At 48.7% G+C, this 557500-nt stretch overlaps 8 protein-coding genes, 2 long non-coding RNA genes and 2 pseudogenes across 17 annotated transcripts; 7 read left to right on the top strand and 5 right to left on the bottom strand.

The window, feature by feature from the left end:
• Positions 1–2399: 2399 nt before the first annotated feature.
• Positions 2400–25456, bottom strand: CSRP1 (cysteine and glycine rich protein 1). Its single transcript, XM_042925057.1, has 6 exons — positions 25352–25456; positions 13887–13999; positions 8671–8839; positions 7368–7497; positions 4015–4108; positions 2400–3680 (listed from the first exon to the last, which is right to left on the bottom strand). Exons 2-6 carry the CDS (start codon positions 13996–13998, stop codon positions 3604–3606), a joined length of 582 nt encoding a protein of 193 aa, XP_042780991.1. The 5' UTR covers position 13999; positions 25352–25456; the 3' UTR covers positions 2400–3603.
• A 24010-nt stretch (positions 25457–49466) lies between these two features.
• Positions 49467–293978, top strand: NAV1 (neuron navigator 1). 5 transcript variants are annotated; one of them, XM_042925776.1, is made up of 33 exons: positions 104832–105585; positions 120401–121135; positions 128001–128104; positions 145736–146530; positions 200673–200775; positions 205917–206282; positions 262281–262419; positions 262863–263160; positions 264266–264959; positions 265345–265788; positions 266388–266429; positions 267114–267262; positions 269109–269279; positions 270416–270468; positions 271251–271274; positions 271386–271463; positions 274389–274472; positions 274716–274827; positions 279026–279147; positions 279915–279923; positions 282857–283053; positions 283311–283503; positions 283596–283764; positions 284550–284647; positions 284815–284910; positions 285150–285309; positions 285991–286226; positions 287044–287198; positions 287341–287412; positions 287905–288101; positions 288842–288960; positions 290949–291146; positions 293080–293978. In XM_042925776.1, exons 2-33 carry the CDS (start codon positions 120432–120434, stop codon positions 293173–293175), a joined length of 6477 nt encoding a protein of 2158 aa, XP_042781710.1. In that variant the 5' UTR covers positions 104832–105585; positions 120401–120431; the 3' UTR covers positions 293176–293978. The 5 variants fall into 5 exon arrangements, with proteins under 5 accessions (XP_042781713.1, XP_042781711.1, XP_042781712.1 ...); XM_042925777.1 differs by lacking the exons at positions 104832–105585; positions 271251–271274 and adding an exon at positions 49468–49760; XM_042925779.1 differs by lacking the exons at positions 104832–105585; positions 269109–269279; positions 271251–271274 and adding an exon at positions 49467–49760.
• Positions 49785–60749, bottom strand: LOC122212100. The gene is made up of 5 exons (XR_006198993.1): positions 60146–60749; positions 56129–56232; positions 52379–52460; positions 50162–50334; positions 49785–50058 (listed from the first exon to the last, which is right to left on the bottom strand). It is a non-coding gene; the product is annotated as an uncharacterized LOC122212100 (long non-coding RNA).
• Positions 101197–104763, bottom strand: LOC122212101. The gene is made up of 3 exons (XR_006198994.1): positions 103625–104763; positions 102104–102187; positions 101197–101686 (listed from the first exon to the last, which is right to left on the bottom strand). It is a non-coding gene; the product is annotated as an uncharacterized LOC122212101 (long non-coding RNA).
• On the bottom strand, positions 256243–256805 carry LOC122212099 (annotated as a pseudogene).
• A 7942-nt stretch (positions 293979–301920) lies between the features above and the next one.
• IPO9 (importin 9) lies at positions 301921–355603 on the top strand. 2 transcript variants are annotated; one of them, XM_042924889.1, is made up of 24 exons: positions 301921–302106; positions 321652–321713; positions 321943–322029; positions 322801–323002; positions 327524–327612; positions 328416–328502; positions 329056–329175; positions 329290–329390; positions 329589–329647; positions 330224–330375; positions 331422–331520; positions 332413–332519; positions 333097–333236; positions 335662–335821; positions 346717–346943; positions 349231–349379; positions 349900–350028; positions 350745–351020; positions 351523–351689; positions 352306–352439; positions 353103–353225; positions 353663–353767; positions 353982–354058; positions 354505–355603. In XM_042924889.1, the coding sequence occupies exons 1-24, from the start codon at positions 301944–301946 to the stop codon at positions 354613–354615; spliced, it is 3126 nt and encodes a 1041-aa protein (XP_042780823.1). In that variant the 5' UTR covers positions 301921–301943; the 3' UTR covers positions 354616–355603. The 2 variants fall into 2 exon arrangements, with proteins under 2 accessions (XP_042780823.1, XP_042780824.1); XM_042924890.1 differs by lacking the exons at positions 301921–302106; positions 321652–321713; positions 321943–322029; positions 322801–323002 and adding an exon at positions 323283–323380.
• On the top strand, positions 311185–313339 carry LOC122211613 (annotated as a pseudogene).
• A 9861-nt stretch (positions 355604–365464) lies between the features above and the next one.
• SHISA4 (shisa family member 4) lies at positions 365465–368740 on the top strand. Its single transcript, XM_042925163.1, has 5 exons — positions 365465–365625; positions 365917–366085; positions 366895–367028; positions 367854–368018; positions 368243–368740. Exons 1-5 carry the CDS (start codon positions 365553–365555, stop codon positions 368287–368289), a joined length of 588 nt encoding a protein of 195 aa, XP_042781097.1. The 5' UTR covers positions 365465–365552; the 3' UTR covers positions 368290–368740.
• A 5073-nt stretch (positions 368741–373813) lies between these two features.
• Positions 373814–423879, bottom strand: LMOD1 (leiomodin 1). 2 transcript variants are annotated; one of them, XM_042924825.1, is made up of 4 exons: positions 423220–423879; positions 422471–422738; positions 375524–376987; positions 373814–374588 (listed from the first exon to the last, which is right to left on the bottom strand). In XM_042924825.1, exons 2-4 carry the CDS (start codon positions 422501–422503, stop codon positions 374562–374564), a joined length of 1524 nt encoding a protein of 507 aa, XP_042780759.1. In that variant the 5' UTR covers positions 422504–422738; positions 423220–423879; the 3' UTR covers positions 373814–374561. The 2 variants fall into 2 exon arrangements, with proteins under 2 accessions (XP_042780759.1, XP_042780758.1); XM_042924824.1 differs by lacking the exons at positions 422471–422738; positions 423220–423879 and adding an exon at positions 415238–415725.
• Positions 423880–423945: 66 nt separating this feature from the next.
• Positions 423946–438230, top strand: TIMM17A (translocase of inner mitochondrial membrane 17A). Its single transcript, XM_042924826.1, has 6 exons — positions 423946–424166; positions 428867–428966; positions 429085–429148; positions 433924–434052; positions 434846–434956; positions 437753–438230. Exons 1-6 carry the CDS (start codon positions 424141–424143, stop codon positions 437836–437838), a joined length of 516 nt encoding a protein of 171 aa, XP_042780760.1. The 5' UTR covers positions 423946–424140; the 3' UTR covers positions 437839–438230.
• Positions 438231–452592: 14362 nt separating this feature from the next.
• LOC122211585 (arginyl aminopeptidase) lies at positions 452593–471601 on the top strand. The gene is made up of 11 exons (XM_042924814.1): positions 452593–453097; positions 457491–457631; positions 457948–458096; positions 462586–462702; positions 463396–463631; positions 466254–466367; positions 467272–467384; positions 467564–467672; positions 468845–469069; positions 469878–470020; positions 471016–471601. Exons 1-11 carry the CDS (start codon positions 452651–452653, stop codon positions 471172–471174), a joined length of 1953 nt encoding a protein of 650 aa, XP_042780748.1. The 5' UTR covers positions 452593–452650; the 3' UTR covers positions 471175–471601.
• A 3434-nt stretch (positions 471602–475035) lies between these two features.
• On the top strand, positions 475036–480147 carry ELF3 (E74 like ETS transcription factor 3). 2 transcript variants are annotated; one of them, XM_042924815.1, is made up of 9 exons: positions 475036–475186; positions 475534–475796; positions 476148–476369; positions 476575–476661; positions 476860–476979; positions 477173–477262; positions 477432–477548; positions 478451–478646; positions 479334–480147. In XM_042924815.1, the coding sequence occupies exons 2-9, from the start codon at positions 475634–475636 to the stop codon at positions 479446–479448; spliced, it is 1110 nt and encodes a 369-aa protein (XP_042780749.1). In that variant the 5' UTR covers positions 475036–475186; positions 475534–475633; the 3' UTR covers positions 479449–480147. The 2 variants fall into 2 exon arrangements, with proteins under 2 accessions (XP_042780749.1, XP_042780750.1); XM_042924816.1 differs by having other exon boundaries at positions 475630–475796.
• Positions 480148–557500: the final 77353 nt, after the last annotated feature.

The following is a 557500-nucleotide window of genomic DNA, read 5'->3' on the forward strand; positions in this document are numbered from 1 at the left end:
AGGAAGTAGGCTTTCACAGACACTGAATCTGCCAGCACCTTGATCTTGGATTTCCCAGCCTCCAGAACCGTGAGAAAGAAATTTCTGTTTTTTAGAAGCCACCCAATTTATGGTATTTTCTGAACTGATTAAAACAGAAATTGGCACCGAGAAGTGGGGTGCTTCTGTAACAAATACCTAAAAGTGAAGAAGTGGTTTTGAAACTGGGTAATGGATAAAGGCCAGAAGAGTTTAGAAATGTCAGCTAGGAAAACACCTACAGTGCTATGAGTGGACCTTGAAAGGAGATTCTCATGAGGGCTCAGAAAGAAATAAGGACAGCCGGACAAAGCCTCAGTCATGCCGGAGAATAATGACTAAGTAATTTTGCACAGAATGTTGGTAAAAATATAAATGATAAAGGCCATTCTGATAACAGAAATGAGGAACGTGTTTTTGGAAACTGTACAAAAGGGGATCCTCATTATAATGTGGCAAAGAACTTGACTCAATGTGTTCAGATACTAATGTCTCGTGGAAGGTAGAACTTGTGAACAATGAAATTGGTTATTTGGCCGAGGCGATCTCTAAGCAAAGCATTGAAGGTGCAGCTTGGTTCCTTCTGACTGCTTATAGTAAAATTTAGGAAGAGAAAAACGACTTAAGGATGGAACTGTTAAGCAAAAAGGAAGCATAATTTAAGATTTGGAAAATTCTCAGCTTACCCATATTGCAAAAAAGTGAAAACATTAAGGGTGTGGCCAGGTGACTTTATGATAAGGAGATTAGTCTAGGTCAGCCATCTTAACAGAAGCTAAGTGCCACTCTTCAAGACAATGGAAGAATGACCCAGAAGGTCATTCAGTGATCATTAAGGCTATCATTTCCAACTGAGGCCCTGAGTACAAGGGCTTGGGGGTCATGGCTTCTTCCAGCTAGGTTTTAAACAATGGGGCCACCCGGAGCCATCACAGGGATAGGGTCCTGGCAAAGAGTCTGGCTGTAGGCATCACCCTGCTGGGCTGTGGGGGTGATGTTGCCACCCCAGTGGGTCCAGAAGAAAGGATTATTCTCAAGCTTTAAAGTCTAATGGAATTTGCCTCATCAGGTTTGGGACTTATTTGGGACCCATCATTCCTTTCTTCTCTCCTGTTTCTCCCTTTCAGAATGAAAAGGTCTATCTGGGGCACCTGACTGGTTCAGTCAGTAAGAGTGTGCGACTCTTGATCTCAGGGTTGTAAGTTCAAGCCCCATATTGGGTGCAGAGATTACTTTAAAAAATAAAGCCTTTAAAAATAAGAAAAAAAAAAAAAAAAAAGGGACATGTCTATCCTGAGCGTGTCCCACCATTATATTTCGGAAGCACATAACCTGTGTTTTTCACCGGTTCACAGCTGGGGAGGGGATTTGCCTACGGATGAATCATACCTGGAGTCTCCCCCATATCTTATGTAGATGACACTGAGTGAGGCTTTGGACTTAGCCTTAGAGTTGATTCTGGAACAAGGTGAGACTTTGGGGACTGTTGGGATGGAAAGCATGTGTTTTGTATGTGAAAAGGATGTGAATTGGGGGACCCAGGGGCAGAATGCTATAGACTGAATGTCTGTGTTACCCCCCCCCCCCCCCCCCCCCCCGCCCGCCACCTCAAATTTTTATGTTGAAACCTAATCCTCAATGTGATGGTATTAGGAGGTGGGGCTTCTGAGAGGTGGTTAGGCCATAAGGGTGGAGACCTCATGAATGGAATTAGTGCCTTTATAAAAGAGGCTCCAGGGAGCTCCCTTGTCCTTTCTGCCAGGTGAAGACATGGCAGAAAGTTGGCTATGAACCAGGAAGCAGGCCCTTACCAGACAGCAAATCTTCCAGTGCCTTGATCTTGGACTTCCCAGCCTCCAGAACTATGAGAAATACAGTTGTGTGTTTATAAGCCACCCAGTCTATGCTATTTTTTTATAGCAGCCAGAATAGACTAAGATAGGGCCCTGACCATGCAGCACACTGAGCTAGGCCCCACCACTCTGTCCTTCCTGGGCAGAAGTAAACTTTCTGGATTTGACAGGAAGGTTCCTCTGGCGAAGTTTCCCTCCCGCTCAGGGGTTTTCCAAGCTGGAAGAAGTTCTGAGCGCAGTTTTGGGTCCTTGCTGAGCCCCTCAAATTCCAAAGCCCACAGAGTTTTCCCACCCAGATATGGGAGTGGCGGCCAGACGGGGCAAGGCAGCAGGATTTGGTTGGTCGGGTCATTCCAGGCAGTGTCGTTTGTTAGAACTGATACTAGAAAGTGAGCAGCCCTTGGAAAAACAGGAACAAACCCTACTTATCGCCACCTAACCTCCTAGGAATTTGATCGTTCTATCAAAGTTCCCTCCCAGCCCTGTGGGTAGTGGTCCTCTCACGGACGAAGGATCTGGACACCAGAATTCTGTTCTAAGAGCTTTATTGACCAGATGAGAAGTCAGCTTGAATACAGCTCATGCCTGCAGCCCCTTCCAGGTGACAGCTCCATATAGTGTTGTCCTTTCAGTCACTGGGAGCAGCGAGACCCAGCCCCTCCCCTTCCTCCTGCTGCTCCTGAGTGGGAGGGCCTGGAAGGGATGGGAGTGATGTGGCCGGGGAAGGGTCCCTGGAGAAGGGTGGGATGGAAGGGGCGAGGCCCCGAGTGGGCAGGTGGGGTCCTGAGGACTGGGCACACAGGGAAGGGGTGTCCAGATCAAGACCGAGGCTGTGTGTGCCTCCCTCCACATCCGAGGGTCAAGCAGGAGTGGTAAGAACAGAGCACTGGCCTGGTCTGTGCTGTGACGAGAGGAGCTGCCATCATAGCCTCGGGACCCAGGGGTAGGGGCAGAGCTATTTACCCTCAGGTTGGGGCCACTGATAAATGAAAGTATGTGTTGGGGGTGTTTCATTAGGGCTTCTGTCAAACAAGGAACTAGACTCCTGGGGAGGTCAGACCACATCTTGACTTTGGGGCTCTCAGACCTAAGTTGTTCTCTCATCAGGAGGGGGAGGACACCAGGTCCCCAGAGCCTCAGAGGCAAGAGGCCCAGAGAAGCAAGTGGCTCCTACAGTCCATGACCCTTTCTCTGTGCCTTTCTGCATCCACCTAATAACTCCCGGAGCTGGGACATCCCAGGCCTATTCTAAGGGACACCAAGAAGCCCACCCTCTTACCCACAGAGGAGAATCTCCAGGATCCAATAAACCACAAGCTTCCTCTGCCCCATCATGGTCCTGCTTCCCTCCCCACTGGGCCTACTGCTCCTCTGGGATCTGAGATGTGGGCTCAGGGATCTTGGCAGGTTGATGACAGACACTCAGCCTAACAGGCCAAGAACAGAGGACTGTGGGGCGGGGTGTAGGAGGAGGGGTCGGGTCCCACCTACACTGAAACACTGAGGTCTCCTTCTGGTGACGGGTCAGATCCCAGGCAGAGGGAGCCCTTTAGAGGGGTGGGACCTCAGGTAGACTCCAAACCAAAGGGGGCCAGACACCCAAGTTCAGGTCATTAGTGATGTGTGGCAGGGCTAAGAGAGGGAGGAAGAATCCTGAAGGTCGCCGAGGCTGCTGGGAAGGATAGGCGATGAAAAGCACGGGAGTGGGCAGCGTGCGTGGGTGGCGGCAGCCTCACTCAGAGTGGACCAAAGCCCCAGCTCCTTGCCCAAAGCCGAAGCCCTTGGGTCCGAAGTTTTTAGCGTAGCATCCTGTGGAGAGTACGTGAGTGTAAGGCCTGGCTCCTCCTCCTTCAGGCCACACCTCCCAGCCCTCCCACTGGAGCACTGTCTGCTATAAGGGCATCGGACTAGGAGTTAGGAGGCCGGGTTCTGGTCCCATCCTGCCCCGATTGGCCATATGACTCTGGTCAAGTCACTTTTGCCCTCTGGCTTGTCTCCTCCTATGTAAAGTGAAGGGTCATATTAGAAGCTCTGCAATCGACCCCGAGGCCAGGAATTGGTTTAACATTTAGCAAGGGCATAACTACTTAGCCCCCGACCCCCTCAGACCTCTGGACCTCGCATTAGAAGTGCAACCACCCACCTTTGCAGTAAATCTCGCCATCCTTGTCAGCCAGGGTGGTGGACTCGAGGCCTTTGCCGCACTTGGCACACCGGAAGCAGGACTTATGCCAGGACTGGGTAGGGAAGGAAAGAGTTAACGCTGCCACCAGGGGCTAGAGTGTCCCTTACCCCTCCACCCCCAGCCCCATCCCCCTTGACATGAGGATGGGGGCGGAAGGGCTCAAGACCCTTCGGAAGTCTGCTCAGCTGGTACCACTGGGAGGATGTGGCCTGGGGGGCCAGGCAGAGGAGGAAGCAGGCCAGGGACCACGAACTACCTCATGCCATCTTCAAGGAAGTGTTGCAATGGCACCAGCTGCACCACAAAGGGTAGGTGAGGGGGTGGGACCACCACCAAGGTAGCAGCTGTTTCTCCACAGGCAGGGCCAGACAAGCCTTCTCCGGACCTGCCTGTGGGTTAGCAGTGTGGGCATGGGCTCCTGACTTGTCCTGGCATTGCCACTTACTGCTGCACAGTCTCTGTCATCTCCTGTTCTGGGACACCCTCCTGCCTACCTTGCAGGATGGATGGGAGATCTGCGTATATTCACATATGGTGCCTGGCCACAGCGCAGGCTATTGGAAGTCCTATCCATCGGAACCAGCCCAGCCTCTGAAGTTCTAGAACTGGGTGCCTTGTGCACCCACAAGCCATCCTCTCGCAGAGAGTGGGCTGGTGGTATCTCCCTTGCTAGGTAGCTCTGGGGACTAGACGGCTTTAGCAGGGTACCGTGACTGCCACAGGCCTGGCCCAGAGGAGGCCCTGAACCAATCATATCTAGTATTACTCTAGAAGAAGGGGGTCTATGAAGTACGCTGATCTGAGCAGAGAAAGGCCTGAAAAGTGCAGTCTCTCCAGGGGCCGCAGAAAGCCCTCTGTGGTTCTAAGAGGAGCCTGGAGGCCACACAGGGCTAACAAACAGCCTGCCGGGGGAGAAGCCGGCTCAGGTTTGTACACAGTGACGGGAGCCAGCACAGACAGGAAGACTTCTCAGCACCCTGTTCCCATTAGCCACAGCTGAGCAGGCTAAGCCACTGCTGTGTGGACAGCTCTGCAAAACCAGGAAAGCTGGGGGCAGGCAGCACGCAGGCAGGACAAAACAAAGCCTTTTAAGGTCAAAGAGCCTCCCTCAGCACAGCCTGGGCTGGAGAATGAGAAAGGAAAATGGATCCCCTCAGATTTCCTGGCTGCCAGACCTTCCATGCTCCAGGGACAGCAGGGTCCAGAGAGCTGAGATGCGGGGGAGGGGGAGGTGGGCCAGATCTTGGTCTCCTTCCCAGCACCCTGTGTACCTCAGCGGTCACCCAGCCTTTGCCTCCTCCTCTGCAAAGCAGGGGCTGCTACCCCAACTCTCCAGGCTGGAGCAGGGCTGAATTGCATATGGACCACCACCCGCCCCTCATTGCCTAGCCCTCCCTCCAAGTAAGCTTGACCCTTTTTTGCTCATTCATTCAGCACTCCAAATCACTCCTGTTCCTCAATAGTTCTTTCCTGGCCAAGGCCAAAGAGAGGTAGGTGGGAGTTTCTCCCAACCTTTTCTGCTTGAACCCCAAATCCTCTTATCCTATCCCTTAGAAGTTACAGCCTTAACTGAGAGACCCTGTCTAGGTAATGCACATACGGATTCTTCGCTAGTTTTCATAATTTTCTAATCTCCTAGTGAGACACTGTGAGCAGGAAAGATGCCAACTTAACAATAAGATTAATATCTCCTGTTTTCATATCATTTAATCAGTAGCGAAGATCTTCATTTTGGCCTCACAACAATCCCCAAAAGTAAACAATAACAGTAATAATAGTAATAACCCTAACAGCAATAGCCGCTGTGTACTGAGCACGTCCCAGGCACTGCACTGGGTCCTGAATGTGCATTCTCATTTAATGTGTAAAACAACTCTATTTGTCAGGGATCATCACTGGCTTCACCTTACAGATGCGGAGCTGAGGCTCAGAAGAGAGAAATGATTTGCCCAAAGTCGCACACCTAGTAAGCAGCTAAACTAGGTTTCAAACCAGGTTGTCTAGGGTCCAAGGTCTTCATCATCATCGTGCTAGGATTCATGATCCCTTCCCATTGTACAGCTGTGGAAGTGGGTTCAAAGAGGTTAGACGGCCCAAAGCAGAGTGGACAGTAGTAAGAGCATGGGCTTTGGAGTTAGATGGACCCAGGCTTGGCTCCTAGCCTAGCCACTGCCTCGCTAGGAGGTCTGAGCAAATTACTTAATGCTTCCGACACTCAGCTTCTTCATCTGTAAAATGGGATAATGATACCTATCTCCGACCAGGACTGTCAGGGTTAAAATGACAGCCTGCTAAGGTCTAGATGGAGCCCAAGTGTTAGTTCCCCATCTGTTGGTCCCGGGCACCTTCCTCATGGCTTGAAAGCCAAGACCCAAAGCCAGAAGAGTTGCAGACAGGCTCTTGCCTTGGCCACATCACCCCTCCATCTGGGCTTCCTGTGGAGATCCCGAAGTCCTCTCTGGCCATATATTGAAGATGCCTCTTCTGTGATTCTCTGACCGCTACTCTGTGACTGCCAATTCTCCCGCCTCTTCTCCACTGCAGCCTCTCTGCGAGATGGGATTGTCTCACTTAGGATGCGGGCTCACTACAGTGATTCTTACCATGGCCTGGACTGGGGGTCCACAGAGGAAGGGCATACGTAGTGGTCAGAAATAGTTTGCAAAAGCTTCCCAGGAGGCTCTGATCAGCCCTGAACCTTGAAAGTTTCTCCCCTGGGAGTACACAGATGGGCTTCCTGGAGTCTACAACTTATGACATGGAAGGTATATAGATTTTTGAGTGGTTCTTAATACTTTGGGGATCACAAATCATTTCGAAAATCTGATGAAAGCTATGGATCTTCTTCCCAGAGACAGACATGTTCCTACAAAATTTTGCATATAATTTTAGGGGGCTTGTAGCTCCTTTGAAACCCATCCCTGCACCCTTAGGGGGCTGTGGTCCCCAACTCTAGAGACGCAAATTGATCTTTACAACTCCCTATAAATTGCCCCTAAGCATTTAATAATCAATTCCATCCATGGCGGGCCTGTTTTCCTCAGGAGTAAGAATGCTGCCCAAGCCACCCCTCCCAGGAGCCCACAGGTGCCTTCCTCAGTCCTTGCACATGGAGAGGCACAGAGACAAGCCACCCATAGGGACAAAGGGTTCCTCCTTCCCTAGAAGGGAGGGAGTTCAAGCACAGTACTCAGGCTCCGTAGAGCAAAGCCAGGGTCAGCGTTCTAGGACAAAGTTCTAGGACTCACATTTCAAGAAGGTGTCTCACCAGCCCGTCTCCCCGCACCCCATCTCCCCAGAAGCCACCTTACCTTCCCGGCACCGATCACCTTCTCGGCAGCATAGACTGCCTGGGTGCATCGGGGGCAGCGCTCAGAGCCACCAATCTTCTGGGCAAACTTGGATGCATTAGGGTTGGTGGTGGGCCTGTGGCCAGGGGCCCTGTGTGGGAAAGGACATGCGGTGAGATGACTTTCACTGAGGAACATGAGTGCGGCTGGCCCTGTGTGGGCATGACTCTGCCTTCCTCTCGCGCCAGGTAGCGGGCAGCTCTCCCGGCCAGGGCCTCCAAGGTCATCTCCCATTTTACAGATGGACAAACCAAAGCTCAGCACCATGCTATTTTCACAGAAGCATTGTACTCCCCTCAGTCACTGAGTTAAAACACTGGCATCATTTAGCACCTCGTTTGCTAAGAATTGCCCTCCTCCAGTCCCCATGCCTGCAGCCTGCCTATTATCAGAGTCTTTCCAGGAGAAATCTGCTGACAATTCACTCCCTCTGGGGCAATGACCTTGGCTAAAATGTGCTAACTCATCTGTCATTTCTGTCCATTCCCCCCAAGGTCAAGATGCTGGCCAGGCTGACTGCCAACAGCCACTGTTTCCGCAGGCCAGAGGTCGGCGGGTGCCAGTGAAACCCTGTAGTCTTTCCAGGGAAGGGAGATAACTTCCCCTGACAGTGGGCGAGAGACGGCGGAGGGAATGAGACTGGCCTGGCAATGGGGCTGCTTCTGAACCCAGGTCTGGCTCAGACACTGGCTGTGCGACCCCCAGACAAGCCACTGAGCCTGGGCTGGGGTTTCTCTTCAGAGAAAAGGGGAAATTAGACAAAGTAATTCTTGGGGCCCCTCTAAGCTCCAACCCTGATAAAAATATAGGTGGCACTCTCCATACAGGGCGGAGCCTGTCCTGTTTTCTTCCCCCGCTGGACCCTCAGCTCCTCTCATTGGCTCATTGGGGTGTTCTAGTCCTACCTTGGAAATCAGGGGGTCTCTGGGGCACCTGGGGGGCTCAGTCGATTAAGCGTCCGACTTTGGCTCAGGTCATGATCTCACGGTTTGTGAGTTTCAGCCCCACGTCAGGCTCTGTGCTGACAGCTCAGAGCCTGGAGCCTGCTTTGGATCCTGTGTCTCCCTCTCTCTGCCCCTCCCCCGCTCATGCTCTGTTTCTCTCTGTCAAAAATAAACATTAAAAAAATTAAAAAAAAAAAAAAAAAAGGAAATCAGGGGCTCTCTGAGCCTTCCGCTGCTTAACCAAAAGTGGTTGACGATGTGTAGGACCCGGGGGCGGGAGGACAGAAGCCAAGGAAAAGTGGTGAGACTCTTGTACTCACTCCTCGTGCTTGATGCCCAGAGACTCCCCCTTGTCGGTGCTCAGCGTGCCTGCGCCCTGCCCGTAGCCATAGCCTTTTGGCCCATACTTCTTGCCATAGCACGACTTGCAGTAGATCTCTTCACCATGCACAGCCACAGTGGTGCTGTCCAGATTCTTCTTGCAGACCACTGAGGAGGGAAGTGACTATGGTGAGCCGGGTCTGGGGTGAGCTGCTTGCTCACTGCAAGCCCCCTGCCATTGAAGCTCTCTGGGCCCTCTGATAACTAATATCCTGATCTTTCAGGAGCAGCCTGGAAATGGAGGTCAGATGGCCAATGAGCTGGGAGGACAGAGGGAGGAGATCTGCGCGGCCTAATTCTAGAAATTTTGGCCCAGCCACCTCTCACAGGAGCCCACGTGTGCCCCTCTCCGTCCTCTCCACCTTCACACCCGCCTGGCGGCAGTGCACCCCAGGTTGCAAGGCAACGGGCTAGGCTGACCCCAAGCCACAGGAAAGGTGTTGAGGGCCTTCACTCTGCTCTTGACAAAGAGACCATGGGTCCCAACAGGAGAGAAGAAAACAGAAAGGAAGGAAGAAGAAGGGCAGGGTTTTCCTGCTCCCAGCAATGGGACCCTGAAAAAAAAAAAAACAATCTGCATGCTTGGGGGTGCGGGGAGCACAGGCGAAGTGATGCACCCAGAAGAGCAGGTTTCTATTTATTAAGTACCCAGCATGGTGGGCTTTAGAGTGAGATGTGGGTCATGCTAATCACAACAACAAGATCTGGAGTTTCTGATCTCAGAAAACAGTTTGCCACAGGAGAACTGAGGTCAGACTCGGGGAAGAATTCCTAACCCCGGGGGTATGGGAGATTGGAAAGGGATGAGCTTCAGAAAGCCTGTGAGTCTCATATATCTTCCTGTGTATCTCAGAAGAGGCCTGTGCCCATGAAGTGGAGCCTGGGGCCCTGTGCAGTCAGACTGCCCAGAATCAAATCTCAACTCTCTCTCTTTGCAGCTGTGTGACCTGTATGTGATGGGCAAGTTATTTTGCCTTGCTAGCCTCCGGGTGTCCATTTGGGTTTTTTTGTTTATTTGTTTCTTTTTTTTTTAAGTAATCACTACACCCAACGTGGGGCTCGAACTCACAACCCTGAGATCAAGAGCGGTACGCTCTCCTGCCTGAGCCAGCCAGGTGGCCCTCGGTGTCTCCATTTGTAAACGCAGACAATAATATCTACCCCAAAAGGTGGTTGGGAGAACTAAATAAGATCTTGCATGTAGCGTGCTTAGCACAATACCCCATACGCAGGAGGTACGTGATAAATGTTGGGTGCTCTTACTAGTATCATATATAAAGTTAGTACTGCGGGGACACAAGGGAGGAGGGAGGACAGGCCCAGGCCTCAAAAGATCATGTGCTCCCAACTTCCACCTACTTCTCTCAAGAGACTCGTCTTCACTTTATTTGCTTAGGTCTTATCCTACAATGCTAATTTGGTTCGATGAGGTTCCTTAAGTATGGCGGTCCAGTGTGCCCAGCTGGACCATATCCTCAAACATGTCCTGAAGAGGGAGACCTCTAGCAACCACTGGAGAAGCTACGCCTCTCACCTCCCTGTGAGAAGGCTCTCAGCTCAGCAATTTGCGACTTGCCATCCTCTGGCTTTTAAAGGGTCGGGCCCTCTGCCAGCTCCTCTCTCACCCTGCCCTCCAGGTTGGAGAATTCAGACTAAATAAGGACCCTCCGGTCTTGCCCTTGACATTCCCACCTCATTCCAGTGTTCTGGGCAGCCCATATATGGAACTTCCCACCACCTCCCCTGGGGCTTGGCTCCCAGGAAGGAGGGAGAGAGAACGGCACGCTCCAACATTCCCTTCTAGGGCAGGAAGTCAGGAGTCGGCCTGGAATTGCTTCCCGTAAGACCCAAGTTGAACTGGGAATTCCAAAACCAGAGGGAAGGCAGAAAGCAGAGACGAGGTCAGTTGGGGGAGCAGAGGTCTATTTTGACTCATCATCAGGAGTCACAGGAGCTCAGCCCAGAGGAGACAGCGGGGCCTACAAAGTCGTTAGCCTCCAGGTGGCTCCCTGCAGGGCCAACTGAGCCCTGACTTCCAGAACCCCAGAACCGGAGTCGAGACCACCCTGTGGGTTTCTGCTCTGCTTTGTTCTCCCCAAGACCTTCTGCCCTTCCACCTCCATGCGGGCAATATAGTCTGGTCACCTGGAGGCTCCACCAAAGACTCAAAAGGAATTTTGAATGAAGGCCTAACTAAATTTCTACCAAGTGTTAAGATAAAAAAAGACTTAGTTGTGGTGAGTGATGCACCTGTCGGGAAAATGTCCTTCCAGATGCCACAGGCTCGGTGAGGCCTTTTTGGTGATGCTGTTTTGAAATATGGGCAAGAGGCAAGCCACAGGTGAGAGGTCGGAGCCCCCTCACCCCACCCCAAAACAGAGAGGGATTCTCTCTGGAAGGAAAACCAAGGCCCACAAAGAAGTTTAAGCTCACAGAATTGGCCAGAAGCAGGGCTGGGTCAGAACCAAGCCTGATTTCCATATCTGGCTATTTTCTGCCTGCCCGAGACCCCCTTCAGGTAGGCCAAGCATGTGGGACCAAGCGGGTGAAAACCGACCCGAAATTTCAGCTGCAGGCGAGGCGATGCTGGTGTCAGAGGGCGTGCAGGGTTCCTCTGAGCTTCCCCTGTGCTCTGCGGTTCTGGGAAACAGCCCAGTTCTATCACTCACCACCATGGGGTTAGGTCAGACCAGGTCCACTGTTCCACAGGGCTGGCTGCTCAACCCTGCCCTGCCCAGGAGGGAGTTGGTTACAGCTCAGAGAAGGCCACACAGCCTCAGGCCGAACCCCAGCTGCAGCGCCCAGCTCTCCCGCCTGCTAACAGGAACTGGCCACCCCTGCTGAGACCACAGGTGTATACTAGACCCTCTCTGTCCCTGCTTTCAGGTCAGAGGCCAAGCCCAGGGTGGAAGCCATTCTCCCCGACTCTTATTACATCATCCTGTCTTCCTCCTGTCTGTCCCAGGCCCTCAGGAAAGGGAACATAGGTGCCACGCTGAGTAGAAGCCACAGCCAAGGACCCAAATGGTCAGAGGCCCAGCCAGCAAAGGGACTGTGGCCCTTAATGCCCCCCAGGCCCATACTCTGCTAACCTTAGGAAGGAAAGAGCCTTCAGAAGAAACTTAGGAAGGAAGGTGCTTTGATTCTCTGAGGGTTATTCTGAGTTCTTGAATTCAACCTGGACACTTTACACCCACTTCTCTGAAAGAGAGAAGGGACGCTCCTTCCAATCATAAACAAATGTGCAAAATGCTGTTCTGGCACCAGGAATAAGCAAGTTGTGGAGACACCTGATTGCCGGAACCTCTTTGGGCTCAGATACTAAGAACCGTGCAGGCCCTGAGACCCCAGGCAGACGTAAGATCCTTCCCTATGGCTGTTACTTTCACAACACCCCCTCCCAGCCCTGCTCCCCGGCCTGACTTTCCACAACTGTTTCTAGTCCTCAACACCCCCTCACACCCTGCCCCAGGCCTGCTCCCATCGTCCTATGCCACCCCCTAAATTCCTGACTTCCCTCAACCACAACTAACAGCCACTCCTCCACAGGCAGGACTGAGGCCTCTCAGCTGGCCGCTTCTAGTGATTAAGCAACATTTGAGAGCAAAGACAGAAGCCCTATGGACCCCAGCAGCCCAGACCCTCTTTCCTAGCCAATGCTGAGCCCGCTTATTCCTTCTGAAAAAATAAACGGCTTGAAAATTCCTAAGTGCAGGGAACTGCTGATAACGAGATGCGGCTGTCTGCGGCCTCCTCTGCGGGCTAGAGGCCAACTAGGCCCCACCAGGGCTCGTTTACTCCCATTCATCAGACACAGCCCTCCGGCTGCCCCTGTGGCTGGCTGCGCAGGGTGTGGGCCCCTGCTGCCCTGTGCTGGGTGGCTTCCGGCTGAGTCTCCCAGCAGCAGGTAGAGATCTGGTGAACATCCGGTGACCAGGCGGCCCTTGGCCCATCTGGCTCCTACTCTGGACCACAAATCACCTGGGAACAGAGGGGCCACAGACACCCACCCCCAACTGTGCTCCATGCGATGTAGGATGGACGGGACCCCTTTTCTGGATCTCTCAGGTGGGGTGGGACTTCAGCGCCCTGTGAGGCCATCACACCACATTGCCTGCAGTCCCATAGGCACCGCGTGCATGTCCGGGGCAGTGCCTATCATGTATCGATTGCGGTAAGGACTTGGTTTTCCAAGCTTCTATCTTTTCATTCTCGCAACAACCCCGTGAGATAAGTATTATTAGCTCCCCTGTCACCATGAGGCAACTCAACCCAAAGAGAAACTGAGTAACTTGCCCATCACCACCACCCAGATAACCAAAACTGAATTCAGATTAGAACTCTGGCCGACTGGCTGAAGAAACCCAGGGCTTAACTAAGACATTCCATTGCCTCCCACTCTTGTCTGCCCTCAAGGAAAACTCGTGTCGCTGAAAATACCTCTTCCTCTGACCCAGACCCTCTGTTCTGATCACAGTGAACTGAGTCATTTAGAAATGGGGGGGGGGGGCGCCTCCCTGAGGCACTGCTTCCTGGGTGCTCTGAAAACACCGTCGGGGTCAGGATCCGGACTCATCCAGGCTTGTGATTCGAGCCACTCTTGCTCTGGGTTACTGGGAGAGGATACCAAAAGATCTGCCTGCCTGCCTGATCTGTCTTCCTCTTATCCCAGACTGTTGGAGCAAAATGGGAGGTGAGGGAAGTGACCAGGCAGGCTCAGAAGGGGGCGGAAGAAGGGAGAACCCAGTTCTTCTCCCAGACTCGGGTGTCCCCATAAAATTGCAGCCTCTTAACAAGTGATAATTTGGGTAAAACTTTTATGTTTTCCTCTTCAATGATGGCATTGTGGCAGGGAGAGAAAGAGGAGAAAGCAGAGTGGAAAGTTTCCCTAACCAAGTCTGAAAGCTTGGCTCCCAGCCCCCCAGCGGCTGCCACCCCCGCCAGCTCTGGCCAGCCCGTCCCCTTAGAAAGCAGCTTCTGAGCGGAACAAAGAGGCCCTTAAGTGTTTCCCTCCCCAGCTGCGCTCCAGCCAAATGTCAAGCTGTTTACATCCCACGGGGCCAGTTCCCTGGGGTGTTGACAGGCCCAGCCTGTGGGGGCGGGCCCAGACCCAGTCCCCACGACAACGACAGCAGGGCCCGGGGCGCGTACTCACTGCACAGGAAGCAAGATTTATGGAAGCTACTGCCTTCACACTGAACCTCTTCCGCAAAGTAAACCGTCTTCTGGCACACCCCACATTTCTTGCCTCCGCCCCAGTTCGGCATTCTGAAACAGGACACAGAAACGGGAATTAAATTTACGGGGAGATGGAAACACAGATTGCCCATGACAGAAGAGCCACAGGCAGACCGAGGACAGAAAGAGGGGGAGCGGAGCACCTGTGGGGGCCCCCAGCCCTGGCACTTCCTCCTGGCTTCTTGCCCCAGAGCCATCAACAGATGTGCACTGAGCAACCATTGACTTTCAGCCTGTGCCAGGCACTAAACAGCATAAATCAGCAGCAGGGGCACCTGGCTGGCTCAGGGGGTTAAGTGCCCGACTCCCAATTTCGGCACAGGTCGTGATCTCACGTTTCATGGGATCAAGCCCCACATCTGGCTCTGAGCTGACAGAGCGGAGCCTGCTTGGGATTCTCTCTCTGCCTCTCTCTCTCAAAATAAGTAAATAAACATTAAAAAAAAAATAAACAGTATAAACAAGCATAAGAATACCAGCTCTAGGAGGCTGTAGTTGCAATAAATTGAACCCTCTGCTACATGCATCAACAGGGATAAATCTCACAGAGATGCACCCGAGCCAAAGAAGTGGATAAAGTGTAGTTCACAAAACACAAATCATTTGTGTAAGGTTCACAAGCAGACACAATTCATATTGTCGAGAGATGAACACATGGGTGGAGAAGTTATAAAGAAAAACAAGGGAATGATTATCACAAACTCTTATCTTAGATTTGGTGCCTCTAAGACAGGGAAAGGACCACAACCATCTTGGGGGTCTCCAGAGGGGCTGCTAAGGCGCCCCTTAACCTGGGTGGTTGCCATATGGGCACTTTATAATTATTCTTTGAACTATACGTGAAGGCTTTATATGCTCCTTTATGTGTATGATATAGCTCACCAAGAAACCCAGAGAAAATTTTAAGTAGGAGGCAGCACACAGAGCATAGTTCTCAAGCTTTAGAGCCCATTAGGGGCGCGGGGGGCAGGGGACTTCTGCGAAATCAGATTGACCAGCACCACACCAGACCCCAAATGAAGTACAGGAATCTGGGTTTTTAATAAGCACCTCTGGTAAGTCCAAAGCAGGCAGCTCAAGACCAGCTCTGAGATGCTCTACGTATTGGTTCTGACTTGAGGTCCTGATGCCAGATGGGGTGGGTCCAATTCTGAACCCACCACTCACTGGCTATGTGTAGTTGGTCTTTCTCCCCCCGCCATCACCCCCCCCACTTTTTTTTTAAAGTAGGTTTCATGCCCAGCACAGAGCCCAGCTGGGGGGCCTGAACTCATGACCCTGAGATCAAGACCTGAGCTGAGATCAAGAGTTGGACGCTTAACCGACTAAGCCATCCAGGGGCCCTGTCTTTGGGTAGTTGGTCTTTCTAAACTTTGATTTCTGTGTGTAAAATGAGGAGAAAAACAAAAGCTATTTCATAGATTATTTCTGGGGATCAAATGAGGTAGGGCATGTCACAGGCATGACACAGGGGCTGGCCTAGAGTTGGCATTCACTAATTATTATTAACTCAGAAGCCCAAGACTGCAGGACAGGCCTGCTGCCAGTGGGTACCTGATGCCCCAGAAAGCAGCACAGAAGGTAAATGCCATAGAAGTTTGGAGAGCCTGGATCCCCTTCGGCTGATGGGATCAGCTTCTCTCCTTCCATTTCACTCCCTCACTCAACAGACATATGACCGAAGGACGCAGATGACCCTTTGGCTTTCCTTTAAAAATTTGTAAATGTTTATTTATTTTTGAGAGAGAGACAGAGTAAGAACGGAGGAAGGGCAGAGAGAGGGAGACAGAATCCAAAGCAGGCTCCAGGCTCTGTCTGAGCTGTCCGCACAGAGCCCTACATGGGGCTTGAACTCATGGACTACGAGATCATGACCTGAGCTGAAGCCAGACGCTTAACCGACTGAGTCACCCAGGCACGCCCCCTTTCCCTTTTTTGACAGAAGTTCATGGAGGGCGGGTTCCCATGCAAGGCACGGGTGACTGTGGGTAGAAGATGGGCAACGAGGTAGCCCAGGATGGGGTGCGTATAGGATGATGCAGGGTGCTAGGAAATGAAGGGGGGACGGGGCCAGAGTGGGCTGTTGACTCAGGACACAAAGGCGCCTAAGGAGAAAACTCACCAGGAGCCTATTAGGAAATGCTGAAAACAGGGATGAGTTATCCAGAGCCCCGGTAGCAGGACTTGTGCCGACAGCAAGAATCAATGTCAAGGACAGAGGAAGACATGGTTTCCACTGCTGGAGAGCTTCCCACCTGACTGTGGACATAGGCCTCAGCTCAACAAGAAGGTCTAGGTCGTGCTCACAACGGAGTCCCACACCCTACACAGCACCTGGCATACAGGTGTTCAATAAGTAGCAGAGGAATGAACGAAGGATGCCCTAGGGCCAAGTTCTCTTGGGGCATTTCTGCAGAGCCTGGGACCCAGTAGAGGTACTCAGTAAAAGTGTGCAGGCTGATAAGCAGGGCTTAAGGTGGGCAAAGGGGTGTTGGTGGTGCTGGCTCATCACTGTCACTGGGGCTCAAATATCACAATGAGCACAGGGATTTTCAGCAAGGTTTTGTCCCAGCGGAGGAGACAGACACATTTTCATTCCCCCCTGCTTTGTCCTCCCACATCCTAAAAGCTGGGGTTTCCTCTGGTCCCAACCTGGCCCCCGTCTCTCCCCAATCTCCTATGGCCCCACCGCACTTGCTGTCCTTTCATGCCAAGGACGTCCATACATCTCTGGCCTCGGCCTCTCCTCTGAGCCCAGTCTCGTCCATCTGACTGAGTTCAGGTGATTATCTCTGCCTGGATGGTCCACAAGTACCCTAGTTTCAACGTGCATGACCTGAACCCATTGCCTTTTCTCACACTTGTTCTTTTTCTCGACTTTTCCATTTTTTGCACGTGCTGCCACAACCATTCTCTCCATCACAGAGGAATTATCCCACACCCGAGAATATCGGTGGGTTCTTCCCCCTCCCTTAGCTGCACCCCACTCTATGCTCCCCTTTGGCCACTCACCCCCAAAACCTGTGCTGACCCTATAGGCTCTCTCCTCTCCAGCCCTCTTCCCAGCACCCTAACCCAGCCTACTCGCCTCTCCCTCACGCAGCCCATCCCCTTTGAAGAAGACACCACGCTATATTCACCTGTTTCTTGGCAACTATCCCAATTTTCAGCCATGGCACATGGCCTGGATCTAACCTAAGCAGCCAAGGCTATTGGCTTAAAGGTGGGCCAGCTATACATTTCAAGCCAATAAGATGGGAGAAGGCAGTTCTGGGGGCTCTGGAGGAAAAAGCATCCCGATCTTCGGAGAAAACTTCCTGGAAGCAAGTCCCTCTTCCCCCCAGTGAGGACAGGGAGCAAGGGGCTCTGAGGTGGTTGTCCCAAGGGGGACAAACAGTCTCAGAATGAAGCTGACAGCAGGGAAGACAGAGCTGAGAGACGAAAGAAAAAGAAACCGAGTCTGTAATGACATCATTAAGCCACCAAATTCAGCCAAACCTAAAGTCCAATCTATCTCTGAATTTTCCAGTTAAACAAACCAACAAATTCCCTCTGTTGTTTAAGTTACTTTACAAGTGAACGCAGCCCCAGGGAGACAGCAATTATGGCCTTGCTGCTTCTGGAATCTCTTTCCTATTCCATTCCCAAGCAGCTGCCAGATCATTTTTGTGGAGGCTCCCCCTGCTCAAAAGCCATCAGTGACTCCCCGCTGCCTGAGAATAATCACTCCCCTCACACTGAGGTTCTCCCCTGCATGGTCTCCACTTCCTTTTCCAGCTGTCTCCTGTTACCATACCTCCCAAATGATCAGGGTTGGTGAAACAATCACTGGGTTCTGCCCCCACAATGCCCAGCGCCAGACCTGGCCTGTGGGAAGTGTTCCGTCAATGCCTGTGCACAGAGTGGCCCAACCACCGCCATCCCGTTCTCCTGCGAGGGCTGCTTCAAGCACCTGTAGTGACATGCGAGGGGAGCTCTGCTTGGGAAGCTTCTGGGGAAAAAACGTGCCTGTTCGTACGACGCCACACAGGTTCTCTTCTGCCTCTGACTAAGGGACTAGATGTCACCCCCAGAGAACTCCTGCAGCCAGGGCACCCCAAATGACAGCCTGCCATTGACGGCATGCTTACTATGCACCAGGTTACATAAATCATCTCATTCTTCCCCACCTGGAGATGGGGTATACGTGCCTACCTTATAGATACGGAAAGCAAGGCTCAGAGAAATTAGGCACTTGCTAGCAGTAACTCATCTGGAAGAGACAGGACAGGGATTCTAATGCGGGTTTAGCTACTTCTGAGTCTTCTGCCTCCCCAGCTGTCACGCTGATGCCCCATCGTATTTCAGTGTGCCTGCTCACAGTAGGCATACAGTACCCCAACGCGTGGCTCTCTCCTCCCTTTCCAACCTCCTGAACCAGCAAGGGATACGCTCCATGCCCCTAGGAATACCCCCGAAGGAGGAAAGTTCCCCTAACCATGTGGTTGAGAGCCGGTTCCAAACAGTGTTTTGTTTCCAGATACAAAGCCCTTCTCCCTCTGGGGGAGACCCACAGCTCCATACAGGCCTCTCCTTGTTCTCCAGCAGGGCCCCAGGGAAACAGGAACATGGGCGGAGAATGGGTGAAACCCAAGGCCCTGCCAATGAGGAAAATCTGCCCGGGATGCCTGCGCCATTCCTTTGAGCCTGGCCATTTGGCTGGGGGCTCTCCTCTCAGGAGCCCAGTGAAGGGACAAGGGCTCTGGAACCTCGGGATGAAAAACAATGATGGTTCACTAACTGGAAGGGTCCCAGACCACCCCTGTGGATGGGCTCCCCATCCCCTCTGTCCACATGAGGACCCCTCCAGGGGACTTGCCGTGGGGAAGTCTCAGCTGGAGGGAGCCCTGGCCACCTCCCTCCCTACAAGAGGCAGGGAGCACTCTTCACTCCACCCCCGCCCTCCTGCTCGGCCCCTTCTTTCCAACAGCCAAATTCCAGCTATCTATCAGGAGGCCGAGTGGCCTTAAAAGGAAACCTGTTTCTCAGAGTTTCTAGGATGCTTAGGAGGACACCTAGCTGCTTCTCAATTGCCTTCCTCGTTCTGGCTGTCAAGAGGCACTATGGGAGACTCTGAGGAGGCAAGTTCACCAGGTCAGAGTTCAGGTGGGAGAGTTCAGTAGTTAGAAAAGTGGGTCTGCACTCCATCCCTTCGTAGCTGAAGGATCTTGAGCAACTTACTTTCCTCTCCGAGCTGCAACTTGCTAGTCTCTAACTTGAACCATACATGGGCTCCCTAAAATCGCTGCTCGGAGGAGTGATGAAAATATATGGAAGTGATGGCAGGGGGCCAGGCATACCATTAAGTCCTCGGTCCTCTGATCACCACTGACAGGACCGGCCCAGGCAAGCTTGACACCAGCCGTGGGGCCAGATGTCTGCCGTCCTTCCAAGCTAGTCCACATCTGGAGGGAGCAAGGCTTGAGCAAGAACGTGCCGAATGGGGACCACGGATTCCTGGCTGATCTGTCAGCCCAGCAAAGGAGACAAGTGACTTGCCCTTCTTTGGGATCTAGTTCCCCCTGGCTGCCTGAGATGCAAGCAGAGACTTGTGTCTTTATATCAAGCTCTTTTGTATATTGTTCTGGGTGTTCAAGAATCATTGCTATCTTCTGTAATCCCATTATCCCCCTGGCGAGTTTGCAGCGGGTGCCCTCCGAGACTTACATTCCCACTGGCAATTGCAGTCTGTGTTCTGGTTTGCCCTTTTTCACTACGTTGATCATCTCAACAGAGAACAGGCCTTGAATTTTCTGCTGAATGGCTAGAAATATCTGGTCAGCTCTTTACCTGAAATGTCAGGATCCTTAGGGCCGGCTGGAAGCTAGAAGCCAAGGGTTGGCCTCTTCTGATAAGCAGCTAACTGTCCACACCTTTCTATCTAGTTGTCCCATTAAGAGCTGTATCCAGATCCTCAATCTTGAGAGGAGGGATTCAAGATGGCGACTCGCATAGCAAGAGAGAAAGAAGCAGACGTAAGGCACAGACGCTCATGTTCACACACGTCATGAAAGTTGGGATGAGGTGATGGGTTCAGCGTGGTCATGTGTGAAGTCCAAGGAACCATCTCAGAGATGGATAATCCTCAGCCACCGGCCACAAGTGTCTGAAGGAAAGCCTCCTCTCGTCAAACCGTGATTTGACAAACCATCCCATGTCTTTATTCGTCCAGTGGGAAAATCCCATCTCTCCCATTCCAAAAATCTCTTTTTCCCTAGGGTCAAAGAGCAACTTTTGGCCACAGAGCTCAGGTCCCCACCCACTCGGTCTGGTAGAGACCCGTCAGGTGTTCGTCTAATTAGAAATGCACTGCTCGTTGGGGCGCCTGGGTAGCTCAGACGGTTAAGCAGCCGACTTCGGCTCAGGTCATGATCTCATGGTCCGTGAGTTCGAGCCCCGCGTCGGGCTCTGTGCTGACAGCTCAGAGCCTGGAGCCTGTTTCAGATTCTGTGTCTCCCTCTCTCTCTGACCCTCCCCCGTTCATGCTCTGTCTCTCTCTGTCTCAAAAATAAATAAACGTTAAAAAAATTAAAAAAAAAAAAAAAAAAAAAAAAAAAGAAATGCACTGCTCGTATTACCTGAGCTTTGTGGTACTTGGCCAGGTACACGGGAGAGCTGTCACCCTTTCCAGTCCTGTAGCTCAGCCTCTTCTTCCATGCCCCGTCAGGAGAGCAGCCAAGGAGAAAGAGGGAAGGAGGCAGGGCCATGTTGATCAGGGTTCAGAACCCACATCTTAAGAGCTGGCACCCGAAAGCCCAGGAAATAGACTTCCCCCGACAATAATGGTCACTGGGAGGGGGAGGAATGGCTGATTAAAAAAAAAAAAAAAAGCCGCAAACTTGGGCGCCTGGGTGGCTCAGTCGGTGAAGCGTCCGGCTCTTGATTTCAGCTCAGGTCAGGATCTCACGGTCAGTGAGTTCAGGCCCCGCATCGGGCTCTGTGCGGAGCTTGCTTGGGATTCTCTCTCTCTCTCTCTCCCTCTCTCTGCCCCTACCCTACTTGCTCCCTCTCTCAAAATAAATAAATAAACTTAAAAATTAAAAACAAATAATTTAAAGAACCCGCAAACTTGCCCCCAGCTTCACACCGCCCGCTACACGATGTCTTCACAGACCTGCACATGGCCCACCGCTCTGCACGTGGCAGGATCTTTGAGCTCTGGTGACTCCTGGCTCCGTGGAACCCTGGGACTTGACCGTCATTCCAGCTCAGCTCTCTCCCTGTGCTAGGAGCGTTCCCTTCCCATGGCCCTTGTGTCCATGGCCCTTGTGTGACTGAGCTGACAAGTACACTGTTATGTCTCTTCCTGCTTGTCTCTTAATGCCTCTTAGAGTAGATCTCTTTCCCCTGCGGAGCTTAGAAACCTGAAGGTCAACAAAAGAAGGAGGGGGAGGTCTATGATTTTTTTTTTTAATATTTCAAAACTACTACAAGAAATCTTATATTATAATAAGGTCTCACAGACTAGTCAACGGATCAAGTTTCTCTGGTTCTTTTCTGGAATGATGTCAATGCAGAGTGGTAACAACTGGTCGTCCCACGCTGAAAGGTCTGACTGATTTTTCTTGGATTGAATTTTAAAAAGCAAAGACAAATTAGCACTTGGACCTTATAAAAACAGGTTGTCTGCAGCTGACTTCGCAGGAGGCTCCATCCCCCCCACACTCCCCTCCGGGCCCTGCATAAAGAGCGCCAGGCACACTGGAGAGGAGGGAGGAGGGTCCTGTTGCCTGGTTGGGGCCGAGCCTGTGCTCCAGCTGCAAACCTTCTATTTCTTCCTCCTTTGTTACTGTTGAGGAGTCAGACGCTGCCTTTCTGGCCCTGGGGAAGCACTGGAAATACCAGCGTCTGGAAATGCTAGCCGCCTCAGTATTTACACACTTTACCATACATGGGAATTACTCAATGCCCACGTCAGACGAATTCCTGGGGAGCTGCGTAGTACAGCCACGTCATTTCCATAGAAATTCCTGACGACTGGAAACCACAGGCAAAGCCTCTGGTACCCAGCAACCCCCCCCCCCCTGCTCTCCCTACCCACAGCTAGTTACTCTGTGTGTGTGTATGTGTGTGTGCCTTTTTCTCAAGCAGCCTCTTTTCCAGGCTTCCTTTCTTTCCTGGAAACCTGGCCTGGAAATTCAAACACACATCAGACCTGGTAAAAGCATACCCACTAGATCTGACACCTAACATCCAAGGGCGCCCTCTCCTCCCTGGCCATGCAACAGAAACCTAGAGGTCATGAGTTCTAACCCTGCCTCCATTCACGTTCATAATGGCAAAGCCATATCTTCCTTAAGTACTTTATAAGCCACAGCAAAGCACTTTGTATAAAGCGCGTGTGTTTCACAAATGGCAGATATCGATTGCCCTAGTAAACTGATTTAGAAATTGGGAATGTAACGGGAGCAAAGAGGAATAATAAAGTGACTGAGCATGGAAAGAGTTGGCCTATCTCTGAATGGTAACTCCATAACTGACCAGCTGTAGTACTGGGCAAGTTACTTATCAATCCTGAGCCTCAGTTTCTTCATCTCTAAAATGGGGAGCATCGGACTGTTCATAGATTGTTCAAGATAATACACAGGAAGGATTTAGGCCAGTCTCTGGTGCACGGTAAGTGCAGATATCTGCTTACTATTACCTTAAAGGAAGGTCAACGCTAATACTTCTTGTTCAATTTTATGACTCAATTTTAGATATTTAGCAAGATGCCCAAGTAATGGCAGATGGTTGACTTGGAGGAAAGGTCCTTTTGTTTTCCCTGGCAATTCTTTGTTTAGAAGTTCTTACTACACCTCAAAATGTAAAATGCAGGGGGCACTTGGGTGGCTCAGTGGGTTAAGGGTCTGACTCTCGATTTCAGCTCAGGTGATGATCTCACAGTTTGTGAGCTCGAGGCTCATGTTGGGCTCTGTGCTGTCAGCGCAGAGCCTGCTTGAGATTCTCTCTCCCTCTTTCTGCCCCTCCCCTGCCTCTCTCGAAAATAAATAAATATGTAAAAATGTATAATGCAGGACTCTTCAGTCCTCAAGCAAACCTACTTTTCACAATAAGCTGGGCTTACAAAACTATTTAAAACCTTGGCAGCCTATCAACCCAGCCTTCCCAGGGGCGCTTGGGAGGCTCTGTCGGTTAAGCATCCGACTTCGGCTCAGGTCACAAATTCATGGTTTGTGAGTTCCAGCCCCGCGTCAAGCTCTGTGCTGACAGCTCAGAGCCTGGAGCCTACTTTGGATTCTGTGTCTCCCTCTCTCTCTGCCCTCTCCTGCTCATGCTCTCTCTCTCTCTCTCTTTCTCTCTCAAAAATAAACATTAAAAAAATTGTTGTTTTTTTTTTTTTTTAAAGCCTTCTCAATTTGTTTTCACCACCAGGAGAGCCACAGGAAAATAAAAACTATCTTTTTTCCCCTCGCCTGGTCCTCAGTAATGCTCACAGGGAAAAACTGGCTGCTAACTGTTTGTCCAGTAGGGCAACTAATAGCCTGTATCTACCCCGTTGGTTCACCAAATGTTTGCTGACCACCAACCGAGTATCCACACCACACTCCCAGGCTACCACTCTACTCCAGTGAGGACGCTAGGGTCCAGATGCAGATGTTTACAACTGAGAAAGGAAACCCCCGGGGCCAGGGCAGACCAGAGGCAAATCTTGTGGCACCCCCATTTCCCACACCTTATTAGCCGGAGGGCCTGCTCTTCAGCTTCTCTCCTGCATCCCGTCCCCCCAGACCCTTTGGCCTGGGCAGTGTCCCCCTCCCCCTTGTGTAGCCCACACCACACCCTCAGCGGGATAAACTTCCTGCCCGGTCTGACTGTCCCCACCCCGGATATCCTCCCCGAGGCAAAGGGTCATTCCCTGGGAAGCTGTGAGCAGTGCAAGGCTGCATTCAGCTGGGATGGGATAGAAGCTGCCTGAAAGCAGCTGAGGACTGAGGACAGTCTCTCTTTGAAGAGGAGACCCTGGGCTCCTGAGTCAGAGCCCGGCTGGAGAGTCAGGAGGCACCTGTTGAGCGAAAGCTAGGGGACCCTTGTCCCCGAACCCCAGGAGAAATCCCCAACCTGCCCTCTGAGATGACAGACACGGCCAGCACTTCCAGCCTCCTTAACTTCTGGGAAGGAAAGGGGAAGACAAGACAGAAGACAGTAATGGAGCCTCACCGTGTTCCAGGTCTGCGCAATACCTCCCAAAGTACCCTTCCCAAAAGAAACTAGGCATTGAGAAGTTAAGTCACTTGTCCAAGGTCACCAGTATATTGAGTGGCAGATCTATCTGTCAAGGCTGAGCCAGTCTGCCTTCCAAGCAATCTCTCACGGAGATTCCAGGCTGCCTCTTATGACTCACTTTCTACCCAGAGCCCAGTGGGTCTCCTTAGTGTCACTGCCACTGGATCCCAATGCTGAGCCCTGTCAGGGAGGGAAGGGCCTGCCCATTCATTCACCCCCCCCCCGCCCCCCACCAACGGGAGCAGCGGGGTGGATGGCTAGACCCCAGGCCTCTAGGGAGGGGCCAAGCCCAAGCTACTCCTCCCAGCCTAGACCCAGGTCCTGGTTAGCTTACCACAGCACAGGGATCAAGAGCATGCAGGATATCTACCCCCACCCCACCCCGCCTGTGAGTGTGGACACAACACCTGCTTCAGAGGTTACTTGTGAGGTAACATCTTGCAACTTGCTTTAAATATGCCCAACACCAGCTCCTTTCTTGCCCCCCAGCCTTCAAGGACTGAGGCCACAAAACACTGACGGTGGGCATAATCGTCCCCACCTGGCACCAAGACTTGGGGTGGGGGCAGGCGAAATGTTGCCGTTTCCATCTGGTTCCTTAAGAAGAGTGAAAACTCGCACCTGCGCTCAGGGCACAGATGCCCCAGGCTGGGCCCTGAAGCCAGATGGTTCCTCCACCCCACCCCCGGCACGTTCTCCTCCCAGAGCGGGAGGGTGAGGGAAGGGGTGGCACGGATGCCCTCATCCCCCTGCCGTACAATGAGCGTCAGTGGCGCGCAGAATCGCTGATTGTTCTGCTGCCAGACCTGCGGGCGGTGGGGGAGCCCGGCCACCCCGGGTCAGGCGCACGCAGGAGCCATTTGTGCCAGGAAGCCCCGAGCCGGGAGGCACCCAGCGCCTCCTGGAAAGGGAAGCGCCGCTCCGGCTAAGTGTGGCCGCTTCTCCCACTCCGCGGCCCGCGACGACCCCCCCCCCCCCCCGGCCGCCCCACTTTGCTTTCCAGCAAAGTGGGGCCGCGGCGGCCGGGAGGTCGGGCCGGCGCCGCGCGGGTGCAGCGCGGGGCCGGGAGCGCGCGGAGGGACCGGGCCGGGCCGCGCGGCCGCGGGGCGCACTCACCTGGCAGCTGGCTGCGCGGCGCGCGGGTGGGAACGTTCTCGGAAGTGGCGGCTGGGTGCGCCCGGCCCGCGCCCCGTTTTGTTCCGCTCGGGGGAAGGCGTGTCCCGGGCCACGCCAACCAGTGGGCTTTGCACACTGCACCACAGCAGGGCTGATGTCATGGCGCGAAGCCCCGCGGAGCTGCCCTCCCGCCGCCCCCACCCCGCCCGAGCCCCAGACCCGGGGCGGCCGGACGCCGCAGGCGGGAGACGCCAGTTCTGCCTCTGCGGACCCACTGTGCGCCTCTCCGCTGCTGCTGCTGCTGCTACTACTGAGAGCACGTGCCCGGACCTGTCGGAGGGGTTTTCCTGTCGGCCAGATGAGAGGTTGCAGATGTGAGCCGAGAGATCAGACTCCCGGTAAACTTGTGCCCCGAGTAAATGGAGGAGAGGCAGGGGGAGTCTTATATTCGCATGTTCCGGTGGCAAGGGGTAAGGGACACATTGGGGCGCCAGAGTAAGACAGGCCTGAGCTCTGATCTTGCCCCTTCCACTTACTAGCTGAGCCCCTGGTCTAGACACCTACCCCTTCTGGGTCTCAGGCTCTGCATCTGTTAAAGGAGTATAATCCACAGGGATGTTGTGGGGGTTAAAATGAGATCCTATAGGACCCGTAAGCCCTCAGCAGTGGCCACCATATGACAGATATTCAACTGTTAACTCCTTCGTCCAAGGGCTCTTGTCCCTTCAGCTTTCTCCCACCTTCCCGGCTCCCCAAAGGAGAACACCCCACCCCACCCCCAAAAGCAGCAGTTCTGAAAAGTGGGTGCCCCCTCTGGGACTTTTCTCTGGAGCTCCAGGCTTCAGGATGACAGGTACAGGCTCAGGCCACTCAGAGCCGCCCCTGGAGCAGTTATTACTGGGTATGGCACCTTCACGCAGTTCCCAGCCCTCCCTGAGTGCCTGCTACAGGCATTGCATAGGGCAGAGAGGCTCACTCCCTGCAGAGCTGCCTCTTCAACCAGAGGAGAGCCTTCACCTCTTTCTTGGACTCAGGGAAACCCAGAAACCCAATGCCCTGAACAGAGAAGGAAGTCCCCAGGGGCCCTAGGCCCTCAAGCCGGTTCCATCCCCCACAGCCCTGCCCTCCCCAGGGGGCACAGAGCACTGCCCTCTGCTTGGGAACCTGTGGACCTGGGTTTGGAGGAACAGGAAGAATCTAAGAGGCTGATGTTCCCAGGAAGGGAAGAGTGACAAAGAAGTGAGAGCCTCCGGGAGACAAAATCTTCTAGTTTGCAGTTTCTTGTAGCTTGTTCACTATATTTCTAAGTCAGAGGGAAACCGAGGGCTGGTGCTGTCTCCCATTCTCCAGGGCTCGGTGACATTATTTGCACTGAGTGCAGACCGAATGAACTACACTCAGGTCTTGGGTATACATTTCACTGTGATTGTGTATGTTCTGTGGGTGTGACCCTGTGTAACTTTCTACAGCTCTCTTGGGCTCTAGAGTGTTCTCTGAGAAGGAAGTACTACAGCCTCCTTCTGCCCATAGCAGTTAATCAGGGCGGGGGCAGGTCCTGGGGGCAGCTGGTCACCCTTCACCCCAAGTCACCTACAGATGCAGCTGCCAGCCTGGACTGGTGGCAGGGGCTCAGACCCTCAAAGGCTTCATTTAAAGTTCCAGGATGGCTGAATCAACTCTCATCTAGGAATAAAATCAAGCATCTTATAATCCAGAAGAAACATTTTTCCCCTGGCCAGCCCCTTCATATAAACAGGGCCCTCCTCGGGACACCTGGGTGGCTCAGTTGGTTAAGCATCTGACTTCGGCTCAGGTCATGATCTCACGGTTCATGGGTTTGAGCCCCGTGTCCGGCTTTGTGCTGACAGCTCAGAGCCTGGAGCCTGTTTCGGATTCTGTGTCTCCCTCTCTCTGCCCCTCCCCCACTCATGCTCTGTCTCTCTCTCTCTCTCAAAAATAAATAAACATTAAAAACGACAACAACAACAACAACAACAACAAACAGGGCCCTCCAGGATTGGGAAGTCTACAAGCACCCAACCAGTGTTTCTTGCAGATTGGGCCATCCCCATCTGACCCAACCAAGATGTAGGAGGAAAAACCAGGAGAATTCCTGGCCATCCCTGCACTGAGCAAGCAATAGATTAGCAGGCACATTAAATAGCAGAACTACAGTGTCAGGGACCATGGGCTTGCTGCCCAAAGGTGGTGGTCTCATGGGATTATCCTCTCTCCCTTTAGCTCCCGAGATCCTGGAGAGAGAAGCTTTGGAGTCTTGCCCAAGATTTTGCAAAAGGGCAAACGCCTGCATGTCCTTCTTTGGCCTGGATTTGTCCTCTCTGGAGTCGTGGGCCTGTTGGTGGATTTCTCCAGTAATGACATGCCAGCCTGTGCTGTGCAGTGTCTGTAGAGAAAGACAGTGGTAACCGCAGGCACACTTGGGATTCTTCCAGAGGATTTTAAAGCACCTTGTAAATAGAGGGGCTATGTCATGTGTCATCCAAAGTGAAATGCTTTTAACAGTGACCAGTATAGTGATGATATTCATAATTACACGAAGGCAACAGGACTGTCCCAGGCAAACCAGGATATATGGTCGCCCTGCATGTTCACCCAAAGGCCGTGTCAGCGCACATGTCTTAGAGCTGTTTAGGCAGAGCTGGACGTAAAGGAAGCCAAGGAGGCCCTGCCTCGTCTACTGTTTCTGCAGAACCTCGCACCTTTTGGTTGTCACCCTCCCTGTTGCCAACCATTTGGGCTTGGGCTTGGGCAGCTCATTTGCAGGTAAAGAAGACTCAGGGAATCAGGCAGGACTTTGGGATCGAGGTGAATCAAAGGTGTGCTGGGGGTCACCAACCATGCAAACAGGCATGAGCCCGACGTTGAAATCACACAAAAGGCCAGTAAACACCATCGACACTTGGGACATCACACGTGCTGAAATTGTTAGGGCAGAGATACTCATTCCGGCTGACCTCAGTTATGTAACTGTGCCCTGATCGGCTCTGCCCAGCCAATGGCACCCAAATCTGCAGAGATAATACAGTCAGAGTTCATCACCAAGAGATTCTCTGCTGGGGGTTCTAGAAGGAGATTGGGCACACACAGCGGGGCTTGGTTTCTTCTCTGAACTCTGAAAAATGTCTCAACTCTTCAGTATCCTCGCTAGGCACTCTACCCCCCCAGTGCCTCTGGATTGGACAGCTGGCTACCGGAGAGAAAGTAGGGCATTATACAGGCAGGCAAGAGGCTTCTCCAACTTCCAAACTCCTCTGCTGCCTTCTCTGACGACTTCTTCTCCTTCCTCTCTCATCTGCATCCTGAGGTCACATCTCACTCCCTTCTTGCTACAAAGTATTCCTTTTTCTCATTGATCCCAGGTGGGGAGGACATGAGTGTAGGCCAGAGACTGACAGTGAAGGAATGTGGTTGGCTGAGCTCTCCCCATCACCCCGGAGAGCTTAGAGATCCAGGCTGGGCCACAGATTTCTCATTTGTCCATCCATCCCTCCATCCAGCCATCTGTTTGCCCTTCCAGCTATCCATCCATCCGGCAGACATTTATTAAAGTCCTACTCTGTGCTGGTCATGTACTGTAGGTGCTGGGAATATGGGTAAGAGTATTACTTGGATCCTGACCTCAAACCGTTCATAATCTCGTGGGTAAACTAATATCAGGGCCCTTGTCTTTCAGAGGCACAAGGGAAGGGGTGTAGAGGACAGTGTGCAGACAAAGGACGAATGCTTAATTCTCTTTTTGTGAAGAAGGGCACTGGGGCAAGAAAGTTTTTTCTTTTCTTTTCTTTCTTTCTTTCTTTCTTTCTTCCTTTTTTTTTTTTTTTTTTTTTTTTTTTTGAGAGAGAGAGGGCACTAGTGGGTCAGGGACAGAGGGAGAGGGAGGGAGAATCCCAAGCAGGCTCCATGCCCAGTGTGCACCCAACGTGGGACTCAATCCTACGACCGTGAGGTCATGACCTGAGCCAAAATCAGGAGCTGGGCACTCAGCCAACTGAGCCACCCACGTGCCCCGAGAAAGTTTTCTTAGAGCAAGTGAGATAGGAATGCAGTTCTGAGGGGCGCCTGGGTGGCTCAGCCGGTTAAGCTTCCGACTTCAGTTCAGGTCATGATCTCAAGGTCCGTGAGTTCGAGCCCCTCGTCGGGCTCTGGGCTGACAGTTCGGAGCCTGGCACCTGCTTCGGATTTTGTGTCTCCCTCGCTCTCTGCCCCTCTCCCTCTCACACTCTGTCTCTGTCTCTCTCTCTCAAAAACAGGTGAACATTAATAATAATCACACCTAATTATTGAGCACGGACTGCACGTCAGACCCTTTACACCATCGTCTCCATTAATCTTCACGGTAACTGAAGACGTAAGGACTATTTTTTAACATTCATTTTTTTAATTGTTACTTTAGAAAGAGAGTGTGCACAAGAGCGGGGGAAAAGGAGCAGAGGGGGAGAGGGAGAATCTTAAGCAGGCTCCACACTCAGTGCGGAGCCTGATGCAGGCTCCAGCCCAAGACCCTGGGGTCACGACCTGAGCTGAATTCAAGCGTCAGATGCTCAACAGTCAGATGCTCAACAGACCGAGCCTCCCAGGTGCCTCCCGTAAGGACTATTTTTACCCCCTCTTTTGCATGTGAGGTAACCACTTAGCAGCAACTAAGTTAAGAGGCTGTCGCTATAATCTAGATCTGTTTTCTTCCTCCGTGACATGAGAGGGCAGACTACCCCCACGCTCTCAGAAGTTCCCCCTGGACTCCCCTGAGAGCAGAGGGGTGGACGTGTCCCTCTGGAAGAACTCAGGATAGTGGCAACATCAGCCCACTCCCAGGTCTCTGAAGTCTTAAGTTTATCATGAAAGTTTATTTAAATTTGCATTCTCCTTCACAAATCTCTGTTTTAATAAAAAGATAATGTTGGGGGCACCTGGGTGGCTCGGTCCGTTAAGCATCCGACTCCGGCTCAGATTATGATCTCACAGCTTGTGGGTTCAAGCCCCACATCAGGCTCTCCATTGTCAGTGTGGAGCCTGCTTCAGATCCTCTGGGCCTCTCTCTCTGCCCCTCCCCTGCTGGATCTCGCTCCCTCGCGCGCTCTCTCTCTCAATATAAATAAATAAACTTAAAAAAAAAATGTTTTCTCAAAGATAGTGTTGAAAATTATTGAACATTAAGAGAAAGGGGAGTTCTTGGGAAGTGTATCATTCTCATTGTGTCACTCCAGGAGCCCCTGGCAGGCCTCTGTGGACCCCTGGGACCAGTAAGGGACACCCAGGCTCTTTGCAGTTCTGGATTTCCCTGGATCTTTCTGGATCTGGCTCTGCACTGCTGAGCCTGTGACAAAGCAAGTCAAAAAGGAGCTGTGGTGGGGCACCTGGCTGACTCGGTCAGTAGAACATGCAGCTCTTTTTTTTTTAAAGCTTTTTAAAAAAATATATTTATTTTTGAGAGAGAGAGAGAGAGAGAGAGAGAGAGAAAGCAGAGGAAGGGCAGGGAAAGAGGAAGAAAGTATCCCAAGCAGGGTCCGCCTGTCAGCATAGAGCCTGACTTGAGGCTCAAACTCATGAACCGTGAGATCATGACCTGAGCTGAAATCAAGAGTAGGGCACTTAACCCACTGAGCCACCCAGGTGCCCCAAGCACACAACTCTTGATCTTGGGATCATGAGTTTGAGCCCCACATTGGATGTAGAGATTACTTTAAAAAGGGGGTGCTGTGGAATGAGGTCTGGCTGTCCTGACCTGGGCTCTCTGCCTCTGTATTCATGTTTCCCAAGGAGGAGCCCTTCGAATCTCTCAGGGTTTGCAAGAGAAATGAGCCTGATGGCCAAAGGCAAAAGACCAAAAAGTCTGCAAGAGAATGTCATGAAGATAAAGTGCTTGGAGGCGAGAAAAAGGGAAATCCATCTGGAAAGGATTAGAGGGGATATTGCAGAGGGCTCCCGCTTAAGAAATTTGTTCTGATTTTCAAGCTGACATTAACACTGTGAAGCACAAAGAATGTTACAGGGGATGGCGTGCCTGGGTGGCTCAGTCGGTTCAACATCTGACTCTTGATTTTGGCTCAGGTCGTGATCTCACGGTTTGTGGGATCGAGTCCCTACTCAGGCTCTGCACTGATAGCACATGGCCTGCTTGGGATTTTCTCTCTGCCCCTCCCAAACTTGCACTCTCTCTCTCTTAAAATAAATAAATAAACATTAAAAAAAAAAAAAAAAAAAGAGGGGCACCTGGGTAGCTCAGTGGGTTAAGCATCCGACTTCAGCTCAGGTCGTGATCTCATGGTTCGTGAATTTAAGCCCCACGTCAGGCTCTGTGCTGGACAGCTCAGCCTGCTTCAGATTCTGTGTCTCCCTCTCTCTCTGTCCTGCCCTGCTCGTTCTCTGTGTCTCAAAAATAAATAAACATTTTTTTAAAAATTAAAAAAAAAAAAAAAAAAAAAGAATGTTCCAGGGAAGCTTGGAAGGTGATTCAGAAACTTTTTCAGGGGAGGCTCAGTGTCAGGTCCTCAAGAGTAAATAAATGTGGAACAGGCTGAAAAACTTATAAAATTAAGTGCGGGCAGGGACAAACAGGAGGGGCTGAGAGGGAAAAGGGAAAGAGGGCTCCCAGTGCCCCTGTGCAGGCTACTGCTATCCTGAGTCTGACAGGCTCTAGGGAGAAGTGCAGCCATGGCCTGGGCTGAAGGCTCCGGAGAAGTTTCTCTGAAAGACTCCGCTCCAATCACCAGCTGTCCTTTGCTCCTGATCAGTTTTGTTTTCCCCTTTCTTTAAAACCTGTTTTCACTGTTATCCTGTCTGGGACCACTTCAGCTGCTCCAGCCCTCTCTATGGTTATCTGGCCAGACAGCAGTGATTTAAAACAGTAAAGTAGATTGGAAATAACCAGACTTTAGGCAATACCTTTGACTGCTCTGTTCCATCAGGATCAATACGAAATTAGACTCTGAAACAGAAGAAAGGATTGGCTAACTTTTGGAGTCATCAGTCGAAAGACAAGTTCAAGGGGCGCCTGCCTGGGTGGATCAGTCAGTTAAGTGTCCGACTCTCGGTTTAGGCTGGGGTCAGGATCTCATGGTTCATAGGTTTGTGGGTCCGAGTCCCGCATCGAGCCCCATGCTCAGAGCATGGAGTCTGCTTGGGATTTTCTCTCTCTCTCTGTCCCTCCCACCACCCCCCTCAAAATAAATAAATAAACTTTAAAAACAAGGACAAGCTCAAGAGACACAGAGTTTACTAGACAAGAAGGTCTCAGAGGAAAGGTATTGTAGCTTATTCTCCTTTTTAGCTCACTCAGTGCCTTACATGGAGCAAATGCTTTTAATATTTTATGAATGCATGCACCGAGTAAATTCACTTCATAGTTTGGAAGGTAAGAACCAGGAGCAAGGCTGCCATCTGCTGGTGAATTTGTGAAAGACACTTATCAGGGGCCTTTGTAACCTAAGTGGCCCTTTATTCTGTAACCTTAAGAAAACCTCCACCCTGGGGGTGCCTGGCTGGCTCAGTCCCTAGAGGCTGTGACCCTTGATCTCAGGGTGAGATCTCAGGTGAGTTCAAGCCCCACATTTGTCATGGAGCCTACTCACAAGAAGTTAAAAGAAAACCCCCAACAATCCTTTTCTCACCAACATCGCCCGATACTTAAATTCTTCTGCCTCTCACTCAAGACATCTTAGCTTCCTAGTAGAGAAACCAAAAATATCCTGAGACGCTAGTCAGAGAAAAAGGCCTTTGCAGGTAGAGGAAGCTATTTTGCAACTCAGGACACTTCTCTCCATTGGCAAACGTTCACTATCCAAGATGCATTTCCCCATCACCCATCCAGATGTGTAAGCACCAGTGCTGGCCAAGGTGCCGGGAGTATATGAATCAGGACTTTACAGGAAGAGGTGAGACGAAGTGTGCACCTGCGTGTGGTATGGGAGACTGCACAGGCCAAGAGCATTGGGAGCTCGGGACAGGAAGACTCCACTGCAGCAGTCAGGAAGGCTTTACAGGAGCTGAACATATGGTAGTGAACTCGGCCATCAAGGGCGGCTAGGCCCTTGACCTGTAAAGATGGAAGGTGTTCCAGTTATCTATTGCTGGGTAACAAATCACCCCAAACTGGGTAGCTCAAAGCAACAACAGTTATTTTTACCTCTCATGGTTCTGGGTTTTACTGAGCTCAGTCACATAGCTTTTGCTCCGGATTTCTCATGTGATTGCAATCCGATGATAGCTGGCCAGAGTCATCATGGAGACTTCCTTCTTCACATGGCTGGCAACAGATGCATCTGTCTTGTTACAGTTAGCCTACAGAAGCCCTGCCTGTAGGCAATCCATGAGGTCAGGACTGTCTCACAGCATGGCAACCGCATAAGGGCAAGCATCCCCAGAGGGAACCGGGAGGAAGTTGCCTTGCCTTCTGTAACCTAGCCTCCGAAGGCACATAGCAGAACTTCCCCCGTACTCTTCCAGTTGAGACAGTCACAAGGCCCCACCCACTTTCAAGGAAAGGGGACGCGGACCCCTCCTCTTGATGTGTGAATGGCAAATTTCTGGAGGAGCAGGTAGGATAGGAAACATTATCGCGGCCCTTTTTGGGAAGCACACTTTGCCACAAGCAGGATGGTCATTCCAGGTGGATACCTGCATTGGCGGCACCTGAGGAGATGCATTTTTCTCAGAGGGAAGGCAATTTCTAGAGCCTGGGCATTGCTAAGAGAAAACATGAGGTTTTGGAAATATTCACTGTACCATCTTTACTAAGAATCATGAAACTCGTTTCTCCGAAAAGGAGACTCAGAGAAAGGGGGAGATGTATACTGAACTCTCAAGGTGGGGGTGGCAGGAGGCTGAGACGGATGGCCAGCTCCAGCTGCCCAAGACAGTGCAGTGGTGGTCATTGAGGGAGCCCACTGTGTGAGGTTCTATCAAGACCGATTCTTAGAAGGGTAAAAACGTTCTGGTGTCACTACAAGAAGCGGCCGGGAATCCCCAGAGGGTATGTCCAAGCGAAGTCTTTGAGAGCAGCGGTGGGCAGGGCCAAAACCAGAAAGTAACAGTTAATAGGAAGCTATAGCGTGGCCAGAGAGATAAGATGTGCACACGTCAGCGTGGTAGCTATCAGTTTTGGTGCGATACAGAAGCAGGGAGCAGTCCTCATGCCAGAACAGGAGCTAGGTCAGAGATAAAATACAGCCCTATGGTTATAAAGCAGGTTGACACTGAGATGAATAGGGAGTGAGATCAAGGACCACAGCAGAGCTTGAGGGCCCAAGGCCTTTGGTGGGACCAGGGCCCGAATGCTCCGAACACTGTGTCAACCACCAGCCTTATAGGGAAAGATGGACGAACGTGGTTTAAAGGCTGGATGAGCCAGGAATGGTGAGATTCAGGCTTGGCTGTCTGGGAATTAGGGGGTTTGTTCACCTAGCAGCTGCTGGATGTCTCATAATGTGCTTCTAGTGACACAGTGTCTGGGCCCTGAGACCTGAAGGGGAGGGAGACTTTGGCTTTTGCATATTCCATGACCTGACCATATCAATAATCACATTCAATCTAAATGGTATAAACACCTCATTTAAAGGCAGGGATTGTCAGATTGGACTTTCTGAAGATTTTATTCATTTATTTTTGAAGGAATCTCTCTATCCAGTGTGGGACTTGAACTGACGACCCCCAAATCAAGAGTCATATGTTCTCTGACTGAGCCAGCCAGGCAGCTCCAAGATTGGATTTTTTTAAAAGTAAGACTCAACTATCTGCTATCTACAAGAAATTAACTTTAAACATAAAAACATAAGGGCTCCTGGGTGACTCAGTTGGTTAAGCATCCAACTTTAGCTCAGGTCATGATCTCATGGTCCGTGAGTTCAAGCCCCACATAGGGCTCTGTGCTGACAGCTCAGAGCCTGAGCTTGCTTCAGATTGTGTCTCCCTCTCTCTGCCCTCTGCTCACACACACTCTCTCTTTCTCTCAAAAGTAAATAAACATTAAAAAAAATTTTAATTCATATAAAAACATTAATAAAAGAATAAGAAAGAAAATACTATGCTAACACTAATCAAATAAAGTTAGAGTTGCTATATTAATACCAGACAAATTGATTTCAGAGAAAAGAATATTATCAGAGATAAAGAGAATCATTTCATAAAGACAGAAGAAACACTTCCTCAAGAGGGTGTAATGCTCCTAAATGTTGGTTCACCTTAACCACCAAACAGAGGAAGGAGCTTGTACTCCCTGGGAAATGAACAAAACCGAACAAAACCAAACAAAAAATATCAAACTTAAGTTTCCACTGCTATTTTATACAAAAGTTACAGAGAACAGTCAAATTTTATGTAACATATAAAGAAGGAGCAGGGGCACCTGGGTGGCTCAATTGGTTAAGCATCTGACTTTTGGTTTCAGCTCAGGTCATGATCTCACGGGTCGTGAGTTCAAGTTCAGAGTCAGACTCCATACTGACACACAGGGCCTGCCTGGGATTCTGTCTCCTCTCTCTGACCCTCCCCCACTTGTTCTCTCTCTCTCTCTCTCTCTCTGTCTCTCTCTCAATGAATAAACAAACTTTTAAAAATAAATGAATAAAATAAAGAAGCAGAAAACTGTGACCCATAACCATAAGAAACCTTCGGTTGACCTAGTTATGGGAATTAGCAGACAATGACTTTAAAATTACTATCATCAATGTGTTGAAGAATTTAAAGGAAAAAAAATAGATAGGATGAGTGAAGAGATAGGTTATTTCAAGAGAAACAGAAATTCCAAGAAAGAGCTAAATGCAAATTGTAGAATTGAAAAATACAGTATCTGAAAATAAAAATGTACTAGATGGGCTTAACAACAAATTGGACACTGCAGAAGAAAAAAATTAGTGATTTGAATAAAGGCCAATTGAAATACCCAAATTAAAGCAAAAAAAGAAAAAAATGTTTGGAAATCATTAAGAGAGCATTCACAAGCTGTAGGACAATAGCAAGTTGTCTAATATATATATGATTGGAGTTCTCTAAGGAGAGGAAAGAAACAGTGGGTAGAACAAAATACTTAAAGAAACAGTGAATGAATTTTTTTTAAGTTTATTTATTTGCAGAGAGAGAGCAAGTGCGTGCATGTGTGCTCGAGCAGGGGAGGGGCAGAGAGAGAGGGAATCCCAAGTGGGCTCCTTCCCATGAACCATGAGGTCAAGAGCCAAAATTAAGATTCAGAGGCTTAACCAACTGAGCCATGCAGGCACCGCAAAATAGCGTATGAGATTTTGATAAAAAAAATACGAATCCACAAGTCCAAGATGTGTAACTAAGCACAAGCAGGATAAATACAAAGAAAACCATACTCGGCACATCAAATTGCCAAAAAACAAAGATAAAGAGAAAAATCTTAAAAACAACCACAGCAGGGCAAAAATAATTCATTGCACCAGTGGGAGTAATGAAAAATATGAAAGCTGTTTTTCATCAGAGAGAATACCATTCACTGGTAAATAAACAAAATGTGCTATATTCATACAATGAAGTACTATTCAACAATAAAAAGAAATGAGCTACTTGTATATACTAAAATATGAATGAACTTGGGGGCACCTGGGTGGCTCAGTCGGTTGAGTGTCTGACTTCGGCTAAAGTCATGATCTCAAGGTTCATGAGTTCGAGCCCCACATCGGGCTCTGTGCTGACAGCATGGGGCCTGCTTCTGCTCCTCTGTCTCCCTCTCTCTGCCCCTCCCCCCTCTCAAAAATACACGTTTAAAAAAATAAAATATGAGTGAACTTTAAAAACATTCTACGTGAAAAGGGACAAGATGCAAAAGACCACATATTATATGATACCATTTAATGTCTAGAAAAGGCAAGTCTGTGGAGACAGAAGGTACATTAGCGGTTGCTTGTGGTTCGAATAAGAACTAGGACTGACTACAAACGGGTTCATAGGAGGATTGCTTTGGGGTGTTGGAAATGTTCTAAAATGAGACTGTGGTGATAGTTACACAATTCTTTAAATTTACTAAAAATCATTGAACTGTACGCTTCCACTGTGTGGATTTTATGATATGTAAATTCTATCTCAATAGAGCTATTGAAAACGTAGTAAAAGAGAGAAGCCACAAATTTGAAAAGGATAAATGAAAAGCATATAACTGAAGTGGGATTGTTAGCCACAATATGTAAAGAGTAATTATAAATCAAGGAAAAAAGATGAACAATATAATTGAAAAAAGATTAGGAGATGGGAATAGAAGGCAATCTTAACGACCAATAAACATATGAAAAAGTACTCAATCGTATGAATGGTTGGTGAAATGCAAATTAAAATCATAATGATCAGGGCATCTGGGTGGCTCAGTCATTAAGTGGTTAAACCTCCATCTCTTCATTTCAGCTCAGGTTATGTTCCCAGGGTTGTGGGCCTGATTCCTGTGTCATTAAGATTCTTTCTCTCCCTCTCCCTCTGCCCCTCCCCTGTTGGCTCTCTCTCTCTCTCTCTCTCTCTCTCAAAATTAAATTAAATTTAATTTAAAAAATCAAATCAAATCAAATCACAATGACCTACAATCTTGCATTTCTCTGGTTATCCAAAACCAAAAACAAAATCTAACAATCCCAGTGTTACCTTAAATGTGGTAAACTTAAAGACATCCAGACGGTCAACCATGTGGGTAGATTCCTGAAGAAACACAAATGTGCACAATAAGACGTGTAGAAGAATTTCTGTAGCAATAAAACTGTGCTATAGTGGCAAAAAGCTGGAAATAAGAGAATTGCTAAGTTGTAGTATAGTGGCACAATGTAAAATTACACAGCAGTGGAAACGAATAAACTAAAGCTATATGAATTAACGTAGATGAACCTTACGATGTAACGTTGTGTCAAAAGGAAAGTTGTAGAAGAATGTGCGCAGTAGGACTCCATTCATATAATCAAAATATGCAATGCACACATAGTGTTTGATGTGTTAAAAGTATAAAGATACGCACAGAAATGATTAACAGCAAGTTCAGAATAGTATTTCCTCTGTGGGGAGAGAGAAATACCATAGAGGAGGAGATGAAATTATATTTGTACTGCTTTCTTTCTTAAACCGTATGGTATTTATGGATGGGATGGTTAAATTTTATATGTCAACTTGACTGGACCGTGGGGTGCCCAGGTATATGGCCAATATTATTCTGGGTGTTTCTGTGAGGGTGTTTTTGGAGGAGATTAACATTTAAATCAGTAGACTTCAGTAAATCAAATTGCCTTTCCTAATGTAGGTGGGCCTCATCCAATCAGTTGACCCTCCCTAGAATAAAAGAACATTCCTCCTTCCCGATTGCCTTGGAACCAGGACATCAGTTTCTTCCTGGGTCTCAAGCCTACTGGCCTTTGGACTAGTATACCATCAGCTCACCTGGTTCTCAGGCCTTCAAACTTAGATTGGAAGTAAACCATTGGCTCTCCTGGGTCTCCAGCTTACCAACCCGCTCTGCAGATCTTAGGACTCGTCAGCCTCCATAAGTGCCTGAGCCAGTTCCTTAGAATGAATGAATGAATGAATGAATGAATGAATGAATGAATATCCTATTGGTACTGTTTCTCTAGGGAAACTCGACTACAACAGGTATGTTTGTTAAACTATTTTCCATACATCTATTATGTCTAAAATATTTCATAATAAAAATTGAAAGAAAGAAAGAAAGAAAGAAAGAAAGAGAATGAGTTGTTAAGATGTCAGGTGCTATAGAGGTCAAGTAACATGAGAACTGGAAAACACCCATTAGACTTAGCTTTTGAAGCCGATGATTGCCTTTGCTGGGGCGGTTTGGGCACTGTGTTCAGAGTGGAGGTCTGACAATGACGGGTGTTGGAGAGACAAGGAGTACACGCACTCTATGAAGTGAAGGACAGCACTGGGCCTGTTGCTGGATGGGGGTGCAGGGTAGAGGAAGGGGTTTGGGAACGAGTGACTTCACTTCTCCTTGGGGCTGCCATACTAATTCTGTTGGAATTCTCAGCGTGCTGGTGCTCCTTTGGTTCCTGTGACTATTCCAGTAAAGATTCTGGAAGACTTGGATTTCGTCTCTAGGGTGTCCAAACTGATTTCTAAAATAACTTAACCACAGATGCAAATATCCTAGATGTCAGCTTTCTTAGCAGTGGTTTTCCAAAGAGCGTAATACTAAGCTCTTTCCATGGAAAGAAAGGCATTAAAGCCATGATTATCACACTGTTAGCCCCAGGTCTAAGTGGGGGAATGTCAGACTCACAATAAATTAAGCTAAAAGTTCAGGAAGGCTCTGCACTGGAATAAGAAAGAGAGAGAGGGAGAGGTTTTTCTTTTCTATTTTCCTTTTTTTTTTTTTTTTTTTTCCCTTGTTGAGTGGTTGAATTTGGCTAATGGAGTGTTGCTAATGGTTTCCGAATTTAGGTTCTCAGGGATCTGCAGCAGGGAGTTGTTCCAAGCCACAGGGGCTGAAGGGACACGCTAGTCTGTCTCACTCCTCCCAGAAACTCAGTCTGGGTTTTACTCTAATTTCTTGGTTTCATCAGAGGAGCTCCAGATGAGGAGAGATTCTGCCCTGGGGTATTTCTCCCTACCCCTCCCAGACAGATTGCAAGCTTTTTCCAATACTCCATTCTCCCCGGGGCTTTCCCTGGTTGCTGCGGAGAGAAACCCGCCAGCAGGGGTCAGAAGTGTCTCACATCTGGCCTGGAGCCGCTGGCCACATGTGCTGTTTGTCCTGGCATCGCCCGGGTTCATGGGGAACTGGAGAACACCTTCTTGCTAATGCCTTGGCATCACCGTGAGCGTCACCGGCTCACGGTTCCTTTCCCTGAATGTGTAGTATGATGGGGAAATGGAAGGTATGTTCATTCAAAGACTGAAGTGGGTGTGGGGGTATAATCCAGACATCAGCAATGCCAATTCGCCATCTGGTTTTCTACCAGGTTTTTATGTGTATTGGCACGTGCCATGCACTCTGTAGGTCTGGATGTCAGAGGACGTGTGGCTCGGGTCTGCCTTGTTGAAATTTTCTCAGATTCCTGGGGTGTCTGGATTTGCTCCGCACCCAGGCGCTCCATGAGCTCTCCCACGGCTTAGAGGAAAGTTTGTGCGCGGCTCCTACGATGCCTGCCCAGGCCACGCCTCCACGCATGCTCAGTTTGAACTGGAAGTCTCCCAGGGCAGCCGTCTCCAGAACGAATGTCTGAGCGGCCCAAGCCACACAAGAGCAAGTTCTGCTCTCGTTTTCAGACTCTTCCTAATCCTTGGCCCCACTGCAAGTCTACTCCCCAGCTCTGGTTCTCTTTGACTCCTCTGGTTCACATTGCTGTTCCGCTGCCAGGATAGCTAAAGGGATCCCACTGGAGGTGTCTGTCTCCCTCCTTGCTCCTTGGTCTCCCCCACCCCTAAGTGGTAGGGGTGGGAGCAGCCAGAGAACCAACGGGGGCCTATGGGACAGGTATACAGAACTCTGGGCTGGAAGGGGTTCCAGTCTGTAGCTGAGATTCTCAGGGACCCAGCACCTTCCAGGCAGCTTCCATGTGCTGTTGTGACAGGCAGAAGCCATCCCTTTCCACCTGCCAAAAGGAGGACGTCTGCAAAGCCTGGGCACCTGGCCTGCTATCCCAGGAGTAGAGTTACAGCAGCTGATCTAGGCGACAGGTGTAGCCTGCATGGTACAGCTGCTGCTGGGCACATCTGTACAGATGGGGGAGGGCTGCACCAGCAGGGCCCATCAGTCATTCCTTCTCACACTCCCCAGAGCTGAGGGGGATGTGCAGAAAGGACCAGGGCTGAGAGAAATGTGGGAAAACTGGGGTGAGCGTTCACAGAGCACTAATTTTCCCGAGATCCCAGAGTAGGACCCCTTGCCAGGTTGCCCCAAAGTCAGCGCAGCTTGTCCCAGCAGCTTGAGAGTCAGAGCCCTGAGCCCTCCTCCTTTGTCTTGCTGCCCAGTGCCTTGGCTTGCAGCTAGCTCCTCTCCCTTCCAGGCTGGCTCAGCTCAGGCATTTGCAGGCTGGAGCTCAGGATCCTGGCCTGCAGTGGCTCTCCCAGAAAACTGGGAGGGACGGACTTGAAAGAGTGGCTCTTTATATATGCAGATGATCTCTTGCCATTTTCGTTCCTCAAACCACAGAATCAATTAAAGGGAAAGGGGCACATTTGGGGGCTCTGGGTCTGTGTCAGGCACTGGGTCCAATGCTTTACCTACATCATCTCATCAAATCCTACCCCAAACCCTGCCAGGCATATATTGTCAGGATCATTTCTGTTTCACAGAAAGAAACCAAGGTTATGGTCACAGTGGATACAGTGAATCTGACACTCGATTGCAGCCCTCACTCCAAAGCTTGTACTCTGTCCATTGTACACACTGCCTGAAACCTCCCAGTTCCTGGGGAATCCCGCATCAGGCCCCCAACCCTCTTCCCTGTGTAGGGAAATCCCTGCCTATCCCCAACTCATCCATTTCTGCTTAGTACAGCCAAAGTCACCTCTACAACCTCAATCACCAGGTTCGTTTGACAACTCACAGCCCTCCAACACCTCCAGTCACCCCACTGCCACCCAAGTGGATGCTCTTGTCAATGGCTTCTCACACCTAATTCCCTTCTCTTAGTCTAGCCCTGCTCCCCCTCAAGCCCTATCATGGGCCTGAAAACCTTTCGCCTCTATCTACCACTTTTCAGTGGTCCAACTCCACGCCATTTTTCCCCTCTCAAGACACTTCTTTTCTTAGTATTTTAAGATTTATTGACACGGGGCGCCTGGGTGGCTCAGTTGGTTGGTTGTCTGACTTCAGCTCAGGTCATGATCTCATGGGTTGTTAAGTTCAAGCCCCGCATCGGACTCTGCGCTGACAACTCAGAGCCTGGAGCCTGTTTCAGATTCTGTGTCTCCCTTTCTCTCTGCCCCTTCCCTGCTCGCATGTGCTCTCTCTCTCTATCTCTCAAAAATAAGTAAACACTAAAAGAAAATTTTTTTAAAGAATATTTATTGATAGAAGAAAATGTTCACAGAATATATTAGGAATACCTTACCATTTCTTTTTTTTAATGTTTATTTATTTTTGAGACAGGGAGAGACAGAGCATGAACGGAGGAGGGTCAGAGAGAGAGGGAGACACAGAATCCGAAACAGGCTCCAGGCTCTGAGTTGTCAGCACAGAGCCCGACGTGGGTCTCGAACTCACAAACCGCGAGATCATGACCTGAGCCGAAGTCGGACGCTTAACCGAGTGAGCCATCCAGGTGCCCCAATACCTTACCATTTTATTTGTCATTGTATAAGTCATACATGGATGCATGTTCCTTGTAAGAATAACCACAGCAATTCAAGCATACAGAAAAAATTAATGACTCCCCTGATGACTCTCCCAGAAGTAACCGCTGACATCAGTTTAGAGTGTCTCTCCAGACTTACCAAAAAAAAAGTGTATTTGCATACAGGTTTATGTACACATAGAAATATATAGTTTTGTGAGGCATCTCTTGACGTAGATCATATTATGCAAATTGTTTTGCAACTTCTATTTCTCTTAATACTCAGTATGAAGATTCTAGGACTATGTCGTATACCTTACATAGTTTGTGTATAAGTTCTGGGTGAAGACATACCTGTCTTTACTGAGGCCTTAAGAATCTAGCTTGGGGTGTGCCTGGCTGGCTCATTTGGTAGAGCATGAGACTCCTGATCTCAGGGTCATGAGTTCAAGCCGCATGTTGGGGGTAGAGTTTACTTAAAAAAATAAAAAATAAAACTTAAAAATAAAAAGAGTCTAGCTTAGGCTCTGTTCCTTGTCCAATGCATAAAACCGGCTACAAAATTTCCGGAGTCCAATGCAAAATAAAAATGTGGGCTCCTGTATTTAAAAAAATTATTGAGGGGCGCCTGGGTGGCTCAGTCGGTTGGGCGGCCGACTTCGGCTCAGGTCATGATCTCGCGGTCCGTGAGTTCGAGCCCCGCGTCGGGCTCTGTGCTGACAGCTCAGAGCCTGGAGCCTGTTTCGGATTCTGTGTCTCCCTCTCTCTGACCCTCCCCCATTCATGCTCTGTCTCTATCTCAAAAATAAATAAACGTTAAAAAAAAAAAAAAAAAAAATTATTGAGAGGGGCGCCTGGGTGGCTCAGTCAGTTGAGCGTCCGACTCTTGATTTTGGTTCAGGTCATGAGGTCATGGTTCGGTTTGTGGGTTTGAGCGCTACTTGGGATTCTCTCTTGCTCCCTCCCTCTCTCTCTGCTTCTCTCCCACTTGTGTGCCCTCTCTCTCTCTCTCAAAATAAATAAACATAAATAAATAAATAAATAAATAAATAAATAAATAAATAATAAAAATGTAAACACTGCAACAGGAAAGCATTAAACCAAACAGAGGGTCCTTCTAAGCCTGGGGTCCTGTGTAACTGCACAAGTCACATACCCATGAGGTTGGCCTACCCATGGGCTCTAGGCATGGGTAGTGCCTTGAGGCACTTACGAGCTGTAAGACCCACGCACTATATTGACCTCACTTGCTTCACCTATAAAATACAAACAAAAATGGGCTCTACAGAGACTGGCTGTCTCCTAGATGCCTTGAGTCATTGCATCCCCTGTTTTGAAAATGGACATTCCTGCCTCAGCCTCCACATTGGCTCTTGTCCCTCGATTCTGCACCCAGCCTTCCCCAGCTGCATTCTCTGTTCCAAGGCCAGCATGCTGGGCATTCCAGCTCTCACACAAGCAAACCCCTAGGGTGTGTGTCTGCCAATTGGCATTGTTCTGGGGGCACCCACAAAACAGCAGGGGGCCAGACAATGACATCCTTATGCCTTGGGTAGAAAGTCTCTCCAGAGATAAGAGAGCACTGAACTATCAACCAAGAGACCGGTTTCAGTGCCAGCCGTGCCACTAAATTGGCTGTGTGTTCTCAATGGGCAAGTTGCTTAACAAGTTGGCACCTTAGCTTCTTTATCTCTTAAAGGAGAGGGTGGGATTAGATAGTCTTTAAGACCACTCCCAGTTCTGAAAGTCTGTATTTAAATGACTCTAAGAGAGAAAAAAAAAAATGACTCTAAGAGACTATATGGTAAACAACATTGCTTGGGCATTTACCATACACCATTTGCAAGCTCATTTAGTGCTGATAACAAGCCTATGAGGCAGGCACTTTTTTTACATTTTACAGATGAGGGAGTTGGGACTCAGATTAAAACATATACTGAAAAAAAAATGAAGAAAAAAAACATATACTGAAAGAGGAAAGTTTGGGGGTGATGGAAACGTTCTAGAACTTGGTTGTAGTGATGGCTGCACAACTCTATTGATTTACTAGAAATCATAGAATTGTACACTTACAATGGGTGAACTTCACAATCATTATACCTCAAAAAAGCTGTTAGAAAGGAAGAAAGGAAGAAAGAAAGAAAGAAAGGAAAGAAAAGAAAGAAAGAAAGAAAGAAAGAAAGAAAGAAAGAAAGAAAGAAAGAGAAAGAAAGAAAGGTAGGAAGGAAGGAAGGAAGGACGAAAGAAAGAAAGAAAGAAAGAAAGAAAGAAAGAAAAAGAAAGAGAGGAGGAAATGTACTGAGGCTAGTAAATGACGGAGCCCACACTGCCCACACTACCACCCAGAGACTCCCTTTCTCTGCAGATACGGAGCACTTGAAAGCATGGACTCAGGAGCCTGGCTGCCAGTTCAGACCATGGCTCTGGCACTTACGAGCTGTAAGACCCACGCGTGATATTGACCTCACTTGCTTCGCCTATAAAATACAAACAAAAATGGTGCCTGTTTCAAGCGGTTGTTGTGAGGCTTAAATGGATTAATGTATATGAAGTGCTTGCAATTGCAGCCAAGTGCTACAGAAGGTATGGACTGTTACCGGCTCCAGGATTGCTACCGCCAGAGCCAGCCTTCTTAAAGGGGACTGCTTCTCCTTGCCAACCCCTTCTCTGTCCTCCTGGCCCCTTAAAGAGACACTTCTTTTGAAAAGCCATCTTTGGAAAAACACTGTGATGAATTTCAGTACGTCTCACTTCCTGGTAACAAAGAAAGGGAGAAGCAGCATCTTCCCGATAAGGCAGTGACTCGCTCCGTCTCGTAAAACATTCATTACTGTGCCAGCTTTTCCCACAGACTGTTTCTCCCAGGTCCTCCTCAGCTCAAACAATCAACACAGAGCGCCCTTCTTAAAGGGGGTCCTGAGGCCAGTCATGAGGCCTGAGTGGCCACAGACGGGGACAACTGCTTTGCCCACACTCCACCCCATCTCACCGTCACGCAGCCCCTCACGGGTTAATGAATCAAGCTAGAAAGGGCAAGGGTTAGTAGTGGACAGTCAGCTCTCTACCACTTAAAAATGAGTTTTCAAGCCCTGAGCCCATAACCAGAGGGCATGTGACTGGGGTGGGGAAGAGGATGGGCTGGGGATGTGGGCTGATGCTTTCCGTCCGATTATCACACTTCTGCTTATATTTGCACAGCATTTTATAGCCACTTTCTCTTCCATTATCTCACTGACTACTCACCTAAGCCTTGGTGGGTGATGATTGTTGTCCCCTGGGTGTCAACACCCCTTTTTAGTGATGAGCACATGGAGGTGACGCCCTTCAGCAAGCCGCTGAACCAAAGCACGGACTCAGGTCTCCTGATACCATGCCCAGTGTTTTTCCACTGTGCTGAGGAGGAGGAAGTCAGAGACTCCCTCGGACTCCACCTCAGAAGCTCTAATGGCATTTACTAAATGGCCAAGAAAATAAAGCAATGTGCTGTCTTCATATCCCCACCAAGGGCCTTACAACTTCTCTGGAAACCCTGAACAAGAGAGCCCAGAGGTGAAGGCAGTTCCTCCGTGGGTCACATGGAACGTGAGAGCTCTGACTCTGTTCAAATCCCCGAGGTCCCCCATCAGATAACCCTAGTGGTGAAACAAATGAGCATTGGTCCATAGACCTCAGTGTGCCAGGAAAACAGGCAGAGCCCCCAAAGAAATCAGGCTGGACCTGGAAATGTCACTTGCTATGTGCTTCCTGAGGCTCCCAAAGCCCTTATCTCAACTCAAGCCAGGTCTGAGACTCCATAAGGGTGACAACAGGCTCCTGGGTTGGTTTTTTAAAACCCATTTGTCACATTGACATTAATCCCCTTGTTAACAATCTTCTGCCCTGAAGCAGGATTGAGTCTAAGCTGTGCAAGGAGTCGGGGGCAAAGGGAGTGGTTGGGTTTTAAGAAGTCTCAATAAGGTCAGCAGGGCCAGGAGGCCACTTTCTTCATGAGCCAGTAGGGGGGAAGGGGAACACTTGCTGAGCAAGGGTCCCCGGCAGTGAGCCTGAATCTTCTTCAATTACCAACCCTTTCCCTCCCCAGCACCTCTGTTGTTGTCTCCACCCTCCACCCCCCACAACCAGGCCCTTGCCTTTACTTCTTATTGATTTTCATATTTAAGGAAAATCCATTTGCTTGATTCAGAGCAACTGAGTCATCACTGTGTTCAGAGGAAAATCGCTCACAGAGTAGACACTTGGCAGAAGCCACTTGCGGGATGGGCGGGGACTCTGCTTACACCCCAACGGCGCTTTGTCCAGAGTTGCTTCTGGCTTCTCTCTTGCTCTGTCCTGGCCACCTTCTCTCCCAGGAGCCTTCACATCCACTGCCCGTCACCCCAACCAGACTGGTCTGTTTGTTCTCTGCTTTCCAACCTGTCCACATGCTATTATGTTTATCTGCTGGAGGTTTATGATTGGGACATTTGGAGCAGGGTCAGAGAGGACTTGTAGGATCAGCCATCCACAAATGGGGGGGGGCTATTAATCATATGCACCAATGGGAGAAATTAAACTCTTACAAATCATGGCTTTGGCCCTCTTTATCTTTCTGGGTAGTGCCCAAGGAACAGCATCATTCCAGCGTTACCCATGTGGGTGAGGGCCCCTGTGTCTCACCTCAGGATGGGTCAGGGGCAATTCAGTCTCTGATACTGGTTTGTATGACTATTGTGTAATCTTGGTCCCTGGGCCTAGGAGGGCCAAGGAGCTCAGCCAATCCACCCTATGAGCCCTCAAGAAGGGACAGTGCTGTTTTTTTTAATGATTTTTTTTAACATTTATTAATTTTTGAGAGATAGAGACATAGAGCAGGAGCAGAGAGAAAGGGCAGAGAGAGAGAGAGGGAGACACAGAATCCTAAGCAGGCTCCAGGCTCTGGGCTGTTAGCACAGAGCCCCACACAGGGCTCGAACCCAGGAGTGAGATCATGACCCAGGCGCCCCAGAGACAGTGCTGCTGCTTCTTTTTTTTTTTTTTTTTTTTAATTTTTTTTTAACATTTATTTATTTTTGAGACAGAGAGAGACAGGGCATGAACGGGGGAGGAGCAGAGAGAGAGAGGGAGACACAGAATCGGAAGCAGGCTCCAGGCTTTGGGCCATCAGCCCAGAGCCTGATGCGGGGCTCGAACTCACGGACCGCAAGATCGTGACCTGCGCACGATCGATCGTGACCTGAGCTGAAGTCAGACGCTCAACCGACTGAGCCACCCAGGCGCCCCAAGACAGTACTGCTTCTTAAAGCACCAGGCTCCCCTTTGCAGGCAGAGGGGACTGCGCAAAGAAAGGAAGAATTCCAGGTAGCACATCGTTGAATGTCAAATGGATGCAAGGTTGTAGGACTCAGACTTAATAATGCATGGTGAGTGGTGTCCCAGACTCTTCTAAGCGGGCCACCCGTGTTTATTGCACTTAATCCTCCCAACAATCTTATGAGACAGTAACAATTATTATCCCATTTACAGACGACGAAATCGCGGCGGTCAGAGGTTCAAGAATTCGTTCAAATTCCCACAGCTAGTAAGCAGTAGATCCAGGATTTGAGCCCAGACAAGTCTGCCTTAGGAGCCCATACTTTTAGCCATGACACCCTCATCTCAGGTGCCCCTCAGAGACAGCCCCCTCCCCACCGCAAAAGACAATTCATTCCTTTCATGTCAAAATCGTTCCCCCTGATCGGATGGGAACTTCAATGTCACTGCTAGTTCATTGTCTAGTGCTCCTTCATCCTCCCTTGTGTCCACATGCACTGCGGCCTGCTTGGCTGGATAGGGCCCCAGGCAAAACTCAAGGGTTCTCATCCTGACTCTGCTCAGCTCCCTACTGGTTGATACTTCAGAGACCTCCCAGGGAGTTGACCTTTCTGCTTTCCATCCTTCAGCCCCTCAAGACCCCGGAAATCAATCAGTCCTCATGATGGCTAGAGCTGGTGAAATCTCTGATCCCAATCAGCTGGGTCCTTGGCCACAGTTACTCCCTTTCACCCACAGAGCTCAAAGCTTGCTCCAGAGGCAGAGGCCACCTGATTTCCTTCTGCCCTCTTCCTGCAGAGTCTGGAAGCCCTCAGGCCCGGAAGCGGGGGTGAGGGTGGGGGTGGGGGTGGGGGTATGAGGGATGGGGGGTGGAATCCTTGCACTGCGGAGAGGTTGCCGAGGTTCTGGCCGAGAACGCTCTTCGGGTCTTGTCATTTTCTCTCTCGTTTCTGCCCCCTCCCCCCACTTCCATGGGCCCTAGAAGGAGGGGCAGCGGCAAAGTAGAGAACGTGGGAAGAAGTCACGTTATTTTACTGAGCACCTACTATTTGCCGGGCACTTCTGGGGCCTCCCCTCTCCTCTGCACCCGAGATCCAACTCAGATAGGGGTAGAGAGGAAGGAAGGGTGGGCGGAGTCAGAAGCGGGTTGAGGAGGCTGGCGGATTCATCTGCCCCCTTTCAGTGAACCGACCGAACTAACTGCAGCCCGAGGACTTGCTGGGGAGGGGTGGCGGGTCCCCGGGCAAAGGAAAGGCTCAATTGTGCGAAGGCTTCCTGCCCTGCCAGCTCGCGGCCCCAGCCTAGCTACCAAGCAGCCGCCTTTCTGCGGCTGGGGAGGCGGGACGGGAAGGCGAAGGCAGGAAAGGGTTACGGGAATAGCTTTCCAATGACAAAGTCTGGAAGGGACCCATGCCTCCGCCCCTCTGCGGGTTAAACTGGCACAGTGCGGGGGGAGGAAGACGAAGGCGACCAGAAACACAGCCTGCCCTGCTGCCCGCCCCCCCTCCCCCGGCCCCCGGTCGCCGGGCACCCCCTCCCCGGGCCCGCGTCGGAGGCAGCCGGCGTGTGCCTGGGGCAGCGGGTCACGAGGCTCCGCCCCCGGCAGCCCGGCCCCGGGGGACGCACTTTGTTCAGGATGCCGCCTCCCCGCTCATTGTGGGGCCGGGGCCGGCGGCGGCCCTAGTGTGAGCGCGCGGCTGGAGCGCGCGGCGGACGCCGACCCCCGAGCGAGGGCCGGACCCGGCCCGGGGACCCCGGAGAAACTTTCTTATCGCGAGGAGAGCGCGCCCGGCCCCGCGCTGCGCTGGGGATGCGCGGCTCTGCGCGGCGGCGGCGCGGACCGGGACCCGGAGCTGGAGCCGGGAAGGGCAGGCGCGCCGGTGAGTGGCCCGCGCGGGGTCGTCGCGGGGGCGGGGACCGGGCTGCGCGCGGCGGCCGCCGCTTCCCACTTTGCCGGGCCGGGACAGATCCCCGGGGGGAGGTGAGCCTGGTGCCCCGGGGAGGCTGCGGGCTGGGCTCGAGAGAGGCGCTGGAATAACAACGGAGGCGCTGGCGGCTTCCCGGGAGGGTGTGTGCCGAGGCGTCCCTGGGGGACCGCGCGTCTGCTCCAGGACTTGACTCACTAGGGGCTACCAGCGTCAGCCTTTCGGAGCCTCAGTTTCCCTTTCTGTGAAATACCTGCAGGGTAAAGTGTGTTGAGATCCTATAACCAAAGACACCAAGTGCTACGTTATTACACACACACACACACACACACACACACACACACACACACACACACCCGTCCCCGTGTTTTCTCCCATCCCAGCGGAGCGAGCAGAGCAGCTGGAGCAGGTGACCTTGCCGGGCTGTTCCAGAAAATGTTCACTGGGTGCCCAGGTTGTGCTGCGAAGCGTCGGCCGGCCACACTCCCGGAGGCTGTCCTCTTTGGCGCCCGCCCAGTGGAAGTGTTCCCTGGGGGAGACGGGAGGGAGGAGAAAGGAAGATTCAGTGAACACCAGGAGCTCACCTGAGGGCTCTCGGGCGCTTGGGCTCTTGTGGTCCCTCTATCCTCACCCAATATAACCTGGTCCTAGGATAAAGCATCAGCCAAGTCTGCAGAGGGCAGAGAGGGGAGACAGGATCAGGGGAGGGCGTGAGTGGTGAGTGGTGGGGGCGGTGTGCAGGGGTGAAGTCCACTCAGCAGAGAGGGTTTCTTGTCCCCCGGAGCCCAACACGGGAAAATCAGCTGGTGAGTCAATGGGACTTTGTTAGGACAGCCAGAGGGCGCAGCTGGCGCCGGCTTAAGGGAAGCGCCCGGATCCCCCCTTGATAACATGCTGTTTATCTGGCTTCCTGTTTCGATGATTGGGATACCATTGGCTTGTTCAAATTCAATGCTGAAAAGCCTGCGGCCACGTTCCTTCTGCAAAAGCAGAGGGCTTGCCTAGGTTTTCATCTTTCATCTGCCTTGTTCCGGATGCATGGTGTCCCCTACAACTCACTTATAATGGGGCAGCTGGACTTCACACAAAGAACCCCTCCCCAAGTAGGCGGAGCTGCCACTTCAGAGACCTTGGCTCCCTTCAGACCCAAAATACATGTGACTCCAGCCTGCTTATGAATTTTTTTATCCTGCTTTGAATTTTGGTTGGTGTTTCTTTGGAATTAAGCTGGGAAAGGAGACTATGGCTATGGGTTGCCTCCCCTAAAAAGAACTTTATGTCATCTTAGTGGTGCATGCTTTCACCGTTAATTTCTGGGGGAAGTTATCAGTTTGTAGTTCTAGATCATCCTGTGTTGCTAACAAGCTGGATGGTCAGAGAACAAATAATTTGCCTTTCTGTTTTGGTTTTCACTTCTTTAAAATGGAACTGGGGATAATTGCTACTCCTGGAAAAATAAAGGATTTTTGGGTCTGTGCTTCAGCCTCTAGGGTATATTTCCTAAACTTCCTAGGTTAAGGGGGAGCAGCGCCTACTCTGAACTCCAGAAATTTATCTGAACTCCGTTGTGGCAGGTTTCACTTTGTGTTTTACTTTTTTTTTTTTTTAATGTTTTTCTTAACATTTATTCATTTTTGAGAGACTGAGAGAGACAGAGAGTGAACAAGGGAGGGGCAGAGAGAGGGAAGCACAGAATCTGAAGCAGGCTTCAGGCTCTGAGCTGTCAGCACAGAGCCGGATTCGGGGCTCGAACTCGCAAACTGCGAGATCATGACCTGAGCCCAAGTCTGACGTGCAACCAACTGAGCCACCCAGGTGCCCCTCCATTTGTGTTTTAGACATTTGGGATTTGTGCACATTTCTTATCTCCCGATGAATGCTATCTACCCAGATATCCTGTCTGAGCACCCAGCACATAGTAGGCACTTTATAAACGTTTGCCAGATAATACGTTTGGAAAAAAATCTAACGAACACCCAGGGGCCTCCCATCCAAATCCAATGCCCTTTTATTCATTTTTTGAGAGTTGTTTGATTTGCCTCCACTCCACTTTTTCCCTCTCAAAACACAGTCCATAATAAGGTCGATTTGCCCACAGGTGGTCAAGCTTTAAGCATTTGGGCCTTTTGTGAGATCTACTTGGGGAGCCCTGGCCCTGGGAAACTGAAAACAGGAGTGCTGTTTTTCCTTCCTTGCCAAATCTGCTCCCCTCCTGAGTCCACGTGAACCTCTGGCTTCGCTCAGCTTTGGTCAAGTAGAAAAGAGCAGCCTGGAGTAGAAAAATCTTTTGTCCATTCTTTACAATTTGTCTCTCTTCCCATCTTTATTTTCTATCAATGTCACTTCCCTTTTCTTTTACAGTTCTTTTGAATTCTTAATGGGTTTGGCCTTTAGAAAAACTAGAATGTCAAAGTCAAAAGGATCTTTTCCCCTCCCAACCCCTGCCCTGCCCTCCTCCCCTTTTATGGACAAGATCCAGAAGGCAATGGACTCAAAGCCACACAGCTAGGGTGCTTTAGAGGCCAGCCTAGACAGCAGGCAGGTCTTCTGGCCACCAGTCTAGGGCTCGTTACCTTTCAGCAAATCACCTTCTTGCACTCAAGATTTTTCTCTGCCTAGTATGTCCATCCACAGATCCCAGCACATGTTAGTTAGCTGTCCATGAGGGAGGAACAGAAACAAGAGGTTAGGAGACCCATCTCAGTGATGGAAACCAACCACCAGCTCTTAGAGTCTCTGGAACATGGAGAACTAAGAATGTGGCAATACTTGGCAAACCCTTCATCTTTCTGGCCCCTAGTCACAAAACAATAATTAAAAACACTTTCTAGTTCCTTCTTCCACTTAAAAAAAAAAACCCAAAAAACCCAAACCCACCAACTTTTCAAGTGAAAAACACCCTCCTCAGTAAACAGTTTGCTGGGCCTAATCTGTTCCCTCAACCTCCCAGGAAGGCTGACTCAGGCCTGATTTCCTCTGAGGAGCCTGGGATTTTACTTCCTTACTTCCTGTGACTCTTGAGACGTGGAGGGAGGCAGGATGGCCAAGACTCGGGCCTTTCTGAAGTGCCTGTGCGTGTAGTTCTGCTTCTTCCACACGTCGTCCTGTGCAGTCCATGCGACCGTCCCCGTCAACCTTTGTGCTCTACTTAATTTTAATATGAGATGCACTAATATGCATGAAAAATTAAAGGTGCTGATGCATGTGCCTCCACCCTGACCATTAATAACAAAATGTTTCCACTTCAAAGGACTGGGAGACTCTTTTAATGTCCAGTCCTTAGATGCTCCGAAAGCTTTCCTGAATGGAATTGTTTTCTTAATTTCCTCTTCAGATTGTTCACTGGTGGTGTATTGAACCACAGCTGATTTTTGTGTGTTGATCTTGTACTCTTGAAACTTTACTGGATTTATTTATTAGCTCCGGTAGCTTTTTGTGGGTGTGGATTCTTTGGGATTTTCTATATGTAGGATCACATCAACTATAAATATAGTTCTTCTCCATTTCCAATTTGGATGCCTTTTTTTTTTTTCTTCCCTAATTGCTCTGGCCAGAACTTCGAATACAATGTTGAGTAGCAATGGTAAAAGCAGACATCCTTGTCTTGTTGCTAATCTTAGAGAAAAAGCTCTCAGTGTTTCACCATTGAGCGTGATGTTTGCTGGGGATTTTTTCACAAATGCCCTTTATCGTGTTGAGGCAATTCCCTTCTATTCCCAGTTTTCTAAGTGTTTTCATCATGAAAGGGTGTTGGGTTTTGTCAGATTCTTTTTCCTGCACCAATTGAGATAATCATGTGTTCTGGTACATTACAGTGATTGTTTTTCTTATGTTGAATTACCCTTACATTCCTGGGATAAATCCCTCTGAAAGCTTTTTTTGTGTTTTAATTTGCAAAGTTTTACTTCTTTTATTTAAAAAAAAAAAAACAACTGAAGAAAACTTGACAAAGTGCTAACAGTTTGCAGTTGGGTGGGTCAATGCATGTTCAGTATATTTTTCTTACAGTCTCTCTACTTGAAACATTAAACAGTTTTTTTATTGTGGTAAATATATGTAACATAAAATTGACCATTTTAACTACTTTTCAGTGTACAGTTCACAATACTTCGAAGTGTACAAAGTTACACTGTTGTGTAACCACTACCACCATCCATTTCCAGAAGTTTCTTATCCCTCCAAGCTAAAAACACCTACCCTGGTAAATAGTAACTCCCCATTCTCTACTCCTCCCAGCTCCTGGCAACCACCATTCTACCTTTTATCTCTATGAATTTGTGAAGACTTTGTGATCACTGGAAAAGTCAGGACTTCAAGACTTTAAATGAAGTGTTAAAGGGCCTCCCCTGACTTCCAATGAGAACATCCTGGGGGACTTTGATTCGGATCTTCTAGACTTACAAACAGTCCCTCAACAACTGCCCCCGCGTCAGAGACATTTGTGTCAAGTGTAGAGATGAACTGATTCCTGGTCATCACGAGGCTCAGAGGACAGCAGGATCATCCTCTGTGTGAGCTTCATTTCTTCCAGTTCAGTGGTTCTCCATCTTGGCTGCACGTTAGAATCACCTGGGGAGCTTTTATTTATTTTTATTTAAGTTTATTTCTTTATTTTGAGAGAGAGAGAGAGAGAGAGAGTCCCAAGCAGCACTGTCAACACAGAGCCTGATGTGGGGCTCGAACTCACAAACCATGAGATCATGACCTGAGACGAAATCAGGAGTCAGACACTGAACTGACTGAGCCATCCAGGCTCCCCTTACCCGGGGAGCTTTTAAAAATCACTGATTCCTGGGCCCACCCCAAGAGATTCAGCTTCATTTGGTTTGGATCGTAGCTCTGGTATCTGTCATGTTGTAAAGCGCCCTCAGCGATTCTGATGCACAGTGAGGGTTATAACTACGCAGCGGTTGAGCTGATTTACTCCCGGAACCCTTGACTGGTCACAGCTTTCAGTGACGCAATTCCCTCCCCATCTGGACAATAATACTGACCCACTTTACATCCCTCCCCTGATTTTAAAATCCATTTGTAAATAGAATAAATGTCAACTTCTGTAGAGTTAAACTTGCAAACTTGGAAAGAACCTTAAACTGTCATGTAGCCCTATTCTTTTCTTTTTCAGATATCTCAGGCCCCCCTAAAACATCCCCACCAGGGGTCATCCAGCTTGGACACCTCTTTGGTGGGCGACTCCCAACAACAGTGGGTGTAAGAACAGTCATCTTATTCTGTATTTGGTCAGCTTGGTCTTTCAGAATTTCTTCTTATATTAATCTGTCATGGCTATGACTTCCATCCACTGGGGAAAGATATCAAAGGTGAATGGGTCTCACCAAAATGCATCCCCAAATAAAGTAGGGGATTGCAAAATACAGCGTGTGAAAGAAGTACAGTGACAGCCTTTCAATATTTGGAAACGGCTACCACGTGTCTGCCCCATCTTTTCTTCTCTGCTCTCAGCTGCCCTGTTTTTTCAGATCTTCTTCGTTGGACGTGTTCTGGGAAGATGTACGAGGTAATCGCAAGAATGGAGATCATGAAATGAGCCAGACTTCCAGTCAGGGTTCAAATCTTGACTCTGCATGTAAAGTCCTTAGCACATGATGAGTACGCAGCAGATGTTAGCAGTTGAAATCATGTTATCCACAGTGACATCATTATCTCTATCTGTATGACCTTAGGCTGGCCAGGGAACCTCTTAGAGACTCAGTTTCCTCCCCAGGAAAAGTTGAATGAAAGTACCTCACTCGTCAGACAGTGTTCCCCAACTTGCCCGATCTCAACCTCCTTCCTCTCCTTCAGTGACGCCTATGATCTGGCAAGTTTGGGAAATACAGGCAGGGAGTGATTGCGTGGATCAAGTGAGACCACGCAAGACCTGACCCAGTCCCTGGGGCTTTCAGTGTGTGAGCTCCCTTAATGCCAGATTCCCCACCCCCCCCTCGTTATACTAATCACCCTTAGAACAAGCTACAGTTTATCTCCATTTGAATGTATTATGTCCAGAATGAAATGTAGCACTGCAGTTAGGAGTTTACTGGTACAGATCATCCATAGGCAGATCACCTATTATCAGTTAGGCAAAGCAGCTTTTTTTTTTTTCCTTCCAATTTGTAGATTACTCCTAAAACCTTGAGAGCTGGGCCGTCAAGGAAGAGATGGGAACCCGATAGCATAAAGGAATGAGAGAGTCTGACCCCATCTTTCACTTTATATTGTTTGTTGCTGAACTGATTGGTTTTCTTTTGGTGTTACCTATTTTTTTTTTTTTTTTTTTTTTTGTAGATGGCAAGTATAACATAGAATTTAAAGTCGATTACCAGTGCCTCTTTTCCCAGTTCATTGGTGCAGATAATTGAGTTGACTGGAAGGAGCGTCTGGGTTCTGGGTAGTGCAAAGATACCAACTGTTCTCTCCTGCTTTCCTTTGAACAAAAGAGAGACAGCTGATGAGACACCCGGTGAAGGAGCCTCGGCCAGGACCCAAAGCGGGCAGCTGTCTGCTTGGCCTCTCCTCTGGGGCAATTCTGGACAGCCCCTTGGCTCTCCCTCCCCAAAGCTTCAGAAGGAGGGCTGGATTACACGGGCCACCCTCTGCACCACGGAAATGCTGTCCGTTGGTCCCCCCAACCTGGGAGCTCTCCATCACCTCCCGGGCTTGGTCAGCTTTACGAGGGCTTTGAGATGTCAGGAAAGCTGCCCCCACCTCACTGGGAGGGGCTGTGGGAGCCACAGTGTCAGGGCCTACACCTAATTCCCAGAATAGGCAAAAGACCTTTAGGGTGCTTTCCAACACTGAAAGGGCTTCTCCCCACCTCACAAGGTTTTATTCTGAAAGATGTCAAATCAGTAGAGAAAGTGAAAGATCAGTACAATTAATGTCTGGGTTCACTGATTGTCAACATTTTGCTATACTGTGCTGTCTCCATCTCTGTCTCTGTCTCTGTCTCTCTCTAATAAAATTTCCTGAGCCATTTGAAAATGGTTTGCTGACATTGTCACACTTAACCCCTAAATACTTCAGCATGTATTTCCTAAGAACAAGGGCACTCTCCTACATAACCACAGTACCATAATCATATCCAATGATACTGGATTTAGCAGAAGTATTTAATCTATGGGCGCTATTCATATTTTCCAATTGTCCCCTAAATGCCCTTTAGAGAGCGCTGTGCATTTTTCCCAACCACAGCCTGCTGTGTGGAGGCGGGAACTGCAGTTTTCTCTCCCTGAAAGACGGAAATGAGGTCACGATCTCTTAAACTTGGGATAGTGACATACTAAATACAAAGCACTTGGATTTCAAGTAATCTTTATAGCCACTGAGTGAGGTGGTAGTAATGTCCTCCCCATTTTACTGGTGAAGAAATCGAGGTTCAGAAAGTTTTCTTAGCCCCAGTGGTATTAGCCCGTATTACCATTCCATGTTGTTTGTCACGGAATAATGATAGAAAAAGAAGGCCTTTTATTTACTAAAAGTCTTCTGTCATTCACATTTCTTATCGTCTTCACCTTGTGTTACGTGGTGTTAGGACATGCTCTGCTGCCCCCATTTTACATTGAGCAAAGTGAGATTGAGCCCTTCCGATGCTGGTAGGAAACAGTATTTATATCATCAAGATAATGTAAATGACATTTATTGGTAATCTTGAAGGAAGCTCGATATGGTTAGTTGTAGTTGCTGGGCAGACTATAAAGCAAGTCAGAATAAAAGCTTGTCTGAGGGGCGGAGGGGCGGAGGGGGCGTCCTCCAATACTCTCATCTGATGGCAAGGGGCTTTGAGAGAGGCTGTCAGAGTGTTAGAAAACAAGAAACCAGGGGCTGGCTGGCTCAGTCGGAAGACGATGCGACTCTTGATCTTGGGGTTGTGAGTTCGAGCCCCATGTGGGGTGCAGAGATTACTAAAAAAATTAAAACTTCTTGGGGCGCCTGGGTGGCTCAGTCGGTTAATCGTCCGACTTCAGCTCAGGTCATGATCTCACGGTCCGTGAGTTTGAGCCCCGCGTCGGGCTTTGTGCTGCCAGCTCAGAGCCTGGAGCCTGCTTTGGATTCTGTGTCTCCCTCTTTCTCTGCCCCTCCCCTGCTCATGCTCTGTCTCTGTCTCAAAGATAAATAAAAACATTAAAAAAATAAAACTTCAAAAAAAGTAATTAAAAAAAACCAAGAGGTGGGGTGGGCAAGTTTGGGGGCGGGGAAAATGGGTGATGGGCATTGAGGAAGGAACTTGTTGGGATGAGCACTGGGTGTTATTTGTAAGTGATGAATCACGGGAATCTACTCCAAAGGCAAGAGTACACTGTATATACTGTATGTTAGCTAACTTGACAATAGATTATGTATGTATTTATTAAAAAAAAAAAAAAGGGCGCCTGGGTGGCTCCGTCAGTTAAGCGTCCAGCTTCGGCTCGGGTCACAACCTCTTGGCTCATGGTCTCGAGCCCCATATCCCCACGTGGGGCTCTCTGCTCTCAGTTTCAGAGCCCGCTGCAGATCCTCTGTCTCCCTCTCCCCCTGCCCCTCCCCCACTTGTGCGTGCATGTTCTCTCTCTCTCTCAAAAATAAACGTTAAAAAATAAATAAGTAAATAAACCAAGAAACCAGATTTTGAGATTAAGTGTGCAAATAATAAAAAAGCAACCAAAATCAAATATTAGAAGGAAGGAAAGAAGAAAGAGAAATGGGTTTAGTGCAAGTTACGCATCATTTTCAACTATTTTGGGGGGTAATGATCGATACAGGCCGACAGTGGCAAAACAGGAAATCAGGTTATTAGTATATTATCTAGAGGGTAACCGCCATAGGAACTAATAACAGAAACCTATTTGGGCAATAGGGTGGGGCTGGGAAGGGGTGGAACAGGAAACTAGCTTGTTATCATAAGGTCTTTTGTGTAGTTTGATGATCGGTGACCACCGTAATAGCCTCGAGAAAGGCAGGCTTTGAATTCAGACTTCTGGCTTCCAAATACAGAGAAGGGACAGGGCAAAACGTCTGGCCCCTCAGAAGCTTCTGAAATGTTAGGCTGAAGCCAAGAGGGCCTTCTTAAGACCTTGGTGCCCACTGGACATGCCTACCTGGAGAGAGCCCCAGGACATGGCACCCCCAAGAGGATGTACCCGCACCCCACATCCCACAGGAAGTGTTAATACTTTTGTTGTAAAAAAAAAAAAAAAACTTAAAGATTTTTATAATTTGGCCTTTCAAAGTATTTAGACATTGGCGGCTCATTTGTTCGTAATTTAAAATTGGCTGTTTCTTGGTAACCCTGAACACATGCAGAAATTATTGTGAAGTGAGAAAAATGTCACCTGTAAGTTATTTTCAAATATAATGAATTTTTATGGAAAGTATATTTAAATATCAGTGCCGTTATGATGTTCCATTTTACAGTTGTTTAAACCATGATTAATTTCAAATTGGCAGTTTCATTTTTATATTTTGGAACCCATGACATTTGCTTCCATGGGCCTCTGGAAAGCAACTTGGTCCCGGGCCTTCTGTCCTAGGAACAGGTGGGGTGGGCAGTGAGCGCGGATGTGGCCCCTGAGGGATCTGTGGGTGACTGTTTGAGACCCACATCACTCGGGGACATTCATGGCCTGACACCGAGAGTGCAGCTGAGCTCTAAGGAAGTCACAAGACCCAAATCCCATCCTCCTGTCATAGCCCCTTCTCGGGCCTTTACCACGGAGCTTCCTCTAGTTTAGGTACAACCTTCGCTGAACGATTTCACAGCCCCAACGTCTCATTTCCTCCTCATGGCAGTGCTATGAGGTGGGAAGACAAACGTTCCTCTTGAACGTGAGGAGTCCCGTGAAAACGGGACTCAGAAAGGCTAGGTAATTTGCCCAGAGGTTTAGGGAATCAGGTGGAAGAACCCTGGCTTCTGACCTTTATCCTTCCCAGTACCCCATGGCCCATATACGGCAGAGGTGGACAAGCGTCTTTAATAGCCCGTGGTCGTCATATCTGTTACACAAATGTGGAAATCACATTGAGGTGGTTTTTTTTTTTAATTCTGCTACTGCATTTATTTTGACAAGTCCTTGAGATTTGTCTTTTCAGTGACAGCTATTTAAAAGTACATCACCAATTTTATCACTCCTGCTAATTTTACCCAGGCAAAGGAACAATGTGAAAGTGTTACATTTTGAGTTCCGTTTCTCATTTTCTCCTCAGCGTTGAAAATGACTGTTGTGCATGAATTGAGGGCTGTGTTAAGCTGACAATCCATTAAGACTTTTGCTCTTCAGCTGTTCTGGACCTTATAAACTGGTCTTTCCTTGTTTACACACCTCCTGTGATCTCCAGAGCTCTCTCTGCCACTCATTACCCACCTCCTTAGGGAATGTCATCACAACGACACATCTGTTAAGGCCACATCACACCTCTGAGTCATCTCCCCACTTCCTTTTGCTGGCCATGTCCAGAAAGAAATCAGAGGCCACTAGGGAGGTTCAGAAAGTGACCACAGGGTTGGGGTGGCTGTGGGAAGTAGGTGGGAAGGGCCATTGTGAGCTGGCCGCAGAGACTGTGACACTCATACCCAATACCCACATCCAGTCCCGGACAAAGACCTCTGTGTTTGGGATGACAGGGCTGGGGCAGATGTCGGGGCTGGGGGTGTGGGGCGTTGCTGTGCGGATACAGTCTGGAAGAGGCTACCCAGGGCAGAGAAAAGGCTGTAAGACCATGCTCTGGACTGAGAGCTGGCAATCGCCTAGCTGGGTCCTGGCATGTGGTAGAGGCACAGGAAGTATTTGCTCTTTGCTTACTCCAGATAAGCGATAGGTTTGCCCTTAAGCTGAGGGACAGGCAGGAATGAACATAAGTGCCCTTAGTCCTAAATTTCCCTGGCTTGCTTAGCGGCCACCTCCTTGCTTCCTTGGCTGCTCCCTGACATGGGGCCTCTGAGTGAACGGGGTGGCAGAAAATGCAAACTTTGGAGTCAGTCTGACATGCAGCCTCCCTGAGCTTCAATTTCTTTATCTGTTCAATGGGGACAATCGTACCTACCTCGCAGAGTCGTGAGGGTCATCTGAGAGGGTGTCACAAACCATCTGGCATGAAGCTAATAGGAGTCATTACCATCGGCCTTGGCCTGGATGGCCCCTTAGCTCTTTGCACTGGGGCCTGGGAGGGCAAATGCGGGCTACACAACGTGACTGGGCAAAGCCAAGGATGCAGCAAACATTCAGCACCCCCAGCTCTGCAGACCACGCTTCTGGGCGGATTTATCCCCAAAGGGGTGTTTATATACTGGACAGGGGGGAATGGTTCTCTGTCTGAGGGTCAGACAGACGGGGTGGGAGCGGTGCCGGCTCCAAGATGTATGGTCCCTCTGGGCCCCACTGGGCTCCAGACTGCAGGCCTCTGGGGGATGTGGGGGAGTGGAGCGGCCTGGGGTTTTGTTTGGCAAAGCCCGCCTATTATCTGGCCCAGGCTGTGTTTCCAGGGCATTATAAATAGCACCGGCTTCGGAAGGAGAGGTCGCAGATGTGGCTGAGGCAAAGTATATGGGAAGGTGGGGAGATTGGAAATGATGAACTCAAGCCTTTGTGGGCCAGACTACAGGATGGGGGCCGTCTCCATGGCAGTAGGACACCAGGGAGGGCTCAGCCTGGGTGCCTTTGAGGCAGAAGGCCTGACTTAGAAGCCAGAAAAGCCTGTGCTCAGTGGCCCGCGGGCCCACTCTATTTGCCTTCATCTGCCTCTTTGTAGAGAGACCGGAGCTGCGGCCTGAACCCGGGCAGGGGACTAAGCAAGAGCCTGAACAAGATTCCAGATCTTAGAGAGATGAGGAAAAGCAAATGCCTCCTCACCTTCAGCAACACCCCTGTTCCCCAGCGAGTGCCCTGGGGTTGCCTTTCCCTCCAGTTGTAAGAGAGGGAACCCCTGTCTCTTCCTTACTGTTGGGTTCTATTCTATTCTAAATTGAGATGCACTCCACAAACCGTGAAGTGCACAAATCGTAAGTGTCCAGTTTGATGCTCTTTTTTTTTTTTAAAGTTTATTTATTTTGAAAGAGAGAGAGAGAGGGAGAGAGAGCAAGCAATCAGGGGAGGGGCAGAGAGAGAGGATCCCAAGCAGGCTCCATGCTGTCAGTACAGAGCCCGACACGGGGCTCGATCTCATGAACTGTGAGATCATGACCTGAGCCAAAATCAAAAGTCAGACACTTAACCTACTAAGCCACCCGGGTGCCCCTGATGCTTTTTTGACGGATGAATACACCTTCATAACCCACGTCCCAGTCCAGAAACAGAGCATTTTTATCAGCTCATTGTTCTTCTGTCTGTTCCTGTTCCATCAGGACACCTACCCTCCCCCCCGCCCCCCAGCCACAGTGTCACTGTGCTGATTTTTATTACCACTGTGCCTGTCCTTGAATTTCATGCAAATGGAATCATAGGGTATGGACATCTTAAGCTCAACATAATATTTTTGAGATTCAGTCGTATTGAATGATGTAGTCCTTTCCTTTTAATTTCTGATGGAGGAACGTACCCCAGTTTATCTTTGGGGGAGCCTTTGGGCTGCTTCCTTTGCTCTAAGATCCACATCTACTAAGCAGCAGTCGGGTATCTGCTAGAGTTTTGAAAATTAAGATGAGCTGGACGTCTTTGAAATCTGCAGTGTCACCTGTTTTCCCAGAGCACTTCCTGCTTTGGTGGCCCCCTGTAAAAGGCCACAGTACCTTTTCTTTCCTTTGTGGACTAGAAAGTCACCCTTACCTCCTAGAGCTAGAAGTTCGGATCCCGGGTGGAGAGCCACAGGTTTTTCCGTAAGACAGAAAGTTGTTCTCTCTGAACTGAGCTGACGCATCTTGACAGGTAGGAGGGTCTGACCCTGCATATGGGGACCGGAGGACGTTAGCCTGAAGGTGCAGGGAAGACAGCCAAGGCCCAGAGCAGGGAAGTGACCAGGAAGCAGTGCTTTCACAGGAGTGTGGTCCACGTCCGCCTTGGTCAATGAGAGCATCTCAGCGCCTCGCACAGAACCTGGCGCATAGCAGGCTTTCGAAAAAGAGGTGTGGAATGAACTAGTGGATTGCAAGGTGGAGAGGGGCCAGCAGACCCACTGCCCGTTCCTGACATGGAATGCCTCAACGAGGGCAGCCCTGCTGGGAAAGGAAAGGAAGAGTGGGTAGATTTTTTTTTTTTTTTTACAAAGGAACACTCAACAGGACTTCAAGAATTGGCCATGGAAAGGACACGAGAGAGAGGAGAATCAAAGAGGCATACAGTCTTTTTTGGAAGAGCACTGCACTGAGAGCCGGGGCCTGACTTTGGATCCCTCTTGCTCATCTGTCCAGTAGGTATAATGTTGTGTGTCAGTTTGCTAGGATTGTCGTAACAAAGTACCACAAACAGGGTGGCTTTAGACCACGGAAATTTATCGTCTTAGTTCCGGGAGCCAGAAGTCTAAAATCAAGGTGTCGGCAGGGCCGTGCTCCCTCTGGAACCTGTTCTGGAGAATCCTTCCTCGCCTCCTCGAGCTTCCGGTGCTTGCCGGCAATCTTTTGGCATTCCGTGGCTGATAGATGCCTCCCTCCGGTCTCTGCCTTCATTGTTACGTGGCCGTCTCCTCCCTGGGGGTCTTCCCATCTTCTTCCCATTGTGTGTGTCTGTGTCCAAATCCCCTCTTATAAGGACGCCCTACTTATAAAGCCAACCGTACTCCAATATGACCTCATTGTAGCTAATTACATCTGTAGCAACCCTGTCTCCAAATAAGGTCACATTCTGAGATACTGAGAGTTAGTACTATCTTTCTTGGTGACACAGTTCAATCCATAACCTGCCTGATGACATTGAATGAGGCAATGCATGTGAAGTCCTTTATAACTTCATGAGTTAGGCAAGTATCGGGTGGTTTTAGCTATGGGACCTGCTTTTGACTTCTTGTGTGCCCTTGTTCAAATCTCCTCCCCTTTCTGAGTCTTGGTTTCTTCATCACATTTGGTCTCTACATTCTTCTCCAGAGCTCTATCCTGCAATTCTTTGCCTCTGAGGCTGGGAGATTTCAGGTCTGGGATCTGGGGGGCTGTGGGCTCACTAACAGTCGTGGGGAAGTCAGGAGGGGGAGGGAACTGCCTGAATACCAGAAGGTCCAGTGCATCATTTGGGTACCCAGCTTCCTTCTCCCGGTGGCTGGGACCCTGGAAAGTCCTGAGTATCTTCTCTCTGTACCCCCTGGGTTAGGATAGCCCTCACCTCAGTGAGGGCTAGGAGGGAGGTCTGCTATAAATAGCATTTTCCAGTCATGTCTTCCCCTGCAGGAAACACAGCAGCCTGATGAGGCAGGAAAAAGGTGTTTCCGAAAGAGAGGCCAGGAAAGGGAGAGGATAAGTGAGGGTTCTGGAGCCAGATGGGTTTCCCGGGTGCTGGAAGAAAGGTACCATGGAGGCAGCTCATAGGGACTCAGTGTCAGCTGGTGTCAGCTTCTGGGGCTGGCAGGCATATGGCCCTGCCTGGGGTCTGCCAGTCACAAACCCCATGACAACAGCCAGTGAGAAGGGCCCAGGTTGGATTTGGGCTGGGAGATTTAGGATTTCAGGTTGAGAGAGAGGATTGCAGGTGTCACATTCATTCACTTACCGATCTGTTCGTTCATTCGCTGAGCATTTTCCACAGCTTGGGGCTGAGCTAGGTGCTAAGACAAGCAGCGTGAGGCTCATTTGTAAAAAAATGGGTCTGGTATGCAAGCCAAGGATTGCACCGGAGGCAGCGCCAGAGGCAGCCTTGGACTGTGGGAGGAGGGAAGAGGGGATGGTAACTGCTGGAGCGCAGGCAAGGCCTCCCAGGAGTGAATGCCATTGGGTGCAAAGAATGAGTGTGAAGAGGAGGGAATGGGGTGGCAGGGCCACTCCTCACCTCTGCTCTCCTGGGCCCATCCTTTGTCCAACGCCAGTGTCCAGGAGGGGTCTGAGGAGCTGCCCTGTCTCCTCCGTGGAGACTCTGGGCCAGTCCCTGGGATCTGCCTCTGGAGAATTGCCCCTCTCCTGGCCAGCAGAGATACACCGTCATCCCTGTGTAGAAAACATGTTCGATTCTCAAGTGCCATCTCCTTGAAGAGCCCTAGAAAGTCATTAATCTTCCCCTATAAAAACAGGCTTGATTCTACTGAGGCCTCTGCAGTGGCAGATGTCACAGGCAAAAGCTCAGGCCAGCAGGCTCATCCTGGGACAGGGGGCGATGGTGAGTCACCCAGGAACCCAGGAGCCCCGACCCTTGGTCCCCCAGCCCTCCATGATCCGGCCAGACCACAGGGCCCCCCTTAATAGCTGGAGGGGACGGAGATAAAAACAGGCTGTCCTTTCTGTTAAAAACCCCAGAGAATTCTGCTTCGGTGTCACGATGAGATTCCTTGGCCTTCCCATGCCACCAACAGTGATGGTGAAATGCTACACTTAAACCCCAGTCATTCTTCCAGGATGGGTTGTGACTCGTACCCAACACAGGATTCCGGCGCCTTCTGAGGAATCTGGACGAATTTCAGCTTGTGTGCTCCCCTTTTTTGTGAAACAGTGCATAGTAGTTTTGGAAGAAAGACAAAAGTTGGGGTATGTGCTTGTGCAGCACCTCGCGGTCCAGCCCATGGCACAGCAGTCAGACGTGTATGGATGCTGAGTGTCCAGCCATGCGCGGGGGCCCCCATTAGGCCATGCTTTCAGGATGTTAACTCTCCATGTGGGGGTTACTTACAAATCTGACTGTGGTCCCAGAGGTCCCCTGGGTCAGCCCGAGGGAGAACTGAGGTCAGAATGACCCAGCCACCTCCAGCACACTCAACTATAACCTCAAATCGGTACCATTCTCTGCTGGTAACCAGATGACGGGATATTTCTTGATCTTCTCAGTTTTCAGGTGGGTAAACTGAGGCCCACCTTGCCCATGCCGCTTAGATTGGAAAGAACAAGTAATGAAAGCCCAGGAGAAGCTGGCCGGAATCCGGTCCCTTCCCTGTAATAATACTGAGAAATGTCAAATAGGATTTTTGTTTCAAAAGAAGGGGAAGGAGTGAGGAGAATCAGGGAGGATGCATCTCTATGTAGTGTCTGGGGTTTGCTGGAGAAGGATGAAAGGGCTCCTCGGGGCCTTGGAAAGGAAGCTGTGTCCTGGGCAGTGTCTGGGGTGAGTGTGGAGCTCTGTGTGAGGGGCTCGGAGGGGCAGGAAGGAAGAGGTCTGGGTGTCCAGAAATCAAGGATAAGAAGAAGGGTTCTTGTCCCCCTGCCACGTCTTAGTTGCGGGACTTTGTGTAAGTTATGTGTTCCTTCAGTGCCTTCCTCTGTGAACCGGGGATCACTTCAACGCAGCTCACCGGGCCAGTGTGAGAACTGAACGAGAGAACCCACGGAACACACCTAGTGTGGTGCCAGGCGTGCAAAGTGGTTGTTGTTAAATGCGTGGTAGCTCTTGGTGAAGCCTTGTGACCTTCCGAGCCTGCGTTTGCTCTCTGTGATTGGGGGTGATTTTTGGTCCTGCCAGCTCAGGTCAGCTGGGAGGCTTCCGTGAGATGGCGATCAGAAAGTGCCAGCATGACCCAGGTTCTCAGTCACCGTCATCTTTTATCCATTGCCTCCTGCCCTTGGGAAGCTCCCAGTGCAGTCGGAGATACCACACCGGAGACTGGACACTGACATAAACCATCAAACGGTGGCTCTTCCAAGAGCCACTGCCTTGGAGCCTCAGCTGCCTTGGATGGGGGAGGCTGAGGGCCTCTGGGCGGAGTTGGCTTCTCTGACAAGAACAAGAACGGGAGCAGAGTTTTGAAGGAGGTGAGAAGGCTGCTGTGGCCTAGATGATGACCGAGGGGCCTCACCGGTGGGCAGAGGGGAGCAGATTTGCCTTTGTAGGATTCATCCTAGAAGGGAAGGCCTGTTAGGCCAGAGCCGTGGAAGGACTGCTTGCGTCTCTCCTGTGTGGGTTTTGTTTAGAAGCCCCTGAGAACAGGGTGGTGTCTGTCCACTTAGCGCAGGGCCCAGTGCCATCCAGCAATAGGTGCTTAATAGAGGCTGCGTAGAGGGATTCTGGGAAAGGGAGAAAGGATCTGGCTCGCCCTTTGTCTGCATGTCCTCGCGTCTTCCTATTGCTACCACCAGAGGGTGCAGTTGCCTAGCAGAAGCCAGCCAGATCCCCACGCCCTCCTTTCCTGTGCTGGCAGAAGTGAATCTTTTGGGCTGGGGAAGCAGGCCCTGCGTGTATCCCCTCTTCTCCGGACTCAAACTAAGTCTGGGGACAGGAGGTTCAGTGGCATGGGGGATCTTGGTTTGCCTCTGGTTTCCTGGGCGGTGCCAAAAAAGTCTTGTATTCTTGATTTTGGTTCCACCTGCCACTGACACTATCTCCCCACCAAAACCCAGCATCCTTACCTTCTCCTTTTTAGGCTTCATTCTTCAGGATATAAGGCCCATTAAGTATCTTGGGTGACAGGACACGGAGCAGGCTAGGATGCTATTGGTTGGCAAGAGCAAAAGGTCAAAGATTTTCCAGCCTGGGCTCTTATTCTGGGATATGCTTCCCTTTCGTTTACGAGTCTCTCAGCCGGGGTCAGCCTTCCCGCTAGGCCAGGACGACTTGCCCCATTGCAGATGGGCAGAAGCCTCCCTAAACCACTCAGGCTGGTGGCTCTCCTGGGCCAGGGGCCCACAGGCAAGAGCCCAGTGACCCTGCATCTGGAATGGTTTGGGGTACCAAAGGGAATGACATACCACAGAATGAGGCAGGGGAGGAGCTGGGTTGGCGATGGGCCCTGGGTTCCTTACCCCCCAGCAGGCCCCAAGAGGCAGGGATTTAATGAAACCCTGTCTCCCATTCCTTTAGGGCCCAAGTCACTGTTCCCATGGAAAGAAACCAAGATCTCGACAATCTGGATCTCTGTTGCTGCGTGGCAACATTTCTGTCTCCCCCTCTCCACAGAGCCCCTTTCCTGAGACAGAGGAGCCACAGAGAGCTTTGGGATCTGTGCCATGAGCCCTGAGGCCTCCCAGGACTCCTGCACAATGACGGGAAGGCCAAGCTGCCATCCCAGGCCAGCCTGGGTGCCACAGTACAGACAGTGGGCTCGGGGGACGTAGTCAGCATTTCTGCTGCATTTTCCACCACCACAGGCCTTCCCGTTGTGCTCCCCAGTCATTATTCTTTCCAGACGTCCTGAGCCCTGCCTGCATCCAGGGACTGGCTGTGGCTAGCATGGGGTGGGGCCTTGGTGCTCTGAACCTTCTCTTACTCAGACCCCAGAGAGTCCTTGACCACAGGAGCCTCCGTGGTGGACGAAGCTCACAGGTGACAGAACTTGCTGGGAGGACAGGAGTTCTGCTGTGAGTCCTTCTCCTTGTTTTAAAGACAGTGTTGGGGGTGCCTGGCTGGCTCAGTTGGTAGAGCCTGATCTTGGGGTCCTAAGTTCGAGCCCCACATTGGGTGGAGAGTTTACTTAAAAACTTAAAAAAATAGAGTCAGAAAGAAAGAAAGAAAGAAAGAAAGAAAGAAAGAAAGGGAAAGAAAAGGAAAGAAAAGAAAAGAGAAGAGGAAGACCGTGTTGGCAGTCCCTCTTGTTGGTGGGACAGTGGGATATTGTTAACCACTGAGCTTGTTCTAAATGTAATCATTTTTAATACAGTGATCATGGTGATTTGTGGACAGGAAGGAACTACCGTTCCTTCTTCCTACTGTTCCTTTATCCTTGGCCCCCAGGATAAAGGATGACAGGAACAAAGGCAAAGGCATCTGCCCCCGTCATAGGTGGGGTTATACAGAAGCAGGGTGTGGACACGCAGACCTGGGTTTGATTCCTGGCTGTGCTACTTTCCAGCTGCGGAACCGACCTCAGTGCTTTAGCTTCCTTGACTGTCAGTGAAGTTACCGTGAAGACTGAAGAGAAGTCAGCCTACCAAGTAGCTGGCACACGGTAGACAATAAAAGTTAGTTTTATTTTCCATCATTTACATTTCTAGGTTTTTCCTTCGGTGTCCTTTTCCCCCACATACTGGAAAACCAGCGACAGAAACTGTTTTTCCCTGTCAGCCTATTGGCTCCCTTAGGGCAGGGCTCTGTCTGCCTCATCAGTTTGGGGTTTACTGGAGAGCAAGGGCTATATTTCCCCCAGTCATCCTTGGGCCGCCATGAAGTTAGCGACTCTGCCTTGCCCATCAGACTGGGAGCTCTCTGAAGGCAGGGATGCGTTTCCTCCATCAGACTGGGAGCTGCTATGCTTGGACGCTTAGGCAGCAGGCACCGTTGTAGAGTTAGATTTCCAAGGTTGGAACAAAGACACCTAAGAATTAGAGGCAATTAGTTTTGAGAATCGTTGATCAACCAAAGAGGGCAGGTAATGAACGCCACCTACTTGGTAGGCTCTGAAGGCGTTTTTCAGGCGACAAGTATGCCTCCCGACCTTGGTGTTGGGTCCCTGTTGGCAGAAGGTGTTTCTGAGATGGAGACATCTGGAGGGCAGATGCCGAGCTGGCTGGGTTGGGTGGAGGCCTGGAAGGCTTCAGATTCCAGGCTCTGTGACTCACCCCTCCAGCACAGCAGCCAGCCAGCAGCTGGGCTGCCGGGGTTGGTGGGGCAGGCCCGGCTGGACAGTGGTGCCCTCCCGTTGGGCACAGCCGCATCTCAGCAGGAAAAGATCGAAGGGACCCTGGCAGGGACTGACTGCTTGGTGTAACTGCCTTCCCACACCAGTCTCAAGCTTCCCTGTGAATGGGGCTGAGAGCGTCGTTCTTAGCAGGTCCTTCCCAGAACATGCATAAACGTAGATTGTGGCCACTTCTTTCTGTGAGCCCAGGGGGGCTCCCAGGCTGTTGGTGCTTATGGATGGCAGTGAGCTGGCCTGGAGGGGGCAGGCAGGGAGTTGTGGGACAAGTCCCGTCTATGGTGTTTGTCGATAAGAGACCAGTGACTCACCAGGAAGGAAGGTGGGTTCTGAAGTCAAACACCTGAGTCCAGATCCCGGACCCTCCTTGCCTGGATGATCTCGGACAATCATTTAAGCATCAGTTTCCTCTGCTGAAAAGCGGGGATGAAAACAGCACAGGGTGGTGGGTGGATCAATGAGGTAATGCACAAGCAAGTGCTTTGTAGACAGTTTTGCCAGAATACATGGTTATGAGTGTTAGGCTGACCCCCTGACTGAGCTGTCCTGATCTTGCGGTGAAGTCCTAAGGGCAGATGTGTGGGGGAAGTGACAGACTAATTGAGAGGTGACGGGAGAGTCAGAGGGTGTAGACGTGCTTACCAAGCCCATAGGGGAGCTGAGGGTTGCTGCCTCTGGTCCCACGCCTCCTGCGCGCCCACAGCAGCAGGAAACATTTGTTCCCCGGAGAAATCTCCTCCAAGAGCCTCCGGGCACGGGACCCAGGCTGGACGACAGAGGGCTGCTCGCTCACTTGCATAGGCTGTCATGATCCCGATGTGATTTTCTCTGGCATCGCCCAGTCCGGGAGAAGCTGTTGGATCTGGGCCAGGGGGAAAGTACTCGAGGTGCTGACTCCCAGGTGCAACTTGTGTCTGCCTCAGGTGCCAGGGGCATGGCCAGGTGAACCCCAGGACCCGCCAAACCTGAAAGAGAGGGGGAGCCAGGGAATCCGATGCCCAGATTGTGTGCGGAGGCCACCTGTGACTCTGGGACTGTCACCCTACTTCTGAGTCCATTTCCTCATCTGCAAAGTGAGGGCATCGATTCCTGTTTCAGTGGGTGTTGTAAGGATAAAAGGAGGGAACGTGGGAAAGAGAAAGCTTCGGAGGGCAGGACGCTGCGGTGGCGACAGAGTCTCTGTAGGCCGACTGAGCAGCTTGGGATTCGAGACCCTTCCGCACCACAGAGCCTTCAGCCTCACCCTGGGGGCTGTCCGGGGAGGAATAGTGAGTCTAAGCTCCCCCGCTTTTTAGCAGTGAGGCTTTACCCTTCTGAGGCTCAGTGTCCTTACCTATAAAGGGAGTGTATGTTTCTTATTGCCGCTGTCACAAATTACCACAAACTTAGTGGCTTAGAACAACACAAATTCGTTACCGCGCAGCTCTGGTGGGAGGGGGGGCGGTCACTAGGCTAAAATCAAGACCCTGGCAGGGCTGCTGCGTTCCTTTCTGATTCGGTTCCCTTGCCTTTCCCAGATTCTAGAAGCCACTCTTACTCTTTGGTTCTTGGCCCCTTCCTTTAGCTTCAAAGCCGGCGACAGCAGGTCAAGTCCTCATGCTGCCACATTTCTGCTACTCTGCAGTGGGATGCGGTCTGTGCTTTTAAAGACTCGTGTGATTAGATTGGGCCCACCTGGATAATCCAGGCTAATCTCCCCATCTCAGCGTCCTTAACCCTGAATACATCTTCAAAGACCCTTTGGCACTTCAGGCAACATATTCATGGGTTCTGAGTACTAGGGCACGGATAGCTTTAGGGTCCATTGTTCTGCCTCCCATAGGGAATAATAAAGGTCCCTACCATACAGGATTCTTGGGACGAAGAAATATACATTTTAAAAGGATAATACGTGTAAAGTGACTGACGTATACTAAGTGCTCCATGAATATTTGGTTATTTATTACCATTACTCTGTAAGTTATTAATGGCACTTTTCTAAGGGAGAAGGTACAGGTTCTGGTTTCCACTAGGCTCTGTCACTCTCCCTCCCTGTGCCTCGATTTCTTCTGCCAGGAGAGGAGAAGCGGATCCTGATCTTGGCAGCTGTGACTCCAGGCCTGGGAGATACACAAAGTTTCCCTTGTGTTGTGTGAGAGCGGCTGCCAGCAGCGGGCACGGGGCCCGGCCCATGGCTATCCCAGGGACACAGCATTCACCGAGATCACAAGGGAACAGAAGGGCCCCTTCTTCAGAGGGCAGAGAGGTTCCAAGCGGATCCCTGCAGGAACTGAACCCCTCTGTGGGAAAGAATCGCTTCTGTTGTGAAGCAGCCTCACTATTTGCAAAGCGTTTTACAATCATTTTTATTAGCAGAGCCCCTGAGACCTGAGCATAATAGAAGGGCTGTCACCCATCCCCTGCCTCTCTGGGGGAAACTGAGGCCTGCACAGTTGGAGGCAGGACCCCAGGCCACGAGATGAGGTGGATTTGACCTTTAAGGACCTTGTAGATTCAGACCAGCATTTTATAGGCGCCAGACACTCCCCCCAACCCCCAGTTCACTGAACTGAACCAGAAATTAACACCCAATGCCTCTCAGCACCTCTCAGACTTTTCTTTAAAAGACCAATTTGAAATGCAGCCACCCTCTTTCATATCCAGGCTCCGGCTGGTCCTTTCTTTCAGATACTGGCTGTGCCCCCTTCCCTCTGAACTTCTTCTCAGAAGCCCTGAACTCTTCTCATCATGCCCAGACTCCTTCCTATGGGCTCCAGGGGACTCACATGCTCTACCCCACTGCCCAGCACTCTTCCCAACACGCGCACTGCGTGATGGTTTCTGCAGAGGGGCCAAGGGGCAAGCTACCTCTCCTGGCACTTCAACTGCTCGTTGTGTCCTCTGAGGACCCCTCCCCATGCCCCCACGGAACAGCCAGTAGTAGCTGCTTCTACGTCCCAGTTCACTGTGAAGGCCTGCAGGTGGCCCAGTGCCTTCAGAAAGGCTTCCCACCAAGCTCACCACCACCCCTCCCCCTCCCCCTCCCCCTCCCCCATCTCCCCCTCCCCACCTCGTCCCCCACCACCCTGAACTCTTGGCTTCCCCTGCCCCTCAGTGCCCAGGGATACTCAGCTGTCACATGGCTGTGTACCCCTCCCTTGTACTTAGGCTGTGCTCCTCCGCAGGGAGATGGAGATACTACCATTTCCATCCGGCAGCCTGCCCCTCCCTGGGTCTGCCGTAGTAGCATTCGCCCACAGCGCTTTCATACACGGACCACCGGCCTCCCTTGGGAAATGGCAGTGTTGCCCCACAGGTCCCCCAACCCACGGTTCTTTTAGTCCCCTAAATTCTTTTTTTTTTTATTATATTTTTTTTTTTAAACGTTTTTATTTTTGAGACAGAGAGAGACAAAGCATGAACGGGGGAGGGTCAGAGAGAGAGGGAGACACAGAATCCGAAACAGGCTCCAGGCTCTGAGCTGTCAGCACAGAGCCCGACGCGGGGCTTGAACTCACGGACCTCGAGATCATGACCTGAGCCGAAGTCGGCCGCTTAACCGACTGAGCCACCCAGGCGCCCCTAGTCCCCTAAATTCTAACTAGGGTTTTCTTTCCTGAATGACAGACTCATTACAGGAAAATAGAAAAGCATTAAGTAGCCATAATCCCCCACTCCAGAAGCAGGTGCTGTTCACATTTCCTTCTAGTCTTTTCTCTTTTTATTTTTTTTAAGTTTATTTGTTGATTTTGAGAGAGAGAGAGCTTGCGGGGGTGGGTGGGGAGAGGTGGAGAGAGAGGGCAAGAGAGAATCCCCAGCGGGCGCTCAACACAGGGCTTGATCCCATGAACTGAGCCAAAATCAAGAGTCAGATGCTTAACTGAGCACACAGGCGCCCCATAATCTTTTCTCTCTCTCTGTTTATTTTATTTTTGAGAGAGAGAAAGAGAGACAGAGCATGAGTGGGGGAGGGGCAGAGAGAGAGAGGGAGAGAGAATCGAAGCAGGGTCCAGGCTCTGAGCTGTCAGCACAGAGCCCAAGGCGGGTCTCAATCAAACTCGTGAACCACGTGATCATGAGCTGAGACGAAGTCAGACGCTTAACCCACTGAGCCACCCAGGCGCCTCTCTTTTCTCTTTTTAAAGACAAGTTTGTCTCCTCACAGTTGGTATCATACCCTGCATACAATTTCCTGGTTTTGCTGTTTTACTTAATATGATCATAATATTTTCCATATCGAAGCTCCGTATGCATCATTTTTAACATTTTTTCATATGGATATACCATAATTTGCTCAACTATTTGGGATTCCTCCTCACTTATAATCCCCAGACCACAGGGGGATGACTTCATCAGTGTTTTGGAATAGTTGCCTCCTCTCCCCTACCACCCCAGCCACCAGAAGATAAAAGACATGACCAGCTGCTCTTTATGGGACTCTGATTAGGATCTTAGCATCACACTCCCCCCCCCCCCCCCCCCCCGCGCCTCCCCCCACCCTTCCTGCCTCACACCATGGGAAAGCCATCAGCTGCAGGGGGGGAGCTGACAAACACCCCACCCTGTTCCCGGGGAACCAGCTTCTGTTGGTGCAAGGGGTTATCTCTGTTGTTTGTTTTCTGATGGTGCTGTTCCCACACTTGGGGGCATGGGCTGGGCCAGAGGGACCTTGACCTGCGGAGATCACTGCCTGCTCTGGAGGAAATGGGCTACCAGGTGCAGGGCTCGACAGGTGTAGCTGGATGGGCTGTGCCGCCCCTGTTGGGACTACTGGCGGTAGAGGTGAAAGAGGCGCCTCCGGGATCCATTTGGTCTAATTTAACCAATAGTAAAGATCTACTGTGTGTATAGATGGCATTCATGTGGCCGAGGCTGCCAGAGGCACGGAGAGGTGGAACTTACAACTCCCTGGGATCTCTTCAAATGCAGCTTGGCCAGTGTCCACCCAGGAGATGCTGTGGCTTCCTCCCAATACATAGATATACCTGCTTTCTTAGGGTCTGTACCAAAAGCTTTGCACCCTTCATATTTGTAAGGCCCTGGATTCACATCTACAGTGTCCGCTCTCTGTATGATACAGAGCAAAGGCTACCGATCCACATGAGGATCAAAACCGGGAGACTGAGCCCCACTGAGTGCTTTGACCAGCCGTGTGGTATGTATCACCACCCCCCCTCCATTGAGACCCCGCGATGAAAAGCTGCATAGCCACCTCTGAGAGCCTGGACGGTGTGCAGTCATGGGCTGCCCCGGCTGTGCGTCAAAGGAGCAATGGAGTGTGGGCATCCCAGGCTGACAGAGAAGGCAGACCTTGGGGGCTGGAGTGAAGAGGTGCTGGGGGGAAGCTCCTGAGGGCCTCCCTCTGCTCTTCTAGCCCAGAGCAAGCCCCCGGTGCAGTTGTGGTCCTGGGGCAGCTCATCTTTTCCCTAGTTAGCCATGTCCTGTGCATAGGTCTGGGCTGCCAACCCCAGAACCCTGGAATGCTGCTTTCCATGATACTCAAAGCCTACTGTTAACATAGCGTCAGCAAACCCCTCCCCACTCCCCAAGGCTGCAGCTTGTTGGGTGCCGTATGTGTTCTTTCTGAGTTGTGGGTGCTGACATGGCTGGTCACATCTGGCTCCAGTACAATCTTGTCAGGGCCTCCATGGCTGCAAGGACACACATGACCACAGTCATGCTACCCACATAATGGGCTCAGGCACACGTGGGTTTGATAACGGCTGTGACTATTAGACATGTAGTTTTAGCTTCTTGGCCTCAGTTACCACATCTGTAAAATAGGAGTATTAATCATACGCACTACATAAAGTTGTAAGGATTCAGTGAGGTGACACAGGCAACACATATTTGCACAGGTCTCGTCCCAAGAGTATGTGCTCAGGAAAGAGGGCTTGGTTGCAGCGGTTTCTGGGTCCTCATGCTGTTCATTGATCCCTCTCTTCCCTAGAGCATCTGTCTGGTCTGAAAGTCCAGATGTGCCTCGTGCACACCCAGAAGTTTCTGGAGGTCCCTCTAGGTCACTGGGCTTGAATGACAGGCCCAAGGGAGGAAAGTCAGACTGAAAGGCACGATAGGTGGGCCTGGAGCCCAGACAGCTGTGCAGGGTGAGGCCTCCTAAGCTCCCCACTCCTCCCAGCTGCTTCCCGTTTGTTGCAGGACACCTGGGGAGAACCACATTTCCTCCCTGCACTGGACAAACCCAGGCTCTTCCTCCACCCCTAAGACTTCTGTTCAGAACCATCTGCAGTCCTCAGGGCTGAGAGCTTGTCTGCAGTGAACAGCCAGCCCTGGCCAGAGATGCTCAGACTCTTCAAGGTCTGTGGCTGATTTTGGGTGGGTTCCTGTGGCAGCTTGGTCCAGTGGGAGTCTGCCTGGTCACCTCCTGCCACCCCGGGGCAACAAGGGGTCACTGCTGTCAGCTATCCGGCAGGCTCCTCTGAGGCCAGGGCCTACCCCAAAGGGGCTTTGGTTTATGAAGGTCTTGGATGTCTGAAACTAACATCACCTTCAGTTCTTGAAGCAGATGACTCCAGCCGTCTGAAAGCACGCATGTTCACATAGCACCAGGGATGCTCAAAGGGGGTCGTGGACCTCTGAGGTGGATAAGTTAGCCTTCTCTTCATTTTTGAGGTTACTGAAGATCTCCTCTTGCCATCTGACAACATATAAAACATTCTGGATCGCCAAGATTATGTCTGTGTTAAAAAAAAAATTACCTAGGGAGAAACAGGGCAAGTAAACGCAGTTGCGTGGGTTTGAATGGGATTTCTTTGCTCAACAGGACACTATAGGCAAGGGGCGACGCTGGAAAAGAATATGAAAATTAAATGATAAAATGCAATGGCATTGATTTTCTGACCCTGAAGTTCATAGGGTAGTTATGCAGAATGTCCTGACTCTTCGGAAATCAACATTAAAGGGATCAGGGACGATGGCAGAATGTCAGCGATTTGCTCTCAGATGTTTTAGGGGAACGCAGTTCTTTGTACTAAACCTTGGAACTTCTCTCTAATTTTAAGATGGCTTCTAAAAAGTGAATCAAAAATAAATAAATAAGTAGAAAAGGTTAAACAGGCACACATACAAAGTAAAACAAAACAACCTCCCCCACCCCAAAACAAAAAATCAGTAGCTTTCCATAGGCCTGGCCTGAGCTTTTTTTCCTATTTGGAACATCTGGGGTCATTTAGGTATATCTCCACTATCTTTTGCTATTTTAGGCATGGTTTGAATTCATATGGTCCAAGTGATTGACCCAAGACAGTGTTGAGGAATACATTTATCACGAATCAGTCACAAACCTAGGGGGGTTCAGGTTCTCGCCACAGATCCAGAGGTCATATATAGGCACTGGGGGGAGAGGGGGCTTAGGGTGAGAGCAGTTCATCACCTCTGCATTTGGAAGTTCCCTCCGTCTCCCTTGTCACTGTTCTCTCTTAGCTCAGCTGGACACCTCCCAAGACCAAGGCAGTATAAAAAGAATGAAGGCTTGGAGGCAGAAACCCAGATCTTTTAACCAGTGGGCAAGTTAGTGTATGTCTGCAGTTTTAAATTTGCAGTTTCTGGGGCGCCTGGGTGGCTCAGTCGGTTGAGCGTCCGACTGCAGCTCAGGTCACGATCTTGCGGTCCGTGAGTTCGAGCCCCGCGTCAGGCTCTGGGATGGCCCGGAGCCTGGAGCCGACTTCCGATTCTGTGTCTCCCTCTCTCTCTGCCCCTCCCCCATTCATGCTCTGTCTCTCTCTGTCTCAAAAATAAATAAATGTTTAAAAAAAAATTAAAAAAATAAATAAATTTGCAGTTTCACCTGTGAAATACAGATTACCACCTGGCCTGCCTAGCTCATAGGATTATCATAAGAGCCAAATGAAATAATACATGTAAAACTGTTTTAACTGTAAAATACCGTATTTGATTTATTATGATTTATAACTTATTGTTTATTTGACTTGTTATTTATTATACTAGAGAAACGATGGCCATCCTGGGTGGGACCTCCTCTAGATGCTTGTGTGTCCTGATTAAGCTGACCTGGAAAACACCAAACAAAAAAATTGGAGCAGGTGGAAGGAAGCATGTTCCCTCCCTACCTGGTAGGAGCCCATGGCCTACATGTAGGCTGTGCCCAGGGCACCTCCAACAACCGCAAAGATCAAGCAAACTGCCAGGGCCAGGCCCCTCTTTCCAGCCATCAGGTGAATGCCTGGCGAAATAGCCCTGAATTCTGTCCCCCTCTGGTTCCAGAGGGCATCTGGTCACAAACCCTGATCCTTGCCTCTGGCCTCTGCAGGTCGGCCCCATGGGAAGTACAGGTCTGCCTATGGGAAGAGGCCCCATGCCAACTAAGAGTGTCTGTCCTCAGAGTGGACAGGGATAAGCCTTCAGGGCTGTGCATAGTGAAACCACAGACTGGGGACGTTTGCCTGGTGCCCTGGGGGTGGGATGAAGCTGTATCATCCTGTTTACAGCTGGGCCTATGCCGGAGGGTCTCTCCAGTTCTGCCTCAGAAGAGGCACCAGGCGTAAAGTCTCCTGCCCTCTCTGGATCTGTTCTCTGAGTGGAGGCTTGCTCCTGGAAGCCCAGGTACAGCAGGAATGTTGCCTCCGCGGGTTCTCCACCCGAGGAACCTCAGGCCTAACGGCCTGGCCTATTTTCTACCATTAGCCCTGCAGCTGCCTGTGCTCTGCTGCTGACCCTGGTTGTTCGTTGCTAAGGCAACAAAGCCCTCCAGCTTCCTGAGCTCCACAGAATCTCAGGCACCCATTTCCGCCAGGGTGGAGGTGCCCTGTGACTGCTTCTGTCCCAGCCAAAGGGCTGTATCAGGCCTGCTGGGTCTGACAGCCATTGATTTTGATAGAACACAGTGGTCAGCGTGTACCGTGAGCTATGGGAGCTCAGAGGCACCCAGTCCTGGGTCTGTACATTTGCCGTTGGGACTAAACATACCTGCAGTGGCAATGTGAGACGGTGGGAGTCAGGCTGACCTCCCTGAGCCTCATTTTCATTAGTAAAGTGGAGATAGTGGCCGGATTGCCATGAGAATCAAATGAGATAATGGACGTGATGATGTAGGCAGGGTTCCCAGCACAGTGCCTGACACATGGTAGGTGCCCAATAAATAAGACAGCTCCCTTTCCTAATGTTGTCATGGCACAGACCAATGTCAAGCATCTATCGAGCAACCTTCCATGTTCCAGGTACTGCCAGGCTCCAAGTATGAGGAATGCAGACCCTGCCAGACAAGTGTTAGCAGCACAGCTGAGGAGTCAGGCCTCTTGCCACGCTGAGATCACAGTCAAAAGGGGACCGCAGATTAAGCGCCCTGGACCCGTCCTTGGGTCTCTGGCTATGGCAGCCCGGCAACATAACCGCAGGGACCCCTCAGTTATCCACAATCAAGATCTAGGGGCCTGGCCTGGCTTTCTGGCCTGCCTAGAATCACTTATTATAGCTTTTATTTTTCTTTTGTAGCAAATTTCCCTTCCTATTTTGGTTTTGTTTATCCACTCTTAAAGTGGGATTACATAGGAATTTATCCTAAGTAAGTGATCAGCAATGTGTACAAAGATCTAGCTGCAAGAATGTTCTCTGCAGGGTTGTTTATCACAGTGGAGACGTTACACACAATCTGAGTGGAAACAATAGCAGACGCGTGAACGGTGCCTTGGACGGGCCATCTAGCGGAAAGGGGAGTCTTCGCGGGTGCTGGTGCCCACATCGGGAATTATCCACAGCTCGTTCATTCCACTCACATTCTGTGAGCACCTTACGGGCAAAAGGCCTGTGCAAGAGAGTGTCTCAGTCCAGTTGTTCATAGACAGCAGTGTGGTCAGAGATTAAAGGGAAAAAGTGTGGGATCTCTGATGGGGAGAATCTTTGGTCACCTCAAGCCTGAGGCAGGCAGCATGCCATGTGGTGGGGTTCCGTGGTGGCCGGACATCTCCAGTGCACAGGACCGTGTGTCCCACGCTGGCTTCCCGAGAGCAGTTATGAGGCAGGGTAAGTTCAAGACTCAGAGTCTAGATACCTGGGTTCTAATTCCCCTTGGCCTCTGCTGCCGTCACCGAGGGGGGAGCAGTAATACCTGTATGAGCTACTGCCAACAAGTCCTTATAAGACCACAAACGAGGCAGTACAGTGGCCCTCTCTAAACTGGGTAGGGAGGGACACAGATTAATTTTTCCAGAACAATGAGATCCTCCTTCCTTGAGTAGATGCCCTGGGACGTGGGGTGGTATCTGGCTTTGTTCTTTTTGGGAATCACTTCTCTTTCCTCCCCAGTAGCCGTGTCCTCTCTGGCAGCCTGGCTCTTGTCCCTCCCTGTCCCGTCCCATCTTTTCCGGTAGTATCCTGGGAGAAGCCTGGGCCAGGCACTGTTAGCCCAGGGCCGGTGTGGTCTGAAACCACTGTCATCACTGGGGAGGTTCCATGGATGAGCCCTCCCCTTGAAAGTCAATAAACAAACTTTGTTTAAAGCCCTGACATAGTGTTTATTTGTGTCGGTCGAGCTCAGATTGAATTACATGGGCACAGGGCCTGTCCCTGAGGAATTTAGCATCTAGGCCAGACACCCTGACTGATTGAGAGAACAAACAGACAGCAGGACATCAGGGCAAGGCAGGCCACAGGGAGCTGACACTTGAATTCCCAGAATATGGCTGCTAACCCCAGAGAATTTTTCATCTCCTGATGAGAGTGTGTGTGTGTGTGCGCACACACACACGCGCGCACACACGTGCATGCCCCTATGCCATATTCACATTCTTTCAAGGGGAAGGAAGGAAGGAGGGAAGGAGAAAAAGAAGGAAGGAAAGGAAACCAAAACAAATCTTTGAAGAGGGGACGTGTGACCCCAGATAAACCCATATGCTGCTCCCGCCCTGCCCTCTAGACCAGCTCTTCCTAGCACAGCCCCTAACCGGGAGCTGTTGTCACCTCCCCCACATCTCTGTCACACATACCTGCCTTGCTGTCTTGCAGTCAGGGCCCTCCATAATGATAGAGGGAGGCCCAATTTGTCTTCTCCCCCAGGCCAGCCTGCTTTTCCCCTGTGGTTGGCTCCAGATGTGGCTCCCCGGGGCATGGCCACAAGAAAGCCCAGACCAGCTCAGCAGTGGGCTTGCCAGCTGCTGGCCCTGGCAGCTTGGGTGGCTTACCATGGTCTCCACTGACTCTGGGGACACACATTTCCCAGGAGGCAGCTGGTGTGTGGCTATATCAGAGTCACTGCCCACCCTGCCCAGTGGGGTGAAGGGGAAATTTGTCAGCAGACCTCTAGCTGCCCTGACCCAGCCCTGGGGCCCACCCAGTCTCTAGACAGCCCGGTCAGCCCAGTCCACCAGGAGTCTCTGTCCAAGAGATCCCAGGACAGGCTGGTATAGGAGAGTGGACACTGGGGCCAGGTTCGCTGAGTGCAAATTCTGATGTCTGCTCTTTTTAGCCGTGTGATGTTGAGCACGTTATTGAACTTCTCTGAGCCTTTGTTTCTTCATCTATAAAATGAAGATAATAATAGTACCTACCTCCTAGGTCCTTGTGATGATTTAATGAGCTAGTATATGAGAAGTATATAAAATAGTGTCAGGTATATGATGAAAGCCATGGGCATTGTGTACAAAACATATGCATGCCATTCAGGGGATGCCTGGATCCCAAGAATCCCTGACTTGGGCAGACTGTGGAGTACTACTTATAGGCATTTATTGATCACTCTTGAGTCTGGGGAGTCTCTCCTGGACAAAGCCCAGGAGGGGAAACAAAATGTAGGGTTAGCTTCAGGGGCTCACCATCGGACAAAGAAGATAAGCCACTCGTATTCCATAACCTAAGGTAGGAAGTGTTAAGTCCCTGAGAATCAGGGGAGTTTCAAGGACAGGGACATTATTTCCCTAGAGAAATCCAAGAAGGCTGCACAGAGGGGGTGGCATAGAAATGGACCCGGTAGGATGACGGGTGTGAGCCAGATGGCTGTTCATGCAGAAGGAGCAGTGTGACCCAGCGCTGAGTCAGAGTGGGCAACCCAGAGAGCTTGTGCTGGTCACCTGTACCAGCAGGTCTGCTGCTACCAAACAGGGAAACCCAACCCGGCTTAAGCTCACAGATCGTTTATTGGATACAGTGGTAACTCACTGAACTCTGGTGGGAAGGCTGGAGAACCAGGTTTGGAAAACCTGCAGGTTCTAAGGGAAGCTGGCGTCCCAAACCCCAGCCTGAGTCATGCCACAAGAAGCCTGCTCGGGCCAACTCTGCTACCACTACCAGAAACTAGATCCAACCACCAGTAAGCCTGCCGCCACCACCACCAGCCATGTGAGTTCGGATCCTCCCAGCCTCTTTTCATTGTCTGCACAGCTCAGAGTCTCAGGCATAAGGGAGCCGAGCTGATGCGCTTGTTGTCAGCCCCACATCACTCTGGCCTCTGCTCTCTGCTCGGGGCACCTCTTAGTTTCATGAGAGTTTCAGAAAGAGGAAAGTGTTCCCTTTTCTATTTTCTGGAAGACATTATGTAAAACTGGTGTTAATTCTCCTTTAAATGTTCGTGTAATTCAGTGCAATCATTTGGGCCGGGAGATTGCATTTGGGGGAGTTTTCAAATTATAAATTCAATTTCCTTCATAATTGTAGGCTATTAAAATTACCTACGTCCTATTAGATGAATTACGGTAGTTTGTATTTTTTGAGTAATTGGTCAGTTTTGTCCAAGTTGTCAAATTTATTTGCGTAAAATTGTTCATAGCATTTCCTTATTATCCTTTTGATGTTTGCAGGGTCGGTAGTGATATTCCGTTTGATTCCATATATTAGTAACTTATGTCTTCTGTCTCTTTCTCTTTGTCAGTTTTGCTAAAAGTTTGTCCATTCTACTGATCTTTTAAAAGAATTAGCTCTTTGTTAAATTGATTGTCCTTATTGTTTTTCTGTTTACAATTTATTGCTTTCTGTCCTTTTTTTAAGATTTTATTTGACTTTTAAATGTTTATTTATTTTTAAGAGAGAGCACAAGCGGGGAAGAGGCAGATAGAGAAGGGGAACAGAGTCTGAAGCAGTCTCTGTGCTGACAGCAAAGAATCCAGTGCGGGGCTTGAACCACAGACTGTGAGATCATGACCTGGGCCGAAGTCAGACACGTAACCAATTGAGCCCCCAGGTGCCTCAAGATTTTATTAAAAAATTTTTTTTTAAATGTTTATTTATTTTTGAAACAATGTGAGAGAGTGCAAGCAGCGGAGGGGCAGACAGAGGGAGACACAGAATCTGAGGCGGGCTCTAGGCTCTGAGCTGTCAGCCCAGAACCTGACGCGGGGCTCGAACTCACAAACAGTGAGATCATGACCTGAGCCCAAGTCGGATCCTTAACCGACTAAGCCACTCAGACGCCCCAAAGATTTTATTTTTATTTTATTTATTTATTTATTTTATTTATTTATTTATTTTTTTTAACGTTTTTTATTTATTTTTGAGACAGAGAGAGACAGAGCATGAACGGGGGAGGGGCAGAGAGAGAGGGAGACACAGAATCGGAAGCAGGCTCCAGGCTCTGAGCCATCAGCCCAGAGCCCAACGCGGGGCTCGAACTCACGGACGGCGAGATCGTGACCTGAGCTGAAGTCGGACGCTCAACCGACTGAGCCACCCAGGCGCCCCAAAGATTTTATTTTTAAATAGTCTCCACGCCCAACGTGGGGCTTGAACCCACAAACCCGAGATCAAGGGTCACACACTTCACCGACTGAGCCAGCCAGGTGCCCCTGATTTCTGTTCTTTATTATTTTCTTCCTCTTGTTTGTTTTGGGTTTATTTTGCTCTTTTTCTGGGTTCTTGAGATGGGGGCTTAGATTATTGATTTGTGATTTTCCTTCTTTTTTAATGCACGCATGTAGTACTATAAATTTTCCTCTTGGCACTGCATTGGCTGCATCTCACAAGTTTTGAGATGTTATATTTTCATTGTTACTCATTCCAATGTATTTTTTCATTCCCTTGAGTTTCTATTTGATGCTTAGATTATTTAAAGTCTACAGCCATACCACCCTGAACGCACCCGATCTCGTCTGATCTTGGAAGCTAAGCAGGATCGGGCCTGATTTGTACTTGGCTGGGAGACTCTTAGATTATTTAGAAGGGTGTTGTTTAGTTTTCAAGTGTTTGGAGAATTTTTTGTTATCTTTTTATTATTAATTTCTAGTTTGGTTTCATTGTAGTTAGATGACACACTCTGTATAATTTTAATTCTTTTACATTTGTTGATTTTTTTTTAATAAGTCAGGATATCTTGATACATGTTTTAAGGACACTTGAAAATAAGGTATATCCTGCTGTTGTTGGATGGAGTGTTTAAGTGTTGATTAGATTCTGTCAGTTAATGATGTTGATTGAGTTCTTCTCCATCCTTGCTGATTTTCTGTCTAGTTGTTCTACCAATTCTAGTTGTTCATCAGCTGTGATTGTGGATTTGTTTATTTCTTTTCTCAGTTCTATCAGGTTTTTCTTCATTTTGAGCTGTTGTTTGGTGCATACACAATTTGGATTGCTGTTTTCTTCATGGGTCCATCCTTTTATCATTATGCAATGTCCCTTCCTGTCTCTGGTAATTTTCTTTGCTCTGAAGTCTACTTTTTCTGAAATTAATATAGTCATTTCTGATTTCCTTGATTAGCTTTGCATGATAACCCTTTTTAACGTTCTTACTTTCAACCTGCCTATATTGTTATATTTGATGAGTTTACTATAGACCACATATTGTCACATTATGTTTTTTACTCCTTTCAGCTAATCTCTGTATTTTAAATAATACACTTAGACCATTTACAAGAATGTGACTATTGATATGTTTGGGATTAAGTTTGCCATTTGAGTTTTTGTTGTCTGCTCTTCAGGTTTTCTGCCTCTCTTTTTTTTTCCTGCCTTCCTGTGAGTTACTGGAACATTTTTTTTAGAATTCTGTTTTATTCATCTGTAGTGGTTTTTTAACACATTTCTTTACTGTTTATTTATTTTTGAGAGAGATAGAGAAAGAGAGAGATAGAGAGAGAGAGAGAATGAACGGTGGAGGGAAGAGAGAGAGGGAGACACAGCATCTGAAGCTGGCTCCAGGCTCTGAGCTGTCAGCACAGAGCCCAGAGCAGGGCTCAGACTCAGGAACCGTGAGATCATGACCTGGGCCGAAGTTGGATGTTTAACCGACTGAGCCACCCAGGTGTCCCTGTAGTGGTTTTTTAAATTGAGATATAATTGACATATAACATATTAGTTTCAAGCATACAACATAATGATTTAATGTTTCTGTATATTATAAAGTGGTCACCACAATAAGTCTTATGAGTAGTGTTTTTGGGTGCATATCTTTGCATAGCTTTTTTAGTGATTGCTATAGATATTAAATTACATATATATATATATATATATATATATATATATATATATATAAAACGTCACAGTCTATATGATGTTGTAATATTACCAGTTTGAGTGAAGTACAGAATATTACCTACCTTTATATCTCTTTATCTTCCCCTGTTTATAATATAATTGTCTAAAATATTTTTATATGCATTTAGAACCACATCAGAAAGTGTTATAATTTTTGCTTCAACCATCAAATGTAATTTAGAAAATTGAAGAGCAAGAAATCCTACTGCATCTACCCATATTTTGGCTTAACAGGTTCTTCCTTCCTTCCTGATATTCCAAAATTTCTTTCTTTTCATTTCCTTCCTGTTTAGAAAAATTCCTTTAGCCATTCTTTTAGGGTAGATCTGTTGGCAGCAAATTCTCTTAGTTTCTCTTCAGCTGAGAGTGTTCTTGACTTTTCTTCATTCCTGAGTGATATTTTTACTGGGTGTAGGACTCTGGGTTGATCATTCTTTCTTTCAGCATTTGAAAAATATTGTGCCACTTCCTTCTGGCCTCCATGGTTTCTGATGAGAAATCCACTGTTGTTTTAATTGTTTTTCCCTTGTAGATAAGGTTTCCTGTTTTTCTGCTGCTTTTAGGATTTTTGTTCTGTCCTTAGTTTACAGTTTAATTGTGATATGGCTTGTGGATTTCCTTGGGTTTATCCTGTTTTGCATTTGTTAAGCTTTTTGGATCAGCAAATTTATCTCTCTTACCAACGTTGGAAAGTTTTCAGCCATCATTTCTTAGGGCACTTTTTCAGCTTATCCCCTTTCTCTTTTCTTACCAGAACTTCAATGACATGTAAATTAGATTTTTTTTATTATAGTCCCACGGGTCCTTAAGGATATAATTTTTTTCAGTCTATTTTCTTTGTATTGTTAATATTGGGTAATTTCTGTTGTTCTGTCTTCCATCCACTGAATTTGTTGTTGTTGTTCTCTCTTCTCCATTCTGCTGTTTATTCCTGAGATTTATATTTCAGTTATTGTGTTTTCGGTTTAAAATTTTCCATTTGGTTCTTCTTCACGTCTTCTGTTCACTGCTCTTCATTACTGCTGGTCGGGGGGTGGGATTCCAGTTCCCCACTTGGTACCTGCTGACCTTAAAGAGGGGAGTTGTGATTTAAAAAAAAAAAAAAGAAAAAAGAACAAGGGGTGCCTGCGTAGCTCAGTCGGTTGGGTGTCTGACTTCAGCTCAGGTCATGATCTCGTGGTCTGTGGGTTCGAGCCCCACGTCAGGCTCTGTGCTGACAGCTCAGATTTTGATTTTGATTCTGTGTGTCTCTGTCTCTCTCTCTCTGCCCCTTCCCTGCTTGCACTCTGTCTCTCTCTCTCTCTTAAAAATAAACAAACATTAAAAAAATTTTTTTAAGAAGAGGGGAGTTGTGGCCTCATTACCAGCAGATGGGCCTGTCCTGCTCGCTCCTTACTACCGGGAGGGGTTATGAGGGCATCTCATTGCAGCCTCGGCCTGGGGACCAGGGACTCTGCTTCCCACTCAGCCTTTCCTGGTATGAGTAGAGGTGGAGCCACAGTTCTTTCTGTGGCATTGCCTGGAGGGGAGCAATTATTGTCTAAAAGTTTTCCGTCTTGTGAGACTGCCTCTTTCCTGGTCCTTTGGCTGGAGAGAGCAGGCTTTTGTTGAGGCTTTTTTTGTTTGTGCCTGTTGGTGTCTGAGTTGCTGGCTTCCTCAGTTCCAAGTCTAGGGTGTGTGAGACAAAAAGAAAACCCAAGGACTTCACCACCATGTCAGCCCCAGAGTCCTGAGGTTCCCTAGTCATCTGCCTTTTTCTTTCCACCGTTCAGAGTCTTTTCATGTTTGTTTTAGGTACAATGCCCAGGGTTTGTAGTTGTACTTCATGGGAGTCATAGGGAAAAGTATTCCAGATCTTCCTGGGATGTGTGTTTTTTCGTTTTGTTTTGTTTTTTTAGCACCTATCTATGCCAGCCCTTAGAGATACAGACTAATGAAATTTATTTTTGCTTTCAAAGAGCTCAAAGCCTAGCAGAAGAGAGAGAGACATGCAAACAAATAGATCAAGTTCTGATTCTAAGTGTTTCAGTAGGAGACCATGGGAGGTATGCTGGAGGCTTGAAGGAGACAGTGGTCACCACCTTACCTGGGATGGGGTTAGGACAAGTCTGGCTTCCTTCTTAGAGGAAGCCATTATACTGAAGCTCCACTTTGAAAGAGAAGCAGATTTCTGGATGGGCACCATGGGAGAGGGCATTCCAGCTGGGAAGACAGCGGGTACAAAGGCTTAGGGGCATCACACAGCTTGAGGACTCAGAGAACTCACTGCAGGCCATTTGCTGTGGCTGGAGCATGGTGTGGGAAGGGAGTGGCATGATGAAACCAGAGAAGTTGGCAGAGGGAGGGAGGGAGAGGGGACCAGATCGCAAAGGGCATTGTGTGCCGTGCTACCCCTTGAAAGGGTTTGAGGCATGAAATTATATGGTCGGGGTTGCATCATCCTGGGAGGGACTACACAGGAGGTGCAGAGACCAGTGAGCAGGTTTTCATCATGGTTCAAGTGAGGTTAAACATAGACGGTGGTGGAGATGGGCTGAAGGGATCCACTTGAGAGATATGTGGGAGACCAGATGCACGGGATGGAACCGCTGAGGGAGGAGGGAGGAGTGTGGCTCCTTGGCTCAGTAGCCCAAACTGGGGAAAAGAAAAAACGAGTATCAGGTTTTGAGGGAGGAAGAAAGAAAGCACGTTCGGCTTTGGATGTGTTGAGTCTGGAGTGTCTGAACGGCCCAGTGTGGATGTCAGGCAGACAAATGTCTCGTCAGGGAAGTTAAAGCCGGAGAGGGATGGAGGTGGGAGGCATCACGTAGAATTGTTAGTTAAAACTGTGGAGCTCACTGAGAGGGACTTTGAGAATGAAAAAAAAAAAAAGACCAAGAACAGTGCTGCCACGTGGAAGGGGTGGGACGTGGCGAGGGCCCTGGGAGGACGCTGTGGGGGAGTGCGAGAAGGGAGGGGCAGAGCCCGTCACAAGCTTATGTCCATCAGTCTTACCAAACCCACGCTCGTATTTACAAGAGAGGAAGTGTAGTGCAGGCAGTCGGCTACATGAGTGACGGAAGAGCCGAGGGGCCCCACAGAGGAGGAGGCAGCTACCGCTTCTAGACAGAGAGACCCCAGAAGCCCGTGGAAGCTGAAACCACAGAGGGCCAGTCTGGCCAGGGCTGGGGCCGCCGAGGAGACTCGGATGCTTCCAGAGATGCTTCCTGAGGTACAGAGGGAAGGAGAGAAGTCCCCTGGCTGCTCCCTTCTGCTCACTCTCCATGTGGAGACAGTGCTTCCTGCCGGCAGAACTTGCCAGAAGGCGTAGATCAGTCCCAGGACAGGCAGCTTCGGCAATCAGCCAGCTGCCCCCCACACCTGGAAGAGCAAGAATGAGGTGAGGGCAGTGCCCAGGACTGGCACGGAAGCCAAGGAGCAGGGACGCTCAGGAAGGGAGTATCCTGCAGCATCCGGTGCCACAGAGGTTAGCTGGCCTGAGAAGTGTCCTGGGGTTGGGAGATTAGGAGAGCATTGGGGACGTTAGGGGAAGGTGCTGAGGTCCAGTCTGAGTCTGGTAGCCCCCGCGGAGCTGCTGACCCAGGGCCAGGTCTACGTTCCCCCCTCAGTAAGCTAGACCCGATCCCAGACACAACCGCTCTGCTACTGACATCTAAATTAGCATCCCACCCTTGACCTTCAGCTCGTGTCCTTGCTGCTCCCTACATCCCCAGCCTTTGGAGACAATGTGTACAACGTCCCACAGTATCCCCTGCCACACCTCTGAGACCCAGGCCCCCTGCCTGGCTCTGTGGGGCTCAGCCTGAGGCCTGATGTCCGGGTGTCTGACGGGGTCGAGCATGGGGGCTCTGCACCCTCTGAGGCTCAGCCCATTTGGTGATTTCTCAGCCTCCTCCCTGCCCGGCTGATTTCTTTGTGCGCCTCTGCCCGGCTCACGCTGCGCCAGGCTCGCCTGCATTGGTGTAATAACCCTGATCCCGTGCTTGGCGGCGAGGAGACAGCAGGGGCAAGCCCCATCCAGGGCTCATCAGCCCCTGTGCCCCAGCTGCGTTAATGGCCCAAGCCCTCCAACAAGCCGATCCTGTTTCTTCGTCTGCAATTAAGACAGAAAGCTCGTTATCTCTCCTGCTCCCATTATCTGCAGACTGTGCTAAGGGGCTTTTTTCTCTAGAGCAGCACCTGCAGAGGCCAACAGAGGTTGACATTAACTCCTTCCCTGCTGCTGTTGGGAGCGTCTGGGTCAAAGAAAGCAGCCTAAGGAGGGAGCTCGGGCTGGTTGGAAACGCTCTGGGAGAGAGGGAGGCACAGGGGCCCGGGCATGACTCTGTTACAGTCTCACTAGGTGACCTTGGGCAAACAGTTGACCTTTTCTGAGCCTTGGAAAGCCTTTCCTCCCTTCTGCCTTGGACAGCCTTTCCCCCCTTCTGCCCAAGGAAGCTATGAAAATGAATAAGAAGCTGTTTGGTTATCAGCTCCCTTGAGTAACTGTACAAATCCCCAGTCTTGTATTATCATGGCAGCAATACTGCCCATAGTCAAAATACTGGGCCTCAAGATAAAGCATGTAAATAGCCTAGCAACCAGTGGTGGTCATGCCTGGGGAAGATTTGCTGGTTGGGACCTGGAACTGCCCAAAGGGCCTTGGATTTGGTGGGGTTTGCAGGCCCCCTTTGCAGTGTGTCCTTCACCAAGTCACTTAATCTCTCTGTGCTCTAGTTTCTTCCTCCGAAAAGTTAGGGAATCCAACTGGATAATCTCCAAGATCCTTTCCAACTGAGAAATCCTATTACCCTCAGTGGTTCTTCTATACGACACAATCTGTGGAGGAAGGAAACCAGCATTTACTGAACCCCTAATATGTGCCAAATCTTTCACATCTATCATTATTTCCATTTTAAGTGTGAGGAAAATAAGGTTCGGAGAGATGAAATAAGTTGTCCAAGGCCAAACATCCAATACACAGAGGACTCTCGATTCAAATCCACATTTATGAGGCTGTAAAACCATCACTCTTTTCATGACACCCTGTTTTAGGAGAGCTGCCCATTTAAATGGCTCCTTACAAGGTAGAGCTGAGTGGAGAGGGGAAAAAAATAACCTAACTAAAGACAGAGTGTGAATTCTGACCCCTTAAGTTCTCTGGAATCGTAGTGTCCTTAGGGAAGAATGATCGAAAAAGAGCTTTATTCCCTTTGGTCTCCCCATGTGACTGAGAGATTGCCTAAGATGTGTGTTCAGACTCTGAAAGTAAAAAAAGTGAGTATAATCTTTTGGCATTGAATTCTTGCTGTCGTCTGGGTAAACTGAGACCCAGAGATGGAACATAGCTGCTAATTCAGCAGCCATTCCAGACGAAGATCTGTATGTGGGTAGCAGACCCTGCTGTAGCCTAATGAGAGACCTCTTGAGCCCGTTTGTAGAATCTCCTTGGAGTCCACCAGAAACTGTCAGGGCTTGCTTATCCGTCCAGCCGACAGGCTGGGACAGCTCCAATGCGCCACCAAGATCTGGATTTGGGACCTTTGGCTTAGGTCTCTAATCTGTTCCTGAGTCATCCAGAGAAAGGGGTCTGGGGAGAGTCTGGAACAAACGGGAATGGAGGGGATCCAGGAATCTCTTGGCCAGCTGGCAGGAAGCCCAGACCCTGGCGCCCCATGAGGGAGGGGTGGGGGAAAGAAGAGCCCCTACATTTTCAAACTGAGTAACTCAAGAGAGTGAGACAGTCCAAAAACCCTTACTTTGGAAGCAACCGACTGAGGCCTCCTACCCAGCCCCCGCCCAACCCTAGCCCCGTGCACAGGTGATAAGACGAATCGTCCTGACCTGTTGGACATTTGTCCCAGTAGGCTGTTTTTCTCCCTAGTCCCTCAGGCTCTGAACAGGTCCCTGGTACCTTGTCCCTGGAGTCAGGCCCTAGGCTGGATCTCCCATCTTCCTGGTTTTGGGATTTGAATTTGTGATATCTCATCTTTTGCCAAGAGCTTTTTTATGGAGTACTAAAGACCCTGGGTGCCTGGCTGGCTCAGTCAGTGGGTGGAGCATGTGACTCTTGATCTTCGGGTCGTGAGTTCGAGCCCCACGTTGGGTATAAAGATTACTTAAATAAACTTAAAAACATAAAAATAAAAACCCTTAGTGCAGCAAATCTCCGAGCATGTTCTGTGGCTTTTAATCCTGCAAGACACTCTGTGGTAGGGCATAAGATGGCGGGGGGAAGCACACGAATAGTTTCCTGCAGAAAAATCTATCTGCCTTTTGGAATCTTGATCTACCCTATGATCCCATTTATAGGAAATTTTCAGAATTGGCAGTTCCGTGCAGTCAGAAAATAAATGCATGGTTGCCAGGCTGAGGACATGGGAATTGACCACTAGTGGGTATGGGTTTCTGTTTGGGATGGTGAAAGTGTTCTGGAATTAGATAGTGGTAATGGTTGTACAATTTTGTGAGTATACTCAAAGCCGATGAATCACGTACTTAAAAAGGATGAATTTTATTATATGTGAATTATGTCAATAAAAAAAAAGAAACCCAGAATTTCTCCAACGTATTTGAATATAGACCCATTCTATCTGAGGGCTTTGATTAACACCCAGTGGAAACGCTTAAAAATGGCGAGTGTTGAAAATTGCCATTTTACAGATGGGAGAAGGAGAAAGAAATAGACATCTGTGCCTCAGTTTTGTCACTTTTAAGATGAGGATAATAATAGTTAGCACCTTGTAGGGTTGCTGTGACACAAAGTGAGTTAATATATGTAAAGCACTTAAAACAATGCCTGCCCAGTAAGTGCGGAATAAGATGTCTGTTGTCATTGTTATCTGAGTGAGCACTATGGGATGGTCACCAAATGTAAGCTATGTAGCTTGGTCCTCAAAACCACCCTCTAAGGAAGCCATCATTATCTCTGGTTCACAGATCTAGAAAGTGAGACTCCAGGAGGGATGCCTGGTAGTCCCTGTGCCACTAGTGATGGACATGGAGGGGGAGATTGTCACCGGTCCCTCTGATTCCACCCTGCCCCTGAGGTCTAATCTAAAATCCCCTAAAGTCCCTGCCTGACTTTCTGTGTGTGCAGGTTTATTGAGGTATAATTTACACGAAAGGAAATTCAGTGAGTTTTTACGAACGAATACAGTTGTTTCACTACCAACCGGATCATGATTTAGAATATTTCCCTCTCTTCAAAGAGTTTGCTCCCTGGCCTTGGCAGCCCCTGCCATGCCTTTTTTGGCACGGGTGTCAATGGCCACATGAGAGGTGCCAGCAGAGGCCGGGGGGCGGGGGGGGCGCTGCAAGGGGAGCTGCTGTTTGCTTGGGTGGGGCATGCGGGGCCAGGGGACAGAGCATCAGAGTCACAAGCCAGTGGGCTGGGCTGGGCCTCGCTCTTATCGGCGGAATCAGCCAGGGTTCTTGCCCGTCTGAGAACTGCCTTTTTGCCCCCTTTCCCAGCATGGCCCCGGCAGAGAGGGAAGGAAGGGGCGGCAGGTGGGATGGGCTACGGCGATGTGGCGTGGAGCTAGGAAGCCCATGTGCACGTCTATTTCTGTAACTGACTCACCAAAGACCCTGGACAGTGACTTGTCTTCCTAACCGTCACTTTGGGCCCACCTGGCACTCCCTACACCCTTCCTTTGCTTTCTTTTTCTGCTTAGCCCCATCTCAACTGCTACCTGGCTTCTCTTCATCACATCTCTTCCCACTAGGATGTAGTTAGCTCTCTGAGGATGAGCATCTAGGGCTGAATTTCTAGCCTTTACAATGAGGGCCCAACCCCCTCCTTCCCCTCTTCTATAAGACAGGGTGTTACTCTGATTTTCTTCTCACTCTGAAGGTACCATGGGATCACCTGGGAGAGAAGAGACAGAGGAGGGAGGCTGCGGTAGCTGTCACCCCTTAGCAGCAGTGACAGTGTGGTCAGAAGAGATCTGTGCCCAGAGAGCCTCTTTGTCAAGAGGTAGGGAGGAATAGGTCAGTTCGCACAACCTCCGAGAGGCAGGTTCCAGTTCCAGCGCCATGAGCCCAGCCCTAGGGCCCTGCTGTGTGGCTCTCGGGAAGTCCCTTCCACACTCTGGGTCTGTTTCATGAACAATCACATGAGGGATAGAGCTGGAAGCTCTCTAGACTCCACTCCAGGCCTGCAGTGATGGAATTTGCTGGTTCTTGAGTCTCTGTCCCCACCTGCACTCTTTCAGGGGACCGTAGGGTTTCTTCAGGGCAAGGCCCATATGTCTTTCCCTCCAACTCTGGGCCAGGATTGTGTTGCGGTTGCTGGTTCCTCATGGATTTGCTGATGGCAGATGCGTGGAGGTACACGGTAGCCGAAAGGACAGGGCTGGCAGGGGTTTAGAATATGAAAGCCCACGGGGCGCCTGGGTGGCTCAGTCAGTTAAGCATCCAACTTCGGCTCAGATCATGATCTCACAGTTCGTGAGTTCAAGCCCCTCGTTGGGCCCTGTACTGACAGCTCAGAGCCTGGAGCCTGCTTCGGATTCTGTGTCTCCCTCTCTCTCTCTCTGCCCCTCCCCCACTCGTGCTCTGTCTCTGTCTCTCAAAAATAAATAAACATTAAAAAAAAAAATTCAAATAGAATATGGAAGCCCAAACCAAGGGAGTCTGCTTCCCACCCAGGTAGGGCCGCTTCCTACACCTCAGGGCCCTTCTCCCTGCCCCTTGATGGTGGGGGGGTGGGGGTGGGGGTCTGCTGCAGGGACAAAGGGGGATGGGGGATTGAGAGGGGAGGTGGAGTGGCTCAGTCACAGACTATTCCCTTTGCTTAGCCTGCACCTGAGACATTGCCAAGCCCTGCCTACGATTGAGCAGTGTTGTCCCATCTCGAAGGTGGCATTTTTGATGTCTGGGGTTGAGTAAGAAAGAACCGCAACCGAGAGTTTGGAGATGGTAGCTTTGTCTGATCACATTCAGGTGCTGTCACATCCTCAGTATGGGACCATGTCTCTTCCCTTCCCCCAACTCAGGACTCAGCTTTCTCACTTTCCCAGACCTCCTGTGGGGGTTGGGGTGGGCGGGAGTGGGGGCGGGGGGCGGTGAGCACTGAGAGGGAAGAGATGCCCTGGGGAGAGAGAAGCTGGAAGAAGGGATTCCTGAGCCAGAGGAGAGAGGTCACACCTGGGGTGGGGCCCAGGGTGGGGCTGTGGATGTCTTACCCTGAGCCAGCACTGCAGTCTACAGGGCTGCAGAGATTTGCATACATCTGCATACATTTGCACATACTTATTTTCCCTGGTGCCAACCTAGCTCACATACCCTCCTTTATGCCAGACCTGCTCGGCCCCAGCCAGGGTAGGCTGAACCCCTGGCTTGGAGCATGGGGGCCACCCCATTGCCACTGAACCCTGGGCCGGGCCCTGACTCAGGGAGGTTGTGCAAACTGACCCTGACCCACTTATTCCATTCAGTGGCAGTGAGGGGGGTAGTCAGTGAGTCTGGCTCATGAATTGAAGAATGGGTGGCCTGACCCAAAAGGCTTCCTGGAGGAGGTGGTGTCAGAATTGTGCTGTAAAAGTTGAGATGCATGAAGAGTGGCAGGAGATAACTAGTTGTACCCAGGGACTGTGAAGGAAAGCTTCATCTTGTGTTCCAGGTGGCAAAGTGAAGTTCACTGTGGGAAGGGGCAGAAGGCCCCATAGCCAAGTGGGATGAGGAGCCAGCCCTTACCTCACAGCTCTGAGCTCTACCTGTCAGACCAGGAGTGAGTCCAGTGGTGACTGGGGATTCCCTTGGTGGCCCTCTTCTGTCATTTCCATCTTGGGGCCATACCCCCTCCCAGTCACATCTTTCTACTCTTCCTGATTTCTAGGGGCCTCTGTAGACATTGGTTAACGTGCACAGGGCCTCCCCATCATCAGACATTGACAAGCCCTGCCTATGTTTGCCCCAGACCCTGAGCAGCGTTGTCCCATCTGGAAGGTAGAAATTTAGCTCTCTGGGGCTGAGTAGGGACTGCAACCAAGAGCTTGGGGCAGGACTGGGGAAAGAGGTGTTTGATCATGCCCTGGCTCTGGCTTTCTGAGGCCTTAGGTGACTGATGCTTTTCCCAGCCCCAGACCATCTCCAGTGGCAGTCGCCGTTCATCCATCAGCCCCACGGAACCTGTCAGCAGGTTGGGGCTACTTTGGTTCTCAGGCTTCAGTGCACTCTTGGCCAGAGACAACTTCCCCTCCCCTGAGGGGTACTAATGCAGGCCCATAAATTAAGACATCTGCTTTCCCTCCAAGCCCCGGGAACCTGGGCCCTACAACATCTACCCCTGTTTTCTTTGGCCCTGTTCAACTTTCCTCCAATTAGTCAGGCCCTGGGGCAGTGGCTAGACACAGATGAGTCAGAAGACTGTAGAACCACATCCAGAACCAGGAGTTTATCCAAATGTCAGTGACCTTTCCCTGCTGATTCGTCATTTTCTCAGCCATTCTTTAAGCTCTTTTGTCCTGGGCCTGCACCACTGTATTTGTAGTTGCTTGTAAATTTCTTTGACATATCTCTACTGGTATTATCACTAGAGGGGAGAGCAGTTTACCACTGACCCAGGATTCTGTCTCCTCTGCCGCTAGCAGACTGGGGCTCCCAGTGGCCTCAGCTCTGGCTCCTCCCCAACTGAGAGCCACAGCCTCTTCCAGGCTCTCCCTCCTACTTCTGTTCCAGTTGCAGGTGCAGGGAGAATCAATGAGCCTGAGGCCATCAGGGGCTCACTGAGATGGTGATGGATTAGGAGCGTGTGTTAAGACTTCAACTTTTGGCCCTCGGGGTCACTGTAATAGGACCACCCTCAGAACAGGTAGAAAGAGGCCAAGTGCACCCAACTGCTCTGAGAACACCACCAGCCAAGAGCTAAGTGCCAAGGAATCTAGCCTGTCTACTGGTAAGTGGGTGGTGCCTCCTAGCCTATTGATGGCTCACAAGGCCATCCTGGGCCCTGGCAATTCTTAGCCCCATGCTGTGGAGTGCATTATGAAGGCAAGGGTTTATCTTCGCCTTACTTGTGCACTTCAGAGCCTCCAAGGTTGGAAGGTTGGGGCTCTCAGTATGACCCAGGAAAAGGGGGGGGGGCGGGGCAGGGGAAGAGGCTGCAGGAATGAGAAGATGTGAAATGCTCCCAAACTGCACAGGGTCTGGCAAGGCTTTGCAGGAGGAAACATTAGGAGCTGGCTTATGAGAGAGGTCAGACTAATTTTGAGGACATCTCAGCCCAGACTGCTAACAGAGCCCTTTGTGGAGCCCTCTTTCAGCAAGGAGAATTGCTGGGGCCGGCCTTGTTGGGCCTTGGGAGAGCTGAGGCTCTGAGTTATTAAAAAGGGGAAGGAGGGTGGAGGAAAGGCAGGTAGAGAGGTGGACGTTATGAGGGAGGATCAAAGATGGATTCCCTCTGTGACACATGGATAGCAAGTGAGGTGAGGTGAGTGAGGGGCAGTAGGGAGAGGGACTGGCCCTTTCATCAGCCAGCCTTGGCAGAAGCTAGGGCTGAGCAGCTAGATGGGAAGGCAGCTCTAGCCTCCACCCGGTGCTGGGGAACTGGGAGCTGTCCAGCACAGGAGCCTGCTGAAACCAGAAGAGGCCTGGCCTGAAGGAGGCCTCAGGGGAAAAGTGTGGTGGCTCTCCCAGGGTGCCCTCTGTGGCTCACTGCCCCTTCTCTGCTCCAAGGATTAAGAGGCCAGTTTAGAGGGCCAACCCTAAGAAAGGGAACACTGAGCAGAGAACCTTTGCATTTTCTCTATGGAAAGGGCATTGGCAGAAGACGAGAAGGAACAGGGTGTTCAAGAAACGCACCAGTGTTCAATTCTAAACATTAGTCAAGTATGAGGTACTTCGCACCACTCTTACATGTCCTGTGCTGAGCACCGCTAGGAAGCCCCCCAAGGGAGCGACATGAAAGCATTTGAAGATTGCTTCATGCTTCTAGTGCTAACTGTATAACCAACAGTTTGGCCGTTGGGCCTGCCACATGGCTGAGGACTAATGTCCAGGCACACCACCAAGTCTCCAGGAGACCGGGAAGGTCCTGAGATACTCATTAGTGGGACCTCCAATCCTACGTGCTGATAACCTAGGCCATCTCTGGTGTCTGCCTCTGCCACAAAGCTCACTCGTGTAAGCTCGATTTTGTCAGGCTCTCCTATGGGCTTCAGTGCTATACTAGGTACAGGACGTGTAAGAGTAGTGTAAGGCACTTCAGTCAGACGGATGCTTAAAACTGAACACTGGGTGCTTCTTTCCCACACCTGCCCTCCCAGTTGAAGCTGTCTGAATAACCCGTATCTTCAGAAGCCCCACCTAGCTCTTTCCTTCCCTCTGCTCTGATCCCATACACCACCTTTTCTTCAAGTGCTTCCTTCAAGCTCCCTCCTTCCCCCAAGTGCCAAGGGATGCTGATGTTTCTCACCTTCATTCACCAGGTCCCTCCTCTCCAGGCAGGGACTGGGAGTGGAGTGGTGGGAGGCTGGAGCAGCTGTGCACGCTGTCACTGCAAGTGGGGATCAGGGTTGGAGGTTGGTCCTCCATTGTGGCTACTGTCTCCCAGCCAAGGGAAAGGGGAAGAAACCCCATCCCAGTGCTTTTTGGCTGACTTGAGAGCACCATTCCCTCTTCCCTCAGTCATTGATGCATCTCCCCTGCCACCTGGATGTCTTTCCCCACTCGGTGTGGTACCTCCCATGCCAAGCCCGATCCTTCCTGACCCAGTACTCTCCTCCTCTATGAAGTTATTAACTAACTGTGGTCAAGTCCCCTTCATGATTGTCTCCTCAGCAGTTCTGTGTGTCACTTGTACCAGACATACTGTGGGGTAGCAGTTAACATCGGCTCACAGGGTGCTGGGTGGCTCAGTCGGTTAAGCGTCCAACTCTTGATCTCAGCTCAGGTCTTGATCTCAGGGTTGTGAGTTCAAGGCCCATGTTGGGCTCCAGGCTGGGCATGGAGCCTACTTCAAAAAAAAAAAAAAAACATTGGCTCAGGGCCAGCAGCCTGGCTGAAGTATTACCCACCCCACTCCTTAGCTGTGTGATTTAGGCAAGTGCCTTACCCTCTCTCTGCCTCGGTTTTCTCAGCTGTAAATAAAATGAGAAGGATAACATTATCTACCTTGTGGGGTTTTGTGAAGATGGAATGAGATGATCCATGTAAAATGTGGGGAGCAATGCCTGGCACGTGGTGAGTATTCCATAAATATTAGCTTTGTTATTGCCTCTTCCTAGCCTTGGACCCCAGCTCTCCCAGCAGGCTGGGAAAGGTGGCCGAGAGTACATTCACTTTATCTCCCATCAGCCCAAGAGTTTCCTGATGACAGGGACTCTTCCCTTCACCCTGAGGTTAGTCCAAGTTAGTCCAAGGCTTTGGACACACTGAAGACAGAGTATGATCAAGCCAGTCCTGTTACTGGCTGGGCTCATGTAGAAGAAACTGAGGCAGCTTGGGGGTGAGACTTGCAAAGAAGTCCTCAGTTTTTCTAGGTTGGGCAAGAGCTGACCTTGTCATTCTTTGACTCTGTCCTTGGCCCGGATTTGGTGCCTGGTTGTGAGATTCCTTTTTCCATCATGCTCCATCATTACTTCGTGTGGTTATCTATTCGACCATGTTTACTGAGCATCTACAATGTAGACAGGACTGTACAAGGTATGGGAGACACAGTGGTGAATAAAGTATAGTCTTCTGCTTCAAGAGAGCTCCCGGCCTATTCATTGGGAAGATACTGAATAAGTGGGATGGGTTTTTACAAGGGAGAGGCAGTGGGAACATCAATATGGTGTGGGGGTCAGGGAAATTGTCGCTGAGAAAGGACCTGTGATGGGGAAGGGGGTCAGTGAAGAGGATGAGGAGAGAGCGTAGTCGAGGCCTCCTGTAGCCTCACCTGGCTTCCCAGCCTCCACCCTCCCAAGGCACCCAATATTTCTCAGGATTCACACAAACCTACCTTGGCCAAACATCTTCCTCTACTTTCCTTCCCGCCCCTCCCACCTCTCTCTGAAGGTGGCTCTGCTGTCTTTCTGGGAGCTGTGTGGCTGTTGTGACTTGGGGCTTCCTGGTCAGGTCTCAGTGTGCAAACCACAGACTATCACATAACTTCCTAACATGCCCCTGGGGCCCTCTGGTTAAAGCCTGTGGAGAGGGTTTGCAAAGACACCTTCCTGTAGGTTGTGGAGCCCCTGCTCCACTGTGCTGAGGGCTGAGCAGCCGATGGCAGCGAATAGGGCCAGATTTCCTCCCTCCCACTCCTCAGGAAGCTCTGCCTCCAGCACTCCACCCTGCTTCCTGTTTAGTAGGGACGATTTCCTGGCCTGTTTCCTTGCCAGCGGTGTCTCATTTCCTCCTCTCCCTCCCCTCTCTTGGAGCCCCTGCTCAGTGTGATGAGGGAGGCAGGCCCCTCCCCTGTGCAGTGTGCCCTCTCCCTCCTGACTGCATTTCCCTGGGTCTCCAGAGAGCAGTGGGAGGGGCAGTCTGCCCACCCTCCTCTGCAAGGAGGCAGGGCACAGCTCTCTGTAAGAGAAGGCAAGCCCAGCTACAGGGCGCCAAGGCGTCCAGTTCCTTCAACATCTATTGAACGTCTGCTATGTGCCAGGCACTGTACTGGGTGCCAGGAGTCCAAACTGAGAAGCCAGTGCTGTGTAGACTGTGGAAGCTTTGGGGGGGGGGGGCAGTTGGGGGAGAGCAGGACTTAGCTCTCCAAGGAAGGTCAGCGAGGCCTTCCTGGAGAGGATGATATTTGAGCTGAACACAGCACAAATAGAAATTAGCTAAAGAAAGGCGTGAAACCACAGGGTGTGTGGATAAATGATCAATGTTGAGACCAGGAGGGCTGGGAGATGAGGCTGCGAGACAGGGAGGAGTCAAGTCAAGGAGGGTCTTAGAGACCCCCCCCCCCCCCCAAGGAGCCTGATTTTATTACATGGGAGAGTTATAATTAGATTTACAATTTGGCCAGGTCATTCTGGCCTCAGTGAACAAATGGTGCAAGTGGACCAGTCAGTGTGGGGCCAGGACACCAAGTTGTGTGTCCCGGTGAGAACTACCAAGGGCCTGAACTAGGGCAGTGGCACTAGGGTGCAGGGGTCAAGAAAAAATGGCTGGACCACAGGACTGACAGGACATCTTGGCCTGACGCTGGGGACCTGGGTTCTGGCCAGTTCTGGTTCTGGCTCTGTGACTTTGGACAACCCCTTACATTCTGCAAACCACAAGTCCACCATCTATCAAGTGCCTTCCCCACCTGGTAGAAGGAACCGAGATGATGGAAGTGAAGAAGCAGGTGAGGGGGGGTCATTGTGTAATTGCCATTTACGATTGGTAAAGGCCGTGGGGCTGCAGCCTGATAGGAGCCCAACCCCTCTGTGATTCCTCAGGTCCATGGCAGGGGTAGATGGGAGGGAGCAGTTGTCTCTTTCTGTGGCTGATCCTGGAGCTGGCCAGCTCTACAGAGGTCGTTGAATCCCTGTCCCTTCCTTTGGACAGGTGATCATCATTAGGGGGACACCAGAACCAGGAAGGATCTGCCCTTAAGAAAACGTTTTTGGAGCCACCCAAAGGGACAGGGACTTCTGTTGGCCCCACCCAGCACATGAGGAGGGATAATGCGGGATCCCTACCTACTGGCAGACACCCACCCTTACAGCCTCCCCGCCTGGGCTTTGCCTGGCCAGGGTGAGACCCCCAAGAAGCAGAATCTGCAGAGGAGGGCCTTCTGGCCAGATGAGGTCACACTCGTCTTGGATCACGTGTTACAGTGTTTCCCAGCTCCTTGTCATTTTCTGGTGTCCAACCCCAATCTTTCTGGCTGGAAGGGGACTTCCTTTTCCAAGGCCCCATTTTCAATGGGAATGGAGAACAAAGGCTTAATATCTGCAAAGCTCATTAGCCAGCTCCCCTTGACCTTCACTTTGGGGATAAGCCACCCCAGTCCATTAACCTCTCACTGGCTGGCCCCCACTCTGCACACCCCTCTCCCCCAGATGCCATTCCAGTTCCCCGTATCCCCTCGCAGAACACCGAGCACAACACTAATTGGCTGCAGGTTTCATAAGGCTGTGACCCATGGCTGGTTCAGGAGGACGGATTTTTCTGGCACCCCTGCATCCGTGGCGCCCAGCCAGCCGAATCCAGGGCTTAGGGTCCACTCTGCTGCTTGTCTTGGGAGCTTCTCTCCATGAATCTTGCAACTAGGAAATCAAAGCCTCTCCCATGAGCCTCTCTTGCTAGGAGGGGGACCCATCATGCAGGCTTGCTAGCATCTGCTGTGATTCTTATTCAGCACCACTCACGTAATTGCTATAAAAGAGACCAGGCTAAGGGACAGAGGGAGGATGGGAAGGTGTCTGTGTCATAAACAAGGAGAGATATTTAGTGGTTTTTAAGCGCCATAGTCATCTCCAGGGAGAGCTTGAGAGGAAAAAAATAACACTTTATTTGGAAACAATTCTGAGATGTTGTAGGCTCATCTCGGCTTCACTTTCCCTGCTGTTTATTATGAAGTGTTCTGTGCTCAGAAATCGGGGCTGCGTTCTGAAGTCACAGGCCAAGTTCTGGGCTCCAGATGACGGGGCAGCTCAGGCTAAGTTCTCTGCCCTAGAGGGGAAGGGTCTGGAGCAGGGCAGCTCATCTGTTCTTCTGGTCACCTTATTCTTATGGCCCTTGGGGACAGAGAGCCCACAGTCATTCCTAAGAGCCTTTTACCATTGAATGAGCCTTTTACCATCCCTCTGTATGGGAGGGAACCAAGGCTGGAGCTAAGAGGAGCCCCAGAAGAAGGAAGGTTCTCAGGGTGCCTGGGTAGCTCAGTAAGTTAAGCGTCTGACTTCGGCTCAGATCATGATCTCGCAGTTCATGGGTCGCATCGGGCTCTGTGCAAGGGGAGGATTTGGGGTTGGATCCTAAAACAAAAAAGACATTAGTGGAAAAAACTGGTGAACTCTGAATCAAGTTTAGTTTACTTTAACAGTAAAGTGCCAATGTTAATTTCTTAGTTTTGACATATGTGGCATGGCTGTGTAAAACATTAACATCGGGGGAAACTGGGCAAAGGGTTTATGGGACCTCTACTATCTCTGCAACTTTTCTGTAAATCTAAAATTCCTTCAAATTGAAAACTTCATTTTTAAAAAAAGTTGGGGGGCACAAAAAATAGACAAAGACGAGTCAGAAACTTCAAGAGGGGTGAAGCTTTACAGCACTTGGGTGTCTGAGCCCTCAATCCCAGTGGAAAAGCAAAGGGATCTCCTGATGCTAAAGCCCTTAGGATCAAGTTTATTCTGAGATAACACACCTCCAGCACTTGACCAACTCCCTACCTGAAGTCTGGTTCTGGACACTTCATTTCGTCCATCTTTGGAGCCAGAGCTGTCTTCTGGGAGATTTGCCCCTTCCTAGGACTTCTGCAAAAGATTAAAGCAGTAGTAGTCACTGTTCCCCTGTCTGGCTCTAGGGACCAACTCGATTAGAGGGGTCTTCAAACTGTTTTTAGCAGTAACATGGAGAGCCAAGATTTAAAACAGATAAATCTGAAGCTAGTTAAAGCAGGGAGAGCCCTTTCCATTCCTTCATGCAGCCACAGTGCTGTCTCCAGCAGCCCTTTGGAAATGACCAAACCCTCTTTAGCTCAGGTTAGCCGCTGCTCCCCATAGCACCTCAAGATGAGCTCATTATGTACGTTTCTCACACTCGCCCCACACCTGACCCACCAGACGGAATGAGTGGTTTTGTAAAAATCCACCTTTTAAGGGTCCAGAATGAAAATCTCCCTGATCTAAACAATTGGCCCATGCCATGAGTGTCAGAGGGCTGTTCTCTCCTACCCAGTCACTGTCAAGGCCAAGTTTTCCCTAAATCTCTCTTGCTGCTGCGGTTGCAGCCTTTTTTTCTTCTTGTTCCTCCCAGTGCAGGAGAAAATGAACTAGACACCATCAGAGCTAAAGCAACTCTGTGTCCTTGAAGCTGCAATTAATCCTTCTCTAAATTATCTTTTCGTATGTGAAATCACTTAAGGTCCTGCAGGCTCAGGCCACAGGGCATACCTTCTGAGCCCCCTAAGAGAAGCGCTCAGAGGAAGATGCTGCTCTAGGCTGGGGTGCTCTGAGAGGAGCAGAGCTAGGAGCCGGCTACCCCTCTGGTTCACACTCCCCCTGGCTCTCCCCAGGCCCACTCAGCCCCCACTCTCTGCCTCCCCCATCCTAGCAGGTCTGGCTCAGGCCAAGAAGAAGTGGTCCCCACATCCCACTGATGCCTATTGGCATTATTGGGAAAGTCAGCCTCGAGACCACAGAGGGATGTGGGGTGCTGGGGGCTAGAGCTCGGGAAGCACTGTAGACAGTGAGACAGCTGAATTAAACAGCATCTGTGTGAGTCACTGCCCTCCCGCCTGCCTCTCCAGTCCTGGAGTGAACCTAGAAGCTGGTGAGACAGTTGCCTCCTCAGCCAGTTAAATTGCTCTCTAAGGACAGAAGCAGAAAGGCTGAACTGAAAATTACAACAGAAAAAGTTTAGGCTAGACATCAAGAATAATCCTGTGAATTTCATGTGCCCCCAAAGGATTTTATGGTGTCTCTTTCCTGGGAGGCATCCAGTGGTTTGCCAAAGCTCTACCTGCCCGGGGTAACATAGGTCAGTCCTGCCCTCTTCTATGACGTGGTGACTTCCATATTCATGAGCAGTCCTTATGTGGCCCCAGCATGGAAATGCTCGTCATTGTGAAATATACAGAAATGATGGTTGTACACTTTTACCTGTAACTATTGTCAGGTCTCCCCCTGCTGCCTTTGCTCCTGGTGACAGAAGTCATTGCTTTGGCAAAATTAATTTACTTGGAAACGAACCTGGAGGATGTGCCTTTGCTTTGTCTTCCATGCCTCTGTGTTCTGTCTTCCACTCTCTTCGCCATAGTTACATGTGATTTGGGTGCTAGGAACGGCACCCAGGCACCATGGAACCCTTCCCTTCCTTGAAGAAGGATTGAGAGTGGCCTCAGCCCAGACCTGTAGGTCTCCACTGCAGAGAGCAGACCCAGGTCTGGTGTTAGGAGTCAGAGCGCCCAGCATGTAAGACACCCACAGGTGCTCAGGATTGGGATAGGTTCTTGACCAACCTAATTGAACATGATCTTCCTGATGACACTCTGAGGGAGAGATTATTATACCCATTTCATAGGTGGGCAACTCAACCAAGAAAGGTTAATAGTTTGCCCGAGTCGCAGACTGTAGGCTGTGTTGGTACAGGTGGAAGCCAGGTCTTTGGACATTGGGAACAGGGCTCTTTCTACCCCACCACACAGCTGTCAATTCTAGTCATAGTCATGGTAATCAAGACAACAGTGGGTAGTTGGTCACAAAAGGCCAACAACTGTAACCATGTGATTGACCCCTTCCTGAGCTCCCACTACGGCCAGCGCTCATCACATTGGCACTGAGTCTTGCAGCAGCCTTGTGAGATTCATGTCGCTGTTCCCATTTTGAAGATGAGAAAACCAGAGCTCAAAGAGGTTATGTCGCTTGAGAAGGCCACACTTCAAGGACTGGGTAGAGTGGAGAGTCAAATCCATGTGTTTTATCTAAAGCCTGTCATCTTTCCACTGTGCAGTAGAGTCTCCCCCGTAGAATTTCCCCACTCTGATATTTAGGAACTTCTTTTTGTCTAAATCTCCACTCTTTGTGCTACAATGTCAATGCAGCTATGAAAATATATTAGTATGTGTTTGTTTCGCCTTGTTGTTTTTGCTGAGGGCATCCAAGCAAATACACAGTTGGTGACCCAGCCCCAGGGAGGTTGTGTGTTCTCTCTTCTCGTTTCTATTTTTCTCTCTTCACCTTGGTCCTGTCTTCTGCTTCTCTCCTGTGCCTTTGTGTCCCCCCCAGGGTATTTCTCTACTTTCCCACCTTCCCTTATCATCCTTTCTGCTCCCTTAGACCTCAGCAGCCAATCCTGTACCTCCAGCCTCTCGTTGCCAAGCAACAGGCTTCCTACCTGCCCCATTGTGTTAGAATCTCCATGACAACAAGTACTGCCAAAAGAGAGGGGAAAAAAAAAAGTTCGGTGATGCTAGGAGGAGGTGGTGAGACCCTGTATTTCAGGACATTCATACAGTTTTACCAGCAACAACTTGCTTGCTCTCAGGGCCTCTGGAGAGCATCACAAATAGCTTAAACCAAAACCTCATGAGATAACAAGTCAGGAGAGTGACAGTCTGCAATCAGAGACATAGATTCTAGCTTAGGGACATTTATACGAGGGCCAAGGATGAGGGCCACAGGCGTTTAGTGTGTAGATAGAGTGGGGTTGGGCCATGTGATCACCTTTCTGTGGGTCAATTCAGGAAGGCAGCCTGGATAAGGGAGGATTTTTCAATAGTTGCTTGAGTGAGGTAATGGAGAGTGTTTTTCACTAGGAGATAAGTAGGAGCAGGGCCATGCCTGAAGCAAGCAGCCTTTAGGGAAGGGCTAAGGCTAAGGATGGGAGGTGGAAGACAGGGCTGTCGTAAACAAGATCTCGAACCACACAGCCTCCCGCCCAAGGACTGTGGGTGTGTGTGAACCCTGGGAGATTTTCCTGGTCGGTCTGACTTCAGGCAGTGGTTGATCTCAGTAGCCTCTGCCTCCCTCTGCCACTACTTCCACTTTGCCTTCCTATCCCAAAGGTCTGGAGGAAGCCTGCAGGGAAAAGGAGGGAAAGAGCAGGTGGGAAAGGAAGTGAGGACAGCACTGGACTTCTAGGTACCCGGACTGATGTTCGCAGAGGGGGATCTTACAGCCACAGTCCTGAGGACCTGACAGACATTCACCAGGTGACTATAGGCCACCTAGGATGGTGGTTGGGTGATGGACTCAGAAAGAGGAAGGACTGGGGCGCCTGGGTGGCTCAAGTCAGCTAAGTGTCTGACTCTTGATTTCGGCTCAGGTCATGATCTCGTGGTTTGTTGGTTCAGTCCCCGCACTGGGCTCCATGCTGATGGCGTGGGGCCTGCTTGAGATTCTCTCTCCCTCTCTCTTTGCCCCTCTCCCACTCGTGCTCATTCTCTCTCTCTCTCTCAAAAATAAATAAAAAACTTAAATAATAAAAATAATAATAAGACTGAAAAGAAAGGGGGAGGAAGCCTAAGCTGGTCAGAACATCTAGGAACTACCTACCTGGACAAGTTGCCAGGGACCAGCCAAGGTCCTTCATGAAGCCAAAGCAGGGCCTTCTTGGACTTACTTATTGTTCAAGGTAGATAGTGCATGGAAGACCCCTCTAACCCGGTGGCTGGCACTGGTAGGGACTCAGTGATCCCACCCAGTCACCTCGTCTTGCTGGCATGTTCCTCACTGGTACTGCCGGGTACTTCAAGCGTATATACTAAGGCCAAGACTCATCCTGTCATCCTGTTCATGCATCTGACCCTGAGCATTCTTTGCCCCTCCAAACCTCCAAAGCAGAAGAACCAGAAAGGTCCCAGTTCCTGTATTTAGTGCTCTTCATGGACAGAAAGTCCCTCCTCGTTTCCAACTGAAATCCCCAAAGTAGAGCAGTTCCTTTGTTCTGCACTTTGTTCGGAGGGCAAGGCGAGCAGGATCTGCTCGCGGTGGGGCCACCCCATGCGGTTTTGCCTCCAGCTCTGCTCCCCTGCCTGGCCTGACTGTTCAGGAACATTGCTAAAGCTCTTGGCATGTGTGGCCACATGGAAGGCCAGGCCCCCAGCAAAGGCTGCAGCCCCACTGCTGAACTTGGCCGTTCTGATGTACGCCCCTAATTGCTGAGAAGGGTGCAGTGAGTCAGACACTCAGACACCACTGGAGGAAGAACATGTTGCCTGAATCTTTCTGAACAGCGGTCTGTAGTTTATGACCAAGAGTCTTTATAAGATTCTCCCCTGTATCCAACAATTCCCCTTCTGACAAAGAAGCCTGAGGAAATAAGCTAAGGCTCAAGCAAAGCTTGTTTGCGTGTTTATCACAGTGTTCTACGTACTGCTGGAAAATTGGAAACAACCTGAGTGGCTAGCAATGACAGAATGGTTAAGTAATTTCTGTATAAAGCTTTTGCGTGATGGTTTGTTATCTTTTTAAATTTTTGTAAATGTTTCTTTATCTTTGAGAGACACAGAGAGAGCATGAGCAGGGGAGGGGCAGAGAGAGAGGGAGACACAGAATCTGAAGCAGGCTCCAGGCTCTAAGCTGTCAGCACAGAGCCCCATGTAGGGCTCGAACCCATGAACCACAAGATCGTGACCTGAGTTGAAGCTGGACGCTTAGTCGACTGAGCCACCCGGGCGCCCCATATTATCTATTAACAAGTACACTTTTGAACACAATTGAATGAAAAGTAAAAATGCTTAATTATAGTAAATGAAGAGACATGACATGTATGTACAGTGTAATCACAGTTTTATGCGTGTGAATATGAATAGTAAAAAGCCTGGAAGAAACCAAAACACCTAACAATGCTAAATGTAGACTAGTAGGTTTGTAGATGATAGGCTTTTTTCTTCTTTGTGTCGTTCTAGATTTTCCAAGTTTTTTCTAATAAGCGTGTTATTATTTTTATAAGAACTACCCTTGATTAAGCACGTTCCACATGCTACTGTGCTAAGCATTTTTCACACTGCTTTAGATTGAGTGTTTGTGTCCCCCCAAATTCCTATGTTGAAATCTTAATCTCCAAGGTAATTGTGTTAGGAAGTGGGGTCTTTGGTAAGTGGTTATGTCAGGAGGGCAGAGCCCCTCATGAATGGAATCAGTGCCCTTTAAAGAAGAGACCTCAGAGAGCTCCCTCACTTTTCCACCATGTGAGGACACAGCCAGAGGCAGCCGGCTGTGATCCAAGAAGCAAGTTCTCACGAGTCGGCAAGTCTGCCGACACCGTGACCATGATCACAGCCTCCAGAACTGTGAATAAGTTCTGTTGCTTATAAGCCACCCGGTCTGTGATATTCTGTTAAAGCAACCCAAATGAACGAAGACACACATTATCTCATTTTATTTTTATAGCAACTCAGTGAGATAGATACCCTTATTTTTTAGATGAAACAACCAAAGCTTGCAGAGCGTAAGTAGCTTTCCCTACACCGCCCCGTTTATAAATAGCAGAACCACATCCTGAACAACACCCCCAAAAAAGTTACAGAAAGTTAATGCAGTCATTCAGGGTGGGCGTGGGGTGGATAAGTGGTGCTGATCTGCCTGGCTTTTGGGTTTCTGGCCTAAATGTGCAAATGTTAATGTGTCCCACCTCAGGGGGCCCTGTTACCTCAGCCTTGTTTGCTGGGCAGTTCTGGTCAAACCTGACCAACCTCTCCAGGCAAAGGTGGCCCCCCTCGGAGACCCTGTACCGGGATGTACAGGACAACGGAGGGAGGCCCCCGGTGTAGACAGGGTGGGACAAGTGCACTCCTAGATGTGTTCGGCATAATAGGAGAGGGCGGGGCAGGGGGGGGGCGATGCTTCCCCATCTTCGGCTCGTGTGAGACCCCCCAGCTCCCCTGTTAGCGTCCTGGTGTCTGGCAGGACTCTGGGCCTTGGGAGGCTACACCCTGGGAGCCTCACAGCCCATCGGACCCTTTCCCATGATTGAGGTCAGCAGGGGGAGGGGAGGATTCTCTCCTGCAGCCTGGCCCCTTGCCTTGGGCTATAGTGAGTGAGGCCTGGCCTCTCTGTGCGTGACTCCTACACGAATGTGCTGCTGAAGAAAGCGGGGAGGTGGGGGACGGGCAGGGACACATGTCCTGGGTTGGCAGCACTGTACTGGCAGGAATGAGGCCCAAGCATGGTTTTAGCTTGGCTCTGAGGGTAGTAGCTGGTGGAGCCGGCAGGACAGGGGTGCTCCGTTTTGCTCAAGACACATAGGCAGCCACACTTTTATCTCTCCACGGCTCAGGAATGAGAGGAGTTAGGGAAGTTGCATTCTTTTTTTTGCTGGAATTGCTTGCCCCACTTCTCAGATGGAAAAGTTAAGGCCCGGAGACTGAATAATTCAGAGAGATACTTAGCACTGGAATCCAGTCCAACGGTCACATTCCTGGGCTGCTCTCAACTGTTGGGCCTGCCCCCAGCTCCGCGCTCTTGCCTCTTAGCCCCACCCCCACCCCTTGCATATTCTGAAGTTTGTGAGGAAAGTAGAGCTGGCTTATTGCTAGTGTAGCCAGCCTAAAGCTGACTTAACTAGGCAGGAGGTCTGGTCTGCAGCTCCCAGCTCAGTCTGACTGATGGGTTTACAGTCAGATTGAGAGTCCAGTCCTCTACAAATGCCAGGATGTGGGACCCCAGCCAGGGTACTAGCCTACACATGGCAGAGTGGCAGGGCCTCTGGACGGGAGGGCTTTAAGAGCAGTCCAGGATCCCTCACACGTCTCCTACCCCAGCACCAAAGAATTTCCCTCCCCTGCCCCAGCCCAGTGGCCCTGGACTTTGGGGGCCTGGAGAGTATGTGGGGCATGTTGAGTGATAGGTCCTCCGTCTGCCTGACTGGAAAAACCATCGATGGAAGCACACTGCAGGCTTTAAGTTGAGGAAGAAAAATAACAATAAAGTGAGTGTGAGAAAGTCGGAGCTGACAGGTCTGGTGGGAGAGGCAGTCATCTGGCTGGCTGCCTGGGGGTCTACGCAGGTTCCAGTTTCTCTGTCTGAGATGAGTTCCCCCACCCCCAAGGCTCCATTTACTCCTGCTCCTCCCCCATTCATTAGCTCTAGGGTCCATCTGGAATCTAAGCTATTGCTTGGGAAGCCAGAGCTCTAGTAACAGTGGCCTAGAGGAAGTAACCAGACACACACACACACACACACACACACACACACACACACACGCACAGACCAGAGAGACAATCAGATGCGGGTGAGACATGGGCTGTCTTTGGAGCAGCTCCCCAGGGGCCTAGGCAACTGTACTCTAGTGATACAGAGCTCCCAAGCTCTCATTTGCCTCACAGGAGAGCATACCACATTCTAGAAACAGCCAGAGGGGGTTTTGGAGCTGGGGGTGTGGAGCAGGAGGTGTTCTGGAGCAGAGCGAAGCTGCGTGTGGCTGCACATGCTCCCCATGCCAGCTCAACTTCCTGGGAGGTATTTATAACCCAAGCCTCCAGCCCCCTGTGATTTGTGGGACAGCTTTAAACCATTGATTTTCATTAGCACTAAATCATTTCTCTTGGCTAATTGAAAAGGAACCAAGGATACTGACAGTGGAACCGTTTATACGGATCAAATCAGTGAAAAATGCCAATATGCTGATACAGTGCAAGTCTTCAGTTGGGCATCTCTGGGGCCCCTCCCTGGAGCTCAAAATTCACTTTTCTCTCAAAGGCCAGAGGCTGTGAGAAACTACTCCCTATCCACTCCCTCCCCCGCGCCCTGTCTTGACCCCAAGACTGGAAAACCAGGAAATGGACCTGATTCTTAGCAGAAGGGATGGAGGTTAGACATTTGGAAGATCTTACAGCATTGAGAGATGGGACAGGAGGTTCTGAGAGTAGTGTTGGAGGAACAGTGAACGTTTCTTCTATATAGGTTGTTTGAATTTTACATATGTCCTGCCTGTCAGCCTGGGCTTAGCACAGAATAGGCATGAGGCTAGGGAACACTAAGGGAGGGTGCTGGAGTTGCTCTGAGAATGCCAAGTCTGGGCAGTACAGTATTTGGAAGCCATCTCGTGGGAAAGGGGGTTGGGCTCAGCTGGACTGGGCCTTAAAGGTAGGTTGTTGGCACCAGCTTGATCATTTACTATAAATGCCAGGAAACCAAACTGTTTGTTATTACCTGAGATTAACTTGGCCAGTCCCATCTTCCTCTGTAAGAACATGTTACCATCTGGCCAGAAGGAAGACCTTTCTACAGTTTTACAGTTAAAGGAGTTCCTGTGGATGTTGGCAGAGCCCTGGGCCCCAGGGGTGGAGAGGGGAGGAGAATAATGAGTTCCACTACTGTGGACAATCCTAATCCCCATTCTGAGCCAGGAGCCAGCCAGGCGGGCGCTGAGAGTACTGAGCCCCCACCTTTTGCCTGCCAAGTCCTAGCCAGCAGACCCGTTTCCTTGCCTCCTGCCAATGCTCTGCCCACTCTGTCCGTGCTTGCCCTGAAGAGACAACGCTGCTGGCTGCCCATCCCGTCCCTTTCTCAGTACTGACTGGGGTGATCACCTTCTCTGCCAAGGAGCAAGCCAAGCTACATGGTCCTTAGCTGGTTTACTGGAGCCTAAAACCTACAGGCTAAGAGCTTGGGGAAGAGGGCTGGCTTCAAACCTCCTCTACTATGGCCCCACTACCATGCACCCACATCTCAGACTTTCCTTGATCTCTGTCCTTAGAGACTGGCAGAGATAAGAGGCTGGAAAAGAAGGAGAAACATTTAGTAAGTAGTCATTGCAGTCCTGTCCTTAGCCCAGGGGACTCCCCCATGATGCCCAGCCTTAGGGTCTTACGTGGAGGGGAGACTGTGTGGGGTGGGGAAGAGCACCGGACCAGGAGTCACCCCAGGCACCACCATTACTTGGTGGTGTGGCTTGGGACAAGTTCCTTCCTTTAGGTATAGGGATGTTATCAACTGCCTTTATCCCCCATCTCTAACTCCGTGTGAGCTGTAGAAAATCTATAATCCACAAATGTTAAATGAAAATTGTGGAGGGGCGCCCGGGTGGCTCCAAAATTGTGTACACATAGTGAAGGTGTTGGGGCCTATTTTTCCAAGGAAAGCCTGTGAGCACGCTGCTGGAGAGCCCAGAGCCCTTGAGATGGACAAAGATAGGAGGACACAAGAGTACCCCCTCATCTCTAGACTGGATGGGAAATGGGCCAAAAGGAAGGGACAGGGAGAGGAAGACAGACTGAAGCTACAGACGTGTGTGCGTGTGTGTGTGTGTATCAGTGTGTGGATATGGGTCGGTGTGAGTGACTATCAGTATGTGGATGTGGGCAGGTGTGGGTGAGTGGGTGTATGTGTGTGTGAGCATGACACTATATATGTGATACTTGGCCGAGAGGTGAGGCAACACAAGTCACCTCTTTGCTGGGGCATCAGAGGACACAGGTCTCTGTTCCCTGAGGTGTTCAGCCTCCATGGACCAGGCTGGGCCTCCAAGCTGAGGTTTGGCCCTGGGAGGAGCCAGTCAGGCTTTCAAGGACAGAAGACAGTACGTGGCAGGTAGAGGAAGAAATCTTGCATAGAGGCCTGCGTGAATCCAGTTTTGTCTGTAGTGTGTGGATCCCTGAGAGTCATCCTGTCCACCTGCTGCCTCTGAAGAGGTTGCCCCTAAGCCACCCTCCTGCTGTCAGGACTGCCCCAACTTCAGAAGGGGCCCCGCGAGAGAGGTTTCCCCATGTCTCTCACTAGTCCCTGCCACAGTTTATTTTGGAAAATTCTCCAACTTTGTTTATCCTCCCTACCCCAATCCCATGTAAACTCTGTCCTACTCATACTCAAATGAGGAAATAGAAATTTAGGTTAGAGGGAAATATATGTGATAACATTTATGTTGTTCTGACTGTCTGTGACAAAAGATGCCAGTGGGACATGTGAGTAGAACAGAGAAGGGAGATACATGCTGTGCTGATGCTCTAGTTGACTTAATAACTAACATTTATTCAGTGATTTGTATGGGTTTGTATGAGCCAGGCACTGTCTTAATGATTTTCCTATAATAACTCACTGAATTTTTATAACGACGTTATATAGATATTGTTATTATTATCATTCCTATTTTACAGACGAGGAAGCAGACCAGGGAGGCTAAATAGCTTGCTCAGGACCACAAGCTAGGAAGCTGCAGTGGAAGCTAGCTTTGCATGGGGGTGGGGTGTTGGGAAGATGCTCCAGGTCCTATGTTCTTAAACACTACCCTCTACTGTGCAGCATCTGTACCTCAGTGCTTGAGTCTAGAGATACTGCAAACTTTAACCATCTTTCCCTCTTCCTGAGAAGCCAAGTTTTTCCTCCTTATGTTTCAGCCTTTCAGTAACAAACCAGGGAAGATAAATCATTTGCCCAAATTCACTCAGCTCATGATGGAGTCATCTGATCAGCACCCAGAGTCCCACTTCCCAGACATTTTTTTTTTTTGCTTTTCCTTCCTCCCTTTCTCCCTCCCTCCCTCCCTCTCTCCCTTCCTTCCTTTCCTTCCTTCCTCCATTTCTTTTTCTTTTCTTTCATTTGTCTTCTCTTTTATTTTTTATTAAAAAATTTTTTTAATGTTTATTTTGTGAGAGAGCGCATATGAGCAGGGAGTGGGCAGAGAAAGAGGGAGAGAGAGAATTCCAAGCAGGCTGTCAGCACAGATCCGGTCGCCGGGTTCGAACTCACAAACGTGAGATCATGACCTGAGTTATAATCAAGAGGGGATACTTGACCGATTGAGTCACCCAAGCACCCCCTTTTTTCTCTTCTCTTCTCTTCTCTTCTCTTCTCTTCTCTTCTCTTCTCTTCTCTTCTCTTCTCTTCTCTTCTCTTCTCTTCTCTTCTCTTCTCTTCTCGTCTTCCATATCCACCCTTTTGATGCTGTGGTTAAAATGTTCTGACTTTTTGAAATGGGCATCCTAACCACATTCACAAAGCGCAGACGCGGCTCCTTTAACGGGGCCACTGCAGGAGGAGCTGTCCTATCAGCACCACGGCCGCCGCCCCGCGCACAGCGCGCGCCCCGCCCACTCCGCCACCTCTGCGGGAGTCTCAAGGGCAGAAAGGGCGGCAGAGAGTCTTGGCTGGGAATCTGCAGCCTGGCTAGTCCTCCAGACCTGGAAGGGACCGCTGAATACAGTGCCCGCCTTCCCTCCCCTCATCCCGCCTCTGACCCTGCAGATCTGAGGGAACTGGCGCTTAAGCTCTCCCCACATTCCGAGCTAGAGTGAAATATTTATAGGCCAAAATTACTTCCTGGCTCTGGGGTTTACAGAGCATTGCGGAGCCAGGGGCCTCTGTTTGTCCTGATGGGGCCTGAGGCCAGAATGATTCAAGGCTGACAAAAGCTGGGAGGTTGGGGGTGCGAGGGAGTCAGCTGTGAGGCCTGGATTGAGGCTGTAGGATGAGCAACAGAACAGGGTAGTTACAGGCACTGGCTGGTTCCACTGTCTGTGCTTAATCTTGGCTCTCCCATCTACCAGCTGTGTGATTACGAGCAAATTCCTCAGCCTCTCTGTGCTTTGCTGCCACTTGCCTGTGAAGTGGGAATGATAATATAATAGCACCAACTCATAGGCCAATTGCAAGTTAATGTAACTTAAAAAACAGAACTGTGCCTGGCATGCAGTCGGTAAATGCAATTAAAAAGTGTTGGATTTAAAAATAAAGCAAGACCCCAGGGTGAGGATGAGAGAACAGACAGTTGGGGTGTGGACTGAAAAAGGCAGAGGGGGACAAAATGGAAGTACATGTCGGGTAGGGCTACACACTGTGTTCAATGGCTGGGACTGTGCCACTTCTCCCTGGATGCCACCAGCCTCTCGACTCACCTGCCATCCATCAGATTGTCCCAGTCTGTGTCTGAATTTGTCTCCTTCCCTTTTGGGAAGAAGGGCAGCTGTTCTCCTTAACATAATTTTTGCCATTTCTTGGGTACCTACTATGCACCAGGCACCGTGCTAAGTACCTTATCTTTATTCTCTCATTTAATCTTTACAAAACTCTATGACCGCTTATTTCAGATGAGGACTTTGGGTTCAAAAAAGTTGAATAATTTATCTAAAGCCACATAGCAAGAAGTAGCAAATCTGGGATTTGAACCCGGGTCTTCCTGACTCAGAAGCCTTTACTCTTTCCATTACACAATTTCCAAACTATCTAGTTTCCTACCCCATCCACTGGTGGGTGTTACTGCATCCATCATGGGCAGTGTTTTTCCTGTTAATGCTACAGGTTTTTGATCCAAGCCTGGCAGGGTCTCTGATCTCCTTTGCTCTGCTGGAGGCTCCAGAAGAACCAGGCAGCTCAGCCTCCATCCCTGGGCATCTAGGATGGAGGGACACTTGGAAAAAAGTCCTTTGTCCCTATGATCATAATAACAATACTTGTTGAGTCCTTATTATGTGCCAGGTTCCATTCTAAGCACTACATGTATTAACTAATTTACTCTTCAAAGCAGTGAAGAGGAGATCCTAGTCTCAGCCTCATTTTACCAATGAGGAAGCTCAGAGTTTATGGAATTTGCCCAAGGCTACATCATCAGCAAATGGCAGAGCCAAGCTTTGGACCTAGACACTGTGACTCCAGAGTTTATTCTGTCACCACTACACTGAAGAGCAGAGTATGTGTTGGAGCACTGATGGATAGACCCCTGGGCATGGAAGGTTCAGTCATCAAATCTGCTGTTTGCCAGATCTCAGACCAACCCCCAACCCTGCTGCTGCCTCTTCCTTGTAGCCTTCTCTGATTCTACCTTATTGTCAGACTGATACACACACAGCCCCATAGCACTTTGTTTTGCCTCTTTTGACACACCGCATGTGTGCTTGTGATGACTGCGCATGTTTCCTGCTTCCCCATACCAGATTGTTGGCTCCCTGAGAGCAGAACCTAGGTCTCAGCCGTGGTGATTGCCACAGCACCTGGCAATGCACCTGGCATGTGGAAGGTATTCAACCAAGGTGTGTGTTGTTGAACAAAGGGATCTTGCTGTGAATCCTTTCGAAAGTGCTACGAGCTTTTGTAATGGGGAGTATTAACTCCCTAATGTAATTTATCGAGGACAGAGATCCCTGGAATGAGTAACTAAGAAACAAGGTCTCAAGTGAGACCCTCTTCTTGAATCTATTCACTGAGGTTAAATGAAATTGCAGATCAGGGCGGAAGGAAGACGGGGAAGGAAGAAGAGAGAGCGTGTTGAGGAGTAGGGGATCTGGTAGGATTCCCCAGCACCACATGTGCATGCACATACACATTCACATAAGAAAGAAATGGTCTCCTTGTTTCCACTCCTAGCTCCTCACCTTCTGCCCTTGAGCCTCCCCAGATATATTGTGAAGGTATCACAAAAGATGATTAGTACTGACAGCCGGTACTTGAACAGGGCCTGTCCAAAAGAGATATAGATTGTCCTGCTTCTCTAGGACATTTTTGTCTGACAGTGAGCACCAGGAAATGGAAGCCATTACAGCTAACCCTGTTCTCCCCAGGAGGCTGAACATTTTCTAGATACTACCTCGTTCAGCCTCCTTAGGACATGAAGCTATGGAGAGCAAGGAGGCAGAATTTCCCCCTCATTTGACAGAAGGAGAAACTGAGCCCCAGAGCAAGTATGGGAGCTTCCCAAATCACTCGGTCCATTAACAATGCAGCTTGGGTGCCATGGCCGGTAGATAACTTTTGGGGCCGCAGCAGAGATCATCTGCACAGAGGCCTCACCCTTGAGATACTATTGGAGATACTATTGTCCATGTGTCTCAGTTAAGACCCTGCTTCCCATGAGCACTCTCTCCCCCCTTTTCCCCAGGTCTCCCATCTACTGTAGTCTTGTAATTCCATAGTCTTCCTCCTCAATTCCCACCTACCCCAAGTATGCCATCTGCTGCCAACTGGGCATATTAAGCATGTGGCCAGGCTGGATTTGGCCCATTATCTCCCTCCCCAGCCGCATTCATTGCCTATAGCCTCTTACAAGGCAGTGCCCTGAGACCACCTTGACCCCTAGTACCACCAAAGGCAAACAGGATATGAACAGTACAAGGGTAGCTGGCTAGATCTGAGGAGTGCTGGAGAAAAAGAGAGGAGGAGGAGGCCTCCTCCAGAGGCCCGTGACTGATTTCCTTTTCTGTTTTCCACCCTGTGAACTGGATTTATGCCCCCTCTACCCTCCCCCACATCTCTGGAAGGCCCAGACCTGTCAATCACAGCAACAACAGTGTGGATATGGAGGCTGAGGAGTACCTCCTGAGGCTGGACTTGCACTGGTAGCTGTGGTCTAGGGAATCCATCCTTGGGCCTCAGGGTCCTGCTCATCTGCTTTTGAATCACAGCTTTACTGCTCTCTAGCTATGTTTGGCAGCTGACTTAACCTTCTCAGCCTTGTTTTCCTGACCTGGCAAATGGGGATAATAAAAGCTACTTTAGAAGGTTGTTGTGAGGGTTAGAAACCATGTCTCAATGAAAGAGAGATCCTGATACCGTCTAGAGAAGAGGGATTTGCTGGGTGTCCCCTTGAGATCTCTGTAAGGATACTGAAGCACCTGGGAGTTCCCACTCTAAAGGCAAACCAGGAAGGCTCCTTTGTGCCCCCTTTCCTGCCAGGCTAAAAGAGCTCAATGTATTTGGGGATCCCTCCTCCACCACCTGATTGTAGACCTAAGGGTGGTCTGATTCTCCTAGGCTCCCACCTGGGAGAGTGGTTGTTACATCCTGTGTGGTGCTGTTCCTGGTCTAGGTGAGGGCTGTCATGGGCACGGGCGGGGGGGCGGGAGAGAGCAGGGCCCCAACTGCAGTGAAGAGGGAGGGGTGTGGCTCCTGTGACCTACCACAGGAATGTTTTTAAATCTTCTTCCATCAGCCTTTGAAAAAATGATGATCCAGTGAAAGCAGCAACTGCATCTGCTCCATCAGTAAGTGAAGTAGAATCAGCTTTCTCCGCCTTGGGGCTCTCTTCGCTGGAACTCTGGTCAGTCCTTGATGTAGGGCTTGGGGGAGTCTGGGGATGCTTCAGGGACAACGTAGGTGAGTTGGGCTCTTGGGGGGTCCCTGGGCACTACAACGTGGGTAGGGGAGCGGTTCCCAGGAGAGGTGCAGGTGGAGCCTAGATACAGCTCTAGGTTTCATCACAGAGGTAGCTCCCAAAGGGGGTGGTCTGGTGTGCTCATGTGGCCATGGTCCCCTGATGGGGACTCAGCCCAAGGGGAGAGGCAGAAGTGGCCTGTGTGGCACCGTGCCAGTGCAGGGATTAAACAGGGGAACGCTGAAATCTCAGGGGTGTGGCTGTCATGGGTCAGTGGTCTTGGGTCCTTGTCGTGGGTGGCCAGCTGATTAGCTCAGTCGGCCAGTGCATGGCTCAGCTCTGTGCTGGATGCCAAGGTCAGCAGCTCAGGGACCACACACACCTTTAATCGGGTCCATTCTTGTCCCTTTGGTCCTGCTTGGCATTGTCACTGAGGCACGTAGCTGATCGTTAGTGGAATGGGGGGATAGGAGAAGGATGACAGAGTAAATCTGCTCTCACCGCTACTGGGGAGGAATTCTCACTACGGTCTTGAGGCCAGGCTAAAGCATAGTGCTCCTTCTTATCTTAAAGACCCTCTATTTCTCCACCTGGCAGCAGTTGCTAGATTTTATCCTGTTCTTATTTTGCAGGCTGAGCATGGAGATTCTCACAGCTGCTGTTAGTACCTACTTGACACATTCTGAGATCTCTTTGTGAAAGTACTTCTCAGGCCCTCCAATGGGACTGTCTTTGGCACGCTGGGGGCTGGGGGCAGGGCAGCACGCCCTGTATGGGAGATGGTGGGCAGGCAAAGGGTGACTTAAGAGCGTCCTTTCAGACTGTGGCCTGGTGGGTGGGAAGGAAGTAGGAGTCAGGGAAGCCTTGGACGGGGTCCTACGGGCCTAGGTGATGGGGCAGCCACTGGAGGAGTGGAGGCAAGCTGGTTGTGCGTGCCTGAACACACACGGCTTTGCCCTGTCTGCTGGAGGACATTCAGCTCATTCAATAGTGGCATCAAGTCATTCAGGTACAAATCAGAGGAAAGGAGGAGGCGGTCATTGCTTTTCTCTTCCTAGTGGAAATTATTTCATCCGTGAGTAGGGCAGTCCTGAAGCCCTGACTCTCGGTCATTTCGCGCTGTAGTTCTATAAATCCATCAGTGTTTAGGGGTCTACCTTGACTTCTCATAGTTTAGCCTGTAACTGGTCCCGGGCCACAGAGTCAAAGGTCAGAGCAAGGCCAACAACAGCCAGAAACAATCCCTTGCAGTTGCCGACAGCTTTTTCCACAGTGTGAAAGGGGCCACCCCAGTGGTCTCGGGTGGACCAGCCGTACCGTGGTGGTCTTTTCTCTGCCCACATGTCCTCTGTCTCCATCTTCACCCAGAGCCCGTTTACCCCTGGAGAGTCAACTTGAGCATTTGCCTCCTCGTACATAAACATTTGCCTACATTTTCAATCCTTTCCCTAGGACACATTTCTAGATCTGGCATTGTTCCCACAGCAGTGTATGAGAGCCCTGTGGCCCTGTACCAATGGTGGATAATATGCATTTTCTAAAAGGTAGTAAATTTGATAGCAGAAATGATAACATTTCACGGGCATCTCTTCGATTTTAAGGAGGCCTTTTCTTTTTGTTGGGCTTTGGCCAATTGTATGTATTATTTTGTGAATTCCTTGTTCAAGTCTTTTGCTTTTTATTCTGTGGGGCATTTGCTTTCTCTTATTGATTTGGTAGAATTCCCTGTGCTTAAAGGTATTAACTCCTTGTCCCCCATATATGTTGCAAGTATCTTTATAGTTTCTTGGTGGCTTGAGCCTTTTGAAAGGGCTCTTGTGTTCATACAGAGATTTTCATTCTTATGCACTCAAGTCTATCAGTGCTTTCTTTTGTAATTTCTGCCTCTGACGTGGGGCATCTAAAGACCTTTCCCACAACAAAAGTATGGAAGCATTTATGTGTGTGCTCTGAAAATTCTTTTATGGTTTCATTTTCTACATTTCCTACACTTAACTCTTTCACCTATCTGAAATTGATTGATTGTGTCTTTGTAAATGGCTTCAAATTCCCTTGGGAATGAAAGTGATTAATAGAGCAATTAATTCATTAATTAACATGGCAGGGAAGAGAAGCTGGTAGAGGAGGAGAGGTTGAGGGTATGGGAGAGAGATGCGATAATTAATGGATCAGGGTCTGGGAGGGAAGGGATTGAGTGCTGGGGGAGGGGGGGTACCTAGAGGGTTCTGCCTGTATCTAAACGTGGGACACTTAATCTGTGAGACCAGAGGCCCAGGGTGGCAGAGGTCACTTTTGCTAGGTTGGGAGGTGGATGCGGAATGGGCTAGAAAGGAAGACTGTGAGTCCAGTGCCCAAATCTCCAGTGACTGAAGGGGTGGGGGCAGTGGATAGGGACCAGGAGAGATGGGCATCAACGAGGACCAGTGAATAGTATGAGCCAGGTGGCAGGAGCCCGAGGTCAGAGAAGGTTCGCAAGTTTATGATTGGTGGGGATTGGGATCGGCTGCTCCGCCTTTGGGCCCCGTGGGATCTGGAGGATTAGACTCCGCTGGAGAGGTATCCTGGGCACTTTCGTCAGATAAAGTGGCAAGTGGAAGGAACACGCAGAGCAAAGGCGGACGGCACAAGGAAGTTGGTTTACCGTGGTCAGTGCCTTGTAGACTCAGGCTACAAGGAAGGGTCTATCCCCTATCAGTGGAGGGCAACAGAGGCAAGGGAAGTCAAATTAACTCCATTTGTAGAGAGCACCATAGTTCCCCAAACGCTTTCACGTATGTGTCTGCATAGGAGACTCACAGCAGCATTTGAGAGAGGGGAGGTAAAGGGGTTTTTGTCCAGAGTCAGGCAGGGAGGCACTGACTGAATCAGGATGTGAAGCCAGGAGTCCCAGTGTCCAGCCTGGATGCTGATGCCTCCTCCCCTGACCTCATCATCATCTTTATACCCTCAGGGATGGAAACTCAGGATGGTGCCTAACGATCTTCTTTTCTCTCCTCTCTCTGCAGGACAGTAGTCCTCATTGCCACCTTGCCAACCATGAATGGGATGGCCAATGTGAACTCGGCCAGCCGGCCCCACTATGCCTCCTCCATACCTGTGCCTCGAGCTGCTTCCCAGACCAGGATTCATACACCGGGAGCCTCTCCCCAGCTGCGGCCACGCCAGGCTGGCCTGGCCCTGAGCCCCCAGCGTTCGGCCTCCCCGAGACTGGGCAAAGCAGGAGGCCCTTCCAGAAACTCCTCTCCTAAGGCCTCTCGGGGGAGAGGCTCCCCCAAGACTTCTGGGGCAGGGAGAGAGTCAGCTGAGGGTGGTGAAGGCCTCTCCAGCTCCCCATGGAGCAGTCCCAGGGCAAGCCCAAAAGCTGCCCTCTCCAGCCGGGCTGGGTCCAGAAGAACTGGGGAGACACAAGGCACCCAGGGAAAGAAGAAGGTGGCTCAGGAAGGGATTCCAGTCCGCCAGACCCGGGGCAGGAGCCCATCCCGAATGAGCTCTCATGGAGAAACTCAAATACCAGGGGCTCCTGAAGGTCGAAAACCTCCTAACCACCCGGGAAACTACAAAAGTCCAGGGATCTCGAAGTCTTTGGAGCCTGATGCCGGGGCAGCATCAGGGGCTTCTTCCCCAGTGTGCAGCCCTGTGCAGAGCAAGCGCCCCTCCCCCACCCCAGGGGCCATCAGCTTCGCCTCGGTCCATCAGCAGAGTCAGCCAGTCACAGCCACAGTAGCCCCCTTCCAGTACAGGTGAGCTGGGGTGGGGGGCAGATGGGGAGGAAGGGAAGGAAGCATGGAGCTGGGATTCAGTGGCAAGTCCAAAGAGGAGGGAGCCTGGGTGATGAGTAGCTGGTGGAGACCAGGGGGCCTGGAGTATAGAAGAAGTGAGGCAAAGAGTTGGGAGAGTGGAGATAGGATTGGGGACATAAAAGGTGGACCAGGATCTAAGCAAGGTTTTTGTCAGAGGCCTCAACTCTGGGGACTCTGTAACAAACAGGATCATAAGGAGAGTATCATCCCAAGATGTCCATCTCCCTGGGCTCTGAGACAGTAGATTAGGGTGTTGTGGATGCTTAAGCAGCTAGAGGTGCAGGTAGGTAGGTCAGTCTCACCCAGCTCATCTGGGATATTTGCCACCACTGTGAGTTAGACTAACTGCATTGTCATGGGCATGGTGCCTTCAGTTCATAGTGAGTGAAGTCCTAACTGTTCCTCTTGGCCCTCCCATAATACTCTGTATCTGTCTGTCTGTCACTCAGTCTCTTTCTGTCTACTTACCATATTTCTTTATACATAACTGTTTACCTCGTGCCTGACCTACCAAGGACAGTCAGTATTGCTTTCTAAATGGTCAGACAGGGGTCGCCACCTTTGGCGCTGGCCCAGCCACCATTCATAACAACATGGTCAACAAATTAGTCTCTGGTTTTCTTCAGACATGGCGACTTGAGTGCATAGGAAAACATGTCCATCAAGTACGTATGCTTCTTTTTCTTTTTTCCTTTTTTTTTTTTAAATGTTTATTTGTTTTGAAAGAGTGAGAGAGAGAGAGAGAGAGAGAGAGCAGGGGAAGGAAAGAGAGAGAATCCCAAGCAGGCTCCACACTGTCAGCACAGAGCCTGACGTGGGGCTCAAACCCACGAATCGTGAGATCGTGACTTGAGTTGAAACCAAGAGTCGGTGGCTTAACCAACTGAGCCACCCAGGTGCCCTTAGTACACACGCTTTTTAAATAAAAATATAACTTTACTGGGGCGCCTGGGTGGCTCAGTCGGTTAAGCGTCTGACTTCAGCTCAGGTCATGATCTCATGGCTTGTGGGTTCATGCCCCGTGTCGGGCTCTGTGCTGACAGCTCGGAGCCTGGAGCCTGCTTCAGATTCTGTGTCTGCCTCCCTCTCTGCCCCTCCCCCGCTCATGCTCTATCTCTCAAAAATAAACAAACATTAAAAATAATAATAATAATTAAAAAATATATATATATAACTTTACTAAAATGGCCACATTAAGGAAACCAAGTTTTTTTTTCAATATATGAAGTTTATTGTCAAATTGGTTTCCATACAACACCCAGTGCTCATCCCAAAAGGTGCCCTCCTCAATACCCATCCCCCACCCTCCCCTCCCTCCCACCCCCCATCAACCCTCAGTTTGTTCTCAGTTTTTAAGAGTCTCTTATGCTTTGGCTCTCTCCCACTCTAACCTCTTTTTTTTTTTTCCTTCCCCTCCCCCATGGGTTTCTGTTAAGTTTCTCAGGATCCACATAAGAGTGAAACCATATGGTATCTGTCTTTCTCTGTATGGCTTATTTCACTTAGCATCACACTCTCCAGTTCCATCCACGTTGCTACAAAGGGCCATATTTCGTTCTTTCTCATTGCCCTATAGTACTCCATTGTGTATATAAACCACAATTTCTTTATCCATTCATCAGTGGATGGACATTTAGGCTCTTTCCATAGTTGGGCTATTGTTGAGAGTGCCGCTATAAACATTGGGGTACAAGTGCCCCTATGCATCAGTACTCCTGTATCCCTTGGGTAAATTCCTAGCAGTGCTATTGCTGGGTCATAGGGTAGGTCTATTTTTAATTTTCTGGGGAACCTCCACACTGTTTTCCAGAGTGGCTGCACCAATTTGCATTCCCACCAACAGTGCAAGAGGGTTCCCGTTTCTCCACATCCTCTCCAGCATCTATAGTCTCCTGATTTGTTCATTTTGGCCACTCTGACTGGCGTGAGGTGATATCTGAGTGTGGTTTTGATTTGTATTTCCCTGATGAGGAGCGACGTTGAGCATCTTTTCATGTGCCTGTTGGCCATCCGGATGTCTTCTTGAGAGAAGTGTCTATTCATGTTTTATGCCCATCTCTTCACTGGGTTATTTGTAAGGAAACCAAGTTTTAATTACTGAGCGTCACATGGTTTAGAGAGGCTCAAATGCAAATTAAGTACCTCCCTGACTAACCTGACTTTCTGGGTTTTCTTTCTGTGCTAGTGTGAGGAGAAACCCACTTCCATTTGGGGTTTAAAAAGTTGGTACGGGGGCGCCTGGGTGGCTCAGTCGGTTGAGCGGCCGACTTCGGCTCAGGTCATGATCTCGCGGTCCGTGAGTTCGAGCCCCGCGTCGGGCTCTGTGCTGACAGCTCGGAGCCCGGAGCCTGTTTCGGATTCTGTGTCTCCCTCTCTCTCTGACGCTCCCCTGTTCACGCTCTGTCTCTCTCTGTCTCAAAAATAAATAAATGTTAAAAAAAAATTTAAAAAAAAAAGTTGGTACACCATTCCTGGGACACAGGGAGTGTCTGTGGTGACAGAGCGTCTGGAGGGGGGCACTGGAAACCGTGAGGAGCTTTGACTTTTATTAGGAGCCAACAGTGGGACTCAGGCTCTGAAAAGTTCTGGGCACTCTTACACGTCAGCAGTAGATGTCCGGCGTCCAGGACAAGGAAGCCAATATTCCCACCCTGTTCACCACGTGGTCAGGCCTCTTTTAGGGTATCACTTCGGGACATCGCGTTTTAAAAGGACACTGATGCGCAAAAACACATTTCGAGAAAGACGGACAGGTTGGTGCGGGATCCAAAAAAGGTGTGAGAAGAACGGTGAAAGGAACCGAGGCAGTTTACTTTGGCAAAGGAAGGCTTCGCGAGAGGCTCTGAGAGCTGTTCTCCAATATTTGAAGAGCTGTCACGTTGTAAGATAACTTAGATTTCCCTGGTGCAGCTCCAGAACACTGAGCATCATGGTGGTTGGAAGTCAGTTTGAGACAGACTGGAAGGTGAGTGGGAAAAACTTGCCAGCAACTGGAGAGGCTTACAAATGACTGATAAGGCAGTGAGCTTCCCGTCATGGCAGGCATTCTAGCTGACTCCACGATCGAAGGACATTCTTACCTGGGCGATCCCTGCCTCTCGGAGCATCTCTTCTGCCTGAAGGGCTGCCCACGCAGCACTCCGTGTGGCTTTTCCTAAGGAGCTCCTCACTTCTGTCCCTCGTGCCCGCCACGTAGATTCTCCCGCTGATGAGAGAACGCAAGGAAGCAAAAATGCAGGGCAGACCTTCCTTCGCGTGGCCTTTTCCCAATCAGTACAGTGTTTCCCTGGTGACTCTTTGACTTTCTTCTCCTACCTGATCTCCTTCGGTTTGAATTCAATCTTTGGGAAAAGTGTCTAGGCATTAAATTGTTTAAGATTTTACATTACCTACCCTACAAGTCCCTTGGCAGATTTAGACTCTGACATTTTTCGAAGAGGTCAGAACTCCTTCCTTGGAACATTCCAATGCAACACTTTACTGCATGTTATGCTCGCTTTGGCGGCACATGTACAAACATTTATTGCATGTTTGCATTTGAAACAGAAGTGGAAATGTGTTGTACCAACCCCGGAGAGGAGGCGGTCCTTTACCATGCTCCCTCCTACACCCTGCTCTAACCCTGGCCCTGGATTAGGGTGGTAGGGAGGGTCATGGTTTGGGCAAGGAAAGATTAGGACGAAGGCACCCCTATGTGCCGCAAGCAGGCTGGTGGGAGCCCGGTACGCCCCGTGGGACCTGGAACTGCTGCCCAGGGCCAGGCTGGGCTACCTTTGCAAGTTTCATAGCCAAGGAGGTGCCATTTGCTCCCTAGAAGTCACAGATCTCCTGTCTTCATGGAAATTTCCTGCCCCCACCCCCCAGCACCTTAGCCTTTACTTTGGCCTTCTGCAAAGCTCCAGCTGATCACAGAAGAGAGGTTATCATGCTCCTCTCCCCGTCTCCAGCCTGTCCTGCCTGACCTGCTTCTCCAGGGAACAAATCCATCAGCCATCTTTTTCCTTGCCCATAACCATCTCTTTCCTAGGATCTGAGCGTGACCCTTCCCAATGAAGTTCATCTCCTGCCTCTTCTCTGACCTGCCGCTGCCTCCCTCTGGTTGCCCCTGCTCGCTGGACCCAGAAAAGGCATAAATGCCTCTCAGTCTGCTCTCCAGATCCTCTGGTCTCATACTTGTGGTTCTCTCAGGTTCCCTCAGGTTTCCTCAGGTCTTCAACCTCCTTCTCCTCTGCTCTCCTGGAAAAAGGCCGCCTGAAGGATCACCACCCTGTTGCTGCCTTTTTCCAACTGCCGGGTGTTTTCCTTTTCTAACAGTTCTCTCCTTCCCTCCTCTGATCAGACTTCAGTTAGGAGGGTACAGGCAATGGTGTCAGGATAGGGTTACTGGTTTTCTTCTCTCAGGTTCAACCTCTAGCCAACTTCTAACATAGATGAAACTGTCCATTTGGGCTGGAAAGTGAAAGTGAGGAGAGACAGAGGAGAGACACTGGGGTTCCTGGCTGAGTTTGGGTGGGGGTGGGGGGAGAATGGAGGCAGGCAGAGATGAAAGTGTGAAATCAACTGAGGTTAGAGCGATAGAGGCTGCCTTCCTCAGTGTTCCTGGGCCAGTGCAAGCTCTAACAAGCATGAGAGCAAACTATTTGTATTTTTTTTTAAATGTTTACTTGAGAGAGAGTGGACAGAGTGTGAGTGGGGGAGGGCAGAGAGGGGGAGGGCAGAGAGAGAGAGGAGGAGACACAGAATCTGAAGTAGGCTCCAGGCTCTGAGCTGTCAGCACAGATGCAGAACTCGAACTTGTGAACTGTGAGATCATGACCTCGGTTGGAGGCTCATCCAACTGAGCCATGCAGGCGCCCCAAACTATTTGTATATTTTTGAGACAGAGAGAGACAGAGCATGACTGGGGGAGGGTGGGGGGAGGGCCAGAGAAGAGAGGGAGACACAGAATCCGAAGCAGGATCCAGGCTCTGAGCTCTCAGCACAGACGCAGAACTCGAACTCACGAACTGTGAGATCATGACCTCGGTTGGATGCTTATCCAACTGAGCCACGCAGGTGCCCCAAACTATTTGTATTTCCTTAAGGCTTATTTATTTTTGAGACAGAGAGAGACAGAGCATGACCAGGGGGAGGGCCAGAGAGAGAGGGAGACACAGAACCCGAAGCAGGCTCCAGGCTGTCAGCACAGAGCCCGACGCGGGGCTCGAACTCACAGAGCACGAGATCATGACCTGAGCCGAAGTCGGACGCTTAACCGACTGAGCCAGGGACGCTTAACCGACTGAGCCACCCAGGCACCTCAAACTATTTGTATTCCTAACGCTAGTTACTGCCTACCTGCTCTGGGTCAGGCGGTGCCTAGCTCTACATATACAATGCTATTCAGTGAAACATGTATACACTGTATAGAATTCCCTCTCCCCAGTTGAATGTCCTATTACTTTCTCAGCAGTGTGTTGCATTCCTTCAAAACCCCAGATCTATACTCATTTCTTCCAGGAAACCAAGCGACTTCAGCTTTTCTTTATCCCCATAATACTCAAACATCAGGCTGACATTGAACTGATGGTAGTACGTGGTGAGTGACCCCATCATACTGAGCAGTCCCCAGGGCAAGATGAGGTCTCCTGCTTTCTCGGAGTACCCCCACCCAGCTCTATTGCAAGCACCCACCTTAGGGGCCTGCACACACACAAGAACTCAATACTGCCTGCATGGCTTAGAAAGAGCCATTCAGGGGCAGCAAACACCTCACACAACCCTGGACTGTCAGACTGATCTGGGCCTTGGAGGTCATCTCTTCTGTCCCATGATGGAAGCGGGACCCAGAGAGAGAAAAGATTTGCTCTGCATTGCACAGCAAGTTAACAACAGAGCTGAGCCCAGAGGCCCAGCCATCTAGGTTGAAAAAAGGAAAAACTGGAGAGAGGAAGATGAAATTTCAGTCGCACTGGAGACTCACAGGGTCCCCTGACCCAGCCCCCGTCCCCAGGACCAGCCGTCAACTTCCCCTCCTGCGTGTACAGCTCACCCCTCCCCCTCCTACCAAGCTGCCAAAGGGTCCATTTAGCTGGAGACAGCGGGCGGACGGGTGGGCGGGCCAGCTCTGAGAGCCCAGGGTAATTGCCTATAATAAAAGCTCCCACAGCCTTTGTTCCTGGGAGCGATTGTACAGTTAGGGTTGTGCTCAGAAGTCTGCATGCACTTGGGAGCTGGTGCCCGGAGACCTCACCCTTCCTTCCTGCTGCCACACTGGCCCAGCATGAACTTATCCTCCTGGAGTCATTGTGACCTCAACTAAGCCTACCCCTCCATCTTCCCCCGGGTTGTGAGCAAGCCCAAGGAGGCCTGTGTGCCCCCTGAGCTCTCATAAGGAGTCAGTGACCTCAGCTTCAGAGGGAGCTCTTCCCTCTGTGTGTGCATGGCTATAATGCAGGCATGGCCCGAAGGCAGGGATCGCAGCAGGAGGAAGGACCCGAGGCCTGGGTTTCCTCTGTCCTGTGGGTGATTTGTGTTCCTGGGAATGGGTGGAATACCAAAGGGTGACTGGCATCGGGCATCCCCGTGCCCTCTGGAGTTCCCCCCACCCCCAGAGCCCCTACCACTGGCCAAAGTTTGCCCAAGGCGTGCTGCGTGCTGGAGTGCACACGTGTGCGTGCCTGTCAGGGAGGGTCCAGCCCAGAGGGGTGCAGGGCACAGCAGAGGAGAAGATCCGAGCTCCAAGGGGATTTCCTTAGCTCCCTGGAGAAGCTTTGAGGCCAGGAGAACCCCTGCTATGAGTGACCACCCATTCTCTGTCCCACAGGCTTCAGACAGACCAGGAACCTGGTCCCGTCCCCCAGGCTAGCTGGGCCCTCGATGGCTATTCTGGCCCCCCTGGTGGGACTGAGGAGAGCTTCTCCTACACAGGTAAGTGTTCTGGGGGAAAGACTTCCTCTTGGGGGTGGAGAGGCCACTGGACTAGATGTCTCCCCACTGCCCATGTGGAAGAAGTGACTTTGCTAAACAGGTCCCTCTCTTAACCATGAGACGTCAACCTGTGAATTGCACTTTGAGTTTCTGCCATGCTTGACTCAACCCAGGGTTGGTCCATCAAATCAAGCAGCACTTCAGAGTCAGGCTAGGAAAGCGGCCAGTGGGTGCCCTGTTTATCCAGGGGTCGGTTTCGGGAGCCACCGAGGGCCTGACAAAAAAGTAACAAGCTGGGAGACTGAGACGCAAGAGCCAGGTTCCAAGCAAAGCCCAGATGAACAGCGAAGGTGTCCTGGGAACCAGCGATGGTGTCCAGAGCCATTTGGCTAACTGCCTGACGACTGCTTCCTCTCCCGGGACCACTTTTCACAGGCCGCTCCCACACATATCATCTTTCCTGTGGCACCCTATAGTCACAACATAGTGACCTATAGTCACCTGATGCTTGTAGTCCTGGTGACTGAGCCTCAGGAGCCAGAATGTGAGACTCACCAAGAAGACCCCTGAAAGTCGGATACAGTGATATTCTGTAAGCGCAGAGACACTGCTTGTTCCCAGGTGCATCCCCAGTCTGGCCTCTGGCCCACGGCAGGTGCTCAGCAGGTGTCTCTGAATGAGTGACTGGTGAATGAATGGATGGGTGAATGCCTGTCAGGCACTACATTGGTCAGAATCTAAACTCTCCGCAACGTTTGGGTGTGTGTGCTGATTTTCTTGCAACATTTAAGAAATACCCAGAGGGTGACTGTGGTGCACACGAGAGATACAGGAGACTCCATCCTGCCGGGCACCGGCTCTACCTATCCTTTGGTTGCCCCAGGAAGAGAATGAGCTTGCTTTTGGCAAAGCTGGGATTGTCCAGAGAGTTTGTCTTAGCTTCGTCTCAGTGTTTTGCTCTGGTGGGCAAAGCTGGGGCATAGAACACAGCCTGACCCTTGTCATTGGACATGCCATTTCTGCCTTCTTGTCCCCTGTATGCTTGTGGTTGGGTGTTCCTCTTGGCTGGGGGCTGGGCCCTTTTGAGGCTTCTGCTGGCCTGGGCCCCAGCAGTGGTCTTGGGACCATTGTGACCCTGAAAACAGAGCAGCAACACGCACTCCATGGCAAGACTTGTAGAGGTTTACGGGGGTAGAGACTGGGCATCTAGAAAGTAAGCCATTGCCTCCCACAACAAGTACACGCGCAGAGGAACCAGGGCATGGCGGGGGACAAAGGAAACCAAATTTCACTGGCACTGAAAAACCATCAGAATTAGAATGTGGTAACCAGGAAACTATGTGGAGCTCTATTTTTACATTTGCAGTTTTGTTAGTGTAATGGCTTCCTTATGTGTATGCCACGTTGTTGGAGGCTAATGATCTCCACCTAACCAGGCACTCGGTCCTAATTATTATCTGATGAGTTGGTGAGAGGACTTTCACGTTTAGCGTCTGCTGCAGACTGGCTTTAGGAGTCCCCCAGGCTTGTCAGCCGGAAGACCATCCTTCCCAGCTAGCTGGTTTGGCTTCCACTGCGGGGTGGGGTGCCAATGAGCCTCTGGAGGCGATAAAGAAAGTGAGAAACCCTTGCTTCCTCCAAGGCTCCTGGGGAAGAGGAACAAGGTTCACTGCACGGCTTCTGCCCTGCACTGGCTGGTCGTCATGGTGACCCATCTCGGCCAACGATATACCAAGCTCTTTGAAGGGTTGGATGGAAGGAAAGATTTGGGGTCTGCCTGTGCTTTGTAGGGGAGCCTGTACTCAAGCCTGAAGAAAACAGATGAGACGAGAGATAATGGAAGGCTTCCGTTTTATGCCCTGCTCCCCTACCTTTGAACTTCACTCCTAGCATGTGGTGACTCATTCATTCATTTCTCCTTTCATTCAACCAACAAACCATCAGTGAGTGTTTGTCTTGTGCCAAACACCGTGCTCAACCCAAAGGTAGAAGATGAATAAGGGGCACCTGGCTGGTTCAGTCGGTAGAGCATGCCATTCTCGGTCTTGGGGTTGTGAGTTCAAGCCCCACATTGGGCATGGAGCCTGTATTTTTTAAAAATTTTTAAGGATTTATTATTTATTTTTGAGAGAGAGAGAGAGGCAGAGCATGAACAGGGAGGGGCAGAGAGAGAGACACACACACAGAATCTGAAGCAGCTCCAGGCTCTGAGCTGTCAGCACAGAGCCTGATGCAGGGCTTGAACCCATGAACTGCGAGATCATGACCTGAGCTGAAGTCAGATGCTTAGCCGACTGAGCCACCCAGGTGCCCCAATTTTTTAAAAAAATAAATAAATAACTTAAAAATTTAAAATGGCATTTATGTATAAAGATGAATACGACTTTGACCTGTTTTCAAGGCGTTCATAGTCTAGGGATTCGCTCCAGTGAGCCTGACCCACAGGATCTGTTGGCATCCCCAGTGACCCGGTGACCTGACCTTGTAGGAGTCAATAGGACAGCCCAGTCAGTCCTTCCCTGACGAGGCCCTGCAGCATGAGGAAAACGCCGGGGTTATGCTGTCCAATTTGTAGAAGGATACTTGGGTGCCTTGGAGAATAGAGTGCCATATCCTATATCGGTGTCATTCACAGAACCCAGCCCAGTCATTTCAGTTATCGATCCTGTGATTCCCATATCGATTTGTAGACGACAAGGGGCCGGTCTGCTTTCTTTTGTGGTTCAGATGTCCTTCTTGTTTGTGAGCCCATCTTGTTCCCCATGACGTAGCACCGTGCCTGCTGGTCAGTGTTTGGTGAAATGGTGAATTGAGTGAGTGAGGAAGGAATCGAAAGTCAGTGGTTATGGAATCATCTACCCTCTGTGGGCCTGTTTCTTGCCGGCTGAGGAGGAGCAAGCAGCCTTTCTCTGCCCTCTTCCCAATATGGTCCTTTCTGGCACCCAGGCATCTGCGGGGGCGGGGGGGGGGGGTGCGGACACACAAGCCTTGAGGGGAGCAGGAAAAGGGTAAGACCTTTCTCAGCCTCGTACTACTTTCTTACCTCTGCTGCCTGGCGATAAAATCCAAACGAGGTGGAATAAGCTCTGTAGAACAGGAAGAGAATTTCCCATGATGACTCGGTACCAAACAGCGGTGTTGGGGTTGGCCTTCCTATGTCCCGAAGGTGTTCTGCCCCCAGCCCATGGGCGTTGGTGTGTGTGCCCTAACCCAGTCCTGGTTCACCTGGCTGTGCTGGTCAGGGCCCTGTGCTGGTCCCATCTGCTAACAGTCAGCACAAAAACATTGCATAGGCCACCATCAGATCTTAATTTGGAAAGCCAAGGGAAGCCAGTGCTGACATTTCTGTGTGCCCACATGTGTGAGGCCGTGTGCAGGAGGACTAGGAGAGGTTGCCCCAAGGTTGACACAGATTCCTTAATTACTTCCACTTTGTGGCATGTTTGAATGAGCGCTAAGTGGACACATAATGAGGGGATCTTCTCTCATCATAGCATGTGTCATTGGGGAACAAGCCAGAGCCTCCTCCCTGCCTTGCTTCTCACACAAGGGTTGATATATATAGAATGGGAGGGGCAGTGTGGAGTTTGGCCTTATGCTGGGGTTGTTTTGCTTTTCTCCTTTCCTCTCCCTTGTTGAGCTGACGCCATCTTTAAGCCATAATTAAGTTTTTCATGTTTTCGTGTGGATTTAGGAATGGGGATATAGAGTCCCCTTCTGAGAAAACTTGCAAACCTGGTGTGCCCTCCGCCAGGGCAGGGGAGAGGTCTGGTCACTGGACTCTGGGAGAGGAATTTGTTCTGGGCTTTTAAAGGTGGCTCCAGCACAGTGGTGCAAGCCCACTGGGCTCTTCTGGGAGCTTCAGGCCAAATCCAAGTACCCCAGGGCTACGAATGACTTGGAATCAAAGAACACAGGAAGTCAGAACTCTAATGAACTTCATGTATCACCCAGATATGGCCTCATTTTCGGTGGGAAGAGATGAGGCTCAGAAGGGAACAGACTTGTTCAAGACTCAAGACTGCCTGGTTAGTTAGCAGGTGAATTGAAGCCGGGACCCCTGCCTTCCAATGTCCCAAACACTCAAATGACCAGATGGTAACAAGGCCTACCATTTATTGAACACCTGCTGTGTGCAGAGCACAGTGCTGGATCCTTCACATAAAGTCCTTCATAAGCACCTTACACAGCCCTTTGTAGGTGGTACTCTTGTTCTGTGTTATAGATGAGGAAACTCCAGCTCAGAGAGTTTGCGTGAAATCGCCCGTCCGAGGACACAGAGCTAGGGGGCTGTGCCAGGTTTTGAATCCAGGCTTGTCAAAAAGTCATGCTCTGCTAGTGTTACTCCCCTGCCTTCCCGTTGCTGCCTTTACTCCCTGTGTCGGCTGCACACTGTTCAAGCTCGACGCGTTCTCCCTTAACCTCCGCCAAATGACGGGGAAGGAAACGGGGTCAGTGAGCCACAGTCCTACTGACATCCCCTCAATGTGAGCAAGCCCCGGGATGTCACTGGCTTCTCTGTCATCCCAAACCTGTGTCATTTCATGCTGAGTTCACACCACCATGTTCCCTGCCCTCTGGGGACTTTCGGGCTAAGCTGAGCCTGATGTCCCAGCCATCCGTGGAGAGAGGACGTGCAGACAATTGACTAGAAAACACAGACCAAGTTCAGGGGCAGATGGCATTAGCTATGTTGGCAGGACTCAGGCGGCTCCATGCTGCTGTAGGCCGGAGGAGGCTCGGGAGTTCAGGGGCCCCTGGAGGCCCTGTTTGGATAAACAGGGTAGCCGTCTGGGACCAAGTAGATTTCTAGGAGCTGGGAAGGGAGGTAATAATAATATTGTGTAGCCGTGGCTAACACTTGCTATGACTTCCTCTGAATCAGGCACTGCCAATAAGCACGTTCAGTCCTTCTTTTTCCTTTTTCAAGCTTATTTATCTTAAGAAAGAGAGAGCAGGTTCGGGGCAGAGAGAGAGGGAGAGAGAGAATGCGAAGCAGGCTCTGCATTGTCAGCACAGAGCCTGATGCGGGGCTCGAACTCACGAACCTGAGCTCATGACCTGAGCCGAAACCAAGAGTTGGACATTTAACCGACTGAGCTGCCCAGGTGCCCCAGAACCTTCCACCCTTCTAAAAACTGTATGAGAGTTGGCACAACTCTAGCTTTGTATCACAGCTTTACCACTGGCACTGTGCAGCCTTGGGTAAGTTATTTAATTTCTCTGTGCTTCCATGATGATGATAGTACCTTCTTCTTAGGGTTTTGTGAGGACTTAACACCAGTGTAAGCACAGTGCTTAGAAGAGCACCCAGTAACAGTAAGTGCTTAACGCATGTTTGGTATTGTTTGTTATTGAGGGGAGTGCTGTTATTAACATGCCCACTTTACAGATGAGGAAAGGCTATGTGATGTGCCTAAGGTGGTCTGACTGGGATTGGAACCCAGAGAGCTCGATTTCAGAGGTCATGCTCGTAGCCATACATGCCACGACCCTGCCAAGTCCCGAGGTGCCCCAGGGAGGCTGGGAGAGGCGGTGGGATAACCACTTACAATGCACCAGGCACTGCTCTAGACAGTTGAGGAACATCCATGGACAAAACAGGCAAAGACCTCTGCCCTTGTGGAGCTTAGTATGTAGCAGTCTGGAACGGTGCAGTGTACAGCCTGTGCAGCTGTATGTGATCTGCATGATGGCCCTGAAGAAGCCCCAAGTCTGGAATATGCCTCCCATCCCAAAGACATCCCAAAGAAGCCAGGCCAGAACTCTGGCTTCATGGCACCCCATGAGAATACAAACAGCAGCAGTCTGTGGGCCACCCACTTCACCCCAAATCTTCAGTGCTGGAGTAGATGAATAGAAGAGGAAGGTGGGAAACTTTCCCTCGTGGTTCTCCTAGAGAATTACCCCTATACCTCCATACCTGTCTGACCTAGACTCAGCTTCCTCCTGCAGGTTTCTGGAGATTCAACTCTCCCAACTGAGCTGAACTGCTTTAGTTCTTCCTGAGAATTCCTGGCCATTTGTTAGCTCTCCGTGTGCTTGCGGGCCACAGGAAGGTCCTGAGGATAAGGATACTAACTCGGGGGAGGTCGGCCTGGTGACTAGGAATCTCTCCAGATCCGACTACCCCACAACCACTCGAAAGTGTTAGCCCAGGAGCTGTGGGGCTGCTAGACATTTCAGCCCTGGGAGGAGGAAGGACCCTGAACCATTTGCTAAACTTCCAGGACTGCCCTTCCTTGAACCAGTGGATAGAAACTTCCATGACCAATCCGGAGAAACCCCACTTCAGTGTTGCCCTAAAGCCTTGGCTTCGCAGGTCTTTGTCCCACCCCTTTAAGCAAAGGCTGGCCAATGTTCTTCATAACTTCCCAGAAACAGGGTCTCCCTGGGAAGGCCCAGGGCTTTAGTCCCTCCCTCTGGCACCACTGAATGGACAGAAACCGGAACACAGGAACACAGCGTCTCCACCCCTCCCCATATGCCTCCCCATCCCCTTGATAAGAGGATTAGGGTCTCCTACTGAGAGACTTCCCCCCCCACAATAAGGTTGCCCAGCAGGCTTACACGGAAGGAGCTCTGGGAGAGGCAGTTGAAGAGAGTGAGGCGACACAGACACAATAACGGGAAGATTAAGTGCTGAGAATTACCCCAGTCATAATATTCCTCGTCCTGAGTCCTTTAAGAGGCGGAAGAAATCAAAAACCCGCCTGCCTGTGTGTGGCTCCCGGGTTGTGGGAGTCCTGTGCTTCAGAGAGAGCTGAAGATAATTAAAAAGTCAGGGCAGAGGGAAGGTCAGTGTGTGTGGGGTCATCCCCAAGCCCTTTGGGGGGAGGGCGACAGGACAGAGAAAGGGTTAGTCTCAGTCGTCCCTTCTCTCCAGAAAATCATTCCACATCCACAGAGGGCTGGAAAAGGAAATAAGTGTGGTGAGAATGATCGAGGTCACATAGATAAGAGAACTTCCCAGCTGGAGGAGGGCTCTGCCCCTTTAGAAGCGGAGGGAGGGCAGCCCTCGTGTTCACATAAAGACTGGCACAGGGGTAGGAGCTTGACCCAAGGAGCCCAGGGCATCCTTCCTGCCTGAGAATCTGGGTTTCCATGGAGGCAGGAAGAAGCACAGTGGTGGTAAGCTCCTTGTGATGAAATCAGGCTGTGTGAAAGGCAAAGTTCTCATCATGCTTTGAAACTCCCACCCATCACGCGAATGAATATTCTTAACATTTGCAGAGCAATTTTTATAAGCTAAGTAATTGCCAGTGATTATTCTATTAAAATTCAATGAAATATGCATCCATAGCATTCCTCTGTTTAATTTCTCGTTTAAAAGCCTAACAAAAATTCTGATAAACCACAGAGGTGCCAACTGAAAGCGCGTACAGCCATGAAACGGGAGTGGCTTTCTCTCCAAGGTGGTGACACAGTTCCCCAGCTGGTTCTGGGTCAGGTGGGCAAAGGTTTCTCCCTACTCCTACAGTTGTTGGGGTTTTTTAAAAACTTTTTGGCATCAAGAACCTCTTTCAGAACCTGGTTAGCATTATGATATGGCTGCCCAGGCAAAGGGACATAGTCACAACACAAAACTCATATTTGATGATTGGTTTTATGCACCTTCTGAATCTGGTTTGTGAACACAGATTAAGACGCTCTCATCTTTAGGGGTGATATCATCATGGCGTTGGCCAGACAACCTCGGTTTGGACCTTACGTGTTTCTCTCATCAGGTTTTTGGGTTTCCTTGGCCTATAGTAAGGTAATAGGATTTATTACAAATGGGTCAGTTCTGCTCTAAAGCAGAACATAGAGTAAATTATCTTTGAGGTTCCACTCAGCGTTGTGATTCAATGACCTTAAAACAATCTGTGCATGGGCGGGTCGGATTTGATTCTAGGTTTGCCCACATAACAGGATATATGCACACAGGCAATTCGGGTGTCTTCAGACAACACATGGGCACAGCTGCACATATACAGTCTACCCTCCTCTTCGCCTGCCTGGTGTTCCCCCTCACAGGCCTGCGGTTGCCATGACAACTGATCTGGGCCGGTCCTGGTCTAAGGGCAATGTACCTGGGTGTTGCAGAGCTCATCTGGAGCCCAGTGTGCAATGAACACCCCAATGGATGTGTCTGGGACAATTGCCATGGCGACATACAAAGCCAAACACATGTGGGAAACATCTAAGACTTCTTATCCCGGTCTCTTTATTAGCCCGAGGAGCACAGGGATCTAATTTTAAATGAATGCAATTTTAGGGGCGCCCCGGTGGCTCAGTCAGTTAAGTCTCCGACTTCGACTCAGGTCATGATCTCACAGTTCATGAGTTCGAGCCCCGCGTCGGGCTCTGTGCTGACACTCGGAGCCTGGAGCCCGCTTCGGATTCTGTGTCTCCCTCTCTCTCTGCCCCTCCCCTGCTCGCACTCTGTCTCTGTCTCTCTCTCAAAAATAAACAGACATTTAAAAAAATTTAAATGAGTGCCATTTCAGAGTACTCTAGCTTAGGTGCTTTCCTTCGGCCTTCCCCTGCTCTAAGGCCATGAGCAGAGGGAGTAGAGCTTTTCCACCTAATTTCTTACGTGACCAATGAGAACACATTTCATTACATGGGGAATGTAAGCTTTCTCTTAAGACCACCCAGCAAGTCAAGAAGAGAATCGGGACCCCCAAGACTTGAGAATAGGGAGGTTCCACAGGGATCCTGGACTTTTTGGTATTGCCAAGTCCACTGGAAGTGACCTCAGGACAAAGGTCATGAGGTGAACTATCAAGGGACAGGTGGCGCTGTAGATCACCACGGGAGTAATCCTTTGACCTTGTCCCCACTCCCAGGATTCTGTGGGCCAGTTTTAATGTGGCTGCACTCCTAGACCCCCATGAAGACCTCAGGTTCAGTGGGCTTCCAGGTTACAGGGAGCAGGGGTGGGACTAGGCCTGGACCAGACGGCAGGCAGAAGAGCATGAAAAGGCAAGGTTACCAGGCAGTGGAGCCAGAGTGGCGAAGGCCTTGAGTGCTGTGTGAGGTCCTCATTGGCCTCTAGACCACCAGGTTTCAGCCTTGGAGAGCCCTGTCCTGCAACCGGGCACACTGGGCTTCACGCTCGGGTCCTGTTTCCTTGTATGATAAGAGGTGACTTCCCAGGGCCTACTGTCTGCCCCTCCCGTTTCACAGAACAGGTAGGCTCCTGCCTGCTGCATCCCCATCCTGTTGCCATAGAGGCTTATGGGAGATGCATCCAGGCTGCTGTGAATGCTGAGGAACTCTACAGTTTAGAATCTCAGCCTTTCTACCCTCCTAGAAGCTCTCTCTCCCTGAGATAGGCCAGAGGGTAGACTAAGGCCTGTGGCTCCACTCCCAGCCTTTGGTTTGTTGCGCCTCACTTTCTCCAACAGGCAGGCAAATAGCAAATCTCTTCCGAGCTTACACTCCTGGCCTTGTGGCCCAGAAGAAAAATTTCCAACCCTTGGGCTCAGAGAGCTTCCTGGGGACCAGAGAGGCCAAGCCAGGGCCTTGCAGGATCTATAGAAATGGCACAACTACCAATGCCTTGGCAAAGCAAAGGTAGCGCCCAGGCTGGGAGGAGGCAAGTGGATCAATCTGGAAAGGCTTCCTGGATTAGGACCTTGGAGGTGTGAGTAAGCTGGCACATCCAGGTTGGACCACTATGCCTACTGGCCCTTTTCTTCTGCAGATGGCAGTGAAGGGTGGATCTCAAATTCCAGTGGGGACTGTCACATGTGTTGGGGAGCCTGGGCTCTGAGGACACCTGGTCTACTCTTGCCTCTGTCTCCCAGAGGTGTAGCAAAATTCTCCCCATGCCTCCGAGTAGAGCAGAGGTAGAGATGTCGGGAAGGAGAGGGCCTCAGTTGTGCTATGTCCCAAGGTCATTCCCCTGAAGAATCGGAGCTTCCCTTGAAGGGGCAAAGAGAGGGTCTGCTGGCCTCCCTGTGGCCCAAGGGCTGCAGAGAAGGAAGAAAAGACGCTGCCGGGCCATCATCCCAGGGCCTGGTTCCCATTCCAGCACACCAGCTGCAGTGTCTCTCGCCACAGGGTATTGAGAGGTCACCGCTGTTTACAATCCCCCACACATCTGTTCTGAGTCACGCATTCATTCACTTAATCAGTCGTCATCTTCGAGCTATTTCTGAGAGCCCACTATGTGCAAAGAGCTGTGATGGGTTTTGAGAAAAAATCCATCATCAGTAGACCCAACCAAAGATGGACCCTTGGGAAACACAAATGAGCGAAGAAAAAACGTTGGCGCTGGAGGTTAGGAAGTTATTAAAGTGGCTGCGGCGAACTGTGTGGAGAGGGTCGGAGAAGGCGTCCTAGAGGTTCCATCTGGCCTCGGGAAGGGCCAGGGAGAACAGAAGACTCCAATCCTTTTTCTAAAACCGGCTGCTTCTAAAGTCTTCCCTTGTGATTGATGGCAAGTCCAGTCTTAGGATTGTCCGGGCCAAAATCCTTGGGATAAGTTCAATTCCTACCAGTCCCACACACCCACTCCCGGTCTATCAGCAAATGCTAATGGCTTCAAAATATAACCAGAGTCACCACCCACTTCCAAGCCACTGTCCTCTCTCACCTCGGTTGTTGTGACTGCTTTTGCCCATGGGCCCAGCACAGCAGCCAAAGTGACCCTTTTGACGGGGGAAGCCAGGTCATGTCACCCCTCTGCTCCAAACCTGCCAGTGACTCTCCATCCTACTCAGAGTAAAATGCCACGTCCTCGTAATGACCTAGAAGGCCCTCCACGCACTGCCCTCCAGTTACATCTCGGACCTCACTGCCCGTCACGGTCCCCTCCTTCCTTTCCAGCCACGCTGGTCTCCTTGCAGTCGTTCTGATGGGCCAGGCGCGTTCTCCCACAGGGCATTTGCTTGGGCTGTTCCCTCTGCCTGGACATTCCTCCCCCAGATAGCCATATAAATTGCTCCTTCTCTTCCTTCAGAGTTTTACTCAAATGTCACCTTCTTACTGAAGTCTTCTTTGGCCATCATATCGAAAATTCAACCCCTGCTCCTGGATATTTCATATTCCCCTTCCTGCTTTGTTTTATTCCTAAGAACTTTGCAGTAGCTAACATTGCTGTCTAATTTATGCCTGTGTCTCCCTTAGAATGGGAGTTCCACGAGGGCAGGCATTTGGGTCTGTCCTCCACCACTCCTCATGGCTGGCATATGGAAGGCACTGAACAGGAGGTGAGCAATGGGGAGCTGGTTCTCTGGACGCAGACAAGACTGTGCTGAGCATCAGCTAGGCCAGCAGCCTCCAGCCTGGCCTTGTGCACATTTTGAGCGTCCCGGAGGTCCCTACTGATGGGTGAAATGACGTAGGGGGGTGACACGGCAGAGAAAAGGGCAGAAGGAGGTGAGGAGCAATGCTGGAGGACTTTCCACAGAGACATCGGTATTGGAATCTGCTAGGGAGGTGATGAAAACAACCTCATCCCAGGGATCTGAGCAGGGAAGACTTAAAGAGGGTGCTTGTCACTCTGTTGGCCTGGCCCCAGGTGGGTGGGCTAGGCTTGCAGAGCCATGTGACTAGGCGCCTAGCCTTTGCTCTCCAGATCATGACTGTGAGCTCATATCAAGAAAACTCTTCCCTCCTCCCTGCTCTGACTGGGCCCTTGGGGGAGCCACGTGTGGACTCACCTGCCCACTATCCCCTCCCTCAGATCCCCTCTTCTCCCAAGGTCACCTTTCAAGGTCAGCACGGCAGAGGCAGCCTAAGCTCTTCTTTCTACCTTCTTCTCTCCTCTCTCCCCAGTCCAATGGGTAGGAGACCCCCCACAGACAACCTGGATTGCATCTGTTTCCCGGCACATGGTGTGAGAATGTAAAATCACACAGCAAGCCTTTCCTTGGCTGTCTGCCTATATCTTCATTCCCCAGATTGCTTTAAGTTCTTGGTCAACACATGTGGTCAAATCACTCATCCCACCCCATCACAGAAACTGCCATTACCTTTGGAGATAGAGGAGTGGGATGGCGAGTGCTTCTGGGGAGCTGGGACCTGGGGACTTTCATGATTCCAAACCAGCCTCTTTTCCCACCTCCTCTTTGGAGACTGGGCAGGATCCAGTTGCCCTCCACAGGGCACTGACATCACCAATACCCACTTCCTGCCCAGCCAGGCCTCTCCCTCATCACATAGGATCTCTCTCATCGGACCATCGCCAGCCTATCTGTTCTGCAGCTGGGGAAAGAGGAAATGGCAGAGTGGGAGGGGCTCGGGGCGGGTTTGGGGATGGTGTGACAGGGCAGGTCCCTCTCTTTTTAGGAATCACTCTAGGAAACATTCTGCACATATTGGCTTTATCGACTGATGCTGGAATGGCTGTTGCCACGGCAGCAGAGGCTCCCACTGCAGTAGAGGATGGTGGGAAACTCAAGGGATGTGAAAGGAATCAAAAAAGAACCAGATAGAGGGAAAGGTCGCATTAGGGAGCGTCTGAAAGTTCCAAGATGCCAAGGTGACATTTTTTTTTTAATTTTTAAGGAATATTTTATTTATTTTTGAGAGTGAGAAAGAGCGTGAGTGGGGGGAGGGGCAGAGAGAGCGAGAGAGAGAGAGACAGAATCTGAAGCAAGATTCAGGCTCTGAGCTGTCAGCACAGAGCCTGATGCGGGGCTCGAATCCATGAACCGTGAGATCATGACCTGAGCCGAAGTTCGTTGCTTAATCCCAAGATGGCTATTTAAAGAGGCTACCACATGGCCATGGCCCTGCCCTTTAGAGAGTGGCGGCGGGAAGATGAGCAGTACCAGGCGGATGAGAGAGGACTAGCACTCAAGGGGATTAGCACTGAATTAACTCATGAGATGAGCATGGAAGGTGTTTTCTATCTCATAAGCTGACAGGTGGCCTCTCATGCAGGAGTGAGTTAGAGGGGAGGGCGGAGGGGGGCAAGCGCCTCACTTCTGGACAATCTTCTTGAAGGAGGCAGAGTTTCAGGAGCTGCTTATTGAAGGAAAAGAAAGGACTTGGGGTTTGGGGCACAGGATATCCCTCGAGAGGAGGCACAGGAACACAGAGGAATAAAGAGGAGGATCAGACCAGGCTGGAATACAGGAACCAGAGAGGGTGGAAGATGACTGGAAGAAAGGAGGATCAGGGGCAGTGGGCCTCTGGGGACAAGGACGTGCAGGTGACAGAGCAACAAGTGGGAAAGCGCTTCATGGCAGTCCTGAAGATTAATTTTCCAGGAGCAAAGCTACAAACCTACCAGAGACAGAGGCCAAATGAACCTCGGGGAGAACGTGTCAAGTTTGCCTGCAGCAGGATGCACTGGGTGGAACGGACCACAGCCAAAATAATGTTTCTTTGGTCCGATGGCAACCAGTCACTCTCTCCTTGTCCGCTAAAGAGATGATTCTATGTGCAGGGAAAGAACCTAGAGACAACAAGCAAGGGCTACTGCAACCTGGTCAATCAGAGAACAAGTGTCCCCAGATTCTTGAATTGCTATTTTTAGGAAAGGTGAGGTTCCCCTGTGAATTAGGTATGTGTCCTGAAAATTAGGGAATTGACCTCGGAGTGAGGATGAGGACTTTATTTATTTATTTATTTATATTTTTTTTAACGTTTATTTATTTTTGAGAGAGAGAGAGACAGACAGAGCATGAACAGGGGAGGGTCAGAGAGAGGGAGACACAGAATCTGAAACAGGCTCCAGGCTCCGAGCTGTCAGCACAGAGCCCGATGCGGGGCTTGAACTCATGGACCGCGAGATCATGACCTGAGCCGAAGTCGGCCGCTTAACCGACTGAGCCACCCAGGCGCCCCAAGGATGAGGACTTTAAAAGCGATGGATTGTTTGCTGTTTCATTCAAGGTGGCCCGCGGGAGGGGGAAGAAAGGGCGTGGTTATCCAGAGATTTGGCACCATCGATCAGGCTCAGTCCCTTCCTTGAGCTGGGATCTTGTGTTTGGGCATGAGCACGAGTACCTCACGTGTGCCCAGAGAGAAAATTTCAAGACTGGCTTCCTCCTTTGGGCACTCTCTGTGCCCGGGGCAAGTTCTGACATGATACCGCCTAAGTCCCTTGAACCAGATCTTTATTGCTTGTCATTTCCTATCTGAAATCACAAGCCTTGGTTCCACCCCCGAGTTTCCTAAGCGCTGGACACAGACTCCGAGGCCGGTCTGCATGTGCCCTCTGGACCTTCTGGTAAATTTTTGCACCCAGCCCCTTTCCTCAGCTCCTTTGAGGCCTCAGGGCGTGAGCCTGGACAACCTCCTGCTTCCTGCTCTCTTGATCTGAACCCTTTCCTTACTTATACTGCTTAGTATTCTAGAAAGCCTTCACCACCTCCTCCACCTGTCCTGCCTGCCAGCAGTCTCTTATTGTTACACTCACAGGTATCCAGCACCTGCTAAGGAAGTACCGGACTTTGGGATTACAGCAGTGAATGAGACAGCCAGGGTTCCTGCTCTCCAGGGTTCAGTCTCCCTCTTGTCATCCCTGTAATTAATGTACAGGGACCTGTGTCTGCCTATCTGTGATGAATGTGTTGGTGTATGTGACATTGCTTTTTCACAGGGTCAGGATGATTGTTTCCCCAAATCTGTATTGTCTCTTTTGTATTCCCTGTTAGATACCGAGTCCTTTCAGGGCAGAATCTCCATCTTTCTCCGTATCAATCGAGGCCCAGCCAAGGGCCCATGTTTCTTACCAAACACCCCTCTGCTTGAGAACTCTGTGTTCTTGGTACTGTGGTAAGCACATCCTCTTAGTTATGATCCCTGTCCTTGCAGAGTTTGTGGCATCTCAGTCCAGCCCTAGGATTATGGAAGGCAGAGTTCTGGGGACACTATCAGGACCCAAGGGTCATACAGGGTACAGGCCCCGTGTATAGCGCTTGGGCCTCCAAATCCATTTTACTGACCCAGATGCTCCATGCAAGGTGGTGAGAGACACGGTGCTGCATGCAGAAAGCTCCAGTGCTGGTGGGGGAGGCAGACATGTACACAAATACCTCTCACACCAGGCAGGCTGTGATGATTAGTGCTAGGAGAGGGGGTGAACCATGAGACTCAGGCACAGGGTTCTTTAGAGTCTAAGGAGACAGGCAGGAAGCTAGAGAGAGGGAGGTTGGGGATGGGGTGGGCAGATAATCTGACAGCTGGCACGTTCTGGCAAAGAGTTCTTGGGGTGCCTGGCCGGGTCAGTTGGAAGAGTATGCAAGTCTTGATCTCAGGGTCGTGAGTTCGAGCCCCATGTTGGGTGTAGAGCTTACTAAAAAAATAAACTTAAAAAAAAAAAAGAGTTCTTAGGGCTTTGCAGTCCCTAGTGTGTGGCTCCATCTGGGGCCTACCCCTCCTGGAACAAGCTTTGTTTCTAGAGACACCCCCTCTGCTCTCTCCTGTCCCTCACTTTCTTTTTTTATTTTACTTTACTTTACTTTACTTTACTTTACTTTACTTTACTTTACTTTATTTTATTTTATTTTATTTTATTTTATTTTATTTTATTTTATTTTCTTATTATTTTAACTTGACATCCAAATTAGTTAGCATATAGTGCAACCCTGATTTCAGGAGTAGATTCCTTAGGGCCCCTCCCCCATTTAGCCCATCCCCCTCCCACACCCCCTCCAGCCACCCTCAGTTTTTTCTCCATATTTATGAGTCTCTTCTGTTTTGTCCCCCTCCCTGTTTTTATATGATTTTTGTTTCCCTTCCCTTACGTTCATCTGTTTTGTCTCTTAAAGTCCTCCTCTGAGTGAAGTCATATGATGTTTGTCTTTCTCTGACTGACTTACTTCACTTAGCATAATAGCCTCCAGTTCCATCCACGTAGTTGCAAAGGGCAAGATTTCATTCTTTTTGATTGCCATGTAATACTCCACTGCATATCTATACCACATCTTCTTTATCCGTTCATCCATCGACGGACATTTGGGCTCTTTCCATACTTTGGCTATTGTGGATAGTGCTGCTATAAACATGGGGGTGCATGTGTCCCTTCGAAACAGCACACCTGTATCCCGTGGATAAATGCCTAGTAGTGCAGTTGCTGGGTCTAGGGTAGTTCTATTTTTAGTGTTTTGAGGAACCTCCCTACTGTTTTCCAGAGTGGCTGCACCAGCTTGCGTTCCCACTGTCCCTCACTTTCTTGCCTCAGAACCATTTGCTCAGGCAGCTTGGTGCTGACTTGGGAAGCCATGGTGGGAAAATGGGTGGTGTCGCCCTCTACTGAGGGACAGCTCTGGGCAAACTGCTGCCTGCTCCAACCCTCTTGGTCTCTGTCTCTTCGACCCAATCTTTCTTCCCAGAGCCCAGGTGGGAGGGGGGGAAAGGGGCTAGGAAAATGTCGTCTTTTTAAATTGCTCTGCAGTCCCACTTTAGATCAGCCTGGCAGGGGGCCCGTCCTAAGCCTCCAACTGATTTGCTAGGTTTGACAAAGCGCTGTACGGTTCCAAAGTCCTTTTGCCCATTAAGCTGGTGTTATAATCACTGTAAGAGAAGAGAGTAAGCCAAAGGGGCACAATGACTTTGACAAGGTCATGCAGTCAATAGAATGGGAACCTAGTCTCCTGATCCCAAGAGTTGGTCGTTTCCTCCATGCCCTCCCCAGTGAGTTCTGAGCCTGTCTTTCCCCGGCCACATCAGTCCCATCCCCTTTGCCCTACCTCAGGAAGTATCCCCTACCTCAGGAGGGCGGCCATGAACCTCCGAGACTGAAGTAAGATGGTACCCGGAGTTTCCAGGAGGGAAACCGCAACGTTTTGGAGTGAGGGTGGGGGGAACCAGCAACCTGGATACTACTGCTCCCCTATCCCTCTCCCAACATCTCTCCCGGACCCCACGAGCCCACCTTTCCTCTTGCATCATGAGCTGCCCGGTCTCAGTCCCTTTTCCCTGCGCCCCACATCTCCTCAAGAGATCCTTTCCACTGCCCCCCACACTCTGGGCGCGGCAGGAGATTACCGTGCCCTCGGAGAACCTGTCCCACCTCCGCGTGGAAAGCCAGGAGAAAAACTGGTGGGATCCTTTATCTACCCCCGACCCCCTACTCATCCGCCCCTGGATCTCCGCAGCAAATACCACCCCCTCCCGAGCCAGAAATAGACACACGCTCGCTCTCCCCCACCTCCCTCCCTTGCGCACACTCCTCCCCTCCTCCTGTTTGCTCCTCCGCCTTCCCCTCCCCTTCTTCCTGCGCTCGGAGCTGCAGCCTGCAGCCTCTACTCAAGCTGGCGGGCGGAGTGCCGCGAGGGCGCTGCCCGGCAGTGCTCTGCCCGCAGGACTGACAGGCGGGCAGGCGGAGGGCCGGGATCCGGGCCTCGAAGCACCTCTGAGCGCCCGTGGAGCTGCCGTGCTTCCTTTCTTCCTTTGATTGATTTGTAAATTTTAATTTGTATTTTCCCCGCCCCGCCCCTTTCCCTCCGACCCCGCCCCATCGCTCCACGGTTTCCTCGCTCTTTCCTTTTCCCCGCTTCCTTCCCTGCGTTTCTTTCCCCTGCTCCCTCGCTCGCCTTTCTCCCTCCTCCCTCGTTTCCTCCCCCTTCCTCTCCCCATCTTCCTCGGTTTCTTCCGTCCTTTCTCTCCCCCTCCCCTCCCCCGCCTCCTTTTCCCTGCGCTCCCGCCCCCCCCCCTCCGCCCCCGCCCCCGCCGTGCCTGCAGACGCGCGGATCGTCCATGCGCTCCTCGCGGGCAGAATGCTGGGCAGCAGCGTCAAGAGCGTGCAGCCCGAGGTGGAGCTGAGCGGCGGCGGCGGCGGGGACGAGGGCGCGGACGAGCCTCGGGGCGCCGGTAGGAAGGCTGCAGCGGCGGACGGCAGAGGCATGCTGCCCAAGCGCGCCAAGGCGCCCGGCGGCGGTGGCGGCATGGCCAAGGCCAGTGCGGCCGAGCTGAAGGTCTTCAAGTCCGGCAGCGTGGACAGCCGAGTCCCCGGCGGGCCGCCCGCCTCCAACCTGCGCAAGCAGAAGTCGCTCACCAACCTCTCGTTCCTCACCGACTCGGAGAAAAAGCTGCAGCTCTATGAGCCCGAGTGGAGCGACGATATGGCCAAGGCGCCCAAGGGCTTGGGCAAGGCGGGGTCCAAAGGCCGCGAGGCTCCGCTTATGTCCAAGACGCTGTCCAAGTCAGAGCACTCGCTCTTCCAGGCAAAGGGCAGCCCGGCGGGCGGCGCCAAGACCCCCCTGGCTCCCCTCGCACCCAGCCTGGGAAAGCCGAGCCGGATCCCGCGCGGCCCCTACGCCGAGGTCAAGCCGCTCAGCAAGGCTCCTGAGGCAGCCGTGAGCGACGACGGCAAGTCGGACGACGAGCTGCTCTCCAGCAAGGCCAAGGCGCAAAAGGGCTCCGGGCCGGTGCCCTCCGCCAAGGGCCAGGAGGAACGCGCCTTCCTCAAGGTGGACCCCGAGCTTGTGGTGACCGTGCTGGGAGACCTGGAGCAGCTGCTCTTCAGCCAGATGCTGGGTAAGTCTTGCCTCCCCGCCCCACCCCTGGCTTTCTCCTGGTCAGCTGCAAGGGAAGGTGGGGGAGAGCGGAGCCCCTTCTCTTTCTCCTCCTCCCGAGAGGGCTCTCCAGATTTTGGCCAGGTTGTTAGGGGGCATTGGGCCCAGATGTGCAGGGCTGGCCTACCTCCAGATGCGCGTGGCTAAAGTGCATCTTCTTAAAGATGTCACCAGGCAGGAGCCCAGGCTCTGCTCTGGCCTGCTTGAGGTGAGACTGGACAATGGTGTGGCGCTCACACGTTCTCAGAAATAGAGCCTATTAGCTTCCTCTATTTTTAAAGCCCAGAATCCTAATATGGCACAATCTGGGGCTGATGGAGACCTCAGTTGTGTTGTGCTCTGTGCTTGGTGAGAGAGCATCCAGCATTGCTAGGGGAGAGTCCAGTGAGAGCCCGGATCTAGAGGACAGATGTGGGGAAAGCAGATGTGAGGGCTGTTTGGCCCCAGAGCCGAACTGAGGCTCCACTTCCTCTGTGGATCCCCGATGGGAGCGCGAGTCGGATTTCCCGGGTGTGGGGGTTCTGGCAAGGAGACACGTCTGGGGCCAGGGGGCGGGCGGGCGGCCAGCTGCGCGCATCTGGATGTGCGTCCTATACCTCGGCCCAGGCTCGGGCCCAAAACCCTACCCCCAGGTTTTTTTGGTTTTGGCTTTTTTTTTTTTTTTTTTTTTTTGGAGAGTGTGGAAAGGTCTGGGCTTTCGCGCGGAGACTCCTGGTTGACTGGGAAGCCTTTGCCCTTTGGCTAATAGAAGCCGAGAGCGGGCGGGAAGGAAGGAACAAAGCTTGCCCGGGCGGAGGAAGCGCAGAGAGCTGCTCCATTGTTCTCCGAGCTTGAAGAGTCTATGCAAAAAACCCGGAGCGGGCCCCGGAACTGCGCTTGCTTTCCCCGGAGAGCCCTCTCCCTGAGAGGGATAGATCCGGGATGTGCAGGACTCAGGGCTGCCGCGCCTCGGGGGCAGGCACGGGTCGTGCCGGGACCATGGGAGGGCGGCGGCAAGGCCTGGAGCCCGAACGGGCCGCCTTGGCTCCGCGGACTTGTTGCGGTGGCTGGGATGTGGGTCCTCCGGCGCCGAGGGACCCGAGCTTCCCGGGTACCAGGCAGGCTGCCCGCCCCGCTGGGGGCTGGAAGGGGCGTGTCCGTGCGCGTGTGAAGGGGCGGGGCCTACTCGGGCTGCGGTCCGGGGACCGGCTGGACGCGGTGGGGCGGGTGGGGGTGGATGGAAGGTGGGGGTGTTCGACTGGCAGCTCTGGAGAAGACTGGTTGGACCTGCTCTTGTCACCCCAGGATCCCCAGACCCCCGAGTGGCCAGCATGAGGAACCGCTGACCTGGGGCAAGAGGCCTTTGGAGCTTTGGATTGGGGGCTTCTCATAGCAGGCCGCGTGTGGGCTTTGCAGGGACAGTCAGGAGACAGGACAAGGGCAAAGAGGGGAAGAGCAGCCTTTTCCCTCGGGGAGCCCCTCCAGAAGGCCTCGGCAGGGACAAGTGGGGATTGGGGGCTGAGGGGGGACAGAAGCTGACAGGGCAGCCTCTCCCTGCAAAGGGAGTGTGCCACCCCTGTGCTGAGTGCCCTCCTCAAGGAGCTTACAGTCTAATGGGGTGAGACAGATAATGAAGAAATAAAATAATTCCAGACACAGAGAGGGCTATGGAGAAAATGAAAGGGGACCCTGTGTTAGAGGAGAACTGGAAAGGAGAGGTCTTTAAGCTTAAGGAGGTGATAATTGAATTGTGACTGAGGCCAGAGGAGGCACCAGGCAGGCAGACTGCCGGGAGGAACATTCCCCGGGCACTAAGAGCACTAAGAAGCGGGTGTGGATGGTTCTCAGGAGAGGAATTGAGTATCTGACTGTCTCCTGGGAAGAGGAAGGGAGTGTCAGGGACTCAGAAAAGTAGAGGGCACAGCTCTCTTTTCAAGGTCAGGGCTTCACCTGTTTGGAATGACTTAGCCAATCTGGGCTGTCCCCAGGCCTGCAAGAGCCAGCACCGTCCCAGGACCTGGCTGCCTGGTTGAAGCTCTCTTAGTTGCTCTTCAAGAGGCAGTAACCTCAGAAACCCTGACAGATAGTTCTAGAGCTGACTGGGGATGGGAATGGAGGGCAGGAGGGGGACGGGAGCTGAGCTGGGGGCCCTTACTCCTGTTCAGCAGTTGTCATTCCCAAAGCGCACTGGCGCTGCAGCCTTTCAGCAACCTTGGAGATAAGGAGAGAACACCTCCCTCCCCACCACTTCCCAGTTGGGGAAACGCAGAGTAAAAAGCCTCTAGGGCCTTAGAGCCACCTCTAAGTTAGTGATGGAAGGCAGGTTCTCCTTGTGTTCCTAAGCACTGGCTTCATTTGGGAGGCCCGATTAAGAAAGGGGAGTCAGCAGGTCAAGAGGGGCCTGACCAAAGCAAGTGTCTCTGGACATAGGCCACCAACCTGCCCTGATGACCCCATAGAGGGGCTGAGAGGCTAAGATCTCTGGTAGGTGGAGAGAGGTGGAAAGTCTGGCAATCATGCTGGACTGTTTAGGGCTTTGAGAACCAAGGTGGGGGTGGGGCATGCAGGTAGGTCCTAGAGGGACAGTGCTTGGCCTCACAGGGTGGTGGGGAGGGGAGGGAGTGGGAGCTGCTGTCTTTAGGTAAAACTTCTCTTCTGTGTGAAGGTGGGAGTTGGGGTGGAGGGTAGACTGACGTGTTTGGGGGCCAGGGGACAATAGAGCTGGATCAGTCTCCCCAAGCCTATGAAGATGTTCTAGGTTGTCAGGACTGACCTTCACTGGAGAGCAGGGTGGCTCCTGAGGAGAAGAACGGCTGTCTTGATGCCTCAGGATGTTGAGTAAAAACAGAATATTTGTTCCCTACCTGAGAGGCTGAGGGTCAAAGGTTACACACTCCTTAGCACCATCCCAGACCCAAAAAGCTGCCAAGACCCACTTTCTTGGGGAGGGTGGGGAGGGAAGGAGGAGTGAGGCAGCCCCAAATAAGAGCCTTTCTGGAATAAAAGAGAAGAGCTGAAATTTGATCATTCTCTTCCCAGAAATCAGCTGGAACCCAGATGGTCTAGGCAGGCTCCCTACCCCTTCCTTTGCTTTAGAAGCTGCCAAATAACTAGGGTCCCACTGGGGAACCCTGGAAACTTGGAAGGCTGAGGGGTGAGTGCCCAGGGAAATATGGGCCAATCCCAGCAATCAGATGCCTTTGGACCCTGGCATGATAATCGACATCAAGCAGTTTGGCTCTGAGAGGAAATGTCACCAGGCCTGGAACTGGGGACAGGGTCAGAGGCTGCAATCTTGAGTTCCCTGTCCAAAAGTTCTAAGCTCTGTGACCTCCCCTGGAACTCAGTTTCCCCATTTGTGAATGAAAGAGACCCCACCCCCATGACTCTTCCCTACTTACAGGGCTGGGGAGGGGGATGCAGATTAAGGTGATCAGACCTTGAAAATGTCCCAGGCCATTTCAATACACAATACCATCCCAGACCCCACTCTTCCTGCCTTATCAGCCCTGGACCTAAGGATCTCAAAACAAAATCAGTCTGTTGAGCCCCCACACAGTCAGTTTTCCTTTCTTCAACCCTCTAGGCAAAGGGACAAAATAAGACAGCTAAGGCAGCCCAAGGTCAGGGTGTAAAGAAGCCGAGGCCTCTGGAGTTCCTAGCCCCACTTCCTCATGGTGTCTGGACCCTTGTGAGGGGTTGCCATGACAACAGTTAGACCCTCAGAGGCTGAGGGCAAACAGAAGAGGGGAAGGAAGTCCAAGAAGCCATCCATCCTAAGCCAGTTGGCTGATGTGGGTTTTGGAGGCGTGGTGAGGGTGGAGTTTAGTTTAGAGAATGTGTTCTGGGACCCTTTGAATAGGGGGAGGGCAGAAATTCCTTTTTCTTCCGTGCACTGGGTGGGGGTCCGGGTGGGAAGAGGAGTTACAGTGAGTTCTCCAGAAAAGAACTGATGCCCAGAGGAGACAGGTGATGTGTGCAGGCTCACCTAGCACCCTCAGGTCAGAGGCTCCACGCCCAGAGCCACTCCTGAAGCCTGCCCCGGAGGCCTAGCCGGAGCACGAGGACACAACTCACTAGCCTTCCTGGGGCACAGCAGTTTGCCAGAGAGTGCTTGTAAAGTCACAGGCCGAAGGAAGGACTGTGGCAAGGTGTGGCGGTCTGCAGGTGAGCATGTATGTGGAGAAGAAATTGGCATAGAACCTTCCAGCTGTGAGGCCTCCTGCCTTCCTCAAGCTTAGCACTAAGGGGAACATTTCTTTACTCACTGCTCGGAACTTTTCCTTCCCAGTCTAGGCTTTAGTGCTTTTGAGGGGCCCCAGTCGGGTCCTGGTCCTAGCCGTTGGGCATTGCCTTGTTCACGCTGCTGTGGCAAAGCCGTCCTCCTCACACGGCAGCCAAGGCTCTGCTTCTGAGAGTAAAGGATGGATGGATGGGTAGGTCTTGGGGGTAGTTCCTCTGCTCTGGGGAGACAGGCAGATGGAGCAGAAGTGCCTGAAGCGTAAACCAACCCAGAGAGATGCCCTTCATCATCACTGGTGGCTCTAGCCCCAGGCCATCGGCCCCTTCTAGACGTGGACTGAATGGGTAACAGGACCAAGTCACCTGGAATCCTGGGGTGTTTCCTGATGCTTCCCGTTTGTTCTGCCCCCCACGCCCCACACACCTCTGGCCCCCCCTCCTGTGTCCTGTCCCCAACCCTAGGCTGCCAGCCCCAGATCCTTTCTCCTGCTAACTTCCAGGCTCCCCTTCTCTGCAACCGTCCCTCCACACACACATACCCACGCCTCACAGCCTCTGACCCCAAGGACTGAAGGGGCACGTTGCCTTCTGGGGTTCAAGGGAGAACCAGTCCTGCATTGGCCAGGCTGAGCAGAGCCCCCAGGGCTCCTAACTGCAGCTCAGACCCCTGCCACCGCTCCACCTCTGCAGACACTGCCGTGTCTCCTCATACAGCCAGGGAGAGAAAAATCCCCTTCTCTGTGCAGAATCCTCCTCCTCCCCCACCCTTCCCTGGGATTTCACAGAACCACAGAATGGAAATTGTCTAGTTGAGCCACCCACCCAAAGCTGAAGCTAATCCCTCTATAGCATCATAGGCAGGTGGGTGTTCTGTTTACACACTCCTAGTGACAGAGGGCTCACTACCTTATTTTCCTGGAAAGTGCTCATTATTGGAGAGTCTGTTGAGCTAAGCGTCTTCTTTCTGAGAATTTCCACCCATGGGTCCAAACCTACTGCCTAGATCCTTCCAGGTTAAGCTAGCCTGCCTTTCACAGCTCTCTTATATTTGAGGTCAGACACATAGCCACACTCCACCGCATCTTTTCTCCCGTTGTCGCCTCCTCTAATTTTCCATCCATTTGTCTTTCCCTTTGGAATAAGACTTGCTAGGAAGAGGAGCCGATCCGTCACCCTGATTCCTGGGCCTAGCAGAGTCCTGCTCCCCACCTGGACCCCACCCCCGCCTGCTCGTAATATCTGCATCTGGGCACCTGGCTGTGTGTTCTCTGGGTCCAACCTGGCCTCCTCCCCACAGCCTTCTCCCGCTGCCTGGAAACCCTGTGCTAGCCAGCCAGCAGTGGGGAAACGGACGCCACATGTTTCTCATTTGTGCTGGCTGACCTCCTCCCACACCCTGTTTGGATTACCCAGATGCGTTTGAAGTCCCTGGAGCCTGCAGCCTTCCCTCTCGTGCACAGGAAGGGCCGGGGGCCAGGCACAGCTCACTGGCCCTCGGTGGGCATGCCCTGTCCATAGAAGCCCCTGGAACACTGGGTCAGCCCTCAAAGTGGACTTCATCTCCGACACCTTCCCTCCCAGTTGCTTTTGGGGACTGACCCTCCTGTAGGGAGGCAAAACCAGAGCCCCCTGGTTCAGTTCTGCGTCGTTCAGGGCACACAGGTCTCTTTTCCTTCTGACCAGCAGGGATCAAGGTGCAGACTGAGAAGGTGCCCCAGGAGCTGCTTCCATCTCCCAACCGGAGGCTGAGGAAGGATTAGTGTTGTGCCAAGGGTGTGTCCAGCATGTTGGCGGCCGTGGGCTAAGTGCGGGCACAACACTCGTGCCTGGAATAAGTGGGATGGATCAGGGCTTTTCGTCTTTCCTCAGTACCTATGCCTCTGGCAGGAGAAGGAGCAAACTGCAAGGGTGGGAAGCTACGCGGAGGAGGAGGATGGGGACCTAGCGGGAGCGGGGCCCCCAGACTCCTCAGGCCTGTTGTAGTGCTGCAGTGGGGGTGGGAGAGCACGGAGCACAGCCCATCCACGGGCTACAGGTTCACCCCTGAGAGCTTTGGCTCCAGCGGGTTCCAGGCTCTTGCTGCCAGTGCTGTCGTACATCATGCATTTGACACACAGTTCTCCAAGTCCGCTCCAGCCGAACCTCAGCAAGGCGGCCAGGGCTCTGCGGGGGCTGGGCCTTGGCCTGGGCCATGGGCAAGTCTATTTTAGACGTCTCAATGACACATTTCAGGGCCACTGGAGCGGGCGGGTTCTCCGCAGCCCTCTAATTCCTGGGCCGCAGCTCTTGCTGTGGACTTGTCAGGGCGCTCACTCTTTTGCGCTGGGGATGTGGAAACGGAGAGCACGCCCGGCCCGGCAGACCCGTGGTGTGCTGTCCCATGCTCCCAGTGTTGGTCCCCAGGGTCGTCTTGCAGGCTATCTGGTCAGGGTGTTGCCATTGGGTGTGATCTGGTCTGGGAGGTGGAATAGTGTCATAAGCCGCAGGTGTAAACATGGAGAGCCAGATTGGAAACGAGGACCTTGGGCTGGGTAGGAGGGTAGCACATGTTGAGGAGCAAGACTTAGGTGTGTGTGCGGAGGTCCTGGGTTCAGAGGGGGTGTGGCATATAGCCGGTAACCCTAAGATGAGCTTGGGAGTCAGGGTGTGAACACGGGGTGTGCAGGGGATTGCATATGTCATGTGGACCACTGACTGTCCTCCAGCAGATATGCACGTGCTCAAGGTACATTTGTGTGCACGCGTTCTGTGCATGCAAGGACTGGGCAGGTTTGAAAGAGTCTGAAATATGACCAGGGTGGAACGATTTCCCTCAAATAGACCCCCAGGCGGAGGCCGCAGGGGTTCGGTCTCCCTGGCTTCTCTCCCAGAAAAGCACTGTGAGTGCCGGTGAGTCCTCGGACTATCAGGACACAGGCTCCCTTTTGCCCTTGGTGACTAGCTAAACAGGCCGTTCCCTTTGGGGGAAGCTGGCAGCCACCCAGGAGGCCTTGGCTTTTCTCTGCAGGCTTCATAAGCTGCCACGGGGCCCAGGACTCCCACCATCCCACTCTGAGGAGCTGCCTCCTGGGAGCTCTGACACCTGACTCTCCTAGGGGGGCGCGGAAAGTAGGCCCGGAGAATACAGTAATCTAATGATAATAACGAACACGTATCAATCACTTGGTGTACAAGGGGCATTGTTCTTGTTCCTTATGTGTAACAAGTCATTTAATGTTCACAGTAATCCTGCGATCTATAGGTAATCTGCCCAAAGCTAGTAGAGCAAGTGAGCAGCAGAGCCAGGATTTGAATTTACCCCCTATGCCATGCTGCTTCCAGGAGCCTCAAGACTCCTCCCACGCCCTGGAAGTTGATTTCTTTGCACCAAGTTCAGAATCAATGTGTCAAGCAGTCACTGCGGGCAAAGCACTGTGCCCCTGACATTGAGGCTTTGGGCCCTGCTTGGTAGCTTCTGACAGGCTAGAGTGGAGGTGAGAAGGATCGCGCTCCTTCCTGTACCAGGCGATGGTAGCAGGTGCTGCGACAAAGTTGGGCAAGGCCAAGGAGAGCAGGAGTCGGTACGTGGGGCAAGTGTGCCCATGGGTGCAGTGGGTGCGGAGGGGAAGCTCTGGAGAAGCGATGTGGTTTTGAAAGAAGGTTGAAATCCCAGCCACAGAAGTGGAAGGGACTGGAAAAGGAAAGGGGGAGGTAAGTGATGGGCTTCATCATGGGGCCCTGTCTGCTGGGAGAGAGGTGGAACAGGAAGCGACAGAGAGAATGAGACTGGACAGACAGGTCCAGAGGGGACATGACGGACCCGAGTGGAGCGCACTGGGGCTTGACCGTAGGCTCTGGGCAACATTTAAACAGAGGAGAGCAATCAAGGTTTGCCCCAAAGGATCCCCAACAGAATCCTGTGCTCACTGGTCCTTTGGAGAGGTTACTGTCTGATGAGATCAGTCAGCCCAGGGCCTCTCAAGCTCTGCATCTGTTTGCTTGAGTGAGGATTGCCCTTGCTGCCCCCGCAGAGTCCAGAGGCACGGAGAGAGAGGATGTCTTGATGACCAGAGATTGTCCCTTTGATTAGCAGCAGCTCTGATTAGGCCTGAGGTACAGCTAGCTCTCTGCCTTGCCCGGGGATCGGCACTGCCCCACCCCAGGCCTGGGGAGTGCCCATGGCCGGTACGAACCAGACGGTGCATGACGGAACCAACACACAAACCGATCAGACAGTAGACAGAGGAGAATTTCGTTCGCATACAATTCAGAGACCAGGCATAAAGAGGGTGTGGGCCACATCTCAGCTCCTAGCTCACTTGTCCCGTCCAGGATGCCTTCTGAGGAAGTTGGAAGTTGGGGAGCTATTTAAAGGAATCAGAAACACTTGGCACAAGGGGAGATGCATTCCCGTCATCCAGCTTTCCTTGGATGGAGTAGGAGGACTGGATTGGGACTAGCTGGCTAGGCGCCCTCAGAACAGATGGTCCTTCGGGGGCTGAAGGGAACAGCCCTCCACCCTGGGGTAGAAGGACCCACAGGGAATGAGGGTGCCCTGGTGAAGGATTAGGGACTTATCCTCCACTCAAATCTTTATCTTCCTCTCTTCTCCGCGATGCCACCGGACTGTCCCAGTGGCCGTACCCCGGATGTTGCCATGGGGTTCTGTTGTTACAGGAGCTAGGGTGTTTTGTCATAGAGGACTTGGTTTTTTTCCTGGCATCGCTGGGTATCCCCAGGAGGTGTGGTCCTGGAATTCAGGGGTTGCCTTAGCAACAGTAGATACTGTCCTACATGGATCCTCCCTGGCCTGGATGGTGATGTGGTGTCCAGGGGTTGCCGCGGTGCTCAGTGCACGGCTTCCCTGTCATGCTGCTCCTTTGCTGAAGCTCCAGAGATGGGGGTCATGGCAGCAGAGAAGGCAGGAGTGCCCACCTGGGGCAGCGAGACCGGCAGGTGCTACAACTGCTGCTCCCTCTGTCGACAAGGACAGCAGCAACCACGAGGGGCGGCCTTCCTCAGTGCAGGGACAAGACTCCCTGTGCTGCCTGACACCCGCCTGACACAGGGACACAGGGTGTCCCTGTGCTGCCTGACACCCGCCCAGCCGGTGGGGTTTGCTCACAGCAGGCAGTGCAGAGCGGCTGCCCCTGTTCTTGCTGCCACTGTGAAGGCACTCCTGGGCTCCCAGGAGCTCAGGGCAAGGCCTCCTTGCTTGGCATCTCCACTCAGCTTGTAGCTTTGGGGCTGCCGAGGGCCTGGCTGCAGGGTTTGGGCTCCCCAGAAGGAAGCACTCAGTGCCCGAGACTTTAATTGAGGCCTCTGACTCTGCAGGTGGGTCAAAAACCTTCATCCTGGGGCGCCTGGGTGGCTCAGTCGGTTGAGCATCGGTCGTGATCTCGCGGTGAGTTCGAGCCCCACGTCGGGTTCTGTGCTGACAGCTCAGAGCCTGGAGCCTGCTTCGGATTCTGTGTCTCCCTCTCTCTCTGACCCTCCCCCGCTCATGCTCTGTCTCTATCACTCTCAAAAATGAATAAATGTTAAAAAAAAATTAAAAAAAAAACAAAAACAAAAAAAAACCCCTTCATCCTTAGGATCCGTGGCGGACCGTTGAATACTCACAGACAGTTGTCACTGGAGATGTAGCAAAATAGTGACTAACATTTATTGAGCACTCACTGTTTGCCAGCTGTGCTGAACGCTTTGCTTGCATAAACCCATTTCATCCTCACAATGAGATATTAATCAAGGGTCACATGCAAAATATTTCACAACTCTCTCAGGCTGAGGAACTGGAGGAATCCTGGGGGCCCTCTGTTACGCCAGATGTTAACTCTGTGGATGCTGAATTGTAGGGGTCCCAGAGGAAGGGCCCACGTGACCAGGGTGGCAGGAGAAGCAGTTGAGGGCCCAAGGAAGCACTTAATTTGCCTACTGGTGTGGGAGTGCTTTGTATTTTTTAGCAGCCAGTATGCCCCTCCTGGTGCATTTCTGTAGACTGGTAACCCTGCTATTGCACAAGACTGAGGTATGTGGAAACATAGAGGAGTCCAAGGGAGGCCACACAGCTTGCTCAAGGTCACATGGCAAGTTCGTGGTAAAGCTAAGATTCAAATGAGGCTTGATTCAAGCTCATCCATTTCACCATAGACTCCACTGCCTCTTGCACAACAAGTAGGATCTTTCTGCTTCCCATGCCTTCCAGACATTCTAGAACCTTTAGGCTGAACCAGCCTTGCAGTGGTCCTGAGACCCCAGGTCTATAAGAACATATTCTCTTCTGCCTGGGCAAACGTTCCTGAGACGTTTGGCCCAACCTCTGCCTCCCAAGGCTCTTACTGTCTAGTCCGGGAAGCAGGCCACAGATGGGCAATTGTGATACAGCGTTATAGCCAGTGCTGTGACAGAGTGGTGCCCAGCTGCAGGAAGGCTCTTGGGGAGAGGGCCTTCCTAGAGGATATGAGGGATCAGCCCATGATGACTAGAATGATCGGGAAGAATCAGGACCCAAAATACCAGCCTAGGACAAGCTCTTCCTCTAGTCCCTACAACCGTAATCCTGGATCTGTCCATCTTTTTTTCTTTAACTTTTCAAATGTTTATTTTTGAGAGAGAGAGAGAGAGAGAGAGAGCAGGGGAGGGGTGGAGACGGAGGGAGACAGAAGATCTGAAGCGGGCTGTGCTGACAGCAGAGAGCCTGATACAGGGCTCAAACTCACGAACTGCGAGATCATGGCCTGAGCTGAAGTCTGACGCTCAACCAGCTGAGCCACTCAGGTGCCCCGTGGGTCTGTCACTCTTAACGGTGGATCTTGAATAAGCCACTTAGTGCCTCAACCTCAGCCTCCTTGGTGGTAACACAGGGGTCAGACTTCCCAGCTCCCATATCTGGGAAGATGCCTTGACATCTGCATGTGTGGGAAAGCGCTGGTGCGTGGCTGGTGTTGCAGATTCAGCCCTATCTGCATTGCAGGGCATGGCTTCTCTTTTCCTTTCTTGTTCCCCCCTGGCCAGTGGCCCCTGATTTCTAGATTTAGCGAGTTAGCTACGTGGAAGATCCAAGGACTCACAATAATGATATCTATCACTTATTATGTGTTATGTATCAGGCACTGTTCTAAGCATTTTACATATATTAATTCATTTAGTCACCTAGAACAACCTAGTGAGTTAGGTGCTATTTTTATTCCCATTTTACCGATGAGGAAACGGAGAGGTTAAGTAACTTCCCCAGGGTCACACAGCCAGGAAATCGAGGAGCCTGGGTATGACCTCCAGCAATGTGGCTCAAGCACCTGCCTCCTAAGCACTGTGCTCTAGGGCTTCTCACTAGTAGAGAGCACTGGCCTTGCAGAGTCCACAGGCATAGCCAACCCTCCTGGGCGGCTGCCAAGATCCTTTATTCCAGAGGGGCCCCGCTCTGATGACCTCTGTAAAAGAATGGTGGCCCAGGGAGCTGGGAGCCGAACACATTCCCTGGACTCTCTTGGGTACTTGCTGCAGGCAGTGGACAGTTTATGGAGCCTGTGGTTGATATGCTGTCTATGGTTTCATCACCGTCTGTGTTCGCTTCTCCAACCCGCATACCTGCCCTGGCAGTCCAGAAGGGCCGGCCAGCATGAAACGTCATAGAGGACAGGGATGCATCGAGATTCTGCTGTCTGCCCTTGGCCTGGGGCCCTGTGTATCTCTGGGACCTTGACTGCATGGGGTAATAGAAAGTTGTCGTGCATGTGAGGATTCAAATAAACTCTGTTGCCTACCAGCTGGCTGTCCTTAGCCCTCTTTGAGCCTGTTCCTCTTTGAGCCTGTAGAATGGGGCTTATACCCACTACATGGGGTAATTGTGAAGATCAAATAGGAGAGAGTATGGAGCACCTGGCATATCACAGATGATCATTAGAGTTAGCTCTGTTGCTTACAGACACCTGTCCCTCCTCGTCCTAATCACCCTGGCCCCGCAGACGCCAGGGTCAACCACGGATTCCAATGGCTTCATTCATAGATTGGCTCGTTACTGACCCTATTTCAGTCCAGCTCCGATATGTTTGTGGAAGACCCCCTGGAGGCAGGTTGAGCCAAAGGAGGAGTTTGTTATAGAACACAGACCCAGAGCTATCTTGCAGGGATCCGCCAAGTTTCCAGGGTGAAGGAAACTCACTTTATTCGAGCACCCTCACCTGCTCAGTGTTCTTGCTCTGTGCTCTGTTCCGCTCCACACATCTGATCCAGCTTTTGTACCCCAGACCAGCATTTCTGCCCCCACCTCGCGTGGCAGAACACGGATGCCCACAACTCCGTGCCTTCCCTGTGCAAGACGTCAGCCAGTCTCCCCGCAGGGGTGTGGGGCAGGCTCTGACTGAGCCATCACAGGGGTAGAGGAGAAGCACGTTCTCTAGAAATTGGCTTTGCCAAACGTTTTTAAAGTAATACATAAGCCTGGTGGCTGTTTAGACTTTGATGAAAACAAAATAGCAAAAACAGTATGAAAAAGTGGTTGAACCAGAAGTGGATGTGAAGAAGGTAGTCAAAGGATGTTCAAGTTCATTACCCACCCCTAGTCCTTAACTCAAGACCTGGATCCTGTCTAGATCGGGGTGAAACTGACCATGTCCTGACCTCTGTGTAGGGATGGGGACTCTGACCTGACCCATAGCTTTACCCGGGGCTTATCTGTCCCTTCTCCACCCCAGGTCCCTGGAAACAGTCATACCCTGTCTCCAGTCCCTGCATTGACCCACAGCCCCCCTGGTGGTCCTTGAAAGGTCCTTCCAGGTTTGAGGCATGAAATCCACCCCAGTGGCCTGTTAACACACAGCTGGAAGGACATCTGGGGAGAAATGAGGCCAAGACATCCTGGCTCCTTCCCTTATCTCAGGGGAGAACAGGTGGATGAGTTTGATGCTAACCCATTATTTCCACAAGCCTGAGGCTGAGGCCAGAGTGCTAGGGTGAGGGGAGGCTCCCTGGCTTTGCTTTAGGGGTGGGATGCCCAGTGGGGGATGGGAAGGAATTTGCCACAGAGAATCTAGCCCTGATTCTGAGCCAGAGGAACTCATGCTAGCCTAAGGGCTGGGCAGGGGCTGGATTTCTGCCATTTTCTCACATGCTGCATAGAGATTGGGTTTCCTGCTGAAATTCTATCTCTGAATCACAATCATAAAGTCCCCAGCCTCTCAACTCAAGCTGTTTGCAGCAGCTCTGTATATCCTAAGCCATCACCCTTACCCGCCTGGGGTCCTGGGAGGAAGGACACAGAATCTAGTGGTCAAACGCACAGAGTATGGAGTCAGTCCTGAGTTCAGATCCTGCCTGTGTATTAACCAACTTAGAGACCCTGAGCCAATTATGCTCTCTGAGCTTCATTTTCCTCCCCTGTTGAATATGCCAAATAATACTATCTCACAAGACTGCTACCAAGATTGAATGAGATAACGTCCATAATGCACTGAGCACAACGCCTGGCACCTGCAGACACCCAATAAGTGAAGGCTTTGTAGTATTATTTCATTTTTGGGTGTCCACCCCCACTGTATGAGGTTGTAGAGGAAGGAGACATGACCCCTGGCCTCTGGGAGCCCCTAGTCTGACAGGGAGACGTAGGCCTTGCCCTCAGGAGCCCCTGTTCTGCTGGGGGAGACTCAGCTCTATGCTTAAGGACCCACCAGTCAGGTGGGGAAACATGGGTATTGCCCTCAGGGAGCTCCCCTTCTGGTGGGGGGAGATTCAGCCCTTGTGCCTGGAGGCCCCAGACTGTTTGTCCTCGGATCCCTGTGTTCTGGGCCCTTCCTCCTGAGCCTTAGCATGCCCCCAACTGCCCCGTTTGCCACTAGCCTCCCACCAGCCCACCCACCTCCTCCCTTCCCCCTGTGGCCAGGCCCATCATCTCCAGGATGCCCCTTTCTCTCCTTTTGGTGTTCTTGGGGCCTGCGTCTGTCGTGCTGCCTCATCACTGCTGAGTTAGTTCACCAGATGACTCGTTTGTAGGTCTTTTCTGTGTGTGCTGAGCAAGTTCTCAGGAAGCATCTCCCCCAGGATGCTCGTTTCTTTCCAAACACCGCCCAAACTGCAGACACAAAAATTAGACATGTCAGTTTGCATGCCGTCTGCCTTAAATTTGCATTTGATTAAAAGACGCCAGCATCCTCCCACCCACATTTCTTCCTTCCCCACCTTCCCCTCTCCAAAGCGCACCCCGCATTCTCCCAGCCCTCTGGCTTGGCTGTGCTCAGGGCATCCTCCAGCCAGGCCCCTCTGCACTGCCTCAGCCACTGCCACGGATCTGTATGAGGGCAAGAGCCATAGGTGGGCAGATAGAGGGAGGGCCTTCCCTCCTGAGGACAGCTGGGTCATCATCACTCCTTCCTTGGCTGATAGACCAGCGTGAAACCAGGGTGTGTGCTCAGAACTCCCGGCTTCTTTTCTGCAGTCACACTGTGTGAGCATCTTCACTAAAAGGCCAGAATTGCCCGTGCCTCCTGCCCACTCCCAGCCTGACAGCAAACCTGCTGAGGTTTGGAGTTTCTACCGCCAACACTGCAAACACGCTCATCTCTCTATTATCTGTGCCAATGTTAGAGGTAAAAAAAAAAAAAAAAAAAAAAAAAATCCATCTGTCTTGAACTACGCTCCTTGAGATTTGGGGGATAACAGTTTTACTTTTCTGGTTTCTTTTGGTCTCTTTTGACTATCACCGGTATCCGTTTCGATTCCTCAAACTAGCGTGTAAAAGCGAAGGAGCGGGGAGCTCTGAGTGGGCAGGTGAAGGCCGCGCATCAAAGGTAAGGCCCGTTTGGATGGGGATCCGGGGCCCGAGGGAACAGGTTGCAGAACTGAGAGAATGGGGCTCCAGATCCCCACCATTTTCCCAGACAGGCCACCTTCCCGACCCCTCCGTGCCCAGCCACCCAGGCTCCTTGGGTCCGCCCGTGGCAGAGGCTGGGGTGGCCGGCACCTCTTTATCTCTTGCCTCCTTCTTGCTTCTCAGCTCCTACGTGTTCGGGGAATGCAGACTGACACTAGCATCAGCCTGAGCCAGACATAATTGGAAGGGAATCTGTCCCCACACCCACTCTTGTCTTGCTTCCCTCCTTACAAAAAAAAAAATTATATATTATCTCAAGCCGCTCTGAGTGTAGGAAACATAAGTCTGGGAGGAAAGACAGATGGGGTGGGGGATGGTGTGTGAGGGCGGCCAAGCAACTGTCCTTTATATCCACGGAGGAGAGATCAAAAGAAAAATGATAGTAGCAAGAAGGACTGAGGTTAGACTTTAAGAGCTTGCTTTTAGGATAGAGACCCAGGAATGACGCACGAAGGAAGCCAGTGACATCTCTGTCCACGCCCGTCCCTGGGGCCCTGGAAATGCTCGGCTTGTGGCTTGCTGGGAGGATATCGCCCACCTTGTAACCTGGAGAAGGACGCAGAAGCAGAGCAGGGGTCCTGGACGCTCTGCGTTTCTCCTGGTCAGGCCGGCGGGGGCTCCCTCTCACTCTCAGCTTCCTCCTGGCCAGAGATGTTGAGGGCCTTCAGATTTGAGGATTGCGGGTCTTCTGACTCCTGGCCTAGCACTTTCCCGCGCTAAAGTTTAGTCACGCCGTCCGTTCCTCAGGCTTTAAAGTTAGGACATCCCGGCGTGGCACTCCCAGCAGATCCTTGAAATGGAGGAGCGGACGAGATGTCTCTGCCGGTAGGTACTCTTCACAGAGAGGAGGGGGTGGGGACCCAGGCGGTTCTTAGAGTGTCAGAACCTGGAGGGACCCCAGGGATCAGTCCTCATCACCCAGTCCCATTTAAAAGTTGAGGGCACTGAGGTGCCGAAAGGCAAAATTCGCCTAAGGTCACCCAACCAACGAGTGGCAGATCCAGGACCCAAATCCAGGTTTCCCAACTTGTATTCCTGTCCCGCGATGCTTCTTATTTTGGGAGGTCAACCCAGGGAGGGAGGAGGAGGAGGACGTTGCCTGTCACAGCGACACTTTAGCCAATGGCTGCTGCTGGCTGACCCATCAGTTTTTTAAACTGTGTCTGCTGAGGTTTTAGGGTCAAGTAACAAACGCACCTCTCTCTCCCTGTGGCTTTGAAACCTCATAAATATGCTTTTAAAAGTCACTCCACAGTTCTTCCCACCCACGGAGACTCATATAATCTCTCCGTGAAACCTGAGGGGCCGTCAGAGCTGGCTCTCCCTGGTTGTGGGGCTGGTTGAGGGAACCTCTTCTGGCAAATGTCCCACATGTAAGGAAATGCCATTCCCTTGAGGAGGGAGGACGGAGGCCCCAGCCAGGCATGTGAAGGGCCAGTCTGACTGACCAGAGGACCCTCACAGGCCAGGAAATTCTGGGCCCGATGGGCTCAGCGTGAGGCATTGAAACCACGGAGCCTATGTCTTCTTCTGGCTGAGTGTTCCTGGGGTCTGGAAGGCCGCCTCAGTTTCCCTCCTCAGAAAAATGAGGCTGGTAACAGCAGGAGGCAGGAGAATGAGGTCATGTCTGCCGAAGTCCAAGCCACACGCTCAAACAGCAGGCCGACCAGGGTTTGGTATTTCAGCCCCAGAGCCGGGAGGCTCGCATTCCCCCAGCCTCACCGCCCCCCCAAATCCCCCAACACCCCTACTCTGATGGCTTTAGCAGGCTTCGTGCTCAGATGGAAATGAGCTGTGCTTCTGCTGCCTCTTCATGGGGTGATTTTTTTTTTAGGATGAAACGTGATGTTTGCTCGTGGGCACTTTAAAAACCTTGGCACGTAGCACGGCTTGCCGTGGGCAGGGGCCGCTCAGCTCCCCCTGCCCATCCCTCTTCACACACTCCCCAGGCCCGGCTTTCCTCCTGGGGTCTCTCTGCCTGCACCCGAGCCCCTCCCCGCTCGCCCGTGTGGGTGCTGTCATGAAAGTCACCCAGGAACTGAGATTCCATGGGGAGGTGAAGTGGGGCTGGGGTGTCCCAGGGGTCATTGTGACCCCTAACCCAGCTCCTCGGAAGGCTGGTGAGAGGAGGGGTGACTGTGGCTTTGGAGCCCCCCCTGTGGTGGGGGATCCCGGTCCCCTTGCCTAGCCGGCCCTGCCAGCCCTTCCATACTCCTGTCCCTACACCTTCTTGCCTCACCTGCGTCCCTCGCAGCCCCATCTTCATCATCGTGCTCTCCCTCGACTGTTGGAGTCTGTTTTCATCACGTCTGCTTCCTAACTCCGCTGAGCAGAGCCACGGGCAAAGCGATATCAGAATCAGGTCCTTGGTTGTGGTTTTCTAGAGAATACACAAGACGGGTGCCTAAGTGTGGCTGGCCCTAGAGGTGTCCCGGGCCGGGGCTGAGGGAGCCCACGCAGTATCATGGTTAAGAGCCCAGGCATGGCTACCATCAGGCCAGTGCCCTCAACATACAGAGACTCCCCCCCCCCCCACCAAATGTGTTGGTCATCTACTGTATACTAGGCAGTGTTTTAAACGAATTTTGTCCTTACGTCCAATGGAAAGACAGGAAAGGTTTTAAGTGGGAGGAGTGACATCAGGCTTGTGGTTTTCAAAAGCGACTCAGGTTGCTGTGGGAGAATATAGGAGGCAAGAGCAACGGGGCCCCAGTTGGAGACATCCAGGGGACGCAGAAGTGGCCTGAGGTAGGGAGCAGGCAGCCCAGATGGTGGGCATTGGAGGGCAGCGAACGGGTCTCCTACAGGCTCCAGAGAGGGAGCTGAAGAGGAGAGGCTGAATAAGTGACCAGAGACATTCTGGGGGAAGGGACAGGAGTACCTCATTTTGGGCAAAGCACAGAAATTTAACAACAAAATCCTCTAGTTACCTTACAAAAGGTAAGTTCATCAGGGGCACTTGGGTGGCTCAGTCGGTTAAGCGTCCGACTTCGGCTCAGGTCATGATCGCACGGTTCGTGAGTTCAATCCCTGCATCGGGCTCTCTGCTGTCAGCACAGAGCCTGCTGCAGATCCTTCCCCACCCCACCCCCCCGCCTGTCTCTCTCTGTCTCTCTCTCTCTCTCTCTCTCTCTCTCGCACGCGTGTGCGCATGCTCGCTCTCTCTCTCTCAAAGAAACATTAAAAAATGTAGAAAAGGAAAGCTCAACTGAACGTAGGACCTGTGAGATTAACACGGGCTGAACTCAAGGAAGGGGGAGGGACAGTCAGTGCCCTGAGAAGGCAGATGTGGTCGTGACCGTGATGGTAGCAGTGGTAGCAGCGACGTGGTGGGAATGGTGATGGTTGTGGTGGTGGCAGCAGCAATGATGGTGACGGTTTTGCCACGCTTTGGTGGCAGCAGTGGAGGTGATCGTGCTGATGCTGTTGGTGATGGCGGCACCAGTGGTGTGGCCGGAACACCCATCCTGCCTACGGCCTCAGAGGCGAGGTTAGCGAACCGGGGCGCTGTTAGGGCAGCTGTGATGCTGATTGTTTCCGTCCCAGTGTGCCCAGTTATAAGAGCTCCAGTGACCTCCAAAGGGCCTGCTTTCTTCACCGCAGTGGGCAACACGTACCCCTGAGCCCAGGACCGCGCTGGATGCTGTGGGATGACAGCAGAAGTGTAGAAAGGCCCCTGCCCTTAGGGATTTTGTCATCTTCCCGGGATATAACCAAGTGCTAAAGGTCAGCATTCCGCCTCGCTGGGCTGGTATTTCCCCTCTCCATACCTTCCTTTTATGGACTGAACTGAGGAGCTCCAGATATGCTGGGAAAGCTGACACCTTCCCCCTTTCCTGCCTCCTACCCCATCCCATCTACATACACCTCTGTGCAGGGTGGGGAAAGGGAACTCTGCTGGACTAACGGGGAGGCCGTACTGTTATTATATGAGGCCAACCGTTATTATATGACCTTGAGCAAATCTTTTGGCCCCTGGGGGCCTCGGGTTTTCTCGTCTCTTCTAAATAGGGGTTCATATTTTCCCCACCCTTTCTAGCTCAGGGAGCCGTTGGGGGGACCAGATGAGGTCATGGGTGTGCAAACTCCTTGTAACGCACGGCGTCCCTGGGAGACACAACACAGAGCTGGGGGCATGCAGGGGTGGGGTGGGAGGATGAGCCGAGGCCTCTGCAGGCAGTGCATGTTTCTCTCCGAGTTTCCCTGCAGTCCAGTCAGCAGACCTGGCCCACAAAGGGGCTCTTGTCTGCTAGTTCCCATGGGGAACGAGGCCACTGGCCATATTGTGGATGCCCGCCTTTATCTCTGGCAAGTAACGTAGAGCTGTCTTGGGGTAAAACTCTTTAAAAGGAGGCTTTTCCAGTCCTCCGTGGGGAATAGGCTCAGCTTAGGTCAAATGACAAGACCGTCATTGCCATCCTGAAGCTTCCGCGTCCTCTTTCCCACCCTCACCCTATGAGTGGTATCCTGTAGTCCGTCAGAGTGTTCCTAGCTCTTCCTTCCCCACTTTCTCTCAGCATCGAACCCTGAACTCACTCACACTGAGGTGGTCATTAACTGGCAACACCCTAAAGCCATGCATTCTAACCTTTTATCTCAACCCCCAATAAGAAATGCATTTTCGAGCAAATCCAGTGTATACGTATTATGTCGAAAGTTCTGTGAAACAACACTGACTATGCCCAACGTACTTGGTGTTGTTTTATCGTAGATGGTCTTCGCTTTTTCGTTGTTGGTTGCAATCCACTAAACTGATTTCATGATCCACAAAACAATTAGAGTCTGTGATTTGAAAAGCATTGGTCTAAAAGAACCTTCGTTCCAAGCACAGAAGGTCCCTGGGAACTAGGTATCAGGACGCTTTACTGTAACTTGGGGTAATAGAGCATTTTCTTTGTGCCAGGCACTGTTCTAGGGGCTTTATGTATAATAGTAAAGCTAATCTTTACAAGCACGCTTTGAGATAGATATTACTGTCCTCATAATTCACGTTTTATGGGCTAGGAAACTGAGGCACAGAGAGGTTAAGTGACAGGACCCCAGACACTACATGCCCAACCACTGAGCTATGCTGACTGCCAAGATGCCACAGAAGCTAGGTGGTCTCTCAGGAGATAGTCATGATGCTTTAAGAAAGCCAGCAGCCCCGGGTGCCTGGGTGGCTCAGTTAAGCATCTGACTTTGGCTCGGGTCATGATCTCACAGTTCGTGGGTTTGAGTCCCGTCTGTGCTGATAGCTCAGAGCCTGGAGTCTGCCTCAGATTCTGTGTCTCCCTCTCTCTCTTCCCCTCCCCTGCTTGTGCTTTCTCTCTTTCTGAAAAATAAATAAACATTTTTTAAAAATGCGTAAAAAATAAAAAAGAAGGCCAGCAGCCCGTATCCCTACAGCCGGAGACTGACTTCAGGTACTTCTGGAAGGCAGGCCTGATGAATCTATAACACAGACTGGGCCCTGGGAATCCACAGCCTGGCAGACAGACAAGTTTGGCTGCCCTGTGGACACACACAGACCAGTGCAGATCAGAGACAAAAGAAAGCCCTTCAGGGGTGCCTGTTAGACCCAGATGCAGAACTCTGCCCACTGGTCACTCAGCAAGTAAGACTTCTCTGAGTGGAAAGAAAACCTTGACTTTAGTCTCTTAAAACACACACACACACACACACACACACACACACACACACACACACACAACCTGCTATTAATTTTAAACATAACACTTCGCAGGCTAAAAAAAAAAAAAGAGCAAGCTTAACCACTGTCACTGTGTTTTAGCAAATTTATTGTTTTAGGCTCCGTGAGAATGCAACAAAAGTCTTAACAGTTTATTTGAGGGCACCGTAAGAATGTGTCCCCGCATCTGATGGATTGCTTCTAGGATTTGAGCCCACCGCTTCCGGCACGTGGGCAGGCAGGGCCCCACAAACGGGCTGTGGCATATAGGATCGAAGCGAGAGTTGGTTTGTAAGAGATGGTCGTGGGAGGCACACACTTATCAGATTTCGTTTCTGCTCTCTTCCCTTGGCATAGTAGCTGGTGAGCGATGAAATGGGAGGCAGGGAGCAAGGGAGACTGAGAAACAGCGAAGCAGCTGTTCGTTTTCCGTAGACTGGATTGTCGGCCCCCCCCAAAAGTGTGAACTGACCTCACGTCCCCCCTCCTTTTTACAACCAGGCGTGTCAAGCCCATCGTCACCGGCCACTCCCAGCCCTCTGCTTCCTCACCTAAGCCCAAGGCAGAAATCCAAAGCAAAGAAAGAGGCCCTGCATCAGAGAGCCACCAGTCTGATGGGAAGGCAAGGCCCGCTAACCAGGGCAGGTGTGGGCATCAGGCAGCTAGAGTGGATGCGGCCACAGTGGGCACACGGAAGGCACACAGCAGGTGAATACCAGCCCTCCCAGAGCCTCGATGTGGGACTGTTGATCATAAGTTCTGTGAACACTGTGTCAGCTGAGTCTATAAATACTGAGAGAATGTGGAGGAGTCGAGCTAAGTGGAGTTCGGGAAGAATTCTTCGAAGGAGGAAGAGCAGGCCTTGGACAAAACGGCTATGGAGAAGGTGTGCCTCATCTGAAAACCCAGGTCAGGCAGTACCTTGGAGGGGAAAACCAGAGGAGAAAGGGCCAGAGCCAACATTTCTGGGTCTTGTGGGGGACAGGGCTCAGCACTGCTCCAAGGCCTCCCTGCCTGGCCTGGTGGTTCAGGCCGCTGGGGCCCGAGGCAAGCTCAGGCCTCGGTCCTCCCTTCCCTTGGTTTTCCGGAGCCCTGCTTGACAGATAAGGTGTAAGGGCCCTCCTTAGCTATGGACCCGCAGCCAAGTTAAGTCTCCATGGTAACCCTCTGGCTGATAGGGACTTGGGTTGCTATGGAAACTTGTCTAAAACCAAAAAGTATTTGGGGGGAGGGGTTTCAGCAGAGGGGCAGAGTGGCGGGGGACCATCTGTGGCAGTGCCACGCTGCCCGTGACTCTGTTCTGTTTCCTTCTCAGGGTCCTCTTTGGGATGGTGGGGGGCTTCTCCAGGACTCGGGTCGGGGCTGGTATCGAGCATGCCCACAGAGGAGCCTCCACAGCAAAACATTTCTTCCGTTTCTCTGGTGAATGTCTAACGGTATCTTTCTGAGCCAAATCTGCTTCTTGAGAACGCTACGACAGCAGCAAAGTTGATGTCCTTCTACTGCCTGTCCCCTCTCCCTGAATCCCCTGCCCCGGCCCCCTCCTACACTTGCTGTCTCCTTTCTGACAGGGCCCTTCCTGTCACAAGGCTGGGACCAGCCAGCCTCAGCTTCCTCAGCACCACAGTGGGGAGATAAAAGTCCTCACTCTGTGGACTGGCTGGAGAAATACATGATGCACTTGAACCCGGGCCCCCCCTCAAAGGAGCTGCTCTGTAAACACTGCTGTCATTTAGCCTTAATTTATAATAAAGCATAAGCGAGGCGGTTGGCAAGGTATTTCTGTTTCATCCATACCAGGGGAATTTGCATGTTTAAATATCATCATCCCTTTCCCTCCGTCTCCTTCCCCCAGTTACCTTTTCTCAAGGTGGGCCAGTGTTTAAAAAAATGTTTTTTTTAATGTGTATTTATTTTTGAGGAAGAGAGACAGAGCATGAGCAGGGGAGGGGCAGAGAGAGAGAGAGAGAGAGGGAGACACAGAATCTGAAGCAGGCTCCAGGCTCCGAGCTGTCAGCACAGAGCCTGATGCGCCCCTTGAACCCACGAACTGTGAGATCGTGACCTGAGCGGAAGTCAGATGCTTAACTGACCGAACCACCCAGGTGCCCCTCAGCCCCTCTTTCTGAGATAGGGCTGCTGAGAGACCTTGCTGGGTGCCTCGAAGACCCCAGTGGCCTCTGGGCCAGAGCAGGCACATGAGGAGAAAGGAGATGCAGGGCGGTTCCCAGAGAGGTCCCCTGGGGGAAGTTGGAAGGGCCACAGTGTGGAGACCTTGGTGTCCTAGTGGCTGTCCCCCTCCGTGTGCCACTTAAGAGGAAACTTTACTCTGAGAGAGTCTGACTCCCTCCTGAGAATCCCACTTACTTCAGCCAGGCTGAGCTTGTTTCCTGGGCTCAGGGACTCTTGTCTCTTTCTCTCCCCTGTCTCCTTCACAAGACTTCAGTGCAGCTGCCCGGGGCTGCTGAGAAGACTTCCAGGCACAGGCACAGTGCTCCCGCTGGCGGGGAGGGAGAAATCAGGGAGCCCCAGGAGCCCCAGGAAGGTCAAGCAGGCCACACATTGCGGAAAGTGGCTAGAGGAAGCTGAATTGCGAGGAATAATTTCACCTGAGTGGGCAAGGCCAGGGTCCCTAGTGGGTCTTCCGCTGTTCTGTCCACCACATCTAGTCAGCCCTGCTGAAAGGTAAGCACAGTCTCTCAGGGACTCCAGCCCACACCCCTGCTGGCCTTGGTGAACCTTTCCTATTCTCCTCCTGCCAAGCATTTTTATACCAAAATAATTAGGTAATTAATAATCACGTCATGTACTGTGTTTCTGGCACTCCACACTTTTTAAACTTTGGAACCTGTGTGTGATAGATATGAATGTCAGTCCACAAACTCAGGCATTCAGGAAACATCCCATTCTTGCTTGTCTTTAAATCAATTTAATTATGATTCTGAGCCCCCCACCCCCGCCACTGGAGCGGCGGGACCTCTTCCCCCAGCCCCCAGGCTTGCACCAGGGTCAGGAAGGCTTCGGTGGGGCTTGGAAAATAGGCTAGGACTGCTCTGATGTGGTCCCTGCAGATGTCCTTGGCACCCAGACCCACAGTGGCCTTCAGAGGCCAGTGGCTCTCCAGTGCTACCATAGTGGGACAGGACCTCTTTGCCAAGGCTGGTGGGGGGGGGGGGAGGGGGTGGTGTGGAGCACATGCCCCCCTTCCTCTGTCCTTCCCCACCACATGGGAGGGCATCTGACTGCCTGTTCCTGGGCCTCACTGGCATCTTTGAGGTGTACTTCTGGAGAGTTCTGCCCCCTTTCTGCTTCTCAGGTGGTCCGTTCCTTTCCTCTAAGATCCCCTCCTTCACAGCCTGGTAATTCTACCACATCCTCTGGCTGGTTCAGCTCCTACCCTAACCCGTCCATGTTCTTGAGTTAGGAGTTTTGTCACCTGTGGGCCTTGCTGGGGAGCGGAGTAGAGAGAGTATCTCAGAACCGTATCCTGCCACATGGCCTCATTATTCTCACACCGCCCTTATAAAGCAGGTGGGACAAGTGTTAGTACCCCATTAGACAGATGGGGGAGCTGCATTATGAACTGAGGTGGTGACCGTCTGTGGCAACGTGGGGAGAGGAAGCCAGGCCTCTTGCCTCACAGCGTAGGCTGCTGCTGTCGAAGCGGGCCTTCCTGAACTCTCCATGGAGGCCTCTGACTAAAGTTGGCAACAGCCAGTGTGTTCGAGGGCTTGCAGTGTTCAGCACCTCACATATCGTAATTTGCTCAGTCTTCACTACACCTCTTGCCCCCATTTTACAGATGAGGAAGGCGAGGCACAGAAAAGGTGAGCACTCTACTGGAGGTGACAGAGTTGGTAACCAGTGCAGCCAGAGTTTGAACCCTGAACTCTTAACTCTTCTCCTATAATGGGTCTCTTAGTGACTTCAGCCCCGTTTAAGGAGGAGGAAACCCAGTGAAAAAGAATAACTTTATCGGCAATATTTTTTTCTGCTCTCTGACTTCATCCAGCCTCCAACAAAAGAGGCTGCTTTCCAAAGTCCCAGGCTCCATTCATCCCTGTTAATTCATTGCTTCTTACCACCCACTCACCACCACTAGCTCAGACTCAAGGACACACCTCCTTCTCCCTCTGTCCTCCCCTCCCAGCCCAGACTCAAGAGCATCAGTGTCGACAAAAAAGCTTGGAGGAAGAAGGACCCTGCCAGAGCGCCTTTGAGAGATCCCTTGGGCAGAGGGAGAGGTCTGGCAGCCCCTCCTCTCCATCTGCTTCCTGCTGAGGCACCGGATGCTGGGGAGGGGGAGGCCCTCGTGGAGACAAAGGTCCAGGGGACCCAGAAGGGAGGAGGTGGTCAGGTTGCTGGGGGGGGGGGGGGTCTTGGGGCGCCCCCCTCATCTGTAGCTGGGAGCCAACCTCCAGAGCCTGAGGGCAGAAAGCGGCCAATTGAGGCAGAGGGAGACCAGCTGGCCCTCTCCGGCACCTTCCTGCTCACAAAGCCAGGCTGTGGTTTCATTCACAACTCATCCCCCTGAGGGCCCGGAGGTGTTAGGAGAGTAAGGAACCCTAGTCCTCTAATTACCGGTGTGCATCTGGGGAAGTGAGGTAGCCGGATGCAAATGAGCGGCTTCTACCCCATAAAGAGAAAGGAAACCCTTGTCCTGATTTCTCTGCCTCAGACTCTGAACCCCAGCCCTGAGCACCTCCACTACTGAGAGCCGTTTGTGATTAACCCCCTCAAGGGGGCCATAGGCTCCTTTCTTCCTTGCAAAGCCCACGTCCTGACCCCCCTCCAAGTCAGGATAGTTACTGATACTTACTGTATACTTACCAGATACTATTCTAAGCACTTTACATGTATTAATTCCTCATAATGACCCTACAAAACTGCAATTATTATTACCCTGCTTCTGCAGATGAGGAAGCTGAGGCCGAGAGGTCGGGCAACTTGCTCGAAGTCACCAGGCTAGTCAGCGGTAGAAAAGGGGTTTGAACAGGTGTCTGGTTCCTGACTGGAAAGACCACGCCTTGACTTTGGGGGAGGCTTTGATTTGAAGTGCTCTAAAGAGTGGGTGGGTCATGGGGTGCAGATTCTGCATTATTATGCAGATCGTAACTTGTAAATTAGTTGGGAGATTGGTCTTTTCTCCCCCATTTATTTATTTATTCAGTCACTGATTTATATCTATATATACTCATTGGTGTTTGTTTTATACTCTGAGTTATAATCCAACGCTAATCTTTTTATTATTTTGTTATGTCCTTTGCCTGTGGGGGTGTGGAGATGTCACTCTAGGCTGGGATGGAGAAAGGAGTAGAAGGATGGAGAAGGCCTGATACAGACCACCAGGCTGTGACGTCCCTGGCACCGTGATTTCTTCCCCGTTCCTCTTCATTCCTCCCTCTCTGGCCCCTGACCCCCTCCCTCAATTCAATCACTCATCAAGTCTGTTTGCCTCTACCTCTGAAATAATCACATCCTTCTCTCCATCCCCCGTCCACAGCCATTGTCTCAATTCAGACCATCATTCCATTGTGAAAGCTTCTTGTCTCTGCTGTCCCCCTCTCTTCTGGTTCATCCACACACACTGCTCAGGGGGTGCCTTCCAGGTGCACAGCCGAGACCCTGTCACTCCCTCCCCAGCACAGTGGCCCTCAGTGGTTCCCCACTGTATAACATTCTCATTTCTTATCCCAACATTCAAGGCCCCCGGCAGTTGTACATTCCTACCTTTCTAGCTGCTGGGTTCTCTTCCTTACCCAGACTGTCTGCTGACATTTCCCTGAGGGAGTTGTGTGAAACTTGTTAATTGACATTACTTGAAAATAAAAGATCTGTGGTCACATAAATCTAGGGAACTCTTGGTTGCCAAGGTTAAACAGGTTTCTTTATTGTAGGACTTCACCACATGCTCATCGGCCTTGTGATTCCCTAGGAATGGGTTAACGGTATGCAGAATTTGCCCTATTGTGGCAGAATATTCCGTAGGGCCAGTGGTCCATGGAACCGTGTGTGGAACACTCCCCAGCCTTTGGACAAAGTGGATACCTCGTGGTTCCCAGAGTCTGCCCCCCCACCCCGCCCCGTTTTCTGGCCTCTGTGTCTTGATCAACCCATATTCTGAGGCTGAAAAGATCTACTTCCCCCATCCTCACCTGTAAAAATCTCACCCATCCTTTAAAAATATTTTTCTTGATTGGGGCGCCTGGGTGGCTCAGTCTGTTGAGTGTGTGACTCTTGGTTTCGGCTCGGGTCATGATCCCAGGGGTCGTGGAATCGAGCTCTGAGTTGGGCTCTGTGCTTCTCTCTCTCTCTCTCTCTCTCTCTCCCCACCCCCGCCCCGCCCCTCTCCCCCCACTGGCTTGCACACACTCTCTCTCTAAAATAAATTATTTAAAAATTAAAAAAATATTTTTCTTGATTGTCCCCCTGCCCTCAGCCATGAACAGTACTTCTGACAGCACACATCCGTGGAAACTGTTTATTTTCGCTCTTTTGTCTGCTCGTCCGGTAGCGATCCCCCATTCTGTCTCTGATCAGACTCTATGCACCTTGATGGCAAGGGCTGTGTCACTCGCTCATGACTGTATTCTCTTCAGTTTCTTCCACATGATAGATCAATCACCCTGGCGGTGCCTCTGAATCATCAGTGTCGTTTTTTATTTTCTAATAAACTTAATTTTCGAATAGTTTTCGATTTCCTGAAAAGTTGCAAGGATATTGCAGAGAGTTGCCATACCCCTCACACCCAGGTTCCCCTATTTCTCACATTTACTGTGGTACGTTTGTTACAATTGATGAGCCAATACTGATTGTTACTAACTAAAGGCCATGCTTTATTTGTATTTCCTTAGTTTTTACCTCATGTTTTTTTTTCTGTTCCTGGATCTCATCCAGGATACCACATTGTGTTTAGTCATCAGACCTTGTTAGGCTCCTCTAGACCATGTCAGCTTCTCAGAATCTCCTTATTTTCTTTTTATTTTTTTTAAAAACTTTTTTTTTAACGTTTATGTATTTTTGAGACAGAGAGAGACAGAGCATGAACGGGGGAGGGTCAGAGAGAGGGAGGCACAGAATCCGAAGCAGGCTCCAGGCTCTGAGCTGTCAGCACAGAGCCCGACGCGGGGCTCGAACTCACGGACCGCGAGATCACGACCTGAGCCGAAGTCGGACGCTTAACCGACTGAGCCATCCAGGCGCCCCAGAATTTCCTTAGTTTTGATAGCCTTGACAGTTTGGAGGAGTGCTGGTCAGGTACTTTGTAGAATGTCCTTCACTGTGCATTGGTCTGATGTTTTTCTCGTGGTTAGATGGGCTTTATGGGTTCTGGGGGTGAAGACCACAGAGGTAGAGTGTCATTCTCGTGACCTCATATGAAGGGTATATACTACACACGTGGCTTGTCATTTTTGGTGTTGACCTTGATCATCTAACTAGAGTAGTGATTGTAAAGTTCCCCACTGCAACGTTACTCTTTTCTTCCTCTTTCCATACTGTACTCTTCAGAAGGAAGTAACTATGGGGAGTCCACATTCCGAAGTAGGGGTGAATATCTACATAAATTCTTCTGAGTAGGAGATTTGTATATGCTTCTCCATTTATTTACTTAGGTCTGTATGTACTCAGGATGTTTTGTACTCTGGGTTATGATCTAATACTGCATTTTCAAATTTGTTGTTTAGAGTATTTCAGTGTTGCCCGTTGGGGGAGCTCTTTCAGTTGGTACTCGCACCCCTTTGACATACCCTGATCTTTTTTTAAATACTTAAAAAACATTTTTTTAATGTTTATTTATTTTTGAGAGAGAGAGAGCAAGCTGGGAAAGGGAAAGAGAGATGGGGACAGAGGATCCGAAACAGTCTCCGTGCTGACAGCAGAGAGCTTGATGTAGGGCTTGAACTCACAAATCATGAGATCATGACCTGAGCTGAAGTCTGATGCTTAACTGACTGAGCCACCCAGGTGCCCACCCTCATCTTTTTTTTTCCCCCCTCTTGCTTTTTGGCCCAATAAGGATGCTCCAGACTCATCTTGTACATTCCTGCCTCAGTCCAAGAAACAGCTATTTCTCCAAGGAGCCCTTGTTCCTTTAATTGAAAGATGGTATTAGAAACCAAGATTTGGGTGCTGTGTGTGCTCGTTGCTACTGGGGTATCATTGCTTCTAAACCCTCTCAGTGGACAGAGCTAAGATATATTAACATGTGTATACACACATAGGTAAAATTATATTTATAATTAACATAAGAAACATTAGTCAATGCTAATGATATTTCTAACTCCAATCTAGTACCACGTGGTTCATTCTATCCTTTCCTTTCTACAGCTTTTTAAGACCCCATTTCTCCTGAATCACAATCTCCACGGTTGAGCCAAAGACTGCACTCCAAAGGCTGAGAAACAGTGTTGCAAGCACACAAATGTTTGCTAAATTTAATTGAGTTTAGAGAAACCCGGGCCTGCCCCATCATAGATGTGCAGCATTTCCAGACTTGTATATCTCTTACCCCTGGGGCTGTGAGGCAAATTAGCTCTCAACTTCCCTGGAGGTGATGCTCTGTAGGAAATGGCCTGTAATCCTCGCCAAGGTGTCCATTACCCCATGTTTGGGTGTTTCTGTTCATTTCCCCCTGTATCTGGTTCCCTGAACACCTGATACTTCCTAGTGTGAGGCCAGACTGTCTGCGATACATTACTGCCTATAGCAGAATCTTCAGTGACAGCCCTGCCTGTCCCCCTTGGCCCAGCAGCCAGTGCTTCCCTTCCCTGCAGTGACAATCAAGGCATGTGTATGACTCTAAACAGAGCCCATCGACTTGAAATGGCTTTCAGATCATTTTATAAACGAGGAACAGGTCCAGGAAATAGCCGATTAGCAGCAGAGTAGAATCCAAGCCTTCCATGTTTTTCAAATCCACTCTGTCCCCAGTCTATCCTTCAGAACGTCCTGAGCTGGAATAGTGATACCTGATGGATACATGGGGAGGCTGTCAGCTGCATGTCTTTAAGGCCACTGTGAACTAAAATACCACCGAACTCTAAGCTTGCTTTCTGCAAAATGTCCCTGTAAAGAGTGCCTGAGACTTTTACGCAGATCAACAGGACATGATGTCCTCAGCTCATGATTTTATTCCACAGTCACCTGGCCAGAGCCAGAGAAGAGGGTTGGGAAATGTACAAACAACCTGTGCTGCCCGCCTAGAGGGGAGGGAGTCATGTTAACCCTAAGTAAAATCATGGTGCTTGTCCTTACCACCTTCATCCCTCACCTACCCCCATGTCTGCCCCTCTTCTTAACCCCCCAAGAATTCACTCTTCTCAGGCCATTGTCTTGCTGCCCTCATCCCTGCCCCTTCAGTATTTCTCCTCCTGATCAGCCCTTCCCCAAACTCCCCATCAAAACACACATTTCTTTAGTCAAGGTGTTGGGAAAGCAGTCTGATTAAACTATAGGACAAAATACTTTCAACCTTTAGAGATTTGTTAATCCATTTTGGATATTTGTAGTATAAGCCCTCTTCTCTTGTTAACTACACGTCTTTGTCTTCAGTGCATATACTTTGTCTTCAGTGCGTCCCAGGCATTTCCTAACCACATTTCTTCATGCTGCACTGAATGTCTTGTGAATGTATTGCAAGGTTGCATTTATCTGCATCTGCCTCATATTTCCCCCCCCCGCACCCCCCACCCCTGTTCATTTGCTTATTTCACTAGCTTCCTTAGGTAGACTCTTCTCTTGCTACTTATCTCGCCACCTTTGCCTCCTAAAGAGCCCTTAAATTGCCTTCTGGGCAGCGGTCTATCCTTTTCTTTCGGGAGAATAGCCCAACCTCTGCAGCCTGCCTCTCCTGCCAGCCCTGGAACGCACTCCCTTCCCCTCCCTGGACACTGCGGGAAGAACTGGGGGTAGGACAAGGCGCACTTTTGCTGCCATTGCAAAAGCTCGCCAGCAACTGCTGCATCACCCAATTCAGAAGCTCCTTCCTGGTGTGAGAGGTATTTTGCGAATATGCATAGTTAGCCATTAACAGAAACCTTTTAGCTCCTTGCCAGCTTCATCCTAAATGCCTTTTCCTTTCTCCCTTTAGAAGTCTTTTTTTTTTTTTAATTTTTTAATTTGAGTGTCGTTGACACGCACCTTCAGAAGTATTTATAAGCTTACTGTATTTAGGAAGGTCTCCTTGGCCAGTACATACAGTATTACATAAATTACACCAGGGAATGACTAACCAATGACCCTCACTCGAAGGATTTTACCACTGAATCTAAATATATTTCACGGACTGAATCCAGGCAGTTACTATAGGAGGGTTTTATAGATGTCTTTTTTTTTTTTTTTTCTTCCCCGAGGGCAAGTTGGGTGGAAAGTGGGAGAGGATATGTCTTCTCTTAAATCATACCGCCACTCAGCCTGGTATACTAATACTGTATATCCTGAGGTGGAGAGAGTGGAAATGAGTGTTATGTCCTCCAGCAAATTTCCCCCATTGAGGTGGAGGATTGGTGTGAGCTTAGAGCTGAGGACCCTCTGGAGACCCCTAGGTTCATAACCAAAGTGGACCAAGACGGATGGGCTTTCCCACTTAGAATGATAATGATCATATTAACTACTACCGTCTGAATACCTACCATGTGCTAGGCACTGTGCTAGCACTTGAACGTGCTCTCTAATTCAGTCATGAATTTACTGAGAAGTAAATATCATTATCTCCATCTTACAGGTGAAATAAAAATGAGATTTTAAACATTAAGACTCTCGGCCGAGTTTACACACTTCATGGTGGAGCCAGGATTGAAACTCAGATCTGTCGGATTGTAAAGCTGCCCACCCGCCTACCCTGAATATTGGTTCAGTGTAGACTGGAACCCTAAAACTGATTGATCTGGTATCCAAGCCTCTCCTGAAACCTACTTCATTTTAGACGAGAGGCTGAATGGCAAGAATGAGAGTAAAAGCCCGTTTGGGGGCTCCTGGGTGACTCATTCCATTAAGCTCAGGTCATGATCTCACGGTTTGTGGTTTTGAGCCGCACGTGGGGCTCTCCGCTGTCAACACGGAGCCTTCTTTGGATCCTCTGTCCCCCTCTCTCTTTGTCCCTCCCCCACGTGCAAGTGCGTGTGTGCTCTCTCTCTCTTTCAAAAAAACACTAAAAAGGAAAGATAATAAAAAATATATGTAAAGAATAGAAGCCAGTTTCTTTACCTTACCTCCTGTGGGGACAGGGGGAGGTGGGAACCAAAGGTTCTCCTTCCGCCCTAACCACCTCCAGCATTGGGGTCCTAAACATTCCTCACTGGGCTGTACATAATTAAAAGGAGGGTCTGCCCAGTCGTTTTATATCTAATTGCCACATAACATGAAAGAGAAGATGCAGATTGTTGCCTGTGTCAGATCAACTTGGTTGTAAGTTTCATTTAAACTCTAAATTCTTGGGGCGCTTGGGTGGCTCAGTCGGTTGGGCGTCCGACTTCAGCTCAGGTCATGATCTCGCGGGTGGTGAGTTCAAGCCCCACATCAGGCTCACTGCTGTCAGCCTGTCAGCGCAGAGCCTGCTTCAGATCCTCTGTCCCCCTCTCTGTGCCCCTCCCCACTTGCATTCTCCCCCAAAGTGAATATTAAATGAATAAACTCTAAATTCCTTTGCTATACTCTCAGTCTTTGTAGCCATTCACACAGCAGGGTTGTTGACTCTTAATTTAAGGAGAGAGAGAGTGCCAGAGGTACCCTCAAATGCTCTGAATAAAGTGGCTTGCTGTGGAGGTGTGCAGGTTGTAGGGGCTCTTGCCTCACTGGTGGGCTGAAGGTGGCCAGGGAGGTGACACAGGAGGAGACTGGGCTTTGGGCGGTTAGGTGTGCGGGGGGGGGGTGGGGGGTGGGGGAGGTACCCCTCTCCCCCAGGAAGGATGAGAATTCACACAGCTTATGGTCTCCTTACTCCCATGGAGTCGTGGACTTCTGGGAAAAGTGAGAGTTGTTTTGAAAAATATGCTGAATGAGGATATGAGGGAGGTTATTAGAAGTGATAATATTAGATATTAGAAGTAGGGTATTAGAAGTGATAATATTTCCTGAATAAGCGATTTCAACGCGAAATATGGGTACCATATGACCAGACCAGAGCTGAAACTTAGCCACCTGTGGTATTTACATCCTGCCCACTGTTCAAAACCAGGAATCCCTTTCTGCAGGCTTTTCGCTCAGGGGAAGAGGCTCAGATATCACACAATTATCACTGACACCCGCCCCGATAGAAAATAATTATTCAGGGGATTCTGAGAGCCAACGTAATTAGCCCAATTAATCACTGGCGATGAATTATTCTGTCCGATAATCGTCTTCGGAAGCAAAGGATTCATTAGCATCTCTGGCTGACAGCGGGGAGTCAAATGCCCTTTGATCTCTGTTGCCTCTCCCTGACATGACTGAATGAAAGTGACTGTCACTTTGATAAATTCTGTGTCCATTAACAAGGAGGCTGGTTAGGGCAGTAGCAGAGGCTGGGACCTGGGGTGCTAGATGTTATCACCTTCTTACCCATGACCTTGAGTTTAAGGCCTCAGTTTGCCCAGTGGAAACATGGGGAGAATGGAGTACAAGTTAATGTGATCCACCGGCAGATTAACTGGGTATCTTCATGGGCTTCCCAGAAGCAGTTAATCCCAGCACGCCCACTGAAAGAACATGCTAAAGCATTCTCAAGGAATTCTGAGGCCAAAGTCCTTCTCCTTTTTGTTGGAACTTACTTTACCTAATTCAGTGTCTTGAACTCTCCAAGTGGAGGGGTGCTAATGGTGAGACTCCACAGAGGAGCCCAGGGAAGGGGGCTGTGCCTGCTGCACTTATCCTTCTGATCAGAATCCCAGCTCCGATTTGAAGAGAGGTATGAATGGTCTGGGAGTGGGCTGGAAGCTCTGCCAGGGCTCTTAGAGCAACTGGGTGGGGGTTCTGCCCTCCAGGCTCGCTCTGTGCACTGTATACATAGCCTGTCCACGTCACAAGACTGGGCTGCAGCTCGACGCTGCTTAGCTTTTCTGGTCTCGGACCGCTCCCCAGAAAAGTGACCATCTCACATGAGTACAAGATCCTGCATATCCTTTCAGGGAGTTTCTGGACCCTCTGTAGCTTTGCACGAACAACTCCAGATACTACAATACATGGATTGTGCCCTCAGGGAGCTTAAAATCTAGGGAGTGGGGAGCAGGCAGAGGGAGTCGTTAACACTGAGAGTACTTAACAATACTATCCATCAGAAAAGAGTTGGCGTATAGTGGGATCATCCGTGGCATTACTGACATTTTGGATCATTCTGTGTGGTTGGGGGCTGACCTGTGCATTGCAGGGTATTGAGCAACATCCCTGGCCTCTATGCACTGGATGCCAGCAGTACCCCATCCCAGGTTGTGACAATTAAAAATGTCTCCAGGCGTTTCCAAATGTGCCCTGGTAGGCACCGTCACCCCTGGTTGAGAACCTCTGAGATACGGGCACAAGCACTTGCTCAGCTGCAGTGGAGAGTGTCATTAAGTCTCAGCGGGAGCATCAAAGAAGGTTCCCTGATAAAAAGGTTTGGGGACCAAACCACGAAAACAACTCCCTCGCCCCCAGCTTTTTATCCCTAGAGCCTAACCCAACGTTTGGCACCAAGAAGATGCTCAGAGTATGCTCACTTAGCGGATAAACAAATAAATGGATGGATGAAGAAGGGGAGAGCACCCAGAGAATGGGGAGGGGAACGAGGCGTTTCAGGTTTCCTTAAACCTGAAACTAGCCCTGAGCAGAGGCGCAGAGGGCGGCGAAAGAATTGCCCGTAGCCCAGTCCCTATTTCCTGGCTAAGGAACAGGACAGTGGCTTGTGCAGCTCGGGTTTAGGAAACTGTGGAATCCCCTTTTCTGGAGATCCTTAAAAGAAGAAGTGGGTAAGCCAGCTGTAAATACAGTTCTGCCTGTAAGTTATAAAACTTCTGCTAATTGATCACAGCACGCCTCCCTGGTAAACTTGGACTTGACTTTGGAATATATCGGAGTACAACCCTCCCAAAGTTACTAGCATCATTTAGAGTTGGAGCACAGATGTCACCTGTTGTTTTTCCCTCCCTGGCCACGGTCCAGGGCCTAATGGCAGAACTGGGGAGTGGTGTTTCGCCCGAAGCCAGCCCAGAAGGGAGCGCCCCAGCCCCTCCTAGCCATGGGCCATACTTGTGTGTTTCTTACTCTCCAGGGCTGCGTCTCCTCTCCCTCTACTCCGCCCTACTTTTTCTCAGCCCTGGAGTCGCTCTGTGGCTGTCTTTTCTTCCTGCCATTTGACCATTTATTCATTCATTCACAAACATGTCGTGAGCCTGGGTTATGTGCGCTTGAGATACAGCAGAAGACGCAGGTGCTCGTCAGGGGAGGATATACACAAGCAGCCAGGCAACCTCATTACAGCGTGGGGAGTGCCGTGTCCTGTGTTGGGGGAAACCGGGTGCCCTGGGAGCCCAGAGGAGCCTTGCCTAAGAGCTGGCTGCGTAGGCTTGTTGGCACTTTTTTTAGGGAAAGAATCTCTGTAAGCTGGGCGCTGGAGTGAGGTGACAGAGAGCTCCAGCTTTACGAGTCTGGGATGGTGAATTTTATTGTGGTTTTTTTCAATGTGTGTTAAAGAGTTCTGTGTCCAGTAAAATATATATGTCTGCCTGCCCAGGGAAAATCACTGTGGCTCCCTGGTAATAGGAGTTTGTAATGGCCTAGAAAATGCAGGAAAACCTTTAGAGTGAGCTTCTGATCTCCATTAAAAGCGTTTATGGTGTCGGGGGAGCCATTTGTCTCTGATTTGTGTCTGACGAGGGAGAACTGAGGCTGAGCCGTCAGGGAGGAAGACAAAGGCCCACGTGTGTGACTGGACAAGTCAGGGTTCGCTGGGCACACCATGAGGAGTAGGCTATCTGGAAGGCCGCCTGCAAGTGGGACCCGACACGGAGCCCCGGATGAGGCACCTGCAGAAACAGATTACAGAACAACTTGGTCCCTGCCTTTGGAGAGTCAAGCCAGATACTCGCAGAATCAGGAGAGACTGGCAGAGAGATAAGAGCTGCTGGTGTTTGAAAGTCAGAAGGCAAGACTTGAGACAGTAGGTTGGAAAGTTGGGGTGGGAAGGATGACATGAGAGGTTCCTGAAGGGAGTGAACTGGAGAGACAGGACGGTAGTGCAGGAGAGGGGAGGTTATGGCGTGGGGGCATGAGGTTGCCTCCCTGCCCATCCCGAGAACCTGAGAGACCCATGAGGCAGGATAGGGGAGGCAGATGGGTGGAATAGAGGACGTACCATCTGACGACTTGCCCAGGGGATGCATTGTGTAGCAGGCTTTTATTTAGGACCTACTATGTCCCAGGCACTGCATTCTCACTGGAAGCAGAACGATGTGTGAAGAAGTATGGGCAATAGTGAGACACAGAGGCTGTGGAAGAAGCCTGTTGCAGGCTCCAGCAGGACCCCTAAGACAGGACTAGTGATTCCTACCTGAGGGCAGGAAGCCAGGCTTATAGGCAAGTCTCCATTTTCCAGGGGACACAGTTACTTACTCCATCAGTTAAACATTTCCTGGGCACCTGCTGTGTGCTGTCTGGTGCTGTTGGGGTGGAGGTGGGGCTACATACGAGGTGTTATGTCTAGTCAGGGAGGTAAGACCAACAGCCACCAGGAGTTGTCACTGCAAAGATAGGATGTGTGCCTTGATAAGAGTGGCTCAGACACCAAATGTTCTAGAGCTTGAAGAGCTTCTGCAGCTTGAAGAAATGATCACTAGGATGGCCTAGGAGGGCTTCTGGGAGGAGGCAGGACTTGAAGTGGACATTGAGGCATGGGTAGAGGTCACCCCAGTGGGAAAGACCCTCTAGATGGGAGCAGTGGGGGGGAACGGTGGAGCCAGCAGAGGTATAATAATGGGAGGCAGCAGAGATCAACCTGAACGGGTGGAGGAAACTGTAGGGAATTAATGAAGATCAGGCCACACAATTATGGTAGAGGGCCTTGAATGCCAGACCAGGGACTCGAATGTCATCTGAGAGATACTGAAGTCTAGAGGCCCACGGTGGCATGGATAGCATGCCTTCCAACTCCTTGGGTTGAGGGATGGGTCTTCACCATCCGAGCCATCTCCCAGCCTCCGGCCAGGGCTTGATACTCCTGTACACAATTCTCTCCCCGGCCTGATTCCCAGTTTGGCTTCCTGGTGGGGGAGGGAACGCGCACAGACATCAATTCAGTCACGTCCGCTTACCTCTGTCTCCAGGAGTGCCCACCCCTGTCCCCAGGAGTGCAGCTTTGGCCAGCTGTTCCCATGGCAACCGCCTGTCAGTACAGAGCACAGAGCTGGAGATGCACGGCAGCCCCCGAATCATCACCGGGGCTCATCCAGTTAGGACCGGGGGTACAGGGGAGCCGCTCACTGTAGTGGGGAGTGGGAGCAGTGGCCAGGAAACCTGGAGGGCCAGAGGACCCCCTTTGTCAACAAACTTCTGACTGGAGCTAGAGCTAGGCACACGCATTGATTCCCCATCTCTTCTCTGACCGTTTTTCTGAGGCTGGGTTGCCCCCTCCAAGTCCTCTGTCTCATTAAAGATAGATGACCCCTGGGAGGGTGGGGGCAGGGGTCACCAGCTGCCAGGGCCCCTTGCCCCGAGACGGGCTGGGGATCATTTGCAGGGAGAACACATCTTGGACCCCCAGCCCTGGCTGCGGTGGCGGCAGGGTGGGCTAGGCTCGGAATCCCAGGATGATAGCCTTGGTCGGCAGTACGTCCCTAAGAATAGGTACATCCTATTGACAAACACTAGAGGCCAATCAGGGAGCCATAAATAGCTAGGCTGTTTATCTCTGGGCTCTGTTCTCTCGGGTTGCTTTCTCATTGAAAATCTGTGATGAATGAGACGCACGGTCACCAAAGTGACTCACTGGGCTGAGCCCCGGAAGTGGAATCAGAGAAGCTGGTTCTAGTCTCAGCCTTGCTGCTTCATAGCTGAGGCCAAAGGCAAATTTCTCTTCGGTCTCTACAGCTGCAAAGTGGGATCGCAAAGTGCCCGCCTCACAGGGATGTTATGGGGCTTAAATGACATAGGAATGTGAAGGGCCTGGCACACAGTAGGCATGTAGTAAATGTTAGTTCACCTCCTTGCTTCTGCAGAGAGGCAAATGAGATCAATTCTGCCAAAGGAGCCTATGGATTTCCAAGAGTCAAAACTGGCCAGGCCCTAGGTGCTCATTTTTCTTGTCCACTTTTCCTAGAGAACCTTCCTCTGAGCCTGGTCTTGTCCCAGCAATAGATCCACCCCCCCACCCCCTCGCCCCAGGCCAGCCTCCTCCATGCTTGGGCCTCCTGCTTCAGCTTCCATGGGTTCAGAGCATTTCCTTGCACCGGGGAGGAAGATAAGTAGCCAAGGACGTCTGGCTGTCCCCTGTGCACCCAGGGCAGTGCCTCCCATGCCTGCACCAAGGGCATTCTTGCAGCATTCTCCTCCCCAGGGCCCCACACACAGGCCCCACTTCTCCTGTACCTGAGTGCAGGCAGCTCACTGCCCATGTCTACCTCCTCTCCAGCCCCTGCCTCCAATCCAGGAACTTCCCGGGGACAAACCGGCCCTCCCCCTCCAGCCCTGTGTATGGCTCCTGGTTCAAGCTGGACCTTACTCAGCATGCAGAATAAGCTCTTTCCCTCTCACCGCTTCTCTGCCCTTCTTTTAGAGGGCTCCTACAAGAAAAAGCCAGGCCGGGTTCTTCCAAGGGCCCTAATACATTGGCCAGCCAGGGGGAAAGTGAGGTCTGGAGAAGGGGTTGGGGCTCCACGCTGGAAGGATTTGTTGTCACTCAACTTAGATGTGGCTTTGTAGCTTGGCAGACCCGGAAGTTTCCAGGAGAGATCTTTTCCTGGGAATTCAGCTCCATTCAAACAGTGACCTAAGTGTCTTGGTGGCTGTGGGACGGGACCTGGGCCACTGTGGGTTGTTTGCAGCCCCTGGGGTGCTCGGCCAAGGGCTAAGCCTGGGTTCTTCTTCCTGCCCCTCCCTGGGCTTCACTTTGATGTGGGCCCAGGCTCTCCAGAGTGACTCCCAACCCTTGTCCCCCACACCACTGGACCTTCTGGAGAAGAATGCCCAGTACATAAGTTCCTGCTTACTTCCTTTCTATTTTCCTATCCTTTCCCCCACTTTCACAAGTGAGGGAACGGGATTAATTTTTTTTTTCTCTCAGAAGGGGAAACTGAGGCCCAGAAGGGCCGAGCAACTTGCTCCCAGGTGCCAGAACATGCTGGGACTAGGACCAAAGGGCCTTGGCTTCCAGTCTGGTGCTCGAGCTCTGAAGACACTTCCCTTCCAGATGCGTGGGGACCCCTTGGCTCTTCTAGTGAGAGGCCAGCTAGTGGGGGCAGGACATGGTCAGGAGGAGGTGGGGTGGGAGCCTTCAGTCCCCCACATATGTTCCCCATGAAAGGAAGGGTGGGAGGGCAGGAGGAGGGGGTGGTGCTGGAGCCCTGCTTTTGGCCACAGCTGGTTCCCAGGCTCCTGCCCTGGAATTGGGCAGGGAAGAGGAGGATTCTGAGTGATCTGATTAAGCCGCCGAGCATAGCCATTGGGGTTGGCAAGCGGGCCATGCAACCTGCCTGCCAGATGCTCTACGAAGGTTCTTCCGAGGCCAGAAGATCTGCAGGTTCCAGAGCTGGGACAAAGCCCAGTGGGGAGAAAGTGCTCCCTCTAGGAAGTGTTGGGCAGGAGCAGTGATTGCCAGCAAGGCCTGGACTGGCTGGCGGCCCCGAGTCTTGGAGGTGGAGAAACGCTGACCTGGCCTGCGGCCCAATCCCCCCACCCCCCGCCGCCACCCGTCTCCTGGCAGTCCCATAGCTCATTCATTCCATGGCGTGGAGGACGGGCCTCTTCCTGTGAATGTGAGGAGTACAGTTCCAGCCTGTCAGTCAGGAAGGGCTTCCTGGTGTCTAGCGATATTGTCTTTGTTGTCATTTATCATTTATTTTGGAAAAAGCACAGACTGTCAGAGTCAGACTTGGGTTCACGTTCTAACTCTGCCACTTAAGCTGTGGACCGAAGGAAGTTAACTGGCCTCTCTGAGCCAAACATTTATAAAACGGGGGTGGTTAGGGGCGCCTGGGTGGCTCAGTCGGTTGAGCGTCCGACTTCAGCTCAGGTCACGATCTCACGGTTCGTGAGTTCGAGCCCCGCGTCGGGCTCTGGGCTGATGGCTCAGAGCCTGGAGCCTGCTTCCGATTCTGTGTCTCCCTCTCTCTCTGCCCCTCCCCCATTCATGCTCTGTCTCTCTCTGTCTCAAAAATAAATAAACATTAAAAAAAATGTATATATTAAAAAAAAACGGGGGTGGTTATACTTACGCCTCATGGCTGTTGCGTGAAAGGACAAAATGTATAGTCACCCCCCTTGGCCACAGGGGACATGATCCAAGACCCCCGGTGGGCCCCTGAAGCCACACCCTATATCCACTATGTTTTCTCCTACACACACCTACCTCTGAAAAAGTTCAATTTCGAAATTAGGGACAGTGAGGGACACTTGGGTGGCTCAGTTGGTTAAGCGTCTGACTTCGGCTTAGGTCATGATCTCATGGTTTGGGAGTTCGAGGCCCTGTATTGGGCTCTGTGCTGACAGTGAATGTCCCTCTCTCTGCCTCTTCCCCACTTGTTCTCTCTCCCTCTCAAAATAAGTGAGCTTTATACTTTTTTTATAATTAAAAAAAATTTTAATGCTTATTTTTGAGAGACAGAGAGACAGACAGAACATGAGTGGGGGAGGGGCAGAGAGAGAGGGAGACACAGAATCTGAAACAGGCTCTAGACTGAGTTGTCAGCACAGAGCCCGATGCGCGGCTCAAACCCACGAACATGAGATCATGACCGGCTGAAGTCGGCTGTTTAACCAACTGAGCCACCCAGGCGTCCCTAAATGGATGAACTTAAAAAAAAAAAAAACTTTAAAGGAGCACCTGGGTGGCTCACTCAGTTGAGCGTTCGACTTCGGCTCAGGTCATGATCTCACCGTTGGTGGGTTCGAGCCCCGCGTCAGGCTCTGCGCTGACAGCTCGGAGCCTGGACCCTGCTTTGGATTCTGTGTCTCCCTCTCTCTCTGCCCCTCCCCTTCTCGCACTCTGTCTCTCTCTGTCTCTTGAAAATAAATAAATGTTAAAAAAAATTTTTTTAAATACTTTAAAAAATAAATTAGGTACAGTGAGAGATTAACAACAATAACTTTCAGTAAAATAGAACAGTTATGACAATATACGGTAATGCAAGTTATGTAGCTGTTGTCTCTTTCTCTCAAAATATCTTACTGTGCTGTGCTCACCCTTCTTCTTGGGATGATGGGAGATGATGAAATGTCTGTGTCGTGAGACGAAGCACAGGGAATGATGCAGGCACTGTGGCCTGCTGTGGACTGTGTGTCAGTGTTTAGCATCATGCCCAGCACGTAGAAAACACTAAGTAAATATTTGTTTCCTTCCCCTTCCCCTCCTGCCTCGGAGAACACTGCCTGCTTTTTAATAACTCTTTAGCCAACCTTATTAAGTTTCACTGTAAGATTTCTCTGCCTTCTTAATTGGAAATCTTAAAGCTAACCTTATTCCTTCTTGCTTTAGTGTGTGCCCAAGCCATGGGGGGAGTGCCTGGGCCTTTGTCCAAGCTTGGTCCTTTCGGTGGGTAGTGGGACCGTCCTGAAGGTGGGGAGACGTGTTGGTGGCAGATGGGCTGAGCCTGAAGGTCCCCAGTGGTAGGCGGCAGAGGGTTGAGGGATCGGTGACATAGAAGGCTTTTCCAGAAATGTGAGTCCTCCAGGGAGGCAGCCAGGCAGGGAGACAACAGCTCTTTGGTGTAGGAGCAGATGCTCTGTAGGCAGAGCCGAGGCTCAGGAAGAAGGAAGTGTGAGCAGCCTTCTTAGGCAGAGAGACCTCCCCCTTGGGGGGCAGCCCTGCGTTGCTCACACCCTGTCCCCAACCTCCTCCCTGGAATCTCCTTAAAGCGTGACTGCTACCTCCTCCGGCCCCCAGCCTGGCTCTGAAATCAGCAAGCTGTGTCATCTTGACCAAGTCATTACCACTCCATCGGGCCTCAGTTTCTTCCGTGAAACAACCTCCGAGGCTTCTGCCAGCTCTGTTGTCTCAGGAGTATTAGTGTCTACCCTTTTCTAGGCTTGCACAAGCAGGGGCTGACTATATTGGCACATATACAGACCGGCCATACCTCGTAGCAGCAGCCCACATCTGCTCTTTCTTTGCCTGCACACTACCCCACCCCAAATCCACACCCCTCTCCCATTGCACTGTTTGAATCAGTGAGGGGAGCATGCCCTGGATTTGAGGTGTTGTGTGCAGATACAGAATGAATATGCCATGTCTCTGCCTTCCCAGAGGTCACGATCGAGTGGCGGGGGGGGTGTGTGGGGGGGAGGATATGAAATCTGAACAATAGCTCTGGGCGGTATGTGTCATTATTTCACTCTATAGGTAAGCGTACTGAGGCTCAGGGATGAAGTACCTTGCCCAAGGTCATAGGCTGATTGGTGGTAAAGCTGATTCTATGCCCCGTGGCCACCTGCCATCCAACACTCAGAGTCAGTCCTTTCTCTCTTGTGGCTCAGCCTTGGCTTAGGCTACACCATTCCCGAATCAGGGGCTGGCTCTGTTGCCTGTGGTCAGACTCACTCCTTCCCTTCCTTTGGTTTCAGATCATTGGCCACCTCTGTCAGGAGCCCCTCCCTGATTTGCTGAGTCCAACCCCACTTCATCATTTTCTAACCAGTCCCCAGCGAACAGCAAGGCCCCTATGCACTGGTGATGCATGCATGGCCACAGCCGTGCCTGCCAGCCTCCTAGCTATGGCCTCCCAGAGGGCAGGCCCTGCGGGGATGGCTCAGGTGGACACCAGCAGCTCCTGGGGTCAGTAGGTGCTTCCAAAGCAGTGGTAGTCTATCCGTTCAACTTGTCCTCTCGCTAAAGAGCAGCCACTCCCGGGGGAGTCAGGTGGGGCACATAGCTGCAGAGGGAACTGCCAGGTCTAGGTGGGGGAACTCGGGAAGGTCCGTAGCCTGAAGTTCTGATACAGGCAGAGGCACGATGGGGGTGGGTCTCCCATCAGAAGAGCAGTAACTTCAGAGACAGTGCCTCTTGTCGCTTGGCCATTGGTAGGTCCTGGGAAAGGAAGTGATGTCAGGGGCACCTGGGTGGCTCAGGTGGTTAGGCGTCCAACTTCAGCTCAGGTCATGATCTCACGGTTCGTGGGTTTGCGCCCCGCATCAGACTGTGCACGGACAGCGTGGAGCCTGCTTGGGATTCTCTCTCTCTCTCTCTGCCCCTCTCCCAATCGTGCTTTCTCTCTCTCTCAAAAATAAATAAATAAACTAAAAAAAAAAGGAAGTGAAGTCAAAGATCTGGGGGAGCTAAGTGACAGGAGCACATAGCCAAAGCACACCTTCGCCTTTGCTGCTGGCTGCCTTCCGCCACTGACTCAGATCAGTGCTCTGGCAAGTCTCTGTCTGACTTTCTCTGGTCTCCAGCGTCAGGGCACATGAACCTCAAGATGGGCCCCATCTGTAGAATGGAGTTGCCAGACTTGAGAGTTCCATCAAGGGCAAACACCTTCTAGAAACAGCTGGTGATGTGAGTCCAGTCCAAGCCCAGGGGGCTCTAGCAGTGCTGTCCAATAGAACTTTCTGAGGCGATGGAAATGATCTCTCTCTGGGCTCTAGGGCTTACGAGCCAGCTGTGATGAGGTGGCTAGTGCAACTGAGGAACTGAATTTTATTTTATTTTTTTAAGGTTATTTATTTGAGAGAGACAGACACAGGACAAGTGGGGGAGGGGCAGAGAGAGAGGGGGAGAGAGAGAGAGAATGAATCCCAATCAGGCTCTGTGCTACCAGCGCAGAGCCCGACACGGGGCTCGAACCCACGAAGTCCGCAAGATCGTGACCTGAGCGGAAACCAAGAGCCTGACGGTTAACCGACTGAGCCACCCGGGCTTCCCCTATATTTTAAATTTTATTTAATTTTAATTAATTTAAACATAAAATATGCTCAACATCATCAGTCATTAGGGAAACGCAAATTAAATGTATGGTGAGATACCACTTCGCACCCATTTGGGTGACCATAATAGTAAGAAAAAAAAAAAAAAAAACGAAATGGACAGTCATATGTGTTGGGGAGTATGTGAAGAGATAAAAACCCTCGCATCTGGGGGGAATGTGCAGTGGGGCAGCCACTTTGGTTTTCTGGTTTTTGTTGTAGTTGTTGCTTTTTATAGTTTATTCATTTTGAGGAAGAGAGAGAGAGCACGCGTGCTAGTTGAGAGGGCGAGAGAGAGAGAGAGGGAGAGAGGGAGAATCCCAAGCAGTCTCCATGCTGTCAGCACAGTGTCCCCATGTGGAGCTCGATCTCATGAATCATGAGATCTTGGCGGGAGCCAGAATCAAGAGTCAGACACTTAACTGACTGAGCCACCTAGGCGCCCTTTAAGATTTTATTTTTAAGTAATCTCTACACCCAGCATGGGGTTCACACAACCCCTAGATCAAGAGTCGCACGCTCCACCAGCTGAACCAGCCAGGTGCCACAAGGACAGCCACTTTGGAAAACAGCCTGGTAGTTCCTCAAGAATGTTAACCATAGAATGACCGTATGACCCAGTGTTGCACTCCTGGGCATATATCCAAGACAAAGGAAGGAAAATGTATGTCCACATAAAGACTTATATATGAATGCTCATAGTAGCTTTATGCATACAATAGGCAAAAAGTGCGAACGGCCCAAATGCCCATCAAATGATGAATGGATAAGTAAAATAAGGTCTATCCAAGCAGTAGAAAACTGTTCAGCCATGAGAAGGTATGAAGCAGTGATACATGATACAGCGTGAATGAACGTTGACAGCATTGCACTAAGTAGCCAGTCATTAGCAATCACTCTCCACTCTCCCCTTGCCCCAGCCCCTGACAGCCACCAATATTCATGATTATATTTATAAGAGATGTCCAGAATTGGCCAGTCTGTACAGACGCAAAATAGAGACAGGTGGTTGCCAGGGACCGGGCAAGGGGAGGGTGGTGAGTGATTGCTAACGGGTATAGAGGTCCTTTGGGGGGGGGTGATAAAAACATTCTGGAATTAGTGGTGATGGTTGTACAACTTTTGCAAATGAATTAAGAACCATTGAATTGTACTTTAAAAGGGTGATTGTTATGTAATGTGAATGATACATCTATGTATCTGCCTAGATGTCCATTTGTGGCTAGTGACTACAATATTGTATAGTACAGCTCTAGAATCAGACTATCTGGGTCCAATCCTGGCTTCGCCATTTAGTGCTGTATCACCTTAAGCAGCTTACTTAACCTCTCTGGGCTTCGGTTTTCTCTACAGTAGAACTGGGGTAATAGCTGGACTGCCTCAGAGGGTCGTCACGAAGACTAAATGGGCTGATGTACCTCCAGCTTCTAGACCAGTGGCTGGCACGCGGTGCTGTAGGAGAGTTCTCCAATACTGATATTACTAGTTCACAATCAGAAATCTCTGGACACCTTTCAACTGTTGTGCACGCCTGGGCCCAGCCCCCAGCCCTTTCCCGTGCCTCCTCTCCCCTCCTCGCTTTGCCTGCAGACCATCTCTCTGCTGTGTAAACTGTGGCTGTAACAACCACTCCCGGCTCCCCGGCAGCAGCAACGTCACTGGAGCTGGGTGTCACATGTAGGGTCTGGGCAGCATCACTAATGGAAAACATTGCCAGTAAATCTCGAGGTCCGCTGGGCAGGAGAGGCAGGGCCTGTCAGGGAAGGGGGGGACCACGTCTCCTGCGGAGGCAGGCAGTTCATTTTCTGCAGGAGGCCTTCCCTCCCAGCTGAGCCTGGAGCCCAGGTCTTTAAATGAGAGAAGATTGAATATGGTCGAGAATCCTCTCTCTTGATCCTATAACCTGACATGCGGAGGGACGTGGGGGCGGGGAAGGGAAGAGGACAGGATTAGGAAACCATCACCCCTTCCCCACAGGGCTCTATCCAGGCAGGCTGTCACTCCTGCTCCCGCAGCCCTCACCGTTGACGGCCCTCCGCAGTGCTTACCTAAGGCAATTATCTGGTGCTAAGCGTTAAGAAGTGTCTGTGGCGGTATTGCTCTCTCCCTTGGAGCTTTAATGCTCACTCTCCAAGTTCACATCCAAAGACTGTACCTGCTCGCCAGCTGAGCAAGGCTGAGCTGGCCTGGCCCCGGGCAGCCTTGTGGAGCTGCCCTCTGGCTCGCTTCCTCCCTCCCGCTCGCTACAGAGAGAGGCTGCCACTCTCCCCCCCAGAAAGGGCCAAGCTGGGCATGGTGGGGGTGTAGGGGGGTGACTCATCTCCTTCCTCATCAGGCAAGCTTCCCGCCTCAGGGGCACTGCAGAGGTGCAGAGCGAGACCTCCAGAGCACAGATCAGAGCCCTTATCCACTTCCCACTGGCAACACTATGTAGGCCAGCTGGAGTCTCTCTGAGACTTTGGCCCTGGATCTGAGCTTGCCAAGTGGAACCCAGAGATCCCTGGAACCCCTCCCCCCCACCACCACCCCCCATGCCCACCAGTTGACTCCCCTCAGAAGCCAAGCACTGCTCACTCTCCCCATGAGCAAGACAGGCCCCCCCAAAGTAGGTGCTGCAAACTCTTGGCTCTTCTTCAAGGATGATAGTCGGGGGAAGGATGCCAGCCCCGGGAGTGCAGAGTCTGGGAGGAAAGGAGGTGTGCTAAGCAGAATGCAGAGGGAAGAGGACCCTTCTAGTAGCTGCTTGCAAGCCAGAGAGCAAGACAGCTGCCCGTGTTGCAGCACTGCGGCAGCAGCAAGGCCAAGGCCGGCTGAGGACCGGCAGCGCCCCCTTGTGGCCCTCCTCAGCAGCAGCGAACCTGGCAGGGGCTGGACTGCGGCTGGCATCCTGGGAGGAGCAGGACATAAATGCCTCCTCTTATCCGAAGCCTGGAGATGGAGCAGTGGGCTTTCCCGGAGAACAGTGGGTGTGTGCCCAGGTGCCCAGGGAGTAGACTTGGTCTGAAGGCCCAGGGCACAGCCCAGTGGCCTGGCATCGGGAAATCAGCCCCCATTTTGTGATAGACATACTGTTCTGGTGGTGTGCACCAAGATGTCAGAATTTCTCAAAATGTGACTTCCTGTATCATATCGTCCACACTGGGGGCTTGCAAAGATGCGGATTCCTGGCCCCCTCTCAGCCTGTTAAATCATAATCTCCAGGGGTGACACTCTTACACTTGATCTTTAACACATTCTGGGAGAAAAGATGCTTGTGTGGGGTTCACAAGATGCTTGTGGGGGGTTCACAAGATGCTGGGAGAAAAGATGCTTGTGTGGGGTTCACTACAGAGCCGGACAGTCAGAGTTGGTTAGAGGCCATGGGTAACCCCTACACCAACTCCCTTATTTTATATGTAGGGAAACTGAGCCCCAAAGAAGGGAAGTCATTTACCCAAGACCTCACAGCTAATTAGCGTGTGCCCTCAGGAAGGGCAAGCCAGAAGTCTGCCTGCTGCCTTCCTCCCCAACACCCCCTGCCTCACCCTTCCTCTTAGCCCAGTGCCCAGTGGAGACACATTGCCAAGACTCTCTGACCCATGCCTTGTGACTCAATCAAAATGGAAACACTAGGTGATCTGGAGACACCTGCCTGGCAGTCCCGGGCCAGGAGTGACCACTCTTGCCCCTGTCTCTGGCCCCAGGTTTTGCTTCCATCTCCTGGTTTTCCCTTCCTCGCCTCACATCCATGTGGCCAATGTGTTATTTCTTTAGTCCTGGCTCTTTCTAGGTATTTTGCCCCGTGCAGCACCTAGTTGTAGGGCCATGTACACTTGGCTCAGTTGAGTTCACACGCTGGTTGGAAGGGTTCAGGATTCTCTGGGGCAAGGATGAAGTGCCCCCAGAGCTCCTCTAGGGAGCAGGAGCACTCAACAACCAGATGTGTGTCATTTGTCATGCTGCAGGATTCTGTGACAACCACCTCTGACAATATTGTGACGTACGTGGGGGGATAAGTGAAATGACAGAATTGGTAACAGAACAAATCGTCCCCCGCCTGCGTGCTCCATGGATGGGGGTGCCTCTTGCATGGAGGCCCACCCAGTGTTCTTTCTAGGGCCTCTGGGGTCATCAGAAGGTGAGGACAGGGGTGGCGGGAGGAGATGGGATTGTAGGGAGAAGTCTCTTGCTCTGCCTGAACTCAGGGGGGAGTTCGGTGCTGGGTCACCTACCGGTTTCAGTGCCTGCTCAAGGCCACCCCGCAGGACTGAACCCTCCAAGACTCCTTCCAAGATAGCAGTCAATCCAGTGCAGGGTTGCCGGCTGCAAGAACCACGTAGTGCAACCTCTGAGCAGTGGGTTGAGACCTGGCAGACGAAGGACGGCCCCGAGGTGGGCCTTCATCACCTGCCATGGATGGACTTTGAAGGTGCGTGTCCTTGAGTAGAGGAGAAAAATAAAAGTGATTCCACCTCCCAAAGCTATTTGACTCTTTGGAAACACAAAATGTCCTCCACAAATACTAGTTGTGATGTGGTAAAACACAAAAATCTCCCAGGTCATTTAGTCTAGCCTGGATATCTAAGTGGATCTATTCCAGAACATCCCAAACCGTAATTTACATTTCGATCACCCCCTCTGGTGACACATGTCCTTGCCTCTCACTCCCAGCCCACAGCCCAGGGAGAAGGCACAGTGCTCAGGTACAAAGAGCCCCGGGCCAAGAATGCACCTGCCCTGATGTTCGCAACCTGGGTGACTCTGGACAAGTCTTACCCCTCTCTGGGCCCGAGTGATGTGTTGTTTTCCCCCCATCTATAAAATGAGAGGGCAGATGATTCTTCCGAGCTCTGAAATGCCATGGCTTGAAAACGTTCTTCCTCTTGAGTCGCCTCCATTTCTCCTGCTGTTTCTCACTGAGCCCAGCCACTCACAGCAAAAGCCAGTGCAGAAGTCAGACACGAACCCAGTCCTCTGCCCTGGGCTAAACTACTAATGTGGTTTCTGAAACACGGTGGAAGTAATTAAGATTTCAACAGTGAGTTTACTTAATCGTCAGCTAATAATTAAAATTGTACCGCACCTGGGTAAATTTGACTGCTGGGTGATGGATCCCCTGGCATCCCTCCTCCTCCTCCCTGCACCTCCCTAAATCTGGTGGGGTTATTACCCAGCATTGGAGGCCCCCATTCATTACTACATCAATGTCAGACTGGTGGCCAGAGAAGGCCGCTGAGACCCAGCATTTCCCATGGCTGAGACGGGCTCCAGGGGAGCGGGAGTTGAAGATGTAACATAGCTACGGTGCAGGGCTGTCATCGGGCCCGATGACTCAGGGACAGCGTTTTGTTTCCACATCATCCGCTGCCTACCTCCAAGTATGAGGGCCTTCCCCAGCCAGAGCAAGGGCCCAGAGGAGGCAGGAGGGTTCACCTGAGCCGCGGGGACAGCACCACCCACCTGCAAATGAAAGGACCAAGAACCCAGCTGCAGCCGCAGCGGGAGTGTGTGCCCTTTGCTCATCTACCCTCTTTATACCTTCTGACAAATACTGTGTGCCAAGCGCCATGCAGAACACTTTACATGAATTAGCACTTTCACTCTCATAGCAACCCTCCCAGGGAGGCACCCCTATTCTCCCAGCTTTACAGAGGGGAGAACTGCAGCAAGCTGGGATGCCCTGTTCAAGGTCAGACCCGCTGGGAAAGCACAGTGCAGGATCTGAACTCCAGTCTTTCTGACTCTAAGGGCTATATTCTTGCTACTACACCACCCTGTCTGTTCTTGCCCCGGTGTCTCCCATTTCTTGGTCAGTTCACAGTCTCATTCAAGTTCATAGTCTTGCCCTCTTGGGGAAGGTTGTTTTCCTGATTTACCATCACACGCACAGTGCCTCCTCCCAGTGTGCCATCCCTTCGCCAGATAAACGACCCCTGTGCAACTGTTTTCATCTCTTGCCTTCCTCACCTACAATGGAAGACAGACAGGTGCACATAAATCTCTCCGTGCGAATGTCTGCAGAATTGCAGACATGTACGTGTGTGATTCGAATGTGAGGGTTCCCACAAACTGCTGGCCGGACCACAAGTAGGTTGTGTGTGTGTGTGTGTATCTCGAGGTCCCGTATTGCAGTGGAAAGAACAGGAGCTTCGGAGTCAGACAAACAGGGAAAGCACTCAGGTTCATGCCCGCTGTGAGGTAAGCATTCGGTAACTGGCATTACGTGCATTTGCGTGTGCGTGCACCTATGTGTCAGGTTTATTTGACTGCCGGTGCTTTGGCCCAAAGACTCATGACAAACTGTGCTCTCTGGTCTTGTATAAGAGGCAGCAGTGTGTAGAAACACCATCCTACCCTGCAATGCCCAGTGCATGCTGGGAGGGTGATGTTGTTTGTGGCAGCTGTGAGTTACCATGGTGATGGCTGGGTTGGGGGAGACTGTTGCTCTCTCCTGAGCCAGGGGAGCGCACACACTCTTTTTGCAGGGAAAGGTTTGGAGCAGCGGCCCAGGACAACCTCATGAGCTCCCCTCGTAGACCTCCTTGTCAACCCAGAGCTGCAGGAGCCCTGCGTGGCCTTTGTCCAACCCTGCTTCACACACACACACACACACACACACACACACACACACACACCATTCTTGCAGCAGGACCCTATTCTGTAGCAGCTAAGAGTGAGCATCCCAGACCGTTAGAGTAGGGCCGCGAGAGGTGCTCTGATCAGAGTGACCAAGGGAAGCGAAAGGGGTGTTCTGCTGGCCACACCATGGCCCTCAGCAAAAGCAGGACCCTAGCGGAGTCGACCTGAGAACGCTTTTTCTCATCTGCACAAAAGTGCCGCATAGGCTGGGAGTGTCCTGAGTGCATCCCACACAGAGGGACACTGAGGGGAGGAGAGGAGCTACTGGGCCCTCCCTCTCTGCCATGTCTGTACTCTATTGTGTCCCCTGTGCCTGCCCCACGCCCAGATCAAACATTTGACAAAGACACATGGAGGCGACCTCTGAGGCACCAAGACTTATCCAATAAAACAAACCATCAAGCTTTGCGGTTATCATCACAAAATATAGTGTGTGCCTCAGATACCTTCCCCCCATCTCTGATCCTCATGGGAGATGGGGAGAAAGGGGTGAAGCCTCTTTATGGGATGGGGGTCAGAGGTGGATGGAGTGAAGGTCAGGAGTGAGCAAGGATGAGGGATGGGGTGGATTCTTCTGCCCACGCAACTTGATTCATATTGTTAGATTGAATATGTCAAGATTTGCTTTGAGGTCATGGATATGAACATCAAGTTGCCCCCCAACCTAGGCAAAGTTTCTGCAGCCTCTTCAGCTCCAGAGGCCTTCCCTTTACGTGCACGTCAGTCCTTTCATCGTGGGGCTGCTGCTGTACCTCTAGGAAGGTATCAGTCACCCACAAGTGCGGAGCACAGCTAGGCTTCTCAGGAGCCATCGTGAGCTGAGCCTTTGAGAAGTAGAGAGGTATGCCCAAGATGGCCACCAGGGGACAGTGCTGGGGCACGGAGGGAGCTTCAGGGTGTAGCCTCTGCAGGACCCATCCAGGCCTGGGAGCACATGGCAGGTCCAGGTCACCCTCCAACAAATCAGGTTCTAACCCGGACTCCTCCTGTGTATGCCCCTAGCCTACAGTGCAGGGAGACCTGATGCCAGATCTTCCATTAATCTCTCTCTCTGACCTCCAGCTAGTTGCCCCTTCACCGGACCCCAGCCTCCCATCTCTCCTATGACCAGGTTGGATTGAGTCACTTCCAAGGACTCTTGTGGCTCTAATTTTTGGCAAGTCTGTGAGACTTTGGGGTATCCCCACCTGGCTCTACTGCTGTGGAAATGAGGTAGGGGGCTAGGGGCGCCTTTGAGGGAAGAGATACAGGGGAAGAAGGCACTGTGATCGGGGCAGTGAGAAGTAGGAAGTAGGAAAGGGTCTCCCTTTCTGTCACTACTAGAGCATTAAGATCCAGATTCACACACCCATGCCCGCCATGCCCCAGGGCCTGGAGCATTAAGGAATACAGACTACGATGTGGATTAAATATGTTTCCTTTAAAAAAAAAAAAAAAAAAAGACAACTTCCTAAAGGGACATGTATCTATCCATTCTTTTTTAAATGTACTTGACAATTTTTTTGGTGGTAGCATCCATCTATTCTTCAAGTGTCCATTGAGCACCTACTATGTGCCATCACTGTGATTGAGAGTCATGGTGCAGAAATGCCCGGTGATACGTAATGAGAAATGGCAGTTTCTTCCTGGGCTCAACTCTGCTCTGTCCTACGTGCTACGGTGTGTGTCCTTGGGCAGTTTCTTTCATCTTTTGGGGTCTCAGTTTTCCCATCTGTAAAATGGGGATGGTAGCACAAATCTCCCGTGAACGTAAGGTTTCAGCTGGATGATATATGCACAGGGTTGGCACACACACAAGTCTCTGAGTAACTCTTGGTCACCTTCCTCTTTGAGACCGCACACCCCTTGGAGTTATGCATGCCTTTCCCTCATCTCTGCCAAACCCATAGAAAGACTTGCCCTGGCCCAGAAACCCACATCTTGGCGCAATGTTCTTGGTCCCCACACAGGCATTTGGGAACCAAGCGTTAAAAATATACGTATACACATTCTGATCCTGTCTGTGTTCCATGCCAAGCCATCAGTTAAAGCCATGGAGCAGCTCACAAGGTGACATTGCCAGGATAAATAGGCATTGGCAACCTCAGAAGTGACGACAGGCTGGGGACAGAGCTCAGAGCCTGGAGGCCTGCCATTTGTCCCTTCTTGCCATCAGCTTGGAGGGTGGATACATGATGTTGACCCTGAGTGATCCTACCAGCAGCTGCAGTGGCCTCCCATAGGCTCCCCTAGGGAGAGGAGAGGAGAGGTACTTGGGCCTGGATGTGGAGCTGGTTCTCAGAAGAGGTGCTGCCTGGTTTCCTACCTGCACTCCCCAGCCTCCCCTCGGCTGACAAGACGGAGTAGCTGTCTACCAGCCAGCCAGCGCCTCCTGAAGGGATTCAGAAACATTCCCCTTGGCAGCAAAAGGAATCTCATACCCATGCTGAGTCTGTGGGTCGGGAAGGGATCGAGAGGGCAGTTTGACCAGGAGAGGACCGCGGAGGGTTTGGAGGGAAAAGGGAAGTAGCCTGAGAATGAGGATTCTTGGGTTTTCTCCATTGCTTTGCCATCATCTCTCTGTAGGTCTTTGACTCTCCATACGTTGTCTTTCAGGGAGTCATTGGGGGATTTGCTTCCATTCAGTGACTTTGGATCCCAAAGTCCAAGACAAACCATGGGACAGGGACAGGACCTCTTCACTTTGGTGTCCTCAGGGCCCGCTGTGGTACCTGGCACAAAGTATGTGTTTGATGAAGATTTACTGGATGGATTGATAGAAGGATGGAGAAAGTTCTTTGAGTTCTTCATGCTCGGCACCCCTTGGTCCTTTGAATGTTATTTTCACCCTGGAAAGGAGATGAGATAAATTTCTGTTTGTTCTTTGTAGATTCTTCTCATCTGTCCGTGTTAATATTCTGCCTGGAAACCAAGGTTAGATAAAATGACCCCTGGTCATTTAGGATCCTGAGGGTGGCGGCCACACCCATACATCCTCCCCGCTCAGGATTCAACCGTTGTCTGGGGTCTGAGTTGCCCAGAGTTCAGTCCACGCTCTTGGGCATGACTGCCCATGCCCTCCAGCCGCCTCACTTGTAGACAAGCGCTCTATCTGCACTGGCTCTCCTGGACCCCATAGAACAACTCCAGACATTCCCCGTCAGTGCTCGGGGCTCCGGGAGTGTGATATGCTGAAGCTGGCTCGTCCCAGCTCCCCAGAGCCAATTAGTAGCATCTCTTCCTAACCCTGCAGCCAGTGACATCACGTTGGTAGCTTAAAAGGGCCACGGGAGGAGTATTTACACCACAGATAGTGGCAAACGCTCCAAGTCAGGGCGTCCCGGCCTCCAAGAGCCAATTGTTAAACATTTACCAACACATCACCGGAGACGGGGTTTCGGGCTGACGTTCCACGTGACCTCAACCATGGGAACCTTGCCCAGGACCTCAGCTGTGAGAAGCAGGGCCTCCCCAAAGTGAAGCCAGCAGAAGCCATTCCCCAGGGGGTCTGGGAGGAGCGCACAACACAGAAGGCCCCATGCCTACAGCCCCCTTCCGGGGTCGAGACGTCAGGTGGTCAAGGGCATGTGCCCAGGGTGGCCAGCACAGCGTGGGGAGTGGTGTCCCGGGGACATGATCAGTCTCCACTCCGTGACACCCTCAGCTCTCAGCAGCAACTTTTCCATTCACCCAACTGCGCTTTTCTCCCACCAGACCCAGAGTCCCAGAGAAAGAGGACAGTGCAGAACGTCCTGGATCTTCGACAGAACCTGGAAGAGACCATGTCCAGCCTGCGAGGGTCCCAGGTGACTCACAGGTAAGTCCAAGCTGCGGAGGGGGCCGTGCCCCCCGCTGCTGTCTCTGTCTCCCGCTCTGGAGGGCAGGGCTTCGGAGCGCCGTGGCACAGAGCCGCAGGAGTGGAGAATCGGCCGTCTTGGCGAGAGAAGCTTGGCTTGGCTGGCATCAGCTTGTGCTTGAGTGTGAGATTCATTGCAGGCAATGAATGTGAAAATCGCCAGAGTGGGGGATGGGAAGCGCAAGCCACCACATGACCCAGGGTGTGACCTGCGATGTCCACTTTCCCTCCTTGGGTGTCAGCCTCCTCATTTGCTGCAAATGCTGTCCCTTGCCTGTTCCGAAGCGTCTGTTGTTAGAGGATTCTGGGATCCTGCCTGTCCCAGCTTCCGGCATCTTGTCAATCTTCTGTCAGGTGCCCTCTTGCCTCTTCAGACAGTGGCTGAGGGAGGCCTGGGTGCCCGGCCTCCATGTCATTCAGATCCATGCCGTGGGGTGTGCCCCTCCACCCCACCCTGTAGAGACCTTGCTGCCTCTAGCGGCGCGGGGCACTTATCCCTCCCGTGGAACCTCTTCCTGGAGTGGCATGCTGGCCACAGCCTCTGCCATGACTCAGAATTTCCCCCCACTGCCTCCTTGGGCTGCCCAGATGAGCTCATGCTGTCAGCTCCAAGGGGGATAGAGGGCCAGGCTACACTCTGGGGGTAGAAAGAAAGGGAGCAGATGGCCAGGATTGGGAAATCACGGGGGTGTGGAGCAGGAAGGCTGAGAGGGATTAGGTGACCTCTCCAGTTGGACTGGAGATTGGTTCCTCCCCATCTCCTGGGGTTGGAAAATGAGAGCAAAGTTGGGACAGAAAGACAATAGGATAGGGGCTTTTCTTAGCCTAAGTGTGTGGCCAAATGGTAGCCAGACTAAATTTACATACTTCCAACGACAGGGAACTCATTACCTGTCAGTCATCTCAGTGTGCTGTGGGATTGCCATGACTAGGAAGTGGAACTGAAATCAGGCCTCAACAGCTCTTACCCATTGGCTCTAGTTCTTCTGCTTAAGAACACCCCTCTCCCTCCCTCCACTCTTCTTCTGCCTAGTCCATCCTAGCCTTCATATTGGACATTCAGCTCTTTGTTCCCAGATAACTGAAATATTTTAAATGCTAAATCAAAGCCTCTACTCTATGGGGTTAGGCAAGCAGAACCCAGACTACTGAAAGGGATGTGGTCAGGACATCTGAGGAAAAGAGTGCAAGGTGGGGCTCCCAGAGGCCCTGGGGCTCAGGCCCCCTTATATTTGTCTCCAGCCTCTATCCCTCAAAGCCCTGAACAGGACCAAGTGGCACAGGGGCCGGGCTCAGCTTGGTTCACCAGTTCAGGGACCCAGTGGATAAAATTTTGAACGTTCCTCCTTCCCCCATCCAGAGAAGTTGTTAGAACGGCTCTCAACACCAAATCACATGCCAGCTCCATGCCAAAGAAGGCAGAAAGTGTTTCATCGCTGAGAGGGTCCCACCCCAAATGACTCAGCCACAGGGGAAGGCTAGAAGCAGCAGCTTCAGTGTCCTGGTGCCACTGACTCTAAGCAGCCAGCCAGTTAAGCAGGACAGCCTGACCTCTCTTTTTGCTTTCTGTTTGGGGTAGAGGAGAGTGAGGCTGAAAACCTTTTGCATAAAGCTGACTGGTTTGAGGGGGAGAGCCTCAGGCCTCTGGCTACTATCTCCCTTTATGGAAAAAAACAAAAAACAAAAAACAAAAAAACCAAGAGCGCTGAAGCTGGTTTTGCTGTTTACTGTGGACCCAGAGCCACTTCCTGTCTTAGCCTTTGGTTTATATTATCCCTGTTCCACACTTTGATAGCCAAAACAATGATTCCTTGAGTTTTTATGGCTCTTTTACTTTTTAAAGTGCTCTCCATCAATCAGCACATCCCTCACCCCTGGGAGTAGACAGGATATTTTCATATCCTCTGGGTTAGAGAAGCAGCAGGCGAGGCTGGGGAGAGGGGGTCCCTTGCCAGAGTCACACAGGCTGATTAGGGTGGGTTCTGTGTCCAGCAAGCTTAGAATCCATGCCAGGCGCAGTGCTGGGCACCAAACCCCAGAACAAACACAGGCTTTATACTTGATGAGGAGCTTACCATCCAGTGAGCGCTTTCAGCAAGGTCATTTTCACTCTGGAACTTACAGGCTAACGCTAGATTCAATTCCTTTTTCAGAAATCTTTATTTCTGTCCTGCTTCCTCTATTTCTACTGGCTCGTTTCCCCAACAGGGAGAGTGTCTGGGTCAGGGGGCTGGGGCTGGAGAGGAAATGAAACTCTCTCTCTGCTCCAGGACTGCCGTTCTCCCAACCCCAGAGAGAGAGAGAGAGAGAGAGAAGCAAGACTGAAGGGCTGGATGTAGGGCTGGAAGTCAAGAACTGAAATTTTAAGCTAGAATCCTCCCCCGCCTGACTTAGAGATGTCTGGAGATGTGTTTGGGGGGTAGAAAAGAGCAGTGAAATAGATGAAGAGGCACTTTGAGTGCACAGAGCTAAACAGGAGTAGGCCAGGAATAGAACTGAGGAGTCTATATGCTGAGCATGACCCACACTCCTCACTAATTGTATTACCATGGTAATACAGTCTACAATGGTAGACTGACTATGAAAACTGGCTGTCCTGGAGCTCTCCAGCGCCCTGTCACCATGGTCATCATCATCATCCCTTTCGTTCCCCTCCTCATCTCATTGTCACGGTCAGTTTGTTTTTATCAAACACCGCGTGAATCCCTGTACTGAGTCTTACGACAAGAGCCTCCCTGCTCTTCAACTCAACACATCTTGGGTTTGTTCCTCATCGATTTGTCCTTGTGCGTGTACCCAGTACATGCCAGGCCCTGTGCAAAGTGCGGCAACACAGCGGTGAGCAAGGCAGACAGAGTCGCACAGGCCCACAGTCTCCTTCAGGGAACTTCCACCCTCTCTGAGGTCCACAGTAATTAGAAACAGAAATAACACAGCGTATGAGAAAGCGCACATAGAACACAAAGGAGGGCCCAGAGGGGAGAAGTTGGGTGTGGACCAGGTCAGGAAGCCCCTGGAAGGGGCAGAAGCAGCAGTCACCGATCGCCCTGCCCAGCCAGGGTTCCCCCAGCCTTGTCCACAGGACTTCTGTAGGGACCACCAGCATGCTCAGGTTCAAGGGTCATTTGGCTCCTCCTGTTCTTTTATTTTTTTAATTTACATCCAAGTTCGTTAGCATATAGTGCAATAATGATTCCGGGAGTAGCATCTAGTGATTGAACCCCTACATATGACACCCGGTGCTCATCCCGACAAGTGTCCTCCTTAATGCCCCTTGCCCACTTAGCCCATCCCGCCACCCACAAGCCCTCCAGCAACCCTCAGTTTGCTCTCCGTATTTAAGAGTCTCTTGTTTTGTCCCCCTCTCTGTTTTTGTATTATTTTTGCTTCCCTTCCCTTATGTTCATCAGTTTCGTATCTTAAAGTCCACATATGAGTGAAGTCGTATGATATTTTTCTTTGACTAATTTCGCTTAGCATGAGACACTCTAGTTCCATCCCCGTAGTTGCAAATGGCAAGATTTCATTCTTTCTGATTGCCAAGTAATACTCCATTGTATATATATACCACATCTTCTTTATCTGTTCATCCATCGATGGACATTTGGGCTCTTTCCATACTTTGGCTATTGTGGATAGTGCTGCTATAAACATTGGGGTGCATGTGTCCCTTCGAAACAGCACACCTGTATCCCTTGGATAAATACCTAGTAGTGCGATTGCTGAGTGTAGGGTAGTTCTATTTTTAATTTTTTGGGCTCCTCCTATTCTGTTGATCAAAAAATAACCCCTTGTTTTCTCAGGGTTGGTAGAGACAGTTTGGGAGGATCTTCTTTTTTTCCAGGAACTTTACAAAAGTTCATTCATACCTCATTCATACCTTAACCCCTGAAGTGGCTAAGAAATAGATGTGCTCACGGAGTGAAGATTCCTGTGCTTTGCGTAACCCATGTCCAGCCACAGACTGCCTTAGCTGCCTGGCTTTCTCGGCCTAAAGATCCTATTTTGGTTAACTCAGCCCTGCATGGTTTTAGTTAGGCCGAGCTGCTGAGACCTTACCTATGGTAAGGTCTGGGCCGGGCTGGGCGGGATTATCAGTTAGTCTCTGTCTGAACCCAAATCTAGGCCACCTCTCCAAGCAGATCCCAACTGGCCTTTCTCTCTGCAGCCACCGTGGTCCCTGAGGGAGAAAGGCAGCTCCTTGTCCAGCTCCCATACCCCCTCAGGTTATCCCGCAAAACCTGGGCATGCTTCCCTGGCCTGGCCTAGCAGGGCTCGCGGCGTGGGACGCTCTTGTCCATTTCCATATGTTCTCTCCTCTTTCCGGTTAAGGCTGCTTCTGTTCTCTGGTGAGGTTCTGCTTCTGTCTCCTCATGGCCCAGACCTTTGGCTGGGCCTAGTCTTACTGGGAACCAGACACATATCTCAGGTTGCCAAAGCTTTTCCACACCCTCTGTACCCTACTCCAGACTTGGCCCTCTCTGGTTTGGAAGTCAACTTGCTCCCAGCTCGTTAATAGAGAGGAGGTGATAGACATGCCCTGAACAAATGAATGATCAAGGCCTTTTAAGCTCAAGGTGACCAGATTATCCCACTTCCCCCAAGAGATCTCAATGGACCCTTCCCATTTATTGAGCAACTTCTATATACCAGGCACTGTGTTAGGCATTTACATATGTGATCCTTACAACTGTATGGAGTAGCTATAGTATCTCCATTTTACAGATGAGGAAATGGTGGCTTAGCAAGGTTGATTACTTCACCTCCAGCTCACTTACAAATAAATGGTAGAAAAGGATTAAAATCCAGCTCATATTACAAAATCTGTGCCCTTAGCAGTGTACGTAATTGGTTCCCTCACACTTAAAATCCCTTTCCTCTGACAACCTCAGGTAACATATAACAGGGGTGCCGTACCCAATGAAAGGCCTCCTGGAGAAGGTGGAGCCCACCTGGACAGGTGCAGAGGAGGCGGGAGGGCACGGGAAGGGAGAAGGGTCGCTGCGGTGCGGTCTGCGCGGGCAGGGCACAGAGCGGCCCTGCCGGAATGAAAACCAGTGCCCTTCTGCCCTCTGCCCTTCTGCCCTCTGCCCTCTGCCCAGCTCCCTGGAGATGACCTGCTACGACAGTGACGACGCCAACCCTCGCAGTGTGTCCAGCCTCTCCAGCCGCTCGTCCCCTCTGTCCTGGCGCTATGGCCAGTCCAGCCCGCGGCTGCAGGCTGGGGACGCGCCCTCGGTGGGCGGGGGCTGCCGCTCCGAGGGGCCGCCCGCCTGGTACATGCACGGGGAGCGGGCCCACTACTCGCACACCATGCCCATGCGCAGCCCGAGCAAGCTCAGCCACATCTCCCGCCTGGAGCTGGTCGAGTCCCTGGACTCGGACGAGGTGGACCTCAAGTCCGGCTACATGAGCGACAGCGACCTCATGGGCAAGACCATGACGGAAGACGACGACATCACTACCGGGTAAGGTCTCTTGCGCAGCTGGGCAAGGGGACTAGAGAGGGCAGGGGGAAGACCGGTGGAACGGGATTCCTTGAGGCGAGCGGGACTCATGACAGGAGTTTGGGTAGCCGAGCGGGACTCATGACAGGAGTTTGGGTAGCCGCGCTGTGACGGGAGACAGCCGGGCAGGGCCTTCGTGCACTGGTTGTGGCCGCCCCTGAAATTTGATGTGGTTTATACCAAGCTTCGGTGCGGTGGGTGGGGCCGCCACCTGAAGAGCTGATTGGTTAATGGAGAGGCCTCCCTCCCATTGGCCCGTGGGGCTGTCGTTCTATGGTATGTCCCGCCCTCCTCCCTCGAACCCGGAAAAGGCAGGTAGGAAGGGCCCTGGGAAAGGGCGTCAGTGCCAATTCCGCCAACTCCGTGTGGACTTCGGACAACGTCATCTGCTATCCCACTTGGAAAAAGAGGATGATAGTACTACATCCGTCTGCCTCGGAGTCTAACAGGAAGAGAACACGAAAGCGCTCAGGGGAAAGCACTGCTGAGACAGAAAAGTGGTAGTGGTGGCTCTCCTTCCTTCGCCGGGGTTCCCGGCCCCTCTGGTCCGTGCCTTCCCCCGTGGCCCTCAGGTTCCACTCCTCTGGTTTCTTCCTCCACAGACCTGCCAATCATGCAACTTCCTAGTTCCTATCCGGGTCTGTTAGTTTACTTACTTCCTGTGCTTTGCCCCACAGGGACCCTCATCTTCTCTTTTCTGCCCCAACTGGCAGGGTTGGGTTTGCGGAGCGACGCGGATGTAGGTGACAGTCTGGGAAGTGAGGGGAGAAGATGGGAAGAAAGAAGTGGGGGGAGAGAGGGTGTAAACGGTCCTGGCCCAACTGTTGCAAGCCCTGAGACTAGAGAGCTGTAGTGGTTCTGGAACCTTCTCCAGAGCATCTTTCAGCTCCCTGCTACTTCCGCTCTTCCTTCTTGGTTTGCTGGGACTTTCCAAGGGACCACACAAGTAGCGACAACACCCCTTCCCCCTATCCCTCTCAGGGACTACCTCTTCCCAATAAAAATCCCAAACTTGAACAGAATGAAAAGTAGCCCCTCCTAGGAAAGGACTGAGAGCTGAGCGCCAGGCCATCCACTGTTCCGCACCCCTGGGGACAAACTTGGAGGGACTAGGCAGGGCCTGTCCAGCTGATGAGGCTGCTCTGCAGCAAAACAACTGACTCACGAATGAGACTGTTTACTGCCTCTTAAATCCCAGGGGCCGGCCGACCTCACACTCAGAACCACCAGCTTGGAGCTGGGATCGGAGAAAAGCCATCCAGCTCCTCCTGTGCTCAGAGGGCTTTGCGGGGCAGGAAGGAGAGCGAAGGTGTCTGTGCTCTGCACAGCCCCTGTGCCAGGAAGCTGCTTCTCTGAGGACAGGTCCAGTTCCTGCCCTCTGAGAGCTCCCAGTTGGATAGGGCAAAGGGAGGCACAACCCCTGCAGGGCAAAGAGCTCTGAAAGTTCCTCTTGTGGTGGAAGGACTAGAGCCCCAGGCGTCAGGGAGCTCCCAGACAGAGGGAGGTGGAGCCGTCCCCCAAGGTGCACACAATGGCCATGGCAGAAAATTCCCCAAACATCAGAAGGCACAAGACTCCTGACTCTGGGGAGATCCCAGTCTGAGGCAGGCGGCAGGATTTCCTAGCTGTGTGAGCTTGGGCAAGTTAACCTCTCCAGGCTTTAGTTTGTCTACCTGCTAAATGCAGATAATAGGACTTATCTCAGGATGGTTATAAGGGTTAAGTAGATAAATATATGTAAAATGTTTGGAATAATTCCTGGCTCATTCTAAATGCTCACTAAATGTTAGCTTTTTTTTTTTTTTTTTTTGCTATTATTACTGTTAATTGTTAAAATGCCATTGTGAAGGAGGAGAGGGGCTTCTGCACTCTAGAGTCCCAGACTTGCCCACAGGGAGTGTGCAGTCTCACCACGGTGCCACTCAGAATCAGCAACAAAGACAGATGTAGTGGCTGCTGGCCAATCCTGGGAACATAGATTTGAGGGGACGCGGAGGTAAAGGTATGGAATACTGGGCAGAGGAGGGCCAGGAAAAATGTCCTTAATCCACCCTCTAGCACCCTTTCTTTATCCCTTTCCTCTGGATGGTGTGCATGCCCCTAAGTCATTGAAAACATAGACTTCACTGAGGCTAGAGCATGAATGAGAACTTGCCCTTCCTGCACATCCACCAACTGACCACGGGCCCAGGGAAGCCTCAAGTTCATAGGGGGAAGAAAGTGTTGGCATGGCAATATCCACAAAGTGGACCTCACTATAAACTGCAATGCTGGTTTCCAAGATAATTTCATGTGTGTTTTTTATGGTCAATCCGCAATGAGCAGGAACTCTTTTAACACTTACAGTTTTAAGGTTTCTCCATTTGTTGACTTCCTTGCCCAGACTGCAAACACACCCACCCTTAAACGTGCTAAGGAAGTCCGAGATGAGGGAAACCCACCTATAATCCCAGTAATTTTAATGTAAACAATCCCTCCTCAATTATGTGTTTTCATGGTTAAGTGTTGTGCTTTTTCACTGGAGACTGGGCATCCTAGATTCCAGCAAATCTTGAAGAGAGTGCCCCTTGCTGAGCCTCTTGTTGGCCCTCCTGTCCCCACTGTGGGTTCCATCCAGGTTTTATAATTTAGAAAGTGTCCTGTTTCTAAGAAAATTGTTTTCCCTGTTCATGAAACGGGTAGGGCTGTTCCCACCCGCACACTGACCCCTCCTCAGCCCCTCCCACTGCCATTCACTTTGCTGCCTCCCAGGAGCTCTCAGCACTGGGGCCAGAGACAGAGGTGAAGCCTCTGCCCTCCCCACTGAGCGACATTATCAGCCACGAGCCATCTGAACGAGCCAGGCAAGAAGGCAGTGATTCTCAGCGCTCTCGCTTATCTGCTGGGGGAGCAGCAGCCCCTTGGGCGCTCTCCCCAAGCCAGTGTTCAGTCCCACGTCAGCCCTCCCTGCTCCCTCCAGACACCAGGCCTTTTTCCTGGGTTGCCAGTCTGGGGGGTGGGGTCAGAGTAGGCAAATTCTTCAAACTGCAGCTCAGCGAACTAGAATGAGGAAGGTGAATCTGCTGCCGAAAGAATCCTATGTTTTTTAATTATGTTTTTTTTTAATTGTAAAATACATGTTTTTTATATATGGTTAATATGTCAGCCACTTTCAAAAGTACAGTTCAGTGGCATGGAGTACATTCATAGTGTTGTATAACCGTCCCCACCATCCGTCTCCAGAACTTTCTTCACCTTCCCAAACTGAAACTTTGTCTCCATTAAACGCTGACTCTTCATCTTCCCCTCCCCCCCCCCCCCCCCCCCCCCAGTTCCTGGCCACCACCACTTACTTTCTGTCTGTCTGAACTTGACTGCTCTAGGTACCTCATGTACATGGAGTCGTACAGTATTTGTCTTTCTGTGACTGGTCTGTTTTACCGAGTATGATTGCCTCAAGGTTCATTCATGTGTAATACGTATCAATTTCCTTTCTAAGGCTCAATGATAGCTTACCGTATGCATGTACCACATTTTGTTTACCCATTCAGCTGTAATCCTGCTATGAACATTGGGGTACAAATATCTGTTCAAGTCCTTGCTTTCAGTTCTTTGGAGTGTATACCTAGACGTCTTGAATCATATAGTAATCCGATTTTTAATTTTGTGAGGAAACTCCATACTGTTTTTTCCACAGTGGCCATACCATTTTACGTTCCCACCAGCAATGCATGAGGGTTCCAATTTCTTCACATCCTTACCAACACCTTTTGTTTGTTTGATTGTCTGTTTGGTTGGTTGGTTGGTTGGTTGGTTGGTTGTTTTTTTAATAATAGCCACCCTGATGAGTGTGAAGTGGTATCTCGTTGTGGTTTTGATTTGTGTTTCCCTGATGAGTGGCAGTGTTGAACATCTTTTCATGTGTTTATTGGCCATTTGTATATCTTCTTTGGAGAAATGTCTATTCAAGTCCTTTGCCCATTTTTTAATTGGGTTGTTGTTGAGTTGTAGGAGTTCTCTATATATTCTGGATATGAATCCCTTATGAGACACATGATTTGAGAATATATTTCCCCGTTCTGTGGGTTACCTTTTCATTCTGTTGATCGTGTCCTTTGCGCACAAACATTCTTCATTTTGATGAAGTCCAATTTATCTATTGTTTCTTTTGTTGCCTGTGCTTTGGGTGTTGTATCCAAGAAATCACTGCCAAATCCAATGTCATGAACCTTTTCTCTGTGTTTCCTTCTAAGAGTTTTATAGCTGATAGGACTTTTTAAAAATATGGATTCCAAATCTCATTCCAGACCTACCAAGGCAGATTCTCTGCTACTCAGGAAGCCGTATTTTTCTAAAGCTTCTCAGTGACTGTGGCCTAGTCCATCTTCCCATAAAGTACAAGAATCTTCTTTATAGCATTCCTGAAATCCAGTCTTTTAGTCTTGTCTTGCCTAGACATAGTGAGCTTATTCTATTTCAAATAGAACAAAATTATAAGACAGTTTCTAAATAATTCATCCGAAATCTGGTTCACTTCTGCCTATTGATTCAAATGCTGCCATCCAAGAAAAATAGAATAAGTATAAATCTTCATTCAGATATTTCAGCATGTTCTTAATGATTGCTCAGATAGTCTCTTCTCTAACCGCCCCCGCCCCAAAGAAGTCCCCAGTTTATTTCATTACTTTCTTAAATGACCCACTTTTCCCGATTATCCTGGTCATTCTCCCCTGGAAGCTCTCAAGCTGTCAATGATCCTCTTAAAATTTGGCACCTGGACTAATCACCACCTGACACTAGTCCTGCCCAGGGTAGTATCCAAAGCATGACACCATAAACAACTTCAAGTTGGCTGCTGACTGTCCTAAATGACAGTTCGAGACATTTTTACCTCTTGCAAAGAGAGCAGCAATTTGTTTTTCTAAAAATAGGAAGGTCTGGAATTTAATCTAAGTAAGAAGATAAGTTCCATAGCCATCTGTCTGTCCTTCCCGTCCCTGGCACCCGGGGTTAGAGCAGAAGGGGAGGAGAGGATGGGCTCCCATGCAGAGGTAAATACAGGCACTGGGTACAGGGACCAAGTGTGCCCAGCAGGGAAGGAGGTCAGACGGCCCTCCATCCCTTCCCTGTTTTAACTCGGATTTACCTCTCAATGCCTCCGTTTCCACCCACGTAAGTGGCGGCTTGGGTGGGCTGCATCTGAGCTGTGCAGCGGTTAAGGAGCGGGAGCCCCGGGCTTGGCTGGCAGCAGCACTCCTCTAGGTGCTGCATCGCACACCTCCAGTGGGCGCCCTTCACACCGTACAGGGTTGTGTCTTCGGCAGCCCTGGCAGGGCTGTTGTCCAGCGACCTGTGCCAGAGGCCGCAGAGCCTTCGACGGAACCAGCAGGCCCCATCTTGAAAGAGCTCTGTGGCTGTGTGTCAGAGGGGCAGCGGGATTTCTCGCGACTGTCTGCCATGCCCTGTGTCTCTCCTCAGGTGGTTTCCTGCTCCATGTGTGTGGCTGGATGTTCCAGTCTTCTTGTTCCCTCCTTGCCTCCCCTCCCTCCTCCAGCCTGTCCTCTTGAACTGTGCTTGGGGGCTCAGGAACAGATGGGATTCGTTTCCTTCTTGGCTCTGAAGTGTCCTGACGTTGAAAAATGTCAACTAAAATAAACTGTAGGCCCCTGCCTTCTCCCAGGCTGGCTCTTTGCTCCCAGAGGCAGTGAGCCCAAGCCTTAAAGAGACACCTCCCAGCCTTGCTAAGCGGGCCTCAGCATCTGTCTGCAGCCACCCTCCTGAGAGGGAGTCTCATATGCCGCTCTCCACTTTGGCTGTCTGACTGGCAAACCCCAAGATGCCCCACCCAACCACCTTCAGTGCGAAGAATTCTCTTGGAATGGGCATCAGGTTTGTAGGATTTGTACAAAGAGAAGAGAACCTTCTTAACTTGAATGGGCAGCGGGGAGAGTCGGCAAGGAAGCATGGATATTTACCTTTCCGCTTTATCTTCTCTGTTTCCCGGTAGTCAGTTCTTTAGGTATCCCACCTAGTGGGCAGCTGGCCCAGGCCTGGCGTTTGCCCACGAAGCACAAGGATTTGGGTAGAGGGTGGTAAGGGATCATTCTGGAGAAGATCCAACGTTCAAGCTGAAGGCGGAAACTCCATGTCTGTCCTTGAAGGGCTTCAAATCTAAAAGGGAGACAAGATGCCTCCTGGGTCAGTGGCCAAAGAAGTAATGTGTAGTTGAAGTAGACAGTGGTTGTTGCCATTTGGGGGATAACAATTACAATGTTGACCCGCAGGCAACTGTTCATACAGGCAGCCTTGTTGATACTTCTCTGTGGTGCAGGGGGAGGGGCATCTGGAGCTCTGGAGTTGTATCCAAAGCACTCCTCTAGCTTGCTGCGTGTCACTGAGCAAGTCCCGTAACCTCTCTGAGTCTTAGTTTGTTCATTTGTAAAAGGGTAATCATTTTTGCATTGTGAGGATCAAGTGAAGGAGAACATGTAGGGGTGCTTTGAAACCTATAAAGAGCTTTGGTTCGAAATACATTATTCTGATCTCAACTTACTGTCCTGTTCATTTAGCTGCTGGCCTCTGGCTGAATTAGGAGCGGTTAAGTGTATCAAAATGAGATTTCTCCAGGTTGGCAGATGGGTTCACTGAACTTGGGCTTCGACTTCCTTTGCATGGGATGATCTTGTTTGGCTTTTCAACACCATCTGGCTATTCTTTTAGTCCTGTAGTGTGCAGTTAGATCAACAGATCTTTGGTACCAGATCTTATCAACATAAGCGTCCCACAGAGTGGGAGGGCAGTAGTGATTTAGCGTGAAGGCTTGTAGCTCCTGGGTCTGAGTCCTGGCTCTTCTTATTAGCTTTGTGAGTTTGAGTGAATGCTTATTCTCCCTCTGCCTCAGTTTCCTTAGCTGAAAGACACGGACGGTAACGGTGCCTACTCTGTAAGACTGATGTGAGGATTAAATTTGTTAACATGTTTATGTATAATAAGTGTTCAACAAATGCTGGCTATTGTTTGTTAGCCATCTGATGGCAGACATTCACAAATTGATGGGCCTAACCTGTCACGTGCACATTCAAAATGATAATATTGGAATAGTGTATTTTAACATTCACGCTTGAAAATGAGAGTTCTTTTTTTTTTTTTAACGTTTATTCGTTGTTGAGAGACAGAGACAGAGTGTGAGTCGGGGAGGGGCAGAGAGAGAGGGAGACACAGAATCGGAAGCAGGCTCCGGGCTCCGAGCTGTCAGCACCAGGCCCGACGCGGGGCTCGAACTCACAAACCGTGAGATCATGACCTGAGCTGAAGTTGAACGCTTAACCGACTGAGCCACCCAGGCACCTCGATATTTCTTTTTTTTCTTTTAATTTTTTTAATGTTTATTTTTGAGAGAAAGAGAGAGAGAGAGAGAGAGAGAGAGAGAGAGAGAGAAAGCATGAGTGTGGAAGAGAGAGAGAGGGAGGGAGACATGGAATCTGAAATCGGCTCCAGGCTCTGAGCGTGTGCCCCCTACCCACCTCCTCTCCAGCAACCCTCAGCTTGTTCTCTATAGTTAAGAGTCTCTTATGGTTTGCCTCCCTCTCTGTTTTTATCTTATTTTATTTTTCCTTCCCCTTAATTCTTAAAAGAGTAGTGGTAGCACTCTACAGGCTGTGTGGGGTTAATCTAGATCACAGTGTCTGTTCAAACCCAGCAGGGCTGATAGAAGGCGGGAGTAAGCCAGGTATTCCAGAGGGGCAGCTGGATGTATGCTAGTTGCCATGGCAACCGATGCAGCCTGAGGCGTGGCCCCTCCTCTGATGTGTCCTAGTAACCTACAATTGAGCTGCTGGGGTTTTCACTGAGTTTTGAAGACATACAATTTGGTCGACAATCAGGATGGATCAGGGATTGAGGAAGCCGTTGAGATGGGTTTGGCTTTTCCCCACCAGCCCTGCCCACCTGCCTGCCTGTCCACTTGTCTCTCCTCTTTAATTGTCAGCTCCCTCCTCCTTTTTCCCACAAACCTGATATTCTGTGATAAACCAGCTGGGCTCAAGTAGTGTCTGGAAATTCCATGCAATCTGATATTACAGAAGGAGCATAAGTTTGGAAGTATGACAGGCCTGGGTTCAGATCCCAGCTCTGAGGCTTTGGGAAAGCTGTGAATCCATTCTAGTAGGAATAGTTCTATGGGAATAGGATTCCTATAAGGATGTTGTAGAATATGTGGCATTGATGTACCAGGTATGCAGCAGGGGCTCAGTAAATGTGACCTCCTTCCCTTCTCTTGGTTGGCTCCTGGAAAATTAAAGTGATAAAAGTCCTAAAGGACATGTGTAGAATGGAACGTTTCCACCTAGATGGTGACACCCAGTTGCCCACTTGTCTGCCGAATCCTCTCCTTTCGGGAAGCCTTCTCTAATTCATCCCAATGCAATCCTGCCTGACTCTGAAAATCATCTTGGAACTTGTGTGTATAGTTTATAATGTAGTAACTTGTGCTTTTATGATTCTCTAACAATTGCATAGCATATATGGTTTACAAAACACTGTGTCTTATTATTTTATTTAATCTTAACACTGAATTAGATATTCTTTCCCCCAGTTTGCAAGTGAGGAAACTGCTTAACAGGGTTGCCGGGATCACATAACTTAAAAGTGGCAGCAACCAGGGGAAAACCCAGGCCCTCTGACTGCCTTGTCCTCTCCTTTTGTTGGTATACCTACTGCCTCACTGGGTATACCATGAATCCCTTTCCCTCCGTGTTCAGCCCATGTGCCCCTTAAGCCCGGGAGGGGGCAGGCATCACGTGCCTCCCACTGGAGTAGGAGCTTCCCAGGGACAGAGACCTTGTCTTCTATTTTTTCTCAACACCCAGCAGAATATGTTCTCAGGTCACGCCATTGACTGGCCAGTGAATCATCGTTAGAGGTCTCTACTTGGAATGCCCTTAGGTGACCTCTCCATCTTCCAGGATAAGGTCTTGCTTTGGAGAGCCACAAAGTAGCCACAGCCAAGAGCTCAGGACCACAGGCACAAGGAGCAACCCAAGCCTCTGTGAATACAAGTTCTTGTTGACTCTGGCTCAAAGGCTAAGCTGTCCCAGGATGTCCATGAGAGGCCAGCTCTGGCCTCTGGGCTATCAGATGTCTCTGACCAGGCAGCAAAAGACCATTCATTGCAGCTAAGAAAGGCCAGCAGGCTAGGCAGGCAGGCTTACCCACTGAGCTGTGCATAGGGATGCCCTAAAGAGTCTGCAGGACTGGATTGTTCTTGCCTATATGTTGGGACAAGCTCAGGCAGATGTACAAAAGTCTAGATTTTGAAAAGCAGGCAGAAGGAAAGAGACAGTCCCAGAGAGACCCAAAGCACGTCGCTACATAACAGATCAACATTCACTGAATATGCAAGACAGGGTTGTGGGGAGACAAGGTGGGAGAGGCTGATGTTGGGGCATGTGCCATAGATAAACAGAGCCAGCGTGTTCGTGATGTGCACGCCAAGGAGGGGAATGAGAGACAGACAGACACTGTGTGAGACCCATCCAAACACGTGTGTGAGAGGCGGCTGGGTACAAAGAGGCTGTGTGCGCACTAATTCCAGTGGCGGGTGGTGGGGGGGGGGGGGTTGCAAGCTTGCCGATGGGCAGGGGGTAGCAACCAGACGGGCAGAGAGCATGTCTGGGAGGTGGAAGGACTCTTCCAGAGAGGAGTGAGTGATGCTGTGTTCAGCCTGGGGGCCTGACCCAGAGCAGGGCAAGCCCTTCTCACCAGCCTACCCTTTCTGCCCTCTTTGGCCAGCTTGTGTTAAAAGAGTTCTGTTCTGTGCCCTGCCCTTCTTTCTTATGGGACATCTGCAGCCTGAAAGAAAGAGTCGCATCTTCAAGCTCCTTCCCACCCTCTTTTCCTGCCCGCTCACTCTCTTCCAGCTCCTTTCCCAGCCCTCTTCTCCTTGGTCACCTTTCTTAGTCTCTCTGCCATCCTTTACTTCAGTGTCTGGCTTCTGTCTCAGCCCCTGTGGGTTTGATGATAAGGCGCAGTTCAGAAATGACACCATCTTCATGGACCCGGCCATGTGGACAGGCTCATGGCCAGGTTTGGGTGGTAGGACTTCTACCAGCAGGGGTTCCCAGGACTGCTGACATTCTGCCGAGTGTTAATAGAAGAGGAGGGGCAGAACTTATCATCTGCCTGTCACCATCCCTTTCTGAGCCACAAATCTGTAGAGGGGCAGGCAGGAAGAAAAGCCAGCTGCCCTGTGCCCTTCTGGAGTGAACTTTCCTCAGAGGATCCCTGTTTACCGGATTTAGCCAGGGCAAAAAGCTCCTTGTGTGAGGCTCCAGCTAAGAGATCCTGCTTTTCCCAGCTCTGAGCAGGTGCCCCTGAAGTCTGGGAGGCAGCAGCTACATGGTCTCTTATGTCTCTACCAGTCCCTGTGGTTAGTTTTCTGTTCTCGGGAGACAGGTTGGCAAAGTCGCTTAAACATTCCAGAGTCCAGGGGCGCCTGGGTGGCTCAGTAGGTTAAGTGTCCGACATCGGCTCAGGTCATGATCTCGCGGTTTGTGAGTTCGAGCCCCGCGTCAGGCTCTGTGCTGACAGCTCAGAGGCTGGAGACTGCTTCAGATTCCGGGTCTCCTCCTCTCTGTGCCCCTCCCATGCTCATGCTCTGTCTCTCTCTCTGTCTCTCAATAATAAATAAACCTTAAAAAGAAAACGAAAAAAAAAAAAAAACATTCCGGAGTCCAACTGACCTGGATTTAATTCTCGTGTTTGCCACTCACCATTTGCATGACCTTGGATAAGTTACTTAGCCTCTTTGTGCTTCATCTCATTGTCTGAAAGGAAGGATGATAATGCCCACTTCATTCTACTTATTAATATATTTAATAAATATTTGTAGAGTACCTACTATATACAAGACATGTGGAGCTAAAGCAAGAGGACAAAAATAGACATTGTTCTTAAACTCATATATGAAAAAGAGCTGGCAAATAAATAAATACCTACTAGATTAGGTGACTCTCTGTGGCATCAGGAAATAAAGCAGGGTACAGCAGGGTACGGGGCAGAGACTGACAGGGTGGGGGCTATTTGAGATCCGGTGGTCAGGGAAGGCTTCACTATGCACAGAAGAGCATGTGCAAAGGCCCTGAGGCAAGAAGGGGCACGTGTTCAAGAAACTGCCACGAGGTCAGTGTGGCTGACACAGAGTAAACAAGGAAGAGAGTAGTCAGAAGTGAGATCAGCATGTAGGCAGGGGCCAGGTAATAAAGGGTCTTCTGTACCAAGGTGAGGACTTTGACTTTTCTTCTAAGTGAGAGGGGAAACTCACAGGAAGGTCTCAGGGAGAGGAGTGATGAGGTCTGACATGTTTGGTAAAGGGCCTGCCTGGCTACTGTGAGGAAAAGAGCCACAGGGAAATCAGGGAGAACCTGGACAGGAAGGTGCTACAATAATCTAGGCAAGAGAAGGTGATGGCTTGGACCAGGGAGGGGGAGGCGGACGTAGACATGGTGAGAGGGGTTTCGAGGATAAAAGGGACGATACATTGACAATGCCTCCTCAACGCGTATGAGATTTCTATTCCTCTCCGGATATTAGAGCCCCAGCTCAGTGAAGGAGAACCTGGGGCGGTGCGTGCTGGGGTTGTTCGGAAGTCATTGCTTCTGGCCTCAGGGGTCTGAGCTGGAGGCCTTACAGACACATGCGCGCATACGCACACATCTGCCCACAGAGGCCAGCTGAGGGTCTGTCGAGGCTTTATTGGGATGATTCCCATGATCCCATCTGTCCCATGTTCTCAGAGCCACACAGAGAGCCTGCGGTTGGGGATGGTGGCAGGAGGATATGAAGCTAAGGACTGCTAAAACAGTAGCTCGCTGTTTAAGATTTGATGGGGCTGCCTCCTCTCTGCTGCCTCTCCCAGCTGCGGGGCGGTGAGAAAGGCAGGTTTCCTCAGAGGTCGTGTAAATATTTGCGGAGCAGTAACACAGCTGGGCGCGGGACCCTCTCTTCTCGCTGGCCCATTTGCTACCCCAAAGACTTCTCAGCCGGGATCGGCACTGGGCTTTGGGACACTCCGCTGTGCGTCTACTGACTCCAGGGCCCCCGATCCAAACTCTCCCCCACCTACCCTCAGAACCTTTCTGTCTGAGCCTCAGCTGGCCCTGGGGAGGGACTTGGTGAGAAGTGGGAGCACAGAACCAGTGAGATCACGGCCCTGGGAATCAGGAAGCCTGGTAAAGAGCCTTGAACGAGTCACTCGCACTTTCAGAGCCCTAATTTCCTCCTCTGTGAAAATGAGGGAATTGAACCAGTGAGCTTTACCTACCTTTTGGGCCCTGACATTCTGCATTATCTGACCCCACGAAGGGGGTCTGTCCCAGGCTACCTGGCATGTCCTCTAGGAAGGGCCTGGAAGTTGGTGAGGGAAGGTACTGCCTTAGGAGGTCAAGAGCAGAGAGAAGCCCACCAGGGTAATGCACAAGGAGCTCTTGAAAACTCAGCCATCCCTGAGAAGAAATTCACTGGATAAAATCCAATTTTTTTTTTTAATTTTTTTTTTAACTTTTATTTTATTTTTGAGACAGAGAGAGACAGCATGAACGGGGGACGGCCAGAGAGAGAGGGAGACACAGAATCTGAAACAGGCTCCAGGCTCTGAGCGGTCAGCACAGAGCCTGACGCGGGGCTCGAACTCACAGACCGCGAGATCATGACCTGAGCCGAAGTCGGATGCTTAACCGACTGAGCCACCCAGGCACCCCTTTTTTTAAATTTTTTTAAAAGTTTATTTATTTTGAGAGAAAGGGAGTGAGTGTATGGGGGAGGGGCAGAGAGAGAGAGAGAGAGAGAGAGAGAGAGGGAATCCCAAGCAGGCCTTGTGTTGTCAGTGCAGAGCCTGACACGGGGCTTGAACTCACAAACTATGAGATTATGACCTGAGTCAGACGCTTAACCAACGGAGCCACTCAGATGCCCATTTCTAATAAAGAATGATCCCTGGCCTAGAACTAATGTCATCATGGCTTCCGTACCTGTGGCCAAAGTACCTGAGGCCACTCTCTTAACCTTTAATGTTCTAAAGCAAGCATAGTAACATCTGCCTCACCTTAGAACATTAGGTTGTTTGCAAATAAAATCATAATTGTGAAAGTGTCACCACAGGGGCTGTGAATGATTTTTATAGGTGTTTCTATCAAGGTCTCACTGATTCCCCCAGGAGTCAGTGGGGTCATTGCGGGATCTGGGAGTAGGTTTTAAAAGCTGGGGTTAGAGGGGCACCCGGGTGGCTCAGTCAGTTAAGTGTCCAACTTCCGCTTAGGTCATGATCTCATGGTTTGGCACAGGTTCAAGCCCCGCGTCGGGCTCTGCGCTGACAGCACAGAGTCTGCTTCAGATTCTGTGTCTTCCTGTCTCTGTCTCTGCCTTTCCCCCACTTGTGTGTGTGCACACGCTCTGTCTCTCTCTCTCTCTCTCTGTCTTTCTCAAAAATAAACATTAAAAAGAATAAATAAAAGCAGGGGTTAGAGATGTGGCCAGGTCATTCTCCATGGAGAGCATCAGGATCCCACCTCAGTGTGTGGCCACAGGGTTAATTCATCAGGGTCCTCCCCCACGTCCTTTCCCCTGTCCCTCCATTCTGGCTTAATCCTTTCCCTTTCTCATCACCCCTTCCTATGTGGTAAGATGCTTTTTTTTCTGCCTCAACCAAGATGCTGCCAGCTCAGCCTGGCCGGGATGTGGAGGGGTCTCGGGGCTCAGCTTGCCCCCACAGACCCCAAGGAAGCTTCTCTGACTGGCCCAGACTTATGGAGGGGCAGGGCCTTTGCCACCTAAGGAAGTAAATAGCTTCATAATTGACGGGAAAGAGGGGAAGTGAGGGTAGGTCAAGGGCAGAGGTTCCGAGTGGTGGATGCTTACCCTGGGACTCTGGTCTTCTCAAGAATCTCCCTTCTGGGTCTCACCAGGAAATCAGGTGTGTAGTCAGGCCTGACAGGGGACACTGGAACCCAGAAGCCCCCAGGCAGGCGACGATGGAACTCAGACCACATGGAACTTTCTGGCAAATCTTTCTCTCTTTTTGTGTGGCTCACTCTGACCAACTCCATTAACCTTTGAGATTATGGTCAGGGACACAACCTGAGCCTCCCACTAACCATCTTTGGATGTCCCTGCTGGCAATGGTGTGGAAGACCTTGGTCCTGAGCCAGAGATCCTTTAGGGGGGTGGGTGTGTTGTGGGGAGGGTATCGCCCCTCACAAGAATCTGGCTGAAAGATCTCATGCTTATTAGTCTGTGCTCTGCCCTCTGCTTTAGACATTTCCTAGCCTTTCCATGCCTCAGTTTCCCCCTTGTAAAGAGCCACTTTGATGATCCTGGCACGGGGGACAAATGAGATCATAGCTCTCAAGGGCTCTTTGCAGAGAAGCCAGAGGAGCACAGGGGAGGCCTATTTAAGATAGATGGGTCTTTTTCCTCTGTCCCTCTTTGGCTGGTGTGGTTTTTTTTTTTTTTTTGGTTTTTTTTTTTTTTTTTTTTTTTTTCCTGGAAAAGTGCCTGACTCGTAGCTCCCTATCAGCAGGTGTCTTTCCTCCACTACCTGCATCAATTATCCTCCACCCCTTCTGCCCCAAGCTATTACTGTGCAGCCTGGGACCCAGAAAGAAGAGTTCAGAGTCACCCCCAACATGCCTCCCCACTGTAGTCAAGGCAACAAGGCCACCGTAACCCCCCAACTCTGCCACACCCCTGTGATGGGCAGGGTCAGGGCCTCGGCAAGCGCAGGAGCTGGGTCTGCTGACAGAGGAGGTTGTGTTTTACTGTCTTCACAGAAACCCCCAGACAGCATTTCTCTTCAGTGCTGTTGTCCAATTACCCAAAGTGCCTTGACCTGTTGGCCGAAAATAGCAAGTGCTAATTTGCATGCTATTTCTTTAAGTGGCAAAGCCTCTGGGACCCTGCTCCTTCCCCTGTAAAAGCCCACTGGAACCTCCACCAAGCAGAAAGGTAAGTAAGGTAGACACAACTGTGCAACCCACCTTCTTCATCGACAAGGAAAGAGGAACATACAGAGGAAAACCTCAGATTCTACTGGGTTCTAGCAGTTCAAGAATCAGACTCAAGGAGGAGGGGGGTTAGAGATCCTCTAGCCTAGAATCCCCTTGGGTGGGGGTAGGAGGACAAGGACAAGACTCAGGAGCTGAGAGTTCATCTCCTGTGCCCAGCTGCTGGCTGAGACTTGTTTTCTTTACAGCCTGCTCCCCAGTCCCTGTTGGGGGTGCAGAGCAGGAGGAGGGGGAGGGCCAAAGGGAGCGTGGACAGGCTGCCTTGTGTGAGGAAGAGGGATAGGGCCACATGGGCTCTGCAGGGCTGGGAAGGAATGTTCTGAGACAGCACGGCCCCTACCCCAAAGACTCCTGTTCCTCTAAGTAAGCCGCTGTGCCTCAGCCTCACCTCTTTCAGTCTCCCCTCCTTCCCTCCAGGCTCTGCCCAGAAAACCACAAAGGAGGAAACCTTATGGAAAATGCACAGCTAGATCTGGGGGAAAACATCCCCTGCTGGTGACATTCCTCTGGCTCAGAGTGATTTTGCTCAGGATTCCGTGCTGGCTGAGGCTAAAGAGAATCCCTTATGGTGCGTGTCACTATAAGCTGTTCCCCAGATGACCCAGGCCAGCCCCAACACAGCTGTGCAGGCAGAATCTCCCTGAGGAACTGATTATACTCACTCTCCATTTAGGGTGGTGGTGAAGAAGGGATGGCTGTGGACATGACCAGGACAGAAGAGCCAGGATAGGGATTTGGTCTAGGGACACCATCCTGGCCTGAGATGGGAGAATATGGTGGAGAAAACCAGCTGCCTTGCTCCAATTCCCCTCAAAGCTGGTCTGCTTGGGACTCGGGGCATGCAAACTACTCAGAATAAAGGGAGTAAAAATCTATTTGCCCCCCCCCCCCGCCATGCTTTGGGTGGGGGTGGGTTGAGGGGTGGGCTCTTTATACCCCTTTGATCTCAAAGCATATTTGGAAAACTTAATCCTAGTATGCACCCTCAGAAACAGACCCCTCCCCGACTCAAACTGTTCTAGGACCCAGAGACAGACTTCCGTCTGTGAGGTTTCCCACCCTCTAAGAATAGTGGTGCCCCCATCTAGAGCTGCAGCCCCAGGTCAGTGGCACTGGGCAGTCAGAGGACTAGAGCCAGATGGGCTTTTAGGGAAAAGGGCTATCCGGAGCACTTAAAGCACCCTCCAGGCTTCCTTAAAGGCTGGGGAGCTAGGAGGGGGTCAGGAGTGTGAATCTCCTCTGCCTTAACATTTGTGAAAACTGAGGCCCAGAAAGTAAAGGTGGTGAGATGACAGGCCTAGGAGAACACACAGGCCTGGGTATCTGTGTGTGCCTGGGTCACCCCAAGCTGCCCAAACACCAGAGACAACTGGTATCGCTGTGGTTCACTGTCATCTTAGTCCAGTACTTTGGGGGCTTTTTTAAAAAGATCATTGCTGTTGCTTTTGTTGCTGAAAGAAGTTGCACATATCACCTGTCCATTTCATAAAACGTAGTCTCCCCAGTTTGCCCAGATCACTTCGGGACCCAACCTTACACAGTCAGCCCCTTCCAGGAGCAAGGACTGTGGACTGGTGGAAGCAGGGCTGAGAGCATCTTTGCAGATCTCCTTCTTTGATGGGGAGAGTTAAGTTCTTAGGAAGACCCTGAAGGGAGCTCGGTGGGGGAACCCTGCTACTGGATCCCATTCTCTTCTTACTCTGCCACTAAAACCCTCCCATCTTAGGGTCCTTTTCTTCTTAACCAGTCAGCAGCAAATGCCTCCTGGATGAAGGCACTGACCCTTGCATGATGTGTACTGTTCTTTCTCCCTGGCAATCACCCCTCAACGTGCACACCTTTCACCTAATCTATTCCCCCCCAAGTTGGAGAAATGTTAACTGCATCCCCCCAACCCCCCACAGGTTGTCTCACTACTGGAGGGCACACCTTCCACCCTTCCCCTTCCACCCCACTTCTCCAAGTAGAACAGCTCCCGAGCCAGCCTTTTTGGCTGTTTGTGCCCGTGGTCTGACCTTCATCCCCCACCACACTTCTTGTGTAGGTGATGTCCTGGTCCCCTGTTCTTACTCTGACTGATTTTTAGAGTCTGGAAAGGGGCCAGGAGGGGGCTGGGAGGAAACCCTGCCTGGGGAATGTTCAGCCCAGGCCTCCCCTACCCGTGCCCACCAGTGCACCCCAGTTCCCTGCCTCACTGCCCACACCCCCTTCTGCCTCTGTAGCGAGAGTAAGAGCGCCCAGGGGACCGCAGCTGGCAGCCCGGGGGTTAACTCTGGAGCAGCCCAGGTGGAGGTCGAGGCCCCCAGCCCTCCTCTGCACCTCCCGGGCTTCCGAGGCCACCGGAAGGCTGAGGCTGCGGTGGCTCTTTGTCTACCTGCTCTGGGCGTTAAAGAGCCCGCTCTCAGCCTGCATCGCCTGGGCTCGGGACAGAAGTCAGCAGCGGCAAAATGGGGCTCTGTCGCTTTAAGTACAGCTGGAGCCGTAAGTGCGAGCCCGGGTGGTGGGGAGGAAAGGGAGCGGAGGGCCGGCGAGCATTCGGTATCTGGTCCTCCGCGTGGCCCGGGCTCAGACCTCTTCGGGTGTCCGCGGTGCCGGGGAGCGCGGTCCGGGGAGGGCACTGGGTGCCCCCCCCGCGAATGGCCGCCTGAGCCGGGGAAGATGCTCCATCTGCCCCTGCCCAGGTCGGGAAGGACGGTGAATTTGCCCCGCAGGTAAGCGCCCGGCTCCTGCCGCAGTGCTGGGGTCGGGTTGGGAGTCCCCCAGCACCCCCGCCGCCGCTCCAGGCTCCACCGCAGCAGTGGGTGTGGGGTCTGCAAGAAGGAGGGTCTTGGCCGCCCTGCTTCTATGACAGAAGGAGGGAGGAGTGCCAGCGCCGCCAGAGCTCTCTGGCTCCCCAAGAACGTTGGGCTGGTTGGCATTGGGAGTTGGAGGTGTGTGTTCAGAGGGGTCTTGGAGGGGAGAGGGAAGGCACAGCAAGGCTCTTGGGCTCCCCAGAGACCTGGACAAAGCTGAGACAATAGCACAACTTGACTGAACTTGGATGGTTGCCTCTGCAGTGCATTGGAGGGGGAGGGGGGTGCGTCCTCCCACCCCACCCCCTTCCTCCGCTCTGGAGGGTCCGGGCTCTCCGGTACTTGGAGAGTGGAAGGGGAGGAGCCTTCAGCGGGAGGGTCTCCCTGACCCACAGCTCTGGGGGTTGCCTGGGGTGGGGGGGAGACGGAGGGGTGAGACCTGAGGTGGGGGGCTGGGGGTGAATTTGGGACCCCACAGCTGGTTTGATTCCTCTGAGAGGGAGTGAAGCCTGGGACTACTCTGGGAAGGGATGAACAGCAGGGGTATTTGGGAGATGCACTGTGGGGGACAGCAGACCAATCCTGGGCAGTGGTGAGGGGGGGCCCAAGCCCAGAAGCTCCCCACTAAGGGGAGGGGAATGTGACCACAACCAGCCAGGGACCCCCCAGAGCTGACTTGGAAACTGCACTTCCAAGAGAGGATTAGGAAATTCCAGCAGCCAGAGGAAGAGAGTTGATGCTCTCTGTTTTTTTCTGGGAGCTTCCCACCCTAATATGCACACTCCCCTTAGCCTCCCTCTGACTTGGCTGCCTGGAGGAAGTTGGAGGTTAGGCCAGATGCCTGATGCGGAGACCACTCCCACCCCCAAGCCTCCTCACAGCTTTCTACCCCTAGAGCCCAGACTTGCACCCCGTAACATGCTCCCCTTCCCCGTGGTTCCTTGGCAGGGAGCCTCAAGTGCTCTCTGGAAGCTCCGCTGCAACTCGGGCACACTCAGGCCTAGGGTCAGAGTAACAGAACAGGGCAAGGCCTGGCAAGGGAGAGGCGACTGCAGCCCTGAGAGCCCTTGGAGGCCAGAGTCCCCCCGGCCCCAAACTTCTGTCCCCTACCGCAGTGGGACAACACGACAGCAACTCTGGAGCGGGACTCGGGACCCTTGGACTAACTTTGCTAGGATAACCTGTGGGAGATATCTTTCAGAGGAACCAGTTCATGAACCAAGACTACCTCTATTTAGGGACCTCTGGGGATTCTTCCTTCTGGGGAGATCCTGGGGTGAGTCCTGAGTCGCTGGGTCCCGAGGAAGGTAGAAGGAAGAGGCTGTTCCTAACCTTGTTCTCCACTTCTACCACTGTCAACCCAGTTCAGAAGCTACTTGAGGTCCACACGGGGTGTGCCTATGCAAGATTATAGCTGCCGCTGGATCAAGATTTGCAGGGGTTCTACACTTGAGTTCTTTGCTTCCCTCACCACTGGAAGATGTGAAAATCCTTTAGCTGGCTCCCATCACTCCTTTCCTACACACAGCCTTTTCTAGGTTACCCTATCATTCATTTCTTTTGAATTGATATTCTCCCTGCCCCCCTGCAGTGCTCCACCCCACCCCAGGAGACCTAGGCTTTGTATAGTGAGCTTAGTGTCTATCCTGGGGCCACAGCTGCTGAGTACTCACCTAGCTCCTTACCAGAAACAGACTTCTGGGCAGGTGTGCCAGGGCGGAGACCTGTCTGCCACAGCCCTGGGAGAGGAGCGGATCACATTACACCCACTCAGCCTGCTGCCTGCTAGGGTGGGGCTAGGTTGGGCTGTAGTTTCCTTTCCACCAAAGCCCAAGACTTTCAGGCCAATTGTTCTCGGTAGGTGAGGAGAGAGGGCATGTTGTAAAGTGGAAGTCAGTCCTCAAATCGCCAGAGTTCAAATATAAAATTTAACTACCCTGGCCGCAATCCATAGAGGGAGAGCTTAGCCCAGGCCTTTGCTCTGGAGACAGCTCTAAACCTTCCCTGTAAATGATGTTTGATTGGGGCCAACAGGGATCAAAGAGATGCTTGCCCTTCAGGCACAGGTTCCCCTAAGCTCCGAAGGAAGCAGCCAGGAGAGGATGTGAGGTATCGGGGTGAATGGCTTAATTGGCCCGCAGTATTTCCATGACCAGCTTTTGATGAGTTGAGCTGTGATCGGCCATTGGCCCCTTCCCTTGCCTCAGAGCAGATGCCTTTCCTTCCCAGATGCCTGGCAGGATTGCTCATCTATCATGGAAGGCTGTCTCCATAAGCACCATTCTTGCCCATCTCGAGTGTTACAGTCTCTCCTGGAGACCCCTCTCTTTCCTGCTCCAGAGATCACCATCCTTCAGATTCTTCCAAGCAGGGAACCTGGGGTGCAGGCATCTATCCCCTTCGGCATTCCAAGATTCCCTCTTAGAAAGGGCCCTTATAGAGCCTGGGGACCAGTGGGAACGAGACCTGCTCACAACACTTGCATTGCTGAGCCTACAGAGACCCCTCCCCCCCCGCCCCCCAGGGCATAGGGCTTCAGCTTGGCACAAACTCAACCTCTGCAAAAGGACAAAATGCCTGGGGACAGCGAAACCAACGAGCTGCTTCTTGTTAGTGGGTTTTATGGGGCTGGGCACAAGAGAGGCAAACCACACTTGTCGGCTTAACCTCTCCCCTCTAAGCCCCTGCCCTCTGCTTGGGAGGCAGGGAAGAGAGAGGTGCCAAGTAGGAAGCATCACAGTATGGAAGACAGTATGGCAGCAGGCTGTATCCAACATCTGAGCCGACCACTTTTCACCCCATAACGTGATGCTCCAAAAACGCCATCTATGCTAAGTGCTTTATAAACCGTTCATTTATTTCACCCGTACAACAACCACACGAGGTAGATTTTATTATCATCCCACTTTGGAAATGTAGAAACTGAGGCACAGGCAGGTTCAGTAATTGTATCACCGTGGTGGCATTTGTTTTCACACCTAGATCTGTCTGACTCTGAAGCCAACCCCTGAACACTGCAATAAGGTTATTCTCACCGACACTGATTAGGCGCAGGGAATGTTGACTTAAGGGTATTTGAGGCCTTAGCAAAGGTCTGGAGTTGGCCTCCAAGTCTAGTGAGAGAGAGGTGGGAAGAGCATGGAGTGTGCTGACCTGCCTGGGGACTAGGGCTCCACTACAGTTAACTTTGTGACCGTACAGAGGTTGCTTAGCCTCTGGCCTCAGTTTCCTTCTCCCTAAAATGGGCCTAACTCCCGACCAGTCTGCCTCACTAGGTCGTAGTCATGACACAAGCTGATGTGAAAAGCAAAGTGCTTTCAGCAAAGGAGCTTTTACAAGTGACATTTCCTAGTTGAGGTCCCTCTCAGGCAGTAGGAGTCCCTCCTGGATTCTTCAGTTTGCTTTTTTCCTTAGCGTTTTTTTCCTTCCATTTTGCTAGGACCCTAATAAGGATGCCTATCCGTATAACAGACTAAATAACTTCCTTGCTTAGAAATATATCTTTCACTTTTTTCTAAAATTCTTAATTACCCATCTTCAGATTTCTATTCAGTCCGAATTCTATGTTAACTAGGATGGCATATTTATACATCCTATTTTTTACTTTTTTCATCCTATTTTTTTTTAATGTTTATTTATTGTTGGGAGAGAGAGCATGAGTGGGGGAGAGGTGGCGGTGGGGGAGGGACAGAGGACCCACTCTGCGGGGGCCCAAAGTCACAAGAACCCTGAGATCATGACCTAAGCTGAAGTCAGATGCTCAACCAAGCAACCAACAGAGCCACCCAGGTGCCCCTATACACCAATTTCTTTGATGGCAGTTTACATAAAAATAGGCCACTTAAGGGCCTCTTTGGCTCAGGTCATGATCTCTCAAGTTTGTGAGCTCAAGCCCCATGTCGGTCTCTGTGCAGACAGCTCAGAACCTGGAGCCTGCTTCGGATTCTGTGTCTCCATCTCTCTCTCTGCCCCTCCCCCCCACTAATGCTCTGTCTCTCTCTAAAATAAATAAACACTTTAAAAAATAGGCCACTTAAAAAAACTTTAATTGTTTAAAAAACACCTTATTTATTCAGCCTCTATTATGTGATAACTTTGTGCCAGTCATTATGCTAGGTGCTGGAGAAACAGAGCTAACACTTATTTGTTCGTTTGTTTATTTTTTAACGCTTATTTATTTATTTTGAGAGAGAGAGACCAGGGAAGGGGCAGAGAGAGAGGGAGACAGAGAATCTCCAGCAGGCTCTGCATTGCCAGTGCAGAATCTGATCGGGGGCTCAAGCTTACAAACCGTGAGATCATGACCTAGGCCAAAATTAAGAGTCAGATGCTTAACTGACTGAGCCATCGAGGCGTCCCCATTTATTTTTTTTAAAGTTTGTTAGTTTATTTGTGACAGAAAGAGAGAGAGAATGAGCAGGGCAGGGGCAGAGAAAGGGGAAGAGAAAATCTCAAGCAGGCTCCGCTCTGTCAGCAGAGAGCCCGACCTGGGGCTGAAACTAACAAACCGTGAGATCGTGACCTGAGCCAGAATCAAGAGTCAGATGCTTAACCATCTGAGCCACCCAGGCGCCCCTGTTTATTTGTTCATTCATTCAACAACCTGTAGCGAGTGCCTCACAGATCCCAGGGAACTGAGAGTTCAATAGTGATCAGTTAGACCGACATAATAGTCCCTGCCCTCAGGAAGCTTATATTTTGCAGGGGGTGAAAACGGATAAATAAAAGTCAACAAGCGCATACCTACATTTTATTTTAAATCATGAGAACCGTGACAAGGAATAATGCCCGAGGATGCAGTCTGGCGGAGGAAACCACAAATAATTGGGACACCAGATCATACGTGCAGTAAGTGGAAGCAAGCAGGGAGGGGCCGTAGTTTGAGCGGTCAGGGAGGCCTTGACTGAAAGATGGCATTTTCACTGGGCCTTGAAGCAAAAATAAGAGTTTTCCAGAGGAACAAGAGCTCATTTGAGGAGAGAGGGAGGCGTTTTCCTCAGTTGAGAGGCTATATGTCATCTTCTAGTTTCTCTGCCCAGACCCACCATCACTGTGGCTTCTTTGATCACAGAGCCTCCTTGTCTAAGGCAGAACTCTGAAACAGACAACTGAGTAAATGTTTCACTGCTCAGCACCACCAGGAATCCTCTCTGGAAGCCTTTGATAATGCAAACGGCTTGTTTGTCCCCGCCCCAGCTGTGGCGGGGGGGGGGGGGGGGGGGGGGGGGGGGGGGGGGGGGTCGGGGTGGGAACGGGGTCAGTTACATCTCAGGTGAAGTTCATGACCAGAATGATGGACTGCCCTTGTCTTTGCCATTAAAGCAGAGTCAAATAACGCTACGCCTATGGAGAATGTGTCCGATATGAGAATTCATCCTCACCCTGACTTTCTTGGGATGCTTTAGGAATTTCCTAGAAATACCAAATTCTTGGACAGTATTGGACATTTAAATCTTAGGAAGCCTCTATCCCGTGAATACTCTGACACATCACTCAGGGAGACATATTGAAAAGGAAAGAACATGAAAACCCCTGTCCGTGTGCATGTGTCCCTGCACAACAGCCTGGCCACTGGCCTGTTTACACAGTCAACACAATCAAGAAATGCTGGATGCCAGGAAGCCTGGGTGGCTCAGTCAGTTAAGTGTCCGACTTCGGCTCAGGTCATGTCATGGTTCATGAGTTTGAGCCCCGCATCTGGCTCTCTGCTGTCAGCAAGGAGCCTGCTTGGGATCCTCTGTGTCCCTCTCTCTCTGTCCCTCTCCTTCTCACACACTCGTATGCATTCTCTCTCTCTCTCAACAATAACTAAACATTAAAAGAAAAGCTTGATGTAACCCACAGACTTACAGAGGATGTAGCAAATCCCTCATAAACTGGTTTTCCTGTTGAATGTATGGCTACAGGTGCCATTTGAGTAGGGGGTAGGGGATTCAAAAGAGGAGAGCAGGGGGAAGTTGTGTACCTACCTACCTGCTGGGACCTGAGCTGGGTGCTTTTTGACCTTGTCTACTCCTCCCAGTAACCAAGAAGGGCTGATGGGGATGTGGCCATTTTTGTGATGTGCGCATGCATTCAGGAAGGGAACATGCCTGTCCCAAGTCACAGCCAGGAAGTGGTGGAGCAGAAATTCAGACAGCTCTGCCTGGCTGCACAGCCCATTCCACCATAGACTGAATGTGAGGCCTAGGAGCCTGGCGCTTTCTGCAAGCTTGAGAATGCCGCGGCTCCCTGCTGGGATGGTCATTTTTTAGAAAGGAGAGCTGTTAATGAGGTTCTCCAACCTCCGGGGAAGCAGCTTTCCAGCTTTTTTTTTTTTCGTGTCCATTTGTCATATGGTGGTGTTTTTGTCTAATCATAAGTTCCTAGGGGCCAGGGACTCTTACTCAAGCGGTGTCTCTGTGGAATTTAATAGTGACAACACATAGCTCACAGGATTCTATTATAAGCGCTTAATGTAACAGTACAAATTTATATATACCGTGCTTAGCCTGTGCCACATCACACTTAGAGCTGTTTAGATTGGGTCAGGTCCTATCTCCCGAAATATAACAGCTACATATCAGTCAGCCACCAGTGAGTATTTGTTAATTTCCTACTGTGTGCCAAGAATTGTGCTAATCACTACAAAGAGAAAAAAAGACCACTGCTTTCAATCCACATGATGGTATGATTAACCTGTTACAGGGTCAGATGTTGACTCCTGGCACTAGGAATAACAGTAGCTGGAAATAGGGAGCAAGCAAGTCGAAAATGTAAAGAAAGACTGAAAACCAGGTCTACGGGCATTGCAGCAAGAGGACAGTGAGTGTGGCAGTCATGAAAAGTTCAAATGTAGACTGCAAGGAAATTTGGAGAGTGTATTCAGGAAGGAGGAAGGTTTTCAGGTATGGAAGAAGAGGGAGGGAGGGCCCTGGACCCAAGACGTGTCTTGAAGAGAATTTATGGAACAGGAAGATCATTGGGTAATAGGTAGGAAAACTGGAACATAAGACACATCCCAGTCTGTCATCTTTAATGTCCTGCTAGGCCCTCCTCATTCTTCTGGGAGTTGTCTGGTGCGTGCACACATGCTCCTGCTAGAGCGAGTGTGTGTGTGTGTGTGTGTGTGTGTGTGTGTGTGCGCACGCACACACGCGCGTGCACACACATGCATGAAAGTGTTATTTTTCAGGCTTGGCACATTTTCCCATGGATTATTTTCAATTCTTCTATAAGACTATACTAGATTACCAGGTTTTGATCCTGGTGATCTGCCAACTGTGTGATTTTAAAAATAGGTTTTTAACAGCTTTAAACAGAAGTAGTATTTCTGCCAGTGAGCGGAATTATGGCCCAAAGGCCCTCAGGGAAAACAAATACTTGGGAATTATTCTTGGGTGTCAGGATTTCTGGAATTTGACCCCCTAGACACAGTGGCTAAGATAACAGCAATGTTCCGTGGCACACATCCTAGACCTTGTTCTTAATTCTCTCTGATACACAGTTGGAAAGCAGCACCTCTTTGGTTAATCAGACCCTGGAGATGGACGCCTCCTGTCTGGAAAGAGTTCCCTAATGAAATCCTTGTTTACATCGTGATGTGTTTCTGTGTTCTGAACATGTGTGCCATTTCTTCCTGTTAAATATGTATTCGGTTCCCATAATTTATACTGTTTCTCCCCATTTAAGCTTGGCTCTCATAAATTCTAGGTGAACATCCTTGTAATTTCCAGGTCCCGGACTTGCAACCCAGATTTCCGTACCTGTTGCTACTAAGTGCTTGTTCTCGGAGGACTCTTCCAGAACTCGGAGCTCCCCACAGCAGTCTCACATGAGTGGCCCTCTAATATATGGGATTCATGTTTGATAACTTTGCAGATACCTTTTAGGCTAGCATTGAGCTGATCTTGGGGGTGGGGGGGTGGGAACGACTTACAAATCACCTTTTCCTGAAAAGGTGGCTCTCTGAATGAGGAAAATCCATAGAGACCACTAATCTCCATGCTTATCATGCATTTTAGAATTACTTTTGAAGTGTAATGAGCAGTATGTTAATTTATTAATTTTCCTCTCTTGTCTTTGTCCCATTAACAGGGTCTTTCTCCCCCAGACTCGTAAATTAAATGTGAAGGGGGAGGTATATGTAATAACACCAGTTTTCTCCTGTGGTTTCTAGAAATTGCTTTCATCTCCCATAGATGAGTCTCATATTTGCCGTTATCTTTTAAGTGTTTGTTTTTCTTCTGGAGTCTCCATATGGAAATCCTGGCAAAGCTGTGGTCCCAGAGGATTAGCATATACGGCGTGTTTAGGAAGGGAGATGGAATCTGGGCTGCTACACTTCAGTTCCTTCAGCAGGGAAATTCCACCAGCCTCTACCCGGGCCTCTGAACCTCAGGGGGTAAAAGACCAGTCAGGTCCTAGGTCTGAAAAACTAACCATGCCTCCTGCAGGAGGGAGGAAGTCATTGCCTACTCCTGCACAGCCTAGTTCAGGAGCCTTCCTGCTATCTGAGAAACTAATTCTGGAAATTTGCACAGAGCTGTTCATTGTGGAAGCAGCTTTGATCCCCAGCAAGTCCAAAGCCCTTGGAAAAAAAAAAAAAATCTTGCCGTGCCAGGGAGGCATTGCCATCTGTAGGAGACCCCCAAAGAAGTCGAAACTCCTGGGTCTGGTTCTGGTTTTCACATAACGGTCTGCTCTGGCAAGCCTCTTAGCCACTCCTTGTCTCTTTTATAAAGTTGAACTGTGACGCTGTCTAAACCAGAATGATTCTACCAGTAAAATAATGCCATCCAAGTAAAATAATGCTGGTTGAGTGATTTGAGCCCAAGGAATCAGAAATAACCTGAAGTTTTATTTCTGTCAGTTTCACTTTGCTTAGCCCCACTGTTGGTCTCACGTTTAGCAAAGAAACCCAGAGGGGAAGCAAGGAGGAATATATTGAGGAGGAGGAAAGGTCAGAGGTGGAGCTACGCTAATGTCTTCAGCCTTATGAATTTCACCCTTGTCTTCCTGCGGTGCTTCCAGGCATCAGATAGAGCAGAGCCCTCCCCCCGGACTTGCTTTTTACGCCCTCCGCACACTGAACACTAATTCTGCCCTTTGCTGTGTCTGTACCTGCGTGCTCCCACCAGTCTAGCTCAACACTTACCAAGGGCTGTTTGTTCCCAAGCGTCTTCATGCCAGTTGAAATTGTATCATTTGATGATTACACAAGGGGATGAAATGTGAGTGTAAAAAGAAAATCATTTCTATGAAAACTGCATTCTTGGAGGCTTTGGGGAGCTTGAAAAGGCAAATTGTCAGGAAAACCGTCATTGAGATAGGTGTAGGACTTAGAAGGTCCTGGGGGGCGTTTATAAAACTCTAGAAGGATTGTGCTCTCAGGTTGCTCTGGGTCATGACGATCTTGCTCCGCTGAAAGAAACTGACAGTGGAGACAACAGTGCATTGTGGTATAGGTGTGCAGAGTGGAGGTGGAAAAGCAGAAGTGTGTCGGGGAAAACCGGGCTGGTTCTCGTACTTTGAACCGCATAGTTCTCGGGCGCCTGTCTGTAATTTTCTGTAACAAGGACTTAGCTGCTGCAAGGATTTGACACGTAATGAGCGCCCTAAGGAAGGTGTGGAAGGGCCTTCTCTGGAAGCCTTTGTATGTAGAAAAACACCCATCTGCCCGGATGATTTGCACATACATAGTAATGGGGGAGGATATGGCGGAGAGGAAACCGGTCACAGTTTTTTTTTTGGGGGGGGGGGGCAGGGCAAGTGGACCCTGAGCTTCTGCCTCCCTTCCAGCCCCATTAGGGCTTCGTTCTTCCAGATGTGAGAAAGGCAGAGGGTCTTCCTGGCACAGACCCCTTTTGGATAGCAGGGGTCTGTGCCAGGGAGCTGCAGGGACCCCTTTTCTAAGCTGAGAAGTGGCTCTGGGTCCACCCAGCATCCGAACAAAATGGAAGAAAGAACAGGATGTTTTTGTTCCTGTCTGTTGCCTGAAGGCACCTCTCCCAGAAACAAAACCAGTTTGATTTTGATTAACTTTCTCTTCTTTTAATTTCAATTTTCCTTCTTTTGACTTCTTTAAGGATTACGCCAAAGCCCCAGACTGATCATAAAGCCTCAGAACAGAGATTTCAATTCGGTTGCCCAAGAAAAGCATGTTAATACCAAAAGCAGTTTCCTAGCCAGTCATTTCCTGTGTTCCCCAAATTGTTATTTTTTCCTAAGATATGTATCTTTAGATAACAAAAACTGTTCTCCCTCTCGACCTGGGGAGGTGATGAGGCAGGAGGCAGTCGGAGGAAAGCATAAGTGAAGGACAAGTCAGAGAGGCTGGGAAAAGGGTTCCCGGGCTAAGTATGTGCTTTATATACAACCAGCATTGGAGTACATTTTTGGTACCGAAGGAAAGAGATGAAGCACCCAGAAATCTAATACTGACTTTGCCACTGATTTGTTCCACCGCCCAGGGCAAAATTCCCAGCCTCAGTTTCCCCTTCTTGGAAGGAGAATGAAGGGCACCGGCAGATGAGCCGCACACAGGCGGTTTGGAGGGAATGGAATGTTGTCTCAATGGAAAGTGCGTCGGTGAGGATTTGCTGCAGAAATGTGGCGATCCGATCTCACGGGGTGTTGAAAGCAATAACCAGTTACGAAAACGGCCAGGTATTTACGTTTGCAAAGCACTCCAGATACTTCAACACCTGATTCTGTGAAAACAGGGTCGGACATCTGCCTTACAGGAACGTTTGGTATATCTGACATTTGCAGGTGAGGGGTTGAGAAGTTTAAATCTTTTCAGTTCCCTGTTATTTTTTCCCCCATTCATCCCTCATCCTTAAGCGGGCAGAATGTCATGCCTGGGGCATATAATGAGTGGCTTTTTACCTTGCCTGAACACCTGCATATCGTTTTGTTTCTCTGGAATAAGATCTTTACTTCATCCACTTACTGGTTAAGAATTAAGATTCCTTTTTCTTTTCATTCCTTTTGTTCAAGGCTTTGTGATAGGTGAGAGATGTGCTTACTTTCACATGCATGGAAGACTCACCCATAAAAATGAAGGTCTTTCACAATGCATTAGCTGGGTTTTCTCTGTGATGCTGACCTTTGACCCCCACGCACAATGTGGCATTCAGCTGTCCTGTTCTCTGAAGTGAAAAACCTTCAGAGCCCTCCACAAAGATATTTCACCAAGAGTAAGCAGGCCATGAACTAAATGACTTAAGATAAGAAAGCGGTTAATTCTGAGATAAAGATGAAGGCAAGAGGGCTGTAAAAATGACAATGCCCAACAGGCCAGATCAGTGATCCCCCCCCCTCGCCCCCCCCCCATGGTGGGAGTGACAACTCAACCTTTCTTAAGACCTAGATTAAAGAGACAAGTAAACTTTCCATTCAATAGACTTTTTTAATGCTAGGATTTCTTTGGACAGACCTGCCCAGTGTTCCTTGGTAGGATTGATCAAAGAAGAGTGGAGAATCTTAGGGGGTTGGGGGGAGGAAGCTATTCAGAATGCATGAACCTAGGGGGCCTCTTGGGAGCACTGCTTTTGGAATCCTTATCAAGTGCTCTCATTCTAAGGGTCTCGGGGATATAGGCATTTATGGGCTAGTTGGTAAGAAAGAACACTTCACAAGTAACACGTGGTCCCCGTCCTTACCTTAGAAAAAGTGCTGAGAAGGTGACAGATTACAGCATTGCCCGCTGCGCCCTGCCCTCTTACTGCTCTCTAGAAACATAAGGAAAGACTGAGACTTAGGAACAAGCCTTGGGTGTTTAATTGTAAGGTTGGTTGAGGAGCAGGAGACAGAGAGGCGAGGTAGGGAAAAGTCATGGTTTGGTTTACACACAAAAAAATCGCTCCCAAGGACTGCCTTCGGAATACTTGTCTGCCAGTTGAGCGAGGACATCCAGATTTCCGTGGTGTGAGGAAACTGTTCTTTCACTGTATCTACCTCACAGTGGTAACTTGCAAATTTTTCCCCCATGAAGCTTTATTTTTGGAGACCGCTGTAATTTACATGTTGGGACCTATTATTAACAGCTAGTTTTATGCTGTTGTTGGAAATCTTTACATTAGGAAAGAATGTATGGGTTGTTCGGGCCGGGGCGGGGAGGAGGCTCAGATGAAAGGTTACCTTGTATAGTATCTCAGATCCGTTTGGGATCGGAGAATGGATTGGAAACCCGCATCCCCCTAAGCCAAAAAAATTCTCTTGGTCGGCCTAGAAGTGTCTTCCCAAGTGAAGAGCTTTCACTTATCTAAGAAGTGGCTATCTTGGGGGAAAAGATACTGTAAATACTTTTTAGGTTGTCTATTTGGGCACCACTGTGGCATAACTATTGCAGTCCATCCGAGGAGAATTGATTAGCCCCTGTAGACGCTACATAGCATATTTTGTAAGTGGAAAAAGCAGAAGCAATTGTGCTATATTTAAATTTCAGCCCATATTTGGGTAATTGGAGAAAACCTCTTTTTTTTATTAAATTCTACCATCCAGTGTATGACCGGAAAACTTGGTGACCTCATATCTGACTACTGTCTGGGATCGGAGAGTGGTTAACATTGGTGTAAGAATGTATCTTTCAAATGCCTTTATTAAAGAGATCGGGGTAATGTTTTACAGTGCTTCTCCGATTATTCCTTCAAAATGATAGTGCTCAACTCAGATGCTGTGTATTTTGCATTGGTCAGGATAAGTGTTTTCCACAGAAATGACAAGGCTTCGGGTTCTCAAGATGGCTTTCATTATGAAAGGTCACGCAATTTTCACACATAAACAACTTCATAGCAGATTCTGCTTCTGTCTTGTGTTTTTAAGCTGTTCTGGGCAAACTCTGAAGAGGAGTTGTTTTCCAGAAACATATTGGGGGCTGTGTAAAGTGTTGGCCTCTAATGAGTAATTATACAGGGTGATTGGTTTTTTGTTTTTTTTTTAACGTTTATTTATTTTTGAGACAGAGAGAGACACAGCATGAACGGGGGAGGGGCAGAGAGAGAGGGAGACACAGAATCGGAAACAGGCTCCAGGCTCTGAGCCATAAGCCCAGAGCCCGAAGCGGGGCTCGAACTCACGGACAGCGAGATCATGACCTGAGCTGAAGTCGGACGCTTAACCGACTGAGCCACCCAGGCGCCCCAGGGTGATTGTTTTTAAACTAAAGATGGAACAAAGAAGATCCTGGTAGAACCTTCCCAACTATAGGAACCCAAGCTGAAGCTATTATACTCTTTGCCAAATCTAGGTACATTGCCAGTTTGCTGGCAAATGAAAGTCCAAGGAGGGGGAATGTGAAGGAAAATTAGGACCTGGGAACCCCCAGTAGAAACAAATTGCTTTGAAGAAGACATTTAGTAACAGTTGTTTTTCCATATGGCCTTCTTTCCCACCACAGACCCTGGTAGGATTCTCCACCATATCCCTAAAGGCATTTTAATATCCCATGCTTCATTCCTTCAGCATGTTTTTATTGAGAATCCACGCTGTGCCACACCCCTCCATCCAACCTCTCTTACCCCGTAGAAGAAGATGCTTTGCTGTCCTGTATGCCAGGGAGAGAACTCCAAGGAAAATGGGTAGAATGAGAATACCAGTTAAGTCAAGGGCCACGTACAATGAAAGACCAAAATTGAAGGAGTCGGCAGAGGAAGAGGGAGTCTGGAAGGGGGGGAGCACAGGAAGAGAATGCTGTCACCGAGGCAAAGGGAAGAATTTCCAGGAGTGACGGACACTGACAGATGCAACTGACAGGCTGGAGAAATACGACTAAAAAAATGCTAAGTGGATTTAGCAATATACAGAGCCTTGGTCATCCTGGCCAGAGGGATTTTAGTGAAGTGGTGAGGATGAAGTCCAAGTTCTGGTGGGTGGAGGAGTACATGTGAGGTAACGTGAAGACGGTGAGTGTAGGCAGTTTGAAAGGACAGATGGTAGCCTACAAATGCGGGTTCTCCCCATGCGGCTCATGAGTGAGGAGGCACCAGGATCAAACCAGAGGTAACCATCTCCTGCCGGCTCTGCGTTTACTTTTTCAACGCTGTCATCAATGCTAGAATTTTTGCGTTACTTGTACCACAGGACACAATTTTATTTTGTCCTGTTATATTGATCTCCGATTCGGATGCACGATTCTCTGACACCAGCTGGGCATCCCACAATTCATCTGAATTCTGACACTGTCTACCCGGAGAGAGCATCAGATCCCCCAGGTGAAGGGCTCACTTCTACGAGATTGTTCCCACCCGCTTCAGATGCCAGTTGCAAGTCCAGACTGTCACCTGGGCTTCTGACCGCCCGGCTGTAGATCAGAGGTTCCCCCATCCCCTCCTTGGGTTGGATTAATGCGCTAAAGTAGGTCACAGAATTCGGGAAGACATTTCCTTACTTGAGGACCAGCTTATTATAAAAGGATACAACTCAGGAACAGCCAGATGGAAGAGACACATAGGGCAAGGTATGTGGGACGAGGTGTGGAGCTTCTGTGTCCCCTGAGTGGCTGTCTCAGCTGCTCCACATGTTCATCAACCCCAGAAGCTCTCCAAACGCTGTCTTTTTTGGTCTTTACGGAGGCTTCATTCTGTAGGCGTGGCTAATTAAATCATTGGCCTTTGCCAATTAATTCAACCTTAGAGGGACTGAAAGTTCCAACCTTCTAATCGTGTGATTCGTTCCCCAGGCAACCACTCCCCATCCTTCGGTGGGGTCCAAAAGTCACCACATTGACCTAACTAAAGACACCTGGTATCACTGTCATCACTTAGGAAGTTCCTAGGATTTCAGGAGCTCTGTGCCAGAAACAGGGACAAGAACCAAATATATATAATTCTTATTATAAAACACAGCATCATGAACTTAACCCGTTTTTTAACTGGGGAAAGAATTCATTTTATTCAACATGTATAATTGGCTCTCAAGATAAAATTAGCAATACAATCCATATGAATAACATTTCACACAGTGTAATTTTACCAAAATGTCAAAGAAAATATAGCTTCAGGTATAACGTAAATACAACGCAGTCAGGAACAGAGGCATAACTTTAGATACTTTAAGAAAAATTTTAGAGAAACTAATGCCTTTAGACAGCAGTGATAAGAATTCAAAGCAAAGACAACTGTAACTTAATACCCTGCCTAAGTATTGTCCAGTTAACATTTTGCACACAACACACTTCAGTTGTCTGCAGCAATTCTAGAAAGAATTGACATACACACAGAGAAAAAAAACCCTCTTGCCCCAGTAAAGTAAAAATTAAACCTTTTAGGGGCACTTGGGTGGCTCAGTCGGTTAAGCGTCTTGACTTCGGCTCAGGTCATGACCTCACGGTTCATGGGTTCGAGCCCCGCATTGGGCTCTGTGCTACAGCTCAGAGCCTGGAGCCTGCTTCAGATTGTCTCCCTCTCTCTCTGCCCCTCCCACACTCGTGCTCTGTCTCCCTCTGTCTCAAAAATAAATAAACATTAAAAAAAAAAAACAACTAAAAAATAATTAAATCTTTTACATAAAGGCATTTGAGTTCCTATATGTGGGAGAAGTACCTGGAAGGTGAATTCCTTAAAGGGAGCTCACTCCTGATGCCTGAAATGGGGAAGAGTCTCCTAGAAGGAAACTTTGGGGTTTTTTGTTTTGTCTTGTTTGTTTGTTTGTTTTTAATTATAGAGGGTAAGCAGAATGGATTCACCGGGAAAGAGTAGCCGTGGTAGGAGCTAAACATTGCCTCTGAGAGTTAAGATGTTCCAAGGAACAGACTGGAAATGAAGGGGAAAGTGCACAAATATGAGTACAATGCAGAGCCTACATGAAAGTATTTAAATCTCCCGTTTTCATGTGTTTTTATCGAGTTTATCTAGATTAAAGCACTACAGTCGTATTTTCAGGCACTTAAAAAGCCTAGTTCTTCAAACACTTCATACGTTCTTGTTTATTCTGAAACAAAACCATTTTATCAGCTCTTCAAATTGTTTCATCTCTCTCTTCAAGATGTCCACGCAGGGCCCAAGAAGGATCTCAAGGACCTCTACCTTTGCTAACTGAACATTTGACCTCCTTGGCTGATGATGTCCTGGGCGGTTGCCAAACAGGCTGACTCTGCAAAACATTCTCATTCATGATGCCTCAGAACCCCCACCTCCTGTTGCTTAGCTTTTCAGCCAGTAGTTTGCATTCACCTGACTGAATATGTAGAAATTCTCTGCATTTTCATCCTGAAGAAAAATTCTTTTTTCAGACTAATAGGTTTGTCTTCCAACGCATCCGGTATTTTTTTTTTTTTTTTTTATACTTAATCCTTCTCTAGGGACTTTTTTTAAAAAAGGCATGGAACTTACGGGACAATTCCTTTCTTTTTTTTTCTACTCAGGCTAGCTTTGTGATTGATCAGTTAATGATTCTTTCTTGGCCCCCAAAGGTTTCCTTCCGTAGTTACAATAATAGTGGTAGGTGTGGTATAAGAGGATGTTAAAGTGAGCTTTCCATAAAAGCTCTACTGTTACACTGACCAATGCAATGCTGCTGGTTCTTTCACCAGGATGTCATCGGCAAAAAAAGCAATTCCCATTATCTCCCCGTTCAACAACCTGCCCTTGGGCCTTGACTTTTGCGCCATACACTCCATTGAATATCTGAAAAAGCAACTCCTCCTCAAGATCTCTAATGGGGGAAGAGTCTTTAGAGGTTTCTTTCAGTTTCTATATTTGATCCTGTGTCTTGGAATAGAGGCTACACAACACTGTGGCTCGCAGCATATACTCCGTCTTCAATGCTGTAATCAAATGACATTCTCTAAAATCAGCTGACCCAGGCCACCTGCCATTAGCCTAGGAAACAATTCTGAATTCATTTTCGTCCAGCGAGGCACGCGTGAGGAACATTTCCTCTTGCATTTGGAAATGTCTAGCGCTTGCAGGACTGTGGTTCCTCCAAGATTGGGTGACCAAGCTCTTCTGCATGAGGAAGCCGTCTCTAAAGTGCCCTCATACTCAAGTCTGGCCTGGGCCCTATTCCGTTGCTGTCAGTTTTTTAGCACACACCAGTCTTCCCACACATGGCCACTCCCTAAATAACGCCTCTGGACTTCAGATCACCATCTAAGATGAGCACCTGAAGGAAAACAGACGCGCAAGCGGCACAGACCGCAGCGCCAAGAAGAGCCATTGGCAGTTGCCAGGTGTTGATAGAGAGGAGAGGAAGCCGGTGGGCGGGACTTCCTCTGGTGAGGCGGAAGCCCGCAGGAGCCGCTAAATTGCTGTAGATTCCCAAGCCAAAGCTGTGAGGGGCCGTCGCACTGACGACTTAGACTCTCAAGACTGCCCCATGCCTAAAATGTAAGACAGCTGTCTGAAAAGGAGGCACCACGAGTACCACTTGGTCAGCCTAGCCGTGATGCGAGCGTGTAGTGAGGAGTTCCAGGGGTGACGCAGCCAATTCCGCGGCCCTTGTGGAAGGCCCAGGGCCGCGCCATGTGTAGGGCGGCCCCTGCGCTCCCCTGTCCCTAGGGCCACAGGCGCTCTGTTGAATCTAAAAGACCGCATGTAGCAGTCCTACTTAGGGGGCTCATCCAGCATTTTCCCCCTCTCCTCACTGTGAGGGAATGGTGTTTAGACTCTTACGTATGGGTTAAAAAGACTTCCTTTGCAAAGCAACATGCAGAAGAATGAACTTGATATTCAAAGGCCAGGTAGAGTCCTGGATGGGTTTTTCTAGAGGGGAAGGAGGGCCAAACAGGGTTGTCCAAGAAGAGCAACCTACCCACCAGATGGTTAAATCAGTTATTAGCTACCCTTCCTCCTATGCTTCTGCCACCTCAACAATTGCTTTTTCCCGATTCTACTGTGTGCTCGTGCCGTCGAGATTTTATTTGGTGGTGCTCATGCTACAGTTTGCCTTTGCGGTCTAAGAATCGGTTGGAGCAAATATGAAAGGTTTCTGTCAAGTTAGACTATCCTACACGCTTCTTTTTGCTAAAGCCCTCCCTTTAGTTGGCCAGGAGTGAGTCATTCCCGGGCAAATTGGGTTTTGGTTTGCAGTCTTTGAAGGTCTAGGAACGAACCCATTTCTTTTTCACCATTGTCAGTCTCAGCCTTCTGTAACTGTTGAGATAGGATGTAACAGTGATGGAGCAGACACAAATTAAATTTGACCTTGAGACCACCTTTTTGTGCAAAGAGCCCCAGGAGATGCATAAGTGATCACTGCCCTCCAGTGGAACGCCATTTGGAAAGCTGCCAAATAATCCACTGCAGAAGTAATACCAAATGGTTCCCTAGTGATCTGAGTAAATGCCTAATTTAGTTTTGCTGTTGACTACCCCTAACTTCCGTTCTGTCTCTCATGGAGGGACTGTTTATAGTATACGTAGTGGTTAAAAAACAGGGTCTTTAGGGTTACATCCTGATACCAAACTGGCTCTGGTTCTTAACTTGCTGTAGGACCTTGCGCGCATAACTTCCCCTGTCTTAAGTTTCAGCTCTCATAGAGGTAAAACGGAAGTGGTATCTAACTCAGGGTTAATATGAAGACTAAATGCCAGCAAAGTGTTCGGTACATACATAGTTCAATACTGGGCACACGGTGACTATTGTCTTAATAATGGTTGGTGATGTTCGCCAAGAAAACTAAGATTAGAGTGTTTGCATGGATCAACACAAAATCTGGCGTCTCCACTAGACAGTAATGTAAAATACATGCCCTTTCGATAAAAGGATCAGTATAAAAGGCAGCGTATTGAAGATGCCTTTTAAAAAACACCTCTTGGGTTGACACTGCATTCAGTACTAGAAAAGTGGAGGCACTGCTGTGATTTGACGCAAGCTTATAGACAGGTAACAAATGAGTTAGAGAGCCGCGTTCACTCTGCAGACTGAAGGAGACCGAGCCCTGGGCTTCAGCATTTCTGAGGTTGGAAGGTATGATGCAAAGACTCTGAGTGTTTGTTAGTATCATTTGGTTGTCCCCACAGGTTCCTAAATTAGGTAAGGTTGTCTTCCAGAAAGCCATGAGTCTTTAGTAAAACAGCAGACTTTCCTTTGTTTAAGTACAGGACATTGCTACACGTTTCTCCAGCAACGTAGAGCTTATGTTGGTTATGTTGGGGGGGGTGGGCATAAGGAGTAGCTGATGTTGAGTCCGATCCCAGCCTACCTGCTGACTAAATGAACAGTTTTTCACAAAGCAGGCTCAGACGTTTATATGGATTGCCTGGCTCCAGGGGAAATCTTTAGTGCTGAGTCCGTACAGATTAGGAAATGGTTGATTATGAAGTGCCCTTAAATTGTCCCACCTTCTCACGACTATTTCTCTTGAAACGATGATATCAAGGTGCCGGTTGGAGGACCGGACAAGCTCCCCCTGTAACAAATTGATAAGCCTCCCTGGCAACACACGAAGTCCTTCAAGATCTCAAGTTCTAAGTCTTTGTGGGAAGGTGAAAGGAGAAAACTGTTACCACCCTTTACTCCTACCCCCATGGCCAGTGCCATCATATATGATTAACACTTTTAGTTTGGACTTTAAATGAGGACAGGACATAAAGAGGAGTTGCAAAAGTTATGGGAATGAAGAAATCTAGTCAAAGTCACTGAGGTTGAAACTTGAAAGTGATCTAACTAGGCTGTACTAAAAGTTTCTATAACTGGGGTGCCTGGGTGGCTCAGTTGAGCATCCAGCTTCGGCTCAGGTCATGATCTCACAGTCCATGAGTTCGAGCCGCAGGTCAGGGTCTGTGCTGACAGCTCAGAGCCTGGAGCCTGCTTCAGATTCTGTGTCTCCCCCTCTCTCTGCCCCTCCCCCATTCATGCTCTCTCTATCTCTCAAAAATAAATAAGCCTTAAACATTTTCCTTAAAAAGCTTCTATAACTTGGAACACAGCTTCATCTTTTACCTTATGTGTCACTCTCCAACCAGCCCTGAGTGTTTATTTTCCTTTATATTTAGTGAAGGGACAACGACTGTTTTGTGTGACCCTGCATTTGACTTGTGGTAGAGTAACCCTCTTCATCCAAGGTTGTTCACTGAATTTCTCCCTGGGGATCTCAAGAGGGTACGGAGGAGAGGAGTGGTTGCATTCTGCTATGGATTGGTTTCTTAGTATTACTTTTGAAATGGAAAACAAGAGTAGTCATGGTGAATCCATGGATTTGGATGACCGTTCCCTTTAAGTGTATTACCAAATGTCATACCGTCACATACTTTGCGTTTATCCTGAGTATATCCTCCTAGGTGCTCACGCCCCTGGATGTAAATAAAGAGACACTTGGGTCTCTCTAACCAGCATGCTCGGTCAACATGATAGTATGCAGGCAAGTAGACACGAGGAATTAGGGTCTAATACTTTCCTCTCTAGATCTAGATTTTAGGATTTGGGATTTGGTGTTTGTTTCCCTTTTGCTAGCTTTCCTTTTTAACGTTCCTTGTTTTGTATTTCTTTTGTAGATTAAATGTGGACAGCATTAGGGTAATTACAGGCAGAAAGTTTGGGGGGCGCATTAGCCCTCTATTTTGAGTCAGGATTTTAAACTGAGACTCGGTGAATTGAAAAAAGATGATCTCCGTTTCTGTGGAACTCTAAAGAAGAGGTTAGAAAGTGGACTTATTATTTAATAGAGTAAAAGAAAAAAAAAAGGTGATAATGGAAGGCCAGGGAATCGAGTGTGAAGATTGAATGTGATACAAAGAAGTAAAAAAGGAGGTGGGGGGGCAGTGATGTGTTCAAAGGGAACGCCTGGCAGTCCATTTGGTTTGTGGTGAAGCCTCGTTCCACGAAGAGAGAGTAGCTTACAGGCTAGAGGTGTTTATTGCCAGCTCAGCATTTCACACCAGCCGTCTGGCCTGAATCTTTTGGAGCTGCCAGAAACTGCTCAGAGTTGCACAGATTCTTTAGCCTAGTAGTATGACTTTAGGGCCTGATTCCTATCTTTTTTCATCTCTTTTGATTCTCACCTTGAGCTAACAGGGTGATTTGAGATCGGAAGGTGAGTGGCAGGACTTGACTCTCTGTTGCCATAATCATAACAGAATCGTACACAGGACATGTGCACTCTATAGGGCTTCCTCCGGGGGCGCCTGTGTGGCTCAGCTGGATAAGCATCCGACTTGGCTCAGGTCATGATCTTGTAGGTTGTGAGTTCGAGCCCCGCGTCGGGCTCTGTGCTGACAGCTCAGAGCCTGGAGCCTGCTTCCGATTCTGCGTCTCCCTCTCTCTCTGCTCCTTCCCTGCTTGCACTCTGTCTCTCTCTTTCTCAAAAATAAACAAACATTAAAAAAAATTAATTATAGGACTTCCTCCAACAGGTCTGTGTAGCAGGTTTTGTGTTTCTAACTACAAAAGTCTTTTGCTTCTGCCAGTGAGTCCTGCATAAATGATTATAAAAGTTGCAAATATGTTTGAATCCCATCTTACTTAGAGGTACTGCCTGATTCTGCTGGAGGATTGGGGGTGAGGAGCAAACCATACGAGTGTGTTTTCTTTTTCTTTTTCTTTTCCCCCGCCTCTCACCAGCGACTCCCCCTCCGCTCCCCCACCCCCAATGTTTTTTCCCTGAGTCAAAACCTAGCCAGTGGTATTGCTGGTTGAAAAATCTGGTTTTGACTGTCAACTGAACAGGTTAGATCAGAAAGGCATTGAAAGGGAATAAAAGTGGGGGTCCTTCTTAGTCCAAAACTGCTTTTTGGTCCAGGACTTGTCAATCGAGGAATATTATTTCTTTTCCTTTTCCTTTTTAGTTTGGTCTAGCCCGGTGGTTGGCAAACTTGGGCCTTCCGGACTGTATCTGCTCCACTGCCTGTTTTTGCCCAGCCCAAAAAGCTAAGAGTGGTTCTCATGTTTTCAGGTGATTGGGGGGGAAAATCAAAAGAAGAGTCATATTTTGTGACACGTGAAAATTACGTGAAATTCAAATTTCATTGTCCATAAATAAAGTTATTTGGAACATAGCTGCATTCATTTGTTTACATACAGTCAATGAGTGCTTCCGTGCCACAATGGCAGAGCTGAGCAGTTGCAACAGAGACCATATGGCCCCCAAAGCCTAAATTATTTACTGTCTGGTCCTTTACAGACAAAAACTTGCCAAGCCCCGCTCTAGGCATTTAACCTGAACCTTTCCTACATTTCAGAATATTGTCAGTTGTCTCTTAACTCCTGACTGCTCTAAGAAAATGGAGAAATGCAGACACTTGTTATCATTTCCTTTCAGTTAGCCAAGGATTTTGGAATTGTGTGACAGCCTCCTAAAAAAGGCCCCGGGACGAATATGGTGAGAAGTGGGAAGGAAACAGGAAGTATCTTATGAAATTTTAAATCAAATATCATTTTCATCCCTTTCCAAAAATCTCTAAGATGGAACATCTGTGACAGTTTGGGGAAGAAAAGGAAATGTTTGTTCGAAATAATACCCTAGTGACTATTCTTAGAGCCTCCTTCCGACTCTTCTTTGATAAAAACACAGAAACTCAAATTAAGATTGCTTTTATCAATTGACATCTTCATTTCATTTCATCTTCATATTTTTAAAAATATTTTTTTAATGTTTATTTTTGAGAGAGAGGAGCAGGGGAGGGGCAGAGAGAGCAGGGGACAGAGATCCAAAGCAGGCTCCACCCTGACAGCAGAGAGCCTGATTGCGGACTCGAAACTCACAAACCTTGAGATCATGACCTGAGCCGAAGTCTGATGCTTAATCGACTGAGTCACCCAGGCTCCTTTTAATTTCGTGACTTTTTAGTTTTTGTCAAGATATATTTTTTGCCCAAGTTCAGAACCAAAATTCTGCTCCCCAACGTTCAACTTTCCAAACATTTTGCTCTGTAGGTGCTGAATTACCTGTTTATACTTGGGAAAACTGAGGCTAAGACAAACTGATTTCACCTTCGGTAATCAAGAGCAGTGGAGACAGAGGCACATATCCAGTATTCCAGAGCCTGCCCTCAAAGGGCTGCCGCTTATTCTTTGAAGGTGAATTTGACGGCACACCTGAGAATTTTCCCGTTTTCTTGAGAGAGAGTCCCCTCTTACTCGGTGGGGGATTTAAATTTCCTCATTTGGACACATCCGAGAAAGAGAGGAAAGTTACCTTGTTTTTTCACTCCTACCCCTGCAAAAACAGTAGAGGGGAAAGGCTGGGGTGGGGGGCGGGCAAAAAGGGAAATCTCTGAAACTAGAGAAAACTCAAACAAATTGTGGCCGGCCGACTCAGCATTCCTCACCCACAGTTGGTCCTAATTAAGGAGACTCCCGTTAAACAGCTCAACTTTCTGCTCTGTTTTTGCTTTGCTCTGGCCCTGCCAGCTGACATGGCAGGGCTTTAAACCACACCTCGGAAACAGTCTCTCATGTCTTCCCCTTCTATTCTCACTTCTGTCTCTCGCCCGCCACCCTGCAATTACCCTTTCCCACATTAAGATCCCAATAAAACATATTGATACCTCTAATCCTGTTGCATCCATTTTGTTCCACAAAGTGCTATACAAGCTGTTTGCGAGGCTGAATAATTGTGTGTCGTGTCATTAGAGGAGCACGCACAGAACCCGATTTCATCATGAAAAGGTGGAGTTTCGCCAGGATTATTTTGCTGCCAAGTCAAAGCAATAATTCCTTCCACTTTGCTTGACTCCTTGATTTTCTCAGTCCATAGATTCCACTGAGCCTAGCTGACGGATTTGGGTATTTTAGTTCAGCTGTAATGGCCTGTGGTATTACGATCAAAAACTTAAATGAGTAAATCTCTGAATTGAAAACTTGTCTGGATCATGGAGGTGGTCAGGGTCCAAGGCAGCCTGCTGGGGGTATTGGTGTAACAATAAAGAATAAGCTAGTTTTCATCACTTAATTGTAATATTAGTCTGCCCAGGCTGCTTCAACAAAATACCAAAGGCTCGGAGACTAAGCAACAGAAACTTATTTTCTCACAGTTCTGAAGGCTAACGTCACGAGGTTGAGATGCCGTCAGGTTGGGTTTCTGGTGAGACCTCTCTCAAGCTTGCAGACCTCTCAGTGTCTCTGCGTAACCTTTCCCTGTGCTCATGCACAGAAAGAGCTCTCCGGTGTCTCTTCCTCTGCTTATAAGAATACCAACCCTATCAGATTAGGTCTCCACTCTAATGACTTCATTTAACCTGAATTACCTCCCTAAAGGCTCTATCTCCAAATGTAACCGTTGGGAATTATGGCTTCAGTGTAAAGATTAGGTAGGGAGGACACAATTTGGTCTGTAACCATGGTCTAGGCTTAAGAAACTCTTTTAACCTCGGAGCGAAGATTCAATGCCAGAATCAAGAAGGCAATGCTTGAAGCATGGTGCTCTGAGGCAAGACAATAATCTAAAGAAACTTTTTTCCTAGGCCATAGACATCTGAGAATCTGAAAGTAGGGTCCAAGGCCAGAAAAGTGCACACATGCACAGAATTTTGTACACCACTGCAAGGGCATCCAATTTTCCAGACCAATGAAGGACTCCATGCTACCAGGCTAGCTCTCTCTAAAAGCATACTTGCTTTTAGGTGACACCTGTACAGATTCAGGCATAGGGTATGAAAGAAAAACATATGTCTTTATTTGGACTGAATGGGGTTCTGCCTAGGACTGGGCCTGTGACCCTGTCCCCACCACTCAAAAACCTCAGGCCTTCTAGAAAAGGAGAGTGAGCTCAAGTGGACCTGCTGATCGTGGCTCCAACTTGAGCAAGAGTTGAGGTGAGCTAAAACTGGGGACAAGCAGAAGTTTTCTCACTTTTCTGTTATATGAGGCATCATCGGAAATAACACAAGTCTTCGCTCAGTGAGTACATTAGGATGATGTTTCATATTGTCGGTGGTATGGCGGCCCAGTGTTTATCTACGCTCTTCCCCCGTTAGATGCCACAGGGAACTTCGGCGGTCACTGTAGAAATTATGAGCCGAGTGACTTAAAAGAAAAAGACCACAGGGGAAATCTGTGATTTCTGAATTTTACAGAATGGTCAAGGTACAGTAGGGCACTGGGGTCTAATTTCCTTGGCTTTTACTTCAGATCTCTAAGAAATGTCTTCAAAATTTGTGGTATTAACCGTTATAAACTTCCCAGTTGCATCTGAGTAAAAATTCATCACCTAGATGTTGCCACAGATGCCCTAAAGTGATAGGCTTCAAAGTTGCCGGGACTACGTTCTCTGATTTTTCAGTGGTGCCAGTAATAGCATGTAAGCAAATCTATAGTAATTCAGTTCGCACTTTGGGTCCCCAGCCCATAGCCATTCACAAAATTAGCCTCAGCATTTGAGAGACGAACAAAATTAACCAGATAGTTCTGTGATTCAAACTGAAATTTAGGAAGTGTCTTCAACAAGTCACTGAAACCATTAGTTTTCTTATGCGCTGGGATCCTGGTGTGAGCTTACTGCCAAAATATCAAGGAGGCCAAAGAAATTTTCCTAATTGTACGTCTCCTCCAATATCGTATCAGACTCTGGTTACCTTGTCCTTTAGGGTCCCTTCTTCTAGGTGATCTTTACTCTTGATTAAGACTTGGCAAAGTCTTAGCTTAAAAAATTTACATTGGCGTCTTCTCCACCCTACCCCCTCTTCCTCTGAATCTCTCACTCTGTGCAGTTCATCCTTTCCTCCCATTGCCTGGCTTTGTTGGCCAGATCAGGCTAGCTTGCTGTGGTTTCTGCCAAACCACAGACATGTAATGAAGCAGACACTGCACTCCCCCTTGCTCTTGGAGTGCTCTGAGGCCACATGGGGGTGGGGAGCAGGAGAGGTTACTTACCGACTTTGAGAACTTTGGCAGTACTTGAGTAGAATGTTGGTTTTTCTACATGGCCTTGATTCATTTGCAAAACTGAACATCACACAGTTGCCCAATTTCATTCTGACTCTTTCATTATCTTTTTTTTTTTTTTTTAATCACTTATCCTCTTTAATCTCTTGAATGCTTTCTGAGGTCTGTGGCCGATAATTCGATGCACGCATCCAACAATTCTACCACATTTGCTGCCATCTTGGGAAGGATAAGCTGAAGTTTAATGGCACACCATAGCTTTCCCAGGTCACGGACCAACTGTAATCGCTGCAGCAACTAATGTCTTCAAAGCTGACATTTCATTGACCAAAAGTTTCCTGTTTAGAACAGCGCTTTCCGATAGAAATATGATGTAAGTCACATATGTAATTTAAAATTTTCTAGTAGGCACAGTTTAAAAAGTAAAACAGGTGTAATTAATTACAATAACATTTTATTTAACCCAATATATCTAAAATATTATTTCAGTATGCCATATAAAGTTATAGTAAGATATGATTTTTTTTTCATACTAAGTACTTGGAATCTGGTATTAGATCTTGGTGGTCTTACCATACATCTCAATTTAGACTAGCCACATTTCAAGTACTTAGTAGCCACATATGGCTAGTGACTACCATATTACACAGATCTAGGGGATTACCACCTTGTTAACAAAGGAGAGCAAGTGAGTCCACTTGCTTCAGGGACCAGAGATGGAACATCACTAATTCTCTCATTAGGAACCCACATCTCCATGGCTGTCTGAGTGACCTTTAGGGCAGCCTGAGCTGGCTGTATAAAGCTGAGTGGCTCACCTCCAGGAATGGTCCTGAAGAAAGTATAAAAGACACATGAAGAATGGGATATCTTTGGAACTTTGACTTGAGTTCAAAACATGATTCCTTGCTCAAATGCACCAGACAAGGTTGGGACAAGTTGTCATTTCTGTCATTTGACTCTGTTTCTTCCTATTGAGTTTTCCTTCTGTTAAGAGTATAGAACCCACTACCACACTTCTCTAGCAAACAAGGGCTAAAGCATAGGCCAGACACGAACATAACCATATTTGACATTGAACCATATAGAAATACCCATGTGTAACCATTTTTTACCTACAAAATCGACAATTTCATATGGTTTAACCTGTTGCATTTCATCCAAGAAGGTAAGAATATTCTTGAGGGTGGAAGTAAGGAAATCTGTATCTAAACTCTAAGCTAGTTGCTGGTTTTGTTCCAAGGAAGTTATGGAAAATTTTAAGACTAGAGCAATATCAGGAATGTATTCTGGTCCATAGAAGTATATACGCTTTGAGGTCAACCTGGTCCCGTGCCAGCCCTAAAGTTAGCCTCCCCAGGAGGACAGATTAATTTTGAGTCTCTTTATGTATTTAATTCTATCTTGGACTGATCCTAGACCAAACTTTATCTACTCTTTTCCGTGTCCCCTTGAAGTACCAAGAGTAATTTGGCTTTCAGGAACAGATGTCATGCAGTACCCTTGGCTGCACAGCCATCCAGTGAGAGCATTGTCTAAAGTACTTATATTCTCAAAATATTCCTTTTGTTTTGATCCATAGTCATTGTAGCTCTTAGGGAACCTGGGGCCAGGGTTATCACATTTACTAGCCCCCCACCCATCTTGGCTGTAAGATTGCCACCAGACCTCAAATCTAATCTACACTTGGTCTTACCATCAGGTACTGTTTCCTATTTAAGTGCCTGACCAAGGCCGGTGTCCATCAACCCCAGGAAGTGAGACAATATCAAGAATTGTGGCTATTTGTGACCTTTCCCCCTCCACCCCATTTGATGTTTGTCTGTTTCATAGAATCCAATCACCCTTGTTGGTACAGCAATAGGGACTGAAAAGCCTCCTAAGTCTATCTCTGGCTTCTTTCTGTGAGTAGTTTGGGGATTTAGCTCACAGAAGCTGGGTACACTGGTCAAACAGCTTCCTGCTGTCTTGGAGCCTATTTCCAGTTTAGATGGTAAGCATAGCTCTTCTTTTCCTAGATGGGAAAGCAGAGAGTCCTTGGTATCTCCTTGGGATATAATATTGGCTTCCAATTCCAAAAACTCTGCTTGGGAGTAAAGATAATCACCCCTAAATTCCATTTCTTATAACCAGCCTATTGCAACTATTTCTCTGCCTTCAGAGGAGAAAGTAAGGTTCTGTGTCCAGAGCTCTTATCCATTAAGTGGTAAATAATCAGAGAAATTTGGTTACTGATTCACCAGACATATATATTCTGGATAAATGGAGAAACGATTCAGTATTCACGTCTGACTTTTAAGGACTAGAAGAGCTGCTCTGGAGAAGCAGTAAGGATGTTTTCCTGTGTAGTCACAAGCTAGTCCACCCTTCCCACTAGCTAGCCCACACCCTTGGCCCTCTGGCTGCCTGCGGGCTCCCTTGGTTATTCAAGTTCTGTGGAATGGCTGGACCTAAAATATGGGGAGCAGACTGTGTGAGAGAAGCCTGGGAGGGGTGGCCAGTCCTAGCCAAGACCTACGTTAGTGTTGGTGCTTTTCCCAGAGGGGAGGAGTGTTCCCTGCCCTGTGCATTGCCATGTGTCTGCACCGACACAAACAGAGCAGTGTTCAGTTGAACTGGCCTCCTCACAGTCCTTCTTTTCATCTCCAGAGGAGATGAGGTGCCCCAGAGTGTCCCTAAGACTGTGGTATCAGTGCTAGGAAGTGGGCAAGGGAACAAAAAGGAATCTGTTGCCATTCTTACAGCTCTAGATGGAGGGTTTAATGGATTAGCACTCAACAGGCTGATTTATTGAAAGGAGTGGTATAGTCTCACGATAACAGTCAGTCCCACCCAAACAACAAGAATAAGCTAGATAAATAACAAATATAGCTTAGTAAACAAAAATTGTAATACCTAAGAATACAAAGTATTCTACATTTAACTAAATTCCAGAAAGGAACGAGCTCTTCCTAAGAAAGAAAGAAATGCACAGCTGCTTTCATTCTAGAGGCACAACAGCAGGAGGAGTAGACCTACTCTAGGTGAAGAGAAGGACAAAGTAGCTCAGCTTCATACAAAACTTTTGAAGGCTACAGGCTGGCTGGCTATAAGGAAACTAAATCACAGAGCAAATATGTACCCACCCACCCCTAATTCTTTCCCATGAGGACATTGCTTAGTACACACAGTGACAGCAAGTTAACAACTGAGGGCAGGGTAGAAAGATGAGAAAGACACCCCGTCCCTACTCAGTTACAGAGAGCAGTCATGGAGTACCCAGCAGTAACATACTACACAAAAATCTGAGAGCAAGGCAGGAGGATAGAAAAAGACCCATTTAAAGCACAATGGCCTTTCACGGAGTGCATAGAAGCGGCCCACCAAGAGTAAAGAGCACTCCGCAGCAGCTCAAAAAGCCGGGCTGGGCGATACAGCATAGACAGAGATATCTGGAGTCTCACTATGGTCAGATCCTAAGCCCTACTGAGATAGTCTTGACCCTATCCTCAAAACATTTGAAACCAGTGGTGAACTGACTTTAACCAAAGAGACAACAAAGCCCAGACCTAGCTCTGCTACAGATTAAACCGACTCAGCTCACAATCCTAGCAGCCTGACAGAGGAAGGGACGTGTCCCTTTCTAGGCATATGTATTGCCATTCTTTGTTCACATACAACATTTGGCATATAATAAAAAGTTACAAGATTCATAAAGAAGCAGGAAAATATAACCGGCAGAAAAAATAGTCAATAGAAGCAGACCTATAGGTGGCCCAGATGTCGGAATTAATAGACAACACTGTAAAATGCTTTCTGTAAATATTTTTAAGGATCTAGTAGAAAAGGTGGATTCTATTCATGAATAGGTGGAGAATTTAAGCAGAGAACTGGAAGTTCTAAAAAAAAAAAAAAGTTCATAAATTCCCCCTGAAATAAGGAGTACTGGGCAACAAGCTACTAACCATTCTTGGAGAATATGTAAGAAGCAGTTCCAAAATCATAACCCCTTCCCTGAGTTTATGCATTCCTACCTTCACAGAAGCCAGGAATTCAAGTCTGCAAGTGTGTACAAGCCCACTCTGTACAGGATATTGTATGAGGCATACAGAGATGAATGACACTCAATCCTATCCCTAGGGGAAATACAGTCTAGCGAACATAAAAGAGAACGAGATTTCTTCTGACAAGGAGCATCCTGGAAAGCCTCATAGAAAACTTGGTGTTTGACCTGGGTATTGAAGGAAGGTGAGATTTCAAAATGCAGAGCTAGGGAGAAACCCATGGGAGGTGGGTAGGGTTTATGTACATTGTTCTCAAGTCCCTGGAATCACGTCAGGACTCCAGAATCTTCAGCAGGGCACAGATCATTGCTCAATGATGGTAAGATTGGCTCTCCATGCAGGCCTGTACTTCGGAAGAGAAATCAGGGGACACAACTGGTCACCTAGTAGGAATCCTAGAAGACATTAGAATTAGGAGCAGGATGAGACTAGGGAAAAGGAGATGAGCATTGTGTTTATCTGTGTCCTAACATGGCAAAGTCATATTTTTGGATTTTGTTGGAAAATTAAATCACTCCTTTCTCTGAATCCTCTTATGTATGTTTGTCTGCACTTCAGATATGGTATTCATTTCATGTATACATCTTCCTCCACCCTTGGGTTGTTGAGCTCATTCTGATAGTCACTCATTTTAAATGCCCATGCAACTGAAGCTATCTTATAAATACCAGGACGTCAATGGATGTTTGCCAAATTGAAATTTAATTTAACCCTAGGCAGAGCTTCTAGGATTTGAATTCAGGTACCCTGGCTACAACATCTGTGCTCTTAAACGCTATACTCTGTTATTGATGTCTCATGGATAATCTTGAACAGTGGGCCGTAGAATTTTGATTTTATTAAATCAGCAACAAGGAGCTAATGAAGGTTTGGTAAGTGCTACGCTTTTGGGTGATTAGGCTTCTGATTCTATTCAGTGTGTCTGGAAGGAGGGAGAATTTAGAGACAATGGGGTCAGTAAGGAGGCTTTCACAGTGGTTTGAGCAAGCGCGACATTAGCTCTAAACCATAGCAAAAGTAGGAGAATGTAAAGGAGAAGAAGATAGGTTTAAGAGGCAAGTGGTCACATGGTCAATGGGACTTCTTGAGGAGGGAAGTGAAGAAAAAGGAGTTGTGGCCATATTGAAGCTTTTGATAAGGTGACAGAAAAAAAAAACCTGATACTTTTCAGGGAAACAGGAAATGAGAAGTTTGAGATTTGGAGGGAAGGGAGGATTAAAGGATATGAGGCGATCAGTAAATGAGAAAATGAATATCCTGCTGAGAAAAATCTTTAATTTACTGCTATAACCTGTTCCAGTACTTTAGAAATATCCCTTGACAAGAGTCATTTTCATCATCTTGTTTATATTTGACTTAATCTCTCATATGTTTATTCTGACTTATTTCCTCTTTTGTTCCGAGGGTAGATGAAAATGGTAAATAAGGTGTTATTATTCCTCTAATAACCTTCCCAGAATGAAAACTTGTATACCATGTAAAGTAAATGGTGTAAATGTAGAAGACAACATTTCTCTTTTATATCAGTTGCCTGTTGGTGATGGTTGTTTGGATTTATACGTAGGTTGGATCATAAACAGATATTAACTTCGCTGCATTGCTGCGTTTCTAGTGTAGTTAGACCTAGACCTCTTTTCCCCACCTGAGATCTATGTGAGAAACATTTAAAGAGAAATAGAAAGGAGATAGCAAAACCCAGCTTCGACAGAGCAAAGAGAAATTATTTGTGCCAGGCAACAGATGCAATAGCCCTCCCGAGCTCTAAGCCCTGCCCTCCTCTTTATTTATTGTTTTGGTGCCATATTGTTTTGGTGTCATATTGTTTTGGTGTCATATTGTTTTGGTGCCATTATTGTTTCTCCATGTAATCACCAGTGACCAGGCAGTTACTCTGTGGTAAATCTGGCTCGTTAGCTGATAGAGTCTGCAAACTCTTCTAAAGACTTTCTGTTCTCAGACCTTAGGCAGTCATGTTTCAGGGTGGACAGCGTCCATCCAGCCTCTTTTCTCCCAGGGTCTTGATTCTTCAAAAAAATCATCTAGATGGTTCCTTCCAGCTTTTCCTGATTTGGTGATGGAACTCTCCTCTCCTCACTGTACTTAAAGTCTACCCATCAGAACATATAATTCAAAAGAGCAAACTCTGTTAAGTGTCATTTAGGGGCGTTTTGCTGCTGGTAGCATATTTCACAACTACCACAAGAGTAAAATGATAATACAGGGTTTGGGGTTTCTTTTTTTTTTTTTTTTTTTTTCCCTTTTCTTACTAATACATCATTTATTTGTTTTCCCTCTGTCAAACCCTGAGCCAACCCCAGGCTGCCTGGGGAGATATCAGAAAAGGAACATACAGGGCAGATAAGATATGGGAGAAAAACCTATGGAAAGTGGAGATGGCTCCTTCACATGGCGAAGAGGATGAGAAAGGCCGCCATCGGGCCAAAGAGCCCCTTGGCCTCCCAGAGGGCAAAGCCCAGAATGGCATAAGAGAAGAGCTTCGGCTTCAGGGAGGGGTTCAATGATGAGGCTCCCAAACACAGTCCCAATTCTAGCCTCAGAGCCAGCTACCCCTACCAAGGCAGCCCCAGCCCCAATGAACTTGGCTGCTGTGTCAATGTCCCTTGAAATGGCGCTGGGTCGGAAGCTGCGGCTGGGAATAAGTGAGGTCAGGGACGTGGGGCTGCCAAGCTGCTGAGGCTCTCTATGTCAGTGTCTCCTGTGGTTTTAGCACCACTGTGGACAGTGATCCACTCAACAGCCAAGAGGTGCTCCTGCCCAAGAAGGGGGTGGAGGCAAACTTTGCACAGGCATAGGCTTTCAGGGGATGAGGGGCTGTGGAAGGAGAGCTGTTCCCAGTTCAGAGAAGACAGAGAGGGGCAGCGAGGGGGGTTCTTTTTTCCTTAAGTCTTAACACCAAAAGCACGATAAACAGGGAAAAGAAGAGACAATAGCCACAAAATTTGGGGAAGCTGGAAATGAGAAAGGCAAGTGTGAATGGATGTATCCGACTTAAAGCTGAGTCCTGAGCCAGTAATTGGAAAAGCTGCACAGAAATTGTGTTTGCACCCCAGAACCCTCAAAAAGCTTGGTAGTTGGTGAACATCAGGTACCTTTAGTGGGGGAAGCGATGAAACTAAAAACAGGAGGATTGGTTTAAAACTCATATAAGAAACACTTAGACTCTGAGATCCTCTCCTCTGCTACTTCCAGAAAGGCAATAGCCCTTCCCCGCCAGGCAGGAGTTTGGAAGATTCATCTCTAGGGAACCTGACCAGCCTGAGAGAAGAAACTTACATGAACAAGTCCAGTCACATCTCCCTGTACAGAAAGCGTAACTGACAAGTCCTATCTATGTACACAAAGCTTCCAAATAATTGTTTTAATTTTTTTTTTAATTTTTAAAGTTTATTTATTTTGAGAATGAGAGAGCACAAGCGGGGAGGAGCAGAGAGAAAGAGAGAATCCCAAGCAGGCTCCACGCCATCAGCACAGAACCTGATGTGAGGCTCAAACTCCAGAACTGTGAAATCATGACCTGAGCAGGGATCGAGAGTCAGAGGCTTAACTGACTGTACCACCCAGTCGCCCCAAATTTTTTAATTTAAAAAAATGTTTATTTATTTTGAAAGAGAGCACATGTACGTGCGTGTGAGCGGAGAAGGGGCAGAGAGAGAATCCCAAGCAGGCTCCCGTGCTGTCAGCGTGAAGGCCATTTGGGGGGGTGGGGGGCGAGGGTTCAATCCTACGAACCATGAGATCATGACCTGAGCCAAAATCAAGAGTCAGACACTTAACTGACTGAGTCACCCAGGTGCCCCCCCCCACCAAATTATTAATGAGTGTTCCATTCTTACCTATGAGCAAACAACCAAGGATCATCAGACAACTAAGAAGGTTCTGTAACCTGAAAGTCTCACCACTACAAACAGAAAGAAGCTACTTGGAACCAGACACTATACAAAGAGATTATAAACCTGCCCCTCTGAATAAATTGGTGAATGAATATCTTTGAGAGTTAAGAGAAGAGACTGCATCCTTGAAAGAAAGAATGATGTACTATTTTTAAAGTACTCTTAAAATTTTAAATATGATAGCAGAAAGGAACATTTTAATGGAGGAAACTGAAGATAAAATTGAGGCCGCTGCCCCAAAAGTAGAGTTAAAAAATAAATATATATAGTGCTGGAAAATAAGAAAGAAAATCAAGAGTATCAGCCTCAAAACGTATCATCTGAATAATAGACATTGTAGAAGAGAGAACTAAAAAAATGGAGAGGAGAAAGTCATCAAAGAAATAATTCATGCAGGGCGCCTGGGTGGCTCAGTCGGTTAAGCGTCCAACTTCGGCTCAGGTCATGATCTCATGGCTTGTGAATTTGAGCCCCGCATAGGGCTCTGTGCTGACAGCTCAGAGCCTGGAGCCTCTTCAGATTCTGCGTCTTTCTCTCTCTCTCTGCCCCTCCCCCGTCTCTCTCTGTCTCTCAAAAATAAATAGAAACATTAAAAAAAATTTAAGAAATAATTCATGAAAATTTCTGGATTATAAGGGCCCAGTAAGGTATCTAACTCAATGGATAAAAATCAGCCCACACCAAGGCATGTCATTAATGATATTTTAGAACACCGGGGAAGATGCTAAGCTTTCTAGAAAGAAATAGGTCACATATTAAGGACAAGGAATCAGAATGGCAACAATAGAGGCCAGACAATGGAGCAGTGCCTTTAAATCCTTAGAGATTACTTTCAGTTTAGAATTCTATGGCTAGCCAAAATTTCACATGTAAAAATAGAATAAAGATACTTTATACTGTGTCAGATCTTACCAAGTTTGCTTCCCAAGCATCTTTTGAAACCTACTAGAAGAGATATTTTGTTAAAACAAGAAAGTAAACCAACTAGAGAAAGACTGACGTTCTAGCTTAAGAGCCTGGTAAAGAGAGCACTTGCGTGGCTCGGTCAGCTAAGCCACCTACTTCGGCTCAGGTCATAATCTCCAGGTTCTTGAGTTCAAGCCCCGTGTCAGGCTCTGTGCTTATAGCTCAGAGCTTGGAGCTTACTTTGGATTCTGTGTCTCCTTCTCTCTCTGCCCTTACCCCATTTGTGCTTGGTCTCTCTCTCTCTCAAAGATAAACATTTTAAAAAAGCAATAAAAAAATTTTTTTAAAAGAGCCTGGTAAAGAGAACCAGGATGATGAATTGTGGTCCCATAATGTCAACTATTCAGCAGATCCAGAAAGCAAGTGGCTAGAAGACAGAAGCATAGGGATATTCTTTTTTTTTTTTTTTAATGTTTATTTATTTTGAGAGGGAGGGAGAGAGAGACCATGAGCAGGAGAGGGGCAGAGAGAGATAGAATCCCAAGCAGGCTCCACACCGTTAGCACAGAGCCCGATGTGGGGCTCGATCCCATGAACTCTGAGATCGTGACCTGAGCCAAAGTTGGACGCTTAACCCACGGAGCCACCCAAGCGCCCCGCATAGAGATATTCTTTAATTTTTTTTTTAACATTTATTTATTATTGAAAGAGACACAGAGCATGAGCAGGGGAGGGGCTGAGAGATGGAGAGACACAGAATCTGAAGTAGGCTTCAGGCTCTGAGCTGTCAGCACAGAGCCCCACGCGGGACTCGAACTCACAAACTGCAAGATCATGACCCGAGCTGAAGTCGGATGCTCAGCCGACTGAGCCACCCAGGTGCCCCCCGCATAGGGATATTCTTGAAGGAAGCACAAGAGACTGTTAACAGTGGTTACTTTAAAAGTAAAAGTGAGGGCGCCTGGGTGGCGCAGTCGGTTAAGCATCCGACTTCAGCCAAGTCATGATCTCGTGGTCCGTGAGTTCGAGCCCCGCGTCGGGCTCTGGGCTGATGGCTCGGAGCCTGGAGCCTGTTTCCGATTCTGTGTCTCCCTCTCTCTCTGCCCCTCCCCCGTTAATGCTATGTCTCTCTCTGTCCCAAAAATAAATAAAAAACGTTGAAAAAAAAATTAAAAAAAAAAAAAAAAAGTAAAAGTGAGGGGTACCCGGATGGCAGTTGGTTAAGCATCCAACTTGATTTGGACTCAGGTCATAATCTCACGGCTTGAGATTTAAGCCCTGCGTCCAGCTCTGTGCTGACATCACGGAGCCTGCTTGGGATTCTCCCTCTCTCTCTGCCCCTCCCCTCAAAATAAATAAATAAACTTAAAGGAAAGGTCTGTGAATTGGGAGGAATGGGCAAGGAGGACTTGAACCCTCTCTGAGAAGATACACTCCCCGTCTTTATTTTTAGTATTAAGGCTTTCCATAAATGTAGGGCAAAGGAAGGGTTTCTTTTAGACTGGTGGACCACAGCAGCCCTAGTCTTTTTGCAAGAGCCCTTCCGTAAGAATTTTCTCCACTCCGAGACCTTCATTACCAATAATTAATTTCAGACGGAAGGTTCAGTACTCCAGGCTTCCTCTGTCTTTGACCCAGGAGAACAGGCAGTGAATAGTTTGTTTGTTTGCTTGCCAGAGATCTTATCTTGACCCAGAAGAGCTGATAGGATCAGAAAGCCAGAACTGATCTTTCCTCCCCAGTATTCTTTCTCTACAAAATGGGGGCTGTGGTATCTTAGCCCAAGACAAACGTGGGATTAATATATGTCACGAGTGGAGAAAAAAAGAGGTTGCTTGTTTTAATAATGGCTATATTTCATAGCAAGAAAACCGAAATCACTCTGTAGTGTGTTCTAATCCCCATTCTTTCTTTGCTCTTTCTCAATGTATTTGGATTAATCAGTACAGAGCAACCAAGCCAAATGTCCAAACCACCCACTTTCCTATTCCCAGCAAATAAATTAGAGGGAGGCCAGCTGAAATCTGGGCCAAGAACTTAGCTGACTTGTACGTCTGACTTTTGTTCCATGATCTGAAACTCAAACTAAAGCAAAAAGGAAAAATTTTCCAGATACCAGCCTCTTAGTCCTTCACACACGCAAAACTGATAAACAAACCTGTGAACACAGATGCAACGATTTGGAGAATGATCCCTACAGGCACAAACAGATGCTTTCCTACTGCAGTCTTCCTGAAGTCCATGTTCAGCTTTGGGCTCTAAAACTTGAGTGAAATCAGAGGGACTTTTTAGGATCCAGAAGGAAGTGGTGAAAGGCTTAGAAAACAGGACCTTTGAAGAAAGGTTGTAGGAGACAGATTTTGAACTCAGAAAATAATGTGTGATCAAGAAGAAGCTTGCGGGGCGTGGAGGGGGCTCCCTGGCTGGGTCAGTCGGCTGAGCTCCCGACTCTTGGTTTCAGCTCAGGTCACGATCTCCCAGTTTTGTGAGTTTGAATCTTGCATGGGGCTCTGTGCTGGCAGCGCGGAGCCTGCCTGGGATTCTCTCTCTCCTTCTCTCTCTGCCCTTCCCCTGCTCACGCTGTCTCTGTCTCTCTCGAAATAAATAAATAAGCTTTAAAAAAAATAAAGCTTGGGAATAGCAAATAAGGAGAGAACAAAAGGAAGTAGGTAACAATGGTAGAGGACCCTATTTCGTTTACAGGGTAAGAATTAACTTTCTAACTGCAAAAGTTGTTAAACGCAGAAATGAACAGCTAAGGGAATGTTGTAGAATCCAAGTTCCAAAGAGATGAAGAAGCCTGTATCAGTGTCACTTAGTGTATGGACTAGGGTTCTTTATGGAAAGGCATGGCAGATATGCAGATGTTCAACCACGGTCTCTCCCAGCTACCACAAATCTGATGTTCTGAGCAATTGCCAGAAAGATGAAACCGTTCGGCACAAATTTGGTGCTTCTGCTTGGCCACAGCACCTTAAGTGCGGCTCATTTATCAGCAGAGAGGTACATGCTGCTTAGAAGCAAAACCTGATCCCAGGATCCGGAAACCGTATAAGCAGAAAAGCAGTGAGAAACGATAGGTCTAAGGGGTCCTGAAAAAGATAAATCTTTTTCTGGCCCTCGTTACCAGGTATGGAAACATTTAGAAAAGAGAGGGAAAATACTTGGAGAACACGTCCAGAAATGAACAAAGATATGGTTGTTATAAGATTGGAAGATGTTGACAGGGAGAGGAAATTGGTTTGTATAATTAGATTGATCTAAGAATTACCTTGTCTTCACAGTATACCTTTCTGTTAAGGAGATGTAACGTCTTCTTTTGCCAGATAAAGACAGAGTGCTTTCCTTTTATAAAAGAACATCGCCAAAGTATACTTCAAGTTACTGGCAAACCCAGGACTAACCTTCAAGCTTTCTCCTCTTGGCCAGTCTATATAGTGGAATAGAGCCATTTCTCCCATCAATATGAAAAGTTTATTTCTTGCCTTGGCTTCTGTTTTAACTGCTAACCTTTATCTCCTGTCCCGCAGCTGGGATGAGAGCAGCTCCATCAGCAGTGGGCTCAGTGATGCCTCGGACAACCTCAGCTCAGAAGAGTTCAATGCCAGCTCCTCCCTCAACTCCCTCCCAACTACTCCCACTGCTTCTCGCAGGAACTCTACAATAGTGGTACGTGAGCTTACAAACACCCGGGCCACTATGTCGAGATGAACCACAGGGCAGGCGGCAATGCCTGGGTACACGTTTGCACATACACTCACCCAGCCCGTGGGATCTCTTCCCGTGTGCCTTTGGCCAAGTCCTTTTAGAGCTGGCCAAAGGAAACCTGAGGCTACCAAGCAGTCTTAGCTGTGGTCCTAGTAACACCTGTATTAGTGGCCACGCCTACTTGGAGTGATACATCTCTGTTCCGACCAGAGAAGAAAAAGAAGCCCTGAAACACACAGGATGTCTTTTCTCTGGCACACGAGAGGTATAGGTCGAAACCCTGGGTTGACAACACTGTGGAACGAGCAGGGCCACCCAGCAACCAAAATAAATCCCCTCAGCCTCCTTGTTTCCATCCCCAAGACCCTCAGGTCTCACTCTGCTTTTTCTGTTCTCCTCTTCAGCTCCGCACAGACTCAGAGAAGCGCTCGCTGGCAGAAAGCGGGCTGAGCTGGTTCAGTGAATCAGAGGAGAAGGCCCCCAAAAAACTGGAGTACGACAGTGGTAGCCTGAAGATGGAACCTGGGACTTCTAAGTGGCGGAGAGAGCGGCCCGAAAGCTGTGATGATTCATCCAAGGTTGGAGAACTGAAAAAGCCTGTCAGCCTGGGACACCCTGGTTCCCTGAAGAAGGGCAAGACCCCACCGGTGGCTGTCACTTCCCCCATCACTCACACAGCTCAGAGTGCCCTCAAAGTCGCAGGTGAGCCTAGAATAAAGGAAGGGACGAGGGCAAAGTCCTCTTTCTTTGGCTGCTCCTCTTCTTAAGGTCATTAACCCACAGGATGGTAGTAAACATCTACAGAGTGCTTTAACAACAGTCCTGAGAGGTAGGGAAGATAGGTATTACTATTTCCATTTTATGAATATAGAAATAAAAACAAAAAGGGGTGGCAGAGCCCAAACCATACAGCTAATAAGAGGGAGAGGCAGGAGTATGTTATGTTCAGAGACTAGTTTGACCTGCCTGTAGATACTTCCCATTGGTTGTCTTTCTTTCCTCTCCCAAGACTTTTGGCTGGCGTACTTCTTCACAAGGTACTTGCTTGGCCTCCCCGTGAGGTCCCAAGAAAACAAAAAATCAGAATTGCATTGCTCCCAAAGTTGGCCCCTTGGGTAACTTTTCGCCTTAATTGACATTTCCTTCCAGTCTCTACTTACCAGGAGGTGTGGCCATAATCTCGGCTGTTTGTAGCCCCTCCTTTTTGTCCTTCCTTGGCCAGTTGTTAGATGCACTTCTTTCTTAACCTTTGTGGTTGCCTCTGCCATTTTCACCAAATTCCCATGTACATTCCTACTGTAATGGGAGTGGGTCGTTTGGTTTTTTTTTTTTTAAGTTTTATTTATTTTGAGAGAGAGAGCACGCACGCACTGGTGTGAGCAAGCTGGGGAGGGGTAGAGAAAAAGGGAGAAAGAGAAAACCAAGCAGTCTCCACGCTGTCAGCACAGAGCCCAACACGGGGCTTGATCCCATGAACTGGGAGATCACGACCTGAGCCCAAATCAAGAGTCACACACTTAATTGATTGAGCCACCCAGGCGCTCCTACTGTATTTTCTAGAAGCAGAAAATAACAAAAAGCAAAACAAACAAATGAAAAACACCCTGAGGCCGCTCCTACCCAGTCTCCTTCCTCTGGCGAGAAATTTCATCAGCCTACATGGTACCTGCTTACCAGTCTCTAAAATTCTATAGTACTTTGGCAATGTGTCCTTTTCCCATGGAGGGAAAGAAAGGGATTTGCCGGGACATTGCCAAGCTATGGGCCAGTTTCAGCCACTCTCACCTCATTTCCCGCCCTCTTACAGGCAAACCGGAAGGCAAAGCTACGGACAAGGGTAAACTTGCAGTGAAGAACACCGGGCTACAGCGCTCCTCCTCTGACGCCGGCCGGGATCGCCTGAGTGATGCTAAGAAGCCTCCCTCGGGCATTGCTCGCCCCTCCACTTCGGGATCTTTTGGCTACAAGAAGCCTCCTCCTGCCACAGGCACAGCCACTGTCATGCAGACCGGGGGTTCGGCCACTCTCAGTAAAATCCAGAAGTCCTCAGGCATCCCTGTCAAGCCCGTGAATGGACGCAAGACCAGCCTAGATGTGTCCAACAGCGCAGAGCCCGGATTCCTGGCTCCTGGCGCCCGTTCCAACATCCAGTACCGAAGCCTGCCCCGGCCAGCCAAGTCCAGTTCTATGAGCGTGACCGGTGGGCGGGGCGGACCTCGCCCTGTTAGCAGCAGCATTGACCCCAGCCTTCTTAGCACCAAGCAGGGGGGCCTTACACCCTCCAGACTGAAGGAGCCTTCCAAGGTGGCCAGTGGGCGGACCACTCCAGCCCCTGTCAATCAGACCGATAGGGAAAAGGAGAAAGCCAAAGCCAAGGCGGTGGCCTTGGACTCAGACAACATCTCCCTGAAGAGCATTGGCTCCCCAGAGAGTACTCCGAAGAACCAAGCCAGCCACCCCCCAGCCACCAAGTTGGCAGAACTGCCACCAACCCCTCTCAGGTACCCGAACTGGGCAGCTTCTTCCCCGTCCCTCTGCTCTTTCTTTGACACATGCCTGTACTCCTTAGACCAAGTGAGACCTGGCCTACCTACCCACTGTCGCCTCTGGACCTTTGCCTGGCTCTTTCCCCTCCACTCCCCTGTATGCCAAGTTCCTTCTCCCTCTTTCAAAACTCACCTCGTTTATCCTATTCCCTGACCAACCCTTAACCTCGGACGAGTGGGTTTTCTGGGTTTACTTACACGTATCTTTGTATGTAAATCCATCTGTGTGTAAATCTACCTGTGTCTCCCACGTGCATGTGCTGTCCCCCTCATGAAGACTGCCTCTTGCTTCTGTCACTCTGTTATTCTGAAAACTTTATTTAATTTTCGCTTCCCTCAGGGCCACAGCTAAGAGCTTTGTCAAGCCACCCTCCCTAGCCAACCTAGACAAGGTCAACTCCAACAGTCTGGATCTGCCATCGACGAGTGAGGCCCACGCTTCAAAGGTCCCAGATCTGCATCCTACAAGCTCAGCAACCGGGAGCCCTCTCCCTTCTTGCTTCACCCCTAGTCCAGCACCCATTCTCAATATTAACTCAGCCAGCTTCTCCCAGGGCCTGGAGCTAATGAGTGGTTTCAGTGTCCCCAAAGAGACCCGCATGTACCCCAAACTCTCAGGCCTGCACAGGAGCATGGAGTCCCTCCAGATGCCAATGAGCCTGCCCAGTGCCTTCCCCAGCAGTACCCCTGTTCCCACCCCCCCGGCCCCCCCTGCTGCACCCCCAGAGGAAGAGACGGAAGAGCTGACCTGGAGTGGAAGCCCCAGAACTGGGCAATTGGACAGGTAGGTGGATAGAGAGATACAACTGAACCTGGGTCTGTCCCTATGGCTCTGGCTCATGTCGCCATTAGTAACACCATCCTGTATTTGATTGCCGGTCTGTGACTTTGAAAATTTTTTTCACGTACAGTAAGTAATTTCATGTGCTTCACAACACCTCCAGGAGATACGTGGGAGTTTCAAATTACTGTGCTGATAAATTATTATTATTATCACTCTGATAATTGTACACTGGGGACACTAGTGCACAGACATTAAGTGGCTTTTCCAAGATTTCACAAGTAGTTTAACCTGTCATCCAAAGCTTTTGCTTTTTAGGCCAGACTGATGTCTATTATATCACACCTTAATGTGATCTTTTAGGTAGCTAACCACATCCTGATTCCTGAGCAGACATAAACACTTCATATTTCAAGTGAATTTCTCAAGTTGTAAGCACAGAGGAAGACTGCAACTGTCTTATTTTGTTTATAGAGATAAAGGGGTTTGCAGTTTGATGTCCTGTGGAAGGTGTTGCATCCTGTAAACCTGTGGTCCCAAATTCTAGTTTCTAAGATGGACCCACATGCCTCTCTCTCTCTCTCTCTCTTTTTTCTGCACAGCAATCAGCGGGATCGGAACACTCTTCCCAAGAAAGGGCTCAGGTAACCCTTAAATGTGTTTTTCCTTCCCTCTATCTGCGGATCCTGGTCTTTGGGAAAAACTGTAACTTGACCCGTCCTAAGTCCCGGTCATGAATTTAGTGTCCCTTTTAGCCGAGTTCTTTGTGTGTGGTGCCTGTGCGAATGCCTCCTCGCGCCCTACCCAAGCTTAGTATTATGTGTGAGTCAACTTTATAGCCAGAGTTCTTTTTTGGTGACAGAGAGGAAGCAGGTTGGCACATGGGAATCCTACCTACCCTTACCTGTCCCGGCCTGTGCTGTCCCCAGTCCTGACTAAACTTCCTCTCTGTAATTTTCCTCCCCCAAAGTAAACCGGTGGGAGGACAGGCCGCCTCTGGGGTCACTGAGATGGGGAAGAGCAGGACACCCCGGTCCTCCACCAATTCTGCAGCCCTGAGTTCTTCAGCTAGGTGACTCCTGCTCTGTGGAAGTCCACGTATGGAGTCGTAAAGCTCTGTCCTGAGCTCCCGGGAAGAGGCTGTCACGCCCCCTCCATCATTTCAGTCCCCACCTCAGGATGTCACCTCGTCTCTTGTTCCCTCACTCCTTAGGCAGTTCTGTCTGCCCCCTCTTTCCCTTGTCCTGCGTCCAGAACCTCCACACCAACCAAACCTCTGACATCACTTTGTGGTTGCCGGGGCTGAGTTCTTCTGCTCTGTCCTGCAGGTACCAGCTTCAGTCCCAGGAGGAGACCAAGGAGAGGCGACACTCCCATACCATTGGTGGGCTGCCCGAAGCCGACGACCAGTCAGAGCTGCCTTCCCCCCCTGCACTCTCCATGTCCTTGAGTGCAAAGGGCCAGCTTACCAACATAGGTCAGTGTTTCCGGTCACTCACTGTGGCATGGGATGAAGCAGGGGTCACCCTGCAGTGTGAGGCAAGGCAGCTGGACTTTAGGGTTCGTCTCGTATTTAACTCCCACCGCACTGGGTGGCTTCGTGGTGCCTCAGTTTATCCGTCCAAAATCAGATTGAAGGCAAAGTGCTCCAAGATCCTTAAACTGAAAAGTTGCCCCTGGGCACAAGCTGTAAGGGTCCTTGTAGCATCAGAGAGTCTGAATGATGGCGTGGAAAAGCCACAGACCGAGGCCCGGAGATCAAACTAGTGCAAGAAGCAGGCAGTCGTTGCCAGAAAGGAGCTGCCACACTCGGGGCTGCGATACTAAAATGCCGGGCTGGTGGAGAAGAAGGAAGGGACAGTTGTTGATTGCAAACGATGGAATCTGCCTCCAAACTCAGAAAAGTGCAGGCTCCCCGGCTGCTGTGGCTGATCCAGGACCATCCTAGCCCTGAAGGCAGAGCTGGTGGAGACACGTCCTGGCTACACCCTTTCTAAAGCCTAAGGAGAAAGGAAAGCTAGGAAAGAAGGAAGAGACGGCTGATTCAGAGGCAGGGAGGCAAAGAAGCTTCAGGTGGAGGCCTGGCCACGGCACAGGAGCTCACCAGCCCTGGCTCTGGGAAGCAGCATGCCGTGATTGGCTCAATGGGAACCCCTTTAGAATGAGCCCAGGACAGGCTTGTCGTTTGCTGTGTCTTTCTAAATCCACCTCCTGTCTCAGCTGAGTGAAGGAAAGCAGTAAGGGAAAATGAGGACCTGGAACATGCCTGTGGGATGGCTGCGGGCAATTTGAGGAAAAACTAGGAATTAAGATCATTTCGCCTACAGGAGGGAATGATTTCTAAGGCAGGGTCATCTGGTTACCGAAGGGCCATTAAATGGAGGACGGGGCCAGCTTGTTCTCCATCTCCACTGAGGACCAAAGAAGAGGAAATGCGTTAGTGCTGCAGGATGAAGGGGCTGGGCTAAACCGTGATCGCCTTAACGTATTCGAGAGGGCCGAGAGAGGTGCGAAATCTTCCGCACAGGTCTTTATGGAGAGACTAGACATCCACCTGCCTGTGTGGAGGCAAAAGAGTAGCCAAGGGGAGGTGCCTGTGGGAGTGAACCCTGGGAGGCTGTAACCCCAACACGGGAGGGACAGAGGGGAGCAGGTCCTGCAATCGGCAGGGATTCAGCGGAGCCCAGCTTCAAAGCAGATTCTAGGAGACTTTACCTGAGCTCCATCCATCTGACCTTCCAGCCGGATGCTGGGCAGAGAGGGCTGTGTTTCTCGCTGCGTCAGAACCGACCAGTGGCCTGGGACGATGCGGCTCGTGGGGAGAGTCTCGCTCCCTCCCATAATGCCGAGCCCATCGGAGCCCATGGCCTGGCCCCCTTCTCTAGCTGCCTCTTTGTCATCATTCAGATCTGAGTCTTGGCCCGAATTCTTAGTCCTCCCAAGCTGCCAGGTGTATTTTACGGAACCACGACATCCCATTTTCATCGGCACTTTCAAGTGATGTGAAGGTTTCAGAAAAGCGACAGTTCCCGGGCAGGGCTGAGGGAAGGTCTTTAAAATAGGAAACGCTGTTCTCCCTTTATTCCCGACAGCAGGGTCCTTCTCCGTTAGGGCTCGATCTCCCCAGGAGAGACCCCACCCCTAACCCCCAGCTGCCTGCACACTCCCACTGCCCCACCTCGCCCTTCCTCTCCTGCCCTCTCACCATTTGCCTCCCATGCTCCTGGTGCTCCATTTCCCAAGGGACCCAGAGAGCTGATGACCCTGCCTCTTCTCCTGCCCTCCCCCTCCCTCCCCTGTCCCCCTCCCCTCTGTCCTTCCAGTGAGTCCCACTGCGGCCACCACGCCAAGAATCACCCGCTCCAACAGCATCCCCACCCACGAGGCGGCCTTCGAGCTGTACAGCGGCTCCCAAATGGGGAGCACCCTGTCCCTGGCCGAGAGACCCAAGGGGATGATTCGGTCAGGATCCTTCCGAGACCCCACGGACGACGGTGAGACTTCATGCCAGCGCGGTTCACGCTCATTCCAGCTCTGCTGGGCCCCCTCACCTGCCACCACCTCCACTACCACCACCACACACACGTACATGATTCACAGAACATCGAGTTCGGGCCATTTCAGTTCTTTCTTCCCATCCCTTTGAAGGGTCTGGGGGCCCAGAAACCTTGGGTGGCACCGTCTGGCGCTGGGGCTTTGGGATGGAGCATTTGCCATTGGGGCTGGGGGCGGGAAATGGAGCGTGGAAGGGTTACATGGTACCCCTCGGAGCGCTCGGAAAACTGCAGCTCCTACCCTCCTCGTTCCCCCAGTGGTCTTTCTCCCCCACAGTCTCTCAGAGTATGTGACAAGATCAAGGGGCATAATGGTAGCTCTTAAATCCTGAGGAAGAACTCGGCATCTCATTCCTCTTTGAAGAATGTTCCATGGGGTGCCTGGGTGGCTCAGTCGGTTGAGCGTCCGACTCTTCATCTCAGCTCAGGTCTTGATCTCAGGGTCGTGAGTTCAAGCCCCGCGTTGGGCTCTGCGCTGGGCGGGCGTGAAGTCTACTTAAAAAAAAAAAAAAAACAGTTCCAAAGTTTAGCTTCAAGGAGGGCCCTGTGGTTGTTTGTGATGATCTGGGTGTGCATGGTCAGAGCCTGGAAGATGGGGCTTTACCAGAGAGCAGACTTCCGGTTGTTATTTGCAGGACGCTCAGCCTGGAGGCATCCTTGCAGAAGCTGCTGTAGTTGTGTCAGTAGGGCTATTGAATCATCAGAACGAGTATTTTATACTTCAGTACGGTTTTCATCTGAACGGTCCGGTCTCCAGAGCTGAGAAGATAAGATGACGCCTATCCACGAATATCTCCTTTCCCTCTCCCTGAACCCTCGTGCCCCTCGGAGCAGGTTGAGCAAGGGCCCGCTATCCCCAGGCTGCCAGAAAAATGTAGCCCGAGGGAGGAGGCTAGCTCTGCTCAGGACCTCGCCTCCTCAGCAGACACCTGCTTGCTCTGGGCTGTTGTCATAACCAACCTGTTTGCTCCAGATGCCCTCCAGAGTCAGAATCCAAACTCCTGCCTTAGGGCTCTGCCCTGAAACCCCTTATCCCTGGAGCCCTCTGTTAACTCTGTGTTCTGCTTCTCTTTCAGTTCACGGCTCAGTGCTGTCCCTGGCCTCCAGTGCCTCCTCCACTTACTCCTCAGTAAGAGCGTTACTTCTCTTCCTCCCTCATCCCCTGTCTCCTACCATTGCTCTGCTCCCTAGGACCTGTGTTGGGTGGGTAACTAGTCGAGGAGGGGGGCGGGGGGGCAGGGCACTGCTACCTATTCATTATGCCTTATGGATCTGGGGTGGGTCGGGGGAGGCGCCTGGAGCTCGGAGTGCTTGGTTGTGCATCGGTTCCTCAGTGGTCCCTATGGCCTCACCACCAATTCCTGAGCAACTCTGGTGCCTTTTGTTCCCCTCCTTTGAAAAATCGATAGTCCCCTTATGATAGAGCCCATTCTGTGCCAGGGTTAAGTGAGAAGCATCCGTGGCAAGGTGGGAGGGGTAGGTTTATAGGACTCCAGGATCCTCATAGCCTACAGAATTTACCAGATGTTTACTGGGGGGGATTGGGCACACTGCATTTTGCTGTGAGGTGTAACTCGGGCCTTACATTTATTTTGTCCCTAATTCTTCACTCCTTCAAGTTAGTGGCAGTAAGGATTAGCCTTCAGATCAACCTGAGTTTCATTTCCTAGCCTTCTTGGCAATGACAAAGTTGGCTAGAGATGAGCTCCAGAGAAATCTTTTATGTGAACCCAAGTATAGGGTCTCAGCTCACCTCGTGAGGGGCCAGGGCCAAGAAACGGAGTTTCAGCCTCTTCGTACCTCTGAGTCACGCTTCTTCAAGTTCTCTGCCCTGCCACTGGGGCCTGGCTTCTTCACCTCCATAGTAACCACCTCCTTCTCTCTTTCTCTCCTTCTGTGCTCCTTCTTCAGGCTGAAGAAAGGATGCAATCTGAGGTAGGGTGCAAAGCCTTTGTCTCGGCTTGTTAACACCTCTGCACCCCATTTTGCTTCCAGATCTCCGACTTCTTCTGCCACCATAAGTTTGTATTTCTCTCCCTTTCACAGCAAATCCGGAAGCTTCGTAGGGAACTGGAATCGTCCCAGGAAAAAGTGGCCACCCTGACATCTCAACTCTCTGCCAATGTGAGTGCCATAAAGTAGGGGAAGACCCAGGCTGTTAGTTTGGCTGTAAGTCAGATAAGTTCAGCCAAAGGAGGGGAATTCTCTCATAAGGTATCCCCTGGGCTTAGATTCCAAGGGAGTGGGTCCCGTTCATAGCTGTACAACAGAGGATTTGGTGACTGGCCTTCCCTTCCTCAGAGTCTCAATTTTATAAAGAACTGTTTTTCCCCCACTGTAATGAATAGGTATGGATATGTTCGTGCCCAGTGGTCTTTGAACTCCCTAGAGACAGAAAGGATTATCAGTGGTTCTGCATGGAGGTGGGAACAACCTTGCCATTGGCCATGGACAGAAATAGTTATGTATTATAGAACCCTTGGTACTCTTTTGTTGCTGCCCTGGGGTATGTTCGTGTTTTTGTTCACACTGCATAACCGGGCGGGCACAGAACTGGCTGTTAGCATTCTGTCTGGGTGAGCATGGCACCACTTAGAAACACAGTTCTCGTTCTAGTCTGGCTGCTGCGCTCGCAACTGCCTTTTCTTAGCAGTCTCCTTGGGCAGGTGGCACAAATGACCTGAGCTCTAGGTTGGGAGCCAGGATTCTTTGTCTCTGCCCTCAGCGTGCCCTCCGTCCATCCAAGAAGAATGAGTTTCTTTCTTTCTTTAGGCCTTGGTTTTTCTACCCTGTGAGATGGGGGGAAATGAAGCCACCTCCTCTCCCTAGGCTGTGGTAGTTTCTCCCCTGTGACCAAGTTGCAAACAGAGAACATAAGAGCCATTTTCCCCCAAAGCTGTAAACAACAGCTGAGCCGGATTTGCAGGAGCTTTCCAAGTGTTCACACAAAAGTAACCATGTCTGCAATTTCCGCAGTAGTTTCTGGGGTTTTTTTCTTGTCCCTTCCTCTCTGGGGAACCCAGCTGTCAGGCCTGAGGTCTTCCTTGGGATCAGGTAGAAGACTCTCTACCAAGATTTTGCATGTTTCCATCCCGTTTCAGCAGCCGATCCCTCACCACGCTCATTATTCTCTTTATCCTCTTTTCCCAAACCTTCAGCTAATAAGTTGTGCCCTCGCTAGTTTGTTTGAAGCCCATATCAAGCACCGTTTTCCACTCTTGGAGACCCATAAGAATTACAATTCAAGCAAGAACCGTCGCTTCCTTCCCATGTGCCCCACCCACCATGGCCAGTGGCCTGGGTCACGTCCTGCACACCCCAGGAAATTCACATCTGGGAGATGCTGGGGGAAGAGACGCCAGGGAGGCAGAGAACATTAGTGTGTCTGATTCATTTACACTGAATCTGTCAGCCATCATGCTGTCAAGGCTGGGTGAAAGCCAAGAAAATGAATTTAGAAGGTGATTTTTCTTCGAACAGGAAGTTCCCTTTGGCTAAGAGAGAACAAATAGCCAGACGTGACGGGTTCTGAATTTGAGACGCAGATTTCTGTTGAGGGTCGGAATCCCGTCCTCAAGCAGGAGACAGTGATGCCAGGACTCTGCAGGATCCCTTGATTCCTGATCGAGCTTTTGTTGTGTTCCATGTAACTTCCCAGCAGCCCACGCTGAGGACACACCCTAGACAGGGAAGGGCTGCAAGGCACTTCTATTTCTCCCAAGTGCCCGCCTCTCTCTGGCACCACTGCTTACCCTTCAGGTCTTATAGGCACCCTGGTGAGGTTGAGGGTTAGGGAAGGTCCAGAGGAGGGAGAAGTTGTGTAGGAGACGAGAGGAAAGCCCATCCAGAGCAAAGGGCCCAATGCGCCAAGACAGCACACAGGAAGCTGACAGTTCCTGGGGTTTCCCACGAGTAGATGTCTGGGGACTCCAAGCAGTCTGTTCACAGGGATGTGGAGAAGTGAGTAAGAGGCAACCTGAGGCCACGAAAACAGGAGGCACCGCTGTTTGGTACAGTAGGTGAAAGTCAACGGCTCAGGGTCGTGACATAGGTCTGCCACGGAACCCAGGCCTAGATAGATTCAGGGTACATGCGTGTGAAAGAGGCAGGTCACACAGGCCCAAAGGGATTGCCTCCAGCCACTGTCAAATGAAAGAAGCCTCCAGGCATGTTTCAAGGGCAATACGTATAAACTAGAGTTGGCCCAACAGGGGGAGAGAATCATTGGCTCACAGGTAGTGACAGGTGTCACAGACATACATCCTAGAGCTTTGGATGAAGGACTTGCCCAAAATATGCCTGTCACTTCTGGCTAGGGTCGCTGACTTGGTCAGATATCCTCCAGTGATGGCTGTTCCTCCATTCCTAGCCCCCTGCTTCATTTCCTGCACCTTTCTCAAAGGCTGGAGGGCTAGCTCCTGCTCCTAGTGGCCTTAGCTCCACCCTCCCCAGCCAGCCTCCTCCTCATGAAATCCACCTGACATCTAGTGGCCAAACTGTGGAATACCCCTGAAGTTTCCTGAGCTCCTCCTCTCCAGCCCTGCAAAGACAGCCCGAAGAAACCAGGAACTAGGAGACGCAGGATGGAGTTAAGAACAGACGGCACTTGAGAGCAGAGGTGGAAGGAAGCACCAGTTTATGCTGGGAGGTGATTTAGACCCATGGGGGCCAGTCCGCCAGACAACGGAAGAGTTAAACCAAGATAATAGGAATGTCCCAGAAGAGCGAGGGACAGTCCCACCTCTGGTGATGATAGGTACCAGGACCCAAGTCTCCTAGAGCCTCCAAAAACCTGCCCTACCCTAATGCTCTCTGTGCCACGTCATCATTCAGGAAGCTGGTCCCCACCAGGAAATCTCTTCAGGCCAGAAAGGTGTTTGAATTCCACCTTGTCTGCTCAGGGAAATCGATGTTTAAAAATCACCAAAAAGTTTGTCAGCAATGGTCAGTACTGAGACACAGAATATCAGCTCAAACTACTTCCCATAATAGGCTTTTCTTTTCCCAAGCCTCAGGCAACGTAGGAACCTCCTGACATGTTTATTTCAGGCTAATCTAGTGGCAGCTTTCGAGCAGAGCCTAGTGAATATGACATCCCGTCTCCGACACCTGGCAGAGACAGCAGAGGAGAAGGTAAGGGAGCTGGGAGTTCTCCTGGCATACAGGCTAAGGCTAACCTCACCCCCTCTCTCCTGAGCACCAGGTTCTCCCTCCCTTCCCGTCACCCTGAGTTCTCACCGCGCCCCTCAGCACAACTGCCCCCGTCCCCTGCCTTCTCTATCAAGTCTGGTGGAATTCCAGTGCCTCGCCTGTTGCCTGGCGCACAGTAGGCGCTCCTAATCCCAACGAATGACACTATTGTCATATCTCTCCTAGGACACCGAGCTGCTGGATTTACGAGAAACCATAGACTTTCTGAAGAAAAAGAACTCTGAAGCACAGGCAGTCATTCAGGGAGCCCTCAATGCCTCAGAAACCACACCCAAAGGTAAGACATCCAACCTCAGGTTGAAGGAGAACAGGAATGGGGTTATTGGAAATTTTTACCTATGCCTATAATATGCTGGGTCCCATATCAAGTTTTTAGAAGGTGCGGGCCCTTTGATGCCTTTCAGTGTGATGCTCTGGACTGGTCAGAGCCAGGGGCATGATCCTCCCATCCCTGGGGATGAGGGAGAGTTGAGCAGACCTGCAATCCCCGTGGGTCTTCCCCCGAACCTTTAGGACAGAGCCCAAGAGCCGTCAAAGACAATCATTAAAAGAGCACTTTATTCTTAAGAAACCAAAGGTAAATCCAGGGGCACCTGGGTGGCTCAGTCAGTTGAGCGTCTGACTTCGGCTCAGGTCATGATCTCACAGTTCGTGAGTTCAAGCTCCACATCGGGCTTGTTGCTGTCAGCACGGAGCCCACTCTGGATCCTCCCTCTCCCTGTCTGCCTCCCTCTCCCCTGCTTGCGCTCTCTCAAAAATAAACAAAACATTAAAAAAAAAAACCAGAAAAGAAACTAAAAGTAATCTTACCATATGATCCAGCAGTCACACTCCTTGGTATTTACCCAGAGGAGCTGAAATTTTATGTCTTCACAAAAGCCTGAATGTTTATAGCAGCTTTATTCATAATTGCCAAGACTCGGAAGCAACTGAGATGTCCTTCAGTAGGTGAACGGATGAATGAACTGTGCTGTAACCAGTCAATGAAACATTACTCAGCATTAAAAAGAAATGAGCTATCAAGCTATGAAAAGATACGGAGCAGTGTCAAACGCACGTTACTAAGCGGAAAAAGCCGATGAGAAAAGGCTGCGTGCTGTATGACTCCAACTCTGTGACATTCTGGAAAAGACAAGGCTATGGAGACTGTGAAAAGATCAGTGATTGCTCAGGGGGCAGGCAGAGGTGAATAAGCGGAGCACAGAGGATTTTTAGGGCAGCAAAAGTACTCTGGATGATACTGTAACGGGGACTACCTGTGAATGTATTTGTTCAAACCCGTAGAATGTATAACCTCAAGAGTGAACCCTCATGTCAGCTGTGGACTCTGCTGATAATGATGTGTCTGTGCAGACTCAGCAGTTGTAACAAATGCATCCGTCTGGTGGTGGAGGCTGAGAGTGGGGGAGGCTACGCATGTGTGGGGCATGGGGTGATATGGAAAAGCCCTGCCCCTTCCTTTCAATTTTGCTGTGAACCTAAAACTGCTCTACAAAATGAAGCCCCCAAAATTAGCACTTTAATAAGGGAAGGGAAGCAACAATAATATAAAAGCAAGGAGGGGGACAAAACATAAGAGACTCTTAAATATAGAGAACAAACTGAGGGTTACTGGAGGGGTTTGGGTTGGGGGGTGTGGGCTGAATGGGCAAGGGGCATTAAGGAGGACACTTGTTGGGATGAGCACTGGGTGTTATATGTAGGGGATGAATCACTGGAATCTACTCCTGAAATCATTATTATACTATATGCTAACTAACTTGGATGTAAATTTTAAAAAATAAATTTAAAAAAGTTAGCACTTTACCTTTTTATATACACACACATATATATTCTTATTTGATCCTCCTTTCTGTTCTCCAAGGGTGATGCAGTCTACTCTTCAAATGAGACAAAGATCACATGGGTTACATGGGGCTCAAATGACAAGTTAGCCTTGGCATTTAACAACCAAACAGTCAAGTTTGCTAGAGAAAGTCAAGATGAGTAGTGGTCTGATGCCCCCAAATCCTGCAATCTCTGACTCCAGGCAGGCTTCCAGGGTACTTGGATGGTCCTCTAACTTGCCTGCAGCCTGTTTTCCTTTTTAGTCCACTATCAGTGGTCCCCAACTTCTTTTTTTTAATGTTTATTTATTTTTATTGTGAGAGAGACAGAAAGAACATGAGTGAGAGAGAGGGAGAGAGAGAATCCCAAGCAGGCCCCATGCTGTCAGCACAGAGCCCGATGTGGGGCTCGATCTCATAAATCTGAGATCATGACCTGAACTGAAATCAAGAGTAAGACACTCAACGGACTGAGACACCCAGGCGCTCCAGTGATCCCCAACTTCTATCAGTGTTCTCCAGCCCCTTATTCCACCATTGACCTGCCTCACTCTGAACATAGACTCTGCCTCCTCCTTAATCAAGAAAATAAAACATTTTCAAGTAAGAACTCCATGGACTCTTCCCCCACTCCATCAGTTTATATTCATCTAATCCTTACTTATTTTTCTCCCATTTCCTTAGAAGGGGCTGCCCTTTCTGGCCAAGAGGGATCCCTTATCTAATGCTTGGGGATGCTCCCCCTAGCATTGATGTCCCCAGAACACATACACATACTTTTCTACATCTTTGACCTCTTATTCCCCATTCACTCCTTCCTCTCTGCTTATAATGCGGCTGAAGGCTCATTTATCTTTAGAGAAGAAAAAAGATGTATCTACCTACATCCCTTCTAATTATAATCTTCACTCCTTCCTTCACCAACTTACCCTCCACTCCCTTTTCTCACCTAACCCTACTCTAATTTGCTTCCATTACTATCATCCTACCGAAACTGCTTTCACTAAAATCACCAGGGACCCCCATTTTTCAAACTTTAATAATTTTTGGTACTTATTTTACTTGACTTCTGTAAAATAGACATAGTACCTAACCAGAAGTTTGTTGTATCAAATCAGAAGAGCTCACCATGGTGTGAGGCATATAGTAGGTGCTCAAAAAAAAAAAAAAAAAAACCCTTTCACACACACACACACACACACAGAGGCAATACACCAAGGTTTCTAAGATCTAGCCCTGTTAGGCCTCCTTTTTTTCATTACCTTCAAAATATAAATATAATCAGATTTTTAAAACGTTTTTATTTTGAAATAATCACACACTCACCTGTAATTACAAAGAAATGGACAGCCAGTCTCCTCCAATGTTAACATCTTGCCTACTGTAGAACAATGCCAGCAGATTTGTTTTTTCATAGCACTTACTATGATACCCTGTTGAAAGAGGAAGTGGAGGGTTAGATCGGAGATAGGGAGCTAGTTGAGTAGATGTTTGCAGCTGTCCTTCTAGAAACAAGAGCTGTTCAGTGAAGATGTGGGTAGTTTCTGGTTTATTTTCTCACTCTCTCCATGACCAGAAATGCATAATAATTTTTAAAAATCTGATTATATTTTGCCCTTGCTTCAAAATCTCTGTTGTTCTTGCTCATTACCTATGGCACAAAGGCAAATATCCTTAAAAAGGCATTCAGGGCTCTCCCTGACCTGGCCTGAACCTGACCTCCACCCCCACCTCTTGCTGTGCTCCCTGTGCTGCTTCCCATTCCAGTCTGCCTGAGGTTCCACAAAACAAAGCCAGAGCCCTGCACAGGGCCTCTGCATGTACTTTTTCTTTGGCCCTAAGTAGTTTTCCCAGTGTTCCTGTCTGAAAAACTTCTGTTCTTTCAAGACTCAAACATTTCCTCCTTGGTTAACTTTTTCCTTCCCTGTGGTGGAAATGTGGGTCATTTTTTATGCCATTCCAAACCTTCTCAGGGAGCTAAAAGGATTTTCTACCCATCAGATAAGAAAACGAAAGCTCATTTAGGTTAAATGCAGGACAGTGGCTAGTTATGCTTGGCCTTGGAGCACCAGGCAGGCAAGTATTACAGGGGAAAAATCATGAAAAATGGTACGTTGAGGGGTGCCTCGCTGGCTCAGTCTGTGCGCATGCGGCTCTTGATCTTGGGGTGATGAGTTCGAGCCCCACATTGGGGGTAGGGTTTCCTTAAAAAAAAAGCAGTAGGTTGATGTCTCCATCAAAGTATTGAGAGCAAGCTTTCATTAGGCCTTCTCAGACCTAATCAGGCTGAGTTCATTAGTCTGTGTACTGCTTTTTATCCTACTAGACTGGAAGCGTCTTGAGGAGAAGAAGCATTTCTTAACTTACATTCTTACTTTTTTTTTTTACCTTTAGCATTTTTTTTTTTTTTTTTTTTTTTTAGTATATGTGCTGCCGAAGCGAGCACACCTTTAGCATGTTTTTAACGTTGAAACATGATTGGCACTCCATAAATGCTCGTTGACAGAAATTATCCAGAAAATGAAAAATGTGGCTGTAGGAGTTGGTTGGTACCCTTCTCGTCTACGTTTGGCAGCTAGACTTGCCTTAAGTCTCATGTCTTCTTTAAATCTACCCTGTGTGTGCTTCCCATTTGTTCGTGGCCCCTAGAACTCCGGATCAAGAGGCAGAACTCCTCAGATAGCATCTCGAGCCTCAACAGCATCACCAGCCATTCCAGCATTGGCAGTGGCAAGGACGCTGATGCAAAAAAGAAGAAGAAAAAGAGCTGGGTAGGTATAGGTTGGGGGCGAGAACTGTGAGGAGCCATGGTGGGCCACCTCCACCTCAGCATAGGGATTGGCTCCTTCCAGAACCAACCAAGATATGGTCCCTTGGGGTTAACACAAAGCCCCAGGTATCTGCTCATAGCAAAGTCTGCTAAACTCTCCTTTGATCCCAGTCATACCCCACTTGTACCAAGGCCATCCCTCTAGCCCTTAGGCAACCCACTTGCCTTGGGTTCTCCATGCCTTCGATTAGATCCAATGTAATTTGGCAACGGAAAGAAATCTCTAGCAGGGAACGTCCTATCAATCCCCTCGCCCATTTCCTTCTCTACTACGGAGAGAAGATTTTCTGAACAAAGCCATTCATGCCCGATGCTCCTGGAAGCCATTTCTTCACTTTTTTTGGAGAAGTATTTATGGAACTTTCCATAATACTTCAAAAGGAATCTTTATATTATTGTTGACTAGTCCAGACATAGTTCCCCCCACCGACTCCCCCAGCTGGCTCCTGATAGCCCTAGACTGACTTCGGATGACCTTTCTGCAATTCTATAGGCAGATCTAAAACACTTTTAGCTCCTCTGCTGCCTATGGGAAGGAGAGGATCCCCTAATGGAGATGTCTTGCTCCTCTGTCCCCTGTTCAATGGCACTGGCCCCCAAAGCTTTGTGTAGCACAGATGGGTCCCAGCTGTGTGAAATGAGTGATTAAGTGTTGCTTCTTTTTTTTTCCCTTCAAAATGCTGACTTCAAATCCCTATTTTTTTCCAGGTCTATGAGGTAAGAGACCCAGTTCCTCTCTCCTTGTTTTCTCTTTCCTTTTGCCATACCTTCCCCATTTCCAGAGCAACTCCCTCCCTTAAAGAAAGAGCGGCCACTCATAAAACTAACCGTAACAACCACCCCAGAGTTCCTAACTCACTCCACTGCATGGTCCATCCACGGCTGCCCCACATGAGGACAGAGGAGTGGTCTGGTTGGGGGCCAAATGGGAGAGTTAACAAAATCCTGATCTATTCCCTCCTGTCTTCCCCTTTTTACAAAATCAGACTGTTATAAAAGCAGTCAATTTGAGTTCCCCTATCCAGAAAATGAGCTTTCTGATTTTTGTTGTTGTTGTTGTTCCTTAAACCCTAGAAGCCCAAAATGGAAGAGAATCACTGGATGAACATTATCCTGACCACAATTTCCAGAGGCCAGTTCAGTTTGGGTCTCGCCTGGAGATTTCACTCTATAGGGAGATGAACCAGAGATAGGAGGGGTTATGATTCAATCCAGGGCACCCTCAAACCACCCGCAGACCTGAAGCCCTCTGAGCATCCATGGAGTTTCCAAAGACATTTCAGGGGTTACAGTATAGTTTCTCAGACAAGCAGAAGGTGAACCCAGAACAAACCAGACATCTGAGGTCCACTAACCCTATCCTAACATTGTGCCAAGTGTTACGAAGGATGTGAAAAGTGGAGCCTGTAATTTGAACCATCAAGGAACCTGCAGAATTGCTGAGGAGACAAAAACCAAAATTGTACATATAATATTGATAACAGTCCAACGGTGCCGAAATGCTTAATTCAGCCAGGGGGTGCTAAAGGAGCTCATAGATGAAACTAATTACAGAAGGCAGGGGAAACCCCACAAAGGAGGTAGAAGTTAAACTGAGATGTGACTTTGACAGGAGAGTGTGCCGCGAGGCTTTCTACACAGACACTGTCTAATCACAAGGGGAACAGTGGGGCAGGGATTAAAATCAGTGTAGCTAGAGCACTGAGTACAGTGAGGCACAGATATGAAGGGCCTGAAATGCTAGGCTAATTATTTAAACTTGATTCTTTAGGTTAGCATTTCCCAGAATGTATTGTGCTCTAGTCCATGGAGATGCCCCTTAAAACAGTGATGCCATCATCAAATTTGAGAAGCCCTGCATTTCTATAGTGCACATCCACGTAGGAAGAACTGAGAAGTCCCTCAGTAAAGAGTCTCTTTTGGGGTGCCTGGGTGGCTCAGTTGGTTAAGCGTCCAACCCTTGATTGCAGGATCGTGAGTTCAAGCCCTGCGTTGGGCTCTGCGCTGGTCGAAGTCTACTTAAAAAAAAAAAAAAAAAAAAGAGTCTGTTTCGTTTCGCTTGATTGATCCATTGTTTCCCGAACTCAGGGAATCCTTCACCATCTGACACCAATCAACATCTGCCAACAGTTGGGCTTTGGGGGCCCTGAGCGACACAGAGAACACTACTCTCTCTCTCTCTCTCTCTCTCTCTCAGGATCTTAGTGATCTTACAGGGCATGTGCTCCAGGCAGATTGTGGTCACAGGATCTCTTTCTGCACACACACATACATACATACACACACACACACACACACACACACACACACACACACACACACACTCTTACATACGCACACTCTGTCTCTCTGTCTCTCTGTCTCTCTGTCACTCTCTCTCATTTATACATAGCTTCCCATAGCTACAGCGATGTAGAGAAGACTATTGGGCTGAAAATTAGGAAGGCTGAGTTCCAGTCCCAGGCTTTCCTTCAATCCTGCAATCTCAAACAAGTCACTTTTCAGCCTCGGTTCCTCATCTCTGTGGAGAATTGAGCATTATGGGAGAATCTTGACTCCTCAGTGATGATATATCCCCTGCACGCATACTCTAGCTAACTACACACATACTCTCTCTCTCATATCCCCATCACAGCCAGATTGGTCCTTTATGCCCTACCTGGGAGACAACAGCACACACTGCCATCAGTTCCACGCATCACCTGACAGTCTTCCTGTGTTCCAGAAGAGACACTGTGAAAGAGTAGACTCAAATTTTCCTTTCTTTTCTCTCACTGTCCCAAAGATCTGGTTTGCTTTTGTCCCCTACAGCCTTCGACCCCTCCTTTACTCTCTGTCTCTTGCTGCCATCCCATATCTGTGTCCCTGTGCGTGTGTGCATGCTATATGGATGCATGTGAATGGGTGGGACAGAGCCCTGGTTTGCATCTCTAGCTCACAGCCCTAACACCCAAGCTCATCAACACACCTAAGGTCAAAAACAAAAAACAAAAAAAACCATGGTCCAATTGTAGTATCCCAAGTATTTTGAGGAAATGCTGGGAAATATTCCTTACTCTAGGACATTTGAGTGGAAATAGTAGAAAGCACTTGTGTCTGTTTCAATCATTCTGGGATGTGCTGAGCACAAGAGAACTAAAAGAAACTTGATGCCACTCCCTTCTGATGCTTTCCACAGAATCACATTGCCAGTTTCTGGTTAATAGGTAAATGGATTCTGATCTGATGAGCCCTGGTCAAGGTGGATCCTGAGACCCAAAGTGAGCAAGGCTCTAGACTAAGCAAGCAGTAATTGGTCTGCTGGAGAAGGTGGGATGGGGTCATTGAGAGATTGGCCACCATATGACCTCCAGGGGCTTCTCTCTGCCCTTCTCGGGGGCACAGTTCCCCCGTGGGAGAGAGCAGACCCAAGAAGTTCCCATAGCCTACAACGGTGAACCAGAACATTCCACTTTCTCTCAGCCCTAATTTCTAGGCAACTCTTCTGTCCATACTCCATGAAGCCAATGAAGCCTTAAGAGGGAGGCTTAATTACAGCAAGCAAATACCCTGTCTGTACAGCTCTCTGTCTCAGAAATCCCAGACCAGTCCTCACCCAGTCTCCGGAATGGAGCCCTGACGTCTCTCTGCCTGGATCTGCTTTTTTCTAGCTTCGAAGTTCCTTCAACAAAGCCTTCAGCATAAAAAAGGGACCCAAGTCAGCTTCCTCATACTCTGATATTGAGGAGATTGCCACACCCGACTCCTCTGCCCCCTCATCCCCCAAACTACAGCACGGCTCCACAGAGACCGCTTCGCCCTCCATCAAGTCCTCCAACTCCTCCTCTGTGGGCATTGATGTCACCGAGTAAGTGCTTTCTGCCCGCCACCCTGCCCAGTACTATGTAAGCTGCTGCCCAGAGCTGGCAGCTATGCCCATCGATTGCCCCTGCACCGTAGATGTCTCCTGGAGCATGTGAGGCCAGCGATGGACCTTCCCTCCCACTCCTGCTACTGATTATCTCAGGGCAGGAGGAACCGAGACTACCAGCCAAGGGTCTCAGTGTCCCCTAGTCACTCTAGAGCTTCCCCACATGACCTGGCTTCACTCTCACTTTCTTACAGGGGCCCCGCCCACCCGGTTCCCCACACTAGGCTGTTCCACGGCAACGAGGAGGAGGAGCCGGAGAAGAAGGAAGTATCAGAACTGCGCTCCGAGCTGTGGGAGAAGGAGATGAAGCTCACAGACATCCGCTTGGAAGCCCTCAACTCTGCCCATCAACTGGACCAACTTCGGGAGACGATGCACAACATGCAGGTCGGTGTCTGGGCAGAGAGCTGAGGAAAGGGAAGACCGAGGCTCGAGATCTGTCCAACGCTGCAGCCCCACCCTGTCTGTTCTCGCCACAGTTGGAGGTGGACCTGCTGAAAGCGGAGAATGACCGGCTGAAGGTAGCCCCCGGCCCCTCATCAGGCTCCACGCCAGGGCAGGTCCCTGGATCATCTGCTTTATCGTCCCCTCGCCGCTCCCTGGGCCTTGCCCTCACACATTCCTTCAGCCCAAGTCTCACAGATACAGGTACCTGTTTGGGAGGAGAACTTTTAAGGGTGGAAAGAAGAAAAGGGGTTCGCTGTGACACCATTCCACTTGTACAGGTGGCATCTTTCTTAGGTCACGGAGGGAACGATGCCTAAACCAAGCAGATGCCAGTGTCGTGAGACACGAAGAGTTGTTAGCGTCCTTCGACCTTTTTTAAAAAAAATTTTTTTAAGGTTTATTTATTTTTGAGAGAGAGAGAGAGAGAGACAGAGCACGAGTGGGGTTGGGGGTGGGCAGAGAGAGAGGGAGACAGACCCGAAGCAGGCTCCAGGCTCTGAGCTGTCAGCACAGAGCCCCATGTGGGGTTCGAACTTACGAACCATGAGATCATGACCTGAGCCAAAGTCAGATGCTTAACCGACTGAGCCACCCAGGTGACCCTGGTCCTTGAACCTTCATTTGGGCTTCAGTTTTTGTAAGAAATACTTATTTGGAGGGGTGCCTGGGTGGCTCAGTTGGTTAAGCGTCCGACTTCAGCTCAGGTCACGATCTCGCGGTCCGTGAGTTCGAGCCCCGCGTCAGGCTCTGGGCTGATGGCTCAGAGCCTGGAGCCTGCTTCCGATTCTGTGTCTACCTCTCTCTCTGCCCCTCCCCCGTTCATGCTCTGTCTCTCTCTGTCTCAAAAATAAATAAACGTTAAAAAAATTTTATAAAAAAAAAAAAAAGAAAGAAAGAAATACTTATTTGGAAAGGATGATGACTGGAAGGTTTAGGAAAGCCTGTGGGTGCCCCCTAAAGCCAATAGTTCTTTTCACCGTCTACAGACCTGTCACCCATGGATGGCATCAGTACTTGTGGTCCAAAGGAGGAAGTGACCCTTCGGGTGGTGGTGAGGATGCCCCCCCAGCACATCATCAAAGGGGTAAGGAACTTCAAGAAGGCCTGGTCACACTATTGTTTTTATCCAAGAAAATCGCGTCTCTGAATACCCCCAAACCAGAGTACCCCAATGCTAATGCCTTTCATGATCCCTCCCTTTCTTGGAGTGATCTGCACTGAGGCTCACATCCTTCTGCCTTGGCCGTATAGGACTTGAAGCAACAGGAATTCTTCCTGGGATGTAGCAAGGTCAGTGGAAAAGTTGACTGGAAGATGCTGGATGAAGCCGTTTTCCAAGTGTTCAAGGTAAAGGGATACATGTACTCACAAAGGTGGTTCATCTTCTCATGGGAAATTCAGCCATCCGGGCATTGGGATCTTGGGGACCTTTGATGCTTCGTGGAGAAATGCTAACTAGGACAAACATGTTCCTCCCTTACTCTGTCTACTTGTGTTCCCTCTAAAATTTGTGGCTTGTACATCTGTGTTTGTATCATCTTGGTGTTCCTCTCTATTCCTTTTTTTCTCCTTTTCTTGTCGGTTAGGACTATATTTCTAAGATGGACCCAGCCTCCACCCTTGGACTGAGCACCGAGTCCATCCATGGCTATAGCATCAGCCACGTGAAGCGAGTATTGGATGCAGAGCCCCCAGAGATGCCTCCCTGCCGCCGGGGCGTCAACAACATATCGGTCTCCCTCAAAGGTCAGTCTTTGTCTCTCGGGGTGCAGCGATACGGGGTGAAGGAGGGAGAGGAACATCAGACCATCCGTCACGCATTCGTTCAACAAGGATTTACTGAGAAGCTATACTGTGCTGGTCGCTGTACTTAAGTGACGAGAGATATAAAAAGATCAGGAAGGGGCGCCTGGGTGGTTCAGTCAGTTAAGCATCCCACTTCATCTCAGGTCATGATCTCACGACTCCTGGGTTCGAGCCCCACGTCGGGCTCTGTGCTGACAGCTCGGAGCCTGGAGCCTGCTTCGGATTCTGTGTCTCCCGCTGTCTCTGCCCCTCCCCCGCTCACCCTCTGTTGCTCTCTTTCTCTCTCAAAAATAAGTAAACATTAAAAAATAACAATAAAAAATAAAAAGATGAGTAAGATCCAATCCTAACTTTTATTTCCAGGGCCATTTTTTTCCCAGAGAAATTTCTAGGAAGCCTGGGTTTCTCACTCCATCCACACACCCATAGCTCAGAACATGTCCGGAAAAATAAGATCTGCATTTTCAAAACTAGGGGTTTGGGGATTCTCGTGGAACCACAGGGCAGGTGGTTCTGAGTTCTTTCAGTGGGCTCTGAAGAAAGAAATGCCACCAGGCGCCCTTGCCGTCCTCAGGGCCCTGGTCGTGGCTCACGCTCTCTGGGGCGGGGGGGGATGTTCAGGGCTGAAGGAGAAGTGCGTCGACAGCCTGGTGTTTGAGACGCTGGTCCCCAAGCCGATGATGCAGCATTACATCAGCCTCCTGCTCAAGCACCGGCGCCTCGTCCTCTCGGGCCCCAGCGGCACAGGGAAGACCTACCTGACCAACCGGCTGGCTGAATACTTGGTGGAGCGTTCCGGCCGCGAGGTCACGGAGGGCATCGTCAGCACTTTCAACATGCACCAACAGTCTTGCAAGGTGGCTGCCTCCTGACCCACCCCCCGGCCTTTGCCTGGGACTCTGCTTCCCCAAAGCCTTGCCCAGGCCTTTCCCCACCCCCTCTTTTCCCTTTCCTCCCCTTTGCCCGAATCTTCTCCCTTCAGAGTTCTTTTCTTTCCCATCCCACCGCATCCCCTTTCCTAGTCCCTCCTCTGCCCCCAGTTTCTTTCCACACTTTTCCCTTCCCTTCTTTCTCCATTCTTCCCGTGGCCTCTGTTACACTCCTTTCCCTTTTGCTGATCCTGAACTAAACGACACCCTGATTTCCACCTCACTTTCTGCCAACCCTGAAAATCCCGTCTCTTCTTTTATTTTCTTCCCTCTACCTTTCTTTTCAGTATTTCTTTTCCATTTTACCTTGACTTTGAACTTTCTGGGGAGAAGCACTCAGAATTAAACGTTATACATTATGCGGTTCCCTGCCAAATCCGGATGTCTCTTGAACACTCTGAAGTCGCTTCAAATTTTGGCTCTTCCCGGCACAGGGAGGCACGTCCATTGGAGTGGCTCGTGGTGCCAACCCAGTGAAAAGCCATGTAGGATAGACAATATGATCCCCACCCTTCGGGGACTTAAGAGGCACCGCTTAAGATGGTTGCCTTGGAGCCTTTGGGACCATGGTTTATCAGTCCATAGTAGCGTGCTTCTACAATCGCATGTTAAAATGCATCAAACAGGAACCAAAGGCTCCAGGGAAACCCAGAACTAGCATAGCTTCTCCGGAAGCCTTCCTCCCAAGGTTGATCCAAGTGCTCTCGACTCCTGAGTGCTGACCCGCTCCCTTCTCTTATCTCAGGATCTGCAACTGTATCTCTCCAACCTGGCCAACCAGATAGACCGGGAGACAGGAATTGGGGATGTCCCCCTGGTGATCCTGTTGGATGACCTGAGTGAAGCAGGCTCCATCAGTGAGCTGGTCAATGGGGCTCTCACCTGCAAGTACCACAAATGGTAAGCGGGACTCAGGACCAAAGTCACCACAGTGGGAAGAGAGCCTGGTCGGTCCAACCTGTGAGCTTGCCATTGGGCCTAAATAGCAGAAAGCAAGTGTTAAAACGAGTCTAAGTAAACCTTTTTCCTCCTTCTCCCACAGTCCTTATATTATAGGTACCACCAATCAGCCGGTAAAAATGACACCCAATCATGGCTTGCACTTGAGCTTCAGGTAAGAACTGTGCCCTGGATGAACCTTCCAACCCTACCTAAGATTCTATGAACTAGTTAAATCCCAGGATCCAACTAGAGGGGCAGTAGCAGAAGGAAAGCGAATTAGGCAGGGCCTCTGGGCTGGGAAGAGAGATTAGGTATATTTGCCATGTCAGTGATGGGGTGGAGGAGACCCCTTGAGAAGAGGAAGAAACTGCAAAACTAGGGGCTGAAGCTAGGACGCTGTAATTTGGGTTCTCTGCCCACACACCACCTCCCCATCTGGGTCATTAGGGTCAGAGGGTTATCTGAAGAGGGTCACTGATTTGAGGGTCAGCTCTGCCTGCCCAGTGCTACTGCCCTGAGTTCTGCCGAGCCCACTATTACTTGAAAAGAAATCCAGCGGGCATCAGTGGGAGGCAGGCAGGAGGAGGGACGGACTGGCAGGGGATGAGCACCGACAGTGTCCGCATTGCCACCCCGACCCCATTCTCCCCATTCCTGGCTGCAGGATGCTGACCTTCTCCAACAACGTGGAGCCAGCCAATGGCTTCCTGGTTCGTTACCTGAGGAGGAAGCTGGTAGAGTCGGACAGCGACATCAATGCCAACAAGGAAGAGCTGCTTCGGGTGCTCGACTGGGTACCCAAGCTGTGGTACCATCTCCACACCTTCCTTGAGAAGCACAGCACCTCAGACTTCCTTATCGGTACTGGGGTTCAGCTTCCACCTTGGGGTCAGAAGGTGGCTTTCCTCTCCGACTTTGCCACCCGGTGGGATGGTCCCCTTTCTTTCTGGAGTCCTCAGCATGTAAAGGAGTGGCAAGCCTCAGGGCTTCAGACCCAGGTCCGCTTAATGACTTAAGAAGTGTTCCCCTTACAGTTAGCCCCATGATGGGGGCAAATCACTTCAACCAGCAGAAAGCTAACCCCGCTCCCTCATTTTTCCCACACTTAACAGGGAAAAGGAAGGAAAGTGTTCAGGAGGGAATGGAAGAGGTTCCCATCACTCCCTCACCTTGCTTCTACCTTGTGAGGAAGCATGTTTATGACACTGCCAGCCAGGCAGCCGCTCCCACTAGTCTTGACAACAATCTCAGGACAGCCTGACTCTAGATTTCTTTTATTCCCCGGCACCTGGATGGCTCAGTCAGTTGAGTGTCCGGCTTGGTTTCAGCTCAGGTCATGACCACATGGTTCGTGGGATCAAGCCCCGCACCAGGCTCTGTGCTGACAGCAGGGGCCTGCTTGGGATTCTCTCTCACCCTCTCTCTGCCCCTTCCCCACTCACTCCTGCTCTCTCTTTAAATAAATAGACTTTAAAAAAAATACATTTCTTTCGCTCCTTTAGTTATCAGATCCCTCTGCCTGGTATTAAGAAGTAAAAGAGAGAGATGACTAGGGAGAGCTGAGTTCTGAGCCATCTCAATGGCCTCATCCTTTTCCCTAGGCCCTTGCTTCTTTCTGTCCTGTCCCATTGGCATTGAAGACTTCCGGACCTGGTTCATTGACCTGTGGAACAATTCTATCATTCCCTACCTACAGGAAGGAGCGAAGGATGGGATCAAGGTGAGCCCTACCGTCTGACTCTACTCAATCCCCAAGGTCAGGCTGTCCCACCAAACAAAGCAGAATATCTCTTCAAGGTTAGACATGAAGCTACTATGATTAGTTAGGTTCTCTTCCTACTCTTAGGTAGAGTAAGGCCGTGTCTCCAGTCACCATTTAGCAAATGGCTATGGGAGCACTGTCTCTGTGACCTGTCCAGTCCTGGGCCTTCTGGCTCCATGCCCAACTCAGACCTCTCTCTTAAGGATCAGAACAGGGGCACCTGGGTGGCTCAGTGTTTTGAGCATCCGACTTCGGCTCACGTCATGATCTCACAGTTTGTGAGATCCCACATTGGGCTCAGGGCTGTCAGTGCAGAGCCTGCTTCAGATCCTCTGTCGCCCCCCTCTCTGGCCCGTCCCCCACTCATACTCTCTCAAAAATGAATAAATATTTTTAAAAAAGAGGATCAAATAGAGAAATCACCAAGCTAAGAATTAAGTAAAACCCTGCTATTAACTACTAATAAAAATGTTACTTTGGCCCAGTTCCATAACCTTTTTAAACATCCTTCTATAGAAGAAAGGAGATAATAAATTCTGCTCTGCCTAAATCACTGGGTTGTTTTGAAGATGTGAAATATGTGAAAAGATTTTTAGAAGTTAGAATAAGAAGGATGCAAATAAGAATGCAAAAGGAAGAGGTCATTTTATTAAAACATCCCCAGTTTTTTTGCCCGTGAAGTAGGACATAACGATCACTATAGTCTATTCCAGCCCTAGTGAACTATAATGCAATGTCTGGACCCCTATTGGCCATATATTTTCCATAAAAGTAATTTGTTATTGGTGTACCTGAGTGGCTCAGTTGGTTAAGCATCTGATTTCCACTCACCTCATGATCTTATGGCCTGGGTTCAAGCCCCACATCAGGCTCTCTGCTGTCAGGGTATACAGCCTGCTTTGGATCCTAAAAAAAAAATACAAAAAAGAATAAAAAATAAAACATAAATAGTAATTTGTTATTGTAATAGATATCCCCTAAGGACATGGTAAATTTCTAGAGACACTATCTATGAAACTGATGCCAGAAAACATTATTTCACTTAATTTTGCATTAAGCAGGTTCTAGGCTCTGAGCTGTCAGCACAGAGCCCAACAAGGAGCCTGAACTCATGAACCTCGAGATCATGACCTGAGCCAAAGTCAGATGCTTAACCCAACTGAGCCACCCAGGTGCTCCAAAGTCAGAATTTTTTTTGTGAGATATGATTACTAAGGGTACCTGGGTGGCTCAGTCAGCTGAGCATCTGACTTTGGCTCAGGTCATGATTTCACAATTCGAGTCCAGCGTTGGGCTCTGTGCTGCCAGCTCAGAGCCTGGAGCCTGCTTCAGATTCTGTGTCTCCCTCTTTCTCTCCCCCTCCCCCAATCACACTCCATCTCTCTCTCTCTCAAAAATAAATAAACATTAAAAAAATTTAGGGCCGCCTGGATGGCTCAGTCGGTTAAATTTTAGCTCAGGTCATGATCTTCTGGTTCGTGAGTTCAAGCCCCACATTGGGCTGTGTGCTGACAGCTCAGAGCCTGGAGCCTGCTTCAGATTCTGTGTCTCCCTCTCTGCCCCTCCCCACTCATGCGCTCGCTTTCTCTCTCTCTCTCAAAAATAAATAAACATTAAAAAAAATTTTTGACTTAAAAATTTTTAAACATTTTAGACGAAGATATGATTACTAAAGTGGGAGAATTGCTTACTCAAAAAGTAAAATTATGGGATCATAAGATGGGTACATGTTAAGTATTTAACACAGTCTACAAATTATCCTCCAAAGTAGTTTTACCAGCCGACACCAACTTACTTCTTTTGTTGGGAAACTCAGAAAATTCCGTGGGGGATCAGAGCCTCAAGGCTTTCCATCTAGGAAGTCCGTATGACCATCAGGAGACTGCATGAGCAAGCTTCTACCTGTGGATTCCTCTGCCAGTACTCACATTTCCCCTTCTATCCAGGTCCATGGACAGAAAGCTGCTTGGGAGGACCCAGTGGAGTGGGTCCGGGACACTCTTCCCTGGCCATCAGCCCAACAAGACCAGTCGAAGCTGTACCACTTGCCTCCACCTACCGTGGGCCCTCATAGCATTGCCTCACCTCCCGAGGATAGGACAGTCAAAGATAGCACCCCAAGTTCTCTGGACTCAGACCCTCTGGTGAGTAGAAGCCATTCTAAGGTAAAAGTAAGAGTATCATGGAATTGAACTTTTCATGCATACCCTGATGGACACTGAAGGGTATCAGCAAGCCCAGGACTAGGAGGAGGTCAGTGAGGAGCTCAACTCTCAGAATCCTGGGTTATAAAGATCATATGCCTGCAACCTAGCTTAAGCTAAATAATAATGCATGCTGGCAAGATATACTCTAGTAAAGATCCAAGTCTCAGGCAGATCCCAGGTAGGATGCGTGGTCACTACCTCTCCCTCTATGCTCTGGTGCTGTCCTGAGGACTGCCTCAGCTCAGTGGATTTCATGAGCCCCTGTAAGAAGCAGTCTGAGACAAGTGACCAACTAGGGGCAAATATTTGCAAGGCTTGTAACCAAAAGAGGATTGGTATCTAGAATATATAAAACTTCCCGGGGCACCTGGGTGGCTCAGTCAGTTAAGTGTCCGACTTCAGCTCAGGTCATGGGTCCAGTCGTGGGTTCAAGCCCCGCGTCAGGCTCTGTGCTGACAGCTGGGAGCCTGGAGCCTGCTTCGGATTCTGTGTCTCCCTCTCTCTCTCTGCCCATCCCTGGCTTGCACTCTGTCTCTCTCTCTCTCTCTCTCAAAAATAAACATTAAAAAAACTAGAATATATAAAACTTGCCACATAATTTCCAAATAGAAGAATGGACAAAAGATATGAATAGGCATTTGACTAGAGGAAGTGCAAACGGCCAATAAAAATATAAAAAGATCCGTAACCTTTCTAGTAATTGCGGGAATGCACATCCAAATAAGGAGATAACCATTTCACACTGCAAAAATAGTGTGTTTGGAAGCACAGGCTTCCTACTCTGCTGGTGGGGGTGTTCATTAACAAAGTCATTTTCGAAGATAACTTGGCAGCTTCTATTAAAATTTCAATGTGCACAACTTCTGTGACCTTGCAGTTTTACCTTGCCAGAAATTCTTCCACATAATACACTTTTATTTCAATTTTGACTTTGTTAAAAATGTAGTTATCTGTGTAAGAAAAAGCCGTTAAATTGGAAGACTGTTAGTGATCATGTAAATAAAAGGGTAGAGAGAAGATTCGATAAAGAACCAACCAGGCGTACTTAGCTAAAACGGAGGGTCATAGTCTTGAAGAACCAGGGGAGAGTGAGAGGTAAAGAGGGAAGAAAGAAGGAGGTGAATTACACTGAAGAGTTTAGACTTGACACAGAGCACTAGGGTATGTGAGCCAGGGGAATCTGGTTCATGATAACACTGGTTATCATCTATTGGAAGAAGTTGACAGACACAGATGTTCTTAGGGCCACTTTGCACATCCCTCCCAATATTAGTCAGTGTGTACGCGCCTTCTGTCCTTTTCTAGAGTGTGAGTGCCCTAGAAGCAGAGGGGGTCTCCCCTGTTTGGGCATCGGCTCACGGCAGGGCACCTTATGTCTCAGCCACACTCCTGAACATCATACACACATGCTTACAGACAGGGTTTAAGTAATCATTGCTGCTCGCTCTTTCTTTCTTCTTTCTTTCTTTCTTTCTTTCTTTCTTTCTTTCTTTCTTTCTTTCTTTCTTTTTCCTTCTTTGTTTTATTTATTTTGAGAGAGAGAGTAGGTGCAGGGCAGGGGCAGAGAGAGAGGGAGACAGAGAAACCCAAGCAGGCTCCACGCCTTCAGTGCAGAGCCCGATGCAGGGCTCAATCTCACGAACCTGAGATCATGACCTGAGCCGAAACCAAGAGTCGGACACTCAACTGACTAAGCCACCCAGGTGCCCCTTCACTGCTGCTTTTTCATGAGCCACTTGTAAACTCTCTGGGCTCTAAATCACTTACGAAACAAGAATCAGACCCAGGATCTAGATTGTATTAGGTTTCCCTTCTGGGGGCGGGACCCTGAGTCCCAACCCTCATTAATCCATCCTTTTGCCCTTTTTAGATGGCCATGCTGCTGAAGCTTCAAGAAGCTGCCAATTACATTGAGTCTCCAGATCGAGAAACCATCCTGGACCCCAACCTCCAGGCCACACTTTGAGGGCCCAACAGTCCCTGTCACCCCGGACAGCAGAATGCCGGCAGGAGCGACGTTCTCTCCTCCTCTCCCCTCTCTTCTTCCAGAGCACTGGCTCTCCGGCCCAAGAGGAGAACAGGAGGGGGAGGAGGAGGTGAAGGAAGAGGGCAGGTTCTTGGTGCTGCACCTTCGAGAACTTCCTAGGAAGGACTGGTGGGGTGGAGTTTGGAAACTTGTGTCCCCTAGATCCATTTACTGGCCTCCTCTCATGACTTTGGGGAAAAGATGATTCTGGGTCTTTTTCCTTGATTTCTTGTCTCAATTAGAAACTCCTAGGCTTTCTGGGGAGGGGCTCAGAAGACATCAGCAAAACCTGCAGCAGTTCCTAAATGATTCTCATGAACAGCTCTGAGAGAGACAGCCCTGTGTGGGGAAATCTGAGGGAGGTGGAAGCTCCCCAGAATTTCTCACAGACCCTTCCGAGTTCTGTCACCACTGCCAATCACTCTTCTTCCCCCAGAGATCTGGCTGGAGCCAAGAAAAAGAAGCATGTGGTTTAAAAAATGTTTAAATCAATCTGTAAAAGGTATTTAAAAAAAAAAAAGGAAAGATGAAGCTGGAGAGAGAGGAAACAGTTGCCAAGGTAGAGAGAGCGCTGCCCATCCCTGGATGACATAAGGGATGATGACAAGATGGCTGCCTATCTCAGAAGTCACCACACCACAAAAATAACATTCCAGCCTTCAGAGAAAGACTGCTAGCCCTGTCTTACACCCTCTAATTTAACATGCATGACAGTCAATAAACCCTACTTTTTTTATTTTTTATTTTCGCTTTTTGTTTCGTTTCTTTTTTTTCCCCTCCCATGTGCCTATTGATTTTCCTTTTCTTTCTTTCTTTCTTTTCTTTCTTTCTTTCTTTCTTTCTTTTTCCTTTCTTCCTTCCTTTCTTTCTTTTGCCCCCCCCCCATCTCCTCTCATGCCCACAAAATGCTTGGATTGCTTTTCCTGGGCCTAGTTTGGCTTTGCCAAGTGGGTTTTCTCTGGAGAATCTGATGCCATCTAACTGGCCCTAGCTAGATACCTGCCACCCCACTATCTCTGGCGTCCTTGGGACTTATATGAGACATGAAGCATTGGCTCAGACAGAAGTAGAAGAACCTTGACTTCCCTTTTGAGAAAGCACACGTTTTGCTTGGATGCTCAGCTGTCAGTCTCTGACTTAAAAGGGTACCGCCCCGTGTTGATAGACGATCTACTCTGAGCTTCACACTGGACTGGGAGGAAAACCAGGAAACTAGAACTATTCCTTTGTCTTGTGGCCTGTTTGGCCCCTCACTGCCCTATTCTGATGGCACCCACTCTGCTCGACTGAATCCAAAATCCCTAGCTGGCCTTTACTATTTGTTTTTGACAAGTAAATATTCACCTATAAGAGACTGGACATCCGTGTGAAATACTCCCAGTCAGAATATAAGGCTCAAGGAATTTGATTTGGTGGCAAAGATCTGCCTTCCAAAGGGATCCACCTGTAGCAGAAGTTGCCCCAAAGGTCTGGCAGTCTGTATGCCTTCATTCAACAAACACTTACGGAGTACTCACTGTCTGTCACTAGGTTTAAAAAAAAAAAAATGACGAGACTTGAGCCCTTATATTCACAACCTAGTAGGAAATCTTAACCTCCATTAAATGCACATCTTCTTATCTAGACCCTCAGGATCATCTAAGAAATGTAGCCAAAACCCAAGTTGCCAGCTAGAAAGAAGCCTTTGATTAGATGTCCAATACACGGGGGGTAGAAGGTCTGGGGATCAGTCAAGATGGACCCTGAAGGACTACGGAATCTTGCTTCATCTCAAGTGGGCAGGTTCTCTTCCCGCCATTTCTGGAAGAACCTGTGGGACCAGATCCAGGTTGAACCGCCTGGTGAAGATGAAGTCTCAGGGTTCTGCAGATCAAAGATATGTGATCAGCCTGGGTCCAAGCACTTGTTGTTCAGATTCCTAAGTAGCACAAGACCTTATCAGAACTTCTAGGCGTATGAACCTGGACCATTCTGTCCTCCCCAACCAAGGAATACATGCATCGGACTCTTCACATCAGGATATTTCCATTTAGGTCCAAAAGATGGTTCAGGTTGCTCCCCACGAAAGCTTCTGCATTCACCTGGTAGCTCCCAGGGATGACAGGGTCCTCTATGATGGAGACTATTACTGCTTTTGCTGCTAAGTCCGTGAGCTGTGAAGATCCCCAACCAACTCAGCTGTAAAATATGCAATTCTGTGGTGGGAAGAGGATGTTTGTTCAAGGATGGTGCTGAAATCACTGCCTTAAAGGTCTCTGCTGTGCAGAATGAGGACACCCCAGAGCTGGGTGTTCTAACTTGGAAGGAAGGGAAGACCGGATGGGCCTTCTTTGGACCGAGGCCTCTTCTGAACCCTGTCCTTAGCTCCAGTCCCATGGCAAGGCTCAGACTTGTAATGCCACCTTGATAAGGTGGTTGAGCCTTTAATTCTCTACTTTCTGGTGCTGCCCAGCCAGTGCCTTCTAGGATGGATGTTACTGGCTACTTGAGAAAAAGGAAAGGGGAGAGCCCCTTCCTCCATTCCAACTGCCTCAGACCCCCAAAGGGATTCTTGTCTCCCTGGTAACCATGGATACCACCGGGAATTTTCCTTGGATCCTCAACAGGTTGATTCTGGAGGCCTCTCCTGGTATGAATTTTAATCTCTATTCTTGGGACCCACCACCCTCTACTCTGAGTTGACTGCTGCATTTAGCCCAGGTCTCTAGTTGCTTTCCTCCAAAAAGCGTGTTCCCGTCTAATGAGGTAGCACTGCAGCCTCAGCTTTCCCTCTGGAGCCTGGGACCCTGTTTACAGTTGCGCACTTGGGCCCCTCATTGTGGGGATCTATCATCTCACCAAGGAATCATGGTTATGTGGCAACTGCAGAAGGTTGAGCCTCCTCATGGTGCTATAACCCCTTGGGGTGCTCATCCAGACTTCTCTGAAGCAGAAAAGCTGAGCTCCCCCTTACTGCCCTGGAATTGATGGCAAGAGCAAATCCACAGCATTCTCTCCTACCTACGCACGTGCTTCTTAGTTGAGGCTACTGGGATCCCTCCAAAAATGAAAACTGGGTCCCCCAGCTAAATTCTCAGCCCCCAGGCACCTTCAGAAGAACCCAGCCTGTCTAGGACTGGGATGTGTGCTCTCCCCTTCCTCTCCAGACCCTCATCTCCATTCCTCACCAAAGTGGGCTAGCAGAGGACATGGGTCAATACCCAAAATCAACTTCTGAGGAGAGCCACAACTGCAGGAGAGGTTCCTCAGCAGAGTCCCTCTCATTTCTGGATGAAGACAACCAACACATTTTGTCCAGTGTATGTGTTTCTCAATCCCTGCCTAGGCATTAAAAATAAAATACTAGGTAATTGGAGGCTAATATGGGACCTGATGTCTGTGTGTGTGTGTCTCTCTCTCTCTCTCTCTCTCTCTCTCTCTCTTTCACAAGAGCAGTTTGCTGTTGCTGGTTCCTATCTTCTGAGGCTTCAGAATATTTTTTTAAAAATCTATGCTTTGTTGGCAGCTCTACGGTGCTTATCTCTGTCTTTGTGTGAATCCTTATACCAATGTCTTTTTCGTGTAGTCTAACCATTGGGAAGCTAGAGGCTAGCAAGGAAGAAAGATTTGCTGTCCACGGACAGACCCTACAGTGAAGTCCTTATTGATTGCCATGCTACATTTGGTTTTAAATTACCAGCCTTCTAACTAATCTACTCACAGCCCGTAAGGGTTTCAGACAAAATAGTGACTTTTTTTTTTTTTTTTTTTTTTTCATTTCACTTCTGGCTTTTTGGTTTTCCTGGTTTGCAAGATTCCCGATGGACCTAATCTCCCCATGTCTTCACTTCTGGCTCCCTGAGACCAGGGTCACACTATACAGAGGGACGCCCCCTTTTAGTCTCGGATGTAACTAGTTTCTGTAGTATTACAAAAGAGTAGGAAGAGAACAGCCTGCTCTTCCTCACAGACACCTCACGTCATCGCCTGACAACGCATATACAGAAATTCTGCTTATAGGTAAAATTTGCCATACTGAGTGAGACTTGGTCCTACAAGCCAGCATCAAGAGACCTACAGGAGGCTCTCTGGTCTCTTTATTGCAGGGTGTTTGGGAAAGGAAGCTGTTCTTGTCCTAATCACACATTTATCATAGGGTTCAAGTGCTATAAAGTAATCCAGATCACCAAATGTAACTCCTCACCATAATCTTTTTTTCTTATTCCTGGGCCTTAGCTGAGCTGAAGCTCATAAGTAGACTATCATAAGTCAACCCCACAAATGGGGTGAAATGTGTTTTTCCAGAGGGTTTACTGATGGATATACTGATTTAATCCTGGTACACTCTTTCGATGACTAGTAACTACTAGCGAGTTCTGGCTACTAGTGATTCATGACTCCACTAAAGAGGCCATAAGTAATAAAATGGTCTTAGGGACACTGTGTTCCCAAAAGGCCAACGCCTGAAGATACTGCCCTTTATACTTGAATCAGCTTTATATATTCATGAGTCCTCAGCCAACCTGATCAGGGACATATGGGGCCACCAGCTTAGCTCTCTCCGCTGCTGCTGATCCACGTGTGCGTGTGTGCTCAGCCTAGCCCTGGAAGCAAGCACTGCCAGCCATGGACCCTGGCAAACAGAATAAACTGGAAGATGAGGACACCAATGGAAGCTGCACAGAGACCATTACAGCTGAAAATTAAACCTATGTACTGGATCCTCCCAGTTTGATGTTTTGGCTATTTTTCTTCTTTTTTAATGTTTATTTATTTTTGAGAGAGAGTGAGAGCATGAGCGGGGGGGGGGGGGGGGGGCGGGGAGCAGAGAGAGGGAAACAGAGGATCCAAAGCAGGCTCTGTGCTGACAGCAGCAAGCCCGTGGTGGGGCTCGAACTCAAGAACCGTGAGATTGTGACCCAAGCCAAAGTCTGGCGCTTAACCGACTGAGCCACCCAGGTGCCCCTTGGCTATTTTTCTGAATGATTATGCCATGGAGAATTTTCTGTGACAAGAGTGGCCAGGGAAGTAAGTGAACTCTTGCTTCCTTGATTCAACTTTTTAGTGGTTTTCAACCTGTGTTTCCAGACCAGCAGCAGCAAGCACTGGGAACTTGTTAAAAATGAAATTCACAGGCCCCATCTGAGACCTACGGCATCAGAAACGAGGGAGAGGGCCCAGCAATTTGTTTTAACAAACCCTGTTGGTAATTCTGATGCATGCTACAGTTTGCAATTCACTTTTTAAAAGGGAAAGCCAAGTAGCAGAATCCCCACGCTGAGGGGCTTTAGGACTGAAAATTAGAAGGTCGCAGGTTATATTTCAGACTCTAATATTAATTTCAAACTCACCTTTCTTGTGCTTCTTTATGTTTCTGTTTTTCCTTTTATTTAACACAGAATAAGGTACGTGTGCCTTTGGGTAGACATTGGGGGGATGCTGGCCTCTCTTCTAGCTGAACACAATCTTCAGAGAAAAGTATGGCTCTGAAATTTTTACCTGGGAAACTAATGGGCTGTCACAGAAAAAAAAGCAGTCGGAGGTCTCTTCCAGATTGTTCTTCTGCTGGATTATTTGTGTCTACAGTGAGCCTTTTTCTGATTATATAATAGGATAAGAAAAGGCAGAAAATCTCATTTGTATTTCCATGGCAACTTGTTCTCTTAGCAACAAGCCCTCTCCTTTCGCTGAGTTCTAAAGGCACTTCTGGGTCTGAGAACCTGGCCAGAACCTCCTTCCCCAAGGCAGCTGGAGGGCTTGAGGACCCCAGGAAGATCCCTTCTCCATGCTCTGCTCGGCTCACAGAAGAGACTGAAACACAATGAAGATGTGGGACAGGGGTAACTAAGTCCCTGGGCCCATCCTTTCCTTCCTCACACCAGGACTTGGGTACAGAACTACTCAGACACAGTGATGGAATAAAATCTTAAAAAAACAACAAAAAAAAACCTGAAAGGAGCTTCTTACCTTTCCAGATTCACGGGGTAGCTGATGGGACCATAGGGTAGATGGGGCTGTTTATAACTGGTTCTGTCTCAAGTTTGTCAGTTTTCCCTGAGAGGGAGCTTATGGATAGAGGACAAAGAAATGTGCTAGTACTAGGCCTCTTGAAATTTAGAACCAAGGGTCTGGAGGAGGAACTAAGGCTGGAAGAAGGCGAGTGTAAAACTATTGCACTAAAATCACCCCCTCAGTCCCCAAAAGGCTGATGATGGGCCTTTGATCATCTCCTGTGGGGTCTTTCTGCTTTCCTGCCATTCCTTGGAAACCGAAGGTGTTGGATAATAAGCCAAGAGCTCCCATATCCCAGCCAGTATCTGGCTACTGCTGTGCAGTAGCCTCCCACTTCCTAATGTTTTTTGTTACCGTTGTTTTTTGTTTGTTTTTCTTTTTTAACAGAACAATCTTTTTTTTTTTTTTAATGAATTCCAACCCCTGCTAGATTCCTTCCCTCCCCCCACCTCACCCCCATCCTGTTTATGTGATGGAGTCTGTGTTTCTCAAATGCATGCCGACCCTCAGGTGGAAAGTGGGCAGGAATTTTTGCAAGAGGTTTTTTTTTGTTTTTGTTTTTGTTTTTTTTAATTTATTGGACATAAAGCCCCAGACCAGGATATGTGTGTGTCTGTGTGTTTGTGTTTTTTCTCATTTGACCCTCGCCTCTTTTTAAATCTACCCCCTTTTATAATCTAGTGTAGAGAAAGCAAATTTGAATCTGGAAAGCAAACCGTTGTATATAGTTGCGGTAACAATCATGAAGAGAGCTGGGCTGTCTGCTCAGTAATTTGTTTTAAGAAACAAATTGATTGCAAATCCATGCCAGGCCAGCTGAAGAGGCCTTCTTCCATCACTGCCAGAGGCCCCTCTCCTGAGGTTCCTCTGTCCATCAGGCTTGTCTCCTCCCAGCAAGATTCGTCTGTTCCGTGCCACTTGCGTTTCAATAAAGCTATCTCCTGTATTGTCCACTGGTTCTATCTAGTTCCCTCTCTGTCTGGTTTCTGTCTCCATTTATCTTGTGGCCCATTCCTGATCTGCAAGGTGAGACTACTGGTGGTCATTTGCCTAACCAAGAGGTAAACCTCATCTGCCTGGAAATGTTTGATCCTCAAATCCTAAGCAGGAGTTCTGGACCCCTTTGGTTGGGACAGGGGTGGATGTGGTTCCTACCTGCATGCTGTGGACATAGCCTCCTTCACCAGCCCAAAATTCAGGGTTCTTGAGTCCTCCATCCACTGCCACAATGTTTGAAAATCGACCACCCTCCGGACTTTCCTAAGTTTTCTTCCAGGGGTGAAGGCAAATTAACCTATGAGAAAAGAAGCTGTTCTAATGGAACCGGGAAAGAAGGAAAAGAAGTCCTACAATTCCCTACTATGGAATTTCGAGGTCCAAGAAGCAATCTTTTTTTTCCCTACGAAATTGTAGTAACACAACCCACCTGTCCTCTAACATGGGAGGTGACAAAATATGTTTAGAGCTATCCTCAAATCAAGGAGTCAATCTTTAGGAAGATACTCAGATGAACCGACAACCCCAGATCACTATCAATTTAGCAGCCACAGGCGTAGAACTAGGTGAGGAATTGCCATCTGGTTTCCTCTGCCACTTGGGAGAGTCAGAGTTCCTAGAAACCATTTTAAGGCACTCAACCTGAACAGCTACTAAAAATTACCTGTTTCTCTTTGGTCTAGCGCTTCCCACTCCCAATAACATATCATTCCATCCATCTGGCACTACATGCTCACCAACCTGCCCTGATTCTTTCTTAATTTGCAATTTAATTTTTTTGTTAATTCTGCCCTGCATTCTTAACTCCTCTCGATAATCCTCTCCACTCGCTCCAGTATTTAGAATTATCTCTATTCTTTCAGCCATTTCCTGTGACCAGCCGTGGGATATCCATATTAAACTACTCTTGTTCCTTCATTCCTTAAACGTCCAGCACAATTTCTCTGGGGGAGAAAAAAAAAAAAATTATACATTCTCAACGAATAGGATTCATTCTCAAATAGACATTCAAGTACTTTCTCCGGAGGAAAGAAATACCATTTCCCACGCAGGTGCCCTCTCCTGGCCAGACATTCCAATTTTGAAGTTGGGCTCAACTAGGCTGGAAAACCAGGGGGTTGGGTCTATTGCAGATGACCACTCCCCGCTGCTCCATCCACTTCAGTTTCTTTTTCCCCTACCTTTGAATTCTTGAGCCTGAGATGAAGAGGCTCACTTGAGCCACTGTTGTTGTTGTTGTTGTTGTTGTTGTTGTTGTTGTTGTTGTTTTTCAGTGTTTGAAGGGGCGAAAAAGGCTGGTTTAAAATAGCTATTTCTGACCCAGAACTCTCTCCTTAAAGCCCTCTACACCCATTCCCATCTCAACTCCTCTCTCCTAACACTGTAGCTTATACCTGAAAGATCCATGAATCTAAAGTCCTCTATCATCGGCTTTGTTCCAAGTGAGTTTACTAACTTGCTGTTCCACTCAGGAAAGCCCCCTAACCTTTCTGGAGCTCAGTTTTCACAAAAAATGCGAAGCGATTCTCGCGGGAAAAGGTGCAGTTTTCGTCTATACGGCAGGAGGCGCTGTCTCTGGAGGTTTAGACCCATTCCCCGCCCCCTTCTAGCTCCCGCCCGACTCTGGTGCGCAGGCGCGGCTTCGCGGATTGGCCGCGCGCGGGAGCCGTCATTCAGTGGCGGGTCCCGGCCGTGGGGCTGGCGGGCTGAAGGGAAGAAAGATGGCGGCAGCGGCGGCGGCTGGTGCGGCCTCGGGGCTGCCGGGTCCGGTGGCACAAGGACTGAAGGAGGCGTTGGTGGATACGCTCACCGGGATCCTATCCCCAGTGCAGGAGGTGCGAGCGGCTGCCGAGGAACAAATTAAGGTGCTCGAGGTGACAGAGGGTGAGTGAGGCGGGACCATCACGAGGATGTGTCGGACCTGGGCCGGCCGTACTGTCCGCTGACCGCAGCTCCGGACCGGCTGGGGACAAGGGGAGCCTGAGCCAGTGGAGATCTGGGCGCCGAGGCCCAGCAGGCAGGAGTGGGGCAGGAAGAGAGGATGATGTCCCCGGTGGCTGTGAAAGTCCCGGAGAGGGGAGGCGCGCCTGGAGGAGAGGGTCGGGAGAGGTGGAGCCTCGGAGGGGAGAGGGAGGGTGGAGACTTGAAAAGCTAGATGGAGCCTAGGATCTGCAGAGGACCGAGATGGAGCTAGACTTGCTGCTTTGGAGGAAGTCGCGCGGTCTGGGAAATATTTTTGAGTTCAGAACCAGGATCTTTTGCTGTCCTCTTCGCCAGCTCGGTTGTGCTGGAATAGGAGTAAAGGGAGTTGTTAGAAGTGGTGAGAGGGCAGAGCCTTGAGAACGCGGCTATCAGAGCTTAGTAGATATCAAACAAGTTTCTGCCTCCGAGTTATAAACCTAGCTGGTCGGTTTACCTCTTAATGTTTTCCTAGAAATCAAATTCAGTGCATGTGCAGCTGATTCACCTTCCTGGCCATAGTCCCCTTTAATTTTCCAAATAATTTACACTTATTAAATACCTCTGTGTGCATTTCTATTTGGAGGAACCGATCATCCTTTGTCTTTGACTCTTTGTCCCGGTACTCCTATTATATGCTTTAAAGTGATGGAGAAAAAAAATAAACTATTGGTTTGAGATGGTCAATTTCCTGCTGAGTGGGCCTTTCACCAGGCCGCGTGTAACCACTTTACTAAGAACAATTTGATCCTAAAACAGGAGAAGGGAAAAATCCTCTTGGTCTTTATGTAAGAAATATATCTGGTCTGTTAAAGGCTTCGCTGGAAGAACTGCAAATCCTTAGACTGTCTCCCAGCTCAGCCACCTCTTAAAGACCTCTTCCGAGATATGGGAGATTGTCCATGGTCTGACAAATCACACTCAAAACCTTGAGTTCGCTCTTCTACTGGGATTAGGATTTTATTGAAAAGAACTTCGGACAAATCTCCCTTTAATTTTCCCTCACCGCATGAGAGAGCTATTGGAAATACGTTGAGATTTGGGATATAACAGGTTAAGGACCATTTTGAAGGCCTAATTGTAATTGTCATTGTTCTATAAAATGTCAGACCCTACAATAGGAGCAATTGCTGGTTAGGAGAAAGCTCGTTAAGAACCATGCATAGATTGATTGGAGTTATTCTAGTCTCGGTAAAATTTTTGTATTCACATTGTCTCTGCCTCCCTTGGATGTGAAGGAGGAAGAGTGACAAAGCAAAGGAACCTCATCACATTCAAGTTACTACTTGAATAAAATTGACGGTCTGATGGCTTCCCTGAATGCTAGCCGGTGATCCTGGTGTCCCAAATGTATGTCTGGCACCTTCCTACAAAAGGTGAACCTGAGTGCATGTTTTAACTGCCCAATAACAGCTCCACTTGGGCTCTGATCCCTTCTCTAGCCAATGCCATGGTCTCATCTAGGCAAAGTCTAGGACTGTGTCAATTTCTTGAGAGCTTTTTGAAATTCTAGTCTCGCTTTCTTCATCTTTTGGGGTCTTGAAATCTAAAACAGAATTGCAGAGTTTTGCATTTGATTTAGGCCACTGATGGAAATAGACTGAAACACACACACCTTAACTTACTGGTAATGTGCTATCAGGCATGCTGTGCAACATGAAACGGCTATAATACAGTGACCTGATATCAGTGGTCTAGTACTAAGGCATATGACGCACAGGGTCAGGATGTGATGTACAGGGTTGGACCAAGTCTCTGGAGTTGATTGAAGTGCTTTGGACCCTTTGGAGGCTCTTTTTGTTTTTTAAATAAGTCCAACTCCTTATATTTACTTAAAAAACTATAAAAATTCACCCCTTTCAGTAACCTAGTTTTAGGTGGAGAGTGGTGAGCCATTCTTCAGATATAGTACCTTGCTTCTCTCCCTTCCTCCTTACCGCCTTTAACAAGTTATTTTTTGCCATTGGGTCCAGAGTACCTCCTGTCTTGTATTCTGTCTGAATCTCAAATGTTTCCTTAACATGGTCACTAGTTTCTTTTCCACTAGCCATTGCCTTCCTTTATATGAAAATATAGCACCTGGCTTCCTAGCCAGAATTTAGCCAACCATCTGTCCTGATGAAACTGGTAGGATGTTGCTCCTGCTATTATATTAGAACATCCTGCAGGCCAGGGCAGGAGCATTCTTGCAAATGAGTGAACAAGATCATTTTCGACTCCTTTGGAGTTGCTTCACATTTTAGTTTTATCCTAGTGGAAGAAACCTTGCTTTCTGGTCCTCTGAAATACACTTCCTTAAAATTTGAAGTTAATGAGAAATCTGAGAGTTGGTATCTACTATTATTTGTATTCTGGTAATCTTTTGATCTTTTTGGTTCTATGGGGCCAACATCAGGTGACAACCAAATATGGTTGTTTCTAGTCCCTCTGTCCCCTCAAATAACTGTCTTTGTGAGCCATTTATTGTTGCCTCACACAGGAGACTGGCCCCAGTTGATCTTTAAGATTAACCAGTCTACTCCCTTTGACAAATAGGTGTACCACCTTCCTTGGTTGCCAGGTGATGACCCCTAGTCTTGGAGCTTAAGTGGAAGAATCTCTAACTTTGAGGGAAAGGGCACAGGTCATTTGTTAACCCTCTGTTAAATGGAGAGACAAGAGAGGTTGACATGCTCTGACCAGATTCTTGGGTAGATGAAATTTTAAGAAACATTTATCCCAGAAAATAGGATTGAAGTTGCTGGAGCCCAAAGCACATTCTGCTCCTGATTTGAGAAGCATAGTGCAAGTTTGGAAGTTCCTCTATTATTACAGTATTCCAACAGATAATTGTTACCCTTTCTTTTCTCTTAGGAAGACTGAGATTTTGAGTTTGATGAACAGAGTTTGCAGGAATTTAGTTTTGCTTCAACAGAGTAAGAATAAGTCTTTTGATCTGTTAGAACATTCATCTAATTCTTGTTTTATTTAACACACGGAGTCATATAAAGCATTTTATAAACATAGTAATTAAAAAGATTGGGAAGTTTGTGAACTGCTGAAGATCTCTTACATCAGAGTCTAATGTTCTCTACTGAGCTTTTCTTTTTTGTCTGACTTATGAGAAGATCATGACTTTTGAGAATGTCACCTCTTTATTTTTGGTGTATTTATGCTTTACTTTTTTATATCTTAGAATGAAGTTTTTCCTTCTTTTCCTTCTTTCTCCGTTTTCCTCTAAGAGCAGCATCACCCAAGTGGTAGAATGAGTTGCTTTCATTCATAAGCTCTAATTCTCCAGGCCAGCATAGCAGACTTTCTTACATAACCAAATTTAGACCCTAGGTCATTTTCTTCTCTTAGTTATTTCTTTTTGTCTATTAGAAGTAAAGGCATTTTTCCCTGCCATTTGTCTTTGACTTAGTCTTTTCTGTCTTGCTCCCAACAGATGCCTCACATAAAATACGTTTTTTCCCTTCCGTCACCATTATATTGAACTGGGGAGGGGGTAATTATCTCTCCCTCACCTTTCCTGGCATTCAGATGCTGCCCATATATCAGTGTTGATTCCCCCATCTTAGATGCCTAGAAAGATGTTCCTGCTGGCTGGAAGTTTGCTTTCTGGTTCTCATGGGCACTTTTCTGGCTCTCTTACAGTATAGCGTAAGCACTGTCACCTGCGAAGGGAGCCCCTCAAGGATCCAGACGCACTCCTGGGCATGTGGCGGGCACTGAGCCGAGCGGAAGGCGGCCACGCTCGGAAAAAGGCCAGTGGTGGAGTTTTCTTTTTCCTTTCACCTGTGGTTTTGTGGTGCTCACCAACCTCCATAAGAAAAGGGGGGCTTTTCCAGAGCTATACTCAGAACTACGTCCTTTCCCAACCAAACCCTATTCACAATTCTTCTTAGTAGTAGCTTCCCTGACTGTCAAAGCACTGCCAAGTCTCATGTCTCTCTAGTGACCCTTAAGTCCAGTAGCATATGTTTCTTAACTTACCCTTTATCCTCCGTGCTCTCCTTTGGATCTTCCCTTCGAAGCCAAGTTTTAGATAATGCTTTTGCCTAGTGAGGTGAGAGGAGAGAAAGAGGAGCAAGGATAATGATAGAGGGGAGCAAAAGACTAAAACCCCAGAGAATGAGCTAGGGAAGGAGGGCAAAGGCTTTCTTGGAAAGGAAGTCAGAGGATACCATTTTGTGCTGGATGAGAGTATACTCAGGAACCTGTAGTCAGGGTGAAAACCCAGGTTGACAGAATGGGTTTATCTTACTTCATCTTGGGAAAAGAAACCAGACAAAAATGGCATTAGAAAGCTAACTTCTTACAACCCATTTGAATGTCCCCTTTCGGCTTAATTGATTGTAGATTGAATCTTAGTTTAATCTGAATTGTTGTTTTCAAAGCAAGACAAAATAAAACAGCTGTGTATGTCGGTGTTTCTTGTACTTTTCCTGCCTTAACCATCCCAAAGCAAGTTATTCAGCGGTTCTTTCTAGTTTATGTTGAAGACACCAATCAGCAAAACTGGAAATCCCCCAATACACACTAATATAAGTAAAAGTACCTTTTCTTTATAGACACACTTAGTTGTATTTCTTCAAAAAATACGTGGTCTCTGTTAAGTGAGTATCTGTAAGTAGAATTTTTACTACCTAACAGAAATCAGTGGACAGGAGCAACCATATTGATCGTTTAAAACATGTGAGAGAACTTGAGGGTTTTTTTTCTGGCTTTTCCTTATGTGCGTTAGTTTTAAAGCAGAGTTCACCACACCACCGCTATCACTCCTTGTAAATAATTCTTACAGCTTTTAAGTAAACTAAAGTTTTATGGTATGAAAATCTTCTATGGTGACTGATATCTCTGTATTTCTAATGGGCATATAGTCTAGGCAGAATAGGAAATACATTAAACAGGAAATACTATTAAATAAATAATAATTGAATTTCACTCTTACATCCCCCTATAACCTAATGCAAGTGAGTTCTTGGTCTTTGAAATTTTGGGATTTCCAAACTAGAGCTGATCATGTGACCACTGTTTTTGAAACTGTGGGAGCCTGTAGAAAAGAAAATCTGTTCTGTTTATCCAGTCTTTAGTTAATGGTGATTATCGTCTTTGAAGATTTTCTTTCTCATCAGTGCTTTTCAGCAGAGAGTTATATACTTGAACTTTCAAGCTTCTTCTTTCCTGTGTGGAGGAAATAAGCTTTCAGAGAAATTTATCTTATGATGTTTGTTGTAAGTACAGATCCCCTGGTTGACTTAGGTTTCTGTGCCCCTCATGGATCTTAATCTTCTGACGACCTCTTACTCTCACCATCCCTTGCAATCTCAGTGATGCATGAAGCGAAGTGATTAGTGGAAATTGGGGTGTGATCTTTGATGATCTTGATACTAGATCTTGTATTAGAGTGGATAGCTCCCAGCTATTGTGATTGTTACCAGAGTACTACCTACCTTCTTCTGGCACTGGTATGGAAGAAATGTATTCACACTACCCTTTTCTTCCAAAGGAATAGACTTGATATTCTCAGGTTCATGAGAAAGGACCCTCAAATAGTGGCAAGACTTAGGTGTAGTTTGCCTGGTCTTCATGCTATAATGATTCTTCTAATTGGTACCAGTGTTGACTGGTGGAAAATGCATGGTTCCTTGTCTGTTCTGTGAGCCTTAGTGTTGACCCTATAACTGTAACAGTATCTGTGCTTTCATTGAAAAAGTAATTATTCATATTTGTTTAAATTTTAAAGTCCCACCTCAAGTTTCAAACCCTTTCAAAAACTCTCATTTTCATACCTCAGTATCTTTTCCACATTGTATGAGTAAAGATTTTGTTCATCTTGATCCCATTTTAGTTTGTCTGTATAGTAATGATCCAAAAATTGTGCTCTTGCCAGGAATATTAAAACCCATATCATAATGGTCCATGCAAAAGTTGAAATATGTGCTTTACAAGAAAATACTGTATGGGCCATATAATTTATGAATATATAGAGATCATCCTTAAAGATGTCACATAATTGTCACAGAACTGATTGACTATTTCCAGGGATGCTAAACCTGGGTGGACAGTAACTTCTAAACAGACTACGGGTTATAAAGTTAACATCCATCATCACACTAAGTATCTGAAGTCAAAGGAAGTGGGGGTCCCTTTACAAGTGCTCTTTTCTCCCTTCTCCTTCTTTAATTGGATTTCATACATGCATTTTAGAGAGCTTTTTTACCATTAAACTTGAACTTTGGTTGGTATCCACGAGGTCTTCCAGAATTATATCTGATTCATGTGTTTTAGTCCATTCTGAAGGTTGACTCCCATATCTTTAGGTTGTAGACACCTACTATTTTTCCCATTATAAATAAGTTTAATATGTACCAGAGTCTGAACTATCTAAACTAATCCTAAGAATTAGGATGCACTTCAGTATTTTTAGAGGTAATTCTGCAGGTTTGAAGTGTTTACTTGTGATTTAATCACTTGACTAAATGCTTTAGAGAGAATGTGGCTTCTTTCATGGTGTTCTTGCAAAAGTACTCTTTCCTGAGTGAAAAGATAGGTGCCATAAGATTGTGTCAAAAACTGCAGCTTAGGGGCACTGGGTGGCTCAGTCGGTTAAGTGTCGGACTCTTGATTTTGGCTCAGGTCATGGTCTCCCCGTTCACGTGTTGGGGCCTCGCATCCTGCTCTGTGCTGACAGAGCAGAGCCTGCTTGGGATTCTTTCTTCCTCTCTCTCTCTGCCCCTCCCCCGTGCATGAGTTTCTGTATTGTGTGTGCACTCTCTCTCAGAATAAGTAAATTCACTTAAAAAAAAAAATACAAAGAAACCCTGCAGCTTAAGCGCGTAATGAGTGAGGAATCGATGGATTCAGTAAAGAGGCCAGACATAAAATGGAAAAATCAGTAGCCTTCATATAAAAGCCTAGAGGATGTAAAGTGGTTTTTAAAAACCCATTTACAATAGCAACAAAGAAGATTAAATACTTAGGAATAAAATTAATAGGAATTGTAAAGGAACCTATTGGGTGAAACTGTTTAAACATTCCTGAAAGACTTAAAAAGTAGACTTGAACATAACTGCTTAACGAGTATGGGTTTTATTTTAGGATGATGGAAATGTTTTGGAATTAGGTAGAGGTGACTGTACTAAGTGCCACTGAGTTTTTCATCTTAAAATGGTTATGAATTCTACCTCAATTTAAAAAATATCTTCCAGGGCACCTGGGTGACTCAGTCGGTTAAGCATCCAGTTTGGCTCAGGTCATGATCTCACGAGTTCAAGCCATGCCTCGGGCCCTACACTGACAGCACAGAGCCTACTTGGGGTTCTCTCTCTCTCCCTGCCCTTCCCCCACTTGAATGCTCTCTTTCTCTTTCAAAATAAATAAACTTTAAAACATATATATCTTTCAGAGATATGTATTAAAGCATTTACAGAGAAATGGGTGGGAAAAATAGACTTGAACAAATGGAAAGACATATGCTATCCTTGGATAGGACAACTCAACATTATAGATGAGTACACAAGTTGATTCTAAAGTGTGTAGAAAAACAAACATGGAAGAGTAGCTCCAAAAATACTGAACAGGAAAAAGCTCTGACGAGGGACTAATTCTACCAGATATTAAAACATCTTATAAAGGCTCTATAATTAAAATAAACAGAGTGGCACTGGTATGTGAATACACAAATAGAACTGTGGAATAGAATAAGAAGTCCAGAAATAGGCACAAGTATCTATGGAAATTTAATGTAGATAGAGGTGACATCTCACTCAAGTTATTGGGGTAAAGGTGGACATTTTAATAAAGGGTACTAGGACAACCAGGTAGGTATTTGGAATCAGATCAGTATCTCATACCATACAAAAAAACAAGTTCCAAATAGATTAGAAACCTAAAAATTTAAAACGTGAAACTGTACAGGAGCTGCCTGGGTGGCTCAGTCGGTTAAGTGTCCAACTTCGGCTCAGGTCACAATCTCGCGGTTTGTGGGTTTGAGCCCCGCCTCAGGCTCTGTGCTGACAGACAGCTCAAAGCCTGAAGCCTGCTTCAGATTCTATCTCTCCCTCTCTCTCTGCCCCTCCCCCGCTTGTGCTATGTCTCTCAAAAATGAATAAATGTAAAAAAAAAAAATTCTTTTTTAAATGAAACTGTACAAATTCTAGAAGATACAGGTGAATTTTTCTTTAATGCTGGCATAAGGAAAGGCTAACTGTAACTCGAAATTCAGAGACAATAAAATATTGATAAGTCTGACTCATAAAATAATGTTTTTAATTTGCATGACAAAAACCACCATATAAAAAGTAAAAAGACGCCTGGGGGCTCACTTTGGCTCAGGTCATGACCTCATGGTTGGTTCGTGAGTTCGAGCCCCACATCGGGCTCTGTGCTGACAGCTCAGAGCCTGGAGCCTGCTTCGGATTCTCTCTCTCCCTCTTCTCTGCCCCTCCCCTACTCATTCTCTCTCTTTCTCTCTCGCTCTCTCCCCCCACCCAAAAAAGTAAATAAACATTAAAAAAAAGTCAAAAGCTGAAAAACTGGGAGAAATTTTTCATAGCATACACCCAGACAAAAGGATAATATCCTTAATATATAAAGAACTTTTTCTTTCTTTCTTTTTTTTAATGGTTTCGAGGTTTGGGGGCACCTGGGTGGCTCAGTCAATCGTCCAACTTCGTCTCAGGTCATGATCTCAGTTTGTGAGTTCTAGCTCCTCGTTCTAGCTCCGCGTCAGGCTCTGTGCTGACAGCTCAGCTTCCGATTCTGTATCTCCCTCTCTCTCTGCCCCTCCCCTGCTCGCATTCTATGTCTGTCTCAAAAATAAACAAATTCTTAAAGATAGTTTTAGGGTTTCTGTTGTTGTTGTTTTAGAGAGAGAGATCACTAGCAGGGTAGAGAGGCAGAGGAAGAGAGGATCCCAAGCAGGCTGCATGCTCAGCATGAACCCAACATAAGGCTCAGTCCCAGAATCCTGGGATCATGATCTAAAAGCCAAAGTCAAGAGTCTGACTCTCAACTGACTGAGCCACCCAGGCACCCCAGTATAAAGAACTCTTAAAAACTAGGGACTCTGTTTCCCTGTCTGTATCTGGGAAAGAAGAATGGGATGAGGGTGCTATCTAGAAGGATGGGGTTAGGAGGGAGCAACCCAGAGGACCTATGGGTAGCAGGAAAGGGTTTGGCCTGAAAATCAAGGTGCGAAGAGATGGTAGATGGGGTTGTCAAGAACCTGCCATGCAGCTGTTTAGTGCCAGGAGTCAGCACCACCTGCGGATGGATCCCGGCTGCTGCCCAGCTTGCTCACTAGACTCTTGGGAGGGGAAAGGTGAGTAGAGAGGTCCCAGGAGGCAGGCCTCCTGGGACTCAGGAGTGGAGATGGTGGTTGGAGATAGCCCCCAGGCCACCTCACTGGGCCTTTCTCAGTCAGTTACCTTCTCTGGACTTGGAGTACATAGGGAACCGTGAGCCCCTGACCCTTGCTGCCAAGGAATGTCCTGCCCACCTAGGCCAGGTGAAAGCTGGCTGAAGGCTGGAGCAGGTGCTGAAGCTGTCCCACCAACCCTCGACTTCCCCTGCCAGCATGTCACACCATCACTCCCTAAAGTCACCAAGTAAGCCTGAATGCGAAATGCCCCTTTTTGGAGTAAGGGAGCAGGAGGCCACTGTGGCAGAAACTGACAGGGCAGACCTGGAAGAAGCAGAGGTGGTGGGGGAGCTGGGGCCTAAAGCCTGGGCCTGTTTCTACTGCCTGGAACACCTGTGCCTAGAGCTGGAGCAGATGGCAAGACTCCAGCAGCTGTACTTGCAGGCGCAGAGGCCCCCAGGGAATCCTGAAGCGCAGGAGGAGAAGGAGCCAGGCTGGGCCCCTTCACCTCCACCTCTCCTGCCCCAGGCGAGTGAGGTACACGGATTATTCAGCCACACACAGGAGACAGCTTTACCCCTAAAGGGAGGGGTGCCTAGTACCAATTCTCCCAGGCTGTTAGAGGCCCCAGCAGAACTAGCTCACATCTTTTTATCCTCCCAGGAACACAAGCAGGATCTCTCCTACTGGAACGAGGTCAGGGTCCTGCTAAACAGGATCCATTGGAGGAGTCTGAGACATTTTGAGTCCCCTGCCCCTCCTGATGGCCCACCCCTAGGATTGAGTCAAAGTATGTTCCTAAAAGACCTCAATGCCAGCCCCTCCAGAAGACCTTTATGCCATCGCTGTGGTTAAGAAGCAACAAGCAAAAACCTTTGTGTATGCTGAGAACTCCTGGTGCAGGGACGTGACCCCGCATGGAGGGGTGTGCATTGAAGTCTTCTTCCTCACCCTTTGCCCTGTTTTGCTGCTTTGGGGTACCGACAGGAAAAGCTGCTCATGCTCACCCTTCTCTCTGAAGAGAGGGCTGGATCTTTCTCCTCTGGGCAGCCTGGCAGAGGAACCCTGGTTCCCTGAGAGGCTCCAAGGTACGGCAGCCCCTGGGCTCCTTGCTGGTTGCCAGAAATCCCGGGCCTAGACAGCGTGAACTAACTTACTCATTATGAGTCCATGGAGAGTATTTGGCGTGGAGATCATCTGGGGCCTAGTGTTTTGCAGATGTATATCTAAGCAGAATGATATGTGTATCTCTATGAGTCTGTCACTGTTGTGAACTGGCTGGATGCAACCATCTTTTCTGAATCATACATTCAAAGAGTTGGTCTTCTGGGTGAGGTAACTGCAGAAGGCTGGAACTAACCTTCATTCCTCAGTGGGCAGTTTGTAAAAGTCTTGTTTTCCTCCTCATAAGTCCGTGGACAGCCCCAGAACAGAGAATGGTACTATCTTGGGTGCCTCTGCATTGAGTCTTGCCTATGGAAAATAGCCCCTGAAGACTGAACCTGGAATGGAAGGATCAGGGGCAACATGGAGAGTAGCAGAGTCAGCTTCAAGGTCTGTCTTCAACTGCTTTGGTCCATAATAGCCTTTACAATCAGACCTGAAACCAGAGACTCAGACTAGTTTTTAGATGTTGACAAAATCTGTTAAATTTTCTGAGCCATAGCTCCCTACTTAATCTCCCCAATGATTTAATACCTGCCTACCTACCTCACAGTCTTGTTATGAAGATAAAACAAGATTAAAGTGTAAAAAAATTTTTTTTTAAGGAACAAAGGACCAAAAACCCAGTAGAAAAATGGGAGGGGGATATGGACAGACAGATCACCAGCACCCCCCCCCCCCGCCCCCGACAAAAAAAGGACTCAAACATACAAATAAGGTTTATAGTGGTTAGAGAAATGAAACAACCATTTCTTATCTGTCAGACTGGCAAAATAGTAACACATTCTGTTGGTGAGGCTGTAAAGAAACACTCTTAACATTACTAGTGGGAATGCAAATTGGTACAGTCCTTTTGGAGGAAAATTTGGCCATACCTAACCACACTGTATATGCACTTACCTTTTGATCCAGGAGACCCACTTCTGGGGTTGAAGGTACACCTTCAACAATATAAAAATGCATATTGTTTACTGCAACATAGTGTATAAAAGCAGAATATTGGAAGCAATGTAACTGCCTAGTTATATACATTGATACATTATATACATTCATGAATAGGACAGTGGTTGATTCAATAGGTTGATTCAATAGGTTGAATAAAGTACATCATACAATGGTATGTTATGCAGCTACAAAGAAAAAGAATGAGGAATCTCTGAACTGATGTGGAATGATTTCCAGAATATAATGTTAATTGAAAAAAAAAGTACAGAGGCGCCTGGGTGGCTCAGTTGGTTGAGCGTCCGACTTCGGCTCAGGTCATGATTTCACAGTTCTTGGGTTCGAGCCCCGTGTTGGGCTCTGTGCTGACAGTTCAGAGCCTGGAGCCTGCTTCAGATTCTGTGTCTCCGTCTCTCTGTCCCTCCCCTACTCGTTCTCTTTCTCAAAAATAAATATTAAAAATATTTTTTTAAAGAAAAAGTATAAAAGAATATAATAAACAACTGTTCGTGTAAATAAGAGGACATAAAAAAATACACCTGTATCTGCTCATTAATGCAAAAGAAATACAGGAGAGATAAGCCAGAAGCTGATTGGTTACATGGAGTGGGTTGAGAAAAGGTGGAAAGAAGTTAATAGGGATGTGGATGGAGCGACACTTCTTATAATACTCCTTTTTGTGTAGCTTTGATTGAGAATTGTAGAAGTATCCCTCAAATAAATAATTAAAATCAAACGGTAAAGAGGGCCCAAAATGGAAGTATTAACAAATGAACCTGACCGTATTACAAATGAATAACATAAGTATCATTGGGTGTTGGGAGAGAAAAGAATCCAAGTAACTTTGGTAAATAGTGTGTGGTTCGACTGCATATTGTAAAATTAAAGTCAAAAAGAACTATTCACAAAAACTGTACTCCAGTTAATACATCTGTTTTTCACAAGAGTATGAGTTAATAGTTGTAATTAGTTTATGTGTATACTAAGATTGAAATGAATAGGCAAACTTATTTTAGAAAATGAGAGCCAGAGAAAAAATTACATCAGGAAAAGAGGAAAAGTAGAATGAACCTTTGTATTGACATGGCATTGGATCTGAGGTGTCAGTAGGTGGATGGATGGATGGATGGATGGATGGATGGCAGGCAGATGGATGGGTGGATGTGTAGGTATACGTTAGTATACATACATAGATTTCCTCGTGGTGTTCTCTGAGAAGGCCTAGGAGCAGTGACACCCCAGTAGCATTGAGCACACCTAGCATCTAGATCTTGGTTTCTAAATAGCATTCCCCACTAAAATAAGCACCAGGGCTTACGCAGGGAAAATACAAGATAAGCCTAGAATATCTTGTGATATCAGAACAAAAGGCAGTGCTGTAAAAAGGATGGGAGTGGAGAGAAGTATACAGGACCCAAATGAAAGGAGTGCCAGTGGCCTAAGTAGAATGATCTGGGCAGCAAAATAATGATAGTACTGGCTTAAAACTATAGAATAAAATAAATAACATGAGTCCACACTGGTGTAAAGAAATAATTGGATAAAGAAAGGAGAAGGGACAGTTCCTCATTAGAAAAGAATTACAGTTAATAAGAGTAAAGAAAATAAATACGAAAGCACCATTAGGCAAACAACACGGTGATAATGTTTGCCAATAGGATCTACAGATGGATACTAAAGTCAATGTGTGAAAGTATAAGAAGAAACAAGATATTATCATAATCTCAAAGTATCTCTCCCGAGATTTTTATCATTAAAAGGGAAAAACAGTACCTTTACAGTAGAGAAACCCAGTAGACTGCACATTATCAAGTAAGTGATCATGGTTAACATTTCCAGTAACTTTTCAACATTATGTATTCCCTGATAGGATATTCTGAGGACACAGCATCACTTCTCTGATATTTTTGTCTAAAATGAATAACCTCAGTCTAATCATGAGGAAACTTGGGTCAATCACACATTGAGACACATTCTACAAAGTAACTGATCATTACTCATTGGAAGTGTTCTGGTCATAAAAGACAATAAGAGAATGTCATGCATTAGAGGAAACTGAAGAGACCTGACAGCCAAATACAACATGGGATCTTGGATTGGATCATGAAGCAGAAAAAGGACAATAAGGGAAAAAAACTGGTGAAATTCCAGTCAAGTCTGTAGTTCAGTTAATAGTATTATACCCATGTTAGTTTTTGGTTTTGATCATTGAACCACAGTTGTGTAGGTTGTTAATATCAGAGGAACGTGAGTAAAGGGTATCCATGAACTCTATGTACTGTTTGTCAGCTTTTCTTTAAGTCTAAAAATGATTTCAAAATAAAACATTTAAAAAATACATAGACATAGATCATTTTCAGTAGCTTTTAACCTGTGTACTTGGATAAGCCTTGAACATGAAACACTGCATGGGTGACTTTTTCTTGGTATTAAGCTTTTCTTTTGCATAAATATCCTTTGGATGGCTATTTCAGTGAAACCCAATTGTGATAGTTAGAATTCACTATGGAAAGTAACTTTAGTTACAGAGATAGGAAAGCCAAACAGTGTACTCACTATGGGCAATAAAAGCAATGCTAGCACAATTTATTATTTTATTTTAATTATAGAATTTTTGTTTTTTTTATTAAAAGAACTTCTAAGAACTATTCTCTTACCTTAGCAACTTTAAAATATATAATACAGTATTATTAGCCATAGCTGACATGCTGTACGTTACTTCCCAACTTATTTAATTTTTTTTTAATATTCCTTTTTGAGACAGAGAGAGAGACAGAGACAGAGCATGAGCAGGGGAGGGGCAGAAAGAGAGGAAGACACAGAATCTTAAGTAGGCTCCAGGCTCTGAGCTGTTAGCACAGAGCCCGTCGCAGGGCTCAAGCCCACAAACTGCGAGATCATGACCTGAGTGAGCCGAAGTCGGATGCCCAACAGACTGAGCCACCCAGGTGCCCTACAGATCAGTACTTTTTCTTCTGCAGCTTCTTCACCTCTCTTAGCCTTGATAAAATTTAAGAGAGTTAGGGCCTTGCTCTGGATTAGTCTTTGGCTTAAGGGAATGTTGTGGCTGGTTTGATCTGTCCAGACCACTAAAACTTTCTCCATATCTGTAATAAGATTGTTTCACTTTCTTACCATTTGAGTGTTCACTGGAGTAGCACTTTTGCTTCCATTCAAATACTTTTTCTTTGTATTCACAGCTTAGCTGACACAAGAGGCCTAGCTTTCAGCCTCTCGGCTTTTGACATGCCTTCCTCACCAAGCTTTTTCTAAAGTGTGAGACATGCACCTCTTCCTTTCACTTGAACCCTTAGAGGTTATTACACGGTTTAATTTGGTCTAATTTCAGTATTGTTGTGTCTGGTGGAATAGGGAGGCCCAAAGAGAGGGAGAGAGAAGGGGAAATGGCCAGTTAGTGGGGCCATCATAACACAGCATTTTTCAATTAAGTTCACCATCCTATATGGACACTTTGTGTTGCCTCAAAACAATTACAGTAGTAACGTCAAAGATCACTGATCACCATAACAAATATAATAATGGAGGGACGCCAGGGTGGTTCAGTCGGTTGAGCGTCTGACTCCTGCTCAGGTCATGATCTCACTGCTTGTGAGTTCGAGCCCTGCGTTGGGCTCTGTGCTAACAGCTCAGAGCCTGGAGCCTGCTTCAGATTCTGTCTCCACCTGTCTGCCCCTCCCCTGATTGTGCTCGCTCTCTCTCTCTCTCTCAAATATAAAATAAAACATAAAAAAACTTATATATTTATATATATATATATATATGTATATATATATATATATATATATAATGGAAAAGTTTAAAATATTGAGAGAATATATATATATATATATATATATAATGGAAAAGTTTAAAATATTGAGAGAATATATATATATATATATATATATATATATATATATATATATATATATATATATATAATGGAAAAGTTTAAAATATTGAGAGAATACCAAAATGTGACATAGAGACACAAAGTGAGCAAATACTGTTGAAAAAAATGGCACTGATAAACTTGCTTTACACAGGGTTGCCCCAGACCTTCAATTCATAAAAAAAACTCAGTATCTACAAAGTGCAGTAAAGCAAGGTGCAATAAACAAGGTATGCCTGTAGTCCCACTTAATTTGTTTTTGCTTTTGTTGCCTTTGCTCTTGGTGTCAAATACAGAAGGTCATCGCTAAAACTGATTTCAGGAAACTTAACACCTATGTTTTCTTTTAGAAGTTTTATGGTTTCTGGTCTTACATTCAAGTCTTTAATTAATTAACTTTGAATTAATCAAATAGTAAATTAATTAATTTTGAATTCGTTTTTGTATATGGTGTAAGAGAGTGGTCCAGTTTCATTCTTTTGCATGTGGCTGTCCAGTTTTCCCAGTATCATTTATTTTTTTTAATTTTTTTTTTAAGTTTATTTATTTTTGAGAGAGAGACAGAGACAGAGCATGAGCTGAGCAGGGGCAGAGAGAGAGGGAGACACATAATCTGAAGCAGGCTCCAGGCTCTGAGCTGTCAGCACAGAGCCCGACGCAGGGCTAGAACCCACGAACCATGAGATCATGACCTGAGCTGAAGTCCGGTGCTTAACCAACTGAGCCACCCAGGCTCCCCCCAACATCATTTATTGAAGAGACTGTCCTTTTCCCTTGGAGAGCCTTGCCTCCTTTGTCCTAAATTAATTAACCATAGGTTTATTTCTGGGCTCTGTTCTGTTCCACTGATCTATGTGCCTTTATGCCAGTACCATAGTTTTGATTACTATAGCTTTGTAAATTAATTTTAAATCAGGGAGCCATGATGCTTCTAGCTTTGTCTGTGCTCAAGATTGCTTTGGCTCTTTGGGGTTTCTCATGGTTCCACGCAAATTTTAGGATTGTTCTATTTCTGTGAAAAACGCCATTGGAATTTTTATAGGGATTGCCACAATAACTGATTTTTAAAGTTTTTACTATGTGCCATGTGTTGTTCTCACAGGATTGCTTGGTAACTTGATACCATTATCTTTATTTTGCAGATGGAGAAACTGGGGTTTAGAAAAGATAAGTAACTTGTCTAAGCTTAGACACAGTGGCTTCAGGATTTGAGCCTACACTTGCCTAACCTGTGGTCTTAGCCTCTTCGGCTCCCTGCAAATAGGAATGATGCACCTGTCGTAACTGGTGCACCTACCACAACTGAACACCTCTGAAAAATTACCATTCAGTTTCTAGAACAGTGCTGTCCAGTAGGAATATATTGAGAGTCACAGGTGAAATTTTAAATTTTCTAAAAGTTATATTGGGAAGGTAAAAAGAAAAAGGTAAAATTAAGTTTTAAAACTATTCATTTAACCTAAGGTGTGCAAAGTATTTCAATTTGTAATCCGTATAAGCATTACTAAAATATTTTACATTATTTTGTTTTCATACTAAGTTTGCAGTGTGGTATTTTACACTTGCAGCACATGTCAATTCTCACTAGCCACATCTCAGGTATTCAGTAGTCACTTGTAAGTGATGGCTATCATGTTGGATAGCACAGCCCTAGACTGTGAGATGTGAAAATTATGGTGCCCTCTTGGTCTTACATTCTTCTTCCTCATTTGACAGTTGACTCCCTTGCAAGTATAAATTAGATCTAATTTTTTTAAAAAAAAATTTGTAGTAAAATACACCTAATATTTACCATTTTAACATCTTTAAGTGTACACAGTCCAATGGTATTTAATATACTCACGTTGTTGCACAACTGTCACCACCAATTCTATTCATCTTGTAAAACTGACAGTCTGTAAACCCATTAAGTAACTCCTCATTTTCCCCTCCCCCAGCCCCTGGCAACTTCTGTTAAACTTTCTGTCTTTATGATTTTGACTACTCTAAGTAGCTCGTATCAAAATGGAATCATATAGTATTTGTCTTTTTGTGACTAATGTATTTTATTTAGCATAATGTCCTCAAGATTCACCTATTTTAGCAGTTGTTGTATCATATTGCAGAATTTCCTTCCTTTTGAAAGCTGAATAATATTCCCTTGTACATATATATATACTGCGTTTTATTTGCTCATCTCTGGATAGACACTTGGTTGCTTCTATCTTTTAGCTATTGTGAACAATGGTACTATGAACATGGATATGCAAATATCTCTTCAAGACCCTGCTTTCAGTTCTTTTGGTTATATACCCACAGATGGAATTTGCTAGATCTTATGGTGATTCTATTTCTGATTTTTTGAGGAACTACTGTATTATTCTGCACAGCAGCTATGCCATTTTACATTCCCACCAGTCATGTGTAAGCATTCCAATTTCTCCACACCCTCCCCAGTACTTGTTTTCTGTTGTTTTGGTAGTAGCTATCCTAAATGAGTGTGTGGTGGCATCTCGAAGTTTGGATTTGCATTTCCCTAGTGATGAATGATGTTGAGTGTCTTTTCAGGTGTCTGTTGGCCATTATATATCTTCTTTAGAGAAATACCCATTTGAGTCTTGTGCTCATTTTTGAATTGGGTTGTTTGTTTTGTTGTTGTTGAATTTCAGTTCTCTGTGTTTGGGATATTAATCCCTTATCAGATAAATGATTTTTTTTAGAAAATTTTTTTCTTGTTAAGTAAACTTTACCCCATCGTGGTGCTTGAACTCACGACCCCAAGATCAGGAGTTGCATGCTCTACTGACTGAGCCAGTCAGGCTCCCCCCCCCCCCCCCCGCCCCCACTTTTTAGACAAATGATTTACAAATAGTTTTTTTCCGTCCTGTGGGTTGCCTTTTCACTGTATGGAAGTATTTTTTGATGCACAAAATTTTTGACTTTTTATGAAGTCTGATTTATGTATTTTTTTCTTCTTTCTGTGCCTTTGGTATCATATCCAGGAAATCTGGATTGCCAAATCTAAGATCTTGAAGCTTTTGTCCAGTGTTTGCTTCTGAGATTTTAAGTGTTTTAAGTCTTATATGTATTCCCCTGATTCATTTTGAGTTAATTTTTGTCTATAGTATTTGATAAGGGTCCAGCTTAATTTACTTGCATATGGATATTCAATTTTCCCAACATTTGTTGAAAGCTGCCTTTTTCCCACTGAATGACCGTGGCATCTTTGTCAAAAATCATTTGACCATGTATGTGAGGGTTTATTTCTGGGCTCTCTATTCTTTTCATTGCTATATATTATTTGACTTTATGCCAGTACCACATTATTTTGATTACTGTAGATTTGTAGTAAGTTTTGAAGTCAGAAAGTGTGAGTCCTCCGGGTTTGGTCTCTTTTTCTTTTTTTGGTCAAGATTGTCTTGGCTACTTGAGGTAGTCCCTTGAGATTCTGTATGAATTTTAGGATTTCTGTTTCTGGAAAAACCATCATTGAGATTTTAATGTGGATTCCATTGAAGCATTGAAGGATCTGAATTTTAATGTGGGAGTAAGCATTGTTTTTAGTCTCTCAATATGCATTTCTTTATTTTATTTTTTATTTTTAGTAGCTCTTTTAAGGTAAAATGTGGCATACATGGAGACACACATCTCTCAATATGCATTTCAGGTTTACTGCTTACATTGCTTATTGGAAACTGTTCACTTAAAACAGTTATATTTTTAGGACTAAACCTGTTAAAGCCAGATTTTCTTATACTTAATCATCTCTTATCTAGTAGCAGATATCTGAACAACTCCTGAAATCTCACTTTTTAATTTTTCTTTGGGGTTAGATAGTCCTGGTTTTCAATTAGATACTATATTCATTGGTCTAAGAGGAAGATGTTGCCATCTTGGAAGATGCTATGCAGAGATTGGAAGAAGTGAGAGGGCTGGAACTATTCGTTGTAGGCAGCCATGTCCTACAGCCTAGCCTGTTTGTTTCTCCTACTTAGAAGAATCAATCTTAGCAGTTATCACCACTTTTAGAAGCAATGAATCAGTCCCCCTTCTGAAATCTTTCTTGTTGGCATCAGAGTTAAAGCTCAATAAGTTGCTATGGCTTTCCTGGGTGTTTTTAGACTCAAAATAAAATTTTCTCTTTCAGAATTTGGTGTTCACCTGGCAGAGCTGACCGTAGATCCCCAGGGAGCACTGGCAATCCGTCAGGTGAGTCCAGACTGATTGACCCAATTTATAAGTAATTTCCCTTTTACTTGATAATAAAACTTTCTTATTGGAAAGAGAAAGAATAAGGCCAATTTACAAATAACCTAGGATTTTGTACCAGATTTAGATATACTTCAAATGAATGTATTAGGCCGTCTGTATGTATATGATTTGTATATATGAAGAAAGTCCTTTTCTTGCTGTACTACTTGGCTTATTCTCTTCGCAGCTGGCATCAGTCATTTTGAAGCAATATGTGGAAACTCACTGGTGTGCCCAGTCAGAGAAGTTTAGGCCTCCTGAAACTACAGAAAGGGTAAGGAGAGTTACTTGATTAGTCCACCTGTAAAGAGTGAGAGGGCCATCTTAAGAGATTGAGCTGTCACCAGTCTTTGACAACATGGGGCAATCAAAAGGCAGAAAAGGAGATTGATTGGTAGCTGGCATTATCGGCAACATGCTGTAGGTAAGAGACCTGAGTATCAGGCTGACCTGTGTTCACATTGCAGTTCTGCCTTTTACTAGCCATGAGAATATTGGAAGAGTATTTTAACCTCTAAGCTTCAATTTCTTAAATATCTAAAATTAGAATTAGAAATCCAACTTCAAAGAGTTGTTTGAGGATTAAATGAACCAATGGTTCTACTTAGTACAACGCTATGCAACCATTCTGGGCCCCCAAGAAACTCTGAGGTACAAGGTCTAGGGCAGCACTGCCCATTGGAACTCTGTAGCTACGAAGATTTTCTGTACCTGTGTTGTCTAGTACAGTAGCTACTGGCTACGTACGGGTGTTGAGCACTTAAAATGTGACTGCTGCAACTCAGGAAGTGAATTTTTTTATTGCATTTCATTTTCATTTAAATTTAAAGGGCCACATGTAGCTGGTGGCTAACGTAATGGACCGCATAAGTTTAGAGATAATAGTTGAACTCCCCAAATGAACGATTTGTCAAGTTTGTGTATCGGAATTTTTGATAGATATACGATACCTTGTGTGCGTTGCTTTTCAACACATAAACTGGATGGGACTCTACCAGTCACTTATAACCTGGTCTAATGACAGGTGGGCTTTTCTCCTCTGCAGGCAAAAATTGTTATCCGGGAGCTATTGCCCAATGGGTTGAGAGAATCAATAAGTAAGGTGCGCTCCAGTGTGGCCTATGCGGTGTCAGCCATTGCCCACTGGGACTGGCCCGAAGCCTGGCCCCAGCTCTTCAACCTGCTCATGGAGATGTTGGTGAGCGGAGATTTAAATGCAGTCCATGGAGCCATGCGAGTGCTGACAGGTATTAGAAGCTATTCCCTGGTATTGGTACTTGGATCCCAAGAACACTTACAAGAGGTTACGTGACAGAATGGCTCTGACCAGTAAGAACTGAAATTTATAGCTCTACCTGATGCTCCTCCTCCCTCCTAGTTTTTATCCCCATGTCTATCTATCTTCCTGCTCCCTTGACTCTTTCCAGGGAATCACGTGGGTTTACTATTTCTACTACTATGAAACCTTAGCCCTTGAGGATAGAGTAATAGCATAGTAGTTGAGGATTCAGATTTCAGTTCATATTCTGGTTTTACCTTGACCCAAGTTACTTAGTCTCCTGAGAGTCAGTTTTCTTGTATATAAAATGAAGATAATAACAGTGTTTACCTCACACGGTCTTTTGGTAAGTTTAAATGAGCCAATAAATCTACATAAAGTGTTTCGTGTAATAACTGACTTGGGGGGCACCTGGGTGGCTCAGTCAGTTAAGCGTCCGACTTCAGCTCAGGTCATGATCTCACAATCTGTGAGTTCAAGCCCCGTGTCAGGCTCTGTGCTGACAGCTCAGAGCCTGGAGCCTGCTTCGGATTCTGTGTCTCCCTCTCTCTCTGCCCCTCCCCTGCTCATGCTCTGTCTCAAAAATAAATAAAAACATTAAAAAAAAAATTTAATAACTGACTTGGAACTAGTAAGCACTCAGTAAATTTTAGCCATTATGATCATTATCATTATTATACTCATTTTCTACTTAGTTCAACTAAGGCAAAGTTAAGAATAGTCAAATAGCATTCTTTATAGGAATATAACAAAGAAGATAAAAACAATATATGATTCTGACTTTCACTTGGTCAGCTTAGACCAAGTGTTTGGTATCTTTTCTTTCTTTCTGTTCTAAGAAGGTGATAAAAATACTTGAAGAAAAATACTTTAATCCAAGCAGATTTGGTGGATATCTTGTCTAAGCTTGATTAATCTATTAATCCCTCACAGAACCTGTTGCCATACAGGTATGGTCTGAGTTTCCCAGCTTTGCGAGTTCTTCTCTAATTCCTGTCCCCCTAGAGGAAGTCACTACTCTGTTTTGCCTTCAAGGAATCCTTTCCTGGACATTAGCAACCTTCTGTTGGTCTTTTGGAAATCATATTTCCCCTCTGCTCAGACAGGCTTGTGAAATGTCTGCCCATATCTTCTTTCTTTCTCTGTGACCTGCTAACTTACCGGAACTGTATTCTTACCTAGTTATGAATACCATTTCTACTTTTCTTGACTCTCAGTTTATTGAATGTGGCATCTAGTCCCAGTTTTACTAGTTCATGTTCTGTTCATGGTAAATAATAGCAATTCTCTGTCCAAAAGCAAATTCCTCATCCCCTTTTGTTTCAGACCTCCTCTTCCCACGTCTTCGCTCCCTTTTTCAACTGCCCACTATATTCAAAACATTCCTCGCTCAGATTTTCACTTCCCTGCTTATTATTTCCCTTGCTTCTCTTGTATGACTCATTATTCAGGTGACTTCATATATACTCCTTTCCATGGAATTAACCTTCTAGGATTCTTTAAAACTTCATGGTGCCAGAATATCAGTTAACAGCTATGTTTTCTACTAAGAGAAAAAGGCATGTTCCCCTCCAGTCTTCCAACACAAAGTTCAGCTTTTTAAAAAATCTAGAGGAGAGAGGCGGTTGTACATTTATCATGGGATACTGTAGAACCATCATTGTGCTTGACTAAGGAAATCACTGTTCAGTGAGATCACTTTTCTGTCAGCCACAGGGAAAGAACTATGCGGGAAATGTGTATTGTTTTCTATTGGAGTCAGCAGACATGAGATGGATAGCTGCCAACCTCCATTCCCAGATAGCTGCTTCACGTATTTTCAAACAAGAATAGACTGTGTTCCAACAACAGCAACTCAGGCATGCGTGAAGACAGCAGGACATTGGTGTGTGAACAGGAGACCGTAGGAAAATGGGACTGATTCTCTTCAGTGTTTTTTAAGATACTATACCAGTCTCAGGACACCTGGGTGCCTCAGTTGGTTAAACATCCAGCTTCAGCTCAGATCATGATCTCGCAGTTCAGGATTTTGAGCCCCATGTTGGGCTGTCTGCTGTCAGCACAGAGCCCGCTTCGGATCCTCTGTCTCCCTCTCTCTTTACCCCTCCCCTGCTCGCTCACACGCGCGTGCGCACGTTCTCTGTCTCTGTCTTTCAAAAATAAAATTTAAAAAACATTAAAAAAAAAAGGTACTATACCAGTCTCCCTTTAATAAGCTTTTCATTAAGCTTATCTATTTTTAAATGAAAAGTAACTAACACTAATGGTGTAAAGGAAATGCAAACATAGCAGCTAAGGATTGAAATATTTGACCACAGGGGCATCTGGGTGGCTCAGTCGGTTAAGCATCCGACTTCGGCTCAGGTCATGATCTCGCAGTGAGTTTGAGCCCCACGTCAGGCTCTGTGCTAACAGCTCGGAGCCTGGATCCTGCTTCAGATTCTGTGTCTTCTCTCTATGCCCCCCCCCCCCCCCATGCTCATGCTCTTTCTCTGTCTCTCAATAATAAATGAACAATTAAAAAAAATTTTTTTTAAATATATTTGACCACAGCTACAGCTTTTTCTTCAATCTCAAAGAAGTTTGGAGATTGAGATCTTCCCGGTGTCTTATCCCTTTTCTAACTTGCTGAGTGACCTCAGAAAACTTATTTGGGGAGCACCTGGGTGGCTCAGTCGGTTAAGCATCAGAATTTGACTTGGGTCATGATCTCACAGTTCATGAGTTTGAGCCCCACGTCAGGCTCTGTGCTGACAGCTCAGAGCCTGGAGCCTGCTTCAGATTCTGTGTCTCCCTCTCTGCCTCTAACCCACTTGCATTCTGTCTCTGTCTCTCTCAAAAATGAATGAACATTAAAAAAAAAAATTTAAAGTGTTAACTGAGACTACTAGGAATGATTTTATAGGAGAGCAAAAAAATGTGATTAAGCAATTTATTAGTAGGATTAAATTAAACTACATTTTCCATAAAATTTGTTTTCATTAATATGCTATTCATCACATTTGTTTGGACTAATTTCTTTGGATTTCTAAAGAAAATAGAACATTCATTTTATTCAGAGCTCAAAATTTATTCTTTAGGAGGAAACCAAGCTAGTAAAGAAGACTCAGTCTTGAATACATGATCTTCATATGACTTCTGGCGATTGATAATTGCCCAAAATTTGGGGGGTATATTAACCTTGAAAGTGCCAACATGCATTTCTAGTTGCAGATTCTCCTGAAAAATGTCCCAGTTCACTAGCTCCATTTCTATAGTGATAATGGGGAATTGCCAGGAAAAGCAGCAGAAAAAGTGAACAAACACTGGAACCCCGGGGCTTGTATTTATTTCAGTTTTAGTAACATGAGACCCACGGTCCTTCATACTTTCCCAGTGCCTTGTGCAGAAAGTGAAGAGAAAGACACAACCTCTATTTCCCTCACCTTCTTCAAGTCTCATTTCATATATAGGTTGCTTTTTGCCACATTCGTATGGTGGAAATCCTTTCTCTTCCAATGAGCAGCAACCTCTGGCTTCTAGGTCAATAAATGTCATTCACTGGGAAGAATAACATATACAGAGTGGAGTTGAAGCCGAGTAAGCCTGCATATGTTTTATTATGCGGATCAAAACAACTCACCAAGGGAGAGTATTAAAAATGGAACCAAAAAGGGACGCCTGGGTGGCTCAGTCGGTTGAGCATCCGACTTCGGCTCAGGTCATGATCTGACAGTCCGTGAGTTCGAGCCCCGCATCAGGCCCTGGGCTGACAGCTCACACCCTGGAGCTGCTTCGGATTCTGTGTCTCCGTCTCTCTCTGCCCCTCCTCCACTCGTGCTATGTCTCTCTCACTCTCCAAAATGAATAAATGTTTAAAAAAATTTTTTTTTAAAAATGGAATCAAATGTAAGACACCTTAAAGTGCATCTGGATGTTGACAATCAGGCATAAATTAGACTAATACAGGATTTTCCTAAGGTGACCTTACAAGGACTTTTTTTTTTTTTTTTTTTTAAATTTTTTTTAACGTTTATTTATTTTTGAGACAGAGACAGAGCATGAACGGGGGAGGGGCAGAGAGAGAGGGAGACACAGAATCCGAAGCAGGCTCCAGGCTCTGAGCCGTCAGCCCAGAGCCCGACGCGGGGCTCGAACTCACGGACTGCGAGATCGTGACCTGGCTGAAGTCGGACGCTTAACCGACTGCGCCACCCAGGCGCCCCTTACAAGGACTTTTATGCAGCTCTTAGAGATTTTCTTTCAGTGTTTATATAAAGGTTTTTTTCTCAATCTTACATATTTTCCTGTAGCTTTGTGCTATTCTCTTTCCCTTTCTAACAAATAATAACTCTTGCTACTGTTCCTTCCCCAGAATAAGACCACCAGGCCTGTGTCTTTACCTGTACGCTATCTGCTTGGGAACTGCCACTTAGAAGCAGTGTGAAAATTTTCCCACTTCCATATTTATAAAGCAGTATTTTTTATAGTACTCCGTTTTTCTTTGTAGAATTCACTCGAGAAGTAACAGACACACAGATGCCACTTGTTGCTCCTGTCATTCTCCCAGAGATGTATAAGATCTTCACTATGGCCGAGGTATGCAATCTCAGCTCCAGGATCACAGCAAGTAAGAGCTGCTTGGGTTCTGGTCAGCCTCCACATCTCGTGTGGGAGACTGTTATATTTGCGGCGATCCCCACACCTAAAGACCAGAACGGACAGAGATCTGAATCTGGGTTAACCTTAGAACCTTCACATATAACTGCAGGGGCCAGCCTTTGATAAGGGAGTGAGAGAGCTGCATTGTTTCTTCACATTATGATCTCATAGCTCCTGGCACCCTGCATCCCCTGAGCACCTAGTGCTTTGTGCTCTCTCTATCCTCTCCTTACGGCATCCCGCCTCGTTACGGCACCTCAGTCAACTGTGTGGAAGCGGTCTATCACTGCATTGCCCATAATAGGTTTATAATATACTGTATATGTGATTACGTATATACAAATGGTGACTCATTCACAATAAACTATGAGTGCCCAGTGGGTAATGTTTTAACCTCCCTACTTCACTCTGCCCCCAGTCAAGGGTCTATCTTTTGAAAGAAATACGTTGACTGTGTTGAGATTTCAAGCAGTGCCAAGCCTAGTATTTTTAATAAAATCAGACCACAGAGGCCTACATATATAGGCTAATTCCAGTGAGTTCTAACGTTCTGCTGGCTTTTATTCTCTGAATTACAGAGAATATCCGTATCTGCTGGATATGAGTGGATGGTGTTTCCGATCTCTCTAGGAATCCAGTCCCGTGTCAGATTGAGAAGTCCTAGTTTTTCTTCTGACCCCAGATATGCAAACATAGACACAGACATACCTATCTCAGGGCTCTGCTGTAACTCTTCCCAGGTGTATGGTATTCGAACCCGTTCCCGAGCTGTGGAGATTTTTACCACTTGTGCCCATATGATCTGTAACATGGAGGAATTGGAAAAGGTAAGGAAGCCTTTTGGTCACTAACAGACTTCATGCTTAAAAATCTTTATGCCTTCTGTTGGAGGCACAGCAGTGACTGATTTCATTTCAAGAGTACCAGAATGCGTGCTAATTGTGGTTGCATTTAACATTTTGATTACATTTGTATATAATTTAGTTTCCTTTCATTTGAGCCTTATTTCTTCTGACACCTTGTCCTGCATCTTTTCATATTAATCATCACCCAGAACTTGACTACTCTTTTACAGCCTTTTTTTTGGTCTCACATGAGACAAAGCTAGCTGAAAAACACCAATCCCTGTCATTCCAAAGTAGTTTTGAAAAGTTGGTCTTGTACAATAACTTTTAAGAAGGCCGTGGTGAGGAAGTGCAGGTGTTAGAGAAGGAAATATGAAATCTTGGGTAGCACTTCCAGTGACTTGATAGCTGTACTTTTCTGATTGGAACCTGAACCCAGAGAAATCTTTCGATGCCTCAGATGTTGGTGTTTGATATGTGCATTGAAGCCATTGATTTATAAGTATGTTCAATATTGACTGTGGTTTGTTACCAGGGTGCAGCCAAAGTTCTGATCTTTCCTGTGGTGCAGCAGTTCACAGAGGCCTTTGTTCAGGCCCTCCAGATACCAGATGGCCCCACATCTGACAGTGGGTTTAAGATGGAAGTCCTAAAGGTAAATATTTACTACCATTGAGGTACTTGGAGTTTTAGAGGATGGTCTGAAATCATTGGTTTTTCTCCTCCATCACTTGTAACTCTCAGGTCTTTTTTCTCTGTAATTTCTCAGGCGGTGACAGCCCTGGTGAAAAACTTCCCAAAGCACATGGTGTCTTCCATGCAACAGATTCTGCCTATTGTCTGGAACACCCTAACTGAGAGTGCAGCTTTATATCCTTTTCAGAGAGCCTGAGGGACCTGCTACCACCTGTAGTCAGGAATCTAGCACTGGGTCTTGCATTCATGTGACTCCACTTTTTTAAATGACTTTTTTAAAGTATCTGCTCTTAGTGTTGGAATGTGTAACATTCTCTTGTAGAATATATGTAAAGCAGACTCCAAATTCTATTTCTTTACTCTTCATCATACTTATGTGAGGACAGAAGTAAATTACACAGAAGAAGTAGAAGATCCTGTGGATTCTGATGGTATGTAGTTTATCTGATCTTAACAGATACACCACTCGGTGAGGAAAGGGCTCTAGGAAAGGAAAAAAGCCAGAGACAGATAATAGCGGTAACGTAGAGGCTTCACTCTCGTAAGTTTTCTAGTTGAGTTTCCTTGGAGTGTATTAGATGTGGGGAAATGAGACATTGAAAATCTTTAATCTGTTCCTCAAAGGCATTTGCATAAATCTCATAAAATAGAATTTCTGATTTAGAAGAGATACCTTAAAGGCCATCTAATCCAGCCTACTTCTTTGTGGCAGATGATATTTTCATTTCTGTTTTAATATTTTTTAAGTGTTTCAAATCAAAAATAGACATGCTGGAAAATATATTCAGTGTTTCTGATTCTTTTGCTTAAGAAACCAAAGAATCTTTGATATTCTCAAAGTTCCTTTCTTTGACTCCTTAGCGTCCCTCTTTGTTCCCTTGGGAATAAAAATTAGCAAGGACTGTAAATATTCATTAATTTACCAAGATAATGTAGTTCATTTCCAGCATACATGCTGTCCTTTTGTTTGCTTGTCATTAAAATCTTCTCTTGTGTATTTCCTGTAGGTGAAGTCCTGGGCTTTGAAAATCTCGTCTTTAGCATTTTTGAGTTTGTCCATGCTCTCCTAGAAAATAGCAAATTCAAAAGCACTGTTAAGAAAGCCTTGCCTGAGTTGATTTACTATATAATCCTGTACATGCAAATCACTGAGGAACAGGTAAATGATATTTGGGAGACAGTTACCAGCTTCTTTTTAGAAAGTGCAACTTGAATGTGAGATCTAGGTCAAGTGAACAGTTTTATTTCTAAAAATAGACACTAGAAGAATAACTTCATGTGAAGTTCTAGGAAAGCTTTTTTTTTTTTTTAATATTTGTTTATTTCTGCAAGAGAGAGAGAGAGTGCACGCAGGTGCACATGCAAGCAGGGGAGGGGCAGAGAGAGAAAGAATCCCAAGCAGGCTCTGCACTGCCAGCACAGAGCCCAATGTGGGCCTCAAACTCACAAACCGTAAGATCATGATCTGAGCCGAAGTCAGATGCTCAACTGACTGAGCCACCCAGGTGCCCCTCTAGGAAATCTCTGGGTTCTGTGGTTTTATTAACTCCTATATTAGATAATTGGACTTTGAGAATACTTTTACTTTTGCTTCCATACTGCCACTAACCAAAGACCCTGGTTTCTGGAAGAATCTATTCCTTCTCTATAAATACTGACATATAGAGATCATTAGCCTGGTTGTTGGGTCAGTAGACTAGAAAGGAGCATTAAAAAAATAAGATAATGCCTCTCTTATATAAATAACACAAGAATCGACATAATTTTCACATTAAATATTCCATCAGACCTAATATAGTCAAATATATTCCAAGTTGATCTATCAGAAAGTGAAAGCTGGTTAAAAGTAGCAGAGAACTAGTAATCAGCTCAGTGTCTACTAGAGAGAGTAACTTTTGTTACTTGCCTTGGTAAAGGATTTACTTCTCTACATCAAAGAGAAAAGACTGAGGCTAGAGTTCCGTTCAAGATAAAAACAAAAGAGGGTGCCTGGCTGGCTCAGTCAGTGGAGCGTGTGACACTTGGTCTCGCGGTTGTGAGTTCAAGCCCTACGTTATATGTAGAGATTGCTTAAAAATAAAATCTTTAAAAAATAATAATAAATGAAAACAAAAGGTTGAAATCTTCTGGGTGTGTGGATGAAAAAAGGGAACATATGAACCAGATTGGCAACCTCACAAAGGCCTAACTGCATCATCCTTTCAGATTAAAGTATGGACAGCCAACCCCCAACAGTTTGTTGAAGATGAAGATGATGATACTTTCTCCTACACTGTTAGGATTGCAGCTCAAGACCTATTGCTTGTAAGTGGGTTCCCTTGATACTTGAACCAGAATATCCTAACCAATCACTTGAACGTTCCCTCTTCTTTGTAGACAACTAACCCAAGTTGAGCAGTGTTATTGAGTGACTTTATCTTAGACTTCTTTGAGGATAATAAAAGAGCTTCTCAAATGAAGTTTGAGACTCGGGAATTCCAAAGTCATTCCTGCTGGTTTTGGTTTACAAGTAAATATTAGATGTAAAAATTGTGCAGAGGATAAAGTGTTCTAATAAGGGTAATTGAATCAGGAACATTCAGTTTAATTCACTCTTAAGCCAGAATCTGTAGCATAAACCAGATGTTGGCAAACATTTTTAAAAAATTAGATTACGGAGAGATGAACATCCAAACAAACATCTGCTGTTTTCTTTGGCTCTCACTAGAGCATAGAATTGTCTCTGGGTCGAAGTCGTATGAAGAAACTGCCTCTTGTGTTCTGTTGGGTGAGAGGTTCTCATTATTAGCGAACTCACTTCTCATTAACCTTTAGTATTTCTAAGGCACCTATGAAAGATCACAACTAAGTTTCAGTTCGTAGATTAGCCTTTTATTTCTACAGTCAAGCTCCCAGAATAAATAAATAAGCTTCATTCGAAGCTGAATTAATCATTGCTCACTTATACTCTGCTCAATATAGCCAGAGAGCTTTACATTTTGTTAGCTTTGCAAGCCTAGGCACGGCAGAAATACTACTTTAATTCCATTAAAGACCCTGAACTAGTAAGGGTTATATTTTTAATATGCCTAATTGGGACTTGGCATGTATGTGTGAATGAGCGTGAACCATTGAGTTTGCAATTAAATTTGCAGTTTGCAATTAAGATGGGTTTAATTGCACAGATAGGTTTATTAGCCCTCCCCTCTCTCCCTAGGCTGTGGCCACTGATTTCCAGAATGAGAGTGCAGCGGCCCTGGCTGCTGCAGCCACCCGGCACTTACAAGAGGCTGAGCAAACCAAAAACAGCGGCACCGAACACTGGTAAGAGTGAGCAACTGATACTTAACTTAGGGACATGTTCTGGGCATCAGATCTGAGGCAGATCGTTGCTTTGAATCATGTGTTTTATTTTATTTTATTTTATTTTATTTATTTTTTATTTTTTTAATATATGAAATTTACTGTCAAATTGGTTTCCATACAACACCCAGTGCTTATCCCAAAAGGTGCCCTCCTCAATACCCATCACCCACCCTGCCCTCCCTCCCACCCCCCATCAACCCTCAGTTTGTTCTCAGTTTTTAACAGTCTCTTATGCTTTGGCTCTGAATCATGTGTTTTAAAGCCATCCTCCCAACCTTAAAATAATTGGTTAAGATGCTTTTATTGTACCCCTTGATTCCGAAAGCCTTGAAGGGAAGGACCTTTACTTTGATTTTAATTAGAAAAATCTGTTATTAAATTTCCCTGTTTTCAGCTGTAGGTTTAGATTAGAAGGGCAGATTAATGTCCCTTTTGGGTCAGATTGTGCTGGACTGCCCATTCATGTTTCTACTTCCTTCAGATGTCTTTTTGGCAGTGTAGTTTGTTTTACCAGGCTATGGTATCACTTTTGCAGGTGGAAGATACATGAGGCGTGCATGCTTGCCCTTGGCTCGGTGAAGTCCATCATCACTGACAGTGTGAAGAATGGCAGGATCCATTTTGACATGCATGGGTTCCTGACCAATGTCATCCTTGCAGACCTCAACCTCTCAGGTACATTTTAGTACAATGCCAGGATTCACGCCTGTCATCAACTCAGTTATATTGTTCATTTAGATAGGTAGGCCAGATATTCATGTGTCCTTAGGGTGGAAAATTCTTTCCACCCTAGAGCTTGAACTCATCTAAACTTCTAACACAGCCTAGAGACCGTGGCTCAAGCTTTACCAACAAAGATACTAATATTGCCACATTCATAATTTTTCCACTCTGTTTACTTCCCTTCCAAATCTGTGCTCACATTTATGGATGGTTTTGGCATTTGAATAGGATGCAGATTTGGTTGCTGTACCTTAGGACTTTGGCTTGAGTTCTGTCATTATTAAGTCCAAACTACCTTTAGACAGTTTATGTCAGTGTCATTCTTCCTGTTTGTTTCCTGTCTTTTTTCTCAAACTTTATTCTTGGCCAATATCCAGATAATTAGAATGTTCCCTTCTCATGTTCATGTTAGCTACTTGCCTTTAAAAAAAAAAAGTAGGCTCTACTATATTAGATTTGTTTCTCCAGCAATGTAGAGCAGTGATTAAGAATCATCATTTCTCTCTTTGCCATCTTCAGCTACATTGTTTCTGCCTATGCCATGCCTTATTCTGATCCTTAGAGACTTCCCCCATTACAAAAGGTCATCTTTGCTTTGTCCAAATACGTAAATCACGGGACATGTGGCATCGTTTGCTCTATTCTCAATCCGTTCACTTGCCTCTCACTCATAGGCTGGCCGTTTGAGTAGCTGAAGCCATTTGAAAGCATTCTACTCTGACTCTAAATAGGTAATCTATTATAAGATATGTGTGGCATCACCTCCATTCTCTGAATCACAGAATTAAAGTGGTTGAACATCCAGAGCTCAGACCCATTGGGAATATCCTTTTTCACTCTATACTTAACTTACCCTGGTGAATATGTTTTCTTTTTTCATACTAGAATATAAGGTGTCTGAAAATAGAAATCATGTCTAATACATGTTTGTATCCCTTAATGCTTTGCATATAATAGACATTTCATAATTATGTGTTGAATGAAAGTGTTCAAAGTTCTCAAATCCATCAACATATTTTTTATAGAATTTACCCTGGTAAAGAACCTTCAAAAATTCGTGGAGACTTGAGAATATTTACAGTTGAGACAGTTGTCCTGCCTACAGTTAAAAACTTTTCTACACCAGCCATTCTCAAGCTTTCTGGTGTCAGGACCTCTTTGCTCTCTTAAAAATTATCAGCGGTCCGAAAGAGATTTTTGTGTGAATTTTCTGTGTCAATATTTAACATATTAAAAATTAAAACTGAGAAGTTTCTAAAACACAGGAATTGCAAGCATACATTTCATTAGCTGTCAGAGCTGTGGTGTCAGCACATCAGATGACCTCTGGAAAACTCCACTGTACACTTGAGAAAGAGTGAGAGTGAAAAAGATGGATAATGTCTTGATATCACTATGAAAGTTTTAACTTTTGGGCCTCCCAAGAACCCCTAGACCATACTTTGAGAGCTGCTACTCTGTATTACATAAATTAGTATGTATTTTAAATTATATGAATGGCACAGGCTGTTAGGTTCTGCTCAATAATTCTCATCAACTACATGTTTACAAGTAACTAAGTTAAGCCCTGTGACAAGCTGAGTAAGTATAGTCCCTGTCATCAGGCAGGTTATAGTAAGCGGGGGCAGGGGTGGGGGTGGGGGGGTAGTAGTCCTTACACTGGTGGCTGGAATATCCAACAAAATATGCTACATGTAAGAAAGCTAAAGACATAGGATTACAGCAGCACAGAGCTAGTTAGGATTACTTTAGCCCAAGAAGTCAGTTCGGTTTTGCAAGTAGCAGTGAATGTGTTGGCCTATATACAAAGCACAGAAATGGCAAAGTAAGATGTGAGTTGCTGGGAGGGGTGTATGGTTGAGTTTAGAAGGCATAAAGGGAAATCACAGGTAATGCTAGTCATTGACCTCAGGGGGTGTTGAATATAAGGCTTAACTCAAATGGTCTTTATTTGGTAGACTATGGAATTTATTGATAGATACTAAATAATGACAGAACTATGATTTACAAAGTTCCAACGATGGTCCAAGAGTAGGAACAACTGGCAACGGAGAAGACATTTAGAGGACTAACTAGTAGTGCAGGTAAAGGATAATGAGAGCTAGGGATGGGAATGAGGGAGGTAAGTCTTTTTAGCCTAAGAATATTCAATATCTACTTTGCAAATAGTGCAAAGTGAAACTGGGAAAATGATTCTGTACCGAAGGTCATATATTTGCTTTTATCTTATAAGGTCATGCTTTTTCCTTAAGTAAGTTGTATATATTATGTAGTATCCAGTTACTGTGACAAGTTGAGGATGGAGGTGGGAAGGAGAAAGGGCAAGTAACAGAACCTTTTTATTGTTCAACCCCTAATTGGTCTCTCTTCCTCCCAGTGTCTCCTTTTCTCTTGGGCCGGGCACTTTGGGCTGCCAGTCGGTTCACTGTTGCTATGTCTCCTGAATTGATCCAGCAGTTTCTACAGGCAACAGTTAGTGGTCTTCATGAGACGCAACCCCCATCTGTTCGAATATCTGCTGTGAGAGCCATCTGGGGGTGAGTACACCACCTTAGGGTGTTACGAGCTACTTAAGAGAAAATTACTCAAAGTACAAGTCCCAAACACCATTTGACCAGTAGATTATGTTGCTTAGAAATTTCTGATGAAGATCTCCTACAAAATGGTGAGTGGAGAGGGAAAGAAACCATATCAGGAACGTGGCATCGAGAGATAAATAACATGCATAGGATTGCACATTAAAGAATTATAGAAGTAGGATTAGAGCCAGGTCATTTTGTTGATTGATTTCTCTGTATTCGAAGTTAAGTTTGGGATAACGTAGCCTAGAAACACTGCTTCTTTCTTCCCAATTTTACCTCTTTTTCACAGCCAGTATACTAGTTGCTCAGCTAGTCATTTATTTATATTCCTACCAAGATCAGATGGAGCATTGTTGCTTTAACAAACATATTAAAGTCCAAACTTAAAAGTCTCAGTTGAATCCTAAAAACTACCTAAAATCCTAAAAGTACAAAATTCATCTTCTACCTATCTGCGCTGTCTTCTTACCTTTCGAAGCAGAGATTGAGATGCTGTGCATTATATATGTCTTTAGAAAGCATTGAAGGGAAATGATGTAAGCCAGATAACTGAATAAGACGCCCTTCACTTGTGTCTCTCCCTCAACAACAATAACTTGGCATCTCATGGTGGACAACATGCCTTTGTGGGAGCTGTGAGACCCAGAGAGGAGACTGTGAAACCCCAGTGCCATCCAAAAACAAGGAGAGCCATTTTGAGAGGATGGGCCCACACCCCAGCAGCCGATACACCAACCCTAGCCCTGGCTGTAGCCTGAGACACAGCTCCATGCCTTTGAGGGCATGGCTACAGCCCCATTTGGCTTGGATTCTATCACCAGCACCACACACTAAGTACCCAGGAGAATCTTACCCAATTGTGTGTTGCATAATAGGAATACAGACCTCAATCCCAGATGCGGACCCTGAAGTAGCCCATGAACTGGCTCCACTCCCTTTCAGCTGTGGTCCTGGAGAACACAGATTTAGACAATCCACTCATGGATGAGGGAACCTCTGTGGAAGTTCAGGAGTCCAACAGAGGAATTCCAGCATACCACTGGGGCAGAAGAGTCCAAGATTGGACACTTTGAAGGGGTCAGTCAATAAAGACTGGAGGAAGTAACTGTTACTTCAGTTGTGAAGACAGCAATACAAGAAAGACTTCAAGGAACATGAAAAAATCAAAGAAACATGACACCACAAAAGGAACACAATAATTTTCTGGTAACTGACCCCAAAGATAGAAATCTATGATATACCTGATAAAGAATCCAAAAGAGCTATTTTAAGGAGCTCAGTGAGCTATTAGAAAACAGAAAAACAAATTGATGAAATCAGAAAAACAATACATAAACAAAATGAGAAGTTCAACAAAGACAGAAATCATGAAAAAGAACCAAGCAGAAATTCTGGAGGTGAAGAATACGGTGAATGAAAGAAAAAACGCAACAGAGGCCATCAACAGCAGAACAACTCAAGCAGAGGAAAGAAAGAACCTGTAAGGTAAAAGACAAGACCTTCAAATTACCCACTCAAGGAGGGCAAAGAATAAAGAATGAAAAAGAATGAAGAAAACCTATGTGAACTTTGGGATACCATTAGGAGAAACAATCTGTGAATAAATTGGAGCCCCAGAAGGAGAGGTAGAAGGGGGCAGAAAGCTTACTTACAGAAATAATGTCTGAGGGACACCTGGGGTCACTCAACAGGTTAAACGTCAAACTCTTGATTTCAGCCTAGGTCATGACTTCATGGTTGTGAGATCAAGACCCACATTGGGCTCTGCACTGAGAATGGAGCCTGCTTGGGATTCTCTCTCTTCTTCTCTGTCTTTCTCCAAATAAATAAATAAACATTAAAAAAAAGAAAGAAAGAAAGAAAAGTGTCTGAGAACTTTCCAAATCTGAGGAGAAAGTATACATCCAAGTTCATGAAGCTAATATTTCACCCCAAAATTTCAGTTTAAAGTGATCTCCAATATACATTATAATAAAACTGTCTAAAATCAAGTGGATTTTAAAGTAGAAAGAGAAAAAAATGTTCTCTCATACAAGGGAATCCCCGTAAGATTATCGGCTGATTTTGCAGTAGAAACCTCACAGGCCAGAAGAGAATGGGATGATATATTCAAAGTACTGAAAATAAAAACTGCCAACCAAGAATAGGCGGCAAAGATGTTCTTTGGGAACAAAGACAAGATAAAGTCTCTCAAACAAAGCTGAGGAAATTTTTCACCACTAGACCTACCTTACAAGAAGTGCTGAAAGGAATTCTTTAAGCTGAAATGAAATTAGTAATATGAAATATACTACACACTGGTAAAGATACATATATAATCAAATTCAGAATGCTCTAATACTGTAACCTGGTGGTGTGTTAAACACTTAACTCTAAAAGTTAAAGGACAAAATAAATAGCTAAATAACTTGTTAGTGAATATACACTATAAAAAGTGAAATTGTGACATCAAAAACATGAGAGGGAATAAAGGGTAGAACTTTTGTATACAATCAGAGTTACCATTGTGAAATAAATGGTTATATCTATAAATGTTTTATGTAAGCCTTAGAATAACCACAAAGCAAAAATCTACAATAGACAACAGAATCAAAACATTCCACTATGGGAAATCATAAATTCACAAAGGAAGACAGCAAGAGAGGAAGAAAGGAACAAGGAAACTACAGAAGAGGAAATAATAAAGTGGCATTAGTAAGTCTTTACTTATCAAAAATTACTTTCAATGTAAGTGGATTTAAATCTCTAATCAAAAGTCCAGAGTAGCTGAATGGATTTTTAAAAAGACCCAATTTATATACTACCCACAAGAGACTCCCTTCAAGACACATATGCTCAAAGTGAGGGGATGGAAAAACTATTCCATGCAAATAGAAACCAAAAGAAAGCAAGGGTAGCTGTATTTTTATCAGATAAAATAGACTTTAGCTCAAAAGCTGTACAAGAGACCAAAAAATATTGTTATGTAATGATAAAGGAGTCAATTCATCAAGATATAACAAATATATGTACATTTGACATTGGAGCACCTAAATATATTAAGCAAATACTAACGTCTGAAGGGAGAAATAGGGGCACCTGGGTGCCTCAGTCAGCTCAGGTCATGATCTCAGAGTCATGGGATCAAGCCCCACATTGAACCCTGTGTCAGGCTCCACACTGACAGCACGGAGCCTGCTTGGGGTGTTTCTCTCTCTCTCCCTCTCTCCCTCTCTCCCTCTCTCCCTCTCTCCCTCTCTCCCTCTCTCCCTCTCTCCCTCTCTCCCTCTCTCCCTCTCTCCCTCTCTCCCTCTCTCCCTCTCTCCCTCTCTCCCTCTCCCTCTCCCTCTCCCTCTCCCTCTCCCTCTCCCTCTCTCCCTCTCCCTCTCTCTCTCTCCGTCTCTCCCTCTCTCCCTCTCTCCATCTCTCCCTCTCTTCTTCTCTCCTTCTCTCCTTCTCTCCTTCTCTCCTTCTCCCCTTCTCCCCTTCTCCCTCTTCCTGCCTCTCCCTCTCCCTCTGTCCCTCTTCCCTGCTAACATGTGTATGTGCTCTCTCTCTTGCTCTGTCTCTCTCATAAAATTTTAAAAAAGAGGGGGGCGGGTGGGGAGAAACAGACAATAATATAGTAATCATAGGGGACTTCAGTACCCCACTTTCAACAATGGATAAATCATCCAAACAAATCAGTAAGGAGATATTGGCCTTTATACTTTTGACTACAGGCACCTAATAGATATATACAGAGTGCTCTGTCCAACAGCAGCAGAATACACGTTCTTCTCAAGCATGCATGGAACATTCTCCAGGAAAAGTCATGTGTTAGGTCACAAAACAAGTCCTACGAAAACTATCTTTTCCAATCACAGTGAAATGACACTAGAAATCAGTTACAGGAGGAAAACTGGAAAATTCACAAATACATGAAAAATAACCACACACTCTTAAACAATCCATGGAAAGAAGAAATAGAAAAATAGAAAACTGTCTTGAAACAAACAAAAATGGAAATATAACATACCAAAACTTATGGGATGCAGCAAAATCAGTTTTAAGAGGGAAGTTTATAGAAGTAAACCTACATTAAGAATAAACAAACAAAAAAAATCTCAACCAAACTTTACATCTCAGGAACTAGAAAAAGAACAAACTAAGCTCAAAGTTAACCATAGGAAGATCAGAGCAAAAATAGAGACCAGGGAAATAATAGAAAAGACCAACTAAACTGAGAGCTGTGTTTTCTGAAAAGACAAAACTGACCTACTCTAGCTAGACTAAAAAGAAATGAGAGGAGAATCAGCTATAAAATCAGAAATGAAAGAGGAGACATTACAACTGAATACCACAGAAATGAAACGGATCATAAAAGGCTACTATAAACAATTACATGCCAACAAACTGGACATCTGGAAGAAATGGAGAAATTCCTAGAAACCTATAGCTAACCAAGACTGAATCATGAAAAAATAAATAATCTGAACAGACCATTAACAAGTAAGTTATTGGATCAGTAATCAGAAACTTCCCATAAAAGAAAAACCAGGACCAGATGAATTCTACCAGACATTTAAAGAATTGATACCAATCCTTGCTCAGACTTTTCCAAAAAACTTAAAAGGAGGGAGCACTTCCAAACTCATTTTATGAAGCCAGCATTATTCTGATACCAAAACCAGACAAGGACAGAACAAGAAAACTACAGGCCAATGTCCCTGATGAATATAGATGCAAAAGTCCTCAGCAAAATACTAGGAAACCAAATTCAACAGTACATTTAAAGGATCACACACTATGATCAAGTGGGATTCATCCCTGAGATGCAAAGATGGTTCGACATATATAGACCAATAAATGTGATATACCACTTAATAGAATGAAAGCTAAGAATCATATGATTATCTCAGTAGATGTAGGAAAAGCATTTGATTAAATTCAATATCTATTCATGATAAAATCTTTCAACAGTGGGTATAGTAGGACCATACCTTAACACAATACAGGCCACTGTGACACATTCACAGCTAACATCATACTCAACAATGAAACTCTGGAATCTTTTCCTCTAAGATCAAGAATAAGACAAGGATGTCTGCTCTTACCATTCCTATTCAACATAGTACTGAAAGTTTTAGCTAGAGCAGTTAGGAAAGAAAAGGGATCCAGATTGGAAAGGAAGATATAAAATTGTCTCTCTTTGCAGTTGTCATGATATTATAAATAGAAAACAGTAAAGACTCCACCAAAAAAAACTGTTAGAACTGACAAATGAATTCAGGAAAATTATAGGACAAAATATACAAAACTTGGTTGCATTTCTAATAATGAAAAACATTTTTAAAAACAATGCTATTTATAATTGCATCAAAAACAATAAAACATCAAAGAATAAATTTAACCAAGTAGGTGAAAGATTTATACCCTGAAAACTATATGACATTGAGTTGGGGCACCTGGCTGGTTCAGCTGGTTGAGCGTGTAACTCTTGATCTCAGGGTTGTAAGTTTGAGCCCCATGTATGGTGTAGAGATTACATAAGAATAAAATCTTTTTTTAAAAAAGAAAACTATAGACATTGAAGAAGGAAATTGAAGAAAGCACAAATAAATGGAAAGGTAATTCCATGCTAATGCATTGGAAGAATTACTGTTAAAATGTTCACACTCCTCGGGTGTCTGAGGGGCTCAGTTAGTTAAGCATCTGACTCTTGACTTCAACACAGGTCATGATCTCATGGTTCATGAGATCAAGCCCTGCATCGAGTTCCGCAATGAGCGCGAAGCCCACTTAAGATTCTTCCTCGCCTTCTGCCCCCACCCTGCACACGCACACTCTCTCAAAAAATAAAGTTCACACTCCCAAAAACAATCTACAGATTCAGTGCAATCAAAATCCCAGGGGCATTTTTCACAGAGATAAAACAAATAATCCTAAACTTTGTATGGAATCACAAAAGACCCTGAATGGTCAAAGCAATATTGAGGACGAACAACAAAACTAGAGGCATCACACTCCCTGATTTCAAACTAAATTACAAAATTGTAGTAGTCAAAACAGTATGGTATTGCCATAAAATAGATACATAGATCAGTGGAACAGAATGGAGAGTGGAGAAATAAACCCACACGTATATAGTCAATTAATTTACAACAAAGGAGCCAAAAATACACAATAGGGAAAAATATAGTCTCTTCAGTAAATGGTGTTGGGGAAACTGGACAGCCACATGCAAAAGAAAGAAACTGGACCCTTATACTGTACAACAAAGTAAATTCAGGTTAAAAATTTGAATGTAAGACCTAAAGCCATGAAACTCCTAGAAGAAAACATAGAAGTTAAGATCCTTGGATTGGTTTTGTCAGTGGTTTTTTGAATCTGACACCAAGAACAAAGGCAACAAAAGCAAAAATAAATAAGTGGGACTACATCAAACTAAGAAAGCTTTTGCACAGCAAAGGAAACCATCAACAAAGTGAAAAGGCACCCTATAAAATGGGAGAAAATGTTTGTAAATCATATATAACTGATAGAAATTGATATTAAAAATATGTAAGGAACTCAATAGCAAATAAAACAATCCAGTTAAAAAATGGTGGAGAAACTGAATACACACTTTTCCAAAGAAGACATAAATGGCCAATAGGTAAATGAAAAGGTGCTCAACATCACTAATTATCAGGGAAACACAAATCAAAACCACAATGAGATAACACCTCACACGTGTTAGAATGGCTGTCATCCAGAAGGGACAAGATAACTGGTGTTGATGAGGATGTGAATAGGGAACCCTTGTGTACTGTTGGTGGGAATGTATATTGATTGGTAAAGCAGTATATGAAAAACGTGGTGGTTCCTCAAAAAATTTAAATAGAACTCCCATATCATCTGACAGTCCTGCTTTGGGGTATATATCCGAAGAAAATGAAAGCAGGAGGGGCGCCTGGGTGTCTCGGTCGGTTAAGCGTATGACTTCAGCTCAGGTCATGATCTCACAGTTCAGGAGTTTGAGCCCTGTGTCAGGCTCTGTGCTGACAACTCAGAACCTGGAGTCTGCTTTGGATACTGTGTCTCCCTCTCTCTCTGCCCCTCCCCCACTCGTTCTCTCTCTCTCTCTCTCTCTCTCTCTCTCTCTCTCTCTCTTTCTCTTTCTCTCTGTCTCTCTCTGTCTCTCAAAAATAAACATTTTTTAAAAAAGAATTAAGAAAAATTAAGAAAAATTTTTTCTTAAATGAAAGCATCTGGAAAAGCTGGCACTTCCCTTGTTCACTGCTCATTATTTATACTAGCCAACATTATGGGAACAGCCTAAGTCTGTGTCAGTGGATGAAGGGATAAAGATGTGGTATACATATGCAACGGAATATTACTCAGCTCTGAGAAAGAAAGAAATTCTGCCATTTGCAACAACAATAATGGACCTTGAAGGCATCATGCGAAGTGAAACAGAGAAAGACAAATACTGCATGGTATCACTTACATGCGGAACCTAAAAATTAGAAAATAGTAGAAAGTGGTTGCTGGGAGGTGGGGGGAATAGGAAGAGGTTGATAAAAGGGTACACTCTATAAGGTGAACAAGATCCGAGGATCTAAAATAAAATGTGATTATAGTCGGTAACGCTGTGTTGTATAATTGAAATTTGCCAAGAGAATAAAAACTAAATTATCTCACCAAAAAAAAAAAAAAGATATATGAGGTGTTGGATGTGTTAACAAACTAGATGAGGGGAAACCTTTCCCAGTGTATGTATATATTAGATCACCACAGTGTACCCTTTAAATAACTTACAATGTTACATGCAGTTGTACCTCAATAAAACTGAAAAAAGTTAAGTTAAAAAATTTATTTGTTTATATTACTTTTATAGTCAGAAAATTATGTGAAGAGGGGCGCCTGGGTGGCTCAGTCAGTTGAGCCTCTGACTTCGGCTCAGGTCATGATCTCACGGTCTGTGAGTTCGAGCCCCACGTCGGGCTCTGTGCTGACAGCTCAGAACCTGGAGCCTGCTTCAGATTCTGTGTCTCCCTCTCTCTCTGACCCTCCCCTGTTCACGCTCTGTCTCTCTCTGTCTCTCAATAATAAATAAAGTTGAAAAAAAAAATTTTTTTTTTAAAGAAAATTATGTGAAGAAAACTTTCAAAAAAATAATGTTCAAGTCTCTGACCACATGGGCAGCAATTTGCTTGAAAGGTAAAGCAGAGCTCTCTGGAAAGGTGACAAAAGTTCTGAACACCAGAAAAATGGACACTCATACATGTTGATAAAATTTTATATGATCTATCAAAGGCTGGATCTCTTGACGCCATCTCTGGATCACAGGTTAAAAATTGTCTTATGAAGGGATCTTGGCTATTCTTACCTTCACAGCCAAGATTCCCCAGTTGGTCATTTCCCTATTCAGCTTCCCAACCAGTTACAATCTGGCTTATGTCCTTAGGACATCACTGAAACTGTTCTTTCTAATTCACTAGCAACCTTTTAATGGTCATCGTACCACCTTTGCTTTTCTTCTTTTGCCCTGGTTTTAATTTATTCTTCTGTGTCATAACCTATGTAATCATTGCAAACTGCCTGAAATCATTTCTGAAACAAGGTATCGATCAATAAATACTTCTACTTGTGTCACATTTCCCATATCATAGCTAATGCCAGCCTTTCTCCAGAGCTCTAAAGTAACTATTCTCTACTTAATCAATACCATGGTAGATACCTTATATAAGTACCTTAAAATTAACACATCCACTCCTGAGGTTACTACTGACCACCTCCAAGCCTGCCCTACATGTATTCTCTGTTTTAGTAAAAGAAATTGGTTTTTTTTTTTGGTTTTTTTTTTTTTTTTTTTTTTTTTTTTAAGAATCAATACCTTTAAATCTTAAGGAGATCTTGTATTTCCTGTTTTAGTAAAAGTGGAGATCCCAGATCTCTGCCTTTTAGATCTTCGTTCCTTAGCTTTTCATCTCTTCTCCTACTGCTACTACCCTAGCTTATATTCTCAACTTCTTGTGCCTGAAGTGCTGCAGTAGGTTCCTAACTGATGTCTCTGCCTCCAGCCCCCACTGCTGTAATTTGTATTATTTTAGCTGTCTAACTGCTCTTTATAAAGCAAAAGCCTGATATTTTTGCTCCTACAATAAAATTCTCATGGCTTCAGTTGTGCTCTTCAAATTGAGATACAGGTACCCCAGAAGAAAGTCATAGTATGCCATGTGATACATGAAGCCACAGGATAAATCTGTAGCATCTTCCTGGGGTGTCAGTTTCTCTTGAAGACTTTGAGGGAGGGCAAAGAAGGTATTAGGAATAATCTGTAAAAGACTTGGAGATACACTAGCTTCCAAAATAAAGTCTAACTTCCCTTAGCATAAAGTCTAACTTCCCTGCTTCCCATATGATCTGAGTAGATGGTACAATCTTTTTGATCTACCAGAGTGTATAGGTTCAAGTTCTTTAGAAGGGGACAGTAACTATGAATTATTAGAGTGAAGAAGCAGAGGGGAGGGAGGAGGTAGTACTGGTGGAGAGATGAATGCAAAACCTAGTCTAAGGAGTTGAGAGCTGACCAAGGCCAGATGACAGATCAGCTCTTAAGAAAAGAAAAAGTTAGATCAGAGTAAGGTGGAATTGAAAATCAAGATGTTATGGACTAAAAACACAAAAAGTCTATGGACAAATCTGCGATCAAAGCCCACACTTGTACTGTTCATTATGGACCTTCGAACCCCTCATCTGACACAAGTAATATGGTTGTAAAACCACTTAAACAAATGGGTAAAAAATATTTATTGAGTACCTGCGGAAGGCCTTGTTTCTGTACTGGTTTCTTTTAACATAGAGAAAGTGTCTGTTGACTTTTATTGCCATTTTGAAGATAAACAAAAGACTTGGACAATATGTCTTTAATTCTATTACATTGGACATGGTAAGCAGCATCCAGTAAATATTAATTGAATAGAGGTGAATAAAACTATGTATAAAAAACTTTAAACCCTACAAACAGTACACAAATTTCAGTACACAATTTTCCTATCATGCACAGATAGTATTCAAATTTATTGCATAGCCGATCTATACAAATTGATCTCAAAACTACTCCAAAAAATACAAAATTGTTACAACATGAAAGTTAGTGTACTAAATAACAGATGTGTTGGAAAGGATGTTAAAAAAAAACACTATTCGAAAAACAACAGGAATAGGGGCACCTGGATAGCTCAGTCAGTTGAGCGCCTGACTTCAGCTCAGGTCATGACCTCGTGGTTTGTGACTTTGAGCCCCACATCAGGCTATCTGCTGTCAGCACAGAGCCTGCTTCAGATCCTGTCCCCCTCTCTCTCTGCCCCTCCTCCACTCATTCTCTCTCTCTTTTCCTCTTTTTCAAAAATAAATAAAACTTACATATATATGTAAGTTTTATTTATATGTATATATGTATGTGTGTGCATATATATATATATAAGAATGTGTTTGTGTATATATATATATGTGTGTGTGTGTAAGAAAAATACCAGGACTATATATCAGAATCTGAAGGATGTGATTAAAGCAATAATCTAAGGAATTACAAGGCATTAACATCTTAATAATTTGGATATAATAACATACATGACAGTGAGAGAGGGATGCAAGTTTAAAAGAAATAGCAAAAACCAAAGCAGAAATAAATTAGCATAGAGATGGTGGTGCTGATATTTACAAACTATGCCACAGAAAGATGTAAAAACTAACTCTACAAGTAGCTTCATAAAGCTACACGTAAAAATGCTGTAACATGTGATAACAATTGGAAAAACCAGGAATTGAGGGATCCACTTGTGAGTAATTCTTGCTTTTCTCTCTCTCTCTCTGTCTCTCTCTCTCTCTTTCTCCCTCTCTAGTTATTGTGATCAACTGAAAGTCTCGGAGAGTACCCACGTGCTTCAACCCTTCCTCCCCAGTATCCTGGATGGCTTAATTCACCTAGCAGCCCAGTTCAGCTCAGAGGTCCTCAACCTGGTGATGGAGACCCTATGCATCGTTTGTACAGTAGACCCAGAATTCACAGCAAGCATGGAAAGCAAAATCTGTCCGTTCACCATCGCCATTTTCCTAAAGTACAGTAACGGTATGCCACCAAGACCATGTGTTATAAGGGACACCAAGAGAAGGTGATGGTGGCTGGTGAATTTAAGTGAAAATTTTCGCTGGGTCTGATGGTCTTAGGCATCTAAATAAAGACTGGCTTTCACTTAGCAAAGAGGAGAGCTGTGCTGTAGCTACAGGAGCACTAAAAAGTAGAATGCTGGGGTGCCTGGGTGGCTCAGTCGGTTAAGCATCCAACTCTTGATTTCGGCTACAGTCATAATCTCGCCGTTGGTGGGTTCGAGCCCCACATCAGGCTCTACGCTGACAACGCGGAGACTGCTTAGGATTTTCTGTCTCTCTGTCTCTCTCTCTCCCTCCTCTCTTCTTCCCCCTCTCCCGCTCTCCCTCTCTCCCTTCCTCTCTCCCTCCCTCCCTCACTTAGTCTGTCTCACAAAAATAAATAAACATGTTTTTAAAAGGTAGGATACCTATTCTTATAACTCTTAACTGCAGTAAGAACTGGGGATAAAAGACGATGAGTAAAGGGTTAAATAGCAAGAGGTATAACTCAGAACTTAAGCAAGTAGGAAATTGAGCAACTAAATCAAAATCTTCCTAAGAGGTCTAGAACTATAATGTACAAAGTGAGATACTGAAGAAGTAGATACACAGGTTTATGAACAGCAATGTTCATCACAAGGCTTTTATAGTAGCAAAAATCTAGAAGTAATAAAAAAGATTAATGACCTTTATTATATCCATAAAGTAGAATACTGTACAGCCTCTAAAAATCACACTTCTCAGCCATGGGAAAGTGCTCACAGTATAATAAAAGAACAGATGGTTTTCCAAACGGCATAGACTATGATCCCAAGTTTGGGGTTTGTTTTAGACAAGGATTAATTTGTAGCTACGTATATAGAAAAAATACCAGAAAAAACTACATCAAAATGTTAACAGTAGTTCTCTCTAGGTGGGGAAATTCCAAGTGTTTTCTTTCCTTGAATACTTTAGTGCATTTTAAGTTTTTCTGTAGTGACTGTGTATTAACACACACTTTACCTGTATAATGTTTTATTGTCAAAAAAATATTGACTATATTTGTTTTTGTAGAGGTAGCACCAATAGTGAAACAGAGGATATAGGGATAGAGGTTATATAATATGATATCATGCTAAATATTTTATTTGATTCGCTTTTTCGCCTAAAATGTGTCCCGGAGAGGTTTTCACTTTGCACTCTTAGATATATCTCATTCTTTTCAACCATCACATAATATTCCATAAATGGCTGTACCGTATTTATGTGCCCATTCTGTTAATAGACATCTAAGTTGTTCCCAACTTTTTCCTAAAACAATGCTGCAGTGATCTTTTAACATATATCTTAGTGCACTGCACACTTTTCTATTTTTTCATGCTAGATACAGGAGATTTTTCTTACATAGGTAAAATAGATCACGCTAAAGTTTTGTTTCTTCACAAGGCTCTGCTTTCTGAGGGTTTTACCTTTGGCCTTGGAAATGCTTTGGGAGTTCTTTTTTCTATCATGACTACCCCCCCTAAGAGATGCATATGGTTCCCCTTCAACATGTGAGAACCTGACAATCAGTGTTTTGGCAGTTTTTGAAACTTTCGTGTCTTCTTAACAAAGTAATCAGCGGGTTTCTCTTTTCCTTAAGCATTTGGTTTCATAATCAATCCAGGCAAGAATAAAGACATTAAAGATTTGCCCCAGAATTGGAATTTAGGAACCAAAACAGATGAACATATGGGAAGAGGTAAAAGAGAGAGACAGAGTGAGGGAAGCAAACCATAACAGACTGATAATGATAGAAAACAAACTGAGGGTTGATAGAGGGAGGTGGGTGGGGGATGGGCTAGATGGGTGATGGATATTAAAGAGGGCACTTGTTGTGATGAGCACTGGGTGCTGAATGGAAGTGATGAATCACTAAATTCTACTCCTGAAACCAGTATCACACTACAGGTTAACTAACTAGAATTTAAATAAAAATTTGGAACTTAAAAAAAAAAAAAAAAAAAAAAGAGTTGGCCCAGAAAAAAAGCCAAATTTTGTTTTAGGAGTAGCTGTTTCTGACTAGTCCCTGACTTAATGAAATCATGCATATTCTAGCTCTTAGAGACTTAGCATCTCTCCTGTCCTTTCAGGTTATTCATATGGCCTCACTAGATCCCAGATATGTAATATGTAAGCAAAGCAGAAGTTGTTAACTTAGGTTAGAGCCAAATAATAGGTATCTTTAAGCCAGAAACACATGCAGACCATTGGGTGGGGGGGATTCTGTGTTGCCTTATCCACTTCAGATCCTGTCGTCGCCTCGCTGGCTCAGGATATCTTCAAGGAGCTGTCTCAGATTGAAGCCTGTCAGGGCCCAATGCAGATGAGGCTGATTCCTACTCTAGTGAGCATAATGCAGGCCCCAGCAGACAAGATCCCTGCAGGGCTGTGTGCGGTAAGTGGTTCCAAGGCCAGGACTGGTGTGGGTGTAGGTAGAAGAAGAAGAATGTGCACTTGCTGTACAAATACCACCTGTAGATCCCACCTCGCTGACGGGAAACCAATTGCATAAGAGATTCATAGGGTGATCTTCCTGGGCTACTTTGCCCACAAGGACAACGGGTGGTTCTTGAGGCTCTAAGAAAATGTCCCTTCTTGTTCTTTACCTGTCCTCAGTGACTTGAACGGAGTGCCATTATTACACAGCACCACTAAGTACATCACTGGGCTATCCACTCTACTGCCGTATACTGCCCACCCCCATATCTTAGCAAGTTATGAGCTATCAGGAGGAAGCTGAGAGCACTATCTACTATCTAATTATTCCTTTCTTTCAGAAACTTTCATTAATGAAAATTAATGAGCTTTCTTTGGGTTGCTGTGTTGTATCCATGCAATAAAGATCTTAGTTGTAGGGCACTGCCGAGCCCCACCCTAGAGGCAGTTCTAATTCTTTTTTCTCTTCCACTCTTCAGACTGCCATCGATATCCTGACCACGGTAGTACGGAATACAAAGCCTCCCCTTTCCCAGCTACTCATCTGCCAAGCTTTCCCTGCTGTGGCACAGTGCACCCTTCACACAGATGACAACGCCACCATGCAGGTATCTGAGCCTTGGTGACTAGAAGAGGAAAGATAGCTCCCAGCCATGGGCTTATAGCAGGCTGAGAAAGCTGGCACGGTCTCACGCTTTTGAGATCTAGGTCTCTCAAATCCATATTTAACAAGGGCACCCAGGAAGGGTCCGGACTGTGGAAGCCAAACATGCTCTGCTTTGGGATGTATTGTAATCTTTAAAGTACGGATGCCAGACATTCTACCCATCTATATCTGGGTATTGCTACGGTGGACAAGATTACAGACATAGAGACCTGGACCCATACAAAAGTCTTTTCAGAATTAAAGTGAGCAAAGTAATAGCCCTTTGAAAATACCTAGGTAAACAGTGGTTCATATAGGTGTGTCTTTATTCCCATAAATATCTGTAGTACCCCTAATCACTGCTACATCTTAAACATGTTTTTCCAGTACCAGAGGTAGACCTTTGTGGTTAAAACTTGGTTTGTTTGGTCATTATCCCTTGTGATCAGAAGTGTGCTTTTTCGAGGTAGCTGATGAGGTGAAGCGAGGACCATATAGTGCATGGCTATGTCTGTAACAGTAAAGTCCCGACCCCAGTCGTATGTGCCCACCACAAACCCTGTGGGCTCGTCACTCTATGTGGCATAGGCCCCTAAGTAACATCTGCCCATGCAGACTGTGGGCCTCCTGGCATCTGTTCCCAGTTGCTAATGTTGTTTGCCATCTTTGTCTCCCCAGAATGGTGGAGAGTGCTTGCGGGCTTATGTGTCAGTGACACTGGAGCAGGTGGCCCAGTGGCATGATGAGCAGGGCCACAACGGGCTGTGGTACGTGATGCAAGTGGTGAGCCAGCTCCTGGACCCCCGCACCTCAGAGTTCACTGCCGCCTTTGTGGGTCGCCTCGTCTCCACCCTCATCTCCAAGGCAGGGCGGGAGCTGGGGGAGAATCTGGATCAGATTCTTCGTGCCATCCTCAGTAAGATGCAGCAGGCAGAGACGCTCAGTGTCATGCAGGTAAGACGATATGGGGAGCTGGGCTTTCCCCAACCCCAGGCGGTCGAAGTGGAAATCAGTATACAGGTCCTGAGGTTTTGTTTGTTTGTTTGTTTGTTTGTTTGTTTGTTTGAGAGAGAGAGAGAGAGAGAGAGAAAGACAGGGCATAAGGCGGGGAGGGGCAGAGAGAGAGGGAGACACAGAAGCTGAGGCTGGCTCCAGGTCCCCAGCTGTCAGCACAGAGCCTGATGCGGGGCTCGAAGTCACGAACCAGAAGATCATGACCTGAGCCAAAATTGGATGCTTAATGACTGAGCCACCCAGGTGCCCCGGTCCTGAGTTATTTTACTCTGTCTTACTGTCTTTGTAGAACAGTTAAGTAAAATCTATTCTGGCCCAAGAAATCCCGACAAGGAAATCTCCATGTTCTCTATTTCTCAACTGGCCGGCCCCACTCCTTCTCATCTCCTAAATCTCTGAAATTGTTTTCCTTGAAGCAGATGTCCTTCTTGTTACTTCCTAGTCTCTGATCATGGTGTTCGCTCATCTGGTGCACACTCAGCTGGAACCCCTCTTGGAGTTCCTGTGCAGCCTCCCAGGACCTACTGGCAAACCTGCCCTGGAGTTTGTGATGGCTGAGTGGACGAGTCGACAGCATCTGTTCTATGGACAGTATGAGGGCAAAGTCAGGTAGGGCCCCTCTTTCTTCTCTGGGCATTCTGCCTCTCCTTGTATTTCTTCTTTCCCTGACTTGCTCCAATGATTTTTGTTCAATAGAGCAAGCTGCCCCTTGTATTCCTTTTTTCCTCTATTTCTTTATTGCTAATCCAGGTCTTTGAATAGCTGCCATCTTGAAACTCCCAAAACACAGTCAACACACATAGCACGTTTTTTTTTTCCTCCTCATTGCCGGCCAGAGATCCTCCTCTGCCACAGACTTCACCCAGCCAAATACTGCTAGTGGCTTATTCTCCTTTATAAACCTAAGCCTTCTAATCTTGGCTTGCTAACTTCCTATCCTAGACTCACCTCCCAGTGGTTCTCATCACCCCATTGCACCTTTCAGTGTGGCCAGCCCTTGTGATCTGTGCCCGCCCCAGCTTTGTTCCAAGAAGTTCAGAAGCTCTCACGAGGCCATCCTCATGAGCACTAAATCCCCCTTTCAGCTGAGCTGTCTTATCTCTCCTGATTCGTCGTGAACAGAATGCTCACCATCAAAGAGAGAGTCTTAGGGCATAATTGCTTATCTCCTTGGAGTAAACTCTAGATGGGTGGCTGATTGACCCTTTTTGGCTCTTCTTGCCAGCTCTGTGGCACTGTGTAAACTGCTCCAGCATGGCATCAATGCAGATGACAAACGGCTACAGGATATCCGCGTGAAGGGAGAGGAGATCTACAGCATGGATGAGGGCATCCGCACCCGCTCTAAGTCAGCCAAAAGTGGGTGACGCTGCTGCCCTCTACCCTCCCTGGGGGCTAAGGATGTGTGGGGTGGAAGGCATGGAGGTGCTATCATCTAGATTTTTGAAACACAGTCGTTAGTGATGGGTTTGATAAAAAAGAAACAGAAAACTGCAGGTACACAAAGGATCGGAACATATGCTTCCTTCCTGTGGCTGAAAACTGCCAAAAGCCATCTCGGGTACCAAGGCTCCCCAGCTTCATTTGGGGGCTCTAATACCCATTTTCAGCATGTCTTTGTTATTGGGTTGCTTTCACTGATGTGTAGGCAGTGAATGCAAAGCTGCCCTCTTCAACTGTAGCTCTATAATCACCCGTGCTGTTTCTCAAACTGCGAGTCATGGGGACTAGAGTACTGTGCTCTGTACAGTCACTTAGTGTCCAAGCTTTATCACCAGCAAAAATGTATCTCCTTTAATTCTTGAACTCTCTTAGCTGTCCTAACTTCTCAACTCTTATGACACCAAGCAGAATGAAGTTATTTAACTTTAAATCATTCTGTGGTGGCTGAATATAGTCTGGGTTGGTGGAAAGGCTGAGGGATGGTGAACTGTGTCTGGTGAGGAGCACTGCAGGACAGGAGGCACTGCCAGAAGTGAGTCCACTGACAGCCTGCCTAGAAGCCTTCCCTTTCCTTTCCAGACCCTGAACGCTGGACAAACATTCCTTTACTGGTCAAGATCTTGAAGCTGATCATCAATGAGCTTTCCAACGTCATGGAGGCCAACGCCGCACGCCAGGCCACCCCTGCAGAGTGGGGTCAAGGTGCACCAGGCCCTTATTCCCAGCAAACTTTTAAGCCTGCCAGATCAAGTCATGATATTCAGATTATCAATTTGGCTTATTGAGGCACTGAGGGGTTTTTTAATGTTTATTTAAGCATGCCTGCCATGTGGCTAGCATTGCTGTGCACGTGAAGAGCTGCTCTTCGGGTCTACCTTGTGAAGTCTCTTCAGAGGCTGGGGTGGGAGGCAGCCAGGAGGCAAGCCGCGTAGCCCTTCCTGTTTGGTTTTTCTCAAGAGCTTTTCATCCTTTTATGTACCCACCAGAACACCCTCGTTTCTTCCACTCAAGCTCATTGGGAGGGCTTGGCCACAGGCCACGTTGCAGAAACCCTCGGGACCCTCCTATTCTGGCCTGTTTACATTTGGGAAGGGAAAATCTGTGAGTATATGCTCCAGCTGCTTTTCATCTCCAAGTAGATGACTCCAATGATATGTGGGAGGACCAGGAGGAGGATGAAGAGGAGGAAGAGGATGGTTTAGCTGGCCAACTCTTATCTGACATTCTCGCTACAAGTAAATATGGTAAGCAGTCTGAGGAGAGGACAGCCATGCTAAATACCTTTTCTGTGCACCGGGACCAAGAATGGGGTACCAAAGAAAGGGGAGAGGTGGGCCCACAAGGGATGGTCCGTGGGCTTTTTAAGCCCTTCTACCTCAGCCGTGTGGTGATGCCTCCCCGCTTGGGGCCCAGTCGGCCTCTGCCCTGACCCCTCTCTGTGTTGGCTGTGTCTAACAGAGGAGGATTACTACGAGGATGATGAGGAAGATGACCCTGATGCCCTTAAGGATCCTCTCTATCAGATTGATCTGCAGGTGAGAATGTCCAGAGAAGATAGATGTCTTGCAAGTGACACAGTCTCAAGCCAGAAACAGGAATATGGGCTCCAACCCATTCATAGTTCCCAGCCTCAGGGCAGAAAGTTCCTGTCTTGCCGAGTAGTCAGAGGCTCCGGGTGGTCTGGGACTTTGCACCTTAGTATTTTATACCTACCAGTGTTGCAATCCAGCTTCTTAAAACCCAGCTATGTTGTGAAGGTCCTCGGGTGGAAATATGAGATCTATTGGGAAAATTTTGTTTCTTTATGGACTTTAGTCTCTGGGTTGAGCCTGAACTAGATCCAGGAATGTAGAAAGCCATCCCTCAGGGTGCTGGCAGTTGTCTGACAGCCAGTGCTTCCTATACCGCCGATAGTTCTCGCCCCTTACAGATGGTAAGCCTGAGAACCTGCAGTAAGGCCACTCTTTTTTCTTCTCTCCAGGCCTATCTCACGGACTTCCTCTGCCAGTTCGCTCAGCAGCCCTGCTACGTCATGTTCTCAGGCCACCTTAATGACAACGAGAGGCGGGTTCTGCAGACCATTGGCATCTAAGAAAGGGAGACTTTCCAACTCTGCTCCTCCTGGCCCAGCCACAAACCATTTTGCAGCCCTTAACTGGCCTTGAGATGTACTTTCTTTTCAACCTAGAGTGGCCTCCTGACTCTTGGCCCTTGGCCTTTGCAGAGTGACACTGACAATTCAGACCAAGGTCACCAGTGCTGTCACTTAGGAATACTGGAACAAAGGACATTTCTCAAAGTCCCCCTGAAGATACTCCATCTCTAGAACCTTTTTCTCCCCAACCGTGCCCCCACCTCTGTTCCTAGAGTCCTCTGCCGGCCACTCCAGAAACATAGTGCCCAGAAGGATTACGTGTTCATGGATTATTTCGCCCCACCTCAGGAGCACAGGGAGTCATGACCATGTACATTCTAAAACAGACCTGTTTACTTTCATAGGACATCTGATATGTTCAGATAGGAATACCCTTGAGAGATGATAATGCTTTCTGCTCTCTACCACAGATGCTCTGGGTTTTCCATAGGAATGAGAGGCAGCAGCTACATTCTGACCCCTCTCCAGTGACCTCTCCTTGTCTCCCTCCTACAACACTAAGGCTCCCCTGTCACAGGAAGTCCTCTTGTTTTTGCCTCATTGCATGACACAGTCCCTCCCCCCAAGCTATTCCTATGTATACACTCACACACAACATCAGCCAGACAGATGGCAATTTGTTTTTCCTTTTTTTAGAAAAAAAAAAAAAAATGGGAAAAACATTTTTTTTAAAGTCCACCTGACCCAACTGTATTTAATATTCCTCCCCAACACATCACCACACACTCTGATATTCAAAGATTACCCCCTCTCCCTCAGGAATCCTCTAAATTGGTTAAGTTGTAGCCCTCAAATTTGCAATGTGTATTTTTCTAGGAGAGTAAAGTAATCTTTACAAATGAATTCAGTCCACATGGTATAAGGTGTCCCGGCACCTCTGCCTTCTGTTCCTTTTAGAAGGAAAATAAAAATAAGGGGGAAAAGATTAGGCGGAGCCATGCAGACACCTGAGTGTGTTCTAGCTAACCTAGCCCAAGATGATTCTTAGAGAACTGGTATCATCCAGTCAAATATTTTTAAGGGAGGTCCCTTAATTGGGAAATGCAGTCATTGTGGGTTCAAAAAGTGAATGAGGATAACCAGTGAAGGGGAGGAAGGTAAAGCCCAGCATTCCCTTTTTTTTATAATGCCGACACCTACTGCCCCAGTTTCAGCCACTACAGAAGGTTTCTTTAGACTGATGATCAAGTCTCTGTTCTCAAGGAAAGGTCCCCACTTGGGGCATTTACTGTACGGGACTGTAATTGGAAGCCTAAGGATTTTGTAGCCAATAGTGATTTCACACCACTAGGTGTCCCTGGTGTACAACTCCCACATCTGACTGAGTCGGGAAAAGTGTCTGTTAACGTCACTGTCTTTGAAAAGTCTGAGGGCGTGTGCACAGCCTGGTCTGCCAGCCAGGTTCTGAGACTAATAACTGCCCCTGTGATTTCTCTCCCTTGAGTTGGGGAAGTTGCTCATATTGGGGAAATGATGGAAGTCTGGCTAATTGGTGCTCAGGAAAACCATTCTGAGCCTTAGAAACTCACTCCGTGGTTATTGATCTCAAGGCAGTGCCAGTTAGTTTCAGTGCTGAAGGTTCCACAGGGCCAAATCAACCCCTGATTGTGGCACAAAAGAATGGTCTCATGCCAGTGGCATTGGACTGCTGAGTTTGGGAAGGCTTGGGGGCTTTCACACATAGACTGAGAAAGATATAGACCCCTCCTGGGCCCACTAATGACAAAAAGAGCCTATCTCGTGCCAAAAATGGTCTCTTGACAAGGGTCCTCTCTTCCTGCTCTCTCGCTAGTTTTAGGGGAGGACTGGAAAACTTGAGTTCTGAAGGGAAAGGGTCGTAGGATCACCTGAGGGGCCACCCCCAACCAACAGACATACTGTTGTCAGTTAAGAGCAGAGGGTCTTGGACCCTTTGGTGTGCAGGCACTTCCTGCTCCCACAGCATTTCAACCATCCCATTTAACCTTTATAGCAGGTACACAGTAGATAATATTCTCATTCTGTCAGTGAGGAAAAGAGTTCAGAAACTACATCCAGGGTCCGCGAGAAAAAAAAATCTGCTTGAGTCCAGGAGTATTGACAAAAAGTTGAACTCTAGCTCCTTTTGGTCTCCTGTGTTTTTGGCCAAAGAACCGGCTTCAGTCTGAAAAGGTCAGGGCCAACTGGTTAGAAAGAACTGAAGTTCAAGATAAGATAAACAAGGGAATAATAAGAGTGCTGAGCTGCTCTCAAATTCTCCAGGTCTCCTGACCCTGGTGAGTAACCGCTAGGACACCAAGGGCTTTCCCAAGACTGTGTTGAGCTCTTAGTGGAAAGAACTGAAAGGAAAATGGAAGAAATACCAGAAGACGAAGGTGAAAGTCCAAGAACTGAAGGAAACTGGTTTTCACAAGTGCCCATCAGAAGTGTGATATTGATCAGGGACTATTAGATGACTCAAGCCAATAAATAGGAATGTTGTAATTAGTGCTTAATATAGGGCTTAATAGATATTAGTTGTGAATTCAGAACAAGTGATGGAAAACTAGCCCCATAGTCTGATTTTGTTAACAGATTAGATAAAATCTGGACGTGGTAAAATCAAAGCATTAGGGAGATAGACCAGTTGGTAACTGGCCACCAACTCTCAGACTGCAAATTGGCATGTTGTGGAATGGCTTATGCTGTGCCCCAGGGCTCTGTCCTTGGCCCCTCCTTTGATACTAATGACAGATGAGGGAGTTTTTTTATGCCTTACCCATTCCAAAAGAGGATCTGAGGCCCAAAAGAAACCCTACTAGATAGGAGAGAGATGCTGATCAGATTTTTAGATAACAGGAAACCCCTGGGAAGGATGACAATTTAGGATTCAAACAAATATGTCCATAACCTGTAAAAAAAATGGGCAGAATTGAAAGGTAAGGTTGTTTCAAAACTCAAATTAATGAGTATGAAGAAAGTTAAGGATTACAGAGTACTGTACTCTTGTTAACGATTCTGCGTGCCAGTAACAAGTGTTTATTATGTTGAACTGTTAGCGTGTCTTCACTAAACTCTAGTGTAGTTCTGGCTGGGTTAGTAGACACACATTGTGTAAGATCATTTCAGTCTTCTGTGCCTGTCAGCAGTCCTAGAGTGCTCTGTTCCATTATGGTGCTCCAGCAGGAGGCTCCCTGACAGAAGGCGAGCCCATCTGCAAGACAAAAACCAAGAACTGGAGGACCTAAGCTGTGTCAAGGGGGAAGAAACTTGAAGGAGCTGAGAAGACTCAGGGAAAACAGGACACTGCTTTGGAAAATGAAAGGGTTGTCCAGTGAAAGATCTACTTCTCACCCCAGCCTGGCAGACCTATGGCCAATGAGTAGATCATAAACTCAAAGCCAAGTTCTGGCTCCTATCATGTTTGTTCTGTTCAGTAAATATTAAATTTCTATTACATGCAAGGCCAATGGTAGATGCTGGAGAGGCTTGGCCCCTTCCCTCAAGAAGCTAGTCTAGTCGGGGGTCAGAAATAGCGCAACGAATGTGGGGAGTACCGTGAGAGGAAGAAATACTGGGGTCAATCCCCAATACCCAAAAAAAGGGGATGGTTAATGGTAAGTGGGAGAAGTCAGGGTTGCATGGAGAAGGTGACCCTTGACCTGCAAGGTGGCTAACAACTGCTGAGATTTCAGGACCACTCACTAAATGCCAGTGACTGTTCCAAAGTGTTGGATTATCTCGTGTAGACCATCTAATAACTTTACAAAGTGCATAATTTTGTTTATCCCATCTACAGACTGATGAAACCAAGGCACAGAGATATTAAATGCTACCTGCCGAAAGTCACATAGCAAAGTGTGTGATTCTGATCCAAGTGGATTGCACTTTTTGCCAGGACTCTGTCTTGCCTCCCCTATGCGTTTGCCAGGCAGACGAGGGTGGGGTAGGGCACTCTAGAGAAAAGATCATTAAGAAGAGACCCATCATGGAATAGGATTGCATTTTCACAGCTTATATGCAGGTTAAAAGATTGGAATTTATAGCTCACAGGACTCTTGGCCAGAAATAAGCAGGAAGGAAAAGTGAGAGCCAGATGGTGGAGGATCCTATAGGCCTTCCCCCTCTTCGGGGAATGGGAGACCACTCAAGAATTTTAGGCAGAGAAGTTACACAATCAGGTTTGCATTTTGTTTATTTTTATTTTTATTTTTATTTTTTTTTAATGTTTCTTTTTGAGAGAGCGCAAGTGAGCTGGGGAGGGGCAGAGAGAGAGGAAGACAGAATCTGAGGCAGGCTCCAGGCTCTGAGCTGTCAGCGCAGAACTCAATGCGGGGCTTCAACTTGTGAACCTTGAGCTCATGACCTGAGCCTAAGTTGGACGCTCAACCTACTGAGCCACCCAGGTGCCTCCAGGTTTGCATTTTAGAAAGCATACTGATGTCTGTCCGGACAGGACTAAAAGGGGAGGCTGGAGGCAAAGTGCAGGTGAGAGAACCAAGAGCCTGGACTTGGCGGTGACCAGAGAGGGGGTTGGAGTGGAAGAGGTCAGACTGTGAAAAGTTGACAAGGGTGGGTCTAGAGGGCCTGACGGTGGATAGGGAAAGGTCTTCCCGAAAATGACAGCTGGCTGGGGCTTAGACTAGACCTTCACCACACTTTGTCAGGACTTGGGTAGCAAAGCAGCGAGAAGTAATTGCTAATAAAATTCCACCATTTGTAAATATTTACCTTTCTCTGATGGATTAGTACAAGTTCAACATTAGCCTTCTAACAGGACCCTCACATGGTTTTGTTTGGGGAGGGGCTTGTTTTGAGTAGGTGAAAATAGGGTGGCATTAACCATTCTCCTAAAATTGCCAATTACACTGGGTCTGTTAGACTTCCATGGTACACGTGATTTTGTAGCAGGTGTGCTGGCCTGACCTGACTAGAAGGCCTAGGAAGCCCCTTCAAGTCTTGAGTTACTCTGACGTGGCATGATTACATAGCTAGAAGGTAAGGAGGGAGCTGGGGTGACATCCCCTGCGATCCGTGGTTCCCATATTTGTAAAATGGAGAACTAATACCCACCTCAGAGTTGTAGTTAGAATTCAAGATGTCTTAATTGAAGCACTTCAGATGGAAGAGAGTGCCTCTTTCCTCCGTGTCTCCCCCGCCCTCCGGTAGCTGGGAGCTATGTTTGGCTCAGTCTCCCTGACTCACTGGATTAGAATGACTCAATTCAGTTCCACAGATGCTGCTGCTAAATTAGGGTCTCAGTGAGCCTTTGGGAGGACAGCTCCGTGTGAAGTGCTGCAGCACCGCCATCCTGCCCAGGAACAGGATCGAAACCGGTGCTGGCTGCAGCCCTGCCTTCCACCTGCTGCGGACTTTTTCTGTAATATCTACATGACCAATGTATTGGTTTGCTTTCACTGGATTTCCCGCCACCCCCCCCCCCCCCCCGCCACGTATTCTAAGAACATAGCCAAATTCTTTACATTTTCTTGCGTTAGTTGCTTTTGCAGAGTGGGAAGCAGAGCTGCTTGAGGATCGCCATGCTTCTGGATCCTAGGGTAAAAGCTTGAGTGAACTGAGATAAGGCCCAGGGCCGTGGAGGAAGAAGGAAAGGAGAGAGAGAAAAGGAGAGGGGTGCCAGAAAACGAGAAGGAACAGAAGTCCGTGGGGCCTGAGTGGTGAGGACCTTTACCTGATCCTGGCATAGCACTTGGGGACAGAAGAACTTCCTAAGGGAAAGGCTGCCTGGAATCCCTGGGGAGGCTGCATACTGGGCACCAGGGCTCCCTGGAACAGTTCCTGGGCCTGCGGCACATAGGCCAGGACTGTTGCACTTGCAGGCCCCTGGCTGGCAGAAGACAAGGCCTGCAGGGTCCACCGCCAGTGCTTTGCCTTGTGGGAGATCCCAGGACCTTTTCGTGATCCCGGTGGGGGAAGCAAACCATAATGACGACAGATAATTCCCCCACCAGCTGTGAGGACAGAGACGCCATCTGATCTAACTGGATTAAAAGAATAAATGTGGCACTTTTACACCAGGTTTTGGGGTTACAAATTCACACCTGATCTCACGTCCCTCACTGGCTTGGCTCTCTTGCCTCGTTCCTGACTCACAGAGGTTCACCAGCAAGAACACAGAAATATATGTGGAGGCAAGAGGGTTGGGTTCCTGCCCAAGCTCTGCTAGTGAACTATATCATGTGACCCTAAATAAACTCTTTTCCCATTGAACAGGGAGAGAGAGAGAATGGGCCAGAGTGCCTCTGCCAGCTGACTTGGGGATTCTACTGGGTTTGACTGAACCATAGTCCATTTACAAATGAGGAAACCAAGCCCAGAGGAGGTAAGTGGTTTCTCCAAATTTGGAGAGCCAGGAAGTGGCAAGGCAGGACTCATGCTCTGGTTAGGGGTTCAGAGCGTGAATTCTGGAGCCAGACTGCTTGGGTTTGAATCCTGGCTCTGCCATCTACCAGATGGGTGACTTTGGGCAAACTACTTAAATTATCTGTGCCTCCGCTTTCTCATCCACATAATAGGTATAATATTAGTTATCTGCTTCATGAAGTCATTTTGAGGATTAAAGTCAACATAATAGTGCTGCCTCATAGTAAGTAGTAATTTCTGCCATCAGTCTAATTCCAAGCCTAAAGCAACTCTCAATATCCAAACTTGACCTTGCAGAGGCTGTCACACCAACGAAGGCCCTGTACCTCTGTCTGTCCAAAAGTTCCCACCTGTGCAGATGATGAACAGGGCTAGGCTGAAAACGGAGACCCCAGGGTGGAAAGGACCAGCTGGAGGGCTGCGGCCCCTGTCCCCAAACCCTTCCCAGGAGACTGAGCGAAGATAAACAAAAGAGCTGTAAACAGAAACTTCTTCCTTCCTTACCCTCAGATCCTCAGATCCCAAAATAACACTTGTCTGCCCCCACCCTGCCCAGCTGGCAGAGGTGCAGTCTGAGTAAGGTGCCATTTAAAGATAACCTGGCCCTCCCCGTCTGCCCCACTGGCTGGGCTGGGCTCCTGAGGCTGGGCACCGGCTGCCTGGGACTACTAATGCTCCCACAGCCCCCCAGGGCAGGCTGCTCATGGATACCACCCAAGCCAGCCCAGCTAACCACTCCTTTCCCAAGGCCCAGGGCTGTGGAAGTTCTGCCCAGGCTGACCTGGGCCTCTGCAAAGAAGCAGAAGCCTGGCGTTCTGGGGAAGGTAATCCTGCAAAGGCGTTGCTAAAACCCCTCTAGGGAAGAGCGTTCCTTCCTACCAGTAGCTGGGCCAGCAGCGAGGCTGATCCCCACCATCGTTCACCCACTCCCAGACCCCTCCCACCAAGAGGACAAAGTCACAGTCTTTCACTTGCAGTGAGAAAGATTAAAGCTGGACACCAGGGAAGACCTTATGTTGCAGGAGAGATGTTTGTTTATTTGGGGACAGCGGGAGCCAGGAGATCTGGTTCCTTTAGTCCCCAGCTAAGCCATGAGACCTTGGCCAAGTTTCTGGCTCTCTCCTGGGCCTTGCTCCCCCGCCCTCCCCCAGCTCTGGGTTGCAAGGAAGAATCAGTGTGTCTTCAACACCCTGGAGGAGGGTGTAAAGAGATTAAATCAGAATGAGGAAAGGGCTCAGGGTCCTTGGGTAGAAGGAAACGTGTAATTACCTATGTGCCGGAGGTGACTATGCCAGAAGATAGCTGGGAGGAGAAAGACTGGAGAAAGCACAGCCTCTTGAGGAAAGCACAAGACCAGCCAGAGGCAAGTAGAGGAGAGGAAGGGAGCTCCCCTTATCTCACAAAGGCTCAAAATCCCCCTGGGCCAGAGAGCTGGGTGTGGCAGGAACCTCTGGAACGGAGGCTCCAGGACTCTGGTCCTGGGAAGGCAGGAAGGCCTTGGGAGCGCCCAGGCGGGCCTACTCGCTCAGCTATGATTTGAAGAAGAGCAAGAAGGGGGTTGGGCGGATCCCTGGGCTGGTCATTCAGCCCAGCAGTGAGATGACTCAGCAGCACACGGGTACCACAGTCCCAGGCGAAGCCCAAACTGGGTCACAGGCATGGTCTAGCCCCTCCTCTCTACCCAGCTTCCACCGCCCTTCCCCACTCTAAATATCCCGCTATCTTCCCACACAGACTCCTGCGAGGGATAAGGGCTGGATACCATGGTTTCCCCAAGTACGCACGCTCTGTATGCCAAGCATAGCACCGAGCATTTTAGACTTGTTACAGGAGAGGCAGGCGGTGGGGTGAAGGGCCTGGACTTTGAAGTCACACAAGTCAACCTTCAAATCCCAGCTGTGTAAGCTGGGAAAATTCACCTCCAGCCTCTGTACAATAGGAAACTCATTTGCAGTGTTAGCTGCTAGTATTATTATTATCATATTCCAGGCACCCTGGGGAAAGCCTGCTACTGGAAAAGTCCATATTTTGTCTCATTGCACATTAATTACTGTCTGCCTCTCCTATTCCAGGAAAGTGCCTCTGCCCCTCACTGGGGCCTGGGAGAGTGGTTTGGTGAGGGGAACAGGCTCCTGTGTGCCCTGAGTAGAGGAGGTACAATGAAGCCCCTTCAAGGCCTGGAGATTTGGACAATCCCCTTCTCAGTGCCCCCAGTCCCTCCCTAGCGCTCCCACCCAGCCTCTTCCCACTCCCTCCCAGTTCCATGGCCTCTGGCAGGACTCAGGTCCACATGGCAACACAGCTAGCCTCAGCCCTCCATCTCCAGGCTCTCCCAACTGCTGCCAGTTCTCCCCCCACCCCCGCCCCTGCCCACAGACCCTCCCCCACCCTCTGTCCCAGTCTAACGCTCCTATGCTCCTACCCTCCTACCGTGTGGACTGACAAGTTTTCCTAGCATTTTCCAGTTAGAAAATCACTGATGGTGTTGTGAGAGTTAGGTGTCGTGGCCAGCTGGAAGCATCAACCAGGTTGAGACTCGAGGAGGACTAGTTGGAGGAATAAAGGAGAAAAGCAGGAAAGTAGCCAGAAAAGGATGAATTTGGGGAAATGTGGTTTTGCTCTGCTTGGTTTTGTTTCGTTTTGTTTTGTTTTACACGGAGAGACTTGAGATTTTTTTTTTTTTTTTTTTTTTTTTTTTTTTTTTTTTTTGCTCTGGGGAAAGAAGCTGATAAGAAAGGAGAAACTAAGGATGCAGAAGAGAAGAGAATGCTGGGAGAGGGATCAGATGGGGTCTAGAGTACACATGGAAGGGTTAGCCTTGGACAGGAAGAGAGACAACCCTTCCTCTGAGAGTCACTCAATCAACAACGATCACCTAGGGCCCGGACTGGGTGATAGCAGTGAACACGATGGCCACGTGGTCCAGCACTCCTGGAGCTTGTGCACTAGGAAAGAAGACATGGATGGGAATGGAGACACTGTCTGGGGGGTGGCGAAGTGAGAGACATCTCTTTTTGTCCCTCTGCCCCTGGGTTTATGACTGTGTCCTGCATGGGTGCATATATTCGCTTACTCCCCTCCCACACCCCACCCCTGCAGACTACCAGCAATTTGCTGGGGCAGGAGCCCTGGTCTCCTTACTCCAGCTCTTGGGTTGGGTGTGCCAGTACCCACAGGGGCCCAGGGCAGAGCAGCTCTGCTTCTGGCAGCCCTCCCCTAACTTGTTTAGATTCTGCTGGGCCATCCATTCTCTCTCTCACCTCCGAACACCCTCTGCTATTGGAGAGGAGGATCCACCTGGATTTAGAAGACTTGGGTTCTGACGTTGCCTCAGCCGTATACCGGCAGGCAAGTCCTTCAACTCCCGTGAGTCCTAGTTTCTCAATCTGTAAAATGGGATCGATGATAACACCTGTCAACTTTGTCGAGCTCGCAGAAACTGTGGAGAGCCTCAAATGAGGTTAAATGTCAAAGTGCTTTGTAAAGAACTGTCCCATGGCCAGGGGTTGAGGTAGGCTTTTGATTTCCCCCCTGGAGTGATAGGCAGTTCCTGGTCAGTGTAACCCAGGTAGCAGGGGGCACAGTCACTGACACTCAATATAAATTTGTAAAGGGGTTGATTGGCTCCCCTCCCCCCAAAACACTGTCCCCACGGTAATTAACTCTTGTTCTCCCTATGCTCTCCTAGCCAATGCAGTGTTTCTGCAGGATTGCTTTGTGAAGAAAGGGGTTTTCACTGTGAAGGGTGTCTAGCTGGATGGGCTCCAGGTGGCCCCAGTGGCCTGTCATCCCGACTGATGAGGCCATGGGCTGGTGCATGCCAGCGCTGTCCACTCAGAGGGGGGAGGGTCCGTCTCAGGGAGCCAGTGCAGCTGGCAGAGTCCAGGTCTGTGGGCACCACGGGGACAAAGCGGCTCTGAGCTGCCTCTCAATGGGTGCCTGTGTTGTGGGAATGGGGGCGGGGTGCTCTCAGCCTCTTTTCCCTCTTCTCCCGCCCCCCTTCCCCGCAGGACGTCCTGGGCTGGACACTGGGGCAGAGGAGGTCCTGCCCCTCTAGGGTTGGCCCATGTGCCTGGGTACTCGGAGATGGCACCAGGATCGGGGCTTCTGGGGTCCGGGATACTGATTGGGCCCAGGCGAGGGGCGGGCCCAGGGCACGGAGAGGCCTCCCTGGCCGCAGTGTCCAGCGGCCCGCTGTGGCCACGGTGGCTCTGGCGGGAGGAGCCACCTTGGAGCCGGGGGCGGGGCGCAGGGCAGTACCGGGCTGGGTGAGGGGCGCCCCGCTCCTGTGCCCGGGCCGGGTGGGCGTCGCCGGTGGGTGGCCCCCTGGGCCGGGCGCGGAGCGTGGGGGGTGGGGGGGTGGGTGGGGGGGCAGGGTTACCGCGGCCCGGGCCTTAGTCCCGCCCTCGCAGGAGGCGGGAGAGGAAACCGAGCCTGGCGGCGGGTTGGGCCCCGCAGCAGCTCCCGCCGGCCGGCTTCGTCCTGCGCTCCCTGCTCCTGGCGGCCGGGTCCGGCCGCGCCCAACCCCCGCCATGCGGCCCCCGGGGCTCTGCGGGGCCGCGCCGCTGGCCGCGGCCGCCCTCCTGGTGCTGGGGGCGCCCCTGGGTAAGGGGGTGCGCCTCGGGGTGGGCGCGGGTCTCCCCTGGGTGCTGCCGGTGCGCAGGGAGCGGGAGGAGACACGGCCGGGAGGCTGGGCCACGGGCCGCTGACCCGGAGCGCGGGGTCAGCTCCGTAGAGAGGCCGCCGGGGCTCAGGGGCGGAGCGCCTCAGGGTGGCGACCAGGCGCAGCCCCCGCGTCCCGGGAGCCGGCGGGCTGGGAGCCTCGGGGAGCGGGGTAAGGGCGGACGGAAAGCTGGCCTGGTGGCCATGTCCCCCCTACCCCCGATCTGCCCGCAGCGCTGGCCGGCGAGGACTGCCTGTGGTACCTAGACCGGAATGGCTCCTGGCATCCAGGCTTTAACTGCGAGTTCACCTTCTGCTGCGGGACCTGCTACCATCGGTACTGCTGCAGAGACCTGACCTTGCTCATCACCGAGAGGCAGCAGAAGCACTGCCTGGCCTTCAGGTGGGCTCGCGTCCCCTCCATCCTCCTCTCAGGAGGCCCGCCTGGGCCTCCCCTGCTCCCCCCGACTGCCTCCTGCCCCTCTCCATGTCCACCTCCACAGCCTCAGCCCAAGCCCAGGACTCGGCTTGGGGACAAAGCTGGATGTTAGTGCTGGGGCCTGGGAGGTCCAGGAAAGGCGCATTAGCAACCCTCTCGGGCTTGGTGGAGAATGTGTGCAGGGTCAAAACCCAGACCGGGGTGCGGCTTTGTGGAAGAAGCCCTGGCAAGAAGGCAGGAGTCTTGGGTTTGATTCCCAGGTCCAGTTCTCAGGCGTGTGCTCTTGGGGAAGACTCATCCTCTCATGGGTCATTATTTCCTCTTCATAAAATGAGGGGGTTGCCAAAATTAGTGGTTTTCAAACTTCTTTTTGAAGGGGACTGCTAATATACAAAAGGCGTAAGGAGACTGTGATGGGGAGGGGAGGGGTTAAAAAAAAAAAGGGCTCTAGATTATTTCTAAGGTGCCTTTCAATGCTAACATGTTCCAAGCCTAACCAATTGAGTTGTAGATGCAGGAGTGAGGAAGTGGGGTGCGCACCACAACTCCCGGCATGCCTCACACTAGCCAGCCAGGCAGCATGGCCTTCTGGGAAATGGAGGTCCCCTAAGATCTCCTCCACAGGGACTGGGCAGAGCCCCTCAAGGAACCCCAAATCTCAGCTTGCTGTGGCCCCCTGCTGGCCAGGAGTTGGAGCACAGTTTTATGGCACCATAATGAGGACTCCCTCCTATGAGTGTTGGAAGGTGAGGGGACCTGTTCTTTGTCTAAAGTCCCAAGACCATAGCAGGCATCGCCTCCGCCGTGATCCTCTTTGTGGCTGTGGTTGCCACCACCATCTGCTGCTTCCTCTGTTCCTGCTGCTACCTGTACCGCCGGCGCCAGCATCTGCAGAGCCCATTTGAAGGTATGTGCAGGGTTGGGCGCGACGAACCTGGGATAGGCCGAGCTGAGCCGAACCCCACGACGGGCCCCAGAGAGTTCAAGGATGTGTGAATTGCACAGTAGGGCGTGCTTCTGCAGACACATACCGGCCAGCATGTAACCCCGGAGCTAACGTTCCAGGGCCGTGTATGCAAACATCGGACTGCGTGTACACGCACCTGCATGCGTGTGAATGTTGAGATGTGCACGGCATGCCGTCTGCCGGCAGTGGTGTGTGTGCAGTGGGCACCTGCATGCACATGACTCTCGGAAAGCGCAGGAGGTGGGGTCTGTGGTGGTGAGCATTAACTGGGTGTGCTCCAGTGTACAATGGAATGTGTGCCTGAGTGCCGGCACATGACTGCGTATCAGCCCAAACCCAATGGACACGGGACCCGTGACCCTGCATGGGGGAATCGGTGTGGGGGGGAGGGGCTGGGGGAGGGACCCCTCCCCCCCTTGGTGGCAGCTCTGCTAGATTACAAGATACCAGCCCCGGGAGCTGCCCCCCTCCTTGCCTAAGTGGGACATTCCCCGGGCTGTGTTCTCTGGCTTGTGAGGCCTCTGAACCTGCCGAGGGGTGCAGACCTGCTAAACACACACTGACCCGCTGGGACCAGGTGCACGGCTCCCTGTTCAACTCTGCCAAGCAAGGTCTGGGAGGCAAAGGCAGCAGGTGGCCAGCCCGGAACCTACCAGCACAGAGAGCAGGGGCCCGGTGGTGCCTACCTCGGTTTCTTGGGCAGGAGAAGGAGGCTTCCTCCCGTGCAGGTGGAGCTCTGAATGCTGATCCTTGTCCCCCACCTAGGCCAGGAGATTCCAATGACAGGCATCCCAGTGCAGCCAGTGTACCCATACCCCCAGGACCCCAAAGCTGGCCCTGCACCCCCACAGCCTGGCTACATGTACCCTCCTAGCGGTCCTCCCCAGTATCCACTCTACCCGGCTGGGCCCCCTATCTACAACCCTGCAGGTAAGTGAGCAGTCTGGTGCCACTTGCTCCTGCCTGCCCCCTACCCCTGTGCTGGGACCTCCCCTGCCCCTGTCTCCCCCTGAGTCCCTCTTCCAGACTTCTACCTCAGCTGGAAACATCCAGGCTACCTCTTCTGCATGGATCCTTCATGCCTCTGGGATTGGGGGTCACTTCACATCCTCCTGTGCCACCCCTGACCCTCACCCTGTCTCCTTGGCTTTCAGCTCCTCCCCCCTATATGCCACCACAGCCCTCCTACCCAGGAGCCTGAGGAACCAGCTGTGTCTCTGCTGCCCCTTCAGTGATGCCCCTCTCCCGTATCTGCATCTGGCCCTGGGGGCGGGCAGGGGTCCTCTATTCACCAGGCCCCAGAAAAAGCCAAACCCTGGGTCCTACTGGTGATGGAGCCCCAGGGAAGTAGACCAGGAGCTGAGCTGGAACTTGGCCATGAACGAGGGGTGGGTGGGGAGGGCTTAGAATCGGGGGACTCTTTTTACCTGGGGCAACAGAAGGACATGAAAGCCTGGGTCAAAGCCCCTGCTTTCTCAGAGTCCTTCTACTCTCAAGATCCCAGCCAGGAAGGCTGGGACCCGTCCTGTTTGCTCACTGTGGGCTGGGGCAGGGTGGGGAGTGGGCTCCATCAGCAGTGGGCAGAAGCCCTGCCCCCGGCTGCCCCACTGGCCCGGACTCCAACATGCTGGATTAAAGCTGTAAAGCTGTAACTCATGTCGGTTGCCTCATTGGGTCCCTGCACACCTTCCAGGAGCTCTGCCTTCAGCTGGGCCCTGAGTGCTGCCGGTACCACATCCTTCGAGCAGGAAGGGCAGGTGCCAGGGCTGGAGCCCAGCACCACCCTTACCCCCCTTGCACAAGCAGAACCACCCCAGGCTAAGGGCTCCTTGAGCTGGTTCCCAAGCCAGTGAGATGGATCTTGCCACAGCGGGCGAGAGGGTGCCCATTTGCATTACAGAGATTCCCCACTAGGGGTCAGGAGCCTGTGACATAGGGCACTGCAAATTGTACAAAGGCAGCTCCCCCTTTTCCAGCACACTTAGCTTCACACGTGGGTCCTGCCACTGGCTGACCTTGGGTGTGTCTCTGAAGGATTCTAAGTCCCAGTTTTCTCAGCGATACGATGGGGATAATGCCTCAGGGCTGTCATGAGGGTAAAATATGTACATGAAACTGTGACCTCTGTCCTTCCTCATCAGAGAGGTTCTAGCACTAGAAGCCAAGTGGAGAGGCTGGGCCACCCAAGAGGCTGGTGCAAGGTGCTTCTGTCAGCTGCCTTGGATCATCAGGGGACCCTAAGACATCACGTCCCCCACTGAGCCAGGCAGCTGCCCCCCACCCTTGGAGATGCGTGTGCATCTAGCTAGACCCTATCCCTTGCCTTGTTCCCTGAGGACCCGGTCCTTGTGATCGCAGGACTTGTCTGGTGACAGATCCAGGAAAGGAAATTTTATAGTTTTTAATTCAAGTGGGAAAAGTGCCAGCTCAGCTTGGCAACAGCACCACCAACCAAGCGTCTCCTTTCCCCAACACCCATATGCTCAACGCCTCCTTCCCTCACCCTCCAAGGTCCTCCAGCTCTGCAGCCTTGTCTTCCAGCTAGGTCCTACCTATGGCCATTGTGCTAACCATGCCCTCTGGCGCCCGAGTACTGTCAGGAGGGCTCTTGTCACCCAGGCTGGAGGTGGGGAGCTCCCGGGTCAGCATCAGAAACAACTATGGAGAGAGGTCTGTCCGTGGATTTACAGTCTCCTCCCTTCCCAGTGAAATCTTCAGGGGGTCCAAGAGTCTGCCCCAGGAACTGACTGAGACAGAAAGAGAAAGCTAATGCTGGTGGGGACAGAGCTGGGGCCACAGCTACAAATCTACCCTCTCTCTGAGGATGGGGAAAAAAGGTGAGAGCTGGGGTTACAGAGTATCCTGGCTTCCAGTCTGCAAATTCTGCCTTCACTCACACTTTAGGAGAGAGGGTCATCAAGGTTTAGAACCCAATCTCCTTTCCCTCTCTCCCTCTCCCCCCCCCCCCCCCCCCCTTCCTCCTGAAGCTGAGAGGTGGAGGAGATTGGCAGGACAAGGTTTCTGAGTTTCCCTAAGAAAAGAGGTGTAAATGAATGCACAGCCCTGCCAGTCAGAATTAATTATCCTTAAGTCCACAATCTGGGGCCAATTAAAACTTGCTTTGTCGTCTGGGATGGAAGGCAGTTTTATCCCAGTCATAGCTGCCTCCCAGAAGGGTAGAATCTCCCCTCCCCAACATTTCCAGTCAATTAACTGCAAAGCACTGAGAATTCTAAGGAAAAGGGGGAAACTATGGCAGAATGGGGCTTTCACATGCCCCAAGCAGAGAGGAGGCCCCTCTCACATTCTCTAGTTCTATAAACAGGGAACCCTCTGGAATCTCTCCCCAAGCTCTACATGTATGACCCCATCTCATCTGCTCATTCCCAGGGACATGGGGCCAGCAGGAGCACAGAGCTGTAGCTGTCCCTCCTATCACCTTGTTCAGCAGCCCTGGAAACCAGGCAGGCACCCTACAAGGGGAGCAAGATACAGGGCAGGAGGAGCAGTGACCCTCCATGATTGGGGTCTCCAACAGTGTAAATGGGGTCCTGCAGGGCTGTGAGGGCACACTGAGGACCCTAAGGGGGGAGGTCTGGGAGGCACAGATGGAGGAGTGCTCTACACACAAGCAAGGACACCTCTTGGCCACCTGTTCGCAGGGGAGAGGGATGGCTGCGCTCAAAGGGGGAAGGCAGGGGTTCAGATGCAGGGAGAGAGCTAGGGCAGAGGGGAATGGGAATACAATGCGGGCCTGAGGAAGGAAAGGTTAGCAAGAAAGGGGAGCACTGCGGGGGGAGAGGTATAGAATGGGGGCAGCTGGAAAACGGACACCTCAGGCAAGGAGTGAGGAAGGGTAGGTGTGATAAAGGAAGAGGAGGATGCACAGGGCGGGGACGAGGACGGGGGCTGGATGTGTGTGGGGGTGTGTGTGTGTGGGGGGGGGGACTCACCAGGCCTGGACTCCAGGCCAGCAGCCTGCCCCCCTCACCACAGATGGCGCAAGCCCTAGCTGGGCCTCAGGCCTTGAGGCCAGTCCGTGGAGGAGTGGGGAGCTGCAGGTGGGCGCGGTGGGGTAGGCAACACATGACACTCCAGGCTTGGCGAGCATGGTGATCCAGAAGCCCCACTAGGTGGGTGACCCGTGTCCAAATCTAATGCTTCTTCAAGAAGGCTGCATGAGTGGCCATGCCCCCAACTCACAGCGCCTGGGACTGGAGCCCCTCGCTCATACGCCTGTGGAGCTCCTGCGATAGAAAGTGGGGTATCTCAGCGGCCCCAGCCCCCGCCATCCCGCCCAGGCCCAGTGGCCGGCGACAGGGCCCGGGTCCGAGGCCTGCGGGGGCGGGGCCGGAAGGTGGGAAGAAGGTGCGACAGTGGGTGTGGGCGGGCCCAGGGGGCGGAGAGCCCGCTGCGAAGACGCCCTCCGTTGCCTGGCGGGAGACACGGGATGTGGCTCCGGGAAACGATGGGGCCGGTAGGATGAGGCGGCGCGGAGGAAATGGCGGAGGGAAGCCCCTCGGCTCAGGTGGGTAGGACGAACCCAGCGACGAGAGACGTGGGCTTGACTACGGATGCGTCAACTTATTCAAGTCATTTGCTGCCTTTGAGTCTCATTATCTTCCCTGTAAAAGGCGGGCGAGGGACGAGGATAGATCCTGTCCGGCTCTTGCATCCTGGGTTTCATGAAGGGAAATCCTAGCAGTCGGGCGCCAGCGGAGGCGAATGGGGCAAGTGGGCGGGGATGGGTGCGCGACTCGGCAGAAACGCGGCCCCCAGAGAGGCCGGTTTCTCACATTCAGCCCATCCATGAGCACACATGGCCGCTCGCTGCCGGGCGCTCCCCCCGTCCCTCCCAGGCGGCGGGAAGGCGCGACCCAGGCCACCGACCTGGCGCTGCGTCCGGTCTACCCACCTTCCCTGCCCTCCAGCGCAGCTCCGGCGCGCCCCTGGCGCCGCGGGAGAACCGGGACGCGGCCTGCCGGCAGGTGGCGCTGCGCTCCCGCATCAGGTTCTAAGGCATCAGAGGACGAATGACCTCACCAGCCCCGGCTCTACCCACCCCTCCGGAAGAGAGGAAGAGGGCAGAGAGCGGCGCTAATCCCTTGTTGTGTGTGGACAGAAAGTGTGTGTGTGTGTGTGTGTGTGTGTGTGTGTGTGCGCGCGCGCGCGCGCTTAGTCTGGCTAAATCTTGCTTGGTAGAAAGGGCTTCCTAAGGTGACAGTTTCTGTTGGAACCTTAAGATTTGGAGATCCGTGGGGCGCCTGGGTGGCTCGGTCGGTTAAGCGTCCGACTTCGGCTCAGGTCATGATCTCGCGGTCCATGAGTTCGAGCCCCGCGTCAGGCTCTGTGCTGACAGCTCAGAGCCTGGAGCCTGTTTCGGATTCTGTGTCTCCCTCTCTCTCTGCCCCTCCCCTGTTCATGCTCTGTCTCTCTCTGTCTCAAAAATAAATAAACGTTAAAAAAAAAAAATTAAAAAAAAATATTTGGAGATCCGTCGTTCTGGTTTGGTTAGGCTTTCAGTGCTTTCCTGAGGCACCACGACCAGTCTCATTTCAGTAAGGGGATGAGGGGGACCTGTTATCAGATGTAGCTCTAGGAGCGGGAACTCGACCTGAGCTCTGTTTTTATTAGCTGTGTGATCATGGGCCCATAAGTTAACCTCTCTGGGCTGAACTTATCTGCAAAATGGAGATAATATTGGCATCCACCTCACAGAATTGAAAGAGCACCTGAAACATCTTGCTAAAGCCTAGCAACCACAGACACAGGGTAAATGGAAGCCCTGGCTGCACTTAGCTGCAGTTAACACCCTTTGTGGGCCAGGAGGCGTCAAGCAGGGTTCTGTCTCCCCTCTCCTGGGCCCAGCCCTTGTTTTGGTTGTTGGGGCAGACAGGCGAGTGGGTGGAGGGAAGGGGCCACAGAGAAACCTGGGATCCAAGCTTTTTGCTCCCAGGACTAGCCTGCCTCTGTTTTTGGTCAGACCTAGCACGGCAATCCTCCTTCCTAGCAGGGACACCCCTTCCTTCCCCCCGAAGATGGTGAAACTGCTGTGCTCCCTGCTCTTGAGGCAAAACCTGGAGACAAAAACTACCAGTGACCTAGACCCAAGGTGGCAGTCCCACGGTGCCAAGGGGTGCTGGTACGGTTAAGCCACTCAAATCAGAAGGATGCTTTTGATGCACACCTGATGGAGGGCATGGGGGCACCGTTAGGTCAGGAGAGAGCCTGCAGCTAGAGCAGGGGGGTGGTGACTGGGCACGCTGGTAGGGGTGCTGCTCCCCAAATGGTCATTCACTTCTCTGCTCAGGGATGGCTGCCTTCCTGGGCTTGTGACTGCTGTGGGGAGCTGGCCCCAAGCCCACAGTTAGGAAGAGTCATGGAATGAGCATCCCCTGAACATGCCTAATATAGCCATCCCAGGGCCCTGTGCTCCACTCTGCCCCATCACCCCCAAAAGCGGCTCTGGCTAATGACTCCAGGCAGCAAGAATAGTCAGGAGCGGACCCTGGCTAAGGTCTAGTTTCCTTGGCCTGGTCCACCAGGTCAGTGGGGAGCCCTCTACTCAGGGCCGAGGTTTTCCCCTTGCACTGGACTTTCTGCAGATATGAACTTGTTATGTGGTCGACCCAAGATGGCATGGCAGGGTACCTGAGTGTCTAGAGTCCTCCACGGGGCCAGAGTGAGCATCAGCACCCTCAGTACGGTACAGAGGTGGGGCACAGTCATTCACAACTAATGGCTTGTATATATTATCAAAATCTTATGGAAAAACAGATACACAGCTATTTATACAACAGCAGGTGGGTGTGAGGGAAACGTCTGCTTTGGCATCGAACCTTCAGGACCAGCTGTCGTCCGTCCCTCTCCTCCCAGCTGGAGCCCACTCCCCACCAGGCACTTTCCATCCAGGCCAGCTGTCCCTGCCATGTCCTCTGATTAGCCCAGGAGGGGTTTCAGGGTGTCCTTAGCCCCTCCTCCTTCTCCCCTTGGGCCCTCATGCCCTCTCAATCTTCTGCCATTGCCCCACACAGAGGGCCACAGGCCCAGCAGCTTTGCCCCAAGGGCTCCTCAGAGGCCTGAATCCTGGCCCTGGAGGGCAGTGGGGCTGGGCTGGTTACGTGGTCCTGGTGGGACATCTTTCCTGAATCACAGGCCTTTTGCAACTTGACAGCTACTTGGGCCCCAGGCATTCCATCTTCTCAATGACACGCTAAAAGGACTCTTCTTGTCCAGAAACCTCAGTTCCAGGTATAAAAGACATTTTTGGAGAGCCTCAGAGACAAGAAAAGGAAAGTGAGAAGAGATCAGGTATCCTTCCTTGAACGTGGCCAGGCCTCTTGCTCTCCCACGGCAGAGTGGGGACATCCACAGCAGGTCAGCCAGGGCGGGGTGGGCGGGGTCTGTGCGGGCCTGGGAGGCAAGGCCTGAGCAGTCATGGCATTAGCAGACAGTGCCCCCGGCAGTCTGGTCCTACTGAAGCAGTTTGGGCACCTCCACCTGTTAGGGCAAAGCAGAGACAGTTTAGAGAAAGGAGTCCAGCAAAGGGGTCTCTGCAATTCAACGCGCCTCCCGTTCGTACACCTCAATGTATGTTTGTGAAATGAGTGAATGAGGTATTGACACAGAGGAAGCATTTTTCCTTTTCTTTAAAAACTGGATGTCATCAAATGACCACGAGAATTACGCCTGAGCTTGTCTTTTATGTCATGGTGTGTAGCCCCAAATGATGCTGTGGGGGTAGGGTTAGCTGCCACCACCATCCAGTGAGACGGGCAGGTGACCATGGACTCTGTCACCAAAGATGGGGGGGAGGTAGAAGTTTGAGAAGAGGGGTCTCTAGGGATGGCTCATGTGTCTGTGGCACTGATTTGTCACCAGGAGATCCCCCTGAGGGCTGAATCTCCCAAAGACCTTTGGGATAAACAGATCTGTAGGACTAGGCTGGTCCTGAGAGGGAATTAGTAAAAGGGAGATGGTTTTTGCTTTAGGAATGGGGGAGAGAAGACATGGTCGGGTCAGAGATGGAACTACGATGTAGAGGCTCTTTCTCTATTTCTGGGAGAAACTGGTTTAGCTGCAGGGTGGAGAAGTTGAGGCACGGAGTGAGAGGCTCAAGGAAGCCCCTTAGAGGAAGGAGAGAGTCCTCTCCCCCTGTGGGGATCAGGTGTGGCCTGCCCAGAGGCAGGGGGATGGATGGCATGGCCAGAAGCGCCCTACGGACAAGCAGTCTGTATACATGGCTCCTCCCACAGCCCCCCCTTGCCGGCTCGCCCTCTCCTCCAGCCCCACTGCCTCCCCGCCCCCTCTCCTCCAGCCCTGCTGGCTTCCCTCTCTCCTCCAACCCTGCTGCCCCATCCCCTGCCCCCTCTCTTCCAACCCTGCTGCCCCCCCCCCCCTTCCAGCCCTGCTGGCCCCTGCCCACAACTACTTAACTTCTTGAGCTGCTTGAGGTTGCTGGAGCGAATAGCAGCCAGTAGCTGGTCGCGGGAGTTCTTCTCCTGGGCGGGGAGGACTTTGTCTCCCATCTTCCTCTGGGTAGCTGGTGACAAGGAGTTCTTCAGGTTCTCCATGATGAGGGGTGGGGCCAAGGGAGGTGGAGGCGGAGGTGGAGCGGCTGGAGCGCCCCCTTTCTTGGGCGAGTTCTTGGGCGAGGCCTTTGGAGATGGCTGGGGGGAGGGTTTGGGGGAGCCCTTGGCCAGCGCCCCTGACTTGGGCACCTCCAGCAGATCCTTCTTCTCCCCGCTGGCCTCCTGCGCCTGCCGTTGCTCCTGGAGCCGCTTTTGTCGCTGTTTGTCCATGTTGCGGCTGAGCAGGTTGGTGACCGTCATGCGGGGCCCGGCCAGCTCGAAATGGTAGCCCAGCTTGAGCAGGGTGGTGTTCTCCTTGAGCAGCTTGGCGATCTCCATCTCCGTCTTGCCGCCGCAGATGTGCCTCTGGTTGTGGAAGCGGAGCTCGGTCAGCGTGTTGTTCTGGAGGAGGGCCCGGAAGATGGCCAGGATGCCTTTGCCCGTGATGTGGTTAGAGTCCAGGTTCAGACTGGTGATGGTCTTGTTGGCCTTGAGCATGATGGCGATGGCGAAGGCCACGTGGTCATCGGCGCGCGTGTTGGCCAGGGCAAACACCTTGACCACAGTGTTGAACTCCAGAGCCTCGGTGAACCGGACCAAGATCTCATTCGTGATACAGTCTGAGTTGTTGACGTTCACCTCGGTCATCTCTGGGTCATTGTTCTTCACTCTCTCCAGAGGCTCATCAAATATGCTGGGGGCCGCTTCCTCCTCCGCCTTGGCAGGCCCTTCCGAGGGCTTGGTGGGGCTAGCGGGGGCCTGTTTCTCCAGGGCTTGCGTCTTGTTCTCTTCTTTGGGCTCCTTTTTATTTACGGACTCCTCTTTTTTCACTTTTTCATTCTCCCTTTTTGCATCCGTGTTCCCGCTTCCTCTTTTCACCTTCTCGTCCTCCTTCCTGGCATCCACGGTCCTCCTCTCCCCTTTTCCCTTCCCGTCATCGTCTCTCTTACTCATCTCCTTCTCCTCTTTCTTCTTGTCTTTGTCTCTGCTTGGCCCCGTGCTCCTGTCACTGCCTTTCTTCTCTTCTTCCCTCCTTGGGGCTGCTGCCCTCTCCTCTCCCCTCCCCTCCTTCCCTGCCTCCTTTCTGTCCACCGCAGCCCTGACCCGACCCTTGTCAATACCCCTGATAAGCTTCTCCTCCTTGGGCTTCTCTCCACTTTTGCCATCGGCTTCATCTTTGTCTCTTGAGAAGCTTTTCTTTAAACCACCCCTCTTTGGCTCCTTCCCCAGGTCTGAGTCCTGTCTGGGGCCCAGGGTTTTTTTGCTGGCATCTCTGCCCCTTTCCTCTCCATTCTTGGCATCTGTCTTGGGCTCCACTTGCTTGTTTTCCTAAAAATTCAGAAAAGAAAAATAAACATGAAGAGCTGGCTACAGAGGGAGAGGAATGAGTATGGAGACAAGCACGGGGAGCATTTATATAACTGCCCTGGAGCCTCCAAAGGACTATGTCCACTGAGAGCACCATAAGCTGTCGCGGTGATTCAAGCTGTCACGGGTGATTTAGAAGGAATGCTTCCAGGGGTGCCTGGGTGGCTCAGTCGGTTAAGCGACCGACTCTTGATTTCGGGTCAGGTCATGATCTCAAGGTCATGATCTCATGGTGGTGAGGTGAGGTGAGGTGAGATGGAGCCCCGCGTTGGGCTTTGCCTGGGTGTTGAGCCTGCTTCAGATTCTCTCCCTCCCCTTCCCCCTGCCCCTCCACAACTTGTGTGCGCACACACTCTCTCAACAAAAATTGAACAAAAAAAAAAAAAAAAAGAAGGAATGCCTTGCTGAGCCATGTTGGAACCCAAGGTAAAAGGAAAAAACACTAATACTGGTCCTGTCTTTATTTAAAGTTGTGCATTTTTGGTTGTCATAGGTATTTTTGGCATTAAATTTGATTTTTAAAAATATCAGTTATCTTGATGACCGAGCTTTTTGGTGCCCCTTGCACTGTGTTCTAGGCAAGTGCCTTGCACACCTCACCCTAGTGCTCGCCCTGCTTCCAAAGGGTAGTAGGTCAGTGGTCTTCAGACACTGGGATTTTACAGCGAATACCTTTCTAAAGGAACAAAAAAAAAGTTAGAGGGACCAATATAGGGCTGCTAACGTTTTATTTTACCAATTAAAGATATTTATGGGGGGGGGGCTAGGTGGCTCCATCAGTTGAGCATCTGACTCTTGATTTCATCTCAGGTCATGATCCCAGCGTCATGGGATTGAGCCCTGTGTTGGGCTCTGTGCCGAGTGTGGAGCCTGCTTGGGATTCTCTCTCTCTCTCCCTTTGCCCCTCTTCTCTGCTCTCTCTCTCTCAAAACAGGATATCTATAAATTGTACCTACTATCATCGTCTCATTGGAATAGGAAGGAGCTCACAGTAAAGAAGTAAGGTAGGGGCGCCTGGGTGGCTCAGTCACTTGAGTGGCTGACCTGATTTTGGCTCAGGTCATGATCTCACAGTTTGTGAGATCAAGCCCCGCATCAGTCTCTGTGCTTGCAGCTCGGAGCCTGCTTGGGATTCTCTCTCTCCCTCTCTCTCTACCCCTCCCCGGCTCATTCTCTCTCTCTCTCTGTCTTCCAAAATAAATAAACAGTAAAAAAAAAAAAAAAAAAAAAGAAGTAAGGTAGATATAATAGAATAAAGGACACACCTTTACGTCAAATATGTGTAGCTTTTTGAAAAGCCCACAATATTGTTCTCATTTTTTAGTAGAAACTTTGCTAAGGGTCAGCACCTCTCTGGGAGGAGCCCTAGAGTCCACTGAGTGAGCTGACCTCAGGAGGACTCTGCCAGATTCAGGATCTAGGATTCTGTGACTCCACTTTGACCACACAGACACTGAGAAGTTGTTCAGGGAGGCCTTGGAAGGGAGTCAGCTGAGATGTGCTAAAGGCTTGAATTTTACATGCAACGTGGACCACCCTGTACTTCCATGAGGCCCTGTTTCCTCCTCCACGAAGTTCCATGAAGTGTGAGCCTCATTCTGAAATACTTGCCTCCTACCCCCATCAGAAGAGCCAAAGGAGCATCAGGATTGCCTAAGATTAGATGTTAGATTTACCTGCCCAACTGTGATAGAGACCCCAGAGCGACTGGGACCTCAAGGAATGTCCTTCCCTAAAGGTTTTTGTTTGTTTGTTTATTTATTTATGGCGGGGGGGGGGGTGGTTGTTGGGCAGGGAGAGAAGGAGAGAGAATCCCAGCAGGCTGTCAGCACAGAAACCCGACGTGGGGCTCGATCCCACAAACTGAAATTAAGACCTGAGCTGAAATCAAGAGTTGGCTGCTTAATGGACAACCGACTGAGCCACCCGGGTGCCCACCACCTCCCCAAAGGTTTTTTTTAAGAAGAGACTATGGCCTGATTATTAGAAAGGTTTTCTGTTTTTCAAGAGTGCCTGATTGGCATGTTGGAAGAGGAGGAGGAGGAAGGAAAAGCAACCCTGGATGGCACTGGTCCTCCCTCCCTCCCTCCCACCCAGCCCTTCCTCGCTCCCACCCCCCACCCTGCCCTGACAGGACGGAATGGAGAACTGGTTGGTCCTATGGAAACAGTTTGTACCTGCACCACAAACACATGCCATCGGGGACCAGCCCCGGGGTTTATTTAGCAGCAAAAGTCCTTGGCTCCTCTGCTAGAATCACAACAGGCAGCCAAGGGGCACGAGGCCTGGTGAGGCAGGGCTGAGGAATGTGCCCCTTCCCTCCTCCTGCCCTAGGGGGCAGCAGCACTGGGGGACTCACTGGTGCTTTCATGGTGGAGCAGGGTCCGCAGAGGGCTCTCTCACACTTCCTCTGGCCCCCACTGAACTGGATCTGACCCTTCGGATTACCCTGGATTACCCTTTCAGGGCGGGGAGCAGAAGTGATGGTGACTTTACCGTACCTTGACTTCAAAGGAGGAGGAAGCTCTCGGGAGTATGCAAATAGGATGTAAATGAGGAAATCCAATGGATCAGCCCCTTTAGGACACTCCTAACATCTGCCCACAACTCAGCCAGGAAATTCCAGCCCATCCCAGCTCAGAGTGGTTTCGTCACAAATTCCATCCTGAGCCTGGAGGTGAGAGCTGGGTGCCACAGCCTCTCCAGCAGAGTCCAGAGGTCAGGCCCCCAAGGCGGGGAATCCTGCCCTCTCCTTCCAAAATGTGCACCCTTCGGGATTTCTCAGTACCCACGGTGCGCTGCCCAGCTGCCCTCTGCATAGTTCCCACACCGATCACAGGCCTCACTTAGAGGGAAACTGGGGAGCCAGAGGGATGGTAACTTAACCAGCAAGTTCAGGAAAAACTAGGTTCCAGATCTGACTGTCACCAGCAGCGGCCAAGTCAGTGTAACCTTTTCTGACCTTGTCCATTAGGGGCAAAGGCATTTCCCTCCACCTGCCCGGCAGCGCTCCGGGTGCCTGGCCGCCCCTGCTGCCCCCAGAACCTGCTCCACAGCTGTCTGCTCTCCCGATCAAACCCGTCCCACACTCAGACCAGGGCTCCCACTCTGAACCTTCCCCTGCTTTCCCATCAGGACTCCTTTCCCAACATTTTAACCCTCTCCCTGCCCTGACACCCCAGCCCTTGACCTCTCCCCTTGGTCTCCATCCAGGACTGCTCCCCACTCCCTCCTAGGGTACTCTCCCTACACTGAGGCCCCGGTTGGCTTAGAGCTGCCGAGTGTCTGTTCTTGAGGAGATGTTCCAGCCCTTTAAAAAGAACCTAACGAAAGCCAGGCAGGGCGGGGGAGGGGAGCTGATTAATCATGGGTTTCCTCCAAATAGCCAGGAATGAGTGGGGCTGGGGCTTGTTGCTGCCTGTAGCCCTGAGAGCTCAGACGTTGCCTTAAAAGGAGAAGGAGCCCAGCGTCCTCCCAGGGCTGGGATTTCTGTTGAGCGAACTCCTCAGCACATAACAGAGCTGCCCCTTCTTGCTTATCTGAAAGGGAGTCCAAGCCAACTTCTTTTGCTTCGAGAACTGGTGGCACATCCTGGTGACCTCTGGAGGTTATTTTTGCTTGTCCTCCTGTCTCTAGGCCTCACTCCACTATTCATCCCTTGTAGCAAGAGGGGTTTAGGTTAGCTATAACAAAGAACTTCTATAAAGCAAAGGTTCACAGGCTTCTAGGTGAGAGACCTAAGCAGCAAAAGCTGTTCTTCCCTTTGGGAAAAGCTTTAGGGTTAGGGGAAGCCCACAGGGGTGGTTTGGGAATCCATCACGGAGGCAGAGGAATGGAGGAGATGACCTCTGAAAACCTCTAACAACCTGTGAAACGATGCAGGGACCTAGCAATCAGGCTCAGAGGGAAGAAGCAGGTCCTTTCCCCCATCTGCTCCAGACCTATGGCCTCATGGCGTTGCTCTGTCACTTGGATTAGGATCCAAGAAGCCAAATGCCTTTGATAGGTTCAGATGGCAGAACACAGCATCTTTTCCCTTACCGTGGGCCTTTGGATACTACTTCTAGAAGTCTTGTCTGATTGAACAGAGAAGAGAACATTTTACCACTTTTCATTGCCCAAGAGGGAGAGGAGAAGAATTGTCTCTCCAGAAGTTCCTAGAAAATGAGAACTTGCTGAGAGAAGGCCAAACCCCCTGTATGTGCTGCCCTCAGCCCTCAGCCCACAGTTGCCTAATACCTCACGTAGACCACCAAGGTCCTCTCCTTCCTATGACGCGTCACCTGCAGAGTAATCCCGCCAGAGGCCTATGCAAGGCACAGAGTCTGCAGACCTCCCCAGAGGACAGCACCAAGATGAGATGGAACCTGGGGGAAATTTTTGTAACAGGACATGGAGGATGTGGGTCTGTCAAGCTCACTCCAGCCACTTGCCTAGGAGGGGGCAGAGCCAAGGAGGGCAGGGGTGACTGGCAATGACTGTGCCCTTCACGTGGGATCCGCTGTCATGGATTCGGGTACATTTGTTCCATCCCCAAAGCAAGCCCGAGGTGATGTCAACTCAGATGGTTCAAGACCGGTCTTTTGCTAGTTTCCCCCGGGGCTGCCTGGTGAGACAGACAGCCATTAGACTTTCTGTCTAGAGACCTCCACATGCACCAGCTCAAGCTCCAGGCTAGGGGCAGGGACTCCAGGCTCTGCAACTCTGCTTTCGGTGGACTGTCTCCCAAGCCTTAGCTGAAGTCCTGAAGGCACTGACAGCCTCAGGGTCCAAGCTCATTAGAAGCCAGCATTTTTAGCTTGGCTCTGGACTACAGCCTGCTTCTTGTTTCTTGTGGATCAGGTTATATTTAGTAGGAAAACATCAGGGGACTCTGTGGCATCCCCCAGTCCTCCCAGTGCTCCAACCCCTCACCACGTCTCCTTCCTGGTCCTGCACCAATGCTCTCCGCCAGCCCCCAGCATGTCTCAGAGCCCACGATCATGTTCCCCTGCTTCTCCCATGGAAGCTGGCCCAGCAGAAGGCTGGAGCCCTGGCCCTACTCTCTCCAGCCACCTGGAGACCCGATGTCAGACACCACAGCTGCCAGGGTCTTCTGTCTGCAAGGGAGGGCAGGGAGGAGCCAGCCGGAGGCTGGAAGGCTTGCCCAAGGTCCCCCCGGGGAACAGCACCCTTACACAGCTGGTGTGAAGGTCAGGGCTGCTAGCAGGGTCCGGGGCTTGTGAGGACCAAGGAAATTCACTCCCTACACCCTCATGCCTCATTCTACATGGAATGCCAACTCTTTTTTCCACCAAAAAGAAGAATTCTAGATTCTCCTGATCAGAAGTTTCAGGAGGACCGGGGCGCCCGGGTGGCTCAGTCAGTTAAGCATCCGACTTCAGCTCAGGTCATGATCTTGCAGTTTGTGAGTTCGAGCCCTGCTTTGGGCTCTGTGCTGACAGCTCGGAGCCTGGAGTCTGCTTCTGATTCTGTGTCTCCCTATCTCTCTGCTCCTCCCCTGTTCACACACTGTCTCTCTCTCTCTCTCTCAAAAATAAACATTAAAAAAAAAAAAAGAAGTTTCAGGAGGACCAACTGCCTTTTGGGGAAAGTAGATTCCCAGAACTGGCGTTCGTGGGGAGGGCCAGCAAGGCCAACTTCCCTTGGTGGTCTGTGGGGCAGGAGTCCTCCACTGAGACTTAGCCCAGCTTGTTACACGGAGCTTAAGATTTTTTTGTCTTTTTTTAAGTAGGCTCTGTGCCCAACATGGGACTTGAACATGTGACTCCAAGGTCAAGAATTGCATGCTGTATGGACTAAGACAGCCAGGTGCCCCTGATCTTTTTTTTTTTTTTTTGTAATTGAAGTATAGTTGACATACGATGTTACATTAGTTTCAGATATACACATAGTGATTTGACAATTCTATACATTATACAGTAGAGCTTCAGATGTTGAAACACCTGATACTGTCCCTAGAAAGCTATAGGTTCCCTCCAGAGCTGTCAGGAAAACGGGGATTGTTCTGGAAATGTCCTCCCTCTGGTGGCATGGCGATTCATTGGCTCTGCAGGCAGCTGGCCCTCGTGCCAATCCCAGTTCTGCCCTCCACTAGCTGTGTGACCTTGGGCAGGCTGCACACCTCCTCTGAACCTGTCGTCTCATATGCAGAATGGAACCGACCAACCTGGAGCTCGTCGTTAGGTTGCAAGTGGTTGTAAGGAGTCTTACACCAAAGTCCTGACACCAAGAAGGGCTTGAACAGGAGATAAGCTGCCACGAAGCTGAGCCCTCCCTTCAGAAAAGTGCTGAGGCCAGTGGCGGGCAGGAGGGTTTGCCCCGCTCCCACCTGAGGCCCCTGCCCCCTGGCTTAGTATCTCAGTATTATTTGGAAGTGTGAAATCCAGCGCTCGCCCCGCGGTCGATGCAACTGCAGTTTGTATTTCCCCGTGAACAATGACACGACCACGTCCCAAACCCTGGAAAGCTGCCGGGGGAGCTAGAAGCCAGGAAGGGACCAGGTTGCTTTGGGAATTCTCCGTCACCCTCTCCCCCCGGTCCCATGGTGACAGAGGCAGGGGTGGAGTGCGACGGGAGCAGGTATCACCCACCCCCCCAACAGCGCTAGGGTTCTATGAATGGTGGGGTCTGTGCAGGCCTGGGGGTGCAAAGAGATGCCTGTTCTCTAGGGCCAGCACCCTCCCCCCCAAATCCTCCTGTGACCCTACTCATTCATCCACTGTGGCTTCATTCATCGGGAGGTGTATATCAACCCCATCCTGGGGACATAGTGCTGCATAAGGCAGGCCCGCCCTCACAGCTTAGGGGGCATGGCAGGCAGGGGGACAAGTTGACATCAAGGTACGTGGCAGACGGTGCTGAGGTGGTGGCCCCGCTGCCTGAGAGTTACTGTTTCAGCTGACAGCGTCCCTTCATGCCGGCCAGAGACTCACTGCGGCCTCCCGAAAGGGCCTGGCAGCCCGTCTCTCAACCATTTCCCACACTGAAGTTCCTTGACTCCTTGGCTCAGGGACGAGGCCTTGGTATCTCCCAGAAACCCCCCTTTTTGGTTATCCCAGCCCTGCCCATTTTCAGATCATCCTGGGTCGGCTTCCCCTGTTTCACAGCCCGCCCCCCCCACCCCTGGTGTGGGGAAACGTTGTCTCCACGGGCCCTTGCAGGGTCCTGAGCAGCCCCCTTCTCATCCCTTGTAGCTATGGAGGGACTTATGGGGAAACTGAGATCACAAAGGATGGCCTCAAGAAGGAGGAAGGCAATGGGGAATGGGGGCAGAATAGGGCTTTAACCTCGCCCCCTTGGGTTCACATTTCTGGGAACATACTTTATGGGGCATTCAAGGGCTTACACACAGAGACCCATGGGTACACTCAGCTCCTGTCCGTGACTGGCGTATAGCTGATCCCCTAAGAAACAGGGGATCAAAATGAGATTCCTAATTTTGGGGTGGGGGCTGTATCATCTGGTGTGCGGACTGCAAAAGTGCCTCCTCACCACACCTCCTGAGACTGTGAGGACTGCGTACCTGGAGCCCCCAGCCCGTGAGCGAGGTGGGAGGGAGGATGACGAGGCCCGGCACGGGGGCCTGCACATCGCAGGTGCCTCTGTAAATGCTTGTTGGGCATGCCGACAAAGTACACCAGCCCCAAATAATTCGCATGGGTAACCTCAGAAATGGGCAGGTGTCAGGCTTGGAGAGACCCCCCCACCCCCACCCCAGGTAGCCCTGGTAGGGCCCCTTGAAACCAGGGACCAGCAGCTGTCCCAGCCTTCTGCTCCCAGCCGGAAGTCCTGTGGGTTGACAGTGTGAGAGCCTATCCACACCTAATAAATATGACAAGCAATGTTGGAGGCTTGTGTCCCCTTGTCCCCCAAGAGAACGTGGGCCAAAGAAAGCCTCCAAACCTACCAGGGCTCCAGAGGGGTCATCTAGGGCACCCCCTGGGGGAATGTGTGCACCTGGTAAGCTCGGAGCAGAGAAGCCAAGGCTCATGCAGTCACAGAGCTAAGAAAAGCTGTGTCCCTGCAAGCATCCCAGACGCCCCTTGCTGCCCTGTCCCCTCTCTGTTTGGTCTCTCTGGCCTCCCTGTGCTCTCCAGGACCAGCCTGCTGTGAGCATGTGAATCAACTCTTGGGGTGGTGGGCAGGCTCCAGCCCTGTGGTGGGATGTTCGTAGTTCGTTGGGCCTAAGGTCTGGGAATGGCACCAGTCTTTCTAGGGAAGGGCAAGGCCAACTCAGGCTGACCCTTTACCCAGTGAAGAAACTACACGGGAACGCTGGAGGAGCTCCTTTCATGGTTTTGAGCCCCATATTTCTAAAGGGCACGTTCCCCAGCCCTGGCTGCCAGCCCACTGGAGAAGTCAAGTTCAATCTTCTTCCCCAAATCCTCAGTCCACAACAGCTTTCTACTACGTTTCCTCTCCAGCAAAACAACTGCCAAATCAATGAGGGTTCATCGAGGTGCCGTTGGCTGTGCCTCGCGTGGAGTTAGCAACTCCTGCAGCCCTGTGCTGGCTCTGCAGGGTGGTTACTGCCATCATCCCTGTGTCACAGAAGAAGAAACGGAAGCCCAGATCATGCAGCTATTACATGAGGAAGCAAGGACTCAGGTTCTAGAGTCCGAACTGTTTACCTCTTTATTTCACTGTCTTGCGTGAGTGGGCCGCATGCCAAGCCGGTCTTTGACTTAAATGCCTGGTACAGAGATAGGCTTTCCACCCCCTGGCCGCCCAACCCTGAAAGAAGAATGTTTTAGTGTTTGCAAGGTGGGAGATGCCATGCTAAGTGCCTCACGCAAGCCACCCATCTCATTCACTCCTCTGCGCTGCCACCAGAGGAGGGCCCAGCATGGAGAGGTTCCAACCTCCCTGGGAGGAAGCTTGGAAGAGGGCTGGCAGGGGTGGGGGACCTCGTGCTGCTGGCTGGTAGGGGCCAGGGTGACCTTCGCTTGTGTCTCACGGTCTTCTTTTCCCACTGTTCCCTATAAGCTTGTATCATGGTCTTAACGACCATCACATTATGATGGCATCTTAGAAATAAGCCACAGAAAAGTCAGAATTCTGGACAATGTGCTCAGGGGCAGTCATGGCATCTGGGGGTCGGTGGAAACATTTTCGGCATCCTGCAGATGGTGTCATTCTTAAACAAGTCACATCAGTAGTAAGGGCGAGGACTGGATTTCAAGCTCAGATCTCTTGGGTTCTAAAGATCGTGCTCTTGTCTACTATGCTACGCTCACTCCCCACCGTCAGACCCTAAGGAAGGAATGCCGGGTTCTGCCAGGCACTCCTGGCAAAGCACACAACACGGACCCGACGCTTGCCACCTGGGCATCTGATCACTCGGTCATACGCTTGAGGGGTGACAGCTCTGCCAGATGCTGGGCTCAGCTCCGGGGAGACAGAAATGGATGGCCATGAGTCTCCGCAAAGCCGGGAGAGGCACCTGGTGTCCCCTTGGATTTCGTGTTCAGGCTGGGAGGAGGGGCCATCTGGGAGGGAAGGGCCCATGGCTCTTGCAGGGTTAAGGGGAAGGTAGCCTCAAGAGAATAAAAATCAAGGTGCCAAGGTGGGGAAACCATGGCTGTCTCCAGTCAGGCCTGGAAGAGGGAACCCAAGGGGTACGTGGAAGGTGGAGACCACCAGAAGCCTGGGGAAGGAGCCGGGCCTGTGGGGGACACGGAGGAGGCCTGGCTGAACAGGAGAAAGATCCACGTGGGTTTTCTGACAGAGGTGAACACTAGGTCTGAGAAAGCCCTCACAGAGCACAGAGCCAGAAAGTTCCACTGAGGAAGGTTCCATAAGTGGGGAGACACAGGAGCTGACCCCGAAGGAGGAGGAGGAGTTTGGGAAGCAGGGAAGGAGCCCTGCGTGTTGAGCACGAGGCTTTCCTCTGCAGCCTCACCTCCTCTGCCCTCGTTCCCAAGCCCCATCCTACAACTCTGTTCCTTTACAGGCACTTCTGCACCCCGTGTTCAGCGGGTTAACCTCTCTCTACCCATCGCCCAGCACCAACGAAGCATCGGGCGTGGCCTGCTTTAGGGAGTCGCCCCGGATCCCCCAGCCCCTGCCCTGGGCCCCTCCCCCACAACTCCCAGTCTTGGCCCCTATCACTCTGTCCCTTTGTCCATCTCCCCTTATGGGACCATGGCCAGGAAGGATGCCTTATCATTCACTGGATCCCCGGCAGAGAGTGCCAGGCACATTGTAGGTGCTTGCTTGATAACTATTGAATGAATGAATGAGTGAATGAATGACTGAATGAGTGAATGATGGCCACCAGATGCAGCCAAATATTAGTTTGGAATAATGAAGATCAAGAAAGCTTGTAGAGTAAGGAGCTGAGCACAAATAAGTGCTCAAATAAGCACCAACATTATTTGACGTTGGTGTTGGAGGTGAAACGGGTGCACTCCCTCCACTCACCACTGGCAGAGACAAATTCCAAGGCCGAAATGCCAGTGGGCTCAGCGTCCGGTCTGGCCACAGGTTGGAGAGCCCTGGATGTCAGCCTTCTTGGCCTGGTCCAGGTGTGTTACATATCCCCAGCCCTTCAGCCCAGTTCCTGCGGGGGCTCCTTGGGCAGGGCACATGTTCCATAGCCCAGGGCAGGCCGAGTCGGGGTCAGACAAGGGGCCAGGGTTACTGGGAGAATGAATGCGTGTGATTCCACCTCACTTCTGGAAAGACACTCCAGGGCTCTGCCATTCAGTAGGGCCAGCTGTAGAGCATTTCTAGACTACTCACACCCTCTCCCGAGGAAGCCAGGCCTGAGACAGCTACAGGTGCCCTCTGCACAGTTGCGGCCTCTGCTGGTGGCTCTCCTGGCTCCCCATCCCTTCCCTCCTGGCACTGGGTTTCAGATCGCCAGCCCCAAACCAGGTTTGACCGTAGGGTGCACCCCTGTGTATGTTACACATCCCAGGGTCCACACCCAGAAGGCCTGCTGGGTCTGTGGCTGCCTGCCTTGGCCTGCAGCCTTGAGGATGTCCAGAGCCGGAGGGGAAGGAGGTAGGAGCCGAGAGGCAGCTAGACAAGCCAGGCCAGCTCCCAGAGCCTGCCCACCAGTGACATTCCTTAAAGGAATGCAGTAAACAAGGAGAAGCCCAGCCCCATGGGGCCAGAGGTGGGAGGCTAGGGGTGGGAGTGGAGGCAGTGACAGCCATTCTATTCAATATCTTCACCACTTTATCCCAAAGGATGGAACAGCTGGGGAGAGGTCAAGTTTGTTTTACCAAACCAGAGATTTCTAAGAAGCTGGCTCTCAGAGCTGTCATCCATTAGCTAGTTCCCTGAGTGACCTCTCTGGGCCGCTACTGGAAACATGATCTTTCAGGACAAGGCTAGAGTCCCCTGAACAACTCAGTTGTTATCCAGGCCACCGCTGACCCTCTTGCTGCTGGGCCGGCGTGAGACTTGACACGTGCTAAATGTTGCCTGCGAAGTGGGGACACCACAAAAAGTTTAAATTCAGATTTTTTTTTCCTTTTTAAGGCTGAGTAAGATTCCATTATATCTATATGCCACATTTTGTTTATTCATCCATGGAGGGGCGCTTGCACTGTTTCCATCTTTTTCGCTATTGTTCGTAATGCTGCTATGAACGTGGGTGTGTGAACATCTGTTCCGGTCCTGACTTTCTGTTCTTTTGGGTCTCCACCCGGAAGTGGCGTCGCTGGAACGTGATCCAAATTCTGACTTCTCTGTACCACCCACCTGACTGCTTCACCTCTGATCCTATCCAACGTGTTAACCACATTCTTGCAAATATCCTCCGCCGGGGCCATGCCCACTGGTCAGAGCCCCCTCCCTGAACCTCACCGCTCCATGCTTATGCCGCACCCCGCCCCCCCCACAGGTTGCTGGGCCAGGCAGGGCAGGCAACCCACCCCTACAGTGGGGCTACTGCCCTCCACTCCCCGCAGCCTTGCCTCCTGGGTGACATCAATGCCGAGCCCCAGCACTAGAGTTAGAATGCCAGGGTTCTAGTGTTTGCCAATGTGGGGATCATAACCCTTCACAGGGTTCTGAGCCTTCAGTGAAGTGTTCCGTGCGAGGCCTTTGCAGCAGAGCCGAAGGCACTGGAAGCTGGCAGTAAAAGTTAGCTGTCATGATCTGGTTTCCCAGATTTACAGCTCTCTCCTGGTTCTCCCACCTGCACCTGTTTGAAGCTCTCAGATTCCTTGTCCTCCCTTGTTTCTCATCCCACTCCGCCCCATTCTCAGCAGATCATCTCCCCTACTCACTTCCCAGGAATCAACAGAAACCAGCCTGTAGGAATTCTCCAACTTCCCACCATCTCTCTCCTTCCAACTCACTGCCATCCTTTCCCCAGTCCTGGGAAGGACGAAGCACCTGTCCTCCTGTTCCAGGCTTACTGTGCCGTGGGCTCTGGCTCCCACACTCTCTCCCGTGGCCTTCACATCCCAGGTCAGTCAGATCTGTGCCTCGACCCCCCAGTCCTACTGGGTGCTGCCCCGTACCAATAGCCTTTTATACCCAAACTTCCCCAAAATGTTCTTGTAAAGTCCCTACTCATTCCTGGATCCAACACAGTCTCACCTCAGCCCCGAGATTCCGTAGAAATTAGTTTCATCCAGATCATTACTGACCCCCTTATTGCTAAATCAGGTTTACATTTGTATTCTTTATCTTGTTTAATTGCTTGGGAATTGCATGCCTCTTAAATGTGGGTGTTTTCAAGGTCTGATTTTGAGCCTCCTTTGTTTTCACTTTTAGGCTCTCTCCCTGGGTGACGTCATTTATTCTGATGGCGTGAGTTGTGTTCTGTGTTCTGATGTCTCTTGAAGCTGTATTCCTGGGCTGGGCACCACTGCAGAGGTTCAGACCCTCGTATCCAACTGTCTATTATACCTCCTGGCATGTCTGTCCCCATGTATCTTAAAAACTGAGATCCCCCCCGGCTTCCCACCGCCATGCCCTTTCCTGCTCCACTCCCTGTCTTGGTGAATGGCTCTTCCAAACACCTGGTGGCTCAAGTCAGAAGTCCTGAAGGCAAGAAGATGGGAGGAGTATGTGGGGAGAGGCGATGTGGACCCCTCTGCACTCACGCCATCCCAAGGGATTTGGGGAGAGGCTGTGAAATCAACCGATTTTATAAAAGATGGTTTTATCTATCCCCTTATCTCCTACACACAGATGATGCAACCTCCTCACCACCACTCCCATCAGTCCCTCCTCTCATCCTCACTGATGCCACTTTCATCCAGGCGGCTGTCACCTGTCACTGGGGCTACTGCAGCAACCTTCACCCTGGCCTTGCTGACCTCCTCTAGGATAGTCTTTACACCGCAACCGCAGCGACTCTGCTGAAGCACAGATCTGTCGATTCACTTCTTTGCCTGAAACCTTCCATGGTTCTCCAGCACCCTTGGGATAAAGTCTAGACTCCCACGGTCCATTCCCACCTGGCTGCTGACTGCCCTCTCTCAGCGTGGCGTCCCACACTGCCGCTCAGCCCTGCTCGATTCTCTCGGTTCTTGTAGGGAGTCTTTGGAGTGATGTTCTCGCCACTTGGAAGGCTCGTCCTCCCTCAGTTTTCTGGTAAATTCTTACCCTAATCCTTAACCTAAAGATGTTTTAGCTTAGATCTTTAATTCAACTGGATTATATTTTGGAGTCTGAAGTGAATAGTAATCTGCTTTTGAAACAGATATCTAGGGGCGCTTGGGTGGCTCAGTTGGTTAAGTGACCAACTCTTGATTTCGGCTCAGGTCATGATCTCACGGTACGTGAGTTCGAGCTCCGCATCGGGCCCTGCTCTGGCAGTGTGGAGCCTACTTGGGATTCTCTCTCTCCTTCTCTCTCTGCCCTCCCCACTCGTGCTCTCTTTCTCTCAAAATAGTAAATGAAAAAACCCAGATATCTAATATCTGGATTACTTTTATGATCAGAAAAATGAAAAGTTGTTTTATAAAAAAACAAATAATTGTCTTTAAATAATTCTGTTTCATAGCAAAAAAAGAAAAACCATGACCCCCCAGGCCAGCAGCAGGGAGAAGGGATGGAAGAGATGGGAGGGGACAGAAAGGTGGGGGGTGATACCCCACCATGCAGCCCAGCAAGGCTGTGCCAGGACCTGCCATGGAGCCTGACCCTTGCCTGGTTCTGTTCCAGTGGTTTCGAAGTCAGCCCGGTGATGAATATTAGTGCCAAGCAGAAGGGCCAGAAGAGTCTCAGGCACCGCCTCCAACTCCAGTGTAAACATAAACTCCACAGTTCATTTTTACCTCCCAGGACGATCTCCACTGGGGTGGAGTGGTGGCTAAGAAAAGGGATACTGTGTTTGTGAACCCAGGAAATGACATCTTCTGATGCAGTCCAGCTCAAGACCAAGGCTTCCCATGGGGAGCAAATGCCATCCACTGCAGTTTCTGCATTGCCTTTATAAGCGAATGGGAAGGAAGGAATATTCTGGAAAAAATAGGGATGTGCAAACTTGGGTGGTTGGGCTTTTGCACTGAATGTTTCACCGAATTCTGCCAGAGACTATGGTGATTCTTGTCTGCTCTAAGTCTTTAAGGGTGAAGTTTTCTTGTGAAAAGGATATTAAAGAGGAGAAGATGGGGGGCACCTGGGTGGCTCAGTCAGTTACGCGCCCGACTTCGGCTCAGGTCATGAACTCATGGTTCATGAGTTCCAGCCCCACGTTGGGCTCTGTGCTGACAGCTCAGAGCCTGGAGCCTGCTTCGGATTCTGGGTCTCCTTCTCTGTGTGCCCCTCTCCCGCTCGCACTCTGTCTCTCTCTCTCTCTCGCTCTCTCAAGAATAAATAAACACTAAAAAATTAAAAAAAAAAAAAAAAAAGAGAAGTTGGGACAGTGAGGAGTGGCTCTTTGGTTCTTGCTCCCCTCCAAGGAGCCCAAGAAGAGCCACCAAGAGGCACCAGCAAGCAAGGGAGGGTGGAAAGTGTCTACTTTTCCCCAAGACCCTTACTCCTCCCGCCAAAGGTGTGGGCATTTTACTGCCAGGGGGAAAAATGGGAAGGCGGGTGGGGAGCAGGGTTCAAGGTGAGGGCGTCGCTTTATGGCTTGTGCTGGCCAGACCTTCCCAGGCAGCACCGTTTGGGTTTCTGTTTGGAAGACATAAAGAATGCATCTCCAGGGGCTGAAGAGTCTTGTTGTGGATCTTCTCTGTGATGAAGGATCAGCTCCAGTGCTCTCTGCAGACCTAAGTGTTTTGCCAACTGGTCTGGTGACTCATACTGGGAAGCTTGTAGCAAACCCCATTTTTGGAGAAGCTGGGAAATCTCTTTGTGGAAACAAACAAGTCCCTTTAGCGCTCTGCGCTCTGAAATGCCTACTCCCTGCTTCTTCACTTCATCCCAGCACAGACAAAAACCCAAGCGAGGCTGGAAAACATTGTAAAGAGCTGCTTAAATGTAAGCTGTTTGTCCCAGAGTGCTGGGTCCCACTTAGGTCCCAGGGGGTAGCAGGAGGAACATGCTGTCCTCATGCCGCCTGGGGCCAAGAGCAGGAGGCCTGGCTCTCACACAGCCACCCTCTGGCCTGTTCTAAACAGAGGAGGCTACATACAGTGGCCTCATCAGGACTAGTTTCATGAGTATATGGCCTCTGCAGCTGCACAGGGCCCGGTGCTCAAAAGGGCCATGTGCCTGGTTTAACGCTCTACTGTCACCGTCCTGAAAGTCTTAGTAATTATTATTATTATTTTTAAAAAATTTTTAACGTTTATTTTGTTTATTTTGAGAGAGAGAGAGAGTGTAGGGAAGGGAAGAGAGAGGGAGAGAGAGGATCCCAAGCAGGCTCCATGCTGTCAGCACAGAGCCGGACATGGTGCTCGAACTCACGAACCTTGAGATCGTGGCCTGAGCCAAAATCAGGGGTCAGCCGCTTAACCGACTGCGTCACCCAGGCGCCCCAGTCTTAGTTGTTATTGAACAAGGAGCTCCATGTTTTAATTTTATACCAGGTCCTGAGAATTCTGTAGCCAGTCCTGGGCCTCGTAGAGAAACAGAAGCAGAGGATGTCAGGGGTAGAGCGGATCCCTGCCTTCCTGCTTTCACCGTGGTCGGGAAAGGCACCCCCAACTCCCCAGACGCTGTGACTCCGGCCTTGATTCTTCCTGCTCCCTTCATCCCACCTTCCCAGTAAATCTCAGGCGAGCCTCTCCCCACCCCTCCTCCACTGCTGTGCCAGGCCACCGTCCTCTCTAGTCTCCCTGCCTCGTATCTTCCTTCTCTCGTCAAGACATCTGCGTGCTGTAGTCAGAGAGATCTCTCTAAAACGGAAACCTGATCGGTGGCTCCCAGGCTTTCAGGAGGAAGTCCAGACTTCTTAACTTGGCACGCAAGGCCCTTCATGATCTGGCCCGTGCCTGCCTCTGCCTCCCTCCTCCTCTGCGCCTGCACCAGGGTCATAGTGAAGTGCACCGCTCTGGTCTCTCTGTGCTCATGTCCGTGCTTCCTGCCCCCAGAACGGCCACTGCCCTCCTTCGCCTGCCTCGCCCTTTTCGTTCTTCTTCTCTGCCTCCTCCTTGCCTTCTCCGCCATCTTATTTTTAACTTCTTATTATGGGGAAGTTCAATGGTATATAAACTAGACAGAACAGCATAATGGGCCTCAGGGTACCCATTGCCCACCTTCCATAGTTACCGACATCTGGCTAATCTTGCTTTATCTCTATGCCCGCCTGCCCACGTTTCTCCCATCCTCAGAAGATTCTGAAGCAAATCCCAGGTATATTGTTTCATTCATAAATGTTTCCATGTGTCCCTTTAAATGTTTTTTAATTCTTAAAAAATATTTATTTTTGAGAGAGAGAGACAGAGCATGAGTGGGGGAGAGGGAGACACAGAATTTGAAGCAGGCTCCAGGCTCTGAGCTGTCAGCATGGAGCCTGACGCGGGGCTTGAACCCACAGACTGCGAGGTCATGACCTGAGCTGAAGTCGGACGCTCAAACAACTGAGCCACCGAAGCACCCCTGTGTGTGTCTTTAAAAGACCGAAAAGTTTTTTAATAGCTACAATACATTCTCTTACCTAAAAAATGAAGAATAGTAATTCATCTTCATGGCCCATTAACACTCAGCATGAGGGCCCTCTCACTGGCCCTCATCCAGGCCCTGGGTGAGGAGCTCCCCATCTATGCTGGCAAACCTACACCCCCCCACCCCCCACCGGCTATCTCTGCACAGTTTACTCACCTGTCACTGGACTAGATGGTGAGCCGCTTGAGGGCCAGGACCAGTCCTTTCTTTCTGTCCCCAGCACCTGGGCTGGCCGAGTGCTTTGTACTTAAAAAATATTTGCTGGATGAAAAGAAAAAGTATTTCAACCCTACCTACAGTGTCCCCAAAGAGGTTGTACTTGAATACTTCCTGGAACAGGGAGCTCAGTTCTTCCTGAAAAAGCCAAGCCTTCTTTCTTAAAGCTGACTCAGAAAGCCCTTCTGGTTCTGGTGATATCCCTGGGGTCACACACAGCAAGGCCACCCCTCTCCAGGCTAAAAGAGTTCATTTGTTAGACCGAGCCCATCATTCTGGCCTGACTAGAACTTTCTGGGTGATCTTGGTTCTGCTGCTTAAGAGCTCACTGTCTCTCTCAGGTTCAGATAATTTGCAAATATGGGAGGTATGCGTTCTAGATCTTTATGCCCACTGGACAGGGCAGAGTAGAGGACACACCTCTCTGGCATCTTGCCAGAAACCTCTAGGGAGCCACCACTCACATCCAACCTTCCAGTCGACCTCTATCCATCCTGGCCACTAAACTATTATGAGGGGCCTTCCCCAGAGTATCCTGAAGTCTCTGGAGGGGACAGGAAAGAAGAGGGAACTGTTGGTTCCACCCACTGCTGACTTTTCCTGGAGATTCTTACCCTAGTAAAATGATACACTTTGAGCTACCCTTTCCCAGGTTAGTTGTTCTGGAAAGTTCTTCCTTTCATGCTGCAGGGTCATCACAACTCCCAATGCAGCTTCCTTCCAACAGCCAAGGCCTGAGGAGGCACAGGTTCTTGATGTGCCAAGGCCACAGAGGGGGTGTTCCCTTTGTTGACTGAGAGACAAAGCACACTGGGGAATCAGTGAGAGTTAGGGAATAGCCTGAGCACTAAGCTGAATCCTTAAGCTCCAGGAGAATTGGGAGGTGGGGCTGGTCATTCCACTGGGGAAAGAAAGGGAAGTCAAGATGTTGGGGGAAGAGAGGCAGCAAGGAAGGATGTCAAGGATGTCAAGTGGCTTCTACAAAGTACCGGACCCAGTGAATACACAATGGGAGGTGAGAACCTCGAGGAGGTGGGAGTAAAGCTTAGGAGGAGGTCAGCTGGGCACAGGAGACAAGGGAGGGACCTTCTTAGCAGAGGGACCAAAACAAGCAAAACATATGATTTAATGGAGCACGAGACATCCAGCGATGGTTAGGAAGTTCTTTGTAACTGGAGAGGGGCTGAGGAAATGATGGTAAGAGATGGAACCAGAACTGTACCGTGAGCCAGAACCCAAACATCCATCAACTGCTGAGTGGTTAACCAAACTGTGGTCCATACAGAGGAATGGTATTTAGCCATAAACAAGAACGCTACAACATGGATGAGCCTTGAAAGATATCATGAGTGAAAGAAGTCAGACCTACATATTATATCCTACATGTTATAATCCTACATATTATAGGATTTCGTTGCTATTAAATGTCCAGAATAGGCAACCCATGGAGCCAGAAAGTAGATCAGTGGTTGCGGGGTCTGGGGCAGGGGGAGAGGAACTGGGGAGTAATTGCTAAAGGGAATGGGGTTTCTTTTGAGGGTGATTAAAATGTTTTGGAACTAGGTAGTGGTGTTGATTGTGCAACTTTGTGAATATACTAAAAAACTACTGAATCACACATTTTATTATTAATATTATTACTATTATTTTAAGATTTCATTTTAAGTAATCTCTACACCCAACGTGGGGCTTGAACTCACAACCCTGAGATCAAGAGTCATATGCTCCACCACTGAGCCAGCCAGGAGCCCCTGAATTGCACACACTTTAAAAGGAAGAATTTTAGGGGCACCTGGGTGGCTCATTCGTTAAGCGCCCAACTTCGGCTCAGGTCGTGATCTCATGGTTCGTAGGTTCGAGCCCCGCATCGGCCTCTGTGCTCACAGCTCGCAGCCTGGAGCCTGCTTCAGATTCTGTGTCTCCCTCTCTCCCTGCCCCCGCCCCACTCTCTCTCTCTTTCTCTCTCTCCCTCAAAAATAAACATTAAAAAAAATTTTTTTTAAATAAAAGGGTGAGTTTTGTGGCATGTGAATTTTATCTTAATAAAAACAATTTTAGGGGCGCCTGGGTGGCTCAGTCGGTTGGGCGACCGACTTCGGCTCAGGTCATGATCTCACAGTCCGTGAGTTCGAGCCCCGCATCGGGCTCTGTGCTGACAGCTTGGAGTCTGTTTCAGATTCTGTGTCTCCCTCTCTCTCTGACCCTCCCCCGTTCATGCTCTGTCTCTCTATGTCTCAAAAATAAATAAACGTCAAATTAAAAAAAAATAATAAAAAAATAAAAACAATTTTAAGATAATGAGAAATTTTAGTCTTAATTACACAATGACTGAAGGGTCATACTAAACAAAATCTTATTTTGCACACTGCTTATCTTCTCTTGCTTTACTTTCTAAAGGATAACGATTAAATATAGAACTGAAGGTATAAAAAGAAAAACAAACTAAAAACCCCAAAACCTATATGCCAGAGACCATGGTTGGAAATACTATATTGTAGACAAGCATTACCCAGTGGAAATATAATGTGAGCTATATATGTAATTTTAAATGTTCTAAAGTAGGGGCACCTGGGAGGCTCAGTTGGTTAAGCATCAAACTCTTGATTTTGGCTCAGGATTGAGCCCCATGTCTGGCTTTGCACTGGCAGGGTAGAGCCTACTTGGGATTTGGGATTTTCTCTCTCTCTCTCTCTCTCTCTGCCCCTCCCCTGCTTGTGCTCTGTCTCTCTCCCTCCCTCTCTTTCTCAAAATAAATAAATAAAAACTTAAAGTTTTAAATGTCCTAAAGTAAAAAAGAAACAAGTGAAATTAACGTAATGTTTTGAAAACATACAAAATATTATTTCCATATATAATCAATGTAAAATCATTATAAAATGATTAATAAGATTTTACATTCTTTCTTTACAGCCAACTCTAAAATCTGATGTGCATTTCACACTTACAGCACATCCCAATTCAGACTGGCCATATTTCAAATGCTTGATAGCCACATGGTACTATATTGGACAGTTCTGATCTAGAATGATGGTCACTTCCCATTTGGGCCAGTTGTGTTTTCCTCTCTTTATTTCCCTGCGTGATGAGCAACAACAACGACAAAAACCCTAAGTAATAAAGGGTTTGTGTGACTGGCTCTGGTGTCATTAGGAAGAGGTAAGCTGGAAAGACCACAGTGTCTTTCACAGCCAGGCTTGGGGAGAAGAACCTGAGGGAGAAAGGGGGTGGCGATGTTGAAGAGAAGAGAGAAGCCACGTGAGCGGGTCTCTGGGGTCTGCATTAGGGAGAAGGGTGAAGGGAGCCAGAGCACAAGGGTCCTGCAGGATGGAAGAAAGAACCACCCCAGAATAGCCAGGGGTGCTTCCTGACAGACATTCCCTGGGGTCTCTCTGAGGGCAGGGAGGCCATGCCCACCTCTGATCACAGAGGGTTTGCAGGATGCAGCCCGGTGACAAGAGAGCTGCCGCCACGATGGCCGCCAGGACTGAACAGCACCTATCCTGGAAATGTGTGCACGGGATGTTTCATCAATGCTGAATGAACAACCGCATCTCCCATTCACGTGGAGGTCCAAAAGAAAGGCCTGAGAGACAGATTTTTTTTCCCTCCTAAGTTACAGTTTGTGGTAACCTGAAGTCTCAGAAGAAAGTTCAAGACCTTCCTCGGTCACCAGCTGGGGGTAACCTCTCTAAGCCTCTGTTTCTTCATCTGTCAAGCCGGTGCTTTAGGGAGGCTGGTGGGGGGATTGAGTGAGACTGCGTAGATGGAAGCAACCAAGTGCCTACCTCCAGGCTACTGGTTTTAAGATGCTCTACTTCTCTTGGGAAGGAAAAAGATTGCCTCGTAACCAGGTATTATGTGTTGTCTATGGTACTTTTGACTGGCTTTGGGGCAAGGCCCTCTGGAAGCTGAAGGATGGACTAATTAAACTCCCCTGTTTGACATCCTCCCTACATGTGGAATCTTTCCGGGCTGGAGCTGTGATTCTCTTTTTTTAAGTGGTAACCATTCCTTCCTCCCAAGACAAGGGGAAGCCGGGCACACGTGTTCCATTCAGGGTGTGGTCTCGAACTGCTGTATTCCTGGAGCCACAGGGGGGTGAGGGGGTGGAGGTTTGCCCTGTTTGGCCCATGTCCCAACATCAGGAACTTGATCCACAGGAAATAACGTGTGTAGCTTCATGTCTGTCTGGTCCTGTGAGTGATCATCGGTCCCTTCCTTTCCAGCATCCAGTGAGTCTCTTGTCTCCTTTCGGAGTTTTGTTTCCCCCAGCTGGCCGTGAGTCTTGGCCGGGGCACAGTGTGCTAGCAAATAGTTCCATTTATCATCCTGGGGGGCTGGCTCCGCCTCTTTGGGGATGGGCTCCAAAGGCCAAGGGAAGGGGCCTGTGCTCTGGGAATCTGTTTGGAGGCTTGGAAAATATATTTATCAGAAACCATGTAAGTGTCCAAATATAGACAAATGGCTCAACCCAGCCAAATGATGGACTATGATGACATCCACTGAAAATGATGTTTAGGAAGAATTCAGTGACATGGGAAAATGACTATACTATAAGAAAAAAAAAAGTAAGCAACGCTATTTATGTGACTGTGTGAATGTATACAATGACCTCAACTATAACAGGAAAAGTGCATATAGAAGCATCTACTCGGGATGCCTGGGTGGCTCAGTTGGTTAAGCATCTGTGACTGTTGATTTCAGCTTAGGTCATGATCTTATGGTTCTTGAATTCAAGCCCCATGTCTGCCTCCATACTGACAGTGCAGAGCCTGCTTGGGATTCTCTCTCTTCCTCTCCCTCTCTCTCTGCTTGCATGCTCTCTCTCTCTCAAAATAAATAGTAAACATTGTTGGGGCACCTGGGTGGCTCAGTCGGTTAAGCGTCCGGCTTCGGCTCAGGTCATGATCTCGCGGTCCGTGAGTTCGAGCCCCGCGTCAGACTCTGTGCTGACAGCTCAGAGCCTGGAGCCTGTTTCAGATTCTCTGTCTCCCTCTCTCTGACCCTCCCCCGTTCATGCTCTGTCTCTCTCTGTCTCAAAAATAAATAAACGTTAAAAAAATTTAAAAAAAAATAATAAACATTGTTTTAGAAAAAGCATACACTCAAAAAATTGACAGTGGCTAATGTCCTTAACTCATGAAACAGAATTGTTGGGTATTTTCCCCTATGTTTTGTATATTGTCTATAATAAGCCTTATCACATTATACAGGTATCCCTCCCTTTTCAAAAGTTTTCGTTATGCCACTTTGCTTTTACGAGTTCTGCATTAGTTCCTGTTTTCTGTAATTGAAAGAAATCTGAAGAGGATTTTCACTTTTAAAAAAAGAGAGGCAAACAAAAATAGCGGTTGGCTTTGGTTTTGCAGGGAGCACTCACAGAGGCAGCGCCCCTCCACCAGCAGCCAGAATCCCGCTCCCCGCACCCCCCCCTCCCCCGCCTCCTTCCCCAGGAACTACCCTCAGCATCTCAGCATCCAGCCTCAAGAGCTTTGAACTTTGTGAGCATCAGGGCTCTATCTCCACTTATTCTGTGTGTTCGATGGCAAGATGTGTCCTGAGGTATCAGAAAAGCCTAAGAGAGGTTATTTTGGGGGTCTGGGAATGCTCAAAACGTTTTCCGTGTAAATTAATGGTAAGTGCTTTTTTGCTTTATGCCATTTCAGCTTGCAAAATATTTCATAGGCAGACCCTACTTTCAGATAGTGGCGGAAACCCCTGATTATAAATTATTTTTTGAAGAAAGTGCATCTAGAAATAGCACCTTGATGCTTATATACCACCCCCTTTTCCTGCCTTTAAGGCAAGGTTTACAGAGACCGGAAGGAAAAATCTCCTTGACCCACCGGAACACTTAAGTCTTCAGTACTCTGAGGTCATTATTAAACATATTCTTGGTGATTTGGGATACATTATGTGTTCCAATGCAGTAAAGGACCAGGGACAGGCAGCTTATCACTAAGTAGGAAGGGCAAGTGATGCTGCCATTGGAGTAGTTGAGATGAGCCATCTTGGGAAAACTTGGTAGCAGCAGGATGAGCAAGCAGCTCAATGTCATCCCTCGTCAATTGGGGTTCCAGGAGAAAGATTCAGCCTTTAATGCTCTAAGGCACCCATTGTATGTAATGAGTTGATTTCTTTCCTGTATATCTGGGATGGGACCCGCTATGTAGCATCTTTGGGGGGACTGAGGAAATAACCACCCCATTAATTTTCTGCAGGGCTTTACTCTCTTGCAGAGCCCTGGTTGAGAGAAAGCAGATTGTCAACAAGGACCTAATCCTCGCGCTGCTCCACCTCTGTTCCAACCTCACAGTTCTAGCTTCAGTAGGGCAAGTCTGTGTTTACATGGCCTTCGAACTGGTATATCAGACCCTCCGGGTCATCGTATCCACATATCCAAACACCGGACCTCCCAAAGCCGGGGCGGGGGGGGGAGGGGGGCTCTGTGGATCCCGAGATGTCTCTCCCTGCTGTATGCGTGGGATCCAAAGAGATACGTGCTTATAGCAAGTTCTCAAGAGAAGCCAATTACTTTTTCTAGATCTAGAGGCGGAGGGGCTGAACTTCTACAGACATTCTTTTTTTTTAATGTTTTTTATTGTTTACTTTTCAGAGAGAGACAGAGAGACGGAGAGGGCACGAGTGGAGGAGGGGCAGAGAGAGGGGGAGACACAGAACCTGAAGCAGGCTCCAGGCTCTGAGCTGTCAGCACAGAGCCCGACGTGGGGTTCAAACTCATGGACTGTGAGATAATGACCTGAGCTGAAGTTGGACACTTAACCGACGGAGCCACCCAGGCACCCCTTCTCCAGACATTCTAGGGAAGAATTCAAATAATGGGAGCTACAAGCCTCAGCTGGCTGTATATAGAACAAATTATTACTATCCTCTTTAGGGTATATCTGTGGCCCCTGAGATCATGGGTGAACTTGATTGGGTCAAGCTAAAAATGTCAGCCTATAATCTCAGATCCCTGGGGAGCTGGGAAAGAGAAGAACAAGAAAAGGAAGAAAAAAATGGACAAAGTTAAAAATGAGTCCTTGAGGCTCATTCTGTCCAGAACAAACTGAAAGGGAGCTATGGCAATGACCCATCCCAACAATTCAGATCCCAGAGTGTAAACTTTTGGACTGAGTTAATTGGTTGTTTACAGAAACTGGAGGAAAAGAATCACTGCCAAATTGCCTTTCATTTGAGGATTTGGACATAAAGCCATATTTTCTTTTTTTATTTAGTTATGATTATTATTTTTTAAGTAAGCTCTATGCCCAGTGTCGGGCTTGAATTCATGACCCTGAGACCAAGAGACACATACTCTACCAACTGAGCCAGCCAGGCACCCCCAAAATCATATTTTCAAATTGTCTCAGGAGAGTGTAGATGAATTCATAATTTCTGTAGATTCAATCGAGTATCACAAGAATGGTATTTGCAAACTATTTGTCCTTTGTTTCCTCAACGTTTGTTGAGCCAGGCACTGTGCTTGCTGCTGGGGTACGGAAATGACTAAGAGTCAGGCCTTAAGAGTCAGGCCTAGAGGCACCTGGGTGGCTCAGTCGGTTGACCAACCAACTCTTGATTTCAGCTCAGGTCATGATCTCATGGCTCATGGTTCATGGCATCGAGGCCCAAGTCGGCTCTGTGCTGGAGGTGTGGAGCCTGCTTGGGATTCTCTCTCACCCTGTCTCTCTCTGCCCCTATCCTATCGCACTCTCTCTCTCTCTCTCTCTCTCTCTCTCTCAAAATAAATAAACTTTAAAATAAAAAAGAGTCAGGGCTTGCTCTTAAGAAATTGGGGAAAGCACAGAAACAGACAATGCCTAAACAATGTGTTAAGCGTGTATGGTATAGAAAGTGACAGAAGCTGCAGACAGATGGTGCTTTGTGAACGCAGAGGTAGAGCACACAACCCAGACTGGAGGGATTGGGGAAGTAGGAAGCTGTCACCTGAGCCGAGGCTTGAAAGCGGAATCCAGATTAGCTAGGCCCAAGGTGGGACCAGCCTCCCAGATGGAGCTGATCGTATGTGCAAGGGCATGGAAGAAGCAAGATAAAGCATGGCACCCTTGGAGAACCAATGGTCCAGTGTAACTGTAGCAAAGGGTAGAAGTCAAGGAGAAGAGTATTAGTAGCTACAGAGATAGGGAGGCAGTGGGTTGCCAAGGGCCTTCTAAGCCATACTACGGAGTGTGAATTCGATCATGGAAGCTATGTTGAGCAACTGAAGGCTTTTACGCAGGGGAGTGTCAAGATCATGATTTCATTTTATAATAAGACACTGGCAGCTGTGTGAAGGATGGATTGCAATGGGGCGAGAAGAGAGACTGGGAGGTCACGGCATTCTTATAGCTGATAAGTGATACGGGTGACAGCAGAAGCGCAACAGAGAGGAGGGGTGGAGTCAAGAGAGGTCGAACACGTAGAATCAATAGGATTCTGTCACCAAGGAGAGTTTGGAAACACTGAGAAGGGTTAGGGCAGGAGAATCCCCAGAGTTACGACCTAGGTGTACTTCTATTTACCCAAGTATAGAATACAGGAGGGAAAGCAGCCTTAGGGGTGGGGTGAGGTGACTATGATTAATTTATTTTTAGACGAGTTGAATCTGAGACATTTGAGGAGTCCAAGAGGCAAGTGAATGATCTAGAACTCAAAACAGAGATCTAGGCCACAGATCGAGATAGAGCATATGGGTGGTAGCTGAATCCGTGGGGTTGGGTGAGGGGAGCCACGAAGATGCCACAGGGAGGGCACGGCCCTGAGAAACAATATGGAGGCATCAGAGGAAGGGCTGCTCTCAGAGGACTCAAGGAACAGCTAGAGAGAGAGAAAGCCAGGTAGGTGAGTGTGGTGTCTTGGCACCAAGGGAAGTGAGTATTTTAAGAAGGAGAGAGTGGTCAGATATTACAAAGTAAACAAACAGGGTAAGGACTAAAAAAGTGTCCCTCGGGTAAGCAACAAAGAGGCCCTCGGAGACCTTACCAAGGCTGATGTCAGTGCAGGGGCGGGTGGTGTGAGAGTTAGTGTAGATACTATTTCCTACAGCTTGGCCACGAAGGAAAGGAGAGAAGGTGGGAACTGAAGAGAAAGAGCCAGTAGGAAGGAATGTTGAAGGGGAGGGGAGAGACAGACAGAGAGAGAGAGAGAGAGAGTCAGAGAAAACAGATGTTTAAGGGAGCAAAGGTCCCTGAGGAGACAGAAGAGAAAAGTGGGTGGGGGCACTGGCCTGGGACAGGAAGAGGGATGGCTTTTCCAAAGGATGGGAGAGAAGGGGGAAAGCTTGAATATATGAACACTTATACATTTTGAAGTAGCAGAAGAGGAATCTGAAGGCATTCTCACTTGATGGCTTCAAGTTTCTCAGTGAAATATGATGCTAGGTCTGCATCATAGGGTGAGAGAGCTGGTGGGACAAGAAGAGTTTATAAAGATAAGGCTAACTTTTAGAGAAAAAGAGGTGCATGTAGAGGTTTTCTGCGCAGCCTTGAGGGCCTGGCATAGGGTTTATTTTTTTTTTATATTTTTTTAAATTTATTTTGAGAGAAAGAGAAAGGGAGAGAGAATCCCAAGCAGGCTCTGCACTGTCAGCACAGAATCCGATGCAGGGCTCAAACTCACAAACTGTGAGATCATGACCTGAGCAGAAGTCAGATGCTTAACTGACTGAGCCACTCAGGTGCCCCTGGCATAGGAGCATCAGTATGTATGTATGGCTGTGTTGTTTTCTCCAGGTCTAATCAGCAGTGTGAGAATCAGAGTAGAGAAGCCAAATGGTCACGCTCATCCAGTCTGGGGGTGATAAAAGGTTAGAGGTGTAGGCATGAGAACTGAGCTGAATATGGAGAATGACCCAAGTAAGATATAAGCTAAACAGAAAACTAAGTAAAGCAGGAAGGGTCTGAAAATTGAGAAGTTGTCCACAGTGGGAGTCAGTGAGGCTAAGGATAGGAAGAGGCCATGAAGCGGGATCCAACTTTAAGCCACGGTCTTGGGGAAAGTCAGAGCCCTGGGGTGGAGGAATCTGACCTGGGTGTTAGTGAAGCGCAAATCTTAATAGTGTGGGTCAGGAGGACAGCAGGCAGGGCGTGGTCAAAGGCCTTGACAGCATTCTAGTTGCTCCCAAAGATGGACACCGTTAGAAATGATGGTGGCCCCCACTTTATTAAATGCCTACTGTTTGCAAGTCATTATGTCACGAGCTTCTCCAAACGTTTGTACTCTTCAAATGAGGTAGGATCACCACTATTTACAGGTGAAGAAATTAAAAGTCCACTGTGCATTTTCTATGACCCAATGATTCCACTCCTAGGACATACCAGATTCAAATGAAGTCAAAAACGTACCCCCCAAAATGTATTAAAATGTTCACAGCAGCATTGTTTGTAACAGTCCCAAATGGTAAAACAACCCAAATGTCCATTAATAGTGAAATAATAGATTATGGCATATTCGTACAACGGAATACTCTATAGCAGTGAGAGTGGGAAAAAATGCTGCAGACAACATGGCTGAATGTCACCAACATAAAGCTGAGTGAAAGAAGTTGAATACAAAAGAACACCTACTACATGATTATATATATTATATATAATACAAACAATATGTAAAATATTTGTGTATATATATATAAATAATATGAATTATTTATATGTATATATATAATTTTTAAACAGGCAAGACTAACCTATGGAGTTGGAAGTCAGGGCAGGGGTTCCTGTGACAGGGAGGAGGGGGGTAGAGCTGGAGAGGAAGCAGAGGGTGGGTAGGGGTACTACAGTGATGGCACTGGTCTCCTTCTTGGTCACTTGGTGAGAACTCATGAAGCTCTACGTTTGTGTTTTAGATGGTTTTCTTTCTTTTTTTTTTTTTAATTTTTCTTTTTTTTTTTTAAGTTTATTTATTTTTGGAGAGAAAGAGAGAGAGAGACAGAGCATGAATGGGGTAGGGGCAGAGAGAGAGGGAGACACAGAATTGGAAGCAGGCTCCAGGCTCTGAGCTGTCCGCACAGAGCCTGACGCAGGGCTCGAACTCACGACAGCAAGATCATGACTTAAGCCAAAGTTGGACGCTCAACCGACTGAGCCACCCAGGTGCCCCTAGATGGTTTTCTGTCTGTATTGTACTTATTTTCCTTTTTTCTTTCTTTTTCTTTCTTTCTTTCTTTCCTTCTTTCTTTTTCTTTCTTTCTTTCTTTCTTTCTTTCTTTCTTTCCCTTTCTTTTTTTTTTTAGTGTTTATTCATTTTTGAGAGAAAGAAAGAGAGAGAGAGAGAGTTGGGGAGGGGCAGAGAGAGACGCGGACAGAGGATCCAAAGTGGGCTCTGCACGGATAGCTGAGAGCCTGGTGTGGGGCTCGAACTCACAAACCATGAGATCATGACCTGAGCAGAAGTCAGATGCTTAACTGACTGAGCCACACAGGTGCCCCTGTGTATTTTATATTTCAATAAAAACAATATAGGAAAAAAAAATCCATTATTGTCAAGTACAAAATGAGACACAGACAAAGCATTAAAGAATACAGATAAAAGCAAGCTGACAAATGTTAAATGCTTGTCCGAGGCCACACAGCCGATAGTCAAGCCGGGAGTGAGCCCCAGGCCCCCAGGCTTGCCTCGCAAACCCAGGGCTTGTCCCATCACATCAGCTGTGTGCTAGGAAGGGACCTGTGTGCTCCCTCCTCCTAGGGTGGCCTTGGGGATGGAAGATCGATGCACTGGAGGTGAAAATCTACTGGATTTTCAAGCAGCTCTGGCAGCTGGCTGTTGTCTGTTGACTGTTCACACGCCAGATTTCATATCCGGAAGTGTTTTCGTGTTTTCTCTACCTCACCCAGGGAGCACGGGGCATTTTTCTTGTGACCTGAAGTTCAATCTCTGACTGCTGCCACGGCCTCCTGTCTCCCCACTACAATCCAGCCAATGTACAGCTGCCAGGGTGGTCCTCCTGGAGGAGCACTTGCATGTGTCAACACATCACAGACCAATCTCCTCTCCCCCGACCCCATCTATCAACCTGACTGCATCTGGACCTGTCTCCACTACCTTTCCTCCAGATATAAGAGGTGACCACCTGCCACTAGGGCCAACCCCTCTACTCCAGTGCAATCCATCCTGTTTTGTCTCCTTTTCCAGGGCCATTGAAGCTTCCTTCTCTACTGAGCGATCCCCATTAGTATATAAACATGCTATCATCTTCCACCTTTCTAAAAAAAAACCCCTTTGGTTCCACATTTACTTCCAGCTGTCACCCTACTTTTGCTTCCCATTAGAACAAAACTTAGAAAAAAATCAAAGAGACACTTGTCTGTATTCTCTATCTCCAGCGTTTACTGACCATTCTCTTTCGAGTCCACTCATCACTGCAGTGAACCCAGTCTTGTCAAGGTCCCAATGGCTTCCATCTTTCCTGTTACCGTGGTCAATTCTCTGTTCTCATCTTATTAAACCTCTTACCAAGAAAGGATACGGTGGATGCTCTCTCCTCCTGTAAGCCCCCTGTCCATTTGCTTTCTGGAAACCACTCTGAGTTTCCTCCCACCTCTCTGTCTCCTTCATTGGCTCCTTCTCCTCTTCCAATGCCTAAATGTTGGGGCAATGGAGGGCGTGGTCATTGGTCCTCTGCTCTTCATTCACACTGCCTCCCTATGTGATCTCTTCCAGGCTCATGGTTTTAAGTATTGTCTATATACTGATGGGTCCCAAATGTAATCTCTAGCCCCACTGCCCCGCTCAGCTCCAGACTTGTACATGCCCAGTCAATCCAACGCTTCCTCTTTGACATCTACCAAAACTTAAGTTGTTCAGATCAGCAAGCCACTCCTGTTGCTTCCTACTTCAGTAAATGGCACCAAATTTACCCAATAGCTCAGGCAGGACCGGGCCCACCACGCTTCTCTTTTCCCCCAGTAAGTCAGCCAGTCCTGTCTGTGCTACCTTTGAGGTGTTTCCTAAATCTGACCACTTCTCCCCAAACCATCATTGGCCTCCTGCCTGAGCTACTGCAACACCCTTCCAGCTGGTCTCCCTTCTCCCCCAGTCTTGCCCTCATACTGTCTATTCATCACAAAGCTGGCAGAGTGATAGATCCTTTTAAAAACTTAGATCAGATCACACTCTCCCCTGCTCAAAACCCTCCAACGACGTCTCATGGCACTTGGAAGAAAAATTCAAATTCCCTCTGCTGCGCTGTAAGGCCCTCCATTATCTGAACCCTGCTTACTTCTTGGGCCTTATCTCCTCCAACCTCCCCAGCCCGCCCCTTGCTCACCCTGCTCTAGTTACACTGGCCTGACTCTTCCTCTGACATACTAAACCTGCTTCCCTACCCAGACCTTTTTGTTTGCTCTTCCCTCTGCTTGGAAAGCTTTCTCCAGACCTTCCTAATGACTGGCTCCTTCAGTCCATTCCAGGCCCTGCTTCTATGCCACCTTTTGGACAGTATCGTCCCTGATTACCTTATAGGAGATTGTCATATACCCTTTCCTGAAAGTGCATTCTTCCTTACATGTATGTAACATATATGTTATATGTGATGTGTATATGTTATATGTCATGTATATACTTAGGTACATGTATTCTCTGTCTCACCCATTAGAACAGAAGCTCCGTGAGGGCAAGGACCTCATCTGTCTTCTTTTCTACTCTATCCCAGCGCCTGGGAAGCACCTAATATAATAGAAACTTACTAAATAGTTGGAGAATTAATGGTCTAATGGAGTCCTCCTCCCTCCTTATAAGTCCTGACTAGAAAAAGAATGCAGAGAATGGAAATGGGTGGAGGGAACAGCAGTGAGGGAAGGAAGGGTGGAAACTCAAGTTTGGGGACCCTCACTACCAGGATTCCAACCCAGCACTCTGCTGCCTGCTTTGTATGTATTATTTGCTTCAACCTCACAGCTATCCTACGACTAGGTGTTATTTCCATTTTAAAGATGGGGAAACTCCGATAAAGTAATTTGTTCGGGTCACGTAGCCAGCAACCAGCAGGGCAGGATTTGAATCCAGGTCTAGCTGGCTTTTGACAACACTATTCTAAGCACCAGACTCAATACATTCTGTAGCCAGAGCTTCACTAGAAGTTCTGCCCCCAGGGCGGTCCACCTCTGGTAGGGGTGCGGGGTGGAAATGGTAATGCTGGCCCTGCTGGCCTGATCTGGAAGGAAGGGCTGAGGAAGTGACCCCCTGCGGAGCCCGTGGGTCCTCCCTGAGGGAAGGCAGGTGAGAGTGTGGGGGTGTGTGCAGGCTCACGGCCTTGCTGTCATCAGCAGCGCCCCGCCAACCCCGCTGGTCATTTCTGCAGCGGGCCCCAGAGACAGGTGGAGCCAAATTTGTCCAAAGTGGCCTAGGCCTTTCTGAGCTCACGGCAGTTGCAGACAAGGAGAATTCACCAGTCCCGAACCCTCCCCCACTCCATCCCCCTTGATTCTGCAATGTTTCTAACCCAGCCACCCAGTGCGAGCCCTGGGGCCTGGGGCGTTAAATAAATTAGGCTCAAAGAAATCAAGGGAAGGGGTCCAGGCAGGAAGTAACTAAATAAGCCCGCCTCCCGCCTTCTTCCTTAAGCTTTAAAAAAAAAAAAAAAAAAAAAAAAAGGTTGATTTGGCATCTACACAAGTATAAAGTCTGAAGAATTTAGGGTGGGGAGAAGTCTCTCGTGCTGTGCCAGACAATTTCAGTACCTTAGCCAATTGAAGCCGCACAGTAACCCTTCAAGATTGATGTCATCTTCCCACTTGTCAGTAGAGCAATGGGGCCTCCAGAAGCTATGTTAATGCGATGGTATTAATAATGCCACTGGGTCCAGAAGGCACTCTAAAGTTCATCCCCGTCTTCAGGTAACGCGCTCAGATGATGGGGGCAGAAGTGGAATCAGACCTGATCCTGTCCGGTTCCAGACACCCCTGGGCTTTCTATTCCCCACACTGCCCCGGGGGCGAAGCGAGCCCTTTAGGGGAACTGATACTCAGAATCTAGACCCCTTCTTTCTTTGCTGCTTATTCCAAAGGAGGTCTAACAAACAAGAAAGCACAGCCCCATCTGGAAAGGCCTCTGTATTATTGCCCAGGATATTCTTGTTTATCCAACTTGGCAGGCATATGGATATCAGCTTCTCTTCCCCTGGCCCCCCCTCCCCATTCATTGTGCTTTGTTGCTATAACTGCCGTGTGTGTGTGTGTGTGTGTGTGTGTGTGTGTGTGTGTGGACTTTATGCATGTAGACTTTAGATCTCCAAGGACAGTGCCCTTGACTCCTCTGTGTTCTGCGGCTCTCCCAGTGCACTTCATTCAGGCGTTGTGCACCGTGGGCCCAGCTGTGCTATACTGACATTGTCTGATACGGATACTCCAGAGTCTCTTGGGGAGAAAGAGGCTGAGGGAGGGCAGCCAGGTTAGATGAAGACCTTGTCCTCACTCTGGGTGTCTGCTCAGATGTGCCTCCTCCTGCCTCACCATGGGGACCCTGAAGCCCCCAGCCTGCCAGATGCCAGCGGCAACCTCCCCTCGGTCAGTGGGACTCATACTCCTCCCCTGACCATCCACTGACCGCCTCTCCCCTGACCATCTCCCACTCACTGTTGAGCTGTTTCATTTTTACATCTCTTCCTTGCTCCTATCTGTTCTGCCTCCCTCCTGCCACGCATCCCACCCACCTGAGCCCTTCTCCCCACCGTCCTCTGAGAAAAGGTGAGCACTGGGGGGCAGTGCTAAAGGTGGGAGCAGGCACTGGTGTTTCACTGCTTAAAATTCGTCAGATAGTCTCTGCGTACAGAAGCCAGTTTATAAAATATGAGTAAGAACAATTCAAACAAACACTTTGTTGTTTGATCAACTACTTTTTCAAACTCTAGACGGAGGCCCCTTTCAAACTCCAGGGAGAGATTTTTTTAAACTTGTCCAACCCTCCCTGGGTGCCTGCTTTTGCCTCCCCAGGTCAACAGGCCCCCCTCACCTCTTCTGCCCTCTCCACCCCAGCCTCCAGGGCTATTTTGGGTGTGTACCAGTCGGGGTTAATCTCCTTAATCGTGGAGCCGTGCTGCCCAGTGCACTCCTGATAGGGCCCAGGCCTCTGCAAAGGGCAATCTGAGGGTTAGTGCCACCGGTCTCGGGCATCCCCATCCCTGTAGAGAAGCCATGGACACTGGGTCGTGAACTGGGACTGGTAGGGGAGGGGAACAGCGAGGCTGTGTGAGCCAGAGACCCAAGGGGGAGGTCAGGAGGCTCAGGCCCAGCAGCAACTGGCTAGTGGGGTGCTTCTGGTTAGCTTCTCAAGGGAGAACCTAAAAGAGCTTCCTTCACCCCCCACCCAAGTCAGCTGCCCCTGCTCCTGGCTGGGTGCAGGTGCTAATCCCCAGCCCCTGGTAACGCCAGGGAGAAGGACAGGGCAGACAGGCTGGAGATTTTCTTTCCCACTTGGGAAGGAAAGAGAACACATGAGTTGACCTGCTGGGATCAGGTTCCTGAAACCTGAGCCAAGCACAAGGGTTTCACTGAACTGTTGGCTACACACCTGCCCAGGGGCTTTGTCTTCCACCTGGGCAGAAGGAGAGTCCCTGGAGGACTGGGGCAGAACACACGGGCTGAGAGGTCTGCCCCTTTAAAGGGAAGGAGGGAAGCCAGGGGTCAGCTCTGCCAAGCCCCACCTCCTGCTCCGAACCTTCATTCAACAGACAGAGGTTGAGGGCCCACCTTGTGCCTGGCCCTGTGTTAGCGCTCGTCCTCCAGAATCACACAAGCTGGCGAGGAAGAGATATAAGAAAACAGGATGGGGCCGGTACAGAGCGGTACTGGAGTGCTCAGATCAGACATGGTGCCTAAATTTGCCTGGCAGTCAGGGAAGGCTACCTGGAGGAAGTGGTACCTGAGACCTGAAGGGGTCACGGGGGTGGCCTGGGGAGAGGAGTATTCATGAAGGAGGGAGTAAGCCAATCCAGGACAGCCCCGGAGTATTCCATCCCATGAGGGAGAAGCCATCTGAGGCCCCTTCCACAGTCTACACCCCTCCAGCACGATAGCCAGAGTATGAATCTTGGAGCTCCTCCCCCAGAGAAACCAGAGCTGAAGACCCAAACTGGGCCTGCCTTCCACTCTCAGCTTCACATCACCCAGCTTCAACAATTATCAACTGGTGGATGATCTCATTTCATCTATTCCCCGACACACTCCCCTTGCCCACGTTATTTTAAAGCCAATTCCCTCATATTTTATCAGTTTTTCCCATAAATATTTCAGTATCCATGTCTAAAAGGCAAGGGTTCTTTAAAAAGTGCATCCACAATACCATTATCCCACCTAAAAGGAGGTAACAAAAAATTCCTAATGCCATCCAATATCTGGGCAGGATTAACTTCCCTAATCCACACTTGGTTCTAACAGTTTGAATCCCGAATCCACACTTGGTGTTAATATTTATGTTCCTGGTCTTGGGGGCAGGGATGAACATTCTGCCAGACTAGACTAGGTGATAGCCCAGTGCTTCTACGACAACGTATGAATATGTGGCCGGTGCTCTGTAACACCTTTGTGGTGCTTCTGTATGTGTGTGTCTTGTGATCCTAATTAGATTATAAATTCTTCAGGACAGGGGCTGGCATGACTGCCTTTTTCCGTACCCTGGTGTGGCAGGGAGGAAGAAGCGTAGTCCTTAAAGCTGGGCAGGCTGCTTGTTGCTTATGTGAACGCAAGGCGGTTATTCAACCTCTCTGAGCCTCAATTTTTCTGCTCTGTATAATGGGAATAAAAAGACCCATCTCCCAAGAAGTGGGAAGTTTAAATAAAAGAAAGGGTGAATATGCTTAGCATGTAGAAGTTTCTCAGTAAAGGCTCATTTTGCTGTGCTTTCTTGAGTCAAGCGAAACAGGCTCACAGTTACTCTTTTGTTTTAACTAACTTCTAGTGCCTTACGGGGAGCAAAGGCCACTCTCAGTGAGAGCCACAGCCAGTCCAGCAGCCGGGAGCCCCACCTGGAGCTGCCCTGTGTTTGTGATATCAAAGGCCCCCCAGCCTGAGCATCCAAGGTATGTTTGTTTATTGTCTACTCTGGCCACTAGTTAAACAGACACACTTGGCTTGCTCAGCCCTCCAGGAACTAAAGGAGGGAGGAGCTGGGCAGGGGTAGAAATTAATGAATTAATAACTTCATAGCGCCATTTATTGAGCATTTATTACACGCCAAGCTCTGTGCTAAGTGCTTTACATTACTATCCTTTCCGTTTTCACAACAGTCCTATGGGCTGGATATTTTGTAGCTGAGGGAAGTGAGACAGGTTCTGTCACTTGTAAGTTACTTAGTTATACAGACAGGAAGAGAGGCTGCGACTCAAACCAGGCTTTCCTGGCACTTAAATCCAAGTTCTTAATCACACACTCACTAGCTTCCTAATGGTGCCAAAGAAGCCACTTTTTTATTTTTTTTAATTTTTTTTATTATTTATTTATTTATTTTTTTAACGTTTATTTATTTTTGAGACAGAGAGAGACAGAGCATGAACAGGGGAGGGGCAGAGAGAGAGGGAGACACAGAATCTGAAACAGGCTCCAGGCTCTGAGCTGTCAGCACAGAGCCCGACGCGGGGCTCGAACTCACGGACCGTGAGATCATGACCTGAGCCGAAGTCGGACGCTCAACCGACCGAGCCACCCAGGCGCCCCAAGAAGCCACTTTTTTAAAGCTTATTTACTTATTTTGAGAGGGAGAGAGAGCACGAGTGGGGGAGAGGGGCAGAGAGAGGGAGACAGAGAATCCCAAGTAGTCTCGTCAGCACAGAGCCTGACACGGGCCTCGATCTCACAAACCATGAGATTATGACCTGAGCTGAAATCAAGAGTTGGATGCTTAACCGACTGAGCCACCCAGGTGCCCCTAAAAGAAGCCACTTTTTCATCCAGATTTACAGGATGACTTATGCCCATGGCTCAGGATGTACCCTGAACTCCAGCCAGCCACTCTGCCAACATATGCCCTTGGACTGGATGAGGAAGAGTGAGGACAGCCTATCCCTACAAGGGAAAAATGACCCTGAAGTCAGCTCATACCGTCTCACGTACACCTGTGTGAGTGTGTCTGCACACCACACACACGCACGAACGCCACCCTCTGTTTCCTGACTGGGGCTCTGCCTGCAGAAACAAGTGTGCCCCTGGCAGGGGTGAGGGAGGTAGGGCTGGGGAAGAGAAGCGTACCATGGTTTCAGTTGGCTGAGGAAAAAGGCTTTTGAGAATGAAATTTCCCAGAGTATAAGAGTCCCTCGCACTCTCCCTAGCCTAAGCATCTTGCTTTGGGATTAAGAATGTTCTGCATTTGACTTCAGCCTCAGGAGTATCTTTCTGCATCCCAGAAGCCACTGGGCACAGAGCCTGGTGACTAGGAGCAGGGGGAGAGGAGAGAAGAGTTGGGGGTCCACGTGGGGGATTTACAGAGGTGCCAAAGCCTGGGGTGCACTGCCTGGCTTTCCCTACATGTCCTGATAGGCGTCTTGAGGTACCAGGCCCTCACGGGGAGTCCCCTCTATCCTTTCCTTGTTTTCCATAAGCATTCTAGTGTCTGTTCATCATCAACCAAGTGGTATCCGAGGCTATCACCTTGCCCACGGAGTAGTGAATTTCTGAGCCTTCTGACTCCCTCACTCCCAACTTCTTGGTGAAGGCTTACACATGGGCCCGGGGTGGTAAAGATAGAGGCAGAGGTCCAGCTCCCCTACCTCACTCTCCCTCATCCCTCCCACCCCCATCCCTTCACTCAAGGAGCCAGGGCTGTGCCCACAAACGTGCTCTGCGACTAGCATCCAGCACAATCTCCTACCCAGCCAGACATGTTACAGAAGTTCCAGGAGATAATACTGCCTTTCTCGTTTCCTTTGCGAGAATGAACACGGCGTTTGGGGCTCTGGGCCTTGGTTTCCACAGACGTAAAACAGCGAACGAGAATTGAGATTGAACTTTTTCATGCGAGAATCCGCAAGTCACAGACAAGGTACCAGAGACGTGGCCAGTAGGTACCGAGTAGAAGAGAATGGGCGCAGAGACAGGACCGGTTCCCCACCAGACACTCTCTGCCGCGGCCGGGGGGTCTACAGAGCCACGCTCAGGTGGAGGCCAGTCTAGTTTGTCCCAAGAAAACTCACATATGAACACATGGTGAAAAAAGAACTCTCCACGCCAACCCAGGAAAAGAGGAAGCAGGTTTTGCTTAAGCCCGTCCTGGGTGTGGGCAGATGCTTCCCCTCTGTCCCCTCCTCATGGCAAAACCCTGCTGGGAAATATCCTTGTCCTCCCCCAAAGGGGCCTGGCTGGTTGTAAAAGGGCTTACTACCAAAAGGAGGGGACCCCCCCCCCTCCTCCAAGATGCCCCTCTAGGAAGTGCAAACCCCAACTCCCCTGGGAGCGAAACCGAAGCCATCAGGTTAAGATGCATTTCCCACCTCACAGACCCCACCCCCCACCCCTGTCTCCCATCGCCGTGGGAGGCCCATCTGCCCCTGCCTCCTCAAATGGTCCACGTGCCACGAGTCGCCCAGAGGGCTTAAAAACGAGCAGTTCTGCAAGGAGGGCCTGACTTGCTTTCCTGGGGTGGCTGCCAAGAGACCGCGAGCATCAGTCTATCCTCTGCCCATCCTCACAACGGAGGAAATGAATGTGAAGGAAAAAAAAAGTGCTCGGGGACAAAGAGGGTATCTCGACAATGAACGCTTCAAGGACGTTCTCCAGCTCCCATTCTCCTAGTGGCCCTATCTGCTGTTGTGGGATGGTGAGTTCTGCTAACATGGCCAATTTGTGCTTTAAACCGAAACGAGGGGTAAGAGGTTCACGGCTGCCAGTTCAGCGGATGGTAATTGGTTCCGAAGCATCACATCTTTTGCCAACAAGACCTTCTGCTCTAAGGAGAGAAGCATCCGAGGCGCGAGTTAGGGTCTCCCCCCCCCTCCCCTCCCCGCCCTCCCCCCTTTCCTCTAGCATATGGTTCACTCACATCCACGGACATCTCCCTCTGAATAAGTTTCTTGGTCTCCTTTTCACAGAAGCTGAGCATGGCCTCCCGGTTGTACATGCCCGTGGACCGCTTCTCCGTCTGGTTTCTCTGCCGCAGCCCCACGGGGGTGCTCCCGTCCGGGTCCGCCACGTCCAGCTCCTTCTCCAGCTCCTCCATCTCCTCGGGAGACAGGGTGGACAGCAGGCTGTCGATGTCGGGGTCTTCACTCACCTGCCGGCGATACTTGGCTACCTTAGACATCCTGGCAAGGTGCGCTGGGACTCTTGCAGGGGCTGCTGGAGTCCTGGTGGGCGACGAGGGGGAGGCGCGGAGCTGACCTAGACGGGGCAGAGTGGGCTTGAGAGCAGACTCCCAGCTGGTCGAGGACGCGGTGGCTCCTCCGCCCTGCCCTGCGGTGCCACAGGTGCCGAAGCGTTAACTGCAAGCTAGCTCCGAGCCCAGGGCTAGTGGACCCTGGCTGGTCTAACCAGCGGCCAATGAGACTTGACAACGGCCTGGCCCCGAAAGGGGAAGCCAATCCCCACACAGGGGGGGCGGGCCTGCCTCGCTGTCAGAGCTGTTTGAAACTTGAGGACATTCCAGGGAATCTTGGAGCTCTGTGTGACCAAATTTAGTACAGAGCATTTAGCCTTTTAAAGACAAGGGGGCCACGCAATGAGAAAAAGATACAAAAATGCAGAGCCTGGCAGAAGCTGATCAGAGCCACGGGAGGGCCAGAAAAGCAGAGATGGGGCCATGGGGGTTCAGGAACAGGCCAGCCCCAGGCACGTCCTGTGCAAGCACATATCTGACTTCTCCACCCGGGGTGGGTGTTGCCCTTGTTGGTACGTGGTCCACTGACTCCTTTCTACTGTATTTGGTAATGTGCTGGGGGACTTCCAGTAGTTTACAGCCCCAGGAAAGATACGTGATTCCAGATCATCTGAACTACCTGCCTACCCGTTCTCTCTGGGAAGGAGAACCCTAGTGCTGAGCATCAGAGGCCCCAGCCACTTCTTGAGAGACAGAGAGAGAGGGAGAGAGAATAAATCTTCACTGTGTACCCAAACTGAAAACTTGCAGGCTGTTTGGGGAAGAGAGTGGGACCCGCGGAAGTCAGGAAACTCTTGAAGGACCGTCAATTTCCATGCAGTGCCATGGCTCTTAGGGAGAGGGTTCAGACCTCCCTCCCTTCTCATCTGCTTCCTCCGCTGCTGGGGCATCTGTAGACAGATCTCCTTTGGGAGCACCGGCAGGTTGCCACCCCACGTATAAATCCAGAGCACGACCGAGTGTGTCTTCGGGGAAATATAATTCTGGGCTGTTGGGAGGGATACTATGGCAGCAGGTCTGGCATGTTTCGTAAAAGGGCTTTCCACTGCTCATCCATCATGCTGCCTGCACAAGTCACAGAGACACTCAATCTCCTGCCCCCCTCCCTCCTGCCACAAAATCCCTTCTAGAAGCCCTGGTGTAACCCATCAGGGTAGATGCTTCGATCTTTCCTGGCGTCTTTCCATCCTAAGCCAGAGAGAGACCGTCACCTGATCAGCATCTGCTGAGTCCAGGGATCGTCTGGGACAAAAACTTGGCCCTGGCATTTAACGTCCACTAGTCCGGCTTTAGGTTAAGGCTGAGCAGGGGATGGCGCTAACTGGCGGGACTGGAGTGCAGAGGTGAGGCAGGGAGACCTGAGAGGAAGGGTGGAAGAAAGGCTTAGAGAATCCTGGGGGTTGTCATTTTTAGGAGGCAGTAGTCAGTCTGTCGGTGAGCCAGTAAGCATGTATTTATCGAGTGCTTACTATGTGTCAGGCATGGTTCTAAGGGCAAGGCATGTAACTAAAGATAGAAAATCAGGGGCGCCTGGCTGGCTCAGTGAGTGGAGCATCTGACTCTTGGTCTCAGGGTTGTGAGTTCAAGGCCCATGTTGGGTGTGGAGCCTAACTTTAAAAAAAAAAAAAGGAAGAAGAAAGAAAATAAAAAAGAAACTCAGTGTGGGCCCTGCCTTCTTATAGCTTACTTTCTATCAGTGAAGAGAATTAATAAGGAAATAATTTCAAGTAATTCATTAAACAATTAAAAGCCTACAAAATGCCTCAACAGAGAAGAACAGGGGCCATAAGGAAATGCCACAGGGGAGGCTGCAGAGCAGGATGGCTTCATCGTTCAAGCTTGGGCTCTCCTGGCCAAAGGACCATGCATGTTAGGTCCTGGAGTTGCTACTTACTGGTCAAGTGACTGAGGGTCAGCTTCATCATCTGTAAAATAAGGACAACAGGGGCGCCTGGGTGGCTCAGTCGGTTAAGCGGCCGACTTCGGCTCAGGTCATGATCTCGCGGTCCGTGAGTTAGAGCCCCGCGTCGGGCTCTGTGCTGACAGCTCAGAGCCTGGAGCCTGTTTCAGATTCTGTGTCTCCCTCTCTCTGATCCTCCCCTGTTCATGCTTTGTCTCTCCCTGTCTCAAAAATAAATAAAACGTTAAAAAAAATTTTTTAAAAAATAAAAAAAAATAAGGACAACATTGTAAGACTGTTGTGAACATCGGATCCAAACATACACATAGAACAGGTACTATATTGATATATAGTAAATGCATAGTAATCATTAGCAGTTATTACAACTGTTACACAGTCATTTACAATTATTTATTTACTTGCTTCCTGGGTTCTTTTCTCCCCATCCCACCTCTTCTCTTATCTTTTTCTTTCTTTCCTCAGCAGTAACCACTCTCAGAGTGCGTGCGTGTGCGCACGTGCGCGCGCGCACACACACACACACACACACACCCCTTCTCATCTGGTCCTCACTCATTCATTCATTCATTCAAGCATTATTCAGATACTGCTATGTACAGATAGCATGTCAGGCACTACAGGGTAAGAGATACAAAAATAATTACAACATGGTTATTCTCTTTAAAATGTATGATTTATAGGGCAAAAACCAATTATACTGTAAGGCAAAGTGAAGCAAGACAGGTGGAAGCGATTGTTAAGAACCCAACAGAAGCTGCAGCAATTTTGCAGGGAGAAGTCAGGGGGGCATCCCAGAGGGCATAACAAAGGACTTGAGCTAGACTGAGGTGGGTTTTCCTTTGATATGCTCATGGAAAGGACACTTCCTGCACCTGCCAGCGAGTCCCTAGCCCAACCCACCCCTACTCCTGTCTCGCCTTGGGTCACTCAGTCTTCACTCTCACTCTTGCCCAGCAGGGGCTTTCTGGAAGAGGCATCGTCTTCTGGGATCCCTGGCTCTGGAGCCACCTTGGCCAACCTCTAGTCTCCCAGGCCCCAGTCCACTAAAAGCAGCTCTCTTTCCAGCCCCCAACGATTCTTCTTTCTTAGGCTTTTGGCCAATAATGTTCACTTCTCCCAAAGAGCAGCCAGGGCCTGAATCAAAAACCACCTTCAGCCCCAGGGGTAGCCTTTGTACCATCTGGTTTCGGTGACCCTCCCTCTGGGTCCAGTGGTCTCTGCTTGAGGAACACACTCAAAAAACAGATCCACAGCTTGCAAAATTTAAGTCAGGACTCATGGCCTCCTAACCAAAGTTTCTGCACATAAACCCCTGCACCTTCTCTGCCTCGGGTCCCACAATTCCAAACAGCTGGCTCTTCTGATATGATCCAGTCTGAGATTTTTTGCTCCCTAGAGTCCCAGGGACTGTGGGCTCGCAGACTCTGAAAAGCTTCCCTTGAAAAGTATCACAGAGGGATCTGGAAGACTTGGGAACCCAGAGCCCAGGAGTCCAGTCTCCTCCAGCGCCTGCAGTGAAGGACCACTGCCCACTTACTCTGTAGGGGGCAAGAATTATCCAAGCTCAGAATCCACTTCCACCTGAAACAAACACACCTTGAGTGTCATGGGATTCTGACACAGCCTACTCCCCAGAGAAACATTTGCTGTTATGCTGGAACCAGGGGGAGAGAAAGGAAGAAAGAGAGACCTCAAGCTCTAGCCAAACATGTGGTGGTGGTGGTGGGAATAGGGAACCAGAACCAATTTAACCAATGCTTAGGGTGGTTCTTTAACTAGACTGGATGACCCCACTAAAGTCACATTTTCAGGAACATAGAGTGACAGGCAGTATAGTATAGCAGATAAGACCACAGGCTCTGGAGTCAAATGACCTGGGCTCAGATCTAAGATGAGTGACCTTGAGTAAGTTTTTAACCTCTCTCAGCCTTAGATGGAAAATGAGGACATTAAAAGTACCCACCTAAAGAAAAGAAAGTAGCTACTGCAGAGGGTTATGGAATTATTAGATAGATTAAATAAGATAACGCATGGGGCACCTGGGTGGCTCAGTTGGTTGGGCATCTGACTTCGGCTCAGGTCATGATCTCACTGCTCGTAGGTTTGAACCCTACGTTGGGCTCTGTGCTGACTGCCTGGAGCCTGCTTCGGATTCTGTCTCCATCTCTCTCTCTCTCAAATATAAAATAAAAAAAAAATTTTTAGAAGATAATGTACACTAAGGGCATAACATAGCATCAGACACATTGTCCGCACTCAATATATTGTTAGTCAATATATAATCACATTGGTTCTCTTCTCTGGTGGGGGGAAGCTGGAAGTTTCTCTAAAGCAGCAGATTTTGTCTCTAGAAGCAGGCCACTGGCCTGTCCCGGCACTCCCGAGGTGAGTGGTAGTGGGTAGAGGGGAGCTCTGAGACCGCACAGGCCAGACTAATGTCTTCCTGGAAGGAGAGCAAGGGGGAGCAAAAGGGGCAGAAAGGGAAAAAGACTGCCTTCCCCACCCTCACCCTGACTAAAACCTCTCTGCCCACCAAAGAGGAGCCAGTCACAGACAGCAACCCCAAACCCGAGAGTCAGCTGTGGTGCAAGCCTCACTTGTCCATGCCGATTTGAGTTTCCCAGTGACTGGATCGGGCAGGGCTAGGGGGTTTGGAGACATGGCCTGTCTCCCCTGGGCAGACCAAACTCTTTAGGACTCCCACAGCCTCTGGCTCAATGGAGCTCGACCTATGTAGGTCCAGGAACCTTGAAGGTACTGAGTGGCTGGGACGGGAAGAGTCTGAAAATGTCTATCCCCCTTCCTCCCTAAGTTGGGTCTGTGTAGAAACAAGCATTCTTGGTTCCTTTACTCATTTGTGGTTTATTCTCTTGTGCACTCCCCACAGAAGCTATTTCAGGCCTGCTGCTTACCCTATGACCTCATTGTATCCTTCTAGAATGAACTCCTTTAGCTATATTAATAAAGGAGATAAAACTTAAAAAAATTTTTTTTCAATGTTTATTGATTTCTGAGAGAGAGAGAGAGAGAGAGAGACAGAGTGTGAGTGGGAGAAGGGCAGAGAAAAAGGAAGGCACAGAATCTGAAGTAGGCCCCAGGCTCTGAGGTGTCAGCACAGAGCCCGTCGCAGGGCCTGAACTCACGAACCTCAAGATCCTGACCTGAGCCAAAGTCAGACACTCAACCAATTGACCACCCAGGTGCCCCAGGAGATAAAACTTTCATAAGTTTTTTTTTTTTTTTTTTTTTTTTTTTTTTTTTTTTACCCTGGAAGGGAAACAAATCTGGTCCAAGGAGGGAAGGGAGACATCTCTGCCTTTACTTTCCCATAATTAAATCTGCTCCAGAGAAAGTCCTGTCTCTAACTTTCTAAGGACATTGGCTTCTACAAACATGAAAAGAGAATCTGGAAGAATTTAGTTCTTTTTTTAAAAAAAATTTTAATGTTTATTAATTTTTGAGAGAGAGAGAGAGAGAGCGCATAAGTGGGGAAGGGGCCTCAGAGAAGACACAGAATCTGAAGCAGACTGCAGGCTCTGAGCTGTCAGCACAGAGGCCGATGTGGGGCTCAAATCCACGAGCAGTGAGATCATGACCTGAGCCAAAGTCGGACGCTTAACTGACTGAGCCACCCTGGCATCCTGAAAGAATTTAGTTCTTAATACTTGGATGTGGAGACACATGAGAGTTTCTATATAGATAACCGTCTCCTGACACAGCTTACTTCTCCAGTCTTGCTTCTCAAGTCATTGTCCACATCTACTACCCTAGAACTTTATCATTTGATATAGCTTTGCTCTTGCTGCTTTAGTCTTTTTTTTTAATGTTTATTTTTGAGAGAGAGAGAGAGAGAGAGAGAGAGAGAGAGAGAGAAAAGCATGAGCAGGGGAGGGGGGTAGAGAGAGGTACAGAGGATCTGAAGCAGGCTCTTTGCTGACAGCAGAGCCCAATGCAGAGCTTGAACTCACGAACCATGAGATCATGACCTGAGCCAAGGTTGGCCGTTTAACCGACTGAACCACCCAGGTGCCCCCTGCTTTAGTTTCTCTACTCCCCCATGGGACCAGCAACCCATTCAGTGACACCATCATGTTCCTTCCTGCCCACACCTTTGTTGCTGTCCTTCCCTCTGCCTGGCTTTCTCCTCTCCACTGATCAAGATCTGACCATACTTCAGGCTGTAGCTTACATGCCAGTTTGTCAAGCACATTTTGTGATCACCTTCAGGCCTCCAGGGCTCCCTCTCTCCTCTCACTTCCTCTAGCACTTACCATATTCTATGTCACACATTTTGGCATTTTATCATTTTGACCCAGCTATTTCTCAAGAGTGTGTTCTTTCTTCCCACATACATTTTGAGGACCCTGAGAGTAGCAACCATATCAATATTTTATGTACTCGCTCTACCCTAATCCTAACACTAAGGACAATCCTGAGCACCGAGTAAGGGTCTTATAGTTCACTGGGGTTATCATCCCTCTAGTTTCTCTCTTGGTTCAGCATTGCCTATACACCCTTGATATCTATTCAATGCTCATCTTTCCCCAATCTTAGCTCTGTCAGTGACCCCTCCCCCCAAGAATGGTCTAATTGTACAAGAGTGGAAGATGAATAAAAGCAAATTGTGGGAGGTGGCAGGGGTGGATAATTACTTCAGAGCAGTGTCACTGCCAGACGTGGCTACTTGATAGAGCTCACCTATCCAGGTGGCTCCCTGAGGCACGAGGGATGATCTCCCTTTCTTCACCTTGTTCCTCACCTTGGTCTCCCCTTCCTTGCCCCTTGTGGGGAAATCTCACGGCAAAACAGGCCCCTGAGTCACAGTTCTTTTAGTTCATACATGGAGCTGTTTTCCCCAAAGCAATACCCAGAGGACCTGGATCACAGGGGTTTCAGCAGCAGTCTCTGGCGGGGCCCAGAGCACTGACTGTCACCAGTACACCCTGCTGTGTCAGATCACCAGCTCAAACGCCCCTCACCTTTATTGTGACTTTGCTCTCAAGGACCCCCATTCCTTTCTTCTATCATTCCTCAATGTCTTTGGCCATCCTTTCAGCGAGGGCCACGGCAGGTCTTCAGACTTCTTTCGGACTCACTAGGAGGAGATTAGGATGCCTAGTTCTCTTCCAGGACGTTTCTTCACTCAGATGGAAATGGGTATTTTTGAGGGAGGGGTGACATCTTCCTCCTCTAGCCAATAAGTCCAAGGCCTTGCCCAGCCAAAACTGTCCTCTTACACCCTGTTATCTGTTGAAGTGAAAAGAAAGAAAAGAGTGAGAAGTCTAACAACACACGCTGTCCATCCGAGCGGTGCCTCCCAGAACAGTAAGGGACTTTCGGGTAGGGACTGTTGGAATGAAGTGAGCTGGGTAACCACAGCCTCAAGTCTGGCCCTCGGCTTGTAAACTCACACACTCAGTATCATCACCATTCCTGCTGATTGATTTGATTCAAAAGAACCCAGCTCACAAGAGGCAGATGCATAAACCAATATAACTATCAAGTGGACGAGAACAGTTTTGAGCACAGGCCAGGGGATTCTCTCTTAAAGGAAAATCTATTCAGAAACCAAATAACACTCAGAAGACTGCATAAGGAATATGGAATAAGAACAAAGGGAGGTAACTAGAACTAAGGAATATTTCACTTGGGTCTTGGTGAGATCAGGGGAAAAAAAAAATCTTTGCCCCATGAGATTGCACATCTTTAGTTACTGAAATATTCATACCCATCAGGTCTGAGGTACTGACTAAATGTTAAATTCTTGCTCTCTGTCTTCCTCTTGTTGTCCATCTCCTACATTCTCTCTTCAGTCTGCGCAATTAATTAGATTTAAAGGTTCTTAATTACAGTCACACATTCCAAAAAAAGTCGGGAATGGAGAAGAGCTCCTTTAACAGACATCCTATGACTGAGGTTTTGTTAACTGTAAGCTAAAAGAGGTCGATGGGTCCCCATGCTTTTGGGCTCCTCTTTTCTGGGCTAAACACCCCTCATCTTCTGGTGATCTTTTGGAAGGTGGCCCGGAAGAGGCTCTGTTGTCGTTATCCCTTCAAATCGAGGGCCGCAAATCGGTCGGAGAGTTCACGATGGCCCAGATAAGTTCATTTCAAAAACATTTATCGAACATCTATCACATTCCAAGCACTGTGACTATAAGGGACTGTGACACTGTCTGCCCGAATCCTGCTCCTGCTACGTGTAGTTTGTAAAAGCTTCACACACCATGGCGAATTAGCCAGCATTGATTCCCAAGTTGGCAGCCAAAGTACTAAAAAAAAAAAAAAAAAAAAAAGGAAAAAAGAAACATATTTAGGAAGTTTGGTGAACCCTAAAGGAATAATGCCAGGTCAGCTCAGTCCTCGGAACCTTCAGTGACCAGGTAATTCGAACTCCTCGCCACTATGTTGCTGCCAGTCTACGTAGCCAAGACTAGCAGCTTTCGGGGACCCGGGCAGGGCCAGCTCTGCCCCGTCGCGCCGCTGCCCCGCCCTCACGCTGCCCTGAAGTCCAGGCTCCCATTGGTTGCGGGAGGAAACGGTGAACCAATCCACATAGACTTTAACGCCCTTGCTCTCGCGATCACTTCCGCCGCTAGGGTCAGGCTCCGCCCAGCTTGCCCGGCATCACTCGCGCCGGTGGAGTCAAGATGGAGGAGTATGCGAGAGAGCCTTGGTGAGATTTACCACTGTCCTTGCTTTTAGTCCTGCCGCTCTGCTCACGGTCCTCGTTCTCCCCTGCCCAGTCCCCTGAGGTGCAGGCCGGCCTCAGTCGCAGGCTTGTCGGCGTGGGTTTGTTCACCGTAGGCAGCACCGTCTTGAGCAGCCAGTCGGCTTCTCAGTCCTGTGCTCCCTGGGCGGCATGACAGCCTCGCCGCCTCCAACCTGGCACTCTGGTGACCTTGCGTTGGATGAGGAGGTCCAGACTTGGGCTAGTGGGAGCCTCGGAACCTGCTCCCAGCCCAGGACGCGGTCGCCTTGTGCGGGGTTAGTAATAATCCCCCCTGTACGCTGAGGTGACCTTGGACGCGTCCCCGTGCCACGCTTTGATCAGTTCCTGTGTTGAAGAAGGGACAGTAGGGCTCTGAGGGAGTGCCATTCTGGAGGCATTATTTGTATCGGGGGATATGTCCGCAGGGCTAAGCATTTCAAATGTGTGGAACAGAGATTTTACCCAAAGGGTCTGAATAAACTCCTCTAGGCAGGGGGCTCGTATTCGTGCTTGGAATTCTCCCTTGGTAGACAAGGGGGACAAGAATTATCTGGAAAATAGAGATAGTAGCATGTGTTCTTTAAGAAGCCATGAACAGAAACTCACGTATTCATTCAGTATTTGAATGAGGTCTCTGTGCTCACCACTTTATAGGTTCAAAAGAGTAAAAGCATGAGTAAGTCAGGCACATAAAACGGCAGAATTGCTGTAAGAAGTCTCAGGTTGCCTAACTTTAAGGCTTGGGGCGGGGGGTGGTTCTTAAGTGAGAAATCAAATCTTGGTTATTTGGGTTAATCAACTGTTTAATTGTGTGAGAGCAAAAGGCAAGGTGTCCTCAATTTGTGAAGGTGCCCAGGACTTTATATTATTATCTTGCCAGCAGTAGCCATGTTACCTGCTTTGTACCTTTTCTTTTTTTTTTTTTTTTTTTAATCCCTCAACTAGGATACAGGGCATATGTTTCAGTACCTCCTGGCTCTTTAAAATTACCAAGGGGTGCCTGGGTGCCTCAGTTGGTTAAGCATCTGACTCTTGACTTAGGCTCAGGTCATGGTCTTTCAGTTGGTGAGATTGAGCCCGGTGTCCCGCTCAGGCTGACATTGTGGAGCCTGTGTGGGATTCTCCGTCCCTCCCTCTTTCTCTCTCTCCCCCTCTCTCCCGCTCTCTCCCGCTCTCTCTTGCTCTCTCTCGCTCTCTCTTTCTGCCCTTCCTGCACGCTCTCGCCCTCTCAAAATAAATAGGTAAACTCAAAAAAATTTAAAATTACCAAACGTAATTATCCTTCTTCCTAAGTCATGCTTACATGTGCCGAATTCAGCACATTGTAGACTGCTGTTATCAGCAGCTGTTGGATATATTTTTTAACTTTGTTGAGTTAAAGACGTTACAATGAATTCTTATCTAATCAATTAGGTGGTCCCTTTGTTTTCTCTTAGTACATATGTCCTGAAGCAATAGAGTCAGTTGTCTGGTTAGTTTTGTAGTGAAAACTACTTTGATCTGGGGTATCTAGATAGCTCAGTCAGTTAAGCATCCTACTTTGACTCAGGTCATGATCTTGCAGTTCACGAGTTTAAGCCCTGCATCCGACTCTGATGACAGCTCAGAGCCTGGAGCCTATTTCAGATTCTCTCTCTGCCCCTCGTCTTCTCTCTCTGCCCCTCCCGTGTCCGTGCTCTGTCTCTCTCTCAAAAATAAATAAACATTAAAGAAAAGTTACTCTGATCTTCTGTACTGCCCTGTTTGATAAGAGCATTTTCTCAAGTCATTCACCCTCAAACTATAAGCATCTTTTTCCTCCCTCCACACCACCCAGCCTCCAAACAGGCATACCGTAAGCAGTCTGAATTCTTTCATAATCTGCCTTTCCATTCCTGTTGTCACGATCTTACCTGCATCCTTATGCCTTTTACAATACCTTCCTAATTGCTCTCCTTACCTCCAGCCCACTTTAATACATCATATGGGCTTAATCATCCTAAGTACTTCTTTTATCATAAGTTTCTTTTCAAAAACCCATAGTCTGTACGATATAATGGAAACGATTTAGAGTTTTGAAGTTCTAGATTTTTGTATTTAAATTGTACTAGTTATGTATATGACATTGGGAAATTTACTTAATCTCTATCTGAGACTGTTCACCTGTAAAATGAAGAGGAGACAGGAATACTTTTTCTGCAAAGTTAAGATTAGAGATTCTACAGGAAAATAACCTAACTTTTTTGAAAATCATAGGTCTTATTTGCATTGAAGGCACCTACAACATAGTTAATACTTAACAAATGAAAACTTAATTGTGTTGTTATTTGTTCCCTGTATTTGTATTTACATTCTTTTATTATTTTTTAAAAAGTTTATTTATTTTTGAGAGAGAGAGACAGAGACAGAGAGAGTGAGCAACAGGGTGGGTTGGGAGCAGGGACATAGAGAATCCTAAACTGGTTCTGTGCTGTGAGTGTGCAGCTAGTCGGGCTCAAACTCAAGAACCATGAGATCATGACCTGAGCCAAAATCCAAAGTCCGATGCTTAATCAACTGAGCCACCCAGGCGCCCCTAGTATTTGTATTCTTTTAGAGTCTAGCTTCAATCTTCCTTTTGTATAGTCTGTCACTTCTCTGCAGGAACATTTTGATTTAGCCAGAATTTAACCAGATTTAGCCAGATTTAGCCGGAAACCATTTCCATCTTGCCTTTGTTTTGGACATCCTCTCTTGGAATACTCTGCTCTCTGATCTGAATCCTGCTGTTCTTTACTGATTATTTTAATCCTCAACTAATAAAATCATTTGGACTAGATCTTTTTTTTTTTTTTTTAATTTTTATTTATTTTTGAGAGAGAGAACGAACATGAGCGGGGAGGGCCAGAGACAGAGGGAGACACAGAATCTGAAGCAGGCTCCCATGTGTCAGCACAGAACCCATGAACCGTGGGATCATGACCTGAGCCAAAGTCAGATGCTCAACCAACTGGGCCATCCAGGCGCCCCTGGACTAAATCTTTTAAAGTTACTGGCCCACCATTCAGAGGGAGCCACTGATTTCATTCTCCTTTATCTTTTCTCTGTACTTCCTCTTAGTGTTTCTAGCAAAGAAATTTTCTCAGTCCTTTTTAGTTTCAAACCACTGCTTAAACTGTTAAAGTGAAATCAGATTGGGGCGCCTGGGTGGCTCAGTCGGTTGGGTGTCCGACTTCGGCTCAGGTCACGATTTTGCGGTATGTGGGTTCGAGCCCCGCGTCGGGCCCTGTGCTGACTGCTCAGAGCCTGAAGCCTGTTCCAGATTCTGTGTCTCCCTCTCTCTCTGACCCTCCCCCGTTCATGCTCTGTCTCTCTCTGTCTCACAAATGAATAAACGTTAAAAAAAAAATTTAAAAAAAAAAGTGAAATCAGATCACCTTGGCATTGTGTTGAACCATAGACTGAATCAGTAGATACTGGGTACGGTGTTGAGAGCCTGCAGGTCTAACAAACTCCAGGTGTTGCTGAATTTGCTTTTAGGATCACAAAAACAAACCTTGGGTAGCAAGGCCCCCAAGCATCCTGCTTGTGACAATTGGAATATGTGCCGTGTGAGGGGCACCTGGGTGGCTCAGTCCGATAAGTGTCCAACTCTTGATTTCAGCTCAGGTCATGATCTTGTGATTTGTTGGCTTGAGCCCCGTGTCGGGCTCCGCACTGACACTGTGGAGCCTGCTTGGGATTTTGTCTCTCTCACAGAATAAATAAATAAACTTTAAAAATATATAATGAATTTACTCATTCACAGACTTTTTTATAAGCCAAATTCCTAGAATAGTAGTTCTTGTTCTACTGATGACATCATTCAGATTTCATTGTGTTGTATAAGTTAGGTTGCTACATTTGGAAGCTAAGTTTACAAATTTAAACTCTAATTATTGGAGATTAGAGTATTCCAGTGTGTAAATGGACCTGATACAAAGCAAAGTTCCAGGTGCTAACTGGGACTCAGTAAACCCGGAAAGAATTTCATACTTTAAAAAATGTTTAAGGGGCGCCTGGGTGGCTCAGTTGGTTGAGCGTCCGACTTCGGCTCAGGTCATGATCTCACGGTCCGTGGGTTCGAGCCCCGCGTCAGGCTCTGTGCTGACAGCTCAGAGCCTGGAGCCTGTTTCAGATTCTGTGTCTCCCTCTCTCTGACCCTCCCCCATTCATGCTCTGTCTCTCTCTGTCTCAAAAATAAATAAATGTTAAAAAAAAATTTTTTTTAAATGTTTAAATTTGTCTCCCTCTGCCCCTATTGAATCTTCACTTTGGGGGGTCTCAACTTTAAATTTTACTGCAGCTGGAGAGCTTACTTTGGTTCCTGGGAGATTGGATCAACATTGATTATAATGTAATTTCCTAAATATTTGCTCATTCACTTTTGCACACTGCCCAACATAGATGCAGTAATTATTAAGTGAAAATTAAGTGCTGTTAACACTAGGGAGTTAAAGCCAGTTCCATTCCTTATGGCTTGGAGCTGAATAGATACCAATATGTTCAGAATCCTTTATCTTTGTCTACATGTTTATTTTATTGGTTGAAGTAAGCCCTGTATTGGAATCTGTTGTATCCCTTGGTATGTTAGCAAAGAAAGTTTTATGGTTTATGAATGAGAAATACAGTCATCTTTTTATTTTTGTTTTTTTTCCCATTCTTAGCCCTTGGCGAATTGTGGATGATTGTGGTGGGGCCTTTACGATGGGTACCATAGGTGGTGGTATCTTTCAAGCAATCAAAGGTTTTCGCAATTCTCCAGTGGTAAGTGGGTGAATGGTCTTATTTTATCATTTGAAATCTGGGTTCGCTAATATCGCCGGTGGCCCTATCAGTGGGTTGGAAATGTATTTCTGATGTATTTTTGGTTGCTTCTTTATAGGGAGTAAACCACAGACTACGAGGGAGTTTGACAGCTATTAAAACCAGGGCTCCACAGTTGGGAGGTAAGCAGAATTTTTCCATTTGTACTTCGTACTAGCTTTCCTTGTTCATTTAAAGACGCAGCTCTGGTTTTTTTCTTCGTTTTTAGCTTATACCAGTTAGTGAGTTTCGTTCAGTGTAACAGCTTGTTAGAAATTACTATAAGTTCTTCTTGATTTATGATTTATTCAGAAAGTTAACTGGAATTGCTGTATCCATTCATTTGAAAATTTTGTCTCTGTCCTTCAAATGCTCAGTGGTATTTTGGTTTTGTTTTTTTCTTCTTACCTAAAAGGAAGACAGTGTGTTTAAAGCTTCAGTTTGTGAGCGTCAAGAGTGATAGCTTCTGGGGTAATATAAAACTGAAGAGAAAGTGATCTGAAGGATTGAGGTTTCGTGAGAGACAAACTGATGATGCCGATCAGGCTTCTCTCCAAGGTTCGGCTTTGGATGTTGCACAGAGGTCATTGCAAAATTTGAAAAGAATTCATTACGCTTTTTAAACTTGGTTATTCAGAAGTTGGAAGAAGAGAGATAAAAAAAACTTAGAGACTATATTCATATACGAAGATACAGTTGGTTTGGAGAGACCATATAGAACACATGAAAAAAATTAAATACTTTTAGTCATTCCTTAGTAATTTTGTGCATCAGAAGAAATAGTCCTGTCTTTGTTTTTAGCAAATTTTTCTTTGGAAGACTAGCTAAGAGCTGCCACTTATGGAGTGCTTGCTGTGTGCCAAGCACTCTGCTAAGGGTTCCACAACATTATTTTAATCGTCACAATAACATGAGGTCAGTATTATTATCCCCATTTTCCAGATGAGGGAATCAAAGCTCTGAGAGCTGAAGTGATGGTATATCTTTTTCTTTCCTATGAAATAATTATATTCTCTGGAAGGTAAATAGTTACTCATTTTCCTTTCCTTTAATGGTTACCATGTTGTTCAAGAATGATAAGTTGTATTAAAGCACACACCAGATCCTGAATTCCCAGTATATGCAGAAGTCATATAGGTTTTTATATATGTTTTAAGAGCTGCTTCTGTCATATTATGCTTTTCAGTGAATGAAAAAACAATCAGGTAATGTTACAGCCAAGAGGAGCTTAAAGAGACATGACCATTAAATGTAATTTGGTATCCTGGAACAGAAAAAAGACATAGAAACTAAAGAAATCTGAATTAAGTGTGGACTTTAATAATATATTGATATTGGGTCATTAATTGTGCAAATGCACCATGGAAATGTAAGATGTTAGAAGTTAGGGAAACTGGGGGGCCTGGGTGGCTCAGTCGGTTGAGTGTCCAACTCTTGATTTTGGCTCAGGTCATGATCCCAGGGTCGTGGGATCAAGCTCTGTGTCAGGCTCAAGACTGCTTAAAATTCTCTCTCTTTCTCCCTCTCCCTCTCCCTCTCCCTCTCCCTCTCCCTCTCCCTTTCCCTGTCCCTGTCCCTGTCCCTGTCCCTCTTTTAGTCATTCCTTAGTAATTTTGTGCATCAGAAGAAATAGTCCTCTCTCTCCCCCTCTCCCCCCCCTCCCCCCCCCTCCTCCCCCTCTGCCCCTCTCCCTCACTAGCGCTCTCTCTCTCTTAAAAAAAAAATAGGGGCGCCTGGGTGGCTCAGTCGGTTAAGCGGCCGACTTCGGCTCAGGTCATGATCTCTCGGTCCGTGAGTTCAAGCCCCGCGTCGGGCTCTGTGCTGACAGCTCAGAGCCTGGAGCCTGTTTCAGATTCTGTATCTCCCTCTCTCTGACCCTCCCCCGTTCATGCTTTGTCTCTCTTTGTCTCAAAAATGAATAAACGTTAAAAATAATAATAATAATAAATAAATAATAATAAATAATAATTTAAAAAATTGGGGAAACTGGATGTGGGATATATGGGAACTCTATATCTTCACAACTTTTCTGTGACTTTAAAAGTGTTCTAAAATTAAACAATCAGGGTAAAATAGAGGAAGAGTAAGTTGTGGTATGAATGAATTGGGATTGTTTATTTCAATCCTTGGGATTGGTTTTTTAAGAAAGCTATTGAAAAATCTTTATGGTGCCTTGCTTTTTAAAAAATACTGGCATGAGGGGTGCCTGGGTGGCTCAGTTGGTTAAGCATCTGACTGGCTCAGATCATGATGATCTCACAGTTTGTGGGTTCCGGCCCCATGTCAGGCTCTGTGCTGACAGCTCAGAACCTAGAGTCTGCTTCGGATTCTGTGTCTCCCTCTCTCTCTGCCCCTCCCTGCTCGTGCTCTGTCTCTCAAAAATGAATAAATGGTTAAAAAAAAATTAAGGGGTGCCTGGGTGGCTCAGTCCATTAAGTGGCCGACTTCAGCTCAGGTCATGATCTCGCGGTTTGTGAGTTTGAGCCCCGCGTCGGGCTCTGTGCTGATAGCTCGGAGCCTGGAGCCTGCTTCCAATTCTGTGTATCCCTCTCTCTCTGCCCCACTCCCTCTCACACTCTGTGTCTGTCTCTCAAAATAAATAAACATTAAAAAAAATTTTTTTTTTTTAAATTAACAATACTGGGATGAGGGGTGCCTAGGTTGCTCAGTCAGTTAAGCCACTGACTCGGGTTCAGGTCATGATCTCAGGGTTTGTGAGTTCAAGCTCCACATTGGACTCTGTGCTGATAGCTCAAAGCCTGGAGCCTGCTTCAGATTCTGTCTGTCTCTCTCTCTCTCTCTCTGTCTCTCTCTCTCTCTGCCCCTCCCCCACTCACACTCTCTTTCTCTCTCAAAAATGAATAAATATTAAAAAAAAATTTTTTTTTTACTACTGGGATAACATTTTCAATTTAATTCAGTGAGCATTTGCTGAGCTTTTCCAGTCAAAATCCAAGGGACAGGCAACATGGAAAATCACAGTTGTATCCTGAAGAGTCTTACATTTTCATAGGGGAAATTTCATGGGGGACTTTTAACACATCCCTATTATTCTTAAAGCATCTTTTGCATTTTGGAATAAGATACTCCAGGCTCATCGTATACTTACCCTGCTCTATCCATGAAGTCAGCCATTTCTCCACACAGCTCTGGTTCTGTTTAATTGAGAATGGTATTTAGAAGCCAAAATCTGGACACAAAGTGTATCATCGCTATTGGGGTGTTGCTGTTCCCAGGCCCTCTTTATAATAGAGCTTGGGGATGTATGTGTGTATATGTGAATACACACTAACCATGATATAAATATATAAACCCAAATTTATATCTGTACATACATGTTGAAAGTCATGAGATGACACTTATACTTCAATTCCAATCCAGCTCCACTGGATTTATTCTTACCTTCTCTCTTTTTATATGAATACCTCCCTCCTTGTCCTGCTTGGGCTGTGGCACCCCACATCAGGCCACCCTTCCACAAGGATACACTCAACTTCATGCCTGGCTGTCCTTCCTTGAGGACCCTTGCTTACACTGCTTTGGCTCTGGCTCTTCACACTGGGCCACCCCTCTGTTCAGACAGCCTCCTCACCCTCGGCCACCCATCTGTGCGGACATTCTCCTTGCCCTGCTTGGACTCAATGTTTCCATTCTCATCAGTAACCATAGCTTACTCTGGCAGTTATTCTTGGAGGATGGGCAGGTTTCACACTCTTGAGGGAGTGGGAGAGCCTTGTTTGAGGAATTTAGTGAAGCAGTTCTAATATACCTAGGCATCAGATCTCTCCCAGGGCACAGAATTACTGAGTTAGAAAACAGAACTAGTTTATTTTTATATAGTATATGATATCTAGTATTGGACCCAGAATGAGAGCTTATGCTATGCTGCAACTGGTTGTATCTACTAGATTTAGTGGATAGATAATGTGAAAACTGGGAAAGGATTTTGGTGATGATTTGGGTCTGACATTTGATGGAACCCAGTGTATTGCCCTTACTAACACACCCCTACTACTTTGAGATTTCAGAGGATAAAGAATAAAGTGACTGGTGCTCTTTGGGGCAGTTTTTCTTCTTTAATCATGATAAACATAACAACTCTTAATACATATAAGTCATGTGTGCTCATTTTAGAAGATTTGGATAGTAAAGCAAGCACAAAGAAACTAAGTCATGTGCTATGTCACCCAGAGATGCCGACAGTTAAAATTTTAGTGTTGTCTTTCTACATTTTGTGTGTGCTTGTGTATGTGTATGTGTGGCTGTTTGTTTTCTATTTGACAAAATGGTTATTGAGTTTAGGAGAGTTTAAGTGCGAAGTAACTTGATTTAGTGTTGGTTTTAGTTTCATGGTTGAGGAATAGAAGGAGAGGGGAAAGATAATTTCTCTCCCCTTGATGTTCCACAATTCTAACTATTTGTTTCAGTCATGAGCCACTTGACATGTATTGGCTTACACCTATAATACATTCCAGGATAGCTGGATTTCTTTAGTATCCCCATTGGCGATTTCATAGAGTGTATATATGCTCAGTGACACTTAATGAAAGAAAAAATAGAGGTAATGTAGAGGTATAAAAATAAAAAAAGGAAGAAACAGTGTGGCTTTGTTGTGTTTATTGCCTTTTGAACAGAGATACAGAGAGACTTGAATGTGTTTAGCCTGACTCTTCTAGGCCTGCTTATTTCTTTTAGGCTTTGGGCCATTGCTAATTTTCCAGCAGATAAAATACAACCCAAGCTTTATTAAAAAGATAAGTATTCTGCGTTTTGTTCAGTGCTTATCCAAACTTGTCTTTGCATGTATTAGTTTAGAGTGTGAGAGTTTTAAGAATATAGTATTGTTAAAGTTATTTTTGGCTGTAATATTTTAAATATAAGATGAAAAATGAAATTTTTGTTTTTTTTAATAAAATAGGTAGTTTTGCAGTTTGGGGTGGTTTATTTTCCATGATTGACTGCAGTATGGTTCAAGTCAGAGGAAAAGAAGATCCCTGGAACTCCATCACAAGTGGTGCCTTAACAGGAGCCATACTGGCAGCAAGAAGTAAGCAATCATTATTAAAAAAGAGGGGAAAAAGTAACCAATCATTATAGACACACTAGTAGAAGCAAGACTTTTTGGAAAACCTTATCTATCTTAATTTAATGGCATTGGTAATACATAAAACCAAGCATCGAGTAGTTTAGTAAAGCATGAATGTATATGGTGACTTGGGGAGGGGGGTTGGGAATAGGAATATCTATTTATTTGGAATATTTGAGAATGAGAGAGTGTGGAGTTCTGACCTATACAGTGGTTAAGAGCATTTCAAGTTCCAATTCTGCTATTTACTACTGTGTGACTAGGCAGTTTGCCAAACTTTTTGTGCCATAGTTTCCTCATCGGGACTCTAGAGTTAATAATCATACCTGCCACATAGCATTGTTAGGAATAATGAGTTTAGAACCATCTTTGGATCTTTGGAACAGAAAGCAACTCAGAATTTATGGGGGGTTAGTAGTTTAGGCCAGGGATCAGCAGACTTTTTCTGTAAAGGGCCAGATGGTAAATATTTTAGGTCTTTGTCAACGGATACTCAGCTCTGTGGTTGTAACATGAAAGCGACCATAGACTATATGTAAATGAATGAGCATGACTGTACCAATACAACTTTATATAAACAGGCAGTGAGCTGGATTTGACCTGTGGGCCTTAGTTTGTTGACATTTGGTGTTAGCGAGAAAAAGGGTGGGGAGGGAGGGTAGCATGTAGCCATTTGGACAGCTCTTTCCTTTACTATATCTTATATTAAAGTAGATTTCTATTAAAGCAATCTCTTTGTTATTAATGTATTCAGATGGACCAGTGGCCATGGTTGGGTCAGCCGCGATGGGTGGCATTCTCCTAGCTTTAATTGAAGGAGCTGGTATCTTATTGACAAGATTTGCCTCTGCACAATTTCCCAATGGTGAGTCTTCTTTCTGCTTACTACCATAGCTCACACACTGGAATGATCTCCTGATGTTGAGAGAGAACCTATCTTGTCTGCTAAAATGTGTTAGTTTGTGATTTCTACATTTGCCATGGTTCACGAAGATTACGATACTAGGCCCTGGTTCCATTTGAAAAGGTAGATGTGGATATAGTTATTGTGTTTAACCACAGTCACCAAAATGCTTTACTGAGATGGTTTGCTGTTGATTTTTCTTACAGTTCTCAGTTTTTGTCAGTGTTCGTGTGCTTATTCTAAGAAATTGCCAAGTCGTTTTATGCTTGAAGAAAGGTCCTTGCAGATGTATTAACAATAATGATAGTCGACAACCTCTTACTGTATGTGTATGTGCCATGCCCTGTTCTAGATGCTGGGATATAGTGATGAACAAGGACTTACATTCTGGTGGGAGAAGACACACTAACACATTAACAGATAAATGAGATTTGATTGTGTTGCTTGCTGTGAAGAGAATGAAATATAGTGGTAGAAAGTGGCTGTGTTTGGGAGGGCCACTTGAGGGTTGGCAGGGAAATTTTTTTTTGAAAAGTTGGTAAAATAATTTGTTGCTAATTGTTGTTCTTACATGGTGTATGGGGAAAAGTTAAATTATGGGTTAAGTGATCGTTACACGGTCACGGAATATCTGCTTAGCTGTTAAATTGTGCACTTTCTTACAACTGCAGAAAACTTCATTTGTCTGTAAAGGGCCAGCATTCCCTTTGTCTGTAAAGGGGCAATATTCCTTGACATTGGAAGGAAGCAGAGAGATAATTGTGAGGATTTTAGTCGGAAAAATTTGACCTGGCATTTGGGGAAGGAAATATGCAGAAGAGCAACACATGTTGAAAATTATTTTTGGAGCTTGGAAAAGATTCAGCATAGAGTTAGGAATAGATCATAGCTCCCAGTTTGATTTGATTTCCCTCAGGCGCCTAGCAAGAGATTCAGTGTCTTTTTGGCACAAGTGTCAAGCACACTGCTCCGTAGATGCCAAGGATGATCTGGGGACCTCCTGGATCCTGTCACCTTCTGTTTCTGGTTTTTCATCATTACTTCTGAGTTAGTACTCTGTTAGGATAAGCACTTTCTAATTTTGCTTCGTAGTTTGTTTTTACCTACGTTAGTGTGAAAGGCTTCACATAAAACATCAGAAAATTTTCATTTTTTCAGAAATTCAGAGACTGATATAACAAAAACATTAGTTACACTGCCTTTTTTTTTTTTTTTAAGTAGGTTCTTCACCCAACGCGGGGCTTGAATTCATGACCCCGAGATCACGAGTCACATACTCTACCGACTGAGCCAGCCAGGTGTCCCATGTTACATTGTCTTATAGGAATTAATCTTGGTTACTTTGCTTCAGGCTTTTTTCCTCAGAAGAGATCTTCAAAAGAAGTGCATTTTACTTGAGACAGGAGATGTGTTTCTGAAAAGCTGTGTTGGGGAGAGGAATCTCTGAAGGAAGAGTTAAGCGTATTTTTCCAATTAACTTACATGAACAAGTTTTTAAAACAGTGACCAAAATTAGATAAAACTCTAATAATGGTTACCTTTGGTTTACCTGTTTCACCCAATATCTTCTCTAGTTCTCTGAAATGAACAGAGAATGCCTTTATAGTGAAAAATAAATATTTATCATTAGATTGAAGCATTGAAAAGCGTCAGGGAATTTTACCACTGCCCTCTTTCTCCCTTCTTTATAGTTACTTTTTGGTCTCAGTTTCCCTGAAAATGTAATTGTAATTATTCCCATAAAAGTCTTTTTTTTTAAATTTTTAAGAACCACATTTTTTTCTTAGTTCATAGGTCCCCTCCCATCCTTTGAAAACTAAAATATTACGAGACCTGGAGCACCTGGGTGGCTCAGTCGACTAATTGTATGACTTCGGCTCAGGTCATGATATCTCGGTTTGCGGGTTCAAGCTCTGCGTTGGGCTCTGTGCTGACAGAGCCTGGAGCCTGCTTCGGATTCTGTATCTCCCTCTGTCTCTGCCTCTCCCTTGCTCGCTCTCTCTCTCTCTCTCTCTCTGTCTCTCAAAAATAAAATATTACAAAACTTTGATCTACAACAAGCTAGGGAATGTCTTCCCATTCCAGAACTCATTCTCTGTTTCATTGGGTATATAAATTGGATCACTGAGTTCTCTTAAAACATGACGAAGATACTTAAATTAGTGAAAATAATTTTAAATAGCTACTGAAAAGTATGTCAAGAGGTGTGAAATTCTTCCAATCTTTATAGCAGCTTGTTACAGCAATTGCTGTAAAAACTTGAATTTACCTTTTGGGGCGCCTGGGTAGCTCAGTTGGTTGAGCGTCCAACTTAGGCTCAGGTCATGATCTCGCAGTCCGTGAATTTGAGCCCCACATCGGGCTCTGTGCTGGCAGTTCAGAGCCTGGAGCCTGCTTTGGATTCTGTGTCTCCCTCTCTCTCTGCCCCTCCCCCACTCACGCTCTGTCTCTCTCAAAAACAAATAAAGACTAAAAAAAAAAACTTGAATTCACTTCTTGCTATAATTAATCCATCTGACTTTCCTGGCATAGCAGTTGGGATCTGTTCATTCTGGAACATAAGGGAAGCCAGTCTGTCATGTTATACCAAATTTGGAGGCACTCTCATGAGAATTAGGCAGCAGAAATTCAGATGACCGCTCTAAGGTAGCACCTTATTTTTATTGAGTTGAGCGATTTACTCTCTACAAACACTTGTTCTTTTTAATTGTGTAATATTCAGGTGGTTTTTAAGATTCTTTTCTTTCTTAATCGCAGGTCCTCAGTTTGCTGAAGACCCCTCTCAGTTGCCTTCAGCCCAGTTATCATCCTCACCTTTTGGAGACTATCGACAATATCAATAGGACTTCTTTCCCAGGATTTCTTTACCAGAATGAGCTGTAGTTCAAGAAGGAATTTCAGAAGATAAGTTACGGTCTGCTTTTAAAACCATAGGTGGGACAGCTATGGCCAAATAGGCTTTGAAGAGACACTTAGCTCTTTTTTCTATTTAAAGGAACATGGGGGGGGGTGGGGGCAGATGTGAAAAGATAATACATTTATTTATTCACACTTGGATTGCATTTGTGATAAAAATAAATGTCTAATATCTTTAAAAGAAAATATAACAAATGCTTAGAAGATGAAGGACCAAAGGGCAAACAACAATGAAGCATGACCATCATTTCCTTGGGGACCTCTCTGCCTGGTTTTGTGTGTTTTGTCAGTCAAACAATAAAAAAACTGCTGGAACTTGCTCGCTCTTTTAAGACGTAGAGTTCTACTTTCCATCCTCGAATACTTCAAATATTGAAAAGTACATTGAAAATTGCATGTTTTATAGTGAGGCTCTCATGTCACTTGAAGCAAATGATGTATGAGAAGAATTACACAGAGTTAACATGGATCATCTCACAGTAAATACTTTCTGCTTTGAAGGCTGAGGTAAAATATCCTCTACTTTTAAAGTGAAAATGTTATTTCTTGGTTTTGAGGATGTCGGATGTAAAACTCTTTTTACCTTTGAGGCTCCTGTGTCTTGATTTTTGATCATCAGCAACCTCACCAGAAACAACTTCCTTCCAATTCTATATGAAAAGAATCCATGGGAGCTATAGTAGCACTGGAAAGTGTTTATTATGTGCTTGAAAATAAAATATATGCTGATTTTAATGTGTCTCAAGTCCCCTGAAGCCAGTCTTCATAAAGGTATATTTTGGGGTCTGATTGGGTCTGGAAAATGGGTTAGCATTTCAGAATAGGCCATTTTACTGCTTGTATTGGAAATGACATGTGGCCTTACAGAAGGCATGAGGCTGTTCATCTGTGTGAAATGGGGAACAAATCCGTGCGGATGGAGTGAACACACATTTATCTTTTAGCCCAGTGCCATACGCATAGTAAGCATTTAATTGCTAACTATAGTTTGATCTTTTTTATGTTTGGTAAGATATACATAAAATATTGTGTATCAGTTTAACCATTTGTAAGTGTAGAGTTCACGGGCATTTAAATACAGTCCAGTATTGGTGTAATCATCACAATTATGTATATCCAAAGCTTTTTCATGATCACCAACACAAACTTTGTATCCATTGAACAATAACTTCCCATTTCCCCTCCCCAAACCCACCCCTAGGCCCTGATAACCACAATTCTACTTCCTGTCTCTGAATTTGCCTACCAGGTAGCTCTTATAAGTGGAATCCTACAGCGTTTATCCTTTATCTTATTTCATTTAGCATAGTGTTTAAAGGTCTGTGTTGTAGCATGTACCAAAATTTCATTTCTTTTGATGGCTGATTAATATTCCATTGTAGGTATATGCCACATTTTATTTATTCCGCCATTGATGGACACTTGAGTGGCTTCTACCTTTTGACGACTGTGAATACTGCTATGAACATGGGTTAGTCCCTGCTTCAAGTTCTTTAGGATATATACCTAGGAGTGGATTACTGGGGTATGTGGTAGTTCTAGGTTTAATTTTGTGAGGAACCACCAAACTTTTTCACAGCAGCTACACCATTTTGTGTTCCCACCAGCAATGCACAAGGGTTCCAATTTCTCCACATCCTTGCCAACATTTATTTTTCTTTATTTTTTAATTTTTAAAAAGTTTATCCATTTACTTTTTGAGAGACAGCGTGTGCACTTGAGCAGGGGAGGGGCAGAGAGAGGGAGAGAGAGAGAGAATCCCTAACAGGCTTCGCACTGTCAGCGCAGAGCCTGATTCAGGGCTTGAACCCCAGAAATGGTGAAATCATGACCTAAACCAAAATCAAGAGTCGGCTGCTTAACCAACTGATCCACCCAGGGGTCACTTATTTTCCTTTTTAAAAAATTATATCCTGGGGCGCCTGGGTGGCGCAGTCGGTTAAGCGTCCGACTTCAGCCAGGTCACGATCTCGCGGTCTGTGAGTTCGAGCCCCGCGTCAGGCTCTGGGCTGATGGCTCGGAGCCTGGAGCCTGTTTCTGATTCTGTGTCTCCCTCTCTCTCTGCCCCTCCCCCGTTCATGCTCTGTCTCTCTCTGTCCCAAAAATAAATAAAAAACGTTGAAAAAAAAAAATTAAAAAAAAAAAAATTATATCCTGTTTTGATTTACATACTCTTAATGACAAGTAGTAACGTGCTTGTTGGCCTTTGTATCTTTTTGGAGATTTGTTTTTAAGTCTGTAGCTCTTAAGCTTAAAGTCACAAGTACAAGGACATCTCTATCAGAAGAGCAGTTCAAAGCTGAGAACATGTTGAATTGTGTACAATTCTCAAGGTCTCCTAAATTCCTTAAATGGTCTATCAGTTTGGAAAGTAAGTTCCTTTCTTGAGAGTTCTTTTTCTTTGAAGATTGTGTATATGGGATGTTAGTATGTTTTTGCCATTTTATTGGTTAACACGGGTGTCTTCCGACTCAGCATATCTGAAGCAATCCTTGGTTACAAATGAATTTTCTGGAATTAGGAGTGGGGTAAAAGAGAAAAAATTTGAAAAAGACGGAAATCCAATTCTTTTTGAAGAACTTTAAATTTGATTCCACCATATGCAGGATCCTAGATAGAATAAAACCTTGCCAGTATGTTTCCCAGGCTTCCTGCCTCTCTCCTAGTTGGTTGATACCCTTCTTACTCTTTGTATCTTGCAGTTAGGAGAGGCTTTGCTCTTGTGCAAAGGCTTTCTACCCTTATTGGTTGAGCTTAGCTTTAGGGCAGTGGTTCAAACTTCTGTAGAGATGAGGCCTAGAGGAAGAAAGTGTAAAAGGGGGAAAACAAACTTTATTCCTTTTTTTTCTGCTTGAAACCCTACAGAGCATCTGTGGTGTTCCTGGCACAGGTTGTTTTATCACAACCCAAGAGCTTCTGTGCTATTTCCTCTGCCTGCCTGCCTCTTATTTTGCTGGCTCATTCCTGGTAGTTTTTAAAGACCCAGCTCAGGTGCGTTCTCTGCAGCCTACTTGGAAAGTGCTTGGACTGAGCCAGGTCTCCTTTCCTTATCTGTTGTCACACCCAGTATAGCAGGAAGAGATTGTCAGGGGAGCTTTACCGGGAACACTCATATACCTACCACCTGGGTTCTGTTAAGTTTTTTCAAGTTTAGCAAATAAAAAATTAAGTGGTTTAGATTTTAATAAATATCTTCTTAAAATACGGACTTGAAGTTTGTAATAAATATTCTAAAACTAATTTTGGTATACTAAAGTAGAGCCCAGAATAAAAGTTAAAGTAACCAAATCGTTTTAATTATCAGAATCAATAATTGGAGAAACAAACAGAGGGCGTTTTCCCTAGTCTTTTCCTAGAATAATGAAGTGAGTTCCTCAGTTTCAAGGTTAAAATGCCCATCCAAAAGATCCCGTCTGCTCCTCCCTTTTTCACTTAGTATCTGACACTTGGTGTGAAATTGGCATGTAATACTTTCTGAGTCAAACTATTGGATGACGCGGGGGTACAGCTGCATCTAGTATTGAAAGTACATCTGTTTTCATATATGAAATGTATGCAAAGTATAAAAGCATGGTAATAGCTCCACCCTGTGGTATGTTAGTTTTAGTTAAAACTGTCCAAATTCTCTTCTAATCATAGATCAGCAAGCAACACACACAGCCTGTGTTTGTAAATAACTCACTGGAACGCGGCCACCTCCTTTCATACATGTACTGTCTGTGGCTGCTTTCTTGCTACAATGGCAGAATAGAGTAATTATAAGAAAGACTGGTCTACAACACAGCACAGGAGAAGCCAGATTGAGTCCCATACTGAATTTCTTGAGGTCAAGAATATATTTTATAATAGGCATTCGATAAATAGAGTGAACGAATAAGTTATAAGTAGATATATCTATACCTAATTTAAAAGTCGTCTGAAACTTTTTTTAAAAAAGTTTATTTGGAGAGAGAGAGAGAGAGGGAGTGCATGCAGGGGAGGGGCAGAGAGGGAGACCGAGAATCCCAAGCAGGCTCCGCACTGCCCGCCACCCCCCCCCCCCCCCCCGCAGTGTGGGGCCTGAGCTCATGCTATATGAGGCTCCAGCTCACGAATGTGAGATCATGACCTGAGCTGTACTTCTAACAGCAAGAAACCTGACTCTTGTTATCTACAATAATTTCTTATTAAATGCTAGTTACACATAAGGTAATTTCAGCATTGCTAAACCATCCCTCTGCGAGAAACAAATTGGACAACTAGAGTACGGTGTTCATGCACCATTCTTTTCAGTGTCCAATATTTACTCAAGACATTTTCCAGAGCTGTTTATGTACACTTCTTTCTTACCCACCCTCTTCACTGTGGTTATGTGATTCATTGGTAATACAGTGACACTCGTTAGCTGCATTATGCCTTCCATCTTTCATATCCTGGTGGATTCTTTTAATTTACATTCATGGTATTCACCCTTTGTCATGAGCAGTTCTTTGGGTTTTGACAAAGGTAGACAGACAGGTATCTACCGCCACAGTTTGACATACAACAGTTACATCGGCCCCCAAATTTTCTCATGCTGCTGTTGACCATTACCTCCAACTTGTGGTAACTGCTGATATGTTTTCTGTCTCTGATTTATCTTCAAGAGTTTCATAGAAATGGAACCATACAATATGTAGTCTTGAGTCTGGTTTCTTTCATTTACCAAGGTGCATTTAAGATTGATTCATCCTGGGGCGCCTGGGTGGCTCGGTCGGTTGAGCGTCCGACTTCGGCTCGGGTCATGATCTCGCAGTTCGTGGGTTTGAGCCTCTGTGCTGATGGCTCGGAGCCTGGAGCCTGCTTCGGATTCTGTGTCTCCCTCTCTCTCTGCCCCTTCCCCGCTCATGCTCTGTCTCTGTCTCTCAAAAATGAATAAACGTTAAAAAAAAAAAAATTTAAGATCGATACATCCATAATGTGTGAATCAATAGTCTGTTCCTTTTTATCACTGAGTAGTATTCCATTGTACCGATGTACCATTGTTCGTTCATTCACTAGCTGAAGGATTTTTTTTCCCCCATTATGGGGGGAATATTCACTTACTGATTTTTGTGTGAATATGTTTTCATTTCCATTTCTCTTGGGAAATATGTAGGATTACTGGGTCATAAGGTAGGTATATATTTAATATTGGAAGAAATTGCCAAAATGTTTTCCAAACTGACTACCATTTTGCACTTCCACCAGGAACATATGAGAGTTCTGAATGTTCTGCATCGTCTCCAGCACTTGGTGATGCCAATTTTTGTTCTTATTTTTTAAATTTAACAATTCAAAGTACATAGTGGTATCTTGTGGTTTTAATTTACAGTTTTCTCATGACTAATGATGTTGGGCATCTTTTCATATGCTTATTTGCAATCTGTATCTTTTTGGAAAGTGACTCAAATCTTCACCTATTATTTTTCTTGTTTTTGAGAATTCTTTATATATTATGGATACAAGTCCTTTGTCAGACATTGTATTAAAACGTTTTTTTAAATGTTTATTTATTTTTGAGACAAGGAGAGACAGAGTGTGAGCAGGGGAGGGGCAGAGAGAAAGGGAGTCACAGAATCTGAAGCAGGCTCCAGGCTCTGAGCTGTCAGCACAAAGCCCGACATGGGGCTCGAACCCATGATCCGTGAGATCGTGACCTGATGCAAAGTCAGACACTTAACTGCTTAACCAACTGAGCCACCCAGGTACCCTGATATATATATATAAATATATATATATATATATATATATTTATATATATATATATTTTTAATATATATTATATTTATATATTTTTAATTTACATTCATAGTATTCACTCTATATATATTATATTTATATATTTTTGATATATATATATATTTTTTTTTTTTTGAGAGAGAGAGAGGGCACAAGTGAGTGAGGGGAAGAGAGAGAAGTGTGGGACTCACCCAGGGCTCGTGTTCACCTGAAGTGGGGCTCATGCTCACCCAAAACAGGGCTCAAGCTCATCCGATGTGGGACCTGAACTCACAAACTGTGAGATCATGACCTGAGCTGAAGTCAAATGTTTAATGACTAAGCCACCCAGTCACCCTGTATTTGTATTTTTTGCACATTTGCCAAAATTAGTTGTATGGATCTGTTTCTGGGCTCTCTATTCTGTTCCATTGCTCTATGTGTCTACCTTTCACTGGTATCACACTACAGCTTTATGTTAGGTTTTGAAATTGGGTAGTGTAAGTCCAACTTTCTTCATCTTTCTCAAAATTGCTTTGGCTATTCTAGTTGTTTTGCACATTCCTGTAAATTTTACAATGAACTTGTTGATATCTACCAAAAAGCCTGCTGGAAGGAGTTTCATCAGTGTTCTACTGTTTTTAGCGTATAGATCTTGCATATATTTTGTTAGATTTAAACCTAATTCATTTTCCTACTTCATTTTGGGAATGAAAAAAATGGTATTTTAAAATTTCAAACTTCATTGTTCATTACTAGGAGATAGAAATACATTGGTTTTCATGTATTGATCTTGTATCCTATAAGCGTGATGAACTGTTACTAGTTCTAGGAGGTTTTTGGAGATACTTTGGGATTTTCTCTGTAAACAATTATGTTGTCTGGAGTAGAAATAGTTCTGTATTTCCAATCTGTGTGGCTTTTTTCTCTTTTTCTTGCCTTACTGCACTGGAAATCCAATAGGAGTAAGAGAGGGCATCCTTTCCTTGCTCCCTATCCTGAAAGGGAAGTTTTCAGTCTTCACCATAAAGTATGTTATCTGTACAATTTTTGTAGATTCTCCCTATAAGGTTAAGGAAGTTCCCTTCTATTCCTAGTTTGCTGAGAGCTTTTGTTTGCTTGCTTGTTTTGGTCATGAGTGGGTTTTGTCAAATGCTTTTTCTGCATTTACTGAGATCATCACATGGCTTTTCTTTAGTCTGTCATTATAGTGACTTACATTGATTAATTTTCAAATGTGAACCAGGCTTACACTACCAAGATATACCCCACTAAGCTGTGATGTATTATGCTTTTTATATATTTCTGGATTTGATTTGTTAATGTTTTGGTGATGATTTTTGCATCTATGTTCATGAAGAATGTTGGTCTGCTATTTTCTTTTGATGCTTTTGTCCGGTTTTGGCATTAGAGTAATGCTGATTTGAAAATGAGTTCAGAATTGTTTTTACCTTTTTTGTTTTTTGAAAGCGATTGTGTAGGATTAGTATTATTTCTTCCTTAAATGTTTGATAAAATTCAGACATTGGATAGAAACCATCTGGGCCTGGAGTTTTCTTTGTTGGAAGGTTTTTAAACTACAGATTCAATTTCTTTAATAGATACAGGACGTTTCAGATTATAAATTACTACAGTTTACTTTTCTACATCCTGTAGACAAACAACACGTTGCTGCTGCTTTTGCTCTGTACAGTAGGCTGTTGGTCGGAGCAGAGGTCAGCAAAGCAAGGCCCATGGGCCAAACATACCCTGCCACCTCTTTTGTATGGCCTGCAAAGTAGGAATGGTTTTTAAATTTCTTAATGGTAGGAAAATATCAAAAGAAAAAAATTTTCTGATACATGAGAATTAAATGAAACTAAAATTTCCATGCCCATAAATAAAGTTTTATTGGCATGTAGCTACCATCATTTCTTTATGTTTTGCCAATGGCTGCTTTCATACTCTAAGGCAAAGTTACATCGTTGCAACGAAGACCATAAGGCCCACAAAGCCTAAAATATTTGCCTTGTAGAGAAAAAAAAATTGCCAACCTCTTTTTTAGACCAATTAGACATAAGAAAAAGACTAACTTTATCTTATCTACATTTATTCTATTTCTAGCACACTTTGTGTGAACCCAAGTTTCCGTCTGATTCCATATTCCTTCTGTCTGAAGAACTTCCCTTAGGGGTGCCTGGTGGCTCAGTTGGTTAAGCGTCTGACTCGGTTTCCGCTCAGGTCATGATCTCACGGTTTGTGACATCTCACAAACCAGCCTCGAGTGAGCTCTGGGCTGACAGTGCAGAGCCTGCTTGGGACTTTTCCTCTCTGTGTCCCTCCCCTAGTCACAGACACGTGTGCTCCCTCTCTCTCTCAAAATATGTAAAAAACATTAAAAAAGAACTTTAGCTTTTTTTGTAGATTAGGTCTGCTAGTACTTAATTCTCTGGTTTTTGTCTAAGAAAGTCTTTATTTCTTCTTCATTTTTTTAACATTTATTTATTTTTTAATGTTTTTTTTTAATTTTTTTTTTAGGGAGAGAGAGGGAGAGAGAGAGCGCGAGTGCACAAGCAGGGGAGAGGGGCAGAGAGAGAGGGAAACACAGAATCTGAAGCAGGCTCCAGGCTCTGAGCTGTCAGCACAGAGCCGGATGCGGGGTCCAACGCACAAGTCGTGAGATCATGACCTGAGCCGAAGTCAGATGCTCAACCGACTGAGCCACCCAGGCACCCCACCCCTGTATGTCTTTTATTCTCTGGCTGTCTTCAAGATTTTTTCTTTGTGTTTTTAAAAATATGATATGCTAAAGTGTTCTTTATTTGTCTGGCATGTATCCTTCTTGGTGGTTTCTCAGCTTCTTTGTGGTTTCATGTCTGTTGTTACTTTTAGAAAATTCTTGGGGTTTTTTTCTTCATATTCCACTCTCTTTCTGGGATTCCAATTATGGATGGGTTAGACTGATATTGTCCAGCAGCTCTTGGATGTCATAATGTTTTTCCTTTGTATTTAAGTTGGGTAATTTCTACTGACTTACCCAAATTTCTTCTTTGGCTGTGTTGAGTCTATCGATGAGCTTGGTAAAGGCATTTCTCATCTCTGGTATTGTGTTTTGCATTTCTGACATTTTCACTTGATTTAAAAAAAAATTTTTTTTAATGTTTATATATTTTAGAGAGAGAGAGACAGAGTGAGAGCGGGGGAGGGTCAGAGAGAGAAGGAGACACAGAATCTGAAGCAGGCTCCAGGCTCTAAGCTGTCAGCACAGAGCCCTACGAGGGGCTTAAACTCACAAACTGCGAGATCACAACCTGAGCCCAAGTCGCACACCTAACCAACTGAGCCACCCAGGTGCCCCTCACTTGATTTTTTTTTTTAATAGTTTCCATCTCTTTGCAGAGATTACCCATCTTGCATATTATTCATCTTTTCCATCAGATTCTTTAACATATTTTTAAAAAAATTTTTTTTAACGTTTATTTATTTTTGAGACAGAAAGAGACAGAGCATGAACGGGGGAGGGTCAGAGAGAGGGAGACACAGAATCTGAAACAGGCTCCAGGCTCTGAGCTGTCAGCACAGAGCCCAACGCAGGGCTCGAACTCACGGACCGCGAAATCATGACCTGAGCCGAAGTCAGCTGCTTAACTGATTGAGCCACCCAGGCGCCCCTAACATATTAATTATTTTAAGTTCTCTGTCCAAACATCTATATTTATATCTAGTTCTGATGTTTTCACATTTATATCTAGTTCTGATGTTTTCATGTACTTCAATTTTTTTTTTTTTTTTAAACCAGACCTAGTGTAGGATTCAGCAGACACTGAGGTATATAAAACTTATATCTGGAAATGGAAATACCTTTCCTAGGCCTTTAATGAGGGTAAGTGATGAGTTAGTCTAATTGGGGTTTGGTCTGAGTTTGAGGTTTGTTGCTAAGGTCACCTTCAGAGCACCACAGGCACCAAATTCCTATAGGGACGCCTGGGTGGTTCAGTCAGCTAAGCATCCAACTTCAGCTCAGGTCCTGATCTCATGTTTCGTGAGTTCGAGCCCCACGTTGTGCTCTGTGCTGACGGCTCAGAGCCTGGAGCCTGCTTTGGATTCTGTGTCCTTCTCTGCTTCTCTCTCTCTCTCTCTCTCAAAAATAAACATTAAAAAAAATTTTTAAATTCCTATAGTGATATCTGGGTTTTACGGTAGTTAGTTGCCAGAGCAGTGTCTGCCCTCAGTTTTAGGACTTCTCTTTGCACTGCACACAAGAGGACATCTCTTTGCATGCTTTTGTTCTCCTGTTCCTCTCCCACCAATATTCCACTTTTACTTGCTTCTGGAAGTTTGTTAGCTTGGCAAGGGGGTGGTGGAGTGTTCCTTGTTCTGGTTAGGCCCCAGGTCTAGGTAGGTATCATGTCCCTACCTAAGGAGGGTAGGCTTATTTTCTTGTTCCTCCTCCCTTGTCATTCTGGACCCAGCAAAAATTTCTGTCCACCCCCGTGTGATAGATTTTTTTCCTGTTCCCTTCCCCCAACTGCTGTGAGTTTTTACCAGCACCCTAAGGATGACCAGTTTTACTGCCCTTCCCCTACAGATTAAAGTTTATGCTCTTCAGGGGAAAAGCATCCCAGTGGATTCATGCCTTTCCAGCTCTGGCTGTTGTACCCTCTCCCAGGTCTGCACCATAACAAACACTTTCTTGGGGCTTTTTTTTCTTTCTTTTTTTTTTTTTTTTTTAAGTTTATTTATTTATCTTGAGAGAGAGTGAAAGAACACACGTGGGGGAGGAACAGAGAGAGGGGGAGAGAGAGAATCTCAAGCAGGCCCCAAGCTGTCAGTGCAGAGCCCGATGTGGGACTCAAACTCACAAACCATGAGATAACGACCCAAGCGGAAATCAAGGAGTGGGGCACTTAACTGACTGAGCCACTCAGGTGCCCCTCTTGGGCCTCTTTCTGACCTCTTCTATGAGCCCGTAGAGAAAAACCTATAAGAGGGCACAAACTCCAATTTCTTTGGTCCTCTAGTAGCTCACTAGCCCACTTCTGGCCTTCACCAATTCATTAACTACTTAACTGAATTAATTACTGGTGTCTGGTTGCATTTACCCCAGATAGGAGACCCTACTCTGCTTATCCTTCTGGTGTCTGTCTCTCCTTAGATTCTTGGCCAGTAGGCTGTCCTGTTTCTAACCCAGTTCTCTGACTGGGTTAGAAATATTGTGGATTGTAGTTTACCTAGTCTTCTCTTTGAAAGGGTGCTTGTATTATTTTTTATACTTCCCTCCATCCCCTAGTGGAAGGCAGATGTCTTCGTATTTTTACTATATTTGCAGCTATTATTAAACCACATGCATTCTCATGCAATTTTGCCTTCCACTCATTATATTTGTGGGGCTCACAAACAAAGGATAGATTATTACAGTAATAGCAATATCCAGAGGATCAGCATTTGTACTGTTTCCCTCTGCCCCCAAGTCCCATGGGTGGATCCAGATGGATGCCTGCATGTAGAAGGAGTTGCATTATAGAAGAGGGACCCTGAGTTCAGGAAACCTGGAACTGTTATAGTGGGCGATAGCATCCCTGCTCTTTGCTTTTAGGGAGGAGTTACCTTTATTCCCTTTGTTCCAGAAGGAGACACTATAACTTCCAAGGTTATAAGCCAGAGTTGATGAGCCTTGCCACTGTGGACATTTGGGGTTGAACAATTCTCACTTGTGGGGACTGGCCTTGTGCGTGTAGAGTGTTTGGTGCCATCCCTGGCTTCTGCCTACTGGATGTCAGTAGTACCACCTCTCCCAGTTGTGACCGCTAAATATATCTCTAAAGATTGTGAAATATCTTCTAGTGGGCAAAACTGCCCCTAGTTGAGAACCACCACGGTAAGCAAACTTACCCTTGGCTCTAGAGGGAGTCACTGTCTTGCAAAGTCTGCTATACAAACATTTGTGAAAAGATGGTCTTAGAGCAAAAGGTAGTCAGTGCCTCCTTCTGCAAGATGTACAGAAATGCATGTGATCCATGGAGCATTGACTCCCAATGTGGGTTTTAATTTAATTGCATTGTGGTTAGAGGAATGTTCTGTATGCCATTGGTTTTTTCATTTGTTGAGACTTGTTTATGGCCCACCTACGGTGGTTAGTTTTTGTAATTGTCTCAAGTGTGCTTGAAAACAGTGTTTCCTCTAATTACTAGGTGCAAAGTTTGCTATGTGTTGATCAGGTCAAGATCGTGACATTTTTGTACAGATCTTTTATGTCTATATAACTTTTGTCTGTTTGAGCTGCTAATTACTGAGAGAGATGTGAAAGGCCTCTCTCATACTGTTGGTGAATTTGTCCATTTTCCCTTGTCATTCTGTTGTTGTTTTTTTCAAATATATTTTGAGCCTGGGGCACCTGGTGGCTCAGTTGGTTGGGCATCCGACTTCGGCTCAGGTCATGATCTCACAGTCCATGAGTTCGAGCCCCGCGTTGGGCTCTGTGCTGACAGCTCAGAGCCTGGAGCCTGTTTCAGATTCTGTGTCTCCCTCTCTCTGACCCTCCCCCACTCAACCTCTGTCTCTATCTCAAAATAAATAAACTTTTAAAAAAGGTAAACACTCTCAATTTTTGTTATCTAAATATTTGTTTGCCTTCACTCCTGAATAATATTTTAGTAGTGTATACAATTCTCAGTTGACAGTCTTTTTTTTCCCCTCAGTATTTTGAAGATAATATCTCTGGCTTTCATTATTAATGAGCGCTCTGCGACTAATCTCATTTACAATTGTCATTCTTTTAGAAGTAATCTTCTTTCTTTGGCCGTTCTTAAGATCTTATTTATGTCTTGGACTTGCTCAACTTTACTAAAACATGCCTATATGTAGATTTTTCTTTTGTTGTTTGGAATTTGTTGTGACTTTTAAACCTATTGAATCATGATTTTCATCGATTCTAGAAGATTTTATTTTGAAATATGCAAGCTGTGTTGCATTCTAAACACTGAAAAGTAAATAGATAAATAACGAAAGCAATTTGGGGAAGAGGTGGGTTGTGTCTGTAGTGTCTTTTTTTTTTTTTTTTTAAGTTTATTTATTTATTTTGAGAGAGAGAGAAAGGGAGTAGGGGAGGGGCAGAGAGACAGGAAGAGAGGGAATCCCAAGCAGGCTCTACCGATACAGGGCTTGATGCCACCAACCGTGAGATCATGACCTGAGCTGAAATCAAGAGTCCGAGGCTTAACCAACGGAGCCACTCCGTATCTTTGTAAAGTATCTTTAGTATCTCTCTATAGAGAAGAAGGCCTTCCTGAATCTGCTGTGAGTTGTTACAAGTACCATCTAGAGGTAAATCAGACCCTGGGAGCCATGCAGGGAAGCAGAAATGGGAACGATGGGAATATTTACAGAAAATTTTTAACGCTAAAAGGAGAAGCATAAGTCCATAAATGTTTTCTCCCACAGCCACAGATAATAGATCCTCTTGCTCCAGCAATATTTAACTGTAAAGATCAGGCTGTGTGTCTCTCCCTTGTGTTCCCATAGCATACTTTTCTTCCCAGAGTACAGCCCAGCACATGGAATTGCATGACTTTTTTTTTTTTTTGTCAGTTAAAATGTGAGGTAGACTGTGAGCACCACAAGGACAAGGTCTGTGACAGATTTGGTAAAATTGTATCCCTGGGGCGCCTGGGTGGCTCAGTCGGTTAAGCGGCCGACTTTGGCTCAGGTCATGATCTCACAGTCCATGAGTTTGAGCCCCGTGTCGGGCTCTGTGCTGACAGCTCAGAGCCTGGAGCCTGTTTCAGATTCTGTGTCTCCCTCTCTCTGACCCTCCCCTGTTCATGCTCTGTCTCTCCCTGTCTCAAAAACAAATAAAATGTTAAAAAAAATTGTATCCCTAGCACCCAGCCTAATGGCTGGTATATAGTAAACGCTCAACAAAAACGCACTGCATCAGAGAATGAATAATTTGGAGGCAGATGTATTGAACGTCTAATAGTTACCAAGTACTGTGCTTAAAGCCACAGAAAAGTGCTTTTCCAAAGTTTTTGGATTTCACTGACAAGTAAGTTAAAACATTGACCTAATATGGGATTTTTAAAGACTACCATAAACATTTCATAAAATAAAAGTTTAACACTGTAAAAGTAGGAAACAATATTTTTTATGAAAAAATTATGCGTTTTATGAAAAACTCCCTCCATTGTCTTTAAAAATCTCATTTCCTACCTGATCTGTGAAAATATCATCACTGATTGGCTATTTACAGAAGGGCTATTGCAACCCCATTCATACAGAAGAGAAACAAAGTATAAAGTAGAAGTAACCCTGGCTCAACACAATCAGGGAAATAAAACTACACACTATGCACAGCCAAGCCATTAAATTGTACGGTGCTGATTCACTATTCCTTGGCGGAAGGATGGAAAGATAGATGTGCTTGGGATCTCCTGGGATGAACCTTGATCGGGTGTGGAATTCTGTGTTTACCAAGTGTGTTTAGGCAAATTACCCCACTGAGTTCTCACGATTAACTTGTGAGATAGATATTACTCCTATCTTACAGGTGCAGAAAGGGGCTTACAGAGATTCACCTTTGTTGGCAGTGATTTGCCCAAGGTGACACACAATCCTAATAATTGGTCGAGCTCAGAGCTTGAGATCTTCGATCCAGGGCTCAATCTACATCCTGCTACCTTCCTGGGAGATTAGGAGAGTGAAACGTCAGCAGAGAAAGGTGTCGCCACTCGGACTACTGTAACATCGCGGTACGATGAATTTGGGCAAATGTGGACCAAATTATCCCACTGTACCTTTTCTCCAAAGTCCAGAGGTACCTCGTATAAAGCTGGAAGAGTGGAGCCTTGGTGAACAGGGGAGAGAGAGGTGGTGTGGTCAGGTCTCAGGTTTTCGGAGAGGGGCGTGACCCAGCCCTGGTCTCCCTGGGGGCGTGGCCCGATGGGCGTGGCCCGCAGCGGGGCAGGGCGCTCGAGGCGGGGCTTCCCGCCGCAGTAGACGGAGCCGGCGGATTTCCCCGCGTTTGCTCAAAGGCACGGTGAGGCCATGGCGAGCGACGGGCCTCCGAGCGGCTGCAGCGCGGCCCCGCGACCGCTGCACTCGGCGCAGGCCGTGGACGTGGCCTCGGCCTCCAATTTCCGGGCTTTCGAGATGCTGCACTTGCACCTGGACCTGCGGGCCGAGTTCGGGCCTCCGGGGCCGGGCCCGGGCAGCAGGAATTTGAGCGGCACCGCGGTCCTGGAGCTGCGCTGCCTGGTGCCCGAGGGCGCCACCGAGCTGCGGCTCGACTCGCACCCGTGCCTCGAGGTGACGGCGGCGTCGCTGCGGCGGCAGCGGCCCGACTCGAAGGAGCAGCCCGCGGAGCCCGTGCACTTCCGCACGCAGCCGTTCTCGCACTACGGCCAGGCCCTGTGCGTGGCCCTTCCGCAGCCCTTCCCGGCCGGCGAGCGCTTCCAGGTTCTCCTCACCTACCGCGTCGGGGAGGGACCCGGGGTGAGTTCGCCCCCTCACCCAGCCACTTCCTGCCCGCCCTTCCAGCCCTCCGAGCTGGCCGCCGGCCGGCACTCACTCCACCCCACCCCCAGGAGAAAGAAGATGCTTCTGCCCTGGCGGAGAGGGGCCTCGGGGCACCCCTGGGCACGCCTCCCGCCCTGAGCTCCCTGCCTTCTTCCCAGGCTGCCCGCTTTCCCTCTTCTGGCTTCAGGCCAGCTTCCGTGCTGTGCACCCTTCGTCCTTTCCACCCTTCCTGCCTCCCCTCCCTAGCGACTCTGGTGGCCTGTCTGCGTTGTTTCCCCCTCATCACGCTGGCGGGCTGCCATTTCTGCCTGCAGAGGAAACCTTAGCCGATGCGGCTTTCTGGATAACGAGCTATTTATAAACCGAATTTAATGTTTCACGGGGCCTTGGGACCTAGGTCCCTGATAACGAGCTACCTAGTTTTTCCTTTATGGCAGCCCTGGACGATGCCGGCCCATGAGCCCTGGATGCTGACTCAGCCCTTTGCCCTACGCGTTCTTGTAGTGCCCCAGGCTGAACTAATCCTGAACCCCCGTAGTTATTTAAGTTTTCTTTTGCCAAGTTCTAGATTTGATGAACGGAAGAATTTGAGTACGAGCGAGAAATGGAATGAGGGTGTAGTAGGCCCTCTCGCTGTTGATGGGAGGACAAATATTGGTATGAAAGGATGGATGGTTCTGTGGCTTACGTTTGTGAAAGTCAGAAGCTCCTTCACAGGGAGTTCTGAGGCTGTGGTTGCTAGTCATTCGTCGGGTGGGGTGGCTTGCAAGTTTCAGGGTAGGCTACAGTTTACTTATCTAGCTAGCAGTTCCCTTTCACTCTTAGAGGCAGCTCAAAGGGCAGTTCTGTTTCCAGCTTCCGCTGTTCAGGGAGTAAATGAACCTGGGGTAGAACTTGCTTAAAAAAGGAAAAGTCCAAAGCAATGCAAATTGACTTCCAAGGCAAAGGGAAAACCCTCCAAGGGTAACGGAATATCTGTAAATGTGTTTGGTTGTTATATTCTAGTTTCTGGTTTGGGGCAGGAACTTGGAATTCAACAGGATAACTGGAAAAATTAAGCCCTCTCTGAAATTGCCTACTGAAAGTGGCACCTCGGATTGAACAAAAGGAGGGGTTCCCGGGTGACTCGGTTGAGCAGCCGACTCTTGATTTCTGCTCAGGTCATGTTCTCATGGGTTGGTGAAATGGAGCCCTGCTTCCTGCTCCGTGAGGAGAGAGCAGAGCCTGCTTGGGATTCTCTCCCTCTCTCTGTCCCTCCCCAATCTGGGTGCTTGCACTTGCGCTCTCGCCCCCTCCCCCCCAAAATAAATAAGTGAACTTAAAAAAAATCAAAACGAAATAGCTTTCATAGAGACAGAACAACAGAGACCCACACTTTACAAAGAACTGCCCTTTGCCCCGTGAAGGTCTGCATTAAAGGCACTTGTATGTATTCCGTCTCATTGCCACCATCCCAAGTGAGGACTCTCAACTCACCTTAATCACTGTAGGTAGCAGCCTCTCCCTGACTTTAGACTCTTGAGACAAGTACAAGAATACTTGTACTGCAGGCTTCTTCATTCTGTTTTCTGTGTCGTTGTAAACAAACAACAAAAAACCTCAACCAAAGATGATGAATAAGAAGTGACGGAGGGGATGACCAGTACTTATTAAGATGTGCCAGGGGGCGCCTGGGTGGCTCGGTCGGTTAAGCCGCCGACTTCAGCTCAGGTCATGATTTCACGGTCCGTGAGTTCGAGCCCCGCGTTGGGCTCTGTGCTGACAGCTCAGAGCCTGGAGCCTGTTTCAGATTCTGTGCCTCCCTCTCTCTGACCCTCCCCCATTCATGCTCTGTCTCTCTCTGTCTCAAAAATAAATAAAGCGTTAAAAAAAAAATTATAAAAAAAAAAAAAAAAAGATGTGCCAGGGACTAGTCTATGAGTTTGACAGAAGTTAAATGCATTGTCTTTATACAAGTGCCTAATACAGTGCCTGGCGAACACCGTATGTTAGCTCTTCCTGTCACCTCATTAAATTTCTTTCATTAATAGGATTAAAAAAGTTTAGATTAGCAAGGCCAGTGAGCCCCTAGTAGAGTTTCCATATAGCCCTCCACACACAGTTTCACCTCTTAGCATTTTGCAGATATGATGCCTTTGTTACAATTAACGAACCGATACTGATAACTAAAGTTCGGAGTCTTTTTCAGATTTTCTTAGTTTTTACTTAATATCTTTTTCTGTCCCAGGATCCCATCCAGAATACCACAGTATATTAGCTTTCATGTATCCTTGGGCTCCCCTTGGCTATGACAGTTTCACAGACTTTCCTTGTTTTTGATGACCTTGACTGTTTTGAGGAGTATTGGGCAGATATGTTGTAGGATGCTTCTCTATTGGAATTTGTCTGTTTTTCCCATGATCAGACTGTGGTTATTAAAAATTTTAAAAAGTAAAAGTTTATTTTTTACGGCAGTTTTAGGTTCAGAGCAACATTTAGTGGAATGTCACAAAAGTGAAGTGCTGTTTTCATCACATGATAATGAGAATCCATAATATCAACATGATCTCTGACTGTCTGGGGTGATCTCACTCACCTGGCTAAGGTAGTGCCACTTTCTCCAGTCCACAGAAATACCATGTGGTATTTCTTTCTCCTTCTTTCCATCTGTACTATACTCTTTGGAAAGAGACTCATTAAAATCTTCACACACATAACACACAAATCTCAAAGAAAAAGTCAGCATCTCCACGTGGCGTCCTTATGCCTCTTAAAAGTAGGTCTCAAATACCTGTGTTCAAAGCCTTTCTTTTTTTTTTTTTTTTTTTTTATTTTTATTTTTTAATATAAGTTCAAAGCCTTTCAAAGTGCACCTGCCGAGGCATGCCGCCCACCCCTGTATCTGAAACCTACCACCAGCTCCCAGAGACCGTCCATCCATGCCTTTCTTCATGTTCTATCCACCTGCTTGAGAATGTCTTCTCCTCTCCTTTCCAACCATCTCAGTCCGACTCACCTTTAAACCAGAAAGTTTTGCTTCCTGGATTTACCTAATCCTTTTCTAAATTCTAAATGGCACTTAGTGCTGACATATCCTCCCCTACCCCCCAGCCCCACAGTTAGATCTATGTGGTAAGTAAACTTTTTGCTGTAGGCAAAAATTGGGTTTGTAATAACCATTCAGATTTGCCCTTGGTTAAAGGCTAACAGAAAACAAATTAAGAATTGTATATAGCCCGGGTGCCTCACTGGCTCAGTCAGTGGAATGTGCGACTCTTGATCTTGGGGTTGTAAGTTTGAGCCCCACATTGGGTGTAGAGATTACTTAAACATCTTTAAAAAAAATTTCTTTAAAGAATTATATATAGCCAATGCCTATAATGTAAAATACATTTATTCTGAAAGGGTAAGTTTTAATTTCAGGAATAGAGAATTTAGTTTCAGGAATTTTTTTTTTAGAAAAATTTTTTGTTTATTTATTTCGAGAGAGAAAATGTGAGTGGGGGAGGGTCAGAGAGAAGGAGACAGAGAATCTCATGTAGGCTTGGTGCTGTCGGCACAGAACCCAACACAGGGCTCGAACTCACAGACCATGAGATCATGACCTGAGCCGAAACCAAGAGTCGGCCGCTTAATGGACTGAACCACCCAGGCACCCCTGGAGAACACATGTTAATCACAGACTCCTCCCACTTCACTTCTCCTTTTTTGTGTGTTCTATCACAAGTTCAAATACAGCTGCTTCCTTATTTTTTTGTAATGTTTATTTAATTGAGAGAGAGAGAGAGAGAGAGAGAGAAAGAGCATGAGCAGGGGAGGGGCAGGGGAGGGGCAGAGAGAGAGACAGACAGACAGACAGAGAATCCAAAGCAGGCTCCAGGCTCCAAGCTGTCAGCACAGAGCCCGAGCCCGATGCGGGGCTCAAACCTACAAACCGTGAGACCATGATCTGAGCCGAAGTCGGACACTTAACCGATTGAGCCACCAGGTGGCCGTTTTGTCTTTTTGATGAGAAACAACTACAGTGTGAAGGACTCAGAGGAGGAAGACAGTATGCCAGGGTCAGAGGTCATGTCTGGAATTCTTAACCATCTGAGCCACCCAGGTGCCCGAGGCCATTTCTAGAATTCTTGAGATGCCTGATGGGATACAGTGAGGAATAGACCCTTTGTGGTGTTTCTTCCATGTGAAGCGGATGTCATACCTTGGCATGGATTCCAAGGTAGATTAAATTAACAGTAGGAGAGAACTTCACAGTTAGGGCCAAATTGCTGGCATAAGGATTGTAAGGATTCCCTAAAAGTCTCCCATGCCAGCCAACTCCTTTTCCCTGGCTGGACTGAGCTCATGTAGGGGGTGTCAGTTTTGAAATGTTCTTTTATTCTCTTAGGTTTGCTGGCTGGCTCCTGAGCAGACAGCAGGAAAGAAGAAGCCTTTTGTCTATACCCAGGGCCAGGCTGTCCTAAACAGGGCCTTCTTCCCTTGCTTCGACACTCCTGCAGTGAAATGCAGATATTCAGCTCTTATTGAGGTAAGAGGGCTAAGGTTAAGTGTACTTGCTCTTGGGGTTGAAAATATAATTCCAGATCTGTCTGGCCACATTTCAGCTGGTAAATTGTTACGTCTGTCCAGTGGCCCCTCTGCAGAATTCCTTCATGTACAGAAGTTTTATTTGTGCTAAATCTCATCAGCTTAGCACAAGTTTAGTGTCTTGAAAGCTTTGTGTTCCCCAAGATGGGCTCCAGGTCATTGCTGTCACCATGCAGGTTGCCGGCCGTGCTGTCCTTTAAGCTAATCAAAAGGAGACTCTGTCCAGGTAAAATCTCCTAAGCTTTCTCTGTTGTCAGGTCCCAGATGGCTTCACAGCTGTGATGAGTGCTAACACCTGGGAGAAGAGAGGTCCAAATAAGTTCTTCTTCCAGATGTGTCAGCCCATCCCCTCCTATCTGATAGCTTTGGCCATCGGAGATCTGGTTTCGGCGGAAGTTGGACCCAGGTAGGAGACAAAGACCCCCACAGGCAAGGTTGGACTGACCTCGAGCCGAGGAGGCCTCTGACCAGTGGCCCCAGTGTGATGGTCTTTGGGACAGTCTCACATCCTCTCTGAATCCACAGCCTCTCTGCAGCGAGAAGTGTGTGGTATGAATACAGCGGGAGGAAGTGCTCTTTTTGTCCCGTCCCTTCCTCCTTCCCTCCCTCCCTGCAGTTCTATAATCCTGCTGTCTAGAATGAGCTCATCAGTCCTACTAGCGGTAGCTGCTGTCCTGGGCCACCTCGTGGAGTACGGTTGGCGCTGAGACAGCAGTGTCAGATTGATCTTTATTAGTGTCTTTAAGTTCTGAGTTCCCTGCGAGCAATTGTTTTTGCTTTGTAATCTTTGTACCAAATCTCCCCGTTTTCTCTAGCAGTTAATTCCTGGAAATATACAACGTTGATGTCATTGTTTCCCTCTGGAGAAGAAAGCGGAAGCTCCTTTTTGTTGTCTGCTCCAGATGCATAAACCTGAACCCATGGTGACAGAGAGACCTCCACGAAGTTAGAAGGGTTTCATGGAGATAAATAAGGATTTTGTAAGGTTTCCTGCGAAAAGAAACTTGCCCAGGAATATAGGTTTTTCCCGGCCCTCATACGATCTGCCAGCACAGCGTAATCCTGATGTAAAATGTTAAAGGTTGGACGGTAAAGCTGCGGTGCGTTTCCTGCCTCTGTCGCCATGGCTCCTTGCTCAGTTCTTGGAGGTGCTGGTGTCCTTGCCGGAATTGGTTACAGCCTCAGACTTTGTAGCTGGGCTCAGTCGTGAATCTTAGTTCCTGGGTTTCAGAGAGAATGATAAATGGGATGCCATTGGCCTCTGCTTCAAGGACACACACTCAAAACAACACCGGTCTTGAGAGGCTAGGTGCTCTTTTTTCATGAAGGGCTGTGTTTCTGACAGATAGGGTAGTAGGTAACCAAAGGAATGTCAGCTTTGCATTGACAGGGAAATAGTTAAGTAAAGTGATGTCATTTTATTTTTATTTTTATTATTTTTAATATGTTTATTTTTTTAATGCTTATTTATTTACTTATTTTGAGAGAGAGAGAGAGAGAGAAAGCAGGGGAGGGACAGAGGGAGAGGGAGAGAGAATCCCAAGCAGACTCTGCACTGTCAACACAGAGCCTGACTCAAGGCTCCATCTCACGAACCGCAAGATCACGTCCTGAGCCAAAATCGAGAGTCAGTTGATGTCAATTGACTGAACCTCTCAGGCGCCCCGGAAGGGAATGTCATTTTAGAGAATTTTCTCTTACTAGGGTTCTGTTAGTACGACTATGAGCTGCTAATGAGAAATGAGGGAATGTATTCCAAACACACTGGAGAATGATTTTTTTTTTTTTTTTTTTGAGCCCTCTGTAATAAAATGACGATCGAGTACATCAATCCAGGGGATAGAACCTGTATAACCGGTCACGATGACTCATTCCTTCCCCTGTCAGGCAGTGGGGTAGCCAGTCAGGTAGTCGGTCTCTGCCCCACATCTGAGGCTCTTGTGTAGGTATGCAGGATAGCAGGCTCTTCTGGCAAACTTTGTGACCAGTCCCCATTAGCAGAGGAGGGAGATCCTGGTCAGAAGAGACCGTGGACATATCCCAGTCGTCGCTTTTATGTATGATCTCTTCTGATCCTTCTATAACCTCACTGAGGGAGATATGATTGTCTCCATCTTCCCGATACGCAAACCGAGGCCTCAGGTGGAATTGCTTGTGCAGAGTCACATGCGTTTCCATTGCACATCCGGTGCTCGTTGCGCCAGACCACTGGTGATGAAATTCCAGCTTGACTGAGAACACTCCAGTGTCTTCTGACAGAAATCAGCAGACTGGTGGAAGTATCTTGGATGTCCCCTACCTACCCTGACCTTCACCTTCTAGGTGCAGCACACGGGAGCAGCCTGGGTTTAAGGACTTTGCCAGTTGTGATATCCAAGCTGATCGCAAAGCAATTCCTTGCAGATTTCTGACTCTCATGTCACCGTCTTTTCTCAACCTCGTGCCTGGTCACATCATTTTTGGCGACTTTTTTCTCCATCTGGATTACCTGTCCAACACCCAGGGTTGAGGGTGGCTTCAGGGTTTCTCGAGCTCCTCTCTCCGGGGAGCCTTCTCCACCTGATTCAGGCCCCCGCACTCAAGGGCACACTACGGTGTAAGTCCTGGCCGTGGGCATTATCATGAGCTGTGCTGTGGCAGAAACTTTAAATACCTTCACCTCATTCGTTCTCTGACCCCACCCTCCTAACCTTCCAGCTCTGTGGTGGCCTCACTCCCACTATATCTGCTTCTCAAGCTCCCAGAGGCCTTTCTTCCTGCAAGCTATACATTTCCTCCCGGGCACCAGCCTCTTGTGACCTGGCCCATCTTCTCTCCGTGGCCCAGGTGTGGGGTTGAGGATCTCCTACCAACATCCCAGGCTGCCTTGCGTGCTGTCCTGCTGCTGTAACTTCTAGCCCCGGCTCCGACCGTCCCCTTTTCTCTTTCTTCTGTACCTGAGTGTCTGAGAGAAGTACACAGCTGTGCATACTGATTCTGCTACCCATTTCTGGTTTTTTGGTGAAAAGTTGGAATTAAAAGTTGAAATAGACGGGGCACCTGGGTGGCTCAGTTGGTTAAGCGTCTGACTTCGGCTCAGGTCATGATCTCATGGTTTGTGGGTTCGAGCCCCGTGTCAGGCTCTGAGCAGGCTCTGAGTCTGTTTCGGATTCTCTGTCTCCCTCTCTCTGCCCTTCCCCCATTCATGCTCTCTCTCTCTCTCTCTCTCTCTCTCTCTCTCTTTCAAAAATAAGTAAACATTAAAATTTTTTTTTAAGTTGAAATAGACATTTATGTGGTTTTCAAGGAAAATATAACAGATGTAGTCTTCAACTATAGATAGGCTTTCAATATTGCTCAGCAGACCTTTGATTTACCTTTCTGGCTCACTCTCCTGGAAGGAAGGAAGGAAGGAAGGAAGGAAGGAAGGAAGGAACGAAGGGACGAAGGGGGAAGCGAAGGGGGAGGGAAGGAGGATGGAAGGATTTAAAGGAAGACTTGTCTCTTCAGTTTTCCTATTCGGACACCCTACCCTCACTCCAAGCAATGCTCTTGTCTCTTCCTTTATTGAGTATATTTAATTTGTCAGATATGGTTATGTCCACTTCCTGTTTTCCATGTAAAAAATCATCTTCATCTGCCTTCATTCGTCCCCTTTTTCCCCCTGGACTCTGAAGAGGGGTCCCTCCTTCTGTTTAAAGCCAGATCTCTTCATCTGAGCCATCATTGACTCAGTCCCTCTCCCAAATCCCACGGGGCCTTGCTTTATTGCTCACCCCTCGCTCTTCAAATGGGTAGCCTCCCCGCCCCCCACTGGCTCTTTCCTTCCGACCCCTAACCATGTTCCTGTTTCCCCTAGTTTAAAAACAAAGCAAAAAACAAACTCATGGACTCCACACTCCCTTCTGGCACACTGTTTCTGCTTCCTTTCTTAGCCAAGTTGCTTAGAACAGTAGTGTATACACTCCCTCACCCCCCATTTACTGCCTGGACCCCTTGGAATCCAACACCTCTCCGGGTAACACCGCAGAAACTCCTGTAGTAAGAGAGGCCACTGGCCTCAACATGTACCGCACATTAGCTGCTCTTCAGTGCTTGTCTTGATGTTCCCCTCTTTTTCTTTTGCCTCTGTTGACCCTCCTCTGGCCTCCATGACACAATTCTGTCCTGGTTCCAGGACCTCCTGGTTCGCCCCTTCTGGTCTCCTTTGTGGGCTCTTCTCTGCCCAACCCCACGTGTGCTGGTGTCACCCAAGATTCTGGTTTTGACCCATTATCCTACATATGTCACTTAGGGATACTCACTGTTGTAATTTAAGGTATTTTCTGGGTACTGCAGCTAGAGCGATCCGTCAAGACTCAATCCGATAATACCACTTACTGGTGTAAAATGCTCTCATGGGGGCGCCTCATGGGTGGCTCGGTCAGTTAAGGGTCCAACTTGGGCTCAGGTCACAATCTCCTGGTTCACGAGTTCAAGCCCCGCTCTGGGTCTCCGGAAAGTGGGGGAAAGGAAACCAACATTTAGTACATGAGGCATTGTATAAGGGGTTTTTATATGCTGTCTTTATTTCATTTTTACCACTCGTTTTCCAGATGAGGAAACAGGCTCAGAGAAGTCAGTGACTTTTGCAAGGTCACATTCAGTGTTGGACACGTAAAATTGTAGCAGTGTGAGTTTGAGCCTGTTGCACATGGGAGGCTGCTGCCTCCACAGTGCTCTGTCGTGATCTCATTTATCCGTCCCTTGGACCCATGCAGGTGATTTGACCTTGCATCTCCTGTCTCTGCGGCCACATTGTCACATTCCTTTGGCTCCAGTAGAAGACTGCCAGTTTTCTACAGGTGCTTTCGGGATCGGGTCTCCACAATAGGTCTCCAAACACCATTCTTCTTTTTCTGTGCTTCTGTCTTTAGGAGCCGGGTGTGGGCTGAGCCCTGCCTGATCAAGGCTGCCAAGGAGGAGTACAACGGGGTGGTAGAAGATTTTCTGGCAACAGGAGAGAAACTTTTTGGACACTACGTTTGGGGAAGGTGCGGTATCACATTGACTCTGATGTCTTTTGTTAAACTTGAGTCCCTGGTTTCCCCCTCTCTTACTGCTGGTGCTGCCTCTTCTCCCTCTGGTTCCTAGAGCAGAGTTCCCCAATCCAGAAGTAAAGGAAAGGAGGGAAAGAATGAGGAAGGGATAAGCCAGGCCTTGTTCATTATTGCTGAGGAGGGGACCCTGACAGAAAGGGTTATTGAAGGGACCAAAATGTGCCTTCCAGCCGCTAAGCGTGGAGATCAGGAAACACTGTCAGGGGACCTTTGTCGACTTACTTTCCTGGCTGCTAAAAGCAGCCACATACTCTCATTTTTCCCTTTGACATCTCCAGACTTCAGCCTCCTCAGATAAAAGGCTCTGTTAGGTCTTTGTGACCCCAAGTGGGCCACCAGTGAGCTAACTGTTGATAGAGCTGACCATATGCCCATCCCCTGGTGCGAAGGAGAATGGAGAGCAAGTCTCAGGCGCCTCCACGAGAGCAAAACCTGGGGAAAGGGAAGTCCCAGCGAGCTGGCCGGGGGACTGAGGGGCCTGGGCATCATCTCAGCACGGCACCCGGTGTTGAACACCGCCTGTTCAGTGGCTGCATCTCTCAGGACTGAGGGTCGGGGCTGGGGAGGCGAGGCAGGGTCAGCCCTGGGGAGCCGAGGCCTGTCTGTGACCTCCCGTTTTCTCGGCAGGTATGACCTGCTCTTCATGCCCCCATCCTTTCCATTTGGAGGAATGGAGAACCCTTGTCTGACCTTTGTCACCCCCTGCCTGCTAGCAGGGGACCGCTCCTTGGCTGATGTCATCATCCATGAGATCTCCCACAGTTGGTTTGGGAACCTGGTCACCAATGCCAACTGGGGTGAATTCTGGCTCAATGAAGGTTTCACCATGTATGCCCAGAGGAGGATCTCTACTGTCCTCTTTGGTAAGCCAGCCCTCAGGTCCCCTCCTTCTCCTAGGGGCCCTGTCCCCAGTTCCTTAGCCAGTGAGGCCAATGTGGTCTCCTTTGAAGTTTCGGGACACAAGCGGGTGTGAAGGGAGGGGCAGTAGTGCAGAAAGTTCTGGTGAGAGGCCATGGAGGGCCAACTCTAGACAAACGTTCCTTCTAAGCGCGTGATCTCTACTTCGTTCCATGTCGTTAAGTCAGCAGGCTTAGGGGAAGGGAATCTCACAAATTGCGTGTTGACTGATAGGGGACCTAACAGCGAAAGGACCCCCTCATCAAAGCTGAGGACACACTTGATGCTCTGTTCTCCCAACAGCCGGGCAGCCGCTGGGTAGAGTTGCCCAGGGCTGTTCACCCAGATAGCTAGTTACTTTTATGAATGAATCAGGGGCGTCTGGCTGCCTCAATCGGTAGAGCATGCAACTGTTGATCTTGGGGTTGTGTGTTTGAGCCCCACATTTGGTGTAGAGATTACTTTAAAATATTAAAAATAAATAGAAAATAAGACAATTATAATGATACCTTCTATTGAACACTTACATACCAGCTTTGTCCTAGGCATGTTATTAAAAATAATACATCATTTAAGGGGCGCCTGGGGGGCTCAGTTGGCTAAGCGTCTGACTTTGGCTCAGGTCATGATCTCGCAGTTTGTGGGTTCGAGCCCTATGTTGGGCTCTGTGCTGACAGCTCAGAGCCTGGAGCCTGTTTCAGATTCTGGGTCTCCCTCTCTCTCTGTCCCTCCCCTGCTCACTCTCTGTCTCTCTCTCTCAAAAATAAATAAACATTAAAAAAATTTAAAACAAATACATCACTTAACAATTTTACCGTAGCCTGATAAAAGAGATATTATTTTCATTTTATATATGAGTCCACTGTGACTCAAAAAGTATAAGAAATGTGCCCAAGCCACTTAGCAGCTGAGGACAGAACCCCAAATTGAGCCCAGGTGGGCTTTTAAAATCTTTTCTCAACATTGTCTCATTATTGAAAACCTGCTATAGATCAGATACTATAAAAAAAGATAATGTTTATTATTTTTATTATTTCTGTCATCAAAATCTCTTTTGATGTACATGGGAAAACACATACAATGCATTTATCCATAATCTCACTGTTCAGAGAGAATGTAATATATCCTTTCAAACATTTTTCTATGCGTGTGTGTGAACCATCAGACCTTAAAACTGCCTTTTTTTTTTTAACTTAATAAAGTTAAACATTTTCCCAAGTCATTAAATTTTCTATAGCTGCGTGGTATGGCCATTTCTTAATTTATTCAATCAGTCTCCAATATTTTCAGTTTTCCTAATGAAAGAATATTTTGACAAATATTTTTATATCGAAATGTTCACACATGTCTCAGATGGTCTCAACAAAGATAGATTCCTAGAGACATAATTTCTGGATCTGAACATTTTCAAGGCTTTTTAGCACACATTGTCCATTGCCTCCCAGAAAGTTTGTGCAGATCTACACTTTCATCCAGAGTATGTAGAGCAAAAGCCTATGTGTGAATATCTTAATCAGCCGCTAAGAATCCTGCTACCAAATATTATCATCCCGCCACACAGATGAAGAAATTGAGGCTTAGAGACATTAAATACCTTGCCCAGAGTCAGAACACCTTGTGAGTGGCAGAGGTGGTTGGTTCAAAACCTGGTCCCCTTCCCCTCAACCATTCCCTCAGTCCTTTTTAGAACCAGAGGAGATGTAGAGACCCTTAGAAAAATTATGGGTGACCGTTTGTCTTGTCTGACAGGAACGGTCAAATGAATATATAATCTTTCTATTTTTATTTTTTTTAGTGGCTCACATCCTTTTTTTTAAGTTTATTTCAGAGAGAGGGAGAGAGAGAGAGAATGAGCGGCGGCGGGGGGTGGGGGGTGGGCAGAGAGGGAGAGAGAAAGAGAGAGAATCCCAAGCAAGTTCCACGCTTAGTGGAGAGCCCAACACAGGGCTCGATCTCACAACCATGAGATCCTGACCTGAGTCAGTATCAAGAGTTGGACACTTAACTGACTGAGCCACTCAGACCCCCCTATAATCTGTTCTTTTTAAAAAATTTTATTTATTTTTGAGTGTGAGCGGGGGATGGGCAGAAAGAGAGGGGGACAGAGGATTGAAAGTGGGCTCCATGCGGACGGCAGAGAGCCTGATGCGGGACTCGAACCCACAAACCGTGAGATCATGACCTGAGGCAGTCAGATGCTTAACTGACTGAGCCATCCAAGCGTCCCCTCTATAATCTGTTTTTATAGAAAATCAAATTAATATCTCTAAAAATAAAAATCTATTGATAAGGAAAGGTAACAGGAAAAGGCGTGAGATTTCCCTCATCCTTGTGTGCGGGTGAGACTGACAGCCTGAGCTTAACCAAGTGCTTTCTTAGGCCAGAGCAACAGGGAGCTAGGAGCTGAGTCAGGTTCTCTGTCATTGACCCTTCTTGCCCTGGGATCCCCAGGAGGGTAAAGATACTAAGCCTCAGTTACCTGTCATTGTTCTGTGGCCACAAGGGGGCAGCAACGGTCTTCCGTCCAGAAAGTATACTTGGACGTGATGTTACACTTTGTTGAGACCTAGGGTTTCTTTTTGTCCTAGGCTCTGCTTATACCTGCTTAGAAGCTGCAACCGGGCGGGCTCTGCTTCGACAGCACATGGACATCACTGGCGAGGAAAACCCACTCAACAAGCTCCGAGTGAAGATTGAACCAGGTCCAGGAGGCTCCTCTGTCTGACTCTCCCCTCCCCTAAATTGGGCTTGGAGCCCCAAATTATTTTGAACCTCATATTGATCAGTGCACACCTTGAATACTCTCCTTGGGAAGGAAGAGCCCTCCAGAGCTCTTTGTAGCTGTTCCCTGGCCTCTAGACAGACTCAACCCAAGCCATTCCAGCCAGATGGGAGTTCTTTCCAGTTTTGTGCAGTTTTTAATGACTATACCATTGCCGTCCATTTGTGCAGGCCCATACCCTTCTTTTTCTATCAAGTCAGACCTGTGGTTTTGTAGATTAAGTGTTAGCCTTATTTTATGGAGGATATGAGTGAGCACCCAACAAGTCAAATGACTTGTCCAAGGTCATGTGTTCTTTTCTAACGTTTTTCCTTAGTCCCCTGTGTGACTAATCTAAAACTTTTTCGTGCAGTTTAAGCTCACGTTCCTTGATGCCAATGACCATGAAAATGAACTTCTTGTAGACTGGTAATTAGTTTATTTTGGTCTAGAATGAACATATTCCATGAATGTGGAAACAACCAGTTGTTCTGGGAGGGGAGATTGTGCATGTAGGTGGTGACCAATAGAAAAGGCACTGAGCCCTGTGCTCAGTCCTGAGACTCAATGGAACCCAGTGGAGCAAAGCAATCCCAGGAAAAAGGAAATTTGTCAGTTCCCCTGCAAGGTTGCTTATTTGTCCTCTTATTATGTCCATAATCCGTGACCCTTTAAGATCAACTTTGAAGTGGTTTGAGAGAGGCTAAGATGGATCTGGAAACATTCCTGGCCTTGCTGAACCTGGGGAAACTGAATTCTGATCTCTTCCATAACTACTCTCTGAATCTGGAGCCGGAGAAGAACAATGAAGGCGACAGGTTACAAGTGTCTGCTTTCTCTGCTAGGTGTGGACCCAGATGATACCTACAACGAGACCCCCTATGAGAAAGGCTTCTGCTTTGTCTCATACCTGGCCCACTTGGTGGGTGATCAGGATGAGTTTGACAATTTTCTCAAGGTATAGTCAACTCAGAGAGGAGGGGTGAAAGGAGAACGTGCAGAGAAACCAGCTGGGCCAGAGGACGGGGGTAGAGGCAGGGGCTGAAGGGACAAGGGGTTGGAGGAGAATCCAAGGAACAGAGGGACTCTGCTCCCCAGGGGATCCAGAAGGACTGAAAAGTACCTCCCTCCCTGCAGGCCTATGTTAATGAATTCAAATTCCAAAGTATCTTAGCTGATGACTTTCTAGAATTCTACTTGGAATACTTCCCTGAGCTGAAGAAGAAGAGAGTGGATTCCATTCCAGGTGAGCAGAGGAGCCGGCCTACAGGCTTCTAGAAGACAGTAGAGAATTATGGCTAATTCACATCTGGGAAGACTAAGCTGGGGCAGGAAAACGTTGAACTGGAGTCACGTAGCAAGTGGCAAACAGCCTTGTCCCACGAGAATGACTCTCTCTGCTCCTCCTGGCCTCATTTTCTCCACTTTGTCTCTTCAGTCTCTCTTCTCTGTCCTCATTTTCCTCACATCTGCACACACTCAACCAAACCCCCAACTCTGCCCCAGAGAGCTGCCACAGCCCAGGCTGTGACCTAGGGCATTGGTCCCGGCAGCAGCCCCGCCTTGTGAGTGTGGAGTCACCTCGTTCAGCCTTCCGAGTGAAGGAAAATCCCAAAATCCCAGCGGCAGCCCTGATTTCAGCTGGGGAGGCACTGCTTCCTAAGAGAGAGTAGACGGTGACCTGTCACAGATGAGGCAACCCACTTCATGCTGTGCCGACCCTGAGTCTGTCCATCATCAGGCTGGCAAAGTCAGCTCCCTGCTGACAGCCGGGACTGGTCAGGCCTGGAGCACCTACTCTCTGCTTGGAGGCCCACACTTCAAGGTCATGAGACTCTGTGGCTAACGAAAGTTAATAATTACTGAGTGCTTACTATGCACCAGGCAGGATGCTAAACTCATAATGTGTATTTGCTTATTTAATTCTCATCACTGCCAACCAAGGGCCTCCTACCCTGCCTTTTATTGTTTTACAGATAAAAGGCACAGGGAGGTGAAGTTACATGCCCATGGCCTTCCAGCTAGTTAATGGCAGAGCAGAGCGGAGATAGGAGCCCGGGCAGCCTGGTCTTAGAGCCCAGGATGTTCTGCACCAAGCCGTTCAGGTCATCTGAAGGAGAACGTGAACGTGATTGACACTAGGAAAGCATTCATCCACCTGGTTCTGACAGCACAGTGTTTATTTGGAGCAAAAACCACTGTCACAGTAGAAAGGGGGGCAGTCTAGTCTGACTGTAACAGTCTAGGTCTCAATATAAGTGGACCTGACTGAAGCAGGTGGTTGCATGGGGTAGTGATATTAAGCGTTAGGGATGGATGGAGGCAGACAGGAGCTTGAGGTCTCGGTGTTGCTGGAGCAAATTGACCTCGATGCTACCAGAGCATTCCGACAGTACCTTCTCTCCTTCTACCAAACAGGTTTTGAGTTTGATCGGTGGTTGAACACCCCTGGCTGGCCCCCCTACCTCCCTGACCTCTCCCCTGGGGACTCGCTTATGAAGCCTGCTGAAGAGCTGGCCCAGCTGTGGGTGACCAGGGAGCTGGACATGAAGGCCATTGAAGCTGTGGCCATTTCTACCTGGAAGACCTACCAGCTGGTTTACTTCCTAGATAAGATCCTCCAGAAATCCCCTCTCCCTCCCGGTAAGAAAGCGGGTAAATCCAGTTTCCTTGTGTACAGAGCTTTATATCAGGAGCTAGAGGGAGACTGGGAGGGAAGCCCTTGCAATGCCTACCCCTAGGCCATTGCCAGGTGTTAGCAGGTGGATGCAAGCACTTCACAAGAAACACGTCAACAGATGATGTAAGTCATACATGCAAATGCCCTGGGGAACAGAATAATAAAGCCTAGCATTCGCTGAGCCCTCTGGGTCAGCAGGTAATTCTTTTAAACTCTACGTCTGAGGTCATTGAGCCCTCCTAACTACTCTGTGCCTAGCTGCTGTGATTATAACCCCCAGGTGATGGAGAATGAACTTGAGCACAATTAGGTCACATGGCCCATAAACGCTGGGGCTGGGATTTGGAAGCTGTCAACCACTAATGCTAAATTGCTGCTCAGCCAGAAATAACAGTCATCCAGGGGTGTTGTAAAGAGAAAAAGTGAACACCGAACTAACTTTTAGCTGGTGGTGGTGGTGGGAGGAAAAATGGGACACAGGGTATTTGAGGAGGATACCTGTGCTTTATTCCTGGAGGGCAAACGGAAGACGGCAGAAAGTGTGTAATTTGATGGAAGAGCCTTAGAAATTAAGGTAAAGTCGGAAATAGGACATTACCCTTTCAGAGCAGAAGATGACCAGAACGAGCATAAAATGGGTGGGTGGGAACCTCCTTGACGTCATTCCCGGAGCCCCCGGCGTGCCTATGGACAGACTGCTGAGACTGGAGTTTGGCCTCTGGCTCGTGGCTCTGATGAAACAGCCGTTAAAAACCCATTTCCTCTTTTCAGGGAATGTGAAGAAACTGGGAGAGACTTACCCAAAGATCTCCGACTCCCGGAATGCGGAGCTCCGGCTCCGATGGGGCCAGATCGTCATTAAGAATGACCACCAGGAGGATTTCTGGAAAGTGAAGGAATTCCTGCAGAGCCAGGTGGGTGAGCCCCACCTCCTTGTCCCCCTCAAGGCACGCGGTGGGCCGCTCAGCCTTATTGGCAGTAGTCCTGCAGGTAGAGCCTCACTCTCTGCCCTTCTCTGGAGCAGAGGAGGGAGGGAGGGCGGGAGGGAAAGGACCTCGGGAGGACCCTGATCAACAGTCTCCTTCCTGAGTGTGGCTGGTGGAGGTGTTGCCTGGGGAAGAAGCCTCCAGGGTTGGGGAGCCTTTTCCAGATCCCCCGGTAAAAGCCAGTCAGAGCTACCCCCCACCTGGGAACAAAGGTAAAGTGGGACTGGAGGGCCGGTCTTGAGGGGAGGGGCCCAAGGACCAGAGAGACAGCAAAGGGTGAGATCATAGGTTCCTGCTTCCTGGGGGGAAGCTCGTGACCTGGGAGGGCTCAGGCGGCAGCAGGAGCCTGCCCTGCCGGGCAAGGTGGGGCTGGGTAGGAAGTGGCGCCCTGATGCCTACATCTGTTTGCGACGGGAGCTCCGTACCTGTCTGCAGGTGTTCTGAGCCCTCGGAGGGCTTCTCCGAGCCTCTGGAGTTGAGGAACTTTGTGATGTGGCAATCTCACGTTGATGTGGATTTGACTTGTGGGTTTTCTTGCACTTGACCGCAGCTGGGCCTCACGTGGCCCTCAGTTTTACGTGCTGCAGCCTTTGCTACTGGCTCTTAGCTTGGCGGCTAAGCACTTACAGCCTCCTAGGTTCGGAACCCCATTGTGCCTGCCCTCCTCATTTGCTCTGTTGAGTGTAGACGCCCCTGTGCTGTCATGGACTGTGAAGACTTAAGATCTACCCACGTGGATCTTTGGCCCCCAAGAAGATGCCAGAATAAGAGCACGCCTGCCAGGACACTCCTCATTCCAACACTGATACCCACATCCCTTTTGGCACCTGATGAGGCGTGCCGCTAGAGCGGGGCCGGGGGCCGTGCAGACGCACGCACGGAGCAGCCTGCTTAGGCCACGCGTGTGCGTGTGTTTCTTGCAGGGAAAACAGAAGTACACTCTTCCGCTGTACCACGCGATGATGGGTGGCAGCGAGGTGGCCCAGACCCTTGCCAAGGAGACCTTCAAGGCCACCGCCCCCCAACTCCACAGCAACGTTGTCAACTACGTCCAGCAGATCGTGGCGCCCAAGGGCAGTTAGAGGCTCGTGGGCATGGCCTCTGCCTCTTCAGCCTTCGCAGGCTTTCAGAATACTGTTCCCAAATTCCAGTTCTCCAGTCAAATTCCTGAAGTTTACACACCCTTGGAAAAATCTGTTCTCTGGCTTGGGGGCTGCGACTCTTGGGCCTCTGCTTTGGTGGGAACTTCTCTGGACCGGGAAGTCCTGAGACCAGAGAACCTTCCACAGCTCTCTAGTGCAGGCTGCTGGCTGTGGTGACGGCAGGCAATTTTCTCCCCCTCCCCACTCTCTGGGAAGAGCAGAGAGGATTTTCTGGTCCTTTCTCTTCCCTTCTCTTCCCTCTCCTTTTCTTTTCTTTCCTTTCCTTTCCTTTTCTGATTCTTGAAGTACTGTGCAAAGGGCTGCATTCTGGGAATTCTTTTTTTTTTTTTTCCAGGTTTAATCTTTATTTTAATAAATATTTTTAAGTGAAAAGTATTTGAGTCAGAGTTACAACCTGAGTGATTGAAATTTCTGCTTCCATGCACGCCCTCTGTGGGCAAGTAGTCTGAGCAGGTCACTGGGGACCCCCCCAGAAGCTGACAGCACTTTCCTGCCTGTAGGGAACCCCCAGGGTCAAGAGGTAGGGGTCCCACACACACAGAGATGAAAACATACACAGCTGTATGGCTGAAGCACACCTATAGCAAATGAACTTCATTCTAGTTCTCTCTAAGGCAGCTAAATTCTCTACCCGTGGCGCCATTCCTGTTCATCCATTCCATTGCTTAAAAAATGTGTATTATAGTGATTTTTCTCCGGCCTTCTCACAGTCCCTGGGGCTTCACCGGGACTCCCCTGCTTTTGATCCTGGATAAGTATTTTAATGATGTGGTAATAAATAGAGTCTGCCCAGAACTTTGGCACTAAGTTCTGCTTTCCTGGTTTCAACATGGGGATCTAAGCAGTTAGCAGCTTGGATTTGGGGTGTGGGATGAGGGGAGAGGCGTGAAAAAATATTTAAATATATTGAAGCTGCCTTTCAGGCACAGGAATATAAGGCACTCCTGACCATTGTGGCTGTGTCCTTGGCTTTGAGGTTGTCCATTCGGGCCTCCCTTCCCTGCACAGGGGTTGGGAAAGAAAACACAGCGTAGCCACTGCAATAGATTTGTTCTTGCTCTTAACCAGAGTGAGGGAATGGTGGTGACCAGGTGGCGGGCCAGTGAGGCCTCTGTCCCCTGGCACACCCAGAGCTTCACCAGCAGAGAGAGAACTTTGGGTCTGAGGAGAGGGATTTGGAGGCCCAGGACTGTCAGAGCTCTGGTAGGCCCTGACACTTTGATGGCAGACTGTCTCCATGGTTCTTTCGAGGCTGTTCCTGGTGCTATGCTATCGGCAAGGATGATTTTAGGGCCATCCAGATGCCCCCCTTACCCCCCAGCTCGGAGTCTGCTTTACCAGCTCTGAGACCAGTGGCTGTCTTTCCTAGTTTGCACAAGAACGTATGGCATGATAGTAATGGCGAAGAGTCTCCGTGGAAGCAGAAGGCTGGAAAGGTCTTCCTCTGATGGCTGCTCTTTGACCCCACTAACTTTGTGAGCCCTCACATTGCACAGCATGGGGATCCTGACTTGTGTCGCCTGCCCTGCTCACCACCTTTGCCACTCAGCGGTCCTGCCGGATGTGCCTGTCCTTTCATAGGGCTGCGAGGCAATGCTCTGGCCATCCCATGTCCGAGAGATGAGGCAGTGCCATTGTCCCTGCAAGCTCACGGGGAGGGGTCTTCTTGCCATTGGCAGGGAAGGCCTCTGCCTCCTACTCCAGGGCTCCTCTGACCACTATCCTAGAACCTTCTCCCACTCCACCTCCAAGGCACTGACCTCAAACTGCAGTCTTTTCCCCCTACCATCCGCAATAACATCACCTGCTATTGGGCTATTGAAGGCATTCGTACTTGGAGATAAGGCGCCAGCCTATAGAGATTCCTTATCTCAGCCCCATTTCTTTTGTGAAGCCCTGGGAAGGCAAAAGAGCTGATATCCTTTCTTATTCTCTCCACATCCTTCTCATCCCACCCTCTGGAGCCTTAGCCAGGTGTCCTCCAGGGCAGGGGAGCATGTGAGCAGTCCTGGGGCTAGAAGCCGGTTCTCCCACATTCCAGGGTGAGTGACTGGGTGGAGGGTGTGCCCGCCTCCGGCTCCTTGGGGGAGGCCCCCTGAAGGGCCGGGGGAAAAATCCTACCACCAGAGCCCCAGGCTTTCCTGCCACCCCTGGCCTACTGGAGGGGGCCCTGGACCCTGAGCCCCTCTCCTAGGTGCCCAGCAGTTTCGGACAAAGAGGAGAAGATTCCTGGAGATGGACTTCTGAGTCCTCTGGCTGTAGAGTCAAAGAAGGGGCAGCTCTGGAGGTGGAGCCACCATTTGTTTGAGTAACCATTTCACCCACTGAGGCCGAGCTTGGTCACCAACCACCCAGGGTTGTGGCATTAACAAAGGAAGTGGGGAAAGAGATACTCCTATCCCTACACTTTAGATGCATAAAAAACTAGAGCTGGAAGAAATCTTAGGGATTATGAAGTCCAAAAAGCCTTGTCTTTACACGTGGGGAGACCAGCAGAGTCGCACAGCTGGGGAGTCACCTGAACACAAGTCTCCTGCTTCCTGCCCATCCTATACTGCCCGTGCTCAGGCTCTCCAGTGGGGTTTGCATTCACAGACGGGACCACAGACATGAAGGACTCACTGTGCCCGTAGGGAGGGCAAGGGTCTGGCCGAGCAGCTGAGCGGGAGGACCCTGAAGCCAGGATACACACGGTATCTGGAAAGAGCCCCAGCCGGTGGGTGACTGACTCAGCCCCACCACTTAACCAGCTCTGTGTGGCCTGGGCAAGTCATGAAACCCCTGTGAGCTACGATTTGCTCATCCACAAAATGGGAACGATCATACATTCCTTACAGCGTTTCTGTGAGGAATAAGTGGAGACTATGTTACAAGTGCCTCGCAAATGGTAAATACTGAGCGGTCCCTTCATGGAATGCCGTGACCCAGGGAGCCAGACCTCTGGCCACTAGAGGGTAGCAGACAGGTACTAGTCAACTGGACCGAGGGTGTGGAGCCCAGGAGACTGGACGGAGGAATAATAAACAGGGCCACGAGGATTCCAGCACCTGCAGCAGCCCCGAGGCTCCAGGGACTCCGGCAGGGGCTTAGGGACAGCCAGGCCTCTCCAGAAGTGGCTGCAGCGACCCTGATGATTGCATGGGGCCCAGGTAGGCAAAGTAAGCCAAGACTTTACCACCAAAGGAGATGCCCGTAGGGTGGGTCCGACGGGAACTTTGGGGACAATGGGGCCCTGAGGCTAGGCTGGCAGTCGCGGCCCCCACCCGGTATGAGCCCATGAATATTGCCTAGGCCTGGAGAGGCTTCCTGCCCTAATCCTGTGTGTTGTAGGAAAATTCCCTAAACCACACAATTTGCTCTCCCTGCTAGGCACCCTTGTCCACAGCTCTCCACCCATTTGGGGGACCAGCAGCCTTCCGACCCAGTTCTACCAGGTTCCCCTCCCCCTTCCCCTCATAGCCCATCCCTGGCCTGGCCCCCCTGAGGAATTTCCTGCGCCAGAGGATGGCCGAAAGTACAGATGCCCACCCCAGCAACTCTCCTGCCACCCGCCCAGGCCAGTGTCCTGTGCCCAACCCCAGAGGGTGCGACATGACAGACTCTGACAATCATTAAACCAGCCGGGCCTGATTTCCCAGCACCGCCTGCTAGGATCCGGGCCAAGTGGCACAAAATATGCAAATCACCTGGGGCCAGAAGCCCAGTCTAAAGGCCAGGAAATCCCCTCCGTCCAATGAGCCACCAGCTCAGGTTACCGCCAGGCGAGCTATAAGGGCCCGGCTCGGGGAGGAGCTCCCACTCGCCTCTATTTAGGGCGGGTGGGGGAGTGCGGGCCAGACCTACCTGGTGCAGCTTTTAGCCTCCTGGATTTCTCGCCGGCCCGCTGTCCCTTAATCCTGCCTGCTTGCCACACCCACACCCCGCCACTCAGGTAGGACCCCCCACCTGTCGTATTCCCCAGCCTGGGTCCTGAGAGGTCAAGTGGATGGTTAGTTCTAAACCCACCCACTGCAGCTCCGCATTATAGAGCCCCCCTGAGCAGGAGTGTAGGGCAGTGGGGGTGTCCTGAAGGTCGCCGAGGCACCGTCTCTGGGAGGGACAGAGTGGCCCTGACTCTGCCAGTCCCACTCAGGGACCCAGGTGGGCCGAGGCGGGGCGGGGGGGGGGGGGTTGCCCAGCAGGCGGCCCAGTGCCCACACCGTGCTCTGAAATCTTGAAGCCCTCTTGAAGAGATGGTGTCCAAAGAGATACTGACCCTCACGTCCCCCCCGCCCCTAGGGGCTCCTTCTGCCCCAGGCTTGGCTAGAACAGAAGAGCTAGAGGGGAAAGGGAGGACCCTGGTCCTCACCAGCCTCGGCCTCTCTCCCCGGGTAGCCTCATGGCTGCAACCTGTGAGATTAGCAACGTCTTCAGCAACTACTTCAGTACTATGTACAGCCCGGAGGAACCCGCCCTGGCTTCTGTTCCCGCTGCGGCCACCTTTGGGGCTGAGGACCTGGTGCTGACCCTGAGCAACCCCCAGATGCCACTGGAGGGCCCAGGTGGGTCTCAGCAGGTGGGATGGGGAGAGACAGAGCCATCCGTCTAAGAACCTGTTAGATAAATGGAGACTTCAGGCGGGGAGGAGGGTCCCCCCAGCAAATTCCAGCGCTAGGGGCATGGGCTGGCTTGTAAGAGGCTGAGGTGTTGGGGTTGAGGGGCAGTTCCCGGCTAAGTGAGGTGCTGGGCGAGGGTGCTGCGAACCCCATCTCCCGGCCCTCCTCCTGGGAGGCTCCTCTGAGAGGTGGGGGTGGGGGGTCCACACAGAAACCCAGATGGGCACCAGAAATGGGCTGTGAGGGGCCGGGTGGCTCGAGCTGACCTGACCTGACGCTGTGCCCGGCCTCTTGCAGAGAAGGCCAGCTGGTCGGGGAAGCAGCCCCAGTTCTGGTCAAAGGCCCAGGTTCTGGACTGGATCAGCTACCAAGTGGAGAAGAACAAATACGACGCCAGTTCCATTGACTTCTCACGGTGCGACATGGACGGGGCCACGCTCTGCAACTGTGCCCCCGAGGAGCTGCGTCTGGTCTTTGGGCCTCTGGGGGACCAACTCTACTCCCAGCTGTGGGACCTCAGTGAGTCCAGGCCTCCTCCTGCCCTTGCCTCCCTCTCGGTTGGGAGGCTGCTCTAGGGACCGGCCCGCACCCTAGGCTGAGGTCAGCATGGCTGTGGGAAGGACCCGGAGCCCCAGGCCAGCGGGCACAGATAAAGAGCCGCTGAGGGGCGAGGGGACCGTGCGATGCCAGCCTGGGCTCTGACCCCTCCTCCCTTCCTCATCAGCTTCCAGCTTTCCCGATGAACTCAGCTGGATCATTGAGTTGCTGGAGAAGGACAGCATGGCCTTCCAGGAGACGCTGGGCCCCTTCGGTGAGAAGCCATTTTCTCACTCCTTCCCCTAGCTTGTCCCATCCCGTCTCTGCCTCTCCCTAGAGCACTGGAGCTGACCCTCTGTCACCAGACCTCTGTCTCCCCTGGCTAGAAAAGCAGCAGGTCATTAGACCTCTGGGGAGCTCAGTGTCCCTGCCTGTTCCTCCGAGCTCTGTCTGAACCCTGACCTCTTCCCAGACCAGGGAAGCCCCTTCAGCCAAGAGGTGCTTGAGGAGGGCCGGCAGACCAGCCCCTACTTCCCCGGCAGCTACGGCACCGGGGCCCCCTCCCCCGGCAGCTCCGATGTCTCCACTGCAGGTAAGCACCCTCGTCTGGGCCACAGCCTCCCTTTCCCCCAAACACTCCTGAGCCCTTGGTTCCCGCCACTAGAGCCCAGGCTTTCTGGGGCAAGTAGGAGCTGGCTGGGTAGCGTGTCCTGAGACCCTCAGTGGCCCATCCCCCGGCAGGCGTGGGCTGGCAAGGGGACTCACTGTGACCCCGCCTCCCCTAGGGACTGGTACTTCCCAGAGCCCCCACTCCTCAGACTCCGGTGGAAGTGATGTGGATCTGGATCTCACCGACAGCAAACTCTTCTCCAGGGGTGAGTGGAGGGAGCCTCCTGGTCCCCGGGAGAGTGTCCCAATGGGCAGTGCCCACGGGGCCCGTCCTTGCCCTCTTCCCTGCTCTCCTGTAGGGTTTTCCTCCGCAGAAGAGCTGCCCCTGAGAGCCCCAGTTCCCTGCCCTCTGACCTTCCACCTCCCCTCTCTTAGACGGCTTTCCTGACTATAAGAAAGGGGATCCTAAGCACGGGAAGCGGAAACGGGGTCGGCCCCGAAAGCTGAGCAAAGAGTCTCGGGAGTGTCTGGAGGGCAAGAGGAGCAAGCACGGTGAGCTTCTGGGGTCACCCCCTTTGTGGTGAGGCCTGGGGGGCGGGGTGGGGGGGCGCTGCTGGTGCTTTTTTCTCCCGTGATGGCTGGCCGTCCACGCTGCTCCTCCCTCCCGCCGTCATGGCTGTGCGCAGGCCCAGGGCTGTGTGGCACCTAATGGCAGGGCCTAGGTTGGTGGTCCTGGATAGGAGGGGGAAACTGAGGCTCCTGGAGGAAGGCCCATAGGACCAGAGCCCAGGTCACCTGCCCACCCACTCCAGTTCTCTCTGCACTTGGCTCTGTCCTGCCCGCTGGGACACCCTTGGTGGTGTGAGGAGGCAGCTGGTGGGTGTTGGGAGGGCCCAAAGGGCCCCAGGGGGCTCAAGCAGAGGACTGTGCCCCGTCTGCAGGCTGGATGCGTGGGCCTCAGGCACCACTGGGTGATGGCCCCGAGCTCCTTCTTGCCTCTGTGCTTTCGCGCATGCAGTCAGTCTCCCCCTATGCGCTAGGCCTGGCTTGCTTCTTGTCTTCAGGGAGCTATTTTTTCCCGGGAAGCTGTCCCCTTGTCCCCCGGGCTGGGGCCGGCTCCCCGGTCCTGTCCTCACCAAGTTCTCACCACCTGTTGGCGTGTTTGCTTTTTAACGGCGGCCCCCACTGAACCGTGGGCTCCTCAAGGGCAGTAGTGCGTCTCAGTCACTCTCCCATCCCAGCCAGATGTTTGATCAATATTTGAGCGAGTAAGACATCTGTGCTGTGTGAGACGTGCTCCCCGTCTGGTGGGGGCGGGGGGGGAGGGAGGGAACCAGCCCTTACACTACACAGGCATCAGGAGGCTGTGTGCCGGGACAGACAGGGCCCCCCAGCCTCGGAGGAGAGGGGTCACCCCCTGGACTGCTGACTGATGGATGCGTCTGGCCTTGTAGCCCCCAGAGGCACCCACCTGTGGGAGTTTATCCGGGACATCCTCCTCCACCCGGAACTCAATGAAGGCCTCATGAAGTGGGAGAACCGGCAAGAGGGTGTCTTCAAGTTCCTGCGATCAGAGGCCGTGGCCCAGCTTTGGGGCCAGAAGAAGAGGAACAACAGCATGACTTACGAGAAGCTGAGCAGAGCCATGAGGTGAGCAGGTGGCCGGGGTCCTCGTGACCCAGCCAGACCCTGGGGGACCTGCTGAGGCTGCCGGGGACAGCTAACCTGTGCTCCCACGGCCCGCTCTCCGACCACTGCCATAGTCTGGCAGGTTTGCGTCCTGTAGAATGAGGATAAGAGCAGTGTCCGCCGCTGTCACGGACTAAAGGAGGGCATGGAGAAAGTAGGCTGGTGCAGCAAACACCAGAAACTCTCTGCGACAACATTTCTTTGCGCTCTCTGCAAGCTTGTCCTGAGAAAAGCTCTCCGTGGTGAAAAGAGCGTGAGCTGAGGCCCACACCAAGACCTGGCTCTCCTTAAGTTGCCTGTCTAGACCTCGGTTTCCCCCTGAATTGTCACTAAGGGCGCTTCCAGCCCTAAAACCATGTGGTTCCATGATCAGCCCTGGGACCCAGCCATAAGATCTAAACGAGCAAGGGTAAGGCCAGGTGCTTCGGACACCATTCTAGGCCAGAGTGCCACGATGGAGCAGAACGGCTCCTTCTTGCAGGAGGGAAGGAAAGAAAAGCTACAGGAAGTGGATCAGACTCCTGTTGCTGGGGCTGGAGCCCAGGGGGACAGGTCACCTGAGGATAGCTGGGCCAGGTGGAGGAAGGTATCCGCAGTCCAAGACGGCTCCCCACCCGGGTACCTCTGACCACCCTTCTTCCCGCCCAGGTACTACTACAAACGGGAAATCCTAGAGCGGGTGGATGGCCGGCGGCTGGTCTACAAGTTTGGCAAAAACTCTAGCGGCTGGAAGGAGGAAGAAGTTGCCGGGAGTCGGAACTGAGGGTCGGAACGAGACCCAGGACCAAACGCAAGGACTCGAGGCCTGCGGCCCCTCCTGGGAAGACCAGCAGGTCCCAGCATCTGGGCAATGCTCCGGCTGTGCTGCGGAGAGAAGCTGTGAGGCTCTGGTATCCTGTCAGCCACCGTCCTCGGATCCGGGGCTTGTGGCCTCTCCTCTCTGCCCTCTTCTTGGAATTACAAGCCCTGGGGTTTGAGGTGACTCGTCTTGCTGACTTGTCCGCAAGTGTAGCTTCTTTTACCTGGTGCCTCCTCAGACCCAACCCAGACACCGGCTACGGACAGCACCTTCCTCCTCCAGATGCCCGGACTGAGCCGAGGAGGCCAAGGGAAGCACCAGGAGTGCTGTGAGAGGGGACAGGACGGGGTCCTCCTGAACCTGCTTTCTGGACTGCCTTCCACCTCCGTGCTTGGACTCTGCAGGCAGGGGTCAGAGCACTCCCTAATTTATGTACTATAAATACGTCAGATGTACATAGAGATCTATTTTTTCTAAGACATTCCCCTCCCCACTCCTCTCCCACCACGTGTTAGTGGCCAAGACTGACTGACTGTTTCGGCCCTTGGCTGGGCCGATGAGGGGCAGGGAGATGCCGGGCCCCTGAGGATGGGGCTCCTGGCTCCTTTTTCCTGTGAATGGAGGTAGAGACCTCCAATAAAGTGTCTTCTGGGCTTTTTCTAACCTTTGTTTTAGCTGCCTGTGTACTGAAATTTGGGCCTCTGGATTGGATAAGGTCATGGGGTTGAAGGAAAGGAGCCAGGACAGGAGGTCTACAGGGCTAGAGGTGAAGGCAGAAGCAGACTTGCAAGATAGGGATGGATTTCCTAGATCGGGAGGGTTGGGTTTACAGACCAGCTGCCTGGGGGCTGGGAGGAAAGCAAGGGAAGCAGGCCAGGCCGTTGAGGGCTGAGAAAGCTTCGCAGGATTTCTGCAAGCTAGGGTGTGAGCTCAGCCTGCTGAACACTGGGCCAGTCGTGCTGCAGCGACTCGTTCCCCCAGTGACCTTGGCCATGTCAGCCCCCTGGGCTCACTTGCTTGCTATAAATCTGGGGTTTGGCCCCCGGTGCTCTCTAAGAAGTCTAAAATTGCATATCCAGCCTTGTGGGATAGATGCTTCAGCATTCTGGGCAAGTTGGCCACAAACTGGGAAAACAAAATGAATCCCTGATGAGGAAGAATGGGGGAAGGAATAGACATTTGCCAGCCTCGTGTATGCCAGGCACTGAGCCAGACAGCACTTTATCGCACCTAATCTTGCCCACTCCCCGCCCCAAATGAGATTTGTCATTCCCATTTTACAGATGCAGAAGGTGAGGTCCAATAGGGCCAGTGTCTCGGCCAAGGTCACTAGGACAGTACTTTGGTGCCATAGTAGTAGCCTGTCCTTGGGAGCATCGTCAGGGTTCGGGCTCTGCTGACGTAATCCTCAGTAGATTCCAGAACTGTGTTACTCTGTCTCCACAGTGATATTGCAGCAGGTTTTAGAGAGGACGTTTTACTGATAGGTGTATGTATGGTTCCTTATAAAGATTATCTTCCAGTGGAAATTTCCTTAAGTCTGAGGCTTCAAATTCCACAGAGCACAACAAAAAGGCATTTTGTAAGTTTGAAATGCTGTTTAGTTGCCTTCGAAATAACCGGTTATTAGCTGAAGGATGCGGGTAAGGAAGGGAACTTAGAAAACCGGACGTGTGTGTGCGTGTGTATGTGTGTGTGTGAGTGGGGCTTGCTCTGGAGGAACAAGGAATAGTAGAAAGGAAAGCGGAGAAGTTGGCTGGAGAAAGTAGTGGGGTCCTTAAAGAAGCTAGACTCTTCTGGAGCCATTTTGGACAAAAATTTTCCTTTTGCTGTGCCAGCAAGTTAGTCGAAGAGAGTAAGGGGAAGGATTAGCCTGAAACCGACCTGGCTTCCATGCTGGCCAGGCCACTTCTCAGCCGGGGAGCCTTTGGCAATGTCGCTTAATAATCTCATTTCTTGGAGAGACCGATGCTCATCGTGCTAACTTCACCCGTGTTATCTTGAGGGTCCTCACGCCCTAAAGAGAGGTGACTCTGGTTGCCTAAAGCCACCTAGCCCAGAGTGGAAGATGACCTTTAGGAACCTAGAGCACACGGCCCCGATCCTCAGTTTCTTCAGCTCTAAAAAAGGAAACACTGATGGTGGGTGCTCACCCGTGGGTGGGTCTGAGTTGGGGAGGGGAGCTTGGAACTATGGGGGGGGGGCTGTTTGGAGGAGGGGAGCTGGGATGGAGCTGGGACTATGAGGCCAAGCCCCTTCATCCTCTGCCAAAGGGCTGGGAGGCGGCTATGGGCCCAGCACTACACTCTGACCTTTGTCCTGCTGTTTTCGGTTTATGAGGTGCTTTCCTCACCCCATTATCTCATTTGATCCGCAGCCACAGCCCTTTGAGGAGACTGGGCGTCCCCATGTGCCTGATGAGGCTAGAAGCTGGTCCAAGGTCACCCCGCCTGGTGAGCAGAGACCAGAACCCAGGGCCCCTGCCTCCAGGCAGTACTCCCGGGGAACCCAGGAGAGGCAGGGAGAGTTCCTCTGCTCCACATGAGGGACATGTTTCTTTCTTCGTCTTCTTCTTTTTCTTTTTTTAATGTGTATGTATTTACTCGAGCGGGGGAGTGGCAAAGAGAGGGAGACGCCGAATCCGAAGCAGGTTCCAGGCTCTGAGCTGTCAGCACATGGGATTCGAACCCACGAACTGCGAGATCATGATTTGAGTGGAAGCCAGGCACTTAACTGACCAAGCCACCCAGGCGCCCCAAGGGACATGTTTCTTATTCAAGAGGTCTTGGCCCCAAAATTGCTCTCCACCTTTCCCCTCAGGACATGCAGAGCCCAGGCATAGGCCCCAAGCCTGGCCTCTCTCATTCCCCCCTCCTTGGTGTCCTCTCTGTCAGGGGTCAACCACCCTCGCTCCCAACTCTCACCAGCTCCGGACTACCCCCTCCCCCAGAGATGGGCCCCGTCTCTGCCCAGGGCTTTGGGTCTCCTGGGGTGGGGCCGGGCTGTTTAGGTCCTGCCCCGGGCTGCTGGTCACCTCTTATCTGCGTCTGTGGGATCGGGTGTGCTGCCGGGCAGGTCGGAGGGAGGTCACCCCTCCCATGTTTGGGTGTGTCTGCTGGGGGCGGGGGTGGAGGTGCTGGGCCTTGGCCCTGAGCCTCCCTGGGAGAGTTCCCGGATTCTCCCCACGGCCACCCCCTCCCCCAGTTCAGGGGAAGTCTGACTTCACCTGCCCTCCTGGGTGAAGCCGATAAAGTGGTTGTATTTGCGTGAAGGGTTTATTTCAGTCTGCTCTTTCCTTCCAGTTACCGGTTTCTAAGTCTCTCTCCCCTACTGGGTTGTGAGGGCCTGTGGGCAGGGACGGGGCTTACTCATCTCAGCACCGTGCACAGCGCCTGGCACACAGAAGGTGCTCAATAAATATTTGTTAAACTGCCCGGTGACTCTCCCTGCCTCTCCCTGCCCTGGCCACCACCTCCCCCTATGCACACACTGTCACATACACGGAACACGGGCGCACACAAACATACACACTCGCCCAAGCTGGCATACGCTGAACACTCACACCCCACGCCCCACACACGTTCTCCAAACCCCCAGGCTCGTCCTGCCGAGGCCTGTATTTACACTGCTCATCTCTTCCCTCACGGACAACTGAACCCCTTTGGGGAGCATTTCCTGCCCTCCTTTCTGCCCTTTCTCCCCACCAGGTGGGCTCCGATCTTCCCACCAGTCAGGACCAGTTGCAAAATTTGCAGGGCCCAGCGCAAAATGAAAACTTGGACCCTTGTTAAAAATTAGTACCAATCCCGAAACAGCCAGAGCAGGGCGTGGAAGCAGGCGTGGGGCCTTTCCTAGCGAGGCCCTCTGAACCACCGCACAGGTCCCCCGCCCATGCCTCTGTGCCCCACTGGTCTTTCAGCGCTCCACTGAATTACCAGCTGTGCAGCAATCAGAAACACATGAATAAGTGGCCAAGTTTTTGCCATCGGGAAAGTTCTCACAGAATAACTCGGATTTCTGGCTTCTCTTAAGAGATCAGAGCATCTGGGGACGCCTGGGTGGCTCAATTGGTTAAGCGGCCGACTTCGGCTCAGGTCATGATCTCGCGGTCCGTTAGTTGGAGCCCCACGTCGGGCTCTGTGCTGACAGCTCAGAGTCTGGAGCCTGTTTCAGATTCTGTGTCTCCCTCTCTCTGACCCTCCCCCGTTCATGCTCTGTGTCTGTCTCAAAAATAAATAAACGTTAAAAAAAAAGAGATCAGAGCATCTGGCAGAGCTAAGACAGCTCCCCCACTGGACCACAGTCTGCAGAAGCAAATCATGCCTTCCCCTATATGTTCTCAAGTTCACCACTATTGCCACTGCAAAGTACCCATGTGGACCCAGAGGCAAGGAGTTTATAACCCCTGGTTGAAAATATCTAGGGTGCCTGGGTGGCTCAGTCGGTTAAGCATCTGACTTTGGCTCAGGTCATGATCTCATGGTTCAGGAGTTCAAGCCCCGCTTTGGTAAGCTTGAGTCCTGCTTCAGGTAAGCCCCGCTTCTCTCTCTCTCTCTCTCTCTCTCTCTCTCTGTGCCTCTAGCTCACTCGAGCCCTCTCTCTCTCAAAAGAAAAAAAAAGGAAGAAAGAAAATATCTATGCCTGCCCCCCCCCCTTATTGGTCCCAGACTAGGAGCTCATTCTAGGAGCTCATTCTGTACCCCTTCTACCTGGCAAAATGATGGCTTCTTGCAGATGTCGGTAAGTAAATGGATGATGGCAGTGGGTGTGGACGGGGAGAGTAGTCATCCTCACAAGTTTGGAAAGCAAGCCAGCTCCTACTATGAGAGCCTGGGGTGGGGACAAGAGCCCTCCGAGACTTGCTAGGAGGTATCCCATTTTCTCACCTCCAAGAACATTTTCAGTCCAGTCCAGTGCATGGCATATAATGGGCACTTGTGCACACTGGAATATCAGCGCCTGACCCTCTGGGCTGGGCATGGCTGCTTCATCCAGAGTGCCCCCAAATGCCAGGACTGCCCAGCAGTCTTGACCCATCCAGGTATCCTTCTCCCTGCTGAGAGAGAAGGAGACCTGGCAAAGTGTCCTTTTCTTTTCCTTCCATCTCTTTTCAGGAAGAACATGCCCTATATCAGTCCCCACATCATAACCATGTACCAGTGATTTGTAGAGTAGAGCATAAGATCCAGATGGACAAAGCCCCATCTTATAGGTGAGGAAACTGAGGCTCAAAGAAGGAAGGTGGCTTGCTCAAAGCCACACAGCTTGCTGGTGCAGAACCTGAGATCAAGGTCGACAGCTGACCCCTTATGAGTTACCTACCAGGCGCCAAGCAGTGGGTCACGTTCGTGCTTAGCATACCACATTCATTCATTCTCCCGGTGAGTGCTCACTGAGTGCTGTGTGCCTGGCTGCATGCTGAGACACCCAGCTGGGAAGAGGTCACCCAGGGAACGGGAAGCCTGGGCTGCAGCCTCAGAGATCCCAAAGTCGTGTACATAAGCCTCCCAACAAGTCTGCAAGGCAGGACGAGCCCCTCATTTCACAGATGAGAAACTGAGGCTCTAGAGAAAGAAGTTTTCAGAGCCAGTAAGTTTAGGGTATCAGGATTTGAACCCTGACTTCCTGACCCTCTTCTCTCAATCCCACAAGTGACTCTGTTTTGAGAGGTGCTGAGCGATGCAAATGTCTCACTGCTCACCCAAGCCTGAAATCCTACCATCAGACGCACACTTCCAGAAGTGCTCTACTGACACACAAACACGCCGTGGGGGTGGGGTGGGGTGTGGATTCAGTTAGGGTTGCTTTTCAGGAACTGCTTGATCCCGTGGGAAGGATGGAGAGTGAGTTTTCAGGTTTTCCAAAACATTTTTTTAACGTTTATTTTATTTATTTAGAGAGAGAGAAGAGTGTGTGTGAGCAGGGGAGGAGCAGAGACAGAGGGAGAGAAAATCCGAAGCAGGCTCCACGCCCCCAGTGCAGAGCCTGACAGGGGCTCAAACCCGAGATCCATGGGGTTACCACCTGAGCTGAAATCAAGAATCAGACGCTTAACCGACTGAGCCAGCCAGGCGCCCCAAGTTTTCAGTTTCTGAGATCCTCATGGGGCCCCCTCTTGGGAGTGTTGCAATCCTCATTCTTGGGCCCTCCTCCTCCTGCTCCTCCTCACCCTCCTCCTGCTCCGTGCAGGGCTGGGCTCAGGCAACAGCAATTAGCCCAGCTCGGCTGCCCGTTACTGGAAGCTTTGTGTCAACTCTGGAGCCCATCCAGGAAACCATGCCCAGTGTCCTGCATGACTCAGCCTCACCTGCCCACCTCCACACCTGCGCCAGCCTCAGTGACCCAGGCTATGACACTGGGGGGAAAGTCCCGGCATCCTTCGGTCCATCCCTCCCTTACGCTAGGTGTTTGCAAGGCACACTGGGATTTAGTCTTTGTAACACAAGCGTGGTTCCCTGGCTGATTTCTAGCCAAGATGAAATGCTCCAGGCAAGGCCAATAGTGGGGTTCGGGAAACTGGAATCTATGGAGACAGAAGCATTTATACCCTTCTCTATCATTGTTTGATATGAGAGCAGCTTAAGAACATGGAAGATACTCCCTTTCATATGTCAAACTGGCAAAGAATAATAAGAACGTTCCTGATGTCTAGAGCTGGTGAGGATGTAAGGAAACTCAAGCTTGCCATAAACCGTCGGTCTAGGTGTGAATTAGGAGACACTGTCTTTTTTTTTTTTTAAGCTTATTTATTTATTTTGAGAGAGAGAGAGAGTATGAGCGAGGGAGGGGCAGAGAGAGGGAGAGAGAGAATCCCAAGCTCAGTCTCACAAACTGTGAGATCATGACCTGAACTGAAATCAAGAGTCCGACGCCCAGCCGACTGAGCCACCCAGGCGCCGCGCTGTGTCCATTTCTTAATTTCTACCATTCCTCTTTGACTCTTACAACTTTCCTCTCTCTGATGAAATTCCCTATCTCTTCCTGCGTGTCGCCCACCTTCTCTACTAGAGCCTTTAATTTAACATTTGGGTTATCTATGAATCTGGTTCTATTGGTTACATTGTTTCTTGAGAGTGGGATTTTTTTTCTTTGATACTTTTGTATGTTTCGTAATTTTTTCTTAAATGCTGGGCATCTGTGTAGAACAGGAGAGACTGAGATAAATAGTCTCTCCATATCGCTGGGAGTGGGTAGGCCTCCTCCTCTGCTAGGCGATTGGCGTGTGTGTGTCTGTCTACATGGAGGCATTGAGTCAACCTGGTCAGGGGCTTAGTTTAGCTTGAGCTCTGCTGTTGCTCCTGTTGGTTGTCTTCCATGTACCACCGGCTTCATGTTCCTCCAGCATTACCTTGTTCTGGGTGCTGGGTTTTCTCAATATTTCTGCCCAACCCTCAACTTTCAGCCTTCCCTATGCACCTGTGCCCAGGAGGGCTCTCTCTCCGTACTCTCTTACCATCCCCAATAGTAGACTGCTATTGTTTGTTACTGCAGACCTGTTAGCCTGGTGGCATGGAGACGGGAGGGGGCAGGAGGGTTTTGTTGTCCTAGCCTAGTCTCCATGTTAAGCAGGCCGTGTGTGTCTGAGTCTCATAGGTGGGAATTTTTCAACCATCCTGTCTCTCCTTCCTGTGGCAGCCAAACTCTGCCTTGTGTCTGTGGCAGATCTCGTATGGGGAGGAATTTTCTGCCTCTCCTTCCGCGGTGGGAGACTGTAATACAGGGCTTCTTAACCTTGACACTATCTACATTGTGAGCTAGATAACTCTTTGTTTTGGGGGGCTGTCCTGGGCATTGTAGGAAGTTCAGCAGTGTCTCTGACCTCTTCCTACCAAATACCCATCCCTTCTCCCCAAGTTGTGACAACCCAAACTGTCTCTAGATAGCCAAATGTCCCCTTGGGGCAGGGGGCAAAATTCCCTCCCCCAGAATGGCTGCTTTAACAGGATTCTGTTCCTTATCAATATCATGCCTTTTCACAAGATGAATAGTTGTTTCTTTTACACTTCCCTTCCTGTGCCCTGGGGGCAACAGAATTGCTGCTGCTTCCTCAATAGCCGAAGGTTCTTTTCCACTTCCTCTTATTTCCCTTCCTCCCTCCCCCATCTCCTCTTCTCCTTTTTCTGCTTCTTCTTGGGGAAGGGTCTGGGTGGGGCTTCCTGCCTTCCCTTAGTGCCAGGCCTCCTTCCCACCACTGAGGGAGGCTCTCTCCAGTCTCTTGCCTGCCCCCACTCTCTCCCCTGAGCCCCTGGGGAGGTCTGTGAAGAGCCCACAGAGAGAGCTAACACTTGTGGATGTGCAGCTCCCAGGGACACTATCATGTCCCTCACTCGGCCCTCACTCGGCCCTCAACAATTTGTTAAAAAGATCAGCAATGTTCTTCCCCACCAGTGTGGACTGGTGTGTGTTCCCACTCGCTGTGCCTCAGACTAGTCTGTTCTCACATCCCATCTCTCCTTGGACGGGCCCATCCCTCCTTGGGTTCTATGTTACTTGGTGGCCCTGTGTCCCTAGCTCTCTGGTACGTTCAAGAAAAGTTCTGATTTTGTAGCTGATCTGTTTGTCTTTAGGGTGGGAGCAATGCCCTTTTCAGCTTTCTAAATCCTGGATGGAAACACAACCTCCCCACTCATTCTTTATCCATATTGAGGTGGCCCTGTATCATATGCTGTGCGTATTGGTTCTTTGAGGGGGGTTTTAGACTTCTTTGATAGTGTTAAGAAGAAAAATCCTTTTCCCACCCCCACCCCAAAATGCACACGTTCATGTAGTCTTGCCTACCGGTGAATCCTCCCCAACGGACTCACGAGCATCTTCGTTGTTACTGTTGTTTTTTAAATGTTTACTTATTTATGTTTGAGAGAGAGAGAGTGCAAGTGGGAAAGGGGCAGAGAGAGAGGGAGAGAGAAAATCTCAAGCAGGCTCCACACTATCAGCATGGAGCCCGATGTGGGGCTCGAACTCACAAACCGTGAGATCAGGACCTGAGCCGAAATTAAGGGTCAGACGCTTAACCAACTGAGCTAGCCAGGTGCCCCCCATGAACATCTTTATTTCATTTCTAGTGACTCATCCTCCAGGTAAACTCCCATGTTGATCCAAGGATAATCGCTGCAGAATTGGGGGGAAAATAATAAAATACTGGAAACAAAAAAATAAGTCATTTTACGGAGCGGCTATCACATGTCAGATGTTCTCAGTGTTTTACATGTGCAAACTCTCTAAATCTTCCCAACCACCTTTTGGGGTGGGTCTATATCATCCCCACTTTATTGATGAGAAAACTAAGGTGCAGAGAACTAAGGCCAATTACTCAAGGTTTCTCGGCCATTTTGAAAGCAGTACTCAAACTCAACAATGGATTCCAGAGCTTAAGCTCTTAAGCATATCTACGTGTCTGGTAGGAGTGTACCGGTTAGATAGATCAAACTGAATTAAAAAGAATACAGACATTTATGTGGACCAATTTCCAAAACAGATTAAGTGGAAAAAGCAGATAAAATCAGATAATCATGTGTACAATTTGTTATCGTGCGTTTGGGTGTGTGTGTGCTTGTGTGTGCACGCACGCGTGTGTGGAAGAAAGAGAATGAGGGAAAGAATCTCTGGAAGGACACAAAATGAGCCGGTAACTTGCGTTACTTTTGGAATAGGGATGGGGGTCAGTGTGGATGGGAAGGAGACTTTATTTTATTTTTTTTAAATATTTATTTATTTATTTTGAGAGAGAGAGAGAGAGAGAGCGTGAGAGGGAGGGATAGAGAGAGAGAGGGAGAGAGAGAATCCAATCCTCTGGGCTGGAACTCATGAACTATGATATCATTACCTGGACTGAAACCAAGAGTCAAACACTTAACCGACTGAGCCACCCAGGTGCCCTAAGGAGACTTTTTATATTACTTATTGCACTATTTGAATATTTAACTGTATATAAGTATCCTTTTTAAAATGCTTTTAACACTGTTTTTGTTTGTTTATTTTGTTTTAGTAATCTCTACACCCAACATGGAGCTCGAACTCATGACCCCAAGATCAAGAGTCACATCCTCTTCTGACTTGAGCCAGCCAGGTGCCGCCCTTTGTTTAAAGCACAATATCTCATTAACCTCACAATAGTCATATGACTTAGGAATTATGATTTCCAATTCACAATTGAGTAAACCAAGATTTAATAAAGCTAAGTGACTAGTCTCTGATTGTACAAACATTAGGTAATGGAACCAAGATTTGAACCCAGTGTGTCAGACCCAAGTCCACAGCTTATCCTGTATGGGGTTATCTCCACGCGTCTATCTTCACTCACCTATTCCTTTTTAATTTTTTTTTAATGTTTATTTTTTTTTGAGAGAGAGACAGAGACAGAATGCAGGTGGGTTAGGGGTAGAGAGAGAGGGAGACACAGAATCCGAAGCAGGTTCCAGGCTCTGAGCCATCAGCACAGAGCCCAACGCGGGGCTCAAACTCACAAGCTGTGAGATCATGACCTGAGCCAAAGTCGGCCTCTCAACCAACTGAGCCACCCAGGCGCCCCATTCACTCACCTATTCTTTTATTCCTAAAATACTTATTAAGCACCTACAATGCGATTATCTGGGGAGTTCCTGGCTTCAGCCTGATTAATATTCTCTCAAAGAGAAAAAAACATTGCTCCCTCCATCCCAAGTTAGCAAAGAGGAAACTTACCATAATGCACAATATTGGCCAGGATATGGGGAGATTGGCAGTATCGTATATTGCTGTTGAAGTACAACATTGTCCAATCCTCCCAAAGAACAATTGGGCCAAAGCACTAAAAATATACAAGACTCACCCCAACTATTCAACTTCAAGGAATATATTTTATTATTATTCTTTTAATGTTTATTTTTGAGAGAGAGAGAGAGTGTACACACAGGAGGGGCAAAGAGAGAGGCGGGCAGAGGAGAGGCGGTGGACAGAAGATGCATAGTGGGCTCTGTGCTGACAGTAGAAAGCACGATGCAGGGCTTGAACTCACGAACTGCAAGATCATGACTGGAGCCAAAATCGGATGCTAAACCAACTGAGCCACCCAGGCAACCCAAAGAATATATTTTAAACAAATAATCAGATAAGTATACAAAGATGTATCTGTAAGGAGGTTCATGGTATCTTGATAACAACCAAAATGCCCATAGACAGGGAATTTGTTAAATAAATGGTCATATGTGGCTCAGTCGGTTAAGTGTCCGAATCCAGCTCAGGTCATGATCTCACGGTTCGTGAGTTCGAGCCCCGCATTGCGCTCTGTGCTGACAGCTCAGAGACTGAAGCCTGCTTTGGATTCTGTGTCCCCACCCCCCCCCCACCCCTCCCCCACTTGTACTCTGTCTCTGTCTCTCTCTCTCTCAAAGATAAATAAACATTAAAATTAAAAAAAAAATAAATTGTCATATACATACAATGAAGCACTATGCAGTCACGAAAGCCTGATATATGAATATTTAATAATATGGAATTTTGTTCATCTTGTTCATGTTTTACTGTTAAGTAATTTGTTATAAAATAATATGGACAATGTATCTCAATTTTGTTTTTTAAATGTAGAGATAAGTCTAGGGTATGCCTGCATAGAAAACAGCTTGGAAGTAGGTACATCTGCTTGATAACAAAGGCTACCTTTGGATGGTTAGATTAGGCATGACTTTTCCTTTTGTTTTTACACTTTCCTGAACTGGTTGGATTTTCTTTTCCAATAAGCTTGCATTGCTCCAAAAATAAAATAGGAGACAAATGCCTTTTCCATTTCGAAAAATAAACATTAGTAATTAAAAAAAAAAAAAGTAAAACAACACATCTAATATATGGGATAAGTTCACTGAAGTATGACTCATCTATTTACAATCTAAAATACTATGCCTCCATTAAAAATGATGATTCATTGAAGAATCTGCTGTGTGCCAGACATTGATGATATAAAGGAAGCAAGGACGAGGTCAGCACTCTCCTCCCGTCACGAAGTCATATGAGTAAGCAGGTGTTTACCACACATTGGGATTCCTAGTGTGATGAAAGTACTCACCAAGTGATATTGAAACCACAGAGCAGAGCACAGAATCTGGAACTAGGTGTGAGTGGGAAGAAGAGCGGGAATTTGCCAGGGCACAGACATGGGGCTCATCCAGGCTAAAAGAACATCGTGTGCAAAGGTAAAGGTGCACGACATGGTCCCATTTATACAGAGACTGGTAAGAAATTAGGTAGGATTGGAGCAGAGTATTCCAGGCAGGCTTGGCCAAAAAATGAGGCGCAGAGGTTTGTAGATGATGAAATCCTTTGTTAGATCCTGAGGGTAATGGTAGTTACTGAGGGGGTTGAGGGATTTGTAAAGGGTGACGGAGTCATAATTGCTTTATGAAAACATCCCAGCAAGAGTGGTGTAAGGGGTAGATTGATGGGGTAGTATTGAAGACAAGGACACCAGGTGCATGGGATCAGGAGATCCATGGACGTCTACTGTGCAGGACCATGAGTGATGAATATAGGAGAGCAGAGTTGAGATAACACAAAGGATCTGACTTAAAGGATGGGTGGATGGGGCTGCCATTCTTCAGCACAAAGAGCCGATGGGCTGGGGAAGGCACTGATCTGACCCCTGCACTTGTTAGTTTGAGCGACTTGAGATGTTCAACGGGCAGATGGGCAGGCTCAACATTCTTGAGCCAAGAATACAGGTTTTAGGGTCATCAAACATACACATGATAGTTAAAGCTAAGGGTTTGGGTATCACTCAGGGAAAATGTGTAGAAAATAGAGAAGAAAAAAGTCCAAGGATAGAGTTTCTGGATACTTAAAGTCCAGATGGAAATGGAGGAGAGGCACCTGGGTCATTCAGTTAAGTGTCTGACTTCGGCTCAGGTCATGATTTTACAGTTTGTGAGTTCAAGCCCCACATTGGGCTCACTGCTGTCAGCACAGAGCCCACTTAGGATCCTGTCTCCCTCTCTCTCTCTGCCCCTCCTGCGCACGAGTGAGCACTCTCTCTCTCTTTCAAAAATAAATAAACATTAAAAAAAAAAAAAAGAAAAGAAAAGACCAGATGGAGGAAGAAGGGCTGCTTGACTGAAGAGGTGCGATCAGCAAGGTAGGAAGAAAAAAAACCAGGAGAGGATAGTGTCACAGGAGCCCCAGGAGTAGAAACGTCAAGGTAGAAATGGTCAACTGTATCAAATGTCAAAGGAAGCTTAAGTAACATTTTATCAGAAAAGTGCTTCTGGTTTGGAAATATGGGTGAAGAGTGGTTTCATTGGAGCTGTTGCGATTACAGTAGTTAAGAAGGAAACAACATGAGGAAATGAAATCGGGGAGTGTTTGTTCATTCAACGAAGGTTTATTGGGCATCTTCTAGGAGTTGGACACTGTTCTGGGTACTGGGAATATGTAGGCTGTGAACAAGACAGAGAAGAAGGCTACTGTACTCATACAGTGCACAGTCTGTTTCTTCAAGCTCTTCAAGGATGTGGACTTCTCTAGTACACTTATGGTGATGAACACTGAGTAATGTCTAGAATTGTTCAATCACTACCTTATACACCTGAAACTCATATGACACTGTACGTTAATTATACTGGAATTTTTTTAAGCATAAAAACAAGAACATGGACTGCTCTTAGAGAAGTTGAATGTCACTATGCATGAGAATATAGATAGGTTTTAATTTTTAAGATAGGGACATTGGACATGTCTATAGATTAAAAAGAAAAACTCAGAGGATAATAATATGGAGCATTTCCATATGTATGAGAGATTGGGTTTTCCCAACCAAATTCTGAGAAATAAAATTCACATTTTACAAGAGCAAGGCAGATGGAGGGGCAAAATATCATATGTATTCCTGATAAGTCTGAAATTGGAGAATATGCATTTTATCTGTAGGCAGAAATACTGAGCTCACAATTAGACAGACCCATGCATGCAATCCTGGAGGCAGCAGACACTCTCTCCTCCACACCCCAACCGTGTTGAGGCCTTGCCCCATAAAAATTAGACATATAAAAGCAAAACAAGGCTTGTACTCTCTCACTCCAGAGGGAAAGAGGGAGGAAGGGTCTGGGCTACGTGTATTCTGTTCATGCTCCCCAATTTACCAAACCCTCCATCCTGCCAGGAAAAGTGAATGAGAGGCACAGAAAGGTCAGGAATGTTACCCTCCAAAAGAAACAGCAGGGATAGGGAATAGGTATTCCCCTTAAGTCCAGGTACTCTACTCATGGATAATCTGATTTAAACCTCCACAACCCTATGAAGCTGGGATTACCATCATCCACATTTTACAAATGGGAAAATGAAGCCTAGGTAGGTTAACTGCCTGGTATCCAGAGCCAAGTAGGTGACAGGACCAGGCTCTGGACCCAAGTATCCTGAACTCCAGAAACCTGAGTCTTAGCTCCTAAGCATTAATGTCATGGCGCCTTGGTCTTTCAGGGGATAGAGAGGGTAAAGAATGGCTGATAGATCAGGACTGTATGAGAAGGAAAGAGTATGGAGTTAGAGGACTGATGGAGGTGTAGCTGTGGGGCAGGACTCAGGCACCCCCTCACTGACTGAGGCAGGAGGGGAGGATACAGATGGAGGAATTGGAGGGCCTTCTCTTTTGATGGCTTGTTTCTCAGCTAAGTGAGAGGCTGGGTGCAATTGTTCGAAAACATGTGTTGTTCCGGTAACAATCAGATCTTAGTAACTCTACTGAAGAGAATGCAGTGGAAGAGACTCTGTGTCTTCTGAAGCTGGATCATAAAAGGCAATAGAGTTCTGGGCTGGTTCATTTGCTTGGACACTTGCTCCTAGGACCCAGCCACCATGCTGTGAGAAAGCCCAAGTCACATGGGGTGGCCACAAGTAGGTGTTCTGTCCAAAAGCCCCATCTGAGGTCCCAGACAACAACTGACATCAAAGGCCAGACATATGAGTAAGGGAAGAGTTCAAGATGGCTCCAGCCACAGCCACCATGTAATTGCAACTGTATGAGAAACCCTAAGTGAGAACCACCTGGCTGAGTTCAGTCAACCCCAAGAACGATGAAAGGTACTAATAATAAAGTGGTTGTTGTTGTTTTAAGTCACTAAGTTGGGGGGGGGGGGGTTATCAGATAACCAGAACAGAATTGGAGGTATGGAGCTATTGTAAAAACAACAGCCTTAAACCACAAGCCATTGGCTCTAGGACCAGGTTGTGGGTAGAAGCTAAAAGAACACTGAGGAGACCTTTTTTGAGAGAGAAAGAGAGAGAGAGGGCGGGGCAGTGAGAGAGAGAGGGAGAGAGAATTCCAAGCAGGCTCCATGCTGTCAGCGAAGAGCCCAACATGGGGCTCAACTCTATAAACCGCGATATCATGACCTGAGCCTAAATCAAGAGACAGTCACCTAACCGACTGATTCACCCAGGTGCCCCAAGAATAGTGAGGAGACTCTTAATGAGCATCTAAAAGGTGGTAAAGACACTGTTAGTAGTAGCCCAATGGTCCTCTCTGTTCTCTCTCCCCTCTTTACCCAGATGAAATTCCACGATCGGTCATTAACATCACTCTCCTTCAGAGACGCTTGACTCTCTGCCCTCCTTTTACTTATTTATTCTCCTTACTTGGCAAAAACACAATCTTGATTTAATTCAACTCTCAGCCACTCCAAGTCAGCATTTATGCTGATTAACACCCTCACTGTTCTCAGTCTCTGTCTGTGGTTCTTCATCGGAGCCAATTTTACTTCCCCCACCCCCACTCCCACCCTGGGGTCATTTGGCAATGTCTGGAGACATACTGATTGTCACAACTGGAGAGAGGTGTGCTGGCATCTAATGGGTAGAAGCCAAGTATGCTAAGTATCCTATCCAGTAATATCCAAGACTGCTTCCCACAGCCAACTTAGCAAGCCTAAAATGTCAATAATGCTGACGTAGAAACTCTAGCCTCAATTCCTGATCATGCATCTCAAGTGGGCCTTGGGGTTACCAGACAATCATACTGCCTTTCCTGAGTTGGCTCATCCTCCTGTTCTCTTAGAGGTTCAGCTCACACCTTCAGTCACGTCAAACCTCCACCTCCTTTCCCACTCCTCACTCTCATCTGAGGACCCTGTCTCCTGTGTCAGCGAGAGAAGGAAAACAATCAGAAGAGAACCCCCTGCCCTTCCACCTCTCACCACATCCACCACGAACCACCGTCCATGCCTACACCCTCTGCCTTCTCTCCCGTTACGTCAGATGAACTGTCTGGGCTCCTGGTTGAGGACAATCCCTCCACTCGTGCACTCAATCCCCTCTCATCTCACCTACTCAAAGACATGCTCCAACAAATCCCTCTACCCTCCTCAAAATTTCCTTGTTACTTGATTATCCCCACTGGCATATAAATGTGCTTGAATTTCTTCCATCTTAAAACAACAACAACAGGGGCGCCTGGGTGGCTCAGTCGGTTGGGCGGCCGACTTCGGCTCAGGTCATGATCTCTCAGTCCGTGAGGTCGAGCCCCACGTCGGGCTCTGTGCTGACAGCTCAGAGCCTGGAGCCTGTTTCAGATTCTGTGTCTCCCTCTCTCTGACCCTCCCCTGTTCATGCTCTGTCTCTCTCTGTCTCAAAAATAAATAAACGTTAAAAAAAATTAAAAAAAAAAAAAAAAAAAAACAACAACAACAACAACGACACAACATTCTCTCTTGACCCACATTCTCATCCAGCTACTGCCTATTTCCTTGCTCCCCTTCACGGCAAAGAGCTATCTACATTTGTGGTCTCAACTCAGGCTTTGGGAACACCCACTGACAATGCTCTTACCAATGTTAGCAGTGACCTTCGTCATATTAAATCCAAGTCTCAATCCTGATTCCTTCGATCTAGTAGTGGACGTGATGTCCCTGATCATGTCCTCCTCGAGACACTGTCTTCACTTGGACACCACCTCAGGGACCACCCTTCTCAGACTCCTTTCCCAGTGCTTCCTTATCTCCTTGACCTCAGTGCTGGAGTGCCCAGAGCTCAGTGCTTGCTCTTTTCTATCTTCACTTCCTGTCCAATGATCTTCCTTAGCTCCATAGCATCACATTGCCGTCCATGCACTGATGGCTCCCCTGGCCTCCAGACTCGCAGTTCCAACTGCCTCCATGATGTCTCTAATTGCAACTCCAACAAGATATGCTCCAACCCAACTCCCAACCTCCCTCTACACCCTTCTCCCATAATAAATGGAAACTTGTTTCTTCTAGTTGTTCAAGCCAAATACCTTGCAGTCATCTTTGACTCCTCTCTTTCTCTCATGCTTCCTATCCTATCTGGACTCAATCCTGTTGTCTTTACATTCAACATATACCGAGAATACCCCCATGCCGCCCATCTCCTCTGCTACCAACCAGGTCTCTTATTTTTTTTTTTAAATTTTTTTTAACGTTTATTTATTTTTGAGACAGAGAGAGACAGAGCATGAACGGGGGAGGGTCAGAGAGAGGGAGACACAGAATCTGAAACAGGCTCCAGGCTCCGAGCTGTCAGCACAGAGCCCGACGCGCGGCTCGAACTCATGGACCGCGAGATCATGACCTGAGCTGAAGTCGGAGGCTTAACCGACTGAGCCACCCAGGTGCCCCCAGGTCTCTTATCTTAACACAAGTCTCCTAATTGTTCTTCTGCCCTTGGGATCACGTCAGTCCTTTGCTCAGAGGTGTCTAAATCTTCCCTCCCATTCAGAGGAGAAGCTGAGGTCTTCCCAGTGGTACGTCAGGCCTGACTCCCTCTGTTCCCTCCCCTCTCTGGCTGTACTTACTGCTTTCTGCTCCGCTCGAGACACCGACCTCACTACTCTGGAACATCCTGCACCCTCAGAGCTTTTGAACTACCACTTCTTTCTGCCTAGAGTCCTTTCCGTAGCTAAATGCTTTCATCTCTCCCATCCTGTCTTTGTTTAAATATTACCTCCTCTGTGAAGTCCCCCCATCTCCCAAATTAAAATTGCAACCCCTTCCCTACTTCAGCCTTGCCAGCACTCCTCATCTGCTCTCCCTGCTTTATTTTTCTCCATTGTATTAATCATGACGAGACTCACCAATGTGTTTATTTATTTATTTTTGTTAATTGTCCTTCCCCAGTGAACTTGCATGCTCCCCAGTGAACTTGTATGTTTGGGTGTGGCGTCACAATGCCCATCACATAGAAGACATCCAATAGATAATTCATTGAATAAATGAATGGACCCACTTCATACTTCATAAAGAAATTAATGGCCATTAGTTATCACCTTTGACCTTTCCCCCTTACTGGTGACCTCTGGCAAGGCTGAGGACCTTTAGCTTTAACCAGTGAGCAGAAGGTTGGCGTCTTTGCTGTTGATGGACTTTTGTCGCGTCCTCGGGAGGGATGGGGAAACTGTGTGAATCAGCTCATCACAGGCCTTCCTCTCGGAACTGACAGGGGTTGGGGTTTGCCAGGGATCAGCAAAGTATGAAAAGGCAGAGGGAGTGGGAGGGGAGGGCATGGAAGCCAGGCTAGGGGAGCAGACAGAGGGGGAGGACCACTGGGGGTACCAGGCAAGATGGCAGCGGGATTCAGAGCCCTAGAGCCAGCCTGGCTGTGTCGGAGTCCGCAGTCAGTCTTGTTGCTGTGCGGTCCTGGTGTCCGTGCTGCTGGCTCCATGTCTCAACTTTCTGGCCTTAAAAATATGGCTAAGACTCATACCCACCTCCTGGGGTTGTTCTGAAGATTAAATAGGATCATCAGTGTAAATCACCTGGCACATGCCAGGGACTTACAAGCAGAGACAGGAGGCGGAGGAATTTAGGGTCTGTCCTCACTGGGGAACAAGGATATGGAGTTATCCAGTGGGGCATGGGGTGTGGTATGGGGGAGCCGGGACTAAGCATCTGCAGACTCCGAATGCAGGCCTTTCTCCACATTTCCTGTGCTGTCTCCAACTGTAAAGTCTCTTGCCCTGCCACACAGCCTGCCCCCCACCACCGAGGCCCCTCACAGTAGGTGGGAGGGCTCTTCTAGATTCTCTTTCACTTAGTCCCCGGTTCCTCTTGCTGCACCCAGACCTGGGGCTGGGTTTATGGGAGGGGGTTTCACGAGACAGCCGGGGTGGGGGGAAGGGGTGACTTGAGTCTGGAATGTGCCCTGAGTTCAAGAAAGCGCCCCTTGTTCCCCACCCACTCGAATCCTGGCCAGGGCAGCGGCCTCAGTAAGGGTCAGGGTGACATCAGCCCTGTCATGCAGGCTGGGCTGGTCTGCGGGCAGGTACTCAGCTCTCCTGAGTGAGCTCGGATTACCTCATCCGGAGCAGAGCAAATTGTTAACCAGAGTCAGTTGGAAACAGAGGGCCAGCGGCCAGGACACGCACAGCCTGAAAGACTGGCCTGGGCGGCACGTCCATAGGACAGGGGACAGAGGAGACCCCTCGGCCAGAGCTGGGTATGTGACAGCACTGCTTTATTATCTGCATGACTGCTTCTGAGTATTATAAACATTTGACCACGGTACCTATAAATATACATATGATACGGAAGGTTTCCTGATGGCAAACCACACTTTACGTTTTGCCTAAGCTGAGGTAGATTTTTATACATCTAGCATTGTTCAAACAGTATATATCTGCATCTACTCCGTGTAGGATATATCATTTAAAAAATACTTTTTACCACCTAAGATCTCAACACCGTCTTCGGCTTGTCATTCTTTAGATTTTCCATGACACCAAAAATACTCCCACCCCACAAGTAGACCCAGGCATTGAAATAAAATATTGAAATAGGATTAGCAACCTGGAGCAGAAAGTTCTTGACTGGGGGGGAAAAAATGCAATTTCTTTCATGAAGAAATACCGTTCCCACAAGAGGAAGGTTGCATAGAAAGGAATTTGGCATTTGGCATTTGGCAGGATCTCCACCCCCCTCTCCTCCCCCCGCCCCCCACCGTGATGACTCCATTCGCATTTGAATTGTGTCCTTTTTCAAAAGAAGATTTCTTAGGATTCTTGTAAATTTTAAAAAGAAACTATCCTGTGGGTGTTAAGTGGCCTCTGTTTTCAGAGGTGGATGTACTGACTGTAGGAATCGGTACGTGGTCCTCTGGCAATGTAGACGCAAATTATATTTTAGAAAGCTAATTTTTTTCCTCAAGAAATATCACAAGGTTCTGGATGCTTACAAAGCCAGATATATAAAGCTAACAAGTTATATGTTTACACAAACATACACACTTTACATATATACACACATATGTGTTGCATACATACTTTTATATCTTTATAGATAATATATGTCAATATAGGATATATCTTTTAAAGAACACTGGAGAAAGACGGAAATTCAATAAAAGATATCAGAGCTGATGATCATGTATCCCGCAGGTGTTTAATGAGCTACCATTATCTATCTATCTATATATATTGAGTCCTGTGCTAGACAGAGGGTACAATGAAGGAAGAGAACAGAGGTTATCCCTTCTCTCAAGGGTTTATAGCCTGTGGAATAAGGAATAATATCCTATAAACCGCACAGCTGGGTGAGGCCTGGCTGCTAGTTAGAGCTAATGTGAGTCAGAAACTGATCAGCTTGCACAGAGGTACCCAAACCACAGACGAAGCAGTCGTACCTCCCATAGATGTGAGTGCACATACCTACTCAGCACAAAACACCTTATAGCATACACGTTATAATTTATTCAGAAAATTCCAGGCGGTGGATGTGTTTTTCCGAAAGAAATCACACTCCCTGAGGTTTCTGGTTCATCGGGCCATGGTGCTAGGAGTTTGCCCACTCTGACCTTGGGTCTGGACTCTGCCGGGACCCCAATCCTCAGGGAAGAATTAGCCTCCCTCTCCATTCTGAAAATGCTTTCATTTGTTTTAATCTCAGAAGTCTAGTCCCTGGGAATTTCCCAGCCTGTCTTCTTTCTGCTCGGGTTCTGCCCTAAGTATTCTCTCCTCTACTAACTCAGATCCTTGAGATATGTGTCATCCAGTCGTTGGTTTCCACTTGGTTTCTTGGACATACGTGGGTTAGCAGCAGTTCGAGGTCTCTTGGATGCCGTTGCTTGGGTCCTGCCCAGTTAGATAGGTGGGAAAAAATGGTACCAGAAAGCCTAGAGTGGAGCCAGATGTAACCTGTAGACTGGGCCATCTAGCAGCTGCCCGGCAGACATTCAGAGTGGACAGCCAATCCCAAGGCCATGGGATTAAAAAGTCCCCCAGAATATCCAAGTGATACCTGGCTGATTCTTTGGATGAGGAGTTTACACTTGACTCCTTTTCTGCTTCCTTCACTGCCTCCTCTTCCTCATGTCCCCGACATGTTTCCTGCACATCTGGGCATAGCAGATGTAGTTCTGGCTTCTTCCCAGAAGACAGGAGGAGTGAGAAGTCCTCTGCCCTCCCAGCCTGACAATTTCCCAACTGACTCACCCCCATGCCATTGCCACATCTGCAGACCAACTAAACTATGTATGATTTATTCTGATATTTTCCTCTACTTTAAATAAGCTCCCCTTGACAATATATTTGAAAGAAGCCAGACAGAAGAGGAAAAGTACTGAATGACTCCATGATATGAGGTACCTAGAATAGTCAAATGCATAGAGACAGAAGGTAGAATGATAGTAACCAGGGGCTGAGGGGAGGGAGGATGGGAGTCACTGTTTAATGGGGACAGAGTTTCAGTTGGGTTGGTGAAGAAGTTCTACAGAGGGACAGTTTGATGGTTACAAAATTATGTGAATGTACTTAATACCACTGAACTCTACACTTGAAACTGGTAGAATGGTCAATTTTGTTTGTATATCTTACCAAAATTAAGAAAAAAAACCCAGTTGATAGACATAACATTTTTATGTGATACCTGGAAGAGTTTAATTAAAAGGGGATTGAAGGGCACCTAGATGTCTCAGTCTGTTAGGCATCCCACGTCAGCTCAAGTCACGATCTCGTTCGAGCCCCGTGTAGGGCTCTGTGCTGACAGCTCAGAGCCTGGAGCCTGCTTCGGATTCTGTGCCTCCCTCTCTCTGCCTCTCTCCAACTCATGCTCTGTGTCTCAAAAATAACATTTTTTAGAAAGGGGGGGGTGGATTGAGACCTTGAAAACAGGCTCCCACTTTTATCTAAATGAATCTAATTCAGAAGGAAATGTTACACTTCTGTGTCTCATCAAAGGCTTGATGGGCTAGTTACCATTTTCCTAGCATACCGTAAAATGAGTTCACATCTACTGAATTTTTAGAAATGCTTGTCCTTGTACCACCCAGGGTGACCTCGTGAATGACAGTGAATCAGCAGCAGTATGCTTGCCCACACCTCGGGATATCTTGCCTTTCGGAAGGCAACCTGGGGTACAAGACAGTGCTCACTGTGGAGGTCTTGCAGACCCTTGGATCCCCTTCTGACATTGCCATGGAGGAGCTATGTATGTAGTCTTGAGCAAGTGGCTGAACTTCTCTGAGCCTTAATTTCCTTACCTGTCAAATGGGGAGGCTAAGAGTTCGTACCTCGTGCGATCAGTGAGAAGATTCGCTGATGTAATACAGGTAAAGCAGGCAGTGCAGGACGGGGCATCTCTCCTAAGCTTCTACTACTGTTATAACTGAACAGAAGAAGGAACAATATTTGGTCACCTTTTACAGGAAACCTTCACTGACACCCTCCACCACGGACGGCCCTGACTGGGTTAGGTACTCCTCTGTGCTCCCTAAACTCTTTTTTTAAATCTTTTTTTTTTTTTTTTAACGTTTATTTATTTTTGAGACAGAGACAGAGCATGAACGGGGGAGGGTCAGAGAGAGAGGGAGACACAGAATCGGAAGCAGGCTCCAGGCTCCGAGCTGTCAACACAGAGCCTGACGCGGGGCTCGAACTCACGGACCGCGAGATCGTGACCTGAGCCGAAGTCGGCCGCTTAACCGACGGAGCCACCCAGGCACCCCTGTGCTCCCTAAATTCTTTGGGAATGTCTCCATCATAACATCGGTATCCAGTAGCAGTTAGGGGGAAGTTATTGGTATGGTTGCTCAGAGGGATGTCTACACTGGGGTGACACTAGGGTGACCAGTGGCCTTGGGGAAATGTGCAATGGGTGTCTCTGTCACTACTGCAGGGTGGCAGGTGTGTACGTACAGTGAGCAACGCAGATCCAACAGGTGAGGGATCTTTAGCATCGGGGGCTGTAGGAGAAGTTCACTTCCGGTCACTCATTGGGGTCAGCACAGCAGGCCCCCACCCCCAGCCAAGAGCAGCAGAGAGAGAGGACCTGGCAAACCGCAACCCGAGGGCCTTTCCAACAAGCCCCAGACTGTTGGCTCAGAGATAGCAGTTTCCCATTTTCCCAGTGCAGGGTGAGCCCTCAGTATCCCTTCAACGTCTGGAAGGAAGCTCAGAGATCTTTCCAGTACACCATGTCCTAGCTCACCTCCAGCTGGGCAGACCTGCCTAGGGAAGAACAAGAACAACAAATCCTAGCATCGGAGTTGGGTTTTACCATTTACGAAACAGCTTCATGTTCATCACCTACCTAGGTCTTCACGCGACAGTTCTCAGGTAGTCAAAGCAACTGTCATTATCCCCACTTTATCATGAAAGAATAAAAACCCAACAGCTAAGTGAAATAAGCCAGATGCAGGACAAGTACTCGATGATTCCATGCACATCAGTTACCCGGAGTAGTCAAATCAGGAGAGAGAGAAAGTAGAAAGGTCGTTCCTGGGGCCCCGGGGGCGGGAGAGTGGGGTGTTAGTGTTTAACGGACACAGAGTTTCAGTTCAGGAAGATGGGAGGGTTCTGCAGATGGATGGTGGCAATGGCTGCATGACAGTGCAAATGTACTTAATGCCCTTGAACTGTGTGTTTTAAAATGGTTAAAATGGGGGCGGGGGTGTGTGCCTGGGTGGCTCAGTCAGTTAAGTGTCCCACTCCTGATCTCGGCTCAGGTCATCGCCTCATGGTTCATGAGTTCGAGCCCCACGTCAGGCTCCGGGTTGACAGCGTGGAGCCTGCTTGGGATCCTCTGTCTCCCTTTCTCTGCCCCTTTCAAAAATAAATAAATACACATTAAAAAAATAAAATGGTAAATTGTATGCTACGTATATTGTGCAATTTGAAAAAATTTTAAATGGCTAACATTTAATAATAATATGCATGTTATTATTATAATAACATATTGCCACGCAAGCTCACCCTTTGAGGCCTTGTGTACCCTCTTTGCTATGTCCCCGTGCTGTCCCCGCAGGATTCACCAGGATGGTTCCCTCACTGTCTTCAAGTCTTTACTCAACCTCTTCGGGAGGCCGCCCTGGCACCCTGTCCCCACACCTCTCTGCTACGTCGCTCTCCACAGTGCTTACGATTTTCGAATGTACGATATACTGATGTGTTCGTCTTTGATGTCTATTGTCCCACGAGAGTGGAGACGAACGTGGACAGGTAGGGTCTGTGTTCTGTCTGCTGATGTATCGTGGCACCTAGAAGAGAGCCTGACCATGGCACGTAGTCAATCAATGTCTGTTGAATGCATGGAATTTTTCTGAATTTCCTACGGCCCCAGTGCTCACAAGCATCTGAGATGGATTCACCTTGGGAGGTAGGTAGCACTATTAACCTCTCTCTGTCTGGGCTCCTGGCTGATTATTGCTGAGGCCCTTCAGGAGGTCCTCAGCCTTCTGTCTTCCTCCTCCTCTCAACTCCTTGGAGTGGGGAACTGAAATCTAAAGGGCCTTCTTGCCTCGGGGCAGGCCACGTGGCAAACCAGTGACTCAGTGCCTGTCTAGCCGTGTCCTGGCCATAGGCTGTGCGGTAGGGCCTCGGCTGAGGCCTCGGCTGAGACCACGGGAGGACCGGTGGGCCAAGGGCAACCCCAGGAGAGGGGCAGGGGGAGGGTGAGTGAGGACAGCTCCTGGCACTGTGTGCTGCCCCTTGGTGGGCAGGGCCCCAGGTCTCTGGTGCCAGGCCCCCCTGGGGTGTGCTGTGAGCAGCCTCTGGGCTGAGAGAGACTCAAACAAAAGACCCGGGTTGCCTTTGTCCTCTACCCGCCCCTTGTCCTCTGTTTACATCCTTCCTTCCCGTAAATGAGTTAGGCACTGGGCCTCACTGGCTCTGAGCCAGACACACCTGTAGGACAGGTTGGGCAGAGCTCTGGGGGTGGAGAGCAGACAGCAGTGCTGGCAGGTGACTCAGGCCCTTGGGGAGCAAGCTCTGCTCCTTTCCGTGGTGTCAGGCTCTTGCCGCCTTGGGCCAGAGATTCTTCACCAACTCCAAGAGGATGAGATGCCTCCAGGGGGGCTCCCTTTGCCCAGGGAGTACCAGGAAGTTACGGCCAAGTCCTCAGAGGCCGGAGGACTAACAACTCAGTGGGCATTTCCTAGAGGGAAACTGAGGTCGAGGGAGGGAGAGAGTAGAGTTGGCAATAAGATCCCTGCTTGGGCCACTCCACAACTTGGTGAGAGACCCCCACCCCCCACCCCGCCCCGCTTCTGTGCCCTGGGTGAGGTGGCTGCACTGGGGCTGGTCTCAGTCCTGCCTTGGAACCAGGGGAGGCTCTGCTCCTCTCTGGGCTTTGTCAGGTCAGTTGGGCCAGTGAGGGTGAACCTGGAGTTCACACCTGTGGAAGGAGCGAGGGGAGAAGGCAGGCTTGGGGATGGGGTGTAGGGGGAGGACCAAAGGTGTCAGGTGAGGCCCATCTGGTGGAGACTTAGGAGGTGGAACCTCTGTCCCAAAGGAAGAGAGACAATGGATGGCCAGCCCCCGGGTTTATATCCTCCAGGTCTAGGTAAGGCCAGGGCCTTGGGTGGGGGTGACTCAGTGGGGAGAAGTTTCCTCCTCACAGGGAATGATTAGCTGACCAAGTTCATGTAAGATGTGTTTTCCCCATGGTCTCTTCTGTCTCTGAGTGGCGATGACCGAACACTCAGTCACCAAATACGTACCGACTGCCTACTACACGCCCAGCCCTTTGAGGGCGATTGGATCACGGCCGTGTTCATTGGTGGCTCTACCAATCCCTGGTACCCCATCTGGTGGGGGCTGTCCCAGTCAGCTCCCCCCCCTCCCCAAACCCCCATTCTTCTTTTCCGGCTTCTGTATCCCCACCTCCTCGTTTCCTCTCACCAAATGGTCTTGCCGTCTCCCTTACCAGAATAGTCAGGAAATCAAACAGGACACCCTTTGGTTTCCTGTCCCATTGAATCTGCACCCACACCACCTTCTCTCCCAGCACAGTAGGGGTGACGCTTCTGCCCTCTGTGCTGGGTGTCCCATCCCTACTCAACTTCTCAGGATGGGGGGAGGTGGTTAGCACACAGAGGCTCAGCCTGAAGACCCTCAGGGGACCTACTTCAGGGGTGCTGCTGTGCAAGCAGGAGGCCCAGTGTGCCCCAGCTGAGAACCAGCTCAACCCGCCTGCTGCCTTAGGATGCCTATGCTGAGGCCTTGCAGCCCCCATGCGCGACCCTCAATGTCCTCGACACAATTTCTTGGATTTCATTTTCACCTGCCCTTTGTCAAAGACCTATACATAGGGTGTGATGGTGGGACTCCCTAACAGGTCTTTGGAAGTGAATTTCTCTCTTTTCCTCCACTGCAGCACCAAGAGGAGGTTCTGGGGAGCCTGGGGCCAGAGGTTCAACCCTGAGTGAAGGGGTTCCCACCACTCAGGGAGTGTCTTTTCTTTTTTAAAAAAATTTTTTATTTATTTTTGAGAGAGAGTGAGCGGGAGAGGGGCAAGAGAGAAGGAGAGAGAGGATCTGAGGCAGGATCTGCATTGTCAGTGGAGATCCCAATGCGGGGCTCGAACTCATGAACCGTGAAATCATGACCTTAGCAAAACTGGACCCTTAACCCCTTAACCGAGTGAGCTACCCAGGTGCCCCGCACCTTAGCCCTTTTAAGCTCTCAGTTATGAGCACAGTCTTGGAGACACTTCAGTGGCTCACACTTAAAGGCCTGGGGAAAGGGGGCACCTGGGTGGCTCAGTTGGTTAAATGTCCGACTTCATCTCAGGGCATGATCTCCTGGTTCACGAGTTCGAGCCCCGGGTCAAGCTCTGTGCTGACAGTTCAGAGCCTGGAACCTGCTTCGGATTCTGGATTCTGTGTCTCCCTCTCTTTCTGCCCCTCCCCTACTCACCCCTCTCTCTCCCTCTCAAAAATAAACAAACATTAAAAAAAAAAAAAAAAAAAAAAAGCCCTGGGGAAAGATCTTTGACCTCTCTCAACCTTTGTTCATTCAATGCAAAATGGGGTGGATAATGCCTTCTTATCTATTGACATTCAATAGATGTTTAGGAAAACAAAAAGGAGCTGAGGCACAGGAGATGCTTTATAAATTCTAAAATTACCCAAGTGCAGAAGGCAGATGATTTATTATTTTTCCCAACCTCGGAGACTCTTGGGACAGCTGCTCCAGGGTCAGATTTACTATTTAATTTAATTACTCAGTTTATTTATTAAGTCATTCTTTTTTCTTTTTTTTTAATGTTTATTTATATACTTTTGAGAGAGCACACAATCAGGGGAAGGGCAGAGAGAGAGAGGGAGACACAGAATCTGAAGCAGGCTCCAGGCTCTGAGCTGTCAGCACAGAGCACGATGTGGGACTCGAACCCACAAACTGTGAGATCATGACCCGAGCCGAAGTCGGATGCTTAATTGACTGAGCCACCCAGGCGCCCCTAATTCATTGTTTTTTCATTCATTTAATAAACATTTATCTAATTGTGCATGCTTCCTGCCAGAATCCTGGAGCTCTGGAAAAGCAACTAAGACAGCAGGACGCGGGTCCTACCTCTAAGAGTTCCCTTGCTCAGTGGGTTCTCTATCCTGGGAGGAACTTGGAGACCAGGTGGAAGCTTGACACAGGAGTGAGTGGTCCCTAAGACTTCCTAGAAGAGATAGGTGTTACGTAGGTCATGCAATGTCCATACAGTGGACTATTATGCAGTTAAAGATTGGTGTAGAGCTTGGCATGTTAACATGAAGAGCTTTCCAGGATGCAGGGTTGAGTGAAAAAAAGCAGGTAAGAGCAGATCATCTGTTCTGTCATGCCATTTATGTAAGATTTCCAGTGATTCTTTAGTATATTAGAATTGCCCCGCGAGTCCCTATGAACCAGACCATCCCCCACCCCGCCAACACAGTCCTATCTTTCTTTTTTTTTTTTTTAGATTTTATTTATTTAAAAAAAAAAATTTTTTTTAACGTTTATTTATTTTTGAGACAGAGAGAGACAGAACATGAACGGGGGAGGGTCAGAGAGAGGGAGACACAGAATCTGAAACAGGCTCCAGGCTCTGAACTGTCAGCACAGAGCCCGACGCGGGGCTGGAACTCACGGACCGCGAGATCATGACCTGAGCCGAAGTCGGACACTCAACTGACTGAGCCACCCAGGCGCCCTAGATTTTATTTTTTAAGTTATCTCTACACCCAACATGGGGCTCGAAGTCATGACCTTGAGATCAAGTCATGACCTTGAGATCGTGACTAGTCCTGTCCTGGTATAACCCCTTAGCAGAGCATGCTGCTGGTGGAGACTTACTCTAACTTAGCCCAGATTCCTGAGATGTGTGTTATGGTCTTCCGATAGTTCCATTTCAAAAAAAAGGTTGAGAGTAACTATCTGGACGTGCACTCCCCAGTAGGTTATCAGTTGTTATTGCTAAGATTTCTAGATGAATTTTACTTTTCGGCACTGTTTGAATGATATAATAATCGTGTACTATTTTTCCAAAAAAATTGTTTTATTGAGATTGACTTTATATACCATAAAATTCACCGTTTAAAGTATATAATGCAGGGGCGCCTGGGTCGCTCAGTCGGTTAAGCGCCCGACTTCGGCTCAGGTCATGATCTCACGGTCCGTGAGTTCGAGCCCCGCGTCGGGCTCTGTGCTGACGGCTCAGAACCTGGAGCCTGCTTCAGATTCTGTGTCTCCCTCTCTCTCTGACCCTCCCCCGTTCATGCTCTGTCTCTCTCTGTCTCAAAAATAAACATTAAAAAAAATTAAAAAAAAAAAAGTATATAATGCAGTGATTTTCAGTATATTCAGACTTGTGCAACCATCAGTACCATATCATTATATATATATAATATATATATTATATATATATTATATATAATATATATTATATATAATATTTATTATATATTATACAATATATAATAAATATTATATATAATATATATGTATATACTTTAAAGTTTATTTTTATTTGTTTTGAGAGAGATAGAGAACAAGCAGGGGAGGGGCAGACAGAGAGGAAGACTGACTCCTATGCAGGATCCACAATGTCAGCGCAGAGGCCCATGCGGGGCTCGAACCCACAGATCATGAGATCACGACCTGAGCTGAAATCAAGAGTCAGACCCTCAACCGACTGAGCCTCCCAGGTGCCCCAGCACAATCTCATTTCAGAATATTTTCATCACGCCAAAAAGGAATCTAGTACTCTGATAACCACGAATCTGCTTTCAATTTCTATGGATTTGCCTACTCTAGACATTTCCTGTAAATGGAATCATACAGGGACACCTAGGCGACTCTGTCGGTTAAGCATCCAACTCTTGATTTCAGCTCAGGTCATGATCTCAGGGTCATGAGATCGACCCTCGTGCTGGGCTCTGTGCTTACAGTGTGGAGTCTGCTTGGGATTCTCTCTCTCCCTCTCCCTCTGCCCCTCCCCTTCTCTCTCACTCTCAAAAAAATAAAATAAAATAAACATTCAAAAATTATTTTAAAAATTAAAAAATAAATGGAATGATATAATATGAAGTCTTTGTGACTGTATTCTTTCATTTGGCATAACGTTTTCAAAATTCATCCATAATGTTGCATGCACAGTTGACCTTCAACAACATGGTTTGAACTGCATGGGTGCACCTATATGTGGAATTTTTACAGTCTGGTACTGTAAGTGTATTTCCTTTTCTTACGATCTTCTTAACAATTTTTTTCCCTCTAGTTTACTTTATTGCAAAAATGCAGTATAAATACATGTAACATATAAAAATATGTGTTAAGTTTTGGGGAGTCAAAAGTTATATGTGGGTCAGTGACTGTATGGGGGGGGGCGGTCCCCAACCCTCATAATGTTCAAAGGTCAATTGACTGCCCCTCATTCCTTTTTATTACTGAATAATATCTCAACTATGTATTATTATTTCAAATATTTTACAAAAGACCTGGTAGGCCTTGAGTTTGTCATGGAAATGAGAAGACATCCAAATTACTAGCATAGCTCATTTCTTAAAAATATTTTTTTATTATAAATGTTATGTATTTATTTATTTTGAGAGAGAGAGAGAGAGAGAACATGAATGAGGTGGGACAGAGAGAGAGGGGTGAAAGAATCCCAAGCAGGTTCCATACTGTCAGCACAAAGCCGGATGTGGGGCTCGAACTCACAAACATCAATGTCATGACCTGGGCTGAAATTAAGAGTCAGACGCTTGGGGCCCCTGGGTGGCTCAGTCGGTTAAGCGTCCGACTTCAGCTCAGGTCATGACCTCACGGTCCGTGAGTTCAAGCCCCGCGTCGGGCTCTGTGCTGACAGCTCAGAGCCTGGAGCCTGTTTCAGATTCTGTGTCTCCCTCTCTCTCTGACCCTCCCCCATTCATGCTCTGTCTCTCTCTGTCTCAAAAATAAATAAACGTTTAAAAAAAAAAAAAAGAGTCAGATGCTTAACCAACTGAATCACCCAGCTCCCCCTCAAAAATGTTTCCCTTGAGCATCTCTCTTTTGAAACACTGTAGATACACATGTGAAATGACAACAAGGATCTGTGCCCTCAAGTACCTTATATTCAAGTCAGCAAGGGAGGGGTAACAACCAAGGAAAGAAAGACACCAAATAATTTCAGGTGAGGGTAAGTGCTCTGAAGACAAGATGTTAGGGTGTTGGGTGAAGTCCTCTCTGAATAGGTAGGATGAAGCTAAGACCTATCTGAAGACAAGTGAACCATGGGAAGAGGACACAAGAGGTGGGCCCTGAGACTGAGGCAAGCTGGGTTTTTTTGAGAAGCAGCAAAGCTGTGTGCTAAACCCAGTGAATGCATGGTGCTGCTAGATGAGACTGAAGGGGTAGACTTGGAGAACTGGAATGCACCGGGTCTTCTAAGCCAGGGTAAAGAGTGGATTCTCCATTCTACGGGAGACAGAATGGCCCAGCTTTAAATTGGGGAGTAATCCAATCTGATTTGTGTTTGTAAAAGCTCACTCTGGGAACCATGTGGAGAACACAGGAGTAAGCATGGGGGTGGGACACCAGTCAGGAAGCCGTTGCAATGGTCCTAGGCAGAGGTGGTGGTCCAGTGGCCTGGAGTAGGGATGATGAGAACGGGGAAGTTTCAGATTATATTCTGGAGATAGAATGGAAAGGGTTTATTGATGGATTAGTGTAGGCACAAGAAATAGAGGAACCAACAGTGATGTCAAGGTGTTTGCTTAGGGGATGGTAACGCAGCAGTGGGTCCAGCCAGATGACCAGTCACCATTAATGCTGCTATTATCTGGAACTCTTTTCCCAAGCCTCATGGGGTCAAGATAGGGAAAGGCTAAGACTGGCACAGAAGTTAGACCTAGGTGTGCAGGGCAAGTATGGACAAGCCCTAAGTGGCTTGATGAGGCACTAAACAGTGAAACCTGGGAAAAGGAAAGCGAGACTGCCCCAAGATTCTGGTATCTATGACAACTAAGGTCACCGCACGCCCTAACTGTTCTCCCAGAGACCTCAGACAAGGCCCTGCTATGTTCCTCAAGCATCCAAGCTACGTGGGGGATGGGGTGAGGCCCTCCCACCCAGTCCTTGGCCTCCTTTGTAACCATAGGCACACTGATGTAACCTGAGCTGGTCTCACTTGCGTGGGGGCGGGTGTGGTTGTGTGGGCCTGGGGCCAGAAAATGAAGCTGAAAAGCTGAACATCAGATCTGTTGGCCGGCTGAGCTGGGTGCCAGCACTCTGCAAATAGACTTGAGTCACGAACTCAACCAAGCACCAAGCTGCATTGTCGTCTCAGCGCTAAGGGCAAATGTAACTGCAGAGGGTGGGGCTGGTCACACTGCACTGACCAAAGTGTCCTTGCTCTGGTCTGGTCAGGGTTATCCTCGGAGAAGGACTCCTCGTGAAGGCAGATCAACAAGATTGGGGGGGGGGGGTGGCCTGGGGGATCCTGTGATCCTTACTGGAAATATATCTTGGGGGAATGAAGGTAGGTGGGGAAGCTAGCAAAACTGCCTTTTCTGGTTTCAGGAATGGAAGAGAAGAGTGGAGCCCACATGTCTGGTCTGCCACAGGCTTGGATAGCAGACCCCAATGTATCTGGCCACAACTAGGGGGCAATTTTATATTAATTCAACAAGTAGAGCACTTATTTATGTGTAAGACAAAGCTGAATCAAGCGTGGGTTTTGTCCTTGTGGAGCTTAGAATCTAGTGAAACTAAGCCATAGACATAAATTCCTTAACATCATATACCTACCTACCTACCTCTCAGTTTCTCTCTCTACTCCCTCTCCACTCTTCCCTGATCCGTCTATACATTTATCCATCCATCCATCCATCCATCCATTCATCCATCCACTTATCAGAGCCCTTACCACATTGTTTCATCATTGTCGGTTGATGTGCCTCTTCTTCACCAAAAGTAATCAAAGATTGTGTCTTGGGACCATTGGGTACTCAGCGCTTAGCACAAAACCTGGCACTTAGAAGGTGCTTGGTAAGTTTGTTGATTAAATAAATAAATGCATGATTGGCTATAATATGACACAGTCAGAGATAAGTGCCGTAAGAGAGATGTTGTGTCTTTATTGCTCACTATCAAATCTCAGAGCCTGGAGCATAGTGGTTGCTCAATAAACATTAATTTTAAGAAGTGAGCAAGTGAAAGACAACAACAAAAAAAGTGAACAAGTGAATGAATGAATGAGTGGAGATATGGAGAGTTCAGAGAAGGGAACAATTAGGTTTTCTGGAAAAAGGGGCACATGATCAGAGAAGAAAGATCTGGTATCTGAGAAGGCTTTCTGATGTTGGATCATCTGGAGGACCCTATGAAGGTCTTTGAGGTGGCAAGAATACCTTGAAAAGCAAAATCACATTTTTAAAAATCTGGACCTGGTCTTTGGGACCCATTGCAAAACTGATCCTTCTCACTGGTGGCTTGTGGAATTGTTCTTGCCTTGGCGTCACTAGGAAAAAAATTTCAAATGTTTGAGGTGAGGAAGCATGAAAGTGGGGTACTCTGTGCTGTAACTGGACCAGAGGACAAATCAAGGACCAATGAGCATAGGTCATTTGAAGGTCATTTGAAGGCAGATGTTGTCTTAGTAGAAGAATTCCAACCAGAAGATGGGCAGTTTCCTTCTGAAAAGGGGACACGGAGGTGTGTGAGCAAAGGCTGGATGTCAAGAGGGCAAAGTTTTGGGAACTTACTACTCTCATGAACAGCTACCAATGTGGACCAGGTCTGCTGTGGCTAAACCCACAGTCCTCTTATCCTCAGTCTGTCTGGTCATCTCTGCCTTCCTGTACACTCATCCTCTCCGTGTGAGGGGCTTTCTCTCCCTTGACCTAACCTCCCATTCCCTCCCTACCCCCTACCAAACCCTCCCTACTTGCTGGCCTCAGTGAAACTTGGGTCCACTCTGTGGGTGCTTCTCCCTGCAGTCTGGTCACACTGAGTGTTCAGTGGCCCGTGCCCTCAGGAGCCCGTGGGGAGGTAAACATAGCTTCCCTCTCAGCTCAGTAACTGGCATTTCCATTGTTGCTGTGGCCTCAAATCTGGGAGTTATCCTGGGCTTTTCTGTATCCTTCCTACTTCATATTTAATTCATCAGAATAGTCTATCAAACTTCAAAAATATTTTCCATTTCTTCAATTCTCCCTATCTTCACTCCTCATACCCTCGCTTCACTGGCCTCTCAACTGGTCTCCCTGTTTCCAGCCTTGACCAGCTACAAGCATTCTCCACAGATCAGCCGAAATGTTTTTAAAAGCTCTTTTGAAGGAAAAACATTTCCTACTTAGATTTCTACACCTAGCTAAACTATTGGCCAAGCGTGAGAGTGGAAGGTACATTTTCAGCTGATGATAATCTCGAAAAAGCTACCTGCCACATGTTCTTTCTCAGAAAGCTGCTGGAAGATGCACACCACCAAAGTGAGGGTCTGACACCATTTTGATTCTTGGTCACTTGAATATGTTCTCTGTCTCTCTTTTTCCCTCTAACACCATTTATATAAGCTTTATGTAACATTGTCTTGGGTTTGCTGCCCTGTGAACTTGGAAATTAAAGGATATTTCAGTTCAGTTTGGGAAAATTTTCTTGGACTATGTCAGTGATGATATTCTTACTCCTATTTTCTCTCTTCTGTCTTTCAAGAACTCCTGTATTCCAGACGTTTAACTCTCCAGGATGCATTCTTTAATTTTCTCATCTTCTTTTATTTAATATCTCATTGCTTGGTAGTCTATCTTCTGGAAGACTTCCTCAGTTTTATTTTCCAACTATTTTCTTTTTTTTTTAATGTTTATTTATTTATTTTTGAGAAAGAGAGAGAGAGCATGTAGGGGAAAGGCAGAGAGAGAGGGAGACACAGAATCTGAAGCAGGCTCCAGGCTCTGAGCTGTCTGCACAGAGCCCGACACGGGGCTCAAACTTGTGAACTGTGAGATCATGACCTGGGCCAAAGTCGGACGTTTGGCTGAGCTACCCAGGTGCCCCATTATCTTCCAACTATTTTCTAACTACTATTTTTATAGCATTCTCTTCTTGTGCATTTGCATTCTATTGCTACATAGCACATTATTCCAAATCTTAGAGGTTGAAAATAGTTTTTATAAAAATTTGTTAAGTTTATTTTTATTTTGAGAGAGAGAGAGAGAGCGGGAGCAAGCACGAATAGGGGTGAGGCAGAGGGAGGGAGAGAGAGAGAATCCCAAGCAGGTTCTGCACTGTCAGCACAGAGCCCAATGTGGGGCTTGAACCCACAAACGATGAGATCGTGACCTGAGCCAAAATCAAGAGTTGGATGCTTAACCACCAGGGTGCCCCCAAAACTGAGAGTTTTAAATCAACAATAAACCTCTATTGTCTCACAATTCATTAGGGTCAGAAATTCTGGAAGGGCTTGGTGGGTTGGTTCTGGGTCAGAGTCTCCCATAAGGCTTCAGTCAAGACGTTGACTGGAAGCTTGAGGGGCCTAGAGAGTCCATTTCCCCGTGTTCTATTCCTGTACAGTGAGTTGTCTCTGCCCTTTCCCACTGCTGTCTTAGGATTCTGTCAGCTGGACACAGGAAGGACCCAAGTGAAAGACCTCCCTGTGGCCAAGGCTGGAACTATCTGAACAACAAAGTAAATAAAGTAGCATTGGGCTGGGGGCCCCTGGCTGGGTCAGTCAGTTAAGCATCCAGCTCTTGGTTTCTGTTCAGGTCATAATCTCACGGTTCGTGGGTTCAAGCCCTATGTCAGGCTCTGCACAGGCAGCATGGAGCCTGCTTGGGATCCTCTCTCTCCCTCTTCCTCTGCCCCTTCCCTGCTCATGCTCTTTTCTCTCTCAAAATAAATAAATAAACATTAAAAAAATTTTTTTTAAGTAGTATTGGGCTATAACAAAGTACATTAAGTAATATCCATGCGTCCATACTGATATAAATAGATGCTTGTCCTCTTAGATGGCTCTTGACATCCAGCCCTGCCTTTCCAACTGCAGTTTTGATCTTGAGAGAAACAGATAAAAATCTCATTTGAGGGCCATTTCCCAAAATATCTGACCCGGAGTCCTCAAAACTGTGAAGGTCATCAAAAACAAGGAAAGCCTGAGAAACTGTGACAGCCAAGGGGAGTCTGAGGAGACATGACAACGAGATTTAAGGGGGTCTCCTGGACGGGATCTTGGGACAGAAAAAGGACACACCACATTCACATAACTTTTATTACAGTATATTGTTATGCTTGTTCCTTTTTAGCATTAATTTGTTTTAAGTTTATTTATTTTGCATGAGAGAGAGAGAGAGAGAGAGAGAGCCTGACTCAGGGCTCAATCCCATGACCGCGAGATCATAACCTGAGTTGATATCAAGAGTCCGATGCTTGTTGGGATGAGCACTGGGTGTTGTATGTAAGCCAATCTGACAATAAATTATATTCATTAAAAAAAAAAAGTTCAATGCTTAACCGACTGAACCACCCAGGTGCCCCTTAGTATTAGTGATAGTTGCCTTAGGATTCCTAATTTACAAATAAAACTTTATCACAGGTATGTATGTCTAGGAAAAAACGTAATATGTGTCAGGTTGAGTGCTATCAGTGGTTTCAGGCATCCACTGGGTGTCTTGGAACACATCCTCTGTGGATACGGTAGGGGATTACTGCACGGTCGGGAATTTAGTTAACAATACTGTATCAGTATTGGTTCATTAATTGTGACAAACGTACCATACTAAAGTAAGATGTTAATAATAAAGGACACTGGAATACGGAGTATTTTTGGTATCTTCTTGGTATTTTGTCAATTTTTCTAGAGATTTAAAATTATTCTAAAAAAAAAGTTAATTCCTTGGGGCGCCTGGGTGGCTCAGTCGATTAAGCGTTGGACTCTTGATTTCGGCTCAAGTCATGATCTCACTGTTCGTGAGTTCAAGCCCTGCGTTGGACTCTGTGTTGACAGTGCAGAGCCTGCTTGGGATTCTCTCTCTCCCTCTCTCTCTCTCTGCCCCTCCCCTGCTCGCTGTTTCTGTCTCTCTCTCAAAATAAATAAATAAACAGGGGCACCTGGGTGGCTCAGTTGGTTGGGCGTCTGACTTCGGCTCAGGTCACGATCTCTTAGGCCTTGAGTTTGAGCCATGTGTCGGGCTCTATGCTGACAGCTCGGAGCCTGGAGCCTGCTTCGATTCTGTGTCTCCCTCTCTCTCTGCCCCTCCCCCACTTGTGCTCTGTCTCTCTCTCAAAATTAAATGTAAAAAAAATTTTTTTAATAAATAAATAAACTTAAAAAAATTAAAAAAATAAAATAAAAAGTTAATTCCATAAAGAGAAATATAAACCAGCCATGTCACTTTCCTGTTTAATCCTCAGGTACTTTCTATCACACTTGAAATAAAATCTAAATGCCTTATCCTGACCCATCGAGGCTAACAAAATCTGGCTATTATCAACATTTCCAGTCTTATTTCCCACCACGCTCCCTCATCCAGTCTGCTCCAGTCTGGGCAGTGGGAGGAGCTCCTTGAGCAGGTTGTGCTGGGTCCCAGCAGAGGGCTTTTGCGTTATTTCCTCTGACTTCTGGTCTTTCTGGGGGTCCCTGATGCCCTAATCTAAAGCAGCCACCAGTCTTCTGGAAGTCGCTCAGCCACCGCCAAGCCCTGATTACTATCTGATGTTTCTCTTTTGTTTTTCTGTGGTCCACTTCCATTTGTAGGAATGTGAATCTCATGAAAGTAGGGCCTTGTCTGTCTTGTGTACTGCTTCAATCCCCAGAACTTAGAAATTTTGGCATATAAAAGGTACTCAATCTTTGTTCAATAAAGGTAGGATTGGGGCGCCTGCCTGGTTCGGTCGGTGGAGCATGCAACTCTTGATCTTGGGGCTGTGAGTTCAAGCCCCATGTTGGGTGTTGAGATTATTTAAACATAAAATCTTAAAAAATTAATAATAATAAAGGCAAGATCTTCAGAAGATATTTCAGGGTCAAATAGTCTGTCATCAGATTCTGCAACTCTGTTTTGGTTAGGCAAATATGAAGGCTAATACCATTCATTTAGATTGATCAATCACTTCCCTAGTATTTCCTGCCTTGTCTTATCAGTTATCTTGTGATGTTTGTTGCCCTAATCAGTGATTTTCAAAGTATGCTTTACAAAGTTGTGATAGTTTCAGGAGACTTCACTATTAGGGGTTTCCTCTGGGGAAGACACTGGACAGAGCAGCTCAAGCCTTAGTTCCTTGTCACCCTTCTACCAATCCTCACCTCTGTCTTTGTGTATTAGACTTTCCTGTAAACTCTCATCTGGAAAAAGAGTTCTAAGACTCAAGCAAGTGTGAAAAACCCTAAACAGGATCCTTTTGATTCTGAGCTCAAAGTATTGAGGCTGTCAATAAGCTCATGACGCGATGCTAATAACATCATTACGACATCAGGGAAATGCAAATCAAAACTACAATGAGACACGCCCTAGGGTGGCTATAATAATAATAGTAAAAAAAGGCAAACAATAGACGCAGAGAAATTGGAACTCTCATACATTGCTGGTGAGGTTGTAATGTGGTGCAGTCACTTTGGAAAAACAGTCTAGCATTTCCTCAAAAATTAAACATAAAGTTATCTCCCGACCCAGAAATTCACTCCCAGGCAAGAGAACTGAAAACGTATGTCCACAGAAAACTTATACATGAATGTTCACAGCAACTTCATTGATGATAAGCAAAAATTCTTCAACTGATCAGCGAACACCCAAAATATGGTGGATCCATACAGTGGAATATTATTCAGCCATAAAAACGAATGGAGTACTGATACATCGTATGTGGAGGAACCTTGAAAAGATTGTGCTAAATGAAATAAGCCGGTCACAAAAAAAACACATATCGTATCATTCCATTTATAGGAAAGGCCCGGAATAGGCAGAGCTATAGAGACACAAAGTGGAGTAGTGGTCACCTAGGGCTGGGGGGTGGGGGAGAAGGTGAAGAAACTGCTAACTTGTGTGGGTTTCTTTGGGGGTGATGAAAATGTTCTAAAATCGATTGTGGTGATGGTTGCATAAGTCTGTGAATCTACCACAAACCACTGAATTGTATACTTCAAATAGGTGAATTGAACAGTATGTGAGTTCTATCTCAGTAAAGCTGGTTAGCAATAGAACAGTCAAGGCCATGCTGCATGGTGTGTAACTTTGGGGCCTCGATTCCTCATTCCTTCACACATGAAAGCAGGCCCATAACAATCAGTAGAAGAATGTTACCCCTGGTTGAACAGAATGTTAAGTCACAGGGCTTCATGAGAGAGAAAGAGAGAGGCTTTGTCCCCACCCCACTGTATCTGGGGCACCAGAACCGTGCTTGGCAGAGAATGTTTGTTGAATGAGTGCACGTTGAACCACTCCTTGGTAGATACAGAGATAGGGTGCCCAGATCCCCTCTAGGGAAAAACTTGCAGTGTGGCGCGTGAAGTCACTAGGAGCTCCCAGTTCCAGGACCGCCTGGGTCCAGACCTGGTGAACTGAACACAGTGGTATAAACACCTGCCACGTTGGCCTGGTGCAATGACTCTGACAGCCAATACTCCCTCCAGAATTGCCTGCTAGTTGGCCCTGGTGTTCGCAGCAGTGAGACTTCTCTGTCCTGGCCTGCTTCCCCTCCCTTCCCTTCAGAAGTGTGGGTCCCTGATGCATTTCTTACGGTCCAGCCCTGCCTCAGCATCTGCTTCCAGAGAACGCAGTTGGGAACGGTCCAAGAAAGCAGGTGGGGAGATGGGTATGGGAGCTAGATGGCAGCGAGGACCCCATTGCTTATGATAAGCAGATCATGCGGCACCTGTGGAGCAAGGTGCATCACTGACACTTTCACTGGTGGAAAATGGATGGGGTGCCAAGGGGAGAGAATGCGCTAGTAGCTGCGACAAGTGTGAAATCTGACAGGCGTCAGGGAAATGGGATCTAGGAGGAGAAGGATATTGACGAGGCCACCGCTAAGGTATTGATGCTGCTGCCCAGAAAAATAAGGAACGGCTGGGGGAATAACAGGCAACTGAAAGTCAAGTGTGAAAGCCCAAGGGCCCCTTTACTTGGATACAGGGAAGTACTCCAGTGGGAAGGCCCAGAAAACCGAAGACAGGCCCAGGATTTAATAGTCAGAACGTCTGGATTTCAAAGCTTAAAAACTCAGTAAAGACAGGTCTGTAATACCAAAGACAGGACCCTGGTTAGAAACGCCTGGGCCCCTGACACATAGGAAGCAGACATCTGTGGATGGAGACATCTGAATGAAGGTCTCCAAAGATTTCGATGCCCCAGTTCCTTCTGAGTCGGCAGATGTGGTCCATCCCTCCAGACTACGAGCTAGCACTATCCCTCCCACCCCCACCCCTACCTGAACTCAGTGACGAGGGCTCTCCCCAGCCAGGCAGCGTGCACCCCATCAGGACTCACCTCCACCTCTTATTCTGGCTGCTTGGCCTTTGAGTCTTAACGTGATCCACCTGGGGAGGTGCTGGGCCTAGTGACAGAGCAAAGGGACCATATTTCAAATGAGCCACAAGAACCAGTCAGCAAATCCCACAGAGCCAGGGGAGTTTGCCAGGAACTGGATTCTGAGGCTGCTGGACTGAGGGGCTGGAACCTAAAACGGGATCAGAAGAATTTACTGACTTCTGGAGCCACCCGGAGATACCTGGCAAGGACCTCAGGAGATGGTACGAACTGGCTACGACGATGGCTTCTGGAAGCGTGCGGAAAGTGATGGTACCAAAGTTATTGTGCAGATGGTGAAGGAACGGATTCAAAGTCACAGGGAAGGGGACGTATTGAAATGGACACACGGTGCCCCATCAGAAGACCCACCCCACTCGCGTACCATGGAAGGCCCCACGGACACAACCTTTGACCAAGACCACAGGAACGCGCTGCTCAGAGGGGCGAGTGGGACTGTAAATGGATAAGCGCAGCAACCCCAGTCCGCGAAGGGCGTGATCACCAGGGGCTCAGTGACCCTGGGAGTCACCGTACCAGGTAAGCCAGCCTCGGAGGCCCCCGGCCGGCTGGAGGTAAGCCGATCGAGAATGGATGTTGGAAGGGGGAGAAGATGAGCGTCTGTGGCCAACCCGAGAGCAGATGCAGCAGCGGAGAGTGCTGTCTGTCCCTCTCACCTGCCTCCCGGGCTCCCCATCAGGAAGCAAGGTCCACCAGGATCCCAGAGGAGCTGCGGCCCAGACACACACGGAGGAGGGACAGCAGGAAACTCAGGCCACGCTGGGTGCAGAGACACCACTCAAATCCCCTTCTGGGCAGGACTTCCTGCCCAGCTGTGGGGGGTGCAGCCTCCAGCCGCCAGTTCCTTCAGGCTCAGCCTGGGCACCGACACCCTGTAAATGAGCACTGTGGGGAGGGTGCAAAGGCCTGACCATCTCGGCCCTGTGGGACGACCCTGAGAGGCGACCCTCACTCCCGAGCTCCCCGCCAGCTTGACCCAGGCCTTATTCGACCCTCACTGCAATTCAGCCTCTCCCTCTGCCTGTTCATGGGAAGCATCTTTCACCCCAAACTCTGGCTCAGCGGCTGCCTTTAGAGAACCCAACTGATGATGCACTGACATGGCTATTGTCAGAAAACAGTTTCTACCTCTATCGCTTAGCTGCCCAGTGGCTACCAGGAGCTCTGCCGAGAGGAAATATTTAGGACAGATCAGCTCATCTATCCCTCTGGTCTAGAGAGTCTGCCCTGAAGTACCCTGGACCCTGACAAAGGTTATCTCGGCCCCTTCCAGGGTGCCATGGTTGAAGAAAAGTGACCCCAGACATGCCCAGGAGCCCCTGGATTTGCCAGTCTGGGGCTCCACAGAGAAGGCTGGGCTAGACACGAGGTTGGGAGACCTCAGCCAGTAGCTGAGTGTGTGTGACTGGTCAGGACTACCCAGGGAATGGGCTCAGATGATGAGGAGAGGGCTCAGGGGGAGAAAATTGCCATGTCTTCCAAGAGAAGGGACACCCCCCAGCAAGGGACACCCCCAAGGGGCAAGCCTGCTCCAGACGGGGCTAAGGCCCATTGACTCTTGGGGATCAGTGTGGGATGGCTTAAAAGGGAGGATAATGGCTCTCCCCAAGGCTGAGACGGTACAATACCGCACACGGACTCCACATTGACTTTCTGCCTCCACCATGGCCCTGTGGGTGACTGGAGACACGCTACCTAGCTGCTCTATGTTTTGATTTATTCACCTGTAAAATGGCTGCTTTCCACCTGCAGAACAGGTAAACTATCTACTGTGGGCATCAAATGAGGGAAAGCATTTAGAACCTTACACGACACATAGGAAGAGCCAGAGAATGCCTGCGACGGTAGTTATCCCGGGCTCCAGGCGCTTGTGTACAGAACCTGGGACGACTTCACTCCCCAATGTGTTCCGGACGGTGCAGGTTCACACCTGTTGTTCCAGGGTGATCGCTAACACTGGCCCCCTTCCACTCTCAAGTATATCCTGGCTTGGATAATAAATGATATGATCACCGCCACATTATCCAGTTTAATCACTGGTGTTCCAAGAGATAGATATTGCCATCCCAATTTACAAACAAAGAATTATGAGGCCCGAGGAATGTGATAATTTGCCAGTCGGTCAGTCGGAAAACCTGATGACAGTTCTGTCCTTTGCCTCCCAAGGCCCCCCTCCCGAATTGGAGAGCAACTCCAGAAAATTCACGGCAGGTCTGTTGGGGGAGCAGGAGAAGGCAGACCTTGGAGGGGTGGGGGCAGAGTGCCCATCCAGCCTGGGCCAGATGAGCCTCCCAGAACCTGGTTGCTGGGCAAGCTGGTGGCCGGCCCTTGACGGTTGGCCTTGCCACACCAAAGCACACGGGCACTCCCCGGCAGCCCGGAGGTCCCTCCCATGTCACCACCCTGACTGGCCTAAGTTTTTTTAAATTTTTATTTTCTTGCTTTTCTCATCCTTCAGCTTTATAAATTAAAAAAAAAAAAAATGTTATCTTCAGTTTGAATCTCTGTGACACCTAGGGCATCTTATCTTCCTAATCGGTGCTAAATGGCTGGCTTTAGGCTTGCGGGGAGTGAGAACACTGTGGGTGAGGCCAGAATAACAAAGTTACCATTGATTTGACATTTGCCAAGCCATGAATTGCCTGATTGTATTCTTCCATTCCCCTAATGGAGTATGTACTATTCTTGCCCTCAATTTCCCAAGGGGAAACTGAAACCGAAGGGATGCCCCAGGTCACCTTTAAATAGTGCAGCCAGGATTTGGAGTTGGATTTTCCTGAGGTCCCTTGGTGAGCCAGGGGCCGCAGCAGAGTCTGGTGGGGAACTCAGAAGAGAGCATCCATGCACTGGTTACTCAGGGCCATGGAGAAGGGCTCAGAGAACGTGTTAGCCATTCACTCCACAAGCACCTACTGAGTACTTACTGGGTGCCGGGCAATGCGGACACCAAAATGAAAAAACAAAACAACAACAACAAAAAAAAACCCAAACCAGTCCTGGCCCTCGAAGAGTGCACGGTTTGGGTGGAGATGTCAAATAAACAGGTTACTGCAGGATAACCTGAGTGCTATATTGGAGGTGTGTGCTTCACACTGGGGGAGGTGAAAGAGGGAGTGATTCACTCTGCTGTGCATAAAACAAACAGACTGGCTGAGAGTTGGCCCGTGTGCTAGGCACTGCGCTGGGTGTTAGAACAAGACCCAAGAGGGAGAGGGGCCCCCTCAGCAGAAGGGACAGCTGCACCGAGGTGTGGAGGCACGGGGCACTGTGGTCACGGTGGGGGGGTGTCAGGGTGAGGAGAAGGACACACGGAGCCACATCACAGAAGACTGTGCAGGTGCATGTAAGGGGTCTGCAATTTACCCCATAGCTGGAGGTTTGTCCAGCCTTTTGGGATATAAAGACCCTTTAAAAAAATTTTTTTTTAATGTTTACTTATTTTTGAGAGAGAGAGAGAGAGAGAGCGCACAAGCAGGGGTGGGGCAGAGAGAGAGAGGGAGACACAGAATCCAAAGCAGGCTCCAGGCTCTGAGGGGTCAGCACAGAGCCCATGTGGAGCTCGAACTCACGAACTGTGGGATCATGACCTGAGCCGAAGTCGGATGCTCAACCAGCTGAGCCACCCAGAGGCCCTTATGAAGACCCTTTTTATTTTATTTTTTAATGTTTATATATTTATTTTGAGAGAGATAGAGCATGAGCAGGGGAGGGGCGGGGGGTGGGGGAGAGAAAATCAGTCCTGTCAGCCCAGAGCCCGACGCAGGGTTCAAACCCATGAACCATGAGATCATGATCTGAGCCAAAATCAAGAGCTGGACGCTTAACCGACTGAGCCACCCAGGCGCCCCAGGATATGAAGACCCTTTTTAAAAAAACAGTTTGCAAACTTCTGAGGACCTCTGCCTCCTAGGAGTTTGGCTTTCAGCATCTTTAGATTGAGAAATACTCGTGCATGTGTGCACTTTCTCAAGGTGTCCTTTTCTCTCCTGCACTCAAATGTCTGTCCTGCAAGACTGTGTCACTCCCCTCTGAGTTCCCTCCCCCAATCTCTGCAGCCAGAGGATCTTTCAAACTTGCATCTGGTGCTGATCTAGCCCTTACCGAAAGCCCTTGACAGCTTTCCTTTGTCCCTAAGGTCAAGTCCAAGCTCCTCAACCCAGCTCAGCAGGCCGCGGGCGACCTGAATTGTGTCCGTCTCCCCAGCCTCCTCTCGAGCCTTGGGTCTTTCCCTCTGTTCCAATCATCCCGGCCTTTATTTGCTGATAAACTGCTCTGTAGAGGTGCTGACAAGGTGTTCCTAATTCTACTTCTGTATAGGCGCCCCCTACTTCAAGGTGTAAGGGAGCAAGGAGGTGAGGGGTCTGGCCGACTTCTACAGATGTTGCAGGGCATTCCCATGTCCTAAACTGATACATATCCCTACAGCTAATGTAAGGAGGGCAGCGGTAGAAGGCAGGAGGCACACGTCCTTCAGGGCATGCAGCGCTGTGCCCTCCCTCGTGTCCCCTCTCCTGCCCCTGCTCCAAGGTGTAGGGAGAGTCAGGGCCCTGGCTCTCCTATCTCAATGGGGCCTGGGCCAAGGCACCACCTGGTGTGAAATGAGGTGAGGCAGATGTCAGCCTTGGCCTTCTGGACTTTGTTTGAGCCTCGTGGGGAGTCCGTGTTCTGCTGGGGATGATGAGGCGGAATCCCAAGGGCCTGGTCTAAGCTACAGCCAGACCCAGTCTCCCCCTCGCTCATTTGACTTCAAAGTCCTGAAGGTGATTCCGGCAGGTGCGAGGTGATTTCTCAGGGCAGGGTACGTAGACCAGACCTGGCCTATTTCTTCTCCTTGACAAACTTCTCTTCCTTCCAAAGGATGTTGTGGGTTGGGATGGTCTTAGAGGAAGCCCAACATCCGGGGCCTCTTTTGACATTCCTGTCGCAAGATTTGAACCCCTGGCCTAGGTTGTAAGAGGGGGCCTAGTAACTGTCCCTTAACAGCTTAGTCAGGACCAACTGGACCCCTGGCTAAAATTTTTAGCTCTGATCCTACCTCAGGTGGCTTCATGGAGATTCAGCCTGCCCGTCTCTCCCCAGATGGTGATAAAGGCCTGGGGGCTGGGAGGATGGGGCCCTGATGAGTGAAGAGAGGGTAGACACCCAGCAGCCTTCCCCATGCCAGGCTAGAGACCTGGCACTGGGCTCTTAGCAGCCTGGAAAGCTGTTATTCTAGAACCTGATAACTGCCGGGGCTGGGCCGAAGATAAGGGGCAGCTGTTTGAAGTCCAGAGAGATAAGAACTTCAGAGAAAGTTGATAAGAGGAGTGAGATGCACAGGGTTAGGCTCCCCTGTCTCTCCTGCTTGCCTTTTGCCAGTTTCGATGCCAGCACCCCGCCCCCACGTCACATCCCCCAGCACAGCACGGAGCCTCCATGGCACTGGTCTCCTGACAGGTGGTCTGAGCATCTCTCCTGGTGTCTGTCTGGGCCTGCAGGTCTCTGCTCTCGTCCTACAGATGGCAGCCAGCCCTGCCTTCCCAACCTCATTTCTTTGCTGCCCGTGGGGCCTTCTTCCCAAATGCATTCACTCATTTAACATATATTTTATGCGTGCCTTGTCAGGCACGGCTCTGGGCACCAGAGATACAGCAGGGAATCCACCGGACACGGTCTCTGCTGTCATGGGGTTTATGCTCTGGGTGGTTGGGGACAGACCACGAACAGTGATTGCAGCTAGTGGTGAGTGCCATCGAGGAAGCGGCGGGGACGACGCGGAGGGCACCTGGGCATGGCGACCGGGGGCTTGAGACAGAGTGGTCAGGATGGCCCTTTTAAGGAGACCTGGAAGATGCAAATTGGCCAAGGGAAAACCTTTCTGGAGAGAGCAAGTGCAGAGGCCCTGGAGTCAGAGGGGGTTTGATCAGTCTGGGGGACAAGTAGAAGCAGGACCGGGGCAAGAGCGATAGCAATGGCGAGGGGAAGGTGACCAGTGGAGTCACATATAAGAAGTTTAGAGATGGTTATATGCACCGTGGGAAGTCATGGGAAGTTGAATCAGAGGGAATCTGATATATTGTTTGGAAATTTCATTTTTGCTGCTGTATGGAGACCGGATGGAAGGGACAGGAGCGAGAAGCAGGAAGCACAGCCTGGAAGGATGAATCCTGGCCCTGCCACTTGCTGTCTGTTGGACCTTGGGCCAGTCACTTAACCTCTCTGTGCCTCTGTTTGCACAAGTAGAAAACCAGGCTTTGTTTGGCCTGTTTTTATTGAGTGTTACCTGTGCCCAGGTGCTGCTCCAGCGGTGCCTGCAGTGGTGAACATGGCAGGGACCAGGCTTCTGTGGGGCTTGCATCCTAATGGGGAAGTCAGACGTGGAAGCAGAAAGTGAGCAGGGAGTGGCAAGTGCCTTGTGGGGAATTGAAATAGGACACTAGGGGCACCCGGATGGCTCAGTCCGGGTTAAGTGGTTAAGCATTAAACTTCAGCTCAGGTTATGATCTCAGGGTTCGTGAGTTCCAGCCCTGCATCGGGGTCTGTGCTGATGGCTCAGAGCCTGAAGCCTGCTTCGGATTCTGTGTCTCCCTCTCTCTCTCTCTCTGCCCCTCCCTGCTCGTGCTCTCTGTCTCTCAAAAATAAGTAAACATTAAAAAAATAATACTAAAATAAAATAAAATAAGACACCTGAGGGGTGCCTGGGTGGCTCAGTCGGTTAAGCATCTGGCTCTTGATTTCAGCTCAGGTCCTGATCTCACAGTTTGTGGGATCAAGCCCCATGTCAGGCTCTGTGCAGACAGTGTGGAGCCTGCTTCAGATTCTCTATCTCCCTCTCTCTGCCCCTCCCCCTTTCCCACCCTCCCTCTCTCTCTCTCTGAAAATAAGTGAATAAACATTAAAAAAAAAAAAAAAAAAACAGGCCACCTGTTAGAAGGTGACTGGGTGTGGTCAGAAAGAACACTGGAGGAGGTAATAGCCAGCCGAGACCCACCTGCCATGGGAAGGGCCTTCAAGCATCCAGGGGTCTGAGGGAGGGAAGGGGCTTGAAGGAAGGTGACAGAAGCTATCTCGAGGGCTGTCAGGGTTGCGTCCAACAAGTTAGCGTTCATGAAGGTTGCTTTCTGGCAGGAGAGTTGGGAAGAATTGGGGTTTGAGAGCTGATGTGGGGACTGAGGGAAAAAAGAATCCAGAAGACCCCCAGGGCTTTGACTTTATGGTAAATAGGGGTGTTTGTTGACATTTACTTGCAGGGTCCCTTGCCTTAACCACAGGCTGCCCTCCCCTAGGCCCTATCTCATTCCGGCGAAGTCTGAAATGTTCTGGCTAGATCCTTACCAAGGTCCACCTGCTGCCCCTCCCTGCACACCCTGCCTCGCCCTGCGGCGTATGGCCCGGTTCTCCTCAGAGCCCGGGAGCAAGCTGTCCCTCACAGCCGCACCGCGGCCACCCGCACAGCCTGAACCTGCAGACCCATGGAATCTTAGAGGTCTAGTTCCATTCCCTCCTGTTTTCCGTGTGGAGGAACTGGGGCTGCGTGATTTATCTAGCACTCCTTTCCCTACGCGCTTTCGCCACTAGTCATTCAGATATTTATTGAGCTCCCACTGTGTGCTATTTTAGGTCCTGGAGACACAGCAGTGAACTGAGCAAAACAGACAAAAATCCTATCCTCAGAGGGCCAACATTCTGCTTGGGGAGACTGACAATAAAAACAGAGTTAGCAATCAATAAACAAATAATTAGGTCATGTGCTAGTATGTTCCTTGAAGAAAAATAAAGCAGGGCAAAGGGACGGAAATGAAGCCCCGGGTAAGGGTGTGGGCCCCCTGCAGAAAGTCTTCTTGGTTAAGGGAGTGTTAGGTCAGAGACCTGACTACGTCAGCCTTGGGGCCAGCAAGGGGAAGAAAATCTGGGCAGAGAGAATTAGGGGTGCCAGAGGCTGAAGAGTGAGGCTGCTGTGAGGAATATCGAGGTGACCCATGCAGCTGGGCAGGAAAGAGGCGGAGGGCGGGAGACGATGACATCCAAAGCGGAGGCAGATCTGGTAGGGCTTTCTTAGGGCTCTGGCTTTCGCTTTAAGATGAGAAGCCAAAGGAGCGTTTGGGCCATCTTGTTGCCGCGTGGGGAATAGAGTGTGGGGGCCTCTCTTGAACAGGACGCCACATATCTTTGGGGGACACTGTCTTCAGAGTCCAGGCTACATACCGGGGTCCAGTCAAGGGCTCAGTTCGTGAGTGGTCTGCTGGCAGGCCGGCTGGTCTGCTGTCCTTGACCCCTACGTGGGTCCCTCAGGTACCTCAGCTGGGAATCGCCCAGAATGCCCGACCAGTGCCCCCATCAGGTGGCAGAGGTATCGATCGGCTGCCCCCAGCCAGCTTGGCTTGAGGATGGCCGACCTCCCTGCAGGTACAAGTTTACATGCGCACCGTGGCAGGCACGGTTTTGATGCAATCTCGTGCATTACAATGGACCATGGTTTACTCGTATCCCCACCTGTCAGCTTTTATCTGTCCCATCTCTGCCTGACTGTAAGCTTCCTCAGGGGAGGGACCGGGTCTCCCTGACCTTAATTCCAAGGTCATATCGCAATTGTAAAAGGTCATCAACCCCTATGGGTGGCTGCTGGCAGGGAGACAGTCATAGGAAAGAGCAGGGATTCACATCCAAGGCCTGGGAGTTAGGAGACCTGACTTGTAGCCTCCGTTTTACCACTAATCTTGCTGAGTGATTTCCCCTCTCTGACCCTCAGTTTCCCCATCTGTAAAATGATGTGGACTGGGCTAAGTCAGTGATTCTACCATTATTTTGAAATAGCAACAAAATCTATGGTTCTCCCTAGAACACAGAATAAATACATAAAAAGCCATGTGATCGGGAGGGGTGAGCTAACAAGATTCTAGATTTGTCCCTAAGGCTTTCTCCAATTCTGATATGTAATTTTTTTTTTTTTTTTTTTTTTTTGAGAGAAAGAGAGGGAGAGAGCAGGGGAGAGGGGCAGAGGGAGAGAGAAAGAGAATCTTAAGCAGGTTCCAGGCTCAGCGAGGAGCCCCTCGCTGGACTCAATCTCACAACGGGGAGATCATGACCTGAGCTGAAATCCGGAGTCTGGATGCCTAGCTGTCTGAGTCACCCAGGCACCCCCTGATAATGTGATTTTTTTGTGCTCAGATTGTAACACTGGCTCAGGGGGGCTCCAACCTCGAGGGAGGGACTGGTTTTAATCTCCAGGGGATACAGGATTTGTTTTTACTGGTTTTTTAAAAAAGGTACGTGGGATCCATTCATGGAGGCAAAGGAATTTGTGTGTCCTCAGCCTCCTGCCCTGGACACATGGGGTGGTGGAGAAAGGACCCCCCCCCCCCCATCAGATACTGGCTCCCAGTTTTTCCCATGTGGGAGATGCAGGGAAGGTGAGGAGGGCCACAGGGTGTGGTGGGACAGAGAGGGGAACTGGGAGGAGGCAGGGGTTGGAGGTGGTGACCAAAGGCAGAGGGCTGCAGAGCTGGAGTAGGAAAGGGGACCTGGGCCCATGTGTCTCCGGAGAGAGACTCACCCTGTGCCAAAGCAAATGGGAGAAGAGGCCCCTGAGAGTCTGAGGCATTGCCCTCCCTTGACTGAGGATCTGGGAGATGGGGGTGGCCCTGGGCCAAACCAGCCCCACCCTTTCTCACCAGGTAGTGCCTCTCTGCACGTTCACACCCAAGGCTACGCTGGCAAGGCTGTAAATTGAGCTCTGGGTGCCCAGGTGGAGAGGGGAGGGGACCCACCCTGTCGTCCTGGGTCTCCCGCAGCTCTCTTCCATCCGGGGTTCACACAGGCCCAGCCCGGGGAAGAAAGTGTGTTCCCAGTGGGCTCCCGACAGGTACGGATTAGGGCTGATGACAGGTTGTCAGCGGCTCTGAGGACAAGTCCATAATCCCCAGCACCCTGCACCACAGTGCCCTTTGATCCAACCTCTGAAAGCTTGATTATGAGACACAGCCCATGTTTCCATAAAGGGGAGAACAATTGTTTCCAACCCAGACAAAGGACTCTTTGTACAGCCCTGGGACCCGAGCCCCGGGGGCCGCTGGGGGAGAGGAAGGACGGCCCCGCCCCGAGGTGGGGGGAGTTGGGGCAGGGCAGTGCTGGGTAAGGCAGCTGCTGGCTCCCGCTGAGCCTGCCCCTGATGGGCAAAGGGCATTAGTGACGTCTTGCCGCCTGCCTGAGGGGCACGCCCAGGCCCAGATGGGGTGGAAGGGGGCTCCTATCAGAACTGTTTCAGCCTTGGGCTCCAAACGCGTGCAATCTCTACCCCTGCGAGGGCTGGCATTGGGGTGTTCGGCTGCTCCCCTCTGTTTGAGGGAAGGGCTCCTTCTTGTTGCCAGTTTCCCACACCTGAGCAAACGGGTGTCAGAATAGGGAGAGAGGGATTTGAAATACAGAGTATCTGGGGAACTTGGAGAACATCTGGAAGTAGGAAGGAAGAAAGGGGCATTGGGGGGAGGCAGTAATTCTTGACGCAGTAGAATCCGTGCAGTCTGGAGCTGCCTCCTACCCTTCCTCACCTGCTCTTGCGGTTTCCCTGGGGCCCAAGGATAGAATATCTTCAGATTTTGCAAAACAAATCAAGCCATCGGAGAGGGTGAGAGTTTTGCTCTCTTTCCAGCGCAAGGCAGAGACGTCTGGATTGGTGGGGCTTCTGTCCAACCCCAGTTGCACCCCTCACCCATTTGTTAGTTAAATCCACCCCCTGCCTTCCCTTTCCATCTCTTCTGTCTGCATCTGACAAGACCTGGGGGTGGGCCTGGCTGTAGACTGGCGTCCTGGTCAGGGGCAGCTATAGGGCAGGGAGCTGGATTTGGCCCCCAGGAATTCCAGAGACAAATTCTTCAGCGGGACCGCAGGCCAGGTTTGGGGTCTTCTTAGGGCTGCACCTGCAGAGACCAGAATGGCTCACCCCAGGGAGAAGATAACCAGAAAGTGCTGAATGTCTACTCCGCAAACATTACCAGAACAACCTACTGATAACACAAAGCCGAGCTTCCCGTTCGCCTTGGTGAGGGAGAAGGCCACCTCCGCAGACGTTTGGTAGCCTCTTGAGCAGGGACAGGAAAGTTTGAATGTATTGAGAATTGGGAGTTCGTCACCATATAACGGTCAGGGATTGGTAGAAACAGCAGGGCGAGCGTTTTCGAAGCAATCGATTTAAAGAATTTGAGGGAGCAAACTGCGGGAAGTCTTTCCCTGTAGATCCTATAGTGAACAATCAGGCTTTTTACCTGGAATCATAATGTTAGGCTAATGGAGACAATGGGATAGTACAATCCTAGTAACGTGATGGTAAATTGTGCAGGTAGATAGTCTCCGTCTTAGGTGTAAGTCGAGAGGCTAAATTCTCTAGGGGCTTTTCGGAGGTTTGAGGTGGAGCGACTGGCAGTGCTTTGGTCCTAAAGAGCAGCGACCAGACTGCATAATGGAGACGGAGAAGCTTTAAACTTGCAGAACTGGGGGAAGGTGGGGGGGGGGGGAGGGGAGAGGAACTCCAGCTGACCCCAGAAGAGGCCAAGACCCAAGTATGTGGGCTGCAGGTGCCAAACCAGTCCCTGCCCATTGAAGCGGACTGTGTTGACTTTGGCAGCCCCACCCTGAGCCTCCTTCTACCCCAGGAGGGCCTGAAACTGACACTGGGCCCTGCTGGGACTGGAGATGTTCCCAACCCAGTCCTGCTCGGGCCGGCTACGGCAGGCTGCGGCCCTGGCAGAGGAAGCCAGCGGGCATAACTGAGGGGAGGGAATCTGCCCCCAGAGGTGCTGGTGTCTGGGCCCCATTGGTTGAGGCCAGGGCTGGGGGACATCAGAACTGAATGAGTGGCCTCTTGTTGGTCTCAGACTGAAGATCTGGACAGACAAGGCAGGGGAAGGAAAGAGATGAGTTGTGGGGCCATCAGCTGGCATCCTATGGGCCTCTCCTTATGGTGCACCTACAATGAGCTGAAATCTATAGGGGCACTCCTCATTTGTCCCTACAAACCATTTATGGATGAAGAGACAGGCATGGAAAACTTCAGTGACTTGGACAGTCAAGATGGAATTCGAGGTCAAGTTTCTGTGGCTTCAAAGGCCAACTCTCTGCCGTGCCACCTGGCAGCGTCCTCTCTGGGCTCTCCCGGATCTCGTTCCCACAGATACTGAGAGGGCAGCTCGGATCACTCATGTCTTCGCTGAAGGGACGAGGCAGCAGCCAGACACAGAAATGGGAAGAAGAGAGAGAGAAGTGAGGAGCAGGGCAGTCAGTCCAGCGGGGTGGGCAGGAAGAGATGGGAAAGAGAGGATAGGAGGGGAAGATGGAGAACGTGTGTGTGTGTGTGCGCGCGTGCACGTGTGCAAAACTAACTACATCCCAAATTTTGAAAATGACCCTCACGTCTACTGTCCCTTTTCACAAGGAGATCGGAGCAGGAGGAATGGGGCCTTAAGAGGGCCAGTGGAGGACAGAGGACGAAGACACGTGCATAGTTGGGGACAGGACGGTGTAGAGGGAAAGGCAACTGGGAAGATGAGGTAGCGGGGCAGAAGGAGCGGGTGCTGGAAGTAGGCTGTTCTCCTCTGGGCCAGCTCCCACAGTGTCCTCCGGCCTCCTGCTTGTCACCATGGTGACGGGGATGGCTGACCAAGAACTTTGTGTCCTGCCTCTGCTGCCCATGGGCAGTCCGAAAGATTCTGCCTTGTTGCAAGCTGAGAGCTGGGTGGGAGTGGGCACTAACTAACCCCACTGCTAGTGGGTCTGAGATACTGATAGGAGGAGCCGGGTGGGTGCACTGGGTTCTGAACAGTGGGGTGTGAGGGATGGTCTATGCCACAGAGACTCTCTGGTGATGGGGGACTCCCATTTTCAGTACGGAGAAAGCCTGGGTCCTACGAGAAGCCAATGCTACCTTTCTTGAGGAGGCCAGTTGAGGGTGAGGAGGGGAAGGGAAAGGAAAAGGGGAAGACATGGGCTGGACCCCCAGTTTTCTCACACCCTTGGACCTCAATCTCCTATCATCTCTCATCCATGCCTCAGCCTTCCCAAAGGGACTTAATTATAACGACAAGAAACATAATAGCAGCTACTGTTTACTGAAAACATACCTCGGCCAGGCACTTGGTTAAGTGCCTTATTTTAACTTTATTTCTAAAATTTGCAACCACCTCGCGTGTTAGGTATTCTAATACCCATTTTACAAATAAAGAAACTGAGTCTCAAAGAGGTTAAATAACTTTCTCACTTGGTCTAGGATTCCTTTAAAGCCCACTGATCTTGTCTGGGGCTGATTTCTCCTCCAGAGGCTAATCCATGCTCATTGCCAGCTTTCTATGGAGACTGTCCTCCCCAGGGAGGGAGGCCACACAGCCACCGAGCCCTGTGCATCCCCATCAGTCCTGCAGATTACCAGCTAAAATGTCAGCCCCTTCAGGCACAGATTCACTCCCCATATGCTCATCTCTTTGCCGGTCTGAGCTTCCTTTCTCCAGACCAAGCCTTCCACTGCTTCCCTTTGTTCTAGACTTTTCCATTTTGCCATCTAAAAGTCTTGACCCATGAAAAATTTCTGCATGCTCAATTCAGCCCTTTCATGGATTATTCCCAGCACCTATGGCCTCAACAGGAACCTGGCTTCCCTGAGGACCCCACGTCACGGCAGCCTCCCCAGGGTGGTCATGACTCCCTTACATTCCAGGCACTGTGGTGCCTTTGCGGGGAGGGGGGAGGACTTGCTCACTAGTGTCATTTCCAGAGGTTCCTGTAAGGCCTCTTCCCTCTCTGGCTTTGCTATCTGTCCCCTCTTTGGTCATTCTTCTCTGCAACCTGCTGGTTACGTGGCCTCATTCTTTACGGATGGGGGGACCTGCACGGGCATCTCCCCTCATCCCGCCATGATTCAGGGTGATTTCAAAGTCCACAGAGACACCCCATCCAATGCAGTAAACTCCTTGTTCCTTGACCTCTACCCCGAAGATCTTCCCTCCCCTCTATGTCAGCCCTATGACCACGTCCTGTGTTTTGTCCTCACTAGGAATTGCCCTATGACTTCAGTCTTAAATTCAAATATCTTATGACCTCCTCTTTCCCTCTACAGCGTTTCTAGTCTTTATTTATAATACACAAGTTTGATACCTTAAGTCCTGTGGTGCTTCTGCCTTGTCCCTGTATCCATCAGCTACTTTCTGCTTTTGTTCCCTACAAATCCGATTCAGACCTCAGCCTGTCATTCTAACCCCTTTCTAATCCCCCTGCTCATTAGTTATTCTAGTGCATAAGTTGTAAGTGCTCTTACCTGCAAACAATAGAATCCATTCTATTTTGAGCAACAGCATTTTTTTTGTTTGTTTGTTTGTTTAAGGGATAAAATTAGCTTCCAGAATTGTTGGAAGGGCTCAAAACACAGAATCTAGGCTGAGCTTCCAGGGAAAAAAAAAAAAAAAAACTCCCCAAAACACATCACAGAATTAGGCTGCCTCTGTGCTAATGCAGGAGCTGTATCAGCAGGGGTTCCTGCCTTGGCTGATGGCTCAGTGCCTGCCCTTCTGTTGAGATTCCCACTGGCCAATTCCCACCAGCCTGTTAGGAGTTTACGCCACCATGTTGGGAGTGGAACTGGCCTTTGGCCTTTGCTTTAAGTGTTTTTGTGTTGTGGGGCGACTGGGTGGCTCAGTGGGTTAAGCATCTGACTCTTGATTTCAGCTCAGGTCATGATCTCACAGTTGTGGGATCAAGCCCCACATTGGGCTCTGTGCTGACAGCATGGAGCCTGCTTGGAATTCTCTCTTTCTCCCTCTCTCTCTGCCCCTCTCCTGCTTGTGCTCATGCTCTCTCTTTCTCTCTGTCTGAAAAATAAATAAAGTTAAAAAATTTAAACATCTTTGCACACTGTCAACCTCTTTTTTATTATATTATTAAAAAAAATTTTTTTATGTTTATTTATTTTTGAGAAAGAGAGAGACAGAGAGTGAGCAGGGGAGGGGCAGAGAGAGAGGGAGACACAGAATCTGAAGCAGGCTCCAGGCTCTGAGCTGTCAGCACAGAACCTGATGCAGGGGCCGAACCCACGAACCGTGAGATCATGACCTGAGCCGAAGTCATCTGCTCAACTGACTCAGCCACCCAGGCACTCCATCAACCTCTTTTTTTAAAAAAAATGTTTAGGGGCGCCTGGGTGGCTCAGTCGGTTGGGCGGCCGACTTCGGCTCAGGTCATGATCTCACGGTACGTGAGCTCGAGCCCCGCGTCGGGCTCTGTGCTGACAGCTCAGAGCCTGGAGCCTGTTTCGGATTCTGTGTCTCCCTCTCTCTGACCCTCCCCTGTTCATGTTCTGTCTCTCTCTGTCTCAAAAATAAATAAACGTTAAAAAAAAATGTCTACTTACTTTTGAGAGAGAAAGAGACCATGAATAGCAGAGAGAGAGGGAGACAGGATCCAAAGCAGGCTCTGCGCTGACAGCAGAGAGCCCAATGCAGGGCTCAAACTCACAAACTGTGAGATCGTGACCTGTGCTGAAGGTGGAAGCTTAACGACTGAGCCACCCAGTCAATCTCTTTCTATGTCAATCTCTTTCTCCATCCAGTGCTACTCCTTTCACGCAGACCATCAGCACCTCGTGTCTACCCCACTGCAACAGCTTGTTGACTGGTTTTCCAGCCTTCAGCCTTGTGTCCCCTCCGTCGTCCCCCTCCCATTTATTCTCCACTCTGCAACAGTACTCTGATCTCAGTACTCTTACTTAAAATCCTTCTGTGGCTCTCCATTGCCCACAGGACGAAGCCAAGACAAAGCGCATCCTGGGCTGACTGCAGATCTCGCTTGGCATCCCTCCCTCCCCAATCTCCACTCCCCTGTGGGCTTGTCAAACCCCTCTCCGTGCCTCTGGGCTTTTGCAATTGTATTTCCTCTGCTGGGAAAACTCATCTTTCTTGTCCTTGCCTGATTAACTTCTACCCTATCCCTGAGGATGTCATAGCATAGATAACACCTCTTCCAGGAAGCATTCCTGGATCACAACCCCCTGGATGAATTGCCCCTTCTGGTTATTCTGAAGAGCTCTGTGCCACTCTTTTGTCACTGCCTGTCCCCCCAACCAGACTGTAAGCTCCTGTGGGGATTTGTGCCTTGTTTGCTGCTTCAGACCAACTCCTAATAGAGCTTGATGACATTCAGTGCATAGGAAATGATGAAATAATATGTCAGTTCATTAATTGAAGAGTGCCCCAAGTTCACATAGGTAGGAAGTGACAGACAAACCCAGATCAGATGCTTTCCTTCATGCTATGCTGCTTCTCTGAAGAAGTCAGGACAGTCTGGTTCTCAGGGTTTTTCTTTTTTAACAGTTTTATTGAGTAATAATTGGCATACAATTAACTGCACATATTTAAATTGTACAATTTAGTAAGTTTCAACGTCCGTATACACCTGTGAAACTAACAGCACAATAAAAAACAGGGAACATATCCATTAGCTCCCAAAATTTTTCCACAGAGTGAAAGATAGAACAATGGATTTTAATGTCACAGAGTACAAAAAGTACACTGATATGGTTCCAGATCCCACAATTGCAGCTAACCTCTAAGAAACTCCATTTGTTGAGTTTTGGTTTAGTGTCAAAGAAAAGCCACAATACACAAAAAAAGCTATTAAAGTTCTCCTCACTCGTTCGACTACGTTATCTGTGTGAATCTGAGTTTTATTCATATCCTTCACCCAAAACACATCATGATTGATTGAATGCTGAGGCAGATATGAAAATCCAGCTGTATTTTATTAAGCCAGATGTCATAGATACTTGGGAGAAAATGTAAAGCAATGCCATATTCTCACTAAATTTTTTGTTTGTTTTAGAAAATATGTTTTTTAATTAAAATGTTATTTATCTTCAATATAATGAGTTTATTATTGTTATTTTTTTCAAATGTTTATTTATTTTTGAGAGAGAGAGACAGAGAGAGTGCATGTGCATGAATGGAGGAGGAGTAAGGAGAGAGAGAGAGAGAGAGAGAGAGAGAGAGAGGGAATCCCAAGCAGGTTCTGCACTGTCAGCATAGAGACCGATGTGGACCTCGGACCCACAAACTGTGAGATCATGACCTGAGCCAAAATCAAGAATGGGACACTTAACCAACTGAGTCAGCCAAGCGCCTCTATTATTGTTTTTTTTTTTTTTAGTTGATATTTTTAATTCTTCTGTTTTCATTTCTAATTTAGTAAATAGCCATAGATGTAACCCACATAAACAAACAAACAAAAAATCTTCGGAGCTTCAAATAAATTTTAAGATAATAAAGAGGTCCTCAGACCAAAAAGTTGAGAATGGCTGACATTCAGACCAGAGGTTAGGAGAGCAGGCTCTGAGGTTAGATATCTATGTTTGAATCTGGGCTTTACCCCTTAGCAGTTTATAGTAGAACTTTGGGCAAGTTCATAATCTCTCTGATCCCTAGTTACCACATAACATAAAATGGGATGATTATAATGGTACTTACCACAAAAAGGTTTTGAGGATTAAATGAATTATCACATGGGAAATATTTAAAACAGTGCCTGGCACATAAAAAGTGCCCCATAAATGTTAGAAGGGGATCAGAATATGCCACCCCAAAACATGCCACTTTGGCATAAAGGCTCTTTTGAGCTTAAGGCAACTGAGAAAAAGCAGACACAGAAAAGCTCTCTGCCCTCCCCCTATCTGCCTAAAAGCAGGGCATAAATTTCCCTTGTGAAGGTGTCCCCCTCTCTGGTACCAGGAAAGGAAGAACAATCTTTATCACTGGAGATGAAGACAGTGCTGATAGGAGTCTGCACAAAATGAAATCTTACTAAATAATCCTCATCTTCCATTAGTTTCACACATATATTTACCTTCCCACCATTCACCACCTCTAGAAGCCCCAAACCCTTTTCCTTTGTTTTCTCGTGCCCACAGTTTATCCCTGTCTGTCAAAATGGTAAGTTTAACTTGTTCTTTTCATCTTTAATTCTCTCCTACGAAGGCCTGCATGCTCATAAATATTAAAATAGTAACATCAAATAAGCATTGATACTTGTATGCCTTTTCTCCTGTTGTCTTTTATTAGTTGAATTCACAGACCCTAGACACTGAACCTAAGAGGGTATAATATGGAAAGTTTTCTTCCTCCTCTACCTCATCATCATCAGTGGCGGCAGCAGCAGCAGCAGCAGGCCAAACAGTCCAGAAAGGCAGAAAATGCCACCAAGAAGAGCCCTCAAGGTTTAAATCCTTTACTTTAAAGACCTCCACAGCCATCAAAAAGAATGAAATCTTGCCATTTGCAACAACGTGGATGGAGCTAGGAGGCATTATGCTAAGCAAGATAAGTTAAACAGAAAAAGACAAATACCATATGATTTCACTCAAAAGTGGAATTTAAGAAACAAAACAGACGGGGGCACCTGGGTGGCTCGGTGGGTTGAGGGCCCGACTTCAGCTCAGGTCGTGATCTCAGGGTTTAGGAGTTCAAGCCCCACGTGGGGCTTGTTGCTGTCAGCACAGAGCCCACTTTGGATCCTCTGTCTCCCTCTCTCTGCCCCTCCCCTGCTTGCACTCTCCCCAAAATAAATAAATATTAGAAAAAAAAAGAAACAAAACAGAGGAACATATGGGAAGAGGGGAAAAAGAAAAAAGAGGAGAGAGGGAAACAAAATACAGGAGATTTAAAAAAAAATTTTTTTTAATGTTTATTTATTTTTGAAAGAGAGAGAGAGACACAGAGCACGAGCTGGAGAGGAGCAGAGAGAGAGGGAGACACAGAATCTGAAACAGGCTCCAGGCTCTGGGCTGTCAGCACAGAGCCCGACACGGGGCTCGAACTCACAAACCATGAGATCACGACCTGAGCCAAAGCCGGACGCTCAACCGACTGAGCCAGCCAGGCGCCCCACAATACAGGAGATTTTTAACTGTTGAGAACAAACTGAGGGTTGCTAGAGAGAGAGAAGCAGGTGGGGGATGGGCTAGATGGGTGATGGGTACTAAGGAGGGCACTTGTTGTGATGAGCACTGGGTGTTGTACGTAAGTGATCAATCACTGGATTCTAGTCCTGAAAAGCAGAGCTGGGGCCTGCCCAAAGCCCGCTCCCACCTGCAGACACCGGAGAATTCCACCTCTCTTATCTCCTTCCCACCCATCCCAGCAGAAGAGGAACACTCTCTTTTCCTGCTTTGCTAACCCTCCCTCCAGTGCTCTCAGGGACCTTTTCCCTTCTCCCCTACTTTTTTTTTTTTTTTTTTAAAGCAGCTTACTGGTGATATCAGTTCCATACAACAGAATACACTCATTTTATTTATTATTATTATTATTATTATTATTATTATTATTTTTAGAGAGAGAGTGCACGAGCAAGGGAGAGGAATAGAAGGAGAGAGAGAGAATCTTAAGCAGATCCCACGTTCGGCTCAGAGCCCTAGGTGGGGCTTGATCCCACAACCCCGGGATCACGACCTGAACCGGAATCAAGACTCGGACGCTCAACCGACTGAGCCAGCCGGCCGCCCTAAGACACATTCATTTTAAGTATACTTCTGATGAGTTTGGCACATGCATGCAGCCCTGTACCCACCACCACTATCAAGCTGAGAGCATTTCCATCACCCCCTAGATTCCCCTAGAGCTCCTTGTATATCTCCGCCTTCTTCCCCCAGCCCCAGACCAACCATTGGTCTTATTTCTGTCACTATGATTTAGCCTTTTCTAGAGTATAAATAGAATCATGCAGTCTATACTATTTTGTGCCTGGCTGCTGCTACCCAGAGTCATATTTCTGAGATCTGCCCATGATATTTTATATACCAGTAATTTATTCCTTATTCTTGCTGAGTAGTATTCCACTGTGTGATATACCATAATATGTTTGTCCGCTCAACTGTTGGTGGACACTGATTCCAGTTTTTGGCTAGTATAAATAATGCTTCTCTGAACATTCCTGCACGTGTGTTTGGATGGACATAGGCTTTCCTTTCTCTTGGGTAGATACTAGAAAAGGCATTACGAGGTTGTATGATAAGGGTGTGTTCATAGGAAACTACCTTAACAGTCTGTTAGTACACTATGAAGTTAAATGTACATTCTCACCTCTGTTTTATTTATTTTTAATTTATTTTTAAAGTTTATTTATTTATTTTCAGAGAGAGTGCAAGTAGGGGCAGGCAGGGAGAAAGGGGGAGAGGGAATCCAAAGCAGGCTCCGTACTGTCAGCGCAGAGCCCGAAGTGCGGCTAAAACTCACGAACTGTGAGATCCCGACCTGAGCCAAAACGAAAGAGTGGGATTCTTAACCGAGTGAGCCACCCGGGGGGCCCCCCAGCTCTATTTTAATGTGACCTACAAAGTCCTCCTTTCCCACCATGACTTCATATGCACTCCATCAAAGTACAGTTTTCAGAAGGTTAAAAACATGAATCTCCTATGAAAAGTAAGGATACGTCAAAGCTTTCTTTAGTTTACCTAAACGTGAAGGGTGTTTAGCAAAGAGTGCAAGAGACCACATGTATATAGTCCGAGGGAAGCAGGATGCTGGAAGAAGATGGTCAAGTTAGATGCAAAATTGGTTAACGTCCTATAAGACAATAATACTGCACCCTTTGACATGATCTTTTCTACCAGATGAAAACTACTTGCAATTTACCAATTTCCCACAGATTAACATCTTAATTTATAGAGCCCTCTGGGGCCCTACTCGGTAATAAATAGTAAATCAAACAGAGCTATCTTCCTTAAAGTATCTGATGATCTTTACATCAGCTTGTTAACGCTGTTGGATAATTTTGAAAGACCACACAGTCATCCTTGGCCTTATTTCCAATTTGGGAGTAATTTTTCTTAAGAAGGCATATTAAAGGGAGCATCTCTTTACTTACTGGATGGGATGCCGTCCAATTCATGAATCACTTAATAAAGCCAATGACATCTTCCAAAAAAAAAAAAAAAAAGAATGCATACTAAAATCCTCCAGGTTCTATAAATAACCTCACTCCTCTCCCAGTCTCTTTCTCTGTGAGCCTCTCTCCTCTTGGCCCTGCGGACTCAACTTCTTCTTCAGGCCTGAGGTCAGATGTCCTGTCTCTGACATGTCCCCCCCCCCCCCCCAACAGCTTCTGGGTTTGGGCACTTCCCGGCCTCCACCAACACCGCTGGCTTCCCTCCATCCCAACATGCCAGCCAGCTTGCCTGTTGGTCTCCTCCGGAAGCTCCCCCGCTTTCACAGGGCGGGACTGTTTTTTCATTTCTGTATCCCCAGGGCCTAGCCCAGTGCTTGGCACCCCGTAAAGCTAAATAAATGTTTGCTGAATAAATTGAATGAGGCGCTGGCTAGATGCCTCCTCAAGGTCTTTTCCAGACTTGATGAGGCTTCATTTATGGATTGGTTACCATGGTTACTCTAGTCTCCCTACCCTCCTCTCTCTCCCCTTCCCTCTCCCTCTCCCTCTTCCCTGTCCCACTTTTCCCTTCTTCCCCTATTGCAAAGGAAACAGAAAAGATCTCCCCACGTGAGCTGGAGGTTATGGAGAAACTGAGGCAACTCTTCGTATCCCCTTAAGCCCTTCCCCTGAGGGGGTGGCTTGGCCAAGCACCCATATGGACCCATATGTGCATATATTTGGGATGAGTTTCAGGTCTCCATATCTCCCCCCTCCCCCTCTGTACTTTGGGGCTGAGAGAAGTAGCTGGTCTCCTTGAGAACTCTTGGAGCTTTAGAAACACAAAGAGCTTGATTGTATGGTAATTTACTCTTTACATATTTATACTGGGACTATTGAATTCGTCTTGGAACCTTCACTGACTTTCAGTCTTTCAGTCTCGGCTTCCTTAATTAAATAAGGGCCAGATGCCCCTGAGAGTCTGAGGAGAGCGGAACTTTCCTCTTGGGGAGGTATTGCCCGACGGCTCACTCTGGTCTTTCTCCCCCACAGGCCTCCCGACCGTTCCCCCTTCCCCGTCCATTCCTCTAAACCCGGACCCAGGCTGGGACAGAGCACTCCACCAATGTCCCATAGCACAGCTGGGAAAATGAACAAAGGAAAACCACAAAACGAAACCACAAAATTTTGGGTTGGCAAGACAACCCTCCCAGTCCAGGGTTCTCAGGCCTCGGGTGACTATAACATTTCAAACCTGGACACTCTGGCACACGAAGGGGTCACAGTTAATAATCCTCTTGGGACAGGGGCGCCTGAGCGGCTCAGTCGGTTAAGCTCCCTCTTGGTTTCGGTGCAGGTCATGATCTCACAGTTCGTGAGATGGACCGGCGTCCCACGGACCTGCCTGGGATTCTATCTGCCCTGTCCCTGCTCACGTGCACGCGTGCTTTCTCTCAGAATTAATAAACTAAAAAAAAATATATAATCCTATTGGGACTACAGCATAAACTGCACACTCTGAGATGGACAGTCGGTCGGGCCCTCTCACCGACACAGACCCAGAGAAACACATCACGGAGAGAGCCTGTTTTGTCCCTGCATTCATGGCGCAAACGTTTACTCTTATCTCTGTTGGGAAGCTTACAGTTGGGATGACAGCTCATCACGGAGTGTGCGGAACGCCTGGATAAGCATTGTGACAAAAGGCAAGAAAGAGGAAGTCCAGCGAGCTGTGGGAGGAAGCTCACCTGCCCCTCCCCCCTCCCGCAGGGGGGTGTTGGTCTGTGTCAGCCTCTCAGGGGTTTTGAAGGAGGAGTAGAAATTAACTGGGAAAGAGGTTGAGAGTGAACGGCAAAGAGTTCAGAAAACACAGCCTGTGGGGGGCACCTGGGTGGCTCAGGGGGTTAAGCCTCCAGCTCTTGATTTTGGTTCAGGTCATGATCTCACGGTTTGTGGGTTCGAGCCCCGCATGGGGCTCTGTGCTGACAGTGCTGAGCCTGCTTGGGATTCTCTCCCTCTCTTTCTCTCTCTGTCTCATAAATAAATAAATCTATATAGATATAGATATATCTATATATCTATATAGCCTGGAGCACCGCACCTGGTGTCTCAGTGGGTCTGACTTCGGCTCTGGTAGCGATCTCACAGTTTTTGAGTTCGAGCCCTGCATCGGGCTCTGTGCAAGCTCAGAGCCTGTAGCTTGCTTCGGATTCCGTCTCTCTCTCTCTCTTCTTTCTCTCTCCCTTCCCCTGAGGGGGTGGCTCGGCCAAGTCACTCACACACTCTCTCTCACACACAAAAATAAACATTAAAAAAAAAATACAGCCTGTGGATAGGCAAAGAGAGGAGATGGCGTGTTGATTTTTGGAGCAACCAGAAAGCTCCTGCCTTTTTCTGGCCTTCCTTTTCCAATGCCATCCCATGCCCTCAGCTCCTGGAGGAGCCCCACATTACTTCCCTTAGCCATGGTGGTCAGAGGGGCACCTTCCCCCTGGCTTTCTAGAAAATGTGTTGAATAAATGAGAGACACTATTCTTCTGTGATGTAAACACGAGGCTTAGCACGGTGGCTTATTATTATTCATACTAGAGTCCTCTTCCATACGATTTTCATCTTCCAAAAACCGAGCTCACCTTGCAATAGGCCAGGACTTGCACCAGATTTATACTCCGGGTCATTCCATTTAATCTTCACAACAATCCCACGAAGTAGGTGTTCTCATCCCCACTTCGCAGATGAGGCTCAGCGAGGCCAGAAACTTGCCCAGGTCTCCGCTGACCCGACGAGTGACAAGCCAGGACGTCCTGATACTATGCTTTCTCTCACTTCTACCCTCTTAACCACAATACTAAACGTAGCCAGGGAGGGCCGGACCTTGTCATTCATAACTTGGCCCCTGAGAACTGACTCAGTTACCCTTGGGCGCAGTACCAAGGATCCTGGGCTACAGGGGCAGGGGAGGCAGGCAGCAGGGAGAAGGCGTGGGGAGTTTTCGGTCACCTGCCACTGGGTTTGCTGCCTCCCGCAGGGCAGGCAGAGTCAGGTCTTGCAGGCGGCCACAAACCCAGACCCGGATCCCTCCTCCCCCCCTTCCCCACCCCTCACCTTGCGCCAGCCAGGGTGGAACTCCTTCTAGCAGAGCAGGTCCGGCTGCGTGACGTCACATGCTATTGGGCAGGGCTTCCGGGGCTTGGTGAAACCTGGTTGATGGCAGAGAGGCCGAGGGGCCTCGTGTCTCCCCTGTCCCCAGGGCAGCTTTGGGAGGGGTCTGCCTCTTTTCCAATGATTATAATCACAATTCTGCCTCAGAACCCCTTCCCTGTAGGCTGTGGGGTCCCCTTCTAGGCAGAGCAGGACAAGCGAGTTCTATTCCTGGCTCTGGGATTTGAACCCACAGCTCTGAAGTCCCAAGACCAGTAATATGCTGTGTGTCTCTAGATAATCCCTTGTCCTCTCTGGGCATTCTTGAGGACACAGCCTCCTAACACAATACAATGAAGAGGTTGGATGAGAGATTTCTGAGGACATTTTTAGAAGTCCCAGCGAGGGGCTTGTGGAGCCCGGATCAGTGTGGTGGCCCGGATTTGTCCTTCCCCCAATCCTCCACTCCCCATCTCATCCCTGGTGGCCTCTGAGTGACAACATGACTCATCAGGCTCCCAGCACCCAGTTTCAGCCTTGCCCCGCCCCTGCTCCGGGACTGGCATTTGCCGTTTACTCCCAGGAGCATGTGCACCTGGGTCATTTCAACGGGAGAGAATGGGGCCTGGGGACAGGGGGGCACTGTCTGACTCCTTACCCCTTCAGGTGGCCCAAGGCCAGGATGGGGTTTGGGGCTCCCGAGTGAGAGATTTGAGGGGCCCACCAACCCCTCTCCCGGGCCTCGGAGGCTCTGCCACTCCTCAGAGGCCCCAGGTTTCAGGCAACCCCCCCACCAACGCCCCGCTCCCCCTCCAGCTGCTGAGTCCTCAGCTATCTTCCTCTAATCTCTTCCCCAGGAATCTTCCAGCCTCCCCTGGTCATCAGTGGTTTCAGCATTCGTCATTCACCCGCTACTCCTAGGGCAGTCCTGGCCCCACCCTTGACCCCAAGGTGCCCAGGCGGGGGTGGGGGTGGGGGTGGGGGGGTGGGTGGAGTTGCTGGTGGAGAACCCTGAAGGAGGTGGGGCTACCGAGCTGCTTCTCACATTGAGAAGGTGTGGAGGGGAAGCGGGCCCCACAAACCCTGTGTCAAGAAGAGAGGACAAAGTGTGTAAAGAAAGTGGGGCTGGGACACGGCAGCCCGAGTAAACGTGGCATGGAACAGCAAGGTTAGGGGAGAGGACAGCTCCGGGTGGGGCGGGGGGTGGGGGGGGAAGACTCGAAGGTGTGGTCAGACTGGATTGTGAGACTGGAAACCTGACTTCGAGTCCTGGCTTGGCCACCACCTCCCTCTGTGACCTTGGTCATGTCCATTGTTCTCTAGATGCCTCGTATCCCTATCTGTACAAGGCAGGGGCTCAGCTGGGTGAGCCAAGTCCCCTAACCCTGGCACACTCTGGTCACCCAGGTGCGTGTCAGTAGCAGTGGCAACTTAAGCTCCTACATCTCGCTGTAGGAGGAGAAGAGAGACCCGGTCAGCTGTCATGGAACAAGCCAAGAGTTGGCCAGTCTTGTGTGAGGTCGCCCCAGACAACCTAGAAACTCTTTCCCAGGTTGAAAAGAGGAGGTCTGTCGCTCCCCATGCCCAGGCTCCAGACCACAGAGCCGACAACAAAGCCAGGCAGGTGGAAAATTCCCTCTGGCATTCTGCCCAGGCACCCTGGATGGCAACTGTGCCAGCCTGGGTGGGCAGGAGCTGGGAGTCCAGGGCACTAACAGCCTGGCAGCCACAGGGAGCTGGCAAGCGGCCCGCCAAGGCCTCTCCAGCTCCCCTGTCCCCTACCGCCCAGACACAAAAACTGTGTTCTGCTCAGCTACACAGAGGGAGGAGGAGCGATAGGGAAGCTCATGGTTATTTGTTGAAATCCTGGAGTTTCGGGGCGCCTGGGTGGCGCAGTTGGTTAAGCGTCTGACTTCAGCCAGGTCACGATCTCGCGGTCTGTGAGTTCGAGCCCCGCGTCAGGCTCTGGGCTGATGGCTCAGAGCCTGGAGCCTGTTTCCGATTCTGTGTCTCCCTCTCTCTCTGCCCCTCCCCCGTTCATGCTCTGTCTCTCTCTGTCCCAAAAATAAATAAAAATTTGAAAAAAAAAAATTAAAAAAAAAAAAAAAAAAAAAAAGAAATCCTGGAGTTTCTCAGAAGTCGCAGCCCTGACTTGAGCTGATGGTGCCGGCTCCAGTGCCCAAGCCGAGTGGTCATGAAGGGAGGACCGAGTGTTGTAGCTGTTGCCGTGGCCAGGCGGAAAGAGGGCTTTGCTAAATGACGTTGGGGCGGATGTCCCTGTGTTTGCTGCTGGCTGCTGCTCTCCATCTTGTGACCTGGGCACCGTGTATCCCTGTCAAGGCCTTGCTGTGTCCCATCTCAAACATGGGGATAACTCTATGGGCCGAGCCCCAGCCACACCCACAAAGAGCCTAGGAAAAGTGAGAAGCTCTGTGTGCGCACGTGACCTGAGACTGGGAGATAGCACGCTTCTCTTGGCCTGCGTGTCCAGGGATCCCTTGTGTCTGAAAAGTCAGGGCAGAGAACCTTCCCCCACCTCTCTCCTCCTCTTTACCAGACCCTCAGGAGATGGCTGACTTACCATGGCCACGCTTCCCTGCCTGTCTCCCTGGACGCCTTTCCCAGAGTCTGTAGTCGCTTTCTAGAATGTTTACCCACAAACATTGTTATGTTGTCAGTCAGTTCAGGTGAGTCTTTCAGACCTGAGGAGCCCCCTCTGTGGCTTTGCCTGGTAACAGCCATCTGGCAAACAAACGTGTCCCTCTAATCAACCCCACGGTGGGTGCCACTGGGCAAGGAAGGCTTGAGGTGTCAGGGCGTGGCAAGGTCAAGGTGAAACCGTGGACTGCTGGGAAAGCTACCCAAAGGGCTCGTCCCATGCCCCGAAGTCAGCAGCCTGAGAGCGTCATTACCGATACAGGGAACGTTGTCCGTCTAGGCTGGCAGGAGAAGGCTCTAAAGATAAGGCAGGGCATGAACCCGACTCCCTGACAGCCAATTAGCTCTGCTCCAGGAACCCAACTACAGTGACTCGCTGACAGCCAATCAGGAGGCGCTGGGCCAGAGACCTTTTTCAGCCAGACACACCTGTAACCTGCTAGCCATCTGTTGGGCCACACCCCTGCCCCAACCATTCCAGAAAGAAATGTAAATCTCTGTATATAGCTGCATTTGGGAGAGCTCTGTAACTCTAAAATGGAGGGAGATGCACACTGGAATATACTGAGTACAGAGACATATACACAAATGCCACCCTCCTGGGTTAGAACTGGCAAAAGAGGGCACCTGGGTGGCTCAGTCCACTAAGTATCCAACTCTTGATCCCAGCTCAGGTCATGATCTCACCGTTTGAACTCAGCCCTGCATTGGGCTCTGTGCCATCAGTGCTTGGGATTCTGTCTCTCCTTCTTTCTACCCCTCACCTGCTGGTGCTCTCTCTCTCTCTCAAAATAAATAAATAAATTAAAAAAAAAGAATTGGCAAAAGAGAAAAGGTCCAGGAGATTGCAACAGACTTGACTATGTCTCTCCAATGTCCGCTGACAGCTTCCTATGAACCATCTAACCCTAATCCTCACCCTCTGCAAAAAAAAACAAAAAAAACAAAAGCAAACAAACAAAAACATCAACTAGGTGTCATCCATACAAGTTCTTCTGCGAATACTGGGCTTTGAAGGGGACTGAGAGCTCTCCTAGCAAAGCTTAGTGTGGTAGATGAGGGCTGGGGCCCAGCCAGAGGAGTTCTCTATCCAAAGGAAGGTACAGTGCTTATTATTGGCAAGGGCATCTTGCCATAGTTTCGGGTGCTAGGTCAGACTTTGGCCTCGTGGGCCCACCCCGGAGGATGTCCTAAATGGGTGCCTCCTAAGTGGCAGTGATGGGTCAGACATGCCCAGAAGAAGACCTGGCGAAGGGGCAATGTATTTTCTTCCCAATCTTCCTACCTTGGAACCTGCCCAAGTGCTGAGAGGTCTGGGATCTCTTGTCATTTCTGACGTGGGACAAATGGCCGAGCCAAAGAGCTGTTGTAGTAGGATAATAGGCACTGGAGCTCAGGGCTGTGTGCTAGAGGGACCTCGACAGAAGGAGATGGGGACGATCTGTTTCAGGGTAACCCTGGAGGAGGCATCAGAGGAAATCCACACATCTTCAAGCCCTCCAGAGGCGGGGTGCTTTTGTTGCAAGTGCTGAGCTCCTAGGCCTGGCCTTAACTGAAGACTATCACACCCTCCACACAGCCAGGCTAAGAACAAAAACAGTGAATATGTATGAAGTGCATTCTTTCTGTCGGGGGCTGTGTTAGGTACTGGGGAGCCAGAGGTTAACCAGGCCCTTGCCTCCCTGCAGTCTGTCCCCATGTAGGGGGGCTGCAGCAAAGGACTTCCCATCTCAGCTCCCTTGGTCACAGGACCCCACTTCAGGCAAAACCATGAGGAAGTCCGGTTGGACTGCAGGACTTTTGCACCAGTTTAGATAGGAAAGAAAAAGCACGAATCCCAGGAGGATTCAGAAGGGGAAGATTTGACCTCTGTAGCCAAGGACAGCCAGAGGTGGGAGGGGTTTTGCCTGTGGCGAGAAATCATTCTATCCATCCCTGGGTCAAGTCTCACCCGAAATCTTGGACAGCCAGCTTGGCCTGCTAGTTCCGGGGAACAGGCTGGCTGCAATTCCAGGGCTAGACAAGCCCAACTGGGGTGGGGTCTGTAGTCTGTCCTTAGCCTCATTTGCTGATTTGGGGGAATTTCCTCCATCGATCCTACAGGGAGGTGCAGCCAAGGACTTTTGTCCTCCTCCCTTTGAAGCATTCTCTGCCTCTTCTCCACCCCAATCTTGGAGAATGATTAAGGTGGGCATAGGGTAAACTTGTCACCCTAGGAGAAGGAAACCCTCAATCTCATTCCAGGGTCCCTTGGACTCCAAGATCTTGGCAGCCTGGCGCGAATTCCCCAGCAATCCGACTCAGGGCTTCACTGCCAGGCTGGTTGGAGAGCAGGGCCAGAGGCCTCAGGACATGAAGATTCCAGGGGGCTTCACATAGTGAGCACAAAGGCAGAGTCACTGGATGAGTTCATTTAGTGGGGGCCGGGGGATGAGGCAGGAGTAATGGAGAGGGAAGAAATAAAGGGAGAGAGGAAGGAATAAATAAGTGACATTTATTGAAAACCCACTTTGTGTCAAGAATGTCACTTTACTTATATAATTCAATGTTCAGAAGAACCCTTTGAAGTTTCTGTTACTATTCTCATTTACAGTCAGGAAAACTGAGGCTCAGACAGGTTGAGCGGCTTGCCCAAGACTATGGTTAGGAACTGCAGAAATAGTGATTTGTGTGAAGCTAATTTCATGCTATGTTCAAGACAATCCACCAACCCCAGAGAAAGAGAGGAAGATGGTGCCGCTCTTGGGCTCAAGAGTAGAAGTTCAGGGGCGCCTGGCCGGCGCCTGGCCGGTAGAACATGTGACTTTTGATCTCAGGGTTGTGAGTTTGAGCCCCATGTTAGGCCTGGAGCCTTCTTAAGGAAAAAAAGAAAGAAAAGTAGAAGTTCAGCTGCCTTTTCCCTCAACACCTACCCAACAGCGCCCTGAATGCTGCCCAGGGAAGGGTTAACCCCTCCTCCTTGGCTCTGCATTCTTTTGTGCTGAGCTCTGTCTGGCAGCTTGTGTCAGGACATCAGGGCAAGAAAGCAGAAAGGACATGGCCAGGGCACCTGGCAATGAATAATCGGCTTGTTCTCGCCTGGCCGCCCTGAGGCTGTGTAGTGTGCGGTGTAGGAGGGGAGATGGCCACCAGAGCCAGCACCTGAGGGCAAGGGGCTCGGGGGCCAGCTCGGGGAGGAGGAGTGGGGGGCAGGACCCTGAAACTGAACTGTGTCTAGAGCTTGATTTATCTCCCAGAGACAGTCGCTATTTAAACAGAAACTTCAGCGGCTTTCCCCGCTTGCCCCGGTCGCAGCCACACCCCTAATCGTCACAGCCTGGGGCTTGGCTCTCCCCTAAGATTTTATCCCAACCAGGTCCCAGGCTCCAGAGAGCCCTCCAGCCTGCTCGTGAAGCTGCCCAGGGAAGAGAATCCGGGTAGAGGTCTCTTAGGGAACAGCCCCATGTGTCAGGGACTTAGGTGCCCTCGTGCCTGGGATCACCTGGGGAGGAGCAGACAGAGGATTGCCCTCTGAGGGTTTCCAGGCTCCTTCAGCCTCACCCCACTGCTGCTCGGCTCCTCAATTGCCTGGTCTTGTGATTCCAGGGCCGGGTTCTCTCATCCAGCTGGGTGATACTCTGCTTCACCCAGCAGGCTGGATCTGCCTGGGATCAAACCTTTCTCCCCACCTTCCTGCTGGGAAATTTTGCCCCACCTCCTTTCTGCGAAACCAGCTCCCTCACATCCCTCCAGACCCTGCTCCAGAAGAAATCCCTTGTAAGACTTCTCTCTAGGAAGCCTTCTTTGACTCATCACAGATCTGCTGACTGCCCTCGAGCACTCTTGTTCTGCTGGTCTTCACACACCTTATGGGGTTGATTTTATGTCTGCTCTGTGTGTGTGTGTGTGTGTGTGTGCGTGTGTGTGTGTGTGATCCATCTCCTCCAGGGGACAGATCCAGAACCAATGGGTGGGTCTTTTGGGAATCACATTTCCTTTTTTTTTTTAAGCTTATTTATTTATTTTGAGAGAGGGAGAGAGAGAGCACAAGCAGGGAGGAACAGAGAGAGAGAGGGAGAGAGAATCCCAAGCAGGCTCTGCATTGTTAGTGCAGAGCCTGATGTGGGGGCTTGACCTCATGAACTGTGAGATCATGACCTGAGCCGAAATCAAGAGTCAGTCGCTTAACTGATTGAACCACCCAGGAGCTCCTGGAATCCCATTTCTAATAAAGAAGCAACTTCCACCTTATTACAGCATCTAAAATGGGAACGGGCTGCCTTGAATGGTACAGGGTTTCAAAGAATGGCTCGTTCATTAATGACAAGTGCTTTTGCGCATTAATTATGTCTGGCACATAGTGGGCATTCAATACACATTTGTTAAACAAATCCAACGCTACTTACGCCCCTTCTACACTATGTAAAAATTTGGGATTTTATTCTGATGGGGCCAACCAGTTGGCTCCTGAAAGTTAGGCTGATGTTGAAAGCATCCTGATGGGGGGAACCCTAACCCAGAGGGTGGTCTAGGTAAGCCAGAGATGACTGATCATCCCTGGAGGAGAGTAGTGTCTATACTGAGCTCCTGGTACTGGCTGCCTGCTGGGAGCCACAGTGAAGGTGATCTGGGATCTGGAAGGTAGAATCTTGCTGGCCAGATTGTCGGATTCCTTGCAACTAGCTCGCTTCTATCAGTGTGGCATCCCAAACCTTTCCTCGAGTCTGAACACTCCCAGCTTGCTTCAGCTGTGCTGCAGAGGAGTAAGGAAAGGTGAGATGTGTCTGGAACATGGCATTCTGGGGGAGCCGGCGGCCATGGCTGGGAGGGAGCAGTAGAGAGAGATGCCCCAAGGAAAGGAGCATCTGGGGATGGTTGGCAGGCTTCCTTTTGTTGAGAAAGCCAGAGGTTTCCTCACCTTCCCACCCCCGTTGAAGGGATTTGGGGATTTTGGTATCACAGAACAAGTAGGATTTGGTGAGTAGTTTTATGCCTCTGCTTACCATTTATTTGTTCTTTTTTTTTTTTAATTAAATTCTTTTAAGTTTATTCATTTATTTTGAGAGAGAGACAGCACAAGCAGGGGAGGGGCAGAGAGAGAGAGACGGAGAGAGAGAGAATCCCAAGCAGACTCCACACTGCTAGCACAGAGCCCGACCCAGGGCTCGAACCCATGAAGCCATGAGATCATGACCTGAGCTGAAACCAAGAGTCAGATGTTTAACCAACTGAGCTACCCAGGCGCGCCCTCCCTTTCTTTGTTCTTAAACACATATATCAAACATCTACTGAAAGCCAAGTGCTGAGGAAGCAGCCAGGAAGATACCAGAGTTCAGTGAGTCTGTGATCTGGGAGCCCCTCAGGGCCAGTGTTCCATCCCCCTGCCCCCTCTACAAGCACAGCCTGGAGGCTTTACAGAGAGACACTCCCTTCCTCCCCCCCCCCCCCCCCCCCCTCCCCCCTACGCCCCCCCCCCCACCACCACTGGGACTCCTTACCTGCTGGTTCTCCAAGTACAGCCTGCACCAGAATCCTTGGCAGGATTTGCTAAAACATGGATCAATGATCCCACCTCCAGAGTTTCTGACTGGGCAGGTCAGGGTGGGGCTTGAGAACATGTAATTCAAATTAAGTTTGCCGGTATTAGTGAACCACTGAGATATATTATTGTAGAAGTCTTACCTTTGAAACAATTTTTAATTTATTTTTTTAAGTTTATTTATTCATTTTGAGAGAGAAAGAGAGAGAGTAGGGGAAGGACAGGGAGAGAGAGAGGGAAAGAGAGAATCCCAAGCAAGCTCTATGGTACTAACGCAGAGCCTGACGTGGGGCTTAATCCCACGCACGGTGAGATCACGACCTGAGCTGATATCAAGAGTTGAATGCTTAAAAGAAAAAAAAAAAAGGAGTTGTATGCTTAACCGACTGACCCACCCAGGAGCCCCTTGCCTTTTAAAAAGAATTTTTTTTATGTTTATTTATTGAGAGAAGGCGGGGGAGGGGCAGAAAGAGAGGGAGACAGAGAATCCCAAGCACCTGCACTGACGGTGTAGAGACCTACACAGGGCTCAAAAAGCTCAGTCTCACGAATCCTGAGATCATGACCTGAGCCAAAACCAAGAGTTGGACACTTCACTGACTGAGCCACACAGGAGCCCCAAAGTCTTACCTTTTTAAAAAAGTATTTATTTATTTTTGATAGAGAGCACAAGTGGGGGAGGGGCAGAGGGAGGGAGACAGAGGATCTGAAGTGGGCTCTGTGCTGACTGCAGGGCTTGAACCCAAGAACTTTGAGATCATGACCTGAGCTGAAGTTGGGCACTTAACCGACTGAGCCACCCACTGCCCTCTGAGGTCTTACCTTTTTACAATGCCTTTACAATGCCCGTATTTCATTGCAATAGAATCCTTAGGTCCTAGATAATACTCCGTACCTTTTCCCAAGGAGAAAACGGGAGGACAGAGAGGTTCCGTGACACGATGGCACCCTCCTCTTTTCCTCCTTGTCCTCACAATTCATAGTTATGTTGGGTGGGGGTTGGTTTTTTCAGTGCCTGCCTCCTTCACTCGAATGGGAATTTCAGGAGGGCAGAGGTCATGCCTGTGTTGTCCACTGATTCCTGAGTATCTGAGATAATGCCTGGCACATAGTAGGTGCTTAAGAAGTACTTGTAAAATAAATGAATGCTTGATTATTGATATTACAGTAGGGCTAGCTCGTGGCAGAGTTGGGACCAGGTCTCGGATTCCCTGAGAAAACACGCTTTCCCATTTGTGGCCCGTCCTCCAGAGTAAGCCCGCCATGCCCCTTGGGCCCAGGAGCCCAGAGCATGGAGAACTGGCCCAGTGGGACCCAGTGGGGTCAGAAGTGTCTACACCTCCCCTGCCCCTAGTCTGGTGCCAGCTGCAGGCCAGAAGGAAGTCCCTATTCAGGCCGAGAACCCGGCAGCGGGGAGACCTGTCTCAACACTTGCCCTCCCTGCCTCTTCGTCTGCCTCCTGCCTCTCTGTGCTGCAGTTTCCAAATCTGTACCATGGAGAGAATAGCATCCTGCTTCTAAGGTTGTGGCAAGAATTAAATGAGGTACCACGCCCACTAACACGTACACAGTACTTACCATACACAAATGAACTCCTTTAATCTCCAGGACAAGCTTGTTAGTATCAGATGAAGAAACTGAGGCACAGAGAGGTTAAGTGCTTGACCAAAGCCACACACACACACACACAACTAGTAAGTGATAGAGCCGTTTAAGGAGTTACATCCAGACAGCCTAGTTCCAGAATATACTCTTCATGGAGAATGCATGATGCATGGAACTCACTCAGCAAAATGTTAGCTCCTATTATTTTCCAGGGTGGCACTTCCACAGCGGCCCAGAGGCTCTTACCTCATTCATTGCCATGGGACAGTCCCAGCCCTCTCTCTTCTACCCTGTCCCACTTAACTACCTTTTCTGCCAGCACTGGGGAAATTCCCAGGGAGAAGAATGGGAAATTCCTGGAATCAGGGAGAGGCATTCCTAAGGGCTAGGGAAGACTTTGTCTTCTGCTTGGTATGCTTAATGAATCAGGGAGGTGCTTCTGGCTGGTCCGAGGAGAAGACTCCCCTGAAGCAGAAGCAGAGAAGGGAGAAGAGCATCTCTGGGGGGGTTTTGTTGGGTGCCCTCAGGAGGGGTGGGGTGAAACGGTAGGTAGGGGATAGGTGAGACACCATCCCCCTTGGTATCAGCCCCTGGGAATGCACCCAGTCATGTCGTCAGACTGCCCCTTCAGACCTCTGCAGAAAGTCTGCGGACCGGGCTTGGGCAGGGTGGGGTCGGTAGGATCGAAGGGAGAGGCCTGCCTTCACTTCCATCACTGGACATCTGGTTCCACCTAGTGGCTTCTGATGTTCCAACTGTCCTAACAGACCCAAGGAAGCTCAGGACCAACAGAAGGGGGGGCGGGGGGGGGGTGTCTTTCAACTGGTCAGTGTTTCTTGAGCCCCTACTCTGTGCAAGGCACACTCTGTGTTACAATGAGGCATATTCATGAGTATAAGAAAGGAGCTGAGGGCTAACAATTTCCCAGCTCACCACAGGCCAGCCCTGTGCTGAGGTCTACACTGTGTTGGCACATGCCTGACCATGGAGCACTGGGGATCAGGGCCTGGCCTTGACTTCTCTGGATTTCAGTGTCCACTTCTGAAAAATAAGAGAGCTGGTGTAGATCATCCTTAGGGTCTCCTCCTGGATAAAAATTCTGTAAGGTTACACCACAGAGTGGTTCAGAGTTTCAGCTTTGGAGTTGGGCAAACTTGCATTTGGATCCCATGAGCTATGCATGCTTGGACAAGTTACTTTACCTCTCTGAGCCTGGGGTAATAATGTAGAGATAAGTATGATAATTCTACCGAGTGTTTAGCACAGGGTCTGGCACTTCCTGAATGCTCAGTGAATGATGGTGATGATATGTGTGATGACTCTATTTACCAAAATCACTGTATCACATGGCAGCAGGTGGTTTCAACACCAACAGCCTGAGTGCCATGGGCGTTTGGAAGGATCTGACTCACTCAGGGGCCGATCCGGGAGTCAGTTCTGCAGTGGGATTAAGAAAGCACAATTCCGGGGCACCTGCGGGTGGGGGCGGGGCGGGTGGCGGTCAGTCAGTTAAGCATCTGACTCTTGATTTCGGCTCAGGTCATGGTCTCTCGGTTCATGGGATCGAGCCCTGTGTCGGGTTGCACGCTGATGGTGCAGAGCCTGCTTGGGATTCTCTCTCCCTTCTCTCTGCCTCACCCCCACTTGCACTGTCTCTCTCAAATAAAGAAACTTAAAAAAAAAAAAACAAAACACAAAACCCACAAGTCCAAGGGGGGACCACATGACGTTTGGGCTGAGGGCTAGGTGACCCATCCTCCAGCTCTTCTTCCACCCCTTCCTGAGGATATGGAACCTGAGTCCTGGGCTCTCCTCTCTGCTGTGGGGGCAGGGGGTGCTGGCAACAAAGAGGACAGTTGAGTCCTCGGCCTAACTTCTCTGCAGCTTCGTTGTGACATTCTGAACTGCAGACAAGGTCAGTCCTGCAGCCACCCGGGCCTCCTGTCCCCACAGAAAGAGTGGACAGTAAGAAGCCAGAAAGATAAAAATGTCATGAATTTGTTTTACAATTTTTTTATGTTTCTTTTTGAGAGAGAGACAGAGCACAAGCCAGGGAGGGGAGGAGAGAGAGGGAGACACAGAATCCGAAGCAGGCTCCCGGCTCCGAGCTGTCCGCACAGAACCCCACACGGGGCTCAAACTCACCAACCGTGAGATCATGACCTGAGCCGAAGTCAAACGCTTAATCGACTGAGCCACCCAGGCGCCCCAGAAAGATAAAAAAATTTTTAAAGCCGAAGATGCTCCCTGACCTTTTCTGAGGGTATGCCAGTCTTTTCTTTTCTTCTTCTCCTTTTCCTCTTCCTTTTTTTCTTGGGATTCCTCTTTTTGCTCAGTAGGTTGGGGCCCCTCTGGGTAGGACGGAGGCTTTCCTGGTCAGGAAGTCTTCCAGGGAAGTCACTTCCAGGTTGATCTGCTCCTACGAGGCCCTGGCTAATGTTTGCTGACTGCAGAAGTGACTTTATTTCTTTTTATTAATTTTTTTTTTTAACGTTTATTTATTTTTGAGACAGAGAGAGACAGAGCATGAATGGGGGAGGGTCAGAGAGAGGGAGACACAGAATCTGAAACAGGCTCCAGGCTCTGAGCTGTCAGCACAGAGCCCCACGCGGGGCTCGAACTCACGGACCGCGAGATCATGACCTGAGCCGAAGTCGGCCGCTCAACCGACTGAGCCACCCAGGCGCCCCTGCAGAAGTGACTTTCAACTCCAACCACAGCGGTCCAGTTCTTCTCTTGCTCCAGCTCCGAGGAGTGGGACCACAGCAGCCTGCCCTCTCCTGGTTTTTATTCCATTCTCTTCCTGCACCCCTTCCTCCACCCTGCGCCTTCTGCTCTGTGTGCTCTGTGATCTCGCCGGCCCCCTGGCCCACCCACACCTTCACCCTCCTATCTCTATGTCCAGCTCTAGCCTTTCTCATGAACTGCAGATAATTCCTTTCAGTCAAGGCTTTCCCCCACCCTCACGCCAGGTTCTTCCCCACACAGGTGAGTGTCTTGCTGTCCACCCCAGCCCAGGGGTCAGCCTTGACCTGTCCCTCCTCCACTGCACAGCCAAAGCCCCGTGACGCTGGCCATTTCCCTGCACTCTGCTCTTTGCCACCCTCCGGACTGCCCCTGCCTCCTGTCCTGCGTGCATCCTCCTGCTCCAGCCTATCGTGACCCCAGCTGCCCGTAAGGGAGCCCTCTAAACACCCTGCTCACGTCCCTGTTCCTCCGCTTAGCAGCTTGTAACACTGTCCACTGCCTTTCAGATAAATGTAAACTCCTTGGCCTGGCCTACAAAGTCCTTCCTGGCCCTGCCTCTGCTGACCTGTCCAGGCTCCTTGTTCCGAGCTCCCAGGCCCTCTCTCTGCAGTCCCTTGCATTCCAGCCTCCTTGACATTCTTGCTGGCTCTCAGGTGCGTGGCCTACTGTCACATCGCCAAGCCTTTGTATGTGCTGTGTCTTCAGCCGGGAGCACTTCCCTCCCTGCTGTCTGTCTGGCAGGCTCACAGTCATTTCTCAGGAAGCACTCAAATGCCCCCTCATCTGGGAGGCCTTCCAGATCCCTCCAGGCTCCTCTGGGTTCAGACTTGTCCTTTGCCTTTCACAGCATCTATCACACTGAATTGTAATTATTGATTTACATATCCCTTTCCCCCTCTGGACTGAAAGCTCCTTGGTGGCAGAGGTCTTTTACGTATTTGTTTTCTGACTGTCTGGAGCATAGCAGGTGCTCAGTAAATACTGGTCATTGCAAATGTCCATCCATCTCGTGATCTCGTGTCTGGATCAGAATGCATTTTTCGATTTTGATTTTTTGCTTTCCGCGAGGAGTTCGGGTGGTTAGAAGGCAGGCGGATGGAGTTGCGCTTGTTGAGTTCAGAGCTCTGGAGTCAGATCCGGGTCCTGGGCCTGGCTCTGCCGTGTATCAGCTATGCCGGTACGTGACTGAAAGCCTGCAAAGGGGTGATAATAGCATTTACCCCATAGAGCTGTTGTGAGTGTTCGTCAGCTGAGTGCTAGGATCTAGGGAGTGTTCAATAAATGACAGTTTCAAACGTAGGAGCTGCCTGA

Source organism: Panthera leo, chromosome F3, assembly GCF_018350215.1.
Source record: "Panthera leo isolate Ple1 chromosome F3, P.leo_Ple1_pat1.1, whole genome shotgun sequence".
Taxonomy (NCBI): domain Eukaryota; kingdom Metazoa; phylum Chordata; class Mammalia; order Carnivora; family Felidae; genus Panthera; species Panthera leo.

Excerpts from the sequence above, each read along its gene's own strand:
- ELF3 (XM_042924815.1), top strand. The coding sequence starts at position 475,634 with ATGGCTGCAACCTGTGAGATTAGCAACGTCTTCAGCAACTACTTCAGT. Across the intron at positions 475,797-476,147 it reads GATGCCACTGGAGGGCCCAG|AGAAGGCCAGCTGGTCGGGG; the intron begins GTGGGTCTCAGC and ends GGCCTCTTGCAG. Across the intron at positions 478,647-479,333 it reads AAGCTGAGCAGAGCCATGAG|GTACTACTACAAACGGGAAA; the intron begins GTGAGCAGGTGG and ends CTTCCCGCCCAG.
- SHISA4 (XM_042925163.1), top strand. The coding sequence starts at position 365,553 with ATGCGGCCCCCGGGGCTCTGCGGGGCCGCGCCGCTGGCCGCGGCCGCC. Across the intron at positions 365,626-365,916 it reads GGTGCTGGGGGCGCCCCTGG|CGCTGGCCGGCGAGGACTGC; the intron begins GTAAGGGGGTGC and ends ATCTGCCCGCAG. Across the intron at positions 368,019-368,242 it reads CCCTATCTACAACCCTGCAG|CTCCTCCCCCCTATATGCCA; the intron begins GTAAGTGAGCAG and ends CTTGGCTTTCAG.
- CSRP1 (XM_042925057.1), bottom strand. The coding sequence starts at position 13,998 with ATGCCGAACTGGGGCGGAGGCAAGAAATGTGGGGTGTGCCAGAAGACG. Across the intron at positions 8,840-13,886 it reads TAAATCTTGCTTCCTGTGCA|TGGTCTGCAAGAAGAATCTG; the intron begins GTGAGTACGCGC and ends TTCCCTCCTCAG. Across the intron at positions 3,681-4,014 it reads TGGCGAGATTTACTGCAAAG|GATGCTACGCTAAAAACTTC; the intron begins GTGGGTGGTTGC and ends TACTCTCCACAG.
- TIMM17A (XM_042924826.1), top strand. The coding sequence starts at position 424,141 with ATGGAGGAGTATGCGAGAGAGCCTTG. Across the intron at positions 428,967-429,084 it reads GTTTTCGCAATTCTCCAGTG|GGAGTAAACCACAGACTACG; the intron begins GTAAGTGGGTGA and ends GCTTCTTTATAG. Across the intron at positions 434,957-437,752 it reads CTCTGCACAATTTCCCAATG|GTCCTCAGTTTGCTGAAGAC; the intron begins GTGAGTCTTCTT and ends TCTTAATCGCAG.
- NAV1 (XM_042925776.1), top strand. The coding sequence starts at position 120,432 with ATGAATGGGATGGCCAATGTGAACTCGGCCAGCCGGCCCCACTATGCC. Across the intron at positions 265,789-266,387 it reads AGAACTGGGCAATTGGACAG|CAATCAGCGGGATCGGAACA; the intron begins GTAGGTGGATAG and ends TTTTCTGCACAG. Across the intron at positions 287,413-287,904 it reads GGCTTGCACTTGAGCTTCAG|GATGCTGACCTTCTCCAACA; the intron begins GTAAGAACTGTG and ends TCCTGGCTGCAG.
- LOC122211585 (XM_042924814.1), top strand. The coding sequence starts at position 452,651 with ATGGCGAGCGACGGGCCTCCGAGCGGCTGCAGCGCGGCCCCGCGACCG. Across the intron at positions 457,632-457,947 it reads GATATTCAGCTCTTATTGAG|GTCCCAGATGGCTTCACAGC; the intron begins GTAAGAGGGCTA and ends CTCTGTTGTCAG. Across the intron at positions 467,673-468,844 it reads GAGAGTGGATTCCATTCCAG|GTTTTGAGTTTGATCGGTGG; the intron begins GTGAGCAGAGGA and ends TCTACCAAACAG.
- IPO9 (XM_042924889.1), top strand. The coding sequence starts at position 301,944 with ATGGCGGCAGCGGCGGCGGCTGGTGCGGCCTCGGGGCTGCCGGGTCCG. Across the intron at positions 329,648-330,223 it reads AGATCCTGTGGATTCTGATG|GTGAAGTCCTGGGCTTTGAA; the intron begins GTATGTAGTTTA and ends TATTTCCTGTAG. Across the intron at positions 330,376-331,421 it reads TGCAAATCACTGAGGAACAG|ATTAAAGTATGGACAGCCAA; the intron begins GTAAATGATATT and ends TCATCCTTTCAG.
- LMOD1 (XM_042924824.1), bottom strand. The coding sequence starts at position 415,498 with ATGTCTAAGGTAGCCAAGTATCGCCGGCAGGTGAGTGAAGACCCCGAC. Across the intron at positions 376,988-415,237 it reads AGAGGGAGATGTCCGTGGAT|GAAAACAAGCAAGTGGAGCC; the intron begins GTGAGTGAACCA and ends CTGAATTTTTAG. Across the intron at positions 374,589-375,523 it reads ACCTCAAGCAGCTCAAGAAG|GTGGAGGTGCCCAAACTGCT; the intron begins TTAAGTAGTTGT and ends TTGCCCTAACAG.